Source organism: Microtus pennsylvanicus, chromosome 7 (genome assembly GCF_037038515.1).
Source record: "Microtus pennsylvanicus isolate mMicPen1 chromosome 7, mMicPen1.hap1, whole genome shotgun sequence".
NCBI lineage: Eukaryota > Metazoa > Chordata > Mammalia > Rodentia > Cricetidae > Microtus > Microtus pennsylvanicus.
Window position 1 is genome coordinate 108,917,253 of NC_134585.1, and position 576,716 is coordinate 109,493,968.

General features: G+C 45.9%; 4 protein-coding genes across 7 annotated transcripts; 2 read left to right on the forward strand and 2 right to left on the reverse strand.

Moving 5' to 3' along the window:
- Window positions 1-2,125: 2,125 nt before the first annotated feature.
- On the forward strand, window positions 2,126-66,089 carry Rap1a (RAP1A, member of RAS oncogene family). 2 transcript variants are annotated; one of them, XM_075981691.1, is made up of 8 exons: window positions 2,126-2,268; window positions 48,770-48,853; window positions 50,701-50,769; window positions 53,331-53,387; window positions 54,495-54,635; window positions 56,724-56,867; window positions 62,247-62,362; window positions 65,409-66,089. In XM_075981691.1, the coding sequence occupies exons 2-7, from the start codon at window positions 48,797-48,799 to the stop codon at window positions 62,331-62,333; spliced, it is 555 nt and encodes a 184-aa protein (XP_075837806.1). In that variant the 5' UTR covers window positions 2,126-2,268; window positions 48,770-48,796; the 3' UTR covers window positions 62,334-62,362; window positions 65,409-66,089. The 2 variants fall into 2 exon arrangements, with proteins under 2 accessions (XP_075837806.1, XP_075837807.1); XM_075981692.1 differs by lacking the exon at window positions 2,126-2,268 and adding an exon at window positions 2,500-2,747.
- Window positions 66,090-73,464: 7,375 nt separating this feature from the next.
- On the reverse strand, window positions 73,465-89,381 carry Inka2 (inka box actin regulator 2). Its single transcript, XM_075981693.1, has 2 exons — window positions 89,201-89,381; window positions 73,465-77,933 (listed from the first exon to the last, which is right to left on the reverse strand). The coding sequence occupies exons 1-2, from the start codon at window positions 89,255-89,257 to the stop codon at window positions 77,091-77,093; spliced, it is 900 nt and encodes a 299-aa protein (XP_075837808.1). The 5' UTR covers window positions 89,258-89,381; the 3' UTR covers window positions 73,465-77,090.
- Window positions 89,382-112,444: 23,063 nt separating this feature from the next.
- On the forward strand, window positions 112,445-121,401 carry Ddx20 (DEAD-box helicase 20). The gene is made up of 11 exons (XM_075981695.1): window positions 112,445-112,788; window positions 113,131-113,225; window positions 115,444-115,612; window positions 116,166-116,280; window positions 116,393-116,535; window positions 116,675-116,813; window positions 116,899-116,957; window positions 118,541-118,623; window positions 118,942-119,047; window positions 119,153-119,254; window positions 119,925-121,401. Exons 1-11 carry the CDS (start codon window positions 112,488-112,490, stop codon window positions 121,091-121,093), a joined length of 2,481 nt encoding a protein of 826 aa, XP_075837810.1. The 5' UTR covers window positions 112,445-112,487; the 3' UTR covers window positions 121,094-121,401.
- A 5,085-nt stretch (window positions 121,402-126,486) lies between these two features.
- On the reverse strand, window positions 126,487-348,829 carry Kcnd3 (potassium voltage-gated channel subfamily D member 3). 3 transcript variants are annotated; one of them, XM_075981697.1, is made up of 9 exons: window positions 348,180-348,829; window positions 342,501-342,587; window positions 340,386-341,563; window positions 140,513-140,675; window positions 133,877-133,978; window positions 133,458-133,547; window positions 131,973-132,029; window positions 130,720-130,967; window positions 126,487-129,866 (listed from the first exon to the last, which is right to left on the reverse strand). In XM_075981697.1, exons 3-9 carry the CDS (start codon window positions 341,489-341,491, stop codon window positions 129,665-129,667), a joined length of 1,968 nt encoding a protein of 655 aa, XP_075837812.1. In that variant the 5' UTR covers window positions 341,492-341,563; window positions 342,501-342,587; window positions 348,180-348,829; the 3' UTR covers window positions 126,487-129,664. The 3 variants fall into 3 exon arrangements, with proteins under 3 accessions (XP_075837812.1, XP_075837811.1, XP_075837813.1); XM_075981696.1 differs by lacking the exon at window positions 342,501-342,587; XM_075981698.1 differs by lacking the exon at window positions 131,973-132,029.
- Window positions 348,830-576,716: the final 227,887 nt, after the last annotated feature.

A 576,716-nucleotide genomic window follows, 5' to 3' on the forward strand; every position in this document is an offset into this window, starting at 1 on the left:
GCTCCACTTTGAGACAGCCTCCTTCGATCCCCTTCCCCTTCCTGCTGCTGCCTGTTTCTCAGTTGCTAGGCTCAACAACCTCTCCAAGAGCTCTGTCTTCCTTGCCTCCCACTCTCACAGAAAGGCCTAGGCAGAAAAGTTCCCATATGATCACACTGAGAGGGTTTTCCTCAAGCCCTCAGCAACCTTCATCAGACCAGACTCAGTCAATGGGTAAACTCCTACCTAACTCTTGACTAGGGATGTGACTCAGTGGCAGAGCTTGTGGAGCATGTGCAAGTCAGGGTGGTGGGGGTGAGCATGTGCAGGTCAGGGTGGTGGGGGTGAGCATGTGCAGGTCAGGGTGGTGGGGGTGAGCATGTGCAGGTCAGGGTGGTGGGGGTGAGGATTGTGCTGCTGGGGCTGGAGACTGAGACTCGGGTGTCTCCTTAGCTATTTCCGCAGTAGGCAATGGGACTAACTATTCCTTCCTTCCTTATATGCTTCTGTACCAGCTTCCTTCCTTCCCTGGTGTTCCTCTAACCTGACTGCCAGCTCCGTGTCTCTTTAACCTCCACTTCTGCAGTGTCTCTTGGTCCTCTCTTCCAGCTACAAGCCCTCCCTAAGGGAGTTTATGCAAACCTGAGGCTCTATGTCCTGGGATACCTCAAGTTTATATCTCCAGAGTTATAACTCCCACTGTTTATTCAGGACATCCACTTGGATGGAAAACAGGCAAGATGGAAGTTTTTATAAGTTTTATTTATTTTTATTTTATGTATATGGGTGTTTTGCCTGTATATAGGTAGGTATGTGTACCACAAGCATGCAGTGCCTACAGAGAACAGAAGAGGACATCGAATCCCCTGGAACTAGAGTTATAGCCTGTTGTTTAGCAGCCATGTGGGTGCTGGGAACCCAGCCTGGACTAACTTCTGCAAGAGGAACAAGTGCCCGGCATCACTGAGCTTTCTCCAGATCCCTAAAATAGAAATCTTGATTCCTCCCTTTGATTGGCTCTTACCATATCTTCTCTCCCACTAAATGACACCAGCCAATAGCCCCAGAATCTAAGAGTCATCCACAATCCTTTTGTTCCTCCCACTGCCTTCTCAAGCCCAACTCCAACATAATTCAAATGTATTTAAGAAAACAAAAATAAACAAAATCTAAACTAAAGGAACACTCTGCACTCTGTTGCCACTCTGACACCAACAGTCACTTACTATGCTCCCCCACACACATTTGTGTTTCTATTGTGCATTTCACACACACACACACACACACACACACACACACACACACACACACACACACAACGAGACTCACTCTAGTCCCCAGAGGACCTGGAACACACTGCGGAGTCCAGGCTAAACCTCAAATTTGTGGCAATCCACCTGCTCCAGTCTTCCCAATACTGGGATTACAGGAGTGAGCCACCACACCCTGCATAATGCTAACCTCTGAAAACGTGAACTAGAAACAGTCGTTTCTGGGCCCACCCTCTCCTCAGGGCTTCCTGTTGCCATTACAACAGTCCACAGGCTCCACAGGTTCTGGCCAATCTCGCACACGTCTAAGAGTCTCAATGCTCTGCTCTTTGGATATAGACCTTGTCCATCCATCCTTCCACTTGCCTTTTGCCATTCATACAATATGGCGGACACATCTCCACCTCTGGGTTTATGGCTGATTTTCTCTCATCCTGGAAGGGCTGTTCCTCTCATCCAGTCCCTGGATTTGCTAGACTTGTTTCTTCACAGCATGAGCAAAGGTGTGCAAAGCTCTCTCTGGTGACCTGCGATTTTTGCTACTTGCTTATTGTTCGTGTTGCCTCTCCTAGCTCAGAAGAATGAAAGCTCTAGAAAGTGATTTTCCCTATATACTCCTAGAACAGCAACAGACTCCTATTTGGTGCTCAACTAGTAACTGTCAAGTGATTGCAATCCCTTAAAATTCTCCTCTCTCTGAATTTTTTCGTCCTTCCTCATTTCAATTTTGGACGTAACTACCTCCCCTAAGGCGAGGCCCCAGTTCCCTTCTGTACACTATTCCTCCGCAGTCCCCACCCTTTGAAGCACGGCTCCTTTAAATAGACTCGGGAAACGCGGCCGGGAAGGCGGAGCACGGACTTGGGGGCGGAGCCTGCGTGCTGCGTGCGTGCGCGTTCCGGAGGCGCCGCCGCCGCTCCCGAGGCCGCTGCTGCTGCCGCCGCCGCCGCGCAGAGCCCGAGCCCGAGCCGCGGCCGAGAGGAGGGAGGAGGAGGTGGAGGAGGCGCCGGGCCGCGGGGTGAGTGCGGGGCACGAATGGGGGGGGCGCCGGCTGGCCGCACCTCGGTAGCCTCTTCACAGCCGCCCGCGAGTCCGGGGCGGTGGCCGGGGGCCTGGCGGGCGGGAGGGGCCGCGGCTGGAGGCCGGAGCCAGCCACGCCCGCGGACCGAGGCGGCCCGGCTGGGCCTGCGGGACCGGGCCCAAGGGGCGGGCCGCGAGAGGGGACGCGTGTCTGCGCCCGCTCCGAGGTGTTGTCCCCGGGACCGGGGAAGTGCAGTGCCCTCCGTGCGGCCTTTGCCCCGGCCGCCGGGCGCTGACACCTCCGCGTCCCAGTCCGCCGCCAGCCGGGTTCCCGCCCTCCCTGCCCTCTCTCTGTCTTTTGCGGCTTGCCATGTGTTCGCCTTTGCAGCGTTGCTCTCCGCTCTGGTTTCTGCTGCCTCCCCTGAATTTTGTCATCGTAGAGGCCACGGTGTGATTCTTGTCTTCCTTCCGTCGAGGGTGTGTGAGGAGTGTCGGGGTGGTGGTATTGTGACTTGTCTCCTCACTCAGAAAGTTAAGGACAGTGGCTTCTGCTGAATTGTGTAATTTGCTGTTGTTGTTGTAAGGAGAAGAGCGAGACAGAACACTTGTGCCTAAAAAAACAAAAACCAAAAAAAAAAAAAAAAAACCCCGAGATTTCCTCACAGGATGGAAAACCAGAGTTTAGGGAACCTTTGATCCCTTGGAAAAAGAGCCAGCGTTGAGGAACATTGGGAAGGGAAAATCATTTTGTCGCTGCTTTGAAGGAAGTACTGTGTAAGAAATGGAATAAAAGGGCAGGAGGTTAATGGGCCAAGCGTTACAGGTACCAGCCACCGTTTTCTGCTTCTTGGGTGACAGAAGATCCGTTCTGTTTTCAGTAGAGTCGGAGTGTCGACCCTCAAAATGAACCAGGGTAGTTTGCCTTCCAAAGCAGCCTGTTACCAGAGATGATGCTGGAAACAGGATTTGGAAACTTTCTTTACAGAGTTTCCTGTCAGAATGTGTGGGGGTGGGTATGCCTCTGAGTAGTTTCTCTTTTCGTTTGATGTAACTGATTTCTGCAACACTTTGATACAGTAAGTGCTCGATCAGGCCCCAGACTCCTTTCTGTCTTTAGGCTTTTCTGTAATACTTTGTTTCAGAATTAAATGTATATTGTTGAATATTCTTTTTTAGTGTGGTGTTTCAGTGACTCTCGTTCAGCTTCCTTGCCTCTTCAAATTCTGGGATGATTGTGTTCATTATCAACGATTAAATGTGTTCCGAAATTTGTTGACTGAATTGAGCGGTTCGGTTCCGTGCCTGATTTACGTACATCTCATGTCTTTTTGAGAGGTACCTTTCAGTTAAATGTTTGCATTTCACTTCCAGTCTATAGAAATGTCATTCATAATCTTTTCCAGGCAGCTGATACTTTGAGACTATGGTGAAATATATGAACTCTTTCTTTGCCCAGGAAAAACAAAATAGACATTTTTGCGCAAAATTTTGCATTCAGTGTCTGGACTCCTCTAAATTCACCAGTATTTTTAAAATAAGTTCTTTTAAAAGTGAAGTCCTAGATATTCAGTTTCTCGTTAGAACTTTTTTAAAGTGCACACTTTTTTGGTGGCCTTTGGATGTGATTGTGTCTTGACCTTAAATTCTGGGGATCTGGGAATAAGGTTTAAGAGTGATTGTTCTTACAATTTTATGGGGGAAATTCTCAGTAACTACTACCCCTCAAACAGGTTTCATGTATAGCTCAATATTGCTGAGGAAGACCTTGAACTTGCCTCTTCCAGAGTGCTTGAATGGATAGGTGTTTGCTTCCATGCCTGGTTTGTGTGGTGCTGGGGATCAAACCCAGTTCATGCATGGTAGATGATCGATCTGTTAGCAGTCATTTTGTTTGTAGTGCTGGGAGTCTAACCTGGAATCTCAAGCATAGTTATTTGGCAAGCACTTTACTACTGAGCTGTGTCCCCAGCCCTAGCCAGCAGTCATTTTAAAACCAACACTCCCTAGTATCTTTTGGCCCCTTAAAATTATAAGCATGAATAATCAGGCTTTTACTTGTACAGTATACTTTTTAGTAATATGACAATTTTAAAACCAAATGGTTTCTCTTTCTTTCAAGCTTGCTCGTATACATGGTTTTCATGTAGTTAATTCTGAAGACCTGCAATATTAATTAAGTAAGCAGGTATACTGTATGGATAAAAAAGTTCTTGCTGTCATCCCTTCGGTCATGAGGCATAGACCATGACCAAGTAAATGTAGAGTGTTAGGTGATAGAGCTGTGTGGAAGAGTGAGGACCGGTGAGGACTGGAGAAAAACACTGCCAGGGAAGACCCGAGACTTGAGCAGAGATCTGAAAGGAAGTGCGGGGTGTGTGTTCCCTTGTGTTAAAAAAGATCACAGGAAGAGAGGCCTTCTAGTGCAGACTCCAGAGTATACATGACCTTTCTGAGAACAGCTAGGAGGCTAGTGTGGTCTAAGAACAGTAAACAGGGAGAGAAAGAGGCCTTGAGATTAGAGAAGTAACTGCGGCAGCCCTTTTAAAATCTTGGATCCCATAGTAAATCTTTTGGATTTTACTTTGAATGAGATGGGGAACCCTTGGAGTAGAAGAGAGACCTGATCTGACCTAATTTTGTAAACAGCATTCTCTCTATTGTATGGAAGTCTGCTTGGGTTGGGGAAAATCAAGAAAAACATGCAGGGATTGAACCCAGGTCCTTATACTTGCTAGGTAAGTGCTCAATAACCAAGCTATATCCTGCCCTTATGTCTTCATTTCAACCTTTTAACCATTTAAAACAATCCATCTTCTTTCTGTTGGGCATGTAGGTATCTTCCCATCTCCATTAAGATAGCAGTGAAATTTTACAGCAGTCCAAGCAATTTTTTTTCCTTTTGGAATATTTCCTTGTGATGTATTTCTAAAAGGATCACGATATATGAATAGACTTATCTGGTATATGTCTAAATTGCCTTTAAAGAGTTGGTTATCCTAGTTTCAACAGCCATGGTTGTTGAGTGTAAGTTTTATGACAATTTCTTGTTTTCATTGGGTGTTCTTAACACAAGCAGTTGTTTTGGTCGTCAAATGAGATCTTTTAGACAGGTTGAATTTAGCTCACCTCACTCTTCAGCTTTTAACTACCCAGTGCTAATTGTTAGGGATACAGGTAAATTAGAGGGCCTTTGCTCTCAGGGAGCTTTTACATTCTGCTGTGTTTCATAAAAATCTAATAGTGAAATGACTGTGAGTGTTGCCAGTGTTTTCTGTGGCTGTGAACTTTGCTAGTGGATGTTGATAGTCTCCTACAAAATAAGCACTTAGTTGTTCATAAGGAGTTTTTGACCTCTGTTATTTATGTTTTAATGATATTTTAGAATCTTATATGTTTGACAATAAGTTACACCAAGTAGTTCTTAGTTAAGAGCAATTGAATTTTTAAATTGTAGTTTGCTGTTATTCAGAAAATAGACTGTTTCGTTATGCAAGGTCAACTTTGACTCGTTGACATTTTGTTTAGGTTTAACAAGAGGATGATATCACTGTTTTCATAGAAAATTATACCACCAAGACTTTGTTCAGCATTTCTGGCTCTGGGATCTAGATGGCTTGACTTGGTCTGACAAAGCTGTGACATCTGTAAGGGAGGGAGAACAGCTGAGTCCCCAGGAAGCACCTAGCACTGTGGCGTGTGCTAGAGAGCCAGGGGGTGTTCACCAAAGCTCAGTTGTCAAGGCTCCTGACTCCAAACAGCTCTTGTTTTAGATGTCAATATGAATAATTTGTATAAAGCATTTATATTTATTATTGTGGTACATTTAAATTGTGAATATAAACTTACTTCCAATGTTCTTTTTTCAAATTAAGCTAATCATTTATGAAAAGTTACTGCATAGTTCAAGTATTTTATGCACATTTCAATGTCATGGAATTACTATATTACTTAACGTACTTTTTATCTTGTAGAAAATACTAGCATTAAATAGAAATATTTAAGCTTTCATATGTTAACGAGAGGAACTTGAAGCATCCTTTGTGTGGTGATCACAAGTAATAATTTTATGTACCTTTTAATACTCCATACACTTTAGATAATTCACATTTTGAGGGTTTTTTTTTTTGGTAGTATTAGTTATGGGTTTGTAGTGAGTGATTATGACCTTTCTCCCTGAGCATTTGATTTTGAGATGACTGGCAAATTTATTTCCCAAGTTAAATGATCCTGATGAGAACTGAGCCTGTAATGTTAACTTTCTTCGTTATTATGATCAGCAAAGCAGTTCAGCAAAGAACTGTGCCATGCTCTCATTTCTGCTGAAAATAGGCCTTTCTGAGCGAGGGGCGGACACATCGTACCTGCGCCAGTGGAAAAGGGGAAGTCGTGTGATTATTTAAGGTAAAACTGAAACAAGAAATGGTGTACTTTTATAAAAGGAATAAAAATAGTCCTTTTAGTATTATTTTCAGAAGTACCTGATGCACACCTAGGAAAATAGCTTGTTTTAGGAAGTAAACTTGAATTGTTGTACAAAGGAATGGCTTTTTAAAAGTCCTTAACTTAGCCGCGCAATGGTGGTGCACGCCTTTAATCCCAGCACTCAGGAGGCAGAGGTAGGCGGATCTCTGTGAGTTCGAGACCAGCCTGGTCTACAAGACCGAGTTCCAGGACAGGCTCCAAAGCCACAGAGAAACCCTGTCTCGAAAAACCAAAAAAAAAAAAAAAAAAAAGAGTCCTTAACTTATTTAGGGCATGCAAATTTATCATAGATAAATCTGAAAGAATTTAATTTTGCCAGTTTTGTATCTCTAGCTTATTTAGATCACATTGATAGGGAGTGATTCAAATTGTGAGGTAGCAAAATTAACAAAACTTAAAGTGTGTAAGTCATATGTTTGGTTTCAGGACATAATAAAATTTAGACACTTCCTGAGTATATTAAAGTACAGATAACTAGTAAAAGATGCTTTTGAATTAGTTAGCACTTTTGCTAACTCACTTTGAATTCACATGTATGTATCAAACATGTTACTTATCAGTCTTTAAAATTTTTTATGTGCCTGGCGGTGGTGGCACACGCCTTTAGTCCCACCACTCAGGAGGCAGAGGCAGGCGGATCTTGGTGAGTTCAAGGCCAGCCTGGTCTAGAAGAGCTAGTTCCAGGACAGGAACCAAAAAGCTACAGAGAAACCCTGTCTCGAAAATCAAAAAAAAAAAAATTATGTGTGTTATATTGCCTCAGTGTATGTTGTGAACCATGTGTGTGCCTGATTCCCAAGGGAATCAGAGAGGTGTCTCTCCCCGGGGCTGGAGTTGTACTTGGTTGTGAGCCGTCATGTAGGTGCTAGGAATTGAACCTGGGCTCTCTGGAAGAGCCGTGTTCTGTCCCTTATTCGTGATTTTTCTTTGCATTACTGTTTTATACCAACTTACTGTACATGTGAAAAAAATAATTTTGCTCAGGATAAGATTGTGCTTTAGCTTTCAAAGCAACACTGTAGAAGTTAGAGAAATGATGCAGCTGTTGAACAAAACCACAATAGCATTGGCACTGTATTTCTTGTAATATTTTTAAATTCATTTATAAATAAAATTCATTCTGTTCCAGACAGGTTAGTGTTATTATGCAACATAATTGTTTTAATAGTTGACATTTTTTACTAATTTTACAATTACATGTAAAATTACTGGATATGTTTGGAACTATCCTTCTAGTTTGAATATAAAAGTATTGTATACTTACATTAACAGACCCATTTGGCCATTGAACCGATGTTTTAAATTAACTTTTTAAAAATGTATCTTACTTTATGTTTATGAGTGTTTTGCCTGCATGTACGTCTGTACTCCAGACGGATGTCAGGTGTAGTAAGCTAGAAGAGGTTGTCAGGTCCCCTGGAATTGGAGTGATGGGTGATTAATACCCACCACATGGGAGCTAGGAGCTGAACCCAGGCTCTCTGGGAGGGCAGTCAGTGTTCTTAACCTCTCAGCTATCACCAGCCCCTGGAATGTTTTATTATCTATATTTGTGACCTCATGTGTGTTATGCATATGCCATGGTGCATGTGTGGAGGTCAGAGGACAACTTGTAGGAGTTGGTTCTCACCTTCCACCACGTGATTCTCAGGGATCAAACTCCTCAAGTACCTTTATCTGCTTAACCATCTCATCAGCTGAGTTGTTTGAGTCAAAATTAAACTCTTTTCTGAACACATGTAAATGTATAGTGTTTTTTAAACCAGGAGTTTATAGTCTAGTAATCTATGTGTTTTCATAGTGGGTTAAAAATATAAGTAAATTTTTTAGGTTAAATTCTTCTTACTAGTGAGCTATTTCTGTATGTTTGTTTTCTAACAGCTTTTTAGTACTTGGCTGTCCATTAAATGGTAGGTCTGTGCAGCTTCATAAATACTATTCCTTAGTTGTCAAAAATATAGTAATATAAAATACAGACTGTGATCTAGCTCAGTCCTTAACACACACACCCCTCATGCATGTGCACACACACATATATACACACATACACCCACACAGAAACCTACATTGTTGTTTCCTTGTTAAGATAGCCATTTTAATTTTATGTTTAACATCAAGGTTTAGGGTTTTCTTGTTTTTGTAGAACAGATTTTTTTCAAATTATTTTTTTCCTACATTGATTAAAATCATCCTGTGCCACTAAAATGTCTACTTAGGTTGGATGTGTGGCTGGACAGAGTGCATCAGTTTACGTTCTTAGTGAGCACCAGGAGCTGGCCAGTTTTATTTTCAAGTTTCTCCCTCAGTCCTGACTGACATGCTTATAAGAAATAATACTGCCTTTAGTTTGCAAAATGAGGATAGTTATTCTGGTTTTTCTGTTTTTGCACATTGTGAGTTAGAATTAATTTGACTTTACTTTCAATCTATGCATAGAAAATCTGCTTAACTGTGGTGCTTTCTTTTGGGATTTTGACTGTTCATTAAATGGTAGGCCTTGTGCAGCTTCATAAATACTGTTGAGTTTTGGACAACATCCTTTATATAGTCTAAAAGTAAACATGAACATAATAGAACCTGGCAACAAAACAAGGCTGATATTTCTTTGTCCTGAGAAATGTAGTTCCTATTCCAATTAATCTGCCATTTTACCTTCAGGATTGTTATCAGTGGATATGAAATTCCCTCCCCATTTGTGTGTGTGTGTGTGTGTGTGTGTGTGTGTGTGTGTGTGTAAGAGAGAGAGAGAGACATTGTTTGAAATTTTGAAAAGAACATAATTGGAAAGAAATCTTGCATTATTGGTGATCCAGTTACACAGAGAAGACTACCAGTAATGTTTCAGTGTGTATTTTCCAGGTCTTTTTGTATACAGACTTTTATTTTTAGAAACATTAGAATTGTGCTTTATATTATTTAGGTATGACTTTTCCTGTCTATGTGGGATATTGGTCCCTTGGTTTAGAGCTTTAAGGTTGATCTTTACGATACTATTAACTTAATTAAAGGAGAGACATTTTTGTACATTTATCTTTGATTGCATCTGTTTTTGTCTTTTCCTTCCTCCTTTTGCTTTAGGCTAGGTTCCCAGAAATGGGATCTCAGGCTCAGAGAGTAGTTGCCCTGTATGAGTGTCTTGCTACACCTTCAGTGGCATATAACAGGTTAGTTTTTATAGTTCTTGTTGGTGGGATAAATCCCGGTTAGGGTCTTTGTGGTTATCTACAGATATCATTTTACTAAGAATGTGGAACAACATTATTGTGTATGCATGGAAACTTAATAGTTCTTTTGAAAAAGTTAGTCGCAATGAGTTTTTTAAAAAATATTTTATTTTTGGAGGCAGGGTTTCTCTGTAACTTTGGAGGTTGTCCTGGAACTAGCTCTTGTAGACCAGGCTGGCCTCGAATTCATAGAGATCCGCCTGCCTCTGCCTCACAAGTGCTGGGATTAAAAGCATGTGCCACCACCTTGCTTCACCACTTACTGAGTACATGGTTTGATTACTCAGTACAACTTATTAACTTGATGATTTGGTATTTCTAAACATTGGTTTCTTATTTTTAAAGAATAATAATAGTTGCCGGGCGATGGTGGCGCACGCCTTTAATCCCAGCACTCGGGAGGCAGAGGCAGGCGGATCTCTGTGAGTTCGAGACCAGCCTGATCTACAGAGCTAGTTCCAGGACAGGCTCCAAAGCCACAGAGAAACCCTGTCTCGAAAAAAACAAAACAAAACAAACAAACAAACAAACAAAAAGAATAATAATAGTACTACCTACATCATAAGTTTGTTGAAAGATTATAAATAAAATGTTAAGACTGCTTGGGTTATAATAGACATTAAATAGCCAACTATTTTTGTTAGTTCTTTTGCAAAGGGGAGTACCTCACTTTTTTTTCCGTTTATTTATTTATTAAAGATTTCTGTCTCTTCCCCGCCACCGCCTCCCATTTTCCTCCCCCTCCCCCAATCAAGCCCCCCTCCCTCGTCAACCCAAAGAGCTATCACGGTTCCCTACCCTGTGGGAAGTCCAAGGACCACCCACCTCCATCCAGGTCTAGTAAGTTGAGCATCCAAACTGCCTAGGCTCCCACAAAGCCAGTACGTGCAGTAGAATCAAAAACCCATTGCCATTGTTCTTGAGTTCTCAGTATTCCTCATTGTCTGCTATGTTCAGCGAGTCCGGTTTTATCCCAGGCTTTTTCAGACCCAGGCCAGCTGGCCTTGGTGAGTTCCCGATAGAACATCCCCGTTGTCTCAGTGTGTGGGTGTATTCCTCGCGGTCCTGAGTTCCATGCTCATGCTCTCTCTCCTTCTGCTCCTGATTTGGACCTTGAGATTTCAGTCCGGTGCTCCAATGTGGGTCTCTGTCTCTGTCTCCTTTCATCGCCTGATGAAGTACCTCACTTTTGTAACCTCATGAACTAATGTAGAACTGATGTACTAAATTAGTAATGAGTGCACAGTGATTTGAGAAGAGCGCCTCAGACATTCTTTGTGTTAGGAGGTTCAGAAGATGGACGACAGGATTTTTAATTTGATAGAGGTATGAACTTTAGTATGAAATAAGGCTTATTTGGGATTAGATTTTTTTTTTTTTGAGTCATTGAATACTGGGTTGAGAAGGGAAAGCCTGATTGTGGATGTAAGAATTTTTAATATGAGGACTAGTACTTGACAAAAGCATTTCATTTATTGAAAGGAAAATATATTTGGCTGGAGAGATATTTAGTGACTAAGTACTGGCAGCTTTTGTAGAGGGCCCAGGTTTGGTACCCAGTACACACATGGCAACTCATATTGCTTAACTCTAGTTCCAGGGAACTCAACACCATATTCTGGCCTCTGTGGGCACTGCATGCATGTGGTACACCTGTGCGGGTTGGGTCCCATAAAGTCACGGAGCAATCTAAGACAGTAAAGGGGTGGCTCCCACAGCCTTCCTGCCTTGTTGCCCTAGAAGCTTTGGGAACAGTAGAGGTGAGGGATATGACCAAAGCAACACCCTTCAGGGCTTGTCTGGTTCTACTCCCTCTATGATACAATTTTTGTTTGTGTTTTTTTTTTCAGGAATTTATCATCACTTCTTTAAGATATGACCCTGGGCAACATTGTTTTCCCAAGCCAGTTTTTCCCTCTACATTTTCCTCCTTGTTCTTATATGCTTCTGAGTTTTCTATCCATCTATCCACCCGTGTCCCACCCACCTCCCCACCCATGCATCCTCCATTTTGCAAACTAGGAACATGCTAGTGCTGAGGTTACAAAGACAAACTAAATAGGTAGCACCTGTCTTCATGGCTCTTATGTTGTAACCCAGGAAAACAGCAGGGCAGACATGGCGCACCCAGAAGCCCAAGTGGAAGGATCTCGAGTTCAAAGCCAGTTTGGACTAAATGAATTCTAGAGCAGCCTAGACTGCAGAGTGAGGTTCTGTCTCAAAAATAAAGTGCTGTGGTGAGGTGGAGGAACACAAGCAACCACACTTGAACACAGACGCAAGCTTGTCCAGCAGAATCAGTGATAGACAACGTTTAGAATTTGAAGGCAGTCAAAGAGCAACAACAAAGGGAAGTTGAGTGAAAGGCCTTTAGAAAGAGTATTACTTTAAGTACTCTCATTCTTTCTTCTTCCTTTAATTTCCTTTTTTTCTTTTTCTTTTTTTTCTTTTTCTTTTTTGTTTTTGAGACAGAGTTTCTCTGTGTAACAGTCCTGGCTGTTCTGTAACCAGCTCTATAGACCAGGCTGACTTTAAACTCGCAGAGGTTTGCCTGCCTCTGCCTCCCAAGTGCTGGGATTAAAGGTGTGTGCCACCACCGCCCGGCTATTTGTCTGATTTTTACATGAGGTGACATGAAGTATGTGAAATCACACTCTAACCTCTGTATGCCAAAATTTCAAAGCAAATGAGTGAGGAACAAATCACACTGAATTATGGGAAATGGTTTGGATTTTGTGATAGATAGGAAGGGAAGGCACTCTTCACCACCTTCCCGTGTGGATAAATACCTATAACTCTTGGATTTGAAGGCAGGGTTACTAAGAAAACTAGCTGAAAACCAAATCTGTAGGGTCAACAGTAGTTTTGTTTTTTTACACCCCCGCTCCGTGTGTTTACCCATGTACAAGCACTGGCAAATGAAGCAATGGCTCCTGTGTGAAGGTGGAACCCTTTGGTGTTGGTCTTCACATTCCACCTTGTTTTGAGATAGGGCTCTCTTGTTTGTCATTGTGTATGTCAGGCTAGCTGGCCTGTGATTTGCCTTTGAGGATTCTCCTGTCTCCCTCCATAGGGATTACAGAGACCCTTGGCCAGGATAGCTTTATGTGTGTTTTTGAGGCTTAACTTAGGTCGTCTCACTTACTCAACTGAGTCCTCTCCCCACCCCTGTAGAATACATCACTTTTTTGAATACATTATCACTATTTTCCCATGGGTCTACAGAGATCAGAATAAATTACTTTAAGTATTGCAAAAACCTAATAAAATAGTATGTTTTTGGTAATCTCAGCACTTGGGAGTCAGATTCAGGAGGATCTCCTGAATTCAAGGTAATTATAGTTTACATAATGAGTTCTAGATCAGCCATTGCTATCTAGCTACATAGAAGACATTCTGTCTTCAGAAATAAAAGCAACACCCCCTCCCCAGATGTGTGTGTTTTAAGATATATGTATGTATGTATGTTTATAGGCAAGCTATTGTATATTATTTTTTTAATATTTTATTTTTATGTGCCTTAGTATTTTTGCCATGGGTGTCAGGTCCCCTGAAACTGGAGTTACAGACAGGTATGAGCTGCCATATGGATGCTGGGAGTTGAACCTGGGTCCCCTGGAACAGCATTCAGTGCTCTTAACCCCTGAGCTATCTTTCCTTTAACCAGTAATATGTAGGCTCAAGTCTTTGGACCTGATTTATACCACACATTAGCTCATAGTTAAGCAGCAGAGTGCGTGCCTAGCATGTGAGAGCATAGTGGGTTTGCTTCCTCAGTATGGGAAAACAATGTTGTTTATGGTAGGGAGAATTTAGCATTGACTTACACTAGTTTTAAGCCTGAAAATTTGAGAATTCGGATTAGCCTTTACTTAATCTGACTAGTAAAATATCAATGTACTTGGTACAAAAAGCTCTTTAAGGACACAGCATCCATGTAGAATAAAAAAAAATTTCATAGAAAGGCTCGAAACCACTGATAGACTTCGTAATATTCCATTTAAATTGCACAGTAAGTCTCTGAAGTGGGTATTGGTTGTCTTAGTTAGCTTGATAGTGTTGTGATACAGTCGTGGAGGGGGAAAAGGTATAGTTGAGTCTACAACTCTCAGCTCACACTCCATCACCTGAGAGTGACAGGGCAGGAACCTGGAGGCAGGAACTGAAATAGAGACCAAAGAGGAGCATAGGCTTGCTCCTCCTGACTTGCTTAGTCTGTTTTCTTATACATCTGAGAACCACATGCCCAGGGGTACATCAGCCTCCTACATCAATCATTAATCAAGAAAATGCACTCTGGACTTATCTCTGTCTCTTCAGGCAATCTGGATGGAGGCATTTTCTCAATTGATGCGCCTCTTCCTACATAAGTTTATTTTGTATCAAGTTGCAAAACAGAAACAAACCACTCTCAACAAGGACAATTTAAATTGTCCTTGTTAAGTCAACATATATACATACCACTATTAAACATAAACTTTCCGGACTGGAGAGATGGCTCAGAGGTTGGGAGTACTATCTGCTCTTCCAGAGGTTCTGAGTTCAATTCCCAGCAACCTCATGGTGGCTCACAACCATCTGTAATGAGATCTGGTGCCCTCTTCTGGCCTGAAGGGGTACTTGCAGGAAGAACCCTGTATACATAATTAATAAATAAGTCTTAAAAAAAACCTCGTAAGCTTTCCTTTCTTGTTTTCTAGGAGCTCATCTTATTACTACAAATATAAAACATTTCAATTTTTGGAAGTCCTGCAATCTTTTAAGAGTTCACATTAAAAGTTGTCTTTAAAGTATGCAGTCTTTTAAAGTTCCAACCCTCTCAGAAATATCTAGAGCATCTCTAAAATATCCAAACCTCTAAAGTACCCACTTTCTCTCAGATTCCTAAGTCTCTGTCAGATTATTGTGCCTTTAAAATTCTAAAGTCTTGTTAATCTGGGCTCTTGTAAAATCAAAAATAAGTTGCATGCTTCCTACTTCATGGGGGAAGAACCAAGGCACTGTCACAATCAAATCAAAGTAGAACCAAACTTCAACAGTGTAAAAAGTTCAGTACTTCACATCTGGGTTGTACTCATGATCATCTGGACTCCAAAGGGCTTGGACCACTTCTTTGACTCCACCCTCCTGTGCAGCACACACAGCTTGTTTCTTAGGATTAAAGGCCAGGTCCTCTCCAAGGCTCCTGCTGTGTTTGGTCGTGGTCCCATGGTACTGGGATCTCCCAGATACTAGAATCTTCCCTGCAACTGAACTGTACTTCATCAGTAGCCCCTCCTGTGATCTCGTCAGGACTCTAAGCCTGCTGTATGGTACCAAACCTCAACTTCTCTCTGTGGGGCTCACCATTCTGAGACTTCTACTGCAACTGAAGCTTCACCTTCACCTATGGCTTCTCACTAAAGAGTGTAAAATGTAAGATTGAGAGATATTAAAAGATAATTTGATAATGCACATTAGAACAAAAAGTGAAATAGGTACAACCTTTTGACTCACCAAGATAGGATAAGACAATGGAGTATTTTCTCCAACTTTATCAAGTGCAAATGGGCTAGACATTGTTGATGTACTTATTGCCTGTATATATTATAATATACTTAAGTTATTATACTTACAGTTTTTCTTATATTAGTTATAACCTTTTTTATATTATACAGAAAAGGAGAAATGTGGTGATATTTTGTTTATGATCTAACAAATAAAGCTGCTCTCCATGACCCCTTGATGCCTTCAAAACCAGTACCACCTGGGAACTCATTCACATTACCAATTTTGGTGGCCATCACTCTCTGGACTATAGCTCTGTAATTCTAGTTGTAGGAGTTCTGACACCCTCTTTTGACCTCTGCGGGCATCAGTACACACGTGTATATGCCACAGATGCATATACACATAAAATAAAATCAATCTCTTTCTCTCTCTCCCTCATCCCTCTCTCCCCCACCTCCTTCTCTCCACTCTCTTCCCCTACCCCTTTTTAGTAGCCAACTCCAGCCTGCATTTGGAGCAGTGGGTAAGCACAGTTTTAGAAGATGTAGTTTTCCTGTTGTTCTCATTGTGCTTTAGACTTGGACTGCTGTCATCAGTAGAACAGGCTTGAGTTTGTGTCACCACTCAGTGCCATCTGCTTACATGTGTTTATAAGAAATAGTAGGCCTTAGAGAGTGGCTACAAAGAGTCATTGCTTCATTGTTCCTAGCTTGCTTTATTTAGGTTTACATATGCTGGGCTAAGTTTGTGTCTTATAGTGAGTTTTCACTCTTTAGACCTTTCTTTAGCATACATAGTACTTTCATGACTATTGCTTGTATCCCCTTTGTGCTGACATGCAGAAAGAAGATGGTCAGATAAATATTTTTGAAAGTACTTAAACAGGAAAAAAGTTAGTTATTTAAAAAAATAATAATCAAATATCTGTAAAAGAACTATCTTTATATGAAGAACCATCATCCCTTCCCTTCCATCCTATGGTTAATTTTCACAATATATTAAATTAGTTTTTAGTTACATAAGCCACTGTGTTTTGTAGACAGTAAGCCATAAAAAGTCTCTGTTGTTAAGGGAAGAAAGATGTTCTGTTAGGGTTTTCACTGCCATATTTTGCAAAATATGTATTAGTGTAGGGTATAGCATTCAAAGAAATAATAAAAGGCCCTAAATTGTTACCTCTAAATCATGGGATTATGAACAGCATTTATTTTGATACAGGATCTCATTCTGTAGCCCACAGTGGCCCTGAGCTGGAAGTCCTTCTACCTTAACCTCCAGATTGCTGACATTCCAGGCATGCACCCTTCCATCTCTGGCTCACACATTCTTTTAACCTTTTATTTTAGGAGCTTTGTACATTGTTCATATATTGTATATTCAGAAAAATAAAAGCTCTAGTATGAATATTTATAGAGTATGAAATTAATAAATCTTTAAAGATGAAGGTTCTCAGATAACATGAGTTAAACACTGTACATAATTTAATAGATATAATATTTGAAGTAGAATAATGAGAATTTTTATATGATTAGAATTTGCGATAAAACTAAATGAGCAGAGTAACTTGCTAGTTTGTGAATATGAGGAATGAGAGAACTGGGACAGGTCTGAAGTCTTATGATAGCATGCTTGGAAACTTTCATCATTCTAGTTGCCCCCATTACATTGATTCTCACCACTCTATAAGTAACTGTTAGTTACAGAACTTAACTTTTCACTCTGAGTCATCTGATAATGAATTGTGACCAACAGAAAGAGTATTTTGCAAAACTTTGCATATGGTACTTGGTAGGTACTTTATAACCCTATTTTTCAGTTTTCTCATCTGAAATGGAAAAAGAATGTCTATACTTTAGGCATGTTTGAAATTTAAGTAAGAATGCCTGGCATACAAAAAGCACTTAAACTTTATGACTGCTGCTATATTGCCCAAAAGTTGGCATTCACGACTCTCAAACACTGAAGTAGAAGGTCTTTAGAGACTGGAATCGTATGTGTACACATGCATGGAGGTCAGAGGTCAACAACAGATGTTGCCCTCATTTGCTCTCAAAAGTGTCTCTTCATTGAACCTAGAGTTCACAGATTGAACCAGCCAGTCAAGCCAGTGAGTTTCAGGAATCTACCCTTCTCTTTCTACTCCCACAGTGCTGTGCTGGAATTACAGATGCTGGCTGTTGTGTGTGTCCAACTTTTGCGTGCATACTGTGAACCTGAGTTTAGTTCCTCATGCTTACAAGGCAAGCACTTTGCCAACTGCACTGTCCCCAGGCAGTCCCCATTAGTTAGCAGTTACATTTAGGCAGGCTTTTAATGCAGAAAATGTATCTTTGGCATTTATATCTTAACATTTTTGAACTAAAATATTTAACATGGAAAATCTGTAACACAATATAGGCAGTGTTGGATTTGTGTGTAGTACTCATACACTGAATAAGATCTGGAGTAGAGCCAGGAAAGCCAGCTATGTTTGACTCTTCCTGGTGCTCCTCTGATGGTTGTAAAACTTTTTCAGTTTTTTTTTCTTTCCATGATTTTAGTTTTAAAATTGAGTGTGTGTGCTTGATGGTATTGAGAGAGAGAGTGTGTGTGTGTATGGGGGGAAGGGGTGGAGATTGATTTTCATTGTGTTGATTTGACCTATAATTTTCTGCCTCAGCCTCCTAAGTAGTTGTGATTATAAACACAAGCCACCATATCTGAAGAGACCTGCACTTTTCCAAGCAGGTTGTATTTTATTTTTGAAGCTGTAGAAATAAAAGTGGACATTTTGCATTCAATAATAAATTATATATTCTACTCATTTTTACCTTTTAAATTCATTAAATGTACACAGATGCAGCTCAAACTCAAGTTTTACCAAATTTATTTTGAGAAATAAAGTGTTGCTGGAGCTGTGTCTCAGTGTAGCGTACCTGTGGTCCATGCACTAAGTCCTGGGTTTGGTCCCTGTATCGTTAAGTACTTGTGGTTCATGCACTAAGTCCTTTATTGTTAGGGAAAGAAGAGAAGCAAAAAACATAACCAGCGAAGCAGACACAGTGAACATTTACTTCTTTTGTATGTATCTGTGCTTTATATGGAAAAGTAGGGTTTATTTTTTGCCTCAAAGAACTAAATTTTCTGTCACGAAGAATGGATTCAATGAGCTAAAAGAAAACAAACAAAACCTTCAATTTCACCTTCTAGCCTGTTAATATTTTGGTGTACAGTTTTCTCAAAAGTATATGATGTAGTTCTTTTTTTTTTAACAGAATCCAAATCAGATATATATTATTTCATATTTCTCTTTTCATGTCAAATAGATATTAACTTTGTTTTTAGTAGACAAATAACAGGTGCAAAATTGCTATTTAAATGATACTCTGTAGCTTTTTTTTTAAGTTACTCAATGAATATTCTGGTTGATTTCTGCCCCCTCATCCAACCTAAGTTACTTCCTCAGGATAGTTTCAAAAAATATGAATTATTTATTTTAATATTTTTGGTAAATATGGCTTAGAAAGTCAAATTAAAGTTTTGGTCCAACAGTTTCTCTCTCTCTCTCTCTCTCTCTCTCTCTCTCTCTCTCTCTCTCTCTCTCTCAGTTTTTTGAGATGGTTTGTGTAGCTCTGGCAGTCCTGGAACTCATTCTGTAGACCAGGCTGGCCTCCAACTCACAGAAGTTTGCCTACCTCTGCCTCCCCAGTGCTAGAATTAAGGGCGTGCGCCACCACCCAGTCCAGCAGTTTCTTATGTATATTCTAACATCGTTTTATATAGCCATGTTCTTGAAACAGAAAAGTAGACTATAACTTCACTCTGAGTAGGTGCTTGTTTGTTGAACGTATGCTGGTCATACTTTATACTAGTATGTGTCTAATCCTGCCTGACTCTTTAAAGCAGTGTGTCCCCTTTTGTTGTTGAAGTGTTGAAGGATCCTTTGAGTCCTACCTTCTTGTTCACTTGTTTCTGTCTTATAAATTCCTGTTTGTGAGAGATGCAGGACCATTTAAGAATTGGAAGTGCTTTGTATGCTCATTATTATGTTTTTTTGTGTGTGTGTTGGCACCAGATTTTAATTGCAATAGTTTTGTAGTTCTTTAAATAAGGAGATAGAAAATATTTTGTGTATAATTTTCATGTACAGATTAATTTTGGCTGTAATTTTAAAAATTGTTTTTTAAAGGCAAGTATATATATTTTAACCAGACTAGAATAATACATGTATTTGATAGCTTTTTAGTGCCTAAAGCTATCATTGCATTTATTATCTGTACTATAAAGTACTTGTAAGCACAGTAAATAAAAAGACTACCCAAAACCACAGCATACTATCTTATTATACCTTTTAATATTTATTGATTGAATAATTAGGTTTTTACCATGTTTTGGAATTCATTTTGTTTAAAGATAGATATATTCCCCCACCCCAGTTTCTGGTGATGTGTTTATTTTAAATATCTTATATTGTTTTCTTTCTGCTTATTTATAGAGTTATGGATTTATTGCCTTTGGGTATTTCTATGCTTTCTTGAAGTTTAGAGTTCGACCAATACCATAATAGAATTATCTTAGGTGATAATTGTGACTCAATATTTGATTCTTTATACAATCTTAATCTAATTAGTAATTTGCTACATTCAAGCAGATTTCTTTATGGGAAAACAGTAAACATTTTAAAAGAATTATATTTTAGCTTTTAAAATAAAAATGCTCTTAGTTTTTAGAAATACACTCATTTCTCTCAGAGCCATTTCTCCTATATAAACTCAGCTGCTTGTTCCATTTTTAAAATTTTTGAATGCTAATTCTGATACTATTAGTAATTACACACACACACTTGTTTTTTGTTTTATTAGACTGGCACCTTGAACTCTAGAAATCCACCTGGTCCTAAGTACTGATACTAAAGGTGTGTGCTGCCATGCCCAGCCTGTGGATATCTTTCAAAGGACACCCTCAAGTGTGCTTTCTAGCTTAACTCAGTAGCACACAACTGTAATCCCAGCACTCAAGAGACATGGCCATCAGAGAAGCTTTCTACTGAAGCAGCTGGGAACCAATATAGAGACCCACAACTAGACATTATGCAGAGAGTGGAGACCTTGGAACACTCATCTCTAAATGAGAGGTCTCTGTCAAATCCCTCACTCAGAGAACAATGTGGAAGAGGAGGCAGAAAGACTGTAAGATTCAAGAGGATGGAGGGCAGGCACCAAGAAAACACGGTCCACTAAATAAACATGAGCAAAGCTATCGTGAACTCACAGAGACTGAAGCAGCTTGCACAGGTACTGCATGGGTTTTCACCAAGTTCTCTGTGCTTATATTATCGATTCCAGTTTAGTGGTTTTTGGGATTACGGAATGTGTGAACAAGTGGGTCTCTAATTCTTGTGCCCTCTCTTGGACTTTTTTCTTATGTCTTTTGGTCTGTCTTGTCTGACTTCAATGTGGTGGTTTTTATTTTATTTTATTATTATTTTATTTAGTTATATTTTTTAAAAAGTAAATGATTGAGTGAATAAGGAAACCCAGCCACTAAAGTAAAGGTTAATAGCTGAATTGTCTTTTATATCTGCTGGGAGAGGGAAAATCAGTTTCTTTCAATGGAATGACCCTGGACATATCAACCACTCAGGGCAGGCCTCATTTCAGGAGTAGTTGATCAATATATAATGGACTCTACAGGGTTTCGTTGTTGTTGTTTGTTTTTGTTTTGGTGTGAGTGCATGTGTTTGTACTTGCTGCTTTTATTTGGTTACAGTTTGGTGTTTTTTGTTAAATTTCATTTTGGATGATGTTTTTTCTTTTCTTGGTTTTGTTGTTGTATCAGGGTTTTTGTGTTTTGAGGAAAAAAACTTAAAATTGGGTGGGTAGAGAGGGGGAGAAGATTTGGAGGACTTGAGGGGAAAGAATAATGGTAAAATATATTTAAAGTTGAAAATTATTTTAAATAATAAAAATATAATTAAAGAAGAACTTTCAAATAAAGAATTCTTATACCAAAGAGGGGCGGGGCAAGAGAAATGAGAATTTGAGGCTAGCCATTATGTAATGAGTTTGCTATATTTTTAAAGAATGAGATTTTTCAAATGTTGCTCTTAGTGTTCCAGTATATTCACACCTAGGATAAAGGATGCTTGTAATACATATATAATACATAATATTCAGTATCTCAGATCAGACAGGATTGTTACCAAGACTACCAGATTTTCTTGGAATTGAGTAGATTAATTGGGTTCATTATAGAAAAACTCACCTTGGGGCTGGACAGATGGCTTGTTGGTCAAGGGTGAGGTAGTCATTAAGTTCATGGTACTATGGTTCTCTTTAGCAAGTTCTACATAGATATAGAAGTCTTTACACTTCTTTAAGATATGTACCATTGCAAACTTGCTTGTTTATTCCAGTATTGACTTAGTTACATTTTATAATGTAGTCAGGTACTACATAATGACTTTGTAATCAATGATAGTTCACATATTTGACAGTGGTCTCCTTAGATTATTATACAACTAGAGTGGAGAGATTCCTATTACCAAGTAATATAACCATAACACTGTAACTCCGCTGTTTGCTCACATGTTTGTGGCAATGCTGTGTAAACCCCTTGTCAATCTTAGAAAATTATGGCACAGCTACTACGTGATGCTTCAGCAGATGTAGTACGTAAGACTTGGATAACAACCATAAGTGATCGGCTGGCATAGTGTATGCGTCTTACACTATATTCTCAGAAGTTTGATGTGAGGACTAGCAATGTTGAGCTTTAGCATTCTGTTTATATTTCCATTCAAAGACAAGGTTCTCCAACTTCTGTCTGTGCTCTTTCTACTTAAATTATGTTTGTTGTGACTGCCCTATAGACCTCATGCTAACCTTAATTCTTGATTTATCTTATCTTTTGCTTGGTTTTATTTATTTTGTTCATCATAGTCCCAGAAACAATAAATAATGCCACACAATGACATGCACACACCATCACCACCACTTAGTTAAAATGTGCAGAGGGCTATGTCATCTAGGCATGTGTTAGTACACTATAATGTTTTCACAATGAGGCCACCTGGTGATTTAATTTCTCATATCACTGCCCTAAGCTAATATAATACTATACATTAATTTTTAAGGAAAATCAACACCATTTGTGTAGTGCAAATTAGATAGACAAGGTGGCTGATAAAACAGTATGATACTGAAGTTAATCACACAGATGCTAAAACAAAGCAACCTGGATTATAATCACAGTTTTGCATTTTATGTCTGCTCACTTTGGACAAATTAGTTAATTTCATTACCTCATGTATAATGAAAATAATAATCTCTAACTACTCACAGTACCTTACAGATTGATGTGAACTAATACTGCAGTTACTGCTTCTTACCAGCGTATGGTACTGTTAGAATCTGTTAAATGCTCGTATTATGGCTTCTAACAAAAATATTTTAATTTTGATTTCTTTGTTTGAATCCTAACCCTTAAAACTTTGAGTGACTCTTAAAGTGTCTCTTTGTATTCAGGTAGGGTTTTTTTTTTTAAATTTAACTATAAACACTTTATCCCAGTTAATATTTTCAGTCAATTCTAGGCTTCTAAGCAAGCTGTTCATATTCTTATAGATAATTTAGCACTTACTTCCTCATTGACTGAATACCTCTTACTGCTGATTTATTTATATCAATAAGTAGTTTACAATGACAAGATTGTAGCAATTTGTTTATGAAAAATCAAGTATAGGCTCAGGCACACATTCAGTGATGATCATTTCATCATGTGTTTGTACAAAACATTTTTAAAGTTTTACAATTTGTATATGTTATTATTTTGATACTTTTAATTAAGACAAGTTGGTTTGGATACTGAGAAATTTTCCTTATCAATGTGTGTGTATATTGTACATATCATTGTTAGTCTTTCTCGTTCATACCGTGTTAAGAATTTGCTTTTTATTAAATAGATGTCATACTTAGTGTTCAGAACTACAAGTTCCTTTGTCGTTCTTTAAGGTGTGTATTATAACAGTGTCCCTACTCATCTATTACAGTTTCCATTTAGTAGAGCTTATACTTGTGTGCTTAAACTTTATCATTTAATGTGAAAATAATCTTGGTTAATTAGGGTTTATTCTCATATATCACATTTTTATGCTTTTAAAATACATGGTACTTCTTTTAAGCAGCGAAAATGATATTTGATTTTTTCATAATTATGACCATTTATAATTTTTATTACTTTTATGAGCTATTTATTTGCTAGTTTTAGTGTCCTTCATTGTTTGCATGTTTCTAAAAAATATTTTTTATCTTTATTTATTGTGTATTGTATGTACATGCTCTGTGACGGTCAGGACAAGTCGCTGGAGTCAGTTCTCAGGGTCCCAGGATGCAATTCAGGTTCAAGCCTTTGTGACAAATGTTTTCACCTGCTAAGCCATCTGACTGTCCCATTGTTCGCATGTCTGTGACCCTTGGGCACTGCCTTTCAACATACTGGTTGTCAAATACAAGGTTTTGTGTTTCTATTACCTTATCTAATTTTCACCAATCCCACCATTCTGGGAATTGAATATAGGGCCTTACACATGCTAGGCCAGGCATCCTACAACCAAACTAAATTCTCAGGCTACTATCTAATATTTTTTTCAGATGAAAGAAAGGTATAGTTCATTAAGATGGAAGTTTCTAGAATTAGGAACTGGAGAGATGGTTCAGTGCTTAAGAGTATTGGCTACTCTTCCAGAGGACCCAGATTCACTTCCCACCACCACATGATAGCTCACAATCATTTACCTCCAGTCCAGGGTATTGACACCTTCTACTGACCTCTGTAGGAACTGCAGAGTGCACTGTCCTATACATGCAGACTAACACTCAAATGTATATAAACTAAAAACAAATAAAACAAAAAAATTTTTAAGAACTGGAGTTATACTGTGATTAAGCAGATCTTTTCATCAGGCAGGTGCTTTCCAGGATTCTTGTTCTATTTTTACACATAAAAATTTCTAACCAAAATGTTTTACTCCACTATTTTCATGGTTAAAAGTCTCTTAAATATTTGCTCTTAGAGACTCTTATAACATTAATACTTGCATACAATCTCTCATGTACTAACTATACTTGATGTAAACAAATAACCAGGAAGATAAAGAAAGCAGAGGTAGGGGTAGTTGGTTTTGTTGAAGAAAATAAGTGGAGCTTATTAAATTAAAATGCAAATATTCTTGGTGCCATTTCTATCAACAGACCATATTTCAAGTATTTGATGTATTCCTGCGTAGCAAGTATGGTAGCACATTTTCAGCCACAATGAAAACAAACCTCAAGTCTGTGGGTTGGGCTCTGTTTATAAAGAATTCAACCATTGTGAACAAAGAAACCTACTGAAACAAAGCCCAGTTTTCAACTTTAAGATATCAATAGAAGTTATAAATACAAGTGAATAGGTGTAGGAAGTACAACCTCATGGATCAGCCTGTTCTGTTTTGTGGGGTTCTGATTGTTAAATACTTTCATTAAATCTGGTCATTGAGTAAGGGGTGAAAATGGATAAAAGTGCATATTTGGCAACTTTGCCTTGTTCTTGCTTTGTGTTTTTGTTTTGCTCTTAGTGTAGAAAATGATAAACTGATAAACACACCATTTAACTAGTCTATATGAAAGATAATAGGAAGTTTAAGTTAAGCCTGTGAATACCAGTCTTGTTGCTGGCTTCTGATCCTAGTTCCGTAGATTTCTGTGGATGACCTTTGCTAAGAGACTTTTCCTTCTTCCCTGCCATCCCTGCTTTCCCCTCCTTCCCTCCCTCCCTCTCTCTCTCTCTCTCCTTCCCTCTCTCCTTCTTTCTCTCCCTCCCTCTTCTATCTATACTTACTGACTTTTTGAGGCAAGGTTCTACTCTGTAGCTCAAGCTGTAACCCAGCTGACTTCAAATAGTGGCAATTCTCCCGCCTCAGTTTCTCAATAGCTGGAATTACAGGAAACTCTGGGAGTATAAGCACTTCACACTGCTTTCTAGCTTGACTTTTTCTTTTGTTTTAGCTGTAAGATATGAAGAATTTCATTAACAGGATGCAGTGTTGTTACTTGTGGCAGTGGTAGAACAGGTGTTTCTTCCGTGTGTGCCTGTCTGTGGAGATAGAGGACCACCTCTAGTGGTTTTCTTGGGCTGTGGTCCACCCTTTTTCCTTCAGGCAGTGTTATTCACTGGGTGGAACTCACCATGAGGTTAGCCTCAGGACACTGTCTCTGCTTCCCTACTGCTGGATCTGTGTGTGTGAGCCACCCTCCCCCACCCCGATGTCACCACACATACTGGTGGTTGGTTTTTGTTGTTGTGGCAGCTTTTGAGTTTATGGGTTCTGGAGCAGCTTAAACTCAGGTCCATGTGCTTGCAGATCAAGCGTTTTACTAACTGAGCTATGGACTCTGTCTCTGAATTGGCAGTTCTTATGGTAAGAGAAATAAGTCATTCTTGGGCAAACAAGTACTGCATTTTCTTATCCACACATGAATATAATCAAGTTGGTTTTTTAGAGGCAGAGAATTAAGTGGTGGTTTCCCAGAGACTGGAGGAGTGAAACATAGAGAAGGTCAGAGTATGGTAGGTTAATGATACAAAGTTACAGCTAAACAGGAAACTCAGGTATCCTAGACAGTAGATAATGACCATGTGTTTTTAAAAAAAAGCTAAATAAGGGGATTTAAATGTTCTTATTACAGAAATAATAAACATTTGAAGAGATAGTACACATTGAAATATCACATGCCAGCCAGGTGGTAGTGGCACACGCCTTTAATCCCAGCACTCAAAAAGAAAAAAAGATATTACATACCATCCTCCAAATATGAACAATTTTCTACGAGTCAATTAGAAAGTTGATAGGATTGATAATAGTGCCATTTTAGAATCATGCAAATAAAATGTGGTTTATATAAAGTCCCTTTATTTTGCTATTGATGATCAGAACTTTACCACTGATTCTGATTTTGTATATAAGATGATTGATTGGTTTTCATAAGTTTTAGTAGGCAATTTAATATTTAAAGAATCTTGGAAACCAGTGACATTAGGGCTGTTAGGAAAAACAATTGTTATGACTATGAAGACCCAGGGGATTCTTGTTTATACTTACTTTAATTATAAAAGTTTGGTCTTGGTTTACAATTCTTTCTGCTTTGTATATGAGTAATGGTATGTCTCATTGGATCCTCAGAGTTCTGTGAAAGGCAAAACAGATAGCATCACTGAGAATGATGTTCAGCAGTTTCTCCAGAGTAGCAAGCTAATTCTGCCATCTCTTAGTTTTCACTCAAGTATCACAGAGCTTCTGTGTATAGTCACTTCTTGCTGTGTAACCTACTTTTCATGTCCAGAGAAGCTGAAATTGTTGGCTCTTTCACATTTGCCAGAAGTATTTTGCTGCTGTTGTTAACAGTTTAATCTTTGTAGAACAGTTTTTAGGTTCACAAGAAAACTGAGCGTACAGTACAGCCCACAGTTCAAGATCCCACATCCTGGTTGCACCTCTTCTCCATTCTTAACAGTTTCCCAGGAGAGTCAGTCACTTGTCTGGCGGATGAGCAGATTGGCACCCTTTCTCAATGGGTTTGAGCAAATGTGTAAATGACAGTGTACCCACTTTATAGTATTATATCGAGTAATATCTCTGCCCCCAAAACTACCACACTCCCCCCTTTTTTTCAAAGATTTATTTATTTATTATATATACAACATTCTGCCACATGCCAGAGGAGGGTGCCAGATCTCATTACAGATGGTTATGAGCCACCATGTGGTTGCTGGGAATTGAACTCAGGACCTCTGGAAGAGCAGCCAGTGCTCTTAACTGCTGAGCCATCTCTCCAGCCTCTCCCCTTTTTGTTTTGACTGTATACCAAGGAAGAAAATCGGGTAGTAAGTTCTGTCACAATGTATTGATATAATTCTCACAATACTTGTGGCTTTAAAATTCAGAAATATTTGATTCAGAAGTTTTTCAGCTTATATATGTTTAACAGTTAATTAATTGATTCTAAATAAAATTTTACATTATAAAAGATACTATGTAAAGTGTGTATGTGTATGTAAACATTGGTAAACCTGTTCATTCGCTCCCTCAACAGTCATTGCCTATAGTTCTTTGTCTGTAAGTCTGTAAGGGTGGGGACTCCAAGATCTTTACCTTTTAGTATTGTATGTCTGTTGCTGTTGTCATTGTTCTGTTCTTATTTATTCAACTGTTTTCAAAGGAGACTGTTTTACATTGGCTTCCTAGAATTCTGGCTTTTATAATCTTTCTGCCCCCTCTTCTGTGATGTTTACTGAACCATAGATGCAGGAGCTGTGTTATATATATAACATACACACACATACATTGGGACTGAGCTTCTTATAATCCATTGATCACTGCATTGTGTTCAATTGTAGTTTTCTGCAGGGGTCTCCATTTTCTATAACAAGAAGCTGTTTGATGAGGGGTGATAGCTACACTTGTGTGTGTGTGTGTATAGGAAAGACCTAGCATGTAGTTAGGAATTATGCTACTGTAGCAAAATGGTGATAGTAGATTTTCTTCTAAGATCCACGGCTTCACTAACTCTGTGAAGTTAGCTAGGTTATTAGTACAAGGCATGATTTTCCTCCTGTTGAATTGATCTTAAGTCCAATTAGCAGTTGGTTACCACCAAAATATGAGTGCCATTTATTGCACCTTGCCATGCTAGTTATTGTTGTGATTCACAGGTGCCACAGCTGGGTAGAACCCTTAATTGCTTCCCTTCCTTGGCAAATTTTATAGTATTTTCTGGTCTGGAAGCTAGACTGTAGTAAAGAGGCTTTTGGGTTAGATCCAACTCAGATAATCCAAGTCCTATGTCCAAAGTATGTAGCGTGTCTTATCCAGAATATACAAAGACTCAAAAAGAGTCTAAGGAAATAAATGACCCAGTTAAAAAGTGGCTGGAAATCTGTAACATGGGGGCTTGCTTGTTGGGGTTTCTGTCCTGCCCAGTTCCCACAGCTGGTAAATACTAAAGAAATTACACAGAAGTCTACATAAGTTATAAACTGATTGGCCCATTAGCTCAGGCTTCTTATTAACTCTTATAACTTATATTAACTCATTATTCTTATCTATATTAGCCACATGGCTCATTACCTTTTTCAGCAGGGTAGATCACATCCTGCTTCTTCAGTGTCTGGATGGGAGTGTGGAGGAATGGGCTTCCTCCTTTCCAGAATTCTCCTATTCTCATTGACCCACCTCTACTTCCTGTTTGGTTGTCCCACCTATACTTCCTGCCTGGCTACTGGCCAATCAGCATTTATTTAAAACATAATTGACAGCATATAGACAACTCTTCTGCACCAGGAATCGAAGCAAAGTTCCTCAAAAGAAGAGATAAAGATGGCTAAGAAGTACAAGAAGAGATACTTATATCCTTAGCACTTAGGGAAATACAAATCAAAACACTCCAGGCAGATTAACTACTAAGGTCAGCAAAACAACTGACATCAAATGCTGGTGAGGGTGTGGGGAAAGGGAAACCCTCATTCACCATTGGTGGTAATGCAAATTGGTATAGCCACTCTGGAAGTCAGTGTGGAGAATCCTCAAAAACCTAAAATAAATAAATAATTTGGCCCAGCTATGCCCCTTTTTGGCAGGTGCCCAAAGAACTCAACATCCTTCTTCCAAGCTACTTGCTCAGCAGTGTTCACTGCTGCCTTATTTACAATAACTAGAAAATGGAAACAACCTAAATGTCCTTCAGTAGATGAGTGTATAATGAAAGTGTGGCACATATACACAATGGAATAATATTTAGCTATAAAGAAAAATGGAGTCATCAAATTTACAGGTAAGTGGATGGACCTAGAAAAAAATTATATGAGTCTAACCCAGAAACACAAATGCTACATGTTCTCTCTCATCTGTGGTTCTTTTGTTTTTCAAGTCAGGGTTTCTCTGTGTGTAAGACCCCTAGCTGTCCTGGAACTAGCTCTGTAGACCAGGCTGGCCTTGAACTCACAAAGATCTGCCTGTCTCTGCCTTCAAATTGCTGTAATTAAAGGCCTGTGCCACCACTGCCCGGCTCATCTGTGGTTCTTAGCTCCAAATCCTCAGATGTGAGCACAGAATATGGAATAACCACAGAAACCAGGAGAGTGTAAAAGGACCATGGAGGGAATACTTGAGAGGAGAATAGCAGGATTCAGGTGATATGAAACGGGAAACAAAAATGGAAAGGGTTCTGAGAATTGAACTCTGTCGGAATTGGTGGCAAGAACCTTTACCCTCTGAGCCATCTCAGAGGTCCTTTTGGTGTGTCTTTAATGCATAAAATTTTGAATTTTGATCTCCAATTAATCTTTTTTTTTCCTTTTAGTGGTTGTGTTTCAAGTGTCATACCTCCAAAGTTGTTGCTAACCCCAGTGTCATGTGGCTTTCCCTCTGTGCTTTCTTCTGGGCAGCTTTAGTTAAAGTCACTTAGAGGATGATCCCATTTAGTCAGTTTTAATGTACAGAATAGGATCAGTGTTCAGCTTCATTCTTTTGCATGTGGACGTCAGTTTCACAGCAAATTTACTGAAAAGAAAAGATTTTCCTTTCCTGACTGGATGTGCCTGTTTCCTATAAAACATATTTGACTGTGTTTGTGAAGATTTGTTTCTGGGATCCTTATTCTGTACATTTAGTTCGTATATTCATTTTCACTCTGCTAAGAATGTGAAGTTCTGTCCCTATGTGGTGGTGCCTGCCTCCAGTCTCAGCACTCGGGAGGCACTAGAGCAGAAGGATTGCTGCCCATTTGATGCCAATCTAGACTACATAGTGAGTTCCAGTCCAGCCAGAGCTACATAAAAAAATCATATAACAACAACAAAATACTAGCTTCTTTTAGTTTCTTCTTTAAACTTTGGGTTATTAGAAATACATTGTTTCCAAATATTTGGAAATTCTCATATCTTTTTATGTGATTCTAAATCTGATTCCATCAGGTAGAAAATATTCTTTACATGACGATATTTTTTATTGTATACACACTAGGTACAGTTTCTTACCAGAATAAAAATCGTGTCCTCTAGTACTGAGAAGATAATAAATACAATGAAGTTATGTAAGGTAATGAACATAAAGACTTGTTATATACTCAAATAAATTGATTTTCTACAGCTCACTTATTTGAAAGTATAGAATTGATACAGGATATAAGCCATTAACTATTGGTTCCTTGCCTTATAAGACTATTTTATTAGTACTGTTTATGTGATGAAAGAAGAAAATTGCTATATGTGTGACTATCATGTCTTAGTGACGTAATTCAGTGGTGACATTTTTATATTATAGAAAAAAAACAAATTTAAGTATTGATCCTTTTAGAAATGCTACTTAAACTAGAACATTTAAATATACATTCCTTCCCACTCCATTCTGATACAGTTTATAAACTATTAAATCAATTTTTGGAAGTTATACTTTTAGCATTGACATAGTCAAGCAATAAAAGAAACCAGACTAGGTCATAACAGCTTTTGCTTCTTACAAAAAGCACCATCTTACAAAAAGAAATGGGGATCAGTTACAGAGAGGAGGTCAGGAAACCATGAAGTGAAATAAAAGGATGGAAGATGATGATGAAAGAGCAGAGGGCAGTCCAGGGGCCACACAGAGCACAACAGTTTGATGAAAATAAAGGGCATTTTGTAGGATTAAATTCCTTTACATTTATTGAGATTTATATTTATAGTTTAGAGTGTGTCCTGTGTTGGTAATTGTTTTATATCCGCTGATGAATACTGTATATCCTGTTGTTGGTTAGAATGGTCTTTAAATGTCAGTCACCTCTGTCCTTCCTGCCTTTGCCAGCTAGATCTGTTAGTCCCTGGTGCTGCCATCAGTGCAGTGCTGTGATTATAAGCAAATGTGGGAGATTTGTTTCTGGTCTCCTTGTTCTATATGTTTTGGTATTAGATATTCACTTCTAGCGAATGCAATTCCATAAGCCAAGGAAAGTGAAGATGAAGTTTATGATTTAAACCATTGTCATTTCTGAAGAATTTCATAGTTCTTGCAAGATAAGCATGTTGGTGACAAATTCCTTCAGTTTTTGTTTTTAGATTCTCCCTCATTTTGAAGGATAAATTCTGCAGAATTGTGGCTTGAATGATTTAAGCATTTCACTTTCTACTCTTGACAGGTTGGAAGAGAAGTCTGATGTAATTCTTATCCTAGCTCCTCCTTCCTCTGGCTTATTTGACCATTTTTTCTCTTTGTTTCTTTTGCTTGCAGTTTGAGTATCCGCAGATTTTTTTGTGTGTGTTTTGTTTTTGTTTTAGAAATCCCATCCCCCCCCCCCCACACACACACCCGGAGCTCCTCTCTTGCTTGGCCTCGTCTTCAACTATATTTGGAAACTAATTCTTACCACCTCCACTGCAGCTGCTTTGGTCCATGTTGTCTTGGGTGGTTGCGGTTGCCTTCATTGTTCTTCCTGCCTTTGCCCTTTATCTCTTTCATAGCTGGAGGAAGCTTGTCATCCTCTGTTCAGAGTCATCAGTGGCTTCCTGTCTCGTGCCAAGTTAGTAGCCAAAGTCCTTACCATGACCAGTAGGCTGAATTTAGCTCTGCGTCAGATCTCCTACTAATTAACCTCCATTGCTCTCCAGTGCTAGGGCCCTCCTTGTTCTCATGGAAGTTACCAGTCTTCTCAAGGCTTTGCCACCCTGTTCTTTTGGCATACCTCTGTTCTTTAATCTGCCCTAGCCTTTAGTCAATCAAATGCTACTTTTGAAAATTTAAGGCATATACTCCATGAACTCCTTTCCCCATTTGCTGCTTCATTATTCACCAAACTGTTTGTTTACAGTATTGGGGTTTGAAACAGGGCTCTGATCATGCATATCCCCATCTCCTCACTAAAACTCTTCCCCTGAAGACTTGTCTCTGGCAGAGGAGAGCATGGCACACTGAAGAAAATGAAAGAAAGCAATTAGGATGGACAGTTGAGAACTGAAAGGGGCACATTGTAGGACAAATTTAGCATGGGGTTTAGCGGTCAAATTATACAGACTTCTTAGGTCTTATTAGTATTTCATTCTTTATTTTAAGGATAATGATAGTCACTAATAAAATATTTTACTCACTTGGGGGTGGATAGCAAGGAGGTATTTACTAATGTGACCAATTTGTCATTTGTGAAAGTCATCCTAGCTTCCTGGTGGAGAATAGGCTTGAGGGGGTGTCTTAGTCACTTTTCTTTTGCTGTGATAAAATACCATGACCAAAACAACTTATAAAAGAAAGCATTTACTTTGTGAGTTCGAGGCCAGCCCGGTCTACAAGAGCTAGTTCCAGGACAGGCTCCAAAGCTACAGAGAAACCCTGTCTCGGGGGAGGGGGGGAGGAAAGAAAAGAAAGCATTTAATTGTGCTTATACCTTAGAGTCTGCCGTGGCAGAGCAATGTGGTACCAAGCAGCAGGTATGGTGGTTAGAGCAGCAGCTGAGAGCTCACATCTCAAACAGCAAGAGACAAAGAGTACACTAGGGTTAGTAAGAGGCTTTTGAAGCCTCACAGTTTGACCCTGTGACATACCTAATCCTTCCCAAACAGTTCTACCAACTGGGGACCCAGTGTTCAAACATAAGAGCACACAATGGCCACTTTAATTCAAACCTGCACGGGAAAGATTTGATATATTATAATCAAATGGCAGTTAGTTACAGTAATATAGGTGTCAGTTTTCATGGGTTACTTAGTCTACTTGGGTTAATGGCCGTGTAAAAATTCTCAACAGAAGAAGTTCAAATGGCCAAAAGACACTTAAGGTCATGCTCAACTTCCTTAGCGATCAGGGAAATGCAAATCAAGACAACTTTAAGATACCATCTTACACCTGTCAGAATGGCTAAAATAAAAAACACCAATGATAGCCTTTGCTGGAGAGTTTGTGGAGAAAGGGGTACACTCATCCATTGCTGGTGGGAATGCAAACTTGTGCAACCACTTTGCAAAGCAGTGTGGCGGTTTCTCAGGAAATTTGGGATCAACCTACCCTGGACCCAGCAATACCACTCTTGGGAATATACCCAAGAGAGGCCTTATCATACAACAAAAGTATGTGCTCTACTGTGTTCATAGCAGCATTGTTTGTAATAGCCAGAACCTGGAAACAACCTAGATGCCCTTCAATGAAAGAATGGATGAAGAAAGTATGAATGTATACATATTAGAGTACTACTCAGCAGTAAAAAACAAGGACTTCTTGAATTTTGCATACAAATGGATGGAAATAGAAAACACTATCCTGAGTGAGGTAAGCCAGACCCAAAAAGAGGAACATGGGATGTACTCACTCATATTTGGTTTCTAGCCATAAACAAAAGACATTGAGCTTATAATTAGTGATCCTAGAGAAGCTAAATAAAGAGAACCCAAAGAAAAACATATAGGCATCCTCCTGAATATTAACCTTCATCAGGCGATGAAAGGAGACAGAGACGGAGACCCACATTGGAGCACCAGACTGAAATCTCAAGGTCCAAATCAGGAGCAGAAGGAGAGAGAGCACGAGCAAGGAACTCAGGACCGCGAGGAATACACCCACACACTGAGACAACGGGGATGTTCTACTGGGAACTCACCAAGACCAACTGGCCTGGATCTGAAAAAGCCTGGGATAAAACCGGACTTGCTAAACATAGTGGACAATGAGGACTATTGAGAACTCAAGAACAATGGCAATGGGTTTTTGATCCTACTGCACGTACTGGCTTTGTGGGAGCCTAGGCAGTTTGGATGCTCACCTTACTAGACCTGGATGGAGTTGGGTGGTCCTTGGACTTCCCACAGGGCAGGGAACCGTGATAGCTCTTTGGGTTGACGAGGGAGGGGGACTTGATTGGGGGAGGGGGAGGAAAATGGGAGGCGGTGGCGGGGAAGAGACAGAAATCTTTAATAAATAAATAAACAGAAAAAAAAGAATGTTGAGGCAGTAAATACTCAATGGAATATATTTATAAATATCTATAATCACCAATTTATATCTCCTAATTATCAGAATGAGCTTTTCAATTTTATATAGTCTTTTGATTCCTCTATGAGAAAATAGAATGTCTTATGCAGTGTAGATCTTCAGTATGCATCCTAGAAAGCTGTATATTTGTTAACATGTAGCACAAAATAAGCATCTCTATTCTTATGTAATGGCTTTATAGGACATCCTCAACTTTTACATTAGAAGTAGACTTTGGCTTTGTTTTCACCCTCTATTTGGAATGCGAAACAACATCGCGGTTTCAGATTGTTAAGCCAAGTGTGGTGATAAAGTGTTGACAGGAAGTATGACCTGAGTTCTGGGAAGAGTGGGTGTTTTCCATTTTAGTGGGTAGGAGAGAGAACAGGTGTGAGGTCATGTCCAAAGGAGAAGAAAACACATACTCAGTGGCTACAACTCACTGGGGGCAAGGAGTGCAGTCCTGCCTAACCAGTGTGATCTTCAGCACAACAAACCAGCATCTTGACTTGTAGGTACAAGATGACGACTGAAGTGCTCCACTTGAGAGTCTTTAGATTGACTCTTTGTATAGGTTCTCATTGTTATACAGTACACTGAGGCTGGTAATTGTTGGTCTTACCACACCACATTATACTACCATAGAAGACTCCCTGTACTTTTATACATGTTCTGCCATATTTCCAACTGCTACTGTGTTGAGATCATCTTTTGTACCACACAGTTTCTCAACAATAACATCACATGTATAGTTGAGGATTCTCAGAGAACCTAGAGAATACCCAAAGTGCCCTTACCCAGTTGTCATATTCACTTTGGCATTAACCTGGCCTGTTTGGTTTTCCTTCAGTCCTAGCTGAAGACCATTCCTTTCCTCCAGTCTTGTCCCTTCCATATAACATCTTCCAATGGAAAAGAAAGTTAATCCAAATCTGCCCTGGGTTTTATTAACTCCAGCTGGCAGAATAAGCTCCTCCATATCCTAAAGATGTGTGGTTCTACACTCACATGTGGAGACAAGGGGATCATGCCAGCCAAGTCAGCCTGCAAGCAGTCTATCCTTTCAGCTGTAAGAAAACTTGCTCCCCACGCCTTCTGGGTTGTGTTGCCACTTCCTTTGCCACCCTCCGTGTTATGGCAGAAGAGGGCCTTCTACTTTTCAGCTTCCTCAGTCAAGACCAATTCCGAACCTTTCAATTCAAGGTTAAAGAATCAATGTGTTCCCTTAAGCTGCCTCCTAATTGATAGTGTTGCTGACTTATGTATATATTATTGGTTGTTCACACCTATGCTGATGAACTGATAAAAGATTAACCATTATCTTAGCCGGGCGGTGGTGGCGCACGCCTTTAATCCCAGCACTCGGGAGGCAGAGGCAGGCGGATCTCTGAGTTCGAGACCAGCCTGATCTACAAGAGCTAGTTCCAGGACAGGCTCCAAAACCACAGAGAAACCCTGTCTGGAAAAACAAAACAAAACAAAAAGATTAACCATTATCTCAGTTCACAGCTCTATTCTCACCCAATTCTAAAGGTTATTGAACTAGGAACTCAATAGAAAAGGGATAGACATTAGTGTTTGTCGAAGTCTAGCTTTGAATCCAGCCTTAATGATCTCATACAATAAAGATTTGTTGAACATCTACCATTCCCAAGTATTGTTTGGAGCGATGGGGGGTGGGGTGGGATATTGACTGTGAAGCTGCTAAAAGCTAAAATATATTATTAGTAGGCAGCTTAAAAAAAAATTGTGTTTCCTTGCCTTCCTGCCGGTCTCCAGTTTCTCGTTCCTCTGTTCCTACATGGTGCTTATATGGCTCCTTTTTTTTCTTCTTGGATTCCTGCTATAAAACTGTGCCCTTGTGATACAAATGTTCCAGGTTCTTAGGATATCATAGATAGACCACAGTAACTTGATAACCGCTGTTAGAAACATCCTGTGTGGGACTGGAGAGATGGCCAAGCCATCAATCGTGCTTGCTGCTCTTGCAGAGAACTGGAGTTCAGGGCCCAGCACGCACATGTGGTGTCTTATAAACTCCTATGACTCCAGCTTCAGAGGATCTGACATTCTCTTCTGGCTTGCGTAGACACCAGCACACAACATGCCATACACTCATACAGACACACATATGTATTTATAAATAAAATAAATGTTTAAGAAAAAAAGCCCCATGTGGTTATTCCTCCCCTTACTGAGCACAGCTCAGTAGCTTACTCCAAGTCTCTTGAATCTGCTTCGTTGTTTCTCTTGAAATTTCACATTTATTCTACTTGTCCACCTATACATCCTTCCTCTCCTGGCATTCAAGTGATACATACAGGACACAATGATACAGACCCTTTAAATGTCTCCACTCCTCAGTCTCTTTCCAAATGCATAAATACAAGTTTATGAACACGTGCAAATGAGTAGAGGCAAGTTGGCGTGTTAACCAATGAACTCTGAAATCAAATTGCTTGAGTTTGAATCATGGCTTTTCTTCCTAGATATGCACTCTTGTGCATATTATTTATTAATTAGCTTCTACTTCCTAAGCTCGTGATTTCCTCCTTCCCAGGTGATTCTGAGGGTTGAACCAATGGCCTTGCCTACACTAAGCAGATATATTGCCACTAAGCTATGTCCTCAGTTCCCTTATTATGAATTATCTATACTAAGCACTCAGGAAATGTTTGCTGGAATTAATTATTGGTTGTTGTTATTATATAACAAAGCATAATATATTGAAAATCAAATGTCATTTAAACACTAGAAACAGGTTTGGATATGACTTCCTAGTTATTTTATGCCTAAATCATTTAACCCAACAAAACCCTTTTATGGTTTCCCTTTACAATGGGGACAATAATATGTTTTAAGTTTTTTGATTACATAAAAGCTTTGTAAATGGCAGAATGCTACATAAAGCTCAGTTGCTGCTGGTCACCTGGTTTCACTTTCCTTTTCAAAGTCACACAACATTTCAGCTGGATAGAAGAAATGAAGTAGTCTACTAGAAAAATAAATATATTGCTGGGTGAGGTACTTCGTGCATATAATTCTAGCACTCAAGAGACCCAGGGTCAGTTAGGATCTGCTTCAAAAAATAAAATAAAATAGACAAATCTATTAGGAACTTTGTGACAGTGATCCCTCCCCAAATGACTCCAAACTCAGGCTTCTTCATTTTAAGATTAAAAATATGTAGCTTATTTGGCAGCCACACTAAGGAACAAAATTAGAGTAAATGCTCCCATTTATGGAAGAATATCTGCCAGTGGATTCCAGAATTGGACATATTTAGCTGCGCTTAGCAGAATTTAGTTTACTTGGTCAAGTGTATCTTTTAAAGTAAAAAAAAAAAAATGTTTTAGTCAGCCTTGCAAGTATTAAATTTTTTTTTAGATTGAGGACTGTGAAAGTGGCCCAATCAGTATCTGCCTTATAGTAATGAGGACCTGAATTTGGATCCCCAGAACCCAGAGAAAAAGCTAGGCTGGTATATACCTGTAATCCTACAGGGGAATCAGAAACAGGATCCCTAGAGTTCATTGGCCAGCTAGTCTTACCTAACCAGTGAGCTCCAGTTCAGAGAGAGAGACCCTGTCTCAGAAAATAAGGTAGAAGCAGTGGATATCCAGCACTGTCCTGTGTTGTGTGCATATGCATATGCTCTTACACACACACACACACACACACACACACACACACACACACACGGGTTTTTTTGAGCCTATTTATAAACGCCTTGTTTGTCTGTGCCCCGTCTCCATGTCCATCAGTAAACCATTATGATTTGGGATGATTTCCTATGTTGCTAAACAGGATACAGGGTTTTGATAGCTCACGGATCCAAGAGCACATGTTGTCCCCAAAGACAGAGTACAGTATATTTTTGGATGTAGAACTGTTCTCCCTTCTGTTAATTAGAGGCATTCCCAGTACTAGACATTGAGAAGGAAAAGTTACAGTCATGGGCACTTTGACAAAGATCTTCCCTTCTTGATGATATTAAATCATTTCAATATGAAAAGTATGTTTTACTTGTGATTAGTAATTTGATTTAATGTAAAAAGTACATTTGAGATCCTTTAATCTCAGAATTTGGGAGGCAGAGACAGGTGGATTTCTGAGGTCAAGGCCAGCCTGGTCTACAGATTGAGTTCTAGGACAGCCAGGACTGTTACACAGATGAACCTTATCTCAAAGAAAGAAAAGAAGAAAAAGAGAGATTGAAAGTAAGGACCAACCACACACAGCAGCAGATTAAATCCCCCATGGAGTTCATACTTTGTCATTATTATATATGGGACAGCGTGTTTAGGAAAATTTAAATTAAAATATCAGAATGATAACATGATACTTAGCGTTTTAGAACTTCTGTGAAATTCCCAATATTTTAAATCTCTGGTACAGATTAATTCAATCAGTTCTAAACTATGAAACAAGGACCACCTAACAGGTGAGTAACTGAAGCATAGAATGAGGAAGTAACATGTTCAGGCTTTTAACTGTTTCACTGTGCTACTTAAGAAAAAAAATGACACCGGGTGGTGGTGGCACACACCTTTAATCCCAGGTCTCTGTGAGTTAGTTCAAGGCCAACGTGGTCTATGGAGCTAGTTCCAGGACAGCTAGGGCTCCACAGAGAAACCCTATCTCAGGAGAAAAAAAAAATGAGATGATAAAGTATTGTCTTTATCTTTGAAGGGAAAAATATCTAAAAACTAAATATATATGTTTACAAATACATTTGTAATGTATGTATTTGTATAAATAAATTTAAATAGGCGAGTTGTGATAGAGAACTAGTGAACAATGGGATAATCTGGAAAACAGATTAACTAAAAGAGACAGACTTGAAAATTATGACAAAGTGTTATTTTCCTGATAACCTTTGCCCTGTGAGTGATGAAAGGATGTCTAGTTGAATGCTTTGCTGCCCAGCCAACACTTCCATTCCATTGCCTTCCAACAAGTAAACTCTGTCCTTGTGATAAACTCTTAGCAATTTGGGATGCAAGTGGAAAATTGTGCAACTTCTAGGTCATGCATAAGGAGGGAAAGTATGATCTCTCTTTCCTTGTCTTCTGTCCCATGGACTGACAGGGATGTAGTGTGGTGAATGACCTATTTTGGGGGGGGAGTGGGGCTGTATAGAAGGTAATGCTTTAAGAATGGCAGAGTCAGATTGAATAGTTTGCCTTGCATATTACTAAACTAACTGCCAGGGAAGCCCTAGACTGTATGAATGGGGTGGGGGAGGTGTGAATTTTGTTTATAGCAGCTTAATCTACATCCTAATACAGGAAGAGATCTAGCAGTTGTCTGACCAGAATTCCAGATATGAGGGAAAATCAAACAGAGATAATATTTAAGGAGATCAAGGTTGAATATTTCCAAAACAGCAGAAAGACACCAGTTGAAGACATTAGATCCTAAGCAAGCTAAATAGAAATCTAAGCCTAAACAGCTCAGTTAAAACCACAATCAAAATAGCCAGAGGGGGGAAAACAAATTACTTTGAAAAGATTTGCCATTATAACAGCTGAGTTAGTGAAAGGAAAATAGAAACCAATACAATAGACTCACTAACTACAGTGTACTGAAAGTAATGGCTATTAAAGCTAAAATTTTACCAGGCCGTGGCACAGGCCTTTAATCCCAGCACTTGGGAGGCAGAGACAGGTGCTATGTGAGTTTGGGGCCATCCTGGTCTACAAAGCTAATTCCAGGACAGCTAGAGCTGTAACACAGAGAAACCTCTAAAAACAAACAAACAAAGCTAAAATATCTTTCAAGATTGGTGGTAGTGGAGAGCAATGTAACTTTTAAAACCCAACTGGAACCGAGTATTTGTATATCCCAAAGGAAGATTACTGACAGTAGAGTTTAGAGATTAAGTAACCTGATGAAGGAAACATTATTAGAGGGGGGGGGGGGCAAACATTGTGGTACATACCTATAGTCACAGCATTTAGGTACTGGTGCAGAAGGATTGTTGTGATTTCTAGGCTAGCCTATACTACAGAACAAGACCTTGTATCAAAACCCAAAAATAGTCGTGAACAATATTGACAGTTCATAGTTGCTGAGGCAGGGGGAGTTTTCTTCATGAAAACTGAAAAGTTACTCATGTTTCTTTAAATAACCCCTCTCCTGTGCCATGCAGCCAGTCCTAATTAAACTCAGTGGGTTACCAAAAAAGAAGAAACAGAAAACACCAAAAATATGACAGAGATTGAGATTGTAGTAGGGTACTCTAGGGGAACAAAATCAATAGAGTGGATATATATTACCAAAGAGATGGTTAGATTGGTTTACATGACACATGGTGTGTAGTTCAACAATGTCTGTCTACATACTGGAGAGGCTGAGAGCCCAGCTGTTCAGACTACAAGAGTGGATGTCTCAGCTGACTGACTTGACACTGAAGGCCTGAAAGATTCTTGGAGAACCATGGAGAAGTCCCAGAGGCTGAGCTCTGATGGCAGTGGGAGACGGCAGCTGCAGCACCATCCAGCAAGGGGCAAAGGCAAGCAGACAAAGAGCAACAGTTTCTGAATGTTTTACCTGAGCCTCTGCTGGTGGGGACTATCCTTACCCTTCCGGACAATTACCCTTAACCTATCCAGGGGCATGTCTCTTAGTTGATTACAGACCAATCAATTGACAACCAAAAAATGTCACACAATAACATTTTTGGTCAGTGAATAAGTTCAATGATAGATTATTTTATTGTTACAATAGTATGCTAAAACTTTCAAGACCACTTATCAAACAACAGAAATTTTACTGATACCTTTGAAACTCTTTTATTTGAATATTTAGATTCCAAGGATTTATTTAATAAACTAACTATCATTCAAGTGGTGGTATATGTTTATCTGTTTGGTAGAATCTCACTATGTAGCCTTAGCTGGCCTGGGACTAGCTGTGTAGGCCAAACGGTCTCCCATCCACCTTCCTCTGCCATCTGAGTTCTGGTACTAAAAGGTGTGTGCCACTATTCCCAACCTCCGTTAAAGATTTTGACAAAGATTTAGTTAGATGACATAAATGGTTTTTATTTTTTTTTAATTTTTTATTTATTTATTTTTTTTTAGCCATAAAAGCATTTATTGAGGGAGAGAGGGAGACGGGGAGACATTTGTGTTTCTATTTAACATGTATATAAGGAAAATGCAGAGAAATGCTTTGAACCAAAGGATCAGTGGAAAGTGCTAAGAGTTGTATACCTGTGCCAAAAAGTATTGACACTAAGAACAGTTATAGTTAAGTATTTTCCCTTAAAAACAGCAAAAGCAAGCAAGCAAACAAAAACCAGACACAGTCACCAGCCTAACAATCTCTACTTTCCCCTCAACTAAAAAGCTTACATAAGATGTAAGTGTACTGAGCCAGTGTCTTTAGGAGGACTGAATAGCAGAGCTTCAAATTCCACAAGTTCAGAGTCTGAGGCACCTCAGTGCCCAGGCATTTTGGATGATAAAGTGCTCTTACCATGACATCTAAAACCAAAAATGAAGAGGCAGCAGTATTACTCTTAGAAATATAGAGGAAGCTGGGCAGTGGTGGCGCACACCTTTAATCCCTGCACTCGGGAGGCAGAGGCAGGCGGATCTCGGTGAGTTCGAGGCCAGCCTGGTCTACAGAGCTAGTGCCAGGACAGGTTCCAGAGCTATACAGAGAAACCTTGTCTTGAAAAACAAACAAAAAGCCAAGCAAACCAACAAACAAACAAAAAAGGAACTATAGAGGAAAATACTCAAATAATTTAATTGTAGGTTAAGGTAATAGTGACCACGCTTTTTTTTTTTAAAGACAGTTCCTCCTAGAAAGTACTAAGCGATCATATGATGGTTTTGTTGTTGGTTTGATTTTTGTTTGCACACTGCCAGGGTATGCAAATGACCTTGCCACCAAGCTGCAGCCCAAGTACCAAGTATATATTAAAGAGTAAGGGACTAAAGCTTTTCCAGAAGAGACCAGAGCAGTAACAGAACAGAAACGGTTTTAAAACATGATAAAAAAAGACTTCTTACTGCAGAGGAATACATATAGAGACTGAGAAAGAAATAAAAACCTTCTCAAATGTTTGAAGTATAGAAATGGAGGAGGAATTCTCTTTGCTTTATTTATAACAGTGGTCAGAACTGAAACTAGCTAGTGGCCACTATAAGACCCAGAACAATGGAATAAACCTTTAACAGCTCAGCTGCCCAGAAATGGAGTTGAGTATTGTGTGAAGTAGAGATCAGAGGAGGCTGGTGGAGGAGATCCTTCTGAATTTGTGTTGATTTTATTGGTTGAATAGGGTTTGATAGGGCTGCTCTTAGGTGAGTGGAGTAGACAGAACAGAATTCTGGGAGGAAGAAGGCAGGCAGAGAGCCTCCTGTCATGAAGCTTCCAGGTCAGACATGCTGAATCTTTCCTGGTAAGCCACAGCCTCGTGGTGACATACAGATTATTAAAAATAGGTTAAATGAAGATGTGAGAGTTAGCCAACAAGAGGCTAGAGCTAATTGGCCAGGCAACAATTTAATACAGATCTCTGTGTGATTATTTCGGGCATAAGCCAGCCTGGCAGTGGGATGTAGCCTGCTCTTCTTACAACAGGAGGCTTCATGACCCTGTCTAGTGCTGGTTTTGTTGGCTTGCCACTAAAGAAGTTCTTATGGGCTGGAGAGATGGCTCAGAGGTTAAGAGTACTGGCTGCTCTTCCAGAGGTCCTGAGTTCAATTCCCAGCAACCACATGGTGGCTCACAACCATCTGTGAAATCTGGTGTCCTCTTCTGGCGGGCAGGCATACATGACAGAATTTTGTATACATAATAGTTTTTTTAAAAAAGTTCTTATATTTTAATTTTAATATTTGAAGCCAGAAGAGACAAAAACCCCCAGCTCTTTGTACGTTTGCCACATCTAAATTAAGTACATTATTTTCTAAGAGTTGTATTTGTCCACATTGACGTCTCATAAAATAAATGTTCACCATATGTAGTTTGCAGAATTGGAGTTAGGGTTTCTTTTCGTTGTGTTGTAACTGCTGACCGTCTTTGCATTATTCCTGATACCTTTGTTTAACACTCTGTTATTGTTGTTAAGTGAGGATACAGTGAAACCACCAAACCGGACCACTCTGTGGGTAGAAAAAAAAGTTTAATAATGGGGACAACTGCCAGTCTGCGTCCGAGAATAGAGGGCAGTGGTTTACTAGAAAGCAAGCAGATTTTAAATGATAATCAGCGGGGAGGGGGGCTCTTGGAGCTGATGCAGACTTTAGAGATGCTTTGTCTGAGGTAGTTGACCATTGCGGGTAGATAAGGGAGGTAGTGGTTTCCTGGTAAATAGAAATTGCCATACAGAGATTTCCTGAGTGCTTACTTTAAGCTTCTGTTTACCCAGTATAACAATCCTTCTGTCCACTGGGTCGGAGTCCTTCTATTTAAGACATTGTCATCAGCACTGCCATTTTGGAGACCCAATTTAGACCTAATGTTGATTTTTTTTAGTTTCTGAGTCTAGTTGAATGAATTTTTTTTTTTGGCCTTCCTACGTGCGTGCATGTGTGTGTGTGTGTGTGTGTGTGTGTGTGTGTCTTATATATGTTTAGTGTTAGAGGTTGATGTCAGATATCCATTTGTTGTTCTCCACCTTATTTAGAGGGGACATAGTTTTCCACTGAACTTGAACTCACTGTTTTTGTAAAACTGGTTGCCTCTCACCCCACCCCAGCTCCCCTTCTGCCCATCCCCACCTCACTAGTGCTGGAGTTAGAAGTATGCACCACCAGACCCAAGACACCACATTTGACTTTTTATTTGTATGCTGGGAATCTATGCTTGTGCAGCACACACTTTATCCCTGAGCCATTCCTTAGCACCTTTCCTACTTACTGTGAAAGTGTTTTCATCTAGTTTGTTGGCTTTAAGTTTTCCACAGTTGTTTAGACTTGAAATTTTTCTATGTATAGAGAAAAATTCTTTTCTAAAGCAAAGGAACAAAGCCAATCCTCCGACAACCCGGTAATTCTTTGTTAATGATTGAAGTCCTTTGATTCAGTCCCACCTCTCAAATAAAGATATGACTTTGAGGATTACGTTTTCAGCACATGAGTTTGGCAGATATTCGAATCGTAGCATACTCATACTGTGTATTCCCTATCTCTGTCCTTCTACACTCTGGGCTCGGTATATAAACTCAGTAATTGACTCTTATTTTAACCTTGCTTTCCTCTTCACCCCATCTATCAACTTTTTATATAATCATGTTTTATATCTTTTATATAAACATTATATAACCTGGAAAGGTCTTTAAATATTTATTTTACAGCCTCCCACAGGGTCTCTTACCTGTTTTCTTTAGATTTTGTTATAATCTTAATTTTTTGTCTCAAATAGTTTTTCTGATTTGTGGTTGCCCTTTCTCATCTAAATGAAGTCAGCACTTCATCTCTGAGGAGCTTACTTAGTGTTAGCCTCTCTGACTCACCTATAAAAATGGTACTACGCCTGTCTATAATCCTGTTCCAGGGGATCCACTGCCCTCTCCTGGTTTTCTTGGATACTGCATGCATATGGTGCACAGACATATATGTAGCCAAAACACCTTTATACATAAAATAAAAAATCTTTTTTAAAAACGAGGATAAATGAGAATATAAAGACTGTTGTGGGAATTAAAAATAGTAGCATATAAAGTGTGAAACACAGCATGGTAGACAGTAATCATTGCAGTTAAATTTTTTTTCTTTTATATTCTGTTCTGATATTTTTTACCCTTTTCTTGTCCAGTCCTCTGGATATATTAATATTTTCTCTGGTAAACTGAAGCAAGGATTAGTAATCTTTTCTTTTAAGGTGCTATATAATAAATGTTTTGTGTTTTAGGTCATATAGTCTGATGAAATACAGTTGACATGAATTATCCTTAGATTCTGTATTAGTGATTTCAACTAATCATGAATAAAATATTTTAGAAAAAAATAGCCCTTGTACTGAGCATGTGCATTTTTATCTTGTATAGAATAACACATGATGGTAACAACTTACATACATTCGCATTTGTCAGGGGTCACAAGTAATCTAGAAATGGTTTAAAGTATATAAGAAGATGTATGTAGTCATGCAGATGTTGTGGATTTTGGTGCATGGTGAGCATGCGTGGTGCGTGGTGAGCCTGAGAAGTGCTCACCAGTCCATCCCATACACCACAAGGTCCCTTTCCTTTCCTCCTCAGTTTCTGTGCATGTACTCCCTTCCCCAAGTATCCTAGTCTAGAGAATATTAGGAACTGCGAGAAAAGAGGGTTCAAGGTGAATGCTTTCAGTGAGATAGTTATTATACAGTTTCATATCAGAAAACTGGAGTTTTTGCTATATTGCACTATTAAAATGGTTGTTTTAGAAAGTTAAATCTTGTTCTGGTTTCTGTATTCATTTTCCCTCCCTAAAACATCCTATGGCCTCTTGTCAGAGTTGCTTATCCTGTTTTGTTTGGCAGTGCTGAGAATCTAGCCCAGAGTTGCATGCCATGTTCAACCAATAAGCTCCAGCCTCTGCCTCACTTGCTAGTTTTAAAATACTGACTCAGGTGTTGTGGTGCGTGCCTTAATCCTAGCACTCGGGAGAGAGAGGCAGGTGATTCCCTGAGTTTGAGGCCAGCCTGGTATACATAATGAGTTCCAGGATAGCCAGTGCTATATAATAGAGAAACCCTGTCTCAAAAATAAATAAAATAAACAAACAAATAAATAAACAAATAATAGTGTTGATATCTGCAAACATTGAACCATGAGGTGGGATATGGTGTGGCACACACTTTTTTGCAATTATTTCCTTATTCATTTTACTTCCCTATCACAGTTTTCCCTCTCCTGTCCCCCCAGTCTTTTCTGCCCACTTCCCCCTGCCTCTCCCATCCACTCCTCCGTTTCTGTTCAGAAAAGGGCAGGCCTTCCATGGATATTGACAATACATGGCATATCAAATTGTAGTAAGACTAAGTACCTCGCCTTGTGTTAAGACCTAGGCCCTTGGCATATATGTGACAGTTGTGTAGCAGGGGCTGTCCCCAACACTTTTACTGGCTTTTGGGACCCTATTCCTCATACTGGGTTGCTTTGCTCAGTCTTAATAAAAAGTGGCACACATTTTTAATCCCAGCACTCCAGAGGCAGAGGCAGGTGATCTCTGTGTCAGAGGCCAACCTTGTCTACATAGTCTAGATCATGTCATCCTGGGCTGCATGATGAGACTGTCTACGAATGAATAAATGAATAAGGTTAAATATAGAAAGCCATTTCTAGGAGAGCACCTTTGGGGTCCCTACTATTAAAGTTTAGCTCAAGTGTCTTAAAATTTCTCAACTCGTCCAAATACTTGATTTTCTTTAGTGAATTTTATATTTTAGGTTCTATTTTCAGGGACAACTTTTGTCTTAAAATTCTTCAGTTTGTGTATTTTTAAAATGTAGAAAATAAAATTTAGGATTTATTTGCTTTGACAACCAAGTTATGCTATTTTCTAAGACTAGTTTTGCCAAAGGAAGAATGAAAAAAAATTTAGAACTTGAACCATAATGTTAAGGAGTCGAGATTGACTTAAAACTTAAACAGAGTGCCATGTTTATCCTGTTCTCTGTATTTGTCAGTAGTCTTAGCCAAAGTAAGACATTTTCTGGTGCTTGTTGGAAGTGCAGAGATTTCCATAAAAAGACATAGAGTTTTCTTGGAAGAATATAGTGGTTTTCTTCCTTGGCAGTGATGTGTTAGAAGTAACTCTCCCTTTTGAAGGAAAATGTTAACTCCAATTACTCTTACTGATAATTTGTATGTGTGTACTTGTTGGACAAGCTGTTTTATTATTTCTATGGATGTGTAGATATGTATATCTACAACCAGTATTCTGTATGTGAAAAATGGCTTTGAAAGTTGGATATCTTAACCATTTTGTTAAGGAACAGAAGCTAAATATTCTGTTATTGGAGAGTTCCCTCAAGTAATTTGATCATCTCTGAATTCTTTCCTTAATTCCTGTTTCCCTAGAAAATCTGGAGGCATTTGAGAAATATAAGCAAGCTCACTGTTGCTGTATTGTGATTACCCCGTGAGAACTAGTGAGTTCACACATTGTCATAATGATAGCAGTCCCTAAAAGGCTTGGATAAGGATAGAACCGTCTTGGTGCAGGAAACACATGCTCTGTATTTAGCCATCAGCATTGTTCTCAGGTAAATGAGAGCACTGTCTAATACATGCTTAGGATGCCCACATAAGTTTGTCAAGCACAGACTTAGCACACCTCCCCCTTTCCCTTCTGTCTCCGTGAGAACTTGGAGTTAATTTTCAAGCTTCCTTCTTAGCGTTCTTCTCTTTTCACTGGGTGTTTTTTAGTTGATTTCATCTGCTGCTGTGGTTCTAATTGCTACTGTCTTTCTAGTCCCTTCCAAACTTGAGTTTCAAAACTAGCCATCAAATTCTATTACATACTTTTCCACAGGACTCTCACACGGAATTTCTCCAGGAAATGTTCCTGCTTCAGTTGCAGGTGTCCTATCAGCCACTTTTTTGCTCAAGCTAGATAATTAGAAGTTATGCTTGCCTTTCTTTTTTCTCCAACCATTATCTCTGATCAGTTAGAGTCCCATGCCTTCAGAAAGCACTGCTCCCTTCTCAGTGTATAGTGTGACTGTACAGGTCTCCATCAGTTCTCACTGAACTACGGATGTGGTTTCCTAACTAATCTCCTTTCCTCAGTATATGTTATATAATATAAACATAGCCATAATAATATTAAAGAGATCACTGTGTCAGGACTGGAAAGATGGCTCAGAGGTTAAGAGCACTGGCTGTTCTTGTAGATAACTCAGGTTTGATTGACAGCACCTACATGGTGGCTTACAACCATTAATAACTACAGTTCCAGGGGATCTGGTGCTCTCGTCTAGCCTCCACGGGTGTCGGGCACACATGTAGTGCACAGACATGCAAGCAATCAGAATACTCTTGCACATAAAAAATGAAATTTAAATTTAAAAAACAGTTTTCTCCCTTTGAGTAAATAGATAAAATGTAAACTATATTAGACTTGATGATTGATACCTAGTAGGAGGTCATCTTCAGTAAATTAAAATGTCTGGCACTGGTCCTATAAATCTATTATTGAAAGCTATTTGATTTTTGCTTAGTAACCCTAGTGCTCTGGCTAGATGACATAAAGGGAAAATCTTTTAAGCAAAACCCTATATTTGATGTTACAGTCTTAAGTTGTTTTGTATATTTGTGAATTTTTATTTTCATTTTTTTTGTTTTTCAGGTTGTCAGTATTTAAACAGAGCACATCATGCGTGAGTACAAGCTAGTGGTCCTTGGTTCAGGAGGCGTGGGGAAGTCTGCTCTGGTAAGTTAGCCACCCAGATATAACTAATCAGTATCAACACCCAGGATGTGGGCATTGGCTTGTTCTCATGCTGCTAGTCACTAAGGAAAAGGGAAACATTATTTTTTATAAACCTGCTGTCTGTAGCCAAAAATGTGTAGCTCTGTACTGTTTAGTCACTCACCTACTCTGTTGTCTGCCAGCTACTTATTGGCCACTAGTATTTGTGAGTCAAAGTGAAATATAATTTTTATTGTCAGGGAAGTTTAAGTTCTACTGGGGAAGAGTGTTACAGATTGTTCTCCTTTGCCTGACTCCAAGCTTGCATGGAATAAAACCTACTTTTTGTTTTATATGAGGTATCATCCAGCCTCTGGGGTCACAACAGCAAATAAAATGTCTTTCGTGGAGCTTACTGTGTAGCAGAAGGGGAGATGTAATAATACCAATTAAACAAAACTACTTGGTGCTCTCAAACAAAAATTCAGAATTTTAAGGGAGTGACAGACAAGTGGACCTGAGCTTTGACAACTTCAAGAAAGGCCAGAATAGCCAGGCATGAGATGACGGGGTGGAGCCCAGCTGACTTAAAGATTACTATGTAAGAGCTTGTAAGTAAGGTCCAAGAACAGTAAGACATAGAATGTCTTGAGGGAATTAACACTCAGTGAATTAGATAAATGTTTTATTTAACAAGTGGACTTTATACTGTATAGTTTAGAAGAGTGGGAGAAAGTTGGGAGGTTGTTAAGCACCCTAGCTTGCTTATGTGTGCTTGGATTAGGGCTGTGATAGTGAGGAAGAGAGTAGGACACCTAAAGTTCTACTGTGATTATATGCTTAAGTTCCTTTAAATAATGTAAGTGTAGATGACCTTAGTCTGTATATTTGCCTTTGTTTATAAGTAGGAATATTCCAGACCCTGCTTTAAGACTTCCTAGAGGCCAAGCGATGGTGGCGCACGCCTTTAATCCCAGCTCTTGGGAGACAGAGGCAGGTGGATCTCTGTGAGTTCATGGCCAACCTGGTCTTCTACAAAAAGAATTCCAGGACTGCAGGACTGTTAACACAGAGAAACCCTGTCTCGGGGAGGGTGGGGGGGGGGACCTTCTCAGAATTATCATCTATACTTGCCATTAATTTAATAATTGATAAATGTTCTTTTTAGTATACGTTCAGACATGTCCATTCAGTATACTGCAGATAAAAGCACAGCGTTCTCCCTGTCATTCTGTCCCAAGGTCCTCAGTTGATTCCTGAAACCTTATTCAGATATATACAATACCTAGTTATCTTTTTCTTCTGTATCTTAGCGTAGTCTGTTACCTGTGACTAGGTAGTGATTTCCACTGGAAAGAGTAAGGCTTAGGAATCAGAAAGATGATGTATTGTAAGTTCATCTGGCAAATTGGAAAAGTATTTCTGGGGTAAAAGTGTAACTTAAGTGTGATTACAGTCTAAAATTGAAACAAACATGTTCAGTAACACTAAATTTCCTGTTTTTCCTTACAGTTTAAAAGATATAAACATTTAGAACCTTTGTTTGTCTCTTTTTAGACAAGAAGTTACATTTGAATAGTTTCATTTTTAATGAACTAGAATCTTGTTAAGGTATAATATAATCATGTTTAGCAATGTAGCAGATGTATTTTAAGTTTTTGACATGGCCATCTTTTTGTAATAAATTTCTTCTTAGTTTTGTGTGCATTCTTATCGAAAAGTAATACTAATGCTTAGCATTTGTGTTTATTCAGAATTTCAACACAATTTCATTTATTCTTTAAAGTTTGTAAGGTTAAATAACACTTAGGAACATTTGATTTTCCTTTCAAGGCTTTAACTCTAGTTTGTTTGTTTTCTCCTCTCAGACAGTTCAGTTTGTTCAGGGAATTTTTGTTGAAAAATATGACCCAACGATAGAAGATTCCTACAGAAAGGTAAAATGTGAAACAGTGTGTGCACTTACGAGTGGGCCTCACAGCTTTCAGACTTGGTGCATGGTGTTGCTTAAAGACATTTTGAGAAATGGCAAATCTGCTGTGTCTGTTTTTAGAAGTTTCACCTGAATAAAGCATTCCTCAATGAACGTGCTTAGAGCATTTTATCTGCTGCTGCTACTGCTGCTGCTTAATAATCCTCCTTCCCTCCCTCCCTCCCTCCCTCCCTCCCTCCCTCCCTCCCTCCCTCCCTCCCTCCCTCCTTCTTTCTCTTCTCCCTCCCTTCTTCCTTCCTTCCTTCCTTCCTTCCTTCCTTCCTTCCTTCCTTCCTTCCTTCCTTCCTTCCTTCCTTCCTTTTTCTTTCTTCTCTCTTCATTCTTTTTTGTTTCTGTTTCTCAAGGTAGGGTTTCTCTATATAGCCCTTGCTGTCCTGGAAACCACTCTGTAGAACAGACTAGCCTGGAATCCACAGAAGTCCACCGGCCTCTGCCTCCTAAGTGCTGGAGTTAAAGGTGTGAGCCACCATGCCTGGCTAATAGTTCATAATAGCACAGTGGGAGTAGCTGTCGTGTTTCCAGAATCTGTGGAACATGTATGGGAAGGGACAATGCAAACTGTGGACTTTGCTGGTGACAGTGTGGCATTGGAGCTTCATTGGTTGTGCCAAATTTTCACTTCGCTGCAGCCTATTGGTAAGAGAGAGACGGCAGCTGTACATGGTGTAGGCACAAATAATGTGGGTCTCTCTTCCCTTAATTTTGTGGTGAACCCCAAACTTCTCCTAAAGAAGTGAAGTTGACCAGGCATGGTGTATACACATTTAATCCCAGCACCCAGAAAACAGAGGCAGGGAGATCTCTGCAAGTTCAAGGCCAAACTAGTCTACAAAGACCCCTATCTTTAAAAAAAGAAAAAGAAAAGGAAGAGTAATCTATTTTTAAAAGAAGCAAAATAGTTGATCTTGACAAAAATAGGTTCTAAGACTAGATAGAACCATGAGAAACTTTCATGAGTTTATTTTCCATGAATCCAGGTGTGAGTCATATGGCAGAATACCATAAAAGAGCCAAGGCTCTCGCTCCAAAGACTAATCCTTTCATTTCAGCAGAGAGGCAAGCTTGGTCTGTTAAATATCTGTTTTTAGAATCTGTCTTTCATAGTACTATAACGTTTGTTGAATTAAGGTTTTCAGGAAATATTAGCTGAGTGATTTCATTTTCTTCCAAATTAACACAGCCGTGCTCTAGTTTCCATATTTTCTGAAGGCTCTGGCACAGATTTTCCTCTTAACTGTTTGCCCCACATGGGGTGGGGTCATGAGTTTATGGCCCCACCAGAGGCATTCCTCCTCATCTCTCTGACAGGGAGGCGAGGGTCAGAAGAGCTTGTAGGGTGATGTTTTTATTTGTAGGAGATGGTGTTGCTGCTCTTCTCAAGTTTCTCCTAAATAAATTGCTAGTTAAGTCTTTAAGCAAGATCTGTCCCTAACATGCTAAAGAACTAATTTTCTTAGTCCCTTCTGTAATAATTTTCCACAGAGTTGCTAATTGTTATTTTCTTTAGGCCAATCTTTTTTTTAGAAGTCTGTAAAAATGGAATTAGTATATTTATATTTCATGTTCTACAGTTTTTTTTTTCCCTAGAGAGCCCTAAAAGTCTTAAGGGATACATACATTCTTAAGGGATAAGTAGTTCATTGCTATCTATTTTAATGCTTCTGAGTTTTCCTTATGTTGCAAATTTTGTGAATATTTTAGCAAAATTTTTAACAGCTTAGATATAGTAAGTTGGCCAAATTTCTGTTCCTCAAAATCTTTTTTTATTCAATGTTACCCATTTAAGATAGTACAATGAAGCCTGACGTCTTTGCTTGGAGACAGTGTCTCTTTGCGTCACCCATAGGGCCTTAAACTCAAAATCTTCTGTCTAGCCTCCCAGTACTGAGATTATAGGTAAGCACTACCATACCCAGCTTGGGTTCTTTAATTCTTAGCTCTCCATGACAATCATATATAGATCTCATAAATAAATCTGTCACAACCATGTATCATATATATGCTATCATTTTCATTTGGTTAGAATTTTTTTCTATTAGAACTATATGTACCATTTTTCTTAATTTACAAAACCTGGCCTTTTTTTTTTTTTTGCCACCCAATAAGAACAAATGAGCATCATTATAGCAGTCAGAAAATACCCACGCTCACTTTAACCACCCTGCCTTTGGAGTGATGCTGGTGTGCTCAGAGACCCTCCCTGTTCTTTATTGTGGTACTAAGTAGAAGAACACTTGGTAGTTGTTAATAAGTATTTTGAAGAGGTAAAAGGGAAAACATGGCCGGGCAGTGGTGGCGCACGCCTTTAATCCCAGCACTCGGGAGGCAGAGGCAGGCGGATCTCTGTGAGTTCGAGACCAGCCTGGTCTACAAGAGCTAGTTCCAGGACAGGCTCCAAAGCCACAGAGAAACCCTGTCTTGAAAAACAAAACAAAAAAAAAAAAGGGAAAACATGTTGATGTTACTTTTTGTTGTTTTTTTTTTTCCTTCTTTGCTCCCCCACAGCAAGTTGAAGTAGATTGCCAACAATGTATGCTGGAAATCCTGGATACTGCAGGAACAGTAAGGATTCTTTCCTTTTCATGTAACAAGTTTTAGTGTGTGAGCAGGTTTTGCTATCTAAGTAATTCTCTGTGTAAAGTGGTTATTTCTGATTCTTAATTCTCTAAATGTAAGGTTTTATAAATTTTCTTGGATATATAAAGTTGTTTTGTGATGTGATTGATGCTTACATATCATAATTGAATTGTGTTTGAAGTTTATAAATGAAAAATCCAGAAAAATACGCCAGAATACTAAACTTGAAGGTTAAGGATGTGGGTGAGGGTTAGCACAGCTGACATCCTGCAGTACAAATGGAGTGCAATGGACAGGCTGGAGCATCTGGAACTACTCTGATATAGTAGACAAAAATTGAGGTTTGACAATGGGAATGAGCAAGCCAAAGAAGCAAAAAGTTTATGAAGCTTTATGGATTTGTATGTTTAATGATAAACCGGTTAAAAAAATTTGTTTTTAATATTCTGCTTTTTGTGACTTCTTTAATATTGCATATAAAATCCAAGACTTATTAGATAAGATTCTGTTCTGTATTATTATCTATAATTATAAAATGCAATAATGATTCTCCAAAGACAAGAAAGTAGGTTTTAAGCAAGCAGAAGTCATTTTAATTTAATTTAATTTAGTGAGACTGTAGCTGTGTGACCAGTGTTAATGGCTAGTAAGTCTGAAGAAAATAGTCACTGTACTATCCTCAGATCTTTTCTAAGAATTTGAAATGCAGCAAGCAGGGAAATAAAAAATATATGAAAAAGTTCTTTTCAAGAGTCTAATCTAGGGTTGGTAATGTACTGATTGTCAAGATGATAAAAATCAATAGAAAGATAGTTGGATGTTTATAATTCAGTGCCAGATCTGCATTTTGGATTGTTTCTACTTGAGTATTATAAATCTTCCAAACAAAAACAGTTAAGGTTTGTATATTAAAGGAATTGTGTCAACAAACACAAACTTTCATCTCAGTTTCTAGAAACTAGTATGAAATCTTACGACAATATATAATTTAAAATGTATGTCCTTACTTGAGATTTATTCTGTTTAAAATAATTCCAGCATCCATTAAAGAGCTGCATTATATTTATAACTGGATCTTTTTTTATACCACAGGAACAATTTACAGCAATGAGGGATTTGTATATGAAGAATGGCCAAGGGTTTGCACTAGTCTATTCAATCACAGCTCAGTCTACGTTTAATGACCTACAGGACTTGAGAGAACAGATTTTACGGGTTAAAGACACAGAAGATGTGAGTATTTTTCTCTCTAAGACATATTGCCATCTCTCCATAGTCAAAGGAAAAGTGTCTGCTTTCCCATCAGTATAAGGTTTGGAAAGTCTCTAACATGCCAAAAACAGGCTCTGAAATAAATTTTGACTTTCAAAATTAACCTACAAATCATATGCTGAGATGTATAGAATATGAGGTGTGTATGGCAAAGTGAGCATTGCCATGTGGATAAAAAGCACAGGAAAGATGAGTCAGAAAACTTCACAGAAGTAGGAAGAAGTGGGACTCAAGTTGAGCTTTGAATGTGAGAAGTAGTGTTCACAGAAACCATAATTAATGTTCCTTTTTCTAATATTCTATCATACAAATATTCTTTGGGTTTTTTTTTTGTTTTGTTTTAACACATTATCTTTGCTCTATGTACACACACACACACACACACACACACACACACACACACATGCGCACGCACACCCAGGCTAGCTTTGGGCACCTAACCTTCCTATCTCCATCTTCTTTTTTTGTGTTGGGGGGTGGTTTTTTGAGACAAGGTGTCTCTGTAGCCCTGGCTGTCCTCGAACTCACTCTGTAGACCAGGCTAGTTTCAAACCCACGGGCGTCTGTCTGCCTCTGCCTCCTGAGTGCTGGGATTAAGGGCGTGCCTCACGACAGCCCCGCTCCCTCCTTCTCAGTACTGGGTTTATAGACATGCACCACATTTGTTGGTAGCATACACCCTTTTCTTATCTTTTGTAAAATATGAAATATATTTTACACATTTCCATCAGTTTGAGGTTATAGAAAAGTTCCTTTTCAATTATATAGCTAGGATAGAAATTTTCTGATAGACCTTTCTGGTTTTGTGTGTTCTGATGGGAACTATTCATCTGCTCAGGACCTTAAACTTAATACCATTGTAGATAGGCGGAATGTCCTTAATGAATAGTTAGTGAGTTCGTGAGTTCCGGGAATGTTAACCCCTTTATTCTGCCAGAAAAGGACAAACGTTTGAGTGAAGGTGCCTAGACTATTGAACCTCTTTGGGGTGGAAGGTTCATCTTGTCTCTTACATTCTTTCTTTTGTGTAGTGCTGTTGTCTTACAACCTCCTGACTTTGTTCTCTCACACAGTTTGTTAGCTGTGAAAGTGGATGCTGTGTTTCAGGATAGTCAAGCATCTGTGGCGTAGAGTGAAAGGGAAGACACAGCTGCTTAGTGACTTTTTTTTTTTTAATGTATGTGTGTCTGTGTATTCCATGTGGTGAGGCTAGAAGAGGACGTTGATTCCCGAGAGCTGGGGTTACAGGTGATTGGGAGCTACCTGACATGAGTGCTGGGAACTGAGCTCAGTCCTCTGAAAGAGCAGCAGGTGCTCTTGACCACTGAGCCATCTCTCCAGCTCCTATTTTTATTCTTAATCCTCCTTACTGTTTCACCTACAGTCTTTAAGTCTAATATTAGACAGAGAAAGCTAGTAATTAGATATAGAAGCTGCTAATAATGTCACTATTTTTTGGCATTTATTAGACCTGGGAGATGAAACATTTAAATCACTTAGGGTAAATGAATATAGTGTTTCATGTATTATAGGGAATTCCTTTTCCTTCAGAATTTTCTACTTGAAATTCAGCTCTTTGTAGTAATCCACATGAGAATTTTAGAATCATTAAGGGATGGAGAGATGGCTCAATGATTGAAGTACTTGACACTTTTCCAGAGGATCAGAGGTCAATCCTCAGCATCCACATGGCAGCTTACAACCATCTGTAGCTCTTTTGGCCTCCCTAGGTACCACACATGAGTATTGTTCACAACATTCATATAAAAAATTGAAATTAAGAAAAAATGGGATCATTTCCTTTAAAATAATTTGGTATATGAATCTAATAGGAGTTCTTCCAAAATAGACTTCCTTCCTTCCTTTCCTCCCCCACTCCATTTCTTCTTCCAAACAACCACAACACACAGCACCCTTTTTAAAGCACTTGGTAGAGCATACAGTTGTAGACTGGTATGCTTCTGTTGTTAGCAGGTAATTGCTTACTTGTCAGAAGAGGATAAGTAACAAGTATGTAATTCATTTGGGTTTTTTTCCCCCTTCCTGCAGGTTCCAATGATTTTGGTTGGCAATAAATGTGACCTTGAAGATGAGCGGGTAGTTGGCAAAGAACAAGGCCAGAATTTAGCAAGACAGTGGTGTAACTGTGCCTTTTTAGAATCTTCTGCAAAGTCAAAGATCAACGTTAATGAGGTAACCTACAACTACTAGACAATCCAAACAAGTCTCTTTTTATTTTCCACAGCCAGAATTTTTAAAAAAACATAATTATCTCTGTAATAGTTACTTATCCAGTTAAATATAGCACATAGGTGGTAGAGTCCAATAGGAAAAAACAAAAAAATTAAGGTTGCTATTATAATGGTCTTTTGTTATATATAATACTATCATAGAATTCTTTTTTATTCGTTTCACTTTTGATGCATGCCTAAAATTGTGGGGTTGTATATGAATGGACATATAATTCAAACCATTCAGTCCTTTCAGGCTGATAGTCCAGATGCACACAGCTGATTTAAGCACTCCACCCACTAGCTTAAGATACTAACTGTGGGACAGAAAGCTTTTCAGATAGGCTATATGTGCTTCATTTTAAAGAGCCATAGTTGACTGGGCCCCTAAAATTTTAGTGCAGTTCCCAAATTGCTACCACCAATCAGGTAAACCGATGACATTCCTTTTGCTTTTGGAATTTTGTCAAAAGCCTTTGAAAAAGGAAAGAAATGAGGGCAGAGAGGCAGAGTAAGGCTCTTGCCCTTCTCTGGCCCAGGGAAGCATCTTAGGTAACTAGACAGAGGTGAGAATGAGTGGGTTAGGTCATCATGGCTGGGGTTTCACTCACTGTTCCTCTCTGGCCTCTAATCTGTAAGTCATTTTTCATGACTATGCTTGTAGACTATTATTGGACTTTTAAGATGGCTAAATTATTTTAAACATCTGGCAAGGAAAAAGAACCAACTTACTACAGATTCTGTTTTTTACAAATAATAGAGAATGCTAAAGCTTTTTTTTTTTTTTTTTTAGATGAAACCACTTTTAACAAATTAAAAAAAAAATCTGTTAATTCCATTTCTCTGGCAAACATATTGAGTACCTGTTGTATGCCTGGTACTTGATTCTGCACCCAGGTGGCAGTAATCCAGGCAGAACTATTTCTACCCTTAAGAAGTTTACATCCTAGTTGGGGAACGAGTCCTGCTGAGGGCTTCCATGAGTTATTTGTTATCCAGTGCTAGGTGAATAAGAAGAAATTGATAACCAGCCAGCCATTCATCCTTCTTTGTTATAGAATTAGAATTTCCTAGAGGTTGTTTTTTAAAATGTAGCTCTAATAAAAACTTATTGTTTAGTATAGTATTATTTGAGAGAATAAGGGAGCAAGAAAAGGAGCCCAGGTATGGTGGATACACTTGTAATCCCAGCACGCTGGAGGCCAAGGCAGGAGAATGAGTTCTAGACCAGCCTGTACCCTAACTAAGATGAACAAATAATATTTTAATGAAGAATACATTACAGTTGGTGAGTGCTCTTGCATAGTAGAATTGTGGTACAATGTCACCTTCTGTAATATGGTTGGCCTTTGGAATCTGGTTCCTTACTGTCTCCATCACCATCACTGCTGTCCCATCTATGAAGTTCGCAAGTATGCTGCTGCTGAGTTGGACCAGAGTCCACCACACAAGACCTCTTCCTGTAGGAGCAGAGTTTAGTAGGGAGGAAGTAGGTAGTCTACCTCTTTAATCATTACATGATTATGGACACCTACACAGGCTATTAGAGCTCCCTTGATTGCAGTTTCTAATGCAGCAGAGTTGACTTTTTCACAGCAGTCTTGCTAAAGTTCACATAGGGGTTTAGAAAACAATATAAAATGTCATAGTCATTTTATAGTAAGACCACACAGGCTGCATGCTAGACAAGAGCATATAATTTGAAGTGTTTCATTTTTTTAAAGATTTTACTCCTCATAGCCTAAAAATTCAGCTGCAGAATTTCTTGGATAGTTTACAGTTGTTCAGACAGTTTGTGCTGTAAATGCTTGTGTGGTTTCTGAATGCATGAAAATAGAGGAATAATCATTCCACAAGATTCAGCTCTTGACTTTAAATTTGCAAACAGACAAGAATACTGTGCTTGGCCAGAGAGAGCCCTCTGATTCTCTATATTCTGCAAGTAGCAAATGATGCGCTGGAATTACCTCAGTCTTAGCTCCAAATTTATTTATTTATTTTCTTTTTTCTTTCTTTTTTTTTTTTTTGTGCTAAGGCTGGAGTAATGATTGGAATAAAGACATCCCAATTAGGAATGGGAGAGGGGTTGAGAAACTCTATTCTGTGTTCCCTCTAGATTTTTCTATAGTTCAGAGAGATGAGGAAGAACCTAGGCTGGGGACTTTCAGCATTTCTAACCAAATATTATAGTTCGAACTTGCCCTCATCATTGAACCTTCTGCTGCTGTGAGGTAGGCAATATTTTCCAAAGAAATAATTTAGAATAATACTACAAACAGTCAGTTACCTGTCTCTATAATGTGTACCAGAAACTGGACATTGACTGGTATGAAGAAACTGAAATAGGAACTGCGTCTGTGTCTCATTAATTTACTGTTCTGGTTTATCTTTTTGTTATTCTGTATCATAGCTTGCATGTTAAGCCTTGGGTACTAATGAGAACTTTTTCCTGACTCATATACATTAAGTTCTTAAAGGCTTCAGAGTGGTGGGTAATAGCTACCATTTTCCTTATAAGTGCTGTAGTTTTAACCTTCTCTTAGAAACAAGATTATAGAGAGTAGAGTATTTTTAGAAAATGGGATGTAGATGGATAGGACAAACAGAAAATAGTATATTTATTTATAGCTTTGTAATGAATCTGTTCTTTTTTTTTCTTTTCAACAGCTTAGTCTTGTAATCTCTGAGTCATTTGAAAAAGTAACATGATTATCATCTTAAAGAAATGTAGCATGTCATCTTCTTAAAAATGCACAGGCTAGACTATAGCTCAGTGGTGGAGGACTTGCCTAACATATAAAGGCCCTGGGTTTAATTTCCCACTATAGCAAAGGAAATAAATATAAGTCATTGATGTTAAAATCTCTTGCTTTTGAACTTTACTTAATCTAAGAACAAGAAAAATAGTCTGTTTATTCTTCACTTAAATTCACTAGTTAACATTTTGCCACATATTTATAAAATTACTTTTCTTTACTCTTTTATATTTTAGTGTGTGTTTCCTTCAATCAAAGGCATTCTCAGGCTGTAGAGGTTGCTCCGTGGTTAAGAGCTCATAGGACTCTATGAAAGGCCATGAGTTCAGGTTCAGTACCCATGGTTCACAACCTCCTTTAAGTCCAGCTGCAGTTGATTTAACACTTCTGGACTCTTCAGATACCCACACAGATACATAAATATGAAATAAAAAAATCACTAAAAATATTTTAAGGACATTCTTGAACAAAACCAGAACTATTAAGATCATATAGCTAAAGCAAAACTCAGCTATAGAGCATTTGCCTGTATGAGCAAGACCTGAGTTCAGTTCCCAACACTGCAAAATAAAAGTAAAGTCAGAAAACTTGCCTTCCACGCTGTTTTGTTTATTTGTAGTTTTATTATGTTAATTATGCCAACGTGTTAAAGACCATGTCAGCTGAGTCTGGTTCTTTGCTATAATAATGCAGACACTCACTGTTGACTGAGGTTTCTGTCCTGCCCAGTTCCTGCAGTTGTTAAGTCTCAAAGAAATCACACAGAGGTCAACATTAATTATAAACTGATTGACCCAGTATCTCAGGCTCTTCTTCTTAACTAATTCTTATAACTTATATTAGCCCATAATTCTTGTCTGTGTTAGCCATATGGCTTGGTACCTTTTTCGGCGAGGCAGTCACATCTTGCTTCCTCTGTGGCTGGGTCATACTGTGGGCTGCGTTTCCGCTTCCCTCTTCCCAGCATTCTCATTGCCCCTCCTCTACTTCTGCCTGGTCATCCCACCTATACTTCTGCCTGGCTACTGGCCAATCAGCATTTTATTAAAAATAATACAAGTGACAGGATAAAAGACCATAGTCCCACAGCACCCACTAATGGCCTGAGATGAAAATGAAGGCCCTCACCATCATCATCTGAATAACTCTTGCGGAGTTGGCTTTAAGGAACACAATAGGGATGGACTGGTAACATCTCAACACATGCCAGAGTTAATAACCCACTCTTATGAAATAAGAAGTATTGTGTTTTTGTCCTTGATGATTTTTTACTCTTCCAAAGATGAATCTCCAAGATTATTACTATACTCTTTGTGCCTTCAAATCAAGGATTAGTGGACTTTTCCTGTCTGTTATGTTGTTGTCTTGTTTGCTTTGACTGTGGAGGTGCACACTTTTAATCCCAGCACTCAGGCGGCAGAGGTAAATGAACCTCTTGAATTCAGGGCCAGCCTGATCTACAAAGTGAGTTTCAGGCTATCCAGGGCTCAATAGTGAGGCACTACTTTAAAATACAAATCCTTAAAGGGTGGACATACCATGTACCTGATCTTGTGTTATCTGATCAGACACATGCTTTTTCCTGTCCCAGCCTAAAATATACATCGCCGTCATCAAATGCAAATTAAGGGAAATTCTATACATTTATTAAACTTTTTCAGAAATGACAAAACCCTGGAAGACAAAGACTAAAGAACTGTTCCCAATTTTAAAGGACTGAAAGCAGTTCTTGAGGTAGTATTGTCTATAACCCCAGCACTTGGGAGATGGAGGCAGGAGGGTCAGGATTTTAAAGCCAGCCTTGACTAATCAGTGAGTTTGAAGCCACCATGGGCTTGAAATGACCCCATCTCACACAATAAGGAAATAATAACAGACAGACAGACGTGTGCTACATTATCAAGAAGCAAAATGCAGTGTGGCTCCTGGTAGATTTCTGCCCAAGAGGAAAGTAACTTTTTAGGGCCTCATTGAGATAATTGACAAAATTTGAATTTACACTGAAGATACTACAAAAAAATGTATTGATATAAGAGTGTACTCTTGCTGGGCGAGGTGGCTCACACCTTTGATTCCAACACTTGGGAGGCAGAGACAGGTGAATCTCTCAGAGTTTGAAGCCAGTCTGGTGTACAGCATGAGTTCCAAGACAGCCAGGGCTACACACAAAAACCTTGTCTTGAAAAACAAAACAAAAGAGTATATTGTTCTGGGAGATACATGCTTGGCACTTTAAGGATATATGCCACTATCATATGGTTCATAGTTATTACTCGGATATAGGAAGAATGTACAGAAGCTCTCTGGTGCTGTTGTTATTATTATAGCTTTTAAGTGTTTGCTACCTTTCTCTTCTAATTTTTTGGGCGTTTTTTTTTCTTTTGACTACTGGCTGTCTAAGCAAGTACATATCCATTATGAATAGGTAGGGCCTGCTTTACTCTGAGAGTTAGCTTGGGGAGCTAAGAAACTTCAAAAGAAATCAGTAAAGTTCAGATCCAATGGGAAAGTAATACTTTATTAATACTTTCAAAATGATTTTGTGAAACAAGCCATCAGTACTTTTTATTGTTGTTTTTACCTAGATATTTTATGACCTGGTCAGACAGATAAATAGAAAAACACCAGTGGAAAAGAAGAAGCCTAAAAAGAAATCATGTCTGCTGCTCTAGACTTGAAGTCAGCAGCAGCTCTGAGCCAGGTAAGATGCTTAAGCAGAGTAAACCCTTCCTCGTTTCTCCCAACTCTAACCATTTTACTGACTCTCAGTGTTTCTGAGCTTCTGTTGCTTATACATGAGACAGACAGCTGTATCTGTTGGATAATTTGCCTCCTCCCCAGGAGTGTCTAAGCTCTAAGAGTGAGGATTGTGTGTGATCTGCTCATCACCGTGTTGTCAACACCTGCTAACAAGTGGGTATTTGAGAAATAGTGATAGAGGCTGGGTAGAGCACTTACCCTGTGTTAGCATTTCTGTTTGCTCCTCTTTGAGCTTAGCATTAGCAAAAACATATGGTGTGTTGTATCTGCCATCTATTACCCAGAGCTATGGGGTTTTTTTGTTTGGTTGGTTTGGGGGGTTTTTTGTTGTTGTTGTTTTTGTTTGTTTGTTTTGGTTGGTTGGTTTTGGTTTTTTGTTTTTTTGAGACAGGGTTTCTCTATAGTTTTGGAGACTCTCCTGGAACTCACTTTGTAGACCAAGTTGGCATTGAACTCTTGAAGATCCTCCTGTCTCTGTCTTCCCAGTGCTGGGATTAAAGGCGTGTGCCACCACCGCCAGGCTAGAGTTGTGTGTTTAGAAGTGTCCATGTTACATGTGTCGGTAGTTAATTTTTATTATATGACAATACTTAATTTATTATCTGACTAATGGGTATTCTGCTATTGAGGGACTTTTGGGGAATTAAGATGGATAATGCTGAACCCAGCCTGGCAGCCCACACCTATTATCCCAGAAAAAGAACAGGGCAGGAAGATTAGAAGTTCAAAGCCAGCTTCCCTTTAATAGCAAAGTCAGAACGGCCAGGGCTGCTTGAGACCCTGGCTTAAAACAAACAAAATATATGGATAGTTTGCAGCTCTGTGCATGACTTATGCACATACACATGTTTAGAAATATAATGGCCAGTCATATGCTATATATGTGGATTTTTTAAATGATTGTACCAGGGTACATGCACCAGCAATTCATGAGTTCCATATCCTCCCAAGTATTGGTATTTTCAGACTTCTTAAACCTGAGCCATTCTGTGTGATGTATGGTAGCATATGTAGTTCTGCTTGTCAGCTCTTCTCAAGAGTGGCTGCTCTAACAAATGTCACACCAGTCTGCATCAAGTGGTAGGTGACTTCAGGTAGCATTCTGCTTTCATTCAGAGGACCCACTGGAAAGAAATTTATAGCGGCATTTGCGCTGCCAGTCAGGTAAGAAGCCAGGCCCTATGAAACCGTTAGTTGTTTTCCTTTAATTACATTTTAAAATCCCCTGATGTTTCTTCTTTGTCAGCTATTAAACCAAACAGAATGCTTTCCTGAGGCAGATGTATGGTGTAGTCTGAGGCTAATTATGTGAATATGAATAAATTGATGGAGTTAGAGGAGGAACATAAATTCTGCTCACTTGAGAGTTGACGACATTAACTACTGTCGATCTCTGGGGCCCATTTAGTAGATTACTGCTTTCTGAGCTCCTGATGAGTTAATCTGTGCTCCTTAGAGATAGGGATGAGTAGGTATCTCTTAGAGAAAAGAATTGAGTAACTTCAACCCTTTAGAATGGACAAATAGAAAGGAGGAAAAAGCATAGATTGTCTTAGGTGGTCAAACTTGGAAGGTCAGCTTCTAGCCAAATGGTTTCTTTTTCTGAAGAGCTAAGTGACTTTTCCTGAAACTGATTTATTAAAACACTTTAAATCATTAGTTTCCTGACAGTTATTATTGTTGGTGTTTGTGTGTGTTTAAGAAAAGGTACATGAGGAGCCAAGTTGGTAATGTGTTGTTAACTCTTTTATAGTTGACTGGCGTATTGACACCATTACCTTCGCAAATCTGAGTTTTAACTTTGCCTTCTCAGAAAATGTTCTTTAGCTCAAAGAAAAAGATACCACTTGACCTATTATGATTTTAAAATGCATTCATACAGTTTACCTTAGAGAAGGAAAGCTTGCCTAGATCTGGCAATAAGCCGTTCATATTGCTTATATTAATCCTTAGACTTGTACGTAATTCAACTTAAGATGTAGTCTCCTGAGATCTTGTAGGTGTACAATGATAGAGGCCTTATCAATCAGAATGCCTTGCAGTGTGTTTATTGTGATTTGCAATGCCATGTTACACCTGTATTTTTTGAAGTGCTAAAGCTTAGTGTGGGAGCACATGCCTGTAGTCCCAGCTATTCAGACTAAGGCAGAAGGATTGCCTCAGCACGGGAGTTTGAGGCCATCCTGGCCAACATAACAAGACTAGAGCTGTTCTAAGATAACAGGGTAGGTTTAAATAACAATTACAATGTTTTAGTAAGAGTAGCTGAACCTTGGGGGCAGCTTATATGTCTATAGCCTTTAAGTAGAATTGTATTAAAACATGTAAACCTCTTAAGTATTCCAATTTTAAAGACCTTAGAGAAATCATCCGGAGTTCACTTTCTAAACTAATTAGCTTCTACTGAGTAGTAGGACCTGCTGATTCTTTGCCTTTGAGTCTGGGTTCTTTCTGCCTTGTCTCTTGTCAGCTGTGTTAGAAATGATAGTACCTAATAGAGAACCAGAAAATGGCTGAATATAGAATTTCCCAGAGTTCAGACAAATATTGAACTTAAAAGAAAGATAATGGGATACAAATGAAATATTGCTGTCTGCCTCTTTATAGGCAGGGTATTATATTAGATAAGATGTGAAATACCAAGTGTAGTAAAACCAGGGACAAACAAAAATTGATTACTAATAGCTGTTTGTGAACTCAGTCTTCTATATTTGATTTTGAACTTTTGAGATAGTCTCAAGTATTCCAAACTGTAATCAAGGTCATACTTGGGACTCCTGGTCCTCATGCTGCCACACTTGGCTTATTTTTGAACATGTTTAATGGGAAGGTAAATAGCTCTTCTACTGAAGTAGCTTGGTATAATTTAGTTCCTTAGTAATGATCAATAGATGTCATCCTTTGTGTGTTATTAGATATGTTTATTAACTGCCACCTTCTGACAGCGAGAGAACTCTATGTGTGTTTGTGTCTGTTCAATGTTGCAGATTACAGAAATGAAGAACTGTTGCCTAATTGGAAAGTGCCAGCATTCCAGACTTCAAAAACTAAATCTGAAGAGGCTTCTCCTGTTTTATATATTATGTGAAGAATTTAGATCTTATATTGGTTTGCACAAGTTCCCTGGAGAAAAAGTTGCTCTGTGTATATCTCCTGGAAATAAGACATAGTATTTCTCCTTTGCAATAGCAGTTATAACAGATGTGAAATAAGATACTTGACTCTAATGCAGTTATACAGAAGAGCATGGATGCATTTCAAATGTTAGATGTTACTACTATAATCAGATGATTTCATATCGGCCTTTTTATCATGACTCCTCCCTATCAAGCACTAAAAAGTTGAACCATCATACTTTATATCCATAATGATATAGATTATGAAATATCCTCTCAAACTCATTGCAGCAGATAACTTTTTTGAGTCATTGACTTCATTTTATATTTAAAAATTATGAAATATCATCTGTCATATTCTAATTAAAATTGTTTGTGCATAATGCTTTGGAAAAATGGGTCTTTTATAGGAAAAAACTGGGATAACTGATTTCTATGGCTTTCAAAGCTAAAATATATAATATACTAAACCAACTCTAATACTGCTTCTTGTGTTTTACTGTCAGATTAAATTACAGCTTTTATGGATGATTAAATTTTAGTACATTTTCATTTGGTTTGTGTCTTTTCGTTATTGTTTATAGATCTGTCCTTTATTTTATAGTGACCACATTGTCTAAAATGCAGCAGTAGCTCCCTTCTGCCTGGAGTCAGCAGAGCCCTTGGCTTTAAACCACACTGATCGGTGATTTCTCTAGGAACACACCTCGCACTTCCTGCTCTAGATATATTTATTCTACTATACAGTAAAATACACCAGGTGACATAGAATAGTTTTGTAAATTCTCTCTTGACCTTAAAGATTGTATCTTACTGAATAAAATATCCCACTCTGTATTATTTTTATATGTAAAAAGATAAGTTTAATACTGTATCAGGGTTTGGCTTTGACTATTGCAAATCCTGCACAGCTTGTAATTTCATCCAGGGAACCCTTGCCATTGTTAATTTGTTGGTGTGAGTGAGTTCACCAATGAAGTGTTATGTGAACATTTTCAAACTTGCTTTCTGATAGATGGAAGAATATGAAGGAAATGGTTACAACTCAGAACACAAAAAGGGATGCGTGACTTGACTATATGATCAGCTAGCAGGGGTGACATGAGCAGAGCTACGTCACAGTTTTAGCCAGCTGTATTTAGGTGCTTTTCTTCTCGTTCTCACTTTCATTTTATAAAGGGGGGGCTTGTGTAGGACGTGGACCCAGGGTGATAACTGTTGTGTTCTCCATGGAGAAAGGGAAAGCAAATGGCTTGTTGGCCAGGTGCATACTGGAGAAGAAAGCAGATTGCAAGCTTAGGAAACCCTGTGCCTTGTCCCCGAAAATCAAGGAGACCAGTCCTAGAAAGTCAATCTTTGCTCAGGGATCTAGATACGGTCTCATTGCAGCTAGTTGTGAAGAGGTTTTCATGCCTTGCTGAGATTGCCAGGTATGTGTCCAGCCCTTCAGTAAACTAAGTCAGCTTTCAAATGTAAGCTCTGACCAACCTGAAGAAATGTCAAAAAATACTGTTTGAACAATTGGAAATTGTATTCTTTTGATATTCTAATAAACTTAGCTACTTAACACTTCCCTTCTCTTGATGCAGTTATGCATGTCTGTGACTGAGGGGTAAAACCTTAAAATAAACTAAAATGCAAGTGGAAGGATAGGGCCAGTTTGTCCCAGTGAGAAAAACTGGACTCTGCTTGATTGTCTCTTTGTGTTTGTTTTTTAAGTGGGGTCTTACTGTGCTACCCATGCTGGCTTCCAAGTTCAGGTGATCCTCCTGCCTTAGCATCTCAAGTAACTAGAACTACAGATACATGTCACTGTGTGCCCAATTAGAGAGGCATACCATATTTTAAGGACCTTTGAAGTCATTATGTTTTGAAATACTTGTCACACATTTTTTTGGACTTAAAATCATGGACAGATAGACCTCACAAACCAGCAAAATGTCTGTCCTATGTCAAATGGAATCTGTAGGTATTTGTTACATTAAATTGAAGTCTTAGCAGTAGCATGAACTGATTTTTTTTTATCAGCTTCCTTTGTCACCTCTGACGGTTGCCACTTGGGTTAAGGTAAATTCAAGAAAAATGCCCTTTTTCGGCAATCAGGTATTCAGAGCAGCACCAATGGAGTCAGGAATGCAGTGTTATCTAAGGGAAATCTGTACTTGCTGAGCAAGTCAGAAAGGTGCCCTGTTAAGAGAAAGAGTTGTCTTTTTATAGTGTGTTTTTGTGAACTCCTTGGTTCTGGAAGGGGTGCCCAAAGACAAGATACATTTTTGTAGCCAAGAAATCAAGAGTCTCTAGGTATTAATTTGAATATCATGATGCATATCCATGAATGAATTCCATAGTAGTGTTTGTGGCTGTTTCAGCTCTAATAGCTTTAGGTGTGTGGAAAACATTCATTCATTTAAAGGAAGCTTGATGCTATAATTGGTTGTTTTTCTTTTCCCCCAACTAGACCACAAGCAACTTTAATGACTTAATGCCTTCAATATAGTTTTAGAATTAACAGTAAATATTAGAATATCATCTTATCCTCCACTAGGGGGAGCTTCAGTATCAGATGATGTTTCTTTCTACCAGCATTGTATCAAAAGTATTTCCTACAAAGAAATTCCTTACAAAGAGGCATGGAAGCTCTCCCTCAAGAGAGAAAGGTACACAAAATGTGGGGGGAAGGGGTAGGGATACCATTAATTTAGTGAAGAGTGGCCACTTGAGTTTTTTTAATGTTTGGAGAAACAGTAGCTATTGGTATGTAACTGCTGTCCCTCCACAGCCCTGAACTCTGTTGTCATCAGAGGCCATGTTTTACTCCTCAATAGGATAGTCCCTTCTTTGACATTGTAATGTACTTGGTAATATTAATTACATAGAGAAAATGCTGTTATTTTGATATTCACTTCATTGAAACAAGTGATTTGGCATCATTTTTCTCCTCATTCGAATGGTAATAAAATAGTCTGCATGTCTTAGGTCTGACCACTTTAAAATAGCTTCCCTGTGTGCCCTCACAGGTCAACAAATATTTGCCAGTCTTACGTTTGAGTTTTGGTGTAGGAACTAAGGGGCAGAAAGAGAATTAATGAGTGTTATGTTTTTCTCCCTGACCATTACTCACAGGATGCTAGAAAACAAAATATGCTCTTACAAATTATGTGTTGAAACCAGCATATGAAGGAATCGTCTCATAATTGGAGGAGAAAAAAATAGTTTTCAAAATATACTTTTATTTGAGTCTTGTGCTTAATTGAGGTGCTAAATATATAGTAATGTAGACCCACTGAGTCCACACCAAACATCAAAGGACAGGTTGGTCTGCATGTTCTTCTAGGGTCTGCAAAGAGCCTGTCTTGTGAGAAGCCAAAGAATGTGAGCATTGAGAGGTCTTGATGACCCAGCTATTAGCTGCTTAGAATATAAACACAAATACTCTTGCAAATACAGGGCAGCTGTTAGGTTCATCTTGGGTTTCTCTTCCTGCAGTTTCATCGTGGATTCATTGACTGTGCAGTCCTTTTAACTATCTCATGTTTAAATGTTCCTTTAACAACAGCTAGAGGCTTTGAACTGGACGCCTACTTCTTTTGTGGGGAAGGCAACATGGATTCTGTTTTCCAGGCATTAACAGCCTTCGAAAGAAACTTAGAAATTGCAAGTGCTTTGGGCTTGTTAAGAAGCAGACAAGGATAGTTCTAGGCCCAACTGCTAATTGCTTATGCAAGTGATTGGCTGTTCCCAGAAAGTAAAACTTTAATAAACCTTCCCATTTTAAACTGTTGTGTGCTTCTTACTTTGAACTGTTGTTTTCAGTGATTTTCTTTAATCCTATCCATATTCAAGTTCTTACACTAAAGTTGAAGGGCCTACAAAGCAGAACAATGCATGAACTTTGTGGGCCTAACAGTTGCTGTTGTTTGTACTCTACAGCAGTACTGCTCTGAATGCATGGGTCACAACAGTGAATCAAACATACCCACATTCCTTCCCTTGTAGACTTTTAATTGTTAGAAAATGGCAAAAGATTGTGTTGGGGAGATGAGTGAGTAGGTACCCCAAGTGTTTTCTGTGTAAACATAAGAGCTTGAGTTCAGATCCCTAGTACTCACACACCCATCTAAAAGGCGGGGCTTACTAATTCTTGTGGTCCCAACACTGGCAAGTGAAAAAAGATGGTCCCAGGAACTGACTGGCCATCAAGTCCAGCCAAAAATGAGCTCCTGCCAAGCATAGAGACCCCACTTTAAAGTAAAGAGTGAGAGAGCAGACTCAACATTGACCTCTGGCTTTCACAGACATATGCAGGGGCACTTGTGCATGTACACATATGGTGCACATACCTCATGTAAATAAATAAAACTTAAAACCCTGCGTGTTTATTATGATGGGTGCTGTAAAAAAAAAAAGAAAAATTATATGGTATAAAGGACAACAGGAATGAGTGGGTGAAAGGTTTATTTGTCCCTGTGTTGGTTATGTGAGGAAACACTGAAAATGTGAGCCCATGCCAACTGCCTGGGAGAAAGAAGGTCTTCACGGGGAAAGGGTAAGGATGAGTGCCTTACTCTGGCATATCCTGGCCATGTTGGAAGACTAATGAAGAGGTCTGTGTGGTGGGAGGAGAACTGTAGATAATAGGATTGGCTGAGTTGAATATGGAAATCAGTAGTCTGGGAAGGATTTTAGTAAAAGGCACAGCATAGAATCAATAGTGTGTCATCAAGAATGCTGTTGGGGGCTGGAGAGATGTCTCAGCAGTTAAGAGCACCTGTTCCTGAAGAGGTCCCAGAAACCAAATGGTAGCTCACAGCTGTATAACTCTAGTTCCAGGGTACCAACCCCCTTTCTGGTTCCATGGGCACTGCATACATGTGGTGAACAAACATACATGCAGACAAAACTCCCATACAAATTACATTTATCAGTTCTTTATGAACCATCAGTTCCTGACACTGGCCCACAAGGATATTAGAAAGGATCATGAAAAGCTTTTGCTCTTATTTCCGTGTTATCTGACATGGTTGGTTCTTCTCACATTTGGTAACTACTATCTCTGCCATGCCTTACTCGGTTCCCTCTCTGTCTTTATACCATAGATGAGGCAGCAGCCCGTCTGCCCCTGGGTTGTGCTGTGTCAGTTTTTAGTCCTGTCCGGTAAGTGCCAGCTTCCTCATTGTCGGGCCCTTCCCTTAGGTGTGAAGTCTATAGACCACAGTTATTAATGTAGCTCCTGGCCCAACTTGCCTAAGCATGACTGAGATTTTCCTCTCCAGCTCAGTGGGCTGTAATTTGAAGCAAAGTCTGGAATAAGGGAGTGCTAGGCATTTAGCCTTCCCAGTTTGCAAAGTAGGTCTCCTGTCCTTTGTGAACTGTGTAATGCTAACAGAGAAGCTTGGAGACACTACTTGATCCCTATACTCCCAGCAGTATCCTAAAGCCTACACCAGAAGCATTGGAGTCTTTGGGCCCCTGGATTCACTGATGAAAATCTTAACCATTTTCTGGAGTCTGAGTTTCCTTGGCAGATGCTTGAACCTCGGCAGAGGGTCTGAACAGTTATTTCCCTCAGTTTGGCTTAGGGCTGTGTGATGATGAGCTAGGTCCTTAGTCCACTGGTGGGTGTGAGTTGGCCACGGCTGTGGTCGGAGATGCCCAGGAAACTGATGATAGGCAGGAGTTCTGCTGTGCTTGCCTAATTTAGAAGAAACTTTGTTGCTTTTTTTCCAAGTGCTTGATTCAGGGTTGGGAGGAGGTGGCTCCGTAGTAGAGTGTGGATCTAACATAAGGCCAGGGAGTCCATCCCCAGCACACACACAAACATACACCACCTTCCTAAGTTCCTGGTGTCCAGTCCTCTCCCACAGCTTCCACAAAAGAGCCTGTACACCTTTTGCACCTGATGGGGAGACAATGCCTGGAGTGTGGCCAGAAGCGGAACTGGAATAGAGAAGGCGCTGACCACCCAGCCTCAATTTCCTTCCCTCCTACCCTGCCCACCCCTTCCCTCCCTTGGTAGTTACAATAAGAGGAGGGGGATTTAGCAGACTTGGTGTCCCCATTAGAGCATAGCAATTTAGGAAAACATCCTGAGCTAGGAAGGTCTGGGACCAGATGTTGGTAAAAAGGATATCCATGGAGGTGACCCAGGTCAAGAAGGCTGGAGAAAAGAGGCCAGGCCAGAAAGGGAGAAAATGTGGGAGCTGGGACAAAGGTGGCTTCTTCAGTGGCAGCTGAGAGAGAAGTGGCTGTGATCATCTGAAAGACCTGAGCAGCCCAGTGACAGCAAGACAACAAAGATGGGGTGACACTCCACAGCCAGCCAGAATTAAAATAGAGTTTGTTTGAGAAGTCAAGCGGTGGACCAAGGACGGGACTGCACAACAGCTTGGGGGTGGGGGGCCACTGAAGTTTCCTGCTCTGACAATAATTGGTCACGACTCCCCTCTTTCCTACGGAAAGAACTTTGAAGCTGTGAAAAATAGAATAGGAGGGGGTGAGCTAAGAAAAGCTTGGCCACTGGCTGTCGCTAAGCAAGATAAACTGGTGTTGGGGGGGGGGGGTTTGGAAATCATGCCCAGCAGCCTGGGCTCAGTACTGGGAGCAGAAATACTGAGTAGTCATTACCTTGGAGGTGCTCAGAGGTCTGGAGGAGAAGGAAAGCTCACACAGAAGTTACTCACCAAGCTGAGTAAGTACTGGGTTTAAGCCAAGACAACAGACAAGGCCTAAGGGAGGGTTCCTTGGTGTCTTTCAAGCCGAGAAAAGTAAAAGGCAGTCTGGGCAGGAACTGGACTCAGGACGGCACAGTCAGACCTAGGCTTGGAGCACTAAAGGTAACCCATCTTCGTGGTGGGTAGAGAGGGTGAAAAGCTCCAGGAATAAGGGCCAGCAAGCCAGGTGGAGCCTGCTTGAGCAAGGTTGGGCCTCTGACACTTGGGACAGGCAGACTGGGGTGAAGTCACAAACAGCTCCTACATCCCATTGCTGTCCTTACAAACCCTGGACCATACTTCGATGAGGACAGCTTCCCCCATTTGAACCAGCTGCATGTAATGCAGCTTCCAAATGGGTGCCCAAACCACCCTGTCTGGCCAGAAGGCTAGAGAGGAGAAGGTGCAATATTAGGGAGAGAGAGAGTTAAAACTAAGCAGAGGTGTAGAACACTGATTCCTGCTGTCCCTGGACAGGGTGAAGTTCAGTTAGGGATCCTGCTTGAGGAGATGGAGAGGAAAAAAAACCTAGTAATTGCCAAGGTCTCCTGTGAGAGACTTGCCCCAGCTATGGGCACACTGACCTGTGGCCTGTGACCAACACAGAGGGGCTTTCAGGGAGCACTGAGGGAGAGAGGACTCCAGCTGGGGACTGGAATGTAAGAATGAGGACTTTGTCTCAGGGACAAAGATGATTCCTTGGTGATGGCTTGCATGGGTGTGCACTGGGCTTGGAGGAGGCGGATGGAAGGGATGTGCTAGGACTGATGGAGGGAAAAGGTCACGGGAAGGGCGAGGAGTAGGTCCTGTCAAATTCTGGCTTCATGGGGGAAACGATGACTCTTAGGGACAGCCCCCAGGGTGCCTAGAGAAAAGGGGTGGTGTGACCTAGCAGAGAAGGAACTCTGGCCACTAAGGAGAAACAGCTGGTCAGCAGAAATTGCCTCTCTCCATCCCTGACCTGCAACTGAGGTCCCAGAGGGGGAGGATTGGGTATATAAGACATTGGGTATGTCCCTAGGGCAGGTTCTTAGGTAGTGGGGGATCCCAAGCACCTTCCTAGCCTGGCCCAGGGTGCTATCATCCCCACTTGACAAAAAGTATGAGTGTAACATTGGGCAAAACAGCCCAGATGCACAACATCTGTAGTGGACAAAACCACATCCACACACCTCTGATCCTTGCCACAATCCCTTGATAAAATGAGAGTCACGGTGTACTTTTTTAGCGGAACACCAGGGCTCGGAGAAAGCACGTTTATTTTCAGCATTGTCCCTTGGGGTCTGTGATTAGGTAGGGAATGGGTGGCGAGTGCCATTTCTGTAGAAGTTACGTGTTGGGAACAGTGGACTCCACCCCAGTCCTTTGTGCTTTGCACCTGACAGGGGTCCTGCTTCATCCCTGCTTCACATGAGAGCAGAGGAGCCTCCTGTAGGCCAGGAATCATGCTCCGGCTCACACCATGATAGGTCTGGGTCTGGGTTCCTATCTTTTTGACTCCAGATCAGGAATTCTGAGAAACATGTGGTGCCGGCAGAAACACCTCACTGCCCTGATTGGAGAGATCACCTGAGGTGAATGGATGCTTCTCCAGAGAAGCTGCTGACAGGCGCAGCTCCCCCAAACAGGCTGCACTCTTGATTTTACCCTGCAGAGAACATTGGGGTGACTTGAGAAAGACAGGACCCTCTCCTATGGAGCCTCTAGGGAATGAGTGAGTCAAGTGTCTGTTCCTCAAGATCAATTTGGGTTAGAGATCACCCTGAGGGCAGGCTGCAGAAGTGCCTGGAGGAGAGAAGAAAGTGTTTTTCAGCTCTGTGGCCTGCAAAGAGGAAGAAAAGAGATCCGGCAGGTTCTACCAGCCATGCCTAGCAGTTGAAGGGATCTCCCGTGGGTGCTGTGGCTGGAGAATATCTACAGACTGACCACAGAGAGGCAGGCGGAGCCCTGAGAATATGCCTAGCCCAACCAGAAGCCCTCGGTACCTGCCAAGAAATTAGGCCAGATGTGGGGCAGGCCTTCATGCCGAGGAGGGTATTAAGTGAGCTTCCAGATCATCTGTGTGTCCTAATTAACCATAAAGTGAGCCCAAGAGGCAGAATTAAGCTGTTAGTTTCTCTGCCTGCGTTTTCACCATCTTCACGTACACATTGCCCTGTGCTCTGCATCATTAAGACCCGAGGCATCACTGGTCACCCTTGACTCCACTTCAGTGGAGCAGTCTCTGGCACTGCCTCAGCAGGAGCCAAGAATGCGGACAAAAAAGTCAAAATTACATGAGGTTGGGTTTCCAAAAGCTTTCGTCAGCAAAGCGTAACATAGTCATTGTATCAGCCCCTTTGAGACCCAGGCAAATTCCTCCGATACTCTTCAATAGATAATGGACAGGGCACTTGTCAATCACGGAGAGATGAGAATAATCTCATTGGACAAATGTTGTTATTCTTTAGCTGGCTGGGGAGCAGATACTGACAGTTTGCCAGGTAGCAGGAACACAAGATTGAAAGTCAATTGCAAACTGTTTCCATCCCCGCTTTGTACCGGGTGACCTTGAAGGAGTTAACTTCGCTGAGCCTCTGTTCAGGTAAAATGAACAACCATTTCCTGGGCGTGACACAAAGGAAATAAGAGAAATAACGGCAAAGGTGCCCGGCACCTGTGGATTATCCTGGAAGCCAAAATGACTTCCTAATTGTTTTGTTTGGGTCCCTTGACTCTTTTCTGGCTAGGCTCACAGTGCCCGGGCAGGAGAGGAGACTGTCGTGTTAGTGGATTTAGACGATGTTAACTACCACTAGTCCACAAAACAAATGAGTTGCATGTTGATGATGAAGAGGCGATTTGGCTTCCCATACCGTCATAGTCCATGATTTGAATGATTTCTTGAGTGTTCCACCCTACAGGAATCGGCGTAAGTTTTTTACACGTTCCTTCTTTACACACATTGCTACACCAAAGACAGCCACCATTAAATTCAGAGGAGGCAGGATGAACAAGGACATACTTGGCCAGAAAGAGTGAGCCTAGCTGATCTCCTGGCCAAGGTAGATCGGCTAATGCCCAGGGATCCAAACTGGGAGCTGCTTTCCTTTGCGAGCAGCCTGATCTGGGCAGCTTGTGTGCCATGACTCTTTGACCCGTTGATTTATCAGAAAAATAATCCCAGGTCATTCTAGGTCTGAAAGAGATGGGCGCATTGCCTGGCAAAAAGTGACAGATCAAATATAAAAATAAAAAAGCCTTTCCCCACTTTAAAAAAAAATGACCCTCTGTCATTTGACTGTGTGTAAACTTGCAGGTGACCTACCCCATAGCTGCTGTTACCTCCCCACACCCAGTTCTAGCTTGAGCTCCCCCTTCCTCCACTAAGTCCCTCGGGCCCGGCTGCAGGCAGAAGAGCTTCTCTTGTTATTTTTCTTCTCCAATTTGCTCCTAATGCTCTGGGGGCAGCAGGCGGCCTGCCTCTAATTGCAGTTGTCACACCCCATCAAGCTGAGCTGGGTCTGCGGGAGGGAAGGAGGGAGGGAGGAGCTGAGCCGCCCTCCAGGGTGGCTGGGCTTGAACAGGGACCTACTTTGTTCTCTCTTGGCCAAGGCGGGAGGGCCAACATGGCGCCTCTATGGACCAAGGTGGCCCCAGGCTTGCTTTCTGGCTCACTACACAGTGTGCCTGGCGTCAACGCCACCCTGAGGGTACCCCGTTGATTTCCAGGGTGATGAGGGTAGATGAGGTCAAGATTCGTTCTATTCTCTGGGTGTCTGTGAGATGTGAACTAGAAATTTTTTTTAACATGAGTGTTGTTTCTGGGCTCACCCCAACCATCTACTCACTGCCCTGCAAGAGCATTAAGGCCGGCAACAGGGATCAGGATGGGGACTCCCTGCTGGGCCAGGCGGTGTGTGACTCCAGAGTCCAGCAATAACCCTGAGGTTGTGCTGACCTTTTTGGCCCCCTACCAGCCGTGAGTGTGTTCTTGGACACCTCCGGACACTGCTGCTTCATCTGGGAAGTGGGCGTGTCCACTTGGATTCATGGGACAGCACCTGGGTGAAGGCACACCGCTCCCCATCTGCACTTTAGAGATGCAAGAGCATCTCAGGCTTCCTCACCACACACACACACACACACACACACACACACACACACACACACATACACACATACACACACACACCACACATACACACACACAAACACACACACATACACATACACACACACATACACACATACACACACACACACACACATACACACACACACACACACCCCACACATGTCCTTTGTCTTTTGCCCCAGCACCCAGCACCCAGCTATGGGTTGAAATCTTGGTACTAAGAAGGAAGGACTGTGTGTGGGGCTTTCCCTCTCTCTAGTGCTCCAGTAGCAGTGCCTTGTCAAGGAAGAAGATGGTCAAAATGGTTGGGGACTTCCGAGACAAGTCTTTTCTTGGGAATTCCTCTGGGAAACCAGAGGGCTCAAAGGACTTTTTCCGCATAGACCGTTCAACTGAGGTCTTGGGAAGGCAATAGAGGAATGCACGCTTGGCTTGGACTCCTCCCCTGCCTCTCCCAACTTCTGCCACATCCAGCCTCAAAAGAATAACACACACACACACACACACACACACACACACACACACACACACACACACCTTACCTCAGCCTGCCCAGTGACAGCCTCTCCTCACTGTTCTGGTGAGGCCTGACTAAGAACTCTGCTTTCCTTTCTTTCTGAGAATGGGAACTTGCATCTGGCCTGAAGACCATGCCATCTGCCCTCCCTCTTCCCCCAGGGCCCAGTTATGAGACCGCCTTTTAGGTTCAGCCAGCGTCTCTCGAATTCAGACCCAGACAGCTGTGTTAATGTCAAAGCCCCCACGGGAGGGCTCTAAGGCCTTGGGGCTGCTTGTGGCAGGGGTTTCAATGTGTCTGGACTCTCCCGTGCTTGAGAATGGGAACCGCCCGGAACCCTTGGAAAGGCTCCTCTTCTTGACTTTCTGCGAGCGCCCTGCTCGTGCTTCTGAGACCATGGGTGTCATCCAGCCTGGCTTCTCCTTGAGCAGCCTGTCTCTGTCAGGCCGCACGCTGCGCAAGAACTTCCTAAAAATGTTAGCTGTGAGGGCAAACTTGCGACCCAGTTCCCGGGACTGGCTTTTTTCTCCTTTGGGCTCACTGGGGTCCCCAGTTTCACTCTTCTCCCCGCCCTTTTCCAGTTCTGGTAAGTCTAGCCAGTTGCCCACCAGGTCTGCAAAAACATTGTCCCCTAATACCAGAGGCTGCCGATTTCTGCCCCGCGACATCAACGTAGAGGTCCAGTCATCTGGTTCCACCCACTCCAGCCCCCGCTGAGTACCGCTTTCGTGCTCAGGCAGCTGTGTCTTGGGAAGGACCGCAAGATCCTCCTCACAGACAGTCCTTTGGCGTGGAAACTTGGGGCTGCTGTCAAAAGAAGGCTGGCTGGAGGAAGGACAGGCCACAGATCTGGCAGGACTTTCCCTACCCTGCCAGCGAGGGCACTCGGGCTGTTTCTGTGAGCTCTCGGAGCAGCTGAAGGCCGGCGCGCCTCCAGATATCTCCAGCTGTTCCAATGCTGTCTGCACCTGGAGGAGCTTCAGTTCTTGGAGCGCGCCCATCATGCAGTTCATCTGATCCTGTAAGCCATCCCCCACCTCTTTCATGGACATCTACATAAAGAGAAAACATAGGGCCAGTGAACGCTAGGGCTTCAGAGAGGGTTACCCCTCAGCCTTGAGCCTCAACCTGCTGTAGGGCAGACCTGTGTCGTGAGAGCAGGCATCTGAACACTGCTACTCCTGGTTAAGAGAAACAGCATTAGCCGTCAGTGAATTAACCAAGACAGGCACTGTCCTAAAAACTGCTCCGATGTTCTGCCACTTGCTAAATCCACATTACGCTGAAATTATCATTAAGTTGAAAATGCATTCAATGCACTTAGACCATCAAACATCACAGCTTGGTCTACGTCAAAGTGCTCAGAACCTATACTATCCTACAGATGGAAAACCTATCCAATACAAATCCTAATTAATACATGATAATGAAGTATTGACTTCATTACTGCTCTGAACACACACACACACACACACACACAGAGAGAGAGAGAGAGAGAGAGAGAGAGAGAACATCCGCCCATGGTAGCCCAGACTTGTATTCCCAGCACTAGCTTTGAATTACAGCAAGTAGGAGTTGAAGCAGAAATACTGTGAGATTAAAGATAGCCTGGGATATATAGTAAATTCCAGACAAAACTGAGCTATAGAGTGAGACTCTGTCTCAATCAATCAATCAACCAATCAATCAATCAAAAAAACAAACAGAATTTGTAGACTGGCATTTTATGTGTTTGGTTGGTTAGTTGCCTGCTGTGTGTGTGTGTGTGTGTGTGTGCATATACATAAAGATGCATATGAGTATGTATATATCAGCTTATATTAATAAATTACTCTATGTAATCCTTCCACCTGCTCTTTGAGATTGTGACTATTGCTTCCATCTGACAGATAAGATAACTAAGTCCCATATGTGACTGGATAGTAAAGGATGGAGCCGAGTTTAGTCTGGGGGTTTACAAAGTGGTAGTAGTGAGGCAGGAGAGATGGCTCAGAGCTTAAGGGCACTTACTGCTCTTCCAGAGGACCCAGGTTCAATTCCCAACACCCACGTGGCAGCCCACAACCATAGGAAACTCCACTTTAAGGGGGCTCTGACGCCCTCTTCTGGCTTCCTCAGGCGCTACACACATATAAGGTATAGCCGAAACATTCAGGCAAAATACCCATGCACATCAAATAATAATTCTTTTAAAAATTATAATAACCACTCTTGTCCTATGTTGTTGTTTCTTGGTGGATAATGGTGGCAATAAGCATCTAAGAACATTTACTATGTACTGGGAATCATGCTACATACAGTAGGTATCTCATCTCATTTAATTTCTATAAACTCTGGAGGGCTGCTCTTCTCACTTCAGCAAATGAGCAAGCTGGGGCAGGAGGGAAGCAAGGGACCAAAGGCCATGCAGCTCTTAGAGCCAGGACTCAAGTTAGCAACTATTGCCTGCAGATGGCTGGGCAACCAGGCCAGACTTAAAGGCTACTCTGTCCTCTATAGAGCAGTAGGAAAGGGTAAGGGGAATAAGAGAGAAAGCGTAAGCCTGGGGGCTTCTTCTGACTGTTCTTCACATATGACTGGTCGGGAGAGAGATGCCAGAGAACTCCTTTGTGCCAGAAGCCCCTGGCCAGCCCTGCCCCGCCCCCCTCCCCAAGCACCTGTTCCCTCATGCTGGGATCTAACATTCTTCCTGCCTTCTCCGCCTTGCTGGCTCTGTCCTAGCCATGCCAGAAGCAGGGATTCTGGGACCAGTTCCCCCAGCCCCATGTCCTAGGTACCATCTGGAAGGGGCTGAGGGGCTAACTGACTTGGGTAAGGGCCCTACTTGGAGCCTGGGGAGGAAAGACTGCCCTGATAACATTCACAAAGTTCCTAGCCCCTGTGCCCAAGCTGCCTTGGGCCTGCCAGCTCCCTCCCCACATCCTGATCAAGTTACTCACAGCGAGCCTCTGTTCGGGAACCATCTGTTTTTAAGCACCCCCCCCCCAGAGACCCATGGGATCATCTTACCTCCTGGGCTTGTCTTAATGCCCAGAGCTAAGGCCAAGGAGTGGGGGCGGGGAACTAAAATCGTGGGGGACACAGAGGCACTGGAGAGTGGGCTGTCAACTATCCCTCTGTGGCTTCTGGGTCAACCTCCTGCCATCCCTAGCCTGGTGGGGAGAGATCTGCCCAAGCTCCCTTGAACCAGCAGCAATAAAGGTCAGTAGAGGACTGTCAGCCCCTGAGGGCCAGGAGGCCTTTGCTGGGCTGCAGAGATTGCCTTTGCTTTAATGCACTTTCCTGAGACAGGGCAAGAAACGGCACAGCCCAACAGCCCTGGGATTGGCTGGGGCACATATGTGCCATTTGAGTGGCAGGAGTGGTGGTGCAGTGGCGGCAGGAGACACATGCAGTAGCTGGCCCTGTCCTTGGTGGCCCTTGTCCTGACCCCTTCCTTTCAGAGATGCTCAGCTGCTATTGGTATAGCTCTGAATGGAACTGGAGATTCTGGGACGCAAACGCACTCAGCCCCTTCCTGACAAATTGCCTTACCCTCCAATTGCCCTCTTCGCCCCCACTCTCTGATCTACTCCCGTCACCTGGAACATCTATTCAGTCACTCTGTTCCCATCTAAGTCCCGCACTTGCCTCCAGGGCACCAGACCCATGAGTACCCGGCCACTCCTCTAGATGCCCATCTCCATCCCATTACCGCACTCAGAGGCTTTCTATTGCCAAAACTCAATTATGAGTCTCCAAACTATAGTGACCTCTAATCAAGACCCGTGGTGGAGCCGGTTGTGGTACACGCCTTTAATCCCAGCATCCGGAAGGTAGAGACAGGGGTGTTCTCTGTGAGTTCAAGGCCAGCCTGGTCTACAAGAGCTAGTTCCAGGACAGGCTCCAAAGCTACAAAGAAACCCTGTCTTGAAAAACAAAACAAAACAAAAACAAAAACAAACAAACAAAAGACCCGTGATGAATCCGCATCCCATAGATGTTCCCACTATGTTCCTGTTAGGGCTTCCTCTCAGATCCTTGAGGTATGTATCCCCAAAGTCCTACTTCTGTACCGGGCCCATGTCTTCCATGGTTTAAATGCTCAGTTGCTCGTGAAATATTTATGGAGTATCTACTGAGTAAAAGTAGAGCCTGAGACCTGCACGACACTTTACCCCAGAACCTACCTGCTACTTCGCATGACACTCATAAACCATGGATGGAAACTACTGGCTCCCCTCCCCATATCATCCCTCTGAACTGTTTGCTACCTGAAGTCTCTTGCTAGGCAGGGAGAGAGAGAGAGCCAGGGCCATTTCTTTCTCGAGGTTTTGATTTACCAAGCAACAAGGAGTCTAAGCTGGCAGGCTTTCTTCCAGAAGGAGGAATACAGTCAGGCCAGAGGTAGTGGGAGGAATGAAATGACCCCATTCAGTCTTCCAGTGTGGAAAAATCCATAAGAAATAATGCTGACATTTTGTAGGTTTCCAGCGCGATTGAATGTGGGTGGGAATGTATAAATTCAGGGTTGTCTGTAAGACAGAGGCTCTTTTTTTAAAGAAGACAAGAACTGAAATTGTGTCCTTATTGAAAATATTCTGTATTAGTTCAGAACTTGGGGTCTAGAAACTAAAGGAACAGGTTTCAAATCCCAGGTCTGCCATTAGTAGCTGTATTTTAAATTTTCTTTGAGGTCTTGTTGTGTTTATTGATTTGTTCTGTTTTCTTGGACAGAGTCTTGCTATGCAGCCCATCCCTGCTTCAAACTCAAAATTCTCCTCTCTTAGCTCCCAAGTATTGACATTCTAGGAATGAGTTATCACACCCAGCTCAATTAATTTTCCCTCCACTGGAGGTGATCTTGAAAATCCTATTCTTTGGCTCCCAAGTGCTGGGACTATAGGTTTGTCTTCCATTCCCAGTTGTATGCAGTACTGGGAATCAAATCCAGGGTTTCATCATAGGCAGGAACTCTAACAACCGAAGTTCATTGTCAGCTCTACAGCTCCATTCTTCAGAACAGGAGTAAGAGTCCCTGCTTCAACACCACTCACTGTGCAGATTTGATGAGGTAATGGTTTTGTCTACAGGGAGGAAAGAAAGCACCAAGTGCAAGCTGGCTGTTAAGACTTCCAATGTTTTTTCAAAATATTTCTTCCTTGGTGAATCTTCACACGTCATGGCAGGATCCCATGCATCATGTATGGTCTGACCTAGGAGAGCTCCTCTTTTGTCCAGCTGCTTATTCTCCAACCCAACCTTACTCAGGCAGAGGAAGGGAGGAAGGGGAATCCCCGGCTTCCTCCCGACCCCTCACACTGACTTCCAGGAGCCCCGTCCTCCCGAAGCGAAGGCAGTTGTGAGAGGAATGAGAACAGAAGGAAGCTATGGGAAGCTGGGAGGGCCAGGGGCAGTGGAAACAGGAGCATCCTCCGAGCCACAACTGTGAGGGGAGCCAAAAGGACAGCCTTTCCCACCAACCCCAAGGGGATGATGTCATCCATGAAGAAAGAGCCAGAGATTGCACTGCTCTCTTTACTCAGAGCGTGGGACCATCTGGGATCCCAGGGCTTCTCTTGTCTTAGGACCAAAGTGGGAGGAAGGGGAGCAGTGTGCAGTGAAAGCAAAGGAGTGGGGTTAGCTTAGACAGCCAGAGATAAATAACTCTGAGTACCAGACTTCATGCTGGAGAATCTTAGTATTTCAGAGCCATTCCTCCTGCAAGGATCAAGTCTTGCCCCCCTTGATCTTGGGGTCAACTGGAGACATACTATCAAGATCTGATCGATTCTCATCTGAGTAGAAATGACCCAACCTCACCCCCAGCTATATACCATCAAACACAAAGTCCTGAAGCGTACCCCAGTGAAACGGTTTTGACAAAGGCTCGAAAGGTCTCCTCACCCCATCTTTGGCTTCTTGTCATCCCCACTCCATGACTTACCTCCAGCCTTGCCTAGGATTCAGACTTTTATCTTATACATTTTCTGCATATCAGATTTTAGTCTTTCTAGCTGCCATCTACTCTGGCCTTCCTGGTGTGGTCAAGAGTCCCACTCTAGAGTTTGGGGACCCTAATGGGGTCCTAACTGATAAACTTGGCACTTGTCACTAGGCAGATTCACCCATTTCTTTAGGTTGTGAACTTGTGCAATGTCAACCCTTCTGTGTGAGGTGTACACTTTTTTTTTCATTACTGAGCCCCACTATTGTTCTGGGTGGCTGGCTGACGGGGGAAGAGACCCCACTTGATAGAACAGGAAGCTAGAGATCCCCCCCAGATCCTCTTTTCTAGAGCCACTGTTTCTCAAACATCCTTTTCCAGGCCTTCACTCTCTTCACTGTATCTTCATATGATTTACATTCCTATTTATTATTTATTCTAACTTATGTGTTTATAAAGGAATTTACATGAAAAGTATAGCACAAGCCATCAACAGATGGGAGCTGTAAGTATGTAGGCACCATGATTCCTGTTCAAAGGCTGTTTGGTGGGAGAACTGGGAGCCCAAGGCGGCCCCCTTCCTCTAGGCCCGTGGGCCTCCTCGCCATCATGGACTACTTAGCTTCCTGGAGTGCTATGAGCAGCCAGGCCAGCCAATAGGAGGTGAAAGAAAGAGCTCCCATCAGAAGAGGAGGAAGAGCGGGAAACCATGACCTGAGGTCCTCCAACCCCAGTCCTGTTCCTTCTCACTAAGGGTTCCTAAGAGAAAGCCATTGGGCCACAGGTTCCACCATCTTGAGTCACGGAGCACGAAGGAGTTTGGGGTCTGCAGTCTATGGACAGACCCTCCCATCAGCACTGGCTGGGCGTTTGGGGTGGGGGTGGAGAGGAGGCCGAAGGAGATGCCAACATCCTCGGCTCCCTTCCCAAGTCCTGCCTTGGGCCCCTGACTGATCCTGCAGCTGCGCCCTCCTTCCGTCCATCTCACGCCCTCTCGGAGCTCAGCCGGAATCCTTTGACACAGGCTCGGCTTTGCCCATGGACTTGGCAGTGTGCCCTGCCTCTCTTCCCCACCCCATTACTCACAGAATCCCTACACAGTTCCTTTCAACCCCTGGGGAAGCTAGAAGAAGGCTCTGGGCCGGAAATGGGAAAAGCCCCACTTTGCCAAGCCACCCATTCTCCAGCTCAGTGAATAGGGACCTTCTTGACTCTTGGCTAGAACTTTCAACAGGAAGGTAACACCGAAACTCTGCCAAGAGCTGCCGGAGGGAGGAGGGTAAAGAGACGAGGAAGTGAAGGGTGAGAAATGATGAGCCCACTTTCCCAAGTGAACCACTTCTCGGGGTCACATGGTCAGCCGAGAGGCAGATGGGGAGAGAGGCCAACTTTTTCCTGCTCTGGAAGGCTGGTCTCTCAGCCTCAGTCAGCCCTCTTCTCTCTCCCAGCTTTAGCCCCTCTCACCTGCAGTCACCAAGGGACCTGAAGAAGTTCCCTGCTTCTCTCCTTCCTGGTTCACAGCACCGTGTTCTCTTGCCCACCCTTTTCTAATTCATGTTCCTTCCTCATTTGCTCCCTCCCCTCTCATATGACGTCCTAGGTCTCAGGAAATACTCCTGACCATGCTCCTTTCCAGTGCACAGAGGAAAACGCCAGTCCTTAACAAGACACTCAAGGCCTCTATTTTAGTTTGTCACCACTATTTCCCTGTGTATAGCCTATGGTCCAGTCTATGGTCTTCAAACATCCACACGACTTCGGCGTCTGCGTCATCTGCCGATGTTTCATTATGTCCTGGAATCCTGCTTGCCCCTGTGTGTATCCCTATCACTTGCTCAAGGCCCTACATATGTCTCTCCACAATAGGACGTTTGCATCTCATGTTGCTTCTCCTTACTGAGAGCACTGAACACATGCCCGTATAGAACATATAATCCCCATTTCTACACATCCTTGTACATCCCACTGAGCAGGCAGCAGCAGCGGCTCTGTAGTCGTCTGTCTAGGTCTGAATCCAACCCTCACTGCTTATCATCTCTATGACCTTGGCCCAGGACCTAACCTTCTCGGGTCTCTGTTTTCTTGTTTTAGAAATGAAAATAAATCTGGGTAGAGTGGCTCACACCTGCGATTCAGCCAGGCTAGGTAAGTTTAGGTGGTGAGACCCTGTCTAAAAATAGTCTGCATGTACTTGCACATGCACATACCCCCACACACACATATACAGAGAGAGAGAGAGAGAGAGAGAGAGAGAGAGAGAGAGAGAGAGAGAGAGAGAGAGAGAGAATGAGAGTGAAAGAGAAGACAATAGTAAAATTACAACGTACTAGGCTGCTTTAACAGTTGGACAGTGCCATGCATTTCGCTATATCAGTACCGAAAATTGAACATAGGATGCCCCATGTGCTAGGCAAGTGTTTTATACTGAGTCATGATACCAACCCTGGCATTTTAACATCAATATATGTTATCTTTTTCTATTAAACTATAATTATACCTTCCCTGAAGACAAAATCTGGATCTCTTTTGATTTGTATCCACAGTACTGGTGTCTCGTTGGTGCCTTGAACCAGTTTGAACTCAGCAAACCTGTCTGACCCTTCAGACGAGGCTGACATCCAGTTTATCCCAGACTGGGTCTGGTGGCACGTCCTGTCCTTGGAAGGCTAAGAGCAGGACACACTCAAGTCCAGGGCCAGATTTTCCTTATATTGTCACTTAATCTTCACAGTCGCTATATGAAGTAGGATTTGGGGGGAAGGGGAGAAGGAGGTATTTTTAACAACCCATTCTAATGATGGGAAAAGCAACTAGTGTGCCAGAGCCAGACAGGGCCAAGTTTTGAGTTCAAGTTGACCTGACCCTGAATCATGTGTCCCAGCTGATCCCAGACCAGCTGACCCAGAAGCTTTCTGTCTTCCCCTGGGGAGAAAAAAGGGGGTGGGCTTTACACACAGAGAACGAGATGTTTCTGCAGAAGCTTTTCTTTGTTCTAAAGAAATTTGCTGTTTTGCTCAAGACTCGAGAGCTCCAATGGTAACTTTCCCACGCCCTTCCTTCTCTTTAGTTTGTCTTTAGGCCTTATTCCTTAGTCCTGTGCTAGGACATCCAGAACTTAGAGCCACTAGTGACTACGGAGCTGCCTTCTGGGAATGAATGCAAGCTCCCTGAATGGACTTTCTCCAGTCTCTGAAAGAGAAGCCCCTTGGTTGCTTCCCCATGGCTGAACTAGGACTAGCCAGTGTCTTCCCAACACATCTCCATCCTCCAGGAAGCCTCCCCAGTCTGGCTGGACTTTCAGGAGCTCTGATCACTCAAATTTTATGCATTTGGTTTGTTCAGAATTGATCTGAACTCACAAGAAAGTGTGCTGGGAGCGTCCTCTGTCTGCTCTCCTTGTGTGTCTGTGTCTGCACACTCATTGGAACCCCACAAGAGAGCTGTGTGTAAAGAACAGCTGGTCTCAAGGCCTATGTTCAGGCAGGCCCCGCTTTGGCAGCTGGAGGGGAAGGAAAGTGCTGGACATTGTAGCCCCCCCCCATTAAGAAGTGTGTCAGCTGTTGCTACTTTTTCAGCCACGTTTCATTCCTGAAACTTGACCCTCCTCCCCTTCCAGGCAGGGAGAAAGGGCCAATACTCTAGCTATCAACTTAATTGCGCCAGGGTCTCTGAACTCTCTGCCTCCTGAATTTTTACAATGCAAGTTTTTTCGCTTCAGGAAATTTGAAGCTTTGGCTATGCTGTATTTCAGGAACAACTTTCCTTGGCTGTGTTTTCGGTGCCAAGGAAGGAACTGGATAAAAATGGGGAACACAGAACACCCTGGACAAAGACAATTTCACAACCTGCTAAGGTTGCCTTCTGCAACAGCCGTATCCCTCCAGTGTCTACAGGATGTTCCTGAAGGGAATTTAACAAAACAAGCAAATGTAGATCTTAATCTGAATTACATGAGGCATTCCTGGGCCAGAACCTGGAAATATACAATCCTTTTGGATAGGACAGGGGATCCCACCTGGAGTGAAACAGCCACAGGGCAAAAGCCCCCACTCACAATATAAACTGCCTGTAGGTGATGCTTACTCCAATACAGCCCTAGGGTTTAAAGGAGCCCAAAGTTCCATATCCCCAACATAGCCATGGAATTCAATCCCTACAGTCCCTGGGGGAAGACAGCTCAGGGTGGGCCCAGGCTAGCACTTTGCTTTCCTCTTTGCTCCAATTGCTCAGTACCCAGGCACAGAGATTCTGACTTGCTACTTAAACCCTGAGGGGAGGTGTCTGGGAGGGAATGGGACTCCAAAAGCTCTGCCTATCGCTCGCTCGCTAGGACTCTTCTTCAGTAAGCTGGCACTAAGGAGGGAGCAGAGTACCATGGGGATGGAGAACTCCCCCATCTGAGTGTCATTCTGGGCCCAGGGCCAGGCAGTTGGCTTCCTCTCCAAGACAGTCAAAGGCTGGAGATGCTCAGACAAAAGGCCAAATGAAAACCGATGGGGAACAGGGTGACTTTAGCCTTTCTCTTTCCTTCTCCCAGGCACAGGGGCTCAAGGCCTTGGTGGAGGGTTTGCAGATCAAAATCTGGGAGCTCAGCTCAGTGCAGATTTCTTCCTTCCTTCCTCATCCTTGCTTCCTTCCTTTCTTTTTTAAATTCTTTTGACATCCACAGACTGTCTTCCTCCCCTCACCACCTCCCACCTAGAGTGATGTAAAAAAAAAATGCAAATCAGTGAAGATTTAGAAAATTCATTCCCATGCCAGGAACACCCACAAACCCTCTCTATAGATGCTCATGTAGGTGGCGTGGTCCCAGGTTCCTGGCACAAAGAGGATGCTATTAGATTCTTTTCTCAACACGGGCTTTGATCCTCAGCCATTGTCTGTAATGATCTTGGTCTTTCTTTCTGGTACTGGCCACATGAAGTGGGAGCATGAACACAGGATATTTATGGGCCAGGGCCACCATCCTGAACTAGCGTGACCAGCATGTGAAAAAGGATAAGATACATGGTACAGGTTTCGAAGAGCATCACTGGACACTTTGGCTCTCTCACCAAAGAAATATTTCCGGGGAGGCAGTGATTTTTCTCATCTGAGGGTCATCACAGAAAGGGTTCCGGAGGAAGAACTAAGGGAGTGAACAGCAACCTGAGAAAACAGACACATGGACTGGGACAGACAGGACTGACTAGTGTCAGGGCATCTTGGTCAGGGAGCATCAATAGGAACACCTGCTACTTGAGCCCCTTTCCTCCACCCTTCTACCACCAAAGCCTGCCCCTAACACACTGCCAGGCAGGCAGAGTGGGACCTCTACAGACACAAATGGGAAGGGTCTTCTAGGATCCTAAGAGGCCTGAGCTCTCTGGATTCAAGTCTGCTGTTGGATACCTAGTGACCTGGCTCTGAAACGAAGTAAGAAGAGGGTAGCAAAATGAGACAGAGGAGCCCACAGCTGTGAGAGACAAAATGAAAGAGACCTGGAGAGCTGGAGTGAGAGGAGGGAGCAAAGAGAGTCTAGATGAAGAAGGGAAGTCCAGAGATGAGATACGATGCCTGAATCCCGGTGGTAAAGGAACACTAAAGGTGAGGGTGGGAGCGTGAGGGAAGGCGCGCGCGTGCATGAAATCCTACTCAACCTGACCTCCTCAACACAGCCTTAGCAGTCATTTCTCCCTCTTCGGTGATTCACTCCCCCTCCCCTGGGTAGCATACTCACACTCTCAGTACCCCGGGGCCCCGCACACTCCCCAAGCCCAGACCTGACATCTGGCCGGGCTTCCACAACTCCCGCTTGCGATCTGCCAGGCAGCGCCCCTCCTCCCCCGTCATTACAGCTGCCACCCCCCTCCCTGCTGGCAGACAAGCCCGGGCAGACAGCCGGCCAAGCCTGCCCCCGCAGCCGCGCCAGCTCTGCCAAGCCCAGGAGAGCTGGGGGCCCCGGGCGGTGCCAGCTCCCCACGAGCGAGCGAGCAGTCCAGCCTGACCTCCTGCCCAGGACAGTGATCTGTCCGCGCGCTGCAAGAGTCCAGCACCCGAGCACCAGAACCCCGCTGCATGCCTGTCGCTCCTGCAACTCTGGGCACTTGAGCCTTACTCCATATGTGTGCCGGTCCTCTCTGGGTGTGCCCCTCTTTTCTTCTTCGGTTGTTCTGTCATATTTCAGCCTGGCTAGCTGCCCTCACTCCCTGTTACTTGTTCATATCTCATCAGAAATCTTTGCCAAAGTTTCTTGCCTCTGAGCGACGGCCTTATAGCATCTACCTACCAGTTGGCATCTCCTCTCCTCTCCTCTCCGCGCCTCTCTGGTGCATGGAGCTTGGGGCCGAGGCCAGGTACCTAGGTCTGGGTGGAGCAGCCCTCCCTGTCCCCTAGCTCCTGCTCGGTTCTTACCAGCTCCTGTTTGAGGCGACGCAGATAGCAATCCATGTCCCTGCTCCCCTTCCTCATTCGCCCATTTGCTGGGCTCGGGCTCAAGAGAAAGTAGAGTTCTCAGTGCGCTCCTCGTCCCTGGCCGCGCAGAGCGAAGCCTCTGCTCCAGCGTGGGGACTTAGAGCGACGTCCCCAGCCGCTGCCGCTCGCGGTCCGGGTTGGGGGTGGAGGAAAAGTGCAGCAGCCAATGAGAAATCAGAAGGGGTGTCTTCGACCAATGAGAAGAGCTGCCTGAGGGGCGCGGGCTGGGCGACCTGAGTAGGTCTGTCGCGGGCCTTGCCGTGGCCAGCAGCAACTACTGGGGACCCAAGGAGGTTGGGTTCTGGGCTCTGTCAGGAGGTGGAACCTCAGACTGTCAACGCCCCCCAGTGAAGTCTTAATCTATTAGAAAGGAAGAACGGAGTTTTAGGGGTGAGAACTCGGTATCTGGCTCGGGGAGAAGGGTCCCAGTGTTTAATCTTAATTGAACTCGGTTTCTAGAAGAAACAGTTCCCCTTTGCTGCCCCTCTGAAGTCCCTCAGAAGCCTTTTCTTTCTCAAGAGAGCCTTGGAAGCGCCGTGCCACTTCATCTCCTCCCCACTCTCTTCGCCGGGGGAAGGAAGGGGCTTTCGCTAGGTGTCAGCTCATGTGGGAGTCTGCTGTGCCCACCGCAAAGTGGTAGTCCTGGAGATACTGAATAAGAGAGACAAAGTCTCAGCCTTCCAGAACTTTTATCGTGGGGAGAGAAGAAAGTATGAAACAAATAAATGCAAGGGTCGTCATTTCAGAAAGTGAGTGTTAATGGAAAGATAAAAATATGTGGCGATGGGGCCTGCTTGAACCTGCTGACCTTCTTGAACTAGAGGAGGGGAGGACTTAAAATGCTCTGATTGTAGTCGACAGGAATCTCCCCAAGATGCACCAACTCCTACTGAACCCAAGCGGTGGAGTTGGGGCACAGCAGACAAGATGCTTCTGCGGGCTAGCCCAACTCGGGACTCCCTAAGCAGGCCTCCGGGCCGCTTGCCCAACTTGAGTTGCTCTTGGTGAGCAAAAGCCAACAGTGGTGTGGCAGAGGCCGAGAGTAATTAGGGCAATTAGCTATGCGTTGTTACAAGATAATTAATAGGGGAAAGTTTGCTCCTGGCAAGATTTTGGTGGTCTGCATAGGACAGAACCAAAAGGACGCAAGAGAAGGTGCCAAGGGAGAAGGCAGACACTGCTGGCGTTCCTTAGGGGTCAGTCAAGATCACATCTGCAGAAAGTTGAGGGGTAGGTGCAGAACCCGGTGACTGTGACCTCACTCCCGGCCTCCCTTCGAACTCCTCTTCAGAGTGACATATCACTCAGAAGATTAGACAGAATGGTGCTGAAAAATCTATTCAAGAGTTTCCTGTGCCAGGGGGAACCTAAAATGGGATTCCCATCTCTGTCTTGATGGGTCCATGAGTCTGCCCCCGTGGGTCAGAAAGGAACGTTCTGGTATACATTTTCTCCTCCACCCCGACCATCCTGGGAGTGAAGGCAGGTTTCCCACTCCAAAGGCCTCTTTTTTTTTTTTTTTTGCCAGCTTAGACCTCCAGCCTGCAGAACAGCAGCCTGTTGTAAGGAGCTCCGTAAACATTTGCAGATCTGTGGTTTTCTCCTTCCCTGAAGCCTGGGCATGAACCTCCCTCAGAATTTAGGATACTGGCTGTGCTTGAAATGCCAGGAGAAGCCGTCTGGTCTCTTGACAAGGACCTAGTCCTCTTGGGGCTACAGTATTGGCAACACGTGCTTTCCTTTTACTGGGTACCCATTTCTCCTGCTTATCACCTGCTTAACACCTCTGTGAGTCTAACATGCCACACTCCTTACAAACTTCTCTTCCTTTTTAAAGATTTGTTATTATTTATGTGGGTCTCGCATGCGTGTTGGTGTCCCCAGAAGCCAACAGAAGGCACAGATCCCCCACCCCGAAGTTGGTGTTTACAGGTGACTGTGATCCACCCTCTCTCAGGGCTAGAAATAGAACCTTGGACTTCTAGAGGAGCAGCAAACACTCTTAATCCCTGAGTCATCTCTCCAGCTCCACAAAACTCCCTTCTATGGCCACCTGTGAAGTAGCCAAGACATAAGAGTGATTACCCCATTGTGCAGACGGAGAATACACTGTTAGCAAGGTCTGCACGCACTCCATCCACTCTGCAGATGGAGATGGCAGGAAGACAACTGATAACCATACTCCGTACAGATAGCACACGAGGACTTCAGATGAATCAGAGATGCATGGGTTGCTCCATGGCTCCTGGGGACTTTGGAACACAAGTACAATCAAACTCTGAAGCCCTTCCATGATGTTGGGCCATTGCAAAACTGAGGTTCGTGTTATTCAAGAATATGGGCGTGCCCCCTCTCTCCTCTTCTCTCTTTCTCTCCGTCGTTTCTTCTTCCCTTGTTTCTGAGAAACTAGCTCTTCTTGGTGGCAGAGCAGGAAGCCGTAGCAGGGAAATGAACTGATTTTCTATTTCTTCCCTTTTTAAGGGTCTAAGAGATAGAGGATAAAGCCTGTTGCCATGGTTATATAAACATGGGTAAATATCCCTGGCCTGAGGACGGGGGCTGGGGGACATGATTCAGTTTTGCTGAAGAGGAATCAGATGGTTCAGCCTACACCCTCCCACCTCCTGAAACTCAGTCTAGAGGGAAAATGTGGCTCTCTTAAATAAAAAGGGATCAGAGGTTTTGAGCCCGGCTGTCGGCATCCTTCTTAAAGACATCTAGAGCTGAAATGGAATTCTCGGGAAGCATGTGAGCATTTGCTAGTGGGGATAAGTGGTCTGTAGATTTCCTGAAGGTGGGGGTGCACCTCCTGGAACTGGATCCAAACATGTCAATCACTTGGGATTTGCACTCAGATTAGTGAGGGAGGGTAACCCTCTTGCTCCCACTGCCAGAGCCTGAAGGTCCTGGCACCTATAGATGAGCTTCAAGGGAGAGGTAGAGCCAGCTGTGCCCCAACAGAGCTCATCCTGCACTAAACAATGGAAATCCTGCCATTCTCCTGGCTTCAGATCCTGTGGCCCCACCTGAAAGGTTCCCACCCATCAAGTCCTGGCTTAGCTATGGAGGAGGTGGTTCCCAACTTCTCATTTCCACCGGCGACAGAAGAGCTGGGAGATACATGGCCACACATGTTCTAGAAACTTCAGCATAATAGCGTCCTCCCAAAGGGTGGAGCTGTGTTCCTGTTGCCCTCATTCCTCACCTCCTGTGGCTGCAGAGACCATTAGTCCCCTCCCCCCCCTATAGGCCTCTGGAGCATCAACAGGAAAGGCTGACCTTAGAGATAAACATGTGTTGTTGGAATGTGTTCAGATACCACTCCAAAACGACTACCCGGTGTCTGTTTGAACACACTGGGGAGGGGTAGGCTAGACAGAGACTTCACTCTTCTTGGAAGAGGTTAACTCCTGGCTAGCATGGCATCTTCCTCTGTTGACTGGAGATGAAGGGCTGGCCTCTTGTTGCCAGGAAGGTCAAAGGGAGTGAAGCATCTTCTACAGTGGGGAAGCCTCTTGGATCTAGAATAAAACATCACTCTGAGTTTGAATAAAAGGGGCTTTATGGCTTGGTAGAAGATTCAAAGGCACTGGACATAAAGCTCCATGAGAAAACTTTAAAGATTTGGTTTATTGTGTTTATTATTTGAGTGTGTCTGTGTGTGAGTATGTGCCTGAGGAATTCAGAGTCTTCAGATCTCCCAAAGCTAAGGTTACAGGGGCTCAGAAGTTTGACATGAAGAAGAACAGCCATCACTCTTAACTGCTGAGCCATCTCTCCAGTCCCAGTGCTCTGTAAGTTGAATAGTGTTCTCCTTGTTTGCCATTATTTACTTATGTAATGGAAGACTGAGTTCATTTATCTTCGTATTTTGAACGTAGAAAGGCATGAGGGTGGGAGCATGGGGCAGCTAGTCACACTGCATACCAGTCAGGAAGCAGAGGACAGTAATCCGTTCTCTCCAGTGACGGGCAGAAAGTCGTACCCTGCACCTACAGCTACACAGAAGAAATAAGGGGTGTGCCCTAAAGTAGCACTTCACTAAAATGGTGAGACCCACTCAAGGAGATAGTCCTGGTAGGTCCTTGTCCATGGAACTTTCATGGCTGATCCCCTGGTACTGATAGACATCACCATATCCATACTTTAGATTCCTCACGGCTACTTGACTTTAAGATCGGGAGATCAGTCATGCAGGTGCTAATTCTTATGGGAGAGGAATGAAGGGAGGTGTTGGAGGAAGAAAAGGTAGCATTTTGAATAAGCATGTATACATGGCTTCCCAGCTCTCTTACCTCAACAATTCAGTGAGTTTTATTGTTGTTGTTGTTATTATTATTATCATTATTTGAGAGAGAATCTTGTTTTGTTGCCCTGGTAGGATTCCTTACATAGCCCAGGCAACAATCCTCCTGCCTCTGCCTCTAAAATGTTGAGATTACCATCATGCTTAGCTCATTGAGAATGTAAAAAATAAGTTAGTGTAAATAACACATGTTTAATCTGTGGGCTGATTGTCATGATCTGGAATTACTGGTAGCTGCAGGCTTGGTGCTTACAGCGCCTAAGCTGTGGTTTCTTCACTCCTTAGGGAACAAATATTTCCATTTTGTAAACTTTTTTGTTGTCAGAATCCCAACTACAAAGAATACCTAAAGAATGTTAGAGAAAATGAGGCATGTTGGTTAAGGGAAATACTTATGGTATTTGTGCAAACCAATGCTGGTAGATGTCTATTGTACCAAAAAGGCTAGCGGCTTGCTTCCTGGACCCTCCTGAGGACATTCTACAATGTCTGCCTCTCTAGAGGCACAGCACTGGCTTCTCTGTAATCTTAGCAGGCCCTGGAACTCAGGGTAAAAGCTATTTTCCTACCTACTACTTGGCCCCTTCCACCAGCTGTAAGCAAGCACCAGAGGTTGCCAGCCTGTCAGGGAGAGACTTGTTAGCAAGTGATTAAGGGAGGCTATCTGCTCCTCCTGAGGCTGTGAGGTAAGCAGAAAATGAGGTCAGTTCTCAGGTTTGGCCTCTAGCAGGCTGGCTCCTCGGTCTCTTCTGGTATTTTGTAGGGGCCAAGGAACTGAGCAAGCGCTAATCACTTGTCAACTTGGAGCAGAGTAGAGATTTCAACCAGGACACCCTGAAAGGAAGCAGAGCCAAGGATGACAGCTGACAGGCAGAACTCTCTTCTGAGTCTCCAGTGACTACCATCAGCAACGGTCTGTACCAAGAGACTCGGGTTCCCAGATAGGAAAGGCAGGCGGCCAAGAAATCGCGTCACACTTTACAAATGGCTGTGCACACCAAAGCACTGGAGCTGAGCACACACAGGAGTTGAATGCTGGGGAGTTTGACGGCCTCCTCCTCCCCAGCATCGGGCAGGCTTCCTTTGCTGTGATCATTCCCCCGTGAATCATCATCCGTAGAAATGAAGGAGGCAATGGAGGGTGAGTAATGAATTCCCCCAAACAGTCTTTTGGGTCTCTGTGTGGAGAGTTTTGAAAACAACTTGCATTTGAGATTTCCGATGTACAACATAGAATTTTGGAGCCACAGAGGACCTTGTAGGAAAATCAAGGCTTGTGACTCCATGGGAAGGCTGGAAAAGATGATAACCAAAACTTGAATCTCTAGTCTGCCAATGGAAAGAGTCCTGACATGGCATGCACTGAGCCTCCCTCATATCAGGCCCATATTTATTTATTTTTTTGAAACTAGGGATGTGGATCTTCAGTTCTCCTTTCTTCAGAGGAGAGAGGGAAAACTTGAGACAGCAACACCTGCCGCAGGGGATGCTAGATCCACCCAGCGTCACTTCAGAATCTACCCTCTCAGTCATTCTGTTCATTGTGTGGCCTTGAACCAATAAGACAACATCTTTGGGTCTCAGGCTTGTGCTCTCTGATTGCTACAGGTTTAAACACTCTTAACAGTCTGAATTTCCTGCCTAAGTGTATTATTATTTTACAAGCCAGGAAAGCAAGGTACAGAGTGTTGTGACCTGCCCGAGGTTACCAAGATGCTAACAATAGAATTAGCATAGGAATCATGCCCAATGGACTGCAACCACTGACCCCCCCCCCCAGACAAGACCTCCTTCCCTTCCGTCTCCCCTCTAGAGTAGCTATTCACAACCTGTGGGTCAAGACCCCTTGGGAGGTCGCATATCAGATATTTACATTACAAGTCATAACAGTAGCAAACTTACAGTTATGAAGTACCAATGAGAATACTTTTACGATTGGGGGTCACCACAATAAGAGGCCCTGTATTAAAGGGTCACAGCATTAGAAGGTTGAGAACCACTGTTCTAAAGGAATCCAAATCCTTTCCTTAGAAGTGCCCTAGTCAATGTTTTCAGCTATACTGGAGATGCTGGGGTTGACTGTAGCCAATCATAATACTAAGGCGAAGTTTAAAAGGCCGGTGGTATTTGTCTAGTATCCCGTCTGTGTACTGTTAGCCTTTTCCAGGGCATGAGTGGTGACGTGGGGAATGAGGTCAATGTAGGCCTGCCATGGCACACACACACACACACTCCCCTTGATGACGTTTCCAGTTGTTTGTCTTCTGTGGTGGTAAGATTTTTGTTTGTTTGTTTGTTTGTTTTGTTAACTTGACACAAGCTTAGGTCCTCTGGGAAGAAGGAAACTTCAGTTGAGAAAATGTCCTCATGAGACTGGCCTGTAGGTAAATCTGTGAGGCATTTACTCTATTAATGGCTGATGTGGGAAGGCCTAGGACACTGTGGACCATGACACCCCAGGGCAGGTGGTCCTGGGCTGTATAAGCAAGAAGGCTGAGCAAGCCATGAAGAGTAAGCCGTGTTCCTCTGTGGCCTCTGCTTCCATTCCTGCCTCTAGGTTCCTGCCTTGCGTTTCTGCCCTGACTTCCTTCTATGAAGGGATGCAAACTGAGAGTCAAATAAATACATTCTTTCCTCCTGAGGTGCTTTTGGTTGTGATTTTTTTTTTTTATCACAGCAACAGAAAACAACCTAGGACCTCTTCTCTAAGCACATCTGCCACCTCCGCTCTGTCTGCAGGCTGCTCGTTAACCAGCCTGCAGCCTGGGGTGTGTAATGAGCGTGCCTGGGAGACAAGGTGTGACAAGATCCCAGCTGTGCCCACTGATTGGTGTTCGCCATCTTTGGCAGAATCCCCAGCCCCGTGTGTTCCCTACTGAAGAAGAGATTGAGAGGGGCCATGTGTCAACAGCGTCATTGGTGTGTACCTGACGTGAGAACCAGGGCATGCGGGTGAGGAATGGCTCTGCTCACAGTGGTGCTCTGTCCTGTGCATGCGTGAGAGCGTATGCGTGGCTCAGACACCCAAGGAGCTCACACCTCCTGGCGAGTGGAAAATGAGCTTTGGCAGGTGAGGAACTGGGTGACAGGTGAGGAAGCCAGCGGGGTATCGGTGTTGTCCGCCTACTCTCGCCGTTTGCTGGGGCTGCTAACAATATCTTCCCACCTTGCCTCCTGCCCTTAATTACAATTAGAGTGAGTGGAAATGACGCGGAAGGGCTTGGGCGTGTGGGCAAGGGACAGGAGCATGTTGGAATGGCCTCGTGATCTTTGGAAACTAGCCATGTGTTTTGCAGGTAGGCTGCGCAAGGCCGTTTGGGAATTGGCATTTTCCTGCCCGGTATGCAGGCTGCGCAGCTTACATTCTAGTGGGTGGAAGAAAAGGCCAATCTCTAGGGACTAAATCCTAGGAAATCCTGCCATATGGTGCAAAGCTAGAGGCGGTGTGTGCCAGGACTAGGAAGCAAGAAGTCTGGGTTCCTGGGTTGACTGTAGGTCAGCTCCCTAGTCTTTACTGCCTCAGTTTCTTTAGCAACGGCGTGAAGCTAGCCCTCCTATTACTGCTTGCCTGTCACGGAGGGAAAGTACATGAAGGCCCTTAGAAATGTCACAAGATGCGTTCTAAATGTGCGCGAGGCCTCAGTGCCAGGGGAATTTGCCAGGCTTCCTGGGAGGCAGCAGTCTGCCTCTGCATCAGTTTCCACATCCTGGGCTCAGACAGATCCTTCAGCAGGGCACAGCCACAAATCCCATCACCTCCCTACAGTCAGCAAATAAGGGAAAGGACCGGGCTGATGCTCTGCCTCTGTCTGATCTTCTTACCAGCGCCCTCCCCACCCCAGCAGAGGCGATGATCCTGCCGCCTCCCTCCCCTTCTCGGAGCTGTCAGTTTAATTTAACAAGGTTGCAGGAGAGGATTGATTTGATCAAGTCAGTTGCTGTATCTATCCCACTCAGAGGTCCCTCAGTGTCACCACCGAGGCTCAGATTAGACAGTGACAATTATTTCCTTTCTGGCTATTGCCTCCCCCCTCCCCCTTTCCCTGGAGGGAGCAAGGGGGCAGACCAATCTCCTGGGACCTAAGAATAGATGCGGGAGGATCAGAGGAGGCAAACAGGCTCTGGCCGCAGAAAGCCCCTCTCCGCGCCTTACATGGCCTTGTTTAAGGCTGAGCAGAAACCCAGAGGGTGGGGAGAGAGCAAACCATGAGTGGCGCTGCCTTGCAAAGGCTCAGGGCGGCCTAAGGACAGAGCTCTGCCTTCTCTGATGGAAACGTCTCCCTGACAGCAGGCAGGCGGAGGTGGAAGGGTGGGTAGGTGGCTGGGTGCTCTACCCCACCCCAGCCCAGCACAAGCATTTGTGTCCAGGCTCTCAGCCTGGATTCTGGGACCTCTGAGGGTGGAAGACAATGGCAGGAGCAAGGTGAGGCTCCATCCATCCTGGTTTCCGTGGCTCTGTTCTTTGCGAGAAAGTAGGAGTGACCGCAGGAGCTGCTGCTAGGGCTTCCAGGAATACTTGAGTGTGAAGTAAGTGGTGTGGTGGTAGTGGTCATGCTGGTGTGTGTGTGTGGGGTGTGTGTGTGTGTGTGTGTGCTGGTGATGAGGGTAGTGGCTGGAGGGCCAGGCAAAGAAGGGGAGAAAGCTGTCTGTGGTCCAGAAAGTTTAGAATTCCACAATGAATCTTTCATGACTTGTAACCCTTTCATTTCTCCCTCTTTCTAGGCCGTAGGTGCTAAGGGCCTCTGGCTCTCTTGAGCAGCTCACAGAAGAAAAGCATAGGGCTCTTGAGCAGAGTCTTCACCGAGGATCGTGAAATCCCTTTTCCTTTGCTCATCTGTGTCATACTCTTCCAGAGGCCCAGCAACCGACGGGTGCACCAGTCTTTGGGCCCTCTCCAGGGTCCCCTCCGAGCCACTTATCTCTCACTCCGATATCCAGCAGACCTCGCCATGCCTAGGAGGCAACTATGATCAGTAGAAAGGCTTCCTGACAGCTCCAGGGAGAATCCCTTCCGATGCATATTCAATTGAGCACATTTCATAGAGGGTGACAGCCGCTTTATCAATTAAATTCCACATCCCCGGCTTTAGAGACACCACAAATCTCCCTACCTAATAAATCACAGGCCCCCGGTTATTGTTAAATGTCCCGTCAGTCTCTAATAAACTCCCTGCCAAAAGGGACAGGTTATTTATTATCCTGCTTGGACAAGAATGAATTGGGCCCCTTTCTCAGAAGAAGAGCAAACACACCGCCTTCCTCTCTAAAGATTGGGGCAGTGGTGTTAAATGGGGCAATCAATCAACTCGGGCCCTGAGCAGAGGGGAATCTGGTCAGAGTATACGTGGGAGGAGGACCTAGGGCTCTGATCCCAAAGCCAGCCCTGCAGATTCTCGTAGCCAGAGGTGCTTGTTCAAACTGCAGGAGCTTAGACGTCTGGTGCAGATCGCCCATACCCAGTTCCATTCTGAGGAAGTACTGAAAAGTCCATTGATGTGGTCGTGGGACATTTGTAAAAAAGATTATTCTCCTCGTTAGGAAAGGACAATTAGGATTGAGTCGGGTGTCAGGACAATGCATTGATAAATTTGAGGCAAGGTTGTGTTCCTTTACTGCGCATGAACTGGAGAATGGGACAGAGGAAGTGGGAAAGTCTGGGGACAGAAGCCAGCAGAGGTTCAGGGTGAGCAGCACACAGCCAGTGCTGGAGCTGAGAAAGCAAGACCCAGGAGCCGGCAGGTCTGCAAGCCGGGTGCAAAGAGCGCCTTGCCATCATCTGCCTCAGTAGATATGAAGCTTAGCGATGCGCCCAGGTTTGCAAATTAAGTTCTAGCTCCTCCAGCTTCCGGCGAATCGAGTCCCATTTCTATTTCCAACCGTGTTTCTCTTCACTGTTATATAATATGGCCCTCTTTGGAAGAGCATGACAAGCTCATTGTATATTCCTCGCTGTGACAAACGAGGCATTCCTTAACCTGGAGCCAATACATCCCTCTAGCCTCATTTCCCGGAACGGCTGCCATCCCAGCCTCCGTTCACACTGGAGGACTTACCTTCTCTAAGCTTCTAAAATTCCTGATGCTTCCACGCCCCTTCACAGACTGTTCTATCACCCAGAATAGCTTCCTGAGAGTTGTCTGCCTGCTAAGGTCTCCTGCCGCCCCCACTGCCTGAGGAATTGTGGGGAGAAGCTGCATGCTGGACGAGAAGTAGAGAATATATCAGCCTCACTTTTCCCGGGGACACCAGTTTTAGCTCCAGGTACTGACACTGCCCCCTGAGTGCTGGGCTCGGGGAAGGAAGACATCCAGTGTGCAGTTTTCCTCTGAGTTTTAGGCACCCTTTAAAGCACTTTGACTTGGTGTAAGGACGAGAAGAATGGAGAAGAAAGAGAGCTGTTGCTCTCTGAATCCCCAAAGCTGTTTCCCTCAGTTTCCCAGAACTTCTCACTCCCACATGACAACCCCACTTTGAGCAAGGAAGGACCTGAAAAATGTCAGTACCGCTCAGGATGTTGCACCAGCTTGGGCTGCTTGCATAGCTCATACTTGATCGCTTTTTCCCAGCTGGGCTGCCAGCTCTTTTAGGACAGGCAGAAGAGGTAGGAGTCTGGGCTCTGGTTGGCTTCAGGAGCTCTGGGATCCTGAACAGGTTCTCTTCTGAGGAGTTATCAGAGGGCAGTGGCTGTTTCCCATTGCTCTCGAAAGTCTCTGTGGGTAACGAAGCCTGGCCTCCAGCTTATCTCTCTTACCTCCTCAAAGCTCACTCTGTTAGAGTTTGACTGGGAAATGTCCTCAGTAGGCTCATGTGTTTCTGGTCCCCAGCGTGTGGTGCAGTTTTGGGGGGGTGGAGGACATGAAGCCTGGATAAGGATATAGGCCACTGAGAGTGGGCCTTGAGGATTACAGCTCAGTCCTCCTTTGGGTCCTACTATCTGCTTTCTGATTTGCCAAGGTGTGAACAAACCGTGCAGCAACAGCTCCCGAAGCCACAGACCGCCCCTGTTCCAGCCATTCCATCTGCCATGCTTTCTGGGCCACGACGGGTAGCACCCGCCGAATTTACGAACCAGATAAATCTCTCCTCATGGAAGCTGCTTCTGTCAGGTGTTTTGCCACAGCAATGAGAAAAGCAGCCAATGCTCTCCCTCCACTTTCATTCTAAGAAGTTCTAGAATGTGCTATGGCATCTGGAGAGATGGCTCAGTGGTTAAAATGCTGACTGCTCTTATTGAAGACTCAGATTCGATTCCCAGAACCCACACAACAGCTCACAGTTGTCTGTGACTCCAGTTCCCGGGTATCTGACACTCTTTTCTGGCTCCTTGGGCACCAGGAACACAAACTATTTCACAGACACTCATGCAGGCAAAACAGCCATTCACAAAAAAAAAAAAGTAAGAAATGTGCTTTGGTCTTCCGCATCTTAAGGCCTCTGGTTTCTCTTTCTGCGATAAGAGCAACAACTTCTATGCAGCCTCCAGAGTTTTCTAAGATTTCACTAACTCTGGGAAGATATGGAAGCCTTTTAATTGCGTCATCTGTAATTCCCTCCTACTACTGTAGTGATAGACCTCCTTTGGTAGCCTGTAGTTCAAGTTAAATGGGCATCGGTTGTTTAGAAGAATAAGTATACTTCCAATGGACCCAGCAAGATGGCTCAGTTAGTAAAGGTGCTTGCTGCCAAGGCTGATGATCTGAATCCAATTTCCAGGACCCACGTGATGAAGGGAGAGAACCGATTCATACAGATCGAATTTCCAGATTTCCTTAAAGATAGGCAGGGCTCTAAGGTTAAGTTCTGATTAGTGAACTGCCATGTAGGACTGTAGCTGCTTTTTGAGAACATTCTTTTTAAAAGGAGGGCTCCTGGGGCTAGAGAAATGGCTCAGCAGTTAAAAGCACGTGTTCTTGCAAAGGCTCTAGATTCGAGTCCCAGCACCTCCATGGTGGTTCACAACCACCGTAACTCCAGTTCCAGGACTATGGACACACAAGGCACATCCACACACATGCAAATAGAACAATCATAATCATAAAACAAAACAAACAATGCAAGGGGGCACCTGGCGTGATGACCTCTGCTCTTCCTGTTTCTGTGTTGACACTTCCTTCATCCTAATGTCTGGAATGAAGACGCGATGGTTGGAGCTAGAGCAACCATTTGGTTAGCAGGATGGAAGCTCTGGAGCATGTGTACTTGTGGTCTTAAGCTACGGTGTCACTTTTACCCCAGACTTCTCCATTAGGGGAAAATGAACTTCCCAGAGAACTAAATTTCTAACTTGGGGGTCTCATTTTCAATCAGTCCTAACTTTGACCCCTAGGTCTTTCCTAATTCTTCACGTCTGCATTAGCGGGATATCCTTGACGTCCAGAGTACTCTGTGCTTTACACTGAAAGAGGCCACTTTTTTGTGCTTGAGGTCAGTGACTTCCATTGTTTTCTTCTATTTTTTATTTATTTTACATGCCAACCACAGTTTCCCCTCCCTCCTCTCCTCCCATCCCCTGACCACCTCCCTCCTACTCCCCGCCCCCTGCCACCCCATTCACTCCTCTGTCTCCATTCAGAATGAGTAAGGCCTCCCATGGGAGTCAACAAAGCATGATATATATCAAGTTGAGGCAGGACCAGGCTCCTCCCCCTTGCATCAAGGCTGGGCAAGACATCCCACCTTAGGGAATAGGTTTCAAAGAGCCAGCTCATGTGCCAGGGAACAGGTCCTGGTCCCAGGGCTAGGGGCCCTACAGAAGACCAAGCTACACAACTGTCACACACATGCAGAGGGCCTATGCTGGTCCCATGTCTACTTCCTAGCTGTTGATCCGGAGTCTGAGAGCTCCTCCAAGCTCAGGTGAGCTGATTCTGTGGGTTTCTCTGTGATGATCTTGACTCCCCTAGGCCTTATAACCCCTCCTCCCTCTCTTCAATTAGACTCCCAGAGCTTGGCCCAGTGCTTGACTGTGGATCTCTGCATCTGCTTCCAACAGTTCTTGGATGAAGGCACCAGCAACACAGACACCGAGGCAAAGGACACAGTCCATAAGACAATACAGCAGCCTATAGCATGGGAAAAGGACTGATCTCCAAAATATATAACAAACTCAAGAAACTAGACACCAAAATACCAAATAATCCCATTCAAAGATGGGCTACAGATTTAAACAAAGAATTCTCAACAGAAGAATTTCGAATGACTGAGATACACTTAAAGAGTTGTTCAACATCCTTAGCTATCAGGGAAATGCAAATCAAAAGAACTCTAAGATACCATCTTACACCTGTGAGAATGGCTAAGATCAAAAATGCTAATGACAGCCTATGTTGGAGAGGATGTGGAGTAAGAGGAACACTCCTCCACTGCTGGGAAGGCCAACTTTTGTTTTTTTTTCGAGACAGGGTTTCTCTGTAGCTTTGGAGCCTGTCCCGGAACTAGCTCTTGTAGACCAGGCTGGCCTCGACTTCACAAAGATCTGCCTGTCTCTGCCTTACAAGTGCTGGAATTAAAGGCTTGGGAATGCAAACTTGTACAGCCACTTTGGAAAGCAGTATGGCAGGTTTCTCAGAAAATTGGGAATCAATCTACCTCAAGACCCATAGATACTACTCTTGGGCGTCAAAGGATGCTAAATCATACCACAAGAACATTTGATCAACTATGTTCATAGAAGTATTATTCATAATAGCCAGGACTTGGAAACAACCTAAATGCCCCTCAACTGAAGAATGGATAAAGAAAATTTGGTATATCTACACAATTGAGTTTTACTCAATGGGGGGGAAAAGAGTGGCATGAAATTTGCAGACAAATAGATGGAACTAGAAAAAACTATCCTGAGTGAGGCAATAAGACCCAGAAAGGCAAACACCGTGTGTACTCACTCCTAAGTGAATATTAGATGTAAAGCAAAAGATAAGCAGACTTCAGTTCACAGCTCCAGAGAAGCGAGGTAACAAGAAGGATCCTAAGAGGGATGCATGGATCTCCCTGGGAAGAGAAGATAGGTGAGATGACCTTGTTAACTTGAGGTTGGAGAGTAGAGGAAAGGGGACCAGGGATGAGAACATGAGGAATCAGGATGGTCAAGTTGGGAGTGGAACAAAGGCAAGAATAACAAAAGAGATATCTTGATACAGGGGGCCATTATGAGGTTAGGGAGAAACCTGTTGCCAGAAAAACTCCCAGGAACCCATAAGGATGACCCCAGCTAAGACTCCTAGCAATAATGGAGAGATACCTGACCTTACCTTCCCCTGTAATCAAGATTGGTGACTACCCTAATTGTTTTGTACTATTTTTACATCTTCAACATTTGAGTACTTTGTAGGGGGTGTTCAGAAGATTTATATGGATGAATGAAGAAATATGGGTGGATTAATCCAAATACGCTGCTGTTGGCTTGAGGGTCAAATGAGAATAAAGGGATTGCAATATTTGTTTTCTTCTCTGCTTGTCACCTTCCCCAGTGATCCTTAAATGCAGGGGAAGCCTGAAGACACAAGCCTTGTTTTTGTTTTTCCAATGAGTGAGATCCTTTTAGCCTCTTCCTCAGCTCAGAAGTAATCCCTGTGAACCTCTACACCCATCTGGGCCTAACTCTTATTTCTTCAGTTCACAGGAATCTCTCTCTCTGGGTTCCTGCAAAGTCTTTGGTTTTGTTTTGTTTTTTAAGACAGGGTTTCTCTGTAGCTTTGGAGCCTGTCCTGGAACTAGCTCTTGTAGCCCAGGCTGGCCTCGAACTCACAGAAATCTGTGTGCCTCTGCCTCCCAAGTGCTGGAATTAAAGGCGTGCTTCACCACCGACCGTTCCGCAAAGTCTTTACGGGCGTGGCTTGAAAAAAGTACCAGAGACTTTGCAGTTCACGAGAAATTAAGGATTTTGGTTTGACTGGAGGAGGTGGCTTCAGTAGGCTGGATCCTTGGTGTGACCTTGCCAGAGGCCGTAAGGCTGACACTGTCCACCCAATAACTGTCACTGCCCTCACAAATCGTCTGCTAATCCAATGATCGCTTGCCTTTGTCCTCTGTCTTACAGCGCCCAACCCCAGTCCATATTTAAGACACAATGGTTGCTGCAAGTTCAACCCCCGAGGGAAAATATTTTGTGGATTTAGCTATAAGTAACACAATTTGATCCCAACAGCAGAACTACACAATATTTGTATCTGCAAAACATCACACACAACAAATGTCCTAACAGAATGCCTACAAAGTGTAAAATGTTACTTTCTTTAGGAAAAGTGGTCTCTTAGTGGGGAGAGCGAGCTTCTTTGACAGGGGTGGGCATGAGTTTACAGAACCGCTGCTGTGGGTACAAGGCCCAGCAGAGAGATTTCAGCAGGAAGGTGTCACCTGTTCAGTAGTTCCTAGGTCCACCAAACCTGGCGCTGGGATAGGTAGCCTAAAGAGACAGAATCCCTTGAGAGGCTGATAGTTTATTTACTGGGAGACCCAGAAATGTAAACAAATGGATGAAGCTAGGAGCAGGCCTGGGACTGCTCCCAGTGTGAAGTCTGGGGCGCGGGGTTAAAGGGAACCAAAAGGAGCAGAATCTGAAACTGGACCCAAACAACCTTAAAAGTTTTTTGCTAACGTCACCTTTTGGTCTCCCCACGGATTTCCACTCCTTGCGTGGAGCACACTGTGGGGATTTTCACTCTGAGCACTCTTGGTCACAAATCTATTAGAGTTCTAGTAACCTTAGGTCTGCTTGGAGAAGAGCCTGCCCTTTTCCCTCGGTCCCCGACGACATTCCCGAGACTACTGGAGGGCTGGGCATGTTTTACCTGGCTGCTGAGGACTTCTCTCCGCTCGTGGTTGTCTATGAGCCATCACTGGGCACAGGCCTCTGAAGTCCATTCCTTCTACTGGAAGCCATCCTTGGCCCAGACTGTTCTGTTCTGCCCAGTCACTTCCTTTCAGGTAATTTCAGGGCTCCCGTAAATCTTAGGAAGAGCCTTCAGGAAAGAGGCTCCCGGATATCGTTATGTGGACTTGGAATGATGTCATCTCAGTTGTCTACCTCCCTTTTTACAAAATAGTTTTAACTAAAATAGAATTATGTCACTTCCCCCTTCCCTTTTTATCCTCTAGCCCCTCCCAAGTCCCTTCCCTCAAGCTCCTTCCACACCTCCTACTCTTAAATTGATAGCCTGTTTTTATTATTGTTAGACACTCACACATGTGTATACACACACACACATATGCACAAATACATTAAATACAAGTTGCTGAGCCTGTTTTTATTGTTTGTGAGTATATGGCTTCAGGGCTGACCACTTTGTGTTGGATTCCCAGTAAAGGGGCTCATCCCTGGAAGAGGCTAATTCTCCCTCTCTCAGCAGTTCTTTTTCTAGGGATGGGACCCATAAGATAGCCCCAGTTCTGTGTTAGCATGTCTGTTGATACTGGCGGATTGTCTGGTCTTGTTTATGCAGCCATTTCTAGGAGAGACTGTTTCAGAGCAGACTTCCTGACATGCTGGTTCTTACGATCTTTTTGTTTCCTCTTCCATGATGTTCCCCAAGCCGTAGATGCAGGAGCTGTGCTGTATGGGTTTCCACTGGGGCTGGGTGGATCCACTGATCTCTACATTGTGTTCAGCTGTGTTTTCCACCATGGACTCCATTTGCTGCCAAGAGAAGCTTCCTCCTCCTCTTTTGTTTTTTTGAGACAGGGTTTCTCTGTGTAGCTCTGACCACCCTGGAATTCCCTCTCAAGACCACACTGGCCTTGAACTTAGAGATCCACCTACCTCTGCCTTTGGAGTGTGGGGATTAAAGGTGTGAGCCACCACTGTCTGGCTAAGAGAAGTTTCTTTGATGAGGAGTGGTAGCTACCCTTACCTGCAAGTTTAAGAATACTATTTAAAATGTAATTGGGAGTTAGGCTGGTCTAACAAAGTGGCAGCAACAGATTCTCGTCTATGATCCATGACCGCATCAGTCCCAGGAAGCTGGGCTAGGTTTCTGACATGGGGTGTGATTTTGCTGCTGTTGAGTGCTGTTAGCTACCACCAATGTGAGAGCCACTCTTGTGCCTCTATGGATATTTTGCCGTAATACTACTGTGCTTCATAGGCATTGCAGCTGGTTACGTGTCTCGCCTTCTTTATCTGTGAAATGGAGAAGGCAGTATCCATCTCATGTGATGTGATTTCCCATAAGAATATGAACTGAGCCCCGTTGTCACCATCACCACACTCATCTCATTCTTCACTATCACAACCGTCCTCCATCATCATCAAGATTAAAGGCAGTGCTATCGCTCTTCTGTTTGCTTTGCTTCTCTGTTCATCTAGAGAGCATCCAAGAAGAACTTTGAGACCCACGTTTATAGGATCCTGTTTTTCCTGTTTTTATTTCTGGAATTGCAGTCCTGAAGCACAGAGCACAGATAGAATACCTGAAGACAAAATCAGTGATCCTTTTAAAGACGTTATCAGTGATTGTTTCCAGACATGTATTTACTCTGTGGCCCAGGCTGGTACTATGTATCCCCTAGGTTGGCCTTAAACTTATGCTCATCCCCCAGCCTCAGCTTCTCAAGCACTGGACTAAACAGCACAAACTGCCTTATCCAGCTGCATTAACTGATTTAATGCCAGTTAACCTTTTTATTGTTTTTAAAAACTACATTCAAAATGTCTTCTGAAAATGCCTAACAAATATCAAAACGGACAAAGTGAGTACTTGAATCCTCTCCTCCCATTTCATAAGGGCAAATGCCTTTATTAATATAGTATGAATTCTTTTGGCTATTTTTCATTATACATTTAAAAATCAGAATACTGGATATTCTGTAATGGTAGAATAAAAAGTTGAGTATGCATGTGTATGGTGTGGGTATGTGCACATGACAGCATGCATGTGTGTGGTGTGGGTATGTGCACATGACAGCATGCATGTGTGTGGTGTGGGTATGTGCACATGACAGCATGCATGTGTATGGTGTGGGTATGTGCACATGACAGCATGCATGTGTATGGTGTGGGTATGTGCACATGACAGCATGCATGTGTGTGGTGTGGGTATGTGCACATGACAGCATGCATGTATATGGTGTGGGTATGTGCACATGACAGCATGCATGTGGAGGTCATAGGGAACTTGCAGGAGTCAGTTCTCTCCCTCCACCATGTGGATCCGTGGCTGGAACTCGAGTGGTCAGGCTTGGAAGCAAGCACCTTTACCTGAGGAGCCATCTTCATAGCGGTAGAAACTTTTTAAAAGTTATGATTTTAAAACCTTGTGGTCAGTACACTTACCAAGTTTAGTATCTTGGTGCTTTTTCTGTGTACAGTTCAAGTGTTAAGTGGAGTTATGTTGATGTGAAACAGGGTCTCCCACACTTGTTTGTCCCCCAAATCCCAAACTCTACATTCACTAAATAACAGCTCTCTCTCGCTCATCTCCCTACTCTGGCTAACAACCATTCTATTTTCTACATCTGTGGTGGGATTCACTCCGCGGGCTCACATAATGGAAGAATACGGTAGTTGTCCTTCTCTGGTTGACTTCTTCACTTGGCATAAGGTCCTTAAGGTTCTTCCATTTTGTAGTGTCTGTCAGAATTGTCTTCCTTTATAATAAGGTTGCTTACTATCCCACTGTAAACCCCACATTTTCTTTATCTTTCCACCTACTTTAGAAAAGCTTTGGTTTCTCATGATGATATTGTCAGAATCCGGTGCTAGCCTGGACCATAAATTATTTCTCTACCAGACCCCAACATAAACTATCTTTCTCTGGACCAGCGTGAGGAGACGGGAATAAAGACACGACTCATGAGGTTTCATCGGGAGGGAGATTCTCAGCGATTCCTCTTGATATCCCCAAGAATTCCTCTCGTTTATTCTCCAAACTGTCTTTACACCAAAACTTAACTTAGGGGAAATAAATTAGCATTCTGTCTCCTAGGTAACCAGGTGAATGGCGTTTCTTCATGTCCACAACTACCTGTCTGCTCTGTCTGCTGTGTATGCTAGCTGTCACGTAGGCTTGAATTAACATCTCTATCAGGCATCCTCCAAATTACAGAGAAAGAAGCAAAACCACATCCTGACCTTTTGTTAGGTAGTGACGGCCTGTCTGGCAGGAGACGTGACTGCTTCGGATATTCACCATGGCCCGAGAACTTGGCTGTCACACCATGTAGAAATATGGGCCTACATGGTATAAACATGAACAGGCAAACATCTCAAAAAAGGAAAGGACATGTAATGATCAGTATTAGCTGTCATCCTGACAGGATCTGGGATAACCTGAGGGTGTGCCTTTGAGCCCTGGGTGATGACCCTTTAGGTGAACTGCTGTGGGAAGACCCATCTTACTGTGGGTGGGACCATTCTCTGTTGAAATAGGAGCAGCAGGGCTGTGCCCCGCCACCCAGTTTGGAGAGAAAAAACTGCGCCCATGTTCCCAAAATATTGTTTATAAATGTTCTTTTACATTTAAAGGGGGATATGATATAGATATAAATAATTTACATTGGTATGGACTTTAAGGTCAATTTTGTTATATGTATATGTATTTCTGATATTGATTAAGTTATTGTGATTGTGTAGTTCATTTAAAATGTAATGTATAATTAGAAAATACAGGTTGCTAACGGATAATCATCGATGATAGTAAAGCTTGTAGTCATGTTAGTTAGATTTTCTAGATATATAGAGATATATTTCAGATAGGCATTCTTCATATCTCTCAAAGGCTGCAGAATATGGCATTTAAAATATTTTAATAACTTAGGACTTTTCATGACAATGAGACATGTCTGCTCCTGGCGGCATCAATCTACTTCGAGAGGAAGATGGGCATCGAAGAGGATCCTTATGGAGTTTGATAGCCATTTGGGCAAGAAACTGCTCTTGCCTGGACTGTTGCATAAAATGGACACAGAGAACCCGCAGAGAGAGGACTGCTAAACTTGCCTAAAGGTGAGACGGTCTTTTGGGGTTCATGACTCATGAAAGAGTCTGCAAGACATTCTGCAGGACACAGCAGATAGTGACTGAACTGTCTTTAAAATTTCCTGCTTCATGGAAACGTCTGCTGGATACTATGGGCCTGAAGGCTAAAGATGGATGCCCCAACGGTACAGAGGAACTTTGGGTGACTGTACAGGCAGCGAGATGTCTCTGTCATTTCTAGAGCTTTGGATTTCTTGTTTGCTTAGTTAATATTATATCCTTCTGGAGTCTTTGATGGAGTTGAAGAATGGTTAGTTATAGTTATAGTTTTCCTTAGTTATGATAAAAGATAAAATAAATATTGTAACTGTAATTCTTGCTTGATAACTGTTTTGTTATATGTAATCTTACTATGTTAAAATGAAAGCCTTTCTTTTTTGTTTAAACAGAAAAAGGGGAAATGATGGGGGAGAGTCTTCTGGCTTGTGTTAATTTCATTGGTTAAATAAAGAGACTGCCTTGGCCCTTTAATAGGACATAAAATTAGGTAGGCGGAGTAAACAGAACAGAATGCTGGGAGAAAGAAGCTGAGTCAAGGAGACACAGACGCAGGTTAAGATCTTCCCTGGTAAGACACCTCGTGGTGTTACAGGGATATTAGAAATGGGTTAGGTCAATATGTAAGAGCTAGCCAATAAGAGGCTGGAACTAATGGGCCAGGCAGTGTTTAAAAGAATACAGTTTCCTTGTAATTATTTCGGGTATAAAGCTAGCCGGGTGGCGGGAAGCAGCCCACTGCTCCTATTACTACAATTCTCTGGGCAGGGTTCCTGGCATGCATAAAGTGGAGAAAGTTGCTTCTCACTAGCAAGCATTCATTGCTCCCTGTTTCTTGAACGCGATGTACCCTGGCCAGCTGCTTCAAGCTCCTTCTGCCTTGAGGTTCCCAGCATAATGGACTGTATCTCAAACTGCAGTCCAGAAAAACAAAAGAAAACCCTTTTTCCTTAAGTTGCTTTTGTTCAAGTATTTTGTCACAGGAACAGGAGAAGAAACTAGGAAAGGAAGGAAGAAGTGAGGAATGAGTCACTCTTGACTGGAAGTGCGCTTAAATAATAAAGGGTTTGTAAGCAAAGTTGCTGTTTCAACCCTTGGGAAACAGAAAAGCAGACAAAGGAAGCCATTTCAATGCCTGTGGGGTACATGGTCTGCACAGAGAAGATTCTGGACGGGGAAGCTAGTAGGGAAGGTTGCAATAGTTAGGACAACCAAAAGATCCAGAGTAGAAATAAATTAAAAAGGAGTGGAAGAGGTATTTGGAGACATTATCTGCCAGTAAATTGTTAGAAAAAAAAGAATCCTCCTCAGGAGGCAGAGGCAGGCGGTTCTCTGTGAGTTCGAGGCCAGCCTGGTCTACAAGAACTAGTTCCAGAATAGGCTCCAAAGCTACAGAGAAACCCTCTCTTGAAAAACCAAATAATAAAAAAGGAATTCTCAGATTTGTAATTTGTGGATTAATGGATGAAAGATGTGGGCAACTAAGAGGAAGCCTGCGATCTTTAATTCCACATTGGTTCCTTATTAACTGTGATCCTTAGTCCCTTATTAGTTCCTCTTCTTTCGTATGGATAGTAGGTTCTTGCTTCGTGTTTTGTAAATTAGTAAGCAGACAGCATCCATCTTCCGAACCTCTTCTAGTGAAATTTCCTTGCCAAAGATATTTCTACACAATTGGGATGTGGGGACATCAGTGCATGTATGGAAAAAAAGACCAGAATTAACTTAAGGACAAATGAGATTTGTGATAAGTCTTGTCAACTTGAGATTTAGAATTGGCTAGGAGACAAAACTGCGCAGGTCTGTGTGAACATTTCGAGAGAGGAAGGTAATATTGTTTAATGTGTCAGATTTTTTTTTCCTACCAGGCCAAAAGAGAACAAGTCAGAATAGGTTCGTTCCCGTCTTCAGGGTAAGTGAGGGAGACAACAAACATTTTGGGTAGTTGTATCATGAAGAGTGACCACGTGTGGTGTGGCACACACCTGTCATATCTCAGTATTTGGGAAGCTGAGGCAGGAGGATTTTGAGGACAGCCTGAGCTGCATAGGAAGACTTTGTCTTAAAAGCAAAACAACAGTAACAACAACAACAACAACAACAAAACCCAACCAACTAAGCTACTCAAACCAAAGTCAAACAAGGGGGTAGTGATAAGAATAATGGGAAAGGCCAGGAGTAGACAGGATGGTGGTGACTCACGATTTCAAGAAAGCCCTCTTAAACAGGTGTCATGTGGGCGGGTCTAGAGGAAGGAGAAGTGGTGTGCTAGTTGCCCACCCGAGATCAGCGAGGGCACACAAAAGATGAGTTGAACCCGAGACGTCTGTTGGCCTAGACTTTCGAGAGAGTGCCCAAGCAGAGCCTGGGAACTGGCCGTCCAGTTAGGCTCCCGTCCCGCGCCCGCACTGTGCTAGTGGGCTGGGGCACCGAGGCGACAGGGCTGCCTAGCGTGGTAAATCCCGTCTGGCTGGGTTCGGGGGCGCTGTCTGGGCGCACTGAGGGGCAAGGCGAAAGGGTGCGAGAGCGAAGACTTCGGCGTGGCCACGGGCGAACGAGACCCGCGCGGCTCAGCCGAGACCGAGACCGACGCGCGGGCTGCGTCACAAAGCGCGCCGTGGGCGCCCGATTCGGGAGCAGAGCCGCGGGAGGCGGGCGGTGCCCACCGCGGGCACGCGACGCCCTCTGCAGGCCGCAGGCGGCAACACGGGTAGCTTCATCTTCTTCCGCTCTTCCCGCCTCTTCCCCCGGCTACATCCCCCCCCCCCCCCCCCCCCCGCACCCCACCCAACTCCAGAGCGTCAGCCTCCGACTTCCGTTCGTCCTCTCCACTTCCAGGCCAAGTGTGTCCGTGTCTTCTCCAGGATACTGACAATAAAGTTTTTTCTCTTCTCGCTCCCAGGAGCCCCGCCTCAACTCTAACTATCGCGAGATCTGGAGGCGAGGCTACCATGGCGGCGGCATTTGAAGCCCCGGCGGCCCTGGCAACCGCGAAGTCAGCTATGGCGGCGGATTGTGTGGCCGTGCCTGTCCCGGCTGCGGAGCCAACCCCCAGCTCCCCGTGGAGCTTGCGGACCGCTCACGACATCGGCGGTCCGCGGACGCGTACAGGGGACGTGGTGCTGGCGGAGCCGGCGGATTTCGAGTCGTTGCTGCTGTCGCGGCCCGTGCTGGAGGGGCTGCGGGCTGCCGGCTTCGAGAGGCCGTCTCCCGTGCAGCTCAAGGCCATCCCGCTGGGGCGCTGCGGGCTCGGTGAGGACCGGGGTCAGCCGGGGGAGCTCCGGGGAGGCACCGTGGCGGGGCTCGGCGAGGCTCTGGGCGCGCGATGGAGTTTGAAGATGGTTAAGACTTTGTAGCATCGAGTTCACGTTGGAGACGGTCATCGGTAGAGAGATTCGGGGACCAAGGGGCTGGAGAAATGGCTCTGGCCGAGTCAGGGATCAAGCACGCTATGTGCGCGTTTGAGAGTCAACTAAAAGTACTGGTGACACCTAGGTGGTCTTAGGAGAGAGCCCGGTCATTCTCTGATCTCATATTAATCTCTAGTTTCTTCAGTGAATCTAGCTAATGATAAGTATTTTGTTTCTTCCTCAGATTTAATTGTTCAAGCCAAGTCTGGCACTGGGAAAACTTGTGTATTCTCCACCATTGCTCTAGACTCTCTTATTCTTGAAAACTATAGTACTCAGGTGAGTTTAATACAGAGGATCCAGAGGGGGTGGGTAGGCACGTGGACTCTAGCTAGACTTAGGAAAAACTACTGACTCCACACAGATGATGAGTTTGATGAATGAAGCCAAACCATTTGAAAATTACAGAAGTAAACTAGATGGTAATAAGATCGTTGAGTTGTGGCCAAGAATATCATTATTAGTTTTTTTTTTAAGATTTATTTATTTATTATGTATACAACATTCTGCCCGCACGCCAGAGGAGGGTGTCAGATCTCAGTACAGACGGTTGTGAGCCACCATGTGGTTTCTGGGAATTGAACTCAGGACCTCTGGAAGAGCAGCCAGTGCTCTTATCCTCTGAGCCATCTCTCCAGCCCTCATTATTAGTTTTTTAAACTTGGAATTTTCTATAATAACTTCTTGAACATTTGTCAACTAAAATCATTACGCAATTAAAAACTTTCACTTGATAAACTGGGGTTAGACCTGGAAGGTAAAAGTTTTGGTTTATTTAATATGCTATGGCAAATTTTGTGTGGTTGTGCTTTTTTTTTTTTTGAGACAGGGTTTCTCTTTGTAGCCTTGGCTGACCTAGAACCTGCTGTGTGGACAGGTTGGCCTCGAACTCACAAGAGATTTGCCCGTCTCTGTCTCCCAGTTCCTAGGATTAAAGGTGTATGCCATCACCGCCAGGCTTCAGGTGGTTCTTTTTTCTTTCTTCTCTAAAAATGTTATGATTGCTCTGTCTGCAAGTACACTTGCAAGCCAGAGGAGGGCATCAGATCCCATTATAGATAATGGTGAGCCACCATGTGGTTGCCTCTAGGACACACCCCTACCCCTGCCCAGTGGTTCTTAAAGTCTTTTGTGTGCGTGTATTGATCTCCCAATTTTCCAATTTTAGGTTGTTTTGGATTGGTTTTAAGATTGTCCCATGGTCAGCCGGGTGGTGGTGGTGCACACCTTTAATCCCAGCACTCGGGAGACAGAGGCAGGCGGATCTCTATGAGTTTGAGGCCAGCCTGGTCTACAAGAGCTAGTTCCAGGACAGGCTCCCAAGCTACAGAGAAACCCTGCTTCAAAAAACAAAACAAAACAAAAAAAAGATTGTCCTACTCAAATTAGTAGGAAATTTGGGTTTGGGAGATCATTCTTCAAAAAGATTTGTTCAGCCAGTATTACATATAAATACTACATTAGGCACTGGGAATTAAACAGTCAATTGGATATAATCCTCCCACCATCTTCTGGAGTGTAGTAGTTGTGGTTGACTTTATTTCAAGTTCAAGAAGTGGCTGCCGGGCTGGAGAGATGGCTCAGTGGTTAAGAGCACTGGCTGTTCTTCCAAAGGTCCAGAGTTCAATTCCAGCAACCACATAGTGGCTCACAACCATCTGTAATGAGATCTGGTGCTCTCTTCTGGCCTGCAGGCATACATGCAGACAGAATACTGAGAACATTGTATACATAATAAATAAATAAATAAATAAATAAATAAATAAATATTTTTTAAAAAAGTGACTGCCATGAAGATGAATCTTTAAAAGTGCTGTTTTGTTTTGTTTTGTTTTTTTAAACCCAGAATCCTTGTATTTGTCATCTAGGAACCTCTTTGAGTTCTGTAAGTTCTGTATCCACCAAATTCTAGGAGATATTGAATATTCTTCTTAAGGACAGTGGCTAGTCTATTTGTAAATTAGGGTGTATTTGAGAGTTTTGACTTGAGATACTTGGCAGCAGACCAAATTCTAAACCTAGGTTTTGTTTTGTTTTTGTTTTTGTTTTTTGTTTTTGGTTCATTTGAGACAGGGTTTCTCTGTAGCTTTGGCACCTGACCTAGAATTAGCTCTTGTAGACCAGGCTGGCCTCGAACTCACAGAGATCAGTCTACCTCTGCCTCCCGAGTGCTGGGATTAAAGGTGTGCGCTACCACTGCCTGGCACTATTGAATTTTTTTTAAAAGAATACTTTTTATTACTTGTTATTACAAATATATGTTTCTTGTTTATATGAAGAGTGCCAGGAGAGCAATTCTTTCACAACTTTTATGTTTTCTCCCATACAGTAGGTTCTTAATAATTAATTGAATAAATAAGTGGATTGCTGGTTTTTTGTTGTTTTTTTTTGGTCTTGAAGCATCTCTTTTAAAATGAAAAGTAGCACAGCATGCAATGAATGTATCAGTCGTGTGTTCCTCTGGCTTGTTAAAGTAATATTTTACAATTTGTTTTAGATTTTGATATTGGCTCCTACAAGAGAAATTGCTGTTCAGATACATTCTGTTATCACAGCCATTGGAATAAAAATGGAAGGGTTAGAATGTCACGTCTTTATTGGAGGGACCCCGTTATCGCAAGACAAAACCAGACTTAAAAAGTGTCATATTGCTGTTGGCTCTCCTGGTAAGTTGTTAATATCTGTCGGTAGCTGAAGTTCTTGAGGAGTGGAGCATTTACTGTGACCATAGTTAAACGGGAGTCTTTGATGATGGCAATAATTACTTTCACTGGAAATGAAGAGCGTTAGACCAGTGAGACGCATGGCCGGATTATCAACAGAATCTGTTCATCTCCGTCCTGAAGCGTGTTTGAGAATACGTGGGACAGGCTTCTGACATATGACGTGACTTAGTCATGGATTGAGACTTTTGTTGTTTTCTCTGGTGATTTGCTCATAAATCACTAAATGTAGAATTCAGTGCCTTTGCATTCAAGTCTTGATAACAGTGATGTTCGTTTTCCATATTTATTAGGAATGAGAAGTGAGAGGGGGGTAAAGAATGGATTCAGGCAAGATGAGAATTTAAGAGTACTAAGATTGTGAGTTAGTATGTGAATGCACACTGAGGAAATTCTTCAGTGTAACTGTGGATAAATACTGTAAAGCATTCTTGAGGTTTGAACAGATTTGATATGTCATGAATATTTCAGGTTTTGTTGTTTTCCTGGCATATAGGTAGAATTAAACAGCTCATAGAACTTGACTACCTGAATCCGGGCAGTATCCGTCTCTTTATTCTTGATGAAGCAGATAAGCTTTTAGAAGAAGGCAGTTTCCAGGAGCAAATAAAGTAAGAGAACTAACTTGATTATAAAAATGTTGTGTCTAAATGTGTCTTTAACTTTTCCAGGTAGTGTTTGCTGTCTGCATAGTTTTCATTGTCTATGTTTTGTATTTTACAGTTGGATTTACTCTTCTTTACCTGCTAGTAAACAGATGTTGGCAGTATCTGCTACTTATCCTGAATTTTTGGCTAATGCTTTGACAAGGTATATGAGAGATCCCACATTTGTAAGGTTGAATCCCAGTGATCCAAGCCTCATAGGTATGTATAGGTTTCAGTTAGTGCTAGTCTGTGACATTGTGGGGCTTCCCTTGTCTGATTGACTGTGACTGCGTCATAGTTGCCATTGGAAGTCACCAGATGTGCTTGTTTTAACTGAGGACTTTTGACTTCTTCGTAGGTTTGAAGCAGTACTACCACGTGGTCAATTCTTACCCTTTGGCTCATAAGATTTTTGAGGAAAAGAGTCAGCATTTACAGGAACTTTTTAGTAGAATCCCATTTAATCAAGCCTTGGTGTTTTCTAATTTGCACAGCAGGTAATAACTTAATCCAGGGAATTTTAAAAAACAAAGAATAGGCATGAGGCAATAATTGAAAGTTGTAAATCTTTTTCTTTTGTAGAGCTCAGCATTTGGCTGATATCCTTTCTTCTAAAGGTTTTCCTACGGAATGCATTTCAGGCAAGTCCAGCTTTGTCTTTGTTTAATGTGTTGCCTTGAAGCCTTCCACATCAAGGGAGAAAAAGATCACTTCTTGAATTGTTTCACGAGTGCGAGACTGCACTCATAATAAAGGAAATTTGGGCTTATTCTAAATTGGAATTTGATAATCAGTCTCCTGGAATTTTTTAAATTAAATTAAATTTTTTTAAAGGAATAACTTGGTCTGTAGTAACGATTTAGAAAATCGGTGATCAGAGATACTTAAATTCTCTTAAATACTTTAATAATCCATTATTAAAATGCTAAAATTTAAGCAGGGTGTGATTTTGCATTTACTCTAGAGGCTGGAGTGGAAAGGTCATGGGCCTGAGGCCGTATTTGACTATGTTAACTTTAAGACCAGTGTGGGTGGCATAGCAAGACCCTGTCATAGAAAAGCATGCTAAGTAAGACTAGCTGAGTTATCTTCTCTGCTGCCCTACCTTGGCCTTTCATATGCCTGGTAAGTACTCTCCTTTGGAGCTATACCTCCAGCTGTTGAATTGACTTTAATGGGCGATGGAAGGCAGAAGTCACTCACTTCATCCACAGAGTTAATTGCTGGATTAGTAGGAAAGACTTAAAAGAAATTTTTGATTTTTATCTTCAGTTTTGTATGTAGTATAATTCTTATTAGCTGGAACATACTCAGTATGAGGTACTAGAGAGATTAATTTCTTAGTAGGCTGATAGTTGAACCCTGGGTCACATTCAAAACCAGATTTGTGGGCTGTAGAAAGAACTCAGTGTTAAAAGCACTTCCTGTGCAATCATGTGCACAGATCTTTGGAACCCAGCACCCACATATCAAACCAGGTGGGTGTTTTTGCTCCTAGGTATCTGATGCCCTCTCCTGGACTCTGAATGTATAGGCACATGCAACTGTATACAGTCAGACACATAGACACAGGCATATAGAGACTCTTAAAACAAGATTTATTTCCTTTTTTAAAAAGATTTATTTATTCATTATGTATACAGTGTTCTGTCTGCATGTGTGCCTGCAGGCCAGAAGAGGGCACTAGATCTTATTACAGTTGACTGTGAGCCACTATATGGTTGCTGGGAATTGAACTCGGGACCTCTGGAAGAGCAGGCAGTGCTCTTAAGCGCTGAGCCATCTCTCCGGCCCCCTTAAAACAAGATTTGTAAACAGTTGGTAAGAACTTTTTTCCTAAGAACTATTTGTTAGACTTAGTAATATTACCATTTAAAATTGATTCTTGAATTTCAAATTGATTGCCTAAAGCATATTTTGAAAATACTGAGTTTAGATTTTAGCACTCATATTTGTAAACAGGATACAATTAACTTGGTTATTTCTTTTAAAACATTACGATTGAGAATTATGATCCTTGCTTATCGTGGATTTGATACTTAAGCTAATGTATCTTAGCTTAAGTTTTTGTTGCTGTTTTTGAAATGGGATCTTGTGGGGTCTAGGCTGGCCTTGAACTCTGGCTTTTTTCCCCAACCTCTGAGTACTAGGATGACAGATGGCAGCTGTGTGCTGTCAGACCTGACATGCTTAGGTGTTAAGAATTTTTTTTGGGTCTTTCTAGGTAACATGAACCAGAATCAGCGCCTTGATGCTATGGCTAAACTGAAGCAGTTTCATTGCAGAGTCCTCATTTCTACAGATTTGGTAAGGCTCCTGCTAGGTTTGGCTGATTGTTCATCTTGGAGTGTGATGTTATTAGATTGCTGTCCTATTTCATACATCTAGCAGGTGCCAGAGATATAAATTATCTTTCCAGTTCTGGGGAAAGTACTTTCTTAAAAATAACTTTAATGTTTGATTTAAAATTATTTTTAAAATGGTTTAGGCCTACTTAGTCATTGGAAAAAGATTTTTTTCCTCTCAATGCTAAATATTTGCCTGTTTTAAATCTGACTTTTGGTTATACCAGAAGAGCATACACTGGTAGCCATGCTATAATTATTACAAACAATTGTCTTCAAGACTTCCCGTGGGATTGATGCTGAGAAGGTGAATCTGGTAGTAAATCTGGATGTGCCGTTAGACTGGGAGACATACATGCATCGGATTGGCAGAGCTGGCCGCTTTGGTAAGGAAAAAAGAAGTTGAGTGCTTTCACAAAAAGTCTGATATGAAAGGTACTTGGACTGCTGCTTCTGTGGAAATGAGTTTCTATGTTACTCCATACTCTTAGGTACCTTGGGACTGACAGTGACCTACTGCTCTAGGGGGGAAGAAGAAAACATGATGATGAAAATTGCCCAGAAATGTAACATCAACCTTCTCCCTTTACCAGGTGTGTGCATTTCCTTTGGACATTCTTTTGTTTGTTTTTAATTAGTTAATTTATTTTGAGACAGAGTCTCTTTGTAGTTCTTTCTGTCCTGAAACTCACTATGTAGACCAGGTTGGACTGCTTGCCTCTGCGTCTGAATTGCTAGGATTAAAGTTGTGTGCCTGGGGTTAAAATCATGCACCACCATGCCTGGCTTCCTTGTGAATCAAAAGTTTTGATGTTTTTACAGTTGTAGTGATGGTAGGCTTATAAAAATAATAGCACATAGTCTACTGTGTGCATGTTAATTCATTTAATTCTCACCACAGGCCTGTGAGTACATGCTGTTTTTAATTTGTTTCTTGTAGATTAGGACATTTGGGCATACTTTAAAATGTAGGTTAAGTAAAAATGTTAATAGCTGATAAGTAGAGAAGGTAAGTAAAGTAACTACTTGGGACATGAGGAGTATTCTACTGTATTAGACCCAAAGCTATAGGCTCTGCAGTTTTATTTTTGAGGCAGTGTTTCACTATGTAGCCCTGTCTGGCCTGATATGTGATGTGTAGACCAGGCTGGCATCTAATTCACAGAGATCCATCTGCCTCTATCCTCAGGGATGCTGGAATTAAAGGTGTGCACCACCATACCTGGGCTGAGAATTTTAATATGTATTCTTCCTTGTATATAGACCCCGTTCCTCCTGGCCTGATGGAAGAATGCTTGGACTGTGATGTAGAGGTCAAAGCTGCACTGCATACACGCAGCGTACCAAGTCTACCTACCCAGACTCCCCAAAAGCAAGTTCAGAAACCAGAGAGAGCCTTCCAGACTCAAAGAATTCCTGGTAACCAAATGTCTTCCCCTAGAAATACTTCTGTGTCTACACTCTCAGCCAAATCAAAGCATAGTAGCAAACAGAAACCTCCTGTGAAAAGCCCCTCAGAGTGTGGGATCATAGAAAAGGCTGCTCCACCGGAAGAGTTGGGCTGTAACACACAACCGGAAGAGCAAGTGAAGAGTTCTGATCAGACCGTCGCTGCTGAGGACTTCTCTAGTAGCAGCCAGCAGCAGGCCAAAGAAGCCTCATCTGGGCCCCTCCCCAAAATCCCTTGTCTCTCTTCCTTCAAAGTTCATCAGCCATGTACTTTGACTTTTGCGGAACTGGTAGAGGATTACGAGCACTACATTAAAGAGGGGTTAGAGAAGCCTGTGGAAATTATCCGGCACTACACGGGGCCTGGGGCTCAGACTGGGAATCCTCACAATGGTTTTGTGCGAAATTGCATCTCTGAAGATAGAGCACAGATCCTGGCGAGTAGTAGCCAGTCTGGGGACTCAGAGAGTGAGAACGATTCTTGCAGCTCAAGGACTTCTTCCCAGAGCAAGGGCACTAAGTCGTATTTGGAAGGCTCTTCTGACACTCAGTTGAAAGACTCCGAATGCACACCTGTGGGCGGACCGCTCCCTTTGGAACAGGTTGTGAGTGGAAATGATGCCCCAAGTCAAGTGGAGTGTCAGGAGTCTCCTGAAACCCCAGTGAAGGCAAGGCATAAAGAAGGAGCTAGCCAGGGATCTAAGCAGAGTCGGAGAAATCCACCACGGCGCTCCTCTTACCGAGCCCAGACAGAACCCCAGGAGGAGGCTTGGTATGACTGTCAGAGGGAAACAGATGCGAGTTTCTCCGATACCTACCAGGATTATGAGGAGTACTGGAGGGCATATTACAGGGCGTGGCAAGAATATTACGCTGTTGCTTCCCACTCGTACTATTGGAATGCTCAGAGACATCCCAGTTGGATGGCTGCCTACCAGATGAATACCGTGTATCTCCAAGAAATGATGCGCAGTAACCAGTGATGACCATAGACTGTCAGCAGTAACGGATGTGCACTCTTCACCTGGAGTAAGTGGGGGATGGTGGCATTTTGGAGGAACTTGAGAGGACTTTGAGGCTTTCTACTGGGGCACAGCTATTTTTCAGATTATTTTGACTTGGTCCAGGAATATTCTTTTTTTTCCAATTTCATCAGATTTGCAAGAGAATTTTTAGAACTTGGATTCAAAGACCCCCAAGGTGCCACTTCATGTAGGCTGTTCCCAAAAGAAACCTTTTAAAAGGTGATGTATATGGCACTCCTTAAATAAAAATAGTTAAAATTTGAATATAATGTTTTTCTGTGGAGTTCCTTACAAAAGGATTGCACTACATTTCTGTATTACTGTATTCTCATGGGAATCTGATCATGTAGATCTTTGAGGTGTAGGCAGGAAGGAATGTTTCAGTGCCCTCTGCTTCCCGTGGTAGTTTCCGCTAGCTGTGAAAACAGATTTAGGTCAATGTTGTGGATGCTTTCTGTTCATCCTCCTGAAGAAGCTGAAGGCTGCCCACATCTCACTGTGTTAAGTAGGGCAGTGTCATCTGTGGCTACCTTCTGCTCACGGGGCAGCTTATCCTCAGTGTTTCTTGGGTTCTAAATGAATCTCTTAGAAGCCATGGATAGGCCGACCCAGGAAAATTTCTCATTCCGTAAGTGGGATTGTGAACGAAATTGCAAAGGACTCGTAGGCCCTCTTAAGTGCATTTACGCAGCCCAGGTTGAGACTTGCTGTGAGTTGCATAGATGGGACCTACTAGTTCTGCGGGTAGGCTAATGGAAAGGCCTAGCTCTTAGTGCTCAGTGTGTGATAGAAGACAAGTCCATTCTGTTCTGACTCTTTCCATACTATGTTCTATTCTCCTTAATCTGCGCCAAAGAACTTTTTTCCTTGAATGCTAGGATCTAAGAGGAGCTATCATTTTTCCGAGCTCTCTAAGTTATGATTAGGAAAGTTATAGCACTTAGAGGCTAAGCATTCTTTTTATCACTAAACTTGGGGTCGGGGATCTTGTTGTGAACTGGATTTAGGTGAGAGAATCCCTTATGTATTGAGAAATTACTTTAAAATAGCAAAGTTCTTCTCTGTGTACATACTTAGCAGTGTAGACCCTTTATTCTAATGTTGTCAGCAAACACACAGCCATTGTCATTTCGTGTGAAACGTCCCTAGCATTTAGTCTTAAAGCGTTCAGCTTGGATTTCTGTGATTTGGCATGGTCAGTCTTATACCGAAAAATCAATACTATACATGTATTGTGAAGTTAGATGAAATAATTTAGCAAACCTAGGTTAGGTTCAATATATTACTAAGTTGTAGAGATTTTAATTACACACTTAAATAAGATCCTGTCAGTACTATGTAATTGAACTCACCTCTTTCTACCCTCCCCCGCCACAACAGAGCCAACTTCATTGTTTGTCATTGCTAGGGGATTAATTAGAATACTGCTGCATCTTAATTAGGGATGAGGCTACCCATTAGTCTTGAAATTAATTGTATTCTCTCCAGGTTTGTTTTGTGTTTGCCTTTTTTTTTTTTTGGATACAGAATTCCTTTAGTTAGTCAGGATTCATATGCATTCTTAAGTCATCCAGAGCAGGTTTCCTTAGGGTCTCTGTAAATGTTGAACACTGAATGCCCGAGTCAAGCTTCACAGGGTGGAGAGAGAGCTGATGGAAAACAAAACAAAAACACTCCCAAATCCAATAGCAAGGATATGAATTAAAACTTGAGAAACTTGGGGCACTTTGAAAGCGAGCATATGTATCTTCATGAGGCGCTGAAGGACTTTGTATCCATGGGCTGGAACTGGGGAAGTTGGAGCTGTTTCCATTCCAGGTAGTGGTAGTGCAGAGGTGAAAGTGGAAGGACATCTGCCACCCCCTGTGCGTGGCTTGCTGTGTGTATGTGTGGGGGACAGTAGTCTTTTATCCTGTCACTTGGATTATTTTAATAAAATGCTGATTGGCCAGTAGCCAGGCAGGAGGTATAGATGGGGTGGTGAGAACAAGAGAACTTTGGGAAGAAGAAAGAGCCAGTCTGCAGTTGTGACAGAGGAAGCCAGACACAGGGAGCAAGATGAGAATGCCTTGCTAATAAAAGGTACCATGCCACGTGGCTAATATAGACAAGAATAATGGGCTAATTTAAGGTGTAAGAATTAGTTAATAAGAAGCCTGAGCTAATAGGCCAACAAGTTTATGATTAATGTAGACCTCTGTATGTTTCTGTGTGGCTGCAGAACCAGGTGAGACAGAAACCTCTGTCAACAGCTGGGAACAAAACTTCGGTCTTGTGCTTTTAACCACTGAGCCATCTCTCCAACCCTCCGCTTTGGATAATTCTAATAATGCAAATTACTTCTTTATAAGAGCATGTGTCTTTAAGGTAAATATCAGTCCCAGAACACCAAAGTAATTGAAGAATGATTGTACTGTGGGTCATGACGAAGAGAAGGAATGATTCAGAACAGAAATTTTTGAGGGCTTTTCCCATTTCCCTTGAAATATAAAATAATTTACATTTTTTCATGGCTATTGTTGACATGCCCATCACAAAGATCTTGTCTTAAGGCAGAATGCGTTTGTTTGTTTTGTATCTTTTGAACAAGTGCATATGTACGACTTGACATTTAGTGCTTTAAAAGTTTTATTAGGAGCTGGGCATAGTTGGACACACCTTTAATCCCAACACTCAGGATGCAGGTGCAGGTGGGTCTCTGAGTTCGAGGCCAGCCTGGTCTAACAGAACTACATAGTGAGAAAACAATTTTATTACATTTTTTTTTGTGTGTACTCCTGCATGTCATGGTACGTGGGTGGAGGTCAGAAGATAACAGGAGTCAGTTCTCTCCTTTTACGTTGTAAATCTGGGAATCAAAGCTCAGCATCAAACCTGCAAAGGCGTCACACATTGTTTAGTAATGAAAAAGAAAACTGAATGCAGGCGGAGTTGGAGTGCAGGTACTTTGCAGTTTTCGCCTGGATTATTTGAGCTGTGGGTCTTTAGTGACACCTAGTGGGCAGAGAGGATGTGAGCAGCAGTGCTTACGGTGGATTCCGCACTTGACCTGGACTTGAGAACATACTGTGTATGCTTCCCTTTCTTTTACTGTTTTCAGTGGTTGGGATCTGGTGGTTTTGGAGAATGAGAAGGATTTAAATCTGTGCTGTTGCACGTCAGACCATGAAAATGCTTCTCTCACACGAACAGAATTGTTAAGGTTAGATCTTAAGGGGTACTTAATCCTGCCCACACCCCCTTTAAAGTCAAGAAAGGAACTGAAAGGAAGAAGTAAAAAGTGACAGATGTGAAGTCACAATATGTGACAAACCTAGCTGTGCTCCTCTTGCCTGTCGAGACTTTTCTTCTCTATAGCATTTACTGTTGAGTGTGTGTGTGTCACGCACGTATGTGGTTTGTTTCAGACCTTGGTCTCGGTGGAGCAGATATCAGAGGAGGCCTCAGTAGAACCAATGTTGATGTATAAAGACAGATTTTTGTTTAGTAATTGGCCCTTAAGAGAGCGATAGACAAATTCAATCCAGTGATCCACTGTTAGAACAGAACCTGCCTAGCGCATGTAGACAGGCAAGCTCCGGGAAGCAGTGGAATTGCTTATGAAGAAGGAGACGGGGCAGGTTAGACAAGGCCTTTCCCCGTAAGATTATGTCATTGCTCTAGCAGGATAGAAAGCTTCCTGATGGAAGGCTGTGGTTTTGGAAGAGAAAGAACTGGTTTCAAAAGAAACTGCCCCACTCCAAGGCTTGTGGCACATAGTTTGTTTAATCCAGATTGGATACATCAGGTACAGCCGTGGCACAGGACTCGATACTGTAAATGATATACATGTTATAACATATGCACTACGATTTCAAAAGAAGACAAGAAACTTAAGAGCTTTTTCTTCCCCCACAGAAAGTTTTCACATTTGTCTTCCTGCAGTTTTGTACAGTATATTTCTTTGCCATTGTGATGTTGTTAAGCAAAGCCCAGTAATTATACGAAAATAGAAAAGAACACACTTGATGTTGCTCACGAGAACATTAATGGGAGCTCATGACCTCTAAGGAAAACATTGGAATGTCTGGTTATCAAAAATATACCACCCCTCCCACCTCCCTGGCTTGTAAAATAGTCCCTTGGTCCAAGGAGTCCCCCAGGACTTGGGTCAGGGCCCTGCACTGGCCAGTGTGTCATCAGCCAGCATAGTCTAAGTAACCTGCTAAGAGAAATGGCATCCCCACATTGGATGAGAAAACACAGAATATCCTGAATAAAAAACAAGACCCATAAGGAACCCCTTTAAAAAGCCATTTCCTTTTTCAAAGCCACTTTGCCTTGGTTCTGATGCTTTTCATGATGCTGTTTGGGCTCCATGTGTCATGGGTCACAACACTGTTTTTCCTTTGTCCCATTTTAAAGCTTTGCAAGTGATGAGAATTCATTAGGAAATTAGAGGAAAAAATAAAAGTCTCATGTTCCTTGTACGATGGTTACCATGCCAACTAGCATGAAAGGGAAGCTATTACTCCCAGTGAATGGTATTGGGATCCTTCTGCCTTACTTAGTTACCTAGTAGTTGAAGTGAGGGAGCCTGAATCACTAGAATCCATTAATAATTTCAAATCTAATGCTAGCTCAATTTCAATCACTACTGCTATTTTTAAAAAGACAAGGAAAACGATCTAGGCATATAAAGCTCCCAGGTACTTTTCCAACCTGCATTCTGATAAGAAAATGACTTGATCCCGAACTGCAGGGAAGAGAAGCCAACTGTATAACATCCTCAGCAGTTCTGTATGTGGCTTTTGTGAACCACGGATCATTTGCTGTCCCCATTAACATCCGATCAAATGATGTGGTCGTAGACTAATAATGTTCAGTTGTTAAGAATATCTACTGGTCTTTTGAAAGGGGTTCTGTACAATTAGTCCTGAGCTTGAGACTACTTAGGAAAAATGGGCATTAGGAAGAAATAATGGTCTGTTTCAGGAGGTCCTGCTACTTCAGGAATGGCTCCCCTAATCATCACCCTTGAAACCCAGCTTTTCAAACTATGAGCAAACCTTAGAGCCATGGAGTGGGATATAGAAGACACCCCCAGGACATGATGCCTGAGTCCTGGATCATCATCATTCTGCCACGGACTTGCCATGAAACCTAGGAGGAGTCATTCAGTTTTGTGTCCATTTCTTTCTCTGAAATCAAGGATTTCCTAGGTTGACTACCTTCACAGATGCGGCGAGAAGTGTTGGGAAGGTGTGCTTTGAAAGGTCATTGTCCAAGCCTCCTCTTCATTGAGAAAATCGAGCATTTGCTTGAAAAATCTCGGACTTCCCTTTTCACCTGTTTCTTATAGACCTGAACACCTGTGGCTTGCTCTACCCAAGAAACGGTCGCTTTGATGTCTATAATTTGTATTAGTATAGTCAAGTGTTGACATTTACACAGGAGTGTCTCTATTTGTGTTATGGCATCTTTGAACCTTCCTCAACATATCAACTCTGTGAGGCAAAGGGTGTGTTAAAACAACAACAACAACAAAAACCCAAAACAAAAGCACATTAGACTAGTGGCCAAGGGTCTTGTGCTCTGGTCCCTAGTCTATCCTTAAATGACTACTTTATCTTAAGTGAGTCAAGTTCTCTGGGCGTCAGCTTTTTACACTGTAAAATGAATTAGCGATTGTTTAATCTTCCCTAGGTCTGGTGTACCCAATATTACATTTTCCAAGGTATTCCCATTTATGATTTGAATGTAGTCTTAGGCTTTTTATGTTTGTCTTTTTGATACCCTCTCCCCTAGTGCTAAGCAGGATTGAATAGAGTGGTGGTTTGGGGAATTTTCGGTTTTTCTAACATGGTTTGTGCACCAGAAAGCTATTGGTCTCTAGAAGATTCTGATAATTCTGGTTCTTTGCTTACTAGCTGGTGAGCCAGACTTACTAAACTGATTCAGCACACTTTTGCCCTTGTACTTGATCACAAATACCTTTTAGGAGGTACATGGCTGTGAGCTGTTTTCCTGGGTTGATACCTTTGAACACTGGTGAGCTGGGTCCCTTACTCCCTGCCAAGACTGCAATGGGGGAAGGAAAATGAAGGTGGTCTAATGATTTTTTTTGTGGGGGAGCAGGGGGAACTGGCATGATAGGGGCTTTGGAAATGAAATAGAAGCAACACAAACATTCAAGTCAATTCGCTCAAGTCAATAAAAATGGAATTTTGGGGGACACAGTTTTTAAAATATATTTTTTTCATGAGAACCATAACGTGCTATGTTGGTGCACTGTCCAAGTGACGAGGAGATCCTTGGTTGAGTTGTCATCCCTAAGCCCTGCAATGACTTGCTCTTAAATAGAACAGTGGCTTGCATGTGGAAACATCAGTGTTCCTTTTAAACTGTATCCTTATCCCACTCGGATGTTGCGTGCACCTAGACATTCCTTTGTCCCATGGTCCATTCACTCAAAATGAAGATCCCTTTTTAGTTCTTTGTGTATCTGCCAAAACTGGGTCCAGCTTGGCTCTCTGGCTTGGCTGGTGGAATTACTGGATTGCGAGGATAGCTCCATTCCATGATAAGGGGAGATCCTGAGGCGGGATCTAGAGAAAGGACTGGCAGGAGCCACTGAAGATGGGACGGGGAGACGGAGATGGAGAGAAGGGCACTTTTCTTCCGCCTTTCTGACCACTTTCTTGTTTGGTACCACCTCAAAACACCCGGACTCCTCTGTGTACAGGGTCACTGGAGGTGAAGCCATAGAAGCCCCCCGGGTGTTTTCAGACCCTTGGCTAGTAAAACTCATCTCGACAGCTGTACTGGGCAGAGAGAGTTTTGACTTGCTAATGAACAGCTCATCTGTGAACTGTAGAATGGACAAGAAGTTCCTAAGCAGCTCACGTGTCTCAGATCCCAGGCTTCAGAGATCGCAGGAAAATAGTTGGGGTTGGGAGGGCAGGAAGGGGCCCTTGTCACTAACCCGAGGCTCACCTGCTCCACTCTAAGAGGTGAAAATGATTAGGGAGATTCCAGAAATACTGTTCCCAGGCCCACTACCATGTAAATAACTTGAGCAAACATATTTTCGACATTTTCAAGAAGTAATCCCCACTCTCTTATGGAGGTCATCAGTGTTCCCACTTGGGCTGTCTTCAGAGATGATGCCCGAAGACGACTCGGACCTCAGGGCCTCTCAGACCAGGAAAGAGTCATCTGGAGCCTCTTGCTTTCTTGCTTTGAAACATCCCTCAGGAGGCACATACGCTTACCCTTTATGCCCTTCATATAGGCACTGCCTCAGGCGGTAAGTCCATCGTCCTTACTTGAGGATGCTTGCGGAGCCTCTCGGCAGCTTGCATGGGCTTTTCGGTGAACCCTAAAGGAGGGCACGTACCTACGTAACAAGGTGCCCTGGAGCTCTGGCAGCTGGGAGCCTTGGTGCTTCTGTCTTCACCAGGGTATAGCAGAAACGACTGCTTTCTGAAGTTGCTGTTTCCGTTTTCAAGACCCAGTGTGATACACGTGACCATAACCCCCACCCCCTGCCCCCAAATTGCAAAGACAAGTGGTTCCAACCACAAGGGAAGCACCTCTGTTCATAAGGTAGACTTACCTCTCCCTTCAGCTCCCCCCCACTTGGCTTCCTTTCCTTTCCGTATTTGCATTTGCTCGGCCTGACTCCCAGGCGCAGGTCTGCAGTACTTGGCAGTGACAGAGAAGGCTTTACTGTCCACGGTGAGACAGATGGTTGGACACAGAAACAGCCAAGGTGAAGCAGATAGGTACAGAGACAAAGGAGACGGACGGACGGAGCAGAAGGGTTGCTGTGTGGTTGCTGGACAGCTCTGTGCAGGTCGGCTGGGCAGTGAAGGCCCAGCAAAGGTGACCTCACTCCTCCTGGGACTGGGGAGGGAACTCAGCAATAACTGACTTTGAGCCTCTAAAAGCTTTTGCTATAAAAGGAGAAAAATAAAAACCAACCTCACAAAATGCATCGTTTTGGTTTAAAGGTGTTGGGTCCATGGAGAAAAACATTTCACAAAAATCCATTGATTTTGTTTTCCACCTTTTCCCATGAATAAATATTATCCATTAAGATCCTTGAAAAAGGTGCTGAGTACACAGTGTTATATTTTCTTCCTGTTTGCATGTGACGACTCGGCCTCTGGGCCGCCCTTGGTCTTGTGTTTTCCTCACTGGGGTCTTCAGAAACAACTGTTATTTGGTCTGAGGTGCCCCTACCAGGCCCTGTCCAGGCAAGCGGCCTACACCCCCTAATGGCCTATTCCCTACCCACCCCCTCCCTTCCTCAGGCCCCAGCAAGATGTGATGTCACAGGGCTATGCCATGTCCACACCAGCAGCGGGAGCCTCAGGTCCCCTTTGCTGCTTCCTTTCCCTTCCACGCACAAGTATCGGTGCTAGGGGTGTAACGGGGCAGGCAGAAATAGTGGGAAACGGGGAGGGAGTGGTCTCAGTGACCACCCACTAACATGCCAGCCCCCTTTACTCCCCACTAACCCCTCGGGCCCTCTGTCCGGTGTTTTTACAAGGCAGAGACCTTGACAACGTTGCTGGCTATGGAAGGAATGTTCGTGTTGGGTCCTGGGCTGGCAGGAGGGGGCCGACTTTCTCCCTCTGGGGTTAGAGCCGGGGGCGTGGGGATGCTGATGATGGCCGTGGTAATCTGGGATGTTTTGCAGTTTGGTCTCAGTCCATCGTCTGCTTTCAAATTAAGGCTGGAACGACTGGGATAGAAAAGAGGGAGTTGGTGGTGGTTCCTGCTAGGGGGCGCCCCAAATCTTCCTTGACCCCCTGCATTGTTTTTGCTCTGTGCTCTGTCAAGGAACACTAGGGCCCTGTATGTCTCCCTTTAACAATCAGCTTATAATTATCACCCTAATCACTATTAACAATTACTAAGTGATCGGATAGTAGTACTTCTTCCCAGCCCCCGGGGGCTATCACTTGTGATGTTACAACAGTTGCTTTCCCTGAATTTTCTGCAATTTATCAAGAATAACAGGAGGGGCTGGAGAGGTGGCTCAGCGGTTAATACTGCACTGGCTGCTCTTCCAAAGGACCCAAGTTCAATTCCCAGCACCCATATGGCAGCTCACAACTGTCTGTAACTCCAAGATCTGACACCCTCACACAGACATACATGCAGGCAAAACATCAATGCATATAAAATAAATAAATACTTTTTAAAAGAATAACAGGAAATGGCTTAACCATAAACAGAGATGAGGAAAAATCCACCTGGGATAAGCCATATATGTAACACAGTTGGGGAAAGTATTTTCTTAGGAAAATGATCGTAGTCCATCTTTTCAATTTTTGGGTTCTTTTTGAGTTCCCCCCAACTACCTAAAGCCACCTTTGAGCTAAACTGCAACAGTACCATCTAATATCCCATGAAGACCCCTGGATTAACTTCGAGCATGAGAAGGAAGGTGAGGGAGGAAAGCAGAGGGGCCCCATGCAGTGGATAAGGGGGACCCCTAGCGGGGATCCCTGAGGCTTTAATGCGGAGATTGTTTAATTCTGGAAAGCGAATGACGCAAGACCTTGGGACTGGCGGGATTGGAAGCCACCCACCTGGTGGTGAGGGAGGGTTGCTCGCTGCCCTGGATGTGGATCGTGCTGAGTTCTTGCATGCTGCGAAGGCGAGTGGCCGGCAGGTTGGAGTTGGGCAGGTGTGTGGTCTTCTTACTGCGCCGGGAGCAGCAGGTGGTGGTGAGGCCGGAGTGGCTGGAGAGAGAAGGGCTTCTGGTGGACGGGTAGTTCTGCATTGAGCTCTCCATGCAGTTCTGCTCAAACATTTGCTCGTCGATAAACTCGTGGTTCTGCGGGAGGAAGGAGAAGACGTGAAAAAGCAGAAGTGGGGGAGCCCCAGTCCCTCTACAACTGCCTGTCTGTTTGGGGCCTTTAATGGAGGACCCCCAAATGCCTGAATTACAGGTAAATGTTTGAGAGGGGTTTCATTTCCACAGGTGTCAACGTCAAAAGAATCAAATTGGCCTCCCTGGCAGGGACTTGGTTGTTAAATCATGTGCTCCATCTACAGGTTGAGCAGAAGGGACATAGAGGACACGGAGGGTCTGAGTGGCATCATCAGAGCTAGAGTCAATTTTTTCTTAGTAAGCTCTGAAGCTTTGCACACCTGATGACTCTTACAGGCTTGACAAAAGTTTGTAAAAGTTTGGACCATCACAGAATTGGGAGAGCATTGCTCTTGATCGCAAAGGGGCCAAGCTGCTAAGGATAAGATTTCTTCTAATTTTGTCTTCTTTTGGCCTGATTAGAGCATATGGATCCTTAACTACCTGGCAGTTCAGAATTCCCTAGGACAAATGTAAGCTAGGGAAAGAATGTTAATGGTTTCAGATCTGTAGGCCATGAGGTTTGGCCTATAGCTAAACCCCAAACAATGGAAAAATGGCTGCTTGACCAAAGTGCCCAGAACCCTGTGGCACTGGCAGTGTGAGGAGCAAGAGAAGTGTAAGGACAGAGTTCAGAGAATGTCCCCTGGCAGTCAATACCAGAGTTCCCAGGAAATCGAGGAGGTAGCAGAGAGGTGCGTGGCATTCGGGCATTCCAGAGGAAACTGACCTTGGAGTTCCACTGCCCCCCTCTAACCTCCTGGGGGTGTCCAAGGAAAGAATAGGAAAGGAAATTGGGTAGTGTGGGTGCAGAAATACTGGAAGCCTGAGCTGGTACTGGGTGTGGCAGCAGAGACAGCAAAAGCCCAGGGAGGTTCAGAAGCACATGCAGAAACCAGACTAGGAGTGAGCAGAGCAGATCCACAGACTCAAGATTCAGAGAGAACAATTGAATTTATAAAGCGATACCTTGATGGTGGAGGTTCGTACAGATAACAGGGGATCATCCACAAGATAGGATAACCCCTACAGGACAACATGCCAACAGAAGATAGAAACACCATTGATTGTACATTCCAGCATTCCAGTTTGGACATTCAGTTCCTCAACCCCAGTGTTCCACCCTCTGAAGTCAACATTCCAGCCCTCATTCCCAGCATTCTGCTTCCCATTGTCCCAACATTTCATCCCTTGGTTCCAACAGGAGACTGCTTAACCCAACATACACTCTTTCCATACCAACATTCCTCCTTTCCTATCCCAACATTCCACCCCTGGGTCCCACATTCCTTCCCCCAAATCCAGCATTCCAACATCCCGTCCCTATAATCAATCCAACATTCCCTCGGATTCAGCATTCCACCCCTTTAATGCCAGCATTCCGCCTCTCAGTCCCCCAGTGCCAACATTCCAGCCCTCCAAACCCCAGTGTTTCCACCTATGTCCTTTCAATATACACATTCCACCCAGCACATGCAACTTGGGAAGGGCAGTGGGGCCTGGCCCTGTCGTCCCGCTGGCAAGCTCGGTGTCCTTGGGAGAACCTTGGGAGATGTGCACCCGTGGTTTTTGACCATAGTAGCTGGGACCTGGGCTTGCAGAGCACTTTCTCATTTAGAAGATGTCACTGGGTTTCCACGGTCATCCATGGGGTCCACTTTTGGCTCAGAGTAAGAGGAATCTAGCATCTGGGAGGTCAGGTTATGGGCTACTAGAAACCAGGAAGCTCCTTTCAAGGGTAGGACGAGCCCTGACCCTAGGCTCTTTGAGTAGGAAACTTCTGGAAAGGATCAGGGAATAGGCTCACTTTAGCATTTCTGTTCTGACTTCTCCCACCCTAGGATTCCTGGCACTTCCGCCAAGGGTTCAGGGTTGGCCCTACTGCCCCTTCCTTTCAGGCTGTCAGTAAGGCACAAGCATCATTCCCATTCCAGCTGTGGCGCCCTCCGCCATGATCTCCTTTAGCAATCAGCCTTTTACAATCTGAACTCCCTGCCAAAGTGCAAGGTTACTAAGTGGGACTGGGACTGATAAGCCCTTGGCTAAAGAATGTGTATACTGCATCCTTCATTCATGCACGCGCAAGGGGACCCACGGATCGCCTCAACCCAGCTACAGGGGTGGAACAAAAATCTTCCCTCTTCTCTACTGTCCTGTGTAAATTCAGCCTGAATCTTGTTGGGTGGTGCCCATCAGAACTGAGAATGAAAAACAAAACTCTTAGTTGTTAAGACACATGCTGCTGTTGGCGGTGGGGGGATGGGAAGACTATGGCAGTGGCCTCTTCTCTAGAGCTGCAGGACACAGATGATCTCTCACTCTTTGCCCCACCCCCTGGGGTGATTACAGATCACTGGAAGGGGACAGACTGACTATTTGTCCTAGGACAGCAAAGCGAGTACAGCCTTGGGAGGTTAGGGGTGAAGCAGGAGGGGGCCGGAGGCTGGCACTCACAGTGGTCTTTTCTAGGCAGTGCAGCAAGTGGTGGTGCTGGCTCTCAATGAGCGAGGTGGTCTTGCCCATGTGCTCCTCTTCTGGGGTGCCCTAGGGAGACAGAAAGAAGGGCTAAGAATAAAGCTGGTGTCTTCCCTTCTCTTCAGCCTCTTTGTTTCTTCACAGAAGGTAGGAGGGCAGGAGAAAACTCTTGATAAGCCAAATCTTAGGGCCGCCATAAAACCTGCTGGCCTGGGTCTGGGGCCATTTGCAGCAGCTGGATTATGGGCAGCAGTGGTAATTCTTTGAGAGCACTATGTTTGTGGGAACCCTGGAGACATGCTTCTGTCAGAGTCTAAACTGGCACTTTCTGGGGGACTGGATGAGCAGAGAAGCCCATTTCTAATTTATCTCCTCTGCCCTGTCTTCTGGACACTTACCGTCAGCTCCAGGGCTTCATTGAGGAGCCCATTGCGCTTGCTGTGCAGGTAGGCATTGGAACTTCCTGTTTTGGCCACACGGATCCTGGCAAGGCGGGCCTTCTGTGATGGGCAGACAATAAGAAAAGCAGTAAGATACAGGAAGAGGAAGCCTGGAGGAACCCGTGACAACAGCTACCCCACTGAGGCTGCTTTCCCTAGCATCCTGTGAGAAAGGAAAAAAAAAAAAAGCTCCCCCGTCTTAGCCTGATGCATCTCTGTATCTAGACCTCGGAATGGATCTGAGACCTGTGTGCCCACTATTGCAGTTTGGCCATGGTCAGGGCTCTAGGAATCTTCACAAATCTTCAGCCTGGGTGGAGTCCTGCTGAAAAAAATACCACATTTTCAAGTTCTTTCTCCTGAAGCTTTTCTGGCATTTTCCACTCGGTATTGCATGATGGCATGGGCCGTTCTATCACTTCTTATCTCTAAGGACTGTAGGGTTCCTAGAGGACAGCGTGTGCTAACTGCTCTCAGTCCCTCCTGGGTTCCAGGGTGGTTGGTTCTCCAGGTGCTATAGGTTCCCACAGAACAGTTAGTTACGAGAGAAAGCAAAGGCAGCAGTGGCACCACCAACACCTCTTAACTGCCTGGTCCGTAAGGCTGACCAGTGGGTCTGTTTTACTCTTTGATCTTCAGGCAAGCTTGATTTATTAAAACACAAACGAAATATCATTTCAGGGGGCTGCACAGCACCTTGGGCCAAGCTCATCTTACTTGCATGCTGAGGGAATGGCCATCTGATATATGCTAGCTGCTTTTTTTTTGGTCTAATGATCGCCAGCCACAGCACAGCAGAAAGAAGACCGTGAAGTTCAGCCGTCTGGGACTGGAAAAAAGCCCTGTGGGCTTAGAGTACATAGCCTGGGCTCTACAGATCCAGAACCAGTTCCACGCTATTGCTTCAAGCAGAAGAGTCCCTGAGATTCATAGTTGCAGTCTGAAGTGTAGGATTCTCTTCCTGCCTCTGGGTACAGTGACTTGTAACTTGAACCTGGACCCTGACCGATTGGTTCTGGGAAATTGTGGCAATTTTCATTTCTTGTTATCCTCTCCCAGCTATCCTGCGTGGGTTGGTTCGTCTGCTAAGAGGTCATGGACTGTCAAGAGGATCATAAAGGCTATGTTATGTTCCCTGTTTCCCGAGAACTCCCCCACCCACCAGTATTTCCTTGCAGCACAATTAACCGCAATTAAACTCTTTCCCCTGGTCTTTAAATGTGGGACAGGGGCTAGAACTGGAGTTGGAAGGTCTTCCAGTAAGTCCAAGGATGGCTGCTCTTCTAGATGGAGAGGATGAAGAGGAAGATATGAGACAGAAAGGCCTGCAAGTCAACCCTGTCACCCTCCCTGTCTCTGAGCAAAATTCATTCATTCATTCCATGTCTAGGATGAATCTGGCCAGCAGTCCTGCTGCAGCCACCCCCCCCCCCCCGTGGCCAGATGTTTACAGTCAAGTGAGTCCCTCCCAGTTCATGACTTGGCTGCTGTCACTTTGGGAGAAGGCTGGGCGTTGAGAGCTGCATATGGAAATCCAATTGTGTCAAGCTCATTACAGCCTTATGTAATCCGATTGCCACTTAGAGGCAGACCTTTCTCATATGTGGGGTCTGTCTTTATTACTTTCTGGAGATGAAAGTTTCCCCTGTTCCCCTCTGAGACACTTCTTTTAATCTTATCTCACTCTGGATTCTATTAAGGTAGGGGATTGTCACATCAAACACAGCGTATCGTTTAATCATTCCCAAACGGGAAACAGAGGTTTGAGGAAGGTTGGGAGAACCTGCCAGTGTGTGAAACCTGATGGCGTTCTCTGCTTGGTTTTGTGCTCCTGAGGGTCAGGGCCTGGGTCTTATGCACATTCTTTTATTGCCAGCATCCAGTGCATGCTCTGCCTCGAACAGGAATTCAAGCAAAGACTGTGCTAGCCAAAGAAGGAATGCCAAGCATGCGTAGCTGGGCATCTATGCTTGTGAAGCCCTTGTAATGGGCTCGGTCCTTGTGTGGACTGCTCAGTTTCCACTCTCCTCCACAACCATAAGGATACTATGAAAGGTAAGAGACTGGAGAGTTCATCTAGGCTGTTTCAAAGGCCGAACAATTATTAATGAATTGATGTAGAATAAGGAGAGCCACTCAGCCAGGGTGAGAGAAAGGATTAGAAAGGGTTCATTCAGCTCATGTCTTCCAACGAGGAAGTCAACGGCGTCTTTCTCCTTCCTTCCTCCTTGAGTTCACCTCCTTTAAACTTGAAGGGCAAAGCCCAGGAACCTGCATCTTCAACAGGTGTAAGTGGAGCTTTGGGGTTGGAGGAGAGTTCTAGTACAACACTGTGAGCTTGGGACATGGCCTGCCACCATTACTGATCAAGATCATTTGGTGGCACCTGGCACAACTGGGACTCCTAGCTGGCAGCTGGCAAGGACAGCCTGGACATGAGTGTTTGCATCTCTTGCCCTGAAAGAGGCAGAAGGAAGACAAGGGAGAAAAGGAAACACAGGCAGTTGTACACTTAGACATTCATCAGAGAGACAGTTAAGATTTATGTTGATGAAAACCCATACACGAGAATGCTTATTTGTAATAGCTGGAAACCATTTCTATCCCAGAAGCTCTTCAGCAGGCAAACATCCAACAGAACACGGCTGAGTGAGAAAAGTGAATGGGCTTTTACATTTTTTTTTTGAGACAGAATCTTAATTAGTTACCTAGGTTGGCTTTGGATGATGCTGTAGCCCAGGCTGACCTGGAACTTAGGATTCTCCTCTTTCAGCCTCCTAAGTATCTGGGATCACAGACCTGCATCACTAGGCCTGGTATAAGAAACTAGTGATATAATTTGAATGAGTCTTTGGGGATTACATGGATGAAAAAGACCAGCTCTCAAAGGTTACCAGCTGCATGAGTGCATTTATGTAAGTTTAGAGAGGAAACCATTTTATAAGTGGAGATCAGAGGAATAGTTCCTAGGAGTAAGGGACCCGGTAGAAGTATAGCAGGAGCATAGTTATAAAAGCCACAAGGGTTCTCTTGTGGGCACTGGCTAGTCTGGCAGCCATGAAGCTGCTGGATCTGTAGGAACCTACATGGGTGAGGAAACTGTAACACACACACACACACACACACACACACACACACACACACACACCCCTACACACGCACACATGCACGCACATACACACAGTGGGGAAGATGGGTGAGAGGCATATACTCTGTGCACTGGACGGTTCTCTAAAATGTTACCATTGGATCAAACTGGGCCGAGTACAAACAGGCTCTATCTTTTTGGAACTACACGTGCAACTACATAATCTATAATTATTCCAATAAAATGTTCTACTAAAAACAAAGGACATGGCGCAGGGGGTGTAGTTAAGGGATAGAGTATTTTTGCCTACCAACCACGCACAAGGGCCCTAGGCTTCATCCCCAGCACAACAAAAATAAATATGTAAGCAAAACTAAAACAATCTCCCTTGAAACCAAAAAGTGGGTGGAGCTGGGACAGGCGGTGCCTTCTGCTCTATCCCAGGTGCCTTGACTTATCTCTGGTTCTCTTGGCCTAGGGAAGACAGTCCCCACAGGTGGATGTGACGCAAATTTCTTTTGGAGCTTTTAATCACAAGGCACCTTCTCTGGAGCCTACTCTTCTGCCCAAGAAGCTATCAGAAGCGTGGTCAGAGCTGAGGGCTATCATTAGCCTCCTGACCTCCTCCCTGTTCAGTCTCTCCACTTTCACCAAGTCCCCTGGGCCTGCCCTGCCTTGGCTCACCGTGACAGACTGAGTGCTGGAAACAGACAGTATTGGTTTTTTTCCTCTCACAGGAAGCCCAAGGTGAAAGAGACAGAGTGGTGTAACCTTGAGGAGAAACAGTATCCAGACTAGGGAAAACATTGTAAATATTTGCTTATTTCAAAGGAGAGAGAAAGGGGTTGGGCAGGGCTCATCCTGAGTAGCTCAGAGAGAGGACAAAGCCAGAATTGGTCCTTCTGGATATTAATCCGCACACAATAAGCTTTAAACTCTCCGTGGGAAACACTCACTGTTAAGTCTTTGCAGGTGGGCTTCGCTGAGAAGTGGGAATGGTGTGGCTAGGAAGGAGAAGGTAGCTGCAGAGCATAGCTACCCCTGGAGGGGCTGTCACCATTGAGCCTGGCACTTCTGAGAACCCTACCAGCTCTGCAAAAAGCCCGAGTTTGTGCTTGCCCACTTTTAAAAGCTGTGAGGGCGGAGTATGTGCCGCAGGAATTCCTGGACCTCAGGACCTCAGAGTTTGGATATGAGAGCCCAGTTTTTCCTCTGCCTCTTTATTTAGAACTGCGTGATGAATTTAGTCATTGTTCCCCTTTGCCAGCTGACTTGAGCAGGGAGAGATAAGACTTCCATTTCTGGAGTGTCTGGGAGTGGGGAGACCTTGACCTTGGGTGAGGAGATGGAAGATGTATGCCGTAGGCGATGAGGACGTCAGCAGAAAGACCTTAGGCTGGTGACGTCACTGACCAGGCACAGGTTTATGGAAACAGGAAGGTAAGGAGGAGGTGACACAAGGACACACAAGAGGTCATATTTGGGATACAGGGACCAAGTAGGCTTAGTATATGATTATATTATTTACTGTTCTATGTAAATTGTTATGCAACCATTGTTTTAGAGTTAGCTTAAATGTGTGGCTTTGTTATAGTCAGTACCTACAGACCAATTCTGGGGTTCTAGAGGGCTTTGCCCAGTGCTAGGCCCTGCTACCCAGGGGTTATCTTTGCAAGTGGAAGTAAGTAATCTAGCTGCAGGGCCTGTCAGAGGGAAGGCGCTTACTTAAATGTCTGGGACGTGAAGGGATGGAAGAAAGAATAAAACACAGAGAGCAAAGTTGTTGTCCTGTCTAAGCTAATCTTCCAACAAGGTGCCTTTCTGTTCTTTGTACCCAGAGACTCTGATCATGACCCCAGAGCCTGAGACAATAAGGGGACCATTTCAGCCCAGATCAAAAGGGAAGTAGAACCCCCCTCCACATCCCTTCTCTTCTCGTCTTTGCCAACTTGATCAAATTTAGAATCACCCGGGAGACTGGTGAGACACACACACACACACACACACACACACTCTCTCTCTCTCTCTCTCTCTCTCTCTCTCTCTCTCTCTCTCTCTCTCTCTCTCGGAATGTCTGTGACGGCTTTCATAGAGAATTAACTGAGGAAGACCCACTTCAGTATGAGTGGTACTGTGGGCTCAGGTGAAAAACCAAAAAGACAGCTGAGTGCTGGCATTTCCTCCCTTTCAGCCACCCGTCCACCAAGAGTGAAGGGCAATCTCCATTATGTGCTCCTCTGCTGCCATGATGTTTGGGGGCCAAGCAGACAGACTAATTCTTCTGAAACTGTGAGTCAAAATAGTTAATTTTCATTATAAATGACAGGCATTTGTCATAGCGATGTAAATGTTAATACTATAGGACCCTGGCAAAAGTCCTTTGCAGGAAAATCTCTGGAAGATGCCATGGGTTTGGTGGTATGGCTGTAATGTCCTAGAGAGAAGCCGGAAGGCCAAGTGCGAACAAGGCTTCTGAGTACACCCGCCTGTAGGCATCTTGCTCTGTACTGGCAGAAAATATTTTATTTATCTCTCATCCAAAGTACAGACATGGCAGAACCGAGAACTTTCCCCAGGCCTGGTATTGACTCTCCAGCCATTGGTTGAGTTCTGTAACTTTACATGGCACCCGGTGCTTACTACCATTACTGTGCTACTTGACCCAGAACGCAGTGGTCACGAAATGCTCTCCTGTCACGGCATGCATTACTCTTTTCTGCACATGTATTGCCCCTCAACAGGATACGAAAATGACATTTAGTTTTTGGGATGGGAAACAGAGGAGCCAGAAGCTATCTGGTGGCCATGACTGGGCATGTAGACATTGAGCTATGGGTCAGTTCAATAGATTCCTTAAAAGGACAATCCAGTTATGTGTCAATAGTGAGGGTTTGCTGCATTCTGAAGCAATAGCCTGGGGCTGGAACTGAGGACATTGGTGAGTAGGAGGGGGACACGAAGTTGCCTTATCTCTCCAAGCCAGAGGGAGACTTGCAGGAATCCTCCAAAGAATTTAGGCCTGAGCCGGGCAGTGGTGGCGCACGCCTTTAATCCCAGCACTCGGGAGGCAGAGGCAGGCGGATCTCTGTGAGTTTGAGACCAGCCTGGTCTACAAGAGCTAGTTCCAGGACAGGCTCCAAAACCACAGAGAAACCCTGTCTCGAAAAACCAAAAAAAAAAAAAAAAAAAAAAGAATTTAGGCCTGACAAGCCTACCCGAGTCCCCCCCGCTCTTCCTGCTCCTCCCTCCCCCAACCCTGTTTTTTTTTTTAATTTTATGTATATTAGTGTTTTGCCATGGAAGTTTCAGGTCCCCTGAAACTGGAATTACAGACAGTTTTGAGCCGCCATGTGGGTACTGGGATTTGAACCTGGGTCCTCTGGAAGAGCATCCAGTGCTCTTAACTACTGAGCCATCTCTCTAGCGCCCCCCCAACCCTGTTTCTTTCTTTCTTTTTTATTTTTATTTATTTATTTATTTTTCCCAACCCTGTTTCTAAGGCTTACCTTCTGTGCCCTGCGTTTATCTGCTCTCTGGTTCTGGTGGTAGATCCTGCTAAAGTTGGAGACTATCACAGGGACTGGCAGAGCAATGACCAGGACACCACTCAGGGAACAGATGGAGCCAAATATCTTCCCTGCGATTGTCTTAGGCACCATGTCTCCATACCTGTAAGAGAGAGGGAGAGGGGAAGGGGGAAAGAGAGGATGTAAGGGGCCATTTGGGAAACAAGCGAGGCTTCCCAGCCAATCATACACTCTCACACACATTCATTCACTTACCAATATTTCACAGCATCTACAGAGGTCAGTGATACAGTCTCTGAGCAAGAGGCCAAACCTGTATGTTCATGGAGCCAGGTTTCTATAGGGAAGGCCACACATGGGTAAACGATGACATGAAAACATTTGGTGGTAAAAAGATAAGCAGACCACGAAAGACCAATATCACAAGTTCTCACTCATATGTGGGTTTTAGCATCAAGTCTTAGATCTGTGTTTAGTTTGGAGTATTGGGAGAATCCAGAAAACCAGAAAGGGACCATTGGTGGGGAGGGGGAAGAACGATCTTAAGGGAGGGAGAAGAGCACACCATAGGTGTTGTGAAGGGGAAAGGGGAATGACAGGGAGAGGGGTTTCCGTGGGAAGAGGGATGTAGGGCAAGGGGGTGGGGGAGGGATGGCCAACTCCAAAGATGTTTGAAGAAGGGACGTGGCAACCTCCTCATTTATAAATTTCATATATATGATGTAATTACACAAACAAGTTTAACTGCAGTTATCTGTATAGGATTAATGCTCCTCCCAGAAGCTATATGTTGCCAAATAAAATACCTAGTATAGGACACCTCCCCCTTGAGTTGTCAGTCAAGGGTGTCCTGGAGACCCCCTGAAACAACACAACCAATTGCCATTGCTCTTGGCTGACCACCAGATCTCAGTAAGATTCTTGCTGAAGACAAGGCACACATTGGTCATAGGGTGTGAAGAAGTCAAGTGGGTACTGACCAGCAAGCTTCCTCCCTGCTGGCCAGCTTTCCCAGCACTCAAAAGCGCTATGTGGGCTTCCGGGGGGGGGGGCGGGGAGTCAGCAACAGTCTTACTCAGCTGTGAACTCTGTGAATTGTAATAATGGCCAGCATGGCATGTCGTCCTATGCCCATGGATGACAAAGCAGAATGCATGTTATGGGGGTAACCGAGAACTTTTGTTTGCGGTTAAGGCCTGATCTACGGGAGTCCCCACCCCTAAATGAGAAGCCATAGACATTTGATGGCTTTTGGTGGGGAAGGACAGTCAGTTTTCTGTGAAGATATGGCTCCTGGTAGGTCAACTACAATCCAGGGGTGGTCCCACACCCCTATGTGGATATAGACAGCACACATTGGAAAATACATGCCTGATATGGTAAATCTGGCCAAGAACTCATGGCTGAGGAGCTCCGAGGCCCGAGGTGTGAACTTACTGCTACTATTTCTCCAGATGGACATGGTATCAAACTGCTCTCTAAATTTAGATCTCTTATAGGTTATAGGTAAAGCCCCTCAGACAACATCAGGGAAGTTTCTTTGTGAGTAGACGGTGGTTAATGCAGAAACTCAGAAGAGGTCAAAGTTCAGAGAATGAGTGGCTGTGGAGTGCTCAGTCACCCATGAGGCGCCTATATCATATTTCCTTCTCAAGGCTCAGCAGCCATCGTGGATGAGGGGACAAGAAGATCCTAAGACCCAGAGTCTGGGGAAGCCTGAAGCAAAGACTGTTTTTGGCCACTACAGAATGGCGGCACTCATGAGCTCACGGAGGCTGTGGTGGCCTCCACAAGACCAAACTAGTCAACATTTGAGCATGGTGTGAGAAGGGGTTCATGAGTTCCCACCCCTAACTGAGGAGATACGGACATCTCATGACTTTGTGGGAGGAAGGGACAGTCAATTTTCTTTGAAGATATGGTTCCTGGTAAGTCAACCACAGTCCAGTGGGTGTCCCCCCACCCAGAAATATATGGACAGCAAAAATTAGAGTTGATGAATTATTAAATTAGCAACAACCAGAAAAAGGAGGGAGGGGGTGTTGGGGCAAGTAGGAAGGTGGGGATTGTGCTGGTTAGTTTTATGTCAACTTGACACAAGCTAAAGTCAATTGAGAAAGTAGATATAGGCAAGTCTGTCCAGTGCTTTCTTGATTAGAGATTAATGAGGGAGGGGTCAGCCTACTTTAGCTATGCCAACCTGGGCAGGAGGTCCTGAGCTGTGTAAGAAAGCAGGCTGAGCAAGCCAGGAAGAACAGGCCAGGAAGCGCTGGCTTTGGCTTCAGTTCCTGTCTTCAGGTTCCTGTCATGCATTTCTGTCCTGTCTTCCTTCTGTGATGGAGTGTGATCTGTGGGTTGTGAGCTGAAACTAAGCCTTTCTTCCCCAAGTTGCTTTTGATCATAGTGTTGTATCACATCAATAGGAGCTTTAACTTAGACAAGGTGGATTTGGGTAAATATGATCAAAATACATTGTATGAAATTCTCAAAGAATTAAAATATTTACTAGAAACATAACAACTCTTTGGCACATGGCTGTTTCAGCGAAGAGAAAAATGGTTAACACTGTGGTCGGGAAAGGCCTGAGATGAGAAATGAGGTGTAACTTCCGGCCACACAGAACACCTGAGCCTGGGTGGACCCAGCAGAAGGAAAGCAGAGAGGCCTTGGTAATACAAACAACTCATTCCAGAAATTGTCAAGGGGCCAGTAGGGCTGCACACGGAGAGGGAGAGAGTTATAACAGTAGGCTAAGGCGACAGGCAGGACATAGCCTTCAGCGTCCAGTATGTGGTGGTGAGGGGTTTGGATCGGCATCCAAGCACACAAAGAGCCATAGGTGAGCCTGATGCAGAAGAGCACCAGGCGCTCACGTACGATAACGAAGATACCAGAGCTCAGCTGTTCACGTGAAGACTGTAACTTACAAAGCTCTTAGGGGTTTACCTTGCACGAGCCTACAAGTTCTTGAAACTTCAGGTTCTGTGCCCTGTTGTACACATGCAGGAAGTGAGGCCTGAGGACCTGGCACGGCTTGGTTGTTTTTAGCTGGGATGAAGCCTGTCCCCCTTGAGTTTATCTCCTTTCTTCCCACTGACTGTCTCAGGGATGCGTATGGTCTCTGACACTCAACCCCTTTAGCCTCTTTGGAATAATGCTGGGCTCTTCTCAGTTTGGAACTCTCTCACGTGTTTCACATGCCGGCAGCTGCCCTTGGGACCAATGTGGCCCGGCCCTTGCTCAGCCCTGAACAGCCTGGCCCAAGCCTCCTTCCTGCAGTCAGTAAGATGCTCCTCACAGCAGTTATGTTTGGCCTCCTCTTTACTGAGATAACTTAAAGGCCTAATGAAGGAAAGAACTCTGATAACACTGTTGGCCAAAGCCACGAGCCCTTTGTGTCTGTAGCAGAAACAGCCTTAGCATGCCCAGGAATCTCGGCTGCTAAAAAGATGACACTTAAAGGTACTGATTCTGAGGGGACTCAGGAGTCCTGGGTTTGCATGGAGGATGTGGAGGGAGGCAGGTTAGCCACATTGGAAGCCTAAGGTTCTTACCTGAATACTTGAAGACTGTGAACAGGGAAAATGCTGGATGAATGAATAAATAAATGAACAACTCCACGTAAGTTCCCCAAAACCTTATGAAGCAGGCTCTGAGAACTGTTTTTCTCACGGTTCAGGGCCCCAGGTTCCGATTTAAGCTTCCCAGGCACACACCACCACCATTAGGACCTGGTTCTTTTGTGACCGCATTTGCCTCTTCAGTCTTGACACTCACAAAAGTGGGGAGGCTGAGAGCTTGGGTATTTTTTACTAAGATGATCTGGGTTCAAGACTCTCCGAGACCACCATTAAATAGCTGTGTGACCTTGGAAGGTTGTTACTTGGGGCCTCAGGTTCCTTTATGAAAAGAAAGTAACAGAGGCAACTGATGTTAGCATCTCACTGTGATATGTATAGCTTCTGAACATTAACCTCGCTAGCTTTTCTGCAGGCATCCTGGAAACCACGATTTCTGCTGGGGATGGAGTGCTCTAAAAACAGTCCCATTGTTTTAAATCCACGTAAAGCAGCTTCCATGCAATAGATGGTGTTAGTTGAGCTTTTCAGACGACATGACTGGCTGAAAGGTACTTGGTGGGTTCACAACCACGGATGACACTAAAGATGGCGGGAGAATGGAAGGCAGCCTTTGAGAGTAGCTGCTAAGTAAAACACGGTGGTCGTTTTAAAGGTTTGAAGAAAGAACAAGGTAGGGGGAGCTATACCTACTCCTGGGCAGAGAGTCTGAGGGAGCAGAGGATGGGGCAAACAGAATGACTCCACCCCCTGAGACTTCTGCCTTCTCTCTGGAGAGGAATACGTTTCACCTGGTGAAGGCTGGTACTGATGCAGATTAGAAGGGTCTGGAGCGTGGAATCTAGGAGGGAGAGTGGGTAAGTGCCTGACTGGACTTCGTGAATTCCCATCAGAGGTGCACAAGGCCCCTGCTAGGAGATGGGAGGGAGTCCAAGTGGAGGCGCAGAACCACTCTCTGTGATCTCTGATCACAGCGCAGCAGAGAAACACCGCGAGGCTAGAGGCTAGATGGCTTTGCTGGTATTTTTAAAGTGAGAAACCACAGACCAATGGGCTTGGCATCCATCACTTCTGCCATCAGCTTGCTGGCAGAATTCAAAAGCAGATTATTAAGTGGACAGCTTGCGAACGCTTGGAAAATAAGCCGTGTTTGGTTTGTTATGCACACATCTTGCCAACTTAACCTTATTTCTTGTTTTGAGAGTGAGGTTAACCGGCTGGCAGATCGGGGATGGCTAGAGGCCCATTGTCAAGGCTTTGCAGGATGCCTTCTTGCCCCAGTTCTTCATGTCCTTGACTAGCCACAGGAAGCAGTTGGATGGAGGAGTGGGTAGGAGGGGCTGAGTGACCATCGCTAGTCTTCTGGCACTTTTTCAAGATACAGTGATCCTGTGCCAGCAAAGGAAGCACACAGCTCTGCTAGCAGGGTCCCCTTTACTGAAGGAGTAAATACCAATGAACTTAAGAAGGGATCTAAAGTTAAGTCTCCAATGGTATATTCCAGAATTTTCCAGCAACTTGTATAAAGCCAGAGGGAGGCAGCCATGGCCTAATAATTGAGAGAAGAGCTGGAATTAGACCTGGGTTTATACCTGGGTCATTATGACTCACTGACTAGTTAAAAGACCCTGGACAATATTTAATCTGAGCCTACACCACCTATAGAATGGGCTTCATATCCCCAGAACTGTGATGATAATTCACAAAAGTGTTTAGTTTCATGCCTGGGTGATTGTAGATTGTCTATAGTGTGGGGGACTTGCTTTTCTCTTCAGCGTCTACCCTGTGCCCCTCCCTCACCAATATGATATGAGCTCGGTCTAGAAAAGCTGCCAACCACACACTGACCACACTGCTCTCATTTCCTCGGGTCCTAGCAAGTTCAAAATAAGGCATCTTCCCTAAGCGGAGTCAGTGAGTATCCACCCTGGATTTGTCTCTGGCCACTTTATTGAGATACAGTTACCACACCAAGCAGTATGTTCCACCAGCGTCTAGTGGAGTTGCCCAGTTGTGCTTCTACCACCCAGGGTAATTGCTTGTTTCTTCCAGGAAACAAATCCGGGGCTACACATCCGAAGGGAGCGCACTACCACTGAGCTATGCCTGAAGCCCCAGCCTGAGAGTATTTTCATTCCTTTCCTTCTTCCTCTTTCTCTCCCTCCTGCCATTTTTCATCTTCTTTTTTCTTTTTAGTTCTGGTTGAGTGTGTGTGTGTGTACTTGTTGGAGAATGAACCCATGGCTTCCTGCGTGCTACACAAATGTCCTACCATTGAGCTGTATCCCACCCATGGGATATCTTTAATAAAACCCACCCAAACCACAGATTCATTAGCAGTCTGAGACCACCCACAGCCCACTGATGCTGTTTCTCTGAAGCTTTCCCTCTTTTGGATGTTTTACCCATGAACCACAGAACTTGTGGTCTTTGTGTCTGACTTCTTTTTACTCAGCATGTTCAAGACTCAACCACAGGCTAGCATGTATCAAAACCTCCTCACTCCTTCTTATGTTTCAGTCACATTCACGTGTGAGGATAGGTCACATTTTGTTAACTGATTTATCAGCTGACAGGCAATGGGGTTGTTTCCACGTTTTACCTATTATGGAAGCTGCTTCTTCATAATAGGTGAACAAGTGTGTATTAACTTTATATGACTGTGTTCTCATGAGCTAGGGGTCACATGGTAATGTTTATTAGTGTGAGGTACAGCCAGGCTGTTTTGCACAGAATAATATTTTGCAACCCCATCAGTGATGAATATGGGGTCTGATGTGTCTTTATCTAAGATAACACTTGCTATTTTTTGTCTTTGCCATAATGGCTTCTGTAGTGAGTTTAAAGTGGTATCTCAGTGCTGTTTGGTTTGCATTTTCCCGATGGCTTCTGATGCTGGCACCTTTCCACCCAGGAACTCCAGCAGACTGCCTCAGTTTCCCCGGTCTGTTTCTCCTGGATGAGGGTAAGGCCTCGATGTGATGATGTATTGTTCTGTTGCTATTTGCTCTTCTACTTGGAAGCCTCATCTGAGGGGACACTGTTCTTTCCAGAACTCTCTCGATTGAGAACTCCAGCTGGCTGCCTCAACAGGGCTTCCTGGTCAATTTCTGCTGGATGTTTGTAAGCCCATGATTTGATCCTTTTACCTACTGTTTGATCTCTCAGTCGATTTGACGTTGTTTTGCCATCTCTCAGCTCTTTCAACCTGTCTGTTCCTTGCTATTTACTCCTTTTCCTTTTGCTTGCGACAGACTCAATAAACCCACTCATTCAAAACCCAGAGCACGGCTATTGTAGATCATTCTTGGACTGTACAGAATATACCTTTGGGACCAAATCAATCTTCTTTTAAAGAATTTGAAGCTTCGAAAGCCAGTCTCCGGAGCTATTGGCAGCTGTGTTTTCTGCTATGGGGAAAACACAACTTTGCTGTTAGGAAGGGAAAGGGCTGAAACATGGAAAGAGAGCCAAGGTGGGCTATGGTGGCATCTGAGCTGAGTGCTAGCTGTTACTGAGGACCAGCTGTACCCTTGACCTTCCCACGTCTCGGTTGTTCTATCCGTGCCCCCGCCCCCGCCCCCGCCCATCCAGCTCACTAACAGTTTTGTTTACTCTTCTTTCGTTTGGATCCAGTAATGATGATGATGGAGAGGCTGCCATTATTGATTGTCCTTAAGGTTTTCAAATTTCTAAATGACAGAGTTACTGGGCAATAGAGTCTTTAGGAGTCAAAGGGATTTTAACAGGCTGTAATCATGGGTGAAATTAGCCAGATTAATTTCAACGAAGATAAATGATACCATCAGAATTTGGTTCAAATAATCAATGACTTACATAGCTAACGAGAATCTATCTATCTATCTATCTATCTATCTATCTATCTATCTATCTATCTATCTATCTATTATCTATCTATCATCTATCTATCTATCTATCTATCTATCTATCTATCTATCTATCTATCTATCTATCTATCTTTAAAAAGCAATCACTAGGGAATTTAACTTCAGCACCCCCATCAATGTAATAGCTTCTGAACTCCTAACGCCATCTTAGGCTGGACTGACAGAACAGATCCCAGGACGGTGGTCCAGAGAAGTGGTTCTCCTCCACTCCAGAGGCACACCACTGCATCTCCAGGTTGTGTTACAGGCCAGGCACCTTACATTCCTATAGGAGGACTGCTTAACCGAATCCAACACAGAGGAGGCTAGGCTGGAGAGCTTCGTGGGAATCTTCCATGTTAACGATGGGAACATTTTGCCTGAAGGAGTGGGACTGGGGAGGAGATTTATGGGGGGAAGGGGTGAAATGAAAGATGTGCTGGGTGAGAACTTTATCTGGACCTGTGGGGCTCATGGAAACCCACTAATCTCAGGCAGGGATGAGAAGCCAAAGTCTAAAGAGGACAAGACCATACTCCAAGTCAGTTGAGTAGCTAGAGGTAGATTGCTGGGGTTAGACCTGTACTATATCCCATAGCTTTCTTCTCTCTTTCTGCTCCTCCAGGTAGAAGAAGAAAAAAAGGAGGAAATGGGTTTGGGGGAGACGATGGCCCAGGAAGAGAGCTCTAAGGACTCCGCTGGAAATGGCTCTCTCTTCTCTCTTCATGTCCCCAGTAGTAGTAGCATGGTGTAGTGATAAAAAGCCTGGGTCCTGAGTGCCAGCTTGCCTGCTGAGGGCCCAGCTCCTGGCTTTGCCACTAGCTGGTGGCTTTGGGCATATTGCTTGCCTTTCCTTTCCCTGGCTTCCTGGCATTTCGAGAACGGTGGAGTAAACGAGTTTCTATTTGTGAAAGTGCTTGGTCTTCACGGGTATTTGTCAAGAACTCAGGTCACTGTTATTTTTAGACTGAACTTCTGCAAAGGCCTGTGAACATGACTTCTTATGTCTGCTTCCTTTCTCCTTTGAGACATAAAGATGCATGTGCTTAAGATGCAGATCTAAGGATGCCATTCCCTCTGCTCACAGTGTTTCAGGAAACGTTTGTGGAACGCGCAGGCAACGTGTAAAGACCGCGTGTGATGGCGATGCAGAGGCGGCATGCCTGTCACTTAACAGCCCATGGGTGTGGTGATGACCATGGTGGCCAGGGGCAAGTGTCCTCCTGGGCAGATGTGTCAGGCATGGAGGGAGGCAGTTGGTAACAGTTCTCTGAGTCCCAGTGGAAACACACGGCCTCCTCTCTCTGTGGAATTTCAAAAGAGAGGGCTATGGAAAAAGAGTTGGAAAAGTCAGAGTCTGGAAAGCCATGGAGCCCCAGAGCTTCATCTGCATTCCAAGCTCACTCTAACACCACCCTGGCTATGCAGGTGGGTACTATAGGGGTACGAAAGCCTTTCCTGGGGCAGGTGATATGGGTCAGAGGGTCAAGGTGCTCACTGCCAAGCCTGACGCTCTGAGTTCAATTCACGTGGTAAGAGTGAAAAAATGGTTCCATTGAGTTGTCCCCTGACATGTGTGCCCTGGTTCCCAATAAATAAACAAGCATAAATAAAACGTGAGACAAAGGCAGGGTTCTAGGCACGGGACTTGGGCCTCCACCTAGACCCTCTAGCATGGGGCTTCCTGTCTGTGCTGCCCACGTGAGCATCCAGGACCCACTGCTCTCTGTTTCCTGCCCCGCCCCCTTCAGCATGTCCTCAGTAATCCACAGTGAGGTCTGGGCTGAGGCAAGAGCAGGGAGGCTTACCTCCCTAATACAGGGAGGCTAATTAATTTGTATTAGGGCTTAGGGATAATTAAACTTTTTATCTGAACTTAAGCTGCACAAACCACCTGCCTTGTACAGTTAATTGTGCCTTCATTTCCTCCTCCAGGTGTCAGGAGATAAGTGCGGCTGAGCTCCCAGCTGCTTCTGCTTGCATCGCAGGTAGGGCCAGAGAATCATCTGGGGGGGGGTCCCCTGTTACTGGATGGAGGGCGCTGTTCCTTTGGTACCCCTCTGTAGGAGCTCAATCAAGGAGCCACAGCCCTAATGAATTTTTATAAGGAACAAGTCTTGACTGTGCTGCCACACCTGCTTCCGAGGCCACCTTCTTCTCTGGGAAGCAATGATGTGGTCTTCCTTTTTGGGTGGGGCCAGGAAAAGAGTTGTGAGGGCTGGGCGGGCCACCATGGTGAACCCTGGCCACTTCAGACCTCTTGGCTTCCTCAGAGTGCAGGGCTAACGGACAATGCAATGGTGGATGACCCCAGAGGACAATAAGCACACCAAAAACATGAGCCTGGGCTGCTTTCTCTTGATAAACCTTGCTGAAGCCTCTTTCCAAGCCCAAACCCCCTTCCGTGAAGCTGTGTCGCTGAGATGTGTGGAGTTAAATCTGGCACAGTACACATCACTCTATTTGTTCCTCCCGACAACCCTAAGAAGGAGATACATTATTATCTTGTGTTACAGATGAAGAAATCAGAAGGAATCCCAAGGGTCTCTTTTTGACTGCAGAGTCCCTGTGCACAATTGCTCATCCCTGCAAAGCTATGGTCCTGAGGGGCCAACAAGGCAGTGAGTAAGGGGAAAATGTTTTAGAAGGGACTCCTGAGGGGCCTGGAAAATGAAGCAAATGCTCCCTCAGCTAAAAGCACACCTTGCTGCTCATATATCCAAAGGGAGATGCCCTTTGGTGCTCATCCGCTAACTGGGTCCCTGCTCCAACAAGGAACAGAGAAATTGGGCTGCATCTGTAGCGCTAATGCCCACCTGGGGTAGAGCCCCAGCGGAGAGCTGAGACTCAGAGAGGGACCACAGCAACAAGGGCTCAGCGAATTTGTGTGTGTGTGTGTTTGTTTCTTTTATATTTTTGTTTCAGGTTTTTATTTTATTTTGAGATAGGGTATTGTATAGCCCAAACTGGCCTGAACTCATGACGGAGATGAGACTTGCCTTAAATTCTTGACCCTCCTGCCTCCATCTCCCAAGTGCTGGGATTATAGGCATGTGCCATTTTACCCAGGGATGATCCGTTTTCATGGGGCATCAGTGTGGGCCATTTAGTCTTCAGCAGCCTTTCTTCTTCAGTGAGTTAACTGAAGATCAGTTAACACACTTGGGGTCACCACAACTGGCTGACTTCAGGGCACCCTTGTCCTTTCCTGTAGGAAAGGAGGATGCAGCCAAGAAGAAAGGATAGCCTACAGAGGGGAAGAGGAGCTGGCAAGGGCAGAGCCAAGCAGCCCAGTGGAAGGCTCTTCAGTGCAGAGGAGGAAGTTCCAGGCCAATCCACACAGACCACAGAGAAGGGGCTGTGTGGATTTCTGGGCCGTGTGCTGTACTAGGTGTTGCCAGGCAGGGTTTACCACCAGTCATAGATGCAGGCTCATGGCAAGAGATGGGCGACATTCTTAAGCTATGGCGATGATCTTACTTTGCTGTCTCAAAAGCCATGCTGAGTAACAAAGCTGATACCTCAGCCCAAGGTTTCAGACTTTAGTACCGGAAGAACCGGAAGTCATAGTGAAGCTAGGCCAGTCACTGACCTCTGATTCTGGAGATCTGGGGGAGCACTGGAGAACCTGCACTTGAGGTTCCTAGGTGACAAGGATATTGGTGATTTGGGAACCACACAGCTCTGAACCATGTTTTCCTCATAGGCCACACATCTCTGGGCTCAGAATGTCAGAGGGCAGGGTCTAGAGCCATTAGCTTCTGGCCACGTAAGTCACTGTACAAATGAGGAAACTAAGAAAATTCCCAAGTTAGAGGAGAGCCTGACAGATGGTCCAGAGAGATTTGCTGCCGACAGCACTTAATGCATACACACACACACACACACACACACACACACACACACACACACAGACGTATGTACACACACACATACACACACACACACACAAATACAGACACATCCACAAATAAACATAAATGGCACAATCAACACAGACAGATATACAGACACACAAAACAGCCCCCTTCTCTCCCTTTCTCTTGCTGCTCATGCTTCTGCCACACTGGAAAATCTGTGCTCCCAAATGCTGCAGGCCTCCCCATGACCTCTAACCTCCCTCCAAGTCCTTCTCTCCTCTGAGAAGGCTCTGCTCTGGCAGCTCCCACTTGTATTTCCAGCTGTTGCTCAAATGTCACCTCCTTGGGCTCTCCTTGACTTGACAGTCAACAGAGCAGTCGTTCCTGTCTTCCACACCCATCCGGGCATTCACTCCATTATGCCCTAAGAGACGTCACAAAATGTCAGTTTTCCTCATTGGTTAGGGGCAGCCTGAGGGCGGGACTATGTATTTCTGGATCCCTGGTGCCCATATGTTGCACCGTGCACAGTAAGGATCCAACCGTTCACAAGTGCAGGAGAGATAAAGCAAGCTTTTCCTATTGTGTGCTTCCATGACCTTGGGACTGACTTAAACAAGACTGCAAGCTCCAGGAAGGTAGAGATATGTACAAGTGTACCTAGCACAAGACAGACACTCAAGATATTTGCTGAATGAAGAAACTATAAGTGCATTTTTCAGTGGAATTTCCCTTTGGCCAACTAGGTCTCCAGAAGGCTCTCTTGCTATAGGATGTCTAGCTCCAAATATATTTAAATAAAGCTCTATTTATTTATTTACTTATATTTATGTGTATGTGTGTGTCTACATGTATTTATGTACACCATGTACTTGCCGGTGCCAAGAAGGTCTAAAGAGTGTTGGATCCCTTGGAGTTGGAGTGGTGGTGAGCTGCCTGGTGCTGGCAATTGAGACTGAGTCCTCTGCAAACACAGTAAGCACTCCTAACTTCTCAGCTACCTCTCCAGCCCCTGGATATACTTTTTGATGAGATGCATGGTCCATTTGAAGTAGAGAAAAATCTCTTACTCCAATAAAAAGGAACCAATCACAAGGCAGACTCACAGCTGGAGGAGCGAGCAGGGAGCAGAGAGAGCACAGCTGCTCTGAGGCACATGCCAGCAAGAGCTCAGTGATTTGTGGTTTGTTTCTGGACCAACAGCAACAAAGGATGACGGAAAACCAAGTTCAGTCCTGGGAGTGGGCTGAATGGCTCCCAGATGGTACACCATATTTAAATTCTGCCCACAGGTAGACTCTTTAACCTGGGCCTCCAGAATTCCCACACACCAAGAAAACAAAAGCCACAGGGAAGGACGCAAGCAGCCATGAATGAGGACTAACAGAAAGAAGTAGCTTCACATACCCTTCCAGGCCTTCTGACACCCGATCTGGGCCTTCAGACACTCCCTTCCAGCCCTTCAGACACGCCCATCCAGGCCTTCAGACACCCCCTTCCAGCCCTTCAGACACCCCCGTCCAGGCCTTCAGACACCCCCTTCCAGCCCTTCAGACACCCCCGTCCAGGCCTTCAGACACCCCCTTCCAGCCCTTCAGACACCCCCATCCAGACCTTCAGACACCCTTGTCCAGAGTTTCTGATACTAGTATTATTGATACAGAGTAGATATTGAAATGTTCTCTGTAGCAAAATCAAAGCTGGAGTCACAAAAATGGGCAGTTCAGGGCAGGGACCCCAAACCAGCACTTCCAGAAAGCTGCTTGCTTCACTAGGCAGCAATGTCACAGGGGAGCTCTGGCTTCTTAGCTACTGCTCACTGACCATACGCCAAAGGCATGTGAAAATAGACTATCTCTGTTCCTGAATTTCAGGCCATCACCGCTTCAGGGTGGAGAATGGCATGGAAAATTCTGGTCAAGAGTAAGAACCTGCTTAACATTCTGGATGAATGGCTCAAGGGACCTGGTTCAGGGACCACCCTTAAGGAAGGGGTGCTGGCCTTGAGCCGCAGTAAAGAGACGACAGGTCCTTGAATGAAATAACACGCTTTTCTCGATCAGGATTCCAGTCTCTTAGGGCAATGTTTCCTAAAAATGCTCCTAGGTTCTGTTGGGTAAGCCCACCTCACACAGAAAGGTACAACTTTCCCTTTTTCTTTTCTTTTCTTTTCTTTTCTTTTCTTTTCTTTTTTTTCCTGTTCTGTCTTTTTCTTTCAGGTGCTGACCAGAGCCTACATACTTTTTCTGACACCCAGCCTTTACTCTTTGTCTATAGCCCTTCCCCTGGACCACGTGGCTGCCTGCCTCCACATGGCTGACCTCCATGCTGGCTTAACTCAGACAACACAACCTTTCCCCATTCTCATGGGCCAGACAGCTGCTGAGATTTATAGCTTGCCTCTTCTGGGGGCTTTGAAATTCTAATGAATTCTTTCTGAGCTTCAATCAACCAACCAACCAACCAACCAACCAACCAACCTGTCAGGACCATCTAGAAAAATGTGAAAAAGAATCAGTCCAAAGTTCTAGAAGTATAACGCTATATACCAACTGGCTATCTTGGCTGGGGTCTTCTACAGGAGAGCTTCGCTTCCCAACCTAGTTCTTCTAGGACCCGAGTTCATTCTTACTGTGGCTAGTAGGAGAACAGTAAAGATCAGTGTGTGTGTGTGTGTGTGTGTGTGTGTGTATGTGTGTGTGTGTGTGTGTGTGTGTGTGTGTGTGTATGTGCGTGTGTGTACCTGGGCTAATCTTGTCCCTGAGTGTGGCAATTGTGGTGGCCACACGGCAGAGCTGAGCAAGGCTGGGTTACTACAGAAATCCAGTCTCTTCGGGGCCCCTGGAGAGCATACTGACATGGACCAGGAGAGATGGGGATCAGGCAGCAGACCATATGAAAACTAGATAGAGATGGAATAGCAAGTGCCACCCATCATCTGTGGATAGAAACCGCGAAGAGACACAGTCAAGCAAGTTCACTACTGGTCTCCTCTCAATGACAGGACATCAAGGTGGAAGCTGGGATTTGCTTAAAATGATGACCCTTAAGTGCCTAGTCAGTTGTTCCCTGCCTTGGCTGTGTTTGCTTTGACTGTGTTGTCAGAGACATTTGTACTTGGAGGAAGAGGTAATAGGAGGACGCGCTGAAATCTCAGAGGCCACGAAGCCCTTCAGCTCCTGCTGGGCTCATCAGGATAGATGCAGGGCAAGTGGGGCTGAGCCACATTGGCATGTCCACATATCCAATCTGGATTGGCATACTTTTGTGGAAACTACCTGGCTCAGTTTATCCTCCCCAACCTCAGGTCCTAGGAAACTTTTCACCAGTATCTTCTCACACTTCTGAGAGAAGGGGTTGACCCAGAAGAGCCGCGAGGAGCGGTACGTCTGGTCAAATCACGGAGCTCCCTTAGAGACCTTGTCCCACAGGCATGTACCATCTGTTCCTCTTTCTCCATATGGGCATCACAGAGGCCCTTCTCGCTGGGTCAGATGCTCGGCCTTCTGCCACCCAGGGCCAGCAAGCATCTCAGAAATGGATGTGCTACCATGTCTCCACAGTGGAGCAAGCACCGGGACAGCAAGCCTTTGGTTAAAAGGACGGTGGGCATGTGATACAGATGGGGACGATGGGGCCAAGGTCAGACAGCAGTGACTCTCAGTGGTGGAGCACTGAGGTTCAAGCTTGTTGGGAGTGAATGAGACTGCAGATGCTGGGCTAGACAGGCGGTAAGCCTGAGTGTTGGTGTGGATCTTCTCTGAGCTCCAGTCTCGCCTCTGCTAGCACACCTCTGATTGTTTCCTGCGAGTCCAGCTGAAATGGGTAGAGGAAGGCAAAAGTGGGCAAGATGCTGGGATGAGAAGGATCGAGTCAAAGTGCTCAGCAATTGACTGTCTGACCTGCACATGGCCATCAGGTAGCGCACTCTGAGTGCACTGTGCTTCTCCCTGCCCAGGCTTTAACAGCCTGTCTGCATTCCTTTCCTCTGCTCTGAGCTACTCCGAGACCACCTTCGGCCTTCTTGGGGGTTCTCTTTTCTGATCCCCATCTTCTGAGGCCCAGTTCTCCAACTCCTACTATTTAGACGTACAGGCCTGGCAGGCCACCCTCCCTAGCCTCTCTATCCTATCCTGCCCTCCTCGTGGACCAGAGTTAGATAGGCCTGTGTTGAAGTCAATTCTCTCTGTCTCTGTCTCTCTCTTTCTCTCCAGCTGACAGACTTCCAGCAGTCACAGGCTTCCTGGTCTCATTTACTTAATCTGAAAAATGAAGAACAGTTTCCTCACAGTTTTTTTTTTAAATGCAAGTCGAGCCTCATGGCATTTTCTGAGCTGGGAAGTGAAAGACAGCTTCTAGTGAGCCTGCACGAAGCAGCAGTCCGGGTCACGGCTAGGCTGCCCTTGCTGTCGGTTCCTCTTTACCTTACACCTGTGAGTTCCTGTTCTGCCTTTGCGAACTCCAGGGCATGTCTGTCCCTCTCCCAACATGACAGTTCTCTAAGCTCCTCAGACATAGCCTGACTCCTCATCTCTTTTGGCACGAGCAGCCGGCGGCTGTTTCCTGGTTGCCGGTCCCCTGTTTCCCGCAGCTCTCAGCTCTGGAGTCAGAGGCCACATGCAAGCCTCTAGCTGTGTGACTTGAGGGCATCCATGGTCTCTAAGCTTCAGCAGCGTCCACAGACCTCATCGGAGCATTTGAGGGATGCTTGGGTCCTGTTTTCCTTGTTACCAGAAGTGCGCTCCACCAGGGCAGACCTGGCACAGTGCGATGCCATCACCAGAAGAGGGCTCCACAGCCCTGTGTTGCTCCAGCGCCATCGCCAGAAGAGGGCTCCACAGCCCTGTGTTGCTCCAGCGCCATCGCCAGAAGAGGGCTCCACAGCCCTGTGTTGCTCCAGCGCTTGGTCGGTACGTGCATGGCCAACTCTTTAAAGGACATTTTATGGTGGAGGGCTAAACCCAGTCTACACTTCTGAGACAAGGTTTTCCTTGAACTTTTAACGGGACTAAATTTCTGGCTCCCCCAAATTGTTAACGATTACTTCTAACATCATCTCAGGTGCTTAAATCTGCTCCGGAGCCCGAGGCCAATTTAATGTTTCCAGAGAGTAGCAGGAGATTCAGAGGAGTTCTTTCACGTCTTACAAGCTAGCAGCCCTGGGGCTCAGTGCTTCTGGGCTTGGTTTGATTTACCTCAGTAAATTCATTTGGATCTCCATCCCTCTCCAAAGTATTTTTTTTTTAATCCTTTTTTCTTTGGAAGGTGGAGATGGAGCTACATATGAGGACTGGCCTGTCTGGAGCCATATGGGGCCATGAAGGGGTGAGGAGATTGAGGCAGGAGAAGGAGATGGGGGAGGGGTTTCTTCTATCTCTTGACCTGAGTCTCTGGTCTCTGGGCCTTTGCTTCTCTTCCCTGTCTCTCACCCTTCTCTGGTTCTGAGGAGAAGATTTGTGTGACATCCCAGAGTTTAGCATTCTTCTAATTCCACCTTGTCCTCCTGCCTGCCCCCCAAAAGCAAGCTAGTGACAGCAGGGACTTTGGTCTCTCTGGTCTTCTCTGCTTCCTAGTGCTCATCCCAGTGCTGGCCACTGTCAAGTTTCATCATAAAATTTATGACTAAATGGATGCTTCTCTGGTTCTTTTTCAGTCCCCACCTCTCGGCTCCCCATGTCCACATTGGTCCTGCCAGATCTGTCAGACCTGATATCTGAACAGCTCCTGAAGAGACCAGGAGTCCTTGGGGATGCTTCCTCTGTCTCTGCCTCTGTCTGTCTGTCTGTCTGTCTGTCTGTCTGTCTGTGTGGGAGAGAGATTTTTCTCATCTCTTCAGGAAAACCCTCTAACATTCTCTCTCTCTCTCTCTCTCTCTCTCTCTCTCTCACACACACACACACACAATAGGCCAGAGTTAAAAGATACCTTGAGTAGAAGAAAATAACTGTCAGCTATATATTTGGTGAGGGGGTGTTAATATTTAGAATCTATAAAGAAATCTAAAAATTAAATACAAATCAATAAATGGGTTCATGACTTAATAGTTTTTAGAGGAAGAAAAACAAATGGCTAATAAATATTTGAAAAAGAGTTCGATATCCTTCGCTATCATGAAAAATGCAAATTAAGGCTGCTTAGGAAAACCCAAACAAACAAGAAACTGCACTGAAATTTCACCCCCTCCCAATTAGAGCGGCCACCATCAAGAAAGCAACTGCTGATAAGGATGTGGGGAGAGAGGAGCGCTTATTAAATGCTGGTGGGAATGCAGATTGGTGAAGCCACTATGGAAATTAGTATTTTATTAAAATTAAAACTGGAGGCACCATAGGACCCACTGATAGATACCATCCCTGGGCACAAACCGAGGGGTTCTAAGTCAGCACATTGCAGATAGACTTGCACACACATATGCTTATGTCAGTGCTGCTCACAACAGCCAGGATATAGAGCAAGCCTACATGCCCATCCACAGATGAGCAGATAAAGAGAATGTGGTACAGATACACAAAGGAATTTTATTCGGCCATAAAGAAAACCATTATGACGTTTGCAGTAATATTGATAGCGCTCGAAATTATTTTGTTAAGTAAAATAAGCCAGACCCAGAAAAACAAGTATCACATTTCTTTTATATACAGAATCTCGATTTAAAAATCATATATGCATCTGTGTATATGCATGTGGATTTATGTATATATTAAATGGAAGTGGAAAGGGGACTGAGAGAGGAAAAGGAAGAGGTCTGAAGGGAGCAGGGGGAACAATGTGGCAGGGAAGCAGAAGGGAGGATGATGTAGGAGAAGCAAGCAAAGCAGCAAGATGCAGAGAGGTAGGGGAGCCGTTAGTGAGGGAGGCAAATAGGAACAGGTGTAATGATGTGTGTGTGGAAACATCACAGTTAAACCAATTTCTCTGTACACTAACAAGAAAATTAATAATAATAAAAAAGGCATGACCTACAGGTAGAGCTGCTGCATAAGCAGAAGAAAATACCATGTTCCGTGCGAGCTCAATATTCACGGGTGAAATGGCACTTATCTGAAATTCACTTACAATACTCCAGGTGAGAAAGGGCAACACTGGGGGGCAGGCAGGTGGTAGGGTCGGGAGGGTCACCTCTTCTCCATGTACATCCTTACATCCTCCAACTTTCCCACAATACAAAGTCAAACCCAAAATTAAGAGAGGAGTCGCCAGCCCCTTTCCCCCTGGTGTTTGGACTCCCAAGGCAGCGTGCACACAGGAGAAACAGCTCTTCAAGTCACGAGTGCTGGTGTCCACATGCAGTCACAGAACTTGGGAGCTTGAGGCAGCGGAGTCTGGGGTTGGACGTCTATGCAGTGAGATTCCATCTCAGTAAAACAAAACAGGAGGCAGGGAGGGAAGGAGGAAAGGAAGGGAGGGAGGGAGAGAGGGAGGAAAGGAGGGAGGGGCGGAAGGAAGGGAGGAAGGGAGAGAGGGGGGAGGGAGGCAAGCCCCTTGTTGCTCTGTAACTTTCTGAATTCATGTTTTACTTTCTTTTTTTTTTTTTTTTTTTTTTTTTTTCTTCTTTTTTATTTTTTTTTTTTATTTTTTTTTTTCTTTTTCTTTTTTTTTTTTCATGTTTTACTTTCTTGCCATTGAATTACTTCTGAGGGCAGGGCTATGCCTTCCATCCCTTTCTTGACAATAGAGCTAGCTTCAAGAACACTTGATGGACGGCACTCAGCTCTTTCTCTTTGACGACAAGATCTTTAGTCTCATTGTCCTTGGTATTTTACTCTTCCACTCTTACTCCACCCAGCTCCTCTCTGGCTCCCCTAGTGAGATGGGGGTACTGCAGTGTGCATGAGTCCCTTGTTTCCTGGGTAATCAGAGACTCTCCACTGGTTGATCAGTATTTAATTAGATTCTAATGCAGGCAAGGTCTTGGGGAGTGCTTCAGGGCTGGTAAGGGGCTGGTCTCCCAGCCTCCCCTATATCAGATTTAACTGTGATGGAGTTTCTTTCTCTGACCTCCCCACTTTCTAATACCTCCACTCCCTGTCTTTTGATTAAACTTCTGTGTTGTGGGCCTGAAGTGGCTGCAACCTTCAGGGAAGAGAGGATAGGGTCAGTCTTGGAGCCCCTCATGACTTTCCTCACAGGCCTGACTGTAGTTTCCATAGAAACTACATCTGTAGCCCCTGAGGGAGATCAGGAGATGGTGGGGTAGCTTTGTGCTGGTCCTGGGGGAGAATATTACTAAACACTATATATAAACAAATATTTACTACGGGATGGGCACTGGTCCTGGTATTTTGCATTAGCTCATTTAAATCTCCTAACAAGTCCTGGAAATGGGTTCTGTGATTATCCTAATTCTACAGACTAGGAAACCAAGGCGGGGAGAGGTTAGCTAATAAGCACCAAATTATATAGCTCATCAGCCAGTGTGCTGAGATCTGAGCCCAGGCAGTCTGACTCAGAGTCCATGGACCAGTGTTCAACGAGGGAGGGGGGCCGCAATCAGATCAGAAGACAGCATGCGCCTCCAGCTCCCAGAAGATGACCCCCATCCCACAACCCATTTGGCCCCCTTAAGGACCAGTGCACTTGGCTGCAGTGGACATGGCAGATCCTTCCAGAATGTTGCAGGATGACAGTGATGCATAGATCAAATAAAGGGCACTGGTGTTTTTGGCTACAGAGCAGGGCTGGTAGCATGGCAGGGAGGCCAGATGAGGCTGGCAGACAAGGGCTTATTTATGTGCTTTCTGTTTGTCAGAGGGTCCTTTTCAAATGACTCAATCGACTATTAATCTCGATGGAACATCAGCTCCAGCCGTGAAATAAAAAAACCTGCAAGAAGACAATGCATACATCTTAGTCCAGTTCTGGACAGGGGCACATGGGGACACTGGGAAACAACTCTTCCCAGGCTTGCCAAAGAGCTTCAGCCTAGCCTGTTTCTTGTCCTTAGCCCTGCCCTAAGCCACCTTCTCTCCTCCCCAGTCTTTCTTGCTTTCTAACAGACCAATGCATACTCAGTCTGTTTTAATTCACCTCCTGCAAGGATGGTTTGGAAATGAATGGTAGAAATACCTCTGGGTCCTCAAAGGACATAAATCAACTCCTTTTAAGGAGCCTGGCTCAACAGTGACCTTAAACTATTAACACTTTCCTTGAAAAACAGGGGTAGCGATGTGGGAATGAAGAAACAGAGAGATGAGGGCAGGGAGCTGGAGAGGAAGGTTGGGAGGAAGGAGGGCTGCGGAGGTGGAGGTAGCAGTGTGGAAAGGAGACTAGGGATGGAGATAGAGAGGAGGTGGAGAAGAGGGTAAGGGGTGGTGAGGTGACTGTAGGAGTAGGGGAGGCAGGGATGCACTGAGGATGGTAGGGCTGTGGAGAGGAGAGATGTGGAAGGGAGGGCAGGGTTGTGGAGAGCAAGATGTTGCCCTTGGCGTGGCTCAGAGGAAGTACCTGCAGAGAATTCACCTGCTGCTAAGTAAAAGGCAGCAACTGGCTTGTGGAAGGAAACATAACTGCAGAATGCATTTCTATTTTCATAAACTCTGCGGAAGTCTGGGACCAAGGTGTGGTGAAGAGGCTGCTGGGTCATTTTATGTTAGCAACGACAGGACGGGACAACAGAACCCGAAGGAGAGAGGAATGAGTGGCAGCTATCGGGCTGAACCCCAGATCTTCAGTCTGGCCTTCCTTTGATGTCCTTCTACTCGGTAGCTATCTAGTTATCTCCCCAACTATCTATCACCTTTGCTTTGTGGAAGCACTGGTTGACATGGGCTTCCACCTTCCAGGGTGCTCCCCAGATCCAGATGGGATGTAAGAACAGCGTCAACTGAGGACTGCCACAGGTCGTTCCAGAGACCCTCCATCCCAGAATAGGGGGTCTACTTCCTGCTTCACCACTTCCATGGGAAGATCTGCTCACAGGACACCCCTGCCAGTGGCGCTCCCGGTCCAGCTCTCTTATCCACCTCTTTGTAGACACTTCTGTGGTAAATAGTACCTTACTCTTTTCCATGCCCATGAATAGTGTAATGAGAAAATTATGGGATTTGGATTTAGAATAACCTTGACTCAACTCAGGTCTTCTCCTTGGGGACAATTTGGCTTGGGTAAAAATTTTCACTTTAACTCTCTCATATGTGAAAGGGAAACAATACTATGTCCTCACCTCAGATAATTGAAAGAAAAATGAAAAAAAGGGCATCAGTAAACTCTTTTGAGTAAACTCATCTGCCAAAGATAATTTTAAAATCTGAAGGAAATACACAGAGAGTAAAACCAACAGAGGGAGCAAAGCAGTAGAAACTAGCGGGCCATATTCTCTGAAGAAGAGAGAAAGTGGATAAACCCAGGACTTAGCATCACTCTTGCCTTTTAGTAACACAGTTAGTTCAGAAGTAACAGGGACAAAAAAAGAAAAGTGAAATTTTGCAGATTCCACTTTCCTGCTCAGGGTTAGCAGCCTGAATGCATCCTCTCCAGCCAGGCAAAGGTGGAGTACTAAAAGGCTTCATTTGAGGTCTGAAGCCGAAAGCAAATCTCCTCCTTTGCTGGACTTACAGCTTTGAGTTGAATTAAAGTGGTCCTGGACTGTTAGCCCTCGCACATGTCTGCAAGCAGAAAACCAAAGACCTTTCTAGAGAAAGAACACTCATTTCACTACTGGTGATTCTTTCCAATGGTTTCCAAACACACTCACTAGCACAGAACACATATATCTGTGTACACACAGGACAAAGGAACAAGCAAGAGTCAGGTGAAGTTATAATAAAGGGACCCACGAATAACTGGAATATGGGCAAACTTGGAAGACTATGCTTACAATCAAATAAATAAAAGCTTGAAAAACTTGCTGGGAATGGAAACTAAAAAGTGACTTGACAATTTTGGGAAACAATTTCAAACAGAAATATTAGAATTTAAACAGCACAATAATTGAAATTGTGTATGCATGTTAGTTAAATGTACCTTATGAAGAAATCGGTATACTTCGGGTTAAAGGAACTATCTAGAAACAGTATGCAGAGGACCATACATGTCCTTGTACAAAGCTTAGCATGTAGAAGTCAATAAATGGCATGTCTCTTTCCTCCTTTCAGGTTGTAAAAAGAATCTTATCTCAGGAAACCTTTTCAGAATCATTTACTGATCATTCTATCATTCTGAATTTCCTCAGCACCTCTGTACTTGGTTTTTCTATTGAGATCAATTAGTGGAAGAGCTTAAATCACTCCCAAAACTTAGGGCTCTTGGTCAAATGTTTCCCATTCCACAAAAAGAGTCCAGTTCCTGTCCCGAGCTCTGGTGACAGATAAATACAAGCACAAAGGGTCAGGTGAATTTCTAGTGTGGCCTGCTTCCTGTGATGAATGCTGGCACAGGGGACCTGCTAGGGACAACCACAAATGTTCCAGGGTTCAGAATAAGCATGGAATGTGTACACACACTCTTTTCTCTTTTCTCAGAGACTGCCATCTTGGCTCAATCTGGAAACGCTGATGAACAAAGTTAGTGAGAGATACTGGAGCCTGCCACTAATAAGACAAGCGGAACTGTCCACACGGACATGTATACCTCTGTTCTAGAGCCTTCCGTCATCCAGGGAGTTGGAGGCTCAGGTGGCTCATTCTGTGCGCTGATTTTGGCATCGAGTTGAATCACTCTCAAGCATCGGAGCGACAGGGATAAAGGTGTCCCGACTAACAACATTTCTACCTCCAATCTGGGTCACCTGCGAGCCCTGAGCAGACCAGGGCGGATGGCCTGCCACTCTTCCTAGGCTCCAAAGAATAAGGAAGAAGGATGAGCCCTAAGAAGAACCTTGAAAGCTTGTCAGTGGGCTCTGGTGACTTAGACAAGATTGACGGAAGTGCTGAGGGGGGCAAAAGGCTGGACTGCTCTAGGAGTGTGAGGAGCCCAGGGGTGTTGTTCTGGGCAGGTTACAAAGATCAACGGAGGCAGCTGTGCTTTGTAGAGCCCCAAAGACCTACAGAGCCCAACACTCCATTTTAACCAGTGCTACTTCTACAACAACAACAACAACAACAAATTTCTTAGAACTGGAAAAATTATGCCGTATTTCCAGTGTGTGTGTGTGTGTGTGTGTGTGTGTGTGTGTGTGCGCGCATGCGTGTACCCATGCACATACGCAGACCCATTCATATTACCAAGGGTAAAATGGCATTAATAAATGACCTTTGTGTGATCCATGGTGTGTGTCAGGCACTGGACTGAGCACTAGTACTAGAGACTGAAAACTGATGAAGATGTAGGGTCTCCAGCACTCCCTCAGGCTCTGGACCAGGGACGGTACATCAGCTGCAAGACGACACAGGCAACCTTGACGGCTCTTGCCTTCTCCCAGCCTACTCTAGAACTCCATTCATTTACGGACTGGTTTCTGAGCTAGGCGAATGGTTTTTTAGTTCCCTTCTGGTGTCCAGAAGCAGAGCAGGAAATTTCAAGCAAGAAGCAGTTTCCTGGTCCAGCATCACCCGGGGCAGACAGGGTATTTTGAGGTCAAAGATGGATGACCTGCTGCAGCTCTTGTTTGCCCGTGACTGGGAAGTGGGAGAGGATGAAGGTCAGCATGTGAAGGTTTTCCCAATCTATTTGTAGCTCCATTTGGAATAAGCTGGGGGAGTGGTTGTATCTTGTGTTCTTTATGGATTTTATTTTTTTCTGGTCTAAAGCCAGGTTAGGTTCTGGACTTAGTGACTATTTAGTCTGTTCTAGTTCCTAGACGCATTGAATAGGCCTTTTGCTCATGGAAGAGGGCGGGTCCCTTATGCAGGACACCACCTTGGAAGGACAGGCCTCTGGTTACCCGAGAACCTGTGGAGCTGAGGAAGAATATGCTCAGCTGCTCTGCCCATTTGTGTGCCCAGCAACTGCACCTAAAAGGCTACACTGGGTGTAGGCTCGCTGGTCCTGGCTTTCCCCCCAAGATCCCACCCCAACTATAGAAACAGCAGGTGTCTGAGAACTATCCCTTTTCTTCTCAGTGAGAATCCATAGCCAATTACTGAACGTAGGGAGGTGGAAAATGCTTCTGTCTGGCCTTGGAGCGAAAGAAAACCCAGCGTTTCTTCTAGGCAACTCTGTGCAGAACAGGGATGTAGGCAAGCCCCTGAGAGCCCAAAGAGCTGTCAGCCGAAGGCTTCAATAACAGAAAAGGCGGCTTAAAATAAGTGCAAACCTTGATGGACGTATCTCTTCCACAGTTGGTCTGTGGTTGTTTGCCTGTGTGTGTGCATGCAAAGAGCAGGAACTCTCCTTGGGGTCCAACAAATTGGTGGCCTCGTTGTAAGGGTCTGTGGCAGCTGGAAGAGGCAGCGAGCCAATAATGAAGGGCTGAAATAATTGGTCTCAGGATGTAAGCTCCCTCTGGCCTCTGCCTGTCACCCTCTCCAGCTACAGGGCCTCAGGCAGGCAGACACGCACCAGCTGGTGTGACACCTTTCCGTCACTGAGGTCAATATTTCCTTTTATCAGATTGCATCTGTATGATCCATGAGTGAGGGAGACAGGGATGGGGCTGTGGAAACGAGAAGGTCTTGTTTGTCACTATGCAGGCTAGGTGGGAGGTATCAGCAGGTCACCTCCCGCCGCACCTTGAGCTCCATGTCTGATCATTAGGTCAGGCGATTCCCGCATCATCTAGCTACAGGAAAAGGATGACTCATGCCTATAAAGGGGGGAAATGTGTCTGCTCGGGGGCTAGATGTTCAGCACACACCGCCCAGCTGATGCCGGTGAGGCTCAAACGGAGTAGGAAAGGCTAAGAAATTTACACAGAACCACAAATACGTCAATATGAAAGTTGATATATTTTTACTGCTTGCTGGCTACTCAAACCTAGGAAATCCTGATAATGCCTGTCATAGACTATCTGAAATATCCATTCCTTCCACCCCTGAGCTCTGGGTTCTGTGGGCCGGATTGGTCAATGAATGGGGAGAGGAAAGATGGGAGGGCCAGTCCTCACGCAAGGTTTGAGTATGGGTTGCTGGGCCCCCATGTCACTGAAATCCAGAGTCAAATGTTCTTTCAGGCTCATCCGCTTCCATTAGCACCTCCAGCCAGACTCGGCTGTGTAAGGCTGAAGCTTAATTATATTTAAAAATCTATTGGTTCCATTAGGTATGACTAGAGTTCTATTTTAAACTTCCTCGGCAGAATGGTACTCACCGGAACTAGGTGAGTGACATTAGCATTTTTCTTTGAGATCTTGAGACCCAGAACTCAGGCGCAGACATGTCTTTTCCTTCCTCCCCACCTGCCTACTTCCCGAGCCCTACACAGAAGTGTTCTGAAGATCCCAAGTGGTGCAGAGGGCCAGAACAGGGGAGGGCTCTCGCCATAATCCTAGCACGCAGGAGGCAGAGGCAGGAGGATTAGACTGTGTGCTAAGTTCCAGGCCAGAGCTACAGAATTCTGAGACCCTGTCTCAGATCAAGCAGCACAGGGCAAAACTATCCAGAGCTTTAAGCTCAGTCATGTGGAAATTGGGGCCAACATATCACCGGTTAGAGTGAAGACCAACGGGCGAAGCTGGGATGAGCTGGGTGGCCCTGCTCGGTGCTAAACAGCCTTGGCGGTGGAGAAAAGGGCCTGCGCAACTCTGCATCAGAATGACTTGCAAGGAGGGGAGACCCAGCCATAGCCAGCTCCCCGCCTCTGTGGGGGATGCTAGCGGAACTGTCTCTCACACCCCGAGGATCCTCTACACAGTGGACTTTCCCCTTTGTGGCGTGACCTCTGTGTGCTATATTATGTGCTCAGGGTTACGGGAAACACAGAGTATGGGGTGGGTGTGGGGGTATCTCTGGGCACCAACCACCACCAAACGTGGAGCAGTAAGAAGGCACAGGTGCAGGGCGAAATCCTTTCCACGAAGTATACAACAATGAAAATAAGGGCCGCGGACATTTTGTGAGTGTTAATTCATGTGGAACACTGCTAAGCATCTCCTCCGAAGGAACTTCAGATTTGAACCTACACGAGGACCTAGTGAAGGAGGATCTTCTCGTCTATGATCCCAGTTCACAGATGGTGAAATCAGAACTCCACAGAGTCGCCTTGTTTATCAACAGAAGGGAAAGGCCTTAAGCCAGGCCCTGCTTCACAAGAACAGTGAGCCCGAGTCCTTGCCACGTAGCCCCTGGCAGCTGAGCATGGAGAAGAACAGCAGCGCACACAGGCCCTGATGCACACATACCTGAAGTTCCAGCGTTTATGCTTTGTTTGCTCAACTCTTGGGGCGTCCAGAAGGATATCTTCCCAGCCTCTTCTGCCCTTTACCCCACTAAGGTACAAGCGGCCATCAGAAGCCAGTAGAGACAGGGAGGGTTATCTGTGTTTAGGGCCTGGACATTCTTTTTAAGCAGAGAAACTACAGGCTTCTGAAAATCCAGTTATATATGAAGAGGAGCCCACAGGGGTCACTGGGGTGGGGCTCTGGGGAAGGGGTCACGGTGGGCTTCCAAAAGCCCTGGGTCACTCTTAGATCCTTGCAAGGATCAGAAGCCAATAGTTTTGATGGGGAGGGGCATCGGCCTCCAGTCGCTTAAATTAATGCACAATCCAATTTAATTTCCCTTTAGGAAATTACGCATTCCTAAAAAATACATGAGGAGTCAGCAAGGAGCCATGGCAACGAAGAGGCTGAGCACTGGCTTGTGAGCTTGGAGTTGCCCCTCCTCTGTATGGGCCCGTCTGGTATTCTAAGTTAGAGCCTTTTGACCCTGTGCACAGCACAGCTCGTGTGGAAGAACTCCAGAACATCTGGGTCAGCAGAGACGGCTGTCTGTAGCTGAGAACTGACCGAGGCTCGTGCCGTCCCAGGTTTGCTTAGGCACCGTGGAGCCAAGGGGTCCATGTTGCTCATGCCTGTATTAGAGCTCGGCCTGGGCATCGGATGCTGGCTCTCTATCTGGGTCAAGGGTCTTGAGTGGGTTAAGCTGGCACTGACCATATAACATGTGAGCAGCAACGCCACCTCATTCATGGCTGCTAGTCATTCCAAGAACCCTGTGGTGGTCAAATTCCTTCTTCAATACTTAGGCCAGGAAACTGAGGCTCGGGCATTCAGTTGCCTTGACTTTATCAAGGTATCCATTCAAAGAGCATCCATTCTTAATCAGGCATGTGCTAGCTAGTACTTCATATGTAATGCATGCCTTGATTGAGGGGCCCTAGCCCCCCAACACATGACATGCAAGTGCTTTTTCTGAGCTTTTCTGGGATGTTCTGGAAGTGCCTGTCACTCACTAAAGGAAGAGCAGTTATGATTGACCTTGGGTAGGTCTCCAGGAACAAAAGTAAGAAGTGGAACGGACAAAATGACGCCATCAGACATGGGAGGATATTTATATCTGTAATATATACAGATTACACAGACACAGGGCCCCAAAGGATGAAAAGCAGTAAGACCTGGGGCTTAGTATAGAACAGTGCAGATTACCATGTAAACAGATGCATTACCATGTGGTCGGGGGAAGTTACACAATAAATGCAGCAATGAGCTGCAGTAAGACCTGGAGGGGGAAAAGGCCCACAGATTGCTGGGGCCGCCTGGGAAAGCACAGTAGAGGCGGGAAGCTCATCCAGGTCTAAAGTGAGTGTGGGACCTGATGCCCCATTTGAGTCAAGAAACTGCAGGCTTCTGAGAATCCAGTCATTGTGTGGAGAAGAGCACAAAGGGGGACAGTGGGGAGGGGCCATGGAGAATGAGTTCCAGTGGAATTACAAGGGGAGCCCCAGTCACTCTCAAAACCTAGCAAGAGTCAGAAGCCAACATTTCTGATGGGGGAGCACACCTATCAGACTCCGGTGACTTAAACAGAAAACCAGCCTATAAATCACAATCCCAGAGAACCTAGACAACAATGAGGACCCTAAGAGAGACATACATGGATCTAATCTACATGGGAAGTAGAAAAGGACAAGATCTCCTGAGTAAATTGGGAGCATGGAGACCTTGGGAGAGGGTTGAAGGGGAGGGGAGAGGCAAGGAGAGGAGCAGAGAAAAATGTAGAGCTCAATAAAAATCAATTAAAAAAAAAGAAAAGAAAAAGAAACAGGTAACAATCCAATGCACTGGTAAGAAGACAAAAACAAAACAAAACAAAAAACAAAAACTCAGAACAACAAACAAAACAAACAAACAAAAAACCCAAACAAACAGTGCATCCGGTGTGATGCACACGACCTGGTGCGGAGACCTGAGCAGAACTGAGCGGATGCAACCCAGCGGGAGCTCTGCAAACAGCAGGTGCTTGCTGAACACATGCTGCACCAAGGATTAGCAGGGAGACGAGTAATTGCGCTGCCTCTGTCATCCTCTTATTTTCTTATCAATCAGATGAATCTGGTTTTAACAAATGCTCCAAGCGGAGACTTCATTACTACAGAAGCCCCAATTGCTGGATAAAGATCTGCTTTACTTATGAGCTTGGAGTTACTGTCAGAGAAGCGATGCTGATATTGAGGCTTGTGTTTCATCCAGGGCCCTACTGGTGGGGATGAAGGTGGGGACAAGCTCTGCAGCCAAGATGGTGACCAACTTTCTTGATGTTGGAACATCTTCACAGCCTTCAGCTTTGCTGTTCAGGACACACGCTTGCTCGTGTTCTTTGTCTTAGACCCCAGGGTGTGTCTGCTGGGCCATATGAGGGAGGTCCCAAGCATGAACATCTCTATCAAGCTATACCATTATGTCCAGCAATATTTGCACCTCCACTCCTGGGATAGCTTTGTGACTGGAACACAAAAGAATGCCCAGGAGACATTTCACCAGTTTAGCACCAGTGAGGAACAGGTAGCTCTCTCAATGTGCTAGCCAAGGCAGAAAGGCCAAGGGAGGAGAAGTGGCGGAGAATGGACGTGCGGCTGTGTCAGTGGGTACCTGGAAACACTGTGCCCTCCCCTCTGTGCGGCACCTCCATCTCTGACAGGACCCATCAGTTGGTCTCCTTGGAAGTTCACATCCATGTTGTTCCCATTTCCGCTCCCTCCTCCCCTCCTCCCCTTCCTGTTGCCTCTCTCTTGGGCTCCATCGGTCACTACTCTCCACATGACAAGCTTTCCTTGACCAAAGTTTACTCAGTGTATTGGCTACTTTTCTCGGCACCATCACCAAATACTCGGAGGAAACAATTTGAAGCGAGAAAGATTTATTTGGCTTGTGGTTAGAGAGGACCATAGTCTATTACATGAGGGGACGGTCCATTAGAGTGGCAGATGGCTTCACAGTGGCAGAAGCATACGGCTGGGGCTCATGACCTCACAATTTATGGAAACAGAAAGCAGAGATGGGAGAGGAAATCAGAGCAGGATCGAAACCTCAAAGTCTGACCCTTAGCGACCCACTTCCTCTAGCACAGATCCACCCCCAGTGGTTCCACAGCTTTCTAAGATAGTGCCACTGTAGGAGACCAAGTGTTCAGACACATGAACCTGTCACATTCAAACCACACCAGTGGGATTCCTCTGACTCACCTGCCCAGCTAGGTCTCCAGTTTTAAGCGTCTATGTCTGTCTCTGCATGGCCCAATTCTACTAAAAGTCCTAGTAAATTAGTGTCTGGTACCCTCACTTTCCAATCAGTTCCTCATCCTCCAGATCACCCTGGCGTACCTCCAGCAAGAATCCCGACAGCCTGGCTTAGTCAGATTCCATCTTACTCCAGAGGCTTCCTCTTCATACGTTTTCATCTACCAAGTCCTGTTTCCCCAGGCTATAAATTCTCGGTTATCTTTGCTGTATTCAAATGGAGCCTGTCTCAGTCCTGAATCTCCCTTCCTCCTGTTTCAATTGTCTTGAATAAAATCTGAATTTACCACTTCACTGTCTAGCTCTGGCTTCCATCAACACACAGTAGCCCCTAAGTACCACTCCTCAGAAGGGACAAGAATAGAAGTTTGGAAGGAATTTCTGGTTTGTCCTAGATGCACACCAACCCTGCAACAAACTTTTCTCCTTATCCTGCACCTTGTCTCCCACCAGCAGCTACTGAGGATCCTGGAAAGTAATCTGGGGGGAAGATGAGGTCAGCTGTGGGGATCCCCATTGTGTGAATAATACCAGTTGAACACCCCTCTCCCCAGCATGGGGCCTTGCACTGAGAACTGTCTTTCTGACTCCTAAATCCTGGGATTAAAGACTTGTTTTCTATAATTCTGTGTCCTAGGTATGATGCACAGGCAAGAAAGCAGAGATTTGAACACAAGCAGAAACAACTTGTACAGTTATATAGCTACTGACGTGGGAACGTGGAGCCTGAGGGACCATGCAGCCTGTGTCCTTCCCTATTTACACGCCACAGACTCGTCCACAGCAGCCAGAATCCCTGACAGGTGTCTGCATAGTTGCACACAGACAAAACAAGTTCCGCACACACACACACCTTCACCAGCAAGTGACCTGAACGCCGCGAACTTTACAACTAATCAATAAACACACTGAAACACAGCTAACCTCCACATGTGCTGAAAATAAGATGCAGCCACTGTCATTTCAGCCCATCAAATTATCTAAAATTAGCATGAAAGAGGAGGGGGAGGAAAGAACGAGAACATGAATAGCCCTGGTAAGAGGCAGGGAAATGGGCATCCTCACTCAATGCCAATTGGCATAGCTCCTTGGGAAAGGCATTAGGCAATATTCATTAAGAGGTCTGAAATTGCCCAAGACCAAAATGACCCAATAATTTTACCCAAGTGTCATTCAGAAGTAAAAGCATGGAAGCGTTCACCACAGCCTTGTCCTTTGTAGCACAAGCTTGGTACTGACCCAAATGCCTTAGTGTGGGGACTGAGCTAATTAAGTCCCACAAAGGAAAATGACTGAAGAAGAAAATAACCCAATGATGTTGACAGTGGCTGGCTGTGGGTGACCACTCTGTAGTTTCCACCCAATTGTCTTTTATTTTTGATTTTTTTCCCCATTAATATTTTTTTTTAACGAAAGAACATCATGTTTCCGTGTCTAATAAAACTAACATCTGTGGAAAAAGTTGGGAGCAGGTCACTCAGCAAGAGAAAGCTGGGTACACGAATACAGAACTTAATGATATGATTGAGTCGAGTCTACAACAGAAATTACCCAGCCTGTCAGGGACGTGCGAAGCAGCCGCTGTGGATATACGACCGGACATAAATAGCGGAGCACTCCCAGAAAGAGCTGCGGTCAGTTCGGTTTTTATACCGCCGAGCCCCTTGTTAGTTTTCTTCATTGTCGCTAGTTCTCTAGCATCTGCTAAGCAGGTTGAGGCTGCCTGTTCAGCCTAATGCCAGATGTGAGCTGTTCTTGCAGACGTGTGCACACATGTATCTGTGCGCGCACAGACACAGATGCATGCACACATAAACACATTATTAGGAGATGACTGTCTCACCAGCCAAGGTCCTGGGCGGGGCTTCATGGGCCTCTTCCCTGGGTTAGTAGGTTTTGGGGAAAAAGGAGCTTATGCAAACAAGGCAGTGAATGGCTGCTTTCCTTCTCTCTCACCTGGGGTGAAGGTGGTCCATGGATAGGGGGAGGAGGATCAGGGCCAGGAATATGGAAGTGGACCTATCCACTTGAGGCCTAGTTATGCATCTCCTTCTCTGCAGGAGTCCTTGAGAACAAATTTCTACTGGCTTCGAACTAAAGTGCACTCAACTGCAGCATGATCAGTGCTTGATCAGAGAGAGAGAGAGAGAGAGAGAGAGAGAGAGAGAGAGAGAGAGAGAGAGAGGCCAAGAGCAGCTGGGAGTTATAGGATGAAGGCTGCAAGGTCCTTCATGTCTGTGGTCGGCTTGGAAGATGCAACTGAGAACCTGTGGTTTGCCAGGAAGGGGACAGACTTCTACCTTTCTGGGGACTTGTTTGGTTTTTTTCTTACTGATTTATCAACTTTGCAATTGCCATGTTTCTTGGCAGCCCCTTCGCGATTCTGCATCCTTGGGGGGAAAGCATGTGTGAGAGGACTGTTAAGTCTCCAAGCATCCCAATGGACCATTGGACACAATGGTTTATGTCCTGTTGTTCCCTCTGTTGCCCATCCTTACGTGAAGCTTGGCTCTAGCCTCCACAAGGCTCTCTACCTTCTCCACAGGGCCAGAGGGTCATGTTGGCACTTGTCCCTTGGAGGAGACACAGCTCAGTTCATACTAACAAGAGTACAAACCTAGGATTCTGTCCTGTTCTAGAGAATTCCTGGAGGTGAACCTAAAGGCATAGGACCCAGTGGATGCCTAAAACATATAGAACACTTCTCTCCTAGTTAAAAACCAGTGAGGGCTGGACTTCTCTCAGGCTTATCACAGAGCCAAAGTTCCTTCACATTTGAGCTCAGCCGGGCCTTACTTCACACGCACGCACACATGCACGCACACATGTACAGGGCCTTCTGAGCCATGAATGTCGACTGCCTCAGTTTCTGCACTGTGAGCTTGATTCTCCATGGATGTGGCACTGAAAAGTTTCAATGGCCCTTCTCACCCTTGAGGAAGAGGAACCAGGAAAGAAAAAGCATAGCTGGAATTCAAATTAGAAGTCTGAATTAAGGGGAGGAGGGTGGGAAGACAGCTCAAGCCCAACTAGGAAAGAAAGCTCATTAATGTTTTGGCTCCCCTCCTCATTAAGGAAGATCCCGCTCATAAATATTCACAGAATTCTAATGGAAGATGGAGGTGAAAGCTAATGCAGAACAATCAAGACTGCTGAGCAGCCTGACCAGGCCCTAACTTTCATTTATTTCTCCAAAGCCTAGGGATCTGGAACATTCCTATCTCCCAAAGAGGCAGAGGAAGGGAGTAGGACACCCCCACCATGTCCCAGGCCATCCTGTGAGAGCATCTCACGAGTGAAGTTTTCTCTCCTGAGTCTGGAGGAGAGGGGTACTGAATCCCAGCATGCCCTGCTCTCTTCCATCTATGTTAGCCAGACCAAAGAGGGTGCATAGAGCACCCAGGATGATCAGCTCGGTCACACATTTTCTATAACCCACCCCTAGTCTTTGACCAGGAGAGTTCTCACCTCAGTGAGCCTTCTTAGACCTGGGCTTTCATCACACTCTGTTCTAGAGTCTGCAGAGCTCTCCGATCCTGCACACCGTGGTCAGATTAATTTCCTACAGCTTGGGGTTAATTGTATCATTCCTTCACAAAAGCATTCATTGGCTCCCCCACTGCCTATGAATTAAATGCAAACTCCTTGTGCTCTGTGGTCCAAACATTCCTTTATGACCTCAATCACCATTACTTTTTATTCATTTCCCAGAGTTCCAGCCAAATGGAGCAAAGAGCTTCACTCCACGCTGCACTATGCCTTCTTGCTGCCAAGGCTTGCCTTGTTTGTGTGGCTCCTGCTCCCTGGAATTTCCTCCTCAGCTTGTTCTACTGTCAGAAACATCTGCATCTTTTCCACTAAGCTTACCCCATCATCTCTTCCGTTAATCTGGATCCCGTTTCCCACAACCTGGCGTGATCTCACCCAAAGGATTTGGCTCATAGGCCTCCTAGGCCACACCGCTTTCTTGTGCCTTAGCATCCAGCTAACAAACAATCATCATTACCATCATCACCACAGTGATAACAATATTAGCTACTACTTTCTGGTTGCCTCCTATGTGTCTGTTACTTTTGCATGCTTTCTGCCTGGTCTCAGTTACCCCATCTATCAGCTGTAGGTTCTGGAGAGGTTAAAAGTCCAACTCCATCCGGCTGCAAAGTCTTGTGGTCTTCTTTACTACATTGTCTTCACGTTTGGAAGCTCCATTGCCTGAGCTGTGTCCTGTTAAAAAATATACAAGCTCTACCTTCTACCTCTGTCATGGCCCTGGTCAGTGAGATCTTATTTGGAACAGTGTTGCTGTGATTGTAAGGAAGTCAAGATGAGGACACGGTGGGACAAGGTGGGAACGAATCCAATAACTAGTGGCTGATGATGATGATGATGATTATGGTAATGGTGATGGTGATGGTGATGATGATGATGATGATGGTGATGATGATGGTGATGATGATGGTGATGATGATGATGGTGATGATGATGGTGATGATGATGGTGATGGTGATGATGATGGTGATGATGATGATGATGGTGATGATGATGGTGATGATGATGATGATGATGGTGATGATGATGGTGATGGTGATGATGATGGTGATGATGGTGATGATGATGGTGATGATGATGGTGATGGTGATGATGATAGTGATGATGGTGATGATGATGGTGATGATGATGGTGATGATGATGATGATGGTGATGATGATGATGGTGATGATGATGGTGGTGATGATGATGGTGGTGATGATTTCCATACTAGTGCCCTTCAAAGGAAAGAAACAGTTGGATCTACACACCCAGAGATGTGGTTTGGAGACGGAGGCACAGATGGGAGGGATGTGTTCACAAGTCAAGACCTGCTGGCCACTGCCATTAACCAGGAGTAAGACAGGGAACAGGGTCTTCCCAGTCTTCTAAAGCATAGACAGGAGGCCCAGCTAGCATCTGCAAATATCTTGATCCCGGACTTCCACGCCTCTAGTACTGCGACAGTACGTTTTTGTTGTTCTTAGCCACCCGGTTTGTGGCACTTTGGTACCCTAGTCCTAGGAAATAAATGTCCTCTCCGGGGTGGGGGGTTTCTATTCTCACTCTTCTCATTGCTCTCTGGAGAGACCTGCAAACTCTCTTCACACACTCAGAGAATCAGCTCAGGGAACGCTGTGGGATGGAGGAGAGCCTTCTGCCTTTGGTGAGCCTCCAGGTTTACCTATGTTGTAGTGTGTGTCAGGATCCTCCCCGCATTTGAAGCTGAGTCATAATCTATTGTATGGATATACCATATTCTGTTTATCTATTCACCATGGATGGATACTTGGGCTGCTTCCATCTTCTGGCTCTTGTGACAAATGCCATGATCATGAGTGAATAAATATTGCTTTTCAATTCTTTGGATATATACCAAGGAACTAGAATTGCTGGATCACGTGGTAGGTTTGTGTTTGGTATTTTGAAAGTAGCCTTTAATACTCATCCCCAGGGATGTGGTCAGTGGACAGAGCCGAGGACAAACAGTCATCTTTAGAGTACACACCTCGTGCTAAGAAATTTGTGTCACACATCTAAACTCTGAAAGCAAGCCTATGAGGGAGGTGTCACTTTCATAGTGTAGATCCAAATGGCAAGTCACATCCCCCAAGGCCAAAGCGCCTGTAACTAACTATGGAGGCCAATCTGGATCAAACACTCGCCTCTGGTCTGCTAGGGAGAGCTTTCCCCAAGGGTCCTGTTGCATGTCCCAGGGACAGGAAAGCTGTGTTGAGTCTAGAGAGGCCCTCTTCTTCATGACGCCCCTGGCAGAATCCCCATAAGCCTGCAGAGGGATGGATGCCATCATTTGGGACTTTTCTAACCTTCCCAGTTTCTTTTCTTTTCTCTCTTTTTTTAAAGATTTATTTATTTATTATGTGCACAGTGTTCAGCCTCCATTTATGCCTGCAGGCCAGAAGATGGTACCAGATCTGATTACAGATGGTTGTGAGCCACCACAGATGGTTGCTGGTCAGGACCTTCGGAAGGGTAGTCAGTGCTTTTAACCTCTGAGCCATCTCTCCAGCCCCCTTCCCAGTTTCTTACGTGTGACAGTAGCCCTCACCATCCCTCCTGCTTTCTTTCTATTGAAACTACTCAGGTTCCAAATAAAATATAGCCCAACAATTACATCACAGCCTCACAGACCAGCTCTGGTTCTAAAGCACCCAGGGGTGGAGCTCTTTAAAGGGCAAAGTGCTGGCTACCTTTGCTCCTATTTTGAGCTGCTTCTCTCTGGTGATTCCTGCTTTGGCCATCCCAATTTGAAGAGCATTCTCCTTGAACGAGAAAAGTAAAAAAGAAAAAAAAAACGAGAGCGGAATAACATTTTATTGTCAGGTAAAGGTTTATTTATTTATTTATTTTTTTTGTGACTACCTGCTTATGCGGTCCTCGCTGCAAGCCTCCAAGCTAAGTAGGCCAGGGCTGCAGCTACTCAGCATGGTTGAGTAGCTTTCGTGAGGTCCCCAGCTAGTTAGCAGCCCGGGCTGAGTTGAAGGATAGGGGAAATTCTGACGACACAAACACAAATGACCCCAATCAGAAGGCATCTGGAGACACTAATGTGGCTATACGGGGTGGGGGGGGCGCTCTGACAAGTTCACATTGGAAAAGCAAAAACCTGAGAACAAAACTGCTTGAATTGGAAGCCCCCGGGGAAGGACGCGGAAGATCCTGGCTTTTGAGGAAAAGCTGAGGCTTGGGGAAACTGCAGAGGCAAACGGAAACCATTTTTAGTTATGCTGACAGCATACTCTCATGCCCTCTCTGAGGCCAGGGGAAAAGCCCACACAACCATAAACAACAAACACAACAAGAAATAATGATGACAGGAAGGAACAAGATGGAACTAAGCACCGATCTGGAGGGAGGTGAAGAAGCACTGATCTGGGGGAGAAGCTTAGAGGCTAGAGCCGGGGACAGAGCGTTAGCTGAAGCAGGACAAGCAGGCATGATCTGGCCTTAGCCAGGTGGGTGACTCACAGCCTGCCACCTGCCTCCCTGATCTTTGTGTTCCAAATATCCAGAGCCTAGGCCTTGCTCAGTGTTCACCAGCCTTCAGCTATTCTTTTCCTTTGCTTCCCTGGTAGGCTTTATGAATCTACATCACGTACATTCTGAAAGTCTAGCCTCGTTCTGCTGTCTGCTGAGGTCCTGAGGTTGGCTAAGGCTGGCTCCTATTTCGTCAGGGACAGAGAGAACAGAAGGTTAAAGAGGAGTTAGACACAGGACATCAAATTAAGACTTTGTCTTTGGCCTCATCCGAAAGACTGAAGACAGACACTCAAGGAAAAGTTCAAACACCAGTTCCATGCTTATTCAAATCACCATCACAACTCAATTACCTCAAACATCATTTAAGTCAGTGATGTTCCAGGGTTCACACTTTAGCAAGCAATAGGACCATTAGGATAGTTACTGCTGCCTAGGGATTTTTGGAACCCAAGTCTGAGGTCCAAGAGTTTTCTCATGTTCCAGTACAATGGCCAATGGCGGTGGCCTTCCGTGCTTAGATTTCTGCTAAACTCTCGCCATGTTTCTTGGGCAGCACCCATCCAGCACTCATCCCTGCCACTGTTCCCACTTCTGGGGAGAACCTGAGGTAAGTTCCTCATGTTGTGAGTGACGGCACAGACCTGCTTGACGCTATAGCAAGCCCTGATCAGAGCATAACACTTCCCCCACCCCCAGCCCCGCCAGCACGCCTTGTCTGCTGGACTAGTCTGTCATTTCTGTGCGTCCTTTTTGGACCTTTATCATTTCTCCAGTGTTTTTGATCAGTAGTTTATTTCCACAAAGCAGTAATGTGCTCTCACTGCATAAAATATGCTCACCAAGCAGAGACACAAAAAGAACTACACAAAGCATCCATTGCTCCACCACCTAAGAGACCATCGTCAATGCTGCTTCCTTCCAGTCTTACTGCGAAGGGGTACAGTTTTGTCTCCTGCTCCTTTCCACACCACCATGGAAGCATCATAAGCATTACTTTCCAAGGCCGCCTCTAATTTTGCTTGTACAAATAACATCACTAATAACAACAGTGTTCCTGAACTAGCAGTGGTTCCTCAGGAGAGATCCAAGAAGCGGCTCCCCTGGGTGCCATGCCCTTCTGCAGTCTCTGAATAATAGTCATTCAGCTTCATTCTTACCAGCATTGGGTGCTCGTGAAAACAAATCAAAGTTGAAATTGTTGTTATTTATAAGACAAACATAGCTGTTTAGTTGTTTGAGTTTTAATTCTGACTGATAAGATTGAAGGTAGTTCATCTCCTGGGAAGCCAGGGCTATTTCTTCTCGAGTGAACGGTCATGCACTTCTAGCTCTTTTATTGTGCCTTTGGGGTTTTATTGTTGATTTGCATTCACTATATGCTAAAGATATCAGCCATTTTCCCAGTATTTGGTGTAAGTGTATTTTCCCAGCTGATTTTGAAAACCTAAGGTTTTTCAGAAGTTTCCCAGGCAGCCATATTGATTTGTTTAGATGACCCTTTTACTTGGTTGGAATGAGATGTGATTTTCATCACTATCATTCTGCTTTTAGAACCTCTCATTCCTTGTGAGCTATGATTCCTTTGAGAATCTTCAGCCAGGGAACTGTCATAATTCCATCTGGGCTCCTAGGTCAGGGATCTGGATCTGCTCTCCTCCACACGTTCCCCTTCGCCGGCACACAGTCCCACTACCTGACACAGACACATGGAGACACTCCAGGCCTTCCCATGGGGTCAGGGCTTTTCCTCTCTCTGTTGTTAATGCTCGGGTCAGAAGGTCACTTGGAAGTATTTATTACGTTGATGAATTCATAGCCTCTGGAAGGTTTCCAAGGTGGAAGAGTTCATTCAGGGGTTTCACGGGACAGTGTCATCTCAGATCGGAATCCTTAGTTATGAGCGACGTGAACTTCCGAGAATAGCAATAACGGACAGCCTGACAACAGCTCATGGTCAGGATGCTTTAAATATACTAACCATTGGTCTGCGCATGACAGCTTGAACTTCTGGAGTGAGTGAAAGCTGAAGCTGGCTGTAGGAAAAGCCCAAGAGAAAGGAGATGGCAGAAGGTGCTGGCCTGAAGGAGGAGCCCAACAAGCACCCCACATCCTGCGACCCTGCACTTAGTCCTGGACTTTTGGCAGGTTCACTCTGAAGAACTTATCTTGCCTAGATGTCACAGTTATTACGAGGGACCCACAATGCCAGGACACCAAACAGGCAGAATTTTGTTTGTTTATTTGTTTCCTTCTTGTTGTTTTGTTTTGAGGTTTCGATGTGTAGCCCTGGCTGTCTTGGATCTCACTCTCTAGATCAGACTGGCCTTAAACTCAGAGGTTTGTCTGCCTCTGCCCACTGAGTGCTGCAATTAAGGGAGTGTGCCACCACCTTTGGGCAGGCAGAGATTTTATTAAATTAAATTGATTAGTTTATTTTGAGATAGGATCTCGGATAGCTCAGGCTGGCCTCACACTTATAATGTAGCCTAGGATGACCTTAAACTTCTGATTCTCTGCTCTCACCTCCCAAGTGCTATCCCAAGAGGTTTATATAGCACTTGGTAACAAATCCAGGACTCTGCATGTGAGGCAAGCATTTTACTAATTGTGCTACATTCCCAGCTCCTAGACGTGAGTCTAATACCTGCCTACCTTGCTAGTTAAGCATTGGGGTTTCTTTTCTTTTTAAAATTTATTTATTATGTACACAACATTCTGCCTGCATGTATGACCACACGCCAGAAGAGGGCGCCAGATCTCATTACAGATGGTTGCTGGGAATTGAACTCAGGACCTCTGGAAGAGCAGCAGGTGCTCTTAATCACTGAGCCATCTCTCCAGCCCCAAGCATGGAGGTTTCTAAGGCCAGTGAAGGAAGGAGACAGATAACAGTGGTAGCAACAATGACCTTGAACCCATCTAGAACGTCTGTGCATGATCTTCTGTGCACTTTCACTATCACGAGGCGCCTACTATTATTACACCCATTTTATACCCGAGGACTTCCAGGCTAAGAGAGGCAGAGACTCTAAATGGATATCCATCGCAGCCATTTTCCTCTGCTTTTTCCTGGTAAGAAATGCTGGCTTTATCCAGTACCCTCTCTCCTCTGCTCTGAGACCTCAGGAGGATTGTCCAGGACTGAGCAGAGAAGAAGAAATGGATCCCTAGAGAACCTAGTAGGAGAAAACTTTCAGTCATTGTTTTCTGGAACCCGGCACAGAAGACAAGTAAGGAGCGACTAATGGCTCTAGGCTGTCCTGTTCTGTTTTTTCCCCCCACTGATACACTTGGGACTGGCTGCAGATTTCTGGAGGCACAGGAGGGAAGGTGCAGGGGGCTTCCTTCTGCTCAGGGTCTCTGAGAATAGTATTTCAGAGTTGCAGGATCACCTCTTGGTCCAAGCAGCCTATCACGGGGCATGTTGGTAGTGGGAAGCCTCTTTCCCAGAGTTCAAGCTCCATCTACACTGGTTTGGCTCCCAGAGGTAGCAGCAGGATCTGATGAAAATTTGGTTCTTCACACCCAGGGCTTCACAGCCACACTCTCCCTAAGGTTCACAAACAGAGGCAGGACCCAGTCTTCACTTCTGCCCACCTGTGGCTGTTTTAGAATAACTGTCTAATGCCCCCAAGTTTCTGCCTTTGTTTTTGGCTTGCTACTCCTCTTGTTTGAATGGATGAAAAAAGTGTGTTTAGATTATTCAGCTCCATCTGTCAATAGTCACCAATATGAACTGCCTGTCCTACAGAGGCCAGCTCCCTCACTGTCCCCTTAGAAAACAAATGCCATCTGTGAGCTCAGGCATTGCCAGCTGCTGCCACAACGATCCCCTCTGGCTGAAGGCTGCTGGGTATTTTGATGGAGAAGGCCCAGTACTCCCCAGAGCCAGGAAGAACCATTCAGAGCAGGCCTGTTTTCAGTGTTCCTTCAGTGAGCTCAGGGCCTGCTATGAACCACAAGCCCAGGATCTTAGTCTGTTTGGTGTTGCTGTAATAGAACACCATAGTGTGAGCCACACACAAAGCAAAGGACTCTGTTTCTTATAGTTTTAGGGACTGGGCAGTCCAATGTCAAGGTGCTAACATCTGCTGAGAACCATGTTGCTTTGTCATACATGACACAGGGAAGCACATGGTGGGGCAGAGCTGGCTTGAGCCGGTCGTCTTGTCGTCCACCATCATCGTTGATGTCTTCATCGTCTTCTTCTTCATATAATTTTTTACTGAATGTTTGGAAATTTCATATCATGCACCCCAATCCCACTCATTTCCCAGTCCTTACATAACCACCCTCTACCCTTGTAACCCCCCCACAAAGAAAATAAAAAATAAGAATAAAAATTAGAAAAGAAGAAAAACCAACCAATCAACAAACAAAAACCCAAAACACCATCTCACCAACCCCTCTATCAGCCAAAGCCTACTGTGCATGTACCATTCAGCTCCTCATCCTTCCTGCCTCTCCATCACAGCCTACTGTGCATGTACCATTCAACGCCTCCATCCTTCCTGCCTCTCCATCACACATTTCTTAGTTGTAGTGGAACTGGAAGTTGCAGTGTGTCACACATTATACCCTTTAGTCCAAACAGCTTTACTTGCAAATGTTCATTGCAATGAGTTGTTAGTCTGGTCCAAGGCCTTTTGCTCCTACTACACCATCAATACTGGGCCCTCATAGAGACTCTCAGGCATCCTGCTGTTACCCTGAGTCATGAAGATCCTGCAGCAATGTATTTGCAGGCCCAGCCTCTTTACATGCTCCAGCAGTTCATAGACGGGGAAGATGTTGGGCGGGGCTAACTCAAAGCCCTGGATCTGAGCCTGGAAGGTAGCTGAGTTGGTCAGCTCACCAGCTCTCCTGCACCCATGCCATCAAGGTTGTCTTCTTATAAAGCCACTGATGCTGTCATAGGGGCCCCACCCTTATGATACTACTTAACCCCAATTACCTACCAAGGCCTCAGTTTCAAATATCATCAACATGAATTTTGGGGTTAAGTTTTCAGTGCATGAAATTTGGGGAAGATACATTCAATCCAAGGTGTGGAGAGGGCCCAGCTACCAGCCCTGCTTGGCACACTGCCTCTTGTCTAGACAGGTAATCTTGCTCTTTGTTGTCATTTATTGGCCACCAGAGGTACTGGACTCTGCTGGACTTTTGCTCTGAGCAAACAAGGCACCTAGAGTCAAGTCACTACCTTCTCTATGCGTTCAAGTCTCATGATGCCCACAATCCTCTGGGGTCTGGCTGACTACAAGCTTAGACTCCCATTGACCCCAAGGAGAGGTAGGTTGGCTGGGCAGAGGTACTTTCCGAACCCTGGCTTTCTCTTCTTTTCTCATTGAACCCATTTGGTTGAGGACTTAGCATTCATTCTATAATCACTCCAGAACCCAGGGGTGCAAAGATAATTCTACCAGTTTTCTGCTGTCAGGTATGCGGCTTCATGGAGTCAAAAGAGAAAGTTCTGAGAGTAAATGGTTGCAGTACATTGTTCTGAGACTTCATGTGACATTACCTAAATTCTACAAGGACTGACTGTAGACTGAACATGGTGACATATCCACTTGGGAGGTGAGGGCAGGAGGATCACGAGTTCTAGGTCACTGTGGCTAGGTAGGGAGTTCAAGGCTAACCAAGACTACATGAAGGCCTGCCTCAAAACCCAAATAAAACAAGAGACAAAAATGAAGCAAGAAGATAAGATGATGTCTGATTATCTCACGATGTGTGGCCGAGAGAAAATCTAAAATGAAATGGGCAGATACACGGCCAGATCTTGCAGAATGAGAAATAATCCTCTGAGCAAACAAGGCCCTTATGCTGCCAGAATAGTGACGCATGAATGAATATTCCAGGCAGAGAGGACAGACGGAGAAGTGAGCCAGCATCCTCTAGATGCAGAGGGCAGAGAAAGGGAGAGCTGGCCATGGCAGCAGGGGTGGCGTGGCAAGGGACCTCCTTGGTGAACTGTGGGCCATCGGTTCTAACGGCAGAGAGTTACTGGGTTATCAATAGCGGAAATGGAGAACTATCCTTAAAGGTGGGAGACGATACCAACTCTGGTTTTAGACACACTGCAGTTCAGGGAGGGTGGCAGAAATGGGTGGCTAGATGTTGATGTCTTGGGTCCTGTGAGCACCTTCCCATCTCATTCTCCAGTCTATCTGCTACTTTCAGAGGCAGGTCCACATAACTCATTGACCCATGGAATATCTCCGGTGGCATGGCCTGCTCCTTCAAATAACTCACGTTTAATATGTTGTCATGACCTCCCTTAAAGTGTGAAACCTATGGATGTCTGTGGAAAACCACGCCCATAGGGCTAGTCACCCCAAATGAATCAAGCTCCCACAACATTCACCCCTTCAAACACCTCACATCATCATGTCCTCCCCAAACCATTTCTCCATGGATGGGCCCAGAGAGCTGGGAGGAGACTTCCTAATCGCACCTTTTGCTGTTGCAGTGTTAGGGATTAAACCCGAGGCCTCCTTTTGGTAGGGAAGAGCTCTACCTCTGAGCTCCTCTCCAGCTCTCCCAGCACCACCCTAACTGGACTTTTCTTTCCCTTCAGTCATCACCCTGATCCCTGCATTGCTGGCCTGGATCTTCTAAGGAAACACCCAGAAAACTGAAGACATAGAGTCTGCAAGTTCTACCAGAAGGCTGGACAAGAAACTTTCCCAAGCAGAGGTATAGAACTCCAGCCATGAGCCAGATCAACATAGGCACCAGAGGCCAGAGTTTTAAACAAGCCTGGACTATCCCATGACAGTGTGGGCCTGATCTGGCAACTTTTCTTTTGTCCCTTTCTGGATACTAATTACCTGAACTTTCAAAGGAGGATTTTGTCAACCCAAGTCATCCTTAAAGATATTTTTTAAAATTTTATTTGTGTGTGTGTGAGTGCTTTGCCTACATGTATGTCTATGTCTCATGTGTGCCTGGCGTCCACTGCAGACAGAAGAGGGTGTTGGATCCCCAGGACTGGAGTTATAAATGGTTGTATGCCATCACATGGGTTCTGGGAATCAAACCTGGGTCCTTTGCAAGGACAACAAATACTCTTAACTTGTGAGCCATCTCTCAAACCCCTAGGTCATCTTTGATAACCATCAGTGTACTTATCCAATCGTTTCTATTATTAATATAATCTACTCACGTATTTCTTCATTCTCTCCGTTCTTTTCCTCTGTCCTGGAAAGATCACCACCCACAGTTCCCCCACATGAGTAGACAGCTGAAACTATTTCCAAGGCCAGGGAAGAGCAATGGAGGGGGCATCTTACTAAACACCCAGCTCCATTCCAGATGGAGTATGTCTACATCCCCCCCAGAATGCAATGGCAGAGTGATCGATTTGGTACTGGGGATAACGAGGCCGAAGGGAGGCGTAGCTCTAATGGAATAAATATATCTCTGGTAAATCTTCCCACCAAGATGCCTTTATAACTAGAGACAGGCACTCAGTTCCCCATGGTCATGGGCTTCTGTATTTCCAAGGGAGCCATCTCTCCTCCCTCCTCTGGCTTACCACCAGCTAGCGGGTATCCTCTTGGGCCCGGGAGGTAATTAAAGCTTCAGGGGCAGGTGGGAGGCAAGTAGGGAGGGAGCCAGGAAGACAGTAGGACCATACATTGGCAGTATTGCCATGCTGGCCTTGGTCCCTGATTCCCAGTGACAGCCGAGCAGCCACATTCACTTGTTTTTATGGAGATGGAGAAGAGCTGGAGGCTTTGCTTTTTGCCAGCTTTGACACCTCTCTGCTTTGCACATTAACAGGCTCACCGCTTGACACCATGTCTAATCCATCCACTGCTCTGCAGAGGTGTCAAGAAAACTTGCTGGAGATACTAAGGGCCCAATTATAGTGCCCAGCTTACACTTGGATCTTGACAGATGCTGGAAGCTTTTTAAGACTGTGGGATGATTAGTGCAGACCTTTCCCTGGCTTGCAAGCAGCCTGGCACCCTTGTACCTGTTTTGTCAGCAACCAGTGTATCTTTAATGAATGGCCTTTCCTGACGTGGCCCATGGGGCAGGCGAAGGCTTAGTGATAAGGAAGCTGATGGCCAGGAAGGAGAGGTGGCTTGCTCGAAATTATACTTCAAGCTGGTAACAAGGTTTGCTTCCGTAGGAATCAAGCTCAAAATAAGAAATCTAGGCAGGTCAGAGCAAGAACAGCAAGCCAGTCTGAATTTGTTGGATGAGTAGAAGAACAAATTAAGGGGGACGCTGTCCAAGTCGCAGCGGTGCTGAGTTCTGGCACAATTACTCCGCCTTCTGCTGTTTGTACACGAAGGCCAAGAAGTCTAAAATAGGGTCTCTTAATATCACTTCTTTTCTTCTTTTCTTTCTTTTTGTTTTATTTTATTCTAAATGGACGAGTGTCTATGCATCACATGTGTGCTTGGTGCCCGAGGAGGCTTAACGAGGGTCTTTGATCCCCTGGGCCTGCAGTTACAGGTTTTGAGCTGCCATATGGGTGCTGGGACAGGAACCCAGGTTCTACAGGAAGAGCAGTCAGTGCTCTTAACAGCTGAACCACCCCTCCAGCCTCCCTTTCTTGAGCTCTTAACTGGGGCGTATCTCCTCAAAGACAGAGCTGATGCGCGATACGCAGGTTGTATTAAGGAAGGATGACAGTGGTCAGCGGTGATTGACAATGGTCAGATAGAATCAAATCATCTGAGCAAACAGATTGAAAAAGAAGGTACTACAAGAAGCGGCGCTGAACCGGTACTGTTCTGGGAGAGAGCTGAATTGTCCAAGGTTGGGATGGACAATTGCGGGGGTCAGAAAGTTCAGTTATCCATCCAGGTATGGATGTGCACTTGGTACACTAAGAAGCAGGGCTTTTAACATGGCCACTGAGATGCGCCCATATGCCTACCCTGTGGATTTGGATGGGATCAGATGAAGGATTTGATCTACAGAAAGGGTTAGGTCTCGACACCCATCTCTCCCCCTGCTCTTGTGATCAGCTTAAAGTTGGGAAAGAGGATATAGGGAATGAAAGTAGCTACGGATGCCCACTGAAATTATTGTTTCTCTTTTTAGACAAAATATGTAATTTACTAAGAAAGAATTTTATTTATTAGTTCTTTTTTTAAAATACCAATCCAAATTCCCACTCATTCCCCTCCTCCCATTCCCTCCACAAACCCTCCCACTCCATCTCCCTCTGCTCCTAAGAGAGGGTAAGGCACTTTGCTTTGTGAAAAGTCCAAGGCTCTCCCTACTATATCTAGGCTGAGCAAGGTATACATCCAAAGGGAAAAGGATCCCAAAAAGCCAGTACATGCAGCAGATAAAAATCCCAGTGCCACTGCCAGTGCCCCCTCAGTCTGCCCCAGCCACACAACAGTCAGCCACATTCAAAGGGACTAGTTTGGTCCTATGCTTATTCCTTCTCGGTCCAGCTGGAGTCAGTGAGCTCCTGTTAGCTCAGGTAAACTGTTTCAGTGGATGAACCCCTCATGGTCTTGACCTCTTTGCTCATATTCTCATTCCTTCTACTCTTCAACTGAATCTTGGGAGCTCAGTCCAGTGCTCCGATGTGGGTCTCTGTCTCTGTTTCCGTCTGTTGTTGAATAAAGGTTCTATGGTGATATTTAAGATAATCATCAGTCTGACTACAGGGCAAGGCCAGTTCAGGCACCCTCTCCTCTATTGCTTAGGGTCTTAGCTGGGGTCATCCTTGTGGATTCCTGGAAATTTTTCTAGAGCCAGGTTTAAGAAACCATTTTAATACTTATTTAAGCAAGGCATGAGGGGTGGAGAGGTACTCAGGAAAAGGACAGTATACACCCAAAACAGACATGAAAGCTTCCCATGAGAGAGGGCCACTGTCCCACTGGGGTTTAAACTGCCGTTCTATAATGGGAAGAGGTTTTTAAACATGAAAGCAGAAGCCACGTCTGAACTGGGACTCACACTTCTATTTTCTTTCATTCAGACTCATATTTACTTAAGAAAAACAGCCTGCAAACCCCAGACTCAGACACTGGAACCTTCTGGATTTCTCCCAGTTGTGCGTGTCTGTATTAGTCCTTTCTGATTAAACTATAATCCCGACTCTCTGCGTGCTCTACTTACAGAACGTGAACCTATATCACGCAAGGTCTAGAAAGAAACCTTGAGACCTCCCAGTTCCATTCTCCATCCAAGGAGGAGTCCCCCAACAGCAACCACAGCAGCAGGCATCTCTCTCTGAACCCCGCAACAATAAAGAGACCAGGTAATTACTTTTCCATGCAACCAGCATATTAGAGACACCAACTGAGAATCGGCTTCAGCACTGAGCTCAAACAACCTTTTTAAAATTCGTGTATCTGGGTTCTAACTTTAACAGTTTCCTGAGGATATCCAGAGGAGTTTTGTAGGAAGCCCTGAGTCCCGAATGAACGTGTGTTACTGACATGGGCTCAGTCATATCACGGACCATAGCCCCAGACCCATGAGAAAGTGGTGAAGCCCCTTCCTCGCCCCAGAGTGAAGCTCAGTGGAATGGTAAAGTATTCCTCTGGTTCTCACGTGGATACTGTGCATAGAAAATGTTCACCATGGACCCCCTCCCCTCTATATTTCTGCCGTGAAGACTGCTCCCTTACAGACTGCTCCTACTAAGATTAGCTAAACCTGCCTCCTTGTTCAGCTGTGTAGAATAGCCCCGACTCTTTGTTTATTTGTGTATAATGCCTCACCTCCTTGTTTACCTATATACAATAACCCTGTATGTAGTAAACATCTTGAGCTTCCAGGATGCTGTGGTTCCTCCAATAGAAAACTCACTCTACCTGATCCCGACTTCTGTATGCCCATGTGTTTGTCTTTTCTTCATTCCCTCCCCACCCCGTCAGGTGTGTCCCTGGAGCTGTGCAAAAATGCAGCTGAGTTTTATTGTGTCTTTTCTATGGCAACCCTGCATGTGTGTAATGACTCCCCTTTTCTCAGCAGGATACAGTCTAGGCTTCAAGTAACCAGTTGACACATCCTTGGACATTCTTCAGACTGCCAATATCCTTCTTAAAATTGGGGGCTCTAATTCTGAGTACAGATCAACCAAGCTATTTGGATTTACTGGGCTCAGGCCAAACTGGAAAGACAGGCAGTACTCTGGGTATTTGAGGCTCAAAGGATGCTTGGTTCGTGTAAGAGTCAAGCTCAAAGCTGTTTCTCTAAGGGACTCAAGGCTAATCATTCTCCAGTGCGTGAGGTCATGCCACCAGGGCAGGAACTAGAAGGGAAAGGGACCACACCTAATGAGGGTTGAACTTCTGACCTGGAAACAGTTTCTGATCTCTCCGCTGGCTCTCTGCTGTGTGGAATGCTTGTGTGTGTGTGTGTGTGTGTGTGTGTGTGTGTGTGTGTGTGTGTGTGTGTGTGTGTGTGAGAGAGAGAGAGAGAGTGGGTGAGGGATCCATTTTAGTTACTGTTGATTTCACCAACAAACACTCAGAAAACCAGTGTCTGTGTCATTTTATGTAAATCCAGACCCATCTGTCACTGTCTATTGTAACTCCAGACTGTAAAATTTTGAATACATAGCTGTTAGTTTTTTCTCCTAGGCATGTGGCTCCATCCGTTAGAAGTCTCCGGGGACTGGAGATTTTAGCATAACATGGGAACTTTAAGCTCCGAATGATGTTGAGGTTCATATTCATCATCAGGATACATAATAGAGACTTTGTCTCATCCAAGACCCATGAAAGATGAGCAAGAGTCCTGAAGGAGTACCTCGCTGCTCTCCCTCTGCCATGTCCCAGCCATCTTGCCGCCTCTGGGACTGTGCAGCCATCTTGGATCCTTTGCCTTCTCAAGGCTCCCTACCTCCCTGACCACAGGGTAGTTTTGTAACTACCAGCCCGGTTTCCCTCTTCCTCAGTCATCCCGTTCTTCTGGCTCTTTTCACCCAGAATCTCAGCAGTCGGCATGAGTTTGATGTCAAGTGCTTCTGGAAGGCGATGGATTGCCATTCCCTGCCTTCCTTCTGTAGACCTGAACTCTATTTTAGTTTGTGTTTCCATCTGGGAGAGTGAGATTTTCTTCTCTGAGCTCCAGAAGCTTCCAAGGGGAGTGACCACGTCACCTACAGACCAACAGATTGGGCTTCTCAGAACCTCACGGTTTCTCATTGCTACTAACTAGCCAGGCAGATTACAACAGCCGTGATCACGGAGCACATTTCCAGAGTGCTGGCCTTCGTGGACATGATCCTCCAACAACCCTGGGAGGGTGAATTTACAGATGGGATGAACCTAGGTAAAATTTCCAACATCTTACCCTTGATTTCGAGAACTGTCTCCTCTCCACCGTCCAGTCACACTTCTCTTGGAATCATTCTTCATCCTTAAAGAAAAGCCCGTGTCCTTGACTTGCCCTGGATTGCTTTGAAGTTTAAAAAGGCTCCCCCAAATGTTGCACTGTCTCCCCACAGTCCTGCCCTGGCACAAAGTTAATGTCTGGTTTTAGTAACGGCATGTTTGTTCATCTTAGCTGTCTTTATTCAGCTCACTTCCCCATTTCTCACATCCACCCTCTAGGCACTCTGCAGAAACTGACCAGAAAGTATCCTTGTATCTTTCTGAGGATATTATAGTTTGAGTAGGAAGTGCCTCCCTCAGGCTCATCTGTTGAAGGAGACATCAGGACGTGGGGCCCAGTTGGAGGTAGTAAGTCACTGGATGCTTGTCTTTGGAAGGCAAATCTTTCCTGAGGTTCCTTGCTTTAACTCCATTTCCTGTCTGCCACTAGATTGTCTGCTTTGCTCTACCACACACAATGATGCTCAGCTTCACCTCGGGCCAATAGCAATGAAGTCAGTCAAGCATAGATGGAAACCTCTGAAACTGTGAGCCAAGATGAATAATTCTTCCCTAAAGCGTGTATGTCTGGTACTTTGTCACAGCAAGCAAAGGTCTAGACAGGCTTATGTCCAGGGACGTACTCAGGGTGTCTCTAAATAACCAAGAATGTCACTTTCATCTGCTGGCTCCTGCTAGTCCCTTTGAAGTGGTACCTCCCTCAGTCAGTTCTTCAGGGTGAAGATTTTGAGTTCTTCAGCATTCTCTCTGAGACACTAACCACCCCTTGAGATGATGCTTGCTCCAAAGAATAAGATGCAGGCCCTCCCCTGCCTTGGTCAGACCTCTGCTATGTGTAGAGAAAGACCTACTTACTGAGCAGTTGTTTCAGGCCAGGGTCTTGCTCTACCTTATGAGGTAGTTCTATCTCTAGCCTAGTTTGCAGATGAGGGAATGGCCACCGAAGAGACTAGGGGTCTTGATCAGATCACACAGATAGCACGTGACAACTGCATTTAGATCCCACGGGTCTGGACACATAGGCATTACTGTATGTTGGCTCAAACTTTGTAACAACCACACAGCCAGAGCCAGGCAAACAGCAAAATATTTTAGGTATCTTTCCCATAGGCTAAGCTTAGAGTAGATGTCCTCACCAAACACAAAATATTTTTTGTACTTAATGCAGGAATTTATACATTAGGTCTATTATAGTTTATAAAAATATCTTATAATGGCTTTATGGTCGCAGAGGAATCATGAAACTGGTATGGAGTTCCTATATACCCACAGACTCCTCGATTATTACATTTACTGACATTGTAGTGTCTAATAGTTTCATTATTAGGCAACAAATATTGATATTTGAGTACTCAAAGCCTGTTATATATTCAGGTTTCCTTAGCTTTGCCTAGAACCGCATCTGTCCCTAGGGTCCTGTTTTTTTTTTTTCAGTTGTATTTAGGTTCTTCTGGTCCGTGTCTGTTTCTTAGACTTTCTTTGTTTTTGATAACTTGGCCAGTTCTGAAGCTTCCTAGTCAGGTATTCTGAAGAGCGTTCCTTTACTGGCATTTGTCTCATGCTTTTCCTCACAGTGAGACCGGGTTTGGTGGGGGGGACAACAGAGGTGCTGTGCCAAGGGTCCATCCACCCACCTGTCTTGTCTGAGGATGGGATCCCACTCCCCTGGCAGACAACAGAGGTGCTGTACCAAGGGTCCATCCACCCACCCGTCTTGTCTGAGGATGGGATCCCACTCCCCTGGCAGACAACAGAGGTACTAGGCCAAGGGTCCATCCACCCACCTGTCTTGTCTGAGGATGGGATCCCACTCCCCTGGCAGACAACAGAGGTACTAGGCCAAGGGTCCATCCACCCACCTGTCTCGTCTGAGGATGGGATCCCACTCCCCTGGCAGACAACAGAGGTGCTGTACCAAGGGTCCATCCACCCACCCGTCTTGTCTGAGGATGGGATCCCACTCTGCCCTGGCAGACAACAGAGGTGCTGTGCCAAGGGTCCATCCACCCACCTGTCTTGTCTGAGGATGGGATCCCACTCCCCTTGCAGACAACAGAGGTGCTGTGCCAAGGGTCCATCCACCCACCTGTCTTGTCTGAGGATGGGATCCCACTCCCCTGGCAGACAACAGAGGTGCTGTGCCAAGGGTCCATCCACCCACCTGTCTTGTCTGAGGATGGGATCCCACTCCCCTGGCAGACAACAGAGGTGCTGTACCAAGGGTCCATCCACCCACCTGTCTTGTCTGAGGATGGGATCCCACTCCCCTGGCAGACAACAGAGGTGCTGTACCAAGGGTCCATCCACCCACCCGTCTTGTCTGAGGATGGGATCCCACTCCCCTGGCAGACAACAGAGGTGCTGTACCAAGGGTCCATCCACCCACCTGTCTTGTCTGAGGATGGGATCCCACTCTACCCTGGCAGACAACAGAGGTGCTGTACCAAGGGTCCATCCACCCACCTGTCTTGTCTGAGGATGGGATCCCACTCCCCTGGCAGACAACAGAGGTGCTGTGCCAAGGGTCCATCCACCCACCCGTCTTGTCTGAGGATGGGATCCCACTCTACCCTGGCAGACAACAGAGGTGCTGTACCAAGGGTCCATCCACCCACCTGTCTTGTCTGAGGATGGGATCCCACTCCCCTGGCAGACAACAGAGGTGCTGTGCCAAGGGTCCATCCACCCACCTGTCTTGTCTGAGGATGGGATCCCACTCCCCTGGCAGACAACAGAGGTGCTGTACCAAGGGTCCATCCACCCACCTGTCTTGTCTGAGGATGGGATCCCACTCCCCTGGCAGACAACAGAGGTGCTGTACCAAGGGTCCATCCACCCACCCGTCTTGTCTGAGGATGGGATCCCACTCCCCTGGCAGACAACAGAGGTGCTGTACCAAGGGTCCATCCACCCACCTGTCTTGTCTGAGGATGGGATCCCACTCCCCTGGCAGACAACAGAGGTGCTGTACCAAGGGTCCATCCACCCACCCGTCTTGTCTGAGGATGGGATCCCACTCCCCTGGCAGACAACAGAGGTGCTGTACCAAGGGTCCATCCACCCACCTGTCTTGTCTGAGGATGGGATCCCACTCCCCTGGCAGACAACAGAGGTGCTGTGCCAAGGGTCCATCCACCCACCTGTCTTGTCTGAGGATGGGATCCCACTCCCCTGGCAGACAACAGAGGTGCTGTACCAAGGGTCCATCCACCCACCTGTCTTGTCTGAGGATGGGATCCCACTCCCCTGGCAGACAACAGAGGTGCTGTGCCAAGGGTCCATCCACCCACCCGTCTTGTCTGAGGATGGGATCCCACTCTCCTTGCAGTGCGTGCTAGGTTTCTCCACCGTGGAGCCGACATGGAAAGAATGTGGCCAGGAGCAGACACACTTAAGGAATGAGGCGAGCGCTCGGCCCTCTCGAAAGAGCATCTACACAAAGTACCTGTTATTCTTCTGCCCACCTCCATTACATTTCCCTCCGCACGAACCCACCATTTCAGGTGCTGGAGACTTGCTGGAACCCTGGCACTGCCCCCATCTAGTAATTTCACCTTCCCAGGTATGTGGTGACTGTTTCGACAAGCCTGCCTGCTGTCACTTACAAACACATGGAGAAAGTCAAGCCTGGAGACCTGTGCGCATGCCACCTGCTCAGAGAGTCTCTTGATATGGCTTCTGGCCATTTGGCTATGATCAAGTGCCAGGATCCTCTTGACACTTGGGGAGAACACCTGGACCTTCGGCGGGGGGCATTACTGAAGTCAAAATTTTATTGTTGTCCATGTCACATTTCTTTAGTAAGCCTAAGGCGATAAGGAATGACTTCATTATTTTTCTGAAATAACTATATGCCAATGGTACTTCCTTGATATTCTAGAAGAAAAAAAAACAACTTACTATACTAAGAAAAGGGAATTGTTTTTGATTTTACTCAGTTTAATTGGTAATCTCCTACTGGCTTCTGGGTATGACATCACTCTCTCTCTTTTTTTCTTTTTAAATTTTTTCTTTATTTTACATTCTAATCACAGTTCTTCCTCCCACCTCCCTTTCCTCCCTTCCAGGCCATTCTCCATCTACTCCTGCCAAAGGGTAAGGGCTGTGATGGGGAGTCAACAAAGTCTGGCACATTAAGTTGGGGCAGGACCAAGCCCCTCCCCACTGCATTAAGGCTGAGCACGGCATCCCACAATTGGGAGTGGGCTCCAATAAGCTAGCTCATGCACCAGAGATAAATCCTGGTCCTACTGCCAGGGGACCCTCAGATAATCCAAGTGCCATGTCTCTTGCATCTAAAGTCTCCATATATTTGCGATGCCATTGTTTTTAGAGTTTTGTCAGGTTGACATCAGTGTGGTCAGTGCAGACCATTCGGGACCGTCCCCTGGGAACCTTCTATGTCCCTTGTGGTGTCTCAGTGATGGCCAGCAAGGTGTTAGCTGCTCACCTATAAATCTTTTCAGTGTCACAACTTCAAGGGCCCAGGTCTAGAGTCTGACCTCACGGATGGATGCTAGATCTGCACTTACTGATGGGAAGACAGAAGCAAAGCAAGGGGCAGGCCTTTCCGTGGTCCTCACTCCTTCCCAGAGGCGAAGTTCCCCTTCCGGGTGCAGGGGCCATGTTCCTCCCCTGCCCTTCAGCTCCATCCTCACTCCCTTTGTTAGATACTCCTTTGTACAAAGCTAATATTACATCATCATCTCCAAGGAGCAGTCCTTTGCCTTTTTCATTTTTCCTGCTTGAGGCATTACTTAAAAATAACAAACCACATAAAGGCTAACCTTTATTTAAGGGTTTAACAGTCAGCGGAGGAGAGCGAGGGCATTATCAGCAGGAAATGATAATAATCTTAATAATGATGGTTAAAACATGTTGGCTCAAATGTGCCAGGCACCGGGCCAAGCATTTGACATGAAGTATTCCATTTTTTTTAATAATACCAGTTATGATAGATATCCTCCCTATTTTACAGACAAGGAAACTGAAGCTTTGCACGATTCAAATCTGGTGGGTTTCTTAGTAATAACAGCTACAGAGACAGCAGAGCACAGAGGGAAACATCTGAAATTCTAGCACGTGGGAGGCTGAGGCAGGCAGATCACAAGTTTGAGGCTAGCCAGGGCTATACAGCAAGACCCTGTCTTAACAACTGAAAGTCAGTACAGAAATATAAAAGTGCCTTTTTTCCCAGAAAAAAATTGATACTTTATTCTACATATCTGAGTCTATTGTAACAAAATGCCATAAACTAAGAGGCTTATTAAAAAAAACCATTTATTTGTCCCATTTATAGAGGCTGGAAACTCCAAGATCAAAGTGTTGGCAGACGCGGCGCTTGTCGAAGGTCTGTTCCTCAGTGTCTTCCTGTCGCGTCCTCATATGGTAGGAGGACCATGGGTCCTTTCCATAAAGGCATTGATATATAAAGGCACTAATGTTATTCGTGAGGATCCCGCCCTCAGGACCTAATCATCTTCTAAGGTGCCTGTCGCCACCTCTCTCTCTTTGAGACAAGGTCTTGTTATACAGTTCTGGCTGTCTTTGAACTCTTGATCCTCCTGCCTCACCCTCCCCAATGCAAAGAGTACAGGTATGCAATAGCCCCCACCCCTTTAACAGTATAGTACTGGGGATCAAGCTTTAGTATATACCTTTTGGAGGAACACCAACACTGGGCTTTGTCACGCCCCAACAAGAAGATTCTGGCAGAGTATGATGTCTGCCTGCCTCTTGATATGGCCTGTATGCTCTATGCAGGAACTCCTAGAGGAGTTCTTTAAACCTACATTGGTTCTTTTGTATTAGAAATGTCCTTCCTTCTTACTTACTTATTTACTTACACCAAGGCTCAAACCCAGGTACTTGTGTATGCTCGGTAAGCGTTCTGCCACTGAGTTACAATCTCAACTCTACAGTAGATCTCAACACAAGATCCATCAATGTTTTCTAAATTATAGAGAAAACACTGTACAGATGTAAAGTGTGGTATGTGTGGCATTTATGGAAGAAAGGAACTATAGATTTTATTAGATTCTCAAAGCGGTTTATTATCCACTCTCCTTGCCCCATAGAAAAATGTATGGCATTTCTTTCGAAGTCTTTTTCTCTAACATGGACTGTTTGTGACTGTGCAACAGACATTTCATTTCTTTCTCCTCTCATCCACCTGAGTCCTGCCCCCTCTGGCTCCTGGTATGGGATGGGACCACTTCCTGCTGCACTGTGCCTCTTGATTCTCCCTTCATGTGGGCTCTGGCTCACATCTGAGGCGCTTGGGGTGACCTGCCATGGCTCGTGGCCATGCTAGGATGACATGACCACCTACTCTGGGTCCCTAGCCCTATCCTTTTTTGTTCATTGCACAAACAATTCAGCAACCACAATGGCCAGGGGCAGTTGCAGGCAGGGTGAACAAAACAAAACAGACAGTAGCCTTGCTCTTGGAGAGACAGCATTCTCCCTTCCCCCGCTTTTATTGAAAATAGATTCTTTTCTCACATAATACATCCTGATTGTGATATCTCCTCCCTTTTACTCCTCCCAGCTCCTCCCTAGTTCCCCTCTCCTCCAGATCCATTCCCTTTCTGTGTCTTATTAGAAAAGAACAGGCTTCTAAGAGATAATAGAATATAAAACATAGTATAATAAGGTAGAACAAAACCTATCATGTCAGAGTTGGACACGACAAGCAAACAGAAGGAAAAGAGCCCAAGAGAAGGCCCAAGAATCAGAGGCCCACTATTTGCACACTTAGAAATCCCATAACGACACTAAATGGGAAGCCATGACATATATGCAGAGGACCCGGTGCAGACGGGAGCAGGCCCTGTGCGTGCTGCTTCTTAAGAGAGCCCCACCCTTAACAAGTTATTCTTCTTGTGACTCCCACTGACGTCTAGACTTGGTTCTCCTGGTTCCCCTATTTGTCTGTTCTACCTCTCAAGGAAAAAAAGGTTATTAGTGGACCAAGTTAAAAATTCATTAGTTCTTCTGCTTTTAGCAGACTCCTGTGTGCGGGTTTCTAATCAGGCCCCAGCTCCAGCCCTGCTCTCTGTTCCTGCCATTCTGCAGCTTGGTGTTGCTCCCAGGTCTGGCTTGGTGAGCAGTGTACAGCACACCTCCCTCAGGTCCTCTCCTGTGGGCCACCCACTCCCAGGCTCCCCGGCTCCCAGACCACATTTGCTGCTTCCTGGAGAGTCTCTCCCTATGCCCGGGGAATTTATGTACTCTATACTCTGGGCCTCAGTTCTGCCCCCAGGCAGGAGTGTCTACAAAGAGTCTACAAAGTTGCAAGTTCTCTTGCTTCCTTTTTGTTTATGAGTAGGAAGACATAATGTCAGATGTCAGAGGAGGCACCTTCTCCAGACACTCCACCGTCTACTGCCTGTACCTTCCTAGGCACAGTTTCTAGTCACTTTCTTTCAGGAGGCTGGAGAGATGGCTCAGCTGTTAGGAACACTTGCTGTCCTCTCAGAGGAACCAAATTTGATTCCCAGCACCCACCCCGGGTTGCTCATGAGCTCTTAGAACTCAAGCTCCAGAGAATACAAAGCTCTCTTCTGGCCTCTGAGGGCAACCTCCCCACCACACACATAAATAAAAATTATCTTTAAAAACTTTTTTCAGTAGAATCAGTGTGCATGCAGCTCTGGACAAGCTAATCAAGAGCTGCCTTCATGTTGTGTCAAACGCAGTGATGCGCTCCTTGCCTTGCTCTGCCTGCTTGCCTCCTCCAGGGCCCAGACCCCTTTTGAGTGTATCATTCTGAAGCCTTATTTCTTTATTAGAGCTCTGCAAGACAGAAAAAAGAGAATCTATAAGCATATCCTAAAGAAGTCAGAGTGGTAGGAGGCTTTGTCCAGGCACCCTAAAAACATAGGTTCAGGAGGCCCGGGAGAACTCTTCACCCAGATATACTGTTTCCAAGAGTCGCTGATGCTCAGCCCCTGCCTTTAGGCCAAGGCATACCCGGTGCTTTGCAGTGTAGAGACAGATCCTGGTGAGAGGGAGGGCAGCTGGGAAGCAGAGCATCTGAGAGGCCATATGGGCAGCAGTCTGGGCCCCAAACACTGGCCAGGAAGAGCCCAGGTGTTCTGGAGCCAGGGCTAATCCTGATAAGCTGGGTATTCACGGCGCCCACGGGACTCATAGGAGGCCTGGCAGAAGTGCCCATGGGGAGGCCAGATTAGAACTGTACTCCAAATAGTCCTTGCTTCTCTACTCTCCAAGCAGTCTGGGCGACCCTTTCAGCCAGTTTCTCCACATTAGTGTCCCTATAGCCACAGGAATAACTCTTGATAGATGTTGGAGTCTAAGAAGGGAAAACCAAATGCCACTGTTCACAGGGAGGTACAAAAAAGGTCGTGAGGGAAAAAAAAAGCCAGTTAATGGTATTCAGGCTGCAAAAGACCCATCTGGGTCTGAAGGAACTGGATAAAAAGATTTCAGGTCCAGGCTAAGTCTAGGTTACTAATAAGAAAAGCAGAAAATGATTCCCAGGAGAGATGGGGTTCCACGAAGCAGCCAGCGAATGCAGCAGCTCGCTGCCAAGGTGACTGGTACCCACTTCCATCTGTAGAATGATGTGTGTTGGGTGGATGCCCTCCCAGGTCAGTTTCATGCATGTGGCAAGCATAGGATGAACCAAGGGGCACTGGCAGAGAGGAAAAAAAAAGGAGAAACTGCCAGCTTGGAGTTTCCACTCTGGAAGAAAAAAGTCTTAACTCTTTGGTCCCACTCACCACCTCCTCTGGTTTGGCCATTGATTCACGGCAGCCCTTGAGATCAGTTGTGAAACAGATGACAATGGCATGCACAGCATCTTGAGAACAAAGATGAGACCATGCTCATTTCCAGTATTCATACTCAAAGGCATGAGTTGCCCTCTTTGTAAGCAGATGAAAGACTGATGCCCTGCCTAGCGTTCAGCTGGGACCCTCTTTCTTGCTTTTATGGCTGTTCACTCTCTGAGTTGTAGATTCCATCTCAGAAACGTGGGAAAGCTCAAATGGAGCTCAGAGATGGTGCAGGGAGGGGCGAGGTTTGAAGTGGGCTGTGGAGTCAGAAGCCCTAGAGTTTGGGGTACAATGCAAGAACTCCATTCAGCTGAAGACCTGAGCATAGGACAGCAGGAGTGCATTCTCATAGACTCCAGTGCCACTGCTGGACCTGAAATGTGGACGTGGCAAGGGCCACACTCGTCTGGCCCATTCTGGCAGTAGGGCCAGATGGCTTGGGCCCTGAGCTCTGTTTCAGAAAGTGGGGCAGGGCTCAGGGGCCCACAGGGAATCTAAAAATAAAGCCCGTCTGTTTCTGCTCCCTTGGGGAAACCTGGATGGCCTCTGGGAACACACAAGCTATGGTCCTCCTTCCGAGTCCTGTTTTGTTTGGTAATGGGAGCCGGAAAGGCCCCCTCTGCCCTGCGTTTCAGTGTTAGATGATGAAGCCAATGGTGCTAGACTTGGAAGTAAGAAAGAACAAAGTGAAAAGGACATGATTAGCTTCATCAAGAAATTAAAACCAAGGTGGGGAGATGGCTAAGAAGGTAAAGGCACTTGTCACCAAGACCTCAGTTCCAACCCTGGAACTCACATGGTGGGAGGATCAAACTAACTCCTGCAAGCACCTCTGACACACACACACACACACACACACACACACACACACGGACCCCCCCACTAGCAGCAGCAGTACTAATAACAACAATAATAATAATACCAATTATGATAATGATGATGATGATAAACTAGAACTGGCATGGGGAGAAGGCTCAGCTGGCAAGGTGGTTGTTGTGACCTGACTTCAGATGCCCAGTACCCATACAACAGCCAGGCCCAGCAGCATGGGTCTATAACCCTAGCACGGAAGCCTGGGAATGGAGCTGGGGAGTGCAGGAAGGTAGACGGCAAGCTTGCTAGTCAGGCTAACCAGACTGGTGAGCTATGGTTGCAGTGAGAGACTGTCTTAAAAAAATAAGGTAGAGAGAGAGAGAGAGAGAGGGAGGAGACACCCAACATGGACCTCTGGCATCCACACACAGATGCTCACATATGAATATACATACACACATATGTATATGTGTATATTCATAGTCTAAACCTCTAAAATTAGGGCTTCACGGCTCCCCTCCCTGTGGTGTCACTGCCTCTCTGGAGACCCTTTGCTATGCCATTTTAGAGGTAACCTTGTCCTCGTGAAGCAATCCCTTGGTGAGCGCCAGCATCTGTAGACAATGCCAGCCTTCTATACATCATGTGTTTTTCCTATATGCCCCACAGTGTTATGTGCAGCACCAGAATTCATCTGTCCTTCTCCACTTTATGCCCTGGAGTCTCCTTCGTGCCACTGTTCTTGGGTTTGGGGATCATTATTAAAGTATTTGAACTCAAGACTGCCACCCTCCAGCAGTTCCTCTGATGATGGAGACGCCACTACAGCAATTCCTCTGGTGACAGAGACACCTACTCAGCGATCAAGGTAGTAAGAAGTGCACACCAGGTAGGATTACCGAACAAAGACACAATTCGGGTCCCGAGTGGGATGGATTGGCATAGAAGGAAATACCAACATGCTACTCAGATTTTAAAGTGCAATTCACAATGTAAACTTATGAACTATCTATTTCTAGAATTTTCCAATTAATACATTCAGATCAAGGATGACTATAGGTGACAGGAAGCAAACTCTCAGGTAAAGACTTCTGTGGATGGGGAAAGGACTGGGGTGGGGGTACCATCCTGGAACCCCAAGTGTGGTAGTCTGAATAGAAATGGCCCCTGTAGGCTCATATATTTGGATGCTTGGCCATTATGGAGTGGAGCTACTTGACAGGGATTACAAAGTGTGGCTTTGTTGGAGTAGAGTAGGTGTGGTCTTGTTGGAGGAAGTGTTTCACTGGAGGTGGCTTTGGGGTTGCAGCTGTTCAAGCCAAGCCCAGTGTCTCTCTCTTCCTGCTGCCTGAGGATCCACATGAAGAACTCTCAGCTCCTCCAGCACCATGGCTGCCTGCATGCCGTCATGCCCCCCACCATGCTGATAATAGACTATGCCTCTAAAACTATAAGCAAACCCCAGTGAAATGCTTTCCTTTGTAAGAGTTGCTGTGGCCATGGTGTCTCTTCACAGCAACAGAACACTGACTGAGACTGGGACGCAGGGTTTCTAAACAATGTCTAAACCACTTCAGGCTGGCACAGATAGGTTCTGGAAATGCAGCTCTGCTGGGAGCAGGCTTCACGTTCCCTGAGATTTTGGTACATTTAAGGAGTCATAGCAAACATGACTTTTAGGCCTGTTTGTCTTTCGTCCCTCCTGTGTCTTCTGAGAAGAGCAGAGGCACACACAGCAGCACACCAGAGGGATGAGAAGGGCTCCACGCCATGCAGGAAGCACAGGCTCACAGGGAGGAGGTGCCTCTCAGGTAGGAGCAACAGCCTCATTCATTCGCTCGCTCTCTCCACCACTCAGCCAATTACAGCCAGGCACACGAGTGGGTGGGTGAGGAAGCAACACAAGGACAAGCGGGACACAGACACAGACCTTCGAGGCGTTGTGTCTGGTACGCCTTGCAAAAATGGAAGCTCACTTTCAAAGAGGCGGTCCCTCTCCTCTAGCCAGTGCTCCTCCAGAACTATCCTTTTGTGTCAAACGAGAAGAAAAATCATGCTTCTTGGATGCTCGGCCCACACCTCTTCCATCTTACTTTTGGTCTCCATCTTTACCAACTTCTGAACCACCGCAAGTCACGACATTTCATCTTACTCCGTTCTGAACCTTGCTGGTTCTAGTATCCCGGGGGCTGGTCTAACAGCAGAGCCCCTAGCTCTCTACTGTCTTCTGACTGAAACAGTCATCATTCTCACACAGATTTTCAGGAGGGGACCCTTCTCCTCAGCCCTCCTCATTTCCACATATTTACTTCAAGCAGAAGATCTTTTCTCTCACGTTCTAGAGAAAACAGTGGCTTCCTGCTTCGCTGTGCTCAGCACAACGTCTACAATGAAATGTGTCCATCCAGGCTGAGGAGAGCCTCTGCTGTGAAATCTAGCAGGGGCTCTTCAGTTTTTGAAGAGCAATTCAGCCACAGCTCCCTCTGCCCTCCAGAGCAATGCAGCTGCAGCTCCCTGCAACATTGGACACTGTTGAGAACCTCCCCACTCCAGAGCAATGCAGCTGCAGCTCCCTGCAACATTAGACACTGTTGAGAACCTCCCCGCTCCAGAGCAATACAGCCGCAGCTCCCTCCGCCCTCCAGAACAATGCAGCCGCAGCTCCCTGCAACATCCAACACTGTTGAGAACCATCCTCCACCCAGGCTGAAATTCAATCGTCTCATAACTCTTAGGAAGTAATTCTCTCTTGGTTCCCCTGCCTTCCAGATCACATGGTGTGTTCCTCCACCTACAATGTAAGGGTTGCAGCTCCCCAGGGCTTCTTCCCCTTGACTCCAGCCTCTGCCATCAACTGATGATGGATGCCAAGGCTGAACCTTCTTTAGACATTCCTCACTGGGTCCCCATCTCCTTTGGTATAAAGTCAGTCTTTAGGTGTGGTAGCAAGTCCCATTTTGTAAAAGCATGTTCTCTCCCCCACCTACAAGTATATAAAATTATAGTGACCATATAATTTATCGTTCTAACTGGGACCATCTGGGAGCGAATAGGGGACAATTTATAATGAAGTTGGGCCAAGAAATAATAAACCAGAACAGTCCCAGGCAGGCTAGGGTAGAGCCAGTCTCCCTACCATGCCCTTATTTGAAATATTCACTGTCTTCCCAACATGCTGTGGTCTTTCACCCCTGGGCTCCTGACCACACAGTTCCCACACTCAGAACTAGCCTATTTATTCTCTCTTCAGAGCGTTCCCCGGGTTGTGTAAGGTACGTTTCTTCTGTAACCCATGGTGTCCAATGCTGCCAGTACTGATAAAGAATGGTGGTCGATGTTACTCCATGGGGTACCGAGCTGGGAGCTAGGAACAGACTGGCAATGGTGTCAAGTACAAGGACTAAGGTCCCAGACTGCTGGGGTTCGAGCTCAGCTTACTAGGTAGCCTCTTCTTGCCTGCTTTTGCTCGCAGGGTCTTAGAGGACAGCGCAGGCCAGTCTGCACTCTCTCCAGGGGTGGAGCCACCACTCCTACAGTCACTAGCACTCATGCTGAGCACTCTCCACATGTGACACACATGTCACCGGCCACGGCAGTTCCGTCAGGCGGGCTTTCTAATCACTTTCATTTCATAGCTGGGGAACAGAATCCCAGGGAAGCGTCTTGCCCTATGTGATTGGCGGAGGCCTGAGCACAAGTTCTCTAGCCAGGAAGATGCCTGGGTGTGCCCAGTTGGCCTCCCTTCCTACACTGAGGGTACTTTACATCTTGGCCTGAGCCCAGGGCCTGCCTAGAGCGGAGGAAGGCGGTTGCGAATGACAACTGGAAAAGGGTGCTCTGCCTGGCCCAAGCAGAACATCAGGAGAGAGTTGGCAGGAGGTAGAGCTGTCTGGGAGGATTGGCTACATTAGGGTGGAGGGCTTGGGCCTTTCCCACAGGACTGGGGTTTGTACACAGCGACAGAAAAAAAACACTCCTCCTAGATTTTAGGTTTTAAAAATCTATTGGGGAGAAAGAAGAATGAGAGTATATTTGCCAGTGCGTGTGTGTGTGTGTGTGTGTGTATGTGTGTGTGTGTGTATGTGTGTTGTGGCCACTTGGGCTTTTCTTGTGCTCCTAAGATAATGGTAGCCAAGACAAACTTTCAACATTTCCATGTTCTCCTCTGGAGTAGAAGCTGTCCGGGGTGCTGGGGCCTTACCTGAGCTTTCACAGTAACTGAGCGATAAGGACCATGTGTGTGTGGCAAGTGTGTACATGTATGTGGGCTCCTGTTGGGGGGGCATGTAGCCGAGACTGGAATATCGGTCCCCTTTTCTGAGGCTAAACAGCTGCAAATTAACAAAAAAAATTCCTGCCCCGCTTCACACTGCTAAAGAGTAAACATAATTATCCTTAATCAATACAGGCCCTTCAGCACTACCTAATGGCTGTCCGGGGCTTAATTGTTCACAGCAGTTGGAAAGGAAGAGTGAGGAAAGAGAATATTCCAGCTTCCTTCTCACCTGGGCATTCCCAGGTCCAAAGTCAAGTTCCTAGGAGCACAGCCTCCAGGCTGCTGTGTACCACCCGGAAAAGAGGTGGCAGGAAGCTGCATGGCTGCCTGCGGAGGCAGGAGAATACCTCTGAGTACCTTCCTCACTGCTGTGACAAAGTTCCTGGCAGAGGAAAGTTAAGGGAAGGGAGGTTGTTCTGGCTCATGGTGTAAGAGGGCATACTGTGGGGGAAAGGCACGGCAGGGGGAGCATACAGAGCATATCTTCTCTCCTCAGTGACGGTGCCCAGAGGTGCGTCTCCTAGGTGACTCTAAACCCAGCCCAAATGACAAAGGCCATAACCATCTTGGACCTTTCCTAACTGACACTCAGATGCCATTTCTTGCTTTCTCCTTACAACTTGGTTCCTTGCTTAGTTTCCTCTGTGGCTACACTTCTCTGTCCATCTGTCCACCTTGGGTCCCTTCTTTAGAAACCTAAGTCCCCAACTTGTGCTCCAGCTTTCTTATGACAGGACTCCTGATTTGAGCTATAGTGTTCTTGACTTGGGCCCTTCATGTCTTCCATGCAATTCCCTCTTAAGGCAAAGGATAATCTATTTTCTTTCCAGCGGAACCAGCTGGAGGGCCCCAAACTTAGCAGACACATCATTGCATTCCTTCCTGCTGTATCTTAGCCCCTACAACTCCTGCCCTCTTCTGTGTAGACACATAGAACGTTGGACTCTTATCCAACCAACCCCTACTCATGAATGCTATCCTCTTGGTCTACTTCTAGCAGGGCCTGAGGAGAATTTCAAATCTTCTGGCTCCCTCAGTTGGCCTGCTCTCTGCTCCCTGATTAGAGAAGCCCAAATTGCCTGAGTACCTAAGAATAGCAACGTCATTAGTGACTAAATAACCTGGCAGACAGCACCCGATTCCCCACCCCTTGTTCCAGCATGCTTGGGCACACATCTCCCGAGAGATTCTGCTCCCTTAGGAATGCCTGGAGGCTGTGACACCATCTGGGGACTCTCAGAGCTAATCCACAGGCCTCCTCTCCCTTTGGAGCGTGCCCAAAGCCAGCTAACCTTCCTTCCCTTATCAACGGCTAAGGCGTGGAGGACCATTTCTGCTCTGCCCTCCACTCAGCTAGGCTTCACCACTATCTCTCCCGGGAGCTCAGGATACGGAGTCTGGTTGCCTGGTTGCAGCTTGGATGCAATGGAAGGTTCCAAGAGAGGTGTGCTAAGAGGACTTTTACAGTATGTTGACAAGGCTGAGTCAGAGTCTGGGGCCATTGGGGAGAACACGGTGGATCAGGCGTTTTTTTTCTCCTGTTTGTTGAAGCTCTGGAAGTGGTCCAGGGCTTGGAAGAGTGATGGCGTTGCTGGGGTCTGGCTCCTAGTCCAAATGGCCCGTGCACCTTGACATAAAACCCAGGCCAGTGTGTCTCATACACAGAGAAACCTTCTGTAGGGTTCATTCTTCATAGTGGTGATTCAGGGCTTAGGGGGTTCATATCCATCACTGGGATACCTTACACGTCTCTCATTTATATCACCATTGGGTTCCTATATTACTCAATTGTAAACGTCCACCTAATCACTCCCACTAAGCTTATGGCCTCTACTTTACCCCCCCACACATACTTTATCTGGAAACTCCTGATCATGCTTTAAAACCCATCCTGGCCATAGTGTCCCCTCACTTGTTTGCCCCGAGCTCTTAGCTCTCCATCCCTGTAATAATTCCTTTCTCTTTGTATCGTGCAAAGGCTTTTCCCATGAAGATGGACATCTTCCGGCTCATAATGGGTTACATTTGTCTGATTCCTCACTCACACAGGGTAGCGATGTGTCTGATCATCTTTATATCTCCTGAGTCTAGCACAGCACCTGTCATTCAGTAAGTGTTCAGTAGCTGTTTATTGAACAAACAGGCACACAGGGAATCTTCTGCCTAGCTTGCAGGTTCTCTGTGGCTAAGCACTATGTGTCTTCTCAGATTGGTTCGGTCTAATGCACCTGTGGGGGTTCGAGGTGTCATTGCTCCCAGTCTCCTCCTAAAGTCATTGGAACTCAGCGAAGATCTCAGTGATTCCCCCCCCCCCCCCCTGGTGGATTTAGTTCCTCCCTCCTCTGTGCTCAAGCCTTTGTAAACATGAGGCATTAGGGTGTTTATTCCACTGAACCACAGCCAATTGTCTACAGCTCTGTCTCTCGCATTAGACATAAGCTCCCAGGGGACCAAGCACGATTCTCTTTCTTCTTCATATCCCGAACCTAGCGGAATATCTGGCAGGACGCAGGTGCTTGGGGCCTGCAAGTGGAATGGACGGCTACCAAGAGGGGTGTGATTCTGAGGCCAGGAGTGACTCGCAGGTGGATGGGGACCCTGGAATGGGAGTGCCAGGGCTCTGGGTTCTCCCAAGAGCCATGCTGGATCACTGCTCCCCCTCACTGAGAAAAGCAGAGTGCCGGGAAAGTTGGCAAAGATGACTGGCTCTGGGGTTGGCTCCTGCTGGCTTCTGCTTGCTCCTGTTATTAAGCTCAAGGAGCACTTGACCCATCAATCTCTGCAGCTGCCACTGTGCGGGCAAGTGACTATTTGTGGAGGTCATGGAATATGTGGGTCACAGGTGCAGGTGCCTACTTCAGAAGACTGATGGATTCCTAAGCATCCCTTGCTTGATATTAATCAGATGCCCACTGTGTCTCAGTCCCCATTGCAGGCACTGGAAGGCAGCAGTTTCTGGCAAGAGGACCCGGATGGTCAGTGGCTGTCAGGATTTGAAGGAACGTTTGTGAGGCCACGATTCAGTCAGGGCTGCACTACCTAGGGAGTTCAGGAACAATGGATGGCAGGAGTCAGGGAAAAGATCCCCACTATCTTCAAGGAAGCCCAGAGTTCGCTGTGGGGCGAGCTTAGAGACCTGCCTAGCAGGATGGGTGTCCTTTCTGGACAGAGCCTGAGCTATACAAACTTGGCTGAGGGTGCTGTCTGCATGTGCCTGGCCCAGAAGGCTGCCTGCACCGTGCTGAACTCTGCCCTCAGCACCCTGTTTTAAAAGGCGATCTTGTTAATAAATATAAATTGTGGAACTCGTGCCTGAGAGCAGAACTGAAATGGAATCCATAATCCAGCCAGAGGGGAGCGCAGCTGCAGTGGGTTAATCGTGCCCGCATCAAGCATATGGCGGCGCACCTCCAGACCAACAGGCAGGGAGCGTTCTCTGGATGCAATTAGGTCCCGCGCATGCATAAAAAATGAGCCAGTGCTTCCAAAAGAAGAATAAAATTGCTGGAGTCATAACCTCAACTCAGGGTAATTACAATCAGGAAGTCTCACCCCTTGGTTTAAGCAGCACTCACACATCCCATTGTCCCGCAGGTGAACCTGCCTGCCTTGCCAGCTTCGTGCTGAGGGGCAAGGCCTCCATTTCCAGGCCTCTGTTCCCCCAGGGCATCTTCCATCTACTCCCAAATACCGAGCACTGGGTCTTCCAGGGTCATTTGAAAAGTAAAGCATTGCTTTTAGGACAGTAATGGCCAGCCAAGGGTTGAGGATGTAGCTCTGGTGGAGAGTGCTTGCTTAGTGTGTACAAAACCTCGGACTGGGGCCACAGTCATGCATAACCAAGATGTGGTCGCACATGCCTGTAGGCCTGTGACCTAAGCACTGGGGGGAGTGGAGGCAGGAGAGTCATAAACTCAAGGTCATCCTTAGCTACATAGCCAGTTTGTGGACAGCCTAGAATACACAAACTCAAAAAATAAATAAATAAATAAAAGTTAACAAATTTAAAAGGCCTAAATGCAGGGAGCCTGGCATGCTATTAGGCAGTACCTACAAATCCGCAGTAATTCAGCAATGCTAGGAGGTAGACGAAAATATTAAATGTGTTTTTCAGATGGGGAAATCAAGGGTCAGGAAGTTGTGCCAGGCTGCCAAACAGACAGCCCAGTGTCTTTCCTTCATGCTTTGCCGCCTTGGGTGGCAAACCTCAGGCTTGCATTTCCAGGATTAGCACTCTGGGTAAGCCATTTCATCTTCCCTCTCTGGGAAATCGTGATAACAAAACCTGCCTTCAGGGCTGTTCCGACACGGGGATTAAGTGAACTCTCGTATTTGAATGGAACAGGTAGGTTCAGACCCTCTGTTAAGGTCTGGAGGCAGCAACATGTGGGGAGTGGGAACCCAGCTCCGCGTCTCTGGTCCCATCGTCCCTTGATTCTCATCACCAACGCCACCTTGCTAAGGGTGTGTCTTGACATCCCAATCCTGGCACTGCACAGAACTGCTTTCTATGTCTCCCACACTTACCACCTGTGATAGTTAATCTTGATTGAATCGCGAACCGCCCAGATTAGTAAAACGCACTTCTGGTGTGTCTGTGAGGGTGTTTTCAGAGATCATTAAAGGAGGAGGGCTCCAACACCACCCATGAGTTAACCTACTGATGGATTCGATGCGGTGGGACTGTTAAAGGTGGGGGAGGGGTCGCTAGCTCTACCAGGATGCTCTGCCTACTCGTTCCTCTTTTAAACTTTCTCTTGGGTATGTATCACAGTAATGAAAAGCTAACTAACACGCAATCTCCTCGTTTGCTATTCATTTTACCGTTTATGTTTCCCATCCACGGTAAGCTCCATTCCAGGAAGGGATAGGGCTATTTTTTTTTTTTTGTTCACTGCTGATCTAGCATGAAGGACAGTGCCTGACAATGCCCCCCAAATATTTGCGAATGAATGACGGGATGGTTAACTTGAACAAATCTAGACTTCTTATCAAAGAAATCATCATCACCACTTCTCCTCCTCTTCCTCCCTCTTCTTCCTCCTCTTCCTCCTTCTGAGGGTTACAGGGATTGTATCTAAAGAGTATGACAGGGTATGGCGTTTGGTACCTCTTCAGATATGATGGTTGTGAGACAAGTGACTCATTTATATTTTGCTCACTATTATAACTCCAGGCATTAGATAGATGCGCCCCAGATACCTGCTGAACTGAATATTGTTTGAAGGTTCCTCGAGCGTGGCAAAAGTATGGTTGTGTTGAAATATGAGGCCGTGAGGTTTCTACACCAAGGTTGGCTTATGTCCTGCAGAGGGCTTCAGTTTAGGATGTGGCCTCCCCAAACTCCTGATGCCAAGGCCTAGGCTATTCCTGATCCTGCAGTGGCCCTGCATGGCCACTGCTATCTAAATACTAACCTCAACCACACACTCCAGGCTCTATGGACAAGGAGGCATGTTCCAGCAAGTGAAACCCAAGGGTGATGCTAATTGCTAATATCCCTTCTATAATTACTTTTCACACCTTGGTCACATCTCAATGGTCCTCCTCAACCGAGTGTGTGTGTGATGCTAAGGACCGCATCCCAGGCTGGGATGGGAAGGCAGAGAGTGGGAGCTAGGCATTGGATTTTCAAGGAGCTTCTGGGACTTGAATGATGGGAAGGGGGTGGTCTTAGGGAATGAATTGAAGTTGGTGACATTCTCTTCATACGAGTCTAGGAGAACACACTCTCTCACCTTGAACCCTTTCCATAGCTCGGCATTCTATGCCCATCACCCCAGACTGAGGAGGCTTGATCAAGGTTAAGGAGAGGCTTCTCTAGAGCCTGTGTGCAGAGATGTGGGCAAAATCCTCAGGAAAAGAGGGGCTGAAAGAGCAGCTGTTACAACTGTAGGCTAAATGTTGAGTGGAGGGAAATAGAATCGGGTGGAAGGTGCCCTCTAGAGCAGCCACGGTCTTCAGAGGCTGGCAAGAGCCTCGTTAGCTAAGGTAACCATGGGGAGGCAACTGAGGCAATCCTCTTGCCTCATTCCATTTCCTTCTTTCCTCCAAATTCTATTTTTAATTTTTTTTGGAGACACAGCCTATGTAGTTTTAGATCTCCTGGAACTCGCTATGTAGATCAGGTTGGCTTCAAACTCAGAGATACCTGCCTGCCTCTGCCTCCTGAGTGCTAGGGGATGAAAGGTGTGCGCCACCATGCCTGGCCTCCCTCCACAGGCTTGATGGGTTTGCTCATAGGCCAGACTCCACCAGAAGCCAGGTGGAGAGGGATGATGTGGAGCTGGCCGGGGACCACCTGTCTGGAAGTCTTCTGTGATGCACAACATGGAAGTCATGTTCCTAGTCTGTACCTGCCGTGCGGTGGGAAATGAGAGGGTGAAGACACTGTGGGGGGCACTGACTGTGGTGTGGCCAGCAGCCTGACGTTCCAGTCCAAGAAGCACACAGGTTCTCTGCGAAGGTTCAGACATTCACCTCTCATGAACCTGGTCAAGTCGTTCAGCTTTAGGGCTGGTGGCAGTGTTGACACTGGTAGCTATGATGGCACAGGACTGCTGTGTTGAACCCACAAGACAATAAGCATGCAAACCCCCATCACAATGCAGAGCGTGTCACAGCTGTAGTAAAACCCGAATCTCAACGGCAGCTGGAGGTCTCCTGGTGATCTTGGCATCCCTTCCAATCCCAGGATTGCTGCCTGTTGTCCCCCCTCAGCCACTCATCTCCTCCCCATGATGAATACTAAGCCTCTGCCCAGCCTGGGGTCTGCTCCAGGAAGCAGGCTGCCAGTCCCACCTGCCAATCGCCAAGCTCCCCAGCACTCAGCCAGTCTCAGCTTCCTGCGCTGGCTCCGTGCCTCAAGCGACTGCACTGCTGGATGCCAAAGGAAGAAGAAGGAGCTAGGGGCTGCCTGGTGGCCCACTCTGCGGTATCCCGTGCCCTGCACCCTGGGCAGGCAGCTGAGAAGGGCAGGAAGAGAGGGGAGGGCCCCTCCAGCCTGAGGAAACCAGCAGCTGCTAGCTACCTTGTTAACTGGAGAACAATCAAGGCTGTCAGGAGTCAAGGGCGGCTCATGCTTATTCATGAGCAGTGACACACTGTCTTTCTGTACAGTCCACAGTCCCTGGAGGTGCTCTGTGGCCGCCGATCCTCCTTTCATCCTCTCTTTCTGCTTTGCTCCTGAGTGAGTACTGGCACCTTCTTGACTCATTTCAAACGGCGAAGGAACATCTGTATAAAGTCTTAACAGTTTACAAACCACTTCTCATATGTTTCTTTTGGGAAGTTACACATGACTTTAATGGTGTCTACAACTGCCAACCCATTCTACAGATACTCCAGACTCTACGATCCCTAAGGTGGGGGGGAGGCAGTCTGTGGGCACAGCCCTGGGCGTAGGTTTGCCGTGGGCAGTCAAGGATGGAGGGAAACTTGACAATTCTGCACCTGCTCACTGGATACATGGGTTCTATTTTACTGATTTGGGGGGGCAGGACGGGAGTCGTATGCACAGATAGAGAGGATATCTTTGGGACAAGCTCCAGGAGCTCCTTCGGCAGCAGTACAGCAGAAGAAAAACAAATGCTTCGTTACCGGCGTTGGGGCAGGAGAGATACTGGCAAGCCTCTGGGAGCAATGTGGGAACTGCTGTCTCGGAGAGCAGCTTGCTGGGGTGCCTAGAGAGCATCAGCTGTCTTCTTGCCACTGTACTCAGGGTAACAGAATATTCATCGGCATTCCTTCTTCTCTGGAAAGCCACCCTGGCTACCTTCCTTGGCTGACCGTATTTCTGAAGAGCCCCTGCCTTTTCGTATGACTTGTGCTGGGCACACGAGAACTCTGGTGTCACACAGTTTTCATTCCTGAATGGTGCGCCTTCCCCTAGCACGCAAGTTCCATAGGGGATGGGCTCCCACAGCAAGTGACTAAGTGTGAATGAATGACACTGGGCTGTTGGCGAGGTTCAACTCATGCTGATGAGCATTATGAGCAAGGTTCTTCTACTTCGGTCCTGAAGAAAACTTCTTTTGATTGTTACAATAATCCTCTGAGAGTTTTAAATGGCCCCATTCTGGAGATGAGGAAAGGGATGCTTGACAGGGAGACATGACATGTCCAAGGCTATGGATGACAACATTCTGCATCCCACTAAAAGGAATCTTCACACACAGGCTGACCAAGTGAATGAGCTGTTACACATATTCCTCCTCCCTCCATCCTTCTTATTCCAAGGTTTATTGTGAAGCAGCCCTACAGTCTATCAGTCCTACCACTGGAACCTGTTGATTCCATTCATCCATCAATCCTCCCCTTTCTCTTCCTTTTCCTTCATGTTGGATGCTGAGGACTGATAAGCATGTGTTCTACAGAAGAGCTACACTCAAAGTCTCTCCTGCCAGTTTCCTAGGTCACCTTGTCATTTCCCAAGGGGCATCTGTATAAAGACAAGAATAATCTTGGCTAGTTCAATATGCTTTTTTCATGACTGACACTGGGTATATGCCTATAGCCCCAGGAGCTTTTCAGGAAGCCAAAGTAAGAAGAGTGCTTGAACTCAGGAGTTTAAGGCAAAACAAAAATCAAATCAAACAAACATAAACCCAAAAAGTCACACAGCAACAAAAATTCCATATATGTTGTGGGAGAACTGCTTGCATTCCCAGTCCTCTTGTGCCAATAAAGCCACCTTGAGTCAAGGACAAAGTGACCGACTGGCTGACCAAGATTAACCATACAGATGTTAGAGGACTGAGGAAGTTTGATGAGAAGGACAGAGAGACTGAGGGACAGGAGGGGCTAGATTTCCAAGTCATTTGGATGAGGAAAACATGGAGAGTAGGGTCAGGCGACTGGCCCTCTGCTGTTCCTTGGATTTTTATCAAGTTTTGATCTTGATTTCTTACTACCAAGTTTTTATTAAAACTAGAACAATTTAGGTAACTGCTATGCATATAGGCATTCATTTCCTAGTCACATTTTCTTGTGATATTAAAGCATTTTTATGGGCTCTGAAAGTACTATGGGCCCTATGCGCTGTCCTCTATGGCTGGTGGAAAAGGCTGTTGACTTGACACTGAAAATCCCAGCATCACAGGAAACCCCTCAAGCCTTACAGCTTGTCCTCATGAGAACACTCTACTCCAGTGCTTTGTACTTCCTCCTCTAACTTCCTTCAGAGGTTATCTTAATGACATCACATTCTGTGACAATCAGAGCAACAGCCTCTCACTGGTCTCTCTTCTTCCTTATGACTCCTGTCCTTTCAACACACAGCATTAAAAATGGTCTTTCAGAAAAGCTGATTTATTCATATCTGTCCCTACTTAAAAGTGCTTGTTTCCCATTGCCTTTAGAAAGACTCTAAGGTTCTGCTATGCCCTACGGTAGAATGATGCTATGCTCCATGAAGGAACAATGCTATGTTCTATGATGGAATGATGCTATGTTCTGTGATGGAATGATGCTATGTTCTGTGATGGAATGATGCTATGTTCTGTAATGGAATGATGCTATGCTATAATGGAATGATGCTATGTTCTATGATGGAACAATGCTATGCTCTATGGTGGAACAATGCTATGTTCTAGAATGGGATGATGCTATGCTTATGATGGAACAATGCTATGCTCTATGATGAATGATGCTATGTTCTATGATGAACAATGCCATGATCTAGGCTTATGCTTCAAGAACTCTCTGCTTGGGTCCCATATTCTGACCCTTCTTAAGTTCTCAAGTTTTTCTCCTGAGGTCCTGTGCTGGATGCCTGTAAGAAGCTCCTTGGGTCACCAAAGCCTGGCAACATCTTCATTTAGGAAGAAGAGAGGTCTTAACCATCTAGGGAGGGTTGGGGCTGGTGATGACAGAAAGGAGAAGGGTGTATGGAATGACTGCAGAGGGCTCTGTCAGCTAGGCATTTACTCCCTGACCCCCAAGGCCAGGTAAGAACTGTGGAGTCTCCATAGCCCAGGTTGTCAGGGCAACAGTGTCAGGGACCTACTTGGCCACATCTCCTTTCAGTTGTGGAGCACCAAATCTCTCTCTCTCTCTCTCTCTCTCTCTCTCTCTCTCTCTCTCTCTCTCTCTCTCTCTCTCTGTGTGTGTGTGTGTGTGTGTATGTTTAGGGACCCTGTTGTATGCCATAATCTCAATGGTGAAAGTGAGAGCCAAGAGATCTTTACCCATGATACATTTATGCCTGTGGGTGCCAAGCATGTGATAACAAGTGAGACATTACCAAGCCTGTGTCATGTGTCAATTATTAGCCCCCCTACCCCCATGCACTGTGCTGCATGCTTGTCATATAGTAGTGCCTAAAGGTTGGCACCACTTGCTGAGAGTTTGGAGTTGGTGAGGCTGGGGCACTAGGCATGGGGAAGGCCTGTCTCTACCCCGGCACCTTTGAGAAGGAGAACCTGCACTCCCAGGACAAGAAAGGGCAACCCCAAGGAGAGGACCTCACTGATGGTATTCTGATATGACACAAGGTCTACTATCTCAGGCAAAGGCTATCAGAGCAGTGCCTGGGATATGATGGATACTTAGGGATATTTGGTGCTATGCTGCTGCTGAAGCTCATTTGATAGACTACTTACCTAGCATGGAAGAAATCCTAGGTTCAATTCCCGGCATAGTCTCAATTGGGCATGGTAGCAAATGTCTATATACTACCCACACTTGGAAGAGTCAGGAAGGTCAAAAATTAAGAGTCATTCTTGACTACATAGTGGATTTGAGGCCAGCCTGGACTATATGAGACCCTCGTCTTGTAAAAATGAATTTATTGAGCATCTATTTAGGGCTAGCATTCTAAAGGATAACTTACACTCATTGTCTCATTTCAGTCACAAACAATTCTTACCAACTAGCTAATGGTTCCATCTAACAGATAAATAGATGTTCAGGAAGAATGAGGCCACATAAGAAAATCAATATAAACAAGGCCACACAATGAATAAAAACTGGGATTTGTCCCCAGGTCTGCCTGACCTGCTTCTAACTGCATTGATGCCTGATTTAATACTTGTTACGTGGCCAGTGAAAACTGGGCCATGGGCAGACAGCTCTACCTGGGATGGAAACACTGAAATCAATCTCACAAAGTCTTGGGGAAGAGGCCACAGTGCCCAACTTCTCCCCTTGGATCCAGACTTACAAATGCCACTGCTAATGCATACGGCCTACTTGAGTTCCCTCCTCAGCTCTCTCTGCTCCTGAGTGACTGCTGTGAAATCGCAGTGACAGATCCAGTTTAGCGCCCAAGATGAGCTTGCAAGGATGTCTGCCTCAGCAGGGAGGTGACCCCCAATCTGTCCTTGGCAGCAACAAACAGCTCCCCTTTGTCATTCAGGTAACTCCTGACACACCACCCCTTCCATGAAGGCTCCCAGGATTGACTAGGTGTTGGCTGTGAACTGAAGACAAACCCTTCAATCCTGAGGGAGGGAGAGGGAGAAGGAGAAAGGGAGAGAGAGAGAGAGAGAGAGAGAGAGAGAGAGAGAGAGAGAGAGAGAGATCTATGAGCCCATCTTAGCCAGTGTGGCAAAAGGGACGTCACTGGGAAGGTTGAGCTCCCAGCAAGAAAGTCCTCTTTCAAGTGAGGCCTGTCTACCAGAGGTATCCTAGCACCTGTCACTTGCTCAGGGTGTCTTGAGACAGCCCTACCAGCTCTGAGATGATAGTTAGTGGAAGTACCTCTGAGAATGCCAGGGATAGGAAGTGAGGGTGAGTAGGAGGTATGAGGTAGATATCAGAGGTCATAGGATGAGTGTCCTGTGTCTGCAGCATGGCCTCGATTGCTGATCCAGCTCCAGGACAGGGACCCAAGTAGGTCAGAGCAGCATTAGGTGAGACGTTGGCCTTAGCAACCTTCTCCCTTTCCATCTCCACTCCCAGCTCTGGATACTGGATGAGTAGTCTTTCCAGAGAGTTGCAGATCACTTTCCAAACCTCATCTTGCATATAAGAAAGTGAGAGTCGCAGACTTGCCTCAGGGACACTGCAGGCCCTGCTCTCTGTTCACAGAGGACAGCCAGTGGTAGGAGGGGACCTGCTAGGAGCAGACAGACTCCCTGGTCTTCTGTCCCTCCCTCACCCTCCCCTCCTCATCCTGAGGTTGCATCACCAGGCTGGTGGAGGAGGCACGGGGTGCAGGGCAGGCTCAGCAGGAAAGAGGACCCTGCAGGGCCAGGGCAGACACCAGTGACAAGAGCAATTGATTTCCCAAGTGCAGATTAGATGCCAAGGGAGAAATTCTTCTTCCTGCCATTCATCAGGGGGCAGTCTCTAAGAGCCTCCGAGACTCAGGGAATCTGTCTTGACTGCATTGCCTTGACAGTCCACTGGGACCCCTGTGGTGTGAGTCTGCCAGAGACCCCTAAACCAGGGGAGGGAGCCCAACCTGAAGACTCCCCACAGAGCTTAGTAGCAAGCTCCTGAGAGAAGTGGGGGCATGTCCTTAAGCCTCGGGGCTTTTGTCGGTGTTCGTGCTCCCGGCTGACTGGACACTCTGTCCAGATAGCTGAGATCACTGGGTTTGCCCAGTCTGCTAGACAGTGGGGTGCTGACTGAACTCACCGAAGCATGAACAACCTTTCTCTGTAAAGGGCCTGACAGGGATATCTGAGGCTTGCAGGTCTCAGTGTCTCTGTCACAGCTAACTTAGCACAAAGGACACCACACATAATGCACATGTGAGCTGACATGGCCATGTTCTAATACAACTTTACAAAATCCAGATGAATGGACCCTGATTGACGGACAGTGCCCAGATCCTCAGGGAATATGGAGACCCTCCACTCTCTAACAAGATTTACCAACAAGCAGTGAACGGTTTTCCAATGAGAAACCTCTGAGCAATAGGGCCAGCCACATGAGTTTACTTTGAATTCTGGCTGGGTGCATCTGGAAGTGTTTTGTCAAGTCTCTGAAGCAGTGAGCTAGGCTCCTCTGTGGCTTCGGAGTGACACCCTCTCTTGGTAGCCCTAATCAGCATTGAGAAGACCTGCACCATGGTCTTCAGCTCCCTGTACTGACTTTAGCCCTTATTCTACTTTTGAGTCATAAGACCTTGGTCATTGTTGTCTCTGATCTTACCTCCAAAGCATGGACAGGACCAATGGATCCTCACAGGATTCTGTGAAAGTCATTACAACACTTGAAAAAGTGTCCAGTATAGAGTCAGCCCTCAGTTAACCTCAGATAAACACAGAGCAGGGGCTGGCTTACCTTGGGAGACGAGGAGGCTGAGGTGTGAGAAAGATGTTTTTTCGCCCATTTTGATTAGACTAGGAATGAGACTAAGTACAGCAGAGAAAAGGAAGTGGGAAGGCAAGGAAAACACTTTGATTGCATGTGTTACTACAATGGACTGGACAGGCTAGGGGCTTTATGTATTTGCTCCATAAAACCCCCAGCCCACTCTGCAATGTAGGCATCATTATCTCCATTTTATCTCCAATGGCATTAAATTTCAGAAAAGACAGGTGAGATAGTCAAGGCCACTAAGACTTCCTAATTAGAAGTTCATTCTTCTATCAGTTATTTCTCTTTTCTGTATCAATTATATGTTGGACAATTACTAACCTAATTTGTTTGGAAGATAAAGAACAAGAAAATGGACTCATGGTCTCAAGGGGGGAGAATTTAAACCAATCATCAAGGTGGTGCTATAGAGGAAGCTAGGAGAACTGAGGCTTCGCCAAAGAGAAGACTCTTATTCGGAGTCTTGGAGGACAAATGGGTCTCAGGATTCCTGGAATAGCAAGGGTGAGGGGGACACACCCTAGAATCAGGGATATCATTTGCAGAGCCACAGAGGCATCCGACAGCACCATGCTTTTGCAAGTAGTCAGTCACTTGCTGCAGCAGGACTGTAAGGACAAGAAGGTGTCAAGGACATTGGAAAGGCAGGGCTCAGTGGACTCAGGGAGGTCATGGTAGAGAGTCTGAACTTGATCATGCATGCAATGAGGGGGTATTTAAAGGATTTCAGTAGGGTAGTGGAGGTTGGAGTAGTAAGTGAATGAGGCAGGAAGTGGGGAGGCTGTCTTGAAAGACAACAAAAATAATTCAAAGGAAAAGTGATGACAGTGATTCCCAAAGAGGCAGTGGGATGGACGGGGAACAAATTTGAGAGAGATGGAGGCGGTAGCTGGCTGGATTTGATACCTGGGATGAGAGTGAGACAAGGAGGAAAGAATGGAATCCTGGAGGATTTGAGAGATGCCTTGAGCAATGAGATGACTGGGGAGTCCCAACCGCTAGGAAGAATGGAAGAGGAAAGCAGGATTTGCCATAACAGGTATGGCTTGGGTGAGGGCCAGGGTGGTGAGGGCAGATGATGCCATGTGGAAGACACCACACGCTTTTCTCTCAGCCCCCTGTGGCACTCGCTGAGAAGAGTTGGGAAACAGTACATCAAGATTGGAGAAGCCATTTTGGGAATGGTGGAGCAGTGCCCCAGAGGGTATTCTTTGTGGGACAGCCTTCAGTACTTCTCAGGAGGAGAGTTCTACAGCCAAGAAATCACAAGACTTTCTTTCTTGATCGAGGTTAGTGTGAACAGCTTTCAAATTATTCCCTCCCTTCCTTTTTTTCCCCTTCCTAGTAATATGTAAATGCTGATAGGGGGTAGAGAGGAGGTAGTGGGCGGAGATTAATGCAGGGGAGATAAAGACACCAGAAATGGACATTGTTTGGGGTGCTGGAGACCCTGGAATAGGAGCGCACAGGCACCAGCAGAGATTCAGCAAGCAAAACCTCTAGTCAGAAAGTGTCTCTGGCCATGGTGCTGAACTCTGACTCCGACACCAGGTGGAGGCGGGACATTTAAACCTGTGTGTTCCCCTGTTAGAGTCACTGAGGACTCAGGTGTGCCAGTTTCTGCTGCTGCCTTTCCGTATCTCATCCAACCAGACCGTAACTTTCTAATTCAACAGTTCAGAGAGCTTCCACAGGCTTTACCTTCAGTTATTCTAAGTGCAGCACAGAAGTGGGCAGAGGCTTCAACTTGTGAGGGCCTTGAAAACAGGAAAGGAAGACAGGGGAGAGCTTGTCTCTGGCTATAGTCAGATGGCAACCAAAGAAGCGAGGGCTATGCAGTGAGCTAGTGGGACTCGGTTTTTGTTTTAGCACTGTTACTCGTTTTGGTGTCTATTAATTGTACATAAGAACAGATTTCATGAGGAAATTTTAATATATACACTCTCATATTCACCACCCATTCTCTTGTTTCCCATTTACCCTTCCATTTTAACCTTTCTCTCTCTCCTCCCTCCTATCTCTTTTCAAAATACAGGTCACACTACATGTCCCAGGCTAGCCTCAAACTCATGATCCTCCTACTAGGTCAGCCTCTTGAACACGGGAATTACAGTCATAAGCCACCACACTCTGGGAGATCTCCTAAGAAATGTGTTCCACATTGCTGCAGGTGTAGACTGGTAATAGGTGATAGGGTTTTGGGAATTTTAGGTGCTATTACATATCCTATTATTTGATAAAAGAACATAAAATGAGCCGGGCGGTGGTGGCGCACGCCTTTAATCCCAGCACTCGGGAGGCAGAGGCAGGCGGATCTCTGTGAGTTCGAGACCAGCCTGGTCTACAAGAGATAGTTCCAGGACAGGCTCCAAAACCACAGAGAAACCCTGTCTCGAAAAACCAAAAAAAAAAAAAAGAACATAAAATGATCTGTATAAAAGAGAAATCTTCATAGTGGAGATTCCAGCAATTGAACCCAACCCAATTATGTTGCTATTGTTAAAAACAACTTAGGCTACTCTGCATTGTTTCCTTAAATACACTTGTTTGTGTGTATTTGCTTGTGAAGAGTCTTCATTTTGTGCCTACATGTTATTTTTAAAATAAAATCTTAAATAATTTTAGTATTTAGCATGAATGTTCTTAGGGCACCTTCTTTTTTAGTGCAGTTTTAGGTTCCCAGTAGAACTGAACAGACACCATTTTATTTTCTGTACATATGCATGCAAGCACCCCTAAACCTCCACCCCCTACCCCACCACTGCCTGGCACACATATAATAAATGAGCAGACAAGTCATGGTGCTATTTGGGGTCAAAACCATGATGCGACTCTAATGTATCAATACTAGCTTTCTTATTTGATTCCGGAGTAGAATTTAATGGCTATTCCCATAGAAGTACTGTATAACCAGTCAGCATGCTACAACATTGGGTTATAAGATGTGGTCTCCCAAAGAGGCCTTTTTGGAAGCACTGAAAGCTTTTTAAATATATACTATAGAAGGGATCCTATGTATAGGAGCTAAAACATATTCTTTTTGTGTCCTGCTCTGACACTTAGTATATTGACTGAGACGCCTAACCTTTCTGTGCCTCTGTTTTTGTTTTTTATTTTTTTAATTTTTAGAAAAGGCTAACATCATAGCTGTAGATGAGTTACTACAAGTAAGATATGCCTAGAGCAATGACTGGATCATAGTGGGCCCTCGGCTGAAAACAGGCTGCTTTCGATGGTTCTACCGCTGAGCTGCACACCCTAGGGAAATGCATTGTGTTAGGGCACGGTCGTAGCTTGGTCCTGATCCTGGAGCCAGACAGGGAACTCATTATACATTTATCAATCGAAACAGAAGAATATTTAATTAGGAGCTACTGAAGACAGAAAACCTGCTTGGATTCCTGAGATCAATATGTTTGACATATTTCCTGAATATTGCGGAGCACCGCCATCCCGGGTCATGCTGGAGTGAGACTGTGAAGTTGGAAGGCAGACAACCTCAGGTTCACTCCGGATAATCACTTTCTCTCATACAGTGGAGGTGGGGGAGGGATGGGGATGCTGTGCTTGTCCACAAGACATAGTCTTTCCCTTTCTGAAGGTGATCCACATGTCTAAAAAGGAAGGCTTAAAAAACTCCTAGAAGGAATTGTTAGAGGAAGCATGGCAGCTTCCTTGACAGAAGTGGCTAGGAAGCTTCTGGGTCCATTGGCAGAAGCCCTCCTCAGCACAGTGGCAAGCGCCTGGCTCTGTGTAAGTTAGGATGTCTGAGCACGCAGCACGGGCTTTGGCATCAGACAAACCCCCAGTTCCAGCTGTGGCTACTCCCCCCCCCCCACAAACTGGCTGACTGACCTTGAAGAAGCTGCTTAAAGCCACTGCCTCATCTGTCAAGCAGGGGATAATCCTCACATCTGCCTCATTGAGTTCTCCGATTTCAATGAAATAAAGCTGGCGAAGCACTTAGCAGAGTGCCTGGCACCCTCCGCACTCCATAAGTGGTTGCTATTATTATTTTAAGCAGCTGACTATAATAGCTCCCATTTATTAAGCACTTACTATTTGCCAAACACTGCTAAAGTGCTCTGTGCATACATTTTCTTTAAACTGCACAACAGCTCTTTGAAACATCATCCCCATTCTATAGTGGAAAACACCAAGGCCAGGAATGGAAGTGTTTCCTCCCAGGGGCATCCAAGAGGGCAAAGTGGCAAGTCAGGCTTTGAACTTGGAAGTCTTGTTTCCAAAGCCTGTACCCCCAGTTCTTAGCAGTACTTCCATTTTCCATCCATCCACTCTAGACTCACCCCCAGCAGGAACATCAACAGCAGTATCTGACTAAAGCCTGAATCTCCTTTCCTTTTCTGTGTCTGAACTTCCATTTTAAAAAATATCTGCTCCAGGGCTGGGGAGACGGCTCATCCGGCAAGTGCTTGCCTAGGCACAAGCTTGACAATTTAAGGTCAATCCCAGAACGCACACAGAGGCTGAAGGAGAGAGCGGACTTTACCGAGCTGCCCTTTGACCTCCATGTGCTGGCCGTGGCACCTGCCCCTACATTCACACACCCTACACTTGCATAATAATAAATAAATAAGAATGTAACAGTGGACTTTTTGGACTTCAGAACCTTTCAAGTTATCTCATGAGACAGAGAGATATACATAGAAAACATATGGGTTGTTTTTAATCAGGCAGAAGAACTCCTAGGCTTCCAAGCCAGTCTCTGGGACTCCAGGAACCTGAGATAGAGGCTCTATCCAAGCTGCACTCCACATCTCTCCACAGCCCAAACACTTGCATTTTGCCAGTGTTACTAACTCTCTTTCTAACCCACCACCCCCAGGGTGGTGAAACAGCTGGGGTATGGACCACAGTATATATGGACTAGCTCACATATGCTTCCGGGATGTCTCTAGTTCCCATTTACAGACTGGAAATACATGAGCTAAGAGAAAAGGTAAACATGGTCAACAGGGAGGGGTCGGCAAGCAGAACTGGGACTAGAGCTCAGACTGTGCTGACCCTCGTCTTGTCCTTCTCCTGCTTCTCTCCCATTTCTGTGTGTAGTCTATCGGCTCTGGGAGACCCAGCTCACAGACAGCACTGGGCAGACTGTCAGAGGCATGGCAGGGGTTCAGAGCTCTGAGCTCCAAGTAGCTGTACTCAGTCTGGAAGGGGAGAGAAGGGGGAAGGGAAGGAGGAGGAGAGAAGGGAAGGAGGGAGGGAGAGAGAGAGCAACATGGAGAATACCCACCACATTCAGACCTGGACCAGGCAGGGTCATGTGTAGCACCTCATCTAAGCATATTTTAGAGTATCATTAGCCTGCTTTTACAGTTAAGACCACAAAAATCTGCAAAGTTGAACATGAAACTGTAAGTGCTGGTACTCACTCATGTGTGTGTGTCTGTAAAATTGTCTTCCAAAAGAATGCACACATAGAAGACATATATATATACCCAGAATTAGGAACTAAAACAATATATGTCAAGCAAAAGACTGTATTCTGTACTCTCACCATCTCAGGCTGGCCTCGAACTCTTCACTTCCAGGGTGATCAGATTATAAACACACGCTCCCACGCTTAGCTTACACATTTTGTTGGAAGAGTGAGATGAAGAGCAAAGAGAGTAACTCTGGTAGATGCTAACACAAGAACAACAGACCAAGTGATTGGGCTTTGGTGTGTGCTGAGAATTCTCCCAAGTGTTTCCCATGCATCAGCAAATCAAGACCTATAAAGCAAGCTTTTCCCCATTGTCAAGATGAGAGACTGATGGAGGAGACAGACATCTTACCAGAGTCACAGAGCTAACCCGTCTTGGTGGCAGCCATTCACTGCTTGTTCCTGCCCTGGTCATCCTCTGTCCCTGTTCTGAGATGAGACCCTGGATTTCCTTGACGACTGACTTCTATGGGGCACTAACAGGTATCTCAAAGAGGCTCTAAACAGAAGGGTACAGAGACTTCTTTTTTTTTCTTGTTTCCTGTTGCTGTCAGCATAGCTCAAAATACAGCCTTTGCTTCCAGTAACTGCCTCAGGCATCACTCCAGAACTGGCCCCTGGGGTGCCAGCGGTAACCCTCCACCCCTAAATAGGAACACCAGCCTCCTGAACTCTGGCTACACTTACTTTTGTCTTGTCAGCCTTAGAGATGGTGACTGCTTCCTGAAGGTTTTTTTTTGTGGCCTCTCAAGGCTTCCACTGGGCAGAGGACCAAGCCCTGTGTTCAGTCTCCTCTGTTTGAAATACCCAGGTGGCTTTTCTGACCTGACTACCCTCTGGCTACTCTGGTACCTGGATGAAGAAGCTGGTTTCCACAGTCTGTGGTGTTTTCTCAACCACCAGGGTCTTCTTTACTTAGATCTCAGTAGCTGTGGATACTTCAAACCTCAGCAGGTAAGAGCCAGTAGTCACTTATATTATTTCACACCCCAAACTCCACCGTCCCCTGACACCAACCTACTCTTTACAAACACACAACTACAGTTTCCCCGGCAGATCACAGGTCTTCACTGGAAATGTGCAGATGACGAATCCAGATGAAGGATCCCCGGGCACTGGGATCCTGAGCTGCTAGTCTGGCTGGCTTACATTGATGCTGGACATCAGAGTCACCCTGCCCTAGAGATAAAATCAGCCTGAGTTCAAGGTCAGACTCCAAAGACTTTGGTACTGAAGGGAATTTCGGGGGATAGTCATGGCTTATGGTTTCAGCGAGAGGGTCGGCTGATGCGGGTACCATTCTGAAGACATGGCCATCACACCTCAGAAAAGGACACAGCTTGGAAAGTCATTAGCTGTGATGCTTTACCAGAGCCTTGATGTGGGCTAGACAGAGGCCACTGAGAGCAAGATGAAATACAGTAAGCACATTCGCCAACGAGCAGGATGTTACAGGGTCTCTTGTCTAGGTCAGTGCACAGGATTCTTAGTGAATGGGAAAAAAAGAGACACAAAAAGAATGGAGAGGTGGCTTCCATCCAACCACCCATTCATCCATCCCATCACCAATTCATACATTCATCACTTAGTGAACATCTATTGAGTTACTCTTCTGTGAAAAATGCAGATGGGAGCAGCGATTAGTCAGCCATGGATCCAGTGCTTCAAGGATTCTGAGCTCCAGAAGTGATGTTGCAGAGACACACTTAACTGCGCGTTCAGTGGGAGGCAAGGAGAGAGGACCCGGCGGCTCTCAGTTGGAGCAATTTTCTGACTCCCCAAAGACAGCAAGCGATTGCAGTCGTGAGGGACTTGTAGAGCAAGTGTGGGGACCGGTGTGAAACCCCATGAGTAAAGCAAAGAAGAGCTTGTGAAGCTTTGAGAGGTGAGATGAGAGAGAGAGAGAGAGAGAGAGAGAGAGAGAGAGAGAGAGAGAGAGAGAGAAAGAGCGCCTGGGCTGTATCAAAGATAGACTCAAGTCACAACTTTGTCCTCTAGGTTGTAGGGAGCCATCGAAAATTTCACTCAGGATACGACATGAGAGCGCTGCCTTTGGGAAACGTTTTCTAGAAGCACAGCAGAAAACGGGTTAGGAGCAGGGAGCAGGAATACCAACTAGAAGTGGTGATGATGGTCACGACAATGAAGAGTACTGAAGAGAAAACTGTGAAAGAGGCAGAGAAATGCAGATGAGGAGACTGAGCTCAGAGTCTGGAAAGACAACTGGCGGGGCCTGTCAGACAGCATGGAGGAACTAAGTTCTAGCGATGGAGAGGATGCCAAGGACAAGATTAAAGGGACACAGCTGGGAGTCCAGTTCTGGACACCCCAAGTGTCAGGACTGTAATATAGCCAACACAGTGTTGACAAAAGACAGCCTGGATTCTGCGAGAGGGCGCCTGCCTTCATTACCGCGGCAGGCAAAACTCTGAAGTAGGATGTGATTTCCAATCAAAGAGGAAAAGTAACCAAGGAACATCTACAGGCTCAAATAAAAATTATTCAAGTAGAGGAAAGGAGGTGCCAAGGCCAAGGGAAAGGCAAGAGTGAGGGCAGCTAAGGAGCAGAGCCTGAGAAGAGGAAAAGGATCTGGGGCCGGGCTGTGGCCAGGAGTGACCAGAGAGCAAGTTCAGCGGAGGGGAGCCGGCCAAAGCCAGATGGAAAACAGCCAATGAATTAATGAATAACTACCAAGCCTCGTATTGGGGGCTCACTGGAGTGCTAGCATAGTCTAAACATCACACATTGACTTGGCCTTATCATCCCCACTGTACAGAGAAGGGAGCCAGGGCCCTGCAGAAAACAAGAAAGGAAGATGCACATTTCCTGGGAGAGCTCAGCAGAGCCCCAGTCCTGTGAGAGGTGGAGGAGAAGGGCTTGGGGTTAAGTAAATTTGTCATTTCCTCTTCTAGGAGCCGGGATTAGCATATTAAAGACATGGAAGTCCTACACTGTAGAAACCTGTTTACTTTCGTTAAATGCCATGTTTTCTCAGTGTGTTTGACTTGCAAACCTCACCATCTCACATCTACACCGACTTTGGAAGCATGCTGGGTGTGGCAGGCTTCATGACATCATGGCCAGAATCTGCAGGGGAAGGAAAGCAAGGCAGTCATGGGGTACTGATGCTTGTCTTAGGGGGTGAGAGGAGACAGGGCATTAAAATTTTAGAGTGAGCTAATGGAAAGATAATGAGTGCTAATGAGAAACAAGAAATTTTGGTACCAGAAAATCAAGCCAGAGAACTTAGAGCTTGGATTCTAAGAAGAGGGGCCACGGGAGAGAAAGCTGTTCTGAGCTCTGCTTCAGGCTCCTAATACCAGCTGTCCGCTCCTGTGCAGCCCCAGAGAACATTACCAGCTCTGGAAGGGAGACACCCTAGAGATTGAGGGAGAGGTCTAATACTCTGAAGCCCCTCATCTGTATATAATTCATCCACCATCACGCCCCGGTAGGCCATTCACCCTGGTTCAGGTATAGACCGGCACTGTTCTTGCTCTCATGCTATCTCTTTACCATTCTGGGTTTTGCAGCCTGGACCTGTGCTCACCTCTGATTTTTTGGTGTACTTGTGTTTTCTAGAGTCAGCCAGGAGAACAGCTTGCCTCCTAGTATCTGGTTAATACGTCCCGCAACCCCTGTAAGAAATGGAAAGTTTTGGGCCATCACTCCTGATCCAGGCCTCCTTATGGGGTGTTCAGGACTGTGCTTTGTGGTCTCCGCACTCTGCCAGAAGGTGTGCATGGTGTGTGTGTGTGTGTGTGTGTGTGTGTGTGTGTGTGTGTGTGTGTGGTGGAGGGGTGCTCTGCCTCAGACAAGAAGAGACTGGTTCCCAACAACACCCATCTTAGCAAGGTCAGATGTGGCAATGTCATCCTGACGACTTCTGCTTAGCAGGACATACACAAGACCCTCAGCGGTGGACACAGGGCATTATATACCCACAGTATGACAGGACAGGCTGAGGACTTCAAGAGAAAAAAGCCTTAAGCTAGTGGTTTCATTTGGGGTAGCAGGCAGGAGGAGGTCTGCCTTGGAAATTCAGTTTTATGAATAAGAGAGTGCTTGCTTTGGCCCGAGCCATTCCACGGGGACACTGGGGCTGTCCACTGGACCTGGAGAAGCAGGCTAAGTGTATTTTACTATGCGGCTGCTGCCCCAACCCAGGGCTCCAGTCAAGCCCAGGGCATCTGGCTGGAGAGGGTCTCTCCCAAGCAGATGTTTATTATAGACTTGTTCCGAGCACTTAACATGCCTTCTCTTCCCCAGCTGCTAAATGCCCATTTTCAAGTTATTGAAATTCACTAGGAAGTATGGTTAATATGCGAATATAGATTAGCCAGCCCCCTTGCCACCGAAGCAAAGCTGCCTGCTTGGCAGCCTCTGGTACTCAAGATTCATGAAATATCTGGCAGAAACAGGAGGGGAATGGAGAATGACCCAGCAGGGGTGGAGATGGGGGTAGTTTAATTCTTGGGCTGCTAATGAATCTGATTGCAGCCAACTCTCCATCTGACCTAGATGGGTTACACACTGGGTAAGCTGTCTGTAGAAAAATGTTCAATCCCAGGAGATTTTTTCCCATTGCTCCACAGACTCCAAAACCTTCCAAGAAGCCTGACCCAGCCATTAATTGGTGTGCGCTCCCAGACGGGCAGTTCATTTCCATAGCAGTGGAGGCAAAACATAATTAGGAAGGCAAACATGCTGTAAGGTATGTACAATGCCCACATTTCCTACCACAGCCAGACAGCGCTGAGCTTTCTGATTAGCTACCGTTTTGCATTAATCGTTCCCACTGCTTGCCTGGTTCTTCCAATGAGAAGGAGCCACATCGCCTGGCAGGCTGTTCTAATAAACACCTAGAATAGGCACCCTACACCAGTGTTGTTTTTTCCAAATGGCTGCCTTGGGATTGCCTGGTAACCTAGCCTGAGATACTCCTGGAAGTTCTTTCTGTGTTTTCAAAATTGCCCGTGGAGCTTGGTGTCCACTCTTTGAAGTGTCCCTGGGCCACCGAGAGGTCCTATCTTCACCTCAGGAGGGCAGAGTTGATTTTTCAGAAAGTCTTCCAGCCAAGTATAGTGAGTGCAGAATGATGTCTCGGATTGGTTTTCTACTTCTTTGTATATGCTTTTCTTTCCTCCAGGAGTTTGGGGTGAACTTTGTATCTGAGAGCATGACCTGAGCAGGGGATGAGCTCATCAGTGCTTCTCTGAACAAGACAAGCTACAACCACCCCCAAGCAGTGACATGTGTACCCCTTCTTTTTTCTGAGCCCTTGGCTCACAGCCTGGCTTTCACTGAGAGCCATATGTGCCCAGCAAATCCCACTAGCCCCCAAGACCTGTCCTTTGTGCAGATGCTAAAACGCTGCCCTACACACCTTGCTCCAGGCTAGTGTAGCCTGCCACTTAACCAATCGTCAGCTAGTCTCGGGGCCACTCATTGCCCTGTGCCAGGCAAGGCAAATTCACATGCATGTCAATGTCCAAGGTAATCAGGAGGATGAAACCATGGCAACAGTCTCCAGCAAATGAATCAAACGTCCCAGTGAGACATTCTGGTTCCAGAGGGGCAATGTGGGCTGCAGTGACCTGAGGACTAGACATTTTTTTACAAAGAAAGGGCGTGAAGCTGTTCCAGAGGATGGCAACGGCCAGAACACGTGCATTCCCAAGAGAACCGCTCAGAGGACGGCAAGCTTCCTACTCAGACTTGGGAGTTCTGATGTATTGGTTCAATAATAAATCAAACGTTTGTGTTTGTAGTCAGAGAGAAGGCTGGGGCAGCTGCGAGGAAGCAGGCAGTGTGGGGGTGGCTATCCGCTTAGGAAATCTGTGTTGAATTTACTGCGTAAGAGACATTCTAGATCTTCGTGTCTCTAGGAAGGCAGGTGAATCTCCCCAGGACCCTCCAGACTGCCCCTCACTCATTGTACTTCCCTTAAATTACCCCGGCTGTGGCAGCTGCTTTGCGAACTGCTATCCCACACAAGTGAAAGAGAGGCTTCCAAAATGGAAGTTCAGACCATCCGCTCTCTGGGGAGGGAGCCTGCTGATCAGGGACAATCTTTGTGACAGTTACAGCGCCCTCCATGTGCCTTCAGGGACCCAGGCCCTCTGAGGACAATGGTCCCTGGAGATGCTTCCTGACACCTGGGAAAAATGAATTCTGGGGTTGTCCCTCAGGCCCTACCCCCATCCCCAAGGATGCACCCTAACCTTCCCCGGCAATTTCCTTATCTTCATTTCCCTGGACACAGGGCTTCCAGATTCAGAGAAACTAAAATTCCATTCTTTCCTCTAAGGAAAACCATTAGACCTGCACTTAGCAACCACCAGGAGGGTATTTTTAGCTCTCTGGCAGAAGTGTAATGTACAAAATGTAATAATCTCGGCCTTGAAGTTCCTCACAGCCTCATTCAACATGAAATTGCAGCTGATGGATGTTCTTGGAGGCAGCGGAAAAGCAGGGCCATTGAGCTTGTCTGCTATTGGGCTTCTAAGTTCAGGGTTACAGGTACCAGAGATGGTGGGAAGGGGAGCCACACACAGTTTTAGGAAAGACACTATTAACCTAGTACAGAAGCTGGCAAATGCTTGCTACCTTCTTGGGCCAAGCTTATGGTCCAGGGGCTAAGAGCACTAAGCTGAAGTTTTGGGGTGCACCAGGCTCCTGGACCACCTCTCCAACTTACACATTACCCATGGGCAAAGCCTTTTACCTGTCAACCTCACCTGCAAAACAACCCTCTCAACAGAGTTCATCCTCAATTCTAAATGCCTCTGGTGAGTAAGTGATACAGGACAAATCCATGGGCTTGGGTGGGCAGCAGCCCAAAGCAACCAAACCACACGGATTTCCTGAGTGCTTATGAAATATTCATTGCAGCTAGATGGCTGCTCTGGACCTGGCCTGCGTGCGTGTGGTGTGTGTGGCTCATTCACTTCCTAGGCCCTCTTCAGGGGAGAATTTTACATCTCATGAAATCCCCCACATGGACTGACATCTCTTCTTCCCGCTGCTTAGAAGTCAGTAATTGTGAGTGGATTTTAAATCCTAGCCCAAGCAAAATAAAACCACGCAGGCTCAATTCACTTCTAAACACTCACGGCACCTATTCTGAGGCTAAAGAAAAGTGATTTTTGAATTAGTTACTATTTTCAGACCAACTAGGGAGTAGAGAAAGACTCTGATTTTGCTCTCTGCCTTCTGCCCAGGCACTCCTAAAACAGAGGAGTCGGGGGCTGGGGGGAAAAGGAGAAGAAAGCTACAGGGAGCAGATGGGAGGAGGAGATGGGCTATGGTGCTTGTCTAGAATAGGAGGGGACAAGGGGTGGGGGCTTAGGACGTCCAATTGAATCTCTGGTCTTTCTCCTGCGAAGTCTGGCTCCAGGAATCAACTTTCTATCTTCAAGTGGAGGGACTGATCGAGACCCTGTCTCAGAGTTCCATCATTTGCTCGCTCGCTCATTCATTCATTCATTCATTCATTCATTCATTCATTCATGCACTCATGCACTCATTCATTCAGACTCATTTAGAAGAGCACCTGCCATGTGCTGGGCACCAAGCTAAACGCTCCGGGGGATGTAACAATGTTTAGTCGGGATCCTGTCCCAAAGTCATGACTCCAAGATTCCCTCTATTTCAGAGAACGAGGTATACTGGTTGATTAAAAGAGGAAAAAGCAAACAAAAACGACTCATATTGCACCCCCCAATGAGTGCCATGTACTATGCGAGGCACTTAGAATATTTTTCTCTCCTTTCTTTTGTACAAGGGACTGAACACGGGCTCTGCATGTGGTAAGTGCCAGGTCCACTACTGAGATAGATCTCCTCTCTTCTCGTCACTCTAAGTTTTGAGCCAGGTCTCACTCCATTGCCCAGGTTGGTCTTGAGATCACTCTGTTGTTCCAGCAGCCCTTGAACTTAAGATTCTCCTGCCTCAGCTTCTTGGGTAGCTGCAATCACAGGCCTGTATCAGTAAGCCCAGATATTAAAAGTTTGTTTGAGTATCACTGATTTACAGTGAAGTTAGTAAGAAATATGTTTACGTTCAAGTTCTCCTACATCCAGAAATTCTTGGAACTCCATTAAACCATTTCCCTCAACACTCTTAGTTTATGTATGCTAACATGTGAACATTCAAGAAAGGGTGTAGGACCTTAAAGATGGAGAGACCAAAAGAGGGCATACTGAGTTGCCTCTAAGAGGGGAGGAGAAGGAGGAGGCTCGTTTTCTCTGTTCATAACCAGCAAAGGAGCCCAAGGAAGACAGTGTAGGGTTTGTGGGGCTAGAACAGACAGTTTCCATCGGATGCCTCGAGGATCCACAGGTATTGCTTCAGTTATCCACGTCCAGAGACAGGTGTGATGATCGAGGGTCTTCTGTAGTCCTCCCAAACCACCAAGCTCATGGTACTTGAACACCAGCATCCTATGTGTATTGGATGTGGAGGAAGAATTCATGTCTTCCTGCCGAAAGGAATCCATTCCAGAGCACGCATTCAGTTCTTAGATGCTAGGGAAACTAGTCCACAGCTTCCAGTGTGTTACAGATATTCCACCAGTACAAAACCGAGTGGAGTCATAACTGCCAGCATTTATCAGCCCCCGCCCCAGGAGTCAAACACTCTGGCACCCATTCCATATATATTAACTCGTCGAATCCTCATGAAAATTATCCTTTGGAGGTGGGTGCTGTGTTTTCATTTTTCCAAACAAGCATCACGTGACATGGAAAAGCTAAGCACCTCGCTCAAGGTCAGGCAGTTGGTAGAGAGGGATGACGTGTGCCCAGGACAGCCATCCCTCTTGGAGCCCCAGGGCTGTGCCACCCAGGTTGCTGGATAGAAAGAAAGTCTGCACTTATCTCCCCTAGCTAGTTGCCATCACCAACCTGCAGATGAGTGGGCAGAGAAGCATGGACTCGGAACCCCTTCCTGTCTCTCTGCCGAATCCCGTTTCTTGGAGTGTGAAATGTGCTCCCCTCCTGCCAGCCACAATATGGCCTTATTACGCCTAATAAGACACAGGCTTCTAGTCAGCAGGAGCTTAGTGACTCCTGTACACAGGGGAGAGGAGACATGGGAGACTCTGCTTCTATACCAGCCTCCTTCCCTCCCAGGGCGTAGCGCTGGGCCAAGAATAAGAACCAGGGGAGCCCAAGTGCATAGTCGCCTGCCCGTGGTCACCTTCTCTGCTGTATTCCCCTCAGTAACAACAGCTCCTTCTGGGGAGGCAAAGGACAGAGTGGGCACTGGGGAGAAGCACTCCCACTGCCTTTAACCTGCACAGCTGGCTGCGGAAGCCAACAGCTGTGGGGAACCGAAGGAAAGGGCTCATTAGTGGGGCTAATGCGATGCTGTAACCACCCTCCCTATATTCTTAGCCCTTAGAACCAAAGCTGATGGGCCCAGGACAGAGAATATTGAGTTGGCTGCACCCAGACAGGAGCAATGTGGTGGTTAACTTTCTATGCCAACTCGACTGGGCCATTGGTGCCCAGGTCTCTGGGCTACTATTACTCTAGTCTGTCTTTGAGGATGTTTCTAGATGAGACCAACATCTGAATCAGCAGCAGCCTGAGAAGATGGCCTGCCCCTGTGTAGGTGGTGCTCATCCACTCCTTTGAAGGTCCAAGTAAGATTAAAAAAAAAGACTGTCCTTCCAATCAGAGGGTACGCAGGTTAGTTTTTGTCAATTTAACACAAACTAGCGTTTCTTGGGAAGACAGAACCTTAATTGAGAAATTGTCTCCCTCAGATTGGTCTGTGAATATGTCTATGAGACATTTTCTTGATTAATGATTGATGTGGGGAGGGCCAATCTATTGTGGATTGTGTCACCTGTAGGCAAATGATCCTGGGATATACAGAAAAGCGAGCAGAGCAAGCCATCGAGAGAAAGCCAGTAATCAGTCTCCTATGGTCTCTGCTTTTATAGTTCCTGCCCTTGGCTTCTCAGCGATGGGCTCAAAAGCAGAAAATGAAATAAGCCCTTTCCTTCCCAAGCTGCTCTTGGTCATGGATTTTTATCATAGAAGCAGAAACAAACCAGGACGGGAGGACATCTTCCTGCCTGACAGTTCTAAGCTAAGCTATGGGTCTTGTCCAGGTTTTGAAACCTAGCTGTGTAATTAGCTTTTAGGTTTTCTTCTGCTAACTGTAGGCCTAGAACCATGCACCAGCTCTCCCAGATGGCCAGCTGGCTGACTTCAGGTGATGAGAGTTCTGATTCATTATAATTATAAGAAAAAATTCCTCATAATCTGTTATCTAGCTATCTATTGATCTATTTATCTACCTATCCATCTCCCATCCATCCATCCATCCATCATCCATCCACACACCCAAATATCTATCTATCTATCTATCTATCTATCTATCTATCTATCTATCTATCCATCAATCTCTCATTCACCCATCCATCTATTATCCATTCATCCATCCACACACCTACCAATCCATCCATCCATCCATCCATCCATCCATCCATCCATCCATCCATCTGTCTACCTAGTTGTCTTTGGTTCTATTTATCTGGAGAATATGAGTAATACCTGCACTACAAGTATTTGCTGGTGGAGACCTGGCCAGAGCTCGGTGGCTGGGTTTCTGCATGTAGTCAAATGTTCTGCGTCAATGCATTCATATTCATGCCTTTCAGCTTCCAGAGATTACTTAAATGACCCTGAAATATAGCCTTGAACAGAAAACTCAGCATGAAGGCATTTCTCAGGCCAAACATTCATAGATATGGCTTGTTTTTCAAAGCCTGAAATGAAAAGCCATGCTCAGGGCTCTTCATTCTTTCCCGGCTCTGCCTGTTCTAAAGAACCACAAGGTGTGATCAGCTGAACATGACTTATCTCGGCTTTGCAGAGAGGAACTTACTGGGTGACCAGATGCACGCAGTGTCTGGAGGAAGACAGTGGGTGAATTCAAGGGACTGTCATGAGCAGCCTCTGGCCTCTCATCCAAGTATGCTGTCTCTGAATTTCTTTAAGGTTCCCGTCTTCATGTTTCTGTTGCTGTGATAAAACACCATGACCAAAAAGCAGCTTGGGAAGTTAAGGGTTTAATTCAGCACACAGCTCTCCAGTAATGCTCCATCACTGACGAAAGTCAGGACAGGCAAGGGAATCAAGAAACAGGGACTCCAAGAGAGGCCACCAGGGAACACTGTTTACTGTTTGTTTCTCATGTTGTTCCTCATGGCTTGCTCAGCCTACTTGTTTATAGTAGCCAGGACCACCAGCCCAGTGTTGGCACTGCACACAGTGAGCTGGGCCCTTTTATATCAGTCACTAATCGAGACAATGCATGGACCAATCTGATGGGGACATTTTCTCAAGTAAGGGTCCCTCTTCCAAAATGATTTTATCTTGTGTCCAGATGGCATAAAATTAGTCAGCACAGTCCTCAAGGAAGTCCCCGTTTCCTTCATACCTATTCTGCTGTTAGCTCATCCACACTTCAAATGCATGATTTGTAAGGGTTCAGTATTCCTGGGGTAGTGCCTTGAGGCAGGTAAAGAGCAGGGCTTCACAATAGGATCTGGGATCATTCCCACTCCCAACACTGCCTGGAAGAGCTTGGGGCAGAGACCGAAGTGCTTTGCTTTCGTTGACTCATCTGAAAATGGGATTGTAGTGATCACCACCAGGACTGTGGTGGGAATAAATTTTATCTGTGTGAGCGTGCATGGGCGGGGGGGGGGGCAGAGAAGCACTATAACTATTTTAGCTGCCCTTAGTGCTACTGCTATTGGAGATTCATAGATTGATGGAATAGTCTACCCCTCCTGATGGTGATGACAAAGAGAAGTCTAAACATTTTGATTTCAGCCTCACCTCACCACCACACTCCCAGCTGCCACACTTGACCGGCCCCGATGGCCCAAGACTTCGAACTGGATCCTTTCTTGTCTTGAAGTTGTCTCATGTGGAAGGCAAGGGTCTAGGGATGTGCAACCATGCAGGGTGAACCTACACATGACACCTTTGGGATATGAGGTAGGAGCCCTGAAACCTCAGGTGACCCAGCTGATGGCTCAGGCGGGTGTCAGGAGCGCGCATTCCTTGGGGCCTGGACTAAGACAGAGGTAACTCTGAAAGGCAGCCGATAATGCTTCCCCGCTGGGACAGCACTGCTGGGGCCATAGGAGTGTAGCTTCGGAGCACAATGTCTTAAGTAATGAAGGAAGAGGAAGAAAAGAATAATCCAGAGAGAAATCAACTTATGGTTCATTTAAGCCTTATTGAAATTTCTACTGTGGAAACATTTAAATATCATAGTTACTGCGGTGCGCCTTCGCTCTCGCTTGTCCCTGGTGGATGTTTCCTTGCACATTTGGTTGGGGAGCAGAACAATAAAGCTGCCTGGAAATTGCCTTCCCACTGCTAGGTAATTACAACAGGTTTTTATTCCAAATGTAAAGAATGAACTGCTATTTTTTTTTTTTAATAAAGAACGTTCTCGTTCTGTCCCGGCCCCCTGCCTCAACTTCAGTCTGCATCATTCCTTCACTGCCATGTCCCTGTCACATTCCCCAGAGTGGCCTCCTGCTTTCTCCAAGCAGCAGCTGGAAACAGTTCCCAGGGACGCAGCTGCCAGCTCCTCTGTCTCCCAGCCTGGGAGCCTGGCGTGTTACTGTTTAGAGAAGGGGACAGACTCCTCCAGGTCTCTGTCAAGAACATTAAATATTTAGCCTGACTCCATCCAGGCCATCAAACACACTCAGTCTCCTTTCTACCCAAAGGGACACATTTCCCCCATCTTCCCCCATCTCCAGGTTGTTTTTTTTTTTTCAAATCCCAAGCAAGCAATTCAGGATTAACTGAACATTCATCAGCCTGGCTGATACAAACCCAAGCTCCTCGGCTCTCTCTCACCCACCAGAGCAGAGAGGTGGCTTTTAAGTTGTTGGGTGCCCAGTTCAGCCTGATGTCAAGTGAGCACCTGTCCAGGGCCAGGTGGGCACAAGTCCCTGCCAGTTGTCTGCACCTCACTTCACCCAAATATCTGGTTTCTTGGATTCTAAGTCAGGGCTTGTTTCTCCAGCACTTCATCTTTCCCCAACCCTCTGTCTCTGGCCACTGTGTATGGGAAAACCTATTCTCTATGCTGTGTCACCTCCAATGTCACTGCAAGAGACAGGTGATAGCAGCAACTTTTAGACCTCAGATGGCACAGCAGGAGCCCTGGACAGCCTCTAGGGCAGGGTGGAGAGCAAGGCCTTGAAAGTTGGCCCATCATTCTAAGGCTGATGGCTCTGAGTGCTCCCTGCTCTCTGTACCTCAGTTTCCTGATGACTCTGAGTGCTCCCTGCTCTCTGTACTTCAGTTTCCTGATGACTCTGAGTGCTCCCTGCTCTCTGTACCTCGGTTTCCTGATGGCTCTGAGTGCTCCCTGCTCTCTATATCTCAGGTTCCTGATGGCTCTGAGTGCTTCCTGCTCTCTGTACTTCAGTTTCCTGATGACTCTGAGTGCTCCCTGTTCTCTGTACCTCAGTTTCCTGATGACTCTGAGTGCTCCCTGTTCTCTGTACCTCAGTTTCCTGATGACTCTGAGTGCTCCCTGCTCTCTGTACCCCAGTTTCCTGATGACTCTGAGTGCTCCCTGTTCTCTGTACCTCAGTTTCCTGATAGCTCTGAGTGCTCCCTGCTCTCTGTACCTCAGTTTCATTCTTTGTAAAACAAAAGGGGTAGAAAAAAAGACCTTTGTGTCTCTTCAACTTTTAGCAACCCATAGCTTGATGGTCCATACCCTCTACTCCATCTTATGATGACTTCCCTTTGCCATGCCTGCATGACCATCTATGAGTATAAACACACATGGGAGTCATATGAAAGCATGTATTTCACCCAGTCACGTGGCTCTAAGGGGCAACTGTCTGCTAATTATCAGGTTTACTCCTGGGAGAGAAAGAAAGTGCCATGGTACCTAGGCGGATGCAGGATGTTGAGGCCCAGAGGCTTTGTGGGGAAGAGGTGGGTGACCTCTCCAGGAGAGGCTGACTGCTGGCTGCCAGCTACTCGGCGCAGGTTGCTAGATCTGGTGGCCTCCAGTTTCCGAAAGTCACTTCACTTTAGCTTTCTTCTTCTGTTTCATGCGGTGGCCTTTCTTACACCCTCAGCTTGGAACTACTAGCAGAGAAAGGAAAACAATTTTTTCTTTAAGAAAGAAAGAAAGGAAAAACAAAATCAGAGGATGGATGGAGGAACTGAGGTATAGAGTCCTATGTAAGGCAGGAATTACTGACTACGACGCCACAGTGGGGTGAGCTAACATTTCCTGCACCCAGTGGGGATGTCCATCCAGGGCCAGGGGCTTTTCAAGGTCATCATCTGAGATGAGCAGAATGTACTGCTGGTGTCCCCCCCCCCCCCCACTCTGCACCCAAAGCTCTTAGGAAGAGACTACTGTGGAGCTTTGGAGACCAGGAAAAGACCTGGAAGAACAACTCTGTCATCGGCTTCTAGTCTGGATGCATGTGGAGGGGACTGGCTGCAGGCTAAAGTAGCACCCAGGCTGTTTTGTGGGGTGTGGCTAATTCAGCAGAGGGTAAGGATGTGGGGGATGGGAGGAGAGCAGCGGCTGCACTGGGGGCGGACAAAGGGAGAAGACAAAGATTATTTTAAACCTGTATTAATCACCGCTCCAAACAGGGACTGGGGGTGGGCACCGCAGCTGTCATAGGGAGGCTAGAAGAGGGTGGCAGAAGAGAGTCCAACAGGGAGGGGCGAGAGCCCCACACTCTCCCCTAGGACCTTGGTATAGCCAGCTGTGGGCCTGGGGTTTTGCTAAGTCTCTGTTGCTTGCTTCAGTGTCTCTAACGAAAACATGGTGAAAACCAAACTTGGCACCATTTTCTAGGCTGGCTGGTCTCCCTGCCTCTCTCTGTGGCCTTCCTTGACAGCCTACCTCTCAGAGGTACCTAAAGCTAACCCGTAACAGTTTGATTCATGCGCCTTTTCTCAAACGGAAGTCAAAGCTGCTCACGGCCCTAACTATTGCCCTCTTCCTTGGCCTGGCACACAAAGCCCTGGAGAACTGGCCCTTCTCAACCTTGGAACTCTGGGTACCACACTGTTTGTCTTCGGTGTGTTTTCTAGCAGTATTAGGAAGGGAATCTGGGGTCTCGAAATGCGTGAGACAAGCATCTACTGCTGCTGCATCTCAGGCCATTAACCACTTGCAGGGAACCTGAACCACGGAGTTAAGCTGTCAAAGACGACCTCTTTGTTTCTTTTCACTCTGTAGTAGCTGCTGCTTCTGCTGCTTCTCTTCCTTTTCCTTCTCCTTCTTCTTTTTTTATAGATGAAGGAGTTGAAACTTGGAGACGTTAGATTACTCTGATCTGTCTGCTGCTCATGTTTACTCCTGAACCTCCTGGACAGTCCTACTGGTATTCAGGACAGTCTAGGCTTTTCCAGCTCCTCCCTCCTTGGGCTTCTCTTTTGCTTCCGTTTTCACAACCTCTCAGCCTTCAGGGCCCATCTCAGATGCCATTTATGACAAGAAGCCTGCCTCCTTGGCAGGATACAACCAAGGGCTCAATAAACGTTTATTTGATCTTTATTTTTTGCATAGGTAGCGTTATCCCCATTTTAGAGCTAAGAAAACAGAGAAGTAAGAGAATTGAAGAAAAGTCTGTGTGCACAGCCAGTGAGTGGCAGAATGGGAATTCAAAGCTGTGTCCCTTGATGAACGCAAGTGCAGTGCTTTCAAAGCATCTTCAGCCACACCAATGACCTTTTATACATCCCTGGTCCTTTGTTTGGGGTTGTATTTAGGGTTAGAAGAGGGTGCACCTAATACCTCCCGTGAGCACTCAGTAATTTCAGTATTGTAAGACTGCATGCCTAAGTCATTCATGGAGGACGCCTATTCTTTCCGCTTTTGAAGCTGGGGGGGGGGGGTAGGTATTGCTATCTCTGTCCTTCTGGAGGAAAAGCAGGTCCTTGAAGGCATTAAGAATTAGACCTTGTTACGTTAGTTTTCACAGGTCTGTAGGATTTTGATGCAGGTCTTTCCTGTATTCAAGCTTGTCCTACTCTAAAGGCTGCCTCTTGGAGGCTCTTCAACAGCTCGGTCAATGCTCTATTTCTTCCTGAATGGGCGAGACCCTAATAATGTATGGATGGCATAGGAGCTCTGTGGCTATGGGGATGCATTCCTGGATGGGAGCACGACGACCATGTCCTCCTTAGGGAGCCAGGGCTCTGTGGGATGTGCTGGCTACCAGTGGATCTTTCTTGAATATTTCAACGCTTTCTCAAGAAACATAGGATGTTCTCCACCTCCTTTGTTTGTCAAGGTATTTTGTGGGGGGAGGGGACATGCACTTGTGTGGGGGTACACCTATGCATACCGGTACATTTAGAGGCCACAGGTCAACCCGAAGTGTCATTTCTAAGGTGCCATCTACTTTGGTTTTTGCGACAGGGTCTCTCATTTGACCTGGAACTTGATGGTTAGGCTGGACTGTTTGGCTAGCAAGGCCTGGGAATCTGCCTTTCTCGGCTTCCCTGGAGCTGGGATTACAAGCATATGCCACAGCATCTGGCTTTTTTTTTTTAAATGTGCATTCTGTGGATCAAACTCAGATCCTCTCAGGCAAGCACTTTATCAGTTGAGCTATTTCCACAGCCCTGCCAAGGCTTTTGAGATGTTACATCAGGGACAGTCACTTAGATGAGAAACAGCCATTTACAAAGTCTGAACAAGAGCCTCCTTCCCGACACCTACTCCCTCGTTACTAGCGTCTCCCCATGACTTCCCAACTCTCCATAAATTCGATGTCATTTCTGGCTGGAGTTGGGGGCAGTGGTGAGAAAGGAGCCCAAACTGAAGCTGTCATCACAGACACGAGGCATCCCTGTGGAGAAGGGTATCCATGGGGGAGCTGTTTCCCAAGAGAGGAGAGGTATACACAAGTCTAGATGATGTTCTGGCTTAGTTAGTTAGTTGATTTTCTTTTTTTATGTTGGGGATTCTGCCTAAGCCCTTGTGCATCGTGTGTAAAGTCTCTGCTGTGCAGTTATATGCCTGGCCCTACGCTGTTCGAATTTAATTGGAGGATACTCTTTCGCTAAAACTCAATTGGATGTTGGCCTATCTTTTGAAAGTAATGATTATAAAGACCAACATGGATTTATCAAGGCCAAGTGACATTAATCTTCTAATTCAAAATTAATTTTGTTAATTTTTTCTAAGCCAAGACTTCTTAATCTTGGCACTAAAGACTGGAGATTCTTTTGTGTGTACATGTGGGACAGTGGGCAACCTTGTTCTTTGTAAAATATGTAACAATACCCTGGCCTTGTCCTGTAGTTTCCTCCAAACCTTGTCAGCTGACGACCAAAAATGTCTCCAGGCACTGCCCTATGTCCTTTAGGAGAAAGGAAAACTTTACTAGCTGGCAACCTTTGCTTTAAACTGATAGATTGGTAAGATAGTTCTGTGCATAGGTGTGTTTGCACATATTCATGTATGCATGTGTATGTGTGTGTGCGCGCGCGCACGCGCGGACACATGTGTGCATGTGTGCAAAGGCTAAAGGATGACACCAGGCATGCTGATTCTGTTGTGCTGTCTGACTAATGAGTGCCATGCGTCTTCCTGTCTCTGCTTCCCCAGTATTGGCATCATAGGTTCAGGCCAATGTTTCAGGTTTTATATGGGGGCTGGGGATTGAACTCAGGTCCTCATGCTTGTATGCAGAGAACTTCACTGAGTGAGTCATTTCCTCAACCCCAAGAAGCTTGTTGTTTCTTTTCTCTCTTCTCTCTCTCTCTCTCTCTCTCTCTCTCTCTCTCTCTCTCTCTCTCTCTCTCTCTCCTTCTCGCTCCCTTTCTTTCTTTTCCCTCCCCTCTTTTAAATGGGGTCTCTTTCTGAAGCCCTGGATATCCTGGAACTCACTGGTCTTGAATTCATAGAGCTCTGCCTGCCTCTGGAATACTGGAATTAAAGGTGTGTGCTACCACACCCAGGTAGGAAGCTAGTTCTTTAATGAGGTATTAGATGGATGTTTGCTCTACCCAGGGAATAAGGAGAGACGTGAACTAGGAACAAGCCTGATGGTTGTACCAGTGAACGGCAGGATCCTATGCACCTCAGAGTGGGTTTGCAGATAAATGATAACCCAAGCCTGGGATAAGGCCATGGTGAGAGATCCCCAGCTTTCTAAACATTTCTATCAACATTTGGAGAAAGACATTGATGGCATGCTTATAATATATACAAGTGTCACAAGACTGGGAAACATGCAACTATGTCAGATAAAGGAAGGAAGAGTCAAAGGGACCTCATGTATTGTTTGGTGAAATCTTGCTCACCACCACAAAATTCAGGGCTATATGTATCCTATGCTACCAGTTCCGTAAAACAGACGTGAAAGATAGGGGCTAATATTGGTGTGCTTTTATACCTGTAAAAGGAGACTCCAGAGGATACATCAGAAACTAAGAATGTTGTAATCATGGCCAAGGTGGTAGGAGGGAATACCAGACAGACTGGAACAAGATGTTGTGGGGGACTTCGCATTGTCTGCCTTTATATCTTTTTGATTTTTGAACATGGAAATGTGTTGATCTGCTCATGCACTGAGATTAAAAAGAGATCTCAACTCATAGTCAAAATTAATAGAGCGCAGCTGGACACATGCTCACCAATACTGCAGCCATGGAAAAGTTAGCTTGGCAAGTACGACGGGGACAGGCTCGGCGGGGTCATAGGAAAACCTTTCAGTTGGTTGCAGACCATTAAGCCCCCGTTCAACAGAGAGACCCACCGGCACGCGCTAATGAGAGCTTCGCCTTTTCCCGGGATCCAGATCAAGGTCACTGTCCCATTGTCCTCTGGGCAGGTGAGACCAAATTCAAAGCCTTGCCTTCCGTTCTGCCGGCTGTATTTTTGGAGAGGCATTGACAAATGTTCACAAAAGGCAGTGACCTAGATGACAAAGGGTCTGGAAACCATGGGAAATATGAGGACCAGGGGAGGAAACTGAAGACACTTCTATGGAGGAAGACACAGAGGGGACATGAAAGCTGTCTCTGGACATTTGAAGGGTTTGTGCAAGAGGGATTAGAGACTTCCGTGTGGCTCCACGCTGCAGAAACAGGCCCTCTTCAATTTATTGGGAGGCCAGTTTCAGCTCAGAGCCATGAAGAGGCCGCCTTGTGAGGTAATACTAAAATAGTTACACTTACTGAGTACCTACATCCTAGGCACAGAATACACACTTTACCCATTATCTTCCTGGCTTTTCACAACACTCTTCATTGTCATTTTAACAAGATGGAAAATAGGGGGGTTCAGTCAATGTGCTGGGGGTGACACAATAAGCAAATCATTGACAGCTGTGACCCCCAATACACCTAGTGTGTACCACTAAGCCTATTGTGTAAAGGTGCTGTGGCATCCAAGATGAGCACCGTTCAACTGAGATGTCAACCATGCTGCGCCACAGCAACGGGAGGAAATCCCTGCAGAGAGCAGAAGACCCATGTTTCACCCTTAATGCAGAGCCCTCCAGAAAGCTAAGCTCCAGGCCTGTGAGAGAGCCAGGAGGGAAGCAAGCATGCGCCTGCTCACAGCCGTCAGGAAATAAAATTGTTCTGAGTGCAGATTAGTAAAACATCAGTGAAGGGTAAGCCAACTCGAAACAGCACGCAGGCCTAGACAGTTGGCTTACGAGAGCACATTTAAGCCACTGTGAAGAGGTATCCCTTCTTACGCTGTCTTCTGTTTTGTAACTTTAGTTAGCTATAGTCAATCTGGGTCCAAAAATACACATGGACTATTCTAGAAATAAATTAATCTACCAATTTAAAATTGCACATCGCTCTGAGTAGTAGGATGAAATAAGAGTCAGGGTTACTATTGCTGTGGTGAAACACCATGGCCAAAAGCAACCTGGAGTGGAAAGGGTTTATTTGGATTGTGTTTCCACATCACTGTTCATCACTGAGGGAAGTCAGGGCAGAAACTAAAGACAGGGCAAGAACCTGGAGGCAGGGGCTGATGCAGAGACCATGGAAGGATGCCCCTTACTGGCTTGCTCCTCATGACTAGCTCAGTCTGCTTTCTTATAGAACCCAGGACCATCAGCCCAGGGATGGCACCATGCACAATGGGCTGGGCCTCCCCCATTGAATCCCAGCATTTGGGAAGCAGAGCAGGTAGATCTCTGAGTTCAAAACCAGCCTGGTCTACAGAGTGAGTTCTAGGAAGGCCAGGGTTACACAGAGAAACCCTGCCCCCCCCAATAAAAAGTCTTATGGCTGGATCTTATGGATACATTATTCTCAGTGGAGGTCCCCTCCTTTCAGATAGCTCTAGCTTGTGTTAAGTTGACACAAAACTAACGGGCACACCACTCTAATCCTGCCGGGATGCAAACCATCCTTTTGTGACGTGTATCCATGCTGTATATGCTACCCCCCTCCCCGTTACTCACTCAGTGGCTGTCTCAGCTACTGGAGAGAATTGCTACCACAGTGCTTGTGCTTCAGGAACTCACACTGTACATAACGACCAAAGTGTAAAATTATTAACGCCAGCAGTCCAAATACAATGAAAGGTCAATGCAAAGCTGTTCCCTCGAGTTAAACGCTCTCTCTTTAATAAGGAAAGAGAAAGAACTGTACACTGAGACTGCTAAGATCGGTGGTGAGAACAAAATTTTCCATCTGTGAAATTATGAAGAAGGAAAACGAGATTTATGCTAGTCTTGCAGTCGCACCTCAAACTGCAAAAGTTGCAGCCTCAGTGCTGCTTAGTTAAGATGAAAAAGGCACAAAACCTATGTGTATATTTATGGGAAAAATACTGTGTGCAGGGCTGGAACCATCTCCGGCTTCAGGCTTCCATGAAGGGTTTTTAGGACGTATCTCCTACCACCCCTTAGGGCAACTGCTACATACCATGCTTTCCGGTTTCTAAGGCCCCTTCTTCAGCACAATCCCATTTAACTCATCAGTGTCCGTGTAAGAAATTATCACTCTGGCAGGGCTGGAAGTATGAAGGGACAGGAGAAGTTTTCCCAGAGATGGCAGGGAAGAATGACAGTACAGTCAGTGGGCATCATAGAGAGGACGATGAATCCGGACAAAGGCAGAAAACAGGTCACTCTTCCTAGCCACATGTGAGGGTCCAGACAGACCTGCTCAGCAGCCTACAGCACTGCCAGGCACTGCTAAGCTAACCAGACTCCAAAACTAAAGAGCAGCGAAGAAGCCCTCTTTCCTCTGCTGTGGCATTGTGGAAACTCATGGCTCTGGAAAAGGAAGAGACAGCAAGCAAGCCAGATTTCAAAACTGACCGAAGAGAAAGAGATGAACCATGTCTTACAAAGCTGCCTGACACACTGGCTGTAAAAGAGAAAAGATGGTACCCAGGGCTTCCATATGAGACGGAAGTGCTCTGGGGCATCATTTGGAAGGACCTGGGAAGGTGTCATGTGGATGGGCTCTTAGAAAACCATTTATGCAGGGGACTTAGGGAGTTGGCAGAAAGCCTTGAAGAACAATGGCATTGCAGACCCAAGAGCAGGTCAGTCTTAACAGCAGGGGGAAAATCCCCACCCTAGTGACGAGACCACAGGCCACCAGAAAAGTCAACACAGTGGGCCTAGATCAAGGTCATCCTGCCTGGAGGGACAAGAGTATTTCCTGAATTCACCATAGTAAGGGCAAGGAGCTAGGAGGGCAGGACTGGCAATGGGCTGGCCCCCGATCAGAGAGTCATGAACAGAGTAAAACCTGTGGGGTGGGAAGGAAGAAGCGCAAGGCTTTCCAGAAACCTGCCAGATGACCTGAATCATTGATTTCAAAGGCCAGAGGCCAAGAACAGACACCAGAGCAGGGGTGGTAGGGTAGGGACAGAAGAGGAAGGAGTGAAACGGGAAGAGAATGGAAAAGGCAGCTTGTGAAAAAGAACTGGATGCGGGTGAAAGACAAAGATGAGGAACAGGGTTTGTAGAGGAGGCAGACAAACAGACAGTGAGTGTGCAGGGAAGCACAGACAATGAGGGGATACAGATGTGGAGAAGCCAAAGACACGGGGGCCGGACCCTCTTTACAGCATGAAGAGAAGGGAGGCTTGAAAGGAACAAGGGGGTGGTAACGAGTTCTGAGAGAAAGGAGAGAAAAAAAGCCGAACCCTGGGTCTGGTGAGGTGGAGACCCAGAGGACAGAAGCCCTGCACCCCCTAAAGGTGGCCATTGCAGCCTGCTGTCCTGTCGCTCACAGATGGCAGCTTTGCTGACTCAGAACTTCTCTTTGGATGTGTTTGCAGGGAAGCTGGAGGGAGGCAGAGGTCAGCGGTTCACTGGGACCTCTTTAGATCAGGGGATGTGATGGATTTGTCTGGGCTTAACATGGCTGCTGGGCTGGGTTTTTGGGTCATGTTTCGGCATGCTGCTGCTCTTCCCTGGGCCAGGCCACGAAGCACACACATCACTGTTAATGAGGACATGACTACCTAAAAAGTATGGAGGCAGATGCACCCAAAAAAGTGCTGCAGGAGATGAATTTAGAGAGGCCACAGGAGTCACATCATGGAGGATGTTAGGGACACTGCAAAGATGGTGACAACCTCATTCCTGTACCTGAACATAGGGATACTCTCTTATTTAAATTTGGAAATGGCTACATTGGCTGCTGTGATGAGTAGGGAAGGTGTCCAGGATGCCAGTGGTGGTGGTGGCGGTGGTGGTGGCGGTGGTGGTGGCGGTGGCGGCAGCAGTGGTCATACAGTGATACAGCAATGACAGTGGTTTTCACCAGTGTGGTAGGAACAGGGAAGAGAAACATGGTCAGGTTTTGCATGTGCCCAGAAAGAAGGAACACAACGTTTCTGAGAGGTTGGAAATGGAGGGCCAGATAGCAGATCAGCCAAGGATGACTCCAGGACTTTCGGCTTGTCTACCTAAGCACATGGAGTTTTCCATTCAGGAGATAAATGAGAGGGGCAGGAAGCACAGTGGGGGCGGGGCAGAGAGCACAAGTTCAGTTTGAGACATTTACCAGATCCCTAAATAGAGATGCTAAGAGCTCAGATAGTTTCGGTAAGTGTCAAGTTTGGGAAAGAAAGGCTGTGGTGATAAATTTTTGTTGACAGCTTGATTGGATTAAGAAATACAGCACATGAATAGAGCCCAGCTTTGGGTGTGCCTGCGAGAGCATTTTCTGAACGGTTTACCTGTGGAGGGAGAACCACCTGACTGTGGGCAGCGCTAACTCTTGCGCTGGGCTCCCAGAGTGACTTAAAAGGCAGAAAGAAAATCCTGGGTGACCATGGCATAGCCCTTTCTCTGCTGCCTGACTGTCACCAGGAGTCCAACTGTTCTGCACCGCTGTGACCTCCCCAGTGACAGACTGCTCTCCTTCCTCAGTGGGCCTGAACCTGCCAACATTTCAGTGGCTGGAGTATCCCAAGCCAAAGGACTAGAAGGGATGACTGAGTAGTGGGCGCTGCTGGAGCAAAGGCTCAGGCTCCTCCACGTCCCTGGGTGGAGAAAAAGAGAAGTTAGCAAGCCATTGGTGGGGAGCAAACAATGAGGCAGGGGGATGAGGACAACATGCTACCCCAGAGCCTGGAGAAGAGAGAGCATTAAGGAGGAAGGAAGGGCCAGGGCGATGGCTTAAGTACTGCTGAGATGTATCAGGGAACACAAGGGATGAAACACGACTGCAGGGCCCACACCCTCGAGGACCTGATTGCTCACAGAGAGAAACCTCAGGAAAGCGCTGCATCTGAAGCCCTGATCTGGGAGCCGGGAACTGAAAAGTTACACTGGAGAGTTCAGGAGCGGGCCCAGCTTGCCTCGGCACTTTGACACGAGCTAGTGCTGTGTCTATTGCTAGGTTATTTAGCCATTCTTTGTTCTGTTTCCTAACCGGAGACCTCCTACTTCACAGAGCGGTGATGGAACCGCTTAGCAGTGTTCGTAAAGGGCCACACACAGGGTGACACAATGTATGTTTACCAGGTGAAACAGACGAAAGAGGAGAATCTGAGCAGATGAGTCGGCCCGTTCTTTCAAAGAGGTTTGGCGGTCAAGAGAAACAAAGAAAGGGGAAAAGTCTGTGGTGGAGAAGGGGAGTAAAGGACTGCATTTGATGTAGGAGAAGAACGGAAGCATTGAGTACTTAGGGCATCAGTCCTTTAAAGAGGCTCATTGATACAGAAGGGAGATGGGGACCCACTGAATGGGCTATCTTGCTGGAGGGGTGAGCTCCATGGCACAGAAGCTCCATGTGGCTCCTGCATGTCCTTTAGGGCATCCCCATCAATGTCTTCTCAGGAGACTCATCAGTATGCCACCTCAACATGCACGGGCCCTCGCTTTACTATACTGATCGCCATTTGGTTTACTAGCTTACTTGCGGGGCTTTGTCTGGTCCCTTATCACTGCAGAAGCTCTGTACGTGCAGGGACCTGTCTGTCTTGCTGACAGTTGTGCCTCCAAGAGCCTGGTATAATGCCTGGTACATAGCAAGTCCTCAATACACAATTGCTGGATGAGCAGTGCATTCATAGCTGTGGGGAGGGTCTGTCTCCTTGCCCACTGGAGAGACAAGCTTCCTCTTCACTGGCACAAATACTTTTTGAGCATCTATGTTCCAGGAACTGTGTTACATTCCGGGGAGCTGAGGGATGAATCAGATGCCACCTTTGTCTTCCCTCAGCCAGCTTCCTAGGGAGGGAGTGTGCATGAGGTAAAAAAAAAAATGTACAAGACAATTTAAAAGCTGTGTGAAAAAGCCTTAAAAGAAAGAAAGGCCGGGGTCTCACAAGCTGGGGCATATGGACTGGGTCAAGTTTCGCAACAGAGAGAATCTGGGATTGAAGAACATTCCAGCCATGATCAAGTGAGATGAGGGGTGGAATCAGTATAAGAGGTGGAGGAACCACGTGGGCAAATCCTTGGCAGACAGAATCTCCAGCTTACTCTGGTCCTGTTCAGAAAGCTCATCTGGGCCCTGATTCTCTCTCTGTTTGGGCTCTTGATGGACCTACCACATAGTAGCTTTGTCCTGAACTGTGTGCCAACTTTCTGAGACCCTGTCTTCAGACCTCTGTACAGTGCCTCTTAGAGAAGGGCCATGGAGCCTCCAGCAGCAATTCATACCTGGTCAGAGGTGGGAGTTCTGCACTTAGAAAAGAATTGTGAGTGCCTCCACTATCCTGGGCATGAGGGAAGACAAGACAGGGAGCTGCAGCTTGTTGAGGAGGAGATGACAACAGAAAGCCAGGCCACACATAGTTAGTCTTCCTGCTGGGTCTTCCGACCCTTCTGGCTCTCCAAGAGTCAATTTGCACTCATTAGCTGTAGTGGGCTTTTCACACACAAACCTGGTCAAATCGCCCAACTTGAAGCCTTCCAGCCAATGTCATGACACCTCACACACACCCCTGGTGGGCCTGTGGGTAACAGGAGGCCCTGTTGTCTGGTTGGCTTCTCCTGTTGTCAGCAGCTTCTTCCCTGCTCCTCTCACTCTCTCTGCAGCAGAGAGACCTCCCTATTTTCACAGGCATGTCAGCGCACTTCCAGGGTGGGTATCTCACTGTGTGGAGTGCTCCCTTTCCATCTGGAGGGCTAGCTCCCCAACTTTCCACTGCTACTGACTTTCTGCCAGTCCTTCCTCAGAGGTCTTGCTTCATAGTTCTGGCTAAAGCTGCCTTGCTTCCCATTCTACACAGGTTCATCTCTTTCTTGGCACTTGGCTTGAAGCTACTCAGTCATGTGCATTGAGTGTGTGTGTGTGTGTGTGTGTGTGCACGTGTGTGCGTGTGCATGTGCCCCTTGTTAACAAAAGGAACTCAGTGTCACTGTAGCTAAGACAGTAGCTGGTACCTGGTAAATGCTGACAGACTTTCTTCCTAAGACCAGGAGGAAAAGAAAGGAAGAGGAGGGTAAAGACACTTGCTGCCAAGACTGAGGATGACCTGAGTTCAATTCCTGGGACTCACAAGGTGGAAGGAGAAAACTGACTCCCATAACTTGTCTTCTGACCACTACATGCACACACACACACACACACACACACACACACACACACACACAATGCAATTTTTAAAAAGCAAAGGAAGAAGAGGAGGGAGGGCAATGAAAAGGAGGAGAAAAATGGAAAGGAGGAACAAGGATGAAGAAATTAGAAGGGAGAGGGAAGAAACAGAGAAGAGATTAAGGAGGAGGGAGGGGAGGAATAAAATCAGAAGAGGGGGGGGAGGAAGAAAAGGGTAAAGTTAAAGAGTTATGAAGAAGGAAGAGGAATAAAAGAGGATGGAGAGAAGAGAGGGGAACAGAGAGGAACAGGAGGAAGATGCGGGAGGAGGAGACAGGGCAGGAAGGGGAGGACAGAGGACTCAGCCTCATGGGAAAGGCAGCCTGGGGGTGGGGACTGCATAAGTTTTGACGCTCAGGGGAGGCCCTCGGGACATGGAATACACACCACAGTCTCCTTGGCCCCATAGAACAAATGGGGAGGTGGAGGAAGAAGCAATAGAAATTAAAAAAAATTTAAGTTGGAAGAACAAATTATTTGGAGACGAAGCAAAAATATCTGTGACATACCGAGCACTGTTTTAATGACAGCCGTGTGGGAGGACAGTTTAGTCTTATTTTTCATTTCCCTTTCCCTGGGGAGCTGGATTCTAGCTCTTGGGCCTTGATATCAACCCTGGCATGTTTCCTACGTCAGTGACCTTAGTGGGTTATTTGGCGTGAGTCGGGGGGCTGCTGAGAGGCTCTTCTCCATCTGCTCTCCACGGCTTCCTTTGCTTCCCTGGGGATAGCCTGGGACCCAGTGGGTGGCCCGGAAGCTGTGAATGGTACAAGCTCCTTCCCAGGCTCAGTGTGAAGGCCTGGCACACCATGCCTCCTGAGAGCTCCTGGAGTGAGGAGAGTCCAGGATCTGTCGCCACATCCGGTGTGCAAAAGCATTTCTTCAAAGAAAGCTTGGCCAAATGCCAGGGAGGAAGAGTACAGGAAGCCACTCTGCTGTCCCCACTCTCGGGCGAAATCACTTTCAGAAATCCCGAGGAGGATATTTAATAGCTAGAGGGCTGCTCACTGTGGGACACATTCAGCGCATGGCTTGAGTCCCTCCCTTGGCACAGGGAAGGAGGTGTGATCGCCCTGCAGCAGGGAAAAGGGCTCAGAAGTTAGGAATGTAGTGGATGGATACAAAATAAAACTGGGTTTGAAAAACCCTCACTTAACGCTATAGTGCATAGTTCACAGCGCATAAATAAGAGGTCAAAAGAGAGCAGGCATGGTCCTTCTGAGGCCCAGAAAGAATGAGTGGGCCTGATTCTGTCAGAGAGCATGCACCATCTGGACCTTACAGCTTGGCTGGAGTCCCATCTTTGGTATTTACTAGCTATCTAGAAGACAGCATTTTACTTAAAACTTCTACATCCATTTCCTCTCTAAAATGGGAATCATGAGTTCAGAGGACGGCTGGTGGGCTCAAGTGAGCTTAAGAAAGTATGTTTAAAGGCTCCGTAACCTTTGAAGCATTGTGCCAAAAAGGGAGGCGAGATCTTCCCTGAGTTCGGCCATCAAATATTGGCTTACATTGTGTGGCTTGTGAGAATGTGAGAATCGTTGTTTGGATTCTAATGCTGGCCCTTTATTTATGATCTATAAAACTTCAGACACGTCACTTAACCTCTCTGTGCCTCAAAATACCATCTATACTATTAACATAGCATTATTGATACTATTAATGTTTTCCTTATAGTTTATAACTAGGACCAAATCCACCAACACATATAAGTGGTTCAAGTTCCGGGCTTAAGAAGCTGCTACTACTGCCTCAACTCTACACCAGACTGCAAGGCCCCTGAGGCAGCAGGAAGTATCCTGTCCATTGTATCCCTGTGCTTAGAAAAGAGGCACGCGCACAACGACATTCGACTTTTGCTGGTTAATAAAGGACATGCACCAGCATCTACCAGCATCTGCCCTGCCCAGTAACTACAAGAGACTTAAGTCCTCACCAGCATTAGGTCGGTGTTTGGGACATTTTTGGTGAGAGTTGCCCGACACCTCACAGAAGGCCCCGGCTTCTGCTTTTCTGCCTGGTGGTTCTTACAGAATAGTGAAGAGAGTTAGTTCTGGGTCCTGTCTCAGCTCTCAGAAAAAAATTTCACTCCCCTAGGCCTTGACCAGGCTCCTGGGCCTTGAACCTGAGCATCTTCTCAACTGTCTCTAGTTCTGTGGCCTCTTCTTACTGTTCTGAAGGGACCTGAATGTTTAGATGCTTGCACTTCTGTGTGGGCACTCAGGCCTTATATGAGTATACGGAGCAGGTGGATGTCAAGTGCCAATGCAAACATAAGGCTATCTAGGAGCACTGGCTGGGGAGCGTGTGGCTCTGTGTGTGACTGTGAAGGACTAGGGATGCATTCAGGTTTGGAACGGATAGCTGAACAGGTCTGGGATGCAGAGCTGAAACGTCAAAGGTGGAGGGGTCAATATGTCACAACTGAGATACAGGAAGAGACTAGACAATCTGTGCACAGAGAAACACACCCAGTATCTTTTCTCCATAAGGAATCTGAAGGCTGGTTAAATATTTTCTCACTGTAAAGAAGGATATACCTTTTATTTAAAAAAATGCCTTAGATCACAAAATAGGTTGGGATGTCAGAGGTCTTCCATCTTCAAATACAACATGTCTTGCTATCTAGCCTCATCAGTCTACAGATACTTGCGATCATCAGTTTTGATCACTAACTTGATTTCATTAAGAAACAGCCAGGCCATTAGTGAGGCCTGACTTCAGGAGTATTATTGAGGATGTTTCTAAAAGGATTCATTGAAAGACTGCCCTGAATGTGAGTGTCACCAACATCCCACGGGCCAGGGCCCGACTGGCAAGAAAGAGAAAAGGGGAAAGTCAGCTGAGTACTGGGACTCCACTTCCTCTGCTTTGGGGTTGACTAAGGTATGATCTAGTGAGTTCCCACTCAGTGCTTGCCTTACTGTCATGATGGACCACATCTCTTGAGCCCTGAGCCAAAACAAATGCTTCTTCATTAGCCTCTTCTTGTCAGCAACAAGAATAGTAACTCAGAGTGTTCTTACAAGAACACTGGGTGAAACTGGACTGCTGGGTTTGTATCCTAGCTTTGGCAAGCTATGGATCCTCTCATTGGCCTTATCTGTCAAGTAGGGACCATGATGGCTCTCCCTGAGGTGGTGACGATGGATGGGGGACTTGGAGAGCGAAGGCCTCTATTTCTTCCAACTCATCATCTTAGTCTTCCCTTGTCTTTATCAGAGCAGAGTGGGAAACAAAACCGAATTTGCGAAGTTCAGCCAGCTGTTGGAGGTGCCCTCCCAGGACCGCCTGTCTAGCCAGCTGTTGCAGGGGCCCTCTGGGGACTACCTGCCAGGGGCGACCGATCTCAAGATGCTCATCATAACTCCAAGGCTACACCTCTGAGATCCTGGCACACATGACACCTGTGGTTGCTCCAGTCATCTCAGGACAGTGATGCCCAAGATTACCACTGGAGGCACAGGGCCATCTACCTTGAGGGCTTCCTGAGGGCCAGGATGGATCTGCTGTTTTCAGGTCCTGGGGCTGGCATAAGATGTAAGCATGAGGTCGTGAAAACACCAGTGGGTCAGCACCGTGGCAGTAAGTCTGGGATATTTATTTATTTATTTATTTTTTGGGTTCTTTTTTCGAGACAGGGTTTCTCTGTAGCTTTGGTTTGGTGCCGGTCCCGGAACTAGCTCTTGTAGACCAGGCTGACCTCGAACTCACAGAGATCCACCTGCCTCTGCTTCCCGAGTGCTGGGATTAAAGGCGTGCGCCACCACCGCCCGGCTAAGTCTGGGTTCTTGTTGCTGTTTAACAAATGACAAAGTAAAGGTCTTGCCAGGTAGGAGCTGAGGTCCAAGGGAGATGGACAGGGGAGCACAATGAGGGAAAAGAAAGAGGAGACCCTAGACACTCTCCTGGAAAAGGCTGAGGCTATGGAGTTCATCAGCAAGTTGGGGAGCAGGAGTCTGGGTAGGGACACTCCTACAATCATGGCGGCTTCAGCTCTCCGTTACATAACCAGCCTAATGTGGCAGCCCCTTTGTCTCCCTCATTATGGACTAAGCTTTGTGAGGGATCAGCACCCTCTCAAATGGTCTTTTCCCTGTCAACAGTGAGGCTGACTGTCATATGAGCGCAAATTACAGGGTGACATTATCCAGGCCCATCCCTTTCACAGCTGTGGTAGGAGAGAGTGCTGTCCAATCTCCGCCAGGCCTCCCATCCTTAGCGACTGTGGCTCTGTTCTCACCCCTAAAGAAAGAACCTCTAGCCCATGACTAGCCCCAGAGTGGCTTTATCATGAGCATGGTGATCACTATTAAAGTTCGTGCAGTCTCCTGGCTCATTCGCCCAGTTGCCCGTTTGTCACTGTTGCCACAACAGTCTCCCGAGCCTAGAGTGCCTCCACTACGAAATGTGGCTAGAATCCTGATCCCGTGGGTGGTTCAGTGTGAGGAACAGAAAAGGACTGACGCTCAGTCCACAGTACCCTCTAGCAGGGTAGCCCCATCCACCCTCTGCTTCTCATCCTTCTGCTTGAAGAGTCTGGAAACAGTTCTGCTTCTCAGCCTGGAGCTCGGGCTGGGTTGGGGAGGTGGGGCATCCCTGGTATTATGCATCCCATTCTAGGTGACAGCAAGGATGTGTCTGCAGAAAGGCCAAGCACCAATCACACTGACCACAATACAGACACGAGTTCTATGAGTTCATGCTTGCGAGGTGAGGCCAACTACAATGGATCTAACACAAAAGAGATTGAATCCCACAAGCTGCCTCTCAGACTCCCTTAGGAGTCAAACCTGGAAAGTTGCTTTGAATTTCCCAGATACATATTGACGTGTGTATGTGTGTGTGAGTGTGTGTGTGTGTGTGTGTGTGTACATGCCATAGTACTTGGGTATGGTTTGCCCCACGGCTGGCAGGGGAGGGTGATGCTCCAAGGCAGCAGTCGGAAGTTTCCATGTGAGCTCTTGGGGGAGGACGGCAGCATCCGTGTTATGCTCTGAAGAGATCTCGGAGGGTGCTATGCCCCTCTCTGCAGACTTGCCAAGTCTTCCCTCCCTCTTTCACTTTATTGGGTAGTGTTTGGCAAAAACCAGCTTTCTCTTTTCTGTCTTGGAGGCACCCATGATGCTGTGCCCCAGGCAGGGTATAGTAGCGTAACTTGTATCACCTTCCAGAATGTAGGGAAATCACTTCAGGGACTGGTGACAGGTGGGGTTCCCTGCCAAACACCTATCACACAAAGTCCTGCTAAAGCCTAGAGGAGCCAAACTGCAATCTCCGTCTCCCAAAACGGCCACAAACTTACAAACGACACAGATCATGTGGAGGAGAAAACCATATAGACGTCCCCTCCTCCATCTTATTTTCTACTCAAATCTTCCTATGTTGCCCAGGCTGCCTTGCTCTCCTGGATTTCAGTACTCTTCCTGCCTCAGCCATGTGAGCAGCTGGGACTACTGGCATCTGCCCTTCTGCCTGACAATAGATACAGTCTTGCCTCTTACAAGTTTGCAGGCAAGTTACTGAGTTCCCGAGTCTATTTTCTCATCTGTACAACAGGGAGAACAAAACTGTTTATCTCGTATACCACCAAATGCCCAGTGCCTGGCAAACACTGAATGCTCAGGAAATACCGGCTGGCTGGATGAGTAAGAGAATGTAGAAGGATTGTTATTGGGATTAAATGAGATGAGGGAAGCAAAGCATTTGTCACAGCAATGTCACATATTAGACATCCAGTATAAAGCAGTTACTGTTAGCTATTATCCAGGAGCAAAATCCCATGGCTCAGCCAGATGGGTTCCCAGAGCCAATAGAAAGTCAGGTGCTTAGCGCTAAATGGCCACTTGCCCCTAAGTATCTAGGCAGTTGCCCCCAGAGTCCAAAGGGTGATATGTTGCATTCTATTCCATTTATTTTAACAAGCTTCTATTGAGCAAGTCTTGTGGTCCCAGAATTGATGATATTCTATGCAACACGCGGCGAGATCAGCTGCCCTTCCGAAAGGCTTGATTTGTAGTTTGAGGCAAGATCAACACTTATTAGCATAAGTTTCCATCTGTAACAGAAAACCAGGCCTGCATTCTGAGACCAAGGCATTTCATTTATTCCTTCAGCAATATTCCTAGTGTCCTTGCTACATGCAGAAGGTCCCTAACTGGGCAATAGGGACCCCAAGATAAATTCAGTGAATTTGTCGAGCTGCTGCTTCAAGATGAGAGATGAGCCATAGGTCAGGACAATGAACGTGAGAGCAGAGCATCAAGTTTAGGATACTACCTCTGTGCTGAGCCAGGATACTTCAAAATATCCGAGAAAAGGGTGGAAGAAGGGAGGGACACGGAGTCCCAAAGTCTTAGTCTTCACCTGATTCGAGGCTGGAGAACCTAACATGTTATATGAGCCCTCGTGGCCAGTCTCTGAAAGCAGGATTCCTATGGTCCCCCATACGCTCCAGAGCCTTAAATAATCTGGAAGCATCTGGATATCCACTCAGATCTGATAAGAAGGGAACTTAGCATGTGTTTTTGGTTTGAGTTGGCTTTTTGAGGCATGGCCTGAGCTCAGACTGGCTTCACTCTCTATGCAGCCAAGGGTGGTTGTGAACTCCTGATCCTCCTCTGCAACCTCCTGAGTGCTGAGTTTATTGACTTACACTCCCACACGAGCTTGGGGAGATCTGAATGAAGGTACAGCCTTATTTTGTATCAGGAACAGTGGAGGAACCAGAAACTACTCTATCAGACAGCAACAAAGCCAAATAAGACAGCGGATCCCAGCCTGGCCAGTGTGCTTGGACTAAAGCACAGGAGCAAGATACAGCCTCTCCCTTAGCCCAGTCTCATGCAGGGGTCATAGGAGAATGGAGGGGCAGTGGGAACCTTCTCTCAGAGTCTGGCCAGCACCCCAAGATAGGCCAGGGCTCAAACTGATAAGGCGAGGAAGCCAATCTCAACCTGGGCCCTGGTCTTTGGGGAGATAATATATGGAGCGCTGTATACTGAAATTCAAGAATGTAGCATTCAGGGGCTGGAGGGGTGGAGGAAGGAGCAGGTGAGGGACAAGGGACTTAACAGGACACTTGAAACCAGCAGTTCTCAGGGAAAGGAGGCTGTGGTAATGGGGAGCAGTTTGGAGGAAGAGGAGCTGTCCTGGGATAAAGGAAAGAATGGATGAGAAGGAAGACAGGAAGTGTGGGTAAGACAGGGCTCCAGCATCTCCCTCGCAGCTCTTGGCAGGATGCTGCCTTTGACAGCGCCTTCCTGGGTAGAGACCAGTAGATTCCACTCCCACTCCCACCTGCTCATGGTTTGGTGGGCACAGCAGTGTGAGAATGTGCCTGTCCTGTGTGCTCACAGCTCTCTGGCATGGCAGTCAGTGGTTTGGAGCTTTGAAGCCAGGGTATCTGAGCGGCACTAGCTCCTCTCTGTCTTCTGTGCCTTTGGGCAAGTTTAACTTGTCTGACCCTTAGTTTTTCCAGTGGTCAAGTAGAGATAACAGGGTACACCTTGAGGTTGTTGTGCGGTGTCAATTAGATGTGCTGAAAGTCATGTGTCTAATATAGTACAGATGTTTAGTAAATGATATGATTGCTACCTTCATATATTTCCCTGCCAATCTTCAACACAGTGGAGATTCAATAAGTATCACTAACAATACATATTTGCATACATTGAAACCTATGGATATACAATTAACTATCTCTCTCTCTCTCTCTCTCTCTCTCTCTCTCTCTCTCTCTCTCACACACACACACACACACACACACACACACACACACACACACACACACGGAACTGCTTGTTCTTGAAAGTACAGGTCACTTGCCACTGTGGACAAGTCTTACGTGCTCAGAACCCTTCACCTGACATTGTCAATATCCCAGCAGAATGCCAGGCCTGCTGGAGACACTACATGCCCTAGACAGGCATGAGGGACTATGAGGCCCTCAGACCCATTGGAAGCTCTTCTTTCCATCCCTCCTCCAGTTCCCATCACTCTCATTTGCATGAGCCTCTGTCTTGGCCCATCCTTTTGCTTCCCTTGCTCTGTTACTGAGAGCTTAAGAGCCTCAGGAGACCAGAACTCTCATTTCGCCTTTGCTTATCTCTCTAGAAAGCCCAGTGCAGACAGCAGAAGCAAGCAGAGGGACATGCAATTACCTGGTGAATTCAGGCAAATAAACAATTTACTGACTCTGGTGTGCTAAACCCTTTTCATGTGTCTTTGGAGGGTGTGAAGTGGGGCATTCAGAGCACAACTTTCAGGCTGGTTGGCCATTAACCTCAATTTCCAACCACTCAAGTCTGCCCTGCTCGCCCGAAGTTGGGATCTCCCCGAGGGTCATTACTAGGACCCGAGGGCAAATGCTCAATTGCCCCCAGCTCTGCCTCCACTGGGGGCAGTGCTTCAGGAACCAAACTCACCCCTAAGCAGCCCCTCCTGGGTTTCTCCATGCTCAGGCCCTGAGCCCTCTCTGCTGCGCCTCCTCCCCCCAGAGCCTCCTTCCAAGTCCAGCAGTGTGGATTCTGAGGTGGGGGAGGAGCTTTTAGGGGCAGTTCCTCTGGTTGTTCTTACGCCCTTGCTTTCTTCATATACACCTCTTTTAACCCTCTCAATGGGCAAACCGCAGCCCTCCGTAGGCTGTGCCTAATTCAGGGATGTTAAACCTTCTCACGGCTGGAAGTCAGCCTCTTTCTAAGCGTCCACTGGGATGAACCCAGTGCGGGAGCTAAATATAGAAAGGGCTCCCTCCTCCCCCAGCCTCCCTCGTCCTCATGGGCACTGGCACGGGCGAGAATCAATGCTGTGTTTGGCGGTGGCAGGCTGCACGACAGCCACTCCTGCTTAGAGACCCTTATCTGCACCTGCCGCTGCCGATTGGCTCTGATAGACCCTGACATACTGAGGACAGGAAGTCACCATGGCGACCTTGCAAAAGCAGAGCGAGGGAGAAGACAGAGGCTTGGCTGTGTGAGGCTGACTCAGGACACATTGAGCTACCAACTTCATAGGCTCCCAGCTAGACAAACAGGGGTCCTGTGTCTCTACCACAGCCACACCAAGTCATTCTGCAGTGTGACTTTAGGAGTGGCCTTGCTGGCAACTACGGGGGAAGCTATGTTATTCACACCGGAAGTCCACGGCATTCTCAGGGTTCTTCAGAACACCAAGAAGGGATGAATCAGTCCCCGCTCATCAGAGCCTTTCATGCTGAACCAGCCCAAATGACTGATTTAGAAACTGCGTGGTTTTGTTCTTTGAGTGGATTTCTGAGGCACACTCCAGAGCAGGCCCAGGTCTTCATTATCTCCACGCACACCCTTTGATGGGGCATCTGTGACCACACAGGGCTGTGCCCTGTATACTGTACCCCACCGAAGAGACCAGAGCAGAATGCATTGATGGGAGACACACACCCAGAACACTCAGGCAGTGAGCAAAACAAAGAAACCGTTTGTACCAACGCCTCAGCCATCACCTGTGAGTAACTGTTACGATTCTAGCCTAAATAATGAGAGGGGTCCATTGCCTTCCCAAAGGACCCCAGTGACAGAAGGGTGTTGAGTTTTCTAGCTCCCCTGCTGGGCAATGAACACAAACCTGTAGCATCCGGCCACCTAGGGAGTCTTAGGTGCAGTTCCCCGGGCTTCACAATGACCCAGAGTGAGTCAGAGATGATGGCTCTATCAGGTGATTGTGGTAGGCAGCCTTTCCTTGGGCAACTCCTGAACAACTGCCATTGTTCTGGAGAGACACAGGTGGGTCTCCCACTCAGCAGACCTCTGGGTCCCTTGGTTTGTTCAAAGAAACAATGAGGCTGAGCCCATCCAGCCCCCACCCCGGCTCCCTGAGAAACAGAATCAAATCATCCTTTGGGAGGAAGCCTCAGCTGCTGACTTTCGAAGGTTTCTGGGTAGCTGGGCATGGTAGCACATGCCTGCAATCCAAGCATTCAGGAGGCTGAGGAAACAGGACTGCAAGTTGAAGTCAACTTGGGAAAGACCCATCTAAGGAGAGATGGCACTGTGTGTGTGTGGGGGGGGGGGGGCTATCCTAGGGTAATTCTCAAGTGCAGTGTTTGCAGTTGAGACCCTCAGCTCTAACAGCAGGAGCGAGTTGTCAGCAATCACAACCCAGGTGAGGAAGTGGTGGTGGTGGGGGGTGTGTATTTCAAAGCCCAGTCCTCTTTATTGCTCTGTGTTCTTAGGATGTAGGTTCAGGAGGAGCCACAGAGCCATGCCCTCAAATAGTAAGCAAGGGCTTGGGGGAGTGCGCTCATTATTAACCTTCCCTAGACCCTTAAGTCTGAAGAAGAACCAACAGACTATGAAACATGGAGGCGAACTCCCTATTTAAGGTCAGTATGGGCACAGAGCATTTCCATCAAACCTTCTGACTCCCAGCTTGTGGAATCAGCATCTGTGACTATGAGTACATTTTCCTTCTAGGGGATGGTGCATCTTGCCTGGCAATACCTGGCTTGCGTTCTGGAGCCCATTCAAATCAGAACTTGGGGGCTGAGGAGATGGCTCCATCAGTCAAGCGCGGGCCTTGTAAGTAGAGAGATTGAGTCCCATCCCCAGAACCCACTTAAAAAAGCCAGGCAGGGACAGGTTGACCTCTGGGGTTCTCTGGCTAGTCAGCCTAGACTACTTGGAGAGCTCCAGGCTAGCGAGGAACCCTATCTCGGGGGCCGGAGGGAAAGCACAACACACTGTAACCTCACTGGGGATTGATCTATAGCCTCCATCTACATGCTGTTACATCTAAACACTCCTGTGCACCGGCACACACACACACACACACACACGAAAGTGATAATGATAATAATGAATGATAATGCAACCATTGTCCAAACACCAGACTCTTAAGCTGGCATATGAATCCATAGGAGAGTTTCCTAACTCAATGTGTGAAAAAATTGGTAATGGTAAAAAGTTTCTGAACAAGCAATGCTCCCAAATTATTTCTGAATCCAATTTGTAACAGATCTGAGATAGTTCTGCATCACCTGCCAACGTGGCATTGTGTGGCTTCACTGCAGCTTTGGTTCTGAACACAATGTGCAAATCATGCAACATGGTGTAAAAAAAACCTCAGCTCAGATTTCAGACTACAGCATGTTAGGACTCGTGTTGTTTTTACTGCACACACGTAGTTTTATGCTTTTATAGAAGGGTAATGGTTTACTTACAGAAAATAAAAACTTTTGATGCTTTTTTTTTATTGTCATTCCTCAGAGTGCATGTTTGGAATTATTATGTTTTTGGATTATATTGTGTTAGACTGTTTGATTTTAAAGATTGCTATTTAATGGGCCAGCAAGATAGCTCAGCCAGTAGAGGTGCTTGTCAGGCAAGACTGGTGACCTGGGTTCAATTCCTAGAATCCTTGTAAAGAAGGATAGAGAGAAATGGTCCCACAAAATTGTCTTCTGACTTCCACACATACAGCGAGTGTGGTATGAACGCCTGCGTACACCACACACACACACACACACACACACCCCAAAAATGATAAGTTTAAAGGTTCTAAAATTTTCCTTTGACATGTAACAATAAAAATACATTTAAACTTTTTAAAACTTGTTTGAGCTGCTGGCTTGAGTTTTATAAACTCAATTTTGGCTTGAAATTAGGATAGACTGCCCAACAATTTCTGTAACAAGTGCTGAAGATACTTCTGCTATTTTGTATTGCATATTTATGTAAACATATTGTCAGTGCTGATAATTATAAGGTCAACATATCTAGGGCTGGAGATGGCCAAGCGTTTAAGAGTTCATACTGGTCTCGCAGTGTATCTGATTCCCTGCCCCAGTGCCAGGAGGTCACAGCTGTCTGTAACCTCAGCTCCATGGGAGCCGACACCCTCTTCTGACCTCCTGAGGGTACTGAAGTCAAGTGCATGAACCAAAAAAAGGATAAGCACATATTTAAAAAACAAAATAAAGATAGCTACCAATCCCTAAAACCATGGAAGACTCTCTATGCCCTTCAGTCTGATACTAAACATTCATACCTTATGTAAAAATAGACACATATGTTTCACTAGTGTGCCAATTTGTTTTTGCCTTTAGTAAGTGTTAAACTTACATATATATGATGCATTTTACCTATGAATTATTTTAAAGTAAATTCATGCTTTATTATCTTTAAATGTTTGATTTGCCTGTTTATTTTATATATTTGTATACTTGGGGTTAAATACAAAGTTCTTGGGTAAAAAGACAATGTGAGTCAAAGCTTAAGGAGCTGTGGTCTGGGGTGGTGGCGCACACCTTTAATCACAGTGCTCAGGAGGCAGAGGCAGGCAGATCTCTGAGTTCAAGGCCAGCCTGGTTTATAGAGTGAGTTCCAGCACAGTCAGGGGCTACACAGAGAAACCCTGTCTTGAAACAAACAAGCAAAAAAACCAAACCCCAAAGCAACAGCAATGAAAAGGAAGCTGTGGTCTTGACCTTGCCAAAGGAGGGTTTCCATCCCCTTGGCTCTCTGCCCTTTGCTGTAGTATCAGTTGCTGACACTTGGACATTGGCCTGTGGTGTGTGCGCCTAGCAGATTACTATAAAATTAAAAACTAAGCAGAACCATCACTATCACACTAACCCTGTGTGTACTGGTGTACTGGTCCTGACCTGCTTCTCTCTCCAGGCTCTGCAGATGTTCAAACCTGGCTTCCTCCTAAACCTTAGAGAGGCGCTCCCAGCCTCAGTCCAAATTGTGTTGAGGGCTATTTTTTTCCTGAGTCCTATTCACCTGTGCCGCACCCTCCTCCTGCTCGGGTAACTGCCACGCCACTTCCATCAGCTTCGGATCTGTCCCCCATTCTTTCTTTCTCCCCACGTCTTGCTTTCCCTCTCCCCACTAGCTAGAACATCCACGCTCGCTGCTGACTGACATCTCTTTGTCGTCAGCCTGAGAATTCACTCAGTGGGTAACATCTCTGGCCTCTTGCCCTGTGTCTTCTCATTCTGGGCTCCTGTCCCCCAAATGCAATTATTTATCCAGCTACCTGCGGTACTTCATGGGGCACAAGTGCGCAATAAAGATCCATGAACGAACAAGGAGACAGCTGGCCACAGAGCTGCGGGCGGAGAGTCCTAGCGGTTGTCTTTAGAGGAATGAGAAGCCAATGCTTTTTCTAGACATGGGCAAAATGATGGGGCAGGGGCAAAGCCTCATCACCAGGTGCCCTGTGGTCTCCGGGTATTTACATCTAGGGCACTGTCTCTGTATGGGGACTGGTCTTGTTGGCTTCTCACTAGGTGAATTTGGCAGAAATGTTGGCACCTCACTTTGGGGGTTATAAGAAGACTATGGCATCCATACTAGGGATGGGGGCTGCACTCTCACTCTCTCTCTCTCTCTCTCTCAAATCAGTTGCTCTGGAATCACCTGCCAGCCCCCTGTCAAGATGGATGGTCAAGGCCTGACGTTACTTAAGAACCGCACGAGTCAAGCCTTTAGATGGTTACAGCTCTAACTGACATTTTGACCTCAGCCACTTGAGCCAGAGGCAAATACCACTGGTCGATATCTGCATTCCTGACCCACTCAAGGGCCTTACAGCAAGCCAGTAGACCAGAGGGACAGCTATGGATCCTGAGAGGAAGCAGCAGCCTGCAGAAGGCAACCAGCTTGCCGGTGTTCTGTCTACCATTCAAAAGCTCAAAGCCAAGTTCTTCCTGCTCCTGTCATGTCTCCAGAATATACTCGTGTCTTTGTGCATCATTATCTTGAAATCCAAACGCCCATTTCTTCAACTAATACACGGAAAGCAGTTTCTCTGGACCAGCTGTGTGCAGAACAGGAGCTCCTGCATTTCACAGCCCGGACAGAGTTGTTGCTTGCATGGTGCTTTTCTAGGTGACCTGGGATGCATCTTGAGGCAGGACATCCTTTCTGCACTGCTGCCTCCCCAAAACACCCAGCCCACAGTTCAGCATTCTGCAAATATTTAATAATCCGAGAAGAGGATATGAAGGATTGCTTGTCAGAGACATTTTAAAGACACGCAGGGACAAAAGTACGGGCGTTTGAGAGCTATCTGATTGACATCTAACATCTATTATATGTCTGAGGCAAGCAAGACCTTCCCACTAAATGTTAGTGAATTTTGTTCTCGAAGAAACTGCTTTTGGGGTAAATATGTTTCCCATTTCATCGGCGGGTAAATCAAGGCTTAGCAGGGGGAAGGGGGCTCATGGGACACAATAAGACTAACAGTCAACACTAGTCTGAGCAAGCTTACTTCTTCTCAGTTCTCCTCTAGCAAAGATGGAGGCAAACAGAAATTGGGTGAAGTGCCCTCTTGGACACTTGCAGGCTACTGTACGGCAGCAGAGTCTGGGGGTCTGTCTGTCTGCCGCTGCTGCCTTCTCATGTTTGTCTCTAATATGATTCATTTAGTGTGTGAATGGCGGAGTGGCATGCACATGTGCCGTGGTGTACCTGTGAGAGTGAGAGGAGAATTTCGGGGGTCAGCTCTGTCCTTTACTGGGTGAGTCCTGGGGATGGGACTACTTAAGTTGTCAAGCTTGGAGCTAAGTGATTTTACCTGCTTTACCATTTCACTGGGCTTGGCGCTGTTATTCTTAACGGTGGGAACGGTGGGGTCAGAGCTGTAATTGCAAGTGAGGTGTGGACCCAGTCCCACCCCATCCTGCTTTCTTCTCTCTTCCCTGCTTCCCCCACTCACCCACCTGAGTTCTATCCTTGGGAGCCAGTGATACCTTCCAATATAACTCAATTTACTTCTTTTGAGTCATTCTTTGATTTCATTTCATTCCTTTTTTTTCCCTCTTCAAAAATAAAGAAAGCAGGGTTGGGGAGATCCCTGGTACCCATGAAAATCCAGGCACAGTGGCATACATCCGTAACTCTAATACTGGGGGTGGGAGGACATAGCCAAATGGATTCCTGGAGTTTGCTGGCCAATCATCTAATCAAGCACCAGGTCAGTGAGAGACCCTCTGTCTAAAACTAAGAGATGGATAGAGGAAGACACTCAACATTGATAGGAGTACACATGTACAGGCGTGCACATATTCATAACACATGCACACACCACACATAGACATGAGGGAGAGAGAGAGAGAAAGAGAGAGAGAGAGAGAGAGAGAGAGAGAGAGAGAGAGAGAGAGAGAGAGATCAGAATTCTCTTCTAGTACATTCTATGGGGAGCCCTCACCATCAGGTCTACTAGCCATCCTGATGTTGGGGACAGATACATGTAGATAAACGGATGGGAGAAGATATAAGAATAAAGTAACGGTTTTTAGAAATCCCTAAGCAACAGGGAGCTTCTCGACAGAGTAAGTTTTGGGTTAAAATAAGTGTAAACTCCAGGTCCTGTGCCTTTTCTCTTCTTCCTCTGCCCCTTGTGTGCGCACGCTCTCTTTTTCTCTGACAGTAGGAGAAAACTGTGAGCTGGCCAGTGATAAGGTTTCCATCGGCATGGGTGGCGTTTAGAATCCCAAAGGCAGCGTCTCAATTCAGAATTAGCATCCTTTCTTCCTGGGCACAAGAAGGTCTATGTTTCTCTCTTCTCCTCAGCCCCACACACGCTCTTTCATGCAAGTCAACAGTCCTGCCCCACAATAGGTGTGATTGCTTCCCATTACGTTGTCATGGAAACGCCCATTGCCATCTGGGGGTTGGGGAGGTGGCAGCGGAAACAAATGAGTGGCCAATCAGGCTTTCCAGGAAAGTCTTTTAGTGATCCACTGCTCACTGCCAACTGTGGAGGCCGGATGGAAAAGAGGGTGGTGTAGGAGGGCCCTGGTGATGGGCAAAATGTTGGCGCCCCTCCCAATTAAACTGAGGGACGAAGACAGAGGGACACTTGGTGTCAACATGAATTTGCTGACTGACAAATTATTAATCTGCTTGAGGAGGGAGACAGAGAAAGTGGTCAGTTGGAGAGCACAGGTCCCTTAGTGCTTGGACTGTCTCAGGATTCACAACACATGAGAGGCATGAGTTGTTTTCTGTGCCAAAGGTTACAGAACCCAGCACAACCACGGTCACTGCTTTTTTCCTGCACCCGTGGCTCCCAATGGAAAAGTCTCATTGCAGGATCTCCCAGAGTCAGGAAGCCTGGTGACAGACACGCTGTGCTTTGAATATCCTACATGACTGGCTTTCCGGTCTTGACTGGCAACGGTGCTCAGTTTGTTTTTGTTTTTTCCTTTAGGACATGCGGGTTGTCGCAGCATGCCCTTTACAGGCCTGTTGGGAGGCTGGAATGAGGTAATGGCAGGCTAGGTGCCTGCTCCTAATAAGCACTTGACGGATTTCAGCCACTACTGTTATACCTGGCCTTGGATCGCAGTGCTCTTGGCTCTCTACTCTGGCACTGGCTCCACAACTCCTTATTTCAAATCTGTGCTCTGGGGCATGAACACAGCGGGCGTGAACTCCTGGTGGCCTGGGAGCCAGCTATCGGTTTTCACTGCAAGAGACTCCCGAACTCAGCCACCTATGTAAGAAACATAGCCCCTGGCACCTCCTCTGAGCACATGGGGGTTGGATTGGGGAGGTGGGGGTGGCAGCTTGACATTCCTTCTTAGGACAGCTGCTGACTTCATTCTACCTTACTGCGTAATAGTCCCTTTAATTGCCTCAGGAAGGCCAGTGGGCGAAATGAGCTTCAGAGCTAGGCACAGCATCATCTTCAAGCAGACTTCATGCAAGCATCTCTCGGGCTCACCGCTGAGCCCCTGGGGCATTCTGATCAAGAACAGGGAAGACAGCCAGCCAGATCAGGCGGCTGAGGTCGACTGGAGTAATTAATCCTAAAGGTTACCAGTGCCTGTCCTGCTGGGGAGCAGGAATCCAATTACCCACAGTGACAGCAGCTTCGTCCCCAGGGACACACTTGTCTGCAGGGTGGCTGGACAACCTGTCTACTTGAAATCTTCCTGAGAAGCAGGCCCAGCCTCACCCTCCACTTTTTTCAATCATTTAGTCTGGCTCAGATCTCAGCTGACCCATACATCTTCAGGTCACAGGACAAAGAGTTGAACTCTGGGATGTTGGACCAGGGTTGCTTCTAGAGGCCTCCTGGGAGGTGCCTGTTTCCCTTGTAAGAACAGAGACCACAAGAGCTGAGCCAGACCTAGGAGATAAGTCAATAGTAGGAGGGAAAGAGAAGCAATGAGGGACTCCAAATGAGTTTACTTGACCATTAAATAAATATGCAAAATTATGCAGATGGGAAAATGGGCATATAATTTTCAATCAATTGCTCTGGCATCATCTGAAATAGATCTGTGGTTCAGAATAAGCATTGGGAAAGGATTCTGGCTTCCTTTCCTCCTTCATCCTGAAGAATGCAGGGTAGGCAGTAGGGAGGGTGGGGAGCCTGTGTGCTCTGTGAGGTGGCGCTGGCTTGGACCTAGGTAAGCTCAAGCATGTCTAGAACTTCCACCCGGGGCAAAAGTGAAAAGGAAGCCAGGCCTTTTGCATGGCTGCCACCAGGGAAAGGAATTTGACTTTTGTAATGCAAATTGGCTTCCTGGCTTGAAAGAACATGATTAAAATGATATGTTTCAATGTGGGAGCCAGACAGCAGATTTGGTATTCGAAAGCAGCAGCAGCTGCTGCTTACACACAGGGGTGTCTACAAGGTGGATGGAGGAGGAAGTTGAGAAATATTTGCTGCAGCTTGGAGCCTCTGGGGCTTGTTAATCAGCCCAGGCATTGTGATCGGACCATGTAAACCTAACCACAACCTGGGTATAGGGTAAGAAAGGCTGCATCTTCTCTCCTTCCTGGGAAGGGTTTCCTTCAGTCTTAGGTTGATCATTTATTTATCCATTCAACAGTTACTGCGCACCACTTCCCTATGCCAAGACAAGCAAGGTCCTTGACCTTGAGGAGGTGACAATTTAGTGAAGATGGCTGACCAGGGCTCAAATAAGAACTCTACCATTTATGAAGAGTGTCATTTTGGGAAAATTACTTCAGCTCTCTGGGCCTTGGTTTCTTCAATCCTACAATAAGGAGAAACGAAAGTACAGGCTACCGCAATACCATGATGAGGGCTGAGTTTACCTTCTCGTCTTTAAACAACTATCATATGGAGTAGACGAAAGAGACATTTTCAAACAATGAAGAGCAATTTCCCCCATTTTCCTGCCATTACCCAATTTCTAGGCTCAGCACAAAGAAAGAGAACCCAAACAAACACAGCTCAGGATTTTTGGAGTTCAAGAAGACGAGAATGCCGGAGTGCTCAAAGAGGAATGCCAACATGTGCTCTGGAGATCTGAAAGTGTTCTCTTAGCGTACATCTTTGGAACATATGGAGTGAAACTCTGCCAAGCTGGAGAAAGATCCACTGAAGAAGCAGGACAATCTCCAGCTGAACCGCGGCTGGGAAGTTCATGACCCCAGAGCCAGAATGGCTGAGCCTCACCATCAGTTTTCAAAGCATCAAAGAACATCCAGAAAGTTACACTTGAGATAGTTTTGGTTGTCAACTCGACACACCTCAGCACATTTGACTAAAGAATTGTTTCTATCAGACTGTGGGATCCCTGTGGGACACGTTTCTGATCCCACTGTGCGTGCTATCATTTCTGGGCAGGTAGGACCTGGGCTGTATAAGACAAGTAGCTGAGTTTGCAGTTGAAAGCAGGCCATTGAGCAGCATCTCTCCATGGGCTCTGCTTCAAACTTCTGCTTTGAGTTCCAGCCTTGACTTCCACCCACTATAACCCAAGTTGTCTTTGGCTATAGTGTTTCTCACAGCAACAGAAAACAACACAGAATGGCCACTATATGGAATAGGACTAAAGGAGCCTCAAAGAGGGAAGACACTAGATTCCCTAGTTAGGTTTTAAAAGTATCAAACTGATCTTAGTTATGTGTGCCTCAAAAGATAATAATGATGTCCTTTAAGGAAATAAGGAAGTGGAGACCAACATCCAACAAAACAAGTTCACATTCTAGCATATAATGAAAAAAACTACAGGCATGGTGGCGTGTATCCATCATGTCAACAACTGGGAGGCTGAGGCCTGGGGATAATTAGAGGTTAGTCTGTACTACATAGTGGGTTTGAGGCCAGCTAGCATGACAGAATGAGATCCTACCATAAAAAAACAAATCAAACCAAAACACCACACAAACAAACAAGTGTGTAAAAAAATAAAAAAGAAAGAAAGAAAAAAGAATAAAAGAAAAAAACTGACCAGTAATCTGAAGAAAAAAATCAATCCACTAAAAATGACCCAGGTATGACAGCATTGGAGAATCTAAAAATGTCTATAACAAATATAACCTGAGTGCTCAAGAATTAGAGAAAAACATGGACATGATGGAAATAAAAACAGAAGATAGAAAAACACACCCCTAGGTGGTAGGGAAGGTGGCTCAGTTGGTTAAGTGCTTGCCATGAAAGCATGGAGACCTGTGTTCAGATCCCCAGGATACACACAGAAGCTGGACCAGTGATATGAGATCATAACTTCAGTGCTGGGGTTTAAAATGAATCTTTCTGGCACTCACTGGCCAGCTAGTCTAGCTACAGGTTTAGTGAGAGACTTTGTCACAAAGAATAAGCTGGAGAGTGGTTGAGGAGGACACCTGACATCAACACTGATCTTCATGTTTATACACATGCGTGTGCGCTCACATGCACATGTACACACACACAGATAGATACCACATATATACATACACACATCAAAAAGAAAAAACCCCAATGAATATATAGGAATCAAAAATATAGTAGCTGGAAAGAAAAACTGTAAAAATGAGACAGCAGTTCAGACACACCAGAAGAATTAGCAAGTGTGAAGAAACAGAAATTTTAAAAAAATCCAAAAGGAAGCAAAGAGTAGAAGAATAAAAAGAAACATAGATCACATCAGTAACCTAGGAAAATAACAAATAATCTAATATGCATGCAAGTGGGATCCTAGGCAGACAGGAAACAAAGGAAAAAAAATGAAGAAATGATTAGAATTGGCAAAATCTACAAATCCACTCATTCAGGAAATTTACTGATTATTCAAGGCAAAGAAAAAGCAAACCACACAAAGGCATATTATAATCAGAGCACCAAAAAATAGTAATAAAGAGAAAATTCTTGAAATTGGTCAGTGGGAATGGGGCATTATAAGTACATGGAGTATATAAAGGAACAAAGGCAAGGTGGAAGACTTCATTACCATAAAATATGCAAGACAGAAAACAATAATATCTTTAAAGACTAATGGGAAGACCTGGCAACCTAGAATTCTATATTCAGGAAAAGTAAATTCAGAAGAAAAACAAATACCCCTTCATATTAAAGCTGAGGTAATTTGTCACCACTAGATTTGCCAATAAGAAACTAAAGGAAGTTCTCCAGGGAAAAAGAAAATGATACAAGTTAGAAATTTGCATCTTTTCAATGGAATGGAAATCATCGGGAATAAAAGAGATATGTGGATAAATCGAAATACATTTTCATTCGTTTTATAATTTTCTTTGAAATGTTGTCTATTTAGAGAGGAAAGTTTTTATTGTATTGTAAGATTTATGAGACTATATCACAAAATAAAAAAGGTACAAACAGAATATGTAGTTGTAAGATCTTTTATAATTCACACAAAATATTTTAATATATAAAGATAGATGCTGGTATGTTGTTAGGTATATTGGAAATCACAGAACAGAACTTAAAAACAAAGTGAAAAGACACAGCTAACATACCAACAATGTGATTAAATAGAATATCCAATATGTAAAAAGGAAATCAAGAACTAAATAATATAAAACAAATAGAAAGTAAATAGCAAGACATTAGAGTTAAACTAATCTAAGTCAATATTTCATTAAATATAAATGGTCTAAAATTTCAATTAAAAATTCAAAGGAGGTTATCATATTGGATGATAAAAAGCAAGACCCAACTGCATGCTATCTATAAGAAAAATGCTTGACAGGGATACAAGGAACATAACTAAACATAATAAAGGCAATATACAGAAAGCCAACAGCTAACATCAAACTAAATGGAGAGAAACTCAAAGTGATCCCACTGAAATCAGGAGCAAGACAAGATTGTCCACTCTCCCCATGTCTATTAAATACAGTCCTTGAGGTTCTAGCTAGAGCAATGAGACAACAAATGGAGATCAAGGGGATACAAACTAAAAAAGAAGAGGTCAAACTCTCATTATTTGCTGATGATGTGGTTGTTTACATAAGTGATCCCAAAAATTCTACCAAGGAACTTCTACAACTCATAAATACCTTCAGTAACGTAACAGGATACAAGATGAACTCAAAAAAATCTGTAGCCCTTTTTTACACAGATGATAAATGGGCTGAAAAAGAAATCAGAGAAACATCACTCTTTACAATAGACACAAATAGCATAAAATATCTCTGAGTAACTCTAACCAAACAAGTGGAAGACTTGTATGACAAGAACTTTAAATCTTTGAAGAAAGAAATTGAAGAAGACACCAGAAAATGGAAAGATCTTTTATACTCTTGGGTAGGTAATTAATAAAAATTAATTAATAAAATGGCAATCTTACCAAAAGCAACCTACAGATTCAATGAAATGTCCAGCAAAATTCTTCACAGATCTCAAAAGAATAATACTCAACATACAGAAAAGCAAAAAAATCCAGGATAGCCAAAAAAAATCCTGTACAATAAAGGAACTTCTGGAAGCATCACAATCCCTGACTTCAAACTCCACTACAGAGCCACAGTACTGAAAACTGCCTGGTATTGGCATAAAAACAGACAGGAGAATCAATGGAACCAAATCAAAGACCCAGATATCAATACACACACCCACAAATACCTGATTTTTGACAAAGAAGCAAAAAATATAAAATAGAAAAAAGAAAGCATATTCAACAAATGGTGCTGGCATAACTAGATTTTAACATATAGAAGAATGAAAATAGATCCATATCTATCACCATGCACAAAACTCAAGTCCTAATGGATTAAAGACCTTAACATAAAACCAACCACACTGAACCTCACAGAAGAGAAAGTGGGAAGTACACTTGACAAATTGGCACAGGAGTCTACTTCCTAAATATAACCCCAGTAGCACAGACACTGAGAGAAACAATAAATGGGACATTCTGAAATTGAGAAGCTTCTATAAAGCAAAGGCATGGTCAATAAGACAAAATGGCAGCCTACAGAATGGGAAAGGATCTTCCCCAACCCCACATCAAACAGAGGGGTGATCTCCAAAATATACAAAGAACTCAAGAAACTTGGCATCAAAAGAACAAATAATCCAATAAAAAATGGGGTGCAGACCTAAACAGAGGAACCTAAAATGGCTGAAAGACACTTAAGGAAATGTTCAATATCCTTAGTCATCAGAGAAATGCAAATCAAAACAACTCTGAGATTCCATCTTACACCTGTAAGAATGGCCAAGATCAAAAACACTGATGACAGCTTATGCTGGAGAGGATGTGGGGAATAGGCAACACTCCTCCATTGCTGGTGGGAGTGCAAACTGGTAAAATCCCTTTGGATATCAGTAGGGCAATTTCTCAGAAAATTAGGAAACAACCTACGTCAATACCCAGCAATAGACCTGGCGGTGGTGGTGGCGCATGCCTTTAATCCCAGCACTCGGGAGGCAGAGGCAGGCAGATCTCTGTGAGTTCGAGGCCAGCCTGGTCTACAAGAGCTAGTTGGAAGACAGGCTCAAAAGCTACAGAGAAACCCTGTCTCGAAAAACAAAACAAACAAACAAAAATACCCAGCAATACCATTTTTGGGTATATACCCTAAGGATGCTCAATCGCACCACAAGGACATGCACTCAACTATGTTCGTGTTTGTCATAGCCAGAACCTGGAAACAACCTGAATGCCCCTGGATGCCCCTGGATAAGGAAAATGTGTTACATTTACACAATGGAGTACTACACAGCAGAAAAAAAAATCTTGAAATTTGTGGCAAATGGGTTGATCTAGATAACATCATATAGAGTGAGGTAACCCAAAACCAGAAAGTCAATTATCATATGTACTCAGTCATAATGTGCTTTTATACATAAAGCAAAGAAAAACCAGCCTATAATTCACAACCTCAGAGAATCTAGACAACAAAGAGGACCCTAAGAGAAACATACATGGATCTAATCTACATGGAAAGTAGAAAAGGACAAGATCTCCTGAGTAAATTAGAACCATGGGGACACTGGGAGAGGGCAGAAGGGGAAGGGAGAGGAAGGGAGGGGCGTGGAGAAAAATATATAGCTCAATAAAAGCAATTTTTAAAAAGCTTAACAAAAAAGAAAGAAAAATACTTGAAACAAAGATATCAATAAGTTCAATGGACAGGAAAAGATACAAGAACATCCATCAAAACAAAACTAGAGATCCAATATCAGACAGATGTTAGAACAAGAACTATTATCAGAGGTATAGAGGAATATTGTTATGATTTAAAAACCAGGTCACTCTATCAAGAGAATGTAACAATACTAACTGCATATGCACCTATAATATGACTTCAAATCACATGAAGCCTAAACTGATAGAAATGGAGGAGAAATGAACAAACCATCACTAGAGTTAGACAGTCTCCCCTCAGCCAAAGACAGAGAAAGACAGAGAAAGCAGGATGTGGAAGATTCGAACAATCCCATCCACCATCTGAAGTTAGGTTAGGACTCTACCCCTAAACTGCACAATCCACAGGTGCATGTGTGTGAAATCATTGCCCTAGACAGGCCACAGAGTAGGCTATAAGACCAGTCAAGTTCTAAAAATGGAATAAAAACTACAGAGTCTTTCCTTCAGCCATAAAAACATCAGCAAGAAATAAGATTTAGAGAGCTAGGTGGAAAGTAGTCAGATATTAGCAGAATAAATAACGCACTTCTCATGAATCAAAAAAAAAAATCAAAAGAAAAATGAAAAAATTTGGAACTGGGAAAAATGAACACAGGGCATGAGATTTTACTCCTCTACAACAGCTAAAGCAGCAGTTAGGGATTAATTCAAGACAGGAGATAATTGTGCTATGAAAAAGGACTTAAAGTCAATGATTTAAGCCTCTACCTTAAGAAACTAGGAAAAGATAACTAAAACCAAAGTACCAGCAGAAAAGAAATAATAAAGACAGGGAAACAGAAAACAGAAATGCAAAGACAAATATGGCCAAAAAGTTTTCCTTATAAAGATGAACAGGAAGTCCTGCTATATTTCACTTTAGCTTCTGCATCCTTGACAAGGGTCCGTGCAGCCCAGTGAGATGGTTCAGGGGGTAAAGATGCAGTTGATTGGAATCCTAGGTCCCACAGAGTGGGAGGAGAAACTGGCTCCTACAAGTTGTTTTCTGAACTCTATGCAGGCACTATAGCACATGTGCCCCCTCCACATAGAAACACACACACACACACACACACACAAATAAATAAATAGATGTTAATTAAAAATGGGGCTGGAGAGATGACTCAAGCATGAAGAGCACTTGCTGCTCTTCAAGAGGACTTGAATTTGGTTCCCGCACCTATATAGAACAGATCACAGCCACCTGCGACTCCAGCTCCAGTGGATTTGACACCTTCCCACCTGCATACGCACGACATACACACCAACACGCACAAGTGAAAATAAATCCTAAAACAAAACAAAAGCTGGGTATTGTAAAAAATAACTTCATATCAACAAATCTGAAAATGCAGATGAAATTTCTTGAAAGACATTACATACAGCACTACCAAAACTCATTCATAGATGAACAGATAAGCCAGGCAGTGGTGGTGCACACCTTTAATCCCAGAACTTGGGAGGTAGACGCAGGCAGATCTCTGTGAGTTCGAGGCCAGCCTGGTTTATAAAGCAAATTCCAGGACAGGCAAAGCTAAACAGGGAAACCCTGTCTCAAAAAACCAAACCAAAACAAAAATAAAATAAAATAAATAAGTAGAAGACTCTATATCTTTATTGAATAAATGATATGTCTAATTTACATCCTTTCCACAAATTCAGGTACAAATTATTTCATTAAACAACTCTACCAGTTATTTAGATATGAAATAATACCAATTCCATATAAATTCCTCGGTGTAGTTCATTTTGTTAGTGGATAAAAAAGAAGCCCAAATATGCTCATTTCAGTAGGTGTGGCAAATCTTTCAGCAAAATCCTATACTCATTTATGACCAAAAACTACAATAGACATTAGCAAATTTTATCAACTAGAAAATAGGCTCTACGAAACCCTCCATCTAGCATCACACTTAGAGGTGAAGACGAAGAGCATCTGCTTTCGCCACGTCTGTTCACCATCGTATTCCACGCTGTGCTGAAACCGTTGCAGCCAACGTAATAAGGCAAGAAAAGGAAATGGAAAGCACTGGGCTAGCAATGTAGAAGAAACACACTGTCTCTATTGGCAGACTTCCTGCTCATCCGTGCAAGCCCCTGCTCTCAGGGAAAACTATAGAGATTGCATTATGAGGACTGGGTTGCAAGTGCCTAGAATAGCTCCTGACACCTGATACCTATTCAGCAGATGTTCTGCTTCTGATTCAAATGGGGACAGAACAGAGATCATGTTATGTGAGCCTGTTCTGGCTAAAGGGAGGGCTGAGAGGAAATGCTTCCTTGCCTCTGAGACAACTCTGAGGGTATGAATGGGGAGAGCCTCTACAGGATGGAAGGAACATGAACTTTCACGTTCTTCCCTAGATAAGTTTTTGCACTCAAAATTATCTAAAACCCAAAGCAAGCACAGGGAATAGTGTAGTAACCTGGGGATCTTCTTGAATTAAGCGATGTACACCCCATCTAATGAAGCATTTGACACTCTACCTTTACCTGCATGGGCTATGCACATACACCCCTCCAGTGCCATCTACGCCAGGCTATTGGTGTACCCCTTCTGATTAATAGAACACATCTCTCTTCTTAATGACCACCGAACTTGGGACAGTTTCTTTCCAAACATATTCACAAGACACCCCATCCCCAGGATAAGAGGGCCAATCCAGTCTGAATCGGTTTGGGATATAGGTACTATAAGGCAAAACTGTGTCCTCAAGTGACCTTTAGGGAGAACCCCTGATTTACTATCTCATGCCTATGCATAATTGGGCAGCGTATGATTAAAATCAGATTCCTTATGGGAATGGTCATGCCTAGTAGAAGAATGATGATATGACCTTCTAAAATCAAAACAGAGCATTGCTCTCGTTGTCGTCAGGCTCCGCCTCCTCTTGACCACCATAAAGGGAATCCACAAACAACCATCAGAGGCCCTGAGTATCTTCACTCACATGGCTGCTGCTGCCTTGCAGTGCACCCTGATCTTTTTTTATTGCTTAGCTTTAAATAAAGTTCTCTTGTTACTTTCACTAATCTGGGTGTTTATTTCAATTCCCTGAGTAAGAGGCCGTGGACCTGAAAACACCTGACCCCACCAGTCATGACCCCTCTCTCTGCTCTCTACTTTTTCTTGGGGGAAAAATGAGCAAAGGATAGCCCTGAGGTTCCTGGAGCAAACTCTACCTGATGTCCTGGGATGCAGGGAGGGGGATATAAGAGGGGAACCTGCCTGAACTCTCTGACTATCGGCCAAATGAAGGCTCCCAACCCCTGCCCGTGTTCACTCAGACCATGGACTCACAGCAAACAGGTCAGAAATGAGCCCCTGAGGAGGACGGGACAGCAGCCCTGACCCAAGGGGAAGAGGTTGCTTCCCCACAGCTCGACCTCGCACGTTCCTCCAGCATCTCTGAGAAATAATCACACTCCTCGCCCCGAAGAAACACAGTCAACAGATTCTGGTTTCCTAGATACGCCAGAGGCTTCTAAAAATAGCCAGGCAATGACAAAGCAAATTGGCATATGGAGTGCAAATAATTCCAGTACCAGCTTGCTTGGCAGGCTGGAGCCTCTCTGGTGGAGTGCTGCCTCCTCTTCCCTCCCCAGTTCCCGAAACCAGCTCTTGCTGCGGAACACCCCAGCCCAGGCAGGAGTTGGAGGGGCAGCTGTGGTCTTGTACCCATCCCCAGGGTTAGTCAAACCTGGGTACTAAAGCCACCGCAGCCATTTCTACTTCCTTCCTTGGCCCACCCAGCATGTCCTCCCCCATGCAATATTCAAATCCTGACTGTCCAACGGAGTCTAGCCACGTCCAACTCCCCAGGAGCTGCGTCTCGTATCACCAAGCAACCGGTTTCTTCTTTCATGATTAGAGCAGGGCTACCTCGGCATGCTGGTTCTTCTTTCGACTAGAATAAGACGCTAACCATAAGCCCCTTTATTTTGGCTCAACTGTGCTTTAAGTCCCTAGAGGAAGGGGGCCCAAATAAATGTCCACCCTATCTAACTGTTTAGCCCCATCTCCCACACCTAGTAGGAAGCTGACTGTGTAACTAACTAACTCCATGTTGGGTAGCACACCCTGCACAGGAATTCCTGGGCACATGGGTTCGTGACCTGACGCAAGATGATGAACATCCTAGCCACTTTGCTAAGTGACTCTTATGAGTTGTCTCATTTGTTTGCTATTCAAGCTCTGTAATGAGCCCACAAAGGAGGTGTTCTTATCTCTACAAACATATTATGTTATTCTTACCATGAGCGCAGCAAACTAACTGAGGAAAGCAGTTTAGTCACCTCGCAAGTGAGACAGTTCTAGCTGAGATGCATAGCTAGATTCTGCTTCTCCCACCCCATGGCATACGGGTGGGCCCTGCACTCTCTCCACCCAGCCACAGCACCCGCCATCAGGTGGTACCTGTGACTGTGTTGAGAGGGCTATTTATAGAGTTGAAGCCTGGATGGAGGGACCGGGATGAGGTGTGGAGGCCTGCAGGGGAGAGGAGTACTGGATAGTGACCACTCATAGGCCTGTGGAAGTGGAAAGGGAACGGGAAAAGGAGTGGCCTGGCTGGAGCATTCATCACAGCCATTCCCAGAGGCAAGGCACAGAGGGGCACACAGACCTAGCCTCTCTCTTGCCTTGCTCCCATTGGCTAAGGTCAGCAGGTCAGGAGGGAGCACCAAGGAGGTCATGCAGGGCACAGAGTAGGCTGGGGAGGCAGAGAACAGAGGGATGGATGGAATGCTCATGACTGGAAGAAGGTGTGAAAACATTCGGGGCAAAGTCACCCTGGGTGCTCAGAGCTCCCTAAGCCAGAGTCAGGGGAATGGGTAGGAAATCTGGGGCCACAGGAAACACCTACTGCAAGAGAGGGAGGAGGGGAAGGAAATACAATGAAACAGTCGGTCAGCTGGGTCTCTTTGTACACACTTTCAATTTTACAAATTATTTTGTAATTGTTTTTAAAGAAAACCATTCTACTGTAAAAATTATCACCCAGTCTATTGTCTGCCACCGTCTTAACCGTCTTCGCCCGTCCCGGGCTGAGCACGGCATCTACCGCTTAGTTTTGTGTGTTGGCTGTGGCGCAGTGGAAGGGCCTTCTCCACTCTTGCTCTCCTCCTTGGTTGTGCGAGCACAGACCTGTGCTCCCAGCAGAAGCATTTCCCACATGGCCACAGAACCACCAAAGCCTAACTGAGCAGTGACCATTGCTCCATGGCTAACATCACAGCAGGACTTCATGTCTGTGTTTGTAATGCTCATAGCAGGAAGATGGGGCGATGCTTCTGTCCCCATTCCACAGGGGAGGAAGCAGGTAGATAGGGTGAGCCTTCTGAGGCCCCTCTGCTGCATCAGCTGGAGTCCAGCTAGAGCCAGAGTGGGAGACACTGGACAAGATTGGAAGGAAGAGGCCAGGGGCTCTGACTCCCTCTATGTGTCTGCTTTAGAGGGGCCCCCTATGCTTCAAGCTTCTCTGGGAGATGCAGGCCCTGGGGGAAAGTGGGGCCCTGATGCAGCTTTTTCCTGGGAGCCATGGCTTCCTTTTAACCTCCTGTTACTCTTCCTGTCCCTGACCCAGCATTGTTTCCAATACCCAGTCACCAACTCTCTGGATTAAGTTTCCTCTCTTTCAAACATTCAGAATGTGGCACACTCCTGTGTGGTAGAGCACTTGGGAGGTAGAGGCAGGAGGACCACTATGAGTTCAAGGCCCGCCTGAGCTACAGTGTGAGACCTCTTTCTCAAAACAATAACCAACCAAATAACAACAAAACCCAAATATTCAGAGTAGCATCCTCTGCTTTCTCAGTTTGAACTTGGACTGGATAGAATGCTGTTCAGGCCCAAGCTGACTGTATAAAGCAAGGCTGCGATTCAAATTCAGGTCTCTGAATTCTACTTTCCTTTGCTAGATCTTAAGTCAGAAATCATCTAGGTCTCAACTTCTTGCTTGACTAAGGCCCAGAGTTGGGGAGCAACTAGCCCAAGGTTACTATTTAGTTCATAGAGGAGGAACTCAACGGACAGGTTCCCGCTTTTCCGGTGGAGTGTTCCCTCTCTGATACTATCAGCCGTGTTTCCCGCTGGCCTTTGGTAAGCCCCTGATTCTTTTTATAGCTAACTTTCCCTCCTTGTCTTGAAACTGAAAGGCCCTGGCCCTACCCTCCTCGAACTGTTGGGAGATTGCAGGCTAACCTAAGGCACTGAGTTCCTGCCAACATCTGTGAATGTCTAATGCTATGATATCAGGGTCGCGGGGCGAGTGACACCACGCGGTGCCTATGCAACAGGCACATGCACAACAATGGTAAAAATCCCTCAGTTTCTGCTTCTGCCACGGGTTCTCAGGCACCCGGAAACTCACTCTGAGGTTTCACCGGCTCCAACCATTTGTTGCCTTAAAGCCCAGAAATGCTCCCAGGCAGCCCTGATTCGTCCAAGATGAGCATTAAGGAAGTGACTCCATTGTGAATCACGACCTCCTTCGGCATCTCTAATTCATGAGCAGGGAGGGGGGTAGGAGTACAGCAGCAGGAGGAAGGACAGGAGGGAGGCATTGAGATGGGTTGCCTAGAATCCTAGAGTACATTGAGATTCCAGCCAGGTCTGGCACAGCTAGCGGATTCAGTTTGTGCACGAGGAAAGGCCACATGCTGGTGTCAGGGATGGAGGGACTCAGCTACCCAGCAGACCACTGTGCACTGGCAGCACTGATGACGTTGTTCATCTCTCCATCCATCCCTGCATCCGTCTCTGCCTCCATCCATGCATTCATCCAACAACTGCTCACCAAGTGTACTCCAGAATTAACAGTGAGTTCTTCTGTTCCGAGAATTGAGGTTTAAGTCTGCCCTCTGCTCTACAGTCAATTTAGAACTTTGGGAAAGATACCCAACCTCCCTGTGCCTAACGTGTTTCTTTTACACATGATAGCATTTGTCTCATGTTGAGAGAGTTACATTAACACATGCAGGAGCTCGGAACAGTGATTGGCTTACAGGAAGCATGCTGAAACCTTGCTGGGCTCTAAGGACAGATCTGGGTTGGAGTTCTGTGTCTAGTAACTGGTGGCTGGATGGCTTTGGACAAGTTTCTTAACCTCTCTACACCATGACTCTTCGTCTACCGGAGTTCCTGCTTTGTATGGTAGTTGTGAGAATCAATGTTTACATCCCTGAAGTCCTCTGCTGGCCCAACAGCCCAGCCCTTAAGGCTAATGTTTGGGGATAGTCCAGGCTTATATACTCAGGGCTGATCATCACTGTAGGCTCCACTGAACACTGGTATTCTAGGCATGAGACGTGATCCTTCCTGGCTCTGTCTTTAGCTGTATAACCACAGGCAAATGTCTGATCTTGCAACAGCAGGTTCTACATTGGGAAAACAAAGGGGCTGGGGCTTATGATCCCTAGGGGTTCTTTCAGCTCAATCACCTCATGAGGCATATGACATTCTTCCATTTTCTTTGCCTCCACAGTCCTGCCTTGTCTTGAGATCAGTGCGCAGAATGGAGTGGGAACAGTTCACAGGGCAGACCAGCCTACAGCCTGCATTAATGCCAGTGATACCTGGCAGAGGGCTCTCCTGGCTTCTCATTATTGCCCAAGACTGGAAGTCCAAGACCTACTACAGGTGGCCACAGTCTTCATTCTGTGTCCCCCTTCATGGTAATCATGTCTGCTTCTCCGGCTTGCTTTGCGCAGTGTCCTATGGGAGGTCCAGGACTTAGGAGCTGCTATGCACCCTGCCTACCATGGTGCTCAGACAGGAATCCCACCCAAGTGCACATGTGATCTTCTCACTCCCATTTCCCAAGTCCTAACTTTTGCCATTCTATCATCCAAGGTAACATCTTGGTGATTTATTTCTATGCCATCAGCTAGGGAGGTCACACATGTTTGCATATTAGAGCCATCCAGGCCTATGGCCTTATTTTGCATATCTCAATAGAGAAGGTCCTCGGGGCCTCTATCCTGTGCAGCAAGTGACAGCCCCCTTACTTGACCAGCCTCCTGGAGTCACAAGCCTTTTTTTTTTCTTTGTGAAGGTGTGGGACGTCTGACAGTCAGAGGACAATGACCCAATGACTGGCAGAATTCCTGAGCTGACCCCCTTACTGTGCCCTGGGGCAAGGCTCACCAGTGCAATCTGCATCAGGCTGTTCTTGGTCCATGATCAGTTGCGAGCAGATGGCCTGTGTTGGCACTGGCTACTGAGGGTGGGGCATAGCACTTCCATCCTTCTCTCTGTCCCTGGTCATACCCACCTGGCAAAGGCTCACCAAGTACCTGTGTTCCAGGCATGGAGAGGAAGGTTGCATCTGAGAGGGAGCTACAGTGAACACCTTCTTCCAAGGAGTCCACAGTCTGGAAGGAAATATCCTAGATACATAAATAAAATAGTTTCAGCAGTGTATGCTAGTGCCATGCTTAAGGAACATGGATGTTTCTGGAAAACATGTCTGCAGACTCAGGTAGCAGAGGCAGCTTCATCAGATTGCCCAAGAGGATTTCTTCCTTTGTGCACAAGGTCCTGAAGTTTTCTTTCATGGTTGTCCACGTGGGCATAGGAAGCCAAACCACAGGTTAGAAGTGTGTGTGGGGGGATGTCTCAGTGCTACCCAAGGACAAGGTAGGACAGAGCCACCTCAACAGAATGGTCAAGGGGCTCAGTGCTTAGGAAATTCACTCCAACCAGGACTTTGTCAGACTTCAGAGCCAGAACAAAGGTGGCTCTGGATGGCCTTGGTCTGGGAAGAGCCAAGGTCTGGCTGTTGTCACGCTGAGCTCTTTCAGGGCACAGAACACTTAAGAAATCACATCCTGACCTGTCCTCCAGGCTCAGGCTCCTTTGCACTGGATTCTTTCATTTCCCTGGAGGGGAACACATTCTGCTTCTGGCTATGACCCTGAGAGGAAAAAGAGCATCCTCCTGCCTGACAGCCCTGTCCTCCCTGCATATGTCACCACTCTGCCAGGGAACACTTCTGAGAGACAGGTCCACGGAGCCAAGCCAGGTGAAGGCAATCTTATCTCTACCTCACGGACCACCCATGACCACCCAGATTCAGAGGGTGGGTGATGCTTCATCCTCTCCTCAAATGCCCCTTTGACCTCTGTGCTTAGATGAATGACAGGGATCCAGGCAAGACAAGGAAGGGGTAAACCTGCTGCAGTCCCTTTGCATAGCTCTCCATGCTTTTGTTGCTGCAGGAACAGCCCCTTGTGTGGGCCCTCCCCGGTGCGAGTTTCCACGAGACATGCCGATCAAGACTTATAGCAAGCCAAGGTCTCTTGCCTAGTGTCCGAGACCGACCAGTTCCTCTGGGGGAGGAGGTCACCTTTGACCCAGGCAGCTGGCTCGTGCTCTGGTTGTTGAATGGAAGGGGCAGAGGCTGACATGCAGCTCACACTGTATCACACATTCTGCTACGAGCTGGCCGCTTTAGTTCATCTGATCCTCACAGCCCTTTTACTATTGCATTATGGGCTGGTGATGGGGCTGGTTCAGGGTAACCCAGTAGTAGGCCCTAGGTCAGAGTCTAAGCCCTAGGAATTGGAATGTAACATGGTGCTTCTAAGCACATTGCATTCTCTGGAATTCTTTATTTAATGTCACAGGCAGGCAAAAACTGTAGTGACTAATAGGAAAGGCGCTGGGGTCAAAAGCTGGCAGACATGGCTCTAACTGTATGACCTTCAGGGCCCTCCAGGGGGCCTCAGTTTCATAGCGGGATGGAATGATGTTTTGCAAGTAGGATAAGAAGATCTGTCTAAAGGGGCAAACTGGAGGCTGGCTCAGGTCTGCAATCCTAGCACTCTGGAGGACTGCTACAAGGTTGAGGTCAACCTGGGCTACGTTGACCTATTTCAGGATAGCCTGGGTTACAGTGTGATAAAACTCTAACTCTAAAAAATCAAAACCAAATAAAAAATATTAAAGGGGTTAAAATATGCAATTATCTCTGTGGGTATGGACCCAGGAATGGTATTGCTGGATCATATGCCCCCCCCTTTTTAGTTTCTTGAAGAACGTCTATGGTGATTTCCACAGTGTAAGCACTAAGTTATATTCCTACCAGCATTGTACAAGGGTTCCAACTTACTATTCACAATAGCAAAGACAGGGGACCAACCTAGATGCTGTTCAGCAGATGAATGGGTAAAGAAAATGTGCTCTATTTCACAATATTCAGCTATAAAGATAAAATAATGTCACTTACAGGAAAAATGGATGGTACTAGAGATCACCACCTAAAGGGAAATAAAACAGTCTCAGAAAGATAAATACAAATACTGTTTTCCCTCATAGACAGAATCTGGATTTAAAAATGTATATGGATTTGTATGTATACGTGTGTGTGTGCATGAGCATGTGTGTATGGATTTGTGCGTGTATGTGTGTGTGTGTTTAATGAAAGTAGGAGGACTCTGGAGGGGGAGGAAGGAGTCCAAAAGGTAGTAAAGGGAACAAGAGAGGGCCATGGTGGAGGATAATGCATCTCATGCGATTATGGATTTGGTATGGGCATGTGACAAGGGAGCAAAAGGGGATTTGTTGAGGAGAAGGAAGGGGGCAGTGAGGGAGGAGGAGGGATGGGCCTGAGTAGTGGGAAAATACTTGCAGAATACAGTGACGGTGTGTGTGAAAACGTCATAATGAGACCCATAGTTTACACTAAAGATTAATTTAAAAGAGGCAAAAACACAAAAATAATACGCTCAGTGCAGTATCTTTGACTGATAAACATCCACAGGACATTAGTGGTGATCATTCTACAAGCATGTAGTAGGGGCCTTTCTCATGATCTGATACCAGGTCCCTGGTTAGGTGGCCCTGGCAGGCCATCTCACACCTGTCTTCCCACCTGGGAAGCAATGGGAACATCTGAAGCCTAACACATTCCCTGAGCAAGCCCAGTGGGCAGCGAGGAGATGGCAGATTCTGCTGGCCTGCGGCTTAGAACACTCTCAGAGAACAGCCTTGAAGCACCTACACATCTGCACAGATGTGCAGTCTATGATCTGCCAGTATGGCTCTCCCTCCCCAGGCCTAGACACTCATTTCTTTTCTCCCCACTCATCTTTTCTTCTCCATAGCACTTGCCAGCAGCTGGCAGAATGTCTTATTAACCATGTCCCCCAACTATGCCACACATTCCAAGAAGGCAGGAGCTGGCTTATGTCGGTCACTGCTAAATCCCCAGCTCCTAGAACAGCCTAACACGGGAGGTGCAAAGTAAACACAGGAGAACACAGGAGAAGGAAGGAAGGAAGGAATGGGAAGCATCAGAGCTCCAGGCTCCCCTCTCTGCCCTGGACTCCCACCGTGCTCTCTGCCATTCTCCCCATCTGCCCGCTCCTCCACTGTGAGGCTTTGGAGAAACATGATTAGGTTTCAAAAGGTACCAGAAGTTTACAGAAGAGGTTACATGAAGGGCTAATGAGAGGCTTATTTAGCGCTGACTGAGTGCCTGGCCCCGGGCTGAGCACTTTATGCACGTCAACTATATTAGCTCTTTGAGTCCCCATCCAAACCTGGTAATTTCCAGTTCACGGGGCAGAAAGCCGAGGCATGAACTGCTAATCAGCTGGCAGCCAGACCAGGAGCCTGGCTCCAGAACCTCCTTTGTTAGCCTCCTTGTTCTCCATCCTCCCGAAGGTGCCTCCACCAGCTTCTTCTCTTCTCCGTCCCCCGAGGCTCTCCCACCCATCCTGTACAGTCACTCCACACAGATGTGCTGAGGACGACAACATGCCAGGCCCCGTTAGTCGGCTGTCCTCGGAGGGGAAAGTGCCTTCCTATCGTAGCACATGGGTGCTTCCGTGGACAGCTGGCCATGTTCCCTCTCCCATCACAGCCCAGTGTTTTAGGAATGTGTGTCCAAGTAGTTTCTGGACGTGGTAAGCTGGGGTAAGCTCCAGCCATGATGTCACTTGGAAAACGGACCTGCCCTTCCCTGTGCAGTAAAGGAGGGGCTTCCGGAGGCACGCTAGCCTTCCTTCCCCCTACCCTATCTATCTCATTTCCCAGTCTTAGCATCTCCCTTCCTCTCCACTGATCTCAAAAATGCCTTCTTTTCCTAATTATTACATATACTAATTATTTTCATTTACATGCCTAGCTTACCATTTATGCCTAATTACTGTGCATCTCTGAAACGATTACGCATTCCATTAAGGATGTACTGGGGTAACTCTGGCAAACTTATTTAAGTTCTGTACCAGATGATTAGTAGGTGATCCCTCACTATGCTCTTTAGCAGAACAGCTCCCTCAGCTGAGTTGGGGACATTGGGGTGGGTCACACCGTTCTCACTCTTTGGAGGTTTATGGGCGCAGTACCGCGAGCGGCAGCAGTAGTAATCCCCACAATTGACTTGGCTTGTGTACTGCATGGTATTATGCACACTGTATAATTTGAGCTTTATGGCCATCTTATCAGTAAAGATGAGACCTATGAGATACAGTGGTTAATTAATGACACACGGTCACTCAGTCTGGCCCTGGCAGGTTTAGGGTTCAAATTCAAAGGCTTAGGAGCCCTGAACCTGATGGGAGGGTATAAGGTGAGTCCTGGTATGGAGATCAGGAACCAGGAGGCTAGCTAGGCCACTCTTCCCAATCTCCAGAGGGCAAGTGTAAGGTTTCAATGGGGACACAGCTTGCCCCCACCTTGCCAGCCAGGCAGGGACAGTCCCATAGGAAGCTTCATCTCCTGACATTTGACTTTCCCTCCAGAATTCTGGGAGAAGCCTTCAGAATGCCCCAAGGCAGAAGCAGCATCCCTGAACTCCTGCTCGACACTCAGGCTGATGTAGGCAATCCGCATCCTGGGCTGGATCGTCAGCCTGGCCAACAATAGCAGTGGGTTTGCACTACTTCTTGCCGCTGACCTGCTTTCGAAGGAAGCATCCTTTGGGATGATGCCTGGACTCTGGTCCCTCCCTGGGCTGTCCTTTCTTTCCTAAACATGCATTTCTCTTCATTCCTTCTGTTATCTTCCCTGAAAGGCAGGAATCACTTAGGAAGCACTTAGCATGGGTCGATCATCACGCTAAGTGCCTTATCTTGATTTTTTTCCCACTTACTCTTCACTATACTTCTAAGAGGGAACCAGAGAAATTATCATCACCTCTCCATTTCCCAGGCAAGGATTGAAGGTTCAGAGTGGTGAAAGGACATGCCCAAAGTGACACCACCGGCCATGTCAGGACATGATCCAAGACCCAATGTACCTGGCCCCAGAGACTGCTCCCTTAGGCCAGGTTTCAGGATGATCTTTCTTGATACCACCTGCTGGCCAGGACAGCCTTACACATCCTTTTCTGGGCTAAGCAGAAAAATGCAAATACTCAAAGAGTGCAGAGCCCAAAGATCAAAACTTCTCCAGAGCTTTGCTACCTCATTTAAAGCGTTGGGCTAGCCAGTGCTGGTCACTGTAGGGAAAAGAGCCAGGGTGGAATGAGAGTTTCTGGAAGAAGTAACAGACCCTCTGTCTCTGGTTCCAGCACTGGGTATCAGGAAATGGAAGGGACTTCCTTTGCTTGCCTGTCCTTAGACTTAGTAACATGGAGGAGCAAGGGCATTTCAGTTTGGGTTGGGATTCATCCTGGATCCAACTTAGGACTCCTTGCCATCCTGCCTTCTGGGTGTTGAACTTGACCTGCCAAGGGGCCCTTCCATGTAGGTGGCTCTCCAGGGATCTGCAGACAAACACAAGGCTCAGCTGAACCGCAGAAGCCTATCTTCGTACAGTTCTCAGTTGAAGCCTGGGCTCCGCTATGGGCGCTATAATGGTTGATGCTGTCTGATTGACAGGATACAGAACCACCCAGGACACTAACGGCAGGGCAGGCTTGTGAGGGAGTTTCTAGATTGGGTTAATTGAGGTCAGAATCTCACCCTAAATGTGGAAGGACGGGGCTAAGGTCTTGGGCTGAATAAGAAGGAGGGAGCTGAGTGCCAGCATTCCCGTCTCTGTTTCCTTACTACAGACTAAGCCGCCTCCTGTTCCTACTGCCATGCTTTCTCTGCCATGATGCGCTGTATCCGCAGCCAGAATAAATCCACTACTCCTGAAGTCGCCTTTGTCAAGTATGTAGTTGCAACAATGGAAAAACTCATGAACACAGCCCATCATTTTATCATGCACTTTTTAGAAATCTCCAAGTGCACACACCTCCCTCTTTTGAAAACAGCCACTATTCACCAGGAACGGGGTCAGGAAAGTGACTGCTAACCAGTGTCCTCTTGTGTCACTGACTCCTTTCTAGGTCAAAGGGCACTTGTGACTTCTCTGTACACAGAGAGGGAGAGCCCTGAGGTAGACCCTCCAAGATGAACCGTGAATGGCAGAATTAATTAGAGACAGAGTTTTATTCTACAGTCCAGACAGGCCTGAAACTCACTGTGTAGCCCAAGCTGGCCACAGTCTTCCCACATCCACCTCCTGAGAGCAGAATTACACATAAGGACCACAAGCCCCAGCTTCTTCCTTCTCTTCCCCTCCCTCCATTCATGCAGCAAGCAGTCTCTCATCCTTACTATAGGCCAGCGTTGAGCTAGGCCCCAAAGATACGGATATGAGCTGAGAGCCCACGGGACGAGTGTGTCATAGACGGTGTGACAGGAAGGCTGCTGCAACTCACGGGGCAGCATACGGTGGCCTCGGAGGCCCCAACGGGACCAGCCCTGCTTTCCTCACCTCCTGGATGTGAAGAATCTGGCTTGCTCCTGCTTCCAGGGCTGCTCTCTCTCTATCTGGAAGGTTTCTCTTCCTTGGTAAGTGGGTTGCTCAGTCATTCTTTTCCATGAGATCACTGTTCGCCTGCGGCAGTGGCTTTTTCTTCTGCGGTAGGACAACTCCCCCTGCCTTGGCTATTTTCCCCCTGCCTGCCCTCCCTTTAACAACACTACCCCAGCAGTCTTCTCTAGGGTGATGATTAATCTTCACTGTCAACCCAATTGACTGAGAATCCCCTAGCAGATTAACAAAGCAGACCTCTGGGTGTGTCTGGGAGGATGTTTCTAGATCGTGAAGACTCTAACCGAATCCATGGTTTAGTTCACGGATAGACTCAAAATGTGCCTAGACCGTGGGGAGCTAGCAGGCTTGCGAAAGGTGGGCCTGGGTTGGAGGAAGTAAGTCCCTAGGCCTTGCTTTTAAAGCATTTCTCTTGTCCTGGTCCTTTTCTGTCTGTCACAAGGTACAGAATGCCCAACTCCTACCACATGCTCCCATCACCATGTGACCAAGTGACCTTGAGAACCCTCTGTTGTTGTGAGCCCAAATAAAATAAAACACTCTTCTTTGAAGCTGTTTTTCTTTGCTTTTTACCACAGGGACACAAAGGGAATTGCACATTACATAATCCTATTTCCCCTTGACATTTTTCTTGCCTGTCTATCTCTAGAACATCAACCTCCACTATCATATGGGTTCCAGTCGGGGAGGGAGTTCATTCTACCATGCTCATTACTCTAGTACCAAGGGATTAGAATGGTGCCCACCAAACACCTGTTGTGTGAGGGCATAGCCATTGCACATCAGGAGACAGGCACTGAAACAACTCCTCTCTGTGAAGCCCAGTCTCTAGAAGCCTCCACTGGATGGAGGTCCTCCACTCAGAACTAAGTCTACAAGAACCCTTCTCACAGGCCTGCTGAGCACAGAGCACAGCTCAGGGCGCTCGCTCTTCTGCCTGATGGAAAGAAAGCACTGCAATGAATTTTGACCAAAGCAGAGGACTTAACTACAGAACACACCCCTGCAAGGCTTCAGAAGAGGCTACAGTTGGCTCAGAACCACCATCCTCACCTGTTGCCTTTGCATAAGCCCAGGCTAAGACAGATCTCCACCTGCCAGAAGCAAGCAATGTGCAGACAGCTACCAGCCCTGGAGAAAAAGCGGCAATGGGAGCTGAGTTCACAGCAGAGGATCTGAGTTTAACTCACAGACGATGACCCTAGGTGTCTTGGACCTCGGACATTGGGACAGCCCTGCGTAAACCTCACATCACTGCCTACACAGCCCTTCCTTGGGATGGTGTCACAGCATGACGAAATCATCTCCTATGGCCCCACCTCCTGTTCTCCAGTATTCTGGAGGAAAAGGCCACGCAGACTGGAACCAGGAAGGACATCTGTGCCCCTCCGACGTGCCTGTTTGGAGAGAGTGGTAACAAGCCTGCAATGGCATCAGGGTTAATAGAGCCTCCCGCAAACCTGGAATCCAAATGGCTCTGGCAGCTGCATTACAATCTAAACAGTCTTTCCTGCGGATTTTTCTGATTAATGCAAATTTGTTTTGCTTTGCAAATTGAAAATCAGTTGCAAGCACCTGGTGTAATAATTCCAGCAGGATGTTGAGCACCCTGAAGGGAAACCATGCATTCTCACAGCAGCCCCCAGTGCCCAGACTTGCTCATCCGGTCCCATCTCTGGTCCTTGGGTGGGGCAAGCCCTGCTCTTCAACCCCACAGAAAATATCACAGATTGACCATACCACGGTTCCCGCCTGCGACTCACACAGTCTTTTTTTCCCTCCTGATGGAAGGTGACAGGTACCATCAGGGAAGTTATCCAAGCCCGGTGACAGAAGCCTGCCTTGTGCCTCCTGTAGGGATGTCGTTACTGTTAGTTGTTCTAGAACGGCACCGTTTTATGGTTCAGCTTGGGAGATGAAGTTCCTGGTTCCTTTTCTCCACCTGTCCCAACAGCCGCACACCCCTCTGAGCAAAGCTTCCTCCCAAGCATTGAAACCAGAGAGAACTACTGGGGACTCCCAAGGAAAGCAGGTGACAGGAGACCCTGCAAGGGTCCGTTAGCTGCTTTTCCTGTTTCTACCCAGCCTCGGCCTCGGTATCTGTCAAAGCAGAGTGCAGGAGTTATGAGCCAGGGGAAGGAATACATAAGCAGCTGTCCCCTCCTCCCCTGGATGGCCACAGTGCCTTGTTCATTCAGCTCTGAGGAAAGATCCTTATGAACGGCCCGGCTGCTAGGCTCCCCCTTCCTCGGCTACAAATTTAAAGACAAGAGACCGAGAAACACACTGGAAATCCAAATTAAAATGTACTCCCGCAGCAATCACGCACCCAATTAAAGTCACCCAGAGCCTATTGTCCTTCTGCTAAATTTAGAAAATGCTCAGGTGTGTCTGATCCTACACCGCACAGATATTTTTAATACAGATTTAATCATATTTGGGGTTCTGAGAAGAAGCTAATTAGATAGGCAGATTTAGAAAGGGTGTCGGAATGCGGACAAAGCCCAGTGATTTAATGCAATTTGCTGGATGGGGCTCTTTGTTTAAAGCAGTAAGTTGTACCGGGCCTGGACTTTGTACTTGTAGCCAAGTAACCTGCAAACAAAGGTGACGACAAGCGGAAAGCCCCCCCCCCCCACGTGAGTAGTCTGTGAATCCTGGGGCTGAAGGGGACCTTGGAAAAGGGTCTCATGGCTCTCTGCTCCCCAGCTTGCTGCTCTAGATGCCCCAGAGGCAAAGGGGGCTCTCACCTCCCAGGGCACCACAATGACACTCCTTAGCTAGGGCTGAGGAGTGTTTCCTCAAAGGGGCTAGGTAAAGACCTGGTGGCTGGACAGCCTCTCCCGCTAATGAGTCAAAATGAATCAAAAACCTGCCAGGTTTCCATCAGACTGAGCCCCACCCCCACCCCCTTTTCAGTAAACCTAGAGCTAGACCCACATCAGAAAAAGCAGGGTCAGGCTTCTCTCTGCTAAGGTGACATGTAATTGGTTATTTAACTTTTCCTTTCTTTTCTTTAGTTTTATTTGTTTGTTTTTATTTGTTTATTGTAGCAAAGTCTCAAGTAGCCCAGGCTGGTCTCTAACTAGCTCTGTAGCTGAGGGACAGTCTTGAACTCTCAATCTTCCTGCCTCTTCCCCCCAAGTGCTGGAATTACAGGCTTAACTATCAAGCTCAGTTTTGAGTACATGACTTCAAAGCAGTTCTGAACCTCAGTTTCTCTCCCAGTGACACAGAAATTCTAATCCCTCCCTTGACAGAAAGATAGTCAGGACAAGACATTCGAGGCCTGCTGGGCACTGCTGGAACTCACTCTGACAGCTGTGACTGGAAGGGTCCGGTTACAACAAGTTTCATTCTTTAATACACGGTCTCACCTTGTAGCTCTAGCTGGCCGGAAACTCACTATGCTGACCAGACTGGTCTTGAACTCACAGACGTTTGCCTGCATCTACCTCCCAACTTCTGAGATTAAAAGCATGTGCCACCACGCCTGGCATGTTAGCTGCTGTTTTGAAGCAAAGTACTAGCATGCTGGGACTATTCCCCTCCCCCTTCATTGCCCACATGATGAAGAGGGTGGAGCCGCGCACACTACCTCCTGAACATGCTACATTTAAACACAAATCTGAAGAAAGTATCCCTGGTGCCCTAGCTGCAGATAAGAAACAGGAATATAAGCAAGAATGTGTGTGCCATGGTCTTGTGTGTGGAAGGAAGGATAAACTGGCAACCTAAGATACTGGTTATCTCAGGGAGATAGGTGGGAAGAAGGGTCACACAGACAGGATAGTTCGTCATTTCCTTAGTGTAGCAGCCAGAGAAGGCTTCTGGGGGCTGGCTTCAGATTCTAGCAACCCTGTGTGTAGGACTGTGGCTTTGACCACAATCTGAGCCTCACTTTCCTCTTTGTGAAATAGAAAATGATAGTGATTATTTCCCACATGGTATGTTTATGAGTTAATACAAAAGTGGAGCTTGGGGTAGTGCTTGACGTACAGGCTAACAGTTTATTGGGGGTATTGTTAATTTAGAGTTCAATGGCTAGGTGCAATTATTCATTTTCTATCTCATAGAATACATCTTCCTTGTGAATAGAATCCTTCCATAGCAGCCTCACTCTTAGGGCAGGAACCCTTGCATTCCAAACATCCCTATTCAGGAATTGTGGGAGTTTCCCATTTCTGCTGTTACAAAAGACTGCAAGCTTAATGCCTTAAAGAGCACACATGCATTAGCCTCCAGCTCTGTAGATAAGAGGCCCGGAACAGGCCCCACTAGGCTGTAGTCTTTAGCTTGCTGTCTCCCAAATCAAGCCAGAAGTGCAAGTTGAGCCCTCCTCGGGTTACATCCCTCTGACTCTTTGCTCTGTTGCTCCTTCTTTCACTTTTAAGTACCCTGCGGTTGCAACAGCCCACCTGGATAACCCAGGCTACAGTGCGGTTGCAACAGCCCACCTGGGTAACTCAAGGCTACTCTGCTCTTCTTACGGAGCTACTATGCAGCTTCAGGACCACCCACCTAGCCTAAGCCTTCTTGGCCATGGAGGGAATAGTCACAGATGCTGGGGTTCATATATGGACGTCACTGAGGGGCACCATACCCCCACCCATAAAACCTAACTCCTGACCTGCTTCTCCTCCTTCATTTGAATTGAGGTTTTGCTTTCACCGTATTCCCATGTTTAGGAGTGCTCATCTTGGTGGCATCAAGTACAATCCTACAATGGAATTGCTATCAGCTATCCAGGAGGTCTTCTTCTTCCCAGGCTAGCACTAGCTCCTTGTCCCTCACCAATATCCCAGCCCTTGATATAGAAACCCTTCTGCTTTCTATATCCATGAGTCTGCCCCAGGGATCTTGTCTGTGTAGACCCACACAGCTGCCTTGGTGTGATTTTGCTTCTCTGTAGAAGAAAACATACAGTATCCATAAGTTCTCAAGGCTTACATGGTGATTTATTTTATAACAACCCAGCCTCCCTGGTTTACCCATCCATCCAAAAGTCAGTGCGACAGGAGGTCCCTAATGAGAAGCGAAATTTTACATGAAAGCTTGACCACAGGTAGCCTTCAAAAGAACCCAGAGATGATGGGGTATAGCTAGAGTTACCATACAGGGGTCAGACTCCAGACTTTGCCATGTGGCAGCACAAAAACTCATTGAGAATTTTCTCAAGGCCAAGTTCCCTATCATACAGGATTTGCATAAGGGTTAAAGAAAAGAAGAAATATGATATGTTAATGGAGCCACTGTGTCTCTGTATAGGCTTGAATAAGATCGGATGTGGTTCCCAGGACCATTAGATGTGGCTTCAGGGCCTTCGCAGGTCATGGGAGCAGAGCATGGAAAAGACTGTACCATTCACCCAGAGGAATCCTCAGTCCCAAATGGGAACCTTCTGTGCTGAACCTGACTGCACTTTGCCTCGAACACTAGCGTGAGAGACCCGGGCTATCCCCAAGGAAAGTGTCGCACCCGCACCCGAGAGAGGAGCCAATGGATGAAAGCAGGGCTCGGTTGATATGGCACACCTGGAAGTGTGCTCCCCTGGGTTGCTACCCACCTGAAGACCCTCAGGGAGGAGGCAGGAGCAGAACAATAACTTTCCATTCCCTAGTCCTTCAGGCCTCTAGAAATTCCTTCCTTCCTTCTCCCCGTTTTGTCTTTTCTATTTATTTTTCCAAAGAAGATATAGCGGAGTCCAGCTATAACTACTTAGATTGGCCATGTACTTGAACTGTAAAGCACTGACCCTGTTTTTTAGCCTCTGCCTCCATCTCTCCTATCCGTGGATAGGGTCAACGCTAATGGAACCCCCTTCCAACAAAGAAACAGAACTAAGCCAGTGTGACTACACACAACGCTTAACTCTGGATCTACTCAAGTACATCATCCAGGCATTTCCTACCTCATCTTCCTCTCCACTCTCAGTAGCTCTCCTGTGTTCAAGGAAATGAGACCTAAATACACACTTGCGTAGGTTGCTGCACTCAGAACAGACTTAAGACTTGGGAAGTACTGACTATATGTCAGAGAGTTTATTTAATCTCATTTGTCACCTTAATCCGTAGGCACATTCTTGCATCACAGGTTAGGAAACTAAGTCACAGAAGTACAATTTGTCTGGTGACTCCATGGAGAGAGAAGGTGCCTAGAGCAACTGGCACTAATGGGGCATGAGGACTGGAATATTGCTCTTCCTTCTGTGTGACAAGAGGCAGCTGCCCTGACCACCCAGGGCTGTGGAACCCAGCCCTAAAATACACAGTCAACTCACATTTATCTCTGTCACTATAGCCCCGTAGATTGACCAAATTCCTTTCTGTTTTTCTCTCATGTTTACAATGTGTTTTATGGTTTTTAGAGGCAGATTTATCCTCTTGATTATACATCTCTGAAGGCAGCTACTAAGATGAATTTTTATTTTCTCGGCCTCCATGCCCCTGGGTGTATGGGAAGCTGCCTGGGACTTAGCACGATATGAAACAGCCTTCCAGGACAGCGGAGAACTGACAGAATCCGAGCCGAAGCCGAGTGGGAGGGAGACCATGCTTCTGGAGAAGTCAAGGTTACCTTGGGCTTGTGAGCTGGACAAGGGGTCGGGTTGGGTGGAGACATGTCTTCTAGCTACCTGGGGTGGCCCAGGCCAAGGCAGAGGACAACAGAGTAAGGACCTCTTACCGGTGCCCACATGTGCTCCACAGCTCTGGGCACTGTGCTATTGTTGATGCTCTGAGCTCTAGTGGACTGTTTTCCCTGCAGGTGAGTATTGTCTTTATCCTGGCGAGAACCATAACCACAGCCGTTCTCCGCAGTATCCTGTCTCTCTTCCCATAATTGGCCTATGAAGGATAGGACAATTTGAATGTATTGCTAGGGCCACAGGAGGCTGTTTTCCTGACTCAGCTCCCCAAGGAGCTTCAAACTTGTACTCCAAGGGTACAAGCTTCAGTGGTAAAGTCCACCCAAGGAGTTTACTTCCCCCGTTCAGCTAACTGCTCTCTAGATTGATGGGTCACCAAAGTCAAAGGTACAGTGCAGTCAGAAGCCTTAGCAAATTAGATGTTAAGTTCCTCCAAAGTCCTTGCCTGCTAAGGGATCAGGGCACTGGGATCAGGGTTACTGCAGCAGGAAGAGACTGACCACAGCCAGGGCCACAGCCAGGCAAGAAAACCTCAGAAGCTCAGGTGAATGCCCAATTGTCTAAGTTAATCCAAATTTGTAAATACTATCAGACCCCCATCCTGCCCAATTTCTGAATGTTCTCAAAAGTCAGATAAAGAAATGTGTAAGTGTGTGTGTATGCACATGCATACATGTGTGTTTACTTCTGTGTGTGTGGATGACGATGGTAATGATGTAGACAGTGGGGTGATGGTCTAATCTCTAGAATTTGCACCTGGACCCTGGTTTGGTGGTCTACCAGTTGGATGCATTTGGAGCAGTGTGCTCTTCTGTTGGTCTCAGTTGTGTGACAACATTCAGATTGTTACAGCACAGTTAGTTCATGGGGCTGCTGCAGCTATTAAACAAGTCCACACATTTCTGGTAGCCTTCCTGGATGTGAGGTCTCACACCCTGTGCTTTCTGTTGCATAGGGTCAATCACAGCCCAAATGTAATGAGCCCTAAGGTTTAAATTACACGGCATTCTGAGTGGTTTAGTGAGTCTTACGCCATCCCACCCTGGGCAGGAGTCATCCCCGTGAACAGTATATGATTATAGACAGCCTGTTAGTCCCTTATTCTACCAGATTGGCTGACAACATATTGCGGTTCTTGTTTTCAAGGAGCCTTATGTAGTAGCTGAACACTTAAAATTCTACATTCGTTACTTTACTCCTTACTGTGACCAAGCAGATGGCAGGAGGCAACACAAGGTGTGGGGGGAGTTTATCTGCGCTTACAGTTAGAGGCTACATTCCATCATTCAGAAGGAAGCGTGGCAGCGGGACCGAGAGGCTGCTTTTCACATCTTGACAGGTCACAAAAGGATAACACTGGTGCTCAGGTGGCTTTCTCCTTTCCCCCTTTTCATTCATGTCAGGACCTGGACCTGGGGGTGGTACCACCCACATTAAATTACTATCACAAATACATCCAAAGCGGTACCTTGCTAATGCCCTAGACATTTCTGATCCAATCAAGTTAATAAAGGAAATGGCCTGCCACAATTCAGCTCATCATACAGACACGATTTCATCTCATGAGGGTAACGATCGTGCAGTCAAATATTTTGAGAGAGCTCATATTCACATAAATGCTATTATATTGTTGCAACTGCTATATTTTATTAATAATTATTATTAGCCTCTTAGTATGTCTGATTTGTAAATTAAAATGTTATCACAAGTATGTATGCATGAGATAACACAGCATATACAGAGTTCATTGGTCCCCTTGGCTTGGGCCACAGTTGGCCTTAGAACGTATCTTCTGTTGATAAGAGGGCTACTGAAGGGATCTCAAGCTTGACACATGCTTGATGCTCAGTGACTCAGCTGCATAAAAATTATTATCTGTTTATCTCTCCAGGTCAACTGCTTACTCTCTGTTCCCTCATCTTGATTCTTAAAGGAGGAGCGTGGGTATTGCTGGAGGTTGCCAAACTGACAGCCAAACCCATCCATCTATGCATAAGCATGGAGCATACAAGGAAATTCAAGCCCTATGCTTTTAAGTAGCTTCTCAAATTAACAAGAAAGACTTTCCATAGACGTGCAACCAACACAGCCCATGCCACTGGGGCCTTTAATTTATTCAACACTTCACTGCAAGGTCCTTCTGATACTTCATCAGCCGAAGCCTTAAATTGGCCCAGTCGGACTCACCTCATGCTCTCCGGTTTGATTGCAGACAGCTTTCTGAATCGATTTCATTGCCGGCGCTCTTGGCTTTTGGGTTATTTGTGCAACCACTTGTTTCTCTTACTCCCAAATAATTAAATTGCCTGCTTTTACTCATTAACACAGAACGATATCTACATAAATGAAATCATTTTAATATCTTATCCTTATTTGGTTGTAATTGCTCCAAGAGAGAAAAACCTATCCTTCTCCCTTGGGAGATGTAAATTTTGGGTTTTTTGGTGACACACTCAATGACAATAATAACGAAATATTAAATAATTAAAATGGCAACAACCGTAATGATAGTAATGATGGGTATGGCGGCAGCCTCTATCCTTTGCTGAATACGTGTGGCCAGGGTGCTCAATCCCCAGGGGCATTTGCTCGTCCAGTGTTAGTAGCAAAGGGGGACTGCCTCTTTGCAGCAAGTAATGAGCTAGTGTGCCCCGTGGAGGTGTGAGGGAGAGGGACTGGAGGCTCAAAGGGTGTGAGTGTCCAACTGGAATCCCTGCTCACTCCAGTTCCCAGGGTGGTCCCAATCCCCATCCCTAACAACCTTTCAATTATCCACGTTTTCAGACAACATGTCATTATCCCAACAAATGAGCTCAAGAAAAATAAACTCTGCAAGACTGACTTATAAAAATAGCAAAATGCACAGCACAGGCCTGCTCTGTATAATTCATACAGAAAACATAGAAACATATCAAGCTGATAAACTGTGCTTTTCGGGCTTCCTCTGGATTTGCCGATCACACACACACACACACTCATACATATAAGCACACACACATTCTCTCTCGCAAGCACACACAGATTGCCCCTCTGTGTCTTTCTACAGTACTGCTTTATGTTTCGGTGAAGAGCTAAGAAAGCGTTTAACACCAGGGTGCTCTCGGAGATCTTTCAGGCCGTGGCCAGAGCCTGCTGAAGAGGCTGGTCCTGGTTAAACCTGGCCTAGCACATTTATATTTCCCTAGTCTCTGAGATAAGTCAGTATAGGCAAGCAGAGAGTGCCTAGGCAGCAGGTAGGGTTCAGTAGAAGAAGCTAACAGGGAACACACTGGGGTGACCCCATTGCTGTGTGGAGGAGCAGGTGGGATTCCTGAAAGAGGGGGCTGGGACTTAAGAGACAGCGTGCTGTGTTGTGCTCATGGAAGGCTAGAATGGCATTCTAGGTAGAGGCAACAGCAAAAGCAACCATGCTGTGTACAAGGAGATGCTTGGTGTCATCAAGGCATGTGGTCGGGCAAGAAGAAGCTGAGGCCAGGGTGGGGAGCCAGGCCAGAAAAGAATGGAGCGCCTGGCCACCTCCCCTAGCATCTCAGCTTCACTGAGAGAATAAGGGTGGCTGCAAGCTCCTGAACCCTACAATATGGCTCATTTACTCAGAGACCTTTTCCCATTCTCTTTTGACGACGTCAGAGACTGCTCTCAAAGCTCTCCATCTGCCCTCTACTCATAACTTAGCGCTTCTGGTGCCACCCGGAATCCTAATGCTGTCAGGAGGACTGGGGAGCACCGACTTCTCCACCAGACACCGCGGGCTTTCCTGCTTATTGCCACCTCCCCGGTGCCTTGCGCAGCTTCCAGTACACATGAGTCACTCGGGAGATGTTGAGTGAGTGAATGGCTAATGAGTGATTCTTGAAGCAACTCAGGAGATGGATGGATGGGGCAAGACTGGAGGGTGGAAGACCTGTTGGAAGGCTGGGGCATACTGTTGCCTGGAGGATGACAATGGAGTAAATTAGAAGGCAGGAGCGAGTAGAAACAATACTCAAGCAACAGTCAAGAGGCAGGTGCTGACCTGGCTTGCATGGGGGAGGGGAGGAGTACTCTGGATTCTCCTGTACTGAACAGAGGAGCAAGAGAGAAGCAGGTTTCTGGGAGGGAAGAAAATGGTGTGTTGGGGAGGGGAGTGTTGAGAACACAGGGACATGGTGACTAGAGTCAGTTCTCAGAGGCTCAGGACATTCCCTTCCTGGAAACAGACAGTAACTCCCCTCTTCCTCAGGAAGGTTTGCATACATGCCAGTCCTGAAACAGACAACCAGCTCCAGCACTTTTTCATCCACTGGGTCAGTGGGGGTCAGCAGACTCCTTGGGGAAGGGCAAGAGAGGCCTGGCCCAAAGTGATTGACGTTGCTAGGATGCAGGGATGCCTGCTGCATAGATGGAACCCTCTGTGCCACGGGAGGATCTGTAAACAATTAGGTAGAGCAACCATATGGAGGGCTGGGCAGAGATGGAGTCCTCTCCCTACCTCGCATCCTGCCCTGCTGAGTCAGTCTCTGCAGCACCACACTGATCAGGCGACTCTCCTGCTCAGCAAACTTCAGTGGCTCCTTGCTGCCTTTGGAACGAAGCTGAAGTCCAAACTCCTTTAGTCTGACCTGACCCGTCCTCTTAATCTGTCAGCTCTCTTCCCTGAAGACAATTCACTGCAACCAGACAAGGCGCACTGACTCTAAACCTCATAAAAGCAGAATCCTGAACTTCCAGCGAGGGACAAACCTTGGAAGTCATCAAATGAAGCCTTGCATGCTATAGACAAAAGCATTGGCCCTGAGTAAAGATAAGAGATCTGTTTGAGGCCAGTGTCTGAGCTACATCAGGAACACACTCCTCCATCTATTAGTCCATCCACTCGCTCATTCAACATGTACTGGACGCCCATCTGCTGCCAGATACTAGCCTAGTTTGCTCGAGAACATGGAACCTACTTAGGCATTTAACAAATAATGTTTCTAGCTGGGAGTCAAGATCTAACAAAAACAAAAGAAAAAGTCCCTGCATTTTCAGCACACGGGGGACTAGACATCCAATAGGAGGGGCGCACAGCTGATGGCAATGAGAGAGATGGAGATAGCACAGGGGAAGGGGATGAATGGACAGTAACGGGGAGAGGGGAAAGTTCCCACAGTGTGCGGACTGCTTTGAATAGTGTACTTCTGACCAGAAATGTAAAAGCAGCATGCGTACCAAGGCTCTGGGTTAGCACACTCCGCTGGCAAGAGGGACAGTGGGGAGACCACAGGCACTGGGCAGTGAGGAAGAGGGCAACACCAATAATTGCAGGGATGAAGAGGGAAATGCCCCAGCTAGAACTTCCGCCCCTCTGTCAGGTGACATGAGGCACCAATGGGTCCTAACCAGAGGAAGGACATAGCTAACATCTGTACGAGGGGAGAGGCTGATAGACAGATGCAGTGTGCCTTGATAACAAGGGGACCAGCCACGCGATGTGGGAAGCAGGTCATTCCTGATCATTCTCTAGGTTATGACTGCACAGGCAATGTCTCCAGAGCAGCAGAACTAGCAGGGCTGGGGACTTGTCAGAAGAACTGCAGGCCTTGCTCAGGCCTACTGGATCAAGCCAGAATGTGTATTTGAGCAAGGCCCTCTGGGGATGTACAGAGAACCACTAAACCTTGCAAAGTCTAGTTCTTAATCTCAAGCAAGACATGCTTCCTCCTACCTTCCCCCCAATAAGGTCCCAGCCATGATTCCATTCCCTCTGAGACTTGTAAGCTTGAGCCCATTAAGATCACCTGAGAGCTAAGAAGAGCTAACGGCAACCACACTCCTAATCAGTGACATCAGAACCTCCAGGGTTGAGAGCCAGGCTTTCGCCTACTTTCCCTTCAAGGACCCACCCCACATCGGCACCCTGGCATCTCTGCTGTCCGACTTCGGGTCCCCTTCTGAGCACAAGGCCCTCTCAAGAGCAGGGTTTGAAATAGTTTTGCCACTGCTATCCTCAGCTCCAGGTTCCAGGTAGCAGGCACACAGTAGGTACTCTATGAAGACCTCCCCAAAACAAGCAAGGAGGCATGAGGAAGAGGAGGAGGGAGAGCAGCGGGCAGACAGGTGTTCTGCTCTGCCCAGACTCTGCAGCATCTTCAGGGTTAACTAAAGCAGACCAGGGCCTGCACAGAGCTGCCATCCAGCCTCTCACATAAAACCTAACATTTTCTTTTTCCCTTTCACCAGCTCTAGCCCTGGAAAGCCTACAGCCCTGCTGGGGGGTCTGCTCAGGCTCCCATCAGTCTAGGGGGATTTCCCTGCTGGTAGGGTCCCCCTTTTAGGCTGGAGTCCCCCTCAGTTCCTTCCTCCTCCCTGTAGGGCTAAGCAGGTCCTCAAGTGAAATAGAACCAGGAAGAGCCCAGGCTCAGATCCCCAGCCCAGAGCCCGGGGGTCTGGAGGCTGGCACCGTATCTACTGGGGTTTTCCTCACAGCAATAAATCAGGGCCTTGTTTTACCCCAGAGTACGCATTACTTTCCCTCTCTCGCCAAAGCAAACTTTTCTTTCATCCCTTCTGGAGAGGTTCATTTAATAGTGTGTGAAATGAAATGCCAACAAGAATTAGAACAAATGGCACCACAATCCCCAGCAGATGACAGGCAGCCAGGGGCAGGCCTGCTCCAGCAGCCCTGGGCCCTGGGGAGGTGACCCGGGGACCCTCACTGCCTTGATTCCTGAAAGGCAACCTCTAGGCACCCTGCCTCCCCACTCCTGGATAGAATCTGGTCTTTTGAGTTTCCAAGAGAAGAGCAGAAATTGCCTCTGACCTAGGAAGCTGCTTTCCTCTCACACACAATTAGCAAGGACAAAGGTTCCCCAAGGTGTGGTGACAGAGGCCTCACCATTCAGCTTCTCAGGGGTGATGAGGATGGAAGGCCCTCCACACCCGGAGCTTCAACCTACTGCCAGAAGTCACCAGATCACTCATGGGGACTTCTGGGGCTCTGTTTACTCTGCCATGGGGGTCTGGGCTGTGAGAAAAATGCTTCAGCCCTTTGGCCACCTGGACCCAAGTGGACAGGAGCTGTGTCCATGTAATTGAATAACGGAAACAGTGCTCTTCGGGCACTTTGTATATCTTATCTGTACTGAGAATTTGATATGCATTTTTTTCTTTGAATCTGCACATTCATTCAAAAGCAGATGTTACTCTTGGTCATGTACCAGGTGCTCTTCTAAGAACAGTATAGAGCGAACAGATGAACCCTGCGCTGGAAAGGCTCAGGTCTGTACGCATGGACATGAGTAAAAACTATGAAGTAAATAAATAAGGAACATATCTAGGGCTTGGGGATGCAGGTTAGTGGTAGAGAGCTTACCTAGCATCCTCAGGGTCGTGGGTTCAATCCCTGGTACTTGCCTAGCATGTGTGATAACTAATACTATTAAAAATAAAATAATAAAAGTCAAATATATAAAAAAAGAAAAGAGAAAAATGCATCTAGCAGAGAGTCAAATGGTGTGGCTGACAATGAGGACCACACTGCACACCCCATGGTACAGACTTGATGCAGTGCTGAAATCCACCCTGAGTCCATACCAGTGGGGACCTGGGATACTTTTTGTTTGCTCCCCTGTCTGGTGCTTCCTCATACACTATGGACAGCCAACGGAGAAAGGAGTCCAATGCTCTAAGTTCCATGCGCTTTGGTTCATGCAACATGGTTTCTCAGAGGTGCCCATGGGGTTGATCCCCTCTAACTGGCAAGACGAATAGCTCACTAAACTATCATGACCTCCACCTTTATCCCTGCCAGTCTGGTGCCTGCTGTGTGGAACTACCCATACTGCTCTTGGTTCTGTTTTCAGAGAACCCAAAACTAAGATGCAAGGTGATATATGTGTAGCAGAAGGAAGGAGGAGGCTGTATTAAAAATCAGGAAGAAATTGATCTCCTGTGCTGACCCTGATTAAATGGCTTGGTCAAAGCTAGGTAGGAAGGGACAGAACTTGGAATTTCCTGCCTTCTTTATGGCACCATGCTGGCAAAGGAACTTAACCACTGACCTTGTACCCGACTGAAGAACTGGTACCACAACCCACGAGTACAGGACTTCCGGAGGAGTGAGTTATGAGCAGGGAAGCAGAGGTACCAGGTGTGGATGTGAGTGTCTGGCCAGGGCAGGTGACATTTCAGGTTGAATGAAGGAAAACTGTTCCTTAGAAGGGAATATTTTTTAAAAAAATCTATGCTTTAGCGTGAGCTCAGAGGCAGCCAGGGGACCCTGCAAGCAAAACAAGTTACAGAGCAAAGGCCTTTCAGCTTTCATGTTCCCACCTAGTTCTGTCTACTGTGAGCACCCTGCACAGCTTGAACTGGCCACGGATGACAATCTCGACACCAATACAGGGCACTGGTGTCCTCTGTCTTATCCATCAGAATGGAGGACACTAAGGCACTGGCTTGTGGCATGTTCTCATTTTATAGGGAAAGTCATAGGCCCACAAAGGGCAAGCAAGGAGCCAAGGGGAGGCTAGAACTTGCGTTTCTTGGTGCTTCCGGAAGACCTGCTGTCTCCCTGGAGAGGAGTTATAGCCTACAGCCTGTTGCCTGCTCATGCCTCCTATGTGTTACCCAGACAGGGCAGTGTTTGGGAGGACTCTGAGGAAAGCAGGGGTCTTCCACATGTCCTCACTGCAATTAGCTGACAAAGCATTTTCTTGCAGGCTCCCCAAACTCTTGATGCTGGTGGGCAGCCATCATTCGGCCCACTTCCCAGAGGAACAAACTGAAGCTCAAGAACGGTGTGACTAGAACCCAAATCCAGGAGCAAGCTGCGTGCTCCTTGCAGTCACGCCAAGAACCAGGCAGCTAGGTTTCGCAGTGATTACCTTTCATTAGCGCAGCAAAGCCTCTGCTTTGGAGAGTTTCATAAGGGGCTCAATCTGTCAGGAAAACAGAGAGACAGCACCTCATCCATCTTCTGGACAACTATTTATTAGACTTATTATTATGTAAATACAAAAGAGGAGGGGAAGCTACATTTAAAAAAAATCCAATCAAGCAGGGGCAATGGCAGGGAGATCACAGGGGAGGAGGAAGGAGGTTGGATCCCTGGGTCACTCTTAGCATTCCACCTGACGGAGGAAGAGCAACAGACTGGGGGCCTCCAGAGCGGCAGAAGGAACACTCAGAAGTGTACGGAGCTAGCCGGGGCTGTGCAACGCTCAGCTTGCAGACCTGCTCTGAGTTAGTGAAAACGTCGGGCGCAATCATACAGTCAGAGGGTGCTCTTGGTTGCTACCGTGGGAACATGGCTTAGTAGGCCCTTTCTCAGGGGCTCCGACACTCTTCAGCTAAACAACAGAGGCTTTGTGGAGATAGAGCCAGGTGACCCTGCCTGGGCCTGGAGAGAGCCTCAGTACTCCCTTCTAGGCTTAGCCTTCTGGCCGGCGTGTGTGCTTGTGTGTGCATGTGTGTGTGTGTCTATCCAAAGTGGACCAGATGACAGAGGATCAGCTTACAGTGTCCCACAGTCCTCTATTGCCACGACGTGGGCTCGTTGCTGTTTGTGCATCCCCCATGGTGCCTGGCATATACAGGGAAGCCAGTAAATGTTCCTTCTCAAGCATGTGAATACGTTCCCTGGGGATGATTACAGTGGGAGGGGAGGGAGGGAAAACAAATATGGGTATTTCAGCCATTGCCACGGCAGAAGCTGGGCTTGACTGGCAGTGCCAACCTCGGCAGCCCTGGCTGTCACCCTCTACATGTTCAACTCCGCTACTCAACACTGTGTACCCGGGGTACCTGGGCTGGGTCCCAGGATTAGAATAATAGTGCGTGGCATGCACTAGGTCTCCATTGGCATTAGTCAAAAGAAGAAAGCTAGGTGGGGTACTAGCTTTAGAGCCACAACAGCCCACCCAGAGACTGACCCTGTACACCTCCGTGGGAGGAAAATAATAATCACAGAAAGTACGGGGTGTTCTGGGCTACCAAGGGCATCCACTTATACGAAAATAACAGATTCAGGTTTTAGCCAAGTCTCTCAACTTTGTCCGTTCCCACTTCTCAGAGCTATGAGGTTCCGGGAGTCTTACTTTAGCTTCGGAGCTCAAGAGGTACCAGAAGCTACCAAGAAAGAACCTAGAATAAGGTCCTGGGTCATGACCCAGGCAAGGAAACCATGCCACTGACTCATACCTACGCCAAGGAGGTCTTCCCAAGCATTGTGCATCAAACCCACTTCAGCCTCTCTCTACATTGAACACGTGGTATAAGGAGCCTGGGCGTTGGTACCTAATGGACTGGGCTCTGGCCCTGGTTCCACTACTTCACTTTGTGACTGCGGACAGTTTGGGCTGAGAAAAGAGAACGTTACCCACTCATTGGGGCTCTTGGGATCAAATGTGTTTCTATGCACACAGTCCTCCAGCCCAGCATCTGGTGAAACTCAAGAAACTAGAGCTGTTATTTCTGTTAGCTCACATAAAGTCATGTATGATGTACGAAGAGAAGACTGGAGTCATGTACGAAGAGCAGACTGTGATACAGGCTGTGGCAGACCTATGCTCTCAGTGTAGTGGATTCACCAGGGGATACAGTTTCCACTGCCGTGTGTGTGTGTGTGTGTGTGTGTGTGTGTGTGTGTGTGTGTGTACAGAGAGGAGATGTGCTTTAGACGGGAACTGAACAGAGCAGTGCTCCGGCGCTGAGCAAAAGCTGGGAACAAAATGGTGCCTGGAATGGTACTTATTAAGTGGTCATGATAGGGAAGATGCGGTCTGAGCTACAGGTAGCAGTAAGGTAGCGAGCTAGGCTTTTGGAGAAGACAGTTCAGGGTCTCCAGGCCTCAAGACCTGACGGACCTTCCCCAAGCCTCCACACCCCCACAGGTGGTACATTCCTGTTTCCTTTAACCTCATTGTATGGAGACAGCACATCCTACTTGAAATACTCCCCCAGAGACAGGCAGATTATTATTAAATATCCAGCCACAATAACTCTGAAGGTTATGTTGCTCTTTGTGTTTGCAAAGGGCTTTGCTATATCCAGCCAGAGATGTTTCTTGTCCTCACATGCCACCCTACCACAGATCGCACTGGAGCAGGTCAAGGAGACGGTTATTCCGTTCTCACTCAGACTCACGCATTCCCCCAACGAGCAGGGCATAACAAATATGCAAGGAAGGACAGTGTGGGTCAGAAGCTCAGCTGGGCTAAGCAAGTCACGGTGGGAGCATCAGGACCATTCTCTATCTCAGTTTCTCGCTGTGTGGAGTATTGCTTTCAGTTCCTTTAAGGTAAAGTGAGTCTTGTAGGCAACGCACAGTTGGGTTTTGCTTTCAGTATCTACTAGCCCACTCTATGGCTTTTGACTGGAGAGTTTAATCCACTTGCATTCAAAGTACTTAGGGCAAGAACTTCTCAGAAGTGAGTTAAATAATTAAATAAAACATCTGCACAGCACTTCGAAGTTTATATTATACTTTTTCAAACATTATCTCAATGAACGTTCACTGAGGTCCCATGACAACTGTTTCTGTTCTTTTCCTGTATTATGAATGAAGAAATTCAGACTTAGATTAAATGACTTCTCCTACATCACACCACTAGTACTCCTGAGACCGGAGACTAACAGGCATTTTTCAGACACAGAAGAGCCTGTATTTTTGAAGCAGAACAGCTGCCGATCTGAGGAGCTGACACTCATCATGGGGACTTTTCTTCCTCCAAGAAGATGCTGAGGTGGGAGGGCCTTTATATATTATTGTGCTAACAAATAACTTGGTAGGCCGGGTGCTTAAGAATCATCAAAAGAACACAAAATCTTATGTTCAGATGATAATTATGGGATTGCTTCTTTATTTGTTATGTTATTTTGTTTTGCTGTGTGACCCTTGTGTGGGGTGCAATGATATTTCTTCACCGGGAACACTATGTTTATGCATGCTGAAAGGGAATCAGGAGACAGGAAGATGTAAGGAATGGCAGAAGGTGATGGCTTGATCTCTAAGAACCAGTTCAGACATGACTTGTGCCTCTCACAAATGCTTTGTGGTTCCCAGTGTGCCCTGAAGCACAAAGTGACCAAAGCAAGATGATCTACTCACCTAGTGCTTTGGGCAACTTCCTTCACCAGGCCCACCGGAAAAATAGAACCGGCTGGCTGCGATCATGTGGAAGGTCTCAGCTGGGCTCCATGTCTGCCTGGCCCCTACAGGAAGCTCTATTTCAAGGCACTGAGCTGGTGCTGGGCTTGGGACTCCCCTGCCAGAGATGAGCGCTGTTCTCATCTGTAAATGGCTCTAGCTCCTGGAAAAGCAGCCACAGCTGAGTGCTTAGCAGCAAATAGATCACTCCCCGCTGAGCCTGTGACTCACAGGGCAGGGAGCCAGCCTCCTGAGGTACACAGGGAAGCAGAAGCCTGGGGACTTGTCTGGAGGCGCTCAGGACTCTGTCCACACTTAAGGGCAGCATTTATCTCCTCCCTACTTCAGAACCTTCTGGGGCCCTTCTGCTTCCATCTTCCCAGCCTGCCCCAGGCCTAGAGGGAGTTTCTCTGCCAGCTGTCCAGATTGTCTCCCTAGAGGGCCAAACTGACTCACGGAACATATGCATCCCATTCCTTCTTCCTTGGTCAGGAGCTCTGCTGCTCCTCTCTGGGGCCTGGCTTAGCCCCTCTGCAGATGGTGCCTGAGTAAAGTTTCCTGGCCACACCTGGTTGATGCCTTCTGTCCACGGCAGTGAGCAACTGACTATGTGCAGCACAGAAAGGCGGTGAGGGGCCATGGGAGTGTGAAGAAGGAAAGGGAAATGGGGGAAGAAATGAGGGGGGTATCCGATGAGAAGGGAAAGGAAAAGCAAGAATAGGAGGAAGAGCAAGAGCAGAGGTGAGAGGGCAGTCACACACAGTGAAGACCGAAGGAAGAAGTAGAGCCTTTGCTATCACTGGGATCCTTTCCATGGAGCCTAAGCTGATATTCCAACATCGCTAGAAAACCACAGCAAGTACCTCTTGGTTTCTGTCTGGGTGTCTAGCCTGGTAGGGGAGGTGCACTGATAACTCACAGACCCTCATCCCAAAGGGGCGAATGGTTGATCTGGTTCCAGGGTTGGTGCATTGTGAATTCAAGGTTCAGTATAATGTAATAATATACCTCCTGGATGATGGAAATATGGTGATGGTTCTCACTCACCATTCACTCAATGAGTCTGAGTTTGAGCTGACCATTCCCAAACCTCAATTTTTCCTTCTGTAAAAGCAGAGATAGAGTGGAATGTCCCGCTGACCTTACATGGCCACCAGGACATGCAGAGTAGACATGATCAGTGGAGATGCAGCCAAGAGTATACAGCTCAGTAGCTACATGGGACACAAGGAACAGCGACAGTGGTACTAGGAGGCAGTCACAAGGGGGAGGAGCATGGAGGCAAGGGTCTGCGGCTGTTCCAGGGAGCAAACAGATGCAGATGGGACAAGGAAAAGGACAGTGCAGGAGGACACATGCCCCCAAAACCAGGTGTGTGGGTAAGAATGAATACATCTATCTGAACTGTGGGACAATTAAAACTATAGTCTTCTTCTCTTTTGTTGTTTTTGTGCTTGTTCACTCTTTCCTGCTCTGCCATTTCTGGGTAATATCCTCCACCTAGAAGAGGCTTCCCTCCCCTCTTTCAATCTAGGTATTAATATCCCAGACCTTATGTAGATGCCCTTCCTTTGGGGAAGCTTTGTGTGATTCTCATGAATGGCTGTCACCAGGCACCTTGTCTACTTGTATTGTGACTCAAAATAAGAAATATGCTTTATATCATACACACTGTATATCCATCCATATCTATCTATCTATCTATCTATCTATCTATCTATCTATCTATCTATCTAGTGGAAATAATATCTGTATAAGAAATCACTTTTTTTCTTGGGTACAACACATCCTATGATATTTCTGTTCTGCTCTAAAAATTCTTGTCGTGACCCATTAAGTTAATTCCATGACCCACTAATGGCTGACAACCACTGCTTGGAAACACTGCCTCCACTCATACTGCTGTCTTATTCCCTACTCTGGGCAGCCGTGTCTCTGGCTGGCTGGCAAACTCTGAGGACATGCATCTTACCTGGCTTTCCCCCAAACCAACCCAGGGCACTTTGGACCCAGCAGGTACTTTTAGAGAGTTGAATAAGTTAATTATTGAGCAGGGCGGGGGATGACTGGCCATAGAAAAGGGATCTTTCTTAGATTCTTTGGAGCCAGAAAGAGGTGACAGGCCTTATGTCAGAGATCCAGGGATCAGAAAGCAAGTCCCCAGTCTCAGGATGGGATGCCCTATAATGGATGCTCTGCAATCCCTACAATTTAATATAGTCTGGAACAGCTTGCATTTAGTGAGCATACACTTTGTACAGGCATTGGATTTTTGCATACATCTCTTGTCTGCACCCACAGGCTTAAGGTCACAGCTGGTGAGTGGCCCAAAGTGAATCAGAGTCAGAGGGGCCTGAGTCTACACTATATACACATATACATTCTCTCTACCACCCTGCCCCTATGCCAGCTCACTCTGCCCTCTCCGGACATCTGCATATGAATTTACCTAGAGTTGGGAACTTACATCACCAGGTGGGGAGACATATGTATGTGGGGGTTGGATGGGTAAGCCAAAGTTAGCACCTGTGTTGAACACCTCAAGTGTGGGTACCTAGAAGGAAGGAGACACAGAACATTCACCAAACATTTGCTGAGCATCTTTTATGTGGCAGGAACTGGCCATGGTGCTGAAAGAGACAGACCGTTGAGCAAAACAAGGTCGCTTGCACTTGCAAAGATCCCATTCTCAAAAAAGGGAGGGAGGAGGCAAGGAACGGGTCAGGAGGCAGTGGCAGCGCGTGTGGAGAGGAGAACAGGGCTAGGGCTGAATGGCTATAGATGGGTAAAAAGGAAGGCCTCTCTAGGAGAAGGCATCTGAAGCTCCAGGGACCACAAAGGTGGGCAAGCAAAAGAAGCACAATAAGGAGAGTGAAAGAAACGCTGGTCAAGAGCAAAGTCCCTCCAGAAAGACAGCAAGGAGCCAGGTCCAGGAACAGAATAAAAGCAAGGAGCCAGTAGGGTCCTGGAGGATATCTCCCACAAAGCGCCACTCAGCAGGGGCTGCAATCAGCCAAACACACCTGCGTCTTAGCCTAGGGACTAGTCTGACCCACTGACAGGACACAACCTCCTTGCAAAAGGTCTAGAGTCTGCTGCTGGGCTCTAGCATCTCAGTGAGATAAAAATTGCTCTCAGCCTAGACCCTGTAGTCCCTGGACCCTGCAGAGGTACTGAGCATGGCTGTAGGGGTTGGGAGAGTTGTCTTCAAAAGGGTTCTCGTTTATTCCATTCTCTCCACACAGGTGGGTTCTGCAGTCTCACTCCTGGGCAGAGTCTGAGAAGGTAGAAAGGACCTTGAGATGGAAGCAGGGCAACCCCGATATGGACCCATCTTATCCTGCTCAGGTGCCCAGAGTTGATATCTGGATGAGGGGAAGAGGCTACTGAAAAAGGAGGGTGTGCCCTCTTGGCTCCTCCCACTCACATATAAAGGGGCAAGACTGCTCCTTCCCTGAGGGAGTGCAATCCTAAGTATGAGAAACCCAGAAACTTCTACCTTCTCTTGACAAAGAAACCAGCCAGCACAGCCTAGCTACCCACACTGGATTTTTAAAGCCAGAGAGACGGGGTGGGTGTGGGACTCTTCTTCCCTTTTCCGCATCTTCACTTTGCAGGCGACCCTCCCCACAAGCTTTTCTCAATCAGATGAAAAAGAACACAATAGTGCTATCAACTGCATTTTGCTGGACATTTACCGCAATATATTCTCATCACTATTCTAAATGTTTTCAATGAACAAATTCACTAAATCTTTGCAAAAGCCGAGGAGATGCCAGATGAGGCTCCGAGGGCCTAATGAGCTGCTCCAGGCCATTGAGACGTGAAGGCGTAAACTGCACAAACTTGAAAGCCTGAGTTTGATTTGAGGGACCCACAGTAGGAGCAGAGAGGTGACTTCTCAGAGCTGTCGTCTGACCTTCACACGTGTGCTATGACACACACACATGCTACTTCCCATAGTAATAGAGAAAATGAAAAAAATTTAAAGTTACTCAGCACCACAAATTTATGCCAGGATTTTAAAACCTGGGTTTCAGACAAGGCCGTGCATCAAGAGCTACAAACCACCTTCTTCAACTTCAGATGATCTGAGCTGTCTGCTCACTCCAGTCCACTGAGGGACCAATGAACAAAAAGGTTGCCGGAGGTTGAAAGAAGTTAGTTGGAGGAGTTACCATGACTGCCAATTAAGGCAAGAATTGGGGGCTGAAAAAGCCTCTGGGACTGCATGGGGAGAAACGGAAAGCCGGTGGGACCTTCCTCGTGCCCAGATACAGAGGGGAAAGCTGTGTTCACAGGCCACTAATTCCTCGTGCCCAGATACAGACAGGAAAGCCGTGTTCACAGGCCACTAAGTCAGCAGGGGAAAGGGGCATGCAAATACTCCATGTTTCCAGGCAGAGGGAGTGCTGCCTATGGAACTGAGTGAGGTCCCATCTCAGAGGTGCATATCTGGAAGGAAACCCCAAGGCTTAGGGCAGAGATGGAGGCTGAACACTCACATGGAAAAGATGACAAAGCCTCAAGGTGAAAGCATGGACAAGGGTCTCCAAAGAACTCCTGAACGTGTGTCTTGGGGAAGGAGCAAGTTTGAGGGCTGGGTGGTGGCCCATGGGGAAGTCATGCAAGTGAGAGAGGAGAAGAGCTGCAGTGGAGAATCTTCTGGTCCTCCAGCTCACCTCTCCACCATCACTTTCTGCCATGCCCATAGCACATAGGGGCTCCTTTGCCCTCCAACAAGGTACCATGGACAAAGAGACAGAAGCATTCTCTCTGCCCAGGACCCAGTGGGTCACCGTGGGTCTCTGTGTCTCTCTCCCAGAGATGGCAGCTCCCTCAGGTGGCTCATTCATGTAGTTCTCTTTTGTAGGTTCTAGTCCTTTGCAAATTGCCCCCCTTAAGGACCTAGCTTCCAGCTGCTTCCCTGTGGGATCTGAACCAACACCCGTGGAAAGAAAAAAGGGAGGCATTTTTGGCCCACCCCAAGCAGAACTGGGGAACGGGCAGTAGGTCCCATTAAGTGGTGGTTAAAGCTGTGGTTTCGGAGCTTGATGCACAGAGCTGAGATTGCCTGGGCTGCCTATACGTGTCCAGAAGAGCCATGAGACTGGCTCAGATTTCCTTCAGGGCAGCAAATTTGGCTTGGAGCCCGTGGGAGATAAAAACGAAGATGCTCTCTGATGCCCTGGGTCATCATGCCTGTTTAGTTCAGCCTGTGTGTCAAACTTGGGTTCCTGCTCTAGGCTGTGTTCTAGTTGTTTCTGTGTGGTTTCTCACAGGTCAGTTATTCCACAAGTGAGATCTAGTTTTGCTGTCCGTGCCCACTGCAAACAGACCCCTGGTTCCTGCAGAAGTCTCTGATCAGAATGCTGCCTCTCTCCACTGGGTTTCCAAAATCCAAGTCTGTCATTTGGGGAAATTCCTTTAGTGTCTCTAGGGAGGATATTGGTTCATGTTCTTGGAGCCAAGCACTTATGCAGAGTGACAGTGACAGGAGTCCCCCTTCTCTCTCACTGCTTTGTACCCCCAAGTTTGCCTTTGATGACAGCCCAGCCAGAGTTGTCTTACGCTGACCTTGGTGCTGTTCTAAGAGTCTAGCCAAAATGATCACCAATAATTTATGCACCAGCCTCCATTAATCTAGGCCTTTCTTTGCACACACTTTTTCTTCTGCCTCCATGTTCCCCACTATCACTTATAATTATTCAAGTCTATCCTGGGGCGTCGACACCAAGAGGCTTTCTGTGACCCCTGTGTTTCTGCTAGAGGTTGGCCACGGTCCTATTATTGCCCAATAATGAACCATTTACACACATGTTGGGCTCAGTGAGTGCCATGCAGCTTTGAATACAAGGCTCATCTGTACTTAATGGTTTTAATATCTTTAATGTCTAGTGCAAAGGTTTTGAGGATTCAAAAACAGTTCCTATAATAAATTAATGAGTTGAATCGATAAGATAGGGACGACCTTTATTTGGATGAAATGAACTGAGCAGCCAGTATGTCTTAAATACCCTCTACATGACCAACACTACAGTAGGCATTGAGACGGGCCCCCAATCCCTACCTCTTCGAGGCTCATGATCTGGCTGAGGTAGCAGAGGCAGCAGACACCCAGACAGCTGAAGTAATGTGGTGAGAATATCAGCCAGAGTTTTCTGGTGGTTTAAAATGTTTAGTATGTGTCAGATACAGTTCACACAGCGACTATGATAACTCATCACCACCCAAAAGGAGAGTTGCTATTATTATCTCTGACCTGCAGATGAGGAGACTGTAGTGTAAACCTACCTAGCCAGGAAGTGTCTCACAGAGCTGAGCCAGGGCACCAAACTTGTAGGGTGGGTCCCTAATCCCGCAAGAAAGGAGAGAAGAGAATGGGGGGAAAGAGGGTGCATATCTGGGAACAGCTAGGAAAGGGGCAGACCTTGAAATGAAGGATGATTCCCCCCACTCCCCGACCCTCACTTTGTCTCCATCATCCCCAGATGTCTGGAGTCCTGGGGGGTCCGCGGGTGTGAGATGACTTTGCTGGAGTGTGGACGACGTCATCAGTGCTCTGTCAGGCGCCTCCCGAGTTCAGAACCTGAGGGGGCAGGAGCCCACGGCAGCGGCTGGTGCTGATTAATTTCCTCTGACAAGAGGTTGCGTCTTCGGCAAGCACGGTATTAAATAGCTCCTTTTGATCATAATTAAGTTTCTCTCAGGCTGATGCTATAAATAGCCATGCCCTATTGATTGGAGGGTCTGGGCTGTGAGCTCAGCCCCCTCTGGGAGCCTTTCCAACCTGGCCTGAGCTCACGAGTCCCACTCTTCTCCTCCCGCCGTGCAGCATTCCTGGTTTCAAGGGCAGGTCTAGCCCAAGACCAGGCTTGAGGTCAGCACATTCCTTCCAACTAACCCATCCCAGGATCAGTCTGCCCCCTTCTCTGAAAACATCCCTGCCTCTCTCTACTGTGCTCAGGCACCTTGCTATAGGGAAACTGAGGCCCAAATAGGTGAAGCTCCTGCTTACAAGTCTCTAGAGAGGAAACTAACTCGCAACTAGGGTTGTCTTCTCCTCTTCCTCATCCTTAACAGAAGTATAACCAATATAGTACTGTAATAGGATAGGACAGGAGGGACCTGGGGCCCTTAAGGCCTGTGGTCGCCATAATGGATAAGAGGAAGCTACCACAGCAAAGCACATTGATTATGACTCCTCTGTGCAGCACAGTTACAAACTCAGCTTTTAAAAGCACAGGGTGGAATACCTCCCTTCTCCTCTACTAGACACCATGCAGTTGCTCCCCAGAAGGCAACATGGTTTTTGCCTCGAGGCTACTTCCCAATTCCGTGCAATGCCATCTCTACTAATAGCCACCAAACACACACAAGGTGCTGCTTAGCCCAGACGATTCTCTTGGCTCTGCTTTGTCCGCTCCATCCTAGGGTTGTGATGAAGCAGTTGTAGGGCAGCCAGCTGGGATCTGCTCTGGAGCTGCCGGGCTTCTCACGATCCAACCCCTGTCACCCACCACACAGCAGCATGAAGCCAGGTACTAGCTCTCTTCTCTAGAGGGCAAACCATGGCCAAATCTGCTCCCTCTGAAAATACCCATGCTTGTTCCTTCTCCTGGCGTCTGTAGCTGCTTTTGTACCCACCACAGCAAAGCCCAAGTAGTGGGAAAAGAATACCGAACCCACAGAGCCTAAAATGATTTACGCTCTGGCTCTTCCCAATAGGAGTTTGCAAGCCTCTCTCTCTTAGGACATGTTGAAGTAGAGAAAGGGGCAGAAGAGAGTTCTCACAGTTGAGGTTAAACTTGGGGAGCTCCCAGCAAAGAAGACTTCAATTCTCCACTGTCTTGCAAATCAAAGTATCCTTCCAGAAGATACAGTAAAGGAACCTTGATCCTCTATGGACTCTGGCCATTGGCTTGGCAACCCGAAGATACGCTGTCCCCAGACCACGAGCATGTATGCATAGAAAGATACAGGCGTGCATGTCCACATACCCACACACTGCAGGCATGGGGGTGGTGGAGTGAAATGGGCTGAGGACGCCTGGAACAGAGTAAAGATCCTAACTTAGTGTATAAAGGGCAGCCTCCCTGACCAGCTGTGCCCACCCTTGCCACACCCGTGGCTGATCTGCTCAGGAAACGTTCCCAGTCCTCGGTGAAGGCCTGAGATAAAGTTCAACTAAGATATCACTCTGGTCCCATTTACAGGCTCTCAGAAATGGGGCCATTCCCCAGCAAGAGGAAGAAAAGTTGGTCATCAACAGACTGAGCCCTGAGGAGGCCTGAGAGCTTCCCTTAGCTCTTTGATATATGAAAAGAGCAGAGAAACTGCCAGAGAACTAGGGAGGGGGGAGGAAGTGTCTGGAGCCAGAGGGAGGAAATGGAGACATTAAGTAGAATCAAAACGGATGAAATAAAAGCACATCGCATTTAGCCTCCATTCTCTGTGATCCCCAAAGACCCCCAAATGCTTGACTTGAACTGCCTAGCTTTGTTTCTTCATGGGTATGTCTATTGCTCCCCATCTTTCACCCCTCTGTAGCTGGTAAGACCCTGCACCTGGCATCCATCCTGGTTGACAATAGTGTCCAACAGTCCAGGAGTCCTCAACACCCGCCCAGTGGGTGTGTCGGGATCTGGTGGTCTTCTTTCCCTCAGTTTGAAGCCAATCTGGTTTTCTGGGGTAGCAGTAGGGAAACAAAACCTCCCAATCAGTTTTTACAGAGGCTGCCGGAGGCCATATGCCGTGTTCTCCAGCTCTGCCATTACGTATCTTGCTTGTAATTGCTTTAGAATGACACTCATCATGTTCTATTTTATCACTCAATGACAGATGCATACAGGAGAAAGAAAACACACACACACACACACACAGAGAGAGAGAGAGAGAATGTCCAGAAGTGTTCAAGCTGTGGTTACTGAGTGTGCATTTGAGTGGACAGAGTGCCCCATACCTCCAGAAGCACTTTCCCACACCTATCAGCTCCCTCTAAACTCTACATAAAATCCTCAGCATTCTTGCTGTAATTACTCAAAGATGGATATTTCCTTCCAAGGATGAATAAAGACTACAAACAGTGAAGCAGGCAGTCATTTCTGTTGTTTAAATGCTCCACACTGGGTACCCTGAGGCCAAAGCTCCCCTGCTCATTAACTGGGGTCTTGCTGCTCCCTGTTGCCCCAGGCATCTCACCCCCCATCACTTCCCACTCTCAGATAGGCAAGGGCCTCTCTCAGGAGTTCCAGGAGTGGGAAGCTCCCAAAGATTCCTATGATCTTAGCTGAAGACACTGGCAGGGCTCATTGGCTCCTGCTTCCAAAAGCCAGCAGAGATCAGCCATGGCATTCTCTTCCTGCCTACTTCTGGGAGGGAGATGGAACTCAAGAGACCAGCAACTGTACCAACAGACACATTGGGCTGTCCATGCTGGGTGCAGAGAGGCACACAGTAGGTACACAGAAGATTGATGGCACAAGACCTTCCTCAGATGCCCGAGGCATAAAAGCTTCACAAATGATCTCAAAGCCCTAGTAATTTCTCCTTTTTCTACTTCAAGCACTCCATAGCCAGACACTTTGTGTCTGCCTGAGCTGGCTTTACAGAAGACCCCGGATAAGCCCTCCAGGGCCCTGCTAAATACTTGGGGCTTGAAATTTCAAGGCCAGAGAATATGGTCTAGAGCTGATGATCCTTTCTCATTAAGAGAGCTAATCACCAGTCTCAGACTGCAGGATAAAGCCCCACTGAGCAACCCTGAGGACATGTCATAGCCCTTAGTCACCCTCCAGACACAGAGCCCATCCGAGGGTAGAGGCACTATATAAGTAAAAGACCAGATAAGGTCAAATGCCCTCTGCCTCTCTCTCCACAATAGCCTCAAGTCAAGGGTCACTAGGAGCATGGCCTGTGAAGCTCTCTTCGAGCCAGGAAGTAGGCAAGAGCAGAACACTTGGGCCATTCTTTGGAAGTCTGGGACAGTGGTGAGGTGGATGGAGAACATGGGGATCCAGGCTGTGAGGGGGGAAGTCTGATGAGCTCTAGACATTTCTTTGATTTTAGAGACTCATTCTCCCAACCCCCACCCTCCTATTACGATGGGAATGAGTATGAGTCCCCCGGGATGGAGAGAGAACAGAACAGACTGTTTCCAGAGCACTTTCTTCAGCACTCCTCTTTCTAGTTCTTAATTAGAAGCCCAAGGGGATCCTGGGGCCTTGGCAGTGAGTGAGGTTAGCAAGTGATGGGGGAACCCCATTCAAATGCCAGATTCCCTCTCCAGGGAAGCCCCCTCTTTTCGAGGGCAGCCTTACCCCTTCTCGTCTCCTAGACTAAACAGTAGGCGATGGACCTGGTTAGGGGCAGCCTTGCTAACCTCACGCCTTGGAAAGAGTTTTGGCGGTATAGTTCAGGGGCAAAGTTCTCTCTATTCAGGAACCTGGGCTATAGTCTGGCCTCCTTTGCTTTTTCCTGGTCAGCCACCAGGGGCTGAAGGCCAGGATTCTGGCTGTCTAGAGAGGGCCTGTCCACCTGTGCTCATCAGAAATGCAGTGTGTGTCTTTGGCCGTCCCTCACAAAGCAAGCATTGGCGCCAGCAAGGCTATTGTGCTCTGAGAAGCCCCGCCACCCTCAACAGACCTAGTTGGCATAATGCTTCCTGGTCTTTGTTGAGTATGTCTAGTTCTCTGCCCAACTCATCCCTGATAAATAATTGTTTCCTTGCTTATTCAAGGCAGCTCTACTCAAGGGAAGGATGGAGACCGGTCTGATAAGGACTGGTCCTTTCTTTGGTTCCCTGGTGTCTGAAGGCTAAGTGACCTCTGTTTAGTGAAGGGGCACAGGCTGTTCTGTGAGTCCTATCACATCCCTGGCAGCTGCCAGCATTTACTAAACGCCTTCCCTTTTTGCCTCCCTTCCTACTGTCTAAATCTCTCCTCCCTGTGCTGAAGATGTGTATGTGGTATAGGAACAGGCTGGGAACCTGAGAGAGGATGGATGTGGGAAAAGAGGATGTTAAGGAAGGCACCTATAGGTCATCCTCCATGAAGTGGATTGTTCTGGGGTCTAGTCTGATTGGGGTGCTTTCTGACGGCTACCCCTCATCTTCTTCACATGTATGGCAGGACCCAACCAGATCTCACCAGGCTGTGAGAATGATGCCCGTAGAGCCTTTGGGTGGCTCTAGTGCCATTTCTCTTCTCCCCATAGCTTTTGCCCTGTGTGTGTTTCCTTGGCCCGAGTTGCTGGCGTGCCATCTGGCATTCTGGGTGAGCCAAGAGTTATTTACCAGTGACAACTCTGTTCATCTGGCCATTGCCACCCATGGACAAGGGCAGCAGAGCTCACCCCAAGCCCCAGGGATGGCTGATGTTGAGCACATACGACTGCCGGTCTCCAGATTAGGCACTTAATAAACATCATTATTTTAATCCCAATGACAATCTTCATTTGTCAGAGGGAAAAACAAAATGAGGTTCCCGCATTGACTTCTGCCTGGTCACACAGTAGAAAGGTGACAGAGAAGAGCCGTGGTGGCCCTCAGGCATGTCTTACCAATCTGCCCTTGCCAGTAACTAAGGCCCCTTGTGAGAAGCTAGGCCAGCTAGAAACATAAGGTATGGTTGAGGTACAATCATAAAATCAGTATCAGGTAAACCCATGGCTCCTCACCCCCTGGCTTAGGGCAGAGAGAAGAATCTGTTCTCTGGACATTCACTGTATTCCCAGTCCCAACCAAAGGAGTCACATCATGGCTGATATATATTCACATTTAGGAATGGAAATACCACATGTATGTGGGCTTGTGGGCCTCGGTGGAAACACTTGGCCTTTTCCCATGTAGACCCCCTAATCCTGTCATTCCTCCCTGCTGTTTCCCACTATGAAATTCAATCCATGAGGTTCATGGGAAGCCTTTATCAGCTGTGACAGGTCACAAAAATGGCCACCAACATTCCTCACCCCTGTGCGATGTGACATCATACCTCTTTCTGTCAAAAGGTGTGATTGATTTCTCTGTCCTTTGAATGGAGACTTGGCCACTACACGTTAGCGAAATCGATAGAGTAGAAGCTTGAAAAGAACTTGTGCACCAAGAGTTAGACCTTTGGTGCAGTGACGGGGAACTTTGCCACGACCATCAATGGAGGGCTCTACCCTGCTCAGCTCTCCTGGGTGATACGGGACCAGAGCTAAGCCATCCATCCCAGATGCCTCAGGTGCTCACTCATCTGTTGCCAGAACTGTGAGTAAGCCTATGCTGGACCATCCTTAGGACACCACAGGGCAACTATGCTGTCCACTCAAATCATAGAATCATGAGAAGCAATCAGTGTTTAAAGTTTAAGTCACTGCATACTAAGGGTGATGGCCTGCGAGGTAAGAGCTAGCTGATTCAGATTCTCACAACGGAGCTGATGAAGGTGCCAGAAAAGAAGCCCTGCTCTCCTCTATGGCACTGTGACCATGGAGTGCAGTCTGGTGTAGTGGTCCCAAGGCCACAAAGCCCGAGTTTCCAACCTTGCTTCACCACTGAGAACTTGTGTGACCTCGGAGAAGTCACTTAATCTCTGTGCCCCAGTCTTTTCAGCCATAAGGCAGAGACGGCAATGCCTCTTGATGGGGCTGCATGTCAGTGAGTTAATAGTGAACACTGCGAGGTCTGCCATGTAGGGGTTTTCCTATTGCTACTCCGACAAACAGCCCTACTATTGCCAACTGCCGGGGAGTTCCCATGCAGAGGAAGCACGCCGACTGTCACATCACCAGCTCCGGTAGGGTTGAAGAGGCACAGAAACGGTGCTGTCATGGAAGATGGAAGCTGGAGATCAGGGGAGCTGCTCTGACAGAGACGGGAGCTCCACAAACAAAAGTTGTGAATGATTATATCTGCTACTTTTTTCTCTGCTATGTCCAAATCCCTGACAGGAAGAAACTAAACGGAGGCAAGGATTATTTTGGCTCACAGTTAAAGAGTCTATCATGGCAGGGAAGCATGAGCATGATATGGCTGGTCACATTGCATCTGCAGTCAAGAAGCAGAAAAAAATGAACGCGGTGTTAAGCTTTCTTTCTCCTTCTATACAATCTGGTATACCACCACCACCTCCATAGGATGTGTCACGCCACCACCTCCATAGGATATGGTACACCACCACCTCTATAGAATGGAACCAACCACAGTTAGTGCAGTTTCAACCCAATTTAGAAACTCCCTCCTAGATGTGCTCAGAGATTTGTCGTCTAGGGCATGCTAGACCCTGTCAAGGTAACAACCAACAGTAATCATTGCAATTATCTTCTAGGCAGCTTTCCGGGGCTGAGATGAGCCCAGGCGGGTGGCTTTGCTCGCCCACTGTGGAAGCATCACACACATATGGTTTATTCTTCTTTGAAAGATTTACTACCGATGCGTAGCCTTGGCTGCTCTCGGAATAAGCTTGTTATCCTCCTAGAATCACCATCTCAGTGCTCACAGGAAGAAGAGAGAGAACGTGACCCTATCCTGGATATTCCTAATGCTACCCACAGTCGGTGTCTTTAAACTGCCTCTGGTTATAACTCTATTGCTGTTCAGGAGAGAAATGAACACTTACACACCAATAGAGATGCCTGGGCTACTAGCCAGGGCCCAGCAGGGAGGAGAGAGGGGCCAAGAATCCTCTTGGGTCACAGGATTAGGATCCGGGACCTGCCTGCCTTGCACACAGGGCTGCACCAAAGCAGATTTTCACTGTGGATCTCCCAGTTGGGACCCTGAGAGCAGGTGGGTGAAATGATCCCTCAGACAGACAAAGCTCAGTATATGGAAGCAACGCCCAACTTGTGGGCCACAACACACAGTAGGGATAGAGATACAGGTATGGGAGAGACACAGGACCTCTCAGGTTCCAAGGTGGCCAAGGGGGTGAAAACATAACCCTTGACAGTGCCTTCCTGCCTCAAAGGCCTGGGTGGCCTCAGGTTAAGAGCAAGGTTGAAGGCAAAGCCAGGTAACCATACTGGGAAACACGGTTCTATGGGGAAAATTCCACTAAAGTTGGTTTGAGAAGGTGACACAAATTGGGGGTGGGTGGGTTTTTAAGCAGAATTAAAGTGATATTTTCAAAATGCTTGCTGTTTCTAAGAGGGAGAGGCAGGGATAAGGATGGAGCCAGGACTGACAATGGCTCTTTGGAAATTAGGGAAGGAGGGGCATCAGCCTTCTAACCAAGGCAGGCTCCATCAGGAGAAAGGACTCCTGTGGTACTCGAGTATTGGGGGGCTAGCCGTTTCCTTGCTTTTCACTTCACCTCCTTCCTTGGCCGACGTGACGTTTTCTCCAGGTCATCTTGGTCATCTTCTGTGCCTGGTGACCAGACCTGAGAGCTGTTCGTCACTGTGTAAGCTCAGAATGCACAGCCACATGGCAGAAGTATTTGTCGCCAGAGCACACTGGAGCTCCAGCAGCGGTTGGAGACTGTTGCCCCAGCCCACCCAGCCTAGCACTAGGGGTTTTCATAAATAGGACTGAAAATTCAAGAAACAGTCAATCTCTCTTGCCACCCGACAATCTTCTCTGGATTCTCCAGGCACAGAGTCACGCTGTGACAAAAGGAGGTATATGGGGGTTCATTTCATTTAAGAACCAGAGGATGAAGCCCTGGGTGAGGAACAGGAAAAGGATCACCTCTCAGCAGTCCCAAGAACAGAAGGACTCCTGATGGCAAAAAGAAAACAATGCCCACTTTGGATGATAGCCCAGGTTACCCAAGAATTTTCTCTACCTTACCTGGCACCCTCATAGCTGGGAGGCCTTCTCGTGTACATGCACATGTGTGCACACACACACACACACTCACACACACACACACACTCACACACACACACACACACACACACACACACACACACACACACACACACACCTGTAAACATGGTACCCATTTCTCTCTCCCCTCCAGTTTTCACTTTCTGCCTGGATTACCTTTCCTTTTCATCTCTACAAAACCACCTTTCCAGCCAGATTCATTGGCTCTCTCTATCTCTTTGTGATTTCTCAGAGTGGAGTGAATCTAAAGATCCCTTGGCATCACCCTGTCTGGATGGGCAGCTCCTCCTCGACTTCACGCTCTGAAATGCACAGCCCCTGCACTTGGGTTCACTGTCTGATCTTGCTCGGCTTAAAGTTCTATGCTCAGTGTGTTTATCAGACCATTGCTGATCATGTGGTTACAATGAGGCTACAGTGAGTCAGTGGCTATCCACTGAGCTCCTTACACATGCTGGGAGCTCTGCTTAGAGTTGGAGTGCAGGGTGGTGGTGGCGGCGCACGCCTTTAATCTCAGCACTCAGGAGGCAGAGGCAGATGGATGTCTGAGTTCGAGGCCAGCCTGGTCTACAATTGCTAGTTCCAGGATAGGCTCCAAAGCAGCACAGAGAACCTGCTCCCATCCAAAAAGACAACTGGGGTGCAGGACCAGAGCCTCTCAGGCTGAGGAGTCAGAGCTGCTTGAAAGCAGGAACTGCTTAATTCAGGTTTTTGGATCAGAGAGAGAGAGACAGAGAGAGAGACACACAGAGAGAGACAGAGAGAGAGAGACAAAGAGAGAGAGACAGAGAGAGAGAGACAGAGAGAGAGAGAGAGAGAGAGAGAGAGAGAGAGAGAGAGACCCATGTCTACCATGTTTCCCCTTCACTGTCACCACCTTGGCCAATTTGGCTTTCATCATCTCCCTGTACTGAAAAGAAAGTCAATGGGATGCTTACAGCCCCAAGGGAGACTACAAGATTGCTGTCTCCCCAGTCCTCTGTAATCATTTAATGGTTGGTTTCATTCAAACTACTTAAACTAAGGTTTAAGTCATGCTGCTTACACTATATATAGATGCATATAGCATCCTATAGATTCCCCCGAGCTCCTGTGGGAAGCTCTTGTAATGAAATAAGGGAAGCAGAAAAAGGAAGGGCCATTCACAGATCATCAGGATAACAGTATGCAAAAAATAAGTTGGTGATGAGGGTAGGGCATGGAAGAGATAGAGGTGTCTATAGAGTGAGTAGTGGAAGATTTGGAAGTGGGTGCATCTAGTCACCCTCAGAAGTCAGCCAGCCATAGCACACAGGTTCTTGATTGCTTATCCCATATATCTAGCAAGGATCCTGGGTGAAAGTTCACCCTAGAAGCCTCCACACACTCCCCAGTGGGACCCAGTCACACTAAGTCTGTCCCAGAGCAGATCTCTGAGTCTCCAAGTGACTTCTGTGATCAGAATTATCCCTGCCTTCCAGAACTATTTTCTGGCTCCCCAAAGCCCTTGTCCTTCTGGATTAAAGGAGGAGAACCGGTTCTATATAAAAAGGCCTGTAATCACTGACTCTCCCTCCAAAGAAATGGGTTACAGCAAACAGGGGCAGCTTCCCATGCCTAGAACCATGTAGGCAGACCTGATGCCATCTGCTGGGGTGGGTGAGTTCAGTGCTGAAGAGAGATAGTGAGCTAGACTCTCTGAGTTTAATATTCATAGGCTTGAATGCCTACCCGACCTCACCCTTTAAAAGGCCCTTGCTCCCGGGGTTGATATTTGATGCTGCCACTCACTTGGTCATATCGGTCATCCTATGGAGCTGGATTTGCAACTCCTTGCTTTTTTCCCCAGTAGGTCCTCTGCCCTGGGGCATCAATAGCCATAGACCTTGACTGTAACCTACCTGCTTAGCACCAAGTTCCTGAGGCCTTCCTAGCATGGGGATCTCCAAGCAAGGCCTGCCAGGCCTCCCTGTGGACTTGCATTGCTTATGGGCACTTTGGTCAAGGACTCTTAACTTCTGCCTTTTTAGAGAAAAAGAAATGGAAATGGGAAGGTTGCCAAGCACCTGACCGTTTAAAGGCCAGTGCTTCCAGCTGTGGAGAACCCAGGCTACCCGGCTAACGAGCCTTTTTCCTTGGACGCAGAAAAGGCTCAGGGCTTTCTAGTAGCTGGCTAGAAACTGAGAACTCACCCAGTGCAAACCTCTCACCGTTCAGAAGAAGACACTACTGACGGGAGAGGAGAGCTAACCTTCCCAAGGTCACACGACTCCCCAAAGCTAGTCCTGCACCCACCTCCCCTGGTTTCTAATCTGGGGGCCTTTCCACAGTCCCTTAGAGCCCCACCCCAGCCACAGGACTTGGCCAATCCACATAAGCCAGCTCAGGTTGAGTGTGGACTCTGCCGCCTCTCCTCCTCAGATGAGAAGTTGCCCTTACATGGAGATATTCGGAAGTCAGGCACGGTGTGGGGTGGGGAAAGGGGAGTGGGCATTTAGCTTCTTAATCTCTCTCTAAACTCTGCCCAAGCTCTGAACGTGCCAGTCCAGCTGCAGGAGAATATTTTATTAACTGACACCAGGGCCTTTGCTCGCTTGAAACAAATTTCTGCTGAAGGGGGAGACGGGGCTGGAGGTAAAACCAAGAGAGCTACAGCTCAGAAGACAAGCACGCACAGTTTCTCTGGGTCAGAAATCTTAGGGAACTCCTAGTAGTTTTTGCAGGAAGAAGAGAGGGGGGCTGAGAAGGAAGGTAACACAGAAACACCCTAGGCTCACATACTGTGTATTGACCTTTCTCATCTTTCTATGGAGGAATGGCACAGAAGAGGCATATTGGCTAGCCACACTGCTGCAGACAACAGCCGAGTGGGAACGAGGCTATCCTGAAGAAAGATCCATCCGCACCAGGCACAAGGCTTCCTCAAGGAGGGTCCAGCGTTGGCCGTGACACCTCAGGAGTTACATCCCCCAAGGGACTCCTCTACTCCCCAGCCCCATCTTTCTGGAAGTAAAAGTAGCCACAGATCACTACAAAAGGCCAGTTCCTAAGGGGTGTGGAAAACCTAGACCTAGGGCCAGTTAAGAGCACAGTGTCTTATCTAATGGGCCAGTGTCCCACAATTCAGAACTAAGCAGAGCTATGACGCCTTTAGTGGACTGGGAGAGCCAGCTAGAAAGCCTTTGGAACGGTAAGGGGTACCAAACAACAAGGCAATTTGGACCAGAAATTCCCCAGGGAAGGAAACAGTCTTGACAAAGTTATTATCAAAGATATTTGCGTAGTACGGATATTCCTCTCATATTTGTTTTGGGGGAAGGGAGAGTTTGCAATATTTTGAAAGCTCCCACCTCTGCCTTCACTGTATTCCTTCCTTTGCCACCCATTTGCCACCAGTGTCCGTGTCTCCATGAGCCCCAGCAAGCCTAACTCCCACATGCCTAGGGCCATTGGCATGCTCCCCTGACCTTGGACATTTCCTTTGCTACACTCTGTGCTCATCCCTCCCTCTCATCTTTTGTACACGAAACCTGAACTCTTCAACTCTGTCCTCAAGACTTAACTACAAGCCAGGTGCAATCGTGAAACCTCTTTCCTCAGGCAAATGGGAGGGTTTAGATGCACCTAAACAGCCTGCACTGAGTTTAGGCCTAGGCCATTGTTGAAGCTGAGCGTCATCAGCTACTGTTGTTAAGGGTAATGACAGTCATCCCTCACCATCAGGGTGAACCTATTTCGACTCATTCAGTCTTCAGCACAGATGGCAAACAGTCACTTCTGCGCTGTTGAATTATGGCCCTAAATAGGCTCAATCACAGCTCTTCAGTCATCGCTGCACCCTGGACACCGCCACTCTCCGAGTCCTAACCAACTGCTGGACTTCTAACCAACTGAAGGACCCGAGTGGGGGCCTTCACCCAGGAAACCAGGAGCAGCTGCTGTCCCCTTTGCCTCTCTGTTCTGAGACCTCTCAGGCTTCCCTGCACAGCAGGCCTCCCCTCTCTCTTCCTTCCCAGCTTTATCCTTTTTTATAGCCTTTTAAATTGTTTTCATTGAGCTATATATTTTTCTCCACTCCCCTCTCTTCCTCCCCCTCCTCTTCTATCCTCTCCCATGATCCCCATGCTCCCAATTTACTCAGGAGATCTTGTCTTTTTCTACATCCCATGTAGATTAGATCCACATATGTCTCTCTTAGGCTTCTCTTTGTTGTCTAGGTTCTCTGGGATTGTGAATTGTAGGCTGATTTTTCTTTGCTTTATGTCTAAAAGCCACTTATGACTGAGTATATATTATATTTGTCTTTCTGAGTCTAGGTTACCTCACTGAGGATGGTTTTTTACTAGATGGATCCATTGGCCCTCAAATTTCAAGATTTTTTTCTGCTGTGTAGTACTCCATTGTGTAAATGTACCACATTTCCCTTATCCATTCTTCCGTCAAGGGGCATTCAGGTTGTTTCCAGGTTCTGCTTATGACAAATAATGCTGCTATAAACATAGTTGAGCACATGTCCTTGTTGTATGATGGAGCATCCTTTGGCTATATACCCAAAAGTGGTATTGCTGGGTCTTGAGGAAGGTTGTTTCCTAATTTTCTGAGACATCACCATACAGATATCCAAAGGGGCTGTACCAGTTTGCACTCCCACCAGCAACGGAGGCGTGTTCCCTTTACCCTACATCCTCATCAGTGTTTTTGATGTTGGCCATTCTTACAGGTGTAAGATGGAATCTCTGAGTTGTTTTGATTTGCATGTCTTTGATGACTAATGATGTTGAACATTTCCTTAAGTGTCTTTCAGCCATTTTAGATTCCTCTGTTGAGAGTTCTCTGTTTAGGTCTGTGCCCCATTTTTTATTGGATTATTTGGGTTTTTTTATGACCAATTTCTTGAGTTCTTTATACATTTTGGAGATCAGACCTCTGTCTGATGTGGGGTTGGTGAAGATCTTTTCACATTCTGTAGTCTGTCTTTTTGTCTTGTTGACCATGTCGTCTGCTTTACAGAAGCTTCTCAGTTTCAGAAAGTCCCATTTATTAATTGTTGCTCTCAGTGTCTATGCTACTAGGGTTATATTGAGGAAATGGTCTCCTATGCCAATGCTTTCAAGTGTACTTTCCACTTTTTCTTCTATGAGGTTCAGTGTCTTTATAGCTTTTACTTCAATATTTCATTCTTATTTTGAACATTTATTTGTTTATTATTAGTTCCTACTAGGATGCCAATTCTAAGGATTTTTCTGTTCTGTCTACAAATTCTTCCTCACTTCCAGGTAGGATGCATGGCAGTCTCACTATAGCTGTTATATAAATGGTCAAACCAACGTATTTCATCTTACACCAGTGTTTTTCAAGGTCTAGCTGAAATGCCATAGCCTCTACAGAGTCCCCATTAACATGCTACCTTCACCGTCCCCTTCCTCTCACTCATGTCCCTTGCCTTTCCAAGGCCTGGAATACAGCTCTGTGAGCACAGATATCTGTTACTGGACCGTAGGTCATTAGAAGCCCAGTGAACTCAAATGGCACCAAAAACCCTCAGTGTGGCTGCAGTGTGGGAGCTTGGGCACACTGTCATGGCCTTCTCGTGTGACCAAACACCCACCTCACAGGGGTTTGAGCCGTACTTCACCTCTCTCTTTGAAGTTCCTAATACAACTTGAGTTGCGTCTTGTTTGCTATGAGGGATGTTTACTGAATAATCAAAGCATCGTGTTCCCTAGTCGCTTTCCAAAGGCCCAAACTACGGTCATGTCAGAGGATAGCTCTAGTGACACAGTAGGTGCAGGTAACATTTTCTCCCAAGGGGAAGAATAAATCAAGTGGGAGAAGAGATGTCTCAAATTCTTGAAACTTGGTTGCTGAGTCTGACACTGCAGAAAACCAGGAAAGCTGGGCCACTCTACATCAGCATCACCCTGAGCCCGGCGGAGATGGTCTTGTTCTCTCTGTGACCATTTCAATCCTATCTCCTATCCACATGGCAACATAAGGGCAGACATATGTATTTGCTATTGCAAAACCCATAAACAAACATTTCCCTGGTGGGTGCTGTTTTTTACTTATCATTGTAGGACACTAAAAAATAAAACTTTGTTTTACTCAGAGGACCAGTCTTCCCTTTTAGTTACAGCAGAAACACAGTATGAAAGTGAACTTTCTTAGGCCAGGAAGACGGACTAGACAGAATCTTTAACAAAGTTATTTACAAATGGTGATAATGTACCTGATGGGACTGAGCACCCAAGTAAGACACAGGACAAGAAGAATTCCTCAAGGTTCCTTCCTTGGCTCAGCCTTCATTTCCCCTTCAATCGTCTCTTCCAGTTTTCTCACTTCAACCAAGGATTGGAAAAACTACTCTCAGCCTTTGTTCTCCCTAGAGCCATTTCTATCCAGAGACCATCGGGACTTATTAGCAAGCAACACAGATCCAAAACCAAGGCCATGGTCCGTCCCTCGCGAGTTCTCACCAACCTGTTCCTTCTCTACTATCTGCAGCTTCGTGTTTGTTATTAGCCAGTCTTGCGTCCAGAGATCCTTCAGGCCGCTCCTGGCTGTGTTTCCACCTGAGTCCTCTAGTTCTGCTTTAGCTGTCGCAGGTCAGGCCTCCTTTATCTCTCACTCGATCGCTCCACGGATGGCCGTCTTGCATCTAAGATGTCTTCTGACATTCATCCAGGAACCGGCACTGCTTCATCAATGCACCCAGAACATCTTGCGTGGCTCCTAATGCCTACCAAATGAGCTCCTTGCCCTCCTATTTTGGGTCCTGAGTCTCTAACAAACCTTTTGTTCCTACCTATTGTAAAGCATTTTCCTGTTTGTCTATCCTAAACACCAACAAACAGTAGTTTGTTCCAGTGCATCATGCCCTTTCATGATTTACTTGGGTCTCCCATTTGCACTTATTAAAATCCTACTTGCCGTTGTTGGTCCGGCTAAAAATGTCACCTCTTCTGTGAGGCCAATCATTCATTCCTCAGCAAATATTAAATATTTATTCTCCAATACACACCAGGTCTTTTCAGATCATGGCTTTCTTCCCTGTACACTCTTGTGAACATACTCACATCCCCTGCAATATCATAGACTTCTCAAGATCTCTCTCCTCTCCTCTCCCCTCCCTTTCCTTCCTTCTCTCTCTCCCTCCCTTCCTCTCTCTCCTTTCCTCTCTCCCTTCCTCCCTTTTCCTTCTCTCCTATCCCATTCAATTTAGCAGTACTGGGAACTGAACCATGGACCTTGCAATACTAGGTGAACACTGTACCTCTGAGCTCTCTTGTTTATTTTTATATCTCCAATATTTCCTGATACTTTACCTTGCAAATACTGGGTATTCAATAATGCTTACTGAATCAAATGAGATTTATGATATGTACGGTTTTGATACTGGTTAGTTTAACTCTTCTATGATTCTCCCACTGCCAACGTACACATGTCCAGAGAGTAGTGAAAGTAAACTCATGATGATGATTAGAGGCCAAAAGCCTATCATTATGGTTTGATCTCTGCCATTCACGTCATTGGAAAAAGAGCTTTGAAAAGGATCTCATGCCAGAAGGAAAAAAAAATTATTTTCTAGCAGCCTTTGACAGTATTGTATGATTGTTGCGCAGCCAGTTTTCATTTCTTCTGTTTGACTGATCTATTGATATTTCTGTTTGTAATCGCTCAATAACTGGTTGGGAGAGAGGATGGAAGACAAAGCGCAGGGCCATGGTGGGAGGAGAAACCCAATGGAGAATAAAACATTTGTCCAAACAACTTTGGCCATCACAGCAATGTCACAGACATTCAAAGTGTGGCAACATGCCTCAAAGATATGCCCCTTTCTCTACAATGACTGCTAAATGGATAGACTCCTACCTAGCCTCTTACAATGCTCACTCTGGTGACTGTCCAATCATTCAAAATTGATGAGGTGCTACTGAGGGTGATAAGGTTCCCGGATGGAGGCAGGATCGTGCTTCTACTTTTACTGCCATTGCAAGGCACCTTGCTGTGCCACTAGGAGCCACTGGATGCAAATCCAAGAAAATGAGATTTGCAATTTTGCATCGATAGCCAGTTAAGGTAGGAGGGAAAGGTCCCCTTTGCCACTTCTGAAGCAAACAAATATCGCATGTGGCGATTTCGGCAGCTGCATTAGTTGGTGAAAATTGATGCGCATTTCATGTGTCAGAGAGCTGAATCCCAGAGAATGGAGCCAGCCTCCCAGAAAATGGTTTCTTTATATAGTTCCATCCATTCATTGTTTGATTGGACTTTCTGTATATTAAATTCAAGCTGTTCTGCCACTTACGGGCATTATGATGCGTTGGTTTGGTGGGAAGTAATGAAGGTGATGGGTTTTACAGAATCACATTACAAAGGAGGCGTCCCCGGCCTCATCCATCTCTCCATCAACTAGCTTGCGTGTGAGGTGGCACTTATATTAAAACGATTTTTCTGATTCAGTTTAATGACACTCATTCAAGTCCTGGCACCCAGAATATGATTACATGAGTTAAGTGCAATCTTCTTGTGCCCAGTCATGGTCTGCCAAGGATGGGCTCTCTTCCCAAGCAGTCCCACCTTCCCACACGCCTGCCATTTGTATTGGTGTGCTCTGAAGGAAGCAGGACGGACAAACAGGAAACCAAACATGGAGTCAGTAGAGCGGATACCCACAAACATAGGAGGAACTCCTTTCTCAAAACAAATCTTTTCTAGAAGCTAGTCTGAGGTCAACAGTACGCACTCTTTCCAAAGGCGATCTCTGGGGGTCTGCTACTTCCCGGAAGAAAAACTGGGACTTGAACATCATGGAAAGAAGAATCTTTGTGAACGGGTATTCCAGTGTTAGGGTCCTAGAAATGGCTAGTTGTATGCAGGCTCATGTGCCCAAAGATGGTGGAAGGTTACTCTACTTGAGTCCTTGACTCAGAACACCCAGCCCTTGTGGGGTGTGGTCTGGAGCCCTGCACACCCCAGGACAAGCATTCCTTCCTGGGTGTGAGAACTGAACACATTCAGGCCGCCGATGAGGGGCTCTGCCCTGGCTGAGGAGGGAGGAGGAGGGCCCTCTGCTTTTTGTTTACAGTATTTCAAGGCAGAATAATTGTGGTTCCTTGGGAAGAATCATGTTAGTTAGTGTTTACTGGTGTGTTTAAAGAAAGAAGCACAAACAAAGCCGAGCAGAGAGAGGTTGGGATTGATTTGCAGACATCCCGGAAGGGAGGCTGTGAAATGAACACCGGCATGGAAACTCTTTTCCAAAAACTGTGGTGATCTGAATTGCCAGCTCAGAAAGCAAAGGTGGGCCAAGACCTCTCCACCCCACCCCCCACCGTATGAGGCACCTGGGTGACTTAAGCGTCATCCCTGTGCGTCAACCTTTTCTGCAGTTCAGTCTCAGAAAGGCCTCCATGTCAGAGCCATGGCTGGCCCCTCATGATGGTGTAAGCACAGGCCAGCTGATCACACACTTCACACTATAGCCTGAGCAGGAGAAAGGGTGAGCTCCATCCAGTTTTCCACCCTGCCGCCAGCCTGCACTATACCTCTTTCTGATGTTGCGACTCCAAGTTGGCGCTCTAGGCTTGCTGGTTCCCAGCTGATGTCTTAGCTGCCCCAGGCTTTGAATCTCCCTACAAGCCTCTTCTTGCCAAATGCTTCCCCCAAGGGTATGGAAGATCTTCATGGCTTAATCTGCTGTAACTTTTCAGCTGGCTTAATGGGAAAAGGGCTATTGAATACTTCCTGAGAAACTTCCTGATGTTTCTACTTTTAAAGTGTGCTTGGGGGGGGGAGCAGTCTACTTGTTTGTGCATATAAGTAGATACACACACACATACACACACGTGCATGCGTGTGTGTGTGTGTGTGTGTGTGTGTGTGTGTAAGAGAGAGTAGAAAACAGCGGTCAACTTCAGGACCTTTCCTCTATCTCCCTCCATCTTTACTTTTTAAGATGGAGTTTCTTACCTCAAGTGCCTCAACCCAACTCTGTTGACTGTCCAATGAGTTTACAGGGATCTACCTGTCTTCACACTCCCCTCCCGCCCCGTGCTGGGGCATAAGTGTGCCACTGTGCCTAGTTTTTACGCAGGTTCTGGGGCTATGAACTCAAGCCTCCATGGTTGCACAGCAGTCAGTGAGCTAATGTTCTGGCCCTCCGCCTCTAAATAGACAAGGATCTTTCAGTCCCTGATCTCTGCTGCATTCACCCTTGATGCCACCACCATCCACGGCCTGGATTATTCCCATGCTATTTTATGTTAAGGGATCAAGAAGGTCTCACAGATGCTCAGCAGAGACCTGAAGGGATATGGACAATATAGAGAAGAGCGTTCCAGTCAGAAGGAACAATACATGCAAAAGTCGTCAGGTAGAAGGGTCGTTAATATGCTATTCCTGGGATAGCAAGGAAATTCCTAATAGAGCTTCTGCAGGGAGGGGGGCAGGAGATCAGAAAGTTAATGGGAGAATCCTTCAAGCATGCTGCATGTGACCACCATACCACCATGGCTCTGAACAGGAAGTCCCTCAAGCATTTTAAGCCTCTGCTCAGTTTCCCAGAAATCTGGCTGCTGGAGAGTAAGTCCACCCAGCACTCCCTACGTGTCCTGCCATGTTTTATTCTTCTGTGGATCCTAGTAGTGTGTGTTTGTTTGTTTATCTACTTGCTGTATTGCCCTTCGCATTAGAATGCAAGCTGCACAGAATGGTTTCTTTACTGTTGAATTCTAGTGCCTAGAACTTAATAAGTATTTGGGGGAATAAACAGAGGCATGATGGGAACAGTGTTGGGTAGGAACTTACCTAGGGTTCCCTTTATGTTCCTCCCTAGCCCTGCGGTGTCTCAAGGTGACCATGGTTAAGTAGCCAAATACTATTTAAGGGCTCACGGCAAACACTCTTTGCAAGAAGTCTCAGCCCTCCCAAAGCTGAAGTTTCATTGAGTGTTTGTTCTCTCTGTCTGCTCTGCCCACAAACATCCTGCCTGACGTGACAGCATGGGTGATATCTGGAGAGGCCTGTGTTTGGTTCTCACATGGCCAGAAGTGGTTTGTCAATGGGGAAGTTGAAGCTGGGGAAGCCAAAGCACAAATCTGTCTAGTCAAACGATCGGGATGGATGCTCACTACACTATCATGCCCTGTGATCTTTGAAGATATGCACTTCAAGCCTTCACAATCTAGGGGGGAAAGGCAGAAACAAAGTCAAGAAAATAATGGCAGGGTAGGACACCAGGGCTGTGAGAGGAGGTGGTGACAGGGTAGGACACCAGGGCTGTGAGAGGAGGTGGTGACAGGGTAGGACACCAGGGCTGTGATGGGAGGAGGAGGTGACAGGGTAGGACACCAGGGCTGTGATGGGAGGAGGTGGTGACAGGGTAGGACACCAGGGCTGTGAGGGGAGGAGGTGGTGACAGGGTAGGACACCAGGGCTGTGATGGGAGGAGGAGGTGACAGGGTAGGACACCAGGGCTGTGATGGGAGGAGGTGACAGGGTAGGACACCAGGGCTGTGAGGGGAGGAGGTGGTGACAGGGTAGGACACCAGGGCTGTGAGGGGAGGAGGTGACAGGGTAGGACACCAGGGCTGTGAGGGGAGGAGGAGGTGACAGGGTAGGACACCAGGGCTGTGATGGGAGGAGGAGGTGACAGGGTAGGACACCAGGGCTGTGATGGGAGGAGGTGGTGGTGACAGGGTAGGACACCAGGGCTGTGATGGGAGGAGGTGACAGGGTAGGACACCAGGGCTGTGAGGGGAGGAGGTGGTGACAGGGTAGGACACCAGGGCTGTGAGGGGAGGAGGTGACAGGGTAGGACACCAGGGCTGTGAGGGGAGGAGGTGACAGGGTAGGACACCAGGGCTGTGAGGGGAGGAGGTGACAGGGTAGGACACCAGGGCTGTGATGGGAGGAGGTGACAGGGTAGGACACCAGGGCTGTGAGGGGAGGAGGTGACAGGGTAGGACACCAGGGCTGTGATGGGAGGAGGTGGTGACAGGGTAGGACACCAGGGCTGTGAGGGGAGGAGGTGGTGACAGGGTAGGACACCAGGGCTGTGATGGGAGGAGGTGACAGGGTAGGACACCAGGGCTGTGAGGGGAGGAGGAGGAGGTGACAGGGTAGGACACCAGGGCTGTCAGGGGAGGAGGAGGTGACAGGGTAGGACAGCAGGGCTGTGAGGGGAGGAGGAGGTGACAGGGTAGGACACCAGGGCTGTCAGGGGAGGAGGAGGTGACAGGGTAGGACACCAGGGCTGTGAGGGGAGGAGGAGGTGACAGGGTAGGACACCAGGGCTGTGAGGGGAGGAGGTGACAGGGTAGGACACCAGGGCTGTGAGGGGAGGAGGTGACAGGGTAGGACACCAGGGCTGTGAGGGGAGGAGGTGACAGGGTAGGACACCAGGGCTGTCAGGGGAGGAGGTGGTGACAGGGTAGGACACCAGGGCTGTGAGGGGAGGAGGTGACAGGGTAGGACACCAGGGCTGTCAGGGGAGGAGGTGGTGACAGGGTAGGACACCAGGGCTGTGAGGGGAGGAGGTGACAGGGTAGGACACCAGGGCTGTGAGGGGAGGAGGTGACAGGGTAGGACACCAGGGCTGTCAGGGGAGGAGGTGGTGACAGGGTAGGACACCAGGGCTGTGAGGGGAGGAGGTGACAGGGTAGGACACCAGGGCTGTCAGGGGAGGAGGTGGTGACAGGGTAGGACACCAGGGCTGTGAGGGGAGGAGGTGACAGGGTAGGACACCAGGGCTGTGAGGGGAGGAGGTGACAGGGTAGGACACCAGGGCTGTCAGGGGAGGAGGTGGTGACAGGGTAGGACACCAGGGCTGTGAGGGGAGGAGGTGACAGGGTAGGACACCAGGGCTGTGAGGGGAGGAGGTGGTGACAGGGTAGGACACCAGGGCTGTGAGGGGAGGAGGTGGTGACAGGGTAGGACACCAGGGCTGTGATGGGAGGAGGAGGTGACAGGGTAGGACACCAGGGCTGTGATGGGAGGAGGAGGAGGTGACAGGGTAGGACACCAGGGCTGTGAGGGGAGGAGGTGGTGACAGGGTAGGATACCAGGGCTGTGAGGGGAGGAGGAGGTGACAGGGTAGGACACCAGGGCTGTGGTGGGAGGAGGTGGTGACAGGGTAGGACACCAGGGCTGTGATGGGAGGAGGAGGAGGTGACAGGGTAGGACATCAGGGCTGTGATGGGAGGAGGTGGTGACAGGGTAGGACACCAGGGCTGTGAGGGGAGGAGGTGACAGGGTAGGACACCAGGGCTGTGATGGGAGGAGGAGGTGACAGGGTAGGACACCAGGGCTGTGATGGGAGGAGGAGGTGACAGGGTAGGACACCAGGGCTGTGAGGGGAGGAGGAGGTGACAGGGTAGGACACCAGGGCTGTGATGGGAGGAGGTGACAGGGTAGGACACCAGGGCTGTGAGAGGAGGTGGTGACAGGGTAGGACACCAGGGCTGTGAGGGGAGGAGGTGGTGACAGGGTAGGACACCAGGGCTGTGAGGGGAGGAGGAGGAGGTGACAGGGTAGGACACCAGGGCTGTGATGGGAGGAGGTGGTGACAGGGTAGGACACCAGGGCTGTGAGGGGAGGTGGTGACAGGGTAGGACACCAGGGCTGTGAGGGGAGGAGGAGGTGACAGGGTAGGACACCAGGGCTGTGATGGGAGGAGGAGGTGACAGGGTAGGACACCAGGGCTGTGAGGGGAGGAGGTGGTGACAGGGTAGGACACCAGGGCTGTGAGGGGAGGAGGTGGTGACAGGGTAGGACACCAGGGCTGTGAGGGGAGGAGGAGGTGACAGGGTAGGACACCAGGGCTGTGAGGGGAGGAGGAGGTGACAGGGTAGGACACCAGGGCTGTGAGGGGAGGAGGAGGTGACAGGGTAGGACACCAGGGCTGTGAGGGGAGGAGGTGGTGACAGGGTAGGACACCAGGGCTGTGAGGGGAGGAGGTGGTGACAGGGTAGGACACCAGGGCTGTGAGGGGAGGAGGAGGTGACAGGGTAGGACACCAGGGCTGTGAGGGGAGGAGGAGGTGACAGGGTAGGACACCAGGGCTGTGAGGGGAGGAGGAGGTGACAGGGTAGGACACCAGGGCTGTGAGGGGAGGAGGAGGTGACAGGGTAGGACACCAGGGCTGTGAGGGGAGGAGGAGGTGACAGGGTAGGACACCAGGGCTGTGAGGGGAGGAGGAGGTGACAGGGTAGGACACCAGGGCTGTGATGGGAGGAGGAGGTGACAGGGTAGGACACCAGGGCTGTGAGGGGAGGAGGTGGTGACAGGGTAGGACACCAGGGCTGTGAGGGGAGGAGGTGGTGACAGGGTAGGACACCAGGGCTGTGAGGGGAGGAGGTGGTGACAGGGTAGGACACCAGGGCTGTGATGGGAGGAGGAGGTGACAGGGTAGGACACCAGGGCTGTGAGGGGAGGAGGAGGAGGTGACAGGGTAGGACACCAGGGCTGTGATGGGAGGAGGAGGTGACAGGGTAGGACACCAGGGCTGTGAGGGGAGGAGGTGGTGGTGACAGGGTAGGACACCAGGGCTGTGATGGGAGGAGGAGGTGGTGACAGGGTAGGACACCAGGGCTGTGAGTGGAGGTGGTGACAGGGTAGGACACCAGGGCTGTGATGGGAGGTGGTGACAGGGTAGGACACCAGGGCTGTGATGGGAGGAGGAGGAGGTGACAGGGTAGGACACCAGGGCTGTGATGGGAGGAGGAGGTGACAGGGTAGGACACCAGGGCTGTGAGGGGAGGAGGTGGTGACAGGGTAGGACACCAGGGCTGTGAGGGGAGGAGGTGGTGACAGGGTAGGACACCAGGGCTGTGAGGGGAGGAGGAGGTGACAGGGTAGGACACCAGGGCTGTGAGGGGAGGAGGTGACAGGGTAGGACACCAGGGCTGTGAGGGGAGGAGGAGGTGACAGGGTAGGACACCAGGGCTGTGAGGGGAGGAGGTGACAGGGTAGGACACCAGGGCTGTGATGGGAGGAGGTGACAGGGTAGGACACCAGGGCTGTGATGGGAGGAGGTGACAGGGTAGGACACCAGGGCTGTGATGGGAGGAGGTGACAGGGTAGGACACCAGGGCTGTGAGTGGAGGTGGTGACAGGGTAGGACACCAGGGCTGTGAGTGGAGGTGGTGACAGGGTAGGACACCAGGGCTGTGAGGGGAGGAGGAGGTGACAGGGTAGGACACCAGGGCTGTGAGGGGAGGAGGAGGTGACAGGGTAGGACACCAGGGCTGTGATGGGAGGAGGTGACAGGGTAGGACACCAGGGCTGTAAGGGGAGGAGGTGACAGGGTAGGACACCAGGGCTGTGATGGGAGGAGGTGACAGGGTAGGACACCAGGGCTGTGAGTGGAGGTGGTGACAGGGTAGGACACCAGGGCTGTGAGGGGAGGTGGTGACAGGGTAGGACACCAGGGCTGTGAGGGGAGGAGGTGGTGTGACAGGGTAGGACACCAGGAGGTGGTGGCAGAGGGTAGGACACTGGGACTGTCACAGGAGGCCAGAGGAACCCCAGATCTTCAATAGCTAGGAAGACTTCTTAGAGAAAACAGTGGAGCTTTACTTTTGGAAGATTGTCTGAAGAAGAGAGATGCACCTTGTTTGATTTATCTTGCACATTCACACTGGGATGGAATGCAATCATAGCGCTTGTTGTGTAGTCTCAGAGTTGACAATGCACAGGAAGCATCCACAGACATGGAAAGAACCAAAGACTCCTTGTTGAGATGTAAGTCTGTATCCTCTCTTGGGAATTTCAGCACCAGGGAACTATCAGTTAAGAAATGCCAAGAAACAAAAACAAACAAACAACCCAAAGGTCACTCATTCTCAGAATGTTTTGTGAGCAGTCCTGGGGTCAGGGCTCCACCCCACACAGTATCTAGACTGAGGTATGATGATCCCTGTGGAAGTACAGACAGAACACTGAAAATGGAAGAGTTCATAAAAACACATCTCAGACAAGCTCCATTTCTGGCACTGGAGAGCCTGACCCAGAACCCCTACCCACAGTGTTCTCTCTCCATCCCTGACTTCCTGAGTCTTCCTGCCTCCTGGGACCTCAGACAGCCGCCCTCCAGGATAAGGTTTTAAAGGGAACTACAAATCACCTGGAGACTGCTTCACGATTGGAAGAAGTAAAAAAAAAAAAAAAACAAAAACAAAAACAAAAAAAATCAATTCTGCTTTTGTTAAAGTGATTTTTGGACACTGTCAGAAATGCTCTCATCTCAGAGCACGGGGTGACAGACAGGTTGCCGATGACAATTATGTAAGTCAGGAGCAGGCTGCTGCATACCTTCCCCCACCTTTCCCAGGCCCAATTCCCCTCTTTAAGAAGTCCAAGAGCAGTCCACTCCAGATGTCCTGAAGTCAGCACCACCCCCAGCTTTTGAGAATGCACACCCAAAAGGCTCCCAGCTTCTCTTTTTCCCCACATCCTAACCTGAGCTGCCTCAAGGACCTACTCAGGACTTGCTCCAGGTCAGCCACAGTGCTAAGCAAAGCCAAGCGAAATTAAGAAGGGAAATTTGCTTTGACATAACTCACCTCATATAATACATTCCCAAACTAGTTATGTTGGTCTTATTTAATATTGGGAGTTCCACGTTATCCCTTTCCTCTATTAACTGAGATAATTGGGGATTTGTTTTATTTATAGCATCAATTATGAACACTGAAATTAATCCTTGAATGGTGCATTTGGGATCTCAACTGTCAAGGGAGCAGAAGGGAAACCTGGGCGCAGCTCAGGGGTCTTTCCTACCGGCACAGGAGCCTGCCAAGGAAAGACATCTTCAAGCCTGGGTGATAATTTGGGCTGTCATTTGTTCTTGTGTGCGTAAAGTATTTTGAAATATTAAATAAATGGTGATAATTGGCTCCAGGAGATCCTTCCCTGGGGGACGTCTACTGATACCTGAGAGAGGTAGTGGGAAGCAGGCAGAGATGGCAACCGGAGCCTGGCAAAGCAGATACTTTCGCTTGTATTGGTGCTCAGCATGCTGGCTGGCACTGCTTTGAGAAGGAGCTGAAGATAGTATCATTGATTAGAGATGGGAGTTCAGGGAGGCGAAGGGCAAGGGGAACCACAGGCGTGGTGGGTATGTGCTGGGAGCTCCTGGAAGCAACTGGACCACTTCAGAGCTAGTCCTTCATCCTTCCTGGTCACATGGAGCTCAAATTCAACATAGAGGAAAAAAAAAAGAACTTCCTTCAATGGTCGATCAGGACTAAAACTAGCCAGTGAATGTGGTTTGGAAGGAAGCCAGCCAGGAGAGAGAGGAAACTTTCCAGCGTTGAGCCAGAAAGTCCCCTAGTAAGGGCAAGAAGCTCCATGTGGTCCTGTATCATCTCAGTGGACAGATCAGTCAAGTTTGCTCTCCTCTCTCCAGGAGCAGCAGAGCTGAGACACAGCATCCAGGGCTGGAGTTGCTGCAAGGCTGCAGGCTCAAACCTTCAATTTACCCTCAAGAAAGGACAGATACATCTAGAAGAGACTGAGAACAATATCAGGCCAAGTAAATGAGGAAGGTGCCCCATTTACGCTGACCCCTCCATTAAAATGCATTTTGCCAAGCACCTGCTATGTAGAGCTAAACAAACGAGCCAGGTAATGGTGCCAACTGCCAGCTCAGGTCAAAGTCAAAGTAGCTTGATCTAGCACGGAGCTACAGTCAGAGTGGAAGGAAGGAAACGAGACTGCTGTCTTGTAACTTGTCTGCATAGAAGAAAGAGAAGACTAAAGGCTTCCTTTCTGGCCCGTTTAGTCGCCTCTCGGAAGCTAGACATTTCAATGTATTAGGACCGAGAGCCAAGACTATTCATCACTGGGGGTGGAGTGAGGAGGTTCAGGGCCCGCAAGGGAGCCACACCTGTGCCCAGTGTGGGCAGAGTCTTTTCCTCCTCACGTGCCTTCTCCTGCAGTCTTCCTGCATCCTGCTCTACTGCACAGTAAAACTAGCAGTAAAATCCCAAGCTTAGCTATGAAAACAGCCATTGATCTCTGATGCAGTCTTCTGGTCGGTCTAGAAGGAAATGTGTGATGTGTACAGTCTCTGCGTGCCCAGGATAATGCCTGGCACACAATACTCACCAAGAGGATGCTTTCTTGACCCAGTCACGTGACTAGAAGGGAATATCACATTCGAAGGTCATCTAAAAAAGTAATACGCCCCAGGTCTGGCTTCTACTGGAGGCCACGACGGAGTGGGGCAGTGGGACGTGGGACAAGGAGAAAGGACGTTGAAGGTGTATAGCGGTATTTGAAGTTCAGCTGTGACTCTGGGAAATTTACTGAATCCCTCTGAGCCTCACCTTCTGTATCTTTAAAGAGTACAGAACTTCTCCTACTTTGCAAGGCTGCTGAGAGGACTTAAAGATAATATATGCGAAGAGCTCGGCACACTGCTGACACGCAGTAGACACCCAGATGCTATTATACTACTAATAAAAAGTAATGGGCAGATGGCCAGTGGCGCTCCTATTGATCCCATTTTAATTCTGACACCCATCAATCTGCCTGGTACGTATCGCAATACAAGTTCCTCCCTTTGGGGTCACGAGTCCCATCAAAAGGCAGCTGGGGAGTCACGGATTCCCATCAGGATCATGCTTGAGGGTTGGGATGAGATACCTGGGTTTCTTTAGGAAGGTGAAGGATGGCTAGGGTCTGCCTAGAAGAGACAAACATGAAGCCAAGTCCCTAGCTCACTTTATCCCGAATATCTCATGGTGCCCAAAGCTCACATCTGCCATTTGATCCAAGAAAGGTACAGTCTGAGTTAGACATTCACTCTGGTGGGCAGCTAGTTATTTGATGAGCACATTTGTGGGCAGGTGCTCACCTGTGTATGCATGATGTACGGTGTGAGTGTGGTGTGTGTGTGTGTGTGTGTGTGTGTGTGTGTGTGTGTGTGTGTGTGTGTGTGTGTGGTGTTGAGAAGAATGGTTGTATAGTTTTCTTTCGACAGACAGAGGTAAGGGAATGAATGCCTGGATCAAACATGGCATTCACAAATGGACGGTGACATCCCTCGCTCCTCCCTGCTCCTCTCCTGTGGCAGGACGACAAATGCAATCACTTCAGAAGGTCCAATCACCTGCTCAGCTGGTCCCAATGAGCACACGCAGCACTATGGAATAAACCTATGCCACCACAACAGGGTTTCAGCTAGGGGAAAAAAATTGAATTACCAGGATGCCACCAACTGAATTGTCAAAGACCAAATAAAAAGCTTCATGAATTCTCCATCAGCAATATAATGCTTCCTTTTCTAAGCAAATCTAGAGCCGGCGTATGAATTGTGGAGGGATTTTTTATTAGTCTCCGAGGCTGAGACAGAACCCCTCTGAAATCTATGTCTCCATAAAGCTGCCTTTATTTTTCTCTAATCCTGTTAGGATGAAGGCTTTAATCTCCTTCCTGGGACCCCTTTGTCTAATGGAAAGCTTCACACACCAGCACCATAAATGTATTTTTGTGACCTCCGTGGAGTGGAGGGCTCAGAGATCTGGGAGGGAAATGTCACCTGAGATCGCACTGCACCGAGCACTTGTCTCTCCCTCTGAAGATAGTAGTGCCTGGCCACGTGACCCATTGAGACTGTTTCACAGGCACACAAGTAGGCTGGGTCATTCCCCCTCTGACTCCAGTTGATAAAACAAGCCTGCTCCTCCATTGGTGAGAAAAAAAAAGAAAGTGGTGCCTTGCTCTGCAAATAAATCCCCAAATCAGGGTCATGGGGAGAAATTCTAATAAGAGCGACTGAACCCATGAGTGTCTGTGGCAGCAGAAAGAAGAGAAAGCAGCTTGCAACTACGCTACCAAGGAGAAATGCAGGAAGGGATCTGCATGTGCAGATTGCGTACCATTCACCCAACTTCTCCCAGCCTTCTGCCCCACCACCCGCCTGCTCTGTCTTCCTTCCCTGCACAGTTGTTCGAGACACTCCACCCTGCCATCACACACACCACACTGCTTGAGGAAAGATATAGTGACTTAATTTCCCATGTTTTATAAAACACATGCCTCACCCCTGCCCCAAGAGAATCAATTCAGAGCAAGTCACCACCCACAAACAAATCACTCGTTTCTTTTCTGACTGTTCCACTCCCTTGGCTTCCAAGAGTTGAGTGAAGGACTCTTGTCTCCAAACCTCCTCCCCTCAATCGTAATACACCACCTAAAGCTTTGTGATCAAACCAATCCAACTTCATCCTAGCCAGGCCAGTGACACCGACTTACCCCAGTGTAGTCATGGTGACAATGGTGTACCAGAAAGATGCAGGGATACTTGTGAATTTGCTGGCAGAGGAGCCCTTCTCGGCATAAAACATCACAGTGGCAAAGATGATTATGGCCATGGTGAGGGAGAAGAGGAGAAAGCCCAGTTCCGAGGCACAGCTCTTCAGGGTGTAGCCCAGGATCCGTAGGCCCTGGGAGTGTCGGGAGAACTTGAAGATCCTGAAGACACGGAAGACCCGGAGCGTGACGAAGGCCCCAGATACATCCTCATTGTTGGTCATGACCAGGCCGATGTAATAGGGCATGATGGCCACCACGTCGATGATGCTCATCACACTGCGAATGAAACGGTATCGACTGGGCGCTGCGAAAAGCCGGAGGAGGTACTCCACTGTGAAGATCATGACGCAGGCAGTGTCCAGGCAGAAGAAGGCTACCGAGTAGCGCTCTCCACATGGCAGCTCCTTGCTCCCTGGCACCGTGCCGCACGGCACCGTCTCCACCACGTTGGTGATGACTGAGACGGCAATGAAGAAACCAGTCACGTAGTAGAAGACCAGGGCCAGGGTGCTGGTGTGTGGGTTCTCGAATGCCCGCCACATGGTCTGGCGGAAGCTGAGCGAGGGCATGGACTCCTGGTTATTCTCAGAGTCATTGTCGTCCATGAGCCGCTCCGCGTTCTCCCGCTTGCGGTCTTTGTACTCCTCGTAGCAGCAGTCTCCAATGATCTCAGGGAGGATGCCATAGAAGGCCAACTCATCGTCGTAGGCAGAAATACACTCGTAGCGCGGGTAGTGCAGTTTCCCGGTGCGGTAGAAGTTGAGCACGCAGCGGAACACTTCCGGGTCGCGGTCAAAGAAGTACTCCTTGGTGTCCTCATTGAAGAAGAACTCTTTCTCTGTGCTACCCAGTAGGGTGTCGGGGTAGCGCTCCAGAGTGGTCCTCCAGGTCTGGAACCGTCTTCCGCTCACGTTGAGGACGATCAGCTCGTCTTGCCTCTTGTTCTTGTCTGCTGGAGCTAGGGGCATGGGGCAATTGGCCACTGGCATCCACCCAATGGCTGCAGCCCGGGCAAAAGGCAGCCAGGCTGCAACTCCCGCCGCCATGGTGACTCCAGCTTTTGGGCTGGTAGCTGCTCAGACACTGTGCACACCAGCTTGAAGTTAGTTCCGTGACCCCTGGGGAATAGGAAAGATCAGAGAAAGGGGCTGAGTCTCCTTTGATTGTTGGAGGATGGGACAAGGGGAGGGTCACTGAGTGAAACAGCAAGTCTCCAAGGCAAGATAAAACTGAAAGCACCCAAATAGGGAACTCTGATAGTGATGCAAGGATAGTACCTCACAGGGGCTGTGCATAGGGCCAGTTCATCAGAGGCAGCTGACTGATAGAGTGTCAAGCTGGGTTGGGGGGCTCCAGGAGTACTGGGAAGGAAAGCCTTGAACAGGAAGATCTGGGAAGATGGGTAATAATTAGCTCTGAAAGGTTATGGGTGTTATTGCGAATTTAAATTGGGAGAGGGTAAATGAGTTCTCATTAAACGAATTTAAAAGTGGGATAAACATGCTAATTTTTATTTCACTCTTCATCCACCGGGGTAATCAGAAATCGGGGTGCCAATGAAGGAGATCAAGTAAACACATCCTTTCTATTTCTCCCTGGTGGGAAGGAGACTGAGGCTGGGTTTAGAAAATTCTGTCAAGGTGGGAGACCCCAGCAAGCCAAGAGCCCAGTGAAGTTCTCCCCCCTGACTCCCTTGGAGAAAGCTTTCACTGGCAAATTGCTACTTACTCTTGAGGATGCTTGGCCTGGATCCTTGCCCTAGCAACCTACTGTCCAATTGCAGCCGCCAGAAGCATGATGAACAGACAGAGAACGGTTGTGAGGTTGTACGGGGTCTCTCTCTCTCTCTCTCTCTCTCTCTCTCTCTCTCAACCAAATGAAGGCATTCTTGGGTTCTTGGTCCACCTGACTTCCACACTGTCCCTCTCCCACCCCAAAGCAAGCTGAGCCATGCTCACTGCCTTCCCTAGCTCCCTCGCCTCCTGTCTCCATCTGCCCAGAACCCAGAGTTCCCCATTATATAACAACACACCATCCCATGCCAGGCTCTCTCACCTGTCCTCTACCGACCCTTCGGAGCGTCTTCAGGGCTGGGCACCCTTGCCCTTCATGCGCAGCTCTCTGCACCACATTCCCCATCACCTGTGAGGATGGAGGGAACAATGGCACGGAGAACTATATTCGGCTTGGGGAAGCAGATTTACCTTCCCAGATTTGGCTTTTTAAAGATGATAGTGAAATGACTCTGCAATCCCCAAATGTATACCATCTGTGGGAAGCCATGTGGTGACACAGAAACACACGTAACAGTGACGGGAAATTGTTTGGGGTTGGCACACTCAACTCCACTAATCCTAAACTGATCGCACCGCGCAGAGCCAAATCCTAGCTCAGTTATTTGGATTCTCCAGAACGCGCTTGGTTTATTTCTGTATTGAAATAAACGAGGTAGAGGTGACTTTGGGAGTCTGTGGTGTTGTTTGTCGGCCTGGTTTTGGAGTTGGGTGACTTATTACACAGACTTGTGATGAACTTTGGCCTTCCTCTCTCCAGGAATGCCACTTTGCCGGCTTCTCCAGGCGCTAATGGTGCTTTTGCTTCTGAGCTGCTACTGGTCTTTCCTACCCGGATGCCTCTGAGACAGAAAAGCTTATACTCTCTCCATCCCGAATGCTGCTTTTCACTTCCTGCCCACAGCATCCCTCACCCTAGGCCACTTACCCTGGCCATGGTTTGTTTTAGTTTTTGTTTTTCAAGACAAGGTTTCTCTGTAGAACCCTGGCTGTCCTGGACCTCGCTCTGTAGACGAGGCTGGCCTTGAACTTACAGAGATTCACCTGCCTCTGCCTCCTGAGTGCTGGGATTAAAGGCATGTGCCACCACCAGCCAGCACCTGACCATGTTTTTTTGTACTCCATTCCAAGGATTGCCAAATAATGAAACACCATGAAAGACTGGCTCCCTGGGTCCTCCCTGCTGCTGGCATTCTGGTCTCACTCCCCCCATTCCTAGATTCCCCCCCTTTTCCTTGGAATTCATTCTACTCAGAGCAATCTCCTTAAAGCAAGTTTCTGATTGGGCTTCACTCTGTAGCCTGTGAAATAAAACTCTAACTCCTTGGCCTGACATTCCAGCATCTTCATACAGGGACCTAGCTTAATATATCAGCTAGGCAGTCCAGGTACCTCCCTAGCCTCCAACAACAAGAGCAGAGACGGGCTCACAAACAAACCCTGGATGTCTGTCTCTGGAGTATCTCCCATGTCCCTCCACTTGCCTTGCTCATTAAAATCCTACCTGTTCTCCTTCTTGGTGATGCTTCCTCTTCTCCCAAGACTCTCCTCCCTTTAGGCTCTCTGCACTCTGCCTCTCTGCTCAAGCACCTGCCACGCCAAGCTTGGATTTCAGGTGCTTTATATCTTTTCATTAACAGTAGTGGCATCAACAGTAAGAAATGGCCAGATACTCGATGCAAGGTATTGCACTGTCTCCCATGCTATCTCATTTCATCCTCAAAGCAACCCCAGTCAGAAGAGTCTACGGTGTCTAGCATTTCATGAATAAGAGAATCTAAGGCCTATTGATACCTAGCATTCTGACAACCCTGAAACACAGGTCCGGGATTTGACCTTGAATGGATGACTGAGCACTGACCACACCAGGCTCCGTACCTTATGCATCCATAGACGGTTTCCATCAAGTCACCAAAACAACCCCTGTAGTCCTCATCTTACACATAAGGGAAATGAGAGCTAAGGAGTGACTGTGACTTCCTAAATGATTAATAAATAGTCAGAACTGGTTGGGAGTCACTCTAGGCAGGACATTCCCTGGGACCCACAAAGATCTTTCAGGGCAAAGGCTTTCCATCTAGCCCAGCAAGTGGCAATAGTGCATGCAGTGCTTGAGCAGGTACCCGAGCCAGGACTGCTATTTGGCAGATGCTGCTTGTGCTCTCTGTTTAACTCTATGCCTTGCTGCTGTTTCCTGAGGCTGTCAAGGGTGGCTGTTCTCTTTCTAAACAGTAAACTCTGAAGACAGAGCCGAATTGAAATCCTGAGAATTAAGTGTCTGCAGACTCACTGTAGGTTAGATAAGTGTCCTTGAGGAGTTGATTTCTGCCTCAGTTTCCCCACCTACATGCTAAGGGGAGGGGATCTTCGTAAGTGCCTCTCTTCCTGAAAGGTTGTTTAGATGCTGCAGAAGACAAAGAGAATGACAATGCTGTTTCCTATAGATGTCACTGCTTAGAGGTAGAAAAACAGCACCGGCCTGATGAGTCCTTGATTATAGGAACTGAGAGAACGGAGGAGAGAGGAGGTCATTCATCCGCGACAGCAGGTAATCCACACACCGCTGAGAGACGATTCAGAAACACACTCTGCATTCCATAGTTGTCTTCAAAGCATTCGCCCTTACAATGAACTGTGTTTTCTTTGGACCAGGAGAGACCCCTGCCCCCCCTCCCTAGTATATACTTAGCTAGGTTTCCAAGGGGTGAGGGCCTGGGAAATGAACGTAAGCTAAACATTAGTTATAGATAGTTCTGATTCTGACTCAGGTCAAGTTTCCTGAGCACCAGCAAAGTTCTGGGCACTATCCAAGGCACCTTTCCACGTCATACAACGTTTAGTTTACTCCCACAAAAACCCCATGATGTTTTTGCCTATTGGTGACAGGAAAAAAAAATGTCAAAGCCTCAGAAGTTTCCTTCCAAGTGGTTAAGTTAATATATATAGGGTTGGACGGTTTTCAAACCAGACCATTGTCTGGCTCCCTGTCAAATGGATTCCCTGAACTAGGTACAGCCCGATCCTAATGCTCCCTTAGAAGAAGCAGGCAGCTGAGAGCGCAGGCTCCAGGGACCTTTCCGTCTGTTTTAGTACTACCCTTAACTTTTGAAAGCAAGCCACCGTTAACTTTCTGGGTTGCAGAATCTTCGTCTGTAACACGAGAGCCTAAAGAGAAAATGAAGGAGGACCTTTTGATTCAAATGACTCTCCTGGATCCAGGACACAGACGCTCCATCTCCTGTCTCTCTGAGACTGCCTCATGATGGCTGCCCATGCAGAGCGGGAAGTAGAGCATCTGGCTTGGTTGCTGTGGGGATGCAATTAGCCTGAGCCTCATCTCAGCAGAGGGAGTTCTGGGAATTCCTGATGAGGCTGATGCCCAGAACAGGACACACAACCTGCATCACTTGGAACCCAAGGAAATCCAAGGCCTAGTCTGCCCACAGAAATCCCCTCACCCTCCTCGGAAGGAAAGAGGGCTAAGCCTTCATGTCCTTGCTGGCCTCTTGACTCATGACCCCTAACATCCCTGCCTTATCAAAGAGATGGGCCCTGGCAGGGGTTCAAATGGCAAAGATTAAGAGATTGCTGATTCAGGAGGTACCCTGGAGAATCTTGTTAGCCAGACACATGGCCCTGAAAGGACAATGACCCCTCCTTCTAGTCTCACAGTGCTGCCCCTGGGATTCTGGAGTCCCAGTACCAGCTGCCTGCTTCTGTGAGCTGAGCTCCTTCCCCTCACCCTCTTCACTGAGTCAACTCTTCTTTTCCAAGGCCATGAGTAATACACAAACTGCTTTCTGATGGATAACCGAAAGCTCAGAGAAAGGCAACACTAATCCCCTCCCTATCTATCCTAAAGTCTCTTGTCCCAAGGGTGAACTTTTACCCTGTATAATAATCCAGAACCACCTTTCTCAAGAAGGTCGTGCAGGTGCCAGACTGTCTCCAGAGACTCAGAACTCATCCTTCTGGTTAAAAGTACCAAGAAAATAGCAATTACCCTTTGCCACCTTCTATGTGCCTTCATATGTGCGTGCACATGGTCATATACGGTACACGTCTGAGTCTGGAAGAGGACAATCATCCCACCAGACACCATGCCCAAGCCCATACCAGCCACACCCACCACACAACCCTGTAGGGATGACCTGGCTCAAACAGGACTTCTGAAGGCTGTCGATGCAACACTCACCGCTAACACTGCCAGCGCCACTTGGAGCTTGCCTGGGTATGGACCCTGCCACAGGCACTACAGTGCGGCCCCATTTCCAGCCAATGGCACTGCACACACCTCCCATACCACGGTTTTACTAGGACGTGGATGCCTTACAAATGAAAACTCTGAAGCTATTTTTGTTTGTGGCAAAAGAGTTGGACAGTGGGAAAGACTCAGCAGTGGGGTAAGGGAGAAATGCAGGAGGGAGATTACAACCAGGAAAACTCAGAAATGACGATCGCGGAAAAATCTTGGAAAAAGAAACCACTTTCTCTTGCTTTAAAAAGTCAGCTGCCCTGATAAACAGCTTCGGTTTTGGAGGCAGAGAATCAAAAGGGGACAGACCTCTCTTCCTGGGGTCTGAGCACAGATAAAAAAAAAATGGCAAAAATGTCACACCACCAAGATCTGCCCTTCAATGACCTCAGGAGAGAGCCTCCAGAAACTGGAGCTGGTCTGAGGGACCGGCTGACGCTCCCAGGGAGTCTGCCCTGCGTCTGTTGGTGGGATTTTGTTAGGTATGAAATGGGTGGGGGAACCAAGCTGGAGATCCTTGCGGCACAGGCCTGGGACACATAGATAGCCTTCTCCACAGTGCCACTCCTAGGATGGTCAGGGCAGTTTCCCCTGAACTCTTTTGGTTTTCAGCCTTCTCAACAGCAAAAGGGAGCAAGCTGCTAATCCTTCCTCCTCTGGAGTCTTGTAGCATTCAAGAAGCACCACGGAAAAAATAAACACATCAACTCCTTTCTGCGGGCCAGTATGTGTCCACATGGGCCATACACATGCTTTGCACTGAATGAACGCCCAGAAGCCCCTTTCCCAGAGATAAACATGCAGGCTCCCTTGAAGTAAGAGTAAGTAATGCATCGATTCATGCATGCATGACCACTCTGTAAGACCTGATTACGGATTGCATTGTGTCTATCCCCCTGTGAAAGTTCAGAGGCACGTCAAATACACGGAGACTTCTCTTTGCCTTGATTTCAGGTCTGGAACCTCAGCCTGTTGCTGACTTATCAAGGCTGCCCCGAATGAAAGGAGAATACCGTAGGCCGAATAAAATGCCAGCACTAAGCAAGTGCAGGAATTTAGTTGATTCTAGGTAACTTCTCTGCCCATCCCCTGTGTAAACACCTTGTAAAACAAAAGAGTCTTTGAAACCCCTTCTCTGGGGCCGTTCATAACACTTCAGAGACCTTTCCTAGGGTCCACAGGGTGGAAGATGTGACAGGCACGACCAGCTGGACCAGCCCCCAGCCTCTGGCAGGCGCACCACAGACTCGCTGGGCTGGCGAACTTTGCGAAGCGCCCCAAACGGCTCCCAGCTTCCACTCTCAGCCATTTCTCTCCTCGGCTCACAAAGAGCAGGGACGGAGCAAACCGTCGCCACCTGCAGACAGATCCCGGGGCGCTGCTTCTGGCACCCGGCAAGGGAAGGCAGGCCAATGGCAAGAGGGCAGAGGTTCACACCCCCACCCCCAAACCTCTCAGAGCCTGGGTGCCCAGAGGTGGCTCCGCAGCCAAGGGAACCGACGCCCCCAGGCCCGCTGCCTGCTCCCCCACGGCCACGGCCCCACCCCCAATCCTTCCGGAGACCCAGCGCCCACCCACCCGGGCGCGGGAGTGGGAGGGTGCCGCGTGGGCAGCTGGAGCAACAGGCGTGGGAGCAGCGCTCCTCGCACTTGCTGGCTCCAGAAGGCTCGGTCGCTTCCCTCTTACCTTCGCCGAAGCCAGCCCCAGGCCCCGCGCCCCGCGCGCGCGAGGAAGCTGCGGCCGGGGGCCGCCGAGGCACAGAGCGCCCAGCAGCGCGGGGAAGCGCCCAGAAGCCGCCGCTCGGGCGGCTCCTCCTCGCCGGCGAAGTCTCGCTCGTTCCTCCCTCACTCGGTCGGTTCGTGTGTCGGTCCGTCCGGGGGGCCGTCCTTCCCCCGCTGTCGCGGCCGCCACCGCCGCTCCAGCCCCAGCTCGGCAGCGCGTCCCCTCCCCGCCTAGCCGCTCCGCTCTCGGGCTCGTGAGCTCCGGTTCGCTTGTTCCCTGCCCCCGCCGCTGCTGCTGCCGGTGCCTCGCGGAGAGGAGCCGGGCCGGCCACGGGGCTGCCTCTCCCGAGGTCCCTCTCCCGAGGAGGCGGTGGGGGGCGCGGCGCGGGCGGGGCGGAGAGGAGAGTCCGGGGGAGGCGGCGAGGCTGCGCCCTCCGCTCCCCACCGATCCCCCACGGGTCGAGCGGCCCCAGGCCGGGCCCGAGAGCGCAGAGCCACCAGGCAGCAGAGGGAGCGAGGAGGAGGACGCGGGAGCCTCGCCGCGGGAGGGTGCCCAGGGCGAGGGCGTGCGAGGGGGAGTGACTCTGCGCGAGGGTGTGTGTGTGTGTGTGTGTGTGTGTGTGTGTGTGTGTGTGTGTGTAGAGGGGCGCGCGCGTGAGTGGGGGGTGTAGCGGGGAGGGGGGGCGGGGAGACTAGGCAGAGCCTGGTGCGTCTTCTCAGGAGAGTGGAGGAATCTTAGGGTGTGCCTGGAGGTGGTGGTGGAGTGTGCCGCTGACTCGGGTGTGAGCGCGTGTGCCGGCGAGGGTGGGCATGGGGCGAGCGTGGCAAGGTGAGCTTGGCTTGGGAGTGGGGGAGGAGCCGGGCGCGGCGTGATCATGAGTTCGGGGGCGTGTGTGGCTGGGGACTTGGGAAAGAGGTAGCAGGGAGCACCGGCGTGTGTGCGCATGGGGTGTGTACACTTAACTGGATGTCCGTTTCCCATTCACTGTCCACGCGGCAGAGCAACTCCTCTCCTTGGTCATCTAGTGAGGCTCTGCCCGTCTCCGCGCAAGCTTCCAAGCTGACCCTGAACTGTCAGCTGCTTGTGCCAAAGCTGGAAAGGTCTCAGGGGTGTCAAACTGCCTGAGCCGCTTTCCTACAGGAGTGAGAGGTCATGGCCAGATAGTCGGGATTTGCTCCAGTCCTCCACCATGGTTGTTCAGAATTAAGATCGAGGATTTGGGAATGTTAACTCTCACTTCCCTATCTTCCCAGTACGGGCCCAGGCCTTCGGACCTTTCCAGAAACCCAAAGATCCCTATTGCTTAATACTTCGACACAGGATGGGGAGTGGGAGACTGATGGTCGCCCATGGGGCGTAGTGTCCAGCCAGTAGTCCCCTGGTCACCGGGGTGGTACGTCTGTAGTACTGCCCCGGCAGCTGAGCCAACTGGCTTTCCGGGTGTCTCTGGCCTGGGTGCTGGGAATCCCGGGCCTGGAGATCGCGAAGCAGGCAGCTTCGTGCCTCTGCAGGGACCGGAACGCTCTGGCTTGGGGGATCGCAGTTCTGAAGTGTGGAGAGGTGTATGCTGAGACACAAATGGAGAGAAATGCGAAATGCGCGGCGAGGGTGACAGTGGACTTGGCAGGGCATGCCTTTCACTGTGGCTGGAAAAAGACCTTCCTGAGTCCAGAGTAGCGGTTCTGACTTGTGGCAAACCGAGCCCGCTCCAGAAGTACAGGGTGAAGAGTAGTTTTTGAGGTGTCAGCTACTCTGGGCCTCTGGTAGCTCGGAGCTTCTCATAGGCTCATTTACTCTAACCAAAGCTTCCTCAAGTTGTCAGTCTGAAAGGTGCACAATTGGCCCTTCAGGAGGTGGGCGTGGACCCCATTAGCATTTGCCAAGAGTCCTAGAACCCTGAGGGATTTGCATACTAATTTGCATACAGTAATAATGATTAACAACAGTGCCACTCCCTGGCCAACCCAGGAAGAATTCAGGGAAGGCCCTGGCAGGGATTCTCCCTCCCTCTTCTCCTTGGGGAAGAGTTTTTGATGTTGGGTTTTGTTTTTCTTTTTTTTAATTTGTTATTTTTTAATAGTTGCTGTGACCCCTGAGGGAATGTACTTTGTCTCTGAAATGGTATGGTCCAACAGGCACACTTTCCTTTGGTTTTCCACCTTCCGCCCGACAGTGGAATTTCAAAATTTTATTTCTGCCTAGGTTAAGATTTCCTTTACATTCCTGCAGTTGTTCTGCAGTGGGAAGGTAGTTCTGGAGTCAAGTCTTCCAAACTGGCAGGGAACAAATGGTTACCTAGGAACAGCAGTAGACTCTTGGAGTGATCTATTAATGAGACAACATGTGCCCTCCAGGGTTTTGGAAACCGTAATTGAAGCCAGGACACTCACTGGACACCCTGCCCCACCTTCTCCAATTCTGTCCCTCAGATGCTCCTACCTGGTAGTCTAAGAAGTGTCTGTGAACTGCTCTTTTTGTCACCAATAACTGGCAAAAAGTAAGGGAGGCTTGGATTTCTAGTTCAAGCCAGTGTGGGTTTTGTTTACAGATGCTGAGGAAAATGGAACAAGTAGAGGAGAAAGGAGGTGCTGGATCCGAGACACTGACGGAAGAGACATTGTCCAGGAGACTTTGGGTACCCGCCCTCCATCTCTTACTGGAATCTCCTCAGCCATGTCTGTTGGTTCCTTCCCCCCTCTGCCTCTGGCCCAGCCTGGCCGGGATTTTTCATTTGCTTTTCCCCCATGACACGGCCGCTTTTCCTTTAACTCTCGGCTTCTATTTAAAAAGCTAATTTGGGAGCTTGTCGATGCTCCCAATTCAGACATTTTAAATAGGAACTGAAAGTCAGGAGCTGCCAGGGCACTAGGTTTCCTCCTCTCACCACTGGCTCTGCTGAAGTGTTGGTTCAGTCACTCTGGCCCCAGTGAGTGTGCGTGTGCATGTGCGTGTGTGTGCATGTGTGCGTGCGTGCTTGTGTGTGTGTGTGTGTGTGTGTGTGTGTGTGAATGCCCTGCAAGCTCAGGGTGTATTTCAGGTTATCTTTTCTATTTAAGGATAGTGTTCCTATAGAAGACTCTGAGTGTGTGTGTGTGCGTGCACACACATGCACGTATGTGTGTCTGTGTGTGTCTGTATCCTTTCCTGCACACAGGAGGATTCTTCACTAGTCCCGAGGCTCTGGCCACTGTTTGCAGAGCTTGTCATCCTGGGGTCTGTTAGAGGAAGGAGCAGCATTGCTCAAAGTCAGCTTTGTCTTTGCTGACATGCCAGGCTGTTATTGTCTGTGCAGCTCTTTGTACTCAAACTTGCTCTTTGAAGCTTGCGTGAGCTTCCTGAAGGGTCACTCTCACCCCCCCCCACTCCTTGTGCCTGTCCTACTTTGGCTGTTTGTCCCATGCTGGGCAAGCATTTTGGAGTTGGGACTCTTCTGAGGGTTGCAAGCTTTATACCTGTCAGAGTGCGGTGAGCCTTGAAGGAAAAAAAATAGACTTTTGAGGTCATGGTGATTAGGTTTGAACCTGCCTCTGTTGTTACCTAGCCGTGGGACCCTAGGGAGCATGCTTGACCTCTCTGTGCCTTGGTTTTTTTTTTTTCTCGATTCTACAATGTCTAATGATAGAATTGTGGCACTTCAGTAAATATCATAGCGAACATACTTAGAACAATGCATGAAATTTGGGCAGTTGGTGGTTGTTCAAGATAGGAAGTACAGAGAAATCTGTCTAGGGAAGGAGTTAGAACTGCCAGATTGTGTGCGTGTGCGGGTGTGCGTGCATATACATTAAGTCAATGTGCACATGACAATACAGATGCCAGGCCACAGCCGACTGTGTCAAATTTACCTCACTGGCATAGCTGAGTCCCTAATCTCCAGAAGACCATAAAAGAACAGAGGCAGGGTTGGACGGACAGGGAAAAGAAAGAGGATTGCCAGGCCAGTGTCCTAGGGGCCAGTTTTATGCAGGAAGAAGGAGTTCCAAGACCCATTTGTCCACATGCTCCCACCTCCCTGCCTTACCCATATGTACAGCTGGGTTCCATGGAATGAAACTGCAAAGGGAGTGCTCAACGGGTAGCCCCTAGTTCTTGGTGTCACTTTCTTTGGTCCTATCCCTGCCTCTCACCCCCACGCCCATCTCACTACTGGGCAGAGGAACTGATGCATTAACTCTTGGAGTCCGTTTCTCTCAGTTCAAAAGAATATGAGCATACGAGGAGGGACACAGTAGACCATAAGCAGGAAGAGGGGCTGTAAGCAACATAGGCTCTCTGAGGGATCCAGTACTACCTTGCAAATCTTGGAGTATATGCGGTGTCTTAGTTACCTTTCTAATGCTGTGATAAAACACCATGATCAAGGCAACTTAGCTAAGAAAACATTTACTTTGGGGCTCATGGTTTCAGAGGGTTATGGTCCATGGCTACCATGGTGGGGAGCATGGGAGCAGACAGGTAAGCGTGGTGCTAGAGCAGAAACTGAGGGTTTACATTTGATCCACAAGCACAAAGCAGGGTGGCGGCGTTGGGGGCAGGGGGAGAGCTGGGAATCATGCGGACTTTTGAAATCTCCAAACCTACCCCTCCCCAGGACACACCTGTAACAAGACCACATTTCCTAATTCTTCCCAAATAGTTTCACCAACTGGGGACCAAGTATGCAAACATATGTGTCTATTGGTGAGTATTTTCACTCAGACCACCGCATCTAGCTCTGCATGTCAACTTTGATCTGGGGAACGGCCCCATACTGGCTACTGGCTGTGTCTTCTATGCCCTCATGGTAGACATCACCACTGATAGATGCATGAAGGAAGATGATGGGCGGGAGGGGCTTCTATAGCAGTCACCTCATTCTTTGAGACAGGGCTCATAATTAGAACTTGGGGCTCACCAATTAGGCTAGGATGTTTGGTCAACAAGCCCCAGGGATCCTCCTATCTTCACCTCCCCAGAGGGGATGGTAAGCACACACTGCTGCACCTGGCTTTTTATGGGGGCATCAGATAGTAAACTCAGGTCCTCGTGCTTGTGTGGCAAGCACCTTACCAACCGAGCTGTTCTCTGCTCCAGATGCCTCCTCCTGCAGGTCTCCAGGATGATTTCTTACTCTTCCTTGGTTCTCTGTCTGTCCTTTTCCAAGGAGCATTTATACAGACTTGTGATTAAAGTTCATTCTCATGCCGAGGATCCTTTCCAAGCTCACCCTGGTTCCATCCTTGGCCACTCTGCCTCTTTGCTACAGCTCACTACCCTCTCCTGTTGGACTGTCACCATCAGTGCCCTCTCTCTCACTTCCAGTCCTCCCTGACCTCCACTTACACTGTTCTTACGCCGTCTTTCGGATGGCATCTTGTCCCGTCACACCTTCAAGCCTTTGTACATGCTGCCACGTCCTCCGGAAATGCGCACCACTGTTTTCTGTCTGTTCCCACATTGAGGGGAGAAGTGACCAAATGTTCATTCACCCCAGCCCGGGGACTGGTGACTGACCAACGATTGATTCCACTCAAGTGCAGTTGGCAAAGCGGTGAGTTTATTGCCATTATATACAGGAGCATGGGGAATGCAAAGGAGCTGATTGCCAGGAAGGCTAACCCAGCTTGCGGGGAGGGGACTTGGGAACACTGCATCCTTAGAGGTCTTTGCCCAACTTGAAGCCAGCTCTACCAGACAACTTCCTCTCTGAGGAAGCATTTACTGCTTTTGCAACCTTGGGGTTGATGGGGTGTGGTGGGATTCGGGGTATATATGATTGCGACTCTGCAAGTCTCTGTGTTTTCTGCATCTTTAAGTTCATTAACTTGCTTATTCCTAGGAGTCTCTCTTTTCCTTCCAGGAGAGAATCTTGGTCTCAATTCCGAGGGAGTAGCTACCAAACACTCTCTTCTTAGCAGACTCAAACCTTAAAGACCCAGCACAAGGTTCATGTGCTAAGTTTTGGTAAAAAATCTTTCCTGTCTCCCAGATAAACTAACTATTCCCCCTTAGGGTGTTCTACAGTCCTTCCTGTGTACCCCAACCATGGTTCTTTCTACCTGTGTGGGCTTAGCTGTCTGCACAGAGGTGTCTTGTTCTAGCCTTTGTGTGCTGGAAGGCAGGGACTATGTGTCAGCCAACTGATTCCTGACACAGTGTGTGGCTCTAGGGAGCTACTCAGTGCATCTGGATTATGGTTTGTTCTAACAGTGAGTCCTGTGGTTCCCTTGATTATAGTGATGGAAGATGGCACAAGTTTGCCATCTGGTCAGTCTCCTGGTCCCTTTCTGATAGATCTCAATCAAGAACACGAGGAGGACATAATGGGAGTGGGCAGAGAAAAAGAACAAGCATAATATTTTGGGGCCAATCCTAGATAAAAAGAGCCCCATGGTACCCCCTTCCAGGGAAAGGCTACAACATGAGAGTCAACTGGTTCTGCCTGTTCAGACTAGGCCAGTGTTCAGCCAGATTGGTGTGTGGGGGCTCCTTTCTTCCCACCCTGGCAAGAAGTGAATCACATCCTCAGAACATCACCTCCTTGGGAACAGCCAGGACACAGCCAATTGCAATGTCCCTGATTATTTGCAGCTGCGGCCATAAAGACAAGCATGGCTTAAAGACGCCAAGACCAAAGGCTGCTGGATTTGCAGTATAGCCTTATGCGAGAACCATAGCAACAAGTCCCGGATAGTGGAAGCTTAGTGGGGAGAGCAGTCTCCCTGGACGGACCTGGTTTCAAAGTTTGACTCTGTCATTTACTGGCTGGGTGACTTTAGGCAAGCCACTTCACTTCTCTAAGGATTACCCCCCTTGCCTGAAAGGGTTCTGATGACGGCATTATTCCACAGGGCCCATAAGAATGGTGTCAAATTATGAAAACATGCCTCACATTCAATTACAAATAAAAATGTTAGCTGTTAGGGCATTGTAGCTGAGTCTAGACGAGTCCAAAACCAGCTCCTTAAAATATTCGGTAGAGCTCCCCAGACAGTGTATATGAACTCAGGCAGGTCACCAAGCTCTTTGATGAGTGTGCACCTGCACCTCAGGATGTGTGAAATCAGAGTCTACCCCCTAGACATTTCTCCCATTGCCACCTCTTTCTATACTCTGGTACCCTGTTTCTGCAACCGTACACTTTAAGGGCTGTTTTCTTTTTTTAAAAATTTATTATAATTATTTATTTACAATTTATATAGTTTATGTGTGTGTGAACATACTCAAGGTTAGAGGACAGCTTGAGGGAATTGGTTCTCTCCTTCCACTATGTGGGACTGCAGGACTGAACTCAGGTCACCAGACTTGGTGACAAGTATCTTTACCTGTTGAGCTATCCCATTGGCTATCTTTCCTTTTATTTTCCCGTGTGTGTGTGTGTGTGTGTGTGTGTGTGTGTATGTATATCTGTGCACATGTGTGGATGTGTGCACCTATGCATGCATGTGTGTTTGGCCAGAGAAGGATGTGGGATGTTCTGCTCTATCGCTGTCTGCCTATTCCTCTGAGATAGGGTCTTACTGAACCTGGAGCTGGCAACCAGCAAGTACCAGCGATCCTCCTATCTCCATCTCTACCACACTAGGGTTACTGACTGGCACAGACATACCCCACTTTCTATGTGCATTCTGCGGTCTGAATTCAGGTTGTGCACGATTATGATTGTGCAATGAATGCTCTTACCAACTGAGTCATTTATCCAGCTCTTCAAGGGCTCGGTTTCTACCCACCCCCTCCTCGCCAGTAAGAACTGATAAATCATTTAGACTAACATACAAGTGACTGCCGTGTCCAATGAAACAGTTTTCACGTGTAAATGGGACAGAGCATGAGCCAAGGCAATCAAGGAGAGTCAATGAGATTTCTAGCATTCACCAAAGTAATGAAAGAAAACTTGAGGAGCCCAGGAGCTGTTTCTTAACTCCACAGATTTCTGTTCACTGAACCAAATGATGTGATTATATATCATGAGGTGGGCTGTTTCTCTAAAGGGATTTGTTCACCAATTTTATCCACCTACTTCCTTTGGCAAACAAACAGACACATTTCATAAGAATCCAACCCCTTCCCGTCTACACATCTGTGATACTTACAACTAAATGTTTGCTCTCCAGAGCTTAAAGCCTGAGTTGGCTGCCTCCATGAGTTTGTCGGAGACTCGGCTACAAACTCATTCATTGCTCTTGTGTGTGGACAGGTAAACAGAGACAGGCCAGCTCCCATGTCTATACTCCAAGGTCTTAGGCTTTTAGTTCTCTGCAAAACCGTTGTTAAGATGGGTTCTCAAAACTTTTCAAAACATTTTGAATCTTTATATATGATAAAATTGTATGATCCACTCCATGACCCCTCATTTTAGCATTGAACATTAGCAACTCATGACCCAGCATGCTCATCTGTGTCCTAAGGCCTCCATTCCACAATTTCAAGACACATTCCAGGTGTCGTATGATATTATCAGTAAATAGTTCAGCAACCCCACCATTATCATGGTCAACAAAAGCCACCTTTTCAGAGGAGACATCCTTCTTGCCTCTTTTCCATGAAACTGAGAACACCTGATACTTGTATCTTTGTGTACCAGATATGGTCTTGGGAAAGCTCTGAAATTTCCTACATTATGTCCAAAGTTCTCTTCTGTCCTTTGGGTGAAAGGGACACACACTTATGCTTGCCAATGATATCTCCATGTGTAAGCATCTTGGCATCAGTGGGTGTGCTGTGATGAGGCCCAAGCTAAGAGGCTGGAGTCAGTTCAGAGCACAGCCGGGCTCCCGTCTTGGTTAGGACGCCTATTACTGTGAAGCACACCAGGACCAAAAACATCTCAGAGAGGAAAGGGTTTGTTCCAGCTTCCAGCTCTCAGGTCCCACCATTGCAGGGCAAAGTTAGCATGGAACTCAAGACAGGAACCTGGAGGCAGGAACTGAAGCAGAGGCCATGGAGGGGTGCTGCGTACTGACTTGCTCACCATAACTTGCTCAGCCTGCTTTCTTGTAGACCCTAGGACCACCAGCCCAGGAATAGCATTATTCATAATAGACTGGGCCCTCCTACATCAGTCACTGATTAAGACAAGGTCCTACAGGCTTCCATAGAGGCCAATCTTATGGAGGCATTTTCTCAGTTGAGATTCCCCCTTCTCAGATAACTCTTTTAACTAGTGTCAAGTTGACAAAACAAAGCAAAGAGACAAAACAGAAACAAAAATCAACCAAAACAGCTCTTTATATTTCAGATGTGTTACTTCCCTTAGCTTTTTTCAAATCTAACTTTACTTCTATTTCACAGAAAACTGAGACAAGAAGCCACACAGAATACCTGTAGCAGCTGCCAATTAAACTGTTTATTTTTAATAGACACTGATGGATTGTTTCATTTTCAGGGTCCTTTGAAGTCAGTTTTGGCCATGTGACCAAGTTTTGGTCAAGGTAACACAGGCCAGTCTCCACAAAACTCCCAGGGTGACCCTGTGTACACTCTATCTTTATCTTGATCCAGTGGCTAAACAGGGTTTCAGAGGATGTAATGAAGGCCCAGCCACAAGAGGAAAGGAACTTGGATTCCTAGGTGACTGTGTGGAACATAGAGAGACCCTTCCTAGCCTTCTGTGGCCTGTGAAATGAGCAACAACATAAACTGTCATGGGAACTGTTGGAATGTGGGTGCTGCACATTGGAATAACATGTCTACCCTTATCAGTACAGTGCTCTACAGAAGCTATAAGCCCTAAGTCTGACTATGCCTCTGCCTAGACTTCCCTGCACGTCACTGCTTTTAGGCACAACAAATATGAATCTCTTCTAAGACTCTGCTACATCCTCAGCATCTGGTGGAACCTCGTTCAAGAATCTCACATCTTAGATTTGTGTTTCCTGGTATGATGGGACTATTTGAATTAATTTTTAAATTAAATGCCTTGTTTTTTAACTGTTCGAGTCATGCTTCAAGTATTAAATCACCAAGTGGAGTTCATGGTTACTGCACTGGATAGAGCAGATAGAAACTTTTCCACCACCATAGAATGTTAACCTAGGCAGTGCTGTTTTATGAAGACCCGCATCCACCCTCTTCCCTTCCCAAGAACCCACAGAAACGCTGGGAGAAGCCACGGTCTCTGCTCTCCAAAGCCCTTAGTGAGGTCATCTCATGTGTAAAGCCCTCTCCTCTGCCTCTTGGGCCTTTGTTCTCACCTTTCCCAGTGACTCTTCTGGCTATAGGCTTGTGTTTTCTGAATTAACCAGTAACAAACTTTAGATACAACTCCCTCAAGCAGAGTGAGTCCTAGACAGCCCACATGGCATGGATGGTGTCTTCTGGGAGCAGGGCAAGTACCTCGTTCCCACTGTGGTGGTTTGAAAGAAAATGGTCCCCATAAGGAGTGACACTATTGGGAGGTGTGGTATTTTGGAGGAAGTGTGTCACTGTGGAGGTGGGCTTTGAGGTCTCCTACGCTCAAGCTATCCACAGTGTGGCACTCAGTTCACTTCCTGCTGTGTGCAGATCAAGATATAGGACTCTCAGCTCCTTCTCCAGTACCATGTCTGTCTGCATGTTGCCATGAAGATAATGGACTAAACCTTTGAAACTAAGCCAGAATGAATTAAATGTTTTCCATATAAGAATTGCCATGGTCATGGTATTTCTTCTCAGCAATAGAAAGCCGAACTAAGACATCCGCCTTTGCCCCATACAGGTGCTAAACATCACTTTTTTTCTTACTTCAGCTGTTGGGGGTTCATGCAGGCTCTTCCCTCTGGAGCAATTTTGCCCTTCTCCCCCCCCCCCCGCTTATCTAACACTTAAATGGAGGTCACTTGCAGACTTCCCCACTCCTCGCTGCAAAGAACTTCTCCATACTTTCCAATCATCCAGAGAGAAGAACAGTGTACTCAGGGCAGGAAAGGAAAGAAAACTGTCTTGTAGAAGGTCCTTTTGAATCCTCCTAAAGTATAAGCCTTGATTCACCCTCCCATCACCACACACACACACACACACACACACACACACACACACACATATTCCATCTACTTAATTTCTCTGCAGAGTCACTACAGAGACAAGTGGAATCTATCTCTTACAAGTTGGGATGACTGGAAACCACTCTGTTTCTTGGCCCCAACCAACCAACCATGTAGAAACAAGAATCATTTTACCATGGGCTTCAATCTTCCTATCTCCTTCCATTGCCAACACATGGCATACAGAATAAAGTAAGGCAGTTACAATCCCACTGGTGCCAATGATCTGAGTCTTTTCTTTCGTGGGTGTTTTTCATGGGAACCTAAGCAGATCCAGACAGCTACTCCGGTTCCTGAGACACCACAATAAATCGCCAACGGCTGCTCTTCTATGACTCCCAACTAATAAATCAAATCTATTGAACAATACATTTACTGCAAATTTAAGAAGTTGTTCTTCCACTTTTTAAGTGTGTGTGCTAAATCAAACTCGGAGTCATAAAGAAAGGAGACGGCCTGCCTTGGTGTAAGGAAAACAACAGCAAGCAGCCGCAAGCTCAAAGTGGCTAGACAGAACATTGCTGCCCTGTATTACGAGGGTGAAGATCCCTGGAGGATTCCTGGAGCCTCTTTCCTTCCCTCCCAGGCAGGCTGCTGTCCCCAAAGCTCCTGGCTTCTCAAGCAATGCTCAAGTCCATTTTGCAAACATGGGTTCACTGTTCACTGGTTCCCATGTGTTCCAGATGTCTGTTCCAGAAGTGGGCAAACAATGAAATATCTGGCATCCTCATTGGTGAATGGCAGCCGAGTGGGATGATGATGAGGAAGGGAGTATGGGAATTCCCACTGGGTGCCATTATCCTGGAAGCTTTCTTTCCCTTCCCATGTCACCCTGCAGGTGCCACGGGTGCTCTGTCAGGAGGCCTGTTGTCATGGCTATTCTTGGTTACCAACCTGACCACATTTGAAATAAACTAAAACCCAAGTGGCTGGGTACACCTGTGAGGGATTGTTCTTAATGAAATCGTTCCGTGTGAGAAGACCCACTTTTAATCCAGATTTTTTGAGTTGGCAAGATCCCCCTTTAATCTGGGTCACACTTTCTGCTGGAAGCCTGTTTAAGGACATGGGAGAAGGAAGTTGGCTCTCTGCCTGCTTTCTCTTGATCTCAGTGGAAAATCCTTTCCTTCATTGGAGCCTGCTTTGGGATTTCATCATGTACTCAGGACCAGCTGAGACTTCCAGCCTCATGGGATGAACAACTGCTGGATTCTTGGACCTTCTGTTGGTAGACAGCCATTGTTAGACTAGCTGGACCTGGCCTGTAAGCCATCTTTATAAATCCCCTTTATATATAATATAATCTAGGAATCCTTAACTAATAAACCTGGAATGCAATACATATTTAATGTGAAGGAATGCCTAATGAGTCTTTGTTCATTCGTATTAGTTCAGAAAAGCACTTATTAAATAATTGAGGCCAGCGGAGTAGTAGTGGCGCACGCATTTAATCCCAGCACTTGTGAGACAGGCAGATCTCTGTGAGTTCAAGGCCAGCCTGGTCTACAATGTGAGTTCCAGGACAGGCTCCAAAGCTACACAGAGAAATCCTGTCTCAAAAAAAAAACACAATAAAAAATAATAATAAATAAATAATTGAGGCCAGTAAGAAGGCTCAGTGGGTAAAGACACTTGCTGCCAAGTGTATGGCTACCTGAGCTCAAAAACAGGGAACACAATTGGTAGGAGAGAATTTACTCCACAAAACTCTCCCCTGACCTCCACATGCTCACTGTGGTATGTGCCCCCTCAAAATAACTAAAGGTTAAAAACTAAACAAGTCATCCATTTATCTAACATTTCCTTATTGAATGTCTCCTAACTGCTAGGAGTATGAGAGTGAAGGAACTAGGAGGATCTGCCCTGTTGGAACAAAACTCATGGCAAAAAGAGAGTCGGGTGTAAGTCTGCACTCCGATCTAATGTGCAGGTTTACCAAAAAACTCACTGGAAGGTCAGTGAAGATTGAGGGTGTAGAGAAGCTAGGTGTGTGTATGTATATTTGGGTGTGTGTGCATGCGTGTGGGTGTTTATCTGCACATGTGTGGCGGCCAGAGGCTGATTTAATGTATGTTCTTGGATCAGTTTCCACCTTGAGACAGGGTTTCTCACTCAACTTTGAGCTCATCAATTTGACTAGGTTTGCTGGCCAATACATTTTTTTTTTTTTTGCCCCGTCTTTGCCCTCTGTCTCCCAGCACTGGTGATACAAATGTGCACCCTTGTGCCCAACTTTTATATGGGTGCTGTGGATTCAAACTCATGTCCTTATGCACTTTACCAACTTCCAGCCCCTGCTTTACAAATACTTGAAACAATCGAATGGAGTACACTTATTCGTAGGAGGAACCAGAAATAAGCCTCACACAGGAATGTTGGTAGTAGTAACAGAGCTAGTACGTGCGCTCTACGGTAAGCCTAGACTCCAGGGCAGCTTGTGGCCTACCCTGAGTGAAAGCTACCCTGGAAGAGATGACACTTGAGCTGAGTCCAGAAAGGGGGCGGTACTTGGGATGATGTGAACACTAGCAGAGCAGACACCAAGGAATGAAGCAGGGCACAATATGGCAAAGACTAGCAAGATGGTCAGTCCGTCAACGAAGATCTCTGGTGGCAAATGGAAGAACTGGATTCCATCCTGCCGGTCACAGGGAACTATCCTGGGCTTAGGGCAAATGCATAATACAATTAGATCTGTGTTTGCAAGCCCACTCTGACCCAGTAGTGTGAAGGGTGGATTTGAGGAGGACTAGATAGGAAGCAGGGGGACCAATTAGCAGACTTGCAGCATTGCAGAGGAGCGCTGATAAGGGCCTCGACTAGTGTGGACGGACAAGTGAAGCATGCGAGAAATATGTTAGTGGTAAAAGAAATCAGGACTCTGATTGGCTGGGTGTGGAAGAGCACAGAAGGGCCCAGGTCGGGCCTCTGCTGCCTGGGAAGATGCTGCTGCTGGTCTCAGGCATGAGGGCTGGCAAGGTGGGTGGGGTGAGTGTAGGCAGGTGGAGTAGTTAGGGACCCTTTTGGGAGGAAGGAGGTCAGAGCTCTCTCTGCTGTCCAGCAGGATTATTAAAGCTGGGCTAGAAAAAGCAGTCAGCTGGGGACAGTTAAGCCCCAAGAGCGAAGCAAACCTTCAGAAATGGGCTGGGCTTAACCCAAAACAAGCCCAACAGCTCTCTTGCTTTCAGGAGGCAGAATTTTTTAAAATAAAGCTGTACAAATCCCAGCAATGCCGGCCATACTATCTAGGGCTTAGAGAACTGCTGATTGCTTGAGAGATAAGAAGAGAGATTAACTCTTGGATCTCATCCCTTGCCCGTCTTCTATCTTCTCCCTTATCCCCTCAAATGCACTTGCACGCGTGTACACACACATACGCAATGCACATGCCTATTCCTTTTCCTCCCTAAACACCTCTTCTTATTCTGCACAACAGGCCTTTCACACTTTCTCTTTGTACCTGCTGTTCTCGCCTGCACTCCCCCATCTCAGTTCTCCAGTGGGCAGAACTATATTCCAGAGCCAGACATAGGATGCCTGGCCCCATTGCCCAGTATGGAATTAATTGTTCTGCCCTCATTCAACTTCACTACACTCTCCCCTACCAAATGGTACCACATCGGGTTTCTCTGAGACCCCGGAGTCTGAGGTCTTCTTGGCTGCTGGGCTGAACTCCCCAAATTGTATTTGTCTTGCAGTTCTCAGCAGCTGACAGAAGGTCTGGTTCATCGCCACGATTAAAAAAAAATTGTTGAGGGAATGAAAGAGCACATGTCCCAGAGGAGGACACAAGACGCCATCAACGGCCGTTGCTTTATTGAAGAGAATCACCTTTGCCCTCCTGATGTTCGCACACCACATGGGAAATAAAATTGGGGCACACAGGAGACAAGGGCACAAAGGTGGCGCCCACCTTCACCTTCCATTCTCATGAGCAGGCCTTTGTTTCTCCGAGACTGCTCTTTATTAGCTTTCCTCTTTACTGAGGAAGAGTTGGCTTTCGTCAAACGCAGCAGCTCCTTCGTACTGTAGTGACCACAGGCTCGTGCCAGTCAGCTTTCCATTACATAGCAAGGGTTCGGGACGATTAATTTAGAATGAGGAAACGCTTCCTTCGGCTCACAGTTGCAGATGGCTGGTCCAGCTGTGTTTGGACCTCTAGAGAGGCAGCACGCTGTGCCAGAGAAAAACCTGCTTATTTCATGGTCAGTCAACAAAGGAAGGGGCGGGTCCCACTCCCACCTTCAAGGGTGTACTTCTGTAAACCAGACCTCCCCCCTCTAGAACTTGCCCCTTTAAGGTCCCATCACGCCCTTAAACGGGCTTGCTGGGGACCAAGCCTCTAGCCCAATGGTTCTCAACCTTCCTGATGCTACAACCCTTTAATGTAGTTTCTCATGTTGTAGTGACCCCCCCATCCACAAAATCCTTTTGGTTGCTACTTCATAACTGTAATTTTCCTGCTGTTATGAATCATAATGTAAATATCTGTGCTTTCCAGTGATCTTAGGTGACCCATAGGTTGAGAACCACTACCCTAACCCAATGGCCTTAGAGTCCAGCACTTGTTTAACACATTTATGGAGACAGAAGCAGATGAATGAAGCCTCCAATCTTCTGGGATCTGCCCTCACAGAAACTTCTCAGAGTGACCATAGGTGACACGCTCAGATCAGGCCTCCAGAGAGTCCTCTGCAGCCCTCTGGTTTCTAGCTGGCTTCTGGGGAAGGAAGGAATTACCTGCTGTGAACCAACTTGGCATCTCTGGGAAGCATCTGTGGAACAGGAGGACCTAGAGCCTGGAATCATCATCCCTGTGGGGACATTAACAATAGCGATGACGGGTGCAATGACAAACTCTTAGCTGCTCTTCGTCGTGGACCACACAGCGCTAAGGTCTTTTCTCTGCGTTCTAGGTTTCTCAGTTGTGCCAACACTTCTATGAAGCAGGTGCAGTCGTGCCCATAAATCAGATGAGCCAAGCAGATGCAGAAAGGCTAAGCGGTTTGCGCAAGACCCCTTACAAGGGCTGGGCTTAAAACGCTGGAATCTGATTTCTGAGTGCCTGCTCCTGTTTATTTTTTTCAATTACTTTAAAAGTATTTATTTGGGGTTTGTGTGCGTGCGTGTGTGTGTGTGTGTGTGGTGTGCACGCACTATTGCACATGTGTGATGGTTAGAAGACCACTTGTAGGGAAGTAGATGTGCAAGATGAACAGCAAGGGTGAAGGTCAAAGTCACAGAGCCTAAGGATGTGTGAGATTGGCAGACCTTACCCTGACCGTCACCACTCTGCCTGGGTCTCTGTCTTCCTCTCCTCCGCCTTCTCTCCTCTCTGTCTGGGTGCTCTCCTTCCACCACAATGGTTCTGGAGACCAAACTCAGGCTGGCAGGCTTGGCAACAAGCACCTTTGCCAGCTGAGCCATCTCCCAGTCAGGGAGCTCTAACTCTGAAGTTCTACATTTCAGAGAAGTGCAGTAGGAAGGCTGATCTCCTGCCCACCCTCGGAAGGACACCTGGAAACAAGAGGCCAGCATGTGCTCGTTGCTCTAGGTCCACATAGGGTAGGGAAAGCAGATGCTCTCTTCTGGCTAATAAGAGCTCTGCACAACCCCTCAAGCCTAAGTGAATTAGGAGGTGCCTCTGCCCTCCCTTACCCCCTGGTCTCCCAGCAGTGGCCTTTGACTGACTGCTTCTTTGGGATGCCAGGATTGCTGTTGTCTAGAGCCGAATCTCCATGCTGGTAGTTTTGGTTGCTATGGTAATTGAATTCACTTAGAGGTGTCTCTAAGCTAGTTTGTCTACCTCTGTCTGCCTGCAACTTGGAAGGGTACAGCCTAGGGCTAATAGCAAGACACAGGAGGAATTGGCACTTTGGGGACCCCTGTGTTTTTTTTTCTGATCTAGAGGTCCTTCTTGGAGGTGAACAGAAAATTGTGGAGAAATGTTCTTTCCATGTCTCTCCATATTCCTTTCTGCTGTGCTTCACTCCTTTCTGTGTAGAAAAGCACGGCCAGCAACAGTGGAAAACACTTTGAGAGCATCTTACATTCTTTGGTATTCTGTTAGTCACCAAACACTCACTGAGAGCTATTCAGGCACTGCTGCTTGTCGCTGGCTGCGGAGGTTTCATACCTCAGCATCCAGAACTGCAGGAAGCACTCCCAAATCCTGTATTGCCATGTGGCTACTGCTCTGAGATTCAAGAGAACGACCAGCCAGAGGCAGGAACTGATAAGGAGGCTAGGGGTCGTGGGGAACTGCCTTTCCCCATTTTCTCTGCATAAGGGAGATTCATCAGGTAGCCCCAGCTGCTGAAAACCCGAAAGAAGGAGCAGAGAGTCTCAAATCTAAGCGGTGGGCTGGGCTGTCAGTCCAGGGTCTTGAGTAGTGACTCTGAGTCGTGAAACTAACACACAAAGACTAGCAGCAAGGGTGGGAGACAAAGTCGTGGAACCTGAGGGCTTGCGATGGGCGGATTCCTTCACCAACCTTGCAGCTGTGCAAGAGCTGAGCCTTGTGTCGTCACCGAAGGAAACCAGCAACCAAACATGTATGTAGCTCCAGCCATGCGTCAGCAGTCACACTAAGGCTGAGAAGCCACAGCCACTGAAGCTCTGCCAAGACTCGGAGACACAGTCGAGGAGGATGGCAAATGAGCGGTACAAAGAGATGCAGGCTAGAACTCTGGCAAGGGCTATGTGCTCTGGAAACCCAGCACTGGGGGAAGAGGGGAGAGACATCAGGGAAGGATGCACATAAGGCAAGACTTGCTGACTTAGACAGGTGATGTGGGGAGGCTCTCTGAGACCAAAATCATTTTGTGCAGACAAGGATGTAAACGAGTACTCAGAAGTGTGACCATGACCGGCGGAGATAGAGAAGACTGAGCAAGGAGAGTGACAGGAGCCAACTAGTCAGGGAAGCAAATGGTGGGAAGTTCTTCGGGGGTCTGTACTGCAAGAGGCCAGAGACCCTTCTGTGAAAGAACTGTGCGTTTGTACAACAATGCTTGCAGTGCTGAGCAGAGAGGGTAGAAGTAGGGGATGTGTAGCCTAAGCTGGAGCTGCCGAGCCACCAAGGAAGGAAGCCCACCTAAGGATGGGTAGCAGCAGAAACTGTGGTCACTGGACCACATAGGAGGAGGAACGGTACAAAGCAGAATGGGAAACGAAGTGAAATTAGGAACCTCAGACGTGACATTGGGGAGTTCTGTTTGGAAAATGTGGATGAGCTGTCTAGAATATTCAAACTCAAGTACCTGATAGGCCGTCAGAGTGAATTTCTAGAACTGGGGACAGGGAGTAAACACACGGAGATCATCAGAATAGAGGTGAGAGCTGGAACTGTGGGAGACAGCCGCACTCCCAGGAAGAAGGGTCACAGATGCCAGAGTAGACAAAGACAGCTCTTCAGACAGTGGTCTTTCCAGCACACGGTGGAGCAGCCTGGAGTCTGGGGTCAGTGGGAGAAGATTGGTCCACAGGGGATGTGACTTCAGTAAAGATGCCATGGAGGGAAGGTTGTGGGAAAACGGTAAGAAGAGGTGGCTCTCAGAAGTGAGAGTGCCTAGAAACCCTGGTGCCTGGTTAAGACCGAATGGCAGGACCCTGTCCCCACTGGAATTTGCATGTCTAGCAAATGCCAAGTTGCTGCTGAGGTTGTAGGAACCATACTTTGTGAGCTGCTGATCTAGATGGCCAAATCTATACTCAATAAGGTCCAGCTATCTAATGCATCCCTTCTTATTGTGACTCAAGTTTGACCTGGTGAGAGGAGGAAGATGGGCTTTGGGTAAAGAATAGAGGTGGAGTATGTGAGCCGACTCCCTGGAAATAGAATGGGTGCTACCAAGAACAGGAGGAAGAGGAAGAGAGAAGATGCTGGAGGCTTGGCACGGGAATGGAAGGGCAAAGGAATATGATGGCCCAAGGCAGGTGGCCTTGACTACATAGAAGTGACTTTAGGTTACGTGTAGAGGACAAAAAGTATGGCGACTGGAACAAGCATCAGACTTTGTTTGGCCAATGTCTGGTGTCTTCATCCAGAAGAATCTCATCACTTTTCCTCATCTCTGTCTTTCAACCTTTGAGGGTCACTGTTAGCCTCTGGGCCTCAACCTTACCCTCAGCACAGAGGGAGTTACCTTGTGCCTTCATACCATCACGAATAGAAGCTGCTCTGGAGACAGGAAGAACACACACTTTTTCTATTTTTCATCCAAGCTACCAGTTCGGACCCCAGCAGTAGGGTAAGGAGGCTCCTGATCCCAGTGCTAGTCTCCCTTCCCTATCCAGCCCACCTTGCCATGGAGACCCTAAGTTTATGCCTCACTCTGTACCAGTGGAGGAAGCCCATAAAGCAAATCTAAATCCAATCCATTGGTGTCCAAGAGCACATTACCAAAAAATAGACGAGACACCATGGGCAGTATTTAATTATGAGCAGGCAGAACAAATAGGAAGGATGCAATAAAAATGCTAATCAGGAAGGAAAAAACAGGTTTCATTTTCTTCTAGAGCAGACTAAAGCCCATCCCGTCCTCCTCCTTTCATACTCCTCAAACAAGGGCCACTGACTTTGTAAAGTGCCCCCTGACCAGCCTGAATTCATGTGTTGGGCTGTCTACAAGTGAACCCATCTCCAAGCTACTTAGGCTGAGTTTAGGGACACTCAGCCAAGCTCTATGCCACATGTTCTCAGGTCAGTTCCACCCAGCTTGGCTGCGCTTTACGTAGAAGTGTGATTCAGTATTTGAAGGCTCTCCTTGGCTGACAACTCATGTAGTTGGATTCTTTCTGTCACTCTGTCCTTCCTTGTTAATTTGTTCCACTTCTGCGAATGACAGATTCAGTTCTTTAGTTTCCCCAGGTAGCTGGAATGTCTGAGACCCAGCATGTTATTTTTGGATAAAATTTTCTTTCTTCATAGCACCGACCACCAGGTCCTTGTCCTGGCTTGACCTTTCTGTTTCATGGATACCCCAGACACCCTTATTGATCCCCCAGCAATTTCCCCTTCAATTGATCGATATCTTTTGTTTCTTCAAATTCTTATGCAGATATGAGCTCTTCCCAATGTAACCTAAAGAAGAATTATCCTGAAGGACCGCCAAACCATTTATCTTCTCTCTACACCCACAGAAAGCCAGCATCTAGTATCACAACCCCTGGCTACTGCTACTTCTTAGAAAAATGTCTGTTGGATGTGAAGTTTACATTTCAGCTAACTTGCTTGCCTGCTATGAGACCTTGGGTGAATTTCCTACCATCGCTGTGCCTGTTGCCTCATTCCAATAAATAGAGGTGACATCCGTCACGTAGTTATTAAACTAATTCAATGAAGAGGCACACAAAACGCTTAGAAATCTTCCTACCACATAAATAAACATCTAGTGCTAGCCACTGCTGCTGCTGTATTTGCTATTAAATATATTACTATGCTTACTATTTCCTATTAAAATCAGTGATAATCTTATTTGCTTGTATGCTTAGATACTAGGTAAAGTGTTTGGCATGAATAAACATTCAATAATCTTGAATAGATGAATAAATGGTCTTTTAGGTTTCTTATTCCAAAGGTTTTTCAATTTAAAGAGATGACCTACATGTTGATAACCATGATTAAAACTTATATAACTAATGGTATGATTTCAGCATCTATGGGGTGGTGATTTCCAATCAACAGTTCTTCCCACTTTGCTTTCTGTTTAATCTGGTGGTCAGTTCCTAGTAACATAGCTAGCTCTGATGTCCTGGTCAGTAGCTCGTTGTTCTTTTCCCTGGGGCTGAATCTCCTCCTTAACTGTAACAAAAGCAATAAAATGTTAGAAAGAACCAGAAAAGCAGTAAAGGATACAGAGGAAACTGCCAGCTCTGGAGACCGTATTTCCTGCTTTAGAAGCAGTACTTCCTGGGTTCTACCTGGGGCCCTAGTCATCACAATCTTTGGAAAGGCTGAGGCTCTAAAGTCAAGTGGGCTGTCCACTAGTAGACAGGGAGACTGAACACTGCAGGAGGCGGAACTGAGCCCAGGCACAATGAGGATCCTTCTAGACTCAAGTGCCAGGCTCTCATGGGCAGAGCGTTGCTCTCTTCCACACCTCATTAGAGAGCTCTGGTAATGGAGAGTGGAAATACTTTATTCAAACATTGCTGGACAGCCGGGATATGAATTTGCTATGGATGATCAAGACCAAATCTCAATAGATAGCCAAGTTACTCCGTTCCAGCTCAGAAGAAGAAGCAAATGAAGACCTGAGAGCTGCAGGAGCCCCCACTGGTACCGCCCATGCTACTGACCACAGGGATAATCCCAGATGCTTCTTACAGAACACAAGTGGGTGGGCGGTGTTTCAATTCTCCCTCCTTTGCTTTGGCAGTCTTTGAAAATATATCCTTTATTTGCACATGGCTCAATCAAATGTCACCAACTCCCAGAGTGAACTGGAGTTATCTTTTGTAAACACACACATACATTTTTCATTGCTGACATGGAGAGAAAGCTTGCTTTATCCAGTATTACACACCTTGTACTTTTTTCCCACTTAATATATTTTGGTGTTTGCACTGTTTCAGAATACATGTACTTACACTATTGCTTTGGTGGATGCCTTAGATTGCGTTATAAAAAGCAGTTTATTTAAGAAGCTTACTTACAATGTTTCCAATCATTAGCTTTCACAAATAAAGCCATTATGAATAGCTACAGGTTATTTGTGAGTGCATCACAAAATAACTCTCTACAAGAGGAATTGTTTGGTCAATGGTTTTTCCACAGGGAATTTTATTAACTATTGAAAACCAGTGTCTCACAGGTAGCCCCTCCCACTTTTTAGAATTGGTAAATCTGAAACTGCAAGAGGGCAAGCAACTTGACCAGTTGTGTAGACCCTAAATAAAACACCTGGAGCTGAGCATAGTGATGTGGGATCCCCTCTGGATGCTGTGAATATGTTTTATTACCATTGGTTAATAAAGAAACTGCTTTGGCCTATGGCAGGGCAGAATATAGCAAAGCGGAAAATCCAAGCAGAGAAATAGGAGGAAAGAAGGCAGAGTCAGAGAGAAGCCATGTAGCTGCCCAAAAAGAAAGACATTGGAACCTTACTGGTGAGCTACAGCCTCATGACAATACACAGATTAATGGAAATAGGTTATTTGAATATGTAAGAGCTAGGTAGAAATATGCCTGAGCCATTAGCCAGTGTTATAATTAATATAGTTTTGTGTGATTATTCGGATCTGGATGACTGGAAACGAAAGTGCAGTTTCCATCTACAGCATAGTGGTTCACAGCTATAATCCCAGCACTTCAGAGACTCCTGACCCAGCAGGATTGCCATGAGTTCAAGAACAACCTGGGCTACAAAGTGAGTTCCTATATCTAACAAAGCAAAACAAAATCCAAAACACAACCGGTATAAGAATTAGTGCTTTTGTTGTTTTGTTTCAGACGGTGTCTTACTATGTATTTCTGACTGACCTAAAACTCAGTTTCTATATCAGGATGGCTTCAAGCTCACAGAGATCCACCTGCCTCTGCTTCTGCTTCCCAAGTACTGGTATTAAAGGTACACCACCATGCCTAGCTAGAATCAATGGTTTTGTTTGTTTGTTTGCTTAACAATTTCTAAGCAATGGGCTCAAAGCAATCTGGGCTAGACTTCTAGATTATAAGAAAATGTGTGGCTTCACATACAATGTTTTGCAATGTGAACTGAATTTTGAAAAATAAACATATTCCCTTACATGAAAGCAAACCTGTATTCTGGAAGATGAGAGAGGCAAGGAAGGAAGCAATTTACTCTTAACATGGTGGAATTTGGATGAGAGATGAGGTACAATGGCAGTCTGGGATGGGTACTTAGCAGAGGCTCCCAAAGGAAGAGGGATTTAAGTGTCCTTAGATGATCTAAAAAATGTCCTTTTAAATATTACCCATGACTTCTCTCTCACTATTTCCCATTTCAAAACATTCTTCATAGGTAGAAAATTGAATTACTCAGTGGAAGTGCATCGGAACTGGACAATGGTGTTGGTGGGGGGAGGTGGTAAGCACCGTAATGGTGTACTGAGTTCCCGTGCACCTGACATAGTTTTCTGGATCTGCGATTAACTAGCAGTATGACGACAGGCGGATCACATCACATGTACATTGTTGTCCACAGCTAACCTAAGAAGAGTGAGCAGATGACTACAGCTCCTCACCAGTTCCACAGGCATGGCTCTGTGATGTGCAATATTATTTTAAGATGTGTTATGTGTGTTTATGCGGTGGCACTTTTGTTTAATGATGCAAAGATATGTTGCATTTGTTTAACTCTGTGAAGCTGTGCTACTTTGACTGTCTATAACACCTGATTGGTCTAATAAAGAGCTGAACAGCCAATAGCAAGGCAGGAGAAAGGATAGGTGGGGCTGCCAGGCAGAGACGATAAATAGAAGAAAAAAGGGAGGAGTAAAAAAAGGAGAAGGAGAGGAGGACACCAGGGGCCCAGCCACCCAGCCGTACAGCCAGCAACAGAGTAAGAAGTAAAAGAAGATATATAGACTAGAGAAAGGAAAATACCCAGAGGCAAAAGGCAGACAGGATAATTTAAGAACAGCTGGCTAGAAACAAGACAAGCTAAGGATGGGCATTCATAAGCAAGAATAAGTCCCTATGTATTAATTTGGGAGCTGGGTAGTGGACCCTTAAAAAAGCAAAGAGTAAAACAACAACAACAAAAACATACTGCTCTGTCTATATGTCTCTTTCTGATATCACAGAGGTCCTTACTAGGAGGGTAGTATAAGGGTCTCAGGAACAAGGGCTAGATGATCCTTAAGCTAGCCAGCCTTGGGAAACTCCTGTAGAGACATGCTGCTGTAGCACATGAGTAATAGTGGCTAAGCGTTGTAGTTCTCTTTTTCTGAAGTGACCGAGTGTGTTATTTCATGTTGTCCCCATAGCAATGAAGGGAAGGAAGTAGTTAGGTGATTTCTAGTCTCTTCTGGGGATGAAGGAACTGAGACGCAACTGAGGCGCAACCAATGTAGGCTTCTAGCTTAAGATCCATGGTGAAACAGGATCTGTTTCCAAGACTACAGCCCTGATATCTGATGTTTTGCACAGAAGGCATCGTTCTAGCTGGGACTAATGTGAAGTCCCCATGACCTCCAGAAGCCTACACTTAGATGGCCTTTGTGCTGCTTCTTCTCCTCCCTCAACATTCCCCAGCAGAGTAATGGGCCTTTCTCTTGATGCTGGAAGCAAGCCTTTCTTTCCATAGAACGAGACTAGTTCCCATAGAATCAGTCTAGTCTAGTTTTGGTGACTCAATTGATCTGACTGCAGGACCTGCTCTGGCCTTTGATGAAGCTCCAGTAGGACATTTTCCTGGTTCGGTGAGCATGCTGGACTCCCTCGATTACCCTTCTTACCTCTTGGCTTGTCTGAGCCTGGACCTACCTTGTTTTTCAGAGTCCTTACTTTCTGAGGATTCCTGTCCTAGCCAAAACCTCTCCTTCCTGAGCCATTGTGCTCTGTTTGTTTCTAGGTCCCCCTCAACATCTAGAGAGCTTCTGTTGGACCTCTTTGAATGTCAACTGCAAGACAGGATGGCTGTCTACCTCCTGTGGTTTGTTCGCCAGTTCATTTGCCTGCTCAGATGCACACTGCTGCTGACTTTGCCCCAAAGCTGCTCCCCCATCACAATGGGTAATGTCTCAACCCCAGGCCCAGTTTGCATAGCCTGGAGCTTTGATTGTCTGTAGGCCCTAAACTCTGCCTTGACACCCATCTGGCTCTGTCGCCCTTTCTGCAGCCTTATTTGCCCATCTATGGCCATGCCCCCTAGGTTTTCTTTCCTTGCAGGTATGAATAAGAACACAGCGGTTCGAGGTCCCTCGAGGGAGAGCTCTGTCTGAAAACAGGCATGATTACTATTTCCATCACCTTTCTAATCCTGTAATCACACATTGGCAGCAGGGAGCCTGGCCAGGGAGAGGCCGCTTCCACAAGCGGCAGGAAAGAGGAGGCTGCGTGCTGCATGCCAACGGTGCTTATTGAAAACGTAGGCATGGCTGCCTTTCATGAGCAGGAAGGTGAATAATGGAGGCATTTATCCCAAGCAGCTCACATTCAAACTGTGCGGACCTGTGTTCACATTATGAAAGCTTTGTCAAAGACATATCACCCTTCCGGGCCAAGGGGATGCTGCCTGGGCTCTCAGTCCTGTCTGGTGGCTGGAAGGTGTGGGAGGGGAGAATGTCTGAACTGCTGGCCGCCCATTCACAAAGATTCTCCCATGCTCCTCCTTTTGGATCTTGTAACTTTTAATTTGGAAGCCCGTCTTTCTATCATAAGTGGGAAAAAATCTTACAGATGTTTGGAAACTGTTGTTCAGAACAAATCCCTGGGGACAGGAGAGACGGCTTAGTGGTTAGGGGTACCCACTGCTCTTGCTGCAGACCAGAGTTTGATTCCCTGCATTCTGTCATGCAGCACACAGGGACCTATAGCTCCAGCTCCATGGATTCAACGCCCTCTTCTGGCCTCCATGGGCATCTGCACTCACGTGTGCTATACGTAATTGTTATTATTTTTTTTAATCTAGGAGGAGTCTCTAACAGATATGAGGTCAGTTTTTTTTTTTTATTTTGAGGTCATAAGAGAATGAAGACAAATGAGGCTAGACTTCAGAAGGGGAGGGGAATGTTCTTCCATGTTTTCATGTGTGTGAAACAGATTTAACCAGCAGTCTTTGTGGCCGAGCAGAGAAAGAGGCCTTGGTAACACAGCAGCCACCCAGGTTACTGTAAGAGGGCGGCCCCAGCCAGAAAACATACCTGACTCTTATTTTTAGATAATTCCTTCCAATTGATCTACTTGCGTGTAAGAATCTCTTCCCTTGTGCGAAGGAAACTTTATCATTTGCTTTTGCTGCAACTCAGACCACCCCAGAGGTCAGCAGCATACAGGGAAAGCCTTTATTCAGCTTGCAGCTCTGAGGGTCACCTGCGGTCAATGGAGCTTGGCCAGCTTCTGCGCCATGTCCCTCCTGTCCCGACCTGCTGGTGAGCAGAAGCATGCAGCGCCTCTTAAAAGCTAGGCTCAGAACTGCTGCACTGCCACGTGACCCCAAACTAAGCTAAGGAGTGGAGAGGGGTACTCCATTCATTTATGGGAAGACCTGAATGTATGGAGTGACCTTCTGAGGAGTCTAATTCTATCGACTCCAGATGAAGAAGACAATGACCAACCAAAGTAACTGTTCAACCTAAGTTCAATGTGGCAAACCAATAGGCTTGTTGGGTTTAGTGACAGAAGCCCGAATGACCCCAGCAGCTGCATCACTGAAAATCCTGGGGCTTTACCCCAGCGTGGCTAACAGCTCAGGAATTCTGCATTCCTGACCTTCCTCATGCAACTTCCAAGCAGCTACACAACCAGAGTCTCCCCTGCCAAGAAACTTCATTCTTCCTTCAAAGCCTGGGGTAGGGACCCCTAATCTTAGGGGGAAGCCTGAAAGTCATGCAAGTTTCCCTAGCCTTGTGAGACTGTGAAGTTCCCTGTGAATCTCACGAGCCTCACCCGCAATCACCTAGAGGGAACGCTGCAATTGAGTGGAAACAGCTGCATCAAGTGGCGCAGAGAGAGGGCAGAGGAGTCGTGAGCTAATGACACAGACTCGACACTCAGAACGCTGTCACGGTCATGCCCCCCTCCCCTGAGGCTTTAACAGAGCTCTTATAACCCCTCATTGGGATGGAGGAAATATACAGGGCCCTCCAAAAGAGACATAGTCGTCCAGGCTAAGCTGACCTCATGACTCCGACCCGTCCTTCCCACAGCAAGTGCCTCCACGGCGAACAGCAAGGCAGAGTCTGCACTGAGCTGAATGATTCTTTGCATTTTGTTAAAGTTGGGTCCTCAGAAGCTGTAGTTTCCATGTCTGAAATTTCCCGGGGAAAACAGAGCAGCCAGAGGAACACACAGCATAGAGCAAATAAATAGGAGACAGATGCTACAACTCGGGGGGTCACGTGACCAGCATTACTGCTAAATGAGAGGCATGAAGCAGAGAGATGAGTAATGGCATGCCCAACCTCAACTCGAGACCAGCGCATGGAGCCGAGATCTCTTGTAAATGATCCAGACCGAGGTTTCACAGAATTCTAATAAAAGAGCGAGGCCTTACCAGGCCCCCAGACACTAACAGGTCTGAGCTAACAGGTTCTGAGCACAAGTTGTTGAATTCCATCAGTGGGCATGGCTGAGAACTGGGCTACCAGCAATGGGCTATCAGCAGCAGCTCTGAGGGTTTCCAAAGATCTGCACATGACCCTGCCCCGTTCCCAACCCTGCAATCCTCCCATCCCCCAGATTAAACAAATCTTTGATGCTCTTTTCCCTGCCATGAAGCATATCATTTCACAGTGTCTCATTTGCTAGAGGTTACCAAAAGAAAGCTAAATTGGGATTTTGTTCAGTTGCTGATGACTTGCCCCTATTACCCAAGCTCATTTTCAGTGGCATTTCAACACTTTGGTAATGAATTAGCTCTACCATTTCTGACACAAAGAGAAGAGGGTCTAAATTAATTTTCAGCGAGAGATACTATTGGTCCAGGCCACTTCCCTCCCACTGTGTTAACATCAATGTCTTGTCTCGTTAAATGCCGATAAACAAGTGTAACACTCTAACAAGCCACAAATTGGCTTATTGACACCTCTGGCAGCTGCTCTCTCCTTCCCAAACCCCTGTTTCATAGGCATTCTGTGGTTACCCAAAATGGGGGTTCTTACGGAGCACAGGAAGGAGGAGACCACGTAGCCACCCTAGGCTCCCAAGCTGCTAATTTTTGTTCTCTTTGATTTAAATCGAAGAGCAGACTATTGAAATTCCTTGCCTCTGCTCTGGGCTCCATCTGTGGCCCAGGTATTAATGGTTTCCCTGCAGAGTGGGTGGGCTCACTCTGACACCCTTCCATCACCTCTCAGGAATGACTCCGCCAATGACTGTGACCCTGAGTGGCCCTCTCTGTGTCAGCAAACCAGCAGCTCTTTAACTAGCCTACTTTGTTTGCTATTGGAGTGCTGAGACCCAGATGAGCAGGTAAGTGTACAACTGCACCTTGGGCAACACGCCCAAGAGGTCACAGGATGATCAAATGGCTGTTTCTTTGGGTGTATGGCAAAGGACTGACCTTATCTCTCCAGCAAGAAAACCATACTGGAAGATTAAAACAAAACAAGACTGATCAAGAGCAAAGGTGCTCCCAGTTGCAGCCAATGTACTGATGGATGCCTGCGTACACAGTCCCCATAGCTGATGGATGCCTGCGTACACAGTCCCTATAGCTGATGGATGCCTGCGTACACAGTCCCTATAGCTGATGGATGCCTGCGTACACAGTCCCTATAGCTGATGGATGCCTGCGTACACAGTCCCCATAGCTGATGGATGTCTGCACACAGTCATGGCCACAAGAGATCTCCCGCCATAACCCTGCTTGAGAGCCTAGGAACAGCATAGAGAGCGCATTCTGCTCACCTGGGACAGATTTAGGTATTTTCAGAGCAGGAGGATGAAGGAGAGGTCTAATTCTTTTCATGTGAGGTTTTTGTAGTTTTTCTGGTATTTGAAGTCACATGCTAGGTTTCAAGTTCACATTGTTGTGAATCCGTCCAGGAAATCTCTGCTCTGTAATTCCCCCACGAGCATAGCTGTGTTATCAGTGATCAGTAGAATCAACAATAGGAAAGGGATATGAAAACAACATTGCAGGGTGCTGATCGCCAGGGAGATAGTCTCCCCGGGCTCTGTCTAAGCCCGCAGCATGGCTAGGAAGGGGCTTTGCACGATCCCAGTTCTGCTCTGGACACAGAGCACAAAGGAATTGGGCGATAGCACGGAGTGCACATGGCCATGGCCGGACATGCGTGTGAGTCAGATGTCAGATGCAGAGGATGCTGGCATGGAGCTGAGAGGAGAGGGAAAGGGCTTGTTAAGAGCAAAGTTTGAGAAATTAAGGTCTCCTTGGTGGTGGTTTCTTTTGACGCTTTCCTTTGCAGGTTCTTATACCCATTTCCTGCCTTTCCTTTTCCATCTTTATCATGTCATACTTCTCGTGTGTGTGTGTGTGTGTGTGTGTGTGTGTGTGTGTGCGCGCGCGCGCGCGTGCGTGCGCATGCATGCATGTGTGCATGTGTGTGTGTGCGTGCATGTGCGTGCATGCATGTGTGCGTGTGTGCGTGCATGCATGCATGTGTGCATGTGTGTGTGTGTGTGTGTGCCCATACCTTCTGCCGGAAACCAAGTTCTCTTAGGGCAGACACACATAGTGGATGAGAGGATGTGGTTATTTACTGCGCCATTTGAATATAACCAGTGTCTGTTAACTAGGAACAGCTGAACACCACGCCCTAAATGCCACTTGCCATCTGAAGTCTCCGGCAGTGTGGCAGCACAGGGAAAGGACGGATCCGAGAGGAGGCCCTCCCCTAGCTGCATCCTGATCCAGAATGTTCGTCTCTCTCCATCTCACTGTAGCTCCTCTTTGAGGGGTCAGTTGAAATATCACTTCTTCAGTGTGAGGGACTAAATTAAGCTCCTCTGGTAAGCGCCACGGCAGTCCTTGGTATTTCTTTCCGCAGCACTTGGCATGCTCACGGCTTTATAATAAATCATTCATAGCTGTTGTTTAATGCCTATTTTCCCCATTAGACTGTGAATGTCACCAGGCAGACACCGCCTTGGATTCTGTTCTCATCTGTACCACCACCACCACCCGCAACCCCAGGACATGGCCGGGAACAGCTGAAAGGACACGGGATCGAAAATGTTCAAGGGAAGCTTAATGACATGGCAAGACCTCTACATGGTGCCACAGAGATGTCAGACCAAGGAAAAAATAGAGCTTGACAGGGTCTGGGTCTGATCCCCTGTGTCCTCTGAGTGGGCTGTTCCTGGTCATGAAACAAACTCAGGTTGAGAGTCACATTCTCGAGGGTCCCCAACTCCGCTCACCATCAGGAGCCATGGATGGTTTGATGAGCAGCTCGCTCATGTTCTCCATCTTGACTTTACGTGTCCTCTGGGAGAAGGAACTACTCACTGAAATGCCACACAAACTCCAAAATCCAAAAGAGAACTTGTAACCCTGTCCTCTGGTTTTCTTTCATTTAACAGAGAAGAACACTGAGACCCAGACACTCCAGAACCTTCCCCAAGGGGCCTAAAGTATAGGTAAGAATCCGGAAGTCTGGTGTGTGCTCTTGATGCTGTGCCTACATTATTTTCTTTTCCTCCTTAAATAAAAGTTCAATAATTGATAGAATACTAAACATGATGTTGAGATATGAAAGAGACTTCTTTAAGAAATTAAACTTTAAGTTGAATATGTTAAATATGTTAGTTGCCATCTGTAATCTCATATAGTAAGGAGGGTAAGGCAAGAGAGTCTCAAGTTCAAGGCCAGACCAGACTACATAGAGTGTTTGAGGCCAGCCTGAGCAACTTAGTGATAGCTTATTTCAAAGTAAAGATCAAAAAGGGGGGGAGGTAGCAAGCAAGGTGGGGCAGGGTCTAGGGATGCAGCTTGTCATCAAAGCATCTACTTAGCTTGCACGTAGCCCTGGGTTCGACCTAACACACACACTAATAATTAACAATAAACTTTGAAATGCCATCTGCATGGATTTATTATGTTTTTTAAATGATTTATTTATTTTTACTTTGTTCTGCTGGCATGTTTGTCTGTATGAGGGTGTCAGATCCCCCAGAGGTAGATTACAGACAGTTGTAAGCTGCCACATGGATACCCAGAATTGAACCCAGGCCCTTTAGAAGAACAGTCAGGACTCTTAACCACTGAGCCATCTCTCCAGCCCCTTGATTTATTATCTTTAACTCGTTTTCCCTTTATTTCTGTTCTCAGATTTGCTATTCTAAAATCAAAGTTCTGAGCTAGGGACAAAGCTCAGTTGGTAGAATGCTTACCTAGCATGCATGGAGCTCTGAGCTCAATCCCCAGCACCAGTTAAAACTGGATTGTGGGTGGGTAGAAGCAGCACATGCCTGTAAACCCAGCACTTGGGAAGAGGAAATTGGAGGATAAGACGTTCATAATTACCCTCAACTGTGTAGTAAGTTTGAGGCCAGCCTGAGCTAACTATCCCCTGCCTTCTCTCCATTTTTTGAAGGTGTGAACCTGTTATTTCTCTTTCCTGATACTTAAGTTCCTCTGAGAATCATTGACTTCCTTTTTCCACCTGTTTCTCCCACACTTTCAGTCAGGCTTGCCTGAGCTTTACTGTGACTGTGACTGTAACAAGTATTATAACCTATGATCCTCTCTTCGAGCTGCACCTCAAACTTGAGTGTGAATACCAACCAAATGATTAACTTGCATTTCTAAGGAAGGCCTGCAGAGGAAGACCCTTCATAATTGGGCATTTACTCCTGTTCCTAAACCAGGCATTTATCCCTGCTCCTGGCTTTTTGTTAATCCTTAGATCTTCTTGTCTGTGACCCACTGCAGCCTACCTTCTGATTAATAAAGCATGGTTAGAAAATATTTGAATGAAAAAAAAGAAGCTACACCTGTTGTGAACCTGTACAGACTTCTCCTTACCACTTTCTCCTAGCAATTATTTACACAGCATTTTGCAACAGGTATGAAAATAACCTAGATAGGATATCTTAGTCCCATTCTCTAAGAGCCTTGAACGCCAAGTGGTTTGGACACCATGGGGGTTCTTGGAAGCAATCCTCCAGAGATGCTGAAGGATGTGTCTTCTCCTGCCTCACCTTCTCTACTTCCTGCACACCAGCCCTTTTGCCATAGCTGGAATGTCTGTGTGCCCCCTAAAAACTCATGTTGAAATGTAGTCCTAAATCCAGCGCCTTAGACCACTCAGCCACGCTACCAAAATGTGTAGCCCAGGCTGGCCTCGAACTCGTGATCCTCCTGCCTCTGCCTCCTTTAGCAAATCCTACGGGCGTGCGCCACCACAACCAGCTGAAATGTAGTCCTTACTGTGATGCTATTTGAACGTAGAGGTTGAGGAGGTGAAAAGGTCATGAGCATACAGCCCTTGTCAATGGAATTAATGTCCTTACACATAAAGTCCAGAAATCATCTTTGGTCATGATAGGGCCAAAAGATAATGTCTGGATATCAGGAAGTGGATCCTCAACCAGACACTGGCACTGCTGGGGCTTTGATCTTGAATTTTCCAGAGCTATGACAAATGAATTTCTACTGCTATAAGCCTCTCAGACTATGACTAGCTGTTCTAGCAGCCCAAATAGACTAAGATACCATTCTTAGTGGACTACATACCACATAGGTCCTTTCTATTGCCACTACACTGGCAGCTACCCCTTTCAAATCACACCTTTTCCTTGGGGACTGACCAGGAATAGTCCGGTTATTATATTACTAGCTGTTTTTCTCTTTCCTTCACCCTCTGCACTCACCATCTCCCAGCATTCTACGCAGCTCACCTGTCTCTCTGACATTGCTTACCTTTCTGTTGCTGTGATAAAATGCTGTGACCAAGGCAACTCATAAAGGAAACTATTCGGTTGGCTTTGCAGTTTCAGAGGGTTAGAGCCCATGATGTCGCAGCAAAAAACACGGCAGCGGGAACAGCTGAGGGCTCCCATTTTGGTTGGCAAGTGGGAAGCAGAGGGCACATTGCAGATGGCAGGAGGCTTTTGAAACCCACTCTCATAACATGCCTCCTCCAACGAGGCCACACCTCCTAATCCTTCCCAAATAGTTCCACCTACCGAGAACCAAGGATTCAAACACATGAGTCTATGACCACCACAACCGTCTTTACCTGCAAGGATGCTAAATTAACCTTTAAGGTTAAGGACTAATTTTCTATGTTTTGTTCCCAAGCACCTACAACTGTTCTGGGCATAGAACAATCACACACTTGAGAAATGTCTAGTAAACCGAACTGTTCAATTACTAAAGCCATCATAGTGTTGAGTAGCTGAAATGCCCTGAGTTCTACCTTTGTGTACAAGCTCAAGTTTTGTAGATGTATTTACTCCTTTAGCAGACAGCAACTACTAAGCTATAAGCCTCTATTTCTTTTAGGTATAAACTGTTCCTTTCCAAAGCAATTGTCAGTCAGATGAAGCCTGTTTATCTAAGGTCAGTGGGAGGAGGAGGCGCCTCAAGGAAAGGGGGAAGGAATGTGTGGTTTGAAATACAAGACTTGAGATACCAGCTACTTTTGTTGCAAATTACAGAAGTTGCCATGTAAAATACTCTACTCTGCTAGTCTGAGAAGTTATGGGAAGGGGAAATAAACAGAATAAGAAAATATTGCAAGTCCCTTGAATGAAAATGACATCCCTAAATGTAACCCTCATACTGCGTGGAAACAGAAGCACAAGGGCCAACCAACGGTTGACGAGATACGAGCACGCCTTCCTGTGGTACTTGGAGATAAAAGAACACGCACGCTTACCCTTACTTTTAAAATACGGATGCAGTTCGAGGTCCCCGAGCTTTTTACATCCATGAAAACAAGACCTCTCATTCCCACGGTTCTCATTCACAGAGTGGCTCTCAGCTCCACCTGGAAGTCTAGACCCGCTGTGGCCTCTTTTCCCCTCCTGTTGCTGAAAACCCTCACAGCAGCTGGCTTCTTCCTTGAGGACAGAAAGGTGTAAGAAGACCTCAAGGGCAATCAATCTGGTCACCTGAGCCCATTTTCCCACTAGTCCTGGCTATAGAGAAAGGAGAGCTGCTGCTCCTATCTTTGAGTCCTTTCCTGTTGCTGTGATGCAATTCTCCCTGTCTTAGTCGGGGTTTTCTAGAGTAACAGAATTTAGACAATGTGTGCATACACTCCACCCACCTCCACACACATGCAAAACTACCTGCTCCGAACCTGATCAGGTGCAGGTCTATGTTTTAGGCTGATTCCCAACAGAAAACCACTGTTGTTTGATCAGGGCAGAAACCTCTCAGCTCCCCAGGCTGAAGAATCCTGGCCTAGAGTCTCAGTCTCTCTCTCCCTTCCTCCCTTTCCCCCTCCTCTCAATCTCCTTCCTCCCTCTCTCCCTCCTCTCAGTTTGCCTTCCTCCCTCCCCCTCCTCTCAATCTTCTTCCTTCTCCCTTTCTCTTTCCCCCTCCCTCTTTATGCTTGTTTAGCAATATATAAGTGGCTAAACACATTAGCGTAAAGAGGCTTCAAGAAGGAAGTGCGTATGTGTGGGGGCAAAGTTTGAGCATAATTGAAAAAGTTGGTAAATCTGAAGGACAGTAGCAAATTGGAGTCCTGTAAGACTGGACCTCTGTGGTCATCTTCTGCTTCATCCTTCTTTCTGCTCTCTAGGCACACTGGATCAATCCAGTCTCATCAGGATTGTTATTTCCTCAGGGCCTTGGGACAAACCACCCCCACTGGCTGGAAAACACTTGGCCCTTTATCTGTATACCTGGCTCCATTTCTTTATCCCTCAAACCCCAGCTGAAGAGGTACTACTTTGGATAAGGGACCTCTCAGGACATCCACTCTAACATGGATCCCTCGTGTTCTTGGTTTCCTTTATATCACTTTCCCCAGCTTGTCACGGGAGCGGGTTGCTTGTTTGCACGTTTATTTGCAGTTTGGTAGAAACCGCTCAGCATCGCTTCTGATTTGCCACCCTCTTTACTTCCAGGGCGGCAAGGCTTCCTGGTGAGGCCAGTGCTATGGCCTCGCTGCTTTTCTGCACTGCCCTATGGCTTGCTTTGACTAAGATGTTAGTTAGTATAAGTGGAATTACTGCATTTGACCCCAGGCTTTCAGACTTGCATGGCTTCATGGGATTTCTCGATCCTGCTTCTCTCTATTACCAGAACCTCCTGCATGGCTAGTTTCTACTTCCTGGGACCACAGTGAAGAACTGAGAAGCAGACTTAAGCCCAGTCATGGAAGTTGGAGAAGCTCCAATGCAGCCAGCCTGTTACTTTCTGGGCAATAAAAACAAACATTTGCTGTTGATGCACACTGTTAATTTGGGGGTAGTTTCTTATGGAGCATTGTTACAAAAATAGCTGACTACTACACGGGCAGCCACTAAAAAGCACACTAAATATTTGGTGAGTGAATGAATTTTGATCCAAGAAAATAAAAGAAGTAGAGAGGGTTCTGACTTCACTGGTATGTGTTGGTAATCCCAGTGCCAGTGGAAGGTAAGAAGGTATGGCAAAAGGAAGAGGTGAGCTTGAGGTCAGCCTGGGCTATATAGCAAAAACTTAATACACCAGAGAGAGAGAGAGAGAGAGAGAGAGAGAGAGAGGAAAAATATGGATCCGTAAACCTAGTTCCTCAGGAGACTGAGGCAGGAAGACTGAGTTCAAAGGTAACTTCCGGGTGGGCACCTGGCTCAGAGGTAGAATGCTCACCTTGTGTGAGGCCTGAGGGCCAACACCCAGTAACAAGGGGAGGCAAAGGTAGAGAGTGTAAAAGTGTGTCATGGGACTTTGGAAGCTCATACCCAAGAAGAAAAGGAATGGACTAAAATCCTTCACAAATGTCAGGAAAGTGCTATGTGGTTAGGAGAGAACTGACATTTAAATGTCCTACTTGGGGCTGGAGAGACAGCTCAGCAGCTAAGAGCACTTGCTGCTCTTCCAGAGGACCTGAGTTGAATTGAATTCATAGTCCTCACCTGTAACTCCTCTGGCCTTCTTGGGCATATGCACACGTGTCTCTCTCTCTCTTTCTCTTTCTCTCTCTCTCTCTCTCTCTCTCTCTCTCTCTCTCTCTCTCTCTCTCTCACACACACACACACACACACACACACACACAAGCAATAAATACTTTCTGGAAAGTACCCTAACACAGAAGTGGGCTGCAGCTAAGATGGCAGCGTGTCAGCCTAGTGCACACAAACCCAGAGTTTAATTCTCGGTCACCTAAGCCAGGCATGACAGTGTACACCTATAGTCCCAGCATGTGGGAGGTGGAGGCAGGAGGATAAAGAATTCAAGCTACATAGTAAGTTTAGAAGGGCCTGCCTGGGTCTACATGAGCCTGTCCTATCCCCCCCCCTACAAAAACAAAAAGAGTAATTGAATACTCTAACTAAGATTCTAGACAGAAAAGATATTTCAGAGAAGTAGAGAATTCTTGAGAGGCAACTTAGAAGCTAGGAGTTGGGCACAAGGGCCGTATAAAGAGCATATAAGGCACAGAACCATATAAAGAACAGGCTCTCTAGTCCAGGGGAGCCTAGGAGTGCATCACATCGGCCACAGACAGCTGTTTAGGGATGGAGTACAGACTTCCTACCGTGTGTGTGTGTGTGTGTGTGTGTGTGTGTGTGTGTTTGTCCCAGTGCCCTTTCCACTCCTCCGTGTTGAGTCTAATGAAGTCTGATGAGGGAAAAGAGGCAGGGCCGTATGTGGGATGACGTGTCAGTTCAAATGAGCATCAGGACTGAGAAAACAGTACCTTGTCTCTCCCCCAACAGTGTCTCCCTAGGGGGAGAGGCTGGTACCAAGACTGCCATGGAGATGTCCTCTGGTCCAAATCGTATGCTGTTTCTTTGAATCAGGTGGGTTACTACATCCCTCCCTCCAAAGACCCAGTTACACTGACTCAAGCTGGAAACATAGTCAGATGTTTTGCGAAGCTGCTCTCCTACCTGGACCGAGTTCAGCAGGGCAAACGTGGCACCTACGACACTCAGACGGATTCATGACATTTCTTTCTTGTCCCTCCAGTGGGCTGCATAGTGAAGGAGCAGCGCCTTGCTTCCGTAAAGGAAGGCCGTACCCTCCATGGCTGATGCTGCCACCGTTGCTCTTCTGGGCACTATGCCAGCCCGGTAGGCTGCTCACTGGGTATGCATGTTCACCGGCAACCTTGTCAGATGTTCTCAAGAAAGGCTGTGTCTGAAGGAAGGGAAAAACATAAATATTTTGTTACATTTTTTAGGCTCTTTTTCAGGGCCTGGAATCCCAAAGGGCCTGCACTGCACAGAGTTAAGGCCTTCCCATCTCCACCCTCCAGTTCATGTCCACTCCCCTATCCTGTTCTTGGTTGTCAGGAGCCTGGGGGGAGAGGCTGGTGGGGAGTCAGAAACAGGACATTTTCTGAAGTTGCTCCCATCTTGAGGCATCTTATTCCAAAAAGATTTTTATCAGAGGACTACATCCAGTGTGAGAAGGCCACAAGGATTCCCAGGTCACGTGACACAGGATGCCATGGTCACAGATGGAACCAGACCTAGGAAGTACAGCGTTCAACAGGAGTCTAAAGTAAGCCAAAGCCAAGACTCAGATTGGCTCCCAGGATGGGGAAGATTTGGAAGGAATCAGACCAGAGCCTCGATGTTGTGTATAGCAAGGTAGAGCCTGCTTAGTCACAGGCGTTCTCCTGGGCTCACTCCCGGTGTGTTTGCACATCTATCCCAGTAGAGCTTCCAGAGAGGAATAAATCCCAGGGCACCCAGTTGGAGTGTTACAAATAAAGCTGAGAGAACAGCCAGGCTCCTGTCTACAAAATCCTACAGAATCAGAAATGAAGCCATGTTGGACATCTGTCCCACAATCTAGTCCTTTTGCCTGGGAGGAGTTATATACATGCTTTGGGGGGGGGGTTCTGCTGATGCTGCAGGAGCCTGGAAATGTGTTTATGCTAATCATGGGCTGCGTGATCTACAGGGGGCTAGCTGTTTTCTGTGTAACAGGGATTAGGGAGGAAAGCCAGAGGGGAAGCTAGAAAGACATGGGGAGTAGTGGCTTGAACTCTGAAAGCTTTGTCTATTGGCTTAGTCTCTGGTCATTCATAGGGCAGCCACATAGGCTTCAGTACCTTATCTCAAGGAGGTTAGAAGTACGCTAATCCTGGATCCCAGGAAGGTCATACACAACTCCCACTCCTGCTGCTCCTGTGGCGGGGGAGGAGGGAGGGGTTAAATCTTTACTGAAGTGTAATCGTATTGCATATCCTGGCAGTAGGCAGAATTCTTGGTGGATCTTCAGCTATTGGCATTCAAGAAACCAAAGCAGAGCCGACTGGAGGTGGAAAAACACCACAGCTTAATACATTTTGAAGGACAGTGAAGAAAGACCTTGGCCCCAAATCAGATTGTTCTTGATCTAAAATTAAAAGCGACTTAAGCCTTTGCTTTGGAGAAGAGCAGCAGATAATAGTTGTGAGGGTAGGCAGAGCGATTGCTTCTCTGTTCACCTTATGGCTCAGAGCAGACCTTTCCAAGCTTTCTCTGGGCAGGATTATTTACTGTCTTAAAAAAAAACTTGCACTTTGCATGAAGATTTGCAAATGCCAGGCATACGGCATGCCCGGTGCCCAGCCAAGCCTCTTGTGGTTAGCCTTGAAATGAGATCATTTCATAGTAAGAAGGAGGTCAGGTTGCAAAGAGGGAAATTCGTTTGGCTACATCAATATGTAGGCTGCAGCAGGAGTCTCAGAAGGAAATATTGTGGCCCCACCATAACAATAAGCCCTGGACACAGATGTGAACTCTGAAAAGACCATCCCCTTCCAGTCCTACCTACTCACTCCTCTCTTTTGTCTCATGAACCATCCTCCAAAATGATACGCCATGATAGATTCCATTTAACAAGGCAGGTGGATCGTAGGAAACTTTCCAAAAATATCCTCCATTTACTTAGCTAACCTGAAAGCAGGGACCTTCCTGTACCAACCCAACTAAAAAAGGGAGAGCCTTGCCCATCCCATCACTACCACCCCCCCCCCCCGGCTTTGTTTCAATTGGGTGTCATTGGGGCAGAGCCCAAAGCACATGTAGCCATCTCGGTGACTTAAGTACGGTTGGCTCTTTGTTGGCGAGTCAAATAGATATAAACAGAGAAAAATGCAAGAAAGTTCATGAAGACAAGTGGGACTCCAGCTGAGTACCAACAGGCTGTGAGGCAACTGAGACAAGGAAAGAACTTCTGTAAAGAGGCAGGGCCATGTGTTGCAGGGTGGAGGACCAGCTTCTTCGTCCTGGCTGCCCAGCTAGCTTAGCCCCGAAATAAGCACACAGAAACCATATTAATTAAAACACTTCTTGGCCCATTTGCTCTTGTCTCTTATTGGCTAACTCTCACATATTGATTTAACCCATTTTTATTAATTTGGATATCGCCACGTGGCAGTGGCTTACTGGAAAAGATTCTAACCAGCGTCTGTCTCAGTCAGAGGATCCATGGCTTCTCTGACTCTGCCCTTCTTCCTCCCAGCATTCAGTTCTGTTTTCCCAGCCTACCTAAGTTCTGCCCTATCAAAAGGCCAAGGCAGTTTCTTTATTCATTAACCAATGAAAGCAACAAACAAACAGAAGGAACTCCTACACCATTGCCATGTTTGCTGAGTAAGTTTTCGATTACTATAACAAAATACTTAAGACAACTAAAAAGAGCAAAGTTTTGTTTGGGCTCATTGTTGGGAGGTTTCCATCCATGCTAAGTTGGTCTCACTGCTTTGGGGCCTGTAGCTGGGACAACCACGTCAAATGCTAGACGCACACATAGAATGCAACTTCTTACCTCATAGCTACCAGGAAATGAAGGAGTAAAGGTTCTTAAACCATTCCAAAGACATCCTAATGGCCGTGCCTCCTATTAGGTCCCATCTTCTACAGGTCCTACCACTCTCAACAGTGCCAAGTTGGGGACTTCACTTTTAACACATTGGCTGTTGGGGAATGCTTCAGATCGAATTATAGCAATTTCTTTTCCTATTTCTTATACTGATTAATTCTGTCAAGCATCACGTCCTTGGGATGATGCTTACATTCTTAGACTCTGAGATTCCTGAGGTATACCAGAAGGCTCTGCTGGTGTAGATAAAGATCTTCCATAAAGGAAAGTTAGTAACAGCCTCCCCAGCAGGTTAGAGGCTAAGTATAACATGACAGTTGAATAAGGGGTGCTGGTGGACATCTTCTAGCCCAGGGGTGAAGTTTAAGAGACATTTACATTCTTAGAGCCTCCACTTCTCAACTATGAAATAAGAATAATAAAATAACCTATGGTTTAGAGCTACTGTATGGGTGAAGTAGGGGTGTTCGTCAACACAGGATCTGATATACAGTAGTAATTCAGTAGCAGTTTGCTGTCGCCAGTCCCCTCAACATTAATCCTATTTTATTATAGTATGCACGTATGGGGTGTATATGTGTGTGCACAAGTGTGACTGTGTTGCATACATGTGTGTGCATGTATGTGCATGTGCAGGTGCACCCACCGGGGTATGCATGTGGAGGCCATATGTCTACAAAGGGTATCTTGCTCTATTACTCTCCACCTTATCTTTTGAACAGGGTGTCTCACCAAACTTGAAGTCCATGGATTGGCTAACCTGATTGGCCAGTGATCCCCTGGATCCTTCTCTCTCTACTTTCCCAGTAGTCGGTGGGGTCACGGGCACACATTGGTGAGCTCAGCCCTTTATATATGGGTGCTGCGGATCTGCACTCAAGTCCTCATGCTTGTCCAGCAAACACTTTGCTCACGGATCTGTTATCCAATCCCCAATAGTCCTTTTCATAAACAGGATGTCCTGGTGCCTGATAGAGAGTTATAATAACTAAATAAGATGTCACGCGCTCAAGGAAAATACTCATCTGTTGATGGTGACCCCTGGCCATTTAACTTCCCTGTTCATGTATATCTTTCTAGAATCAGCTCTGACTCTCTCCTTAGAAAGAATAGAGGTACACAAAAGGTCCCCCTCCAGTTGTTTCCAGCTATTTGTTGATTCTGGCCTTTTAATGGAAAGGGCATCGAAATAAACTGCAAGGTTCATTCCCCTGCCTTGGGTTTGTTTGTTTGTTGGCTTAGAAGCAAAACAGCAGAGACAAGCTTGCAGTGAATTTGAGATCTGCAAAAGAAAAATTAATTATCCCCAAGCAGAAGCTGACCTTTAGCTGGCCCCAGCTCTAGTGCCTGCGCCACAGCTGCACCTGCTCCAAAGATGACAATATCCACTTGCTAAATACTAATAATTAGTCACCAAAGTGGGATAAAGAATGCAGAGCCAAGTGAACCTGCAATTACTGTACTCATGTGCAGCCCCTGCGCCCTTGGAGGGCCAATTACTCCAGCACATTACCATAATTGGACTGACGTGCTAACAGCATCTTCCACTCTTTGAAGGTGTCGCCATCCCCCTTTCCTGGCCCTCATACCCCAGAGCCTGTGGACCGTTCTGCCCCATGCCTTATGGCTCATGCTGGCAGCAAATGTCAGAGTTGTTCATCTGAGGATACCAGATGAATCCCTTGCAGGCTGAGCATGTGCACAGAGGGTTCTGGAAGTAAGGTCAGTGCTCCCTCCCCTTACTCTGCAACTTCTCCCTCCCTCAGCTCTGCAAGAGACTCCAGTTGATAAGATGCCCCGGTTTTCCCTCTGGAATTTCAACTCTTCCTGGGAACCGATTGTGTCACTGACGTATAGTGGCCTTGGAAGACTGGGGTGGGCATTTGACAGCAAGGGCACATGCTGCCTATGGTGAGGATATCACATTATCTCTAGGTTGCACCCCCTGGAGTGAGGAGCTGGTATCCTCTGGTTCCTGAGGCAATGAGAGAACAGTGTACAGGCAGAGGCAGGCAGTGTGGGGCTCAGCTAGCAGCTGTGTCCTGCAGAGATCTGCACTGGTGTGGTAGGCAAAGCTCCCTCCAGCGGCTTCTCCGCCGGCCCCTGCTGCCTCAACACCGCTTTATGAGGCGATCAGTGTCCAATTGATCGAGAGAGAGACTGCTGAGCATGAGTACTGGCTTCGCGTGGCGAGACAGCTGGCTTTTCCAAAGCGAAAGTCAGTTTTGATTTTTCTTCTTTGTTTTGTTTTCGTCTTCCTTTCCATTCGATTTCTTTTCCCATCCAGTGGCTGAACTTTTTCCTAACGAGTCGCTGTAACCTTGCAAGGGGAAAAGGCTTGCTTCTAGCTGTGCTTCCATCCCTGGAGACCAGAGCCACTGGGAATGAAGCCCAAGCCTCCAGTCAGAGAAATGTACTAACAAAGAACCTGCTGTTGCAACACTGGCTCAGCACGGGAGCTGGGCTGTTGGGAAGCAAGGACGGAAAACAGGCCTGGTGTCCACCACCGTCTATGTCACCCATCTGCAGGACGTCTCCCCCGTTGGATTCCATGTGCGTGGCCCACTGGGATGTCCTGGAAGACACAGAAAATTGGGTCCTTAGAGTTGGGAGTTGGGCAATGAGTGTTCTCTCTCTCTCTCTCTCTCTCTCTCTCTCTCTCTCTCTCTCTCTCTCTCTCTCTCACACACACACACACACACACACACACACACACACCTTGCCTCTTCCTTTTCTCAAAGCTGCTTCTGGACCTTATAGGCCCCAGGCTTTCCACTGTCACTCATGCATGAAACTGTCCATGGGGACAGCTTCTGCTCTAATAAGCAGCACAGTGTAACTTTGCAGAACCCATCATAAGCAAGCACACTCATGGCCTGGTGGTTCCCTCACGACATTGCTCGTGATGGGCCCCGCTCTTGAACCACGGCTCTGTGGCGTGATTGAGGACTAGACAGTGAGTGTTCAAGCTCTCACTGAAGGAGAGTGGGAGATTTATTCTGAACTCATGAGGTATTTTGTTTCCTTACAGTCTCTCATAGGTGGAGTGATTAATCAAAATCGTCACACTTCTACCCAGAGATCAAGGCAACCACCCACAGGGAGAGGTTTATAGTAGCCATGGGCACTCACCCATTCCCAGAGACACCCAGTCCTGGGCAGAGACACACTGGGACATAGAAACAGAGCCATGCCTTTATGCCATAAAACATATATTCATGAGTAAACCCACAATACATACACACACATACACACACACACAAAGGAACCCATCCATAAAGCAACACAAGCAACACCAGCAGGCTGTAAATGTGACTAGAATATGTCAGACAGTATATCCCATCATTATATCATCACAGCTTCTGGCTCATTCACGCTCTGTGGTAGGCATTGCCTTCTGGGTGGCCAGCCATTCACTGCTGGAAGTATGCAGGGCCAGTTGAGGATTTCTGTGGGGAGATTTACGTCTGATTCCCTCCCACAGGAGTCCTTGCTCCTATCTGGCCATCACATTCCCTTAAGGGGGGTCGAGAGTTTCAGAGTCTTCCCACAAACGGCTGCACACAGCTGTGAGCTCCAGGGGCCTAAGGATTCCAGGCAGAATTTTCTTTCGCCCAGAATGTGTGTTCTGGGATTCTCAGAAAGGACACGGGTCCTTCCTGAGCATGCTCTGATTCTGCTCCCAGATAAGGAAGGGAGGATTCAGCGTTGGCCGCAGAAGGCGATTCTTCCCAGCTGACAGGGAGAAGAGCTTGGCACCGAGGCATCAGATGGAGGGAAAGAGACAGTCCCTGTGTCTCAAAGTGGAATCTGACTTCACAGCTTAATTGCTTTGCCTCAAACTTATCCCTAAATTGGCCTTTGAGGCAAGAGACTGGCTCCTCTTAAGACAGTTTCCAGAGAGCTCTCAGAGGGCTGTAAGGCTCTGATGGCACAAGATGAGAATGAGGCCGGTGTGGACTTGGTCACATATCAGGGGAGGAGAATATTCAAAGGACAGATGGAGGGTTCTGCAGCAGCTGCTGCCGTCACCATCATCATGTGGGGCATTTTTCTTTGAGATAGGATCTCCTGTTGTCTCGGGTTAGCCTTGAACTTGCTACACTTGCTGTGTGACGAACGATGACCTTGACCTCTCGCTCCTCTCGCCTCTGCCTCCCAAGTGCTGAGATTACAGATTACAGGCACACACCACTCTGCCTGGCGTTGTATCTGTTGTTTATTAAAATGCTTGCGCACATTTGTACTTAGGTATGAAATGTTTGGCCCGAAGCAAAGCAAGTGAAACTGAGCTCTGAACTGATGGCAAAAGCTGCGACTTGGGAGGAAGCTGCAGGGAGGAAGAGGCAGGAGGGAGCTGTCTGTGGAGCCGGTGGATCAGGCTGGGAGTCAAGAAACGAGGGAGGGCAGGGAACGTGCCCTCTCTTCTCTCCACAGCAGCCTCCGCGGCACCAAGCGGCTGCTTTGGGGAGACAAATGATCCCCATTAATTCCATCAGGTAATGAGCCGGTTGGTGCCATCATTAATTAAACTAATTAAAACACACAGGCCTTTGAGGTTGGCATACATGACTATGCCACCCCAAATATTTCATTTCACTTTCTCTGTACCCGGGGTGACTACTTGGCCAAGACACGAGCCCCTGAGATCCCGTGAAAGGAAATAAACTACCAGTGTAACCAGCTGAGTCAAAGCATCCCTCCTCTGCCTTGTCCATTCACCAATTCACCCTGCTAAGCAGCGAGGACCACCAACCGCACAGAGAGAGCACCTGCCACCTCCTGTCACACCAGTACTGATAATCAAGGAATATAGAGTCCTCAACAGGCTTATAGTGGACATGGACCTTACAGTTCACAACCCTTTGAAGAAGGAGCTGTCTTCTTCCCTATCCTGAAGTCAAGAAAACTGAGGTTGAGAGCCTTTGTTAGACTTTCTTCCCAGAGAGACCCTGGCTGGGGCCTTTGACTCTACTTCCCCATTACAACCCCAAACGCAGAAACTATGCTATGGATGGTTCTGTCTGGTACCAGGAAGGCTTCCCTGAGGGGCTTTCATGAAAACTGAGGTTAGGGGATGAACAGGCTGCATTGACGGAGAGGTGAAAGGGCTTTTCATAATAAAACACTAGAGAAGATACATGGAACATTCCAGTGTCCTCTGGCAGGCTGTGTTGTAGGATACACAGGAACACGCAGTTGCAAGGCAGCATGAGGGCAAACTTAAAACAATCTAAGATTCTAAAATGCAAAACGTGTTTCTGGGATATTTCCCAGAGATCAAATGGAAAGTCAGGATGGGTTTAGATGGAAGTTTATCCTTCGAATCCCTCATGCTCCCAGAAATGCAAGCAACGGGGGCCGATGTCATTGTTCAGACCTCTTTTTCCATCATCCACTTTATCATTCTGCACTCTGTTTTTCCATAAGCTAAATATGCCTTCTCCTCTTGTCTAAACACTTGCTTCCAGGCTCCCTCCCAGCCGAGCGACCTGTCTTCTCCATCTCCCAAGCTGCACCCTGTGTGGGGTTTGGGCCCAGCTCCAGCCACGTCTGTTCTTGCCTCCTCGGCTGCATGCCAGGGCAGCGCCTGTGGCCTCTTGGTACACAAAGACTTTTGCCTTGTTCAAAAGGAGAGACAGAGATGAGAGAGAGAGAGAGAGAGAGAGAGAGAGAGAGAGAGAGAGAGAGGAGGAGGGAAGGAGGGAGGGAGAGACGAGAGAGAGACAGAGAGACAGAGAGAGAGAGGAGGGAAGGAGGGAGGGAAGGAGGAAGGGAGAGATGAGAGAGAGAGACAGAGAGAGAGTGACACAGAGAGAGGGAGGAAGGGAGGGAGGGAGGGAGGGAGGGAGGGAGGGAGGGAGGGAGGGAGGAAGGAATGGAGGGAGAGAGAGATGAGAGAGAGACAGAGAGAGAGCGACACAGAGAGAGGGAGGGAGGGAGGAAGGGAGGAAGGGAGGGAGAGATGAGAGAGAAAGAGAGAGAGAGAGAGACAGAGAGAGAGAGAGAGAGACAGAGAGAGAGAGAGAGAGGAGGGAGGGAGGGAGGGAGGAAGGGAGGGAGGAGTTTTACATCTTTTGGCCTCTGCCAAATCTCTGTCTGGACCCCGGTACCTCATGGCCTTCTTGTTTCTGGAAAGATCTGGACACTGAACTCCTTCTGCCCTCTACATCTTCACCCACAATTGTGTTCCACCCGCAGAACACAGTATCTAGTAGGCTCCAGGCTCATTTCCTGAATAAATCAGGGCTTCAGACCCCTTGATGCTCCGGCAGGCTACTTAACAACGGCATGTGGGCGAGTTTGCTCTGTGACCTGTGCCAAGGCATTCACATTGAATGAGGCTCCAGGGCTCGCCAGAGCCATCTCTTCCCACCCTTGGTCACCAGGGCCACCAGATGCACATCTACTTAATTACAATTCATGAAGTGCTTGCCTATTAATAAAGCTTAATTAATCTGGTCACGCCACCCTCCGATGTCATTGGGGATATGGAGCCCATCAGCCACCTTGGCGGCAGACCTCTCATAACCCCCAGGAAGTAGTTAAAAAGATACCTAGCCCCAGATTTGACCTCCATCCACTAGAGGGCATGCAAAGCAGTTCCTCTTCATAGCAGCCTCATACTCGGAGGCCAAGGGAAACCTTGCCTGCTGGTGTCTGTGCTAACCCACATAGCATGCAGTCTCCTGTTACTGCTCTGTGACTACCTTTCCTGGCAGACCGAATGCTTTTTTGAGCACAGGTCAGAGCTTTTTAACCATTGTAGCTACCCTGTCTTCCCTTCTCACTCCCTCTGTGTCTTCCAGTTGGGGAGTGGTTGTATGTGTACGTACTTATACATGTGTGCGTGTGTGAGTGTGTGTTTGTGTGAGTGTGCACATATGTATGCACACTTGTATGAAGGGTGGAGGTGAGCTTCAACTGTTGTTCTCCAGAAGCCATCTATCTTTCTTCTTTTTAAGAGAGACCATCTCTAGTTGGTTTGAGGACTCACTAAGTAGGCTAAGCTGACTAGCCAGTGAACCCCAGGGACTTACCTACCTCAACCTCCCCAACATTTGAATTGCAAGTGCTAACCACCAAGCCTAACTTTTTGTGTGGGTTCCGAGACAGAACTTGGGTTTTCATACTCCTGGACCATGCGTAAGGCCTGGGGAGGCTGAGGACAAGAGGGTGTCTGAAGGCCACGGTTCCTGTGTAGTGGTGGGGGTGGGGAGAGAGGGCATGAATGTGGAGAGAAGACTGCTTTCCAGCCAGGAAAATCTCAGCTGGAGCCTAACGTTGCTGTGCTGGGTCTCTGTAACTACGTGGCTTTGGCCAAGTTCGTTAACCTTTCTGTACATCGGTGTCATCATTTGTAAAATGAAGACAGCAGATCTGCCTTGTGAATGCTGGTGAGGATTACATAAGGTAACTTTCTCCAAACTTTTTTTCCAAAATAATATATGCAGTGAGAAAAGTCTCATGTCCTAAGAAGTGTTGAATTAATTTTCACAAATTGAATGCTGTCCTCAACCAGCAACCAGAATAAGAAAGAAACAATACCAGAACTCTGAAGACTCTTGCTTTGGTTCCCTGAAGTTAAAGCAACTTTCATGCCATGTTTAGTAGAGTGCTTGGTAGAAGCAGACACCTTGAAAGTATTGCTACAATTCTACCATCACCACAGCAGCCTTGGGAGTCTCCTGAGGTCCAGAACCAACAGAACATCTCTGAAAAGAGAATCAAAGTCTGGGCTCCTGTGGTTCTGGAGCTTGAGAAGTGCTACTGCCTTCTAGCAACTGGTTGGAGAATCAGAAGTGCTGGAGGCATAGCTTCATCCCAGTCTCAAGGCTTGACAACCAGAAGATCTGATTATGTGATCAGATTTCCAGGCTGAGTACCAGAGAAGACCAATATCACAATTGACAATAAGCAACAAACAAACAATTTCCCCTATGCTGCCAGAGGTTTCTGTCCCACCCAGTTTCCACAGACCTTCAGTCCAAAAGAAATACACAGAGGTCTACATTAATTATAAACTGGTTGACCTATTCTTATTAATTAATTCTTATATCTTAACCTATAATTCTTATCTGTGTTAGCCACGTGGCTTGGTACCTTTTATCAGTGAGGCATTCTCATCTTGCTTCCTCTGTGTCAGGGTGATGACTGCAGACTGACTATTTCCTCTTCCCAGAATTCTCCTAGTCTCATCACCCCACCTCTACTTCTCACCTGGCTACTGGTCAATCAGCGTTTTATTAAAATAATACAAATGACAGAGTATAGACCATTTCCCACAGCACCCCTATTGTTCCTCCTTTTTACTGACTTTGGACTTCCAATGGATTGGATGAGGCTCACTCAACCTTGGGAAGAAAAGTTTATTTTATTCAGCCCACCCATTTGAATATTTATCTCACCCCCAAACACCCTCAGAGACATAACTAAGTGCTAATTTAATATCAGGGTATCCTTTAATCTAGCCATGTGGACATATAAGATAACCACAACAATAAGTCCCTCCTCAAACAAAGCTATTGACACTCCCAGCAACAGGCTTTATGAACATCTACCATGCAGTGCTTTTCTGAGTTGATCCCAGTGGATTAAAGTATTGTAGATCAATGAGAGTTGGGTCTCTCAGTAAAAACCAGACACTCTTGGCTGCCTCCCAGCGCTCTAGAAGAGTGACCTGGAAGGAGCTAGAGGCCATTGCATGATCTCTGTCTGTATACTGTAGTCATGGAATACTTCCCTCATCCACCTTCTAATAACTTAGATCCCAGAAATGAGATGACTACACTAGAAATTATCTTCCAGTCAATACCATGAATCCCAGTCGCCACAGTGAACATGGTGGTGACAGAACAGGTTCTGTGTGGCTTCCTTCTGCCACTGTCTGGTGCCCTGAACTCTGAAGAGACGGGATGCTCCAGCTCATGTGATGTGAGGCATTCTCTTTGTCCATCTGGAATGGCAAATCAGAAAAGAAGCTCCATTTTTGGATATTTTATTTTTATTCATATTTTTCACAGTGTGTATATACATGTGTGTCTGAGTGTGTGCTTACACATGCAGGTGCAGTATCCGAAGACAACAGAAGACGGCATCAGATACTCTGTAACTGGAGTTAAAGTTATGGTTGTGAGCTCCCCAACTTGGGTGCTGGGAATACAACACTAGAAAGCCCTTTTTACTGTGAAGCCATCTCTCCAGCACTAAAAAGGAATTCTGAGACCTAAGTTACACCAACAGAGTCTAGCCAATCTTTTGAATTCAGAAGGCTTTGAGGATTTGAAACCCAATGGAAAAAGAATCCACGTGGAAGAAAGTTTGAGGTAAGAAGGGATATTTCTACCAAGAGAGATGCCAAACTATGTGGGCTCCCATGGAGAAGCTGAGTTCTGGTCCCGAAAGGGCTGGCACACAGGTCAGATCCCCAAAGGTACTGAGGAGAAAAGTCACACTCTTTGGAAGAGGAATTGGCTTTCTCTCTCTGTTGGGATCCCCTTATCCATGAGTTTCACACTAACCTGGAACACACATATTTGGATATTCAGGATCTCAGCGTTAGTGTCCTGAACCCACTGGGGGGGGGCTGTCTTCCATAATCTTCTATCTGTTCTCCCACTTGACTCCACTTTGCCCATCCTTTGCCACTCGTTTCTAGATCCACGGCCAGTGGGCACCAATAGACAGGATTCAGCTGCATGTGACTATAGGTAACAGATGACTCATTAACTTCTGGGAAATGCCTGAACTTTTGCATTGCATTGGTTTACTACATGCTCCAAAACATGAGTACAGACACACACACACACACACACACACACACACACACACACACACGAGAAAGAGAGAGAGAGAGAGAGAGAGAGAGAGAGAGAGAGAGAGAGAGAGAGAGAGAGAGAGAAAGACTCTCGAAGGCCCTAAGTCTCTTGATGGCCCTAATGCTCATATATCTCTATTTTATAAGTTTTTTCTGCTTGACCTTTCAAACAGAAAGGTCGTGTTTGTAATCATGTTTGGAAAACCATAAAGCTCCATGCAAACGGGAAAGATTTATCTCAACATCCTGGGAGACATTTGTGACCTCTGCTACACACTAGGAGCGTGTGGGTGTGAGCTCTGGTCTGAAGGGAAGAGCAAAGTTGTGAACACAACCTCTGAAGTGGGGCAGACCGCCTGGAGGAAGAGAAAGTTTAAGAGAAGATGTGCTCCCCCCAGAACTGAGTTATTTGCCGTTCACAATAGCTCCTTGAGGCTTGTGTTGGGTAAAGGCTTCTGCCACATGCCAAGTGTTTGCAGTTCACTTATTACTCAATAAATCCCATTGAAGGGTCTCACACATTAATCCAGTGATGGGATTTCTGCCTTTTCTATATACATGAATTCAGTAATAACTGTAATTATTATGAAGTTATAATAAAACATGATGTCTTCTGCTGCTAATTCAACAGCAATAGAATGAAGGATGAGAGCATCCTCACTCCGCATTCATCAGTGCTTCTCCTCAACCAGGGAACAATTCCTGTGCTAAAATGAGGCATGAGGAACAGTCCTGGCCCTGCCTCAGCAGGTTTCCTTATCAATGCAACTTCCCTCCGTGGGGCAAGAGGAGAGAATGGGTCTCCAGAGAGCCCTTCATGATTGCTACCCATCCTCAAGTGGAGAGATGGAAAGAAACTGCTAATCATTTTCCCCATCTTCTACTGCTACCTCATTGCTCCAGAATCCCTTGCCATCACCAGGCTGTGATGCCTTACCAGTGTTTCTCAACCCATGGGTCGAGATCTCTTTGGGGCCCGAATGACCCTTTCACAGGGGTCACCTAAGACTACTAGAAAACACAGATATTTGCCTTACAATACAGTAGTAAAATTACAGTTATGAAATAGTAACGAAAATAATTTTATGGTTGGGTGGCTACCACAACATGAGGAACTTATTAAAGAATTGAGAACCACTGCCTTAGGTCATATTTCACCAGGATGGACAGTTGGATACAAGGAACTGAATATCAAGACAAGACAGATCCTACAGGGGTTTGTTTGGGCTTCTAGAACCACGGACCCAGCAAGACCAGGTTGGGAGAAGAACATGAGTTCTACAGAGAGAAGGGACCATGTGGAGGTTCAGCAGAGAGCTAAGGGGAGGCATCATCTACCCCTGTGGAACTCGAGAGAAACCTTGTGGTGTGAGCCTGCAGGCCCTGTGTTAGCCATTTCTGGGGATTATGTAGTTTCGGAGCCTGTCCTGGAACTAGCTCTTGTAGACCAGGCTGGCCTTGAACTCACAAAGATCTGCTTGCCTCTGCCTCTGGAGTGCTGGGATTAAAGATGTGTGCCACCACCGCCCAGCTGGTATTTCTTGTCCTTGGCCACTGAAAGTTATGCCTGCAACACTCCAACCAAACTGTTGCTATTATTTTATCAAGTATTGAGTGAGTTTCTAATTCTGTAGTTAAACAATAGTCAAGTTCTTACTGAGAATTCCATGCAGACCACACTCCTTTTTCCTTTGTTCCTGGCTGCTTTCTTAAGGTTCTGAACAGTGCTTAGCACAGACAATGTTTCCAGTCATGGTACTGAGTGAATGAGTGGATGGAGAAAGCTAGAGGACCTATAAGAGACAGTCTTCCCAAAGAGGGCCATTCCCCATATTTAACCCTAAGAAATAATATTTTTTTCTCTTTTTATGAGACAGAGTTTCTCTATGTAACAGCCTTGGCTGTCCTAAAACTCAGTTTTTAGACCAGGCTGGCTTTGAACTCACAGAGATCTGCCTGTCTTTGCCTCCTGAGTGCTGGGATGAATGGCATGTGCCATCACAGCCCGCTGAAATAATACTTCTTAAGAAAGTATAACTTCTAAGAAAGAACTGACTAGGCTGAGGCACAGAGGGTCTTAAGGACCAGTGACAAGGAGTTTACAATTATGCCCTGCCCCTCAGTCCTAGACTGAAAGCAGGCTCCTTCCTCTTTGAAGCAGCTTCTAGCAGATTCCTCGGCCTGACATCAAGAGACAGAGGGAACACAGGGATTCTCCTTCAGTCTGCTCCTGTGCTTCAGCATAGATTGCTCCTAGTCCAAGGTGCCATGCTTTTATATGAGTTCAACAGTCACACCAAGCCCCTCTCTGAAGATGTAGGAGAAGGCACCAGACACAGGCTCCCATCGGGGTTCTTGGAGTCTTCGAGGGGAGAATATCAACCTTTCCGGTCCCCATCGCCAGAGAACCAGGTTGCACAATTGGTCATGCAACTCAGCCTGGCCTCTCAAAGGCCAGTAAGAAGTCGCAGGGGACCCCAATCCAGGATTCCTTCTGCTTTAAAAGCCCGCCCTTCAACTGGGATGGAACTCCTCTAAGCCTCTGAGGGACTGCCTGAGCCATCAGCATCAGCTGAATGGAGGATGCAAGGAGGCGATCAGCTTCTTAAGACAGCTGGGACACCAAACATGAAAATGTGTAAATGTCCCCTGAGCTGATGAGGGCAGGGAAAGGGCTGACTCTGGGTGACGGATTGTCTCAAGCTCTTGTCACGGTATTGCGATGCGATAATGATCTTGTTTCTCACTTCTTGTGCTCGTGGTTATCGAGGTCTGGAGGAAACCTTCATGTGTTGAGTCAATTGTACTAGTCAAGGGAGGAGGAAGACCCAGCAAGCCGGCTTCTTGTCTATCGTGGAGAGACCCTGTGATGAGGGATGACTGCATGGAGCCTCCACAGGATCCCTGAGGGCAAGCAAAGGCGGGGTGGCCTCATGACCCCCTCCCCATGCTCCTCAGGCCTGTTCTTTACTCTCAGTGATGTCAACGGACTCCTCCCTAGTGCCTCAGTTCATCCATCCTTCATCCCTTCCTACCCAGCCACGACACACAGTCCACTCCAGGTACCCTGCCGCTGACTTTCCCTGCCTTCCTACGGCATTCCAATCACCATTCTCATTTTCACTAAGCATGGAAAAATACAAAACAGAGACTTCTGCCCTCGCATGGAAAAATAAAAAACAGAGACCTCTGCCCTCGCTCTTTTGAAAGTTGCTAGAGAGGCCACCCCACATCTAGGCTGATGAGTTGGGTGTGAATAAAGTCTTTTCTGCGGCTCTTGGCGGCTTAACACTACTTTTGGAGACTTTCAAATCTTCCACATTTTCTCTTTTGACACTCTTTTCTGGCTCGAATTCTTTTATTGCCATGGCTATCCTCCATCACCTTGAACTCAGCACTTTTCTTGGATTTTGCATAGCCCCAACCTGGCCATAGCTGGTTAGACCAGAAATGGTATCTGTCTCAAACTGGGAGCCAATTAGATTCCATTAAATTTCTTCTGAAATTTAAGAACTGGGAGACAGAGGGCCCTATGAATTCATATTGAACTTGGAGCTAAACGATTACAGATGAACAGACGAAGCTAATGGCAGGCGTGCAAGGAGCAGGGGAGATGGAGTACATTTATCTTCCAGGAAACTCCGGCTGAGACTTCCCTTCCAAAGAAACATATTTGCTAAGACTCTGCAGGAGATCTTGCCTCCTACTTTTGAGACCAAGGCCTCCAAGCACATTTCTGCATTCCTCACTATCTCTCCCTACCACCAGGTGAGAGAAACGTTGGTCCTGACTTTCTTCTCTGTTCATCCCCATGTACTTGACTCCCCTTCCTCCAGCCTCTGGAGCTGTCACTCACATCTGCCTTTTCCCCACCCCTATCCCAAAGTCCTGTAGACATGTTAAATAGCCTAACAATCAGAATTAGCTGCAGAAAGTTTAAGTAGTAGAATATGTATTATAATACACAGGAATGGAAGGGAGGAGAGGAAGGCAGCAGTAGGTAGAGGGAGGAGGGGGAGAGAGAGGAAGTCAGTCTTCTTATAGCATCCTTAACAGCTTTGGTTATCCTCACAGGAAGCTCTGGAGATAAAACGTTCTTTGACCTAGCTTTCCTCTTGGACCACCGACTCATCTCCTTCTTCTCTTTTTTCTTCTTCTTTGTTTCAAAAGAGTCATTTGGTTTTCAAAACAAAGGGGGCGTGGGAAGGTGAAAAGAGCACGGGATTGAGAGCCAGGACTCCGGAGATTTGAATCTCAGCTCTACAGCGACATTAGAACTCAGAGACACAAAACAAGGTCCTTCCCCTCTCTGACCTGCAGCGGGAGTGGAGGTCGTTATGGTGAGCTTCCCACCAGCTTTACAGTTATTGTGAGAATTCAGTTATTGTGAGTTTATAAGGGTGAAAATAGCCAACATACAGGACATGATTTAGCAAATGTTAAATCAGAGGATTAATTTATCTAGCCTCTTCCACTTCCTACCTTCTTTTCAGCCCTCAATCATTTTTTACCTCCCCATCTCCCAGACACTGCAGCTGCCTAGGCCAAAGTCATCAACCACCACAGACTCCTACACACTCTGACTATCTCAGCATCTTGCCTCCCGTGTTCTACTCTCAACTGTGACAACTGAGCTTGACTCTTCATGTTTCCTTTTGCCAGGTGCCCCCACCCACTACCCCAGCTTCTCTGAGCAGCAGTACTTCTAATGGCCATTCCTTTTTCTTTGGTGGCTCTGTAGACCCATTTATCTTCAGCAGACACTGGCTTCTATCCTGAGCTGTCCCTCTTGCTCTCCTGACCTCATGGACCACCAATGAAAGAAGGAGTATCATATCTTTATTTCCACCCATCCCTTCCATTCTGAATCCCCTCTCACTGCCACAACAGGGAGCCATCTTCTCTTTCTTCCCCTTTAACACACAAACTTACTTCCCTTTCTGTCCCTCTCTTTGGTATCATTAGCCAACAAGTTATACAAACCAGGAGGAAAAAGGACATTCGTTTTCATTTCTATATTCAGTCCCAGCCAGTTTCTTTTCAAGTTCTGCAAAATATTCTTCAAGCTAGCTCATTGTGCAGGCCCCTTGTCATTGTTTGTTGCTATGCTTGCTTGCTGTTGTACAGTCTCATCTTGTATAATTCTCTCAGGCTCCTGCTGGATCCTCCAAGTAGTCTTCTGTTCAAACCCATTCCAACACTGATCTTGAGTTTTCCTCTCAGAAAACACACACACCACCACCACTATCACTACCACCAGCGGCTGCAGCAGCAGCAGCAGCAGCAGCAGCAAGAGCCAGGAGTCTTGGTTGCAACTTACTTTGTGCTTTTGCATTCTTTTAGATGAAACCCACCCCTGAGCTGCAATGGATCCTTCGTCACTTCAGAACTTTCTCTCTTCTTGGACTAGGAGTCTCCCACCCCTACATTTCTTCTTAGAAATAACCAATTCATTTTTAGATCTGTATTCAAAGATTATCTCTGCTGGGGGAACCTTCAACGTTACATCTGTGCCTACGTTCACTTTAGATGAACACCATGAGGGTTTCAGACCCTTTCATATCTTTTCACTGTTTCGTCTTCCTGTAAAGCAGAGTAGAAAGGCAGAGTAAAGGATATGAAAAGGAGAAGAATCACCTCACCACAAGAATCCAGTGTGCCTTCCTTGCTGAGTGTGAGTCAAGAAATTTTAACACAACTGAAAGAGCCAGACTTGCCTACAGAGAGAACTCATGTTCTCCTACAGCCATCTTAAACAAAGATGCTAACAAACACGTGAGCCTCAGTTGCTTGGAACCAAGAAGTAGACGTGAGTCTATTCATGACAGCCCTCTTCTCTTACCCTTCAGTCTAAACAGTGTACCTCACAAATGCACTTTACAGATTCATAGAGAAAAGAAACTCCTTAAGATAAGAAAAATAGGCAAACCAGCTCACGTATTTCTACTTAACTTACAAACTGTATTTCAGTTTTAAGCTGTACTTAATCTTTAAGTCTTATTATGAATTGCATTCTTTGAGAAATAAAACTTGGAAAGTCACAGGATATGTGTGTGTGTGCGCATACACACATACATATATCTGTGAAGACACCCACGTGCCCCTCTGACTCAAAAGCTCACATTGCCTTGTACTACACTTTTCCTATATGAGTCTAAATATTTAATAAACTCTCTAACTTTACTTTCCCCTGACTTTGACTGAAATTCTTCTATGACAGAGAAATTCTTCTGGATCAAGGGTTTAGTTTTATCTGAGAGGAAGTCCCTCCAGTAAAAGAAAACTCTTCAAGGTGAAGTCTCTCAGGTGAACGGAAACTCCCCAGGCTGTGGATGGCAGAGTTTGGCTCTGTCCCCCCACTACCACTTAGAGAATGCCATAACCACCCCACATATGAGCCCACAATACTCCCTCTCTTCTTGCTGTGGTCCCTAGAGGTCGCACAGTGTTGTTTCATTCCTTCTTTGAGTTCTGCAAATTCTGACTCTCTCTCGGGTGAGTGGAGAAGCTCTCAGGAAAGCTAAGTCTGAGATAGTGTCAAGAAGCGGGGTGTGCTGAAGAGGACTCTTAGAATCCACACAGGTGGAAGGGAGGGGAAGGAGGCAGGATAGTGGGTTACAGGAAGGGAGAGGGAAGTTCATCTTCCATACAGTATTGCTGGCAACCTTGCATGAGCCACCGGAGGCTCTGGGGAGAAAGAACCAATGTAGAGTTGAGGTGTCTGGGGTGTGGTACTCTTTCGTGCCTCCACAGTTCATCAGAATGGGACCTCGCAACTGAGCATGACCTTGGGGCAGGGTGGCTCTGCCTCTGGAGGTGTTTGTCCTCCTGGTTTCAGAAGAGCTCATGCTCACTTCTGCATCTTGTCCAAAATTATTTTAGGTTTCTAGCGCTAAGAATAGATGCAAAAGTACAAAGAAACCCCCTAATTTGGAGGAATAATGAAAGCTGTGCTTTCCTTTTTCAGCGATTGTTTGAAGCGCTCGGGCTCCAAGGCTTTCTTTCAAGTTCTCATCTTCACTAGCCTCATCGCTGGCCTCCAGCCAAGATGGAAAGAAGACAAAAGGGCCCTGGGCATCCCTCCAACTCACTGCCCTTAGCCTGGCCCTGCAGGATGGCTCCAGTCCTTCCTGTAACTTAGAGGCCTGGTAGCATGGAGGCCATGGTTTCAGCAAGATTAGCTGGAAGGGAAGACCCACTGGTTCTAAGAGGACTGGAGAGCCAAGGCTCTGAGATCTCTCTCTCTCTCTCTCTCTCTCTCTCTCTCTCTCTCTCTCTCTCTCTCTTTCTCTCTCTCCCTCTCTCTCTCTCTGACAGATGGAGTCAATAAGGATTATTCTCAAAGTCGTCATTCTTCCAGTGCTTATTGGAAAAAAGGAGGGCGGAGAAAATCCTCTTTTCTTCTTCTCCCTTCAAAGCTGATAAGGAAAGGGCAAAGCCCAGCACGGGAGCTCTCGGCCAGCTTCCTCCTGTCTCCTTCTGTGGCGTACCTGATCTCTCTCCAAATCTGTATTCACAAATGCCCTGGGGAGTCTCCCTGTTACTCTCCAGATCCCAGCTCACCTTAGAACCTTCAGAGGAGTGGGTCGGATGATGTACCAAGGGGAAGACTGCAGGCAGGGGCCACATAGACCTGTGCAGTGCATAGACCTGTGCAGTGGATAGACCTGTGCAGCCATAGACCTGTGCATTCATAGACCTGTGCAGCCATAGACCTGTGCATTCATAGACCTGTGCAGCCATAGACCTGTGCAGCCATAGACCTGTGCAGCCATAGACCTGTGAAGCCATAGACCTGTGAAGCCATAGACCTGTGCATTCATAGACCTGTGCAGCCATAGACCTGTGCAGCCATAGACCTGTGCAGCCATAGACCTGTGCAGCCATAGACCTGTGCATTCATAGACCTGTGCAGCCATAGACCTGTGCATTCATAGACCTGTGCAGCCATAGACCTGTGCATTCATAGACCTGTGCAGCCATAGACCTGTGCAGCCATAGACCTGTGCAGCCATAGACCTGTGCAGCCATAGACCTGTGCAGCCATAGACCTGTGCAGCCATAGACCTGTGCAGCCATAGACCTGTGCAGCCATAGACCTGTGCAGCCATAGACCTGTGCAGCCATAGACCTGTGCAGTGAATAGACCTGTGCAGCCATAGACCTGTGCATTCATAGACCTGTGCAGCCATAGACCTGTGCATTCATAGACCTGTGCAGCCATAGACCTGTGCATTCATAGACCTGTGCATTCATAGACCTGTGCATTCATAGACCTGTGCATTCATAGACCTGTGCATTCACAGACCTGTGCATTCACAGACCTGTGCAGCCATAGACCTGTGCATTCATAGACCTGTGAAGCACATAGACCTGTGTATATCTATGCAGCACATGGACCCATGCAGCTGTAGACCTGTGAAGCCATAGACCTCTGCAGGATTAAAGCAGAGGCTGTCTTGGGGTTGGACTCCAGCAGCTGAGGAGACCAGACTAGACTGTCAGGGTTACATGGTAAACATTTGTGTTCCTGGAGCAGCTTAAGTCATCCTGATATACCTGCATGAGAGGTTAGTCTCCACAAATATTACACACACACACACACACACACACACACACACACACACACACAGACACCACTTAAATAAGCACCAAAACACTGAAGAGGGGATAAAGAGATGGTTCAAGTGATAAAAGTGATTTATGTTCGCAAGTCAACAGCCAACATCAAACTAAACGGAGACAAACTCAAAGCTATCCCACTGAAATCAGGAACAAGACAAGGTTGTCCACTAATGATGTGGGATGACCTTCTGCATGTGTGTTGCTTTATTGATTGATGAATAAAGCTGCTTCAGCCTATAAAGGGCAGAATAAAACAAGGCAGGAAATCTGAACAGAGATATAGGGAGAGAGTAAGCAGAGTCAAGGAGATGCCATGTAGGTACCAAAGGAGACAGACACCCCAGAACATTTACCGGTAAGCCACAGCCTCATGGCAATATATAGATTAATAAAAATGGGTTAATTTAAGATATAAAATTTAGCTAGGAATATGTCTGAGACATTGGGCAAAGCAGTTTTGTAATTAATATAGTTTCTGTCTGATTATTCCGATGTGAGTGGCCAGGAAATGAACAAGCAATCTCTGTTTACACACTCTCTCCATACTATTCAATTTAGTACTTGAAGTTCTCACTAGAGCAATAAGACAAGAAAAGGAGATCAAGGAGATACACATTGGAAAAGAAACCAAACTTTCACTATTTGCTGAAGATATAATAGTATACATAAGTGACCACAAAACTCTACCAGGGAACTCCTCAAACTCATAAACACCTTCAGTAATGTGGCCATATACATGATTAACTAAAAAAAATTAATTGATAGCCCTTCTTTATACAGAAGATAAATGGGATGAGGGAAAAAATCAGAGAAGCATCATCCTTCACAATACCCAGAAATAACATAAAGTATCTTGGGGGTAACTCTAACCCAAAACAAGTGAAAGACCTGTATAACAAGAACTTTAAATCTTGAAGAAAGAATTGAAGAAGACACCAAAAATTGGAAAGATCTTCCATGCTCTTGGGTAGGTAGAATTAACATAGTAAAAAGGCAATCTTACCAAAAGCAATCTACATATTCAATGGAATGCCCATCAAAATTCCAGCAAAATTCTTCACAGACATCGAAAGAACAATACTCAATTTCATACAGAAAAAATAAAAAACCCAGGAAAGCCAAAACAATCTTGTACAATAAAGGAACTTCTGAAGGATCACCATCCCTCACTTCAAACTCTACTATAGAGCTGCAGGGATGAAAACAGCCTGGTATTGGCATAAAAACAGACACAAGGACCAAGGGAATCCAATCAAAGACCCAAGTATCAACCCACACACCTGATTTTTGACAAAATGCTAAAGACATAAAATTGAAAAAGAAAATATATTCAACAAATGGTGCTGGCATAACTGGATATCAACATGTAGAAGAATGCAAATAGAACCATACCTATCCCCATGTACAAAACTCAACTCCAAATGGATCAAAGACCTCAACATAAAACCAGTCACAGTAAAGAGAAAGTGGGAAGTAAACTTGAATGCATTGTCACAGGAGACCACTTCCTAAATATAACCCCAGTAGCACAGACACTGAGAGCAACAATTAACAAATGGGACCTCCTGAAACTGAGAAGCTTCTGTAAAGCAAAGGACATGGTCAACAAGTCAAAATGGCAGCCTACAGAATGGGAAAAGATCATCACCAACCCACATTAGACAGAGGACTGATCTCCAAATATAAAAAACTAAAGAAAATTGACATCAAAAGAACAAATAATCCAATTAAAAAATGGGGTACGGACCTAAACAGAGAATTCTTGACAGATGAATTTCAAATGATTAAAAGACACTTAAGGAAATGCTCGACACCCTTAGTCATCAGAGAAGTACATATCAAAACAACTCTGAGATTTCGTCTTACATCTGTAAGAATAGCCAAGATCAAAAACACTGATGACAGTTTATACTGGGAGGATGTGGAGTAAGGAGAACATGCCTCCAATGCTAGTAAGAGTGCAAACTTGTACAGATGCTTTGGAAACCAGTATAGCAATTTCTCAGAAAATTAGGAAACAATCTACTGCAAGACCCAGCAGTATCACATTGAGGTATATACCCAAAGGATTCTCAATCATACCACAAGGACATGTGCTCAACTATGTTCATAGCAGCATTATTTGTAATAGCCAGAACCTGGAAACAACCTAGATGCTCCCTGACTGAAGAATGGATAATGAAAAAGTACATTTACACAATGGAGTACTTCTCAGCAGTAAAAAATAATGACATCTTGAAACTTGCAGGCAAATGGGTGAATCTAGAAAATACCATAATGAGTGAGGTAACCCAGTACCAGAAAGTCAAATATAATTTATACTCACTCATAAGTGGCCTTTAGACATAAAGCAAAGAAAAACCAACCTACAAATCACAATCACAGAGAACCTATACAACAAAGAGGATCCTAAGAGAGACATATATAGATCTACATAGGAAAGAGTAAAAGACAAGATCTCCTGTATAAGTTGGGAGCAGCGGGGATCACAGGAGAATGTAGAAGGGGAGAAAGGGAAGGGATCAGACAAAAATGTATAGCTCAATAAAAAACAATTAAAAATCAGAAAAAATAAAAATTAAAACAGAAGGAACTTTAAGAAAAAAGACTTACAAGGGATATTCTTCCTTTATTTTTTTAAAAAGTGCTTGCTGCTCACATATGTAGTAGGAGGCCACTTGTTTGTTCCCAGCTGCTCAGTCCCAAAATAATCACACAGGAACCATATTATTTGCAATACTGTTTGTACAATAGCTTAAGCATATTTCTGGCTAACTCATATATCTTAACTTAAAACATTTCTATTAATCTTAATCTGTGTATTGTCATGTGACTGTGGCTTACCAGATAAAGTTCCCTCTGGCATCTATCTCTGGCAGGGTTACATGGCTTCTCTCTCACTCTTCCTTCTTTCTCCCAGCATTCAATTTAGTTTTTCCTACCTAGCTAAGTTCTGCTTGCTATAGGCCAAAGCAGTTTCTTTATTCATTAACCAATAAAAGCAACACATAGACAGAAGGACCTCCCACACAACACATAGAGCAGCAGAGTTTCAGAACATATATCAGTCACTTACAACCGCCTTTGCTTCCAGCTCCAATATATCTGATGCTCTCTTCTGCCCTCTGTGGTCACATGTATGCATGTGCAAACATGTGCATGCAGACACATACTTAAATAGAGCTAAAATTAAAAATGAAAAATGAAAAGAATGATAAGCTACAACTTGGATCTAATTAGACCTTTAGTCTCCTGTTAACATGTACCCTAGCTTATACAAGAGCCAGGTCTCAAAGGGATAGCTTGCCCTCTTTCCTTGACATTCAAGTGAGGGACTGGATGAAAACTCAAGGCTAATCCAGCTATCTCCCTTTCGCAGATAGCATGGTGTGGAGGGGTGGGTGTGCAGAAACTGTTTTTGGTCCCCATCTGGCAGTGTGGAGTGAGATGAGGTGAGTCCCTCTCCCCTGGCTTCTCTAGTGCCTTGCTACTGTCATGTCCCTCTTCCTTCACCTTCCAACTACCTACAGAATCCTTGGCAAACAGTCTGTATATTTTGTGTGTTTACTTAGGTGCTACTTCACATGCAGGCATCTTTCTTTTAGGTCACAAGTGCCCAACTCGATCCTGAGATAAACTCCATGGGAATGTAACATGAAATAGCTGGACAAGTCTTGCTGTCTTTGGTTCCATGACAAAAAGGTGATAGAACCCAGGCCCAAATTTCCAGGTTTTGCCCTAAATGACCTTTTTCAAGATGGAGCAGGGAAGGTGTTTTGGGCAGCTGTCACAGATTGGGGAGTACCTTGAGGAGAGACTGGGCCCAAAACAATGTTGATGGTTGGGACCAGTTATGCATGCATCTTGCCTTCTATTTAAACATAACCTCACGCCAGGACCCCCAAGATGAGCTTGAAGGGTTCTTAGGTTCTTTGATTCAACGAGCATGCTGTGTCTTTTCACAACGTCGGATTTTACTGAATAACGATAAATTCACATGGTACAGTCATTTAAACAACATCCATTTGCCAGATAATCTCTCTCTTATTGGTAATCTGGCTAAGGCAAATGAGGATCTGTATTGATGAAACAGGGAAACCCAAAGCAGCCACAGAGAAGAAGCTATCGCTGTAGAGATCAAGCTTCAGGAGAGTCAAGGTTGAGAGCAAAGATCCTGCCAGCTGCAGAGACAAGAGAGCAAAAACAGATTGGAGGAGGAGACAGCTAATTCAGGTCCAGGCGGGCAAGTAGGTGAAGCAGTGGATTCTGACTAGACTATCTCAACAGCAGGGGACTGAGCCAAGCCGAAGCCCTAGGGACATCTGAGGGTTCTTTGCCCGTTGGTCCTTTCTGCTCATAGCAGTATCAGACGATAGGCTGTTGTAGGGCTGTCCCAACTGCTGTGCAGCTTTCCGTGCTTTATAAACCTAAGTGAGAGTCACAGCCTTTCTATGGTCTGCCACGTTTAATACATTCTTGAGTCTGGCTTCCTGATTTGATTTTAATATGCTCATGTGACCCTATAGTTTAAATTTGCCCCACTAAATTTATAGCATGGCACACTTCCTACTTTCAGGAATAAGTCACTTATCAATCTGCACTGCATGGGTGATGTCAGAGAGATGGTGCCTAGGGACAGAATCCCCTGCCCCTGCCAATGGGGTCGTAAGCTGCAGCTAATCAAGTCAATGCTCAGCCTGAGAAACCAATATATAGAATATAGAGTAACCTAAAGCAGGACACAGCCTGAACTCAACAATCATTGAGTCTAGAGGTCTACCCAGGTCTACAGGGACCTGAGGGAAGGGCCCACTTGGGAAGACTGAGGAGTTTGTGGTGGATGTCAGGAGATGCCTCTTTCTCTCTCCATAAAGTTGTCTTTACGTTCTGCTCCTCCGGTCCAGCTAGCTCCTCCTTCGCCACCTGTTCAAACCTATGCTGAGTGAAGATGTTAGGACAACTCTGTGAGGTTTGTAGACATCTCTGTAGGGCTTTTGTTAGAGGAAGAATGGAAGACTATTGTCTCAAATGGTATGAAGTTACAGCTCCTTGTCTGCACTTGAACCTTTCTCTGTGATGCCCTTGTAAGAGGAACTGCAGGGCTCGGGAGCATGGAGAAATGAGCTTCCAGTTGGTGTGTTGATCACTGTGGGGGTGGTCCAACAGCAACTTTGCTGATCCCCCAGAGAGATATTCTCTTGAGGTCAGCACTGTTTAACAACTTGGGTGACAAAGTCCCCGAGGTCAAAGTGACACAGATTGGACCAAACAACCCTTGTCTTTATTTCCAGCTGAGGTGTCTGGTGAGTCCTGATTTTCATGTAAAGGACGGATGCACTAAGAGATGGCTGGGTGGGTGAAAGAGCTTGCTGTCCAACTGTGAAGATCCGAGTTTGAATTCCCAGAGCCCACGTGAAGGTCAGATGTGGCATGTGCATCAGTAATCCCAGTGCTCCCATGAGGAGATGGGAGATGGAGATCAGAGAATTCCTGGAAGCACACGAGAGAAGCAACAAAAAAAGTGGCCCCAGAAGGAGAAAGAAGAGGACATCCACGCAAGGCCATCCTCTGAGGAGAGAGACAGATGAGCAGGCATTGAGTGGCCGTGAGGGAAGAGCTGGGCAGATAAGCGAGAAGGAGTCTCGGGAATCCAGGAGAAAGGAGTCTCGGGAATCCGGGCACAGGAAAGAGAAAAGAAAGGAAGAGAAAGAGGAAGAGGGGAAGGAGGGGAGCTGATGCAATGAACAAGAAAAGGATGTGGTCTGGGGCAGATGGCTTCATGGTCTAGGACCTGAGTTGACTTAAAGATTCATGAAACCTCCCTTTGGTTTGGTAAGTGTTGGGGGTCATTAGCATATATTTGGTATTAACTGAGACACGAAACGGGTTTTTGCCAAACTGCAGAGGTGCCAGGGGTGGGTCTCTGCCATCCCTATGAATAGACCATTGTGAGACCTGACCTCCCGCAGGGATTCTGTGCAGAACAGGACTTGTCTCTGAGCTTTCCCACTCCACCGCTTAAAGGAGCTGGGCTCATTTATTCAGTTTTCAGATGGCTGCAGTGTGACACGCGCCACTTAGAGCCCAGCAGACATTGATGTACAGTGTTAATATTAAGCTCTAAGTGGCTTCTGTGTGCTATTCAAAGACAGGGAATAAAACTGAGCAAATGTGTTTCTTCTTTAAGAAAGAATGGGTAGTTTTTCAAAAGGATAATTCAGAACTACAGAGTCAGAAAATGGATCCCACATAGCGGGCCATCACCCGCGATCATGGCAAGTGTGTATTTGCCTTGTTAGAAGAATCAGGGAAAAGAAAGTCCTGGAAGAAAGTCCTTGGGGCCTGAGCAATCTTCTCTACTCCTTGGATTCCCCTTGCCTGTCTGAGTAAAGCCACTTTTGGTGTTCTAGTCAAGCCCACCTTCGTTTTCCATTTTTATCCACTGGGGAAGAGGAAGTGTCATGGAGTCAAGTTTGCTATAGCCTCAGTTTCTCAGTCTTCTCATCTGCAAAATGGGAAAGAAGCATCTACTTTTTACTATGTCATTTTGAAGACTAAATGGCTTTACACAAGCAAAGCACTTAGATATTCGTATGCCTGGGACATTTTAGAAGCTCAATAAACACTGTCATTACAACTATTATCACTCTCCCCAAGCATGCCTATTTCCAGGCAGTCTGGCCTTCTTCGCTCTTCTGGACCCAGCAGCCGGAGAAGTCGCCTCATCTCTGTGGGTGAATGAATGCTGCCTGTGCAGTGAGACTCAGTGTGAGTCCAAGGGACTGCAACAGCCTCCCTCTCTTCCTGTCCCTAATAGAACAGAGAACATAGAACAGTCAGCAAAACCAAGGCTTTTTAATAGAATTGTCTGTGTTCTCTGTTTTCTCTAGTATTATATAATTGCACAGGAGCATGCTTGGGTGTGTTTAATTTGTTGTTCTGTGGGTGAGAAGACAAGGATGTTGCCAGCCTGAAAGGGGGCATCACTCTTCTGACTTGAAGACATTCTTTAGAGAAAGGCTCCTTAGACAGAAGGCAGAATTGCCATCCATGTTCCTGGCGCCTTTCCACTCACCACAGCTGCCTTACAACCATAGGGCATGGCCTCCGGTGTGGGACACCCCTCAATGGCTTGCTAGTCTTCAGACTCAGAGCCACTTCAGCTCAAGAAGTACAGTGTAGGGTAGGGTAGGTTGGGGGATGGACCATGGACTCTTCTGCACATGGGAGAGTTCTATAGGGTGAGAATCTGCAGAAGGAGGGAAGGAAGGCTGAGCAAAGTATTGGGGAAGAATCTCTGATGATGGGATCATAATCTCTAAGTAACCAAGAAGGAAACTGCAGGGCAGCTTTCACCCTCTCATGTACTAGTTATTGCAACAAAATATTAACCACGGCCACAGAAGGTCCCAAAGACAGAAGAAGGAAGACATTTGCTTTTTATTTACAATAGTTTTCTTCCCCCTCCCTCTCCCTCCCCCCACTTCCTCACTGAGTAGCCTAGGCTGGCCTGGAACTCACGATTCCCCCCCTTTAGGCTCCCGACTGCTGGGATTCAGGCATACAGCAACATGCTTGGCTTCAGTTCTCTAAACACGTACACCAAATATCCTCTTAGATGTCCACAGATGCGAAAATGGTCAGAATAGCGTTGGATACACTGGCATGTATAGATTCATGTATAATGCTTTTATAGAAATGACTATCTCTATATCCCTAAGCAATATTTTCCCAAAGTCCCTTGCTCTAGTCAGGTCTGCACACTGTTTATTACATTACTTTCCCTGGGAGACACAGAAATGCTTATTTACTCCAGATGCAGGAGGAAAATAGACCAAAGAAACAATTCCATCCATCTTGGTGAGTTTATTGAAGCTACTTGCATGAATGGTTCTTAGGCAGGTGCCTCCCTGGAAGACCCGGCCCAGCAGGAGTTGTGTCTCCCAGAAGCTGCTTCCCTGGAGTCCCCTTGCAGCTTTTGTGCAGTCACAGCACTCAAGAGTCCTTCCCTCAAAATGTGTTTAGTAGCCACACAAGCTCATGAAGGGGCCTCATGAGTCTTGTAAGCTTTGTGAACCACTGAGTTTTTTTAAATTTATTTCATTTTACATACCAATCTCATTTTCCACTCCCTCCCCCCTCCCATTTTCTCCACCTTCCTCCCCCACCCCCATCCACAAAGAGGGTAAGGCACATTGCTTTGGGGGAAGGTCCAAGGCCCTTCCTACTATATCTAGGCTGAACAAGGTATCCATCCTAAGAGAATAGGTTCCCAAAAAGCCAGTACAAGCAACAGGGATAAATCCTGGTGCCGCTGCCAGTGGCCCCTCACTCTGCCCCAGCCATACAACTGTCACCTGTCATGCCCAAGATCATGGAGTCTCCCCCAAAACCAACAAGGAGACCGAGTTCTGTATGTAAAAGCAAAGAGCCTTTTTTCTTACACAAGTTTGCAAACTCGCTTTCTCCACGTAGCCAACATATTGGAGCCCTGAACTCCAACTCCTGGACTGAGTTGGGTTTTTATAGTAGCAAAGGTGGGGGAAGGGATTGCTAAGGTTTAGAACCCTTGATTGGCTGACATTTGTCTAGGAGTGTCCTGGTGAAAAGCGATGGGTGTGTGCTGGCAGGTGATCTAATCTACAATGGTTGGAAGGTTAGTAATTTCCTTTGGATGGTCTATTCCTGGATGGTGCCTGGGTAGTCTCAATTTATGGTCTTTCTTGCAACCAGGTATTGCCTTAGGGAAAACTACTGAGACCCAGGCCTTTATTGAGCTTGTCATGGCTGGGTCCTACATCACCCACATTTAGAGGGTCTAGTTTGGTCTTATGTTGGTTCCTTCCCTGTCCAGCTGGAGTTGGTGAGCTCTCATTAGCTCAGGTAAACTGTTTCAGTGGGTGAACCCATCATGGTCTTGGCCTCTTTGCTCATATTCTCACTTATCCCACTCTTCAACTGGACTTTGGAAGCTCAGTCCAGTGCTCTGCTGCAGGTCTCTGCCTCTGTTTCCATCAGTTGCTAGATGAAGGTTCTATGGTGACATTTAAGATATTCATCAATCTGACTACAGGGCAAGGCCAGTTCAGGCACCTTCTCCTCTATTGCTTAGCATCTTAGCTGGGGTCATCCTTGTGGAATCCTGGGGATTTCTCTAGTGTCAGGTTTTTTTCTAGTCCCGTATGGTGCCCTTAATAAGACATCTCTTTCCTTGCTCTCATTTCTGTCCTTCCTCCATCTTGACTATCCCATTCCCTCAAGTTCTCCTCTCCCTCCTCTTCCCCTACTGCCCTTCTTTCTCCTCCCACTCCCATGCTCCCAATTTTGTCAGGCGGTCTTGTTTGTGTCTTCCTTTCAGGTGGTTCTATATATGTTTTACTTTAGGGTTCACCTTGTTCCTTAGCTTCTCTAGGGTCATGGACTATAGGCTCATTATTCTTTGCTTTACAGCTAGTATCCACTTATGACTGAATACATACCAAGCTCATCAAACTCAAGATTCTTTTAAGTTCCATTCACTTGCATGCAAATTTCAAGATGTCATTACTTTTTACTGCTGAGTAGTACTCCATTGTGTAAATGTACCACATTTTCTGATAAATACCTTCAGTAATATGGCGGGATACAAGATCAACTAAAAAAATATCTTCTAAAAGAAGCTGAGAAAGAAATGAGAGAAACATCACCCTTCACAATAGCCACAAATAACATAAAATACCTTGGGATAACTCTAACCAAACAAGTGAAAGACTTGCATGATGAGAACTTTAAGTCTTTGAAGAAAGAAATTGAAGAAGATGCCAGAAAATGGAAGGATCTCCCATGCTCTTAGATAGGTAGGAACAACATAATAAAAATGGCAATCCTACCAAAAGCAATCTGCAGATTCAATGCAATCTCCATCAAAATCTCAATACAATTCTTCACAGACCTTGAAAGAACAATACTCAACTTTATATGGAAAAACAAAAAACCCAAGATAGCCAGAACAGTCCTGTACAATAAAGGAACTTCTGGAGGCCTCACCATACCTGACATCAAGCTCTATTATAGAACTACAGTAATGAAAACAGCTTGGTATTGGCATAAAAACAGACAGGTTGATCAATGGAATCAAACTGAAGACCTGAATATTAATCCACATACCTATGAACACCTGATTTTTGACAAAGAAGCTAAAATTATACAATGGAACAAAAGAAAGCAAATTCAACAAATGGTGCTGGCATAACTGGATATCAATATGTAGAAGAATGCAAATAGATCTATATCTATCCCTATGCACAAAACTCATGTCCAAATGGATTAAAGACCTCAATATAAATCTGATCACACTGAATCGGATAGAAGAGAAAGTGGCAAGTAGCCTTCAATGCATGGGCACAGGAGACCACTTCCTAAATATAATACCAGTAGCACCGACACTGAGAGCAACAATAAATAAATGGGACCTCATGAAACTGAGAAGTTTCTGTAAAGCAAAGGACACAGTCAATAAGACAAAAAGGCAGCCTACTGAATGGGAAAAGATCTTCACCAACTCCACATAAGACAGAGGACTGATCTGCAAAATATATAAAGAACTCAAGAAATTAGACATCAAAATTCCAAATAATCTAATTTAAAAACGGGGTATAGAACTAAACAGAAAATTCTCAACAGAAGAATCTCAAATGGCCAAAAGACACTTAAGGAAATGTTCTACATCCTTAGCCATCATGGAACTGCAAATCAAAACAACTCTGAGATACCATCTTACTCCTGTCAGAATGGTTAAGATCAAAAACACCAATGATAGCTTATGCTGGGAGGATGTGGAGTGAGGGGAATACTCCTTCATTGCTGGTGGGAATGCAAACTTGTACAACTCTGGAAATCAGTATGGTGGTTTCTCAGAAAATTGGGAACAGCCTACCTCAGGACCCAGCAATACCACTCTTGGGCATATACCCAAAGGATGCCCAATCATACTACTAGGACATTTGTTCAACTATGTTTAGCAGCAATATTTGTAATAGCTGGAACCTGGAAACAACCTAGATGTCCCCCAACAGGGAATGGATAAAGAACCACTGAGGCTATAAGTGTCTTGGGCCTCTTAAGCTTTCTTCTCCCCTCCCAGAGGAAATGTTTAAATTGGGAGAAAGGATAGACCAAACAGTACTTTTGCAAATACATCTTCCTAAAACCAACTGAGTCTAGGATATTGGCTCTCATAACAGTACAAGGGGAACTGTGAATTTGCTTAGCTTTGCATCGAATGCTGCCTTCCCTTTTGCTCTTCTTGTTATTGTTATTTTCTTCATAGTTCCTGTAGCTAAAAGAGTATTCTAGGAAACACTGGAGCTTAGTTATGGAATAGCAAGGTGTCAGAGTGGTGGAAGAGCAGATGAGAGGAGAAGGTAGGCCATGAGATCGAAGAAGCAGGGGCACCATGTCCCTAGAGAGACTGCCAAGACCTGATTCTCACTTTCTCAATAACTTGACTGAAAACTAGAGGATAGAGTTTGGTGTCAGACATGGAACTGGGAGAGCATTAAGGAGATGAGGTAAGAGATGGGGTCAGAGTGGACCTGTGGAAGCTTATTGGAAGAATCCCTCTAGTGAAGCCCAAGGAGACTTAATTGTGTATTTCCTGGGAGGAAGTGGAAACTCATAGAATATCTCCACTTTTCAAAACCTTAATAAGGATGCCTTTTCATGAATGGATGAAAATTAGTCGAGAAGGGAGCATGTGATAGTCACTGGTGCTGAGAGTTACATTTTGAACACACTGAGCTTGGACTGTCTATCATCTCTCAAAAAGGAGACTGTTGGCTGCATGGGGCTGACTTTCCAAAGGCAGACTTAGGCTGCTGTTGGTTAACTCAGTTGCTTATGCAAAAATTTTAAATAAAAATCAAGTTGTTAGCATGTGTACAATAAGCACCCATTAAACACATTCTATTAGGTTGAGCCAAATGAAGTAACAATCTTTTTGTGACAAAAAAAAGGTCAAATATTGTCCAATTTCATATCACTTAAGCTCACATATCTGAAGTGTCAGAATTGTGAAGGACAAAGATGTATTAAGCATAATACATGCTCCCCAGGAGCTGACAGCTCAGAGTGGGAATAACACTTTCATTTAAGTCTAGTGACATAATAAGTACTTACATAATGGCGACTGTGTTCAGGCACCATAATAAGCAGCTTTCTCGCATGCAGTCATGTAATCATCACAACGACTCCGCGAAGTCGAAAGTGCCATTAGTTCTCAGAAATAACTTGTTTAACCAAACCGTGGTGGGTTAAAGATGGCGCTGTGCCTTTTACCACTCACTCAGTGGAAATGAGCGGAGGCTATCCTGCCGCACTCCTAATTGGCTTTGATGAATTGCATGGGTTGTAGGAGATGCTACGCAATCTGTCTTCCCTCGCAGAAGCCAGCTGCCATGTTAGAATCCTAACCCCCTTGGAGACCACCACACCGTGCGGAGCCCAAGCATATCACGTGTCAAGAGGAAGACAATGTGTGAAAGAGTGCTGAGGTGCCTGGGTGACCTGGACCAACACCTGCCTGAGCAGAATAGCAACCTTGTTAAAAAGTATTCAGTGCCATTATGTTTTAGGATAACTTTCTGTGTAACAATAGATAACTGTAAGACAATCAAAAAGTAGTTGAGTGGGGATTTAAAAACCTGGGCATCCATCCCCACAATCCATCCTCTGAACTATTACACCATTCTACCCCCTTAATGGAGGGGCTACCTGTGACAAGCACTAGTGAATGACTGTACTATAAAATCTAGGTGTTTTTGTTTCCTAGCACTTTATTGACATGCATCATCAATGAATCAATATTCTCATTTAGCAGATACATTTGAAACAAATTTCTACAACGCACACACACATCTACATAACCTCAACAGGTGATTGCATCTTATCTTTAGTACCCAAAAAGAAGTGGTTGTGCATAATAAATGGCCGCAAATGGTGTCGCTTACGAGCTCAGTGTCTGTGGTATAGAACCCAGACCCTGGTAAGTGGACCCTCTGCTTAGAGTCTCTGGCTTTCAGTGAAGTGTCTGGTGGGGCTGTGTTCCTCCCAGAGACCAGGCTCTTCTTCCAAGCTCACGTGGCAGATTTCACATCCCACGAATGTAATACCAAAGCCCTTCCACTCTCATGGTCCTGCAATGCCTACCTGTGGCAGTCTCAGTTCCCTGCCATATGCCCCATGGGTTCCAGGTTCTTAGAAGAGGGCAGCTTCCTTCCTCAGGAAGATCTGTGGGCTCGCTCCAGTTTGCTATTCCAATTTCACATCACATGGTGAAGCTATTATGGGAATGACATCCATTATTTGCCGCTTCCTGTTGGATAGAAGCAAATCGTAGGTCTCACTTGATTTCAAGGAGAGGTGTTTAGGCAAATGCATAATTCATTGAGGGCCATCTTAGAGTGTTTCATTGTGATGAGCTCTCCTTTCCCTTCTGATTGTTATGCTTGTGCACACTGTACGACCTCAGTATTCTAGATGACCCACAATGGCCAGGTAGTATGGAAGAAAGAAGTGGATACCAATCTTTGTCGCGTGCACTAGAACAAGAGGGCACACAGGCTGTGCCCCATGGTGCAGAATGCTCTGCTATGCTGTTGTGCAATGAGTCTTAGTTTGCAAATCAGAGGTCCTGTTTTGTGTAACACTAGGTAAACCATTTCATTTTCGTGATTTCCCCCTTTGTCTGTCCTCATCTCTGCAGTGTGAGTAGACGGTGTAACGTGTACAAAGGGGCACTGTAAACAGGAAAGGACATAAGGCTTGGGAGTAAGCTTAATCCCCATCTTCCTCTCTCAGACCAGAACAGTTAAAAGCAGGGAGACAAGGAGATAAGAGCACAAAAGACAGGCTAGGCAGAGCCCCTCTGGTACCCAAAGTGTAAGGTAAGGATAGAAGCAGAGGTCACCATGCTTGAGAAATGGGATGAGTAAATGAATTGGGCAAACAAGTATATTTATTCATGATAGTGAGTGCTGCAGGGATTCCTACTGCCAGTAGCCTTTAAGTTACCCGCCCACTTGGGTGTGGCCTCTTATACTATATATGCCGATGTAAAGTGCCTGTCTGGACTCTTTTTCCAGCTGAGGGATTCGGTTGCTGTTCCCTGTTCCAGCAGAGTCTATCCCTAAATAAACAACCCTCTATTAGTCTCAATTCTGAGTGGGTGTCAGATTTCTTTTAAGCGTCCCTCTTCATGTGAGAATCAACTTCCTCACTTTCGGAGAGGATCCCAACAACAGGAGAGTCTCAAAAATGTAGGATTGCAATTTAAGGAATCATTGTGATCCCCCCCACACACACACATAAATAGTATGAATGTGTATGTACATATATACATACGTGTGCTTCCTAGCTCTACCTACTGAACGTGTCTAGATGCCATGTATCTTAGTTAGGTTTCTATTGCTGGGATAGAACACAGACTAAACCAACCTAGTGGAAGAAAGGGCTTATTTGACTTCCATGTCCCAGCCACAGACTGGCACTGAAGGAACCAAGGCAGGAACACAAGTAGGGTAGGAACCAAAGCAGAAACTATGTTTACTGACTTGCTTCCAGGGTTACTCATTTTGCTTTATTATACAACCTAAAGTATCACCCACCCTCTGGGCTGGGTCTTCCCCATCAGTCATTAGTAATGAAAATGTCACCCAAAGAGTTTCCTAAAGGTCAATTTGAGAGAGACAATTGCTCAGTTGAAGCTCCCTCTTCCCAGATTAAAGTAACCAGCATAGCATGACACCACAGCAACCATGAGTACATCATAGTTCAGATGCGCTTTTCAAAGTTCACTCATCATTAGAAGAAGCCGGTACTCCTTACAGAAAAGATTGATTTCAGGCTGGGATGGAGAAGATGAAAGATTATCTGAGCATGAAAATAAATAATAATAGTATCAGATACAACTTGGTGAACAAAATAGGAACCTCGGGGCCTCACACTGATAAGAATATTAAATTTGAGAAAGCTCTTTCAAAATATGACATCGGGGGCTGGGAAGATGGCTCAGCAGTTAAGAGCATCTATTAGTCTTTCATGGTTGCTGTGGTTCAGTTCCCAGTACCTGTGTTGAATAGTTCATAGCTGCCTACAATTCTAGCTCCAGGGTGGTCAGCGTTCTCCACTTGAACAGGCTAAACTCATATGTACAAGCACACTCACTCCCAACACACGCCCACACGTGTGCACACACACACAAATTAAAATCAAATAATTTCAAATGTTGGAGCATGACACCAAATAAATAAGGATAGGATCCTGGAAATAGAGACTCATGAGTTAGTACCATCATGGGAATATCTGATCCAGAAAAGAATCAGCAATGGAGGCTAAGCCTCATATAATACTAATGGGATGACTTCCAGCTAGAGAACTTAGTAATGTGACCGGGGAATCACCCAGGTTTCTGCCAAGAAACTCTAATCTGTCTCTACCAGCCCACCTACGTGGAGGGGCACCACAGAGAAGGTAGGGCCTGTGTTCTTGAGAATGGTGATCACGTGAAGATGACTGGGAAACCTTCTGATAGGGGAGGCTCCAGTGACATCATACCCAGGGGAAAGCATCCCTGACGACATCTTGGGTCCCAAGGGAGAGAGTCAGTTATGAAGGGAGTTTATGGGATTGCGTGGAGGTTGGACATGGTTCATGCTTGTCCCTTAAGGGTCCATGTCCTGATACATAATCTCCATTATGAAGTATGGAGAGGGTAGAGACTTAATATGATCGGTGGTGTTTTAGGTGTGAGGCTTTGAGCAGGTGATTAGAATTCAATAAGGACCCCATAATTGAGTATCACTAGCTATATAAGAAAAGAGAAAGGCCAGGAATAATTTACATTTCCAGACTTTGCATCTCACCATGAAATTCTCTGCATGGCCTCCTGCCTCTGCCAGAAAACAGGCCATCTCCAGATGTAGTCCGCTGACCTCCCACTGAAGTTCTGAGCCAAAGCAAACCTCATTTGTAAACGTCTCCCTTCTGTGGTTGTCACCAGCTGAAAATGGATGCTGCAATGCTACTGGACCAGAGCTCCCTTTCTGAAGGCTACAGACATAGGGCGGTGATGTGCAGAAGCCTCTTGTTCTGGGCAAACATGAAGGACCTGAAGCCTGCAGCTCAGTTTCGAGTGCCTCAGAAAGAGACTGCTGATCCTCAGAGCAAACACAGTGACTCAACAGTCAGGATGTCTGGGTGGGGGAGTGTGGCACAGGGATTCTTCGTTCTGATAACTCTGCAGGGCATTCATCTTACTGCAAAACAAACTGGTTTTTTACAAATCTTATGGAAAGAAAACAACTCTCTTTCTCAGGGGAATTGGTGCTCCATTTTAAAAACAAATAAATTTTTTTTGGAGATAACATCTCACTGTGTAGCCGAGGTTAGTGTCCTACTCTCAATCCTCCTGCCTCAACCTTCCAAATGCCAGGATTACAAGTATGTACTACCGGATCTGGTGAGCTGCCAGAGAATAAGGTTCTGTCGTCTGCTCAGTTTGTTTTCCTGGCTAAGACCAAAGCACACAAGCACTTGCACAGACTTGGCAGCAGGCAAACGATGGCACAAATGTTTCGTGTTTACCCTGGCAGGTTCCAGGGCCTCCCATTTTGCCTGTGTCCATGCACTGTCCTGCATGTCACATGGTTGGTAAACTAGGAATTACAATTGCCTCTACAAACCACCATTGCTTTCATCACCTCAGCTGCCGTTAGGGCCGATTGTACTGGGTAAGGGATGGCATCGGTGCCGAAGGGCATGCCTCTTCTGCCTTGGCTGGCTGAGGATTTACTGGCCTTGCAACTGACCATCTGTGACTAGGAGCCAAGCTGCCATATACTTTGATGGTCTAGATAGAATCTTGTTAATTTGGATCTGGCTGTACATGTTTTCAGTATTCAGTGATGTTTGAGGTTGGTGTTGTCAGTTTTGATCAGCCAGAATATTATTTTTGGCTTTCAGTAACAAAACACACAGAGTTTTAAAAGTACTTTTATTGTTGCAATTTTTGCAGAAGTAATTTCTCTCTAAAAGCTTGAAATTCTCTGACTTTTCATCATCCCTTTTGTTCTTCAGAAAATAATTGTTTATGCAACACACTTTTTGATCTTTTTGTTTTGTTTTCCTCTAAAGGTTAGATCTAGTGCTAGAAGATTCTGGAATCTCAGGCTGGCAGGGGATATAGAAGTTTTCTGGTGCACAGTGTTCTATCTGGCTGTGGACAGACATCTCGACCCTGGGCAGGACAGGAGCTGCTAAGGAGGAAGAAGGCAGAGACAGGGCTCCTGTCTTTCCCCCAGAAGGAATGGGACACAAGTCAGTGTGATTGATTTTCTTAGCAATAACTAGGAGTGGAAAATGCTGACCCGCCCACACCTCCAAGCCTGTGCAAGCATTCTAGCAGTATGTCCTACAGGGTCCCCAGCTACTGTGTAACCCTTTCAGTGAAGAAGTCTTTAGTCTCCCAAACCCTTGCTAAAGCTTTTAAATCTAATACTCAACTGAGATCTTGGCCCTTTTCCCCTTCTTGACCTCTCTTCCCCTTGCGCCTCGCCACATCCCCTCCTTCTCTGTAGGCCCACCCTGGGCAGGCCATATCTGGAAGCACACTATTGAGACAGCTCGGCAGGTGGGAGGGGCTCCCCACTGCCCCCCAAAGGGTGCTGTGACTGTGGCTTGCCTGTAGTCTCTTTGACGCTTTGTGTTCTGTGCTATAAATAAATGATTTTGAATGCTTATCTGCTTCCCTCTGTCTGCTTTTCAAGTTATTTTTGGGCGACAGGCCTCTTCTGTGTTAGGTGGGGCCTGCATTATTGAAGACCGTGCACGCCTTGTCAAAGGGAAATAAGGTCAGAGAGAGTATGGTGGAGGCTGCAGTGGGCTGGTGTTGAGGCTCGCAGCAATGATCCTCTTCCTGACAGGCCTCAGGAAGTCCTTGGGGTCCTCCGTCCAGCCCAAGCTATACCCAGTGATAATCCCCATTTAACTTTGCATTCACAGAGCAACACGCGTTGTGCCAGCCACCCTTGGTGCGGGGTTGGGACCCTTGAATGCCTACCTGAGCCTGCTCTGTTTCGGATGCTGTTATCACCACCCTGCCTGAGGGATGGAAGGTGAGCTTTTGTCTCCCTCTCCTGAAGCCCAGAAAACAGGGTTCACACTGCTCCCCATTTCCTCCCTTTCCAGGCATTTAGGGGTCAGAGGCCAGGGCCAATGAGTGGAGCAGGGGATGGAGGGTGTGTTGTGTTGTAGCTTGGCCAATTAAGCTGTCTGTTCTTGACCCCAAGTGTCCCTGAAAGAAACTCTAAAAAAAGAGAAACTGATTTATTAGCGATCCAGTGGTGGGCACACAGCAAACCTGAGACCACAGTCCCTCCCAACAATGATGCCTTCCTCGAGTGCCTATGATACCCTCCGCGCAGGCCCCCAGAGTCCTGCCTCTCCACTCTGGGTTCACCTCAACTCATACCATTTATCCAGAAGAGCCTACTCAGCCTCTTCTTTCTCAGATGTAGCCCCGCTGCTGTCTCCAAAGCCCATTGCCACCTCCGTCAGAGCCTCTCTCTCAAGTCCCCACTGGCTTCCTCAACATCCGACAAGCTACTGAAGCCGCAGCCAGAGCTTGCCTTGAAGGCAATGCAGACCTTCAACCTACACTATGACCTTTTACTCAGCCTAAGAGGGAAGAATGGGTTCATGCACCAAAACTGCCTTGGAGAAGCACAGCAGGCAACTGTTTGGTGCTTTAGGAATACACCTGCTGGACTTGGGACTCACCCCTTCCTTTCTGGGGAGCTCACCTCATCTGACATCTCATGTTCCCCCATGGAACTGAGTTTCAGTTCAGCTCTCGATTGCTAGGCTTTGGTTCCAAACCCTGGGATCTCAGTTTCTTTTGCAGGCCGTATGCTACCAGGCTCTCCCCCAGTGACATGACCTCCAGGTCCCCTGGCAGGACTCCCTGTTCCCAGCCAGGAGGTCTCTCCTCAGTCCATTTGTACCAGCTGTTTCCCTGCCCTCTCCCCCTCCCCCATCTTGCCCTGTGTTCATCATCCAGGCGCTTTCTGCTTTTCACCCTCCACTGATTTGCAGCAGGCTCCAATTAATAATTTTAAATGGTCACCAATTTTCCTCCAGCCTCAGGCAATAATGGAGATTTAGGTCTAAATTAAAATTTGCTTATTTAAAAGCATTTTGCCTGCTAATGGCTGCTGAAGCACTATCTCTGCATCCAGAGATGGGTCTGCATCCAGAGGCATCCTCTTCTGGCCTCTCTTCTCTGTCTCTGGAGGGATTAATGCAATAGGAGATTGTGCACCTCAAGGCAACGTCTGGACAGGCTTTGGGATGATGCTGCTATCTGGGGTGGTGCTGCTGGCTGTAGTGAGTAGAAGTGGGGCATCCTGCTGAACATCTTACAATACCCAGGACTCCCTGACAAGGAATGAGAGAGTTCCTAATGTCAGTAGAACTGAGGTTAAGAAAGGCTCCTCAGAAAATTCCCCAGGCTGCTTCTGCAGAAATCTTTTCTTGCATGACCCTGTGTTCTCAGGAAATATTTTGTTCTTCCTCTAGTACTAGGGACCAAACCTAGGGCCTCGAGCATGGTAGTAAACCATCTACCACTCAGCAACATCCTCACCCCTCAGAACAAGCCTTGAGTCGTTTGTTTCTTTAAATCTGCATTGTTGTGCACATTTCAGATCGGTTTTCTTTAGCCCATATCCTGCTTGTTACAGCAGAGCCAGCTGTGGCTTGTTCGTCTATGCTGGGGCTCTCATCCACGCTACCCAAGCACCCTAGCCTTAGCCTGCATTCCTCGGTCTCTAGAGCCCATAGTTTTTTTGGGGTTTTTTTGTTTTTTTTTTTTTTGTTTTTTTTTTTTTGAGCCCATAGTTCTTGACCTTTCAAGAAAACCCTTGTTTGCAGGTTTCTAGGCTTTCACAGCAAATGCGCAACTGCTGTTCTAATGGAACAATGACCACTTACATATCCCTTGTAGTTTGGAGAATGCTTGTTTGATCCTCACAACAATCCAATGGCAAGGGCAAGGCAAGGACCGTGGGAGGTAGGAGCAAACAGTTCTGGGTGCTGACTGGGTTCAGATGCTAGTTCTTCACATGCCTTTCCTCATAGTGGCCTTGAGAAGTGATACTCTCAACTTTACAGGCATTCAGAGAAGTGGGCCTAAGGTCACCCCCATCTGTTTGGCTAGGGCAGGCACCACCTTGCCATCTTGGCTGTGTTCCATGTAGGAGACACCATGCTGGGCTGTTTTCAAGGTGCTACGGGGACCCAGCAGGGCACTACTACTGGGCTGCTCCCTTCAGGACCCTGTGTCTCCCACTAGCAAGTTAAGAAGTGAGTGGAGACCAGTCACCTTAGGACCAGACTGCTGCACTTCATTCTAGCACCTTCTCCCTGGATTACCAAAGGTGTAGCTGTCCCATGGGCAATTCCCTTGTTACTGAACTAGTACCGTCAGGTAGAGCTAGAAAGGCTAGGAGTGTGCCAGTCCCTGATCCTTCATGACCCTGAATACTGGTGGTGACAGAATGAAGCAGCTAGAGACCTGGGGGAAAGAGACTGGAAAAGAGGACAAAGGGAGGGGTCTGAGCTGAAAGGAACACAGCTCGAATGGCCACACTGGGGATAAGGGCCAAGGCATCAAGGCAAACAAAAGGCAACCGTGTGTTTCATTGCAAGCTGTCCAGTGGCCTGTGAAGGGGAATAGATTCAAAGCTTCAAGGAGTTGTAATCCTGCCTGATAGGACAGGCCACACAAAATCTACATATCTCCATGGAGCAATTTATGCCACATTAACTGTGTGCACTTGGACCCTTTGTGCAACCATTTGTGTCCTGGCATCTGTGTTTTGTGTGAGCAAGCAGGACAAGCCAAACCCAAGGGACCAGTAGATGGTTCCCTGCTTTGGAAATGTAGTGAAATACAGGGGAAGAGCTACCGCCCCCAAAACATCTTTTTTACAGGCCTGTCCCAAAGCCCAGCACCTTTTGAGTATAGATTAGTAGGTATTCAATGTCATCCTGAAACCAGCTTCAGGTAGGTCACACATTTAAGGACGTTTCTGTCAAATGCAAAGTCAACCGTTTTCTATTTTTGTCATTATAATTGTCAACAAAGACCAAGCGTCTACATGGTGACTACCTCTTTTGTGATGTAAGAATATGTTGGCAGAAGAGATACTAGCAAAAGGGTCAGACAGATAGGTACAGCAGCCTCAACTTTTGGCCATGACAGATGAGGCTGTCAGATGTTAGTCCGTTTTCTAAAGAAAGAAGAAAGTAAGGAAAGAAAACCAACTTATAGAAACAATGGCTTGTTCTGTTGCATTGTTTCAGAGCTTTCAAAAGCCTGTGGTTTGCTGGCACTGTTGCTTAGGGCCTGAAGAAAGGCAGCATACCATGGTGATGACAATATGAATCCACGAGACTGCTCCTTCATGACCTCTAGGAAGCAAAGAAAGAGAGGGAAGAAAGAGCCAGGAGAAGATGGAGTCACCATAGCATGGCCCCAAGGACCCATTTCTTTCAACTAGGTCTTGCCTTCTAAGTCCCCATCACCTTGGAATAGTCCATCTGACTATGAATCTGTGCATGGGTTAATCCGCTAAAGATGTCAGAGTCCTTGGGATCCACACTCTTCTTCCAAAAGCCTCATCTCCTAACATTATTACACCGAGGACCAAATATTTAACATGTGAATCTTTGGGGAACAGTCCAGATCCAAATAGTAAGAGGAAATAAGGTTTATTTCCTTAGAAGGGGGTTTTGAGTTCCAGACTGGGGACTCTGGACTTGTTTCAACAAGCATGCAGAAAGACAGGTGAAGGCTGGAAAGATGGCTCAGTGTTTAAGAGCATTCACTGGCTGCTCTTCCAGAGGACCTGGGTTCAAGTACCAATACCCACATGGCAGTTCACAGAGCCTGTGACTCTAGTTCCAAGGAATCTGGTACCCTCACCCTGACATACGTGTAGGCAAAATACCAATGCACATAAAAATAAATAAAATATTTTTTAAAAGAAAAGAAAGGGATGTGACTAGTTAGGCATGAACAAGATAAGTGGGCATTTGGAAAAACAGTTAGGCAGCTGGCCTTGGTGGATCTGTAGGATCTATCTAGGAGTGACATGGTCATTATCTCAATTCTTAGATCTTTCCTGAGTACTCCCATGTATTCCCTATAAAGCTCGCTACGCTTTCTCCAGTGGTCTTCTTCAACAACCTGGGAAGCAGGACTTTCTGCATTTGCTAAACAAGGAAACTGAGGCTTGCATCCAGGGAGTTGACAGGCGCCACAAGGTGGCAGCAGGCTAGGAGGGGCAGGCCCAGGAAGGCTTGTTGAGATGCACAGTAGGGATGGAGCAGAGAGTGGATATATGGAGCTGGCCCAGCAGGAGAGCCATGAACGGGAGAGAGCAGCATGACTCTAAGCTCTGGACCTCAACAGTCTATCCTGAAGGAAAATCATGTCTGTTTGCAAGCTCCGAGAATCCACAATGGCCTTGGTGTTTGAGTCAGGGCATCTGAGGGGGACACTATGTGCAGCAAGGTTATGATTTAATGACAAAGCAAATCGCTTCCCTGCTGATTGGTATGCAAGGCCATAGATTCTGCTTCAGCCTGAGGTTCTCGTTGCCCTTTGAAGGCAATGTAAGCCCACCCACTCCCCCTTTCCCACGACACATGTTTTACTATGGGCTGTAATGAAGACAAGGTGTGGGGGCAAGACTCTTGTTTCCAGCTCTCTCTCTCTCTGGCAAGATGCCATGCTTGTACTCACTGAGCCTTGGGAGCCCCATATGATATAAACCAAAATAAAATGAAACAGCTTCATTATATACCAGAGAAAACTGATTAACCTGGTCTACTTTGTATCCTGATGCGCTGTCTCTGAACCTTGTGTCCATTATCGAGTTCTGTCTGTATTAGAACAACAGCATAAACTGTCTGTGGGTTAATTAGTTTCTTGGAAGGTTTATTCATCTCTTCCTCTCCCCATTCTGAAGGCAAAGAGCTATTCACACCGAGTCAAAGAGCTATTCAGCTTCGAGTCCACATGTGCACATACCAACTTGATGCTCTATTACAGCCAGTGCCAATGAGCAGTTTGTGGAGGTCCCTTCTGTAGCCTTGTCACACTCTGTAGTCGAGCCTCCACCATGCCAGGGATCACCTCAGGGTGCCTGATCTCTAGCTCCCTCCCCATGGCTCCTAGAAAGACAGGGGCCGTGACAATGACCTGTCTTCCCTTCCTCTGCTACCTATCAAATAGGTTCTGTCTTCAGGGTTTGACAAAGTCACCGCTCCCAGGAAGCCACCCTGGATTAGCTGCGCCTCTGTTCTGATCACAGTTGATGTGACATTCACCCACCCCCACCTTCCAGTTCTAACCACAAAGTTGTTCTGCTTAGTCATTAAGGCCAAGGGTAGAGGGAACGGTAGCTCTGTTTGCTGAGATCAAAGGCAATATATATATAGTTGCTTTGTTTGTGGTCCGTTTTTATTACTTTTGAGCCATTTTGCAGGTGTTTCTCTTGCCCCAATTATATCACAATTTCCTTTGAGGCAAGCCCCACATCTAATTATCTTCCAGTTGCAATACTCTGTAACAGATTTAGCTCACGGTGGAGTAGGCAGTTGATGGGAAGTGTTTGCCAGCTCCTAAGCTTAGTGCTGTCAGGCGGAGGTTCTGAGAACGACTCTGAAGCCAAACCCTAGGGGCAAACCTTGGCTCTACCACCCTCTTAGCCGTGTCCATTGGTCAACCTACTTCACGTCTGTCTGCTGCCCTCTTTGCACGTGTCTAAAACAGAGATGACAGTGGCAACGTCACCGGTTCTTTTGTGTGGATCGTGTGGCTCAAGACACAGAAAGTACCTAGAAGATGATCTGGAGCAGGGGAGCAGTATGTGCGTGGAGAGCTCTTAAAACCCCACAAGCAATTAGTACTATATCCCTTCCTTCTGGATATCCCAGAGCTGCTTGGCCAAGGTGAAGAGAGCACAGGGTTAGAGGTTCTGGTCTTTCTCTCTTCCCAGAAGAGAGGATGCCTTCCCTAAAGACCCAGGAATGAGGCCTGAAACCATGGTGGGCTCTCTAACTTGTACCTTGGTGTCTTACTTTTCTATTGCTGTGATAAAACACCATGACCAAGGCATCTTATAGAAGACGGAACTTGTTAGGCCTATGGTTCCAGGTGGATAGTTCATCATGGCAAGGAATTATGGCAGAAGAAACAGCTCAGAGCTCACGTCTCAAAACACGATGGGGACGCGGAGAGCAAACTGGGAATAGTTTGTAGTTTTTGAAACCTCAAAGACAGACACACTTCCTCCAGCAAGGAAGACCACATCTTCAGATCCTACCATTCTGCTTCAGAGCCCATGGGGGCCATCCTCATTCAAAGCAACACCCGTCCTCTAGGCCTGGAGCCTCCCGTCTATTGTTGCTATTTCCATTTCTACTCTTTCTCCTTCTGCCCCCAAGTCTGCCTTGCCGGTGCCTATGAAACTTTCATTTGTTGAAAAGAATCATGATTCAGCCGTGGTGGTCCCAGGACATGATTGAAATTCCCGGCAGATATTTATTACCAAAACATCTCTTTATATAACAATTTAATCAAAGCGAGGTGTGATAAGCAGCGAGGCAGCCATTAACAGAGGCTGTTAATTCAGCAGCTGAATCGGCTCCTGCTGATGGATGCGGCGTAGGCATGGCGGTTTGCTGGAAATTAAAGCGGAACCCAAATCCATTTGCTGCCTGGTGGCATGGAGCGCTGTTGTTACAGCTTAACATCACCACCTCCCCGGGCATGTGAGGCTGACATATGCAAAGCGGCCGCCTCTCCTGCACCAGCTGTAATTCAGCTTTGCATGCTTCCTCCACGGCCATGGACAATCAGCCTTAGAGACACATGACGTCCCTGGAGCCACAGGTTGGAGGCTACAGGAAGAAGGGCATAAGAAGCAGATGAGGACAGTAAACACTTGTCTCCTCTAGGGATGAAAGGGGGCCTAGCTCTTCCTGCTCCCTGTGCTTAGAATAGCTTTCCATTCCACATTACCAAAGTGGTCTCTACTCTTCCACCAGGGCCTTCCCAGTCCCCCCTCTCTGTGAGTGGTCTCCACCATTGTTATCAGGAAGGTGCGGCAGGGTGAAGGGGTAGGGTGGGAAGGATGTCAGCGGAATGAGAGAGACGCAGCTCAGCAGCAGGCCCTGAGAGGTGAGGAAATTATTATCGTCATATTGGACAGGACTGGGTGAGCTTGAAGGAGTGGCTCTTGTCACTTCTGGTAGGCGCAGATGCCTGGTATGAATGCAGGCATCCAGGTCAGGCCCTGCCTAGTTCTCAGCACAGTCCCTACCTACAAAAAGCACAGCAGGTGGCTTGTTTCTTTGTCTCTGCGCTGGAGTTGTAGTGCAGGGACGAAATGCTTACTTCTCACAGAGTTGGATCCCTAGCTACACACCTACATACATGCACAGCGGGGGTGGGGGAGGGGAGAGGAGAGAGAGAGGAGAGAGTCTTGCCTGCTGTTTGTCTTCTTATCACTCATCCCGGGAGCACTGCTGGGCACACAATGCCTCTGCTTTCTGATGAAGGGAATGGATGTGTGAACCGAGCAGAATTTTCAGGCAGGCATTTTTCTCTCTGTAAGATTCCCACTCAGCAATCGCCCTAGGGTTCCCTCAAATACTCAGCGCGTCTAATATATTTTAAATCCAATTTGACAGAATCTGCCTTTCTCTCCCCCTGAACACAATCGGGTTTCTGTGTGACTCTGTAGAGCAGTCTGATTTCGTAAAGTAATTGGTTCTTGTCCTTAAGTCTTGATGAAATTTCCACATTTAGAAGCACAAGCAGCAAGCACCCTCTGCACCTCCATGGTGCTTCGGGTAAGAATGGGCTGTGCTTCCCCGAGTCCTCCGGCCTGAGTTCATGGCGCTAGCTGAAGGGCAGACTTTCAAACAGTTGCCCATTGCCAGACTGTCAGCAGCTTCCTGAGCTTTGGTCCAGAGCCAGGGAGATTCTAGAAACAAAACAAAACAGAAAAGGAAGGCTGTCAGCATCGCCTTCCCTGCCGAAGACTCAAATGTCCATTGTAAGAGACTATTAGGAGCCACTCGTTAGAGGCAACTGTATCGCTTGCAAGCAACAATTCATTAGTTTAATGGATCTGAATGTCATTCCCATCCAAGGACCCACCAGACAATTAATTACAGTGCAAAGCTGAAAGGAAGAAAGGAAACCTAGTTAATAAACTAGTCAAGTTTTCTTGCTTTCGGAAATTTGGAATGAAGAGGAGTTCCAGCAGACGTGAATCCACAGAGACCTTGCAGGGAGATTTTGGGTGGCAGGCTTCTATCTGTCCCTCTCACTTCCTCTGCTGTGGGTCACCCCACAGGAATTGTTGTGCTGATCCTAAGTGAAGGACCAGATGTGGCCCAGATTTCCAAGTGGGAGCTTGCCATGTTGCACACAGCACAGATCAGGACTGTTGGAGGCAGCGTGGACTATTCTGAGTTAGAAGATCCCGGAGACCTTGAGCAGCAGAAAGCTTCTGGCTGAGTCCTTGCATCTCACGCTGGGGCTACTGCTCCACACAACACAGGAGACCGAGGCTGGCTGCTGGTGCTGCTGACTGCGTTCAGGGCTGCCCCAGGCTCACAAGCTTGCGGTGCCCTGGCTTCCTTTCCAGAAGGCCTTACGTCTCCCGTGTACCCAGCTTCTGACAGCTTCAAGACTCACCTTAGGCTTCCCCAGAATCAGAACAGGCTTCTCTGGAAAGACTGAGAAGTGAAAACAGGATAGTTCTCACATGACTGCCAACTATAAGATATATTGGTGTCACACGGAGGGCTTTTAACGCACACAATTCTTAGAATTACTTTCTTCCTTATCACCCTTCCCACCATGTCTTAAATACCTTACCTAGCCAGCCAAAACTATGCTTGGTTTATCTTTGGGTTTTGAGGGTATTTTGTGCTATAATAAAAGTTTGTGTTTCTTTCCTCCTCCTTGTCCTCCACTTTCTCTTCCTCCTCTTCCTCCGCCTCCTCATCTGAGACAGGTCTCCCTGAAGCCAAGCCTCAGTCTGGAACTCATGATACAGTCCAGGCGTCTCAGACATTACTCTCCCATCTCAGTCTCCTGAGTGTTAGGATTACAAGCACAAACCACAATGCTTGCCTGTCTCCCCCCCCCACTTTATTTATTATTTTATTTACATTGGTGTTTTGCCATCAGTGTCAAATCTCATGAAACTGGAATTACAGACAGTTATGAGCTGCCATGTGGGTGCTGGGAATTGAACCCGGCTCCTCTAAAAGAACAGTCAGTGCTCTTAACCAGTGAGCTACCTCTCCAGGCCCAGGCTTATCTATCTGATCCTTTCCTTCCTTCCTTCCTTCCTTCCTTCCTTCCTTCCTTCCTTCCTTCCCTCCCTCCCTCCTTCCTTCCTTCCTTCCTTCCTTCCTTCCTTCCCTCCTTCCTTCCTTCATTTTTCCTTCCTGCTTTCTTGCTCCTTTCCTCTTTCTCCCCCTCCTCCTTCAAGTATTTCTTAGCTACTTAAATCAAAATGTCCATCAGTGGCATCAATGGCAATGAGTGGAGGTCTGGATGAGCTAGACAAGCTCTTTTTCTGCTGAGTCTTTCCTTCCCCGAAGAGTCCTACCAACACACGAGAAAACATTCTTATCCTTGGCCAGACCCTTCCTTAGGTCCAGATGTTAAAGGGTGATGCCCAAGCACAGCCAAAGAAGGTAGATTTAAGCATACAATAGTAACAGCAAAGGGACATAGAAGTGTGGGTTAAATGTGAAGGCATTTGTCAGGGGAAATGGTTATGCAAAAGGAAAATGGTAGTTATGGTTAGAGGAGTTAAGGAGGCTTTGAGAGCTGTCAGACCATGACAGAAATCTAATACCAAGTGAGAGAGGGAGAAAGAAGGGTAGGTGGAATTTATCCTAGATTGTCAAGCACTAGAGGCTTGACAAAGGTATTGAGGAACGCTTGAGCCACACTGGTTGATAAGGGGGTCCCAGGTGCTGAACCCCTGCTGTGCTCAGTCATAAAGCAGGGGCAGCCTATGGAGTGCACACCCTACACGAGAGATGGCTGTAGATTTCAGAGCAGAGTGTCTAGCACCGTGGTCAGCTCTTCCTGTAGCAGGAGGCTTGTGAAACTCCTTCTGTGACTGTCTTAGGTAAGAAGTCTGCCTAAATGAGGAGCTATTGATCAGAGGGCAGGACACCCTGCAACCCCTGCAACCCCTTTTGGGGCATAAGAAATATCAAGCCAGAACATGTTCAGGAGACCCTGCTGGCCTTTCTGTCCCCTTTCATCTTCCGGTACGAAGGTCTTTAAAACCCACCCAGCGTTCACCCCAGGCAAGTCACTCTCTTAAATGCAACTGCCCTTGGAAGAGACAACACATGAAACTATTTCAGCTACTTTCCAAGATTAAACAGTCATCTAAAAGACTTCCTGATCCCACATAAAAGACAAAGGGAGCACATTGAGTAAAAGTCTGAGATTGTCAGCTACTCTAATGGAGGTTTGGTGACTCAGAAGCTGATCTGTGCACTCCCCCCCATCCCATCCCACCTCCTCTCCATCCCCATTGTTCATGTCCTACAGATACAAACCCTTCCTTCCTAGGCTCAGCCCAGGGTGTCTACCTCGTAGTCTACCTTACTCAGATGTTGGCAATGTCAGGTGCCATCCTACCCACTCCACAGCAATTCTCCAGAGTTCCCTAGGAGAACCAGGTATCTGAACTCAGCAACCAGCATTTGCCTTGCTACTGAAACAAATGCCCGGGTGCTCTAAGGTACTGGAGAGAGGCCACAAGGTTTGGCCTTGGATTTGGGTTTCATAACCCTGTCTGAGAAAATTGTGTACTCTGCTGAGGACTTAATTCCAGAAGGCGCGGGTTCTAAGGCACTCTTAGAATGGTTATGGTGAGCAACAGGAATATTGTGAAAGCAGCAGAGAGTCAGGTGGGGAGTGCTGTTGAGCAGGCAGGAAAAGGCCGGCTTCCAATAATAACATTTCCCAGAAAGGGCTTTGTAAGTCCTGCTGAGACCCGTGTTAAGACATTCCAGGCCCTAAAACACTTTCTTCTGGTATTGGAGGGACCACAAAAGGAGTCACACAATGACCCCTCTTGGGTGAGGAATAGCCTCGCCTCTCCCATGCCTGTTTCTTATACACACAAGCCCATTTCCTCATTTCTCTCTCTGTCTAAGGAAATGTCCATGTCTCCAGTTAAGCCCTCATCTTTGAGCTCGGGACTCCGGCCTTCATGACAGTACCTTTGGTGTACCTCAGAGAAGTCTTTAAATGGTTGTATAAGCTTAACTCACGGCCTTCCACTACAGCCCCGTGACCTCTCTTTCAGGTTCCATTCAGAGGCACTATTTACTCTTCCTTCAGTTGTTCCCTCCAGAGATGGGTACCATATCCAACTCCATCCTGCATTCTCCACATCCAAAGCATCACCCTCTCCTGTCCATCTGCCTCCTCCCTATTTCTCGCTGCTTCCCATCTCCGCTTACCAACCCAACTGTGGCAGCAGCCTGCGTATGTGTCTTTCCACCCCAGCTCCAACGTATTCTTGCTAACACCTGCAGGGAACCTTTTAAAAAACCCATAAATTACCTCCATACTTCTGATTCAAAAGAGACTTTCAGTGGCCCTCGGTGCTCTTAGGATGAAATTGCACCGTTTTTACTGTAACCTCCAGGCAGCCCTGGCTTGATCCCTGTCTCTGCTCTGGAGTCAGCACTCAGTATTCTCTGCCCCACTCTCAGGCCCCAGCCACACTGTCCTTCAGCCTCCCTGCTGAGCAGTTCCAGAGCACGCGGTTTCCCTGCTAGTCTCTGCAAGCTAAAGGCACAAAGACAGCAAAGCACGTGTTCCCTGAGTGCCTAACAAATGCTCAGTTTCATAAGTGCTCCACACAATTCACAGAACAAACATCGTGAAGCAAGGGCTGCAGTTTTGAGAGAGGCCAGAACCCCTCCCAGAGCTCTCTTTTCTGCAGTAGGCTCCCCTGAATAACCATCCTCATGAAAACACAGAAAGGTGGATGAATTATACAAGAACACCTTCCTGTATATATCGCTGAGTGAGGAAGTAAGTGAGGGTCCTAAAGACCAAACACAAAGAGGAAGCCAAACCTGGGAGGGAGGTGAGACCCTCAATCAGCTTTGGCCCTTGGCAGGTCTGTCAGACCCGGGGTCTGGAAGCTCCTCTCTTGCTGGGTAGCAGATCAAACCAGGAAATACAGTCTCAGTTCACTCATCGTGAGGAAGTCAATACTACACATTGCATAAAGCTGAGGAAAGGAAGGAGCCATAGCTCAGTGAAAGACTGGATTCAAAACATGGTTGTCTGTGCTCTCATTCCTAAACCCATTCCAGTTCACTCACTAGGAAAATGTAGGGTGAATCCCACTAAAGGAACACTATGAAATATCTCACCAATATCGTTCCAGATGATGACGGTAGGACTAGCGGTGTGACTCGGTGGTAGAGTGCTTGCCTAGCATGGCCCTTGGTTCTGTCTGCAGCACTGTGAGTGATACCAATGGCAAACATGTGTATGCTCCTACATACACATGTACAATGACCAGTATAAACTGAAGAAATCAGAGTAAATTATAGGTATTAGTTAATACTAATCTATCATGGTGGTCCTTAATTGTGACAAAGGTCTCAAACAGATGCAAGATGTTAGGAAGAGAGGAACTAAGTGGGGAGTATAGAAGAGTCTGATCTCATCTTTAAACTTCCATGTAAATTTAAAATCTAAAAGATTAAATTTGTATTAAAAAACAAATCCGTACAAAAGGGGACAATAGGAATGTTGTAAATCTTAGCTCGGTGTTGGAAAGACAGCAATATTTTTCACTAAGATTCCTAACTGTTTTGAGTCTGTGGCCTAAATCATCAGGCAAACAGTTTAATTGCACATGGCCTTGGATTGCTATAACTTCCAAACACCTGGCAGAAACCAATACAAATTTTCTCTGGAAAAGAAATGCAGTTTCTCCGGAGGCCTCTACTGATTTCCTCAGATGAAATTTTGAAGAGCATGAAATTATCATGGAAAGTTTCAAGGCATATAAAGTGACAACCTGTTGTAAGTGAAATTCAGCAAAAATAAAAGGTACCAAAATCAGAACCCAAACATTTCAGACACAGAACATGAGTGTTTAGATACTTCCACACATAACAAAGAACTTCACAATAGTGAGTGGAGAAAAAAAGACGACAAAATTACCAAATAAATAGAACTTCAGTGAGGAAAGTAGCTGATGAGCCAATAAATGGGTAAACAGGCCAGTTAATACAGCAGAAGGAAGAACCTGATTTGAAATAAAATTCCAAAATATGACCAAGGGGAAAAAAGATAAACAGTATAGAATAAAGGAGGCGCTGTAAGGACGTGGTAAGAAAATTTAACAATTGGAATGACGAGAAAAGAAGAAACAAGGCATGGCGTGAGAATTTCTCACCGCTGTGAATGGACATCCAGTTCATTTTCTGGAGTCGCGTGCAACGCTAGGCAGGGTATTGTGAAGTGAATTCCCCACTTAGAGAGAGCAGAGCAGATCTACAAAGTGCAAAAGACAAAATAAAAAAAAAGAAAGAAAAGAAAAAAGAAACCAAGGACAACAAAAATCCATCCTACTAGGTTGGAAATGCCAAAACTCTTCTGTAAAGACAAATATGAAAATAGGCCTTGCCTTTGGAGGAGTGCGTGGTGATGAAGGAGGGGCCTTCACTTACTTTTATTTTAAAGAATCTTGATGACAATGACACCGGTTTTCATTCTGTAAAAACCCTAGTCTGACTCACATGCACGGACATAAGAAACACACTCTCTTAAACACAGAGCGAAATGACAGATTATATTCAAAGGAGTGGTAATTAGGCCAACAACCGGCTTTTCAGCAGCAGTAAAGGAAGCCAAAAAATAATGGAATGATACCATCAGTGTACCAGGAGAAGGACTTGACTTCCGTTCCCCGTGAAATCATCTTCCGAGACTGGGGATGAAGTGATAAGGGACAGTCACCAACGAGCCTAAAGAATGACTGTTCATTAAACAGGAAGAAAAATACTAATATAAAAATATCTGCAGTCACAGTGAAAAAAAATTCAGGCTAGATTTTACTTTAATCCAACCAAGTGGATTTTATAATGTGAGAGCAAAAATTGCAAGTAAAAACTTGAAAACATGATGAGAAAAAGAGGCAGGAGTATTGGATGTTCCCTCTGACAGCTGAGTCAAAGCAGGAAGACAGCATCATTTGAGTCTCTTGACTCTTGGTGGGACTTTAAACAAACAAACAAACATCTACTGGAGAGACAAGCACAGTGAAGAAGCTACCACACAAAGGGAATGCAAGCATGGAGCCTCTTTGGAGGCCACAATAATGCATACTGGAACTCTCCAGAGGAAACCTGTTTGTCAGAGAGAGAAGCAATCGCCCCCCACCACCTCAACAAAAAGAAAATGGAAATCCAAGTTCTAAAGCCAGGAGCCCTGCCGTTCATATTGATTAAGTGAAGAGAAGTGTTTTCCCCAGGGGCAGGCCCAGCAGATGGCAGCCTGTGAGAACCAGCAGGCACCCCATCTCCTCCAACTTCAGGGGACCATCGCCCTCTCTTGCACTCACCCCAACTATGAGTCTCTGTAGAATTCATTTAAGTATTTTAAAACCAGGGGGAGAAAAATGATCCAATAGGTTGAGGCTAGCCATGAACACGTCACCAAAAAATTAAATAAATAAGACAAACGCGTGGTGTGTGTGTGTGTGTGTGTGTGTGTGTGTGTGTGTGTGTGTGTGTGTGTGTAAGGGGGAGTAGAGAACAAAACGACAGGATTAACTAAGCTTCGGGTGAGTGTCTAATAAACTTGACATTTTTCACAGGCACGTTGAAGCTTCCCCCATGTGCTGGTGACAATGATAATAATTGAATGCAAAGGGATAAAAATCTATTAAAAACAGTGACGGCAAGCGAAGCTGTGGAGAGCTTTAACATTCAGATTTCTGCTGGAATGCAAGGCCTGTAGCCTCTCCTCTCCTCAAGAACTTACTGGAGCCTCGCCCCTGCAGAAGCTGTGGAGGAGGCTCTGAGCTCGCAGGGAGGAGCCCACCACACCCTAGAGCTGTCCTCTAGGGATCTGGGGCCCTGGATCTTCAGGGACAGGCCCTCTTGGTGGCAGGGTGACCTTTCTATAGGGAGCCTGTCCTGGAACTGCTTTTTTTTGGGGATCTGGAGGCATCCCACAGAAGCTCTCGGCTGTAGACTGGTGCATGGTGGGATTATTCCAGCCTAGTCCGTGTTAATCGAAAACCCTATTTTCGAAGGATGAATGTTATATGCAGCACGGTCTATGTCAAGTTCCAAAACATCTTCCATTATCCCCAAAATAAACTCTGTACCCACTGAATAGTTTCTCCCCACTCCCTCCTGCATCCCTGGGGATCCACCAATCTGTTTTCCTTCTCTGGGTCTACCTGTTCTAAACAGTTCACATATATCATGAAATCATACAGTTTGTGACGTTTTATGTTCCCTTCTTTCACTTTGTCTGTTTTCAAGATTCACGTACACTATAACATGCATTTTTATTTTATCCCTTGATAAAATTGCTACTTCATTTTATGTTTACCATGTTTTGTTTTGTTTATCTGTCTGTCAACTGATGGAAAGAAGGTCTTTGGGAGGTGCTCTGGGACTGTATCAGATAACAGTCGGGATTACAAAAGTAATTTGGGGCAGAGGAGATGGCACAGTCAATAAAGCGCTTGACATGCAAGCCTGAGGACCAGAGTTCAAACGCCTGCCTGTAGGGCACCGTGACATACATCTGTAACCTCAGTGCTGGGATTGAGGATGTAGACACATCCTTCGAGCTCACCATCTAGTCAGACCAGCCAAAATAATGGCTTCAAGTTCAATGAGAGACCCTGTCCAAAAAAAAAAGAGAGAGAGTAATAGAGAAAGACACTTGATGCTGACCTCTGGTGTCCACATGTGTTGACATATACACACAGAAACACACAGAAAGACACACAGACCACCACCACCACCCACCACTCCTGAAAATAATAATCACCATCATCTAGAAAGTGTATTAGGCTCAAATTCTTTAATCTCAGGGAAAGGATAATGGATGCTAGGTGGATGGATGCATGGGTGAGTAGAAAGATGGATAAATAGCTTCAATAAATGGAAGAATACTAAATTTAAAGTTCAGAAACCCAGGCTCCATCTTGGCCACTGTGTAGTTCTATGAATACAAATCACTTCTTGATGGGTCTTTGTTCTCTCACACTGAAAAGGGAGGTCACTAGAGCAACTCACTTCTTGTGATCCCAAGACCTCTCTCCCCAGCGCTCCCTCGGGGGATCTTGGCTAACTGCTGAGTGACAGGTGAGGCTCCTCAGAGGCAGATACTCGGGCCAGCTGATTCACCTGATGTGAGTTCCCAACTGGGGCTGGGCTCACTCAGGACCTTCCTTTTGATTCAACCAAGTCCTGTCTTCTCATTATGCCTGCCTCAGACCATTTCTTACTCACCGATATCCAGCACCCTTTACTTACTTCAGTCGTCTCCTCTATAACCTTTGTTTTCTCAAATGTGTGGTTTTTCCACTTCTTGCAAAACAACTGAAGCCACAGGCTAGCCTCCTGAGTCTGTGCTCCCAGCTCACTGCTAGTCGAGCCAATTCCCAGCCCAGATCCCATCAACATCAGGCACTTGTAAGTTATTTTATCAACAAACTTGTATGCAGCAAGTTGCCATGGAAATAGAAAACTGACTGTTGGCATTGGTATCTTGAAAATAAAGTGTGATCCAAGCTGAAAAATACCAGAGGAGGGGAGGGAGAGGCCAACGGAGAGGGATAGAAGAGATTTCTTTAGGAAAGGTGAGAGGGACACTTCTTACATTAGCCCTGGAGAAATTCTAGGTGGCCGTGGAAGAAGAGAAAGCCCCCAGGTCCCAGTTAAGACCAATATTTATACCCTGGTGTGGAGCCAAGAAACTCAGAGAGTCTGCACACTGTTTTCCCCCCAGTAAAGAAGATTAAAACCAGCAATTAAGTTAGGCTGGTACTCTGACCAATTACTATGCATCTTCCCAGAGCAGGAGGCAGGATGCTGTGTCCAGAGCTGGCCTCATGGATCACCGTGACAGCAACAGACCCAGGATGCTAATGACTTTTGACTTTCAGCATTTTCTTGTGGGTGTTCCTCCTTATGACCCACAGATGGGCTCCTTGAAGACTGCACCCTGGGGTGACTCCCAGAGAATCTTCTATAGGGGGAGCCGCCTCCTTAGAGGGAAAGCCTCTGATGAAGTCATCGTTCCTGGCTTGGCCTCAGCATCACTTGTTCAGTCTTCAGGGTCAGTCTGATTAAAGAAGCAGCCGGAACCCTGTGCCTGAGAGTCAGAGGGGCCTGACTGGCTGAGTCTGTGTACCCCACTATCACATGTGCTAGTCAATGCCTAGGACCTCTCATCTTCTCATTAGAATAATCCCCTCTGTTTTTTTTTCTTCCTCTGAGTTCACTGTAAGTCTAGGAGTCTTTTTGCGGGGAAGTGGCTTCTCTGGGGACAGTCAGATGTCTCTTGTGTGCCCCTAAGTGGCACCTGAATACAGCAGCAGATTCTAACTGTGGAAAAGAAAGTGCTGGAGAGCTGTCATGGGCTGAGGTTGTAGGGAGAGATGTTTCTTCTGCCTTCACCACAAATATACAAACATGCTCATCTAGCCTAAGGAGCCCTACAGGATCCATGGCTAGCCATTTATCCTGTATTTACACACACACACACACACACACACACACACACACACACACACAATCCTCTCTCAGTGTTTGGGGCAGGCGTCACTTTCTATTAGAGGAACTTCGGATTTCCCGGGGGGATAAAATCAGTATGATAGAAGGGACCCTTCCTTCCCAGAGCCCCAGAAATCATACCAAGAGAGCAGCTTCCTCACAGCTAGAACCAGGCATCGAGGCTGTTAGGTGGTGTGGGCAAGCAAAGACAGAGGATGAGAAAGTGCTGCGGGTATCTCTGCCAGCTTCAGCAGGATCTTAGCCCCTCACTGCCCCCCCCCATAACTGTCAACCTGACACAGGCTTTCCTTAAGGAGCAGAGGGTGTACAGATCTCTGAGAGTGGTCCACATGCCCCCAGAGATTCAGCAGCCACCCCCAGTGACACCTTGCAGGAGAACCAGACTATAAGGGGTGTTTAGCTGATAAGTTTTGTGTCTTTGAGATAAAAAAATCACTCTGGGTTTCTTAATTATTTTTAATGTGGAGCACTAGTGTTGGCTAATCTCGGAGGCATCTTGCAGATTGAGAGAATCTATGAATCTGTTTAAAGGGGTTCACTCTTAGGAAACCTTAAGGTGGCAATGATCTATTCACTCTCACCCACAAATGGCCAGAAGCTAATTGTGAGAGATGGGCCCCCGAGTTAGAAGCTCTCTTATTCACTCAACAGTTGTTAAGTGAGCATTTACATAGTCTGGACACTCACTTAGACAGACTTGCTTACAGACTCTACAGTCCAGTGAGGGGCAGCAAAAAGAAACGAGGGAAGAGGTAAACAGCAGATCTCCCAGGGACACATTGTGCAGGAAACAGAAACAGGGCGGGGCTATCATCTCCTTGTGCTGGAGTGGGAGGAGGATCCTTTGCAGGCTGGCTGGGGAAGACCTCTCTGGGTAAGAGATAGGTGGGCAGAGATTTGAAGGAAGAAAGAGTAGATGCATAGAAGGAATGAAGGAGAGAGAGAAAGGCCCAAGTCCTCTTAGAAAGAATCATGTTGGAGAAGTAGCTTCCTTGTCTCCTGCAGGGGTCAATGCAAGCCTTAGGTCTCCTCTCAAACCCACCTCAGAAGCATCCTTTGATGGTAAACTTATTAACCCTTCTGCTGCCTCAGCATAGCCTAGCTCTGGAATCAGATGACCCGGGTGAGCTCTTACTTGTTATTTGTGTTTGACCAGTGCACTTAGCCTTCCCAAGCCCAAACTCTCATTGTATGGTAATAATTTAAAACCCAGAGCTTTCTTTGGTGGCTGAGGAGGGCATTGGAGGAGCGAATGTGCCTGTTGCCAGAAGCCACACAGCCCCAGCCGAGTCTCCCGGGTATTGATAAGGTAAATTCTGTGCTTTAAAACCCTTCCCTTCCCACTCAAGGACAATCCCAGCAGTGGTGAGGCTGCCCCTGCTAACCTCACTCTTTTTCTATAAACAGTCACATAGGGAAGAGTGGCCAGGAGGCCAAAGCGGGAGAGCACTTGAACCACGCGTCTGCTGGGACCACCTTGCAAACCAGCAGTACTCAGTGACTGGGGACAGGCCGGGGAGCTGCCTGCAAATGTGATGGTACAAGAAGCCATTTAAAGTTTTATTTTACAAAACAGAATAAATTAAAAATGCATTAGGAACGAGGCCCTTACTTAACTACAGGGTGTGCTAATGGGCTTGGAGCCTGCACTCCCTCCTCCTTTAAGCTCTTAATGACTGAGCTTTAATGTATTTTATTTCTTGAAAAACAATCCCACAAGCGCTCAGTACAGTCAGAAAAAAAAAAAACATTTCTAAAATCATTAGACCGCTGCACGGTAAATATTCATCACAACCACAGCTCCCACCTGCCTGCAATGAGCCATCGATTTTTCTCCTTGCCGGGCTTCGCTCTCTCCCTCGCTTTTCATTTCTTCCCCCTCTCCCCCAATCTCATCTTCACTGGAAGCTCAGGCAAGGCTCTCTCTGAGGAGATACATCTTCAAAGGGGGCAGGAGAGTCTCTGTCAATATTCAGTCCGATAAGAACTTCCCTGCCACCTGCCGCAAGGCCTCCAGGTATCTGTGGTGGGTCAGGGGCTTTGTGGCCCTGAGAACCCACTCACAACCCTCACTCAAAGCTTAAAATATAGCAGGATGCATAGCTCACACTGGGGAAATGATTACTTTGGCTATTCTGGAATCTGGAAGGCAACCTCAGCCCAGGTGATATCACCAGTTGAGCCGAGCAAGTCACACTGCTGTCCTAACTTCTAGATGACCATGTTAGACACATTGCCCAATAGCTGATAGTCTATGATCTCTTAGGTGAAGAGCTTAGTTTCAACCTCACCATAACTCAATATATGAGCAACTATGAGTCCTTAGCCCTGTTCTAAATCATCTATCTTTCCCTCCATAGCTATGTAAGTTGGTCTCACACATTGATTTTCTTTTAAGGTTTATTTCTTTTAATTTTACACGTATGAATGTTTGGCTCCATGTGTGTATGCATACTGTGTCTATGCCTGGTGTCCACAGAGGCCAGAAGAGGGTATTGGATTCCTTGGAAAGAGAGTTATAGATGGTTGTGAGCCATCATTAGGATGCTAGGAACCAAACACTTCCTCTACAAGAGCTATAAGCATTCCTAACCTCAGAGCAGTCTTTCCAGCTCCTGATTTTTTTAAAATTGATTTTTATTAAGTTCTACATTTTTCTCTGCTCCCCTCTCTGCCTCTCCTCTCCCCTTCAGCTCTCTCCCAAGGTCCCCATGCTCCCAATTTACTCAGGAGATCTTGTCTTTTTCTACTTCTCCAAGCTCCTGATTTTTAAAAAGCTTGTGAGGTACTGTAATAAGTAGCTATTACACATCATCTCAATTAATCTTTGCATCAACATCCCCATTTTACAGATGCATGAAAAGGAATGCTTCTTTAGGTCAAGTCATGTAGATAATGCAAGGTTTACAATTAGTCTCTCCCTTCCTAGAGATTATAAAACTAAAAATAGCCTTTCATACCATTTTTGACAATATGATGTAACTTAGTAAGACATGAGTTGACGTTTCTTGGGAATCTCCTTGAACACTTTTGGGTTTTTTTTTTTGATTGATTGATTGGTTGGTTGGTTGGTTGGTTGGTTGGTTGGTTGGTTGATTTTTAAAGTACAGATTCATCTACCATGCCCCTGGCTGTTCTTCTCCAACTGAAACATGTTCATGAAGCCTGGACCTCCAGTGTTGATTTTGGAACCCAGAAGGGAAAACTCTACATAATAGCAAAGCATCCTAGGAAGATGAAGGAGTAGAGGTTCTCGGTTGAGGTGCAACAGCCTTCTGTTGCCTCATTTATATGAGGAATAATTAGCCTCTGTTTGCTCATGAAAGTTTGTTTTACATTTGCTTGGAGATACATCTAATCCTGTGTGATACACAGAGTGATAGTATTTGATTTTTATTGTTATGGTTTCTTTTTTAAAATTTGTTCGTCAAGTTTCTATAACAAAGAACTGATGTAGCTGATCATCAGGGAAGCCCGTCATACATACATGAACATAATGTCTATCTCACTCAAGTCTCTCCAAGGCTCAAGGAGGATAAAGAACTATTGTGTAAGAAACAGAAGAAAGGTTCCAGGGGTTAAAGTTGCTAACTGGCAGAGTTGGTGGTGATGGAATGTCAGAAGTGACAGAATGAGAAAGACAGGGGACCATGGTATTACCTCAGATTTTTATTATTTTATTATCCATGGGGGTTGTGAATCATCTAATTAAAAAATACAGACAGGCACACAAGTACATGCATGCATATGTGTGAACTAACACACGTGCACAGACACACAGGCAGGGACCTATGATTCTGGTTTTGCCCATTAGATTGCATTTTGATCATTAGGTTGCCTGCTAAGAAGCACACTGGTAGCACTGTTGAATTTGGAGCCATTGAACTGAAGATATAAATAGGCCATACAGCAAACAATCACACAGAGAGGAAAGTTTTAACTAGGCCAATGGTGACAGGGTGTTATTTGTTTCAGATAACTTATGTACATCCTCAAAATGGATGCCAGGACAGCAATTCCATTAAATAAACTCATGGCGGATAAAAAATGTGAACCCGAGGCTATTGGATTACAGATTCTAGTTTTTAACTACTGTAGTATTTGATGCTTGCCCAAACCTGGCTGTTTGCCAGTAAATGTTGGATAAATATGAGGAAAAGATTACCCAGAGCAGATAAAACAAATTCCATCCCTGCCACATGAGTACCATATTCAATTTCAACCAGCGATTTCAAAGATTTAGATCTCAAAGGCTTTTCCCACTTCCCTACCCTCAGGAAGGCCAACAACTTAGCAGATAACATGAAGGCTATTCTCCAGCTAAATGCCACTTTGTTCTGGAGGCAGGACGAGGGTAAGAGATATATGGACCCAGCTCTACTTGTTAATTAAGTGACGATCAGAAGAGGACAGCTCTGTACGGTTGATGGTTCAGAAGATCCAGATATGACCAAATCCAGGCTCCGTGCAAAAAGAGGTCGGCTTTTTCAGCACCTTGGAGAGGGCACGTGCTTTCTGACACACAGAGATAATGCTAGAAGCCCTGGAATTTCCCCAGTGCACCTTGTGGTAACTCCATCCCTGGGACCTGGGGCAGCAAATGCTGGTATCTAAAAGACTTATTCCCTTATGTTGGAAGCTAACCCTCTTTGTTTTCACTGGGCCACTGTGGGTACACAGCAAGTCTCAGAAGTCACTGCTTTCCACCATGACCAAAGAATTCATTGGTTGAAGAAGGCCTTCTGACACATACTACAAGGAGCTCAAAATGGTTGTTTAGTGAATGAATCATGTGAAGATCATTTTGCAGTGCCTTTGTTATTGGGACTTTTGTCCTTGGGAAGCAGTACATATTACACCAGAGACATGGAACTGCCGAGACTAAGGGATTAAATATCTCAGTGGTTAGGTTTAAAGGAGATAAGATACCTAATCTTGGGACTTCATAATACTAATGGAGTTGGCAAAAGTCGAATTGATTTGTTAGTTCTTTATTACAGATATATAAAAAAGAGAAAAACAAAGCGACCCTTCTTTTAAAGGGAAAATAGTATTTGTGAAGGAAGTTTATCTACTCTATTCCTTTCTATGGAGGAAGAACTTGAGGAAGTGAATCATATCTGTGGCAGGGGGTATTGTGGCCTAACCAAAGGAGAACTTCTCTGAGTACCGTGAGATATTTCCTGCGTTCACTGCTGACACAGGAAAATCATGGAGGGAATACGAGCATGGCAGGGATGCTGAAACTGGAGACAAACAGGAAAGGATTGGTCTGGTCCCTTCATCAGCAAGATTTGTTTGGTCCCTTACCCATTGGTACAGACCCTATGACTAAGAGCTAGATTGTTGCATTCACTAGGGTTTTGGTGGTGGTGTTTGTTATCTTTTTTTCCCTTTTTTGGGGGTGAGGACAATTAAGAGGCAGGGGCTATGTGAGGGAGAGAGATGGTGGACGATGCCTCCGACTCATATTTATTTTCCATTTTGAGATGCGAGTCAAGCCACTCCCATTGGTGTAGGAAATCTTTAAGTCAATTACACATAAGATTAATTTTTTTAAATATGGCATTTAATAAACATTCAGCCTGATGAGACCGGAAAGATAAAGAAGCAGGCTGAGACATTCTCAGGAATGTCTTTTCCCCAGTGAGAGAAGGAGATCTGACACATTCAGTGGGGCTTCTCAACTGTCAGCTTGACTGGACTAAGGCAAGGTGAGGAGATTAGCAGAGCACAGGTGCAAAGATGTTTCCAGAGATGAGTAGATCATGAGGGTTCAGACCTAATGGATGGATCAATCCCTTGAGAGAGTCAGAGTATGATACCTTTATTGGGAGGTGGTGGAAAGGGGGAGGGTCTTAGCTGGAGGCTCATCTTTGCAGCTCCATCATGCCCTGGTCCCATCCTGTACCCTATCTCCCTGCTTCCTGTCTGCCATGTGGATTGGGAAGATCCTTTGCTGTGTTTCCACTGCTGTGACATTCTGCCCAAGTGCATGGGACCAGACAACCATGGGTTAAACCCCTGAATCTGTGAGCCAAAATGAATCCTTCCTCCCTTAGGTCACTCTTGTCAGACATTTGCCATAGCAAGAAGCAAGGCAATGACAATATCCCCAATCATTGTGAAAGTGAATGTCTCTACCCCAATGTGTTTGTGTCATTTAGTCAAACTTGTTACATTCATAATGCAACACAAAGTACAAAACTCAAGACACAAAATTGCATATGTGCTATAATTACAGTTTGTAAAATAATATGCAAAGAACTAAAAAAAATGACAGGGCTAGATGAAATGATGAGTAATTTTAATTTTCTTCTCTAAGCTTTTATTTTTCAAATTTCCTCAGTGGATTTATATTACTTTCATAATCAGGAAAAATATTCCAAAAATTTTGCTTTCTATATGAGGTTTTTTTCCCCCAAGGCCCACTTTTGGGTACAGGCTCTCCATCATTCTTGGCTTCCTTGATGCTAACGTTCCCTCCAAAGACAAAGGCAGACATACGACTTGAGAGCGGACTACAGCTTCAGTCTAGCCGTGGTCTGTGACAGAGACTTATTTTGATATTTGACCTGGGCCTGCGGAGTCACAGCTTCTCAGATGATGGATCTGTGGCTCCATGGTCTTTTCTACTGGAAACTGAACGTTTTTAAAGGAGCCATGTTCCCAGGGGGAACTGATTACTATGTCAGCTCCAATTGGTTTTCCTGGGACTAGAGGAGCAGAATAGCAAGTGCTTGTAGTACATCATGAGAAGCCTGGTGGGATTTTATCCGTATAAATAATCCACATACTGTCAGATTAGATTTTTCATCCTTTGACATAGAAGAATGCTTAGAACAAGGTTAGAGAAACAGGACTTTCCCAAAATGCAGTTGTTTGCCTGAAGATGAGGCTTAAATGAAATAGTTTGCACAAAACCACTGACTCAAGCCCTCAACTGCAAGCATCTAGCTATGTTCATGTTCAGTTAAAGAGCCACAGCCACTGGCCTCAATGAAGGAGTAAGGAAAACCACTAGGGTTTGGAAGAAGGCAATAAAATAAGACTGCATTCCTACTCACAATTTTCTTTATCCAAGTGTTTATACTGTTTCTATTCAATTTATACAAGCAAAGACAAATACAAAGAAAAACAGAAAACTAGCAAAATGCAAAAGAGGGAGCTTCTCAAAGGCTGTCTCTGGGATGTCACTGCAATGCCTTGATGTTTGCTTCCAGCAGACAATAGTGGTTAGGAAGAAATCTGTATGGAAGATGGGCCTGCATTCCTAGAGGCTGGGTGTTCATCACTTATGCCTGGGACAGTAGTGACTCCAGTGGGCCTCATTTGTCCCATCACAGACAAAAGCTACAGTTCCAGCAGAAGCCAGGCACCACCCTTCTCAGAGGACATTCCTGTGTACTAAGAAGCGTATCAGTCTCTCAGACTGGCTCACTCCTGCTTCTTAGTGCCCAACCCCTTTCCAAAGGGAGCAAAGCCTCTAGGGGAATTCAAAGGGAAGATCTTTGTGTAACCCTTGAGAAGTAAACAGCATTTCTTAGATTTACATTAAGGGGTAGGGGACTAATATAAATTGTGTTCCTGTGCTGACGGCAAGTTTTCATAGCAGGTGAAGGATAGAGATCAAGAGGTGATGTGTACAAAGAAGAAAAAAAGATCTAGCTGCCAAGAAAGGAGGAAAAAATAAAGGAAGGGTGAGGGTGGTGAAGTTAATCTAACCTTGGCGTCTGCGCAGAACGGGTGTGGTTTGCAAAAGGACACAGAAACCTTCTAACTCTGGGTGGGAAACTGACAGGCTCTGAAAAACCCTCCAGTGTTTCTAATTCATTCCTCAGTTTTCAACCCTAGACTTGATCTACACGCAGGGCTCCCACTAAGAACAGAACTATTAAAACCAGGGTTTAACTATGCCGCATGCATGGTACACTTTCAATTATCCAGCCATGAAATGCCAGTTTGCCAAATTTGCCTTTCCAGTTGTGCATTTAACCGGTGTTTATTTTTAAGCAAGCTGGGCAGGAGATGGGAGGAAAATCGGGCATATGAGTTAGGGAACACTCTCAACATGGCAATTACAACACCAGCTTCCGTTCCAAAGCCATTTGTGCTTCCCTTCTGAAGCACTTTCCATTACTGGCAGTGACTCCTCACACCACCTCCAAGAATTATCCAGTCTTTGACCACAGAATTTGGCATTGTCATAGATGTGGGCCCCCAGCCAGGGTTTGGAATGCTTTTGTTGTATATAGCAATATCCATCACAATAATGCTGGGTCAAAGCGCTATAATGTGATTTCCCACAATTAACTCATGTTAGCCTCAGATCGATTTCATTTCCTTCCCTCCTCCTTCCCCCACGCTCATAATGGTTGCCCTGTCAGTGGTCTTGCCCTTTCTCTACTCCCTTGGAAGAAAAGCTGCCTTTCTCCTACGTAAGGCTACCCTCACCTACTCCCTCTCCTACCCAAGGCTAACCTCACCTACACCCTCTCACCTCCTCAGGGACCAGACATTCCTCCTTCTTATGTCACCTGTAATAATAGATTCTTCTATTTGCTAAGGCTACAGGACCCTTTCCAGTCCATAAGTTTACTTGTCTCCCCTACATTTGGCTTTAATGACCACGTCTCCTGAAAATGTACCTTCACTCTTTTGACCCTTATAGTGGGATAATATTTCTGTTTTTATAAATAAAGCTTGCATGAAGATCAGAGAACAAAGCAGCTATACTAGTCAGCCATACAGGTCAGGGAGTGGTGGCATACACCTTTAATCTCGGGACTCGCAGAGACAGAGGCAGATGGATCTGTTATTTCGAGGCTAACCTGGGATACACAAGACTGAATCTGCCCAAAAGAGAAACAGATTTCACACAAAAGTGATACCAACACATGGGATCACACCCCTTTAATCCCAGCTCTAGGGAGGTGGGGACAGGAGTGATATGGTGGGGCAGAGAGAGGAATATAAGTGAGAAGAGACAGGAACTCAGTGGAGGATGGAGTGTGGAGTCTTCAGGATTCATGGAGACAGTATCTCACCCATTTTTGGTCTGAGAAAGAGATAAGAGCCAGTGGCTGGCTGCTTTGCTTCTCTGATCTTCAGGTTAAACCCCAGTATCTGTCTCTGGGTTCTTATTATTCGTGCTATAGACCCTGGAATATAGGCTCTGGAATATTCTGGACATTCCTTGTCTATCTCTCACCTGAGCTTCCCTTTTTCTCCTCACCTAGTGAATGTTGATGGTCCCTAAGAGCTCTGTCACTGACTCTACACATTGCCTTGGGGTGGTGGGTGTTGTCCTTTATTTTGGTTCAACCACTACCGCCAAGGGATAGCTCTTACCTGTGTCTCTCCTCCCCAAACCTTCCCCAAGTTCCAATCTCATATATCTATTTTGAACAGTTGAATTTGGGCATATCTACAATCAAGCATGTCCAGTCTGTAGTCTGTAATCACATGCAGCCCTTTGTGGTCAAGGGTAGCTATGAATACAGCATGACACAAAATCATACTTAAAACATTACACAATTTTTTAAAAAACTCAATTGCATGGTCTTCAAATGTAAATTTTGTAGATGACAGTATCATGTTTCAGTCTCAAAAAGCTGGATGTACCTGGAAGTTTAAGGTTATAATTTCCAAAACTAAACTTGTACCTTTTTTTCTATAAAAGTTAAATTCTTTCTATAGGATCTTTTATTGGATGTCCTAAACCTACCAAATAAAGGAGAAAGTCATTTAGTGTGACCAACATGGTCTTTGGTAGAATCACGGATATTCCCTGCCTATCTCTTCCAGAGATCACCAGAACCTTCTCCCCAGCCTAAAGTACCTACCTCCACTCCTCTTTGGCCAACAGGACTTCTTGTATCCCATGAAGGCATCATACTTAAGTTTTCCCCCTCCCCCGTGCATCCTCTGCTTAGAATGGCCTCCATCTCATTTCCATTTCATTTTTTTCCAAATTCTACAGAGCAGCCCATACTCTGTGGACTCTCTTGTGTCAGAGAGGAGGCTTCGCTCAAGTCCTAAGCCTTGCACATATTTGGACTATGTTATGTATTTCCTAGGGGGCCTACATTTTTGTTGCATTATTTGTCTTTAGAGATCAGGGCTTTGTTTTATTAATCTCCATATCCCCCAAACCTCTGTCTGGCCTCTAGAAAATGCTCAGTAAATGCTTTTGTACCAAACTGGTTTTTCCCCTCCTAGAGTGAGAATCAAGTGAGTATTCTTGGTAAATGATGAGTATCTCTGGACTGTTCGTCATTACTGTTGAGAAGGCAAATCAGCAGGTTTTCCTCTCTTAGCCTTCCCCTTCCAATCTTGGTTGTCTTCAATTCCTTGATGAATCACTGACATGCTTCTCAACGTGCCTAAAGCATAGAGAGTCTCCACGTGTAGGAACCGTCTTGGAGTGAGTGATGCTGGGCAAGGATGAACATTTGTTAGAGAGGAACTCCCAACCGAGCATGCTCGGAAAATCAATACCTCGCTGACTTTAATAAAGGACAACAACTCAGAAAAGAAACCAGCGCTCTCATTCACGTTAAGATCAAGGTCATCGGTATCAATAGGAAGGCAAACAGATGCTCCCAGGTCTAAACTTTTCTGGGGAAGGAGCAGGAACTTGGGATTTAATTAATGAAAGGGTAGAGAGAAGCTTGGAAGGATTCTTTCTGAATCTTTGGGAACACTGTGAGTAACAATATAAAAAGTAATGTAGGCTGACAATGCAGCTCAGTGCTTGCCCAGAATGTGAAAAGCCATAGACTTCAAATCAAGCAATTAAAACTATCAACAAATCTGCTCGAGGCTCTTTAAGCGTTTCAGACCCTGCAGGTCCCAACTGCCTTTGTCATCTCTTCTTTCTCCCACCCTCCATTCTACCAAGACCTCCATTTCCTCTGACTTCCCTATGTCTGATGCCCTAGCTTTATCCTCCCTCCCTCTTGTTATACACGGTCAAATGACAAGTCCCATTTAACTTGCCAACAAAGCGTTTTTCATGGCTGTGCTTCCCTGTCCATTACCACTGCCATGGCCTTTGTTTGGACCCTATTCCGTACCTTACAGTTCTTCCTAAGCATGTTGCCCTGTGGAGAAGTTACCCAACTTCTTTGCCTGACTATTTCAGTTTCTTTTGGTAATTTCTTTCTCCACTTTAAGAACCTTCAAATGATTAATCACATACACTATAGAATTTAGATGAGCTACTCTCTAATATTTATGATTGCTTTATGTGGGGGGTGGGGTAACAAAGAGACAAGCTGGAAATCAGATGTAGGGTCTTACGCATGCTAAGTAAGTACAGTACCACTGTGCCCTTATGATTCATTTTTAAGTGTTTTCTCTAATATGAAAGTGGTTTTCTGTATTGACCTCAGTTTACATTTATATCCTATTTCTCACGTTCACCTCCCCCAGGTTGTTTTGTATAATCAGAACTATTTCTTCTATGCTGTCATTTTCAGGTTTTGGAAAGCTTATCTTCAAAATAAAAACACCCTTCGGAGTCAGACTCAGATGTGACCTCTGACATTTGACCTGGTTTCCCTGTTGCTAACCAAGGCAATGTCTCCTATAGCAACATGTTAAGCACTAAGATGATGCAACTTGCCTCCTGTCTCTGGGATGTGTGGGTACCACCAGACCAACTTCTGCAAGTATGTCAAGAGAAAGTGTTATGTCATATCAACTAGGACTTCTGCAATCTTAATTCAGTGTCACGCTTGTGGCTGGTTCATACTCATAAAATAAGTGAATGAAGTAGTAGAGGGAAAATGCCTGGGACTTTAGAGGGGATGCGCCACCCTGGGTCAAGAGTCTCTCTGGAGGATGATCTTCAGGACCAGAATTTCTGTTGCTTTCCCATCCACCTTGCTATCCGCTTCCCAAATCAGTCACCGATAAATCTGAGTGAGGAAAATAAGCAGGAAAGAATGAGCAGAAAATTGTCTTGGGGTAGATAAATTGGGACCTGTTTTGGAGGAAAAGTGAGGTGATGTTTCAATGAGAACAGATGAAGAGGAGCAGGCAGTCAAGGAAAGAGGCAGCGGACACATGACTATGAACGACACAGGGGAACGGTATAGTCATTGTTCTTGCAGGAGCAAAGATGTCCTCACATAGATACTTGCATCCATCCCTTTGTCTATCAGACAGTTGAGCTGAGAGACCACAAAGAAACTCTCCCCAGAAATCCCATGCTAAACAAGGAAATGCTGGCGCCCTGGCACCAGTCAGAGAGGAAGCTTGCCTCTAGATAAAAAATTCCTGCAAATCAATTCATAGCACAGATGAGAATTAGGGCCCAAGTCAATGATATTTCAGTGATGAGGAGGACCAGACCTTGATCAGGACTGTTTGATTATGAATACTGTTTGCCTCTGCTGAAGCCTAAACCTATGTCAGGATCCAAAAGACAGCCTGGGGAGGGGGGTCACTAAACCTCTTCGTCCCTCTTCCCAGTGTCGTCACATGAAATAAATCCCTTTTCTCTGCCGTGTGCTCTTGCTTGCCTGTTTAATTGGCTTGTTGAGATGAGTGGCTGAGCTTAGATTGTTAGGACCACTAGGGTTTGACTCTGGCAGCTCTAGCTGTCCAGTGAACTTAGGATGGAGAATACAGAAGAGAATCTTCACAATGGGGAGTGAGGAACTGAGATTGCTAAGAAAGGAGTGGACAAGCACTTACACAAGTACCTAAATGCCAGGCAAAGTACACTAATTATGTCTTCCTCTGAGCCCGTGTTCAACATAATCCCAGAGAACTTGAAAGTCAGGGTGTGAGAGAAAGGCGTACAGTCCTGGCTCTACCACTTCTTGTTTTCCCACTTTCTGGGAAAGCGATCTGACTTCCAAGCCTCAGTCTCCTTGTCCTAATGGGGGCTGTTCTCACACCTGGGCTTATTATAGCATCAAATAAGAAAATCACTTAGAATGGTAGCTAAATTATACAAGGTATTTAGTTGATTATTCTAGAGAGGACCCCCCCCCCATCATCAGGTTTCAACACTCTGTGTCATGAAATCCACCAAAACAGATCAATATCAAAACTCGAGAGGCCCACCCTAGAAAAGACTTCCGTCTGTGCTCAATAAAGTTTCTCAGGGCAGATCCGGGGAGATGACATAGTCAGTTAGACAGCAAGTTCAGATCTTCTGAAGCTGGGTTGGTAAAGTTCTTGCTGTGCAAGAATGAGGGCCTAAGTTGAATCCCCAGAATCTACATAAAGCATCAGAGAACTCAGCGGGACAGAAACAAGCAGAGCTCTTCAACTCACTGGCTAGACAGCCTCACCTATTTGGCAAGCTCCGGGCCATGAGAGAAGCAAAGGGAAGACGGTGTGTTTGTATTATAATCTCAAAACAATAAAAGAAAACAAGCAAACCAGGTGAACAGTAAGTACATAAGGAAAGACATCTGAGGTTGACTTTTGGTCATGTGTGTGGTGCGCATGCGCACACACGCACACATACACACACACACACACAAAGAGAAAAACTCTGTTAGCCTACACTGGGCAGGAGACCCAAAGAGGACCAAGGCCAAGGTCAGTTACCATCATTCCTCGCAGGGGCAAAGTCCTACAGAAAAGGAGAATAAGCTCAGGAGAAAGGAGGTGATGCAAAGCTGGGAGCTGGTCATCCCCTCAAGAGAGCGAGGGAAGAGCACTAAGCTAGGAGCTTCATTAGCAAGGAGAAGTTGACTTCAGAGCAGCCACAACCTCACCCTATCTCTAGCAAAGCTTCGAGAAAGTCAGAAAGCAGGTATTTGGGGAGGCTTTCTCAAAATCCCCGGGAACACACTCTTAGCCAAGAATGTAAAGTTGAGAGCAAGGAGCTGCCAACTTGTGCACGGGCTGAGTATTTATGAAGTGAGCATTACATCCCCCTCTGGGAAGGAGGACTGACACAGCAAAGAAACTTAATGAGACTCAATATCCTGCTTCTTCGCTCCTCCTTTGCAAGGATTGGAGCGCAAAGCTCCCGAGTTGCAGAGGTTATTTGATGCAAAGTAAAAAGCAAGGGGGTTTGCAGAAAGTGTTTGTTAAGTTTTCCTTGGACTTAAAAGGCCAGCAGGGACCTTTCTTTGCAAAACAAGAAAAAAGGGGAAAAACAAAGCCTGTATGAGGAGATCTTGCAAATTTTTGCTTTCATTACTTCTGCCAGAAAGGAGCCAGCCCACAGGCCTGACATGGTGTCTGCAAACCTTTTCCTGAGCAGCCCTCAAGGGGACGGCGAGACCCTCTATAGGGCACAGCTCTCCAAACAGGGGAAATGTCACCATCTTTAAGAGACAACACCTCTTTCCACCTTGTGGCTAGAAAAATAAAAGCTGTCCCTTTTCTTCCTACCAGGAAAGCAAGGATCAAAATAAAAAAAAAAACAAACAAACAAACAAACAAGAAGCTTGTCTTGAGGCTGAAGGGAGTGGGGAGTCACGTGATCCAATTCCCTTCCAAGTGCCAAATACCAAGCTAGACACACTGCATAAATTATCTGTTAGGAACACTAAGATAAAAGTCTAACCTTGGCTGAAAAAAGTGCAGGATGAATTGGGAAAGAAACAGAGACAGACAGACAGACTGAGAAACAGAGTGGAGAAGGAAGGATGGGAGGGAGAGAAGGAAAGGAGGAAAGACAGAAGGATTTGACAGTCAAATAAGTTTAAATCTCAGGTCTGCCCATTGCTGACAGGTCAGGACTTCCCTTTTCTTTCCTTGAATCAGGATGTGTGTTGCACAGATGTGGAATTTCCTAGCACAGAGCCCATCATTCACTTGTTTGCCTTAAACGATGAGAGTGGGGTTTAGAATCTGCAGACGTGCAGTTGAGTTTGACTTTGCCTGGAAGTCACTCATTTTGTCGCTGAACAAATCATTCAGCTTCTCCTGGCTGCAGACTCCACCAGTGACGGCAAGAAACAACCTGGGCTACAGATTCCGCTAGTGACCGCCAGAAACAACCTATCTGATAAGACTGCTGGGACTGGTGACGGGAGATGATTTCCACAAAGCGCTCAGCCCAATGCTGTGCCCTTTGGAATTGTCTGTGGACAGAAGTTAAGACTAGTTACTTGCTGGCAGGGATTTGGGGGTTGGGTGCTATAAAGAGCAGTTGGCTTCCCAGGTAATTCAGTAGTGACAGGTACAGACTCCCAGTGGCTCAACGTGATCTTTTGAGTGAAAGCCCAAAGTGTAACTAGCTTGGCTGTCAAGAAAGTGAGATTGATCAGGTTTAAAAAGCACTGGGAATGGACCCCTCCCTGTTAATCAGCCCTGTGGAAGGAGAGGGAGGAAACTCCAGGGCTTGAAGTACTGGTCTACAAAACAGGATCTGAAATGCATGCTGGTTCTGGGTGGAGACATGACATTTTCAACTACCAAGAAGACAATAAGATGACAGCCTGGCTGAAGATTCCCTGGTTGAGAAAAAAGATATGCCATTGCCCCTTTCCTTTATAGTAACCCAAATGGGTTTGGGCCTGTCAATCAACTGGGCAGGAAAACACACTTTAAGGGAATATGTCTGTTCTACAAACTTCAGGAACAGCCTAAAACCTGTTTAAGATGGAGTTGAAGCAGTGGTTCCTTTAGCCATTGGCCATGATCACTTCTCTTTCCTCCGTAATAAAGCCACCCTGTCTTCTATGCTGGGCTCTGCGTCTCTTGTCCGAATTCTTTCTCTGGAGAAAACAAAGACCATGGAGCCAGCAGGAGAGCAGAGTAAGACCCTGATGACAAGAAAGGCCAGGGAGTGGGCAAACATGCAGGAAAGCTGCACCCAAAGAGTTTGCAGGTATCTGAGCAGGAGCCTGTCGATCCTCCTAGCTCAGGAGGGAAGAGGGGTAAAGATCTGGAAACTTTGTTTCCACCTATGGGGCTGTCGCATTTAACTCAGAAAGCACTGCCTACCTGTCACTCACTGTAAGGAAAGTGTTAGACACCACAGTCCACACACCAAATCGCATTGTTAGGAGAAAGGATAGCCGAACCATCTGGCTCTGCAGTAAACATGGTGAAGACGTCATGGAGAGAGCAGATAGGAGGAGAGGAGTAGAGAAGGCAGCTGACTTTCCTGCCCCACCCATGGGGTCTTGGCCCAGAGGGTAATTCCTCCTCTTATTCCTTGCTGGATTCTTCCCTGCTCTTGGTGAGCTGGGACGTTGGGATGCTCCAAGCTTTGCCAGACTCATCTGTCATCTTCAATGACAGTATGAGTTTATTAAGAAGTTAGACGCTGTGTCTTCGCTGCCAGGTCTCGAGAAAGGTTGATGATTAATGTTCCCAAGGCTAGGAAGCAGAAAGGGGGAGGAGCCTGTGCTTCTGCCCTCTTGCAGCGAGGAAAAAGAGGCCAAATAGGTATTTGAAGGGTACAAGAAGTGCAGAGTCAGCCCTCAGGAACTCTGTATTCTATCCTGTTTGAAGGAGACACAGCCAGATCAAGGATTTTGTTGGCACACAGAGACTCAGGTGATGTTCATTATCAGTCCCTTTGTTTGGGACAGTCTTGTATTCAGGAAAATATGTGGAACAAGGTGTGGTTGCCTACTGACCTTCTATTGCTTTCTAAACCAAGTTCTGGAAGAAGACCACATAGATTTTAACTCACATCCCCAAACACACACACACACACACACACACACACACACACACACACGGCTGTATGTATTGAGAAGGTGACTGAGAGTTAGTAATCTTCAGCATAGCTAACAGTAGTCCCTGCTTCTGTTCTTCTACTTACCGAGGGTGTTGCATTTAGATGTCATTGGTGCAATCAATGACATTTTCGCCCTGCATCTCTAAAGTGGGTAAAATAATGTAGCTCATTCAATTGATACTTACAGACTTACTGATTGTACAGCTATGTACTAAGAATAATGGTAGGGCTCCTAAAATGAGTAAGACATGGCTTCTTCCCCCTGAGGATCTTACAGTTCTGTGTCCTTGTATCAGATATTCATGTGCCCCTTTGGGTCCTATGATTTCACTTGTCTCGTACCCCATTTGCCATTGAAGCTTTCGGGTTTATGTAGGCTTTAAATGTTGCATAGTGACATTATGATAACAGTGCATTTTCTCTTAACTCTGTTGTACAACTCCTGTCTCGTAGCTCAAGGGTTACTTGTTGATGGGGAGGATGGGACATCTCTCTGGTCCTTGTTTACACAAAGACAACCCCAAAATATAATGGAGGTAATAGCCCTTGGGGCAAAACTTTGGCTACCACAAAACAAAGTCCATAGATAATTCTTCAGTAGTTCATTTCCTGGGTGGAGTTTGCTATTACAGTTTGCATGGCTTCTTAAAGATTGTCTTGAGAATCTAGGTAATCCGTCACATTTTGCCAGCTATCAGTTCATAGCACATCCTCACAATAGAGGAGCTCGCTGTTCTTCCCTGCTTCCCTTTTGATCATTTTGGTCCTGGGGATGAATTAAAAAAAAAACTAAACTAAATTAAAAGCTTGTGCATCTTTTTATCGGTCTGTTCTGTTAGGAACACAGGTCAACACAGTTATCTCAGGAGTGACCGAGAAGGTAGACTTTCGGATGAGATTTTGAAGTGGAGTATTTATACTCTGGGAGCAATAAGGAGTCCATTGATAACCATGAGGAGGGTAGTGACAGTCTGTAGCATATACATCTCAGGTCTAAAGTCTGAACATTTAAATGCCTGGTGACTTGAAATGAAGTACAGGAAGACATATTGGAATATGCAATAGCTATGATACTTGAGAAGTATGGTGGAATCGGTGATAATAGGGAATGAGTTGGAGTTTGTTAGCCATATTGGAAGCCTTAACTAAAGGCTTAGGAAAGTTATCTGCCAAACCAGAGAAAATGTAAATGTTAGAAACTCTCTATGGGAGCTTTACAGAGACTTTTATTTCCGAAAGCTGCAGGACACACGGTGCTGAAAATCAAGCCCAGAATCTAATCACAAGGATGTTCTATCTGCCGAGAAGATGCTGTTCACAACCTCTACTGTCATACATTTGAGTTGAAGCTCAGCTAGGAAAAGACAGGAATTATGAAACCCAGAGTGGGAGCATTTGGGTGGATAAGCCCAAGAATTTAGAACTCTTAGGTTTATCTGCAAGTTGGAAAAAAATTATTTCCTCTTGTTGGTAGAAAATGCCATCTTCTTGCCTGAGAACTATGTAAACTGTAAGTGAGGCAGGTTTCTAACAAAATAATGACTGTTCTCTTCAATATCATCTGCCACTCATTATGCCTCCATAAGTTCATGAGATCTCAGTCTACCACAAACATGGAAATGTAGTTCTTGGTTCAGGAAAAAAAAATGCGTGCTGAATGATTTGTAGATTCTCTGTGCTCAAGAACTAGAGTAACATAAGTAGTGAGTCTTTGGCGGAGTAGGAGTCAAATTGAAACCCAGATAAGAAATACTGCTTAATGTAGGTGATTTCACCTATATTCTTACAAGAGAACATACAATGTCATTAGAGCATGTCAGGGCATTGGACCTAGGAAAGAGAATGAAGACTTGGGGGACTCCTTTTGGTATCAGAAAAGAAATCAGAAGGCTCAAGAAAGCAAGAATGTTAGCATGATGTGCCGGGTGAGATCTGAGAGCTCATTAACCACCCAGATCTTCCAGGATTTTCTGCAATGGAGCACTGAGGGACATCTAGATAAGGGAGGCGCTAGTCGCCTTGAGAAGCTAAATGATGGCTTACCTCCTTAAGTTGGAACTGTTTGTGGGATTAGCATTCCTGGCAGCAGTGACTTTGATAAGACTGAAGAAAGGCAGCACTTGGGGGCTGCACTTACTTAGCAGAAACATGGCGGTTATGATCACTGTGACGTAGAGCAAGGGTAGAATCCAATGTGTCTTGCATACGAGGGTTCTCTGTGGTAACATGCTGGTAAGTGATTAACAACCATCCTCAAGTGAAAAGACAATCCTTCTTTATGAACGTTTTCCAATCCCCACAGTATAAGTACCTCCAGCATAGCCGTTTTCCAGCTACCAGTCTGACTCTACTGAATGTTGATGTGGGGAGGATGTGCATTGTCAGCACCCTGGATAGCGGCTAACATACCCTGATGACCCTAGAGTCATCTGCTGTTCCTCAACTTTATATATATATATACTTATACACAGTTATTTACCATAGATAGTGTGTGCTTCTCAGATTTATATACATATACATGTATAAAATTCATGCACATATAGAGCTATTTATCTGTTAAAATGTATATTTTTTATTTAGTCAGTCACTCATTTATTTCACTAATCTCAGGGATCAAATAGTTCCAGAGGCCACCAGCTTGAGAGAAAACTGGGTCTCCTTCAGGAAAGACCCAAAATATCACAGCAATGACACATGCCAAACATTCTTCTGGTCCTTCCCAATAGGAGCACGTGACCATTTGCCACTGTCTAGTCAGTAAGATACCTTGACTTTTCAGTAACTCCTGGGCACAGGTTCTGACAGTGTGACATGAGTTCTCACTCACGTCCTACAATGCCATCATAGGTTAGAGAATTACTTTATGTTTATGAGTAGAATCCTGCCCCTAGCCCATCCACAGTTAGTCCATTGACTCTGCAGGCATGATCCATCATCACAGCCCTGATCTCCAAGTATATGTAATTCAGACAGATGTAGTTAGCAGAATTCTCACTTTGGTTCTCTGACCTGTGAAATAAGGGTCACAAAGCTAGTAATAGCCAAGTGGAAGACTCTGAAATTGATCAACTTCCTACTCTCTACACTTACCAAAGTAGGAATCAGAAACACAGTCTGGGAAAGATCAAAGGTTAGTACTACTGTCAAAGTCTTATTCAGTTAAATGTTCTCACCTTCCTTTCATTTAAATAGAATAAACAAAAATGCACTAAGGCACTTATATCTAGCCTACCATAAATTTAAGGAAGTAGTCCTAATTATAGTTGTGGTGGATATGATATCTTAATGAAGATAAATTAATGACATTTGAGATGTCACTATTCAGCTTTTGAGGACATAGTTCTCAACCCCCATCAATAAGATCAATGTAGTTACCTGAATATGGCAGAGACAGCAATATGCATTCATTGTCATTCTCCAGGAAAATGCTAACTTCCTTCTTCTTCATCATAATATGGAGACCTTTACCATATTAGATTTCTGCAGAATACCATTATGTACTACAAATGAGATCTCACCGTTCTAGTTACCTGTCTGTTGTTGTAAAAGGGTTTATGCCGCACAGGTTACAGTCCATCCTGGAGGAAAGTCAAGGTAGGAACTCAGGGCTGGAATGGGGAGGCAGGAATTGAAGTGAAAACCACAGGGGGATGCTGCTTGCTCACATGTTAGCTTACTCACCTGCCTTCTTATATAAGCCAGGATGATCTGCCCAGAGATGGCACCACACATGGTGGTCTGGGCCCTCCCATATCAATCATCAATCAAGAAAATGTCCTCACAAACATGCTCATAGGCCAATCTGATGGAGGCAATTCCTCCATTGAGGTGTCCTCTTCCCAGGTGTCTCTAGTGTGTTCCAAGCTGCAAACCAACCAGCAGAGACCATGACTGAACTCAGTACACAGAGGGTGACAAGCAATCTAGATGCCCTGAAAACATTTGCATGCTACAGTGTGAGAGAGAAGGCATAGACAGATCCAGGAATCTCACACACTGGTGACATTTTAAAGGTTCTATGGTTTGATGTTTACTAGATACTATCTTTAATGTAAAGGACAAATTGCTGTGTGAACCTGCTACTACATAGTGATAGCAGATTTGGGACTTTGGTGTAGACTATATCTCACTAAGGAATATTAATCTGCCAAAAAAAATTGAATGACTCATAGACAACTTCAAATAGGGCTATGAGCAATAAGGAACTCTGCACTAGCACCTACCTGCTGCTGGGGATGCATGACTCAGCATCTGAAGGTGTTTGAGATGACCCAGTGGGTAAGGTTGCTCCTATTGGAAACCTTAATTGTTGAGTTAAAGTGCAGAACCCAAGATTCTGGAAAGGGGATAGAACTTTTTGTAAGAGAGAAGTCATTTCCTTTTGAAAATAGTTCCTGGATCTGCTACTTGGTTCCCTAGTAGGAGCCAGATATGTCTGAGCACAGAGAACAAATGATTAATGTCACCTGAGCTGCCCCTACCTGATTACTACCAGACCCAGCAAATCCTAAAGTCTGATGAGCACAGCAACAACCGACTACTGAAGAGAAGCCATAGTTTTAGACTCAGGCCCACGTTAGCTCACAATACACAAATGAATCCCATGTCACATGTAACCCAGCAACCCATTTCACGTGTCTACGACACACTGTCTCTCCCAGAATTCAAACTCTTAGTGCTCGGGAGTTTGGATTACCAATAACCTAAAACAGCACATTGGGACTGAGCTTTTGTGGGTACAGCACAGAGCTCCTTAGGATTGGTGGGTGGCCCAGCTGAGTAGTCTGGGGTTGAAGGGAGTATGACTGAAAAGTTGGAGGACAGAAGCCGAGGGGGTGAGAATGCTTTATGTGTTGCAGTAAAAGTCCTTCATCCTGGGGTGCTCCTGAGCCTCTCTTGGGTCACTCCTGTCCTAGAACATTGAGCCCATGAAGAACACGAACATGGGAGCATGAATGAAGTCATGGATGAAAGAAAGATGCCCACCCATCAAACTTAGAAGCAGGCTTCCGTGTGCTCTCTCTTGCTCATGGTTTTGTGCATCCAAGAGACTCAACAGGAGGCCAGAAATCCTTTATTACCATCAGCTCCTCCTGATCCAGGGCTGGCTTCATTTACCAATCTGGTAACCTACACAAGAACAGATGACTTCTTTTTCGGCAAGGGGATGTGACAATGGACACATAGGCACGGGATTCCTTATTCTTATTATGAGTGTCATTATCCCACCTGGCAAACTGCTGGTCTAATAGACTGAAGGAATAAGGTGCTAAAACCCCATCTACAATTCTAGTCTGGGGGCAACATTGCAGAGCTCAGAGTAACCTCTTCAATAGAATGAAGCAGAAGTCATTGCCCAGTGCTGTGGCCCAGGAGCCAGAACATTTGGAAACATAAGCAGGACGGGACCTTTCTCACTCCAGTGTCCTTCTCTGCATCTGTTCAGCTTTGTCAGAAGTCCTATTAAGTGGCATGTAGTGTTTCTTTCTTAAAATATAGTAGATCTCCATAAGTGACCCCAAAAATTCTACCAAGGAACTCCTACAACTCGTATACACCTTTAGTAATTTGTTCATAGCACCATTGTTTGTCATAGCCAGAACCTAAATGCCCCTTGACTGAAGAATGGATAAGGAAAATGTGGTACATTTACACAATGGAGTACTGCACAGTGGGAAAAAAATGACATCTTGAAATGTCAGGCAAATGGATGGGGTCTAGAAAACATCATATTGAGTGAGGTAACCCTGACCCAAAAAGACAAATATCATATGTACTCAGTCATAAGTGGGTTTTAGACACAAAGCAAAGAAAAACCAGCCTACAATTCACAATCCCAGAGAACCTAGACAACAAAGAGGACCCTAAGAGAGACATACATGGATCTAATCTACATGAAAAGCAGAAAAAGACAAGATCTCCTGAGTAAATTGGGAGCTTGGGAATCATGGGAGAGGGTAGAAGGGGAGGGGAGAGGAAGAGAAGGAAGTAGAGAAAATTATATAGCTCAATAAAAAGAACCAAAAAAGGAAAACATTGCAAATTCCACACCAAACTTGAAACTGGTGTGGGAGAGAGACATTGAAACCCCGGGATCTTTTACTACAAGATTGCAGGTGTTTCTGTGGTTAGTAATAGTGGAAAATTTGTAGAAGCCATAGCTAAGACTTCTTGGGGACAAAATTGGGTGTCCCAACTGTCAAGCAGTCCAGACCAGCTGAAGAGCTGGCCAAGTTGTGAGAGGAGTCCAGAAAGAACAGACACCAAAGGGACCCTATGCATGTCTGTTGTGGTTTGGGACTGTAACTAACAATGGGGAATACAGTTTATCTCCCCGACTCTCACTCTGCAGAGCTTTCTCCTGGCAAGCATCTTGAAAAACACTCTGTGACTGATTGAACTGGTACCTCATTCCTCTGCAGGAGGGGGACGGGGGTTGAGCTCATTTTGTTCTCACACACATGGAGGCATCAAATGGAAACTAGGTGTCAGATGTCATCAGACTGACAAGACAAGACTACAAGGGTGAACTGTTCCAGATACCTTTCATTCTCTACTGGGGTGCTCTTGGGTCTGATTCCTGTCTTGGCTTTAGACATCCTATTTAACAACCGTGTCTGAGCTCGGGGTGACTTTGATTGTAGCAGCAGTCTTACAGAGCCTTGATTTGCTCCTGTGCCCAGATCACCCTGCCTTTCAACAGTTTCCCTGTTGTCCCCTAGGCAACGGTGCTGGGGTCTGGGCATGGGTTTCCTGCTTCATATCCACACATTTGTAATCCCCCAGATGTGAGGGTGTCAACATTCTAAAGGGCCAACATTTGGCTGTGGATAAATCACTTCTTGTTTCCTCTCGGATGGACCGTTATGAGAGGTAATTTATATAGCCTCTTAGAGGGTGACACGAGGAAATCAAGCAATCAGTCATACAGCAGCAGTCAACGCGATAATTCATCCACATATTGGAGCCTTGGCTTCCTCCCATCTCCCCTTACCTCTGTTCCTTGGGCTTGCATGCCCTAATAAATTAACATTGCATAAGCGATTACCTTAGACTCAGCTTCCTGGGAGATGCAAGCGAAGACGCCACTTGAAAACGTTGCTGTGAGGATTGGATTTTTCTAAAATACAGGATATCAAAGTACTTTGGAAGCCTATTATGTAACAGCTTGGGATGTAAATACCAGCTTCTAACTATTTGATCTATTTCAAGTTTATGTTATACATATAATGGAACAGAAGAATCCATAAGCAGTAGAGGGGTAAACAAGTGATTTCTTGGCTCCTCTCCCAGTCCTGATCTGAATCATAGTTGCCGTGAAGTAGAGTCCTTACCACTTAATCTACCTACTCTTCGTAGGTTTCAAAGGCCACCTTCTCCAGGAAGTTTCCTGGATTTATTCAGCCCCATATGCCACCCTCTGATGACCACCACCAATAGGAACAAACCATCCCAGAGGAGGCCTCTGGGGACTAAGACTTGCTCTGTGTCATCAGTTTCCCGAGGGTCGTCTACGTTAGTGCTCGACTATGACTCGAAGTAGTAAAAACACTACCTTCTGGGATGCGAGGCTTCCCTAACACAGAGGGACCCTCACAGCTGCATGAGCCAATTCCTCAGAATGTGTCTGTCTCTTTATGTATGCATGCATACGTATGTATTTGAAGTCAAATGAGCTAGAATTCTCAGAACAATGAAGGACAATGGTGCAGTCCTTGTCTAAGGCCAAAGGTCTCTGGTTCTTCCTTGGAGAATCATCTGTGCGAGTTCAGGTGGAGAGGCTGGAGGCTGATGCCCATCAGTGATGGCAGGAGCCATAGACACATTTGTCCAGGAAGAACTGGCACATGCTGACTGGCTTCCCTTTGCTGCTATAGGTCTCTTTAGGTCTCTAATCCATTTGACAGTGCCACCTTTCAGGGTAAGCCTTCCTTTTTGGTTCCTGTCCCCCATTCCAAAGGGGATGCCCTTTGCAAACACATCCAGCAGTGTGTTTCGCTAACATCCTGGGCATCTCACAGTACAAGCTAACAATCAGGATTAACCATCAAATTGCTTTCTAAATATTTATGTCTGTATGCATAGACCTGGGCTCATTCTCAGCCACAATTTATAGCAGCTTTTGTTTTGTTTTGTCTTGTTTTACAGTGAGCAGTAGTCAATACAGAGATGCGTAACTGGCCAAAGTTCTGCAAAAAGAGAGAATAAGTGCAAAGCCCTAAATAGAGTATCTTTATCAGTCGTTCCCAGCCAAGGGGAACATCTGGGAAAAGGAAACAAAAAGGATGTGCGAGCCAGCGGATGGGGAAGATTGCTCTGAAATGCTGTCTGCTGAGCATGACACAGCTGTCACGGCCATGAACTCACAGTAGCCGTGGTTACCTACGTCAGACCTGCACACAATCGAGACAATCAAACTCCTGGTACAGATGGAGGAGATGATCTCCAGGCCCTACACCTTGGCAGTTGAAAGCTTTTAGGGGATTGAGAACCATTCTTTCTTGAAGGTATTCCCATGGGTAGGTTTGCCATGCTCCAGGGGATGGCCTCACAACTGTGCACATATGGGCAGCACTAATTGGACTTAGTGGGCTACAAAAAACAAAACAAAATACACACACACAAAAAAAGACTGTGAAGTTGGGAGGGAAATAAGTTGGAGAAATACAGGAATAGTTGGAAGAGGGAAACCGGAGGCAGTTATGATATGATCAAATTTTATTGTATACATGTATTAAATTCTTAATAAAAATAAAATAAAAATGTTTGCTATGTGATATAGATAGTATATAATATGGTGTAGCTATATATTATATGTTTATATATGCATAAATATATATAATCTCTTCCATTGATATATATCTTTGGAGAGTCCGGGCTCTATTTTCTTGTACCCGAAGAAACATGTATCTAGCTAGGAGCATCCCTCAGGATCTGGGGAGATGCATGAAAGGGTGCATACAGAAAGTAGATTTTAATATTTCCTAATTCACTCATTTAAATGAACAGCTGTACTGAGACACAGTTTGCACAACACAGATTTTACTCATTTAATGTGCACACTCCACTCCACTAGTTTTTCATCTGTTCACACGGTTGTGTAACCATCTGTACAATCAAACTTCAAAAATCATTGTATACATATCAATTGTAGCTATCACTGATCACTCTCTTTCTGTGTGTGTGTGTGTGTGCGCACGCGTGCGTGTGTGTGTGTGTGTGTTTGTGTGTGTGGAAAGAGAGAGACTCTTTCACTTGAAGGAGGATTTGTTTTGCAACTCACAAAGCATAGTGGGGACCTTTTCTGACATTTGACGTTAGGGCTGAGAGATTTGCCCTAAGTCACTGGGATCAGAAGAAGTGCGAGAAATCCGGCAAACAAAGCTACAGTCTAATATTTCGTTTTAACCAAAAATAGCTTCTATTTGTGAAGTGTTAGCATTTGCAGAGGCCCGCTCACAAAGCCCATCTCATTTTACTTTCACAACCCTGTGAGGCAAGCAGAGTTCTCCCCATTTTATAGATAAAGAAACTGAGTGTATTAGAGCTTGGGATCCGGTCTGAGGCCTCCCAGCGTAAGAAGAGCAGGCAGGGAACCCACTCAGCACTGTTTAGTCACAATTGCAGGGTTTTCTCATTAAGATCTATTCAGCTAAACTTGGCCTAACCCATCAGCGTGCTTCTGTTTGTTCAGTTCTGAACCTGGCACCATGTCTCGGGGACATCAGTGTCTCCTCAGCTCCTAGTGTACAGCTTAGATGCTAATGTCATTATGGAAACAACACACAACACATTTGATTTCTGTCTTTGATGTCTGTTGAGGCTAAAACTAGGTTTCCATCGCTTTGGAAAGAGTACCACTCGAAAGAGACCATCCAAAATTCCGTCTCCCATTAGGTCTCCCTTGGGTCTGGGATTGATGACAAACCCACTCCACTCCATGCAGATCCCTGGGCCACTCACTCAGGTTGACCTGCAAGCACTTTCCTGCTACTGTATCCCTTCTTGGGCTCTGAGTCCTCAAGGGTGTAGTAGGAAAGAATCCTCTAGTCAGGAAATCACCTCTCAAGAAAAGAGACAGCATATGGAAAAGAGAGTGACTTCTCTTTATTGGGGTTCTCAGGAGGGAGGTGAGTAATTCTCAGGAGCAAGTCAATTTTTGCATCTGGCTGCTGCGGTAAGACACCATGAGATCATGAGAATGAATTGCAGGGACTTTGTTTATGAGACTGGACTTTCTGTGAGGCCACTCCGCTGACACCAGCCGCTTGCCTCATCTTCAATGAGAATCAAAATAGTTCACATTAGTTCCAGGTTGGCAATGGCTCTTCCCCATCATTAGAACCCTAGGATGGAGGCGAATTTGAGGTAAGATTCTAATGAAGTCAAATATTATGGTCGTCCAGTGCAGCTAACAAACATTATCTCTCTTCATCAAGAGCAAAGCAAGGGCAATCAGATCCTTTGGGGGTCATCCATCCAGGGCCCGGACTGTCTTCCTCATAGGTCTTTCTGGAGAGCTACAGAAGCAGAGGACACACTGAGATTTCCCAGTCTCAGTCTATCAGCAGTCAAATCTGTGAAACACAGGGCAGGAGAGAGTAGTCTAGCATGTGACTTAGCTATCCAGGACAATGAAAAGATCAATATAGCATCAAAAATACAGTCACAGCCAGGATCAGCAGTGCCTGCCTATACTGCCAGTCTGTGGAGACAAAGAAAGGAAGATCGGGAGTTCAAGGTCATCCTCAACTACACAGTAAGTCTGGATCAAGAAAGAAAGACCACTGCCACCTAAAGGGCCAGAGCTGCTTGGGGACCCTTTTCCTCCTACTGGGTTGATTACCTAGCCATGATACAAGGGTTTGTGGCTAATCTTATTGCATCTTGTTATACCCAGTTTGGTTGATGTCCCTGGGAGGCCTGTTCTTTTTTGAAGAGAAATGGAGGAGCAGTGAATCTGGAGGAGAGGGAAGTTGTGGGAGGCAACTGGGAGGAGTGGAGGGAAGGGGGGCTGCAGTAGGGATGTATTGCATGAAGGAAGAATAAACTTAAAAGGGGAGGCAGAGGGGCCTCATCTGGTTGCTGCTGCTTCTCTTCTGCCTTGGTATGCAGCGGGGCATTATAAACTCTGTGTGCCTTCACTGCATATGGTTGTGGGATATTTGATCACACTGTGTGAGGATGTCTATGCTTTATCTCACCTGCCTAAAACACCTTTTGATTGATTTAATAGAGAGCTGAATAGCCAATAGCTAGGCAGGAGAGGATAGGTCAGACTTCCAGGGAGTGAGAGAAACACAGGGAAGAATTATAGAAGTGGGAATTTGCCAGTGAGACTGAGAGGAAGTTGGACATACAGTGTTGATAAAGGCTGTTATCTCATTCCTAGCTGCTCAGACCCAAAATAGTCACACAAAAACTATATTAATTGCAATACTGTTTGACCAATAGCTTAAGCGTATTTCTAGCTAGCTCTTACATCTTAAATTAACCCATTCCTATTATTTTTTACTTTACCACGAGGCTCGTGGCCTGCCATCAAGGTTCCAGCTAGCAGCTTGTGTCTTTCTCCTCTGGCGACTACATGGCATCTCACTGACTCTGCCTACTCTCTCCTCTATCTGCTTGAAATTCCTGCCTTGCTCTATTCTGCTAAGCCACTGGCCAAAACAGCTTTATTCATTAACCAATAAAAGCAACATATATATAGAAGGACTTCCCACACCTGTATAGTATGGAGGAAAAGTAACGAGTTACTTAGCAGGATGTAGATTGACATAAACTGGTTAATTTAAGTTTTAAGAGCTAGTTGGGAACAAGCCTAAGGTAAGGCTAAGCTTTCACAATTAATAAGAAGTTTTCATGTTGTTATTAGGGAGCTTGGGGTCCAAAGAAAGTCTGACTATAGCATATCACTGAGCAAGTTACCCTGCCCCTAAACCACCAAAGCAGGACAGAGCGCCCGTGGAAATCATGGCCACTGAAACTGTTCTCTGTCTCCAGGGGTTGGCTTACTCTCCTGGCATGGGCTTTAGGATTGACCAGTCATTGGTTGGCCACTCCCTCAATCTCTAGGCCACCTACCCCAGCACATTCCATAGGTAGGTTTATTATCTCTATTTAGTATGTTGTGTGTGGGGGGGGAGAACTATGGCATGCATGTAGAAGATAGAGGAAAATTTTTGCAGAAGTCTTCTCTCCACATGGACTTTAAAGACGGAGGTCATATCATTGAACTTGGCAGAAAATGCCTTAAATCACTTAGTCATCTTTCTAGTCCTATTTTGGCTTTTTGTTTTGTTTTGTTTTTCGAGACAGGGTTTCTCTGTGGCTTTGGAGCCTGTCCCGGAACTAGCTCTTGTAGACCAGGCTGGTCTCGAACTCACAGAGATCCGCCTGCCTCTGCCTCCCGAGTGCTGGGATTAAAGGCGTGTGCCACCATCACCCGGCCTATTTTGGCATTTTTAAAAGTAACTGTTTGGGATTAGGGTAACGGGAGAGAGAAACAAGACATACTATGCCAATGAAATTGGCTAGTTCTTACCAATTGGCTTAGTACTACAGAGGCACACTAAACACCTAAGCATGGTTAAAACAAACTTGAAGAGCAAAATGGCCTCTTTGCTACAGGCTCACACCTCCTGAAATGATGATGAAGAGGTAGACACAACTCAAGATCTCATGGCTATATGAAGGTTTCAAAGATGTTTTCAAGGCTTAAAACTTCTGAGTGTTAATGTCAGGACCCTCAGGAAACCTTGAGGACTCTGAAGGGTGGTTCTGGATGTTTGGGTTGGTACTTTAGATGACTGAATTTCTGCAAACTCTACTAGACGCTCAAACTGCAGTATAGTCCTCCCATTCTGTTCTAATGTCAGGAAATGAGGCAGAGTTCTCTCTCTGTGCTACCCTCAGGGAGATGTCCCTACCTCACCCTGACTGACATTCTGATATTTATGTGCTAGTCCCTGTGTAACCAATGAAAGAAGTTCAGGGCTTGATAGAGAAGGAAAGAGATTAAATCCTAAGAGAGCTATGAGAATTAGCTTTAGGTAAGAGCCAAAAGCATACTCATGGGATTGACTTTTTTAGGATGGACATTCAAAGAGATAGAAGAGTGGGTAGGAAAGGGTTGTTGACTTTGGGATAGTCTATTAGGAAATGAGATTTAACCCCTGGTAAAGACTCCAGGGAAACAAGACACCTATCAGAGTGGCTTATAAAGCCTGGAGAAGAGTTATGTCCTGTGCCAAGCCACGATTTCTAAATTTCTATGGTAGATGGAATCAGGGATTTCAATGGCTCAGAAAAGCAGAGTCACTTAATGACTTACATCACTTGGGAAGCACGGGTCACCAGGAGTACCCTAGTAGGATAGATACCTGCATCACTCGTGGCTGCCATCTACAGTCCAGGATGCTGGTGATGGTCACAGAGCTTGGCTGCTTATCAATGGGGCAATGACCTAAATGCCCCTACATGAAGAAAGAGTATCTGTATTCTAACATTCAGTCACCAGAAGCCAGAAACTTTCTATTTCCATAATGATTGGTTCCAAGGGAACCTGACCTGTAGAGATTTGTGGAGCTGAGTAATAGAACTCAGGGGTCCTAGCAGCAAAACAGAGAAGCAGCCAATATGAGCTCTTCTTATTGCATACAAGTACAAGAATGTATGACCAAATACTGTAATTAAATGTATGGTCAAATACTGTAATTAAAAAAGAACACAATTCTCTCTCTCTCTCCTCTCTTCTCTTTTCCTCCTCTCCTCCTCCTTCCCTTCCTTCCTTCCTTTCTTCTTCTCTTCCTATACCAAGTAAGAACCAGCTGAGCACAAATCCTCACAGCGTTCTTCTGCATGGCTGCAGAGGCCATGTGACCAGCTGCCCCAAGCTCCTGCAGCCTTGACTCCCCTGTGGTGACGAAACCTCTCTTCTTTATGCTGGTTTTGCCATGGTATTTAGCACAGCATCAGGAAAAGTGATGAAAGCATGACTTCCCTTATTCCTGTGGCAAAATACCAGCAAGAAACTAGCTAGAGAAGGGGCTCTTTGGCTCACAGTTTTAGAATTTCCAGTCTACTGGCCTTGCTTTTATTGATTCTCAGTCTGTTATGAGAAAGGGGGTCATGGAGACAGGAGCTTGCGGAGGAAACTGTTTCAACACAGACAGGATCAACTTTAACCTTCAATGGCATATCCCCAGTGAGTTCCAAAAAACCACTAGTCAGGACCGAGCATCGAACCCATGAGCCTGTGAGGGACATTTCACCTTCAAACCATAATGAGTGCAGAGGAAAGCTCAGCCAGGCACCACCTGTGATTCTACAGTAGTAAAATTCCTAGACACAATGCAGACCAATAAAATTTAGAATCACATTGTTTTTAGATAAATTTTGACTAAACAAATCTTGCTTTAAAAATGTAAGTAGAGTTGCATATTGAAAATTACATTATGCTAATTTACAGCATGAATGATTCATTGATAGATCAATCAGAAGACAGTTCCTAATAGATACCCATAAGTCAAGATCTCCTTTTGGATATATATAAATGTGTGTGTGTATATATATATATATTAAAACCTCTAAGGAAACATTTAGAGGAGGATATTTTCTTTTTTATTTATTTTTTTCATTCAAAAATTTATACTTCCTCCCCTCTTCTCATTCCCCTCCGACTCCCCCACTCTCCCTCCTCCCTCCCCCTCCCTCCTTAAGAGAGAGCAGGGAGCCCTGCCCTGTGGGAAGTTCAAGGCCCTCCCCCCTACATCCAGGCCTAGGAAGCTGTGCATCCAAATAGACTAGGGTCCCAAAAAGCCAGTACAGGCAGTAGAAACAAGTCCCAGTGCCTTTATCAATGGCTTCTCAGTCAGCCCCCATTGTCAGCCACATTCAAAGAGTCCGGTTTGATCACATGCTCGTTCAGTCCTGGTCCAGGATATTTTCTTAATACATGAATTTTTGTCTCACGTAATAGCTAACATCATACTTGGTGCATTCTACATTCTTACTTGGTGCTGATGCCATACACATAGCTCCATTTGTTCAGAAACAATCTAAGGATCTCTGAAGTGATCTGCATCACCAATTACTGCTCTGAAAGCCCTAGCTAAGTAAATAAGGCAAGATATACAGATAATAATGAGAATGACTGAAGTTTTGTTGTGCATTTACTGTGTTCCAGACACTGCTCCAAGACCTTTGCAGCATTTGCTTAATTTACAGATTCATTCTGTGAGATCATATCATTATATCAAGTTTTCAGGAGAGGGAATACAGTTCCAGATGTTTACATAACCTGTCAAAGTAATAAATATTGAAAACAAGAACACAATAATTACAACCTCTGTGTATCATTCTTGCCTCCCTAGAAAATCTGGAGATTAGCTAGAAATTGCTTTTTTAAAGTTCTACTAAGAAAGCACCATCTACCCCACTCCTCCCAGACTTCTCTGGGATGCTACAGGAGCTATTAGGCAAGGCAGCTGTTTAATTTAGTCCTGGCAAGAAGAGATGTCTGTCTTCCCATTTACTCATCTTAATCCTTAATTGCCACCTGTCCTACCACGCAGTCAGCCTCCTTTACTTAGCTCCTGCTCGCAATCAAGGGTTGAGCCCCAAAGACATCTGGAGTCTTAAAACCCACTAATGGCAATCAGAAACAAATAAACAAACAAAATAAAAACCCTTTAGAAATCTCTGGCGATGGCTGCTGTGTGTCTCAGAGTCCTGAAAGCAAGAGGCCTTCTGCTTAATTGCAGTGGAAGGAGAGGCAGGGTTGGCAGAAGTGCATTCCTATTGAGACCCAAACTCAGATTTCAGCTCTGACTCTGGCTGCCATCTGGCTAAGCTCTAATCCCAGCACCCGGATCTGAGTTCTCTGAGAGCCAGGACCAGGTCCAGAGTCTGGTGGGAGGCCAGTTGGAGCAGCTTAGAAAGGGCTCAAGGCACCACAAAACCCATGGACAGCTGGGTCAGCGGTAGCAGTGGACAAGAGAAGGAATGAAGAATGGACACACTAGCTAGAGTTGGCCAGCATTCAGACTTATGTCCTACGTGGTCCCTAACTGTTTAGGAAATGGTATAGTTGTGTGGAAAACCCATTGCACAAAGATCCTGCCTCGCCAGGCCACTGCTAGCCATGTGCCTTTTGGTAAACCCCTCTATCTTCCTGAGTCTGCATGCTGTGTGGGATGTGAGTCTACCAGATAGTGTGGGAAGCAGGACATTAAGTAGGACAGACTAATCACAAGAACATGAGAATTCTTTCTGTGTTTCCATTCTGATTTTTTTAATTTCAACTTTTAGTCTTTTTCTGGATACTGTATTCATAAGCCTTTATTATAGGAGTCACCCTTCATGCTCTGTGGAAAGCAACACTAGCCCTGACTCCTGGGTGTAGTGGGCAGTCAAGAACCACATGCTTTAATGCATGAAATGGGAATGCATGTTACTTCCCTGACTGTCACATATATCCTAGGCCTCAAAAACAAACGCAAAAGTGTTTTCTAAATGGCAATGTATGAAAGTAAAAGGATCCTCATCATTTGGTTGATGTATCCTAAAACCATCCCTCATCTGTCTCTACTCACTGGTCAGTAACTGTTGGATGACATCTTTCTCAGATTGTCTTTGTGAAGAAATATGCTTTGTCAAGAGCATATGTAGAAGGCCAGGTTAAGCAAGTTGTTCATCAGGTTCCAGGGTTCAAACACACACTCAACTTCCTTCCTCCCTACCATCCCTTTTTACTTATCCTGCATCCCAAAGGCATTTGCAGTGGACCAGTTCTGATCCTGGAAGTCAGCCCTTCACACATGCGAGTTCTCTCCTCCTTTCTTGCCATCTTTATAACCCCATGCATGTATTCCCAATTTGGGAGGTCCTACATATTTTCATCTGCACTATGAGCACCATTTCTATATGATCAAATGAGCCCTTAAGTAATAAATCTGAGTCAGTCATCTGTGTGTCCCATCCCTGGAGAGTGCTTTCTCATTTCAAGACACGACTGCACCTTCTATATTCCCCATCTCCTTTAAAACAACAACAAGTGAATTTTATATACAATGTTTAATCCAAAGCGTGAAGGCCCATGAGAAGCTAGTTGCATACTTATCAGAGAAACTGAAGCAGGCAAAGTTGTAAGAGCAAACATGAGAGAGGAGGGAAAGAAAAGAATAACGAGAGGAAAATTCTTTCCTTAATCCTAAAGTCATGGTACTTTCTGAGTCCCATAGACTAAGTGGGTGGAGAGCAAGAAAAATTCCAGTCTTGACCCGCAAGCAGGAACACCTACCCAGCCAGAAGTGGATGATGTCTGAAAAGCGTTGATGGGTTTGGAACTCTCCGAGGTGCTGACCAGGAACACCCAGTGATTTTGGACCCAGTGATTTTGGACCCAGTGATTTTGAACGAACGCACACATCAAGGCAGTCAGGAGAGGCTGAGCTAGAAAATTGAGGGGAAGGTGGGCGAGACGCAGTCTCCACCAGTCAGCAGAAATGCGAGAGGCAAGCTTAAGGCTGGGGACACACAAGCTTGTGCTCTTCAGCGGCTTCTCTGTGCACCAAAAGCATGATTTGTAAGGCGTGAGAAACATTCCTGCTGGGAGAAAGTCAGCTACGTGATGTGGAGATTAACAGTTGAATTATGATATGAAGTGACTCACCTCTCAGGGAACCAGAGCAGTCATTGAGGTTCTTAGGTGTGTGGGGTGGAAAGAGGGGAAACTGTTTCCAAGCGATCTGTCCTCAGCTGAGTCCCTGTGGTGCTTTCACCAGGCTGAAGATATGAAAGTAATGCCCCATTTAATTCCCTTGGCTCTAAAGGATTGACATGGGCTCTGTCCTGTGCTCTTTTTACCCCATTCTCTCTTCTTGTTCCATTTTTGCTGAGCAACCTCCAAATGAACTTTGGAATACTCTTGATCTGGGGCCTGTGGACTCTGAACTCTGGCTTCCTAGATGAAGGTGGTGGCCAGTTGCCCCAGAGTTGCCCCCCATGACTGTTAACATTGAAGCTATGGAACAAATAGGATGAAAGCGGTTTCCAGGCACAAAACTGGAAGTATCCCTGGGCTGTAATAATATTTTACCATGGGAGAGAAACTAAGCTCAAAGCCTGCCTTCAAGATCCAAAGGGGCCACCTCTTATGAGACGGAGACTACAAAAACTGCTGTTCTTTAAAGGGATCATTTATTTATGTCTGGCTTACTTAAAATGTCTGAAGCACAGCTAGATGGAACAGGTCGACATGTTTAGCTTATGTTTGCTAAAAACCTAAGTGACCTGTGTTTCCTCTTGAAGACCACACAGTAGATGGTCTCCATCCCTCCTAAGCATGTCTTTCCCCGCATCCTTGATCTCCTAAGGTGTTCTCTAGACCTTGCCTGTGGCTATTTCTTCAGGACTTCCTAGAATTTACCACATCTTGAACTGGCCTTCCAGGTAACCAAAGAAGACAGTTCCCTGTACTGCGAGGTTTTACAGCCAGTAAAGCATTCATTTCTTGGTAGCACTTCCAGTAGTAATTGGCACAGTGTCTGAAATCTTACAAACAAAGATGTATTCCCATGTGGTAACATTTCTCCAGGAGTTCTACTTTTCAAAATTGTAGGTGAAGTTTCCCTGTCCTGACTGCCTGCTCCCAAGTAATCATTCAGAGGCTTCTATTAATTATAAATGCTCAGCCGATAGCTCGGGCTTGTTGCTAAGCTAACTCTTACACTTAAATTAACCCATATTTCTTATCTATGCTTTGCTATGTGACTTGTAGCTTGTTACCTTATTTTCTACACGTCCTGCATCCTGGGTGGCTGGCTGGCATCCCCTGATTCTGCCCGTCTTCATCCCACCATTCTCAGTTTGCCTTGCCCACCTAACTTTATCCTGTTCATCTATTTGCCAGCCATCTTGTTTAGTAAACCAAGCACAGCAACATATATTCACAATATACAGGAGGATTGTTCTACAGCAGAAAATGCCTTCACCATAAATAAATACCCTGACCCGTCATTTATATCCCAGTGTTGTCCACCTCTCTCCAAAATAGCCCCTGAGCATTTCCAGGTGAGCCCACATTATGAATATATGGCACACTGAAAGCCAGTTGCAAAAGATGGGAACTCTTGGGTAGAAGTTAGATCTATTCTTAGCTGAGAGAGTTTTAAAAAGCCACTTGTCATCTTGTCTGGACCTCAGCACCTCCCCCCCCCAAATAGTCTCTATTCTAATTCACAGGAAAAATCATCCAAACTTATCATGAGTGCTCTGAAAAAGAAAAAACATACACACACATTTTCACTACCATTTATCGTTCAGTGACCGTGGAGCAACCCAAAGATAGTAACTGGAAATTCCCAAATTCCTTGAACTTAGACCTCTGCAAGACCCTTTGAACTCAGTAGGATCAATGCAGAACACTGATACACAAGGATTACAATGTACATTATACTCAGGTGAGCACAGAGGGCCATTTGAGCCCATCTTCAGTGCAGCTTGAGCAAAGGAGATGAACCTGGGTTTATATTTCACGAGAAAAATCACCCCAGAAAGGCACTGTGTGAGTGAAATGCTCATCTTGATTACTGATCCCTCTGAGTAGTGTAGCAGGTGGATCAGGAAGAGACAGAGAGCAGACACGCCCTGTCAGGTGACTGTAGTGTGTCTCCAGTGGTGTGTCTAGCTTTACTGACCCATCTGCATACTAGGATGCCGACTGAGCCATCATCATCATGGCTGCCTGACCCACACTAGGCTGGGGCTCCTTAAAGGGCTTCTGGCATGACCAATGGAAGGTTTTTCAATGCCTCCTTTATTCTCAGATATTAAAGGCACAGAGGATCACCCCAAAGGGATGTGTTGGGTATGCTATCACAAGTGTCCCCTGCACTACATAGTTAACAATACGAATAGACATAAGACCTCAATAGTAAACACAGAGCTAATGTGTTATTTGATAGACTAAAGACCCTGAAAATATTCTGAGAGCATAGAATAGTAGTAAAAACCAAACAAGTGAATTTAACCAGATTAATGTTAAGCCCTGCTTTCAGATTTCTCCCAAGTCAAATGCGTAAGGACTAGCTTTGGGATATCTGGCTTGATGGAAAAATAATCATGCACTCATAAGATGCTTGCTGAGAACCTACTAGAAGCCAAGTTCCCAGTTCCCTATGCTCACTTCTGTCTCCATATAGGGTAGATTTCATTAAAACTAAGTCTGCTTCTTTTCTTACATGATCAGCCTTTTTTTTGGGGGGGGGGGTAGAAAATAAGTCTTATCTGTATATCCCGGGAGTCTAAGTCAAGTCCAGGGAAAGACAGAGCTCATCATATGACCTAGGCTATCCTCAGACATTTTATCTTCCAGCTTACCTTACCCAGATTTGGGATTACCAGTGTGTCCAACCACACCTAGCACCAAAGGGTTTTTTGAGGACCCACATAGACAACTGTTTCCATCTATAGACTGTTTAATTCTTACAACAAACCTATTATAACCATCTTATAGATGACACATTTAAGGATTAATGATGTTAATTGAATTTCCTGTGGCTTGGTTGCTAGTAGATCTTAGAGCATCTGAATCCAACTGGCTCTCTTTCCACGCTCCGTACTGACTCCATGTTTGCATATAATCCCAACAATATGGACTGAGGAGATGGTTCAGTCTATAAAATGCCCACCTCACAAGCATGAGGACCTGAGTTGGATGTCCAGCACCCACATAAACCTGTGTGTGATGACATATACTTGTAATCTTGGTGCTGGGGAGGAGACAAGAGAACCCCTGGGGACCACTTATCAGTCAATTTGGTTTCATCTAGTCCCTAGGTCGGAAAAAAGTGGCTCCTGCCGTGTGACACCTGAAGTCATACTCTGTCATCCATGTGCTTGTATACTACACATACACACAGACATGAACCTGTATTACACACACACACACACTTCCAATAACGCACCTTGTTGTGAGGTATAGCTATAGCCGTACTCATCGGCTCTTTCCTCACTATCAGCAGCTTACTAGGTAGTTTTTGCCTGGCATAGGGGCTGGGCTGGTGGGAGGAGGTTCTTGCTGACTGCCAATGCCACAAGTCCCCCTGTTAGCACTGCTGACCAGAAGGGAAATAAGGTGAGGCTGCCCTGATGAGATGATGGAATCAGAGCCAAGAGTGTGATGGCCCAGCGTACTCTCCACTACCCAGATCACACCCAGACTCCTGGTCCAATTTCAACCAGGGAACTTTGAAAGAAGCAACTGCCGATAGAGATGATTTAGAGGTCACTTTCAGCACCATTAGTGTCTAGAAGGCAGATCACCTGAAGAATGGGATACAAGTAACCGTTTGGTAGGAAATTTATTATTGCTTCTAAATACTTGACTATGCAGATGCGTAGCTCTCCTGTTAAGTTGGTGGGCATCACTAGTGCTGATGTGTTGTGATTTCTCAGAGTCGGTGAGAAGGGAATTGGCTCAATATATTGGTGTGTGCCTGGCCCCTCATATGCATCTGCTCTGATGCTTTCCAAAGTCGTCATCATCTCCATCCATCATCGTTATCACCATTATGTTTGTGTATGAGGGAGAGAATGGAGAGTGAGGGGCCATGTGTCACGGTGGAAATGTGGAGGTCAGAGGACTTTATGCAGTAGTTTCTCTCCTTCCACCTTTATGTGGGGTCTGAAGATTGAGTTCTGCTTTCAAGGTAAATGCCTTTACCCACTGAACCATCTTACCAGCCCTGCCCTTATAATACCCTGCCGTATCCTCTCCAGTTAAGCAAGAACCTAAGCAATTTGGTCAGTGCCATAGTTCAAAGATGGCAAAGCTAGGTTGCTGCTCTTGTACACCATACCTTTGGTCTTTTCCTACACTTTCCCTGGGGTGGTGTTAGGCAGCTGCAATGAATAGGCTTCTTAAAGGCATTTCCCCACAGAAAGAGTTCACAGCTCAGGGATAATTCTTCTGTTTGTTGTATCAATTCCCATAACCCTGACCACCTATGCCCCAAGTCAAGAAGCTGAAGGACACTGTGGCAGGTGGCATTAACAGAGGGTCTTCTCATTGAGACCTTCGATGCCGCTTAGAACCAAGTCCCCACCCGCCTCCCATCCTTACCTTTCATGGCCCACATCACCGCTTGTTTGTTCTCCCAACTAAACTGTTGTACAGACTCGTACTTCTGTCTAAAATACATTAACGATATTTTCTTTGCCTCCTTGATATCTGTTCAGCTCAGAACTTTCACGCCATTATTCCTCAATGGCCCCTGACCTTTGGCAGGGAGGAACATTCCCTCCTGTGTGCATGCATTGACCTGTGTCTAGCAAAAGCTTAGCACTCTTCTTCCAGTTAGGATATCCCTTGACCCTGTAAAGGAAGGAATGGGGTTGTGTTTGTATTGTGTCTCAGGGCATAACTAGTAACTGGTACAAAGCACTGATGGATGGGTGGGTGGATGAATGAATATGTGTTTTGAGGCCGGTGAGATCTTAGTTCTTTGAGGGTAGCCTCCTTCACTCACAACCTTGGCCACTTTATCAAATCGAAGACTGAGGTGCCACTATCTGTAATTGGCGATAGTAACACACACACACTCATTGTAGGGATTATGATAGACTTCCACCTGTCAGTGAAGAAACCAGCCCACATAACTTCCATTGTGGTGAAAGCAGTGGAGCGTGATGTTCTTAGATTCTACACTGCTCTCTTGGCTCACTGAGAAGCTTTTCTTACTCTGTAAGGCACTTTATTTCCCACAGCCAAGAGTCAAACGCATCTATCAGTTATATATTTCTGGGGCTCAGTATGGACAGAATGCAAGTAGGTACTCTCATTGAGTGTGGCATACCTGCCCTCTCCTGTCCCATAACAACTGAGAAGCTAGAAGGAGGAGGTTAGCTACGTTGGTACACCACAAGCCACCAGTCCCCACTGTAAAACTTTTTAAGGTTTTCTGAGGTCCATACTGTCTTCTGAGTGGTCCCTTTTGCCTTTCTTGGCAAGTTCCTGTGGGGTGCAGCTCAGATGTGACATGTGTTCAGCCCTTACCTCTACAGTAAGGACGGATGCTGTGAGGTCGCAAGGAAAACACTAATCAATTTCCCCTCACGGCTTTTCCCAAACCACTATCCTGACAGCCACTCTTAGATCAGGCCGTCTGGTGACTTTAAGACTCTCTCAGTATGTAAATAAGTTCCATTACATCATTAAGCTTGTAAGAAATAAGACATTAATTAGCATTAGCATATTGAATCACTTAGGTGTCAGTAACTAATATGGCTAATTGACATTTAATATGTCTTGCTATCTAATTTGCTATGAATTACGTTAAATGTTAATTAATTACTTAGTTATTCTTTACACAATTACTATATGTTAATGAGCATTTAATAGCTTATTATTTGGGTAGTTGTCTTAACAGTAAACAAGTTACCTGCAAACGTGCTGGTTTGAGCATATCTAGACCATTTCTGAAAGAGTTCTTTTAGACATAACTAAGGGCCAATTAAAATAATTTCAAACTATTGGAAAAAAAACCATGGATCTTGTGGACACAATTCCTTAGTTAAATTGATCAGCTTCTACTTTATGCGTTAGGAACACCTAGGCGATACTGTCATTACCCATTCCATTGAACTGCTTACAATAACTCTATGAATGAGCACACCTTGGAGAGGGTTATTATTGGCCTATGTTTAAATCTCAGAAGTTTTGTTAATAGAGTAACGTGGCTGGCACAAAAATAGATGTGACTTGGGCTGCATTATTAGAAGCATAATGTCTAAGACAAAAAAAATGGGAGCCCTGCCTTGCTCTGGTCCAGTCGTACTTGGATAATTTGTCATTTAAAGAGTTATAAGTTATATTAAGTGGAGGACTGAAGAAGAATTCAAGGTGTGTGTGTGTGTGTGTGTGTGTGTGTGTGTGTGTGTGTGTGTGTGTGTGGGTGTGTGTGGGTGGGTGTGTGTGTGTGTTTGCCAGACTTAAGGGAAATCTAGTAGAAAACAATCCTTCTTAACATGTACGACAACGATTGCAAAAGGCAAATTGTTTTTCTTTTTCAACTTACTGATTTGAGTGTGAGCACCGGGCCGTATGGTAGAAGTGAAAAGGAACAGATTTGACACCCAGTCAGAGCTAAGGGTGGGAGAACGTGCCTCTGGAGTAATGAGATCCCCATCTCAGGAGGAATGCAAGCATTATCCTAGCATTGGCCTGTGCAGAAGGGACTTGAGCTCCAGGTAGGTGGCGGGAGGATGCCTGATGCCTTGGATGGCAGAGTCTGTGATTGTCATGACCTGTGTATGCCATCGCCCTCACCGGCCTGAGCGCAGCCTCATGCCCACATTGCCCAGTGGTGGCTGGTTCACTTTGGGGAAACCCTTCCAGGTGTATGAAAGTGCTGCTCTATTGTGTGGGTGTCCTTCTAGTGGGCACTATCTTGCCATCTGACTCCCCCTGGGTCTGCACTGCAGATTCCCTTCAGGTGTCCTCCACCAGCCCACGCTCCAGGTGGGGGCTCATAAGAGACCAGCCGAGGCTCTGTAGTCAATTATCTTTGACAGGACAGGACAGGAGAAAGGGCAGGCGCCAGGCAGGCAAATAAACTTAATGAAGTTTGTAATAGGCTGCGGAAATATCAGCCTCGTGATCAAAGCAGGAATAAGCCACAAGAAACTATTAATTAAGACTCTCCCACTATCTCCTCTCCACATTTCCTCCTTCGCTGTGGCAGGAACATTCTAATTGTTCCCAGCTCTTCATGATGCAAAGGCAACTTTTCTTTCCAAGATTTCAGAGTGTTCTTGGGGGGTCAACTATCTGCTGCCATCACTGTCAGACCCTTGGGTCCCCACAGTCCAGCTCTGCCCTCTGCAAGCAGAGGAGGTACCCTGCGTTGAGTGTCTGCTCCCTCCGCAGTCTCCTTGGCAGGCCATGATGTCCTTGCTGTCCTAGAGCCTCACCCCTTTCTCTATGCCCACACTGTTCCTCACAGACCCCTCCACCAGTCTGCTAGTTTGACCTTGAAACTCTTTCTAGTCTTTGGGTGTATGATTGGGCAAAGGAAATAGTCAAAACATTTCCCAGCCAGTGCTATAACTCTACACGTGAGTCAGTCTCTGAGCAATGTGAAATCCCATTTCTTTTCATTCCTGAACTAAGGCTGCTCATTCTGTAAGTCGCCTATCAGATCAGTTCAATCTCATCCTATTCATTGGTTGATTTTTCAGAATTGTTGGTGTGATCTTTTGTCTGACACAGGTGTCACCGAGTAAAGGTCTTGCCACAGGAACCAGAATCAAACCCTCTCAGTCACTGCCAAATCAGTTCCTAGCCAGAAGAGCCTCCGCGTTGGGAGCTGTGTGCACAAGTTGTTCCACAGTGAGACACACGGCACATACCCGTGCTCCCCACCCTCCCTGAAGATGACCACTAGTCGTAGGTCCCTCTGACAGTATCCCCATCCCGCACCTGCTTCAGTGCCCCTTCAAGGCTAGACCGCTTTGGAGAAAAGAGACAAGGCTTGCTCAGCAGCTGCTGGGAACCTCATCTGCTTTTCACTGTTCCCAGACCCAATTGCTGAGCACCGGCATCGTCTCTCAGTGCCATTGGCTGGTTTATGATCTATTTCCCAGATAGTATGGGCATGGCTTAGCAACCCAACAGCCAGATTGTTACAGCTACACACTTCCCTGACTTCTCTGTCCTGCCTTCCCACAGGCCCTGTCACCTCCCCAAGGACAGATGTCCTAGAAGGCATCTGACCCTTTCAAAAGGAAAAGCGAGTTGGCAGAGGGTCCCAGGATACAGCACTGAATGCCAATTTTCCCTCCCCCAACGAGGCGACTCCATTCTCTGCCTGTCCAGCCTTCAATATCTTCTGGCTCAGGTGGGTGATACCATGTGATAGAATCCCACAGTCCTCTCCTGAATGCTAGAGAGAATCAAGGGGTGCCCACAGCTGAGGCAGTCACGGCCCCTGTGGGAGATTTACAGAGACAGATGGCTACATGGAGCAAGAGGAACCAGAACTAGGAGCAAGAGATGACTTACTATCACTGTCAACACAGACAGACCCTTGTTATTGGAAATGGCTTTCGTGTTGTCCGTGTTGGTGGAAACCTCAACAAATGTGGAGAGATGAACTGGGAGCTCCAGCAGGGGCTGAGGTCTTCAGAGGTGAAAACCATTAGCAAGAACAATTCCTCCCCCTGCTGAGCGTTTATCATCCGTGGCCTTGGCTGGGGCTGGTTGCATCTCAGTTCCAGAGAGGAGCAGTGGGCAGAATTAGGTCAGGCTGTGAATGACAGTGAGCAAATCCAAAGCTATTATCACCTGCCCCCCTGCCCCCCTGCCTTCCTAAGTTGGCCTGTTCAATTAGCTTAATGACATGGTGGAAGATGGTATTTCCAAACAGTAGAAACAGCTGGGCTGCAATCACTCGGCTTGCTAGCGTGAAGCATGTCAGGCCGCCTCTGCAGTGACACAGGGACCCTATCAGCATGACACATGTTTGGGGGAAATGCTATAATTCGGGACTGACACCTCAATCAATGGTCCCCATTTCTAAGCTGTCTTCCCTGGGAAAGAGAGAGCGTATTGGCCTCAAATGACCCCCCCCCCCCGCCAGACTCTGTGGCTATGATGTGTCTCGTCCATTGTCCTGCTTCCTGCTTCTACTGGTTTTTGTGTGCCACTGTTCCACCCCATTGAGCATGTTGGCTGAGTGCAGCCTCTGAGGTTGGATGTGGCCTGAATCCTCCACCACTGAAGTGGCCTTGGACCCTGGGCTAGTTACTCAGTGTTTACTTTGACTTTCTAAAAATGGGAACCAACCAAGTCTAGCTGCTGAAGAACAAACAAACAAACAAGCAAACAAGAAACCTTAAGACAATTTCCAGAAAAAATTCAGGGTCTTGTCCCACATACTGGAAGCCTTCCCTAAACTTAGTTGCCAGGCTGGGTTATCTTTTTCCGCCCTTTGCCAGTCCTCTGACTTGGTTCTCTTTTGGTCTGCACATGTCCCCGCAGGCTCCCCTCCAATCTGGTGCCTAGATGTGCCTCCCTTCCTGCTGTCTGGGCTTTTGCTTCTTTCTCAGGGCTCCCTGGGACTCTTTGTCAGGTTCTATGTCTCCCTGATGCACTCCTTGGCTATTTCCTATTGTCTGAGAGCCATACCTCATTCCTTATACCATGGCACACTGTGGAACCAGAGAGCTTTTAAATCCCAAGCAGAGAAAATCAACTCCTGCGAGTGGTGACTCCCCATAGCCTTGGTGAAGCTCAGGCTGTGAGATGCAGATTTTACTACTGTAATTATCCTGCCTGACGCTGTGCCAGCTTGGCTGGGCTGGCACAACAATGTGCCAGTCAGGATCCAATCACCCCCTCCCCACTGATCATAGAGAAGCTGCCTGGCCTTCAGCTGGATGCTAAAAATAGGCCTCAGGAGGCTGGAGCAGCTAAAAATACTCTTTGGCCAAAATAGCCTTCCTGTGTCCCACAGACTGAAGATAGGAGAGACCAGAGGCTTTAGGAACCCTGGGATCCACAGCTGTGTGGTTCCAGGTGGGCAGTATAGAATAGAGGAAACTCACAGGTGGGCGCTCAGGGTAGCAGGCCTACCAGTAACTTAGATAGCACCGAGAGGGAGAGCTGGTCCCAGAAGCTGGGTCTATGCTGGGTCTACAGAGCACACACAAGCAGTGAGCTTCTCATGACTACCCATGTAGATAGACAGAAGGAAGACACAAGAAGGTTGGACACGGGAGGGCCTCCTTAAACTTTGCCTCCTTACTCTGGCCTCCATTGTCCCCCGTGAAGCCACAGATGCCTCTACACTCCGTCCATTAAGTCTTGACTTCACTTTGCCCCTAAAAAGACATTTCACCAGTCAACCCTGTCTCCATCCATCCAACTGTTTCAGAGCACTATCCAGCGTAAGAAGTAAGACGATGATTGTGCTTGCTGGATGCTGGCCTTAGGCAATCCCAGGAGTCCTACTGGGGCCAGTGTTATCATTCTCTTCAAATGACAGATGAGGATCTGAACTCAGGAAGCCTCAATAACTTCCCCAAAGTTTCCTGGTTAGCCGGGGGCTATCCTGGGTATGAATCTTATTCTACCTGGCTATGGTTTCTCTATGGCACCCTCTCCATTAGTTGGCTTACATTCTGGGTGACTTTGCTTGCCCTGCAGGGCCTGATAGGCTCTGCAAACTATGTTGGTAATTCTACGGCAAGGGTCGTGACCAGCACCCAGTGGGCAATGACAAAGGACCCTGATAAACATCCCACAGTGTTCAGTGTACGTTAGAACAAAGCTCTTCAGCCCCAAATGTCAGACGGACCAACTCCCCTAAACCTACTGAGGACACCACTGCATGCTCCGGCAATCAGTGTTCCGTCTCTGTGGCTGTCAACGTGGGTGCAACAGAATTACCTAGAGATTGTGTGAACTCAGAGAATTGACATACTCAGGGGTCTCTAGACATCTCTCCACCCCTCTTTAGGATATTCCCATTCAGATATTTAGTGCAGCAGGCCAAGAAACACTTTCCAAGAGCAAAATAGTAAAGGAGTGGAATCCGGGTTCCTGTATGCTCTAAATGAGAAGACACTTGGAAAATATTTCCAAATAACACACACACATACACACACACACACACACACACAAAGGTATCAAGATTCAGGTAGCCTCAAAAAGTAAAACCATTATGGTCCATGATGTTCACCTGGTAGCCTCTTTTACCTGCAGATCAATTATCCAACCAAACATTCACTTTGGCCAGCAGTCAGTGAGAGTGTGAATCAGTGCACCTTGCTCTCAGATCTTTGATATGAATACACCTTTCCATTTCCTTCCTCCTTCCTGCCTTTGCATCTTCCTCTATTCCTATCCAACTCACTTCATCAGTCCTGCCTGCTTGCCTCCTGAAGACTTCAAATTTTGGTTGGTGGCCCCGATGGAAAGCATCCTCTACCCAGATTACTGAAGAATCTCCCAGTCAAGGCTCCGGCAGCACTGACTTTCAGACTGACGGTGAAGTCAGGACCAATTTTACCTTGGTCTCCATCCATGATTCAGAAGAGGGGCCTAGCAGGACAATAGGACTCCATTCATTGAGAAGGTTTTTGGGTAGAGATAGGTGGTTCTCAGAACCAAGAAAAAAATGAGTTGATGACCACAGTAAGAAGATATCCTTAACTGTCAGCTTGACAAATTGGGACACCCTGACAGATGTTGTGGAGTTTGAATGTAATTGGCTCCCATAAGCTCACAGGGAGTAATAACAGTATTAGGAGGTGTGGTTTTGTTGGAGTAGGTATGGCCTTGTTGGAGAAAGTATGTCACTGTCGGAGTGCGTTTGAGGTCCCATATATGCCCAAGTCACGCCAGTGCTTCAATCCATTTCCTGTTGCCTTCTGATCAAGATGTAGCCAGCACCATGTCTATCTGCTGCCTTCATGCTCTCTGCCATGATGACAATGGGTTGAACCTTTGAACTATAAGTCAGTCCAATTAAATGTTTCCTCTTATAAGAGTTGCTGTGGTCATAGTGAATTTTCACTCACAGCAATAGAACCTGAACTGAGACAGATGTGGAACATACCAAAAAAAAAAAAAAAAACCAAACTCCTGTGTGATCCTGGTACTGTCAATTTCTACTGTGAGCTGCCCACAAATTAAAAATATGCTTAATGAATATATACATCCTCTTTGTATCAGGGGAGCTAAAGTGTGACCAACATCTTCTGATGGTATAATCTTTATCATATCCTCTGTATCCCCACACTTGCTGCTTTGTGCATCTGAATCCACAGAGTCACAAATGCAAAGCCACTCACATGTCTGATTTACAACATAGTTGGTCAGCTCTTGGCAGTATCTGTTGCCCCTGAAAAGTGAGTAGGCTCCACCCCCTGCCTTTAGTTCCTAACCTCGATAGCCTCAGGCGATGAACCAGGCATGGATTTAATCCAGGCTGGACCAGTCATGCATACAACAAATATTTATTGAACTTTTAGTAACACAAATCATAGTGCTAACCAGTGAGAATACAATGAGAAAATAATAGATACAATCACTTCTCATCTAACTACATCCTGTATTCAGAGAATGACATTCATTAGATTTTGATAAAATGATAAAATTCAGCTCTGGCAATTGAGTCTTCTGGATGACGGGATGATGAGTACTTAATGAAGTTGACCTGACAAAGAAATCTTCCCTTGAAAACATGGTACTTCACCTGGGATCAGTAGGACAAGCTGAGCGTGGAGATGGTGGGGTGGGAAGGCAAGGGTTTCTTCCTTTCTGGAGACCTCACACTTGAAGTTTCTTGCTGGTAAGAATATGAAGGCAAGGCAGCCAGAGAAAAGCCAGCACATATCACCAGCATGTCACCAACCTTTGGCAACCTGGTAGCACACTTCATGGGTGCGTGACCTGAGCTTTCTTTCAGCTGAGTCTGTCCTGTGTGACTTTGACTCAAGGCAGTGTGACAGCGTGGGGAAAGGAAAGACGTGCCAGAAGAGGAGGCCGGAAGGACAGGCAGGCTAGCTAGTGAAGAAGGACGGGAAGAATCTCGAACTCCATTAACTTAAGGGGAATTCATTAAGGAATTTTAGGCCATGACATGGCTTTATCAGCTGTGTTATTTTAATTTGTTTGTTGTTGTGAGTTTTTTTTTAAAAAAAGTTTTCTCCTGAACCAATGGGCAGGGGTGAGGGGAGGGTAAAAATGACCAGAATGTTAGAGACAGGGCAAACATGTCTTTCAACAGACAAGTTAAGTAGCTCCATCATAATCCAGGAAAGATAATAGTTTTAACTGGGGTGGGGGTGTTTTAGGGAGATAAAGAAGAGAAGAATGATTCTGAGAGATTTAGGAAAGAAAATCCATATATTTGATAATGGACTAGATATAGAGACTGAAGTGGGGAGAGATGAGGGACGATAGCGGAGCACTCGGCCTGCTGTGCGGAGCACAGGGATGCCAGCTGACTAGACGTGACTGGAGGTAAAGGTGAGAGGAAGATCATGTGCTTTGTGTGGACATAGACAATTGTGTCTCTATGATCAAAGGCAACGAATTCATGCAGTAAACCATTAGGTTTATAACTCTTGAGCTGGACTGTTTTCATAGTCATTAATATGGTCCCTAAAATAGTGGAAATGGAGGAGCCATTTGGGATATTGTATGGAATAAAAGCATGAAGTATGGACAATCTTCAAATGACTGTCAGTGATGGCTGGCCATGAGATGCCAATCAGATCATCTCTGCCTCAGGCTTCAGGTTAGACCCAGAGTGAGCATCAGCTGGCTTTCAGTATCAGCACTGCGGGAGAATGGGACGATGTACTGGGAGCCATTTCTGCCACATGCAGCTTGCATGAGGAAAGGTAGCCTGGATGGGACAATGGAGGTGGCAGAGAAGAACCAAAAAGGGAAGGCAGTATGGGCCACATAGTAGAGAAAGACTTCCTTCTATGCTCCATAGCTGATGATATGGCCACATATCCTTCCTGTCACCATAATTAGGCTTGAGGTACAGAGCTAGCCATGGCAGGGATAACATGGAGCCCAGATGATGAGATGAAGACAGACCCCCTACTACCAGTACAATGCACTGAGGACTGCACACATTCTCTCAGCTGACCTTCATAATGACTCTCACAGCCAACAATCACTTGTCCGGTTAGCTGAGAACACAGAGGCTTAGGCTTTCCCAAGGTCACAGAGCAACTCCACGACAGCTAATCCTTCCAGTGTTGTGTGCAGGAGAGCGAGGAGAAGAGAAAAGAGTGAGGAGAAAAGAGCGGTGTTCTCACATGCAGAAGAAGATGAAGGATGCAATGGTTAAGTCAGTAACTCACAGAATGGAAGTGTTACCCAAGAAGGAGGATAAGAAGTCAAGGGGGCACGTGAGTTAGAGAGGGAAGCTAGATATGGGAAACCCTATCCCCGTAGCTCATCGCAGCAAGAAATGGCAGCATCTCTTGGCTCTTCCTTCAGCAGCTAGGGATGATGAAGGGAGGACTGGGCATATTTGCTCAGGCTGAAATGATGTTTGAAGGAACTAAAGAAATGCCTGCAAGGCAGGAGCTGACTTCCTCGGCTCTGTCTTCATTCTCAGTGATCTTCCATCTCCTCACTCCCCAGGCCTCGCAAACTTCTGCCTTTCCCTCACATGTGGGTAGAGGATTATGGGAAAGGAAAGAGATAGGTTTGGGATAAGGAAGCTAACAAAACCCAGAAAACTTCATACAAGCTAGGGTTGGGCGCAGGAGAAGCAAAGCACAGGAAGGACAAAGAACACTTGTGTAAATCTCTCGGAAGTGGGTCTTGGAAACTGGCCTGATGGGAGAGGAGATGAGCCTGTAATATGGGATAGTTTGGAAGTGCAGGTGATTGGCGGAGGGCATTGTTGAATATTGAACTTTCTGGAATCGAAAAACTTGCTGGAAATGTGAAACTAAGCCCCGGAACATAGAAGGTAGAAGCTGAGTAGGAAGTAGGACCTGGGAAGGAGACTACCCCGGAGTGGAATTCAGTGTGAAGAGCTGGGAGACACACATCTGGAGCCCCAAGTTCATCCACAGCACAGCTGTGGGTCTGAAGGGCCAAGCAGGGACATCTGCTTCCCAAAAAGATTGTGTCCTCAGTGACTGTGAGGAAGGGACCCAGAGAGGGGCTGTGCTGGCCTCAGTGGGTGACGAATGTGCAGCAATTGGGCCAACGGCTGGCAAACATTTCTGTCAGATAGAAAACCCTGTCATCTCATTCCCAATTTTATTTCATTCTCTTTTGCCTCGTATTTCAGTTAATAGGAGCTGTCAAGAAGACTCTTTGGTTCTGTCCCTCCTCCTGCAGCAGCTCATGTATTCTGACAGCCTGAGAGATGGGTTTTTTAGAAGACCTGCATAAAATAAATTGTTAAAGTTTCCAGTCTGGGGGTTTATGTGTCTGTTTGCACTTCTGTGTGTGAAGACCCGTCTGTGCTCAACTGAGCATGTATGTTTATCTGGAGGGCATACGTGTGATGAGATTGAAACAGCCTTGAATATGAAGTTGGATTATAGGTTTGTGAGTCTAGGTTTAGTATTTTGTGTGACCAGAGTCCCAATTTCTCCTATAACATGGGTATGGCAAGATAGTCCTTTCATTCTGCCATAGTTGTCATGAGCTTTGTGATACAAGGAACATGAATACCCCCTTGTGAGGCATACAGGCCACTGGTACATACATATAGCTAGTGTCTGTGTCCGAAAGGGGTTTCCACCGAGCTGGCCTCAGTCCCATGGCATCTATCTCCATGCTGCCACTGTTGATACACTAGACCCCTAAGACCAGGTCTACTTGGAACCACTCTGGTGACTCCTGAGGGGAGCATCTCTGACTGCTTGCCCTGCCCCTGCTCACAGGCTGCTGAGCGTCACCAGGGAGTCAGCAAACACACTTAAATCCCCAGGCTTACTTGCCCATTCATTCAACAGTTATTGAGCATTTACCATGGGTGAGACTCTGTGCTGACCTCAGGGGACTCAGAGTTTAATAAAACAGATGCTCTGCACACAGGGAGCTTTCAAACTTCAAACTTAGAGTGTATTATAAGGGGTATTGTAGTAGATCCAGACCCAGGAATCATGGCAGCAGGGAGGCGGGGCCCTGGACACAAGCCACTGAGAGTCCCCTCTATCGTGGAGCTGGAAAGACAAGAAGAAAGGTCGCTATATGAAGCTGACCATCTGGGCTTGCCAACCAGCTGCTCCTTGACTCCTTTTCCAATATCTTACCACATTCTTCAAGTTGCTCTCAGCTTTCAGAATTAGCTCCTTTGACATGTGGACCTGTACTGAGGACCTGCCGCACTCACTGCTCTCTCTCATAACTGCCTTGTAGAAAACTAAGTCTCAATTGCCATCCCTGCTTTGCCAGGCCTCCTCGAATAATCTTTCGAGCTTCATATGTCCCACCCATCCACCCAACGCCATCCAACCACAGCTATTCACCAGTCTCGAACAGACACTGGTTCTCTCTTCTTCTCTGTCTTTACTCATGGACCTTATTCCTGGGAAGCCTTGCCTGGCTCCACATCTCATTTCCCTGATGTGGCTGGCACCTTTGAGTCCCAGCTAAGATGCCACTACCTCAGAATGTCTTCTAGACCCCTACACCCCACACAGGAAAGAGCATTTGTCGTCTCTGTCAGAACAGGTCACAACAAAACTCATCTATAGATAAACGGGACTCCTTTCAGGCCACAACACTTATGAAATGTTTGGTATGAAAATTAATGGAAGGTTGGACTTAGAAAACCATGGTTCTCATAAAAATCATCACCCATACAAGATGGTGTCTGTCAGCATCCTGTCAAAGAGAGGGAGGACCTCACCAAGCCCTACCTTCTTCCTGAGGATTTACACACAGTGACACACAGTTGAGACATGAGAACAGGAAGAGGGTTTGCAACAGGGGAAAGGGAGAGAGGGCAAGAGGGGTGGCGTGATGGAAATGCATTATATACATGTGCGGAAGTATCATAATAAAAATGACTATTATGCATAATTGGCATACACTAATAAGACACTTTCAAATTGCACATGTCCACATAGGTTTTCATGAAAGAATAAGCTTATATCCACCTCCTCTAAAAACTTTTAAATGTCGAAAATGACTGAAAATTTTTTTAACTATTTATTTATTTATTATATATACAATGTTCTACCTGCATGTTTTCCTGCACATCAGTAGAGGGTGCCAGATCTCATTGTAGATGGTTATCAACCACCATGTGGTTGCTGGGACTTGAACTCAGGACCTTTGGAAGAGCAGTCAGTGCTTTTAACCCTGGGGCGTGCGTGGGAAGCATCACTATGGGACTTGCTCGGTGCCCATCAGTCACTAAGCAATTCAAGTCAGTTCTCTCCAGGGCAAAACTGTGATCAGTGGGAGCAAGTAGACGTTAACTTCTTCCTGTTTTTTGTGCTCATGTCAAACATACCAAAGTACTATTTGTATCTGAAAATCAGTCGGACAAGACTCAGGATCAGAGGTTTGGAAGCTGCTGGCTCACTCCAGCCCTGGCTTACCCCCAGAGCATAGGATTTTCCTTACTCCTGCTTCCTGATGTTATTTAGATCCATTCAAAAGGGCAGTATTTTCTGAAGACATCATCACATACTCACAGAAAGAATAAAGAAAAGATGGTTCCCAGAGGCTTCCGAGGGATAGTTTAAAATCTGACTAAGAAACCCAACAGCCCATCTCTATGTCCAGTCTCTGACACCATGAAATTTTGCCTCCACTACTCTGCCCATGTCTTGAGTAAAGTTCATTCTTAGCACAACTTTAAGATTTTTGAATCTAGGAACATTAGGTATAATTGAGAGCAGGACTCAGTCACCTCACTAAAACACTGAGGCTAGCTAGGATTTTAGACAATGGGAAATAGAGTCAAATAAGCACCGACAATTAGCTTAAAGGAAACACGGACAGTGTAGAAAACAGAAAACAACACCAAAAATTTTCCAAAACAGAAGGCTAGTAGGAAAATGTTAAGTAGCACAGAAGAATGTTTATATAAGTTGAAGTATGACAGAAGCACAAATTTTAAAATATTGAAGGGAAAAGAGAAATAAATCCCAGAGTAACAAGAAGACAATGTAATGAGACCATTTTTTTTTTTTTGATCAAAGAAGTTATTTATGGGTCCTGTATCCAGCTAAGGAAATTTCCAAAGGAAAAATGAGGGAACACAAAGTACGTCCACTGTGATGGTTTTACATTTACTTATTTACTTTTGCAGGGGCGGGTGGGTGGGTAAACATACACAAACCAGAGTATGGGTGTTCAAATCAGAGGATAACTTGTAGGTCTCAGGGGTCAAAGTTGGGTTGTCAGGTCAGATCGTATATACCTTTACCTGCAGAGCCATCTTTCTGGTTTGAATTATTTAGAAAAACCCATATCAAGATATGATTGTAAAGTTTTGAACATGAATAAAGAAGAGAAAATACATTAAATATCAGATATCAAAATGACATTACATTTGGATCAGAACTATCAGAGCTAAAAGACAATAGACCAATGCCACTAAATCTCTGAGAGGACGAATTTACTCTGAACTTAAAATTCAATACACAACCAAACTTTCTCACACTCTGACATTTTCAGTGAGATCTAAATATCCATCAACCACCAACTCCTCATAAGAAGTTCCACCAAAGTAAAAAAAATTATTAATGCATAATAAAAATATAAATCTAAAAAGGAAAAGTTGTCAATCTAAGAAACAAAAATTTAACATAGCTGGAAGATATGATTTCTTGGGGTGATAATAAGGGGAAGACAAGGTCAAGTCCATGTATTGGGCTCAAGAGAGAAGAGTTCAAGGAACACAAAGTGAATAAGGGATCTTGTAAAAACCTGTCCTAGAAATAGCTTACTAAGACAGACACTGTCTTAGGTGTGCATCTTTCCTGAGAACAGTTGTATAGTTTGGTTGAGGAGTCTGAAGATGAATTGTTTGTATGTTACACACTAAACAAACAATCAAAACCAGAAAAGATAGATCCAAAGGGAAAAAAAGACATTTAAGAAAAAAATAATCCTTGAGGAATGTAGCTGAACTGTTAACATCACATAGTAACAACAATAGTAATGTAACTGAACTGTTAACATTCACATAGTAACAATAATAGATAGACTAGGAAAAAAAGGAAATATTTCTGGTGGGGAAGATGGAGAGAAGGCATCGAAGGATCTAAGTATTCCTCTTCTCCATTAGGAAGACAAACAGCCAAGAGCCAACATTTTAGAATTTAATATTATGCATGTAAACTATTTAGAAAGTAGGAAGGAATGGTCAAATAAACCGTGGAAAGGGTTGGAAAATGGTAGCTTATGGAAAATCATGCATAGATCCAACGTGAGTAGAGGTCGCCTTTGCTGCTCTCTCTATATTTGTTTATTTATTATAAATCCTATTTTCTATCATGCTATTTTGTCCATTTTATTTTCTTAAAGATTAAAAAATGTTCATGTGTGCCTGTGTGTAGGAATGTGTACATACATGCAGTTTCCCACAGAGCCCAGAAGGTGTTGGATCCCCTGGAGCTGGAGTTTCAGGGGTTGTGAGCCACAGATGTGGGTCCTGGGAACTGAACTCCAGTCCTCTGCAAAAGCAGTACCTACTCTTAACCACTGAACCATCTCTGCAGCCCCTCAAGGATTTGATTTTAAAACGGTGTGCACTGTCACTGTGGTCAGAGGGGTAGGGGTACTTACTGTAATGTCTCCAAACCGGAACATCTTTATTGTTTCACAATTTGAGGTGAGAAAAATAATGACTAAGCACCCACACTGAAAGAGAGGGTGCTTAGAAGTATGCTTAGAAGTATACCATATGAAGGGTATAGTAGAAAACAAGGAAATTCAATGCACAACCCTAACCTTGGTTGCCACCTTGATCCCACTTGTAAAGAAGGGCCAGAGATTAACCAAACCTGTGTTCCATAGTGGGAAGCACTGGGGCTTGTTCACTCATTAAGAAGTCCTGGTCGCTGTCCTTATTTTAGTCTTAGAGAAAGTGCATATTGATGTAAAGAAGACAGGACACTTTCTACAGCATTGGAGCAAAGCAGAGACAGAGTCACGGGAGGTGTGTTCCATGCCTAGGGAGTGAGAGGTCACGGGACCAGAAGAACAGAAGGCTGTGGCTGACCAGAGCCCCCAAGTGTCTCTATCTCTTTCCCTGGGAAAAACAGGTTTCAGAGGGGAAGCTGCATGGATGTTATCTTGAGGACTGCCCAAGAGAGTGAGGTGACATCATCAGAGAAGCTGGGGATGAGGTCTTGAAGAGGAAAGTCAGGGACCATTATCAGAAGTCATACAGAGACCCAGTGTTGGAAATACATGAGGAAGAACTTTTAAAAGCCCACAAAAGCAGTTCATGAAGGAAAGGCAGCAATTCGGCATCTGGTGAGAACTTGTTTCTTTCCCACCTCAGCCCTGCAGGAGCTCTGGGCACTTGCCAGTAGCCAAGATGGGATGGAAAGGGAGCTTAAAGAAATTAACAACCATGTTCACCCCACAGCAGCAACTGAGCACCAGTAGGGTCTGAGTTGGGAAGAAAGAGAAAAGCTTAAATTGGATGTGAAATGAAAGTATTGATTTAGATCCATCTGGCCTTTTTAATACCTGTAAGTAAAACTTCTAATATCTGAGAGTGACTGGAAAAGCTACAGAACCTGGCCAGGGGCAGAGAATGGTGACCCAAGAGCAGCTTAGGAAAGCAAGTGGGTTATTCGCTGGCCCACTTTTTAAAAGTTGCCGGATTTTAATTGTGAGTAGTTTCTCTCTGTGTCTCTGTCTGTGTGTGTGTGTGTGCATTGTGTGTATCCATGTATGTCAATGCACACATTTGTGTGTGTGTGTGTGTGTGTGTGTGTGTGTGTGTGTGTGTGTGCGCGCGCGCGCGCGCGCACGCCATGGCACAGTCCAAGGATAACCTCAGGTATTGGTTTCTACCTTTTACCCAATCTGAGACAGGGCCTTTCTTTTTGTTGTTGGTCACCCCGGCATATGTCAGACTAGCTGACCTATGAACTTCAGGGTCATCCCCATGGAAACATTGGGGTTATAGACGAATGCTACCCCACCAGCTTTACCTAAGTTCTGGACATTGGATCTCAGGTCTCAAACATATACAATAAGCCCCCTTTACTCACTGAGCCATCAGCTCCTTAGGCCACCTGGTTTTTCTTAGCACACATTGAGATCTACTATATAGTTGTCATATACATGCATACATAGGTATCTCATTTAATATCTCTGTCTCACTTTTTCTTCTGGTTACTGTGATAAAATACCCTGGGAAAAAAAAGCAACTTAAGAAAGGATTTTTTTTTTTAACCCACAGCCTTCGGTTCCAGTCCAGCATTGTGGGGAGTCATGGCATTGGAGCCCATGACAGCTGCTACATTACACCTGTATTGCGGAAGTGGAGAACAAGGGCTGCACACACGTTTGTATCAGGTCACTTCCTCCACTCTACAGTTCAGGATCCTCCTGCCTAGGGAACTGTGCTCTCCATGGTGAGTAAGCAGTTCTTGCCACCTCAGTTAATACAACCAAGACAATGCCCCACAAACATGCCCTCTGGCCAACCTGATCAAGACAACCCTTCACTGAGACTCCTTCCAGGTGACTCTAGATTACATCAAGATAACAGTTAAAACGAGCCACCACAACTCCCAACAATCTTTCAAAATAGTGGCTATAATTTCTGCTTTGTAAAATCAGGAAGATGGAACTCGGGGGTGGAGTGGTGTGGGATGGGGAGAAGGGATTTCAAATTGCACAGCTAGCAAGTACTGAGACAGGAATCCGAGGTGGGACATCCCCAGAGACCATTCACGTCTCAGGCAAAGATTCAAAGCCCATCTTCTGTTGCTAAACAGATGGTACTCAAACCCCGACATGTCAGCCACTGACCTCATCTCTCTTAGACTGGTTCCTCATTTCTAACATAGGAAAATAACGCCATAACCAGTGACTTGCGGTGAGCATTGGGTTTTAAAGAACAGGCAAAGGCGTTTTGTCTATCACAGAGTGAGTGGTCAATGAGCAGAACCTATCTACTACTATCATTAATCTGCATTGCTCTCTGAGTAAGAAAGGATGAGATGAAATTCAGAGCTGTCTGGAAAGCTACATACATGGGCAGAATGGAAGGCTGGGTTTCTTTTCTGCCCTTGCTTGTCTGTTCAATCTATTCACTCCAGCTTGCTCTTTGGCAGCGATTCTGGGTGCACTGGAGATGTCTACTGGTCTCAATCAGGAGCCTGATGGTGATTTGACCTGGTCATTTACTCAATTCCAAACAGGCCAAAGCGCTAGTGTCTTCACAGCTGTGGCTTGAAGAAGGGAGAGGAGTGGGTGCCCAGGGAGACTTGCTCCAACTTCAGCATATTAGGTTTTTCCCCTCTCCGACCTTCCCTCTCATGCCCTGGCCTTGGGGGTAAATAGAGCGTGTGTGTAGTTCAGCCTACTTTCTCTGTTTTCTTCTCATTCTAGAAGCTCCAGGATTTCGGGGCATAGACGTGTAAGCACACAAACACACACACACACATACACACATGTGTATGCACACATGTGAACATACATGCACACACACACACACACACACACACACCCTGTTCTGATAGAAGCACCTTGTGTGTGCCTGCTGGTGAGAGATCAACCTCAAGGGCACCACCCACTTTTCGGCTGCCTGCACGGCATTGCAATGGATGAACTGTGGGACTGCCCATCTTCCTTCATTAACACACCTCACCACCATACCAACAGGGTTCTCCATGTTGGGAATTCTACATTGGCAGTGCCCACTGATTGACATGCAAATGAACCAGGGAAGGATCTTGAAAAGCAGCCAATCTTTTGAGTGGAGAGTGGGTGGCACAAAAGTGTTTCGCAGGAGTGAGCAGAACTGACTCCAAGCAGAGACAAGGACTCCTGAGGAGTAGGGTCATTTTTACTATTCAGCTAAATTTCACTCTGTCCCAATGGCACTGTCCACCAACCATGTTCACAGCACTGTTTGGGACACTGAGGAGAAACACCGACTGTGACTCTACCTAGAGGAGCTGGTGGTTTAGTGGTTGTATCCCAGAAAACAAGCGCCAAGTACACAAACAAGTTGGAAGTGGTACAATGGGGAGAATGTTGTGGGAACCACAGGGTGAAGGAGTCACCAAACACAGTGAGGAGATAAAGGTCAAGAAAGAATGTGTCATGAAGGAAATGGCACAAGGGCCAGATCACAAAGCTTAGCGCCAAGGTACACCTAGTCCATGTTTGAAAAGAAATGGCTATTTATAGTTGAGATTCTACAAGAATATTCTTCAAGTCCAAAAGACTTCTGCTGTTGAGTGAGAACTGTTGGCGCTTATGACTTCTCTAGAGACACAGGGCAGTAGCAACTTCTCTAGAGACAGTGCGGCAAGAAATGCACAGATTGTGTGGTAAGGACTCTGAGTTTTTATCCCAGGCTCAACATCTTTCATACAGCCTTGGAAGGGCATTTTGCCAAGGTCAGCCTCAGTTTCCTCAAGGTGCCCTCTGCTCTGCCCGATCCTCAGGGTGCCATGAAGACTTGAGGAAATGAGCTCGGTGCACACACTCTTGACAGCCGTGTCACTGCAGAAATGAGTCATTGTTATTCTCTGTTTTGGCAGATGCCTTCCTTTCTGCCTCCTGAGTGCCAGGATGAGCTTAACAAAGGACTTTTCTTCCCTGACACACCAACTGTAAGCTTCCAGACACATCCCTTGGGGCTGCCATGAAGCCTCAAGCCTCTGTTCCCAGCTGCAGCCTCCAGACACAGGAAGCAAAAGTCTCCGTGGGGAGAAGAGCAAAGCAGAGGCTTGCCTGGAAACAAGATCCTTCAGACTTTGAGGTAATGAGTGTACCAGTCATGCAGTATTAATAACCACACACGGATTCTAGCAATGGTGGGGCTCGGACTCCTTGCCTTGCTGTTACTCACAGCATGTCTAGGCAGTATTTGTAACACCAAATATACATGTTTTCACAAAAATAACAACTCCTGGTCATTCTCTGTACACACCTGGGCCGCTTCCTTCTGTCCCATTTATTATGAAAATGAGGGACAAGCAGGAAATAAACAGATGCTCAGAGACGGGAGACCCAGAATTAAGAATGGGTAAGTAGGTCTCTTGATTTTGGCAGAGAATTGTAAACTTGGATGGCTTTGGGAGTTACAGGCTCAGATAGATGAGAGCATCATGAAATAACTCAAGGCTTAAATCCTAGAGGAGCTGACCTTTGGTGGAGGAAGTGGAAATGCATGAATTTTTCAGAATTGTGAAAATAGCTATTTAGGATCTCAAAGACTGAGTTTAAATCTGAAGTCTGCTGGCTGACCTTTGGTCAGGAAGTTCTTAGCCTCATTTTCTCCTAAGACATTGGTTCTCAACTCATGGGTTGCGACCCTTGACCCTTTTACAGGGATTGCCTAAGACCACTGGAAAACACAGATACTTGGCTTATGATTCATAATAGTAACAAAATTACAGTTATCAAGTAGCAATGAAAATAACTATGATCATGACAAGATGAGGAACTGTATTAAAGGGTCACAGCATTAGGAAGGTTGAGAACCACTGCCCTGAGAGCTGTTGTGAATGAAGATAAAATGTCAACTGGCTTCTTAGATTCTTTATTAGCGAACATTAATAATAGATATTATCCACAGCTTCCCCTGTCCTATGGTCTTCTTCTGGGTCCTAGTCTATTGTTCCAAGTACCACACTAGACAACAATATCAAAGCCTTCCTTCAGGGTTGGAGAGATGCTCAGAGGTTAAGAACACTGCTCTTCTAGAGAACTCAGGTTCAATTCCCAGCACCCACATGGTGGCTCACTACCACCTGTAGATCCAATCCCAGAGGAATCTGACGCCATCTTTGGGTTTCAGAGGGCTCTGCACACATGCAATGCAGACATACATGTGGGCAAATCAGAAATACATACAAAAATAAAGTCTCAAAAGAAAAACTTTAAAAGCCTTCATTCTGTGAACAGAATATACTTTTATAAATACAGCTCAAATGCCTAATTTTTATGCTATTAGAAGGAAAGTAAGCATTTTACCATTTTATCCTAAAGTGTGAGTCAATACTTTTGTTTAGGAGCTGTGCTCGCTCGGGCCTGATACTCAAGATGCATTCATCTCTCCCAGAAATGCAAAATGATCTCTAATGGACTCAAAGAAACATAGTAAAGTAAACATTTTCCAGTGTCCTCAAACATTCTCCGCCCAGTCATATCAGCCTCTGCTTCATGAAATCTGTGTGTTCTTTGTTTTTTGAAACAAGGTCTCACTATATAAATCTGTCTGGCTTGGAACTCACTGTGTAAACCAGGTTTATCTCAGACTCACAGATATCCACCTGCCTCCGACTCCTGAGTGCTGGGGCTAAAGGCGTGCTAACATGCCTCACATAGATAGCAAAAGTCCTTAAGTGTTATTCAGAGCCTGGCACAGAACCATTTGTGATTTGATCTAGCATTTCTCTCTGGTGTTGCTTTTCACTAATTCCACTCAGTTTTCTGTTAGTGAATTACGACCTCATTAGTCCACATCTCTATGTACTCTCTTCCATCTAGCTGGAATGCATATACCCTCATCTCTGCAGCCCATGATCTGCAGCGAAAGTTCTGTGATCTCCCACAAGGATGTTCTACTCTTGCCCACGGTGCATCTCCGACAGTCCCTTTTCCTGTCTTGAGCTGTGCTTATACCTATACACATCCTAACTCAAGAAAGACCAGTTCCCCCAGTACAGCATTATTCACACCTGAATTTCACCACTTGTCTTCTCAGCATAATAACTCTTCTCTTAGTGCGCATAAACCAAGCAGAAACTATGGGGTATCCAGATGTATACCCGATGGAGCCTGTGGCTTCCCTGAGGACATCCTAGTTAATTCTTCATATGCAGCACATCTGGTTAGTAGAGCAAAGAGAGATCACCAGGGGTAAAATGGGCTGGTTTTGAGGCAGGTACTGCCTTTCCAGAGATTCTGTTTGAACACACAGGTATTCCTGAGAGTGGACAGTAGGCTCTCAAATACTGGGATGGATTGATGTATCAGATGGTTTCCCTGGTAACAAGGTAAGGAAGAAACAAAAGGGCATTAGCTGGACACTAGTGTGTAAACATTGGCTATTTAGAATGGATGGAACATGGCCAGGACTAGAGTAAGACAAGGAGCAAGGTACTTAGAGTTTAAATTTTAAGAAGGCACTGACTCTCAGGTTCATGCAAATATAGAATCACCACTTACACAAATTACACAAACCTAAGAGTCCTGCCACCTGAATTTTCTTTTAAACCTAGAGCCCATTGTTGACCCTGGAGGAGAGGAGTCATAAAAGCAAAGGATGGAGAGAAAGATAATTGGAATTTTTTCCTCTTTTTCACAGTGATGCTTGGAGCCAGCCTTGTGCATTAGCTATGTTACCTCTGCCTCTTTCCTCCCCGATATATTTCATTTACCAAAGGTGGGGCTCTAACTTCTTCTCTCGTGACCCAGAGTCTCCAACATGAAATGGTGTGAAATCCCTTCCCATTTGAACAGCACCTCAAGAAAGAGCTTCCATTCCATGGTGGTCGATAATCACCCCTCCACCCTGGCTCCCACCTTGCACCCTGTATTTGTCAAGCTGATGCTATTCTAGGTACTCAATGTGGTAAATAATGCAGGAAGCATTATTTGCGCAGGTTCTAGAGGAGATGTCAGAAGGGAAGAGTTCTAAATGTCTCTCGGATAGTGTTGTACTGGGATGAAGAGTCATATTTTGGCATCTATTCAAAGAGAAATGAGAAGAGTTCATTTAAAAATTTTCCAACACTCTCCCTGCTATGATTGAAGTCTCAGCTTCTTTAAATGACATCCACTTTCTAAAGCACTTGTTAAATATGTCTCTGGGATGGAAAGAGAAAAGAGATGAGATGAATGGACAGCATTTCACCCCTGTGCCTTCCCAGCAATAGGCCCCTCCTATCCAAGCTCTTTCTAAAATGTCATTTCCTATGTCTTTAAAACATATGTAATCTGAAATGATCTAAAGGACCTCAGATCTAGGTCATTTTTAAAGCCCAGAGAAGGGGCTGGGAGATGATGCACTGGCTGGCCTTAGATGCTACAATCTCAACTGAATTTACAGCTCCCAGGAACCCTTGTTTATTGGAAGCACTACTAGGATGCTTAGTCGACACATGGCATTTGGGTTTGTCTAGAACCAAACCAGCCAACTACAGTGTGCCGACCCGCATCACTAATACATAGAGGAAAAGCTACCCTCGGGTTCAGTAATTTTATGTTTGTTATCTGTATGTCTTTTAGCTTGACCCACTGAAGATCTAATTTCACACAGTAAGGAATGTGAACTAGTGGAGGGGCATGGCACACATCCACACACATGTGCCACCATCTATGTGTGGAAGCCAGAAGCCAGGGCTGGGTATCTTCCTCCAGCATGTGTCCATTGTCTCTCAGTGAACTTGGTTTCTTTCCCATTCATCTAGACTGGCTGGTCAGCAAGCTCCAGGGATCCTCTGCTTCCTTGCACTAGAGTTATAGGAACACACCACCAGACCCAGCTTTCCTACATGGGTGCAAGGGATCTGAACTCGGATGCTTATGCTTGCACAGCAGGAATTTTACTGACTGAGCCATCTCCCCAACTCCCTGAGTGTACATGTTCTAAATCACAGAGATCAGGGGTGATGCACGTTACCAGCTTTCCACCGTCCCTCTACAAGATGTCTTAGAAAAGCTCCCACACCGTTCATATTCAAACCAACCTGTGCTCCACATAGCTGCATTTTCCCTTCCATAATAAAGGAATATATTGAGGAAAAATAAAAGGTAACAAAAATGTTGTGACCTCCTCGGGGAGTTGTAATATGATGATACCAATCTAATTAGACCTGCAATTCATCATGGCAACACCCCACTGGTTTATGTCACTGCACAAATGCCCTCAATATACTCACACTTCACATCCTTGCAACATCCTTGTGGGGGTGTGGAGACTCTAATCACTTTCTGTGGAATCTCAATATTTTCAAAGGCTCCAGGTAACTCAGGGGTGTAGGCATCACAGAGAGCCATGGATTTCAATGAAGTTTCCCACACTGAGTACCCAGATCACCCAGGGCATCTTCTGAGACTTCAGAGGTTTTGATTCAGTTGGTCTGAGGTGGGAGATAAAAATTTGAACTTATAAACAGACTCTTGGTGATGGTAATACAGTCTCTCTCTCTCTTTCTCTCTCTGTCTCTCTCTCTCTGCCCATCTGTGTTGATAGATAGACTCTTGAGAGAAGCGTACTTTTAAATTACAAGGTTATTTTTAGAAACTTACCTGGATGCCCCAAATGTGTGCCCAATAATTAGAATCATATTGTGCTGGGGTGTCCATTGCAGGGATTTGACCAGGCACTGGATTCAGCACCATGGACATCACCCTGCGGTGCTAGTCCAGCCTGGATAAGAACAATGAAGCTACTTCTCAGTGAAAAGCAGGAAGAATGAGAGACCCAGCAGTCTCCGAATTGTCACATTCATGAACCTACTGGACTAAACATGTGAAATCTCTTGATAATAGTCAAAGTTGCACTGTGCCCTTTGTTTCCTTCTAACCATGTGCATGTACAATAACTCAGGAACACGCCTCTTTCACCTTCCATCCTCCCTCTGGCCTTCATTCCTGTTGACAAATACAAGACCTGGCAAGTGGCCAATAAATATTTATCGAATGATGTATTTAGATGGAAATATACCAGTTTCTCCAGCTTATCATGAAACACACATTCGAGTGACTTGCATTTGAATGGGGAATGAAATCAGCTGGCGGGTATGTTAAAATGTTGATTTGGGTATGCCTCCAGAGTTTCCATTTATCAGGTCTGTGGTATGTGGTCTGTGGTCTGGGGTGAGGGCCAAGTCGATTTGGTGTGTGATCAGACAGTTGAAGAGGCCCTAGCATGATTACATGCTAGGATAATGATGGCAGAACCTGGTTAGTGAGTATAGAGGTGCTGATTGCAATGATTTTCAACTTCTATGTATAATTTTAAATATCCATAATAAGAGACTTTTAAATCTCCAAAATAAAGCAGTTTTAGTGTACTGCCCAGTGTCTAGGATCCTTGTTTAAAAGGCTCACAGAAATTTACAGTTACAACTCAAGTCTTTTCCTCTCCCTGTTTCCCTTCACTCTCTCCTTCCTCCCTCCTTTCCTCTTTGCCTCTTTCCCTCTCCTTTCCCATTCTTCCTAATTCAAAAAGACACTACCAAGTGAGGCCAAGGACCTAGAATTTCACCTTCTAAGAAATTAATGTCAGGCAGTGGTGGCACACACCTTTTAACCACAGCACTCAGAAAGCAGAGGCAGGCGGATCTTGTTTGGGACAACTTGGTCTAAAGAGCTGGTTCCAGGAGAGCCAGAGTGGTTACACAGAAAAACCCCATCTTGAAAAAAAAAGGGGGGAGAGGGAGAGAGAGAGAGAGAGAGAGAGAGAGAGAGAAAGAGAGAGAGAGAGAAAGAAAGGAAGAAAGGAAGAAAGAAAGAAAGAAAGAAAGAAAGAAAGAAAGAAAGAAAGAAAGAAAGAAAGAAAGAAAGAAAGAAAGAACTGGGAGGAGTGCTGTTCCAGCAGCCTGGCAAAGACAAAGGGCAGGCCTGGTCTGTCCCATGGAAAAGCACTCCAACAACGTCCTCCTCAGAAGCTGGATAGTTGGTACTCCAAGGACAGGGAATTGAGAAAGATTGGAAGACTAAGAGTAGGCATTGGCTCCCAGGAGGAGCCTCAGCAAGGCAAGAAAGAAAAACATTCATGGTTGTCCTCAGCTACCACAGGGCAACCTCTGCATACCCTACATACCTCTGGCTATCTCAGGGCAAAGACTGCACTTCCTCCTCCATTCCAGCAAAGACTGTACCTCCTTCCTCTGTGCAGATCCAGGAAAGGAGTCTATTTGCATAAGGTCACACTACAAGCTGCTCTAAGTTGAGAACCTCTCAAATGCTATGATGCAACTCACAATGAGCTGGAACTAGCTCAGCATCATGTCGAGAATCCAACAAGCAAGGTCTTATATTGGAGAGTTGTTATGAAGTTGTTATGAAGCCAGAGTACTTTCCATGTTCTCAAATACCTGCCCCAATCTTCCCTACCAAGAGATATGTGAACAGCAACAGAAGAATGTGAGCTAGGCATAAGTGAGATCTGTTCTGACACCGTCTAAGGAATCTGTGGCATCTTGGTCCTCAAGGTCCTCAAGCAGCAGATTGCCAAGAACATGTTCATTTTGAGACCTACCAACAGTCTTTGGATGGTAATCCTTGCAACATCTCAGAGGATGGGGCTGGGAGTTCAAGGAAGATGAATATGCAGGATGCCTTAGGGATTTGCTTTCTGAGCTTGGGCTCAGCCCCTGGAGGAAGGTTTGTGCTTCTTTGCACCAGCATCTTGCTGCTGCTTCTCCATCCTGAATCCACTGCTCCACAGGCATGGACCAGGGGCAGCTCAGAAGACAGAAGAACATAGCGCCAGAGCCCAAGCCACTCAGAAAAGATCAATTGACTTTCCTTTTTGCCACACTTTTCCCTAGTGACCTTTTAATTAGCTTAATGAAGCCATCTCCCCTATGGGTGAAAAAACAAATCCACAAAACCCAAGAGATGATAGATAAAGAGATGGGAAAAATAATAACGTAAGATTAAAGAACCCTGATGACATGGGTGCTAAATTATAACTTGGGAAAGGGCAAAGCAAGTTTGAAGAACTGTCCTGTTTCTCCCCAGTTCCCAATCTATACATCATCACGGGCAACTGCAGAAGGAGGCAGGACCACAGCCTTGCTACTGTGGTTTGAAAGTGAAATCTCCCAAAGGTCCATGTGTTTGAACACTTGGTCCCACCTAGCGGCATTGTTTTCGAAGGCGGAAGAACATTAGGTAGACACTCACTGGAGGAAGGAAATCCCTAGAAGCTGGTCTTGAGGTTTTACGACATGACGCTAGTCCCTGTCTTCCCTAGTGGCAGTGTGGCCAGCCTCATACTCCTGCCGCTGTACCTGCGCCTCCATTGTGCTCTGTGCTCCTTCATAAACAGAGACAAAAACTAAAGCCTTTTTTCCCCTTAAGTCACCTCTTGTAGGGTATCAGATCACAGCTATAAGAAAAGTAACTAAACCGCCTGCCCTGCCCTGCTCCTGACGTCTGCAGCTCCCTACTCCAGAGCAAACCCAGAGATTGTCCTACCAACTGCCATGCTATCCCATGAAATGGTCCAGCATGCATCCTGCACACCAGAAGAGCTCAGTAGATGCTGGGCTCCTGGGTGTAGGAATATATGACAGCATCACACGTGTTTGCTCTCCTCCCACCGTCATTGCTCCGTTGCAAAAGCAAAGAGACAAACAACAAGGGCAGCAGTCGGTGAGTGCTTAACACTCTCCTCACGGACCTGTCACTCTGGCACCAATGTGCTCTCCCTACCGAGAGGGCCCCACATAGATTTCTTTCCTTTGAATTCTCCAGGAAGATATATTGATCCAGTCCAAGTGACATCAATAGACCCTGGTAACTGAATGAAGCTTCTGGAGTTTGCCTTAAAATATGTATGATGCAGTCTCAGGACACCACCTGGCAGCTTCACTCCACCCTCCCTCCCCTGCTGCCACTTCACCATCACCTCCCCGCCCCACCCATCTCACTCAGCCCTACCCTCCCTTCCCACCTGACACTACTCAGTCAGGTCTGAGATCTGAGGAAGTGATAAAAAGTGACAGGCACCGGAGGGAGCCTGCCGTTCTATCCCACAGTCTGAAACAGACCTTATCAGTGCCCTCAGGGGATCTGAGAGTCTCACCTCTGCTGCCCCACTTTCCACAAGGAAGTCACCCAGTGACCCAGTTCTTCCCCAGGCTAGAGTGTGTGTTTCTCTTTCCCCTTTCTAAGGGTTCCCTCTGCTCCAGGCCACCCAGGTCGCCCCAGAGTGAGGACCAGTGCTAGAGGCCCCCCTCCCTGTGATGCGGAGGTAATAACACAGCATCTGCCTCACTGGAGCCGTGTAAGGATTAACTGAGATAAAACACACATGGAGTGCTTAGCCTGCTCCTGATACACAGCATTAGTTGTAAAATCGGCAGATTCCCTCTCCTGAGCACTTAGCATGATTAGCCAGCGCTTATGTTAATCAGCCTAATCCTCATGACCACCCTGTGGGGTAAACACAATTGCCAGGGCCACAGGCAGATGCGGAAACTAAGAGAGAAGAGATGTGGCTGACCCCAAGCCTACAGTGATTGAGCAACAGAGCTGAGATTTGAACCCAGGTCTGTTTGATTCCACTCTTAGGTGCTTACCCACTGTATCCGGTGGTGTCCAAAGTGGGCGTCGTTCCTTTTCCAGTTCTATTCACCTGTCTACAGCTGCCACCTTACTGTGAAATCCTGCGTCGACACACAAGGTTTGACAGCAAGGAAAAGGCCAATGGAGTTTTCTGTAAAAAGCAAAAACAGGAAATATTTTCCTCTTTGCGAGCCATACAGTCTCTGTCACAATCATTTGCCCCTGCAGTGTTGTGTGAAAGCAAGTGTGTGTGTGTTTATGTGTACGTATGCGTGTGTGTGCGTGTTTGTGTGTGTGTTTGTGTGTCTGTGTGTGTGTGCGTGTGTGCGTTTGTTCGTTTGTGCATTTGTGTATTTGTGTGTGTGTGTCTGTGTGTGTGCTTATGTGTATGTATGTGTGTGTGTGTCTGTGTGTGCGCGTGTGTGCGTTTGTTCGTTTGTGCATTTGTGCGTTTGTGTGTGTGTGTGTGTGTATACATGAACGTCACAGATATGGTCCAAGGAAATTTTACTGACAAAAACGTGGTGGCTAGGGAAGGCTCAGTGGGTAAGAGTGCTTTCCCTGCAGGGCATGAGACACCTGGGTTCAAATCTTTACAAACCCGCAGCAAAAAAACAGGTGTGGTTGCGTGTATTACAACCCCAACACTGGGGGACAGAGACCTGTGGATCCTGATAGCTTAGTGGCTAGCCACCCAACCCAAAACTGTTAGCTTCTGTTTGTCAGGGAGAGACCATGCTCATGTCTCATGTGAGTAAGATGGAGGATGTTAGAGGAAAGTCCTCAATGTCTTGCTCTGGCCTTCACATGCACACACTAGGATGTAAACGGACACACAGGCAGTATACACATACACACAGATATGGTAGCTAGATCAGCCCAAGCGCCACAGTTTGCTGGCCCTAATCTAGATTAGCAACACAACTCTGGATAAAGGAGACTTAGGATGCAGAGGCTAGACAATCAGGAAGTGCTCAGTGAGGTCACTTTGTCCGTCTACTTCAATCCAGGCAGTACGACCAATAAGCTTCCATTAACAGACCCTATGCTCACACTAGCCTTCTTCTCCCTTGGAATCACACAGCGGTCTCTCCCTGGAATATCCCCTGGGATACAGAGAGGAGACAAGAGGAATTTCTTTGAACAACTGGAGTGAGAATGGGGAAACAATCTCCAACATGAGCGGCATTTGTGGCGAGTTATAATCTCAGCATGTTGTTACACTGTGCTGTTCTCCTGGGTTCTTGCATCCGTTCTGAACTTACTTACTTGGGAATCGAGTCTGCACTACTCACTTCCCTCCAGTCCCCAGGTGGGCGTTCGTCCGAGTCAGAGAAAAGGTGTTGGCTCATCTCAAGTTAAAGACTTTCTTGACTGGGAGCCAAAACAGCAATAAAGACACACGGTATGAGTCTCCAGCCAACAGGAAATAGAGTGGGAGGCTGCTGACACACTATGTTCATCTCTAGACATTTCCTAACACCTCCTTCATGCTCACGTCGTATACTAATATGCCTTTTCCCTTCAGGTTAGATTCCCTTCATCTTAGTCAAGCAGCTTCTCCCCAGCATCAAGTACACTTGTCCTCTTCAACATCCCCTCGTTCTTTGCACCACCTTCTCTGCCTTCCCTCAAGGCCCTCCCAGCTTTAAAAAGACAGTGTAGTAAAATCAGTATGCAGGTTTTGCCCTCACACTAATCTGGGTCGTACCAATTACTATTTGTAAACAAGTCATTTGAACCTCATTGAACCATGGAAAGCCATTTTCTTTCCATATGATGAGATCACCTTTACGGGGTGTTGCGGGAAATGGAGTCAACAGTACCTGTTTCCTGCACGTCTTAGCTTAGCGCATGACAGACAGTCAGAATTCAGTGATGCCCTTTGTGGGCCACGATGCCTGTAATCCCAACAGTAGGATCAGAGAATCTCCACAAATTCAAGGTCAGCCTGGTCTACAAAGCAAGTTCCCCACTATCTAGCCATGGCTAGATAGTGAGACTCTGTTTCAACTCCCACCCCCAGCGTTTTCCCAATAAACACAGTCATATTATTCCATCAGCAATCTCACATCTCTCCAACCAGCTTCCTCTAACTTTCTCTGTCTTTGCATCCATATCACCACACACATACGGTCTTGTTCAGTGAAACACCGGCACAGGATCTGAAGGTGGTCAAGATGCTTGGTCAAACTGTCCCCGGTGTTTCTGATTTTATCTCTCCTTTTACCTCCCCAGATTCTTCTATCCCTAAGACATTTTACTTTCCTCACCTCTTCTGCAAACACCTGCGGAGCTAGTGGCTCCTGCATTGTCAGTGTTATGTAGTCACAAGCTGCATCTGCTGTCTAGTTAGAACATTTGGCTAAGAGAGCCCGGATATCTGCCACTTAGGCTCTCTTGCACTCTGCCCACCATGTTTAATTCATGTGCATGGCAGACCATTTAAGGAGGCTCGATGAGCTGTGAAGATCAAGATATGAGCCATACAGATTGTACATTACTCAATTACTGACGATACTAAATATGGTGTCTAAGTGAGGCCATAGAAGGAAAAACGAAAGCCTTCACAGTTTAGCAATAGAAGACAGAATGGTTGAGGTCTGCAGCAAATTGAGAAGACGCATGACTCCAAGGGAAGGACCATTTGTCACAGTGGAGTCACTCTCAATTTCTGCTTCTCCCTCATCCTTTACATCCAATCCATCACCGAGACCTGTCATTTCTACCTTGAAATAAATCTCAAGCATCCACTTCTCTTTATTCCCACAGCCACCACTCAAGGTCAAGGCCCTAGCTCTTCTCCCTTTGACGACTATAACAGACTCCATCAGCATTTCGGTTCTGTCTTGTCCTTCTCTGATACATCAATCTTACTAAAACATTAACCAAATTAGGTCATTCCTCTGTTTTAAAAAAACAAAAACAAAACACTTCCATTGGCATCTCATTGATCATGTAATAAAAGACAGTAAAATTTATTATAATGGTGTTTTGTTTTGTGTGCACGCATGTGTGTATATGTGCATGCGTGTGTACACGTGTGTGTGTGTGTGTGTGTGTGTGTGTGTGTGTGTGTGTGTGTGTGCCTACAGAGGCCAGAAGAAGGTACCATATCCTCTAGAACTGAACCACCACAGATGCTGGGAACTGAGCTTGGGTCCTTTAGAAGGGCATTAAATGTTCTTAACCTCCGAGTCGTTTCCCCAGCCCTATCATGCTTTTGAGCTTTTTGTACCCATGTTCATCGTTATCCATACTCCTCCATGCTTACTCTTCTCTGACCGTTCTTGTATCTTTTATGCTTCCACAGCTGCCTTTTCCCTTCTGAAACTCTTACATTTGTTGTTCCTTAGGCCTTTGCTTCACCTAGCCAGATTTTGATATAAAACAGACTTCCTGGTCTCCTCTCAGCATAGCCTGCCCTGCTTATGATCAGCGTTTCACCAGAGGCTCCCTCCAGCACAGAGGCCCTTGCCTCTCCAGTCCTTGTGATCTCTTCCAAAAGAATTTGAATTTGGCATACAGACTCTAGGATCAAGGATGGGACAGTGTCTATTATAGAGTGGAGGATAGCACACCAGGGGGTGAGTGTGGACAATGACCAAAGGGACCATTATACCAATCCACATTTTAGGCAGGTTTTTTTTTTATTTCTAAAGTCTCTAGAATGGCAGCTCTTCTGAAGAATGTTTGCCTATCCAGGTGACTGATGACGTCATTTGAGTTGACTCTTTAGGAAGGGGACAATGGTATGTTCTTTGATGGAGGAAGGTCATTGGTTAAGTAATAAAGAAACTGCTTGGCCTCATAGGTTAAAACATAGGTGGGAGGAGTAAACAGAACAGAATGCTGGGAGGAAGAGGAAGTGAGCTCAGACTCAACAGCTCTGCTCTCTGGAGCAGATGCCATGCTACCTTCTCCTGGACACACGCGATGAAGCTCCGACCCAGGATGGACGTAGGCTAGAATCTCCCTGGTAAGCCACCTCGTGGGCTACACACGTAATTAGAAATGGGCTAGTCCAGGTGTGAGAATTAGCCTAGAAGAGGCTAGATAGAAATGGGCCAAGCAGTGTTTAAATGAATACAGTTTGTGTGTTGTTATTTTTGGGGCATAAGCTAGCCAGGCGGCCAGGGTGCTGGGGACGCAGCCCCGCAGCTCCTATTACAACAGTTCTTTAATGGCTAGCTCATGATCTTATAAGGTTTAGACGTTTACCTATTAACAATCTCTTAGGTGGTTCAGAATGGCATATCTCTACCTAGATCGAGACAAAAGAGATCCCCTTCCTTCATCCAGTAACTGGAATGCTGCAGTTTCTCTTCTTGCTTTTACTAGCGTCTGATTTTGAGGGAAGGGTCCATCTCAGTGACCTCCAAGCCAGCTAATATCTAACTTTCTCACTCATCACCTGCTTTGTCTTTCAACAACTTTGCCTACATTTCTTCCATCTGCTTGACGATCACAGAGAGCATCTTCTTCTTCCTGGTGTGTCCTGGTGTCTCTACAGTATGGGTAGGATGAGAATCAATAAATGTGTGCTGAAATGAAATAAATGAACTTCTCATAGAATGTTCTGTTCTAGGGTTTGATCTTTTATTGGCCAGTTATAGACCAACCTCATTCCTCACAGCCCTTCTCTTCTTGGCTCTAGGTTATAAATTCACAGCTAGCAAGGTAATTGAATGTAAAATGAAGACACAGATAATTTTTCCAAAAAGGAAAACTAAAAAAAAGGAAAGAAGAGAGCTTACATATTGGTGGGAACAAACCATCGTTTACTCGCTGGGAGCCTTTCACATGCCAGGGATAGACCAGGCACTCGCAGCACACTGATATTTAGCTGCCTTTAAGTAGAGCTTAGAAGCTGGAGAGGCAGGCATCAAGCACAAAACTGTATACTTATGCCTGGGTTAAGTGCTCTGAAGGAGAGGTAAGGTGTATTGAGAATAACACCAAAGGAGACAATGATGAAAAAAAATACGACTATATATTTTAGTTTGTAGAATAGAAGCAGGGCCGACTCTACAGATTTTTGAAACAGCAGCCAGAACCCTCCTTTGTTCCAACCTGTTCATTCTGTCGATCACGTGCCTCTCCTTCTTGGAAGACCAGAGCTCATTTGAAAATCCTCAGCTCATCAACCTAACCTTAGGTGGCACGGATCTCTCTCGCCATCTCCAGAGAGAAAACCATTTACCTCTGATTCCTCTGGGTGGCTGACAGAGAACACATTAGAAAACACTTAGGTGCTGAGGAAACAGTTATTTAGGAAAAACACCTACATTATTTAATAGTCCATAACTCCTGCCAGCTCGTTATGCAGCCTGAAAATGTGAACAGGGTGGGGAAGGAAGGACAGATAAAAACATCCATGCTGCTTGACCCCGGACCATTAACTGTTTTTTAGACAACCTATGTGCCAGGAGGATCCCTTGTCAGACATGACCACAGGGCCATCCAAGAGTTCCTCTTCTTAAACATTGAGGAGTCTATTGGACAAAACACTGGACCAGCAGTCTGCACACAGGACCAGAGTTCAGCTCATCGGGTCTTAGAATTTGCCCATCTCGCTTTGTTGGCAGGTCTCTCTGTCTTTCTGAATTTCAAAATTGTCCCTTTTCTTTGGAATAATAAAGTCATAAAATTAGATCAGGGTTTGAATCATTTCTTCAGTGGCCCTTTACTGATGCCAGTACAGGTACTTCTCCTTTTGTGTCACATCCCCACAATGCTGTCTGAGATGTCTCGTGCCCCTTGATACACTGCTTGGAAATTCCAGAATCAGAAACCTACATGGTCTTGGGTTTTTAAGGACTCAGAGGCTGAACTGTATCGCCTAAATTCTTATGTTGAACCCCCAATCTCCAATATGGCCATACCAGAAACCAGGCTTTTAGGCAGTGACAGTGTGAAGAGGATAAAATGCTGGGATCCTCAGCCAATAGGATGCACAGCTTCCATCTCTCTGTCCATGTGAACACACGAAGAAAAAACCAGGAAAACACACAGGGAGAAGGCCACTGTCTGAAAGTCAGGAGAAGAGCCCCCGGTCAGGAATAACTCAGCGAACACTGCTATCTCAGGCTCTAAGCCACTAGAACTTACAGAAATAAACCTGTTGTGTGAGCTACCCACTCTGAGATCTTCGGTAATGCAAGCCTGAACAAATACTTGCTCTAGAGTGGCTGCCTCTTAGCCAGAACATGAAGGACCATCAGAGCTCTGAGTCAACCCCTATCATAGCTGTAAGTCAGCATCCCAGTTGAAGACAAAGAAATGGTCACTTCTGATACGAATTTCCCCATATTTTCCAGACCACGCCGAGAGCCCCTGTCCAGATCTTCAGCTCCTACGTTTCATTCAGCTGCTTAATTACCTCATCTTAGAGTTAGGAAAGCCTAAGTTAAAATTGCACGGGTAGCCAAGTCTTTCCAGTACTTCTCATTCTGTATTTGTCTTCTAAACAAGTTTTTGATGGCTTTGCAAGTATCCAATAACCCAAAAGTGTCATCATAGACATCATTCCTGACTTCAGTAACTCCCTACCCATGGGCTGCTCATGGGCCTCTCTACATCCCCTACACTGGACCTAACTGTTTCTTCAGTGTTTCTAGAATTCCTCCTCCATTACCTCTGGCTGTCTAAGCCCATTCACTTTGCAAGAGCCAGTTCAGACACCATCTTCACTATGGAAACTCCTAAAAATCCCCAGGAGGATGTGCCATTTTTACCTCCTCTGCACTTTTTATCAGTAGTCATGCTGAACGTGGCACGTGGCACCTACTGCCCCGCTATAATTATATGACGGCTTCCTAAATCTCCCTCGATGTTGTAAATGTCTCCAGGACAAGAACCGTGCCTTGCATCTATCTTTTAATCTTAGATAGTCTGGCACTGAGCCTTGTAATTAGAACAGGCCCAATAAATAATGGTTAAAAGAACGAATGGATAAATGAATTTGAGAGTAACTGTCTCTGATTAGGTTGGGAACTACTTCCATATAGATGGAGCTTTAATGTGCACGTGCGTGGAAGGGGAAATATGAGCCTGGAATACATGATGAGGCTGGGGGCAGATGTCAGAAATCAAAGGTGCAATCTCTCCTAACTCATTCAAAGGCTACACGCTTGTTCTGAGTAACAATACGCAGGGAACTGTGCAGTGCTGGTGCACAAGAAAGACAAGGTCCCTCCCTGCCTTCCTGGAACTTGAGTGTAATAGGACACACGCATGTTAAGTGGACACTTCAGTCTTACATTAAGTAACAATTACCACAAGTAGCTTGATGTATAAAGGAGGAGAAGCTGCAGGGGTGGAGGCGGTGAGGAAGAACAATCTAGATTGAGTGATCAGGAGAGGATTCTCTAAGGAGATAGCATTTCCAATGGAGGTTAACTAGCTTAGGGCCTGAAGGGTGAGAGGAAGCCAAGACCCAGAAGCAGACGAGAACCCAATATATGGAGCTGATGTCACAAGAAACTGCAAAGCTAGCAGACATGGGTGGTGGCAAAGGGAATGGGAGGGACGGCTTGGAGTAAAAGAAGCCTGACTGGAGACTCTAGTTAGCAGACTGTTTCAGGAAAGGGTCAGGGCGCTTTAGACTACAAGGTAAGTGACAACGGAGAAGGAGCTGGTACTGGAGGGATGATATTCTTTACACCCCTAAGCCCTTATTGTTACCTAATTTGCTGTCTGTGTTCTCTTATTCACGGCCAGTGTCTTGTGATTAGAGCAAGGACTTGCTTTCTAAAGTGTCTCCACAGTACTTGGCTTACAACGGGTGCTGAGTAAATGTTTGTGGAATTAAATCCCAATGTAATGACTGTTAAATTAGAGGCAAAGATGAAGAAGAAGAACATATAGAGAATGAATTCCAGGCATTGGGCTTTGACGTTTAAAAGACTGAGATAATACTCATTAAGATGAGAAAAATGAGGAGTTGTCTTGGAGGATAAGAGCAGAAATTCATCTTTGGACAGGTTAAATTTCACAGATGCCTGTGAGATATCCAAATGGATGCCCCTGTCTGAAGACATCCATTTAGATAATGCTCCATAGCTCCAGTATTTCAAGTCAGGGGGTCACGTAAAACAGAATTCCTTTACCTAGAGGCTACAGTGGTCCACAGTCTCTGCCTGAAACTCAGAGGCTTCATTAACTTAACACGGGCAAACCTCACATCTTGTCATGGCAGAGTAGTGTTCCTTTCGCAGGCATGTAGACAACAAACTACAGACTGGGGCTTCTGTCGATCAGAGAAATTACAGGCATTTTCATGCCACGTTGAAACTGTCACAAGTGTCTTCTAAGAGCGTTAGTGCTCAACACTACTTCAGCACTGTAAAAGTCGTTAGACTTCCTCTTAGATCTTGCTACTTAGCGCACTGATTTAAAAGCACATAAATTGGCCTGGCAGAATAGTGCATGTCTATAATCCCAGCACTGAGGAAGTGGAGGCAGGAGGATTGCAAGTTCAAAGCCAGTATAGGCTACATATCAAGACCTTGACTCAAAAAAAAAGTCACATATATTGCTATAGCACAAATTTGCTTTTCAAAACAACACACGTTCTTTTTCATTCTATACATTGTACTTAATATAGTTTAAAGCATTATCATGTTGAGAAAGGTGTCTAGAAATCCAGACAGCCAGAGAATCTGTGTTCTAGGACAAGTTAGGGTGCCTAGAAATTGCCAGACAGCCAGAGAATCTGGGTTCCAGGACAAGTTAGGGTGCCTAGAAATTGCCAGACAGCCAGAGAATCTGGGTTCCAGGACAAGTTAGGGTGCCTAGACATCGCCAGACAGCCAGAGAATCTGTGTTCTAGGACAAGTTAGGGTACTTAGACATCGCCAGACAGCTAGAGAATCTGGGTTCCAGGACAAGTTAGGGTGCCTAGATATTGCCAGACAGCCAGAGAAACTGGGTTCCAGGACAAGTTTAAGGTCCTTTTGAGAAGACAGACACTGCACTTGAGGAAGAGGGACCCACCAAGAAAGTAGGAGCTCTCAGGGGTGTGAAGGGCAGATGAGAAAGGCAGAGAGGCATAGCAAAGAGATTAGAGGAACTAGGTCAGGACGAGAATAAACCATAAAGACCAAGAAAAGCAGTAGATGATAGAATTTTTGCTATTTGGGGAACAAAGGAAAATAACCACCAGGTCCAGGCACTGACCAAGGAGGGTCCCAGCAGGAAGGAGAAGGGAGACACATCTGCAAATGAAGGCTGGGATGCACACTCGAAGCTGTGACCCACGGTCGGCTGGCCTACCATGAGCTGGACACTCTGGGCCACATCATCAGAAAGCATCAGGAGCTCTCAGACTGGGTGTAAGGATTCTAGGCAGGAATTTCAGGACATTGATGATTGGGGACCAGGGGTCCAGGCCTAGCCTTTGACAGACTCTGAATCTTTAGTCCAATGTGCCTCCCCAGGTGAACCTGTTTCCTTATTCTATAGCTGAGGTTTAAGCTGAAAGACCGCTAAAGGGTTCCTCTGCTTTAAACAGAGTAGGATTCAGGCACTCCTCCTTTCCACTGTGATAGCAGCTGGCTGGATTAGCACTTCCTGTATCAACCCAGAAGCTCCAACCCCCCCCCCTCTTTTGTATTGTTCAGATGTCTCACAAATGCCCTGTGGCAATCACAGATCTGTTGTGTTCCAACCTCATGGCCATCACTGAGACGACAAACTCCAAAAGTTGCTCTGGGGATCACACTTTACAGATTAACATTTAAAGATACTTATTTTTATTTTCAATTATATATACACGTGCATGTTTCTGTTGGGGCATGTACATGCGAATACAGATGGCTGCGGAGGCCAGACACCAGTTTCAGATCCCTTGGGCTTGGAGTTAAATGTGCTTATGAGGTTTGGTTCCCTGTGGGTCCTGGGAACCAAACCTGGGTTGTCTGCAGAAGCAAAACATGCTGTTAACTGCTTAGCAACCTCTCCCCAGATTAACGTTTTTGTCTCTGCTTCTTGGATCACTGAATTTTTGTGAGAAAAAAAATGAATGACAAAATTATATGCCTAGTTAATCGGTCAAGGATTAACCGATGGGGGTTATGAGTAAATGCCATTCATGCTGGACATTGTACCACAGTCCTGTAATTAAAGCCCTTGGGAGATGGAGGAAAAGGAATTAGACGTCATCTTCAAACAACATAATGGGTTCAAGGTCAGTCTGAACCATATGAGACCCTAGTGCAAAAAGACAAAAAAAAAAAGCCCAAAGATGGCTAAGCGTATCCTCATGTCTATACTAAACCTGGGCTACAGAAAAAAGCAGACATAATGAATTCACCCTGATCCCACAGTGGGAATTCAGTTCTCCAATCCCATCTTTTCTTCCTCAAGATACCAGCAGGGAGTGGCTCAAAAGCCCATCTCACTGGTCAGATTCCAGGCCATTAACCATCCCCTCTTCTACTTTTTATCTGAAGGAACAGTAACAGAGCCTCTCTCCACCCAAGCTTGACAGCAGCTGCAGAGAGATCCTCGGTAGACTTGATCCCATGGTACATTCTCCATCCACTTCACCAGCAGCACCTGTAGGATGGTGTCAAGGCAGATCTGAGTGGCCCAGAGTCCTCTTAGGTTTCAAGGAGCCTCATTTCTGGAACACATGGAGAAAACACTCAAATAAATCAGATTATACTAATCCCTTGAAGGGGTCAGAGAGGTGAGCTGCGGAAATGAGGATGTCTTAGAGATTGTTTAATTACAAGGAACAGAAAGTCACTTCTAGTTACTGAGAAAGAGAGATATTTATTGTGGAGGCGCCGGGAACGGGAGAAGCAAACTGTATCACGGGGAAAGCCGAAGATAGATGGAGCCGCAATAAGGATTACGAAAGGTTAAGCAAGACAGCAACGGTGGGTGGCTCTTTGGGAAAGTTCAGCAGTAAAACAGAGATATGAGTTGGCAGCCCAAGGGAGTGTTGGGGAAGACAAAAAGGTTCTCAGAATATCAACTGAGGGACGGGAGTTGTAGAGGATAAAGGAGAAGAAAGGAGAGGCCATGCGCAGTAACTGGTCAATAAATGCTCGCAAATTAATAGAAATCACCTGGGCTGAGGAGAAATAAAGTTAGATGTAACTCAAGAGACTGAGAATACTTTTCTTTCTGTCCTACACTGTAGGTGACTACTCTGATTCCTCAGACACCGTGGTCTGGCTGAGGAAATCAACAGCTCCCTCAGGCTACAGCCACTGGAACAGAGAGACATGGCTACCATCCGCAGAGCCACAGTGAGTCTATTGTGCCAGCTTCCCAGAGTCCCTGCCTATTGTGAGAGCGGACAGATTGGAAAGGAGCAGGAAGTAGGCGGGAACATCAAGGATTGCGGTTCCGAACCGGCATCATGGATCATTATCAGCCAAATACAATCCACGTAGAAGCTAGCTTTTCTCTGAAAGGGGCCTCTTGCTTCTGGGTCAGGACAAGACCCAGAGATGGAGCTAGAAGTTCAGTCTACTTCTGCTAGTCACCACAGAGAATGGAAGGAGGTAAGGTCAGCTGGGCAAACGACACACCCTGGAGGTGCTTTGGTTGAAAAGATGAGATGTGCACTCAAGCTGATTGGAATAAAGTGAAATTTATTTTAAAAACCCAGAGGGATCTCATAAACTACTTTTATAAAATATATATCATATAAATAGACTTATATTTATTTATACTATTTATATATAATAAATATATAATATATTGTAGGAAAAGAATAAAATTATTCTTAAATTATAATGAGTCTTACAGGAATAGGCAGTTAATATGGTCTTTTTCGTCTATTTTCTTCCACCTCAAATGCATGTATTTTATATCTTCTGTTATCACTGTCCTATTTCTCTCTCCCAAGCGCCAATTACTATGCTTCATGATCTTGCTTTTCTGATGCCGTTGTTACTGTTGTTTTGAAATAAGGTCTGCCTATGTATGTGGCTCAAGATGATGCTGAAACCCATTGAGTAGCCTCAGCTGACTTCAATCCACGGGGAATCTCCTGCCTCAGATTCCCAAATGCTAGGATCGTTAAGTGTGCGCCACCTGCTTTCACAAGGACCATCATGAAAGCTGGCGACCTCCCCACACAGTTGATAGAACTTTGCGACGAGGTTGTCACCGTGTTCCCATCCCAACCTCACTGATCAGAGCTGTTTATTGGGTCAGCTAGGCCAGATGTCTCTGTCAATACAATTAAATCACATAGAGATAGACTCACAATAATTAGAATACCTTTCAGAATGTAAATGGGTAGATTGGCTAAGAATAAGGTAGCACGAGGAAAAAATGATTAGCATGTGTAGTTCAGAGTGTCTGGATGAAGAATATGCTGAGATAAACTTGATTTACCAAGGGCTACTGGAAAGTCTGAGTCCAGTCCTTCAACTTCTTTAAAGAAAACTCTGCTGAGATTGGGTGAAAGGATAGAGAAATGCCTAAAGAACCTCTATTAGATTGTCGCATCCTCTGTGGCTCTATGCTCTTGCCATGTTCCTTTTCCGTCCACACTCTTATACTGAGAAGTGAAATAGTCACCCTATTATGTGATTGGACCCTCCAAGAAACTTGTCACTATACTCAGAGGGACAGCAGCCTCCTGGGGAATGCTGGGAGTATCCACACGTCTCTTCCTGTATTGGATCAAAGCAAACTGGTCCTCTCCCTTCAAACACAGATCTAATGCCATCTCTTTTGCAGTTTCTTCTTCATTTCGCCAAGAAGCATTAGTCACGACTCTGGAATTCCATTTCACATCTTCACTGAGCTTCATGGTCATCATCTGTCATAAACCTGTCTCCTCCAGACTGTGACTCCCCGGGGAAACATCTTAACATACATTCCTGAATCTTCAGACCATATCATAGCATGTCTTAAACATCTGATTGATACTCAATGAGAAAATGTCCCAGTGATTTGTGCTCCAAAACTACCTAATAACAGTCACTCTCTGGCTGAAGCTCCCTGAGACACATTCAGATGTGATTCGAGATGATTCCCATTGACTAAGGCCATTCTCCAATATTCTAAAACTGGAAAAAGAAAGGATGGGAGATGTATGGCTGAAAGGAGAATGAGCTGGCTGTCTTTATGTTTCAAGGCCTTTCATATAGAATTAAGATAAAACTTCCAATCAATGGTCATAAAGACAAAATAGACTCACAAGCTGAAATGCAAAGGAAATAGATTCTAGATCAACCACAAGAACAGCCTACAAGGCAGTAATGTCCAAAGATGGATCTGACTAGCCGCAGAGGTAGTAAGCAACTTGTCTCAAGTGTGCTGAAGAAAAATACCATCTTGAGATGGCTCATTGAACTCCATATGCTTTAACTTCATTGAAAATGGCACAATTAATCTGTTTATTATTGACAAACTTTTAAATGCGATTGAAAAAAAATACTATTAATTCCACAACCCAAAGTGATAACATGTGTCTCTATAGATGATATCATTATATTCTTTCTGTGCATTTAAGCATTTAAAATGTGTAAAGTTGAGCATTTAAATGCTTACAAATATATATTATATTGCTTAGGCTTTATTGTATGAATGGATCTTTGGGTCTTCAAATCATATATTCCTTTAAAACATCTATTCAATATCATTTATGTTTATATAAAGTCTCTTGAAGCTATTGTTGTTTGGATGCATAATAATAAATACTCATCATATTTAAGGGCTGATGACAAATGACTCACTGTGAGCCAGGCACAATGGAAAGAGACCTGAGGTATAGCGTGAGAGACCTGGGTTCTAGCCTCGGATAAGATCAGAGCTACTTGTATCGCCTCTTCCCATCCTAGCTTACCCAGCTAACATGAAGGGTTTGAATGAGGTGGTCCAAACCATTCACTGGGGGTTTATTACTCCACTCATAAATGGGTGCAATACTTGGATATTCACATCGGGAGCTACAAAGTGGCAAAACCAGAATATGTTTTCTAGAAGCTTAGGAACTCATGAAACAGGTTAGTAGCAGTTTAGGACCATCGATGATAGAAGAGCCAAAAAAGAGTGGTAGAAGCCATGTCTACTGCAGAAAGTAAGCAGGGTATACCTCTTCTGGATGAAGTGATGGTGAGCTCATGATATATTTGAAGAAGGCATTCTGCAGAGGGGGCTGCGATGTTTTACCTACATTTTTTCTTTAGGAATGAGACATGTGTGAGCCCCAACTGCCGAGAATGCTAACTGAGGAAAATTTAGAGCTCTTGCTTCAAGGGAGCATCCTGACCTGAGGCATACCACCTCCCTGAGGGCAGCCTACACCCAGTGACTATCCAACTTGAGGCTTAGCACCCTCAGTTGAATACGAGACAACTTTGAGAGGCCATTTTGACTGCAAGAATATCAACAGGAAGTTCTGAGTACATTTCCTTGTAACCCCACCACAAGGTAAATATCCAAGGAACAAGTTATAGGAAAACTTCCTTTTTCTAAAATTGTGTTCTTCTCTCGTACATAACATCCAGACTGTAGTTTCCCCTGCTCCATCCCTCCCAGTCCTCACTCTACCTCCCCTCTCCCAGACATCCACTCCTCCATTTCCCTTCAGAAAAGAGCATGCCTCTCAGAGGTATCAACCCAACACAGTGTAACAAGTTACAACAAAAATAGATACATACACTCATGTCAAGGCTGGATGAGAGAACCCAGTAGGAGGAAAAGTCCCAAGAGTAGGCAAAAGAGTCAAAGATAGCCCCTACTTCCACTATTAGGAGTCCTACAAAAACACCAAGCTAAACAACCATAACATATATGCAGAGGACCTAGCTCAGACCCATACAGGCTTCCTGATTTCCCCATCAGTCTCTACGAGCACTTATGAGACCCGCTTAGTTGATTCTATGGGTTTTACTCTTACGGTGTCCTCCACCCCTATGGCACCTACAATCTTTCCTCTCCCTCTTCAGTAGGGTTCCCCAAGATCCGCCTAATGTTTAGTTGTGGGTCTCTGCATCTCCTTCCATCAGTTGCTGTTTCATAGCTTGTTACCTCACATCTTGCTTCTCTGGTGACTACATGAGTCTCTCTTACTCTGCTTTCTTTCTCCCTGTCTCTATTTGGATTTCCCACCTAGCTATATTCTGCCCTGTCATAGGCCAAATCAGCTTCTTTATTAACCAATAGTAATAAAAACATATTCACAGCATACATAGGGGTATCCCACATCAGAGATCTTTCCATCTTCTGTTATCTTCTTCAATTTCTTTCTTGAAAGACTTAAGTTGCTGTCATACAAATCTTTCACTTGTTTGCTTAGAGTTATCCCAAGATATTTTATGTTGTTTGTGGCTATTGGGAAGAGTGCTGTTTCCCTTATTTTTTTTCAGCCAGTTTGTCATTTGTATATAGGAGGGCTCCTGATTATTTTAGTTAATCTTTTGTCCAGCCACTTTGCTGAAGGTGTTTATCAACTGTAGGAGTTCCCTGATGGAATTTTGGGGATTGCTTATGTATACTATTATATTATCTGCAAATAACAATACTTTGACTTCTTTCTTCCTAATTTGTATCCCTTTGATCTTCTTCAGTTGTCTAATTGCTCTATTTAGAACTTCAACTACTATATTGACTAATATGGAGAGAATGGACAGCCTTGTCTTGCTCCTGATTTTAGTGGAATTGTTTTGAGTTTCTCTTCATTTAATTTAATGTTGGCTAAAGACTTTATTATGTTTATGTATGCCTTTTTTATCACTGATTTCTCCAAGACTTTTATCGTGAAAGGGTACTGGATTTTGCCAGAACTTTTTTTCAGCATCTAATGAGATGATTATGTGATTTTTTTCTTTCAATTTATTTATATGGCGAATTACATTGACAAATTTTTATCTGATGAACCATCCCTGCATCTCTAGGATGATGATTACTTGATCATGCAGGATGATCTCTTGATGTGTTCTTATATTCAGTTTGTGAGTATTTAATTGAGTATTTTTGCATCAATGTTCACGAGGGAAATTGGTCTGTAATTCTCTTTCTTTGTTGACTCTTTGTGTGGTTTGGGTATCAGTGTGATTATGGCTTCCTAAAGTGAATTTGGCAATGTTCTTCTTTTGTTTCTACTTGGTTGGATAATTTGAGGAGTATTGGCATTACCTCTTCTTTTAAAGTCTTGTAGAATTCTGCACTAAAAATTCCTGACCCTGGGATGCTTTTGGTTTGGGGACTTTTAATGAGTACTTCTATTCCTTAGGGGTTATAGGTCAATATAAATTGTTTATATGATCTTGATTTAACTTTGTAGTTTTCTTTAATGACTTATTTTTCTAATAATGATCAATGATTGTTAATTCCTGTTATTTTATTGGTGGTGGTGGTGGTATGTGTTTGTGAGTGTCTGTGTGTGTGTGTTTCTTTTCTCTTGGTTTTCTTGGTAAGATTATTTATTTCCTGTGTTTCCATCCATGGGTGTAGCGAACCTCTTTGGGTTGGAGTTTTTTTTTCTAGTATCTTCTGTGAGAGCGAATTTGTATATATTGTTCGAATCTGATTTAACATGGAATATCTTGTTCTTTTCGTCTATGGTGATTGAAAGTTTTGCTGTGTATAGTAGTCTGGTCTGGCATCTGGGGTTTCTTAGAGTCTGCACAACATCTATTCAGGTCCTTCTGGTTTTCAGAGTGTCCATTGAGTATATTACTATGAGGTCTATCTTTACAAATTACTTGCTCTTTTTCCTTTGCAACTTTTAATGTTTTTTTTTGTTCTGTGCATTTAGTGTTTTTATTATTATGTGTAGAGGGGAATTTCTTTTCTGGTCTAGTCTATTTGATATTTTATATGCTTCTTATACCTTAGTAGACATTTCCTTCTTTAGGTTATGGAAATTTACTTCTATGATTTTGTTGAAAATATTTTCTGTCAGTTGCAGGATGAAGTTTCTATGGTGGCATTTAAGCTATTCACCAATCTGACTATAGGGCAAGGCCAGTCAGGCACCCTCTCCTCTACTGTTTAGGGTCCCCGCTGGGGGGCAAGGTGGAGGGAATGGAAGGAGGGAAGGGAATGGGAACTGGTATGTAAAATTAAAAAGATAGTTTGTTCCCTTTTTTAAAAAATATTTTAAAAGAAAATCTTTTCTGTGCCCTTAAACTGACTTTCTTTTCCTTTTTCTATTCCTATTATTCTTAGGTTTGGTCTTTTCTTGGTGTCCCACATTTCCTGGATGTTTTATGTCAGGGATTTTTTTAAACTTAACATTTTCTTTGGCCAATTATTCTATTTCTCCTATCATACCTTCAACGTCTGAGATTCTCTCTTTCATCTCATGTATTCTGTTGATGATTGTACCCGTGGTTCCTGTTTGTTTACCTAGATTTTCCATTTCCAGATTTCCCTCTGTTTCTGTTTTCTTAATTGCTTCTATTTCCATTTTCAGGTCTTAGAAAGTTTGTGTTCTTGGCTGTTTGTTTTTTCTTTGCTTTTCAAAGGGGATTTATTCACTTACTTTTTAAGGTTGGCTTTAAGGTCTTTTTCTTGTGCTTCTATTGTATTGGAATTTTCAAGGCTTATTGTAGTAGGATAGCTGGGATTTGGTGGTACCATATTGCCCTGGCTGTTGTTGTGTCCTTAAACTGGTGTCTAGGCATCTGGGCTTTGCACGATTATAGGTCTAAGTGCTGATTTCTGAGTTTGTCTTTGTTGAATGGGTATTCGTTCCTTTGATTCTATTTCCTCTTTTGTCTTCTGGTCTTTGTTTCCTGGACTCTGACAGCCAATGTGATGTGGCCTCTGGTCCAGCAGGGAGTCTCCATCTGCTGGGTTCTGGGACATGGTGATAAGGATGGGAGGAAGACTAGGGATAGCTGTAGGAGGCTCTGAAAGAGAGGAGGAGGTCCACGAGTGGGCTACCTATCTGGAGTTCTGGCAGCTGCTCTGGTCTCTGGTCCAGCAGAGATTCTCCACCTGAGTTAACCTACCTGTTCTTCTGGTAGTGCCAATGGCCTGCACCACAGCAGGGAATGTTGGGGGGGGGACACAGTGGGTGGAACAGGGTGGTAGCAGATTGGGTCTTTGGGAACTAGACCCAGAGTGTGGGAGAATTCCAGGGGCAGGTGTGCTTAGGAATGTTCAGCCACTAAGAGCACTCCTGGCTGTTGCAAAGGACCCAGGTTTGATTCCTAACATCCACATGGTACCTCACAGCCCTCTATAACTCCAGTTCCAGAATCCAGTGCCTCTTCTGACCTCCACAGGCTCCTGTACACATGTGAAGCTCATATAAGATTGTAAGCACACAATTTTGCACATAAAATAAGTATTCTATTATATTAATAATCAGATATTTAAGGTGGTACTAGTCTGTAATCCAGCACTCAGGAGGTTGAGGCAGGAGGACTGGGAGTTTGAGCTTAGCTAGGATATACAATCTATCTCAAAAATCAACCAAACAATTGCTGAAAACGAATAATAGAGATTAAAATGTAAAAAGTCAGTCAAAGAGAATAAGAGAAGTTATATTACCCAGAGAAATAAAAAATAAGAATGGCAACAGACTTCCCAGAAGAACTGATGTAAATCAGAAGACAGTGGAGTCATACATATCTTAGGAAAAACATGTCACCCTGGAATTTCATATGGAGTTAGAATATGATTTAACCAAAAAGGCAAAATAAAGGGTTTTCAGGTATACACAAAGAGAGATAATTCATCGCCAGCAGAGCAGCATTTGTAAGGCATAAAAAACCCTTCAGACAGAAGGGAAACAATGCAAGCTACAAATTAGGACCTACAAAACTATGGAGAACACCCAAAATGGTAAACAAGAGGAGTACAAAAGATGCCTTGTCTTAGTCTTAAATCTCTTTGAACGATAATGACTGTTTAAAGTAAAAATATTAACAACTCACTTGAAGAATTTACAATGCATGTCTAAGTAAAATGTGTAATAACCAAAACATAAAGGCTGGGCGGGGGAAACAAAACCATCTGTTATTGTACTGTTCTCTCACAGAACGCATAACAGGCTACGATTTGAAGGTGGGCTATTTTAAGCTACTATTATTTATTTTAATAATTATATACTATAATCCCCAGAACCATGAAAAGGCCAAAGTAAAAGGTAAAACAAATCTATAGATAAGTCTAGAGGAGAAGAAGGACTGAGGAGATGGCTCAGTCACTGAAGGGCTTGTGTGCAAGCCTGACGACCTGAGTTTGATCCCATCTCCCAAGTAAAATCTGGGTGTGGTGGTTCCCAGTGGAACCCCAGCACCAGGAAGACACTGAGGCTTGCTGATCAGCCTGCCTAGTCAACTGGTGAGCTGTAGGGTCAGTGAATATAATGGTAACAAGGCTGATCAGCAAGCCTCAGATTGTTCCCGTCTCAAAGCCTAAGGTGGAGAAGCAACTGAGGCTCCACATGCACACACGGTATGTGCTCAAATGCACATGCACACATACAGGCACATGACACGCTGTATGTGCTCACATGCACACATACAGGCACATGCACACGCTGTATGTACTCACATGCACACATACAGGCACATGCACACGCTGTATGTGCTCAAATGCACATGCACACATACAGGCACATGCACACGCTGTATGTGTCCATATGCACACATACAGGCACATGCACACATTGTATGTGTCCATATGCACACATACAGGCACATGCACACATACAGGCACATGCACACACTGTATGTGCTCACATGCACACATACAGGCACATGCACACACTGTATGTGTCCATATGCACACATACAGGCACATGCACACACTGTATGTGATCACATGCACACATACAGGCACATGCACACGCTGTATGTGTCCATATGCACACATACAGGCACATGCACACACTGTATGTGTCCATATGCACACATACAGGCACATGCACACACTGTATGTGCTCACATGCACACATACAGGCACATGCACACGCTGTATGTGTCCATATGCACACATACAGGCACATGCACACGCTGTATGTGCTCACATGCACACATACAGGCACATGCACACACTGTATGTGCTCACATGCACACATACAGGCACATGCACACGCTGTATGTGCTCACATGCACACATACAGGCACATGGACACAGAAAGAAGACAGAGTGAAATCCTATACAACACGTAATTAATAAATTAAACCAGTAAAGGCAAAATGAAAGGAAGCAGCCAGAGTAAGAGTGTTAAATGGACAGCATGTATTGTAAGACAAACAGCCCGAACACCTGTAGTCACAGTAAAAGTTGATAGTGTATGGGACCGAGGGAAAGTAGAGTGCTTGTTTTGCAAGCATGGGGGCCTATGTTTGCTTTCTAGCATCCACATAAAAAGCTGGCATGGGAGCATGTACTTATAACCCCAGCACTGGGGATGCAGTCACATGAGGCTCCTTGGAGCTCCTTGGAGCTCCTTGGAGCATGCGGATCTGAGTTTGGACCCCCAGAACCATGGGCAGCCCAAGTTTGGTGGTGTGTATCTGTAATCCCAGCACTGGAAAGACTGAGACAGGAGTATCTCGGGGTTCACTAACTGGCCGATATAGCCTAGTTACAGAGTTCCAGGCAATAAGAGGGTTTGTCTCGAAGGAAGAAGGTGGTGTTTCTGAGGATGACATCCAAGGTGTCCCTCTGGCTACCACACACATGTGCACCTGACACACACCCAAGCATGCACATGCATTTAACACACTAAGTAAATGAATATTAGGCAAAGACTACATAAAAGACAAGGTTGTCAGATTAAATTAAAATGTTAGATATTAAGATAAAAAAAAATCACAATTTTGTCTTCTACAAACAGAAAAGGGAAAAATTTGTTGACAAAAGACCTACTTTGCAAAAAAAATGATATAAATAAAAATTCCCAGGGACAAAGAAAAGTACCTAGGCCAGAATGTTGGATCTACAGAAAGAAAAAGCACTAGAGAAAAAAAAATAAATGAAGACAAAATAAAATGCTTCCTATTCTATCAAGTGTAATAGATAAATGTTAATTTAGAATGGCACTTGTATCAATGAATCAGATAATTGCAGCTTAGTATAATAAAATGAGCCACACAGTGGTAAGAGACACGGGAGGATTTGGGAGTACCCTGTTGTAAGTTACCTACACGGTACGCAAGATGCACTGGGGTGTCATTTGGAAGTGTAGTGAGAGTAACTGCAAATGGATATTGCAAACTCTAGGGCAACCACTAAAAGGTTTTAAAGAAATATAACTAATAAGATAAAGAGGAAGGAAAGTTGAAACTTATGAAATGCTTGTTAAAACGAACAAAGGCACCGGAAAAAAAGTTCTTTTTCTTAAAAATGAAGTTCCTTACTTCTTAACAATTAAAAAACATAGCCAAAGAACTGGACATGATGGCACACATGGCTGTGTAATGAGTACGCAGGAGGATGGAGCAGGGACACAAGTGGAAGGGCCAACCTGGACTACACAGAGTGTCTGAAGCTGTCCTGAGCTGTATAATGAGACAGAGAGAAAGGGAGGGAGGGAGGGAGGGAGGGAGGCAAGGAGAATGCTAACACTAATTAAACAGAAGTAGCAATACTAATTTGAGACAGTGGATTTCAAAACAAGGAAAATCATCAGTGATAAAGATGCCAATTAATCAAGAAGATCTTGTGATAATACATATTTACCTAGCTAATGACAGACCACTAGAATACAGGAAGCAGAAAAAGCATCGCAGGAACAAATAAACAAAGAAAATAAAGACATTGTGGAAATGATCCCCAACATTAGGCAACCTGACCAGATATTGTAGAGTGTCCCAACAGCAGAAGACACATTCTTTTCAAGAGCATACACTAAATGCTTACTGAGATAAATCATATTTGCATCCATAAAACAAGTTTAATCAATTTAAAGAAGCCGGAGTCATGCAGGGTAAGAGCTCTGACAACAGTGGAATTATACACATCAGCGATAGAAAATACATAGAAAGGAGTCAAATATTTGGAAACTAAGCAATTTAAATAATCTGTGGGCCAAAACATAGCTCACATAGGACATTAGAAAATGTTTGATTAAAAAACTAAAGGACGATATGTTGACATTTATTTTTAAGCAGGGCTTACAGGGTAATTCCTAGCACTGAAACCTTATATCAGAGAAATGGAAAGGCTTAAAGCCAATTATCCAGGCTTCCTCATAAGAAGCTAGAGAATTCAAAAGCAAGCCCAGAGCAAAAGGAGGTAAATTGTAAAGACAAGAGTGGATATCAATGCAAGAGGAAACAGAAAAACAATAGTGAAAACCGATAAACCCAAACTTGTTTCTTTAAACAGCAGAACCTCTTAAACTCATCAGAGGAAAGAGCGAGAGGAAGTGGGGGTTAGAGGAAGGCAGGGAACAAGAGAAAGAGAAAAAAGTAGCCAATGGCATCACAAACGAGAGTAGGATAGGGTTGTTATTGACAGTGCGATGAGACTAAATGAACACCATAAAAACTTAGATGCCAATAATGCAATTTAGATAAGGCACACACATTCCCTTAAAAACGCGAACTATAGAGACAAAACTCAGTCAAGGTGAGTTAGACTGAAAATAAACCTCAGTCTGGATCTCTCTGTAAAGAGACCTTTGGCTATAAGTAGCTTTACTAGGAAATTTTACCAAAAATTAAGAAATGTGTATCTATTGTATGTAAACTTACATACACACACACACACACTGCTCAAAACTCTTTCTCTTAGCTCCAGCCTTGCCCTGACCCCACAATAACACACAGCTGGCAGAATACCAAACTGCAAAGTAATTTCCACAATGAACATAGACCAAAATCTCCTTAATAAAACTTTAACAAATTGGACCCAGCCAAATATATAAAGGTTAATGCATAATAACCAGATGGAACTTATCCCCAGACTACAAAATCAGATTAGCATTCAGTGTAGTTATCATATGAACAATCTACAAGAAAAAAAACCACACTATCACCTCAATAAACACAGAAAACCATATGCCAAACTCCCAAACATCCCTTTATAATACAAATTTTCAGTCACTGTGGAGCTTGAAGAAGCTGAAGAGCCGGGGTAGGGGATATCGATGGAATATCTATAGCTAACGTGATAATATTGTTTTTAATGTTTTTTTTTGTTTTTTTGTTTTTTTTTTTTTTTTGGTTTCTCAAGACAGGGTTTCTCTGTAACTTTGGAGCCTGTCCTGGAACTAACTCTTGTAGACCAGGCTGGCCTCGAGCTCACAGAGATCCGCCTACGTCTATCTCCGGAGTGTTGGCATTAAAGGTGTGCGCCACCACCACCCAGCTAAGCAAGACAAAAACTTTGCTTCCTCATTCCCATTCAACACCGGACTGGAAGCTACTCAGCTGTGGTCAACATAAGTAAATAAATGGCAGATGAACAAGAAAAACAATAATAAAATTCTTCATTCTAAATTTTATCTCCTTCAAGTTTCTAAGTCCACTGCCTGGATAGGAAAGACTACGGAAAGCAGCTTCCCTGTGTTCTCTGCTCCGCATTCCTCCCCTCACACCAGAGGAGATTTCTTTAGATTGGACTTTTATCAGGATGTCACAGTTCTGGGGTCACAGTAACTCTCGTGCTGGGGAGATGGTTCCGTACAAACATGAGGATCTAATTTTGGATTCCGAAAATTAACCCAGAGCCCAGGTTTAATGGTGTGTACCTGTAATCTCGGCACTGTGGAGACCAAGATGAAGGGATCTCAGAGGGTCACTAACCAGTCAGTCTAGCCATTTGGTGACCTCTAAGTTCCGTGAAAGACCCCCTCTCAAAAGAATAGGGCAAGAAGCTGTAAGGAAGCACCCAGCATCAACCTCTGGCCTCCACATGTGTACCCGTGGGCATGTGGCACACACACACACAAGTTAAAAATATAAACAGTTCCTCCCCTGTCTTGAAGAGCTTCTCTCTCCTCAGTAGAGCAGAGAGCTGAGGAGGTCAGTGCTGAGCTTCTCCCCGAGGAGGCTTACCCATTTTTCTCCCTTCAACCCCCTCCCTCAGTTGCATGAGTCCAGATGGTCAAGCAGTCTCAAAGATGCTTAGACCTGGGTATTTCCACTTCCTGAAGCTGAAGAGGAGAGGGTGGTGGCAGGCGCATCCTAACAAGTTATATCTACCGGCTAAAGTCTCTTCCGACCTAGAAACAGATGTCATTTGGGTGAACGCAGAGAAGAGGCCCAGGGGCTCAGCCTTCTGGAGTCTTTGCCTCCAGTCTAGGCCATAGGAGTCACCTGTGCCAGAAGAGCATGTGCGTTGTGGTGCCAAAGCTTTCCAGCCATAAATCTGAGCAGTTCCCAGGCTTGCCCTTAGCATAAACACTGCAGAGCTGCCAGGGGCTGGCAGAGAAAGTCAACAAGCCAGAAAGCTGGGTCTCTGTCATCTCTTGCTGAGTCTTCCACTTCGCAACTAGGTTTGACCGTCCTACTGTACAAAAGCTGGGGGCACCTGGCTTTCTTAGAAACTTGCCCTGGTGTGGCGCAGAAGAAATGAAAGCAAGAGGGCTGGAAAGCTTTAAGCCATCAGACATCAAATATGGAGTTGAACTCTGTTGCACCGACACAATCACTAAAGCCCTTCTAGTAGCCTTCTTCTCCTCCCTCTCAGCGAGAGGAGCGGCTCCCTCAGCGCCATTGAGGCGACAGCCACCTTCAGCAGAGTAAGCTGTGGGGGTGGAAGAGCCACTCCCACACACAGAACAGCGTGTGTGAGGAAGTGACAGGACCTAACGAGCTCGAGGAGAACATTTAAACTGCTAAACAAGAAACCATATTTACTACGGTGTTTATCCCTAAGCATGTGCAATAAAAATCAAAATGATGGCACTATGTGATTCCCCAGTGGCATGTGCTTGGAAGCTCTTCTTTCTCAGCCCAAATTGACTTGGGGCTGTATATAATTCTTCCTTTCAAAGAGCAATTGAAAATCTGGAGAGTGGAAGCAGAAAGAATGGGCAGGAGCTGCAATCAGGGGCAGGGAAGACTGCTCAGCTGCTGCTGAAAGATGGAGCTGACAGCCCATCCCTCTCCGACGTGCTCAAGCAGAGCCGAGCAGTATGGCATACAAGAAAGCACCTCGGCTTCAAAGCCAACAGACTTTGCCTTTAACTCTGGTTCCATTGCTAAACACGAGACCTTTGGAAATTTATTGTCTTGCAACCTCACTTTGACCATCTTTAAATTAAAGCTATCAATACCCACCACAATGAAAGCATCATAGAGAATAGATTAGAAAATTCATGTAGATTCCAGCGTAGCATATGCCACATACACCACACGTACCCTGTAAGGACACATCTGCCCACACCGTCAGAATAGCCATCGACAGGGAATTGTGGGCTTCAACAAACGTCCACACTTTTCTCTCCACTCTCCTGTTTGAGCCTCATAAATTTTGCCCTAAAATTACCAGTAAAAATTCTGCACTTTGAAACCTCCAGAGAACTCGCAGGTCCTCAACACACTCCATCTTCCAGACTGAGAGAAAGCTCGGTCTGAAGAGAACCATCGCCCGACTTGCCAGGGCACTGTATCTCTCAAACAGCTGCTAGCAGAAAAAATTCCTTGGGAGATGTTGGCTGCTGCACACAGAAAATGAAATGAAGTCTTTGATTTCCATTCCTGACAATATTTCAGGACAGATACTCTGAAAAACCACTAAGATACAAAGAACCCAAAGGCTGTGGGAAACATTGCTAATATGTTTTTGAATTCGCAGAGCAAAGTGGAGGTGGTGGAATGGCAGTAAAGAAAAATCCCCACAAACCAAAAATGACACGGAGCACCAGCCCAGAGACGAGAGTGCATGAGCATTGAGATGCCCTGGGGACTCCTGGTAACCTGGGGTGTCCCTCGGAATGGGGCTTTTCCTGGAGAAAAGAAAAGAAGCCCAGTTTCCATGTGACAGGCAGGTGACACTGAGACCAAGATTGGCACAGAGCCTTTGTACAGCTCTACAGAGAAATGAGTTAGGGTGGAGAACCAACTGAACAAAGGAAGCCGCCCACAAAGGGACAGCGGGAAATGTGCTTGCCTTAGTCTTAGGCCAGCAGCTTTCACAGGTTATGTCTGGAACTCACACCTCACTGCCCAATTCTATCTAATTTCTAAGGAAGAGCTGTCACCGATGCTCCTCAAACAATTCCACAAAATAGAAGAGAAGGTAATGTCGCGGCTTCGGGCGTCTTGCTTGTTGTATCTGTTTAAGCTGCTCCCATCCTCCTGATTCATTCCGGGAGGCCATGTGCACCTAAAAGTTTATTCTTCTAGCCTTTCCAGGTTTGGAGAATGCACATATTTAAAATAGTCTCCAATGGTCCTCTGGATTTGTTTACTCTTTATGACATTTTCTTTTTCATCCTTCACTTTATTTAATTTGAGTCCTTTCTCTCATTCTTAAGACTAGCTTGGCTAATGGCTTGACAATCTTGTTTAACTTTTCCAAGAACTAAATCTTCAATTGGTTCTATATAATTCTTTTATTTCAAATTATTTCACTAATTTCTGTTCTGACTGATTTCCACTATGTCTTCTCACATACTGCTTTGGAGTGGTCAGCTTTTTCTTCATTTTCTAAGACCTTAAAGTGGATGGTTAGACAATTTATTTCAAATCTCTCTCGATAGATGATAGATAGATAGATAGATAGATAGATAGATAGATAGATAGATAGACAGATATAGATATCACACACACACACACAATACACACAATGTAAGCGCTATAGCTACAAGCTTTCCTCTTCAAACTTCCTTTGTTGTATCTCCCTGGCTCTAATAAGTTGTGCTTCAGTTTTTATTTGATTCTAGGAACTTTTACTTTTCTCCTTTATTTCTTCAATGGAAGACTGTTCATTCTAGAGTATCTGTTTCTCCAAGTATACATACACATGTAATTTCTCTTGCTGTTTTTTAATTTTAACCACTGTAATGTGATAAGATATATAAAATTGTCTTGATCGTTTTATATTTATTAAGGCTCACTATGTAGCCCAAATGTCATCTATTTTAGAGAAGACTCCATAGGCTGTTAAAAACAATGTATAATATTTATCTATGGGGCAAAATATTCTGTAGATATCTGTTGTCTGACTGATTTATGATATAATTAGGAATAGGAGGAATATATCCAAAAGTATTTCCTTTAAAGTTGGGAATATGACAAGAAGGCCCAATTTTTTGTTCTTATTCAAGATAGTGCTAGTTCTAGTCATTTGCCTGCAAATTAAAAATTAAAAAAAGTAAATTAAAAAGATAGCAATTCTTAGCTAGAGCAATAACACAAGAGAGGGGAAAGAAACACAAAAAGGAAGTAGAAAGGCCAAAATATTCCCATATGCAAGTGAGGGGATCCTATGCTTGGTAGGATCTAAATGCGTCACCAGAAAACATTCAGACCTGCTGAACACTTCCATAAAAACAGAAGGATACAAAATTAATATACAAAAAACTGGACAATAGCTGCCCAGAGAAATAACTCCAAAATCGGAGTCCTCTTTTCAGGAGTCACAGAGCATGGATAGGACCATGTGGGCGGATAGGAGTGACAGTGGCCAACAATAGCAAATAATTCAGAATAGTGGCTACGCCATCGGCCACAGGAAAATGCCAAGATTTGTAGACAAGGCATTGCCTCAATAGTAAGGAGTAATTAACCCTTGGCAAAGCACTACTCTATCCCCAGAGCTAAGGTCTGAATAGGAAGGACCCCTCCAAAATGTTCATGCTCTAAAAGCTGGGCTGCAGAGAGTGGATTGACCATGACTAAACCATCAGTACGTTACTCATCAGGAGGTTCATAATTTGATGTTAGAAGGTTTTGAAGATTGTTGGACGTGCTGCCTAATTGGAAGAAACAGGTCCTTGGCGTGTTCTTGGAGGGTTGTATATTATCCTGGAACCCTTTGTATCTGTTATGCCTCCAAATCGCCATAAAGTAATCAGCTTACCAAGTCTTCCTCTAATAACATCTCTGCTTTGTCTCAAACCTTGGGAACTGAGCCAAAATAAACCTTTCCTGCTTGAACTTGCTGTTCTGGGTATTTTGTCACAGTGGTAAAAATTAATGCATCCACCTGACATCATATAGGCAAAGTTCTGAAAGGAGTAATTTCCAACGAACTTAAGAGCATCTTCAAACAAATCCTAAATATGTTTAATTAAATACAAAGTAAATGGACTTTGGAAGCCCAGCCCAACGTTCCACTGTGGTTCTCTGCATCTGCTTCCATCAGTTGCTGGATGTAGGTTCTATGATGACATTCAAGACAGAGAATCATCAACCTGACTACAGGGTAAGGCCAATGCAGGCATCCTCTCAGCTATTGCTTAGGGTCTTAGCTGGGGTTATCCTTGTGAATTTCTGGGAATTTCTGTAGTGCTAGGCTTCTTAACAGCCCCATAATGGCTCCCTCAATCAAGGTATCTCTTTTCTTGTTTTCCATCTCTGTCCTTCCCCCATCTCAACTATCTCTTTCCCTCTAGGTCTCCTGACCCCCTCCCATTCTCCCTTCATCTTCCCATTCAGCCTTCCCTCTTCCCCCTTCCCCAGGCTCCTAATTTTCTCAGGAGATCTTCTCTATTTTTCCTTCCAAGGGAATCTATATATAGTTCTCTTAGGGTTCTCCTTGTTACTTAGCTTCCCTGGGGTCGTGAACTATAGGTTGGCTATCCTTTGCTTCACAGCTAGTATTCACCTATGAGTGGGCACATATCATGCTCATCATTCTGGGTCTGGGTTACTTCACTCAGAATGTTTTTTTTTTCTAGTGCCATCCATTTGCATGTAAATTTTAAGATGTCATTGCTTTACCGCTGAGTAGTGCTCCATTGAGTAAATGTATCACATTTTCTTTATCCATTCTTCAGCTGAGGGACATCTAGGTTGTTTCCAGGTTTTGGCTACTACAAATGATGCTGCTATGAACATAGTTTAACAAATGTCCTTGTTGTATAATTGAGCACCCTTTGGGTATATGCCCAAGGGTAGTATTGCTGGGTCTTACCATTTCGGAGTAACTGTCATACTGATTTCTAAAGGGGTGGTACAAATTTACATTCCCACCAGCAATGGAGGACTGTTCCCCTTTCTCCACATCTTCTCCAGCATAAGCAATAATTGGTGTTTTTGATCTTAGCCATTCTGACAGGTGTGAGATGATATCTCAGAGTAGTTTGATTTGCATTTCCCTGATAGCTAAGGATGTTAAACCTTTCCTTAAGTGTCTTTCAGCCATTTGAGGTTCCTCTGCTGAGAAATCTGTTTCGATTTGTACCCCATTTTTTAATTGGATTGTTTGGAAATTTGATGTCTAATTTCTTGAGTTCTTTATATATTTTGGAGATCAGTCCTCTGTCTGATGTGGGGTTGGTGAAGATCTTTTCCTATTCAGTAGGCTGCCTTTTTGTCTTAGTGATTGTGACCTTTGCTTTACACAAGCTTCTCAATTTCAGGAGGTCCCATTTGTTTATTCTTGCTCTCAGTGTCTGTGCTACTGATGTTATATTTAGGAAGTGGTCTCCTGTGCTTCCCACTTTCTCTTCTATCAGGTTCAGTGTGGTCAGATTTATATTGAGGTTTTTAATCCATTTGGACTTGAGTTTTGTGCATGGGGATAGGTATGGATCTTTCTACATGCTGACATCCAGTTATACCAACACCATTTGTTTTTTGTTTTGTTTTTAATTTATTTATTTATTAAGGATTTCTGCCTCCTCCCCACCACCGCCTCCCATTTCCCTCCCCCTCCCCCTGATCAAGTCACCCTCCCTCATCTGCTCCAAGAGCAATCAGGGTTCCCTGACCTGTGGGAAGCCCAAGGACCGCCCACCTCTATCCAGGTCTAGTAAGGTGAGCATCTAAACTGCCTAGGCTCCCCCAAAGCCAGTACGTGCAGTAGGATCAAAAACCCTCTGCAATTGTTCTTGAGTTCCCATTCTTCCTCATTGTCCGCTATGTTCAGCTAGTCCAAATTTATCCCATGCTTTTTCAGACCCAGGCCAGCTGGCCTTGGTGAGTTCCCGATAGAACATCCCCATTGTCTCAGTGTGTGGGTGTACCCCTCGCGGTCCTGAGTTCCTTGCTCGTGCTTCGTCTCCTTCTGCTCCTGATTTGGACCTTGAGATTTCTGTCCGGTGCTCCAAAGTGAGTCTCTGTCTCTGTCTCCTTTCATCGCCTGATGAAGGTTAATATTCAGGAGGATGCCTATGTGTTTGTCTTTGGATTCACCTTCTTATTTAGCTTCTCTAGGAACATGAATTGTAAGCTCAATGTCCTTTATTTATGGCTAGAAACCAAATATGAGTGAGTACATCCCATGTTCCTCTTTTTGGGTCTGGCTTACCTCACTCAGGATAGTGTTTTCTATTTCCATCCATTTGTATGCAAAATTCAAGAAGTCCTTGTTTTTTACTGCTGAGTAATACTCTAATATGTATATATTCCATACTTTCTTCATCCATTCTTCCGTTGAAGGGCATCTAGGTTGTTTCCAGGTTCTGGCTATTACAAACAATGCTGCTATGAACATAGTTGAGCATATACTTTTGTTGTATGATAGGGCCTCTCTTGAAGATGCTTTCTTTTTTCAGTTTTATATTTTTAGCTTCTTTGTCAAAAATCAGGTGTTCACGGGCATGTGAATTAATATTCAGGTCTTTGATTTGATTCCATTGATCAACCTGTCTGTTTTTATGCCAATACCAAGCTGTTTCCATTACTGCAGCACTATAATAGAGCTTGATGTCAGGGATGGTGATGCATCCAGAATTTCCTTTATTATACAGGATTATATTTGCTCTCCTGGGTTTTTGTTTTTTCATGTGAAATTGATTATTATTCTTTCAAGGTCTATGAAGAATTGTGTTGGGATTTTGATGGGGATTGCATTGAATCTATAGATCGCTTTTGGTAGGATTGCCATTTTTATTATGTTGATCCTACCTATCCAAGAGCATTGGATATCTTTCCATTTTTTGATGTCTTCTTCAATTTCTTTATTCAAAGACTTACAGTTCTTGTTGAACGGGTCTTTCACTAGTTTTGTTGGTGTTACCTCAAGATATTTTATGTTATTTGTGGCTACTGTGAATGGTGATGTTTCTCTGATTTCTTTCTCGGCTTCCTTATCATTTGTATATATGAGGGCTACTGATTTTTTTTAATAAAACAGTGAGCTAATGGAAGCCTTCCAACTCTGGTGTGGCAATGGGAGAACCAGGATACGACCAAACTAGGCCCTCTGAATGTGAGTGGCATTTGTATGACTGGGGCAGATTGAGGGGCCATGGGCAGTGAGACCAGGATTTATCCCTACTGCTTGTTCTGGCTTTTTGGAACCCATTCTTCTGGAGGGAAACCTTGCTCAACCTAGATATAGTGGGGAGGGCCTTGGTCCTGCCTCAAAGCAATGTGCTAGACTTTGTTGACTCTCCATGGGAAGCCTTAAATTCTCTGAGAAGAGGATGGGGGTGGGATGGGGATAGCAGAGAGGGAGGTGGAGGGACAGGAGAAGGGGGGAGTGGGAAGTGGATCTGGCATGTAAAACGAGAAAAAATAATTTTTTAATAAATTAAAATAGAAATACTAATAGTACATGTGAAGTTTTGAATAGGAATGGTCACCATAGGCTTATGTACTTGAAGGCTTGGCCCAACGGCAGTGGTACTATTAGGGGGGTGGCCTTGCTTGAGGAAGTATGTCACTGTTGGCGGTGGGCTTTGAGGCCTCAGATGTTCAAGTCAGTCTCTGCTTAAGGATCAAGATGTAGACCTCTCAGCACCATGTCTGCTTGCATGTTGCCATGTCCCACCATGATGATAATAGACTAAACCTCTGAAACTGGAAGCCAGCCCCAATTAAATGTTTCCCTCTTCCTCTTTGCCAACAAATCAGGATGCCACTCTCAGCTACTGCTCCAATGCCTACCTGCCTGCCACCGTGCTCCCCACCACCATGATGAGGAGAGACTAAACTTCTGAAACCATAATCAAGACCCCATCTAAATCCTTTATCTCTAGCTGTGTACCCACTGTGAACCCAACAGGCTCCAACGGTTACTTTCAAATCCATGGCCACACAGCTGGCCCTGGCTGAATTCAGTGGTGTCAGAAAAGACAGTAAACAAACAAACAAAAATCCATGAAGGTGGGAAGGGAGACAGATGGAGTGGGAGCGAGAGAAGAGAGGAGAGTGTGGTGATAATCAGACAGCATTATCCACCTGCATGAAAATTTCCAACAGGTTTCATGCAAACAAACAACAAAACAAAATGAAACAAAGCCTCAGGCTCTGGAGCTGCAGGATGGCTCAGGCCTCTCCCAATTCCTCACTTTTAATCAATGTAGACATTCACAACTGGAAACTAAAGATGAAGCATATGAGACGAAGATAGGCTGAGCAAGATTAAGAGCCGGTCAGACACCAAACAAGAAAAAAAGCAATAAGCTTCAAGACAGTAACAGAAACTGTAAGCCATAAATAGTGAGAAAAAGATACATTTCAAATCTCAATTGTTGTGATTATTTCGTCGGTGCATGTATGAAATATTTTGGTTCTCACTGTTTCTGGCGCTTTAAATTAGCGTGCTGATCAAGCATCACTGCGCTATTTTTTTCTCTTCTCTATACATCTCAAGCAGACAGTAGCAGTGTGTTAATGTTTTTGCAAACTATTTTAAATGTCACAGAAAATTATAATATTTCCATGGATTCAAATGCTTTACATAAAACCAGGCTTGGTGGCATATGTCTGTAATCCCAGAACTTTGGAACCTGAGGCTGTAGAATCTTGAGTTCCATGTCAGCTTGGAATATACAACTCCACAGTAATCTTGGAAACAGTGTGGGGCTCTGTCTCAAAAAGAATGAGAGGAAGGAAAGAAGGAAGGAAGGAAGGAAGGAAGGAAGGAAGGAAGGAAGGAAGGAAGGAAGGAAGGAGCGAGCTTTGGATTCCTTCAGCTCTTCAAAACCTTTGTAGGTCCTCCATCACCCCATTTGTCTTTAGCAGTCATGACCAAGTTGTGTTTGTTTTGGGAATGTGAGGCTGGATTAGCATTAGAACACAAGTCTGTTATTTCACTAGACTAACTGGCTCTGGCTAATAAATTTGAAAGTCTCAGCAATAACTCTTTAAAAGAAACTAAAAAATTCAGGATGGAAGTGAATACTCCTAGCCAATATCCAATTTTCCATTTGTAGATTTGGAGGTTTTAAAACATAGAGGTTTTCACTGACTTACCACTTGAATTGTATCTAGAGAACAATACCTACAGGTAGCAATTTTTGAATAATTTAAATTTTTTAACACGTTGGCTAAAAGATTTAAATTTTTTACTCAAATAAATTTTAAAGCTCATGATAACCTTGCCAAAAGTTATCAAACCTGAATCTGATTAAGCTTCTCTGCCCTATCTACCAGGTTACCATCTACCAGATTTCTGGAAACACATGGAAGAAAAATATTATATAATGGGGATAAAGTTATTAAAACCCAGACTATGGGGCTGGTGAGATGGTTTATTGGGTAAGGCACTTGCTGCCAAGCCTAACCATTTTAATTTAATCCCCAGAACGAAGGCGGTTACACAAGAGAGGAGACTCCTACACATTATCCTCTAACCTCCCACGTGGGCACCACTTGTGGTACATATTAGCCTATACAAACACACGGGCACTGAATAAACAAATGTTGTTCTAAAAGACAGTGATGAACCGTGGGGGAGGGGGGGCAATCAGCTCAGCTTGCTAAGCACGTCAGTCTTAGCAAGGAGAGGAGTGAAAAAGAGGAAATAAGAGGAAGAGGAAACGGAACGCCACCAGCTAGAAGCATTGCGCAGACTCCATCTGCAAAGGCTGAGGTGGTGAGAGGACATCCAGAGAAAGGGACATATCCAAACACCAGCTGGATATTGAGTTAATAAGATGCTTGGGGCTCGATTCAAAGATCAAAAGGAATTAGTGGGAAGTGTCTCAGTAAAACAGGATGGATTACTACGACCTGGCAATCCCTAGCTGGTGAGAGCATGGGGGGGCACGTGAAGTTATCTTGCTTGTGTGCACCTTAGAAGTTCTCAGCGATAAAATCAAAAGGAACTCACAGACTCCTCATGAAGATGAGCATCCCTAGATAGTCTTCCTCATTGCTGTTCACAACAGCTAGTCACTCATCATTGTCAACCCACACCTTCCTTTAATACTATGATCTATACCCTGGGGCTTGAAGTCTCAGAAAGCATTTTTCCCTTTATTTACCCACTGAATTTCTCTTTCCTCAATTTTTGTTGTTGTCTATACTAACTGTACAAAATAATAAGCTTCACTGTGATATTTGTGAACACAGGTACCGGGCACTTTATTCATGTCCATCTTCTCTTTTACCCACTTATACCCACATCCTCCCATAGGTCTTCTTCCTATTCCCTAAAGACCCCTGGCTTTCTTTCAGATCCCACTAACAGTGGTGTGAAGTTAGCGTTAGAAAAACAGAGATGGACAGAGAGCAGGTCTCCATATTTGGCTCTGTTGATGCAGCCACTGCAGGTTGTCACGGTGCCAGGGGCGCTAGGGACATTACACACCCCTGAAGCCTGGACCAAGGTATTCTCTCCTGTGAGTGCAGCCTTGGACTGGACAGCATCTCTTCGATGAGTCCAGAGCAGACTTAGATCATTTCTACAACAGCTAAGCAGCAGCTGCCGCTGACACGGCCCAACATAGGATAGCACAAGGTAGCTTCTAACCTTTAGGGTTCACCTCTTCTTCCTCTCTACTCCCGAATTCCTTTCCTTCTCCATTTTGCTCTTTCAACCCTTCCAAAACATTTTAATTCATTCCCTTTATTGAATTCCTGTTCTTTTTTCCAAAACACCTGTTCTTTATTCCCAACTTGAGTCTGCTTTGGTATCAGGAGTGCTGGCAGAGGAAAGGTGCTGGAAAAGGGGACCTGAGAGTAGACGGCCATGGCCGCCTGTTTGAACACGAGTGTGTGATTGCAGTGGTGGGAAATGGATGCTCTAAATCTGTGCCTTGTTGTGTGCTTATTTCTCCATCCTACCTAAGACTATCGGGAAAGTGGTGCTTATGAAAGGCCCGCTCTGGGAGGCCAAGCAACGGCTACAGCTGACTGCTGGGATAGCGAGTAGATGAGGAGGAGGAGGAGGAGCAGACACTTGCAAGCTTCTGTCAAGCAACAAGAACCCATCTACATTTTTAAGTCCCAACTCAGAAAAACAAACTTTTCCTTGCCTTTCTATCTCTTTTTCATTTGGATATTGGCCCAAAACCTAAGTGTACTTTCCCTGACACCCCGGCCTTTCTCAATCTTCCCCTGAAGCCTTCAGACACCCGACCTCACCTCCACCAACTGTCTGCTTGTGGACCTCTCTAGCCAAAGGCAAGGCTTTCTCTCTTCCACTTCACCATGTCTGACTCTGAACAGCTGACAAGGTTTGCAAGGTTTATGCCCTGTTGCCTGTTTCTATTAAACTTGAGCTTTAAAAACAGAAAAAAAAAAATTAAGGGAATGAGAAAGTTCTGCCCTCTGCCATACAGAGAGAGTTTACACTCATGAAAAATGACAAATTCAAAGACTTAAATTTCCAGGGTAAGGCATGGTCAGAGGAATAGGAGGGTCTTTGGCAGCACAGCAGTAACCTCTTCACTCTAGTTCTGAAGTTGCCAGTGGTCTTTGCATACGGTCCAATCCAACAGCACGATTTAATTCCAGGCATCAGTTCTTTTACATGGAAATCCAGGTGCAGCTATGAGTAGGAACTCAACAGAGACATTCTGGCAGGTCTGGAACACTCTAAGAAACTAACGTCTATAAATCTCCTGAGTTCCCTTACTAAAAGACTTGTTACTTTTTCCCCTATGCAAAGAGACTTCCCAAACTTTGGTCTAATGACCTCACTTGAGGCCACTTCCTTCAAGAGATCTCTGTCCTCCTCAGGGCATACCCCACTCTACCTGTGGCTTCCAGAATCATAACGATAGGCAGGTCTCATTAAAGTGTCATGTAGGAGAACCTAGGCTCTATCCCCAGAAAAAATGCGTGGCATGTTTCTGTTCATTCATATTATTAGAAATCCAAAGAGCAGATGTAGGACTTAGAAAGAGGATGTTCTATGTGTAATGCCTCAGCTTAGGCATGAGTCTGGAAGGCTTTCACAGCTTGCTTAAGTGACTAGGAGTTAGTCGCTGTGATGATCTATAAAAAATGCAATCGAGATGCCAACATTTCTGGGTGTAAGAGAAAAGAAGTGAGTTGGAAATCAGAGGACTGCCCCCTGGAAGTCTCCCAGCAGTGCTAGCCTCTGTAAACTGACAAGTCCCGTGGACACAGTTCTGCTTTGTTTCCCGGCGGTCATCCTGACCTTGTCCCAAGTCTGTTCCTGTAGCCTTCCTGTACCAGGCAGCATGTGTACAGACCTCTCTACAACCATCTTTTCCAAACTGCCCCTTAGAGTTGCCTACAACAAAGAATCTTAACTTTCCCATTAATTTTTTTCTTTCGGCAGATAGTCAATGTGGTGGTCTCATTGTGTTTCATTAGTTATAATTCTACATCATGAACAACACCTGTGAAAAACATTGAAAGAAGTGGTGGGGGTAGTAAACCAAGAAAACATAACTTGAAACCATAATGAGATATTAGTTCAGTAGGAGGATAAAGGATAAACTCTGAAAATGCAAAGTATTGTTTAGTCTGTAGACAGTGCCGGGCAGTGATGTAGTACAAGTAGTCTCTAGTCGAGTGTGCAGCCCACAGCACTCCTGAGACACAGAAATTTCTACTTTGAGACAGTGATGAGGGAAACGCTGCTGAACACAGAAAGAAAAGCACAAGAATGTTCGTTCATAGAAGTGTTAGAATTTTAAGAGAGGGAGGTGGAAGAACCCTAAATGCTTGACGGGAAAATGGATACATAGCCTGTGATGTAGTCATATGATAGAATATTAAACAGCTATGAAAATGATGCAACTCTAGGACTTGTCAACATAGATGAATCCCACCCATATAATGTTTGGTAAGAGGAAAAGCAATTCACAAGACTACAAAAAGAGCAATTCTAAACTTCTATGGCATTTAAAAGGCGTTAAACTAAGCCATGCATTGGGTAAGGATAACTAAAGGAGTGAAAAATTCACCCTGGAGTGACTTCTGGAGAAGGGAGAGATGACAGCTGGATGGGATGTGGAGTGATGTAAGGGGATTGATTGGTAACATCCTGTTTCATAAAGTATTCGTGGACTAATATTTGAGAGCCACTTATGTGCATTATAATGCCTTATAATTATGCAATAATCATTTTAAAGCCATCTTATGGCTCAACTAGCAGCCATTTAAGATGCTCATGAAGTTGAGAAAAAAAATCATTTCTTAAAAATGTCTTCTGCCTAAACAGTCTCGCTTGCATGTAAAGCAGGTATTGCTTTGTTTATAGTTGCAACGCTCAAGACCTTTAATACAGTAATGTGAATCATGAATGCCCAAGAGAGGTTTAGAATCCCATCATTCCCAAACTCGAAAGGAACATAATTGACGTGCGACAACAGTGCTAGCTTCTAAGGTTCAGCGTAGGACTTCAATCCAGGAATCCAGAGTGTAATGATCTCACGCGGTAATTGGCATATCCGTCATCGTGAACGCTTATCATTTCTTTGTGTTGGGAACATTCAAGCTCTTTGCTAGCTATTTCGAAACATACAATTAATTGTTATCAACCAAGTTATCTGACTGTGTCACAGAACACGAATAATCGCTCCTATTCAACTGCACCCCTGCCCCAAACTTTTAAAATCATGTAATATTTAGACTCGAAGTGCCTAAAATATGGATACGATTAGAGAAAAATACATTCCTACTGCTGTGTTCCAGTTCTGTGCCTCACCGCCCACCTCAACACTTGACAATTCATTTCTACACCTTGATCCTGAATCGCAGCTGAGTATATAGAACACGGTTTCTCTAGCTGTCACCGAGACTCCCGTTCACCACCAGCTCCCCGGATTCCTAGAGGCAACATAAGACCTACTAGCTTGGCACAGCACACTGTAGCCAAAGCAGGTTTTTTAGGACATGGTCAATACTGCACTCTCTGGTGTTGTGGGTTGTTTGGGAGGCCTTGGTGTGAGACACAATGGTCCTCACTTCCTAATAAGCATGCTGGAGGCAAAGATAGTCAATTTTGCAAAGTTGGGTAATGGTTTATATAAAATGCAAAAAAAAAATAGCTGATGCACTTAGTTAGCATAAACAGTGGTTTTATATTTCTGATTGCATGTCTGAACTCCTTATTGGCTGAGTCCTCAGGGAGGTACAGTCTTCCCAGTGTCTAGGATTGCTCTCCAGACTCCCCATCCTATTGGTTTAGAACACACAGTCTTACCCAACTTACATCCTGGAGCTCAGGGCTCCCTCCCTCCATTTCTGTTAAGTGGTCTCAGCCACATAGATGACTGCTTGTAACTTTTCTTTTATTCTTCTTTTGTTAATTAAGACTTTTATAATGCAATCTTTTCTCATTTTACATAACTATCCCGTTCCCCCTCTCTCCCCTCCTCCCACTACTTCCACCTTACCCCCACCCCACCTCCCACCCACTTCTCAGAAAGGGTAAGGTTTCCCATGGGGAGTCAACAAAGTCTGACACTTCATTTTGAGGGAAGATCAAGGCCCTCCCACCTGTATATCTAGACTGAGCAAGGTATCCCTCCAAACAAATCATGCTCCTAGATGCCAGTTCAAACACTAGGGATAAATCCTGGTCCCACTGACAGTGGCCCCACAGACTGTCCAAGCCTCATCACTGTCCCCCACATTCATTGGGACCTAATTTGGTCCTATGCAGGTTCATCTGCTTTCTGTCCAGGGTCAGTGAGCTCTCACTAGCTCAGGTCAACTGTTTCAGGGTATCACCATCATGATCTTAATGTTGGTTTTTTGGTTGGTTGGTTGGTTGGTTGGGGGTTTTTTGTTGTTGTTGTTTTGCTTTTTCTCATGTTATTGTTCCTCCTTCTCCTGGACTGGTCTCAGGTAGCTCAGCTCAGTGCATAGCCTTTACTGGAGAGGATATGGAGTAAGGGGAGCACTCCTCCCATGTTTGTGGTAGTGCAAACTTGTACAGTCACTTTGGAAATCAGCATGGTGGTTTCTCAGAAAATTTGGAATCAGTCTACCTCAGGACCCAGCAATACCACTCTTGGGCATATACCCAAGGATGCCCACTCATACCACAAGGACATTTGCTCAGCTATGCTCATAGCAGGATTATTAATAATAACCAGAAGCTGGAAACAGCCTAGATACCCCTCAACTGAAGAATGGGTAAAGAAAATGTGGTATATTTACACAATAGAGTACGACTCAGTGGTAAAAAAAGCAATGATATCTTGAAATTTGCATGCAAATAAGATGGAACCAGAAAAAAATCCCAAATAAAGTAACTTAGACCCAAATAGACAAAATGGCATGTACTCACTCATAAATGGATACTAGACATAAAGCAAAGGATAACCAGCCTATAGTCCACAATCCCAGAGAAGCTAGGTAACAAGGAGAACCCTAAAAGAGACATACATGGATCCCTTTGGGAAGGGGAAACAGACAAGCCTTCCTAAGTAAATTAGGAAGGAGGGAGGGTAAAAGGGGAGCAGAGAAGGGAGGAGGGAAGAAATAAATGAGGGAAAGGAGGAGGAGAACATGAGGGAATAGGATGCTCAAGAAGGAAGAAGAACAGTGAGGCAGAGAAAGGAAAGAGATACCTTGATTGAGGGAGCCATTAAAGGGCTAACAAGAAACATAGCACTAGGGAAAATCCCAGGAATCCTCAAGGATGACCCCAGCTAAGACTCTAAGCAACAGTGGAGAGGACGCCTAAATTGGCTTTTCCCTGTAATCAGACTGATGAGTACCTTAACTGTCATCAAAAACCTCAACCAGCAGCTGATGGAAGCAGATACAGAGATCAACAGCTCGGAACTCCTCAACCCTACATTAAACCAGAAGTGCACAAGAGGAAGGCAGAAGCTTCCAGCTGGGGAAGACAAGGTCTTAGGGCCCCCTGCTCATGTGTGATTCTCTGGTGAACTCTGAGTTCATCTCATACTGAAAATGGACCATAATGATTACTTCTTACACCAGCCGCACCTCTGCGTATGTGATGGATCTGCTGGCTAGTCCCTTGCACCCAAACAGGAGGCAAATATAGCTCAGGTCATCACCACCTCCCAGTTTCCTCCTTCACATCATATCGGATGTGACCCATCATGAGATCACAGCACTTGAAACATCATTTCCATGGTGATGGGCAGGACTGGAAATGACATAAGAAATGCCTAGGCAGGCAAGCCCTAGCAAAGTGAGGTCACCACTGAGCACATGGTCATTTCTGAAACCAGATTACAGCTGAGAGTGATGGCAGCAATGGCTGGGACTTACCAATTTGCCTTAACGGTCGGTTAGTGGATATGATTCAAACAATCCAGCCAGCTCATGGACAGATGAGTCGTAGAAGAAAGCCCCTACAAGAGCAGATCCCCCAGAAGTTTCAGAAGTGGGCAAAGGAGGAACTGTGGGGATAAATGCCAAGCGGTTAAAAGCACAGAAATGCTACTAGGGAGGTTTCCAAAACAAAGACTTGAGTTCCCTCTACCGCAGGCACGGGGGAGCCCAGGGATCTTGTTATGATTATTTTTTGTCTCGTTCATCCCTCTCCCACTCCCCATTCACATGACCGAGGGAAACAGGTTACAAATTACAACTGGAATTCAAATTATATGGTCTGCTCTGCAGTGTTTGAATCTGGAAGACAAAAATCAAATCACATAAATTAGGTTTATTTCCTTAAGCAGTTCTGGCTAGCATGAAGAAAAAGGAGAGCCAGATGTGGCGGCACACACCTGTAATAGCAGCAATCAAGAGGCTAAGGTAGAAATACTACAAACCCAAAGAAAATCTGGACTACATAGCAAGACCCTGTCTTGAATAACAATCCCCCATCACTCACATACATATACATAAACATTTTTGAAGAATATCAAATAATTCATAAAATCAACCCTATGTTGGAGAACTGCTCCAAGAAACAGGCCCAATACCCAGGATAGCCGATTGGAATGTCCAGGTTACTCCTGAGGGCCCATCTGGGTAGAACAGCATCTCTGCTGACTTACTCCACTGCAGCCTAGGGACACCAAAAACAACATGGCTAAGAGCCAAATCTCAGAGGCTCTGAGTCTCCATAAGTAACATTGAAGCTGCTCCTGATTCTTAGTGAGGCTCCCTTGAGCTTCAGAGTGTGAGATGGTCAGACCTGATTGACTGAACAAGATCACAGACCAGCTTCCTCCTGGCCTGGGCTGGAAGAGAGAGGCTGCCTTTGGTTTTTACTGTGAGGGAAGAGTAGTCTGAGTAGGGAAGTAGAGAATCCTAACCCTAGAGTTGCTTTCTGAACACCCCTCAAAGGCCAACATCCACTATAGTGCAGTAATACTTACAGTGCAGTATCTCAGTACCAGCTTTGAAATGGTGTACCCGTGCACCATTAAAGTGTGTTTGAAACAACTGTGTGCATAAATAAATGCGTGTGTAAAAGGGGTGCAACATGGATTACAACAGAAAGTGGAATGACCCAACTCCAGGGACTCCAAACTGAAGCCGGTGAGTAGATCCAGCACCAAGCCCAGGCTCATAGGAACTGCCCTGACCTCCAGCAGACGGGGCCAGGGTTCTACATGTGTACAATGCCTGCCACAAGACTCACGGAGACCAGAGTCATAGAGGGCTCAAATAAAAGCCTAAACCCAACAGAACCCTCCAGTGATTCCAGAAAATTACAACCATGGCTTGACAGAGGTCACTTCTGAATGATGAGGTTCACAGAAAGGATTGCCTTCTGCCTAGAATCTTCTTTCCCTGTCTTCTCCCCGGTAAGAATGTGTGGTTCTAGTAATCAGAGAAGAAAGGGTGAAAGAACAAGACACACTCTGGTGGGAGCCACCCCTCCTTCTCTCTTCCTGTCAGAGTAAATAAATCATCCTAGGATAACAATTAGGAGCTAAGTGTGCAAGAGGGAATATGTGTCTGGCGTGTGGTTCAAAGAGAGAATAGCACAGTGGAGAAATGTCTGTACGATCCCAGCACTCAGCCCGCACAGTTTGGTCTGGGTTCATTGTCAATTCAGTTGCTCCTAACCGAGCTCTCATGAATGAAAAAAGAAAGGAAAGAGCCAACAAAATGACTTACTGGGTGCAGACAATGAGTTGCTGTCATGTTTGACAATCTGCATTTGATCCCTGGAATCCATATGATAGAAAGAGAGAACCGACTTGTGCAAGCTGTCCTCTGACCTCCATGTGTCAGGTCCACAAATGCACAGAGGGGGGGGAGGGAGGGAGGGAGGGAGGGAGGGAGGGAGGGAGGGAGGGAGGGGGAGAGGAGAGGAGAGGAGAGGAGAGGAGAGGAGAGAAGAGAAGAGAAGAGAAGAGAAGAGAAGAGAAGAGAAGAGAAGAGAAAAGAAGAGAAGAGAAGTTAGCCACAGAGAAAGAGGAGAGAAAGAGACAGATACAGAGAGATAAATGTACCTTTAAACATCAAAATGGGAGGCTAAAGAGTTGACTCAGTGGTTAAGAGCAATGTCTACTCTTCCCAAGGGCCAGGGTTCCATTTCTAGCACCCATGTCAACTTACAAGCATCTGTGGTGTCATTTCAGGTTCAGGGGATCTGATGTCTTCTTCTAACCTCTGTGTGCTCTGGTACATAAATTCTATATAGACATACATGCAGGCAAAACACCCATTCACACAATAAAGTAAACAATTTTTAAAACAAAATAATATTTTTAAAAATGAAAAAAGTAGAGGAGGCTAAGGGAGGGAGAAAGAAAAGTGAACACCCCAAGCCCTACAGAAAGGGCTTCGACTTTAACTCAACGGGACCGGGGTTTGTACCTTCCAGCCCCACCTCACCCCTACTTTCCCAGAAGGCCATTTGTTCTTCTTCAGAGCAGCTCATTCTGCCCCCCAAAGAATAAGCAGGAACTGTTCTTCTATCAGGAAGTCCTTCTTGGGGAGCACGTAGACACTGCCTGCTGCAGGTGACCCAGGCAGGTGTCTGAGCACCGAAATGACTTGTAATAAAAGGACCCCGATGCAGGATTTGCATGCCCCAAAAGATGCCAGAGCTCCTGGATACCGGTACAGGGTGAGGAGGAAATCCAGGCCCACAGGATGGCTGCTGGTATGACCTGGGGAGCAAAGGAGATCATTTCTGAGAAACTGCACCAGTGTTGAGACAAGGAAAGCATCCCAGGAGGGTGAGGGTGGACAGAGCTAAGAACCTGGCCTGAGAGGCAAGTACTGTTCCCAGGCACCATGTCCATCCTGTGCTGGGCCTTTGTGTGGTATCGCAACCTCCCACAGACTATGCGTTCAAGACGTACTAAGCCACACAGCCTATCGGGACAGGTCCACACCTCTCATCCGATGCTCTGATCTCCACTGTTAGTGTCTCTGCTTCCTGTGTCCTGCCACTCTGCCAACGTGTTCCCCTCCTGTGGAAGCAATGCTGACAGGTCATCCCCTTTACTGGAGACACATCAGGGTCAAGAGGTGGTGACGACGAGTTAATGCCTGTGACGGTTAATCTTGACTGTCGGCTCAACAAGGTTTCAAATCACTCAGGACACAAACCTCCAGACCTGTCTGTGAGGGCATTCCCAGAGATTCGGGAGCAGAGAAGACACACCCTGAATGTGGCTGGCACCATCCCATGGTCTAGAGTCGCAGAATGAATCAAAAGGCGGGAAGCGAGTATACAACCAGAATTCACCTCTCTGCTTCCTTTCTGTGGATGCTGTGTAACCGGCCGGCTCATGCTCTCCATACCATGTCCTGTCACAATGGACTCTATCCCCTCAACTTGAGCCAAATAAACCCTTTCTTAGGTCGCTTTCCTCAAAAATAAGAAAAGTAGCTAATACTCTACCTTAAAGGGATTCCCCTCCCCATGAAGTTAGAAAAGCCATGAATTAGAAGAGAGCCGTGAAACGAACTGGGGCATACAGGGAGCTGATGTCCTCCATGCAGGTGAGGGAAGTATCCACTTCCGGCATTGCTTAGACCTCTCAGTGCAAGGTGGTGATAAAAAGCAGAGAGACTGTCCATGATGTCATTCTGGTTTTCAAATTCTCTCTAGACAATACATCTCCTAAGTCCTTGCACTCAAGAAGGCCCCACATACCCTGCCCTCAGCGCCCACCAGCTCTCTGAGTCTCGCTGTCTTATAAACAAGCCTGTACCTTTTCTATCTTTCTCATCAACGGTCTTTGATTTCTCTAGCCACAAGAAAACATCCACAAACATCAGACGGTTGGGGTCAGGGGGACAGAGAGCATGCAGTCCCACCCCTGCCTCTCCCTGGATGGAAGGGGGTGCACTATCACAAGTTAGTGACAGAGCTAGGTCGTGACCTCAAGCCTATGGTCCTCTGTGTCTGGCCCAGAGCATGGCAGAGCTAGTTCTGGATTTTGCAGTTTTTATAGATCCCTTTGCCAATTTAAACAACAACTCTCTCTTAACTCTTGAAGGTGCTGAAAGAGTGATAGGTTAGAAGTAACTCAAAGAAATTCATGGGCCATGACAACTTTCTCAGAGGAAGGAGCAAAAGCTCTCTCCTCACAGTCCCCCAAATTCAGCCTTGACAGCTCCCCTGGATTCTATTCACGGAATGTCCCTGCATTGCTGCAATAAAAAGTGAAGAAAATGATCGCCTCTTGCAGACATGTGGGCTTCAGGGTCAACGCTTCCTGCGCTGTTCTGACTTTTATAGCCTTTTCAATCGGCTGCTCTGTGCCGCTTGCAACATTAATCACTCTCTAGCCTTCATCTGAGGCCAGAGCTTCACTAAAACCTCCAAGCTCCTCTCAGCTCCAGCCATCCCAGCAACTTCAGTCCCTGTGGGACAGAGAGCTCCCAGCCACCTTTTTTGGTATCACTGATAACTTAGCGATTCCATGGGTTAACTTTTTTTCCATCCTGCCATCCTTAGCCCTGCAATATAGACTGGCCTGATGACACTCAGGAACTGGCTGCAGTGAAGGGTCAAAGTGCTTGCCTTGCCAATGTGAGGACCTGAATCCAAACCCCAGAACCAACGTATTTTTTTTAAATCTATATATGCACTTGCAATACCAGTCCTGGAGAGGTAGAAACAGATGGATCATAGGAGCTCACTAGCCAGTCAGTCTAGCCTACTTGATAAGTTCCAAGCCAGAGGCTGAAGCAATGGCTCACAGGTTAAAAGCACTAAGTGCTCTTCAAGAGGACCCAAGTTCCATTCCCAGCACCCATGTGGCAGCTCGCAACTGTCTGCAATTACAGTCCCAGGGGATATGGCACCCTCACGGAGACATATTTGTAGGCAAATACCAACACACACGAAATAAAATAAATAAATCTTAAAAAAAAAAAAGACAAGCTCCAGCCAATGGGAAATTTTGTCCCCAAAATACTAAGGTAGATGGCACCTGAGGAATGACAACCAAAGTTGCTCTCTGGCCTCCACATACATGCACACACATGTGTAAGTGCACATGCATGAACACACACACACACACAAGAATTGGCCACAGGTGCACTCACAAAGTGCAGCTATAACATGTACTGAAGTTGAGTACCTAGAATTAACTAGGCAAATAAGCTTCCCCTACAGCAGAAAGCCACGGCAGGCCGCACTCCATGGCCGGCCACACTCCACGGCAGGCTGCACTCCATGGTAGGCCACACTCCATGGCCAGCCGCACTCCACGGCCGGCCGCACTCCACGGCAGGCCACACTCCATGGCAGGCCACACTCCACGGCAGGCCTCACTCCACGGCAGGCCGCACTCCACGGCAGGCCGCACTCCACGGCAGGCCGCACTCCACGGCAGGCCGCACTCCACACCAGGCCGCACTCCACGGCAGGCCGCACTCCACGGCAGGCCGCACTCCACACCAGGCCGCACTCCACACCAGGCCACACTCCACGGCAGGCCGCACTCCACACCAGGCCGCACTCCACGGCAGGCCGCACTCCACGGCAGGCCGCACTCCACACCAGGCCGCACTCCACACCAGGCCGCACTCCACGGCAGGCCGCACTCCACACCAGGCCGCACTCCACACCAGGCCGCACTCCACGGCAGGCCGCACTCCACGGCAGGCCGCACTCCACACCAGGCCGCACTCCACACCAGGCCACACTCCACGGCAGGCCGCACTCCACGGCAGGCCGCACTCCACGGCAGGCCGCACTCCACGGCAGGCCGCACTCCACGGCAGGCCGCACTCCACGGCAGGCCGCACTCCACGGCAGGCCGCACTCCACTGCAGGCCGCACTCCATGGCAGGCCACACTCCACGGCAAGCCGCACTCCACTCCACGGCAGGGCACACTCCACGGCAGGCTGGCAATGTGTCCAACTGCCCGTTATTTTCAGATCATCAATACCGTTCTCTTCATTATCCCAAGTCACTGAGAGTTCACACTGGGCATGGCTGAGTCATCGCCCAAGTGACTCAGTCTCCTGATTAAAAACAGACCAGAAATGCTGGTGAGCTCATCACTGTTTACGGAACGAAGTATCAGCTCCCTAGCAGAACATCCATGGCTTTCCTAAAATGGTCCCAGCCAACCTCGCCAGCTCCATCATCCACGTCATAGTAAGCTCCTTTATTTTCTTCCCCATATGACCACTTTCCATGGTGTAATGCCTACTCGGGGACTCAGCTGATGTCGCCTTTTCCAAATACCTACCTCGACTGTCTCTGAGGCCCTGCTTAACCCCTCTCCTCCTGGGAACAATGCCACCCTGCATGGTCATCATTCTTATCTGACTACAGGCTCCAGGGTCTCCACTGCAGAACAAATACTCAACTGTAGACAAGCATTCGAACCAAAGCTTATTTCATGTATGGACAAGAATAAGAATGACGCCCTCTTGTGTGGTTGTTGGGAGGAATGAATGAGCTAATGTATGCAGTTGGCATTCAATACAGATTTGCTCTTGCTACGCTCTGTGTGCATGGCAGAGAAGGCTCATAATTTTTATTGGGCTCAATATCTGCTACACAGTAATTTCTTGCTGAATAGATTAAGAAATTAATATAGTCCACCCAAATAGAACCACTTATTGTTACCTAAATACCCCATAGCTCAAATGGTTCCTGGTCTTCACAAACTCTGAAATACTGATTTCCCCACCACCACCCCCTTTTCTACCCAGCAAACTCTTATCTTCCTTCAAGACCAAGACCAATGTCAACTCCTCTTTTCACCTTCCCACGTTCCACTGGCGCAGATTTTTGTGAGCGTGCCCAGGACGTCACCCGTGCCTTATTACCACACTCGTGCCTTTGCCCTACACTCCCTGCCATTGTCTGCGTATGTGCCAGTCTCTGCCACCTGGCAGTGAACGTCTCCGGGGCTGTGGGTGCTTCCCATGCTGTCTGCCCCAGCCCCAGCTCGGTAGCTAGTATGCTGCTGGCATATGCCGGGTGCTTAATAATCAAATGAGAGCCTCCTTAGTGAGTTCAGAGGATTCTCTTTAGGACATAGAGATGCTGGGAACGGGTGTAAAATCCTCTCCTGGGGAGGCCAAGACCAGCCTATCTGCTTAGTGTAACACTGTATTTCTGCTACTTAACAATGCATAAACACCCAAACAACCATTTCAAAAGTCATTTAAAATGAGAAGTTCCCTGGTCTATCATCTAATATCAACCACTTCCATTTGTCTTTGTTCCTCCCTGGCCTTTGATTTATATGAATACATAATTTTACATAGTTGCACTCACAATGTAGATATAATTTGGCATGCTAAGTATTTTTCTTTTCTTTACTTGAAAAAAAATCAAATCAATATCTTTATCTTCAGAAACAACATTTTTAGCCAGGCAGTGATGGTGCATGCCTTTAATTCCAGCAGCTGGGAGACAGAAGCAGGCTGATCTCTGAGTTCGAGGCCAGCCTGGTCTACAGAGAGAGTTCCAGGACAGTCAGAGCTACATAGAAAAATCCACTCTCGAAAAACCAATAGGTAAAAAAATAACATTTTTGCGAGCTACGACACTGTGCACAAACCATTCATTTTGACTGTATCACATTCCATGTGGCCATGTCTAATTTACAACTGCTAAACAGAATGCCATGCCAAATTTTGCTTACAACTTTCCCCTTAATTAGTAAGGTTCTTTTTTTTTCCAAAAAGAGTTTCCTAAGACTTTAGACTCTAACAAAACAGACAGACCGAGAGCTGGTGAACTGCATGTGTTTGTCATACATGTGGAGCAGAGGACAGTCTTGGACATTCCTTGGAATCTGTCCACCGGAATTTCTGAGTCAGGAGCACCACTGGCCTGGAACTCAGCAAGCAGGCTAGGTCAGTCCCTCCCTCCCACTCCATCCCCCACCCTTCACCCCCCCACACACACCCTGCAGTCTCCATCTCCCAAGCAGGCAAGGTTCGCCCACCAGCAAGTCCCACCTGTCTCCAGGCTGAGATGTCAAGGATGCCTGTGCACAGCTTTTCCCACATGGTTCTGGGTCTCAAACTCATGTGTTCACACTTGTATAGCAAACCCTTCACTGCGTTATCTCCCCAGCCCCTCTCCCCTGCTCTTCCGCATCCCTGCAAAGAGTGAAGCACAGGGTTAGTTAAGGCAAGAGTTTAGAGTAATAACTTAAACCTCTTGCTGGGCTTTAGGACCCAACGAGTTCAAGATTTTCATTTGAAAATCATTTAGAACTGCTAGCCTACAAGCCCTGTCCCAGACTAGCTGAGTCAGAACCGGGAGAACTGAGAAACGCGTGGTTATTAGATGTCTCGGGAATTGCAATACCAGTATGAATCACAGATCCAGACAGAAGGATTTGAGAATTAGCAAAGGCATCATGACAAAGATGCCTGTTTCTTGTTCTAGAGACATCCAACTCCTCTTCTAGGAATGGTCTCTTTAGGCCACAGGGACCAGGGCATGCAGAGGGTCCTGATCAGTACTACAATTGCCTATTCAACAAGCAAACACAACTGTACCCCTGAATTCCAGTCAGACATATCCAATTCCCTGTTCGATGTTTCTGTGGCCAATGGCTGGCAGATGCTCCCAGGACTCCTGGTCTGCCCCACGTGCATGTCCTGGCAGCAAAGGAAAAGAAAGCTCCCAGGTCTCTGAATTCTGAGTCATCTTTGAAACTATCTCCCTTGGGCAAGAGAGATGGCTCCGCGGTTAAAAGAGCTTGTTTCAGGAAGATGCTAAGAGAGACATTCATGGATTGCCCTACGAAGAAGAAATCGATAAGATTTCCTAGGTAAACTGGGGGTACAGGGAGGGAAGGGGATGAGGAATGAGAACATGAAGGAATAAGATGGTCGACTTGGAGGAGGGACCGAGAAGGAGAGCACGGGAAGAGATATCTTGATAGAGGGAGCCATTATGGGGTTAGGGAGAAACCTGGTGGTAGGTAAATTCCCAGGAATCCACAAGGACGGTCCAAGCTAAGACTTCGAGCAATAGTGGAGAGGGTGCCTGAACTGACCTTCTTCTGTAATCAGATTGATGACTACCTTAATTGTCATCATAGAACCTTCATCCAGTAATTGGTGGTAGCAGATGCAGAGATCCACAGCTAAGCACTGGGAGAGGGAGGAGGGATGATATGAGTAGGGGGTGGGGTCAAGATCATGATGGGGAAACCCAAAGAGACAGCTGACCCAAGCTAGTAGGAGCTCATGGACTCTGGACAAACAGCTGGAGAGCCTGTATGGGACCGAACTAGGCCCTCTGAATGTGGGTGACAGTTCTGTGGCTTGGTCTCTTAGTGGGGCCCTTGGCATTAGGACCAGGATTTATCCCTGGTGCATAAACTAGCTTTTCAGGGCCCATTCCCTCCGGTGGGATACCTTGCCCAGCCTTGATGCAGGAGGGAGGGGCTTGGTCCTGCCTCAACTTGATATGCCAGGCTTAGTTGACTCCCCAGGGGAGGCCTTACCCTCTCTGAGGAGTTGAGGAGCGGGTGAGGGGATAAAGTGAGAGTGGGGAAGGAGGGGAAACTGTGGTTGGTATGTAAAATGAATAATAATAACAATAATATTAATAAAAAGAGTGCTTGTTGCACAGTCAGTGGGAACAAGAATTTGGATTACAGTCACCCTATAGCACACTTGTAACTAACTCCAGGCCTGAGCTGGGGCTAGGGGTAGACACAAAATCGTCACTGGCGCTGCTGCCAACCCTGAAAATGTGAGCCCCAGGTTTAGAGGGAGACCTTGCCTCATAGGAGGACATCTGGAGCTGATGGAGGAAGGTCATTGGCTAATAAAAAAAAAACTGCCTTGGCCCATCTGATAGGGCAGAATTTAGATAGGTGGAGTAAACAGAACAGAATGCTGGGAGGAAGAGGAAGTGAGCTCAGACTCGACAGCTCTGCTCTCTGGAGCAGAGGCCATGCTCTCCTCTCCCGGGCAGACGCACGCGCGATGAAGCAAGCCGCCAGGTCAGACATGCTGAATCTTTCCCAGTAAGACTGGTGCTACACCGTTTATTAGAGATGGGTTGATTGGGATATCAGAATTAGCCAGTAAGAGCTAGAGTTAATGGGCCAAGCAGTGTTTAAAAGAATAGAGTTTGTGCGCTGTTATTTCGGGGTATAAGTTAGCCAGGCGACCAGGAGCTGGGGCGGCAGGAACACAGCCCGCAGCTCCTACTACATGGAGCTGAAGAGCTGGTTCAGTGGTAAAGAGCACTTGTTGCTCCTGCAGAGTACCCAGGCTCAATTCCCACCACCCACATGGTGACTCACAACTGTCTTTAACTCTAGTCCCAGGGGATCCAGCACCCTCTTCTGACCTCCACAGGCACCAGGCATGCACATGGTACACAGGCATACATGAAGGCAAAACACTCATACATGTAAAAATAATAAAACAAATTTTTAGAAAAAGGACAGTAGATGCCTTCTTCTGGCCTCAGTGTCTGCACAGACACACATACACACTGTGCAAATACCACGCCTGCACATTTAAAGATATACACATATGTGTGAGTGTGTGCATGACTGTGTGAGAGTGTGTGTGTGAGTGTGTGTGTGTGTGTGTGTGTGAGAGAGAGAGAGAGAGAGAGAGAGAGAGAGAGAGAGAGAGAAAGAGAGAGAAAGGGGGGAAGAGAGGGAGGGAGGGAGGGAAGGGGGAGGGAGGGGGAGGGAGGGAGGGAGGGAGGGAAGGGGGAGGGAGGGGGAGGGAGGGAGGGAGGGAGGGAGGGAGGGAAGGAGGGAGGGAGGTAAGGTGTGGAGGTGTCCCATAGCCCTTGGTGGGCCTGAACCATGTATCCATGTCTGTGTTGTCTTCTTCTCTTCCTCCTGTACTTCTAGGACTTCCAGACAGACATTCCCTGGCCTTGCTTCGGCTGAAAGTCCCATTTTGGAATACAGCTTCCTACAGAAAGATCAGCTGAAGCACCGAGATACTTCTCAATCCTCACTTCCTATCTGTGAAAATAACACAAGCCTCTGCAGGGGAAGCAGTGTGCAGGGAGGGCTATGGACACAGGCAGGAGACACTGCTCCTACCCAGGGGGACTGCTTCTGATCCAAGCCTTTTATACTGGGCCCCCACAAAATAAAGTGTGATATTCAAATCAGGCTGAGAGGGCCTGGAGGGAGAGGCTGGCTGCACAGGCCTGGTGGTGAATTTACAGAACAGATTAAACCAATCTGCATACTTAAGAGAATGCAAATTATGTTATTTCAACCCATAAGTATAGGCATGTCCACAGGAATAAAGATTTATGCCAGCGATAAGATATATGGTTGGTGTGAATGCGCTAGCCCAAGCAAAATACGCTAAAGGGGCTGCGGAAAACGGTCCAAGGGAAGGCAATGATGCCGGCTCCGCCTTCAGCGGCATGGCAAGGACACCTGGTCCCAGCTCTTGGGGCAGCTCTCTGCTACCTCCAGTCTCTACAAAGAGGAGACTATAGCACTTGTGCTACAGTTCCTAGAGTGAGCACTGCACCTTTGGGGGTCTGCCTGAGAGGTGGAGCAGAAATCACTATAAGGTCCAAAAGTCTTCGCAGTCACAGAAGTAGCCAAGACTTCTGAGAACTTAATAGGTACCTAGCTTAGTCCTGGGACCTCTGTCTCCTCATTTGATCCTCCAACCGCTCCCTGAGGAAGGGGCTTTTCATTCCGTGTCCCCCTTTAGGATGACGGAACTGAGGCTCAGAGGTTAGACACAACAGCAAGCAGTAGAATTGAATTCAGGTGACCGGCCCGGGGTCTGCACACGGAACCACACAATCCTGTGGCTACCATTGAGCAGGGTACCAAAAGGAACTTCGAGAGTGACTTATCCCTGCCCCTTTGCAGAGGAGGACACAGTGAGCTGCCCAAGGTCAAGCAGCTGGTAAACGGCAGAGCCTGTGATTTCAGATACACAGTCAGAGATCTTTCAAAGGCCCAGGGATCCGGAAAGGCCCGAGAGGCTAGAACCAGGTGAGATTGCCAGGCCTATTTCTCTTTCTCGTGAGCCCCAACTCTCAGGTAGAGGTCTGCCTCGGTGGGTCTGCCACACAGGGAAGGGCGAGATGGGAAAACGGGCTCCCGTTCTCAGATCCCCTTAGCAAGAGGCTCTGCCGTGCCTTTTAGGGGTGAGAGTACACAGCAAAATGACACCAGCCCACCTCTGGTGCTTGCCATGGGGCTCAACTCTCCTTGGCTGATTGTTCACCGTTCCCAAGAATCGGGATTTCTCGCCCAGTGCTCATTCTGCGGCAAGCGTTCAACTCAAACTCAAACCAGCTAAGTCGAAGAGGTTCGGCAGGGCCAGGGAACCCAGAGCAGGTGGGATCTGGAGACTCTGACGGTGTCTTTAGAACTTGCTGTCTCCTTCCACACACGGTTCACATACCCAGAGAGAGACTCTGCACTGGTGGGAATGGGAACGTTTAGCTTGCGTTGAAAAGCCGACAAAGCAACGGGGAGAAAGACCACTCTCCCACCTGTTCCCTCCCAAAGGGTTTTTAAAGCGTCTATTGTGGTCAGGCACCAGCAACGCTGCCATAAACGAAACGAGGTCGTCCAGCCGGTAAGTGGCAGAACACGCCACTGGAAACAGCGTGGGGAAGGAATAAAAAGCAAGATGAGTAGGTGAAGGGCATAGTATGCCGTGTCGCGATAATTGGAAGGCAAATAAAGGCAGAAGGCGGCAGGAGTGCCAGGTGGCACGTTATTAAGCTGGAAGTGGTGGGCAGAGAAGACGACAAGGCGTTTGAGCAGGGCTCAGGAAGCAGAGAGTAAGCCACGATGAAGGAGGAACAACAGCCCAAGCAGGCAGCGGGGAGCATGCATGCATGGGAGGTGGGGGGGCAGAGAAGGAACAGCTGAGCTGGCTAGGGCAGAGTGGGGGAAGGTAACCATAGGACCTCTTAGATCATAGCCTTAGTCTCCAGAACAAACCTCTGAGGGGGATAAACTTATCATCCCCTGTTTATAGACAGCCAAGCAGTTTGATCAAGGTCACTGGAGTAAGAGGCAGAAGTGGGATTTGAACTTGCAAGGCCTGGATTCAAAGAGACAATAGGGTACAGAAAATCACAAGTAGGCAGGCCTTTTTTTTTTTTTTAAGTACAGCCCTGAAAAGAGAGAGCTGGGTTGTCACTGAGGAGTCTGGGAAGAAATGAATGACCCAGTGACCATTATCCTAAGCCCCCTCAGCACGCTCAGCCCCTCCTTGAAGTCAACAGCTCTTTTCCTAAGCCCTTTTAGTCTGTCACAATGCAATGGCCTCTCTGTTCCAAGCTGCCCCGGGTCTTCAGTTTTCCTTGATTTCTATATAAAGGCAGAGATGAATGAAAGGTAGGCAGAAAGGAGACCTCCTTAGTGCCCCTGTATGGCTTCCATAGCCCTCAACACTTGCTGGCTCCAGGAGCAAGTGAAAGGAGAGTGCATTAACAAAGGAGTCAGTACCTCAAGAGCGGAGGTAGAGGAAGATGCGGAGTATATGCATGGGACTGATGAGTAGGCCCAGTAGGCGAAGCCACCAAGCCTGGCAACCTGAGCCCAAGCCCTATACATGTTGTGGTATATGTACACCTACACACACACACACACACACACACACTAAATAAATAAACAAACAAACAAACAAACAAACAAGACATTCCCTGATCTTTGCAAGGAAACATGTCACACAGAGAAGAAAAAGCCAAGGGCATAGCTCCATCACCAAGGTAACAGCTGTCCCCAGACAACAAATCATGACTTAACCAAGCAAGAGGCCTTGACTGAGGATGGCATCCAAGTAAGCGTACCACGAAAGAAGAGCAAAGGTGGGGAGCCTCGGAGAGCTTGGTTAAGAGCAGGGACTTCAGTCCTATGTTCAAATCCCATCTGCTTCCTATTTAGTCCAAGACCTTGACCAAGCTGTTCCCTCTCCCCATCTATAAACTGGGAGAGATTGCAGTTCCTACCTCCGAGGCTTGTTGCAGAGACTGATGTGATGGGAAGCAGAAGCCCTTAGGACAACAGCCTCTGCCAAGCAGCAAGCGCCATGCTACTGTGAAAGACAAAAACAAACCCGCATGGGCAGGATGGCTGAGCGCCAGCTGGGTGGGCATGCTACTAGGAAGGTCCTCTGTCATGTGACACGCTAGCACCGTTTCTCCTTCATATTTCCTAATTTACTCTCCCCACCAAATGTGATGTTTATTATACCCCTTCGAAACAACCACGGCCCACTTGAGAGCCACAGAACCGATTCCATCTTCTTTTGGTACTGCTCTGTAAAGTTTCTGATATGATTTTCTTCCCCTCCAGGAAGTTGAGGTCCATCTGCTACCTACCCCATGGGACTTGGTATAAAAGTCCAGTCCAGAAAAGGGGGATAGCAATTCTGCCTGGGGCTGGACCCAGACAGAGACAGGATAGTAGGTGTCAACCAAGTCATAGACTAGGGTCAGAGTTCAAATCTCACAAGGGTACTGTGGGATCTTGGGAAAGTGGCAACTGCCATAGCTTGAGTTTGCTGCAGGCGAGGGAGAGGAGAACACGGCTCAGTTAAGTGAAAGAACATTGCTCTACAGAGTGGCTGACTCCGTCCAGCTCTGTGACACAGCCTGCTGCACTTTGACCTTCCTGGTTCCCTGGAAAAACACCTTTACGTCACAATGGCTACCAGGTAACAGGGAACAACAGGGCAGGGTGGGAGGGAGTATGTGGTCCTTGACTCCTGGGGTGGTCTCCTGATGGAAAGCTCTTTCCTGGCAGAAGCTTCCAATCCTTTTCCAGTTGCTCCAGGGCTCCTCTGAGCCGGCCCTTTTTCCAGAATCATCCAAAGACTCCTCAAAGCGCACCTGCCTTCAGGAGGATGAAAAGCAAGCTCAGGCATAGCTTTGAAGCTGCCACAACGCTGCCCAGCTCCTCCTCCCTGTTCAGGACGTCCCCTGAAGGGGAAGACACAAAGAGAATCTGTGATGAGCGAGCAGGAGGCAGCCCGAGGGCCAGGATTGTATCAACAGTTTAATTCTCTGCTTTCTTGTCAGCACCGATGGCTGGCAACGAGGATAATTTGAAATGAAGAATGCTTTTTTTATTCAAGGAGGAGCAAGAGTCCCTCGTCTGAAGCTAATTTGTTGTCCAAAATTGTACTGCAGAAGTTGTTAGAGGAGGCAGATTAAGTTGTGTGCGCATCAGCACAGCCAACTCTTCTGATTAGCCACACTCGTGGATAATCTAAAAACAACAGACACTTCAGAGCGATTTCTGTTTGGTTTCATAATGCAGGATTATTTTTCCCCCTCAACATTTTCCGTTTTCTGTACTTAATTGTCTTCGGGGTATATCTAGAGGACTAGGGGACCTATAAACTTCTGTTTATTGCAAAACAACCAAGGTTTGAGCGCCCTGCCATGTCACGCATGAGCTTCCTGGATGGCATTGGTGGATAAAAAACATTCTCTGGGAGAAGGAAGGAGGAAGAAGGGAAACTACTGGATCTGCTTACCACACACTCACCAAGGAGCGCCAGCTACAAACACAGGTTTCACAAACTGATGCCCAATTCGAATCCCAGCTCAGTCAGCTACAGTTTGGGACAAGTCAAATCTCATGCACCCTCGGTTTCACATCTTATTTTGGGGGTAAGAAGTCATTATCGAAGTTACTAGGCCATTTTGAGGTGAATGAGGTCATCCATGGTCACAAGAGAGGCATTCAGTGTTTGCAAACTCATTCTAGAATGTTTGTCACAGCCAGTTCTTAGCAAGCTGGGTGGCTGATCTCCTGCGGCCTGTGCTGGATTCCATTCTAGGGGATTCAGGGAAGGACCTCGGAGCCTGTTAACCATGAACAGTTCCCTCTAAGGCCCCAGGAAGGGGGATAATGCCAGGTTTCATGGGAAAACATGACAGTAGCGAAAGACAAGAGCTAGGGTTCACTGGACAGGGCAGATATCAGGTACTGTGTGCTGAGCAAGCAGGCCCACCATCCAGTCTGAATGATCCCGGATAATGGAATAAGGTAATTACGGGCCACAGAAAATGGGCCATTAGCAGCTTGGCCAGAGAAAGCAAACAGCTGCCCCACTCAGCAGAAGTACTGAGTCAAGAGAGAGGTTGAGGTGAACTGAGAAGGAAGCCAATTCCAGGGGCTGGGGCTCCTGAGAGGAAGAGCCATGCATAAAGAGAGATGGGAGCCTCCTGGCCTGCTCAGATGAGCCCTGAGAGGTGGGAGAGTAGAATACGGAAGAAGCTAACAGCCAGAGTAGAGAGCACTTTGCAGGCACTGGTAGAACTATTTAGGGGCCCGAAGGTCCAGAGTACATCTCAGCTGTCCATCCCCCTGCCTCTGAGAAACTCAAAGCAGCTCAGGTCAGAATGGAATTGCACATTAACCCTAACCCTAGAGCAAGCAGACCTGGCTTCCAGATCTGCCTGGACCATACTAACAATCACAGCTTTTTATTCCAAACCAGGCACTGTGCTCATGGGTCCCCTTGAGCCCTCACGCCAGCCGGCTTTATGAGGGAAGTCCTATGCTGTCTGTTTCACAGGCTGTGAGATGAGTCTCCAGTTGTAAAGAAATGACCTCAAGTCATCCAAGGAAGTGGATGGATGATCCGGAGTTCCAGCCGAGGTCCCTTTGTGTGGTGATTAGTTCTAATCAACTTGACACTGTCCAGGGTCAGCTGTGGAAATGACCTCGGTGAAACATAGTCTAGATCAGATTAGGCTGTGGGTGTGTCTGCGGGAATTGGGGAATTGTCTTGATTGTGTTGAGGTGTGAAGATCTGCCCACTATGGGTGGCACAGTTCCCTAGACAGGAATTTTTTTTTTTTTTTTTTTGTTTTTTGAGACAGGGTTTCTCTGTGGTTTTGGAGCCTGTCCTGGAACTAGTTCTTGTAGACCAGGCTGGTCTCGAACTCACAGAGATCCGCCTGCCTCTGCCTCCCAAGGGCTGGGATTAAAGGCGTGCGCCACCACCGCCTGGCTTTAGACAGGAAATCTTAACCTGTGTAAGAGTCGAGAAAACAAACCTAATATAAGGCTGCATACATTTATTCTCTCTCTCTATTCTTGTCTGTGGATTGACTAAGTTACTGCCACCTTGAATCCCCGCTACGATGAACTACCCTGGAATGGTGAACTAAAATAAAACCTTTCTCTGCTAAATTGTTTTTGCGCCATGGGAAACAAAAGTAATGAGCGAGGTGCTTGCCTCTACTGCTCCCCGGGGTCAGTCAGTCACTTTACCTGTAAAAGGAGGAGTGTCCAGCTCAAAGTTTGGTTGGAAACTGCAGACAGAGAACTGCCAGAGGTGGAAACTCTTGCTTCCTGACTCCTGGGTGCACGAATGAATGCGCCAACGGAGAGGTGGGGCTGTAAAAGGTTGGACTTCGAGTGGCTGCCAGGCAAGAAGCTGGAGTGAGACTCCTTCCCTTTGAAGTGTCTCCGGGTGCTTTTGCACCCACCCTTTGGGACTTTCCTCCCTATTCCCACTTCCCAGATCCACAGAGCCTTGAGGCAGATGCTCGCTCCCCTGACACTACTCAGCAGCCACCTATGGCCACTGTTCCTTTCTTGGCCCTAGGATACCCCACCGCCGGCAATTTAAACATATACATTCAGAAGACTTTTGAGCCAACTTGGGGTTGTGCTAGACCCCGGGGGGAAAGGACAGAGGCAATCACTTCTGAAAGAGTCTCTCCATCCCTCCTTTCTTCTCCACCCTGCTCCCCTCAGGACACCTTTATCCCCACAGAACCAGCTGGAGGCAGGTGGCACCTGACTCAGCTAAGCCAGTCTGAATGACACCGAGCCTGTCTGTCTAGTCTGGGGAGAAGCTGGTGCTGGGCTGATCAGTATGCAAATAACAATAGTCATCATTATCATCCCCCACTGTCCTCTCAGCCCTCCAACATCTCAGCTGCTGAGCTAGCCCTACGTGGTCAGCAGACTGAGTGTTACGAGTCTGTGCATAGCCCTCAGCTCTCATCCATCACCCCTCCTCCCTGCACCCAGTCCTTTCCCTTTCCCTGGACACAGTCTCTCCCTTTCTCTTTCCCTCACCCTGGCTCCCAACCAACCGACCCATCCTCCCACACAACAGGGAACTAGAAGGAAGTGGTGTCAAGGGCTGCATAAGTTTCTTTACACAACTCTCAGTCTGCAAGTGGGAGACTCAGGGTGGAAGGTCAGCTAATCCAAAGTCATACAGGTGGTTAAAGTCAAGAACTGTAAATGGCAGAAAGACTAGTGAATGGCATGTTACCTATCTTTCCCCTAAACTGACCAATTGCTAGCATTCTCCTGCTTGTTTATATAACTGAACCCTAGAACCCTTTATCCCTGTTCAGTGTTATCGTCTTCCAGAGGGAAAATTGGTGAAAAATCTTCCAATAAGAATCAGGTACTCAGGAGCATCTAAGCAAGGTGGCTGACTAGCAAGCTTTTTGTTTTATGGTATTCTGAGACAAGATGTCACAATGTAGTCTAGGCTGATTTCAAACTTCCAGCCAGCCTCCTGCCTCGCTGTCCTGGGTTCTGGAATTCCAGGCATGGATCGCCACATCCAGCTGTTATCTATCTTATCATCCCACTTGTTCTCTCTCTCTCTTTGGTGTTGCCAGGAAGACCATAGATCAAACAATGCCAGATGGGTTAACAAAATACTGCACCCAGTCCTCGTTCCTTCTCCCTGTTCCTTCGAGGTGGTGGGAAGCTCCTGAGGTTCGCATGTAGGTCAGGAGGTGGACGTCATAGCCCATAGAGACCGTCAGACCAAAGAAACAGGTGATGTGTAATTACTCTCAGTCCCTAGGGGCTGCTTCATCACCCCACCCCAGACACCAGCCCTTCGAGCACTTGGACGAAGTTTCTCTCATCAGAGAGTAATTGCCCCTGGCTCCCCTCACTTCTAATCACTAAGCCATGGTATTAGTTCCTAGGAGCATGATTGATTTCCAGGGACTTGGAACTTAATTACATTTTAGTAAAGTCTGTTTGGAAGCTATAGGGAAGAGAGACAGTTCTTATACCATGTAAGAGGGCTTCCAGCATCTCAAATCTCCCATTCCTTCATGCTCCCAGAAGCCACAGGAGGGGCATCCCATAGCTATCACCTTTACTTTTTATTCAAGATCTCTAAGCCCTAGAGTTTGGCCAGAAGAGCTTAGGTTTGCCATGCAGAACTTTCCACACCCACCTTATGGTCCCCAAACAAGTTCTGCTGGGGCTCCAGGTCTGTGTGCTCCCCAACAGTTAAAGCAGATTCAAGCTCCAGAATCACCTGCCCTGCCAAGCTGGCCCAGGTTTCTCATTCTAACCTCAGCCTCAACCGTATTCCTTCCTTTATCCAGACCACTACTTGGAACTTCCATTTATGAAACACTAATCTTTCCATTTAACTACCAGTTCATTCCACCCTCTGAATTAAGGCTGTAGTTCAGTGGCAGAACACTTGCTGCATGTACAAAGCTCTGGGTTCGATCCCCAGTACTGCAAATAAATAAGGGAATAAAAGCATTCAGGTGCCACGCATAGTGACTCACACCTTTGACCCCAGCACATGGGAGGCAAAGGCAGGCAGATCTCTGTGAATTTGAGAATAGCAAGGGCTATACAGGGAAACCTTGTCTCAAAAACAAACAAAAAAGAACAACCATCCAGGCACTGAACCCTGATCTAAACCTCAGAATGAAACCCTGGCATGCTACCTTACTCACCAGTCAGGAAATGAGAGGGTAGAGGGGGTCAGCTTACAGTCAGCTGTTCTACCAGCCTCGCCACACTCGTCTCTCCAGGACCCTGTGATTACAGACTGGCCTCGCGGCTTGGGTACCATTGTTTTTAAGGATACCTGAGCATCACAGAACACATGAGACAAAATGACAAAGTAAATAGTAGACTAGAGGTCACCTTGGAATTCTTCTTTAAGTTTGGAGATTTATTAAAATTTAAAACTTAGAAGAACAGGACCTGGAAAGATGGCTCAGCAGTTAAGAGCACTCTCTGCTCTTTTCAGAGGACCCAAGTACAGTTCTCAGCACACATGTCAAGCAGCTCACAACCACCTTTCACTCTTGATCCAGGAATTGAACACCCTCTTCTACCCTCCCAGGATACTTGCGTGTGCGCATACATGCATACACACACACACAACTAAAATAAAATAAATTTTTTAACTTGGAAAAATCGAGTTCTGGTTCAATTGACGTGGCTATTAATAGTTGTTTTTCAGCTGTAGTTTGTATCTTACATTGTATATTAATGACTAAAAGCTCAAGGATGATTTTAGTAACATCCATATTACAAAGCCATGTGATGCGGCTGTAGAGATGATGGAGAGTTATAAATAAGCAAATGGAAGAAACAGTGTGGGGGAAGTGTTCTTAATGACAACCATATGTTTGTTGACCTTCAAGAACCACATAAGCTGGATTTATTGTCTCTCTGCAAACCTGCCTGTCAGGATGTCTTCCACAAGACCTGCATCCTCCTCGGCCCCGTAGTCTCATGCCTGCTGGCCGTTCACCTGCAGGGTTGCTCCTGAAAATCCAGTTCGGAGCTTATTCACCATGGTTATTTATCCAGGCCTGCCCCGTCCCAAGGATGAACCCAAGCTAGAGTTTGCTTCGTCCTACAAAATCACACTCATTCTACACGTAGGCCTGGGCCATGGAGTGTACCCCAGGCTGAAGAGAGTCTGAACCATAGAAAGCCAGTCCCTTGGTCCACTGCAACCTGCCTTACTTCATGAGCCCAGAGTTTCTTGGATTATCAGAGAAGATGTGAGCTCATTGGAAGTCCTTTCTCACAGACTTTCATAGTCCCAAGACGGACTTCAATAATGTGTCAGCGCAAGAGCTTCCTACAAAACGTGTGTCCTGTTAAATCAGGAAAGCTTTTGAGGGCACAGCGAGGATGAAGTCCAGTGGTTTCGGGAAGATTTATAACCAACTTTCTTTCTAAAAGGCTGGAGGTGAGCCCAAATCTAATTGCTGAAAGTCAGGGTTGGTAAGAATATGCTGCTTAATAAAAAGGTAGTAAGGACAGCCCTAAGATGCGGATGTATCTCAGCAGTGAGGTGTGTGGAGAACCGTGGCCATCTCCACATCACCAGCCGTGATCTCCTCCACATTCCTCAGATAGTGTCAGTGTCGCACCGTGTCTAAAGCTTCTCTCCAACATGTCCAAAGGAACAGTACGCTGGCTCCCTACAGCATGGTCAACCATTTTGCAAATGCATGACTCTACTCCAGTCATGCCTGGGACATGCAGCCATTTCCCCAAATCCTATCTAGGGCCCAGGTCAAGGTGAAGGTCGGGGATTCTCAGTTTACTGGTATCTGCAAGGCTACCCTCAGAAGAACTCTAGGTTAGACTTTTTAAAAGAATTCCATTCACCCAAGAAGTTTTACACAACTCCAGGTGTCCAAACACATAAATAATGTATAATGTATAAAAAATATATAAATTAAACATTACCTGATAATAGATCATGAAAAATTTTATCTGTAAAAAAATTCTTTGGGAGTCAGAAAGATTGTCCAGTGGGTAAAGGCATTTGCCATGATGCCTAATCTCTGAGTTCCATGCTTAGGACCCACAAAATGAAAGGGAATAGCTAAGTCCCAGAAGCTTCCTCCGATCTCCATAAGCATGCCCCCACTGACAACACACAGACACACACAGACACACAGACACAAACACAGACACACACACACACTGACACTCACACACACACACACACACACACACACACACACACACACACACTGACACAGAGCTATCATCACATGGCACTGTGGAGCCTCCTGGTTTTCTGAGTTACTAAGAAAAGCGTAACTTTTCTCTCTCCTTCAATTTCTTTTCTTTAAAATACTGGTCAAAGCCTGGGCACTGTCCCCTGGACACTCAAGGCTTTCTGGTTCTTTTTCTCTGAAGCTCCCAGCCCTGCTTCTACACGACTGCTTGCCCAGCATGCTGCTACTTACAAATGCCATGGCTTTCTCGCTTCCTTTCCTTCCTCTCCTTTCTCCTGGCAGCTGCTGAGACCTTGCCTGCCGTAGGGTTTTCTTTTAAACTTGAATAAATTTGTCCTTGAGGTTTAAAATAAACAAATAAATAATAAATTGGTTGCTTACAATTCCACCATTTACTAAAGCCAAAAGAAGGAACTGGAGAGATGCCTCAGCAATTAAGAGTGAGCAGCGTTTTTACAAAGGACTGAAGTTTGGTACCCAGCACCCATGTCAGGTAACTCACAACTTATAACTCTAGTTCCAAGGGATGCAACACTTCTGCCTTCTGAAGGCACCTGCACCTACACGCACCTACCCACATACATAAACATATTTTTTAATTAAATCTTTTTTTAAGCCCAAAGCAAATTTGCATATTGCTAGCTGGTTTTATATTAACTAGACACAAGTTAAAGTCATCTGAAAGAAATGATTCTCAAATGCTTCCAGGGGCTGGAGAGATGGCTCAGAGGTTAAGGGCCTTGACTGCTCTTCCAGAGGTCCTGAGTTCAATTCCCACCAACCACAGAGTGACTTATAACCATCTATAATGACATATGATACATTCTTCTGGCATACATGAAAACATACAGATAGAACACTGTATACATAATAAATAAATAAGCCTTTTAAAAAAGAAAGAAAAAGAACATGCTTTTATAAGATCATGCTGCAGCCAAGCCTGTAGAACATTTTCTTAAATAATAATTGTTGTGGCAGGGCTTGGTCCATTGTGGGAGGGCCTGCCCCTAGGCAGGTGATCCTGGGTTCTATAAGAAATCAGGCTGAGCAAGGCATGGGAAGCAAGCCAGTAAGCAGCACCCGTCCATGGTCTCCGCATCAGTTCCTGCTTCCAGGTTCCTGCCCTGTCTGAGTTCCTGTCCTGACTTCCTTCAGTGATGGGCAGTGATGGGGAAGTGTAAGCCAGATAAACCCTTTCCTCTCCAAGTTGCTTTTTGTCATACTGTTTCGTTACAGCAATGGTAACCCTAACTGAAACAGCATACTAACGAGATGGATGTGCTTATTAATTTTTACAGAAAATAGAATCTTGGCTGAATTTTTAATACTGCAGAATGTAGAACATCTCTAACATCTTTCAGAGTTGATCAATATTTTTATTTTATAATTGTCAGTGCTGAAAATACTGCTTTGCATAAGACACACAGTACAAAATAGCAGAAGTTTGTGGAGGGCCATTCAGGATTTACTGAAAAATGCATTCCTAATCCCAGGTCAAAATTCACTTAATGATTTTTTTATACAATCTGAAATCAACAACTCAAACTGAAAATTTTGAAATCAAACATTCTAGCATAACACAGTCTAAGAATGTATTAACTTGATACTTGTGTGCTGAGGAACGATGTGAAGACAATGTTGTCTTTATTTTGATGTGCTTGGTAGCACGGGCCTTAAAATTCCAGCACTTGGGAAGCAGAGGCAGGTGGAACTCGATAAGCTGGAATCCAGCCTGGTCTACTTAGTGAGTTTCAGACTCACCAGGGCTACATAGCAAGACCCTTTGTCTAAACAAGTAAATAAATAAAGTCTTTGTCTTCTCATAATTATTCTATTGTTTATATTTTGGTTTAGTGCGGTTTTCCAAGACAGCATTCCTCTGCATAGCCCTGGCTGTCCCATAATTCTCTGTGTAGAATGAATACATTACATAGAGGTTGGCCTAGAACTCAGAGCTCCCAAGTGCTGAGGTTAAAGGCACGCACCCCCACACCTGTCTTGTACTGTTAGGTTTCTTAAAGAGCAGTAAAGAACTGCAGTAAAAAGTAGAGTTAAAACCCTGCAGTTTATAATCTAAAATAATCTCATACGTGAGCAAAGATGTTGCAGGCAGCATTTGTTACAACTAGCGGCATGCTGCATGCACAATTCGAGAGTTTGCACATTGTGTTTTCAGAACCAAGGCTGCAGTGCAGCTGCATGGTGCAACCAGGTGAGCACCGCCACAAACACCACCTTTACATGGGTTGGAGTGATCAGACTCGAGCATGCAGGCCTCACTAGCAGGGCAAGCACCTTTATTTACTGAGTCAACTCACCAGCCCTAAACATTTGATTGTGAATTAATTCTCGGTTGCTGCACGCTCAGAAACCTTTTATTGGTGTCCACATTTTTGTTTTACAATGCCACATTCACAAGGGCTCACAACCCATGGTGTAAGAAGCTGTGCTTTTGCGGCAGGCATCCCAGATACTGGGATGAGGAAGGGAACCAACCCAAGGACTGAGTTAGAAAAAAGAAATCTATATCTACAGAAATTTCCAAACCTGTCACTGAAGTCAAGGAGCCCTCTAGCTCGGCTCACCCTCCCCTCCAGCCTACTTGCCACCCACATTTACAGGGGCCCATTCATCAAGCGGCCTGGAAATGTCGCAGCCAAATCCAATCTCACAAGATAACAGTGAAGGCCAGCCCTGCTCGGCAGCAAATCCCGGTTCTGACTGCCCCTGGAATAAAGGCAAAGAACAGAGGCAGCACGTGGCACAAAGGATGTGGTTCAGAGAAATGGGCCTCCAGCCTGAATGTGAGCAGCCGGCTCTGGGAAAATGCATGGTGAGAGGAGAGCCAGTCAGGGCCCGCTTGACGCCATGCGAGGGGAGAACAGCCAAGCACAGGTTTGTGGGATTCTGGAGTCACACTGGGTGGGGGACCTAGGGCAGTCTGGGAGACTGAGGCAGATCCCACCGGAAGTGAAAGCAGTTCGTGCTGTCACAAATAGACCTGGCGGAAAGGGACCCGCGTGGAGACCTCCTGTCTAGCTTTCTCACACTGTCAAGACTGAGTCCGCCAGTCTGTTCTCTCCAATCCTCATTCCCTGGGGATTTTTATCTGAGGCTTCTTGTTGATTTTCTTCATTGCAGTGAAACAAGCTCTTATGTTTGCATCTTCACCGCTCCTACCCAGATGTGCCAGCATTCAGAAGAGTGATCTCTGGGTCTTTTGAATGAGTCAACCCTTAACCATGACTCACCCCAACCCCGTAGCCAACAGTCCTGGGTCCCTCCTGAGACCTCCTCCTTCTTCTCCTTGCACCTGGCCGCGGGGGACTGGGGAAGAAGGTGGTGGGAGGAAGAGCAGCGGAGGCTCTTGGTTTTCAGGCAGTCCACCACAGTTTGGTCATGCTCCAAGGTTGAGGTCAGAGCCGAGGGCAAGGGCGGGGAGCTGGGAGGGTGCGGTCAAAGTCATCCCCACTCCAAATACCCACTGATTGTCGTGTGCCAAGCACCAGCTGCACCCTATCTCACTTAATACTTTAACAGCCTTCAGGAAGAAATCCAACTGCCGTATAGACCGAGTAACTTGTCCACAGCCCCAAAACAGCAAGGCCAGTATTCAAGGAAATCCTGGCTGTTGGGCCAAGGACAATCTGAGTTTTGCTTCTCCTCTTTCATATCTGGCCAGTAAACTTGAGGAAGTGGCTGTGAGGGGGGCTACACAGAAATCTTGGAGGGCCCCACCACTTGTTCCACTGTCCACTGAGGGAGGAGAGGCTCACCACCCCATGGTTGAGTGCAGGCTCCTACCGCACAGCATCCAGTTTGGGCCCTCTGAACTTCTGGGGGAAGCATTTAGAGATGGAAAAAGATAGAAATCCCGGCATTCTAAGAGGAAAACGTTACCAACATTAACACTTAACCTGCACACAAGAGGTTCCTCTCCAGCCCCACTGCCGCCTGCCTTTACACACTGACTGGATCAATAGAGTCAGAAGCCCATAAACTTGAGGAAAAAATGGATTCCCTGGAAAAGACAACCTGATAGTACTATTCCCCTGGGCCAATCAGGACCCTAAAGATCTAGGCAAGACCAGGTGTGGGGGTACTCTTACTTGGCGGGGGCAGGGGGAGGGATAAATTTGGAGTGGCAAGGGAGAAAGGATTCTTTTTATTTTTTCCCCTGCGTATAAAACTTCACCTAAATGATCAAGCTTGCCAAGCAGTCTGAGCTATTCCAGCATAAGGGAGCTCTTCCTGGTGGTGCTTGGCCAGGCTGGGCTGAGAAACCACATCTATAAAACATCAAAAGGAAGGCACCATTAGCTGCTCTCAGCTCTCAGTCCCACTCTCCTAGGAATTTCTGCCTAGCTGGATAATTCTAGAGTCTGAAGCGTGGGACAGACAGACTTGGCAATGGCCTCGATGGCCCTTACTAGCTGGTAAACATCACCCCAGGGGAGAAGAGAAGACTGCAGCTCTCCGAAAGGAGAGGCTCCCTTCATCCGTCTGGGTGATGGAAGCACCGTCAGGACGTCAGTTCAAGGTCTGCTGATGACTTCGTGTTCCTTGTGCCACACATCGTGATGAAGACGAGGCCCTGTGCCCCAGAAACTGCTGACGAATGAAGAAAAGCCATGGGTATACTAATATCTACCACACACATCATACCATGCACAGCACCAGAAACATACGAAATGCCAAAGGACCAGAGGAGGAAGAACAAAGTCTCCACAAAGATGGGACAGTAAATCTGGCTGTCCAAAGAAAAGTGAGGAATCCACGCAGAGCAGAGAGGGGTGAGAACCCCTGGGACAGGGGGAGTACTTCCAGACACTGAGAGGGTGGGGAAGAACATGGTTGACTCCTTTGGCTGGAGTGGGGAATACATGGGACCTGGAACACTGGGCCAGTGCTCAAGCATCAGGAACAATCATTTGCTATGTCTACAGCCAACCCAATTGCCCCTGCTCACAGTCAGACCTTGTATAACACGCCCATGTTGGGGAGAGCACTTGGTCTGTTAGTGGGTCTTAGAGAGTCACTAGGATATTCTACCAAGGTCCCGGTCTTCTTCTGGAGGTGATGTTCTTTCTCCAGTCCTCATTCTCGGTCTGGACTGGAGCTATCATCCTTCAAAGTCATCCCCACCCATGCTGGGCTCCACTCTATACTTCAGTGGAGACGAGGAGCCTGGCCCATGAGGCTTGCACCCCCCAGATTTCTGGCTGTATCCAGCCAGTTAGAGGTACTATCGGGAGGGCAGGAGAGACAAAAAAGGTCAAGTCCCATGCCTTAAAACTCCAGTTAAATACATTTATTCTAGTTCAAATCCCTAGCAAACGCAACCACCATGGCTGCCCCTGACGGCCTAGCTCTCGGACTCTGGTAGCATCTCACACCCCCTTTATCCTTCTCCAGCTTAGGGGTGGCGGTTTCAGTGCCTTCCGAGTGTTCCTGACTTTTGAGCTGCTGTGCAATTTCCTGTTTGGCTTCTAGCAAAAAAACCTTTCTATCGCCACCTCTTATACTAAATTTCCCCTGTTGTTAATACTTAATGCGATCTTCTCTCTCTCTCTCTCTCTCTCTCTTTCTCTCTTGGCTGGCATTCTGACTAATGCAGAG

Coding starts and splice junctions, on each gene's coding strand:
- Ddx20 (XM_075981695.1), top strand. CDS start 112,488: ATGGCGGCGGCATTTGAAGCCCCGGCGGCCCTGGCAACCGCGAAGTCA. Junction 116,814..116,898: donor TTTTCTAATTTGCACAGCAG/GTAATAACTTAA, acceptor TTTCTTTTGTAG/AGCTCAGCATTTGGCTGATA. Junction 116,958..118,540: donor TCCTACGGAATGCATTTCAG/GCAAGTCCAGCT, acceptor GGGTCTTTCTAG/GTAACATGAACCAGAATCAG.
- Inka2 (XM_075981693.1), bottom strand. CDS start 89,257: ATGAGGAAGGGGAGCAGGGACATGGATTGCTATCTGCGTCGCCTCAAA. Junction 77,934..89,200: donor GTCGCCTCAAACAGGAGCTG/GTAAGAACCGAG, acceptor CTCTTTATGTAG/ATGTCCATGAAAGAGGTGGG.
- Kcnd3 (XM_075981696.1), bottom strand. CDS start 341,491: ATGGCGGCGGGAGTTGCAGCCTGGCTGCCTTTTGCCCGGGCTGCAGCC. Junction 133,979..140,512: donor ATAAACGCAGGGCACAGAAG/GTAAGCCTTAGA, acceptor TGCCCATCACAG/AAGGCCCGCCTTGCCAGGAT. Junction 133,548..133,876: donor ATGAAGCCCTGGAGCTGACG/GTAAGTGTCCAG, acceptor CTGTCTCCCTAG/GGCACCCCAGAAGAGGAGCA.
- Rap1a (XM_075981691.1), top strand. CDS start 48,797: ATGCGTGAGTACAAGCTAGTGGTCCTTGGTTCAGGAGGCGTGGGGAAG. Junction 53,388..54,494: donor TCCTGGATACTGCAGGAACA/GTAAGGATTCTT, acceptor TTTATACCACAG/GAACAATTTACAGCAATGAG. Junction 54,636..56,723: donor GGGTTAAAGACACAGAAGAT/GTGAGTATTTTT, acceptor CCCTTCCTGCAG/GTTCCAATGATTTTGGTTGG.